General features: G+C 37.5%; 9 protein-coding genes, 3 long non-coding RNA genes and 1 other non-coding gene across 54 annotated transcripts; 9 read left to right on the forward strand and 4 right to left on the reverse strand.

The window, feature by feature from the left end:
- Positions 1-202: 202 nt before the first annotated feature.
- Positions 203-160,888, reverse strand: CSPP1 (centrosome and spindle pole associated protein 1). 10 transcript variants are annotated; one of them, XR_011543364.1, is made up of 31 exons: positions 158,525-158,896; positions 143,412-143,520; positions 141,443-141,542; positions 117,742-117,845; positions 112,105-112,185; positions 110,425-110,523; positions 109,007-109,446; positions 100,726-100,824; positions 98,975-99,045; positions 92,019-92,112; positions 90,694-90,751; positions 88,791-88,999; positions 86,533-86,654; positions 86,094-86,172; positions 44,277-44,406; positions 42,516-42,663; positions 35,439-35,591; positions 32,296-32,408; positions 31,479-31,628; positions 30,656-30,802; positions 27,669-27,773; positions 25,845-25,911; positions 25,159-25,276; positions 20,247-20,386; positions 17,522-17,662; positions 15,560-15,606; positions 11,725-11,788; positions 5,561-5,670; positions 2,925-3,063; positions 1,655-1,771; positions 203-1,068 (listed from the first exon to the last, which is right to left on the reverse strand). XR_011543364.1 is itself a non-coding variant. In XM_070631518.1 (30 exons), exons 3-30 carry the CDS (start codon positions 143,508-143,510, stop codon positions 857-859), a joined length of 3,540 nt encoding a protein of 1,179 aa, XP_070487619.1. In that variant the 5' UTR covers positions 143,511-143,520; positions 158,525-158,938; positions 160,577-160,888; the 3' UTR covers positions 203-856. The 10 variants fall into 10 exon arrangements, 9 of the variants coding, with proteins under 9 accessions (XP_070487619.1, XP_070487618.1, XP_070487621.1 ...); XM_070631518.1 differs by lacking the exons at positions 1,655-1,771; positions 100,726-100,824 and adding an exon at positions 160,577-160,888 and having other exon boundaries at positions 158,525-158,938; XM_070631517.1 differs by lacking the exon at positions 1,655-1,771.
- Positions 121,916-129,240, forward strand: LOC139085216 (uncharacterized). The gene is made up of 2 exons (XR_011543367.1): positions 121,916-122,043; positions 129,053-129,240. It is a non-coding gene; the product is annotated as an uncharacterized lncRNA (long non-coding RNA).
- A 7-nt stretch (positions 160,889-160,895) lies between the features above and the next one.
- COPS5 (COP9 signalosome subunit 5) lies at positions 160,896-177,720 on the forward strand. 3 transcript variants are annotated; one of them, XM_008526687.2, is made up of 8 exons: positions 160,896-161,480; positions 163,754-163,988; positions 164,955-165,083; positions 165,745-165,810; positions 166,350-166,435; positions 171,375-171,486; positions 174,926-175,074; positions 177,481-177,720. In XM_008526687.2, the coding sequence occupies exons 1-8, from the start codon at positions 161,338-161,340 to the stop codon at positions 177,563-177,565; spliced, it is 1,005 nt and encodes a 334-aa protein (XP_008524909.1). In that variant the 5' UTR covers positions 160,896-161,337; the 3' UTR covers positions 177,566-177,720. The 3 variants fall into 3 exon arrangements, with proteins under 3 accessions (XP_008524909.1, XP_070487627.1, XP_008524910.1); XM_070631526.1 differs by having other exon boundaries at positions 160,996-161,286; XM_008526688.2 differs by having other exon boundaries at positions 160,999-161,488.
- Positions 177,721-189,557: 11,837 nt separating this feature from the next.
- On the forward strand, positions 189,558-233,803 carry PPP1R42 (protein phosphatase 1 regulatory subunit 42). 11 transcript variants are annotated; one of them, XM_070631530.1, is made up of 9 exons: positions 189,708-189,841; positions 192,528-194,029; positions 195,434-195,648; positions 197,564-197,730; positions 198,451-198,589; positions 200,342-200,458; positions 216,930-217,047; positions 220,912-221,113; positions 233,684-233,803. In XM_070631530.1, the coding sequence occupies exons 3-8, from the start codon at positions 195,523-195,525 to the stop codon at positions 221,064-221,066; spliced, it is 822 nt and encodes a 273-aa protein (XP_070487631.1). In that variant the 5' UTR covers positions 189,708-189,841; positions 192,528-194,029; positions 195,434-195,522; the 3' UTR covers positions 221,067-221,113; positions 233,684-233,803. The 11 variants fall into 11 exon arrangements, 10 of the variants coding, with proteins under 10 accessions (XP_070487630.1, XP_070487632.1, XP_070487636.1 ...); XM_070631528.1 differs by having other exon boundaries at positions 189,747-189,841; positions 191,433-194,029; positions 200,327-200,458; XM_070631532.1 differs by having other exon boundaries at positions 189,747-189,841; positions 191,433-194,029; positions 220,912-221,024.
- Positions 213,552-234,976, reverse strand: LOC139085217 (uncharacterized). The gene is made up of 3 exons (XR_011543369.1): positions 234,700-234,976; positions 218,006-218,112; positions 213,552-214,490 (listed from the first exon to the last, which is right to left on the reverse strand). It is a non-coding gene; the product is annotated as an uncharacterized lncRNA (long non-coding RNA).
- A 116-nt stretch (positions 234,977-235,092) lies between these two features.
- Positions 235,093-244,342, forward strand: TCF24 (transcription factor 24). Its single transcript, XM_070631536.1, has 3 exons — positions 235,093-235,367; positions 235,968-236,380; positions 241,895-244,342. The coding sequence occupies exons 2-3, from the start codon at positions 235,991-235,993 to the stop codon at positions 242,006-242,008; spliced, it is 504 nt and encodes a 167-aa protein (XP_070487637.1). The 5' UTR covers positions 235,093-235,367; positions 235,968-235,990; the 3' UTR covers positions 242,009-244,342.
- Positions 244,343-247,547: 3,205 nt separating this feature from the next.
- On the forward strand, positions 247,548-271,832 carry LOC103555260 (uncharacterized). Its single transcript, XM_070632431.1, has 5 exons — positions 247,548-247,622; positions 268,461-268,970; positions 271,050-271,166; positions 271,430-271,543; positions 271,672-271,832. Exons 1-3 carry the CDS (start codon positions 247,548-247,550, stop codon positions 271,065-271,067), a joined length of 603 nt encoding a protein of 200 aa, XP_070488532.1. The 3' UTR covers positions 271,068-271,166; positions 271,430-271,543; positions 271,672-271,832.
- LOC139085376 (small nucleolar RNA SNORD87) lies at positions 271,270-271,354 on the forward strand. The gene has a single exon (XR_011543648.1). It is a non-coding gene; the product is annotated as a small nucleolar RNA SNORD87 (small nucleolar RNA).
- Positions 271,724-312,623, reverse strand: MCMDC2 (minichromosome maintenance domain containing 2). Of its 6 annotated transcripts, XM_070631539.1 has the most exons (16): positions 312,202-312,545; positions 310,545-310,607; positions 309,909-310,100; positions 309,687-309,817; positions 309,549-309,608; positions 308,022-308,217; positions 307,259-307,381; positions 307,035-307,139; positions 304,349-304,474; positions 302,495-302,732; positions 298,408-298,613; positions 292,803-292,969; positions 287,402-287,581; positions 283,938-284,080; positions 279,820-279,929; positions 271,724-274,170 (listed from the first exon to the last, which is right to left on the reverse strand). In XM_070631539.1, the coding sequence occupies exons 3-16, from the start codon at positions 310,000-310,002 to the stop codon at positions 274,004-274,006; spliced, it is 2,046 nt and encodes a 681-aa protein (XP_070487640.1). In that variant the 5' UTR covers positions 310,003-310,100; positions 310,545-310,607; positions 312,202-312,545; the 3' UTR covers positions 271,724-274,003. The 6 variants fall into 6 exon arrangements, 4 of the variants coding, with proteins under 4 accessions (XP_070487640.1, XP_070487639.1, XP_008524903.1 ...); XM_070631538.1 differs by lacking the exons at positions 310,545-310,607; positions 312,202-312,545 and adding an exon at positions 312,581-312,623; XM_008526681.2 differs by lacking the exon at positions 310,545-310,607 and having other exon boundaries at positions 312,533-312,597.
- Positions 297,167-306,222, forward strand: LOC139085218 (uncharacterized). The gene is made up of 2 exons (XR_011543372.1): positions 297,167-297,339; positions 305,586-306,222. It is a non-coding gene; the product is annotated as an uncharacterized lncRNA (long non-coding RNA).
- An 11,498-nt stretch (positions 312,624-324,121) lies between the features above and the next one.
- Positions 324,122-443,632, reverse strand: SGK3 (serum/glucocorticoid regulated kinase family member 3). Of its 13 annotated transcripts, XM_070631543.1 has the most exons (20): positions 443,479-443,595; positions 439,221-439,421; positions 437,593-437,825; positions 379,434-379,650; positions 374,648-374,731; positions 368,711-368,783; positions 361,173-361,248; positions 355,032-355,119; positions 350,232-350,281; positions 349,402-349,440; positions 347,722-347,779; positions 343,010-343,093; positions 342,769-342,900; positions 338,919-339,031; positions 338,792-338,828; positions 338,096-338,182; positions 335,954-336,049; positions 333,835-333,990; positions 330,059-330,148; positions 324,122-325,982 (listed from the first exon to the last, which is right to left on the reverse strand). In XM_070631543.1, exons 4-20 carry the CDS (start codon positions 379,509-379,511, stop codon positions 325,812-325,814), a joined length of 1,512 nt encoding a protein of 503 aa, XP_070487644.1. In that variant the 5' UTR covers positions 379,512-379,650; positions 437,593-437,825; positions 439,221-439,421; positions 443,479-443,595; the 3' UTR covers positions 324,122-325,811. The 13 variants fall into 13 exon arrangements, with proteins under 13 accessions (XP_070487644.1, XP_070487645.1, XP_070487650.1 ...); XM_070631544.1 differs by lacking the exon at positions 439,221-439,421 and having other exon boundaries at positions 443,479-443,608; XM_070631549.1 differs by lacking the exon at positions 349,402-349,440 and having other exon boundaries at positions 443,479-443,589.
- A 35,065-nt stretch (positions 443,633-478,697) lies between these two features.
- On the forward strand, positions 478,698-506,715 carry VCPIP1 (valosin containing protein interacting protein 1). Its single transcript, XM_070631553.1, has 3 exons — positions 478,698-481,864; positions 491,871-491,957; positions 501,785-506,715. Exons 1-3 carry the CDS (start codon positions 479,152-479,154, stop codon positions 502,651-502,653), a joined length of 3,669 nt encoding a protein of 1,222 aa, XP_070487654.1. The 5' UTR covers positions 478,698-479,151; the 3' UTR covers positions 502,654-506,715.
- An 11,154-nt stretch (positions 506,716-517,869) lies between these two features.
- On the forward strand, positions 517,870-552,247 carry MYBL1 (MYB proto-oncogene like 1). Of its 4 annotated transcripts, XM_070631554.1 has the most exons (17): positions 517,870-518,467; positions 526,828-526,933; positions 527,259-527,330; positions 529,248-529,340; positions 530,652-530,872; positions 532,459-532,633; positions 534,823-534,897; positions 535,446-535,550; positions 539,135-539,368; positions 540,469-540,837; positions 543,194-543,336; positions 543,762-543,876; positions 547,144-547,260; positions 547,349-547,453; positions 547,899-548,078; positions 549,608-549,732; positions 551,171-552,247. In XM_070631554.1, the coding sequence occupies exons 1-17, from the start codon at positions 518,448-518,450 to the stop codon at positions 551,181-551,183; spliced, it is 2,268 nt and encodes a 755-aa protein (XP_070487655.1). In that variant the 5' UTR covers positions 517,870-518,447; the 3' UTR covers positions 551,184-552,247. The 4 variants fall into 4 exon arrangements, with proteins under 4 accessions (XP_070487655.1, XP_008524894.1, XP_008524895.1 ...); XM_008526672.2 differs by lacking the exon at positions 551,171-552,247 and having other exon boundaries at positions 549,608-549,804; XM_008526673.2 differs by lacking the exons at positions 547,899-548,078; positions 551,171-552,247 and having other exon boundaries at positions 549,608-549,804.
- The last annotated feature ends 24,469 nt before the right edge of the window (positions 552,248-576,716 follow it).

Below are 576,716 nucleotides of genomic sequence, written 5' to 3' on the forward strand. Positions count from 1 at the left end.
TATTTCCCAGCATTTGAATTAATCTTTCCTTTTCAAAGGCCCCTCCTGGAGTGATTAGGAAGACTGGCTCACTTATCCGGTGGTCTGTGGTAGTGCAGCAGGGACCCAGTCTCTGTCCTTGACCCTTGGGTGTTCCTGCCTCTCTGACTTCTAAAACAACTTGTCTAGAAACCTCAATTCCAGTTAAAATAAGAAATCGACATTGGCAATAAAAATAATTTATTTCTATCAAGAAGTAGTTAAATCATATAAATCAGTACACTTAATGCCTAGATTGGCACAAAAATAGAGGCAGAAAGTTGTAAGGTTTAGTGCATGGCTCATGGGAATCAAATGAATTACGATTCCCAGCATTCATACTGACACAGGTGCTGTAAATGACAATGGAAATAACTAGCATATTTGATTCTCTCATTACATAGCAACTGGAATTGTCCCAATGTATTTACTAAGAGATCTTGAATAGCGTTAACAATGGCAAACATACATATAACAAGGAGTATTCTGGTTTTACAGTACTGTTAAGACACTTGTGTTTTATTCACCTTATCTTACTGACAAGCAGAATTTAAATTAATGCACATATGGTAGTTGATTCCAAGAGTTCACTGCGACCCTAATTTCTGGCAAAATTGTACAAAAATAATTCTATACAATTCTACATTATATAAATTAATAATCATGGCCTTTTATTTATGTACATCATATACATCATCATGGGAAAAAGATACCTTATCTACAGATGGAACATAAGTAACTTCCAGGTAGGGGCCAAAAGTAGCACATATTATTAAAGGTTCAGATTTAATATTCCTTTCACCTTAAAAGGCACTGCTGGCTCCACTACATCTTTATTTTAACCGTGTGCAGTAGACAGGCCCTGCCAATTGAAAGTGCCTGGTTTTCCAGGAACCTGCTGCTGCTCCTGGCTCAGTTGCTCTGCCATGAATCGTTTCAGCGTTTCTGAGGTGCCCGGGCGGAGCCAGGGCTCAGTTGCAACAGAGTTTGATCTGTCGTCACCTACATGCTTCATGATGTCATCAGGGTCGACCAGTGAACTCTCGTCATCTAAAAGAGGTGAGACAGACATGACTCAGGAAACACAGGTGGCAGGCAGGTGATGCGAACACAGATCTCCTGTAATCTAACCCATTACAGCCTTGCATTTCTCCACAATACTATGTTCTAAACTGTACTATTTTGTCCAGGCCCCTCATTTTAGAGGTAGGAAAGCAAACCCAAGAAAAGGCCAATTTTATGAAACAAAAAACAGTCAAGTAAATAAGGTGACTCCATGGTACCAGAACCCATAGGGATTCCAAGGAAAGCAAAGGAGACTGCGCCAAACATGAAGTTGACCGTGGAAGTGTAGGTGGGCTTACTTGGTGTCACCTTCAGGAATGGATGCCATGCAAAAAACTTTTTTTTAATTTAGCAAAGTTTTAGAAATAGTCCCAACCTCTAACTGTAAGGAAATAATAAATCATTTTAGGAAATTACTTCCATTCTTACACCTAATCTAAGAGGCTGTGTCTACTCCATTAAGCAGTAGCTCTTAATTTGTTTCATTATTAACTAAATTCATTGTACTTAACTTCTATATCTGTGTCTTATTTATTATTAGATACAATATTAGGAAAATCTGTCTTCCTACCCTGTGATGTCAATTTCTTTTTTTTTAAATTACATCTCCTGGTCTGTGAAGGATTAGCCCAGCAAAGGGACATGTGCAATCAATTTAATAATCAATCCACATCGTACCAAAAAGCTCCTGTTTGAAAGGACAATGTTAAAAAAAAAAAGTTTTAGAAAACCTTCTGAAGGAGTAGAGTCTTAAAATGTTCTATCTTCTGTCAATTTAAATATATCCCTGTTAAATATTAATTCAACTTATTCTAAAAGAAATTGAGGAACAGGTAATTCTCAGTATAAATTAAAAGAAAATTCCTTTTAGCTAAAAAAAAAAAAAAGCACTGCTTTCCCCCATTCCCCATTTTTCCAGGCATGCAATGAGAAGTGCTGCTCCCTCACGTTACCATGGTTGCTGGTATTTGGTATGTAATTATAACCATCAGAACAGACGCCTTAACTGCTAGAGATTATATGAGTACAGTTTTAACACAGTATTAAAAGTAGGATCTAAAAAATACCTTAAAATAATTGCCACTAGAAAATTGTTGTAATGTAGTTTAACAGACTAAAGAGAATTGTCCAAATACATCACTCTACAATTTGCTAAGACTAATAATACAGTAGCACTTACTATTATAAAATTGTCCCATTATCCTAATGACTAGTAGCATTGACATAAAAAATGATGGTCTAGGGCTGGCAAAGGAGCCCATTAGTTGCCTAAGGAACCGTGCTGCCTGCCTGTGCTTGGTGAACAAGCTTTAACCAAAGCAATAAGAGACGGTGGAGGCCAACATAATGAGAAGACTAAACTTTGACTTATAAAAACAAGCAAACACTAACCTGCGGCTATTTTGCTTTGTCCATGGTACAGAAAGCCAAATAAAAAGGTAAAAAAAATTTATTTGTAAGTACTACAAACTTATAATAGACATAATCTAAAGAACTCAAAGTTTTAAAGATAATTTCTTAGAATCTCTCACTTCAGTGAGAGAAGTGAGATGCTGATACTAATCAGCATTTTCCCTGCTGAAAGCAAAGCTTGGGTATATTTAATAAGCAAAACCTTCATCTGTTTAGAATCCACTTGAAAATGGTACCCTCTCTGGTAGAAAGAATCTGACGCAAAATTAATCCTGAATCTCCCCGGAGAAGCTACTGTGTTCTAGGCCCCACAACTCAAAGGATTTCCAAACGCCTGCCATCTGCCCCCAGCCTCAGCGAAACTTCCAGTGAGCAGGTGTAAGAGTTCTTACAGAATTTGCTCTAGGCAATTAAACTTGGCCATTTACCTGTATTAATAGGTTTATTCTGAAGTTCATTCAATCTTCGCATTCGTTCCTCATTTCTCATTCTAAGCTGATCAATATTTAAACTGGATACAGATTTTAAAGAGAGACCATCTGGTGGTACATTAGGATGACTTTGTTCCTATAGTTAGAAAACAGAACTTCAGAGAAACGATCATTAACGTAAAATATGTTCAGAGTAAATCAGTGAATCAAAACGTGTTCTTGCCCTTGATAAATGTACAGTGTGATGGACAAAATAAAACAAATGAGGATCTGTAGCGTTTATATTCCAGCTGCCAGTGTTTATCCCTGCAGGCTCAGACTGAAGGTGTAGCATTTGTGGTAACATATAAATGCTGCCAAACTGGATAAAGGTGGGCAATCATAAGACATTAGAGGGAAAAAACCTGAAAGAGCACGGACTAAGAATCAGGCCAACTACAGTAATCAAGACAGGGTGGCAGTGGCCTAAGGAGAGACATACAGATCAACAGAATCGAAATCAGAGTCCAGAGATGAACTCTCGTGTTTATGGACAGAGGAGCGAACAACATTCACTAGGGGAAGGAACAGTCTTTTCAACAAATCGTACTAGAACAGCTGCATGTCCACATGCAAAAGGATGAATTTAGATCCCTACACCTTATGCCATACACAAAAATTAACTCAAAGTGAATCACTGACCTAAATTTAAAGGCAAAAACGGTGAAACTCCTAGAAGTAACTTTCATGATATTGGGTTAGGCAACAGTTTCTTAGATATGACACCAAAAGCATGCTCGATAGAAGATTTGATAAAGTTGGACCTCATCAAAATTAGATGTTTCTGTGCTGCAGTGGACACCATCAAGAAAGTAAAAGACGGGCCGGCCTAGTGATGCAGCAATTAAGTTCACATGCTCCATTTCGGCAGCCCGGGTTTCGCCAGTTCAGACCCCGGATGCGGACATGGCACCGCTTGTCAAGCCATGCGGTGGCAGGCATCCCACATGTAAAGTAGAGGAAGGTGGGCACAGATGTTAGCTGAGGGCCACTGAGGAGGATTGGCAGCAGATATTAGCTCATGGCTAGTCCTCCTAAAAAGAAAACCAGAACTAACAACAACAACAACAAAGCCCACAGAATGAGAGAGAATACTTGCAAATCATACATCTAATATGGGACATGTATCCAGACTATATAAAAAACTTACAACTCAACAATAAAAAGACAATCTGATTTCAAAATGAGCAAAGGATGCGAACAGACATTATCTCCAAAGAAGATATCCAAACGGCTAAGAGGTACATGAAAAGATGATCAACATCATTAGGGAAATACAAATCAAACCCACAAAGAGATACTCCACACTCACTAGGATGGCTATAATAAAAAAGCAACACGTGTTGGCCAAGGTGTAGAGAAACTGGAAGCTTCATACACTGCTGGTGGGAATGTAAAATGGTGTGGCCACTTTGGAAAACAGTCTGGTAGTTCCTCAAAATGCTAAACATAGTTACCATATAACCCAACCATTCTACTCCTAGTTATATATGCAAGAGAAAAGAAAATATCAAAAAACTTGTACATGAATGTTAAAAGCAGCAGTATTCGTAAAAGATAAAAAGGGGAAACAACCCAAATGTCCATCGAATGTTGACTGGATAAACAAAATGTGGACTATCCATACAATAAAATGTTATTCAGCAATAAAAAGGAATTATGCACTGATATGCTATAACTTAGATGACCTTTGGGGATTTAAAAAAAAAAAAAAAGAAGCCAGTAACAAATGACCAAATATTGTATGACCTCATTTATGTGTGTCCAGGAAAAGCAAATCTATAGAGACAGAAGGTAGATGAGTGGTTGCCTAGGGAAACAAGTAAGCATGTTACTGCCACCCGGTAAATAAGGTTGTACATATAATAATGCTAATGACAGCATTCGTCATTTGTTGAGAGCTCCCTGCGTACTTGACTCTATGCTAAGTGCTTCACATATGTCATATAACTATATTTCCATGTCATACATAAGGAACACAGTTTAAGAAATTGCCCAAAGGCGCTTACTCAACAAAGACAGGACATAGTTGGGACATGTACTAAGGACTCCAAAGCCTCCACTTTTTACTGGCTACACTGTAAAGACATTTACACATGTTCTGTGAAAAGAACATGGGTTTGATTATCAGCCTTCCTGCCTATGTGACCTTAGGCAACTTATCTGACCAAATGGAGAAGATGCCTGTATGGTAGACTTAGGTGATAAGGAAGTTATAGCAGATTTTCCAATAAATGGTATTAGTTGCTTCTTGTGCCTTCTCTGAAATCCGTTATGTTCTGCAAGGGGAAGGAGGAATGCTGGGGTGAGGCATTAACATTTATAGGGCAGAGATTCTGTGCCAGGTACTAGGCTTAGACTTACAGCCACCCTAAGAGTTAGGAAAATACTACCTCACAGAAGCCAAAGCACCAGAATTCAGTGCAACAGTCATCCAGCTAATTGGGTGACCCTAGATTGAGACCCCTGTCCACCTCTCTTCCAGAGCAAGTGCCCTTTCTCTATTGGACCACATGAATTTAACATGGGTCAGAACTTGGACCTCTCACTCCTAAAGTGAAAAGGGAAAAAGGAAAAGGATATTTCCTACATACAAAGTCCAGTCCTTTCAACTTGTTCCTCCTGCGCTCCCTTGCAGAGGGCAGCTGTGATGGTGGAGGGAAGGCATCGTCTTCAATGGCAGGATACGTCTCACCATAAGCACCTAGAAGGTCCAGACAAGGGAGAAGTCTTACACATCCACCATTTCAAATCATTTTACTCAGAGCTAAACCAAGACTCTGTCTTTTAATAGCTTTATTAAGATACATATAATAAAATTCACCCACTATAAATATATATAGTTCAATAATTTTTATAGAATTGTGTAATTATCACTAACATTCCTATCACCTCAAAAGGCTTCTTTGTACTCACTGGCAATCATTGCCTACTCCCACCTGCCCAGTCCCATGTAAATACTGATCTGCTTTCAGTCTCAACAGATTTACCTTACCTGAGATTCCATATAAATGGAGTTATACAATGTAATACTTTGTGTCTTTCACTTAGCGTAATGTGTTTGAGGTTCATCTATGCTGTACCATGTATCAGTAGTTCATTCTGTTTTACTGCTGAATAGTACTCCATCATACCACATTTTGTCTATGCATTCACCAGTTGTTGGTCATTTGAACTATTACTAGTTGGTGATTATTAATAATGCTGCTATGAACATTCATGGTCTTTGTGTGACCATATGTTTTCCTTTCTTTGGAATATTCTTAGGAATAAAATTGCCAGATATTATGGTAACTCTAAACTGCCAAACTATTTTCAAAAGTAGTTCTACCATTTTACATTGTAAGAAGGTTCTAGTTTCCTCATCATCAATACTTGGTATTGTCAGTCTTTTTGATCATAGCCCTTCTAGTGGGTCAACAACCTATTTGACCATGGAAGTGAATAGCTTACAATATTTAGAATTTTTTCCCTTACTCTTTATTTTGAAAAAATTAAAACCTAAAGAAAAGTTATAATACAATGAATAACTAAAATCACCATTTCTTATTTTGCCACATTTATTTTACTTCTATATAGATTTTGGTGGATTTTTGTTGCTTGTTTTTGCTGAACAAATTGCAGACATCCTGACACTTTGTTCCTAAACACTTCAGCATGTGCCATCTAAGAACAAGGAAATTTTACATTGATACAATACTATCATTTAACATAAAATTGATATTCAAATTTCTGAAAGTTAGTGTACAGCCTTTTTCCTTTTTAAAGCAGCAATAACTACATTTTATTTTATATAAATAAAATTTTATATGGGGTTTTCTAAAACTCCAAAAACACAATTTTCTGACTTCATTATAGTAGTCCCCACCACTAATTCACACTCTCTCTCTTTTTAATAGACTTTATTAGTTTACAGGAGTTTTAAGTTCAGCAAAACTGAGTGGAAAGTACAGAGAATTCCCATATATCTCCTTCCCCCAAAACACTCACAACTTATCCCACTATCAGCAGCCCCCACCAGAGTGGTATATCTGCTAAAACTGATGAACTTACATTGACACATTGGTATCGCCCAAAGTCCATACTTTACATTAGGGTTCACTCTTGGTGTTGAACATTCTATGGGTTTTGACATGTATCCACCAGTATCACACACTAAAAATCCTCTGAGCTCCACCTATTCATTCCTCCCTCTGCTCTAACCCCTGGCAAACATGATCTTTCTACTGCCTCCGTAGTTTTGCCTTTTCCAGGTCATACAGTTGGAATCATACAGTATGTTGCCTATTCAGACTAGCTTTTTTCACTTTTATATACGTTCAAGGTTCCTCCACATCTTTTCATGGCTTTGTAGCTCATTTCTTTTTAGCACTGAATAATATTGCATTGTCTAGATGTACCACGGTATATTTATCCATTCACCTACTGAAGGACATCTTGGTTGCTTCCAGGTTTTGGCACTTATGGATAAAAACTGCTATAACCATCTGTGTACAGGTTTTTGTGTGGACACAAGTTTCAACTCCTTTGGGTAAACACCAAGGAGTGCAGTTTCTGGATTGTATGTAAGAGTATGTTTAGTTTTGTAAGAAAGTGCCAAAGTGGCTGTATTCCCACCAGTGAGTGAGAGCTCCTACTGCTCCACAACCTTGTCAGCATTTGGTGTTATCAGTGTTCTGGGTTTTGGCCATTCTGTTAGGTGTGCAGTGGTATTTCATTGTGTTAATTTGCATTTCCCTGATGACACAGGATGTGGAGAATCTTTTCATATGCTTATTTACCATCTGTATGTCTTCTTTGGTGAAGTGTCTGCTTGGGTCTTTTCCCCACCTTTTAATTGGGTTGTTTTTTTCCTTATTGTTGAGTTTTAAGAGTTCTTTGTATATTTTAGATAAGTCCTTTATTAGATATGTCTTTTGCAAATGTTTTCTTAACATTGTCCTTTGAAGAGTATTAGTTTTTAACTTTAATGAAATCCAGTTTATCGGTTATTTCTCTCACAGATTGTGCCTTTGGTGTCATATCTAAAAGTTATCCCCAAGTTCTTCTAAGTTTTCTATGTTATCTTGTAGAAGTCTTATAGTTTTTCATTTTATATTTAGGTCTATGGTCCATTTTGAGTTGATTTTTGTGAAGGGTGTGTCTAGATTCATTCTTTTGTGCAGGGATGTCCAGTTGTTCTAGTGCCATTTGTTGAAAAGACTGTCTTTTCTCCATTGCACTGCCTTTGCTCTTTTGTCAAAGATCAGTTGACTATACTTGCATGGTTCTATTTCTGGACTCTATTCTGTTCCACTGATCTATTTGTCTATTCTTTCACCAATACCACACTGTCTTGATTAGTATAACTTTATAGTAAGTCTTGAAGTCAGTTAGTGTCATTCTTCTGACTGTTGTTCTTCAATACTGGGTTGGTTATTCTGGGTCTTTTGCCTCACCATGTAAAATTTGGAATCAGTTTGCCAGTATCCACAAAATAACTCATCAGGATTTTGACTGGAATTTCCTTGAATCTATAGATCAAGTTGGGAAGAACTCACATCTTGACAATATTGATTCTCCCAAGCCATGTACATGGACTACTACTCCCTTTATTTCTTTCATGAGAGTTTTATAGTTGTCTTCATAAAGATCTTGTACATATTTTGTAAGATTTATATCTACGTATTTCTTTTGTAACGGGGTGCTAATGTAAACGATATTGTATTTTAAATTTGAAGTTCCACTTGTTCATTGCTGGTATATAGGAAAGTGATTGACTTTTGTGTATTAACTTGGTATCCTGCAACCTTGCTATAATTGCTTATTAGTCCTAGGGGGGTTTTTTGTTGAATCTTTCAGATTTTCTATAGACAAACGTCATCTGAACACAAAAACAGTATTATTTCTTCCTTCCCAATATATATACCTTTTATTTCCTTTTCTTGCATTACTGCATTAGCTAGGATTTCCATAATGATGTTGAGGACTGGTGAGAGGGGACACCTTTGCCTTGTTCTTGGTCTTAGCAGGAAAGTTTCTAGTTTCTCATCATTAAATATGATGTAGGCTTTTTGTAGATGTTCTTTATCACGTTGAGAAAGTTCCCACATATTCCTAGTTTGCTGAGAGTTATCATGAGTGGGTGTTGAATTTAGTTCAATGCCTTTCCACATCTATTGATAATGATCATGCAATTTTTCTTCTTTAGCCTGTTGATGTGATGGATTGTGGTAATTGATTTGGATGAATTATATTAATTGGATGTAAACCAGCTTTGCATACCGGTAATGTATAATTCTTGGTTGTAGTGTATAATTCTTTTTCAGTTTTTTAAGTATGCTTTTGGGGGAGGGGAGAAGACTGGCCCTGAGCCAACCTCTATTGCCAATCTTCCTTTTTTTTTTTTTCTCCCCAAAGCCCCAGTACATAGTTGTATATCCTAGTTGTAGGTCTTTCTAGTTCTTCTATGTGGGATGCCGCTACAGCATGGCTTGATGAGCAGTGTATATGTCCATGCTCAGGATCCAAACCAGCAAACCCCAGGCTGCTGAAGTGGAGTGCACAAACTTAACCACTCATTCACAGGGCCAGCTCATATAATTCTTTTTATACATTGTTGGATTCAATTTGCTAATATTTTGTTGAGAATTTTTGCATGTATGTTCATTAGAAATATTGGTCTGTAGTTTTCTTGTGTTGTCTTTGTTGGTTTGGTATTAGGGTAATGCTGGACACACAATGCGTTAAGAGTATTCCCTCTGCTTCTGTCTTCTGGAAGAAGCTGTAGAGATTTGGTATAATTCTTCCCTGAAGGTTGGGTAGATATCATCAGTGAACCCATCTGGGCCTGAGGTTTTCTGTTTCGGAAGGTTATTAATTATTGATTCAATTTCTTTTTTTTTTTATTGTTCTCATAGTCAATTTGGGTTTTTCCCCCAGCTTTGCTGAGACATAACTGACATATAACACTGTGTAAGTTCAAGGTGTACAATGTGACGATTTGATATACCCATGTATTGTGAAATGTTTACCACAAGAAAGTTAGTTAACACATCCTTCACCTCACATAATTACCATTTTATTGTTGTTATGGTGAAAACATTAAAGCTCTACTCTCATAGCAACTTTCAAATATATTGTTAACTAGTCACCATGCTGCACATGAGATCCCTGGAACTTACTCATCTTATAACTGAAAGTTTGTACCCTTTGACTAACATTTCTCCAGCCTCTCGATTTCTTTAATAGATACAGGCCTATTCGAAGTGCATTTCTTCTTGTGTGCCTTTTGGCAGATGGTGACTTTCAAGGAACTGGTCTATTTCATCTAGGTTATCAAAAAAAAAAGAAAGCATTGAAACTACCAGCCTTACCCACATTCATTAGAACAGTGGTAGCACAGTGGTGACCATAGGATATTTGTGGTGACCATTAATCAGAAAGACAGACTGCTGTATCTTGAGTCTAGAACGATGAAATACTCTAACACACCATCCTGAATGCCCCAGACTGTCTCCACTGTTAGCAAGGACAGGTCACACTTCCCTGATGCCTCCACAGACAAGCTATCTTCCCATCCCTATTTCCTACTGGTTTCTCTATCTTTACTCACTCTCACAATATGACTTCCTTGGAAAGGAAAAACTCATTTAAGAAGAAAAAACTGGAAGACAAATATAGGCTAGTTTAGAATTTTTATCACATGAAATTATAAAGTAATCCACATGAAATATAACTAATATGTAGAAGAGAGAATTCCTTGATGGCCCTAGGATGGCAGAAATGCTTATGATCAGAGTACCTAATTATAAGCATATATCACAATACTTAAAAGATCCCGTGGTACCTTCACATATCTTCTGAAGACTAAGTTATATGCTTACAACTTTTTAAAAGTGAAACAGTAAGATAATTGTAGATTCACGTGGGGTTGTAGGAAATAATAGAGATCCCTTGTACACTTTGCCCAGTTAACCCCAATGGCAACATTTTGCAAAACAAGAGCAACAATCTCACACCCAGGACATTCATACTGTTACAATCCACCAATCTTATTCAAATTTTTCCAGTTTTACTTGTACTCATTCGTGTGTTTGTGTGATTAAGCTCTACAGCATTTTATTGCCTGTTTACATTTGCTTGTCAATCCCTATTGTCAAGATTAAAAACTGCTCCAAAACCACAAAGATCTTCATGTCACCCTTTTATAACTACACACACCTCTCCTTACCCCCTAACCCTGGCAACTGCCAGCCCTTCTTTAAAATTTTGTCATTTCAAAAATGTTATATAAGTGGAATCATACAGAATGTAACTTTTGGGGATTGGATCTTTTTGTTCAGCAATATTTCTCTGGAGAGTCATCCAAGTTATCACGTGTATCAATAGTCTGTTCCTTTCTGGTGCTTAGTATATTCCATGGTATGGACGTACTACAATTTGTTTAACTGCTCACCTGTTGGAGGACATCTGGGCTGATGCCAGTGTTGGCTGTTAGAAGTAAAGCTGTTATGAAAATTCATGTACAGGTTTTTGTGTGAACCATTCCTATGACTTCTAAAGTTCATATTAGTTATTCTAATTTTGAAAACTTTGTAAGTCATATTTGATGATTATCCATTAAGTTAGTAACACAGAATATTCCTTTTTTTTACCACATTTCACAAGAAAGACTAAAGAAAGTATCAATTTTTTAAGTATAGAGAAAAACACTTAAAAGAAACATAAACAATGTTTCACATTTGAACAAACAGATTGGTAAAATAAATATACTCACCAATAAAAGCACTATCAGATTCCAATAATGAATTTTTCAAGAAATCATTAGTGTCACCTCCAGGCTAAAAGAAACATCATATATTAATGACTATTTTTATTAATCCTCTGGAAAAACATCAAATTTGTACTAAGAGGCACAAGTCTTTACACTGTCCGCAATATCAGCAAAAGAGGATGGGGACAGGTAGGCCTGGCTGCTTCCCTCCTACACTGCATTCTGATGCCCAGCAAACACAGGAAAGGCAAAGCATGTAAACTTCCACCAGGGAAGAGAAGACAACAGTAAGACTTGATCTCTCCAGCCTAGAGATTTTGGCAAGCAGACTTCTACTCCCTAACTCCACTCCTTCCTGCCCCCTTGTGGTTGAAGTCAAATAAAAGGCTCACATTGGTGATAAAAACTATTATATTTTCATAGAGTATGAAGCAGTCGACCCAAGTAAACATTAAAAGTCTTTAAACCATTGCCAAGATTCATTCATTCTTTCAATAAATCTGTATAGTACACTTACTATTTCCTCCTTGCTAGGAACTGGAAATACAAAGATGAGTAAGAGCTTCTGCTCTGGAGTAGATCATAGTCCAGTGGCAGAGAGAGGCATGCCCTCAATAATGACAGCCCTCTGTGACAGCTGTCACAAAGGCATAGCAAAGATATAGAAGGACACAGAGTAGGAGAAAAATATAATGCTAGGGTTGGGCTTGTAATGAACTCTCAAATGAGAGGTAACTTAAATTTATAGAGAGAGAATTTTACACTAGGGATAATGTCACCCTATACTTTGGAAGGAACCTAAAGTCACCTAACACCACCTCCATGCACGTCCCCCACAGATTTCTAGGATTTGCTAGAAGACTCCAGTGAAGACCTATCCATTAATTTTTAAGGAAATACATTCCACTGAGACACAGTATTAATAATCAGAAGGTTCCTCTCTTTCACTGAATTCTTCTATATACTGAATTTAAATCTCCTTGTTAATTTACCACCCATTGACTCTACTTCTGCTTTCCAGCATGATAATAGTAGCGTCTAATATTTAACAAATGGTCTGAACCAGCTGTTCTTAGCACTGCACACATATTGCCCAACCTCTCTCCTGCATCACAGTCCTTCACATAACTGAAAGGAGTGATCACAGTCCACCTAAGCCCTGTCTTCTCCATGACAATCTTCCCCAGTTTTATCTTGTGTTTCTCATATAATCCAGTTTTTAGGAAGATGAGGAGCCCAACATTTATTAGCTTTTTTGTAACAGCCATGATAAACTGTTGGCTTATGCTGAGTTTCTACTTGGTGTTATTAATCCAGGATTTTAACCAAAATCCCAGATGTTAAATTTCAGTATCTTTTCACTGAGAAATGTGCCTGCTACATACAAAGAACCTACTGACCTGTAGAGTATTCAGGAATAGGTGTCAATACGTCTCAGGCCATGAAGTACAGGGACAAAGAGGTGCTCCAGAGTCCAGCCTGGGTTCAGATCTGGGCTTTACTGCTCATCAACTGTGTGATCATGGCTAGCAGTTTCCTCTGATGTAAAATCAGGACAACCATACCTTGTTGTGAACTTTAGAGTATATGAATGTCAAGTACCTCCCACAGGTACAGAGTGTGGTCAATAAATGGTAGCTATTAGCAACATCAAATCATCATCACTATTATCAGTTCAAAACCAAGCACAACAGCTACCAACCGGTAAGCCTGGGCACCTAATAGGCTAGCTGAGTCTTACTTTTATAATCTGAAAATGGGAATAATACTGGCTGTCTCTTTAGTGTGTGTGGAGATTAAATTTATTTCCAGCCTTGATCTTTTCCCCTGAACTCGTTCTCTTATCTGTCTACTCATCAGCTCCAATTGTTTGTCTAATAGGCAGCTCAAACTTACCATGGAAACTAAGTTCCTAATCTCTCCCCCCCAAATGTTTCTCCTGCTTCTCTACCTCAGTAAATAGCAACTCCCAACCAAAACCTTGAAGTCCATCTTTGACTCCTCTCATATCCCACATCCAATGTGTCAAAAATCCTTTCAGGTCTCCTTTCAAAATAAATCCAATCACTTCTGACCAAGTCTGTGGCTCCCACCTCAGGCTAAATCACCTTCAGTCTTACCTAGATTATAGCAGTAGCCTCTTGTCCCCCTCAGTCTGTTCTCAACAAACAGTAGTCAGTGATCATGTTAAAACATGAACAAATCGTGCCACTCCTCTGCTCAGAAACTTTGGGAGTTTCTCATCACATTCCCAGCATAAAGGGCAAAGCCCTCTGATGGCCTGCGAGGCTCTGCTCTCCAGCCGTCACCTAACTCATTTGCTCCCACTCGCCCTTGCTCATGGCTGTGCAGCCTCCCCGCCTTCTCACTGTTCCTAGCATGGACCAGGCCTACTCCTGCCCAGGGCCTCTGCCTAGAAGGTTCTTCCTCCAGATGTGTCCCCCGATATTTCACAGGGCCACCTCCCTGATGTCCTTATTCAAATGTGGCCTACTCAGCAAGCCTTCCATGTTCACTGTACTTCAAATTAAACCCTCTCACCCCAGTATTCCCAAACCCCCTTTCCCAGCTATCATTTTCTCCAGAGCCCCACAATTTAACACACTATATATTTTACTTATTTGTTTATTTTCTCTCCCTCTTACCAGAAAGTAAGTCCTCAGAGAGCAGAGATTTTTGTTCCTTTTGTTCACTCCTGTACCCCTACCACCTAGAATAGTATCTGATCCATAGTAAGAATTCAGTAAATATTTGTGGAATGAAAATGGCTCATCCCTTCTCTCCATTGTCTTTGCACAGATGTCACCTCCTAAGGATAAGAGTGACACTCTTGTTGTTGTTAGTGCCATCAAGTCAATTCCAACTCCTAGTGCCCCTGTGGACAGTAGAGCAGAACCCTGCCTGGTCTCTTGCACCATCCTCTCATGAGCTTCTGGTACTGTATCAGACAATGCTCTACTGCTATTCATAGGGTATTCATGATCAATTTTTTCAGAAGTGGACTGCTTATACTGAGAGCAAACATTTAGACTGCACTCATGATGGGCCAGGCCCTATTCTAAGGGCTTTTTTTTTTTTTTTAAATATATTTTCAGCCATCCTTTTTTTTTTTTTTTTTTGGTGAGGAAGATTGGCCCTGAGCTAACATCTATTGCCATTCTTCCTCTTTTTTTCTTCTCTCCCCAAAGCCCCAGTACATAGTTGTATTGTAAGTCATTCTAGTTCTTCTATGTGGGATGCCACCACAACATGGCTTGATGAGCAGTGTCTAGATTCGTGCCCAGGATCTGAACCAGCGAACCCCAGGCCACGGAAATGGAAAGCACAAACTTAACCACTCAGCCATAGGGCCAGCCCCCCAAGGGCCTTTAATATATTATCTCACTTAATCCTCACAACAACCCTTGAGCTATTTTTCATTTCTTTAATAAACATTTATATAGAAATTATTACATGCTAGGCCTGTCCCTAAGTGCCTTGCAAATATAATTAATTTAATCCTTATAACCATCCTCAGAGTTAAGTACTATTATCCCATTTTATAGAGTAGAAAACTGAGGCTCAGAAAGATTATATAATTTTCCTGCAGTCACACAGCTAAAAGCAGACTACCTGGAATAGCCTAGCTCAAGAGTCTTGTTTTTAGCCATTACAGTATGCTCTCTCTACATTCTGTACTAATACATCTCTAGTTAGCCACTACACCGATGAGACAAGATTTAAATTCTTTATTAATTCAGTATTCTTGAAGAATTCAAAATTGGAATGCACACTCATCATATTCCTAAAAATTTTACCCCCCGAAAGCTAACTTGAAAAATTATAACTGATTTCTCACCATCCTGTGGTCTCGCACTTTAGCACTTGGGATGGCATCCAAGTCAACTGTAATCAGTGGAGAACAAAAACAAATTAAAAGGTTAGAAAATGTTTAAAAAATAAAAATAAATTTTGGAATATCTTTTGTGACTAGCTTTCTACTGGAAATTACTTTTCAACTATTGTATTTCAGAATGTTTTTAAGATACGACTTGTTTATCAATAAATATAACCCAGCATCCATTCTAGTTGGATAAAATTCTCCCATTCACATTAATGAATATAAAAAGTAAAATCATTGTGAACTTAAAATTAATGCCTACAGAAAAAGAAAACAATGCAGGATTCTTCACCATCTTCTCTCATATGTCTACACTCTGTGTAGAAAGCGGTTGAGTGGAGTTAAACAGGGGACTCCCTCACACGGAATTGAAGGAAGGTAAATGCCAGGCACCTGGTTCCAGGGGCAAAGGTTTTGGATCAGATATCCCAAAGGCTTCTCTGATGTGACCAGTGTTCCTACTTCTGCCTCTGAATAGTGCATTTTGTCCTTTTACATACTGCCTTTGGGAATAAATAGGCTGCCAACAATAGGCTGTTTTCCTACTTAGATATTTTATAGCCATTTTTGTGATTGTTTCTATAAACATAAACCATATTCTTATGAATTAAGTCATCGTAGTGTTTGCTGGAAGTTGAGGGATGGTTGCTATGAGAAATGGATACCCTCAGTGCCAAAATGCACCTGTCTCCACCTGAGGACTATGTTAGGGCTAATCAGCCTCAGTTGCCAAGATCGCATCAGATCAGATCATCAATTGGGTATCCTAAGGAAAAATTCCACCAAAATGGATGTAAAGGTTTAATAATGTACTTGCTTCTCTCTTCTCTCCTGATGATATGCCTACTATTTATCATAGAGTTTGGGTTATTCTGCTGTCAGAAGGTGATCTATGAGACCATTGTTAAAAATTCTGTACAAGTTGGAGGAAAGACTTTCCCTATATACAATTTTTATCAAAGTCTTGACCTGTGATCTGGGCCCAAAGTGGTACACTACTTACTCCTGTGATACTGTCTCATGCCATCAAAAAATGTTCCCCAAATTCTGCCAGCCAGACTAGCCTGCTAAGGTAGGGTCTTAAATACCCCTAAAAATAACTGGTAGGACCATCTCCTCCTCTTCTTGTTACCTGATTGTTGTGTTTTTATAACTCATTTTCCATAGCCACCCCCAATGGCCTGAAGGCTGGCCAAGCTAGTGAAATACATGTGAAGGTCACGCAGTACACCCAGGTCAACAGGGCCCATCAATGCTCTCTGAGGCAACTAGCTCCACTCTGCCTCTAGGTGCCTGCCCGCCCACCCCCACCCCCGTTACACACTCCCAAGGGACCCCAGATTTCTCTTTTGTAGCATTTATCACACTTATACCCATTTAGCATCTAACTTCTCTAATCCAGTCTAAGCTCCTTGAGAGAAGTAGCATATTTCATTCATCATCATATCTCCTAGATACGGATCAGCACCTGGGCTCACAGAAAGCACTCAGAAAGTATCTGTTGATTGGCTGATTATACAAGAAGATATTCATAGCCAAGTCTGATGCTTTACAGATTTTTATGCCGTACCAAGATTTAAACAGACACACACACACACAGTAGAGAAATGCCCCGTAGGGCACTGATGTGTTTGCCCAGCATTCCTTCCCTTGGTTCCCAGTTCCTGGTGCAGATGTCACCTGGCCTAGTCAAGGGATTCAGTCCTCTGGCTGTGGTGAATGGCTGGATGCTCCTCATGCATGGATGTATGACCCCAGCCAAGCCAATCAGAGCCCTCTCTTGGACTTGTTCTTTTCTGGGACTACAAGCCAGTGAAGGGAGCCTGCTTGGGAGTGAAATCAAAACAAGAGACGGAGAAAGAAAGCTGACAAAAAAACAACCTATTGATACTATTTGAAACAGTAATGATTATTTCTTACCTTCAGCACCTTCCTGCATTTTTATTCTATTCAGTCTCTTCTGCTGCTCTCTCAGCAGGGCTTGCTGCTGAATCTCTAAGGTGTGACGATCTCTTGGAGGGTCTGGGTACATAAATTTCAGATCAAGTCGTGTTTCTGAATCTGTTGCAAAAAATAAGTTATATAACTAAGTTAAATCTTGTTTTCAAATGAGATTTTATAAAACTTCACTAGAAGTATCATATGAGTAACCTAATGTCAAAATCAAGGAACACTATAAATAATGGGACATCACCAAAGTCAAAGGACATTAAAATCATCATAAAACTAAAGAACATGAACTTAATATTCTTTAAATAAAGCCTTTTCACAAATTTCCCAACATTATAAGGAAGTTCCCAGGACAAGCAGCAGCTTATTGACGGCTTCTCCATCCCTACCTCCCCACACCCCCAAAATGCCCCCCTGAGAATGCGGCAGGGCAACCAAGTACAGGTATATCCAAGTGGCAGTGACATGGCTCTAACTCAGGCAGCCATGAGACAGTGTAATCACAGCCACTCCCTAAAATACACTGGAAAAATGAAAACATAATGTTACTGGCCAAGTAATATTTTAACCCTTGCAAATATCATACAAAAAGCAAGATAAATGCAGGCTGGCTGGAACTTTAGGAGGAATGTCATTACTGGAGGAAATGACAGTCTAAGTAAGAATCCACTATGCTGCGAGTTCAAGAATATCAGTTATCAGAATAAAAATGTTAAACCCTAATTTTTAAATCTCGAGAATAAAAATATAGTTCATACATTTAAAAAACCTTGAAAATATTATTCCCTTTCATCTACTAATTACACTGATGGGGTATAATTTAAAGAAATGATCCTAAGTATATAAAAAGTTTTATGATCAGAAATTATTAAAATAATATAATAGTGAAAAATGGGAAGCATGTCGAATATCTAAGAATTAGAAAATGATTAATAGGAAAGTTAACAGAAGAGACCCCGGATACGTGAACTTGGACTGGACCACTTCCAGACTCAATTTCCTCTCTATAAAAACCAAAGATATCAACAACTAAGTCATATGATGAATGAGGACTAGAGATGGTAATAAAGGGAAACCAATGGCTCGATTTTAGGTCTCAAGACCTCTTTACACTCTTAAAAATTGAGGACCCCAAAGAGCTTTTATTTATGTGTATCTCTCTGTCTCTCTCTCTCACACACACATGCACACACACAACATATTAGCAATTAAAACTAAGAAATTTTTAAAACATGAGAATACACAAGCACATATTCTATTAACTTCAGAACAATGAGGTCATCACATGCCATGTAACCGCTGGAAAATCTGTACACACATGAGAGAATAAAAATGAAAAAGACAAATAATGTCTTAGTTTATAATAAAAACAGTTTTGAAATCACAGGTCCCCTGAGAGGTCCCCATCAAACTCTCAGATCCACTGGCTTAATACAATGCCTGTCATATACTAAGTAATCAATAAATGATAGCATTAAAAAAAACTATAATATATGTAATTGATGACACTTGTAAAGCTAAATGAAAACAAGAGAAAATTAAATAACATAATTATATCTTGTTTTTCTTTGAATTTTTTTCAAGTAGGCTCAGAAGGAAGACCAGAAAACATACAAAATATTAATGGTGTTTATATTTAGGTGGTTTGAGTACAGTGATTTTTCCCCATCTTTCTGTATTTTCAAAACTTTCTATAACAGATATTATTTTTAAAAATAAGAAAAAGAGGAAAAGTTTAAATTCTGGTTTATCTGCTATAGGTCATATGACCACACATATTCGCTTCCTCCACTGCTCTGTAAAGAAAAATACCATATAACACACATTTTGGTTCCTCTACACGTTTTCGGTCTTGCAGCCCTCTATGTACCGTGGCAATCCTATTTCCCTAACAAGCTTTCTCTCCTCCTCCTAAGTGGCTACGTCAAATCTTCTCTACTCTCTTCCTTGCAAAATCCTGTATTTCCTTCTGTCTACTCAGGAACCCTGCTCTCTTCAGTAATCATTTCCTCCCTCTCCTATATCCTAAGCCTCTTCACCCTGTAATAGTTCTTCACATTAGCATCCTAACAAGTTCCTCCAGCTCTGGATCCTTCTCTCGTCCCCTTCCCATCCAAGCTTCTTCCATAGGTGGTCTTATACTTATAGCCTCCAACACTTTGCCTTCTATCCAATCCTCATTCCAAAGTTAACTGGCTTCTGATTCCATAATTTCACCAAAAAAGATCCAGTTGAGGTCACCAGTGACCTCTCATCCAACTGACACTCTCCAATATTCTTCTGACACAATCCCTTCTCCTTGATACACTCTCTTCCCATTTCTCAGGATACTGCATTCTCCTGCTTTTCCTCCAATCACTCTGGCTTTTCCTTCTCAGTCTCTTTCCTTCATGCATCTTACTCTGTCCATCCTCCACAAAATGCCAAGTGCCTCTCTTCACACTGTTTTATGTGATCTAACCCCTCCCGAGGCTTTAACAGCTATATGCTCTCCAAAAGAAAACAGCCAAGCTAAAGTGTCATCTGCCAGATTGGTAAATTGAAGAACTAGAATATAAAGAAGTTTCTTCTGTCATCACTTAAAATAAATATCATGGATGAAACTTTAGAAAAAGGATACAAACGTCTTTAAAACATACTTGAATATGGGTAGAATACTCTTGCTATATCTTTCAAACAGCAGCATTCTACTTACCTCTATCTTTCAGCTCATTAAAGTCATGAATATTCTGAAAAGCAGTAGGGTCTAAGCCCTTAGGTGACTGCCTTCTGACTGGAGCTTGCAACCGATGTCTAGCCATGTCAAATATATCCATAGGATTCCTTTCTCTTTTCCTACAGATAAATGACAAATTATGATAAATATGTTTTATGGGAAGAGAATCTGAGTTCCTATTTAACTCCCTGTAAAAGAAACTTAGCATCTTTCAACACATTACAAAAATTTATTCTAATAGCTGTTATTTCAATCCCCAAATATTTAAAAAATACGTATTACTAAGGTCAATGTTTGTTATCTTTCAAAATGCTCAGATGTAAAGTATCTTATTAGAAGAGTAGAACGGTTTAAGCTTCCCCTTAAGATGTTCATGTAGTAGAAAGATCACAGTCTTTGAGGTCAGAGAAACCAAGATTCAAAGAGCAGCTCTGCTATTTACTAGCGGTTTGACTTTGATTTCATCATCTATGAGATGCAGATAATATCCATCCCTTTTAGTCTTATGAGCATGAGAATTACATGAAGTTATACATTGTAAAGTACCCAGTACAATACTTGACATGTATTAGGTACTTGATAAATGTTACCTTCCCCTCAGCCTAACATAGAAATTATACAGAGAAAGACAGTATTAATATGCTGCCCAATAAAACGGGTCTTATCCACAGTCCCCAACACTGATTTTACAACAGGCTTTCAGGGAACTTGACACCTAATTAGTCAATTAACACTCTAGTCCTGCGGTACCTAGAAAGTTAACATAACAGGCAGGTAGTTTAGTAAGGGGATTTTCTGCTAGGGCTTTCGAGCAGTGATGATAAGAGAGGAGTGGAACAGGGGATGGTATCTCGAGCCCTGAAAACAAAATAAAACCAGTATCTCCTGCTGATTCCCACAGCACTAGCAAGGTCCCCTCTATTTTTGAAAATGCAGCTCTAAGGTATAGATGTAAGAGAGTTGGTGAGACTCCTGCCTTCGTTTCTTTATTCACTAAATCTTCCCTAAGCACTTAGACAGAAATAGCTGGGATTCCAACAAGCAGTGCCCCAGCTCTCAAGGAGTTTCCTTTCAGGGGCAGGACTCACCAGGGCCACAAAACCGCCTTGTCAAGGTCTGATACAGACCCCCCTAAGAGGGAACCGCCTAGGGTGACAGGAACTGCAACGGAGATTCATTAACATGCACAACAAATACTAAAAAGGCCTCTAGAAGGCCATTAAATTGGAATCCTGTCCAGTTTCCATGAACACTAACAGTTAAAGAGGCTGCTGAGTTAGGAATTAGGTTGTTAGATCTTCTTTGCATGTGAGCTGGCTCGTGTTTGTTTTGTGCCTAGCATACAGTAGGAGATCAATAATGTGAAGATTCTTTTTGTGAAACTATTGTAAAAGTGGAACAAAGAACCAACCCTGAGATGTTTCTGATCATAACACATACTAAAATTACCAAGGTAAATCATTAACCAAATTTTGCTACATAATGGTAATTCTAATATATATATCTAACTTCAGGCAGCACATAGAATTTATAAGGTACTTTCAAGTACACACATTTATTTATTCTTCAGTAGAATCTCATGGGGTAGAAATTATTTATGATTTGCAAATGAGAAAACAAAAGGTGCCTAGTTTCTCTTTCTTAAATCATACTGGTTTGCCAAAAGAGAAGCACAGTCTTCAATTTATGAATGAAAATAAAGAAAATGTCAATAATCTATTACATTGAAACAAACATGCTCATTTGCAATATGGAAAGCTGCAATAGTTAAGGCATTTATAACATTCTAAAAGTAAATAAAGAAAAACTATACTGACCTCTCAATTACTTAGAAAAAGGTGACCTACTAAAGAAGAATTATTCATTGAAAATTACCACCTTGGGTTAACATTTCATTATATAGCCTGTCTATATCTTGAAATTTCCCCACTATGTTTACTTAGCCAGAACATGCTTGGAGAATGCCAACAAAAATCTAATTAAAGCATAATTAGGCAAGTTAACATACTGCATTAAAATTCTACCACATACTGGATTAGAGTCAGTGACTTCAGTTTGAATTTAATATACATACAAATTGATGGACATAGGGACAATTAAAGATATGTTTATGACTTAGTATACATACATATATCATCGGTCCATTGAGGACCTAGAAGCAATGACACCCACTAGCAACAAGCATATCCAGCATCCAGAGCTTGGTTTCTAAATACCATTTTCCTAGAGGAATCAGAGTGCCTTGGAGAAATGGCTGATTCTAGGGGTAGGGCAGGGGAAATACAAGATGATCCTGGAACATCTTGTAGCATCAGAAAGTAAGGAAGTGCTCAAAAAACCAAAGGCTGGGGACATGTATCTCTTTGGAGATACAGGAGCCAATCTGAAAGAGCTCTCACTGGCCAAAGCTGCAACAATTTGAAAAACAACATAAATAATGTACTACTGGATTATAACCCAAAGTACAAAATAAATATACATGAGACAACAGTGATATAAAAAAAAGACTGAATAAATAAATAAAGGGAAGAGAAAGGACAAACCTTTCTTACTGAAGAATTCTAACTAATATATGTAGAACACATCCTCTTCAGGAAATAGAGCTTAATCCTACCTCTTCTGCAGTCTTGCAAGTGTGCTAAACTTAGTGATTTGTGTCCAAAGAATAGTAATTTTGCAGTGGAGAAACCTGGCAAATACCACTTTAACCAAATGATGAAGGTTCCCATCCCCAGGGATGTCTTGTGGATGTCACGTACTCCGACATGAAGTGATGAGAAGGGCACCAAGTGCTCGTCTTTCCAAAAACTCTTAACCCGTCTCATCGTGAGAAAACATCAGACAAACCCCCACTGGGGGACATACTACAGGATACCAGGCCTGTTTATGACTTAGTATACATACATATATCATCGGTCCATTGAGGACCTAGAAGCAATGACACCCACTAGCAACAAGCATATCCAGCATCCAGAGCTTGGTTTCTAAGCTCCTCTAGACTGTCACAGTCATGAAAAACAGGAAAGACTGAGAAACTGTCCTGGACCAGAGATGCCTAGGAGACCTGACAACTCAGTACAATGTGGTACTCAGTACTGATTGGATCCTGGAACGGAGAGGACATAGTGGAAAAACTAGAGAAATTTAAAAAGTCTAGAATTTAGTTAGCAGTGACATTCCAATGTCAGCTTCTTAGCTGTGACAAATGTACTCTGGTAATGTAAGATGTTAACACTAGGGAACACTGGGTGAGGAGTATACAGAAACTCTCTGTACTATGTTTGCAACTTTTCTATAATCTAAAATTATGTCAAAATAGACAATTTATTCTTTTAAAAAATAAGCACCTTCTTTAAAGAAAGTGTGGTAGTTGCTACTACATTGATTTTACAACCTACTAAAAGACTGCAATCTGTAGTTTGAAGAACATTGCTTTATAAAATTTAAGGGTCTTTTTGGCAAAAATGATCAGAAATGTTTGGTAATCTGTAAGTTATTTTGCTGGAAAATAGTATTTCAGAAAACAATATATGTTGGAGGAAAACGTAAAAGTTGGCTTTAAAATGTAATTGTCTGTGATTATTCCAAATAATTTTCTGAAATTTTCCATTCCTATATTATTTTCCCCTCAGGAACTAAATTTCTACACCTGATTTTCTAGAAGAAAGGGAAAGTAAAGAGATTATTTTTATAACTGTCTAGTCTGTGCCTTCTTCTAGTCTTGTTTAAACTACCTCTGTCCTATCTTATGCTTCCTCATCACTTACATTAGCTTGAGAAGCAACTTCTGCATCCCCCTGCCTTGTGTACATAAGATCCAGTATTAGTCAATTATTTGTCATTCACTGATTTCTGTAGTGAGACAAACAATCCATCCTAAAGACACAGCTATAAGAATGGCCTGCTTCCAAAACTGACTTTTCCTCTAAGTCTAATCCTATTAAACATTTCACGGTTAGGGACAGTATTTTTGGTTCTCCTTCAAGAAAGTGCTACTTCTAGGGGGCTGGCCCCATGGCCGAGTGGTTAAGTTCACATGCTCCACTTTGACGGCCCAGGCTTCGCTAATTCGGATCCTGGGCGCAGACATACACAACACTCATCAAGCCATGCTGTGGTGGCATCCCACGTAGAAGAACTAAAATGACTTACAACTAAGATATACAGCTATGTACTGGGGCTTTGGGGAGAAAAAAGGAAAAAAAAGAGGAAGATTAGTAACAGATGTTAGCTCAGGGCCAATCTTCTTCAGAAAAGAAGAGAAAGTGCTACTTCTTCTTTCTTCCTCCCCACTCCCAACCTTCTGTTACTACCACAACCATCATCACCATTGTTATAAATATATTATTGCCAATACAGAAGGACAATTAAAATGCTCAATTTTATATTAAGTTAAATATTCATTAAATAGCTCATTTTCATAGTGAATAAATTCTAAAATTGTGGACAAATGTTTTATGAAGGTAACTTTATCCACATAAAATTGAAGAATGTGAATCAAAAAAGCTTCAGTTAAGAGTTGTTTTGCCATAAAAGAAAAAAAGAAGGAAAAAGAAAACCTACCACATGCTACAAACACAAATAGACTCAAAAATTCATATACTATTTTGGATTAGTTGCAACAAGTCCCTCCACCCAAATATAATTTATTTAGCTAGATTTCTTTGGGGGAGAAAAGGTTATCTCAGTCATCACAATTCCACCAACAATCTCTTAAAAACTTTTTCAAGCGCACAAACTATTCATTCTAACAAAGGTGACTTTACAATAAAGATTAATTAATCCTGTTCCAAAACTACAGAATTACTGGATAAATTCTGATTGACATATGATTCTTTATCCTGAACACAAAAAATTCAAGAACAGACAAAAAATGCAATTCGAAACTTGCCTTATATGAATTTCATCATCAATGTCCATGTGTAGCAATCGCCCTTGTAGACGCCGCTCTTCACTACGAAGCTGTTTTCTCATTTCTGATAATTCCATAATTACATTTTTTTTCTCCTCTGCAAATTATCATTGATAAGTAAAAAATGAGACAGGTATAAGAACAAAAGATTAAATATTAAACATAATCTGATTTATTATAAAGCTAAAATGCTCAGAAATTTTTATGAAACTTATTTTTAATGTTTTACATATATAGATCATATTTATGAATATCATTAAGACCCATAAACACATTTCTGATAAAACAGGAACTTCAAAAGTTCAGGAATATTTTCAGAGTCAGGAGAGTACAACTGTAAAGTGGCAGTACAAGGGGGTTCTTTTGTGGAGATGGAACAGTTCTGTATCTCGATTGTGTGGTAGTGAAACAAATTATACACGATAAAAATGCACAGAACTACACACAAACACACATAAATTAGTGCACATTACAACTGTGAGCAGACCAATGTCAATTTCCTGGTGTGATACTGTACTTTGTAAGATGGTACCACTGAGGGAAGCTGGGGGAGGGTATGGCAGGACCTCTCTGTACTATTTTGCAACAGACTGTGAGTCTATATTTCAAAACAAAAAGTTAAAAAAAGAAACATGCTAGATTGTAGGTTTAATAGTTAACTCTACCTTCTGCACGGAGCTGATTTTTCCTGGCAGGTACCGGAGGAGACTGTGCCCTGGACATGGAACTTTCCTGTTTAACATTCATGACAAAGATACGCTCAGTATGTCTTCCCTACTCAGAAGCTTGAAAGAGTAATTTTTTGAAGTCACTATATGTAAAAGAAACTAAATTCCCCTATCCTACCTATAAACTTACCCTTCCCATCACAATGGGAGAGTCCTTGCCCATCCAAAAATAATTCTTTCACCTTGACTCCCACCTCTTCCATCAATTATCTTTTCTCCACCCTCTTCTTCTCCCCAAACACCTTCCTCTCAGCCTATGATTAAAAAGCTCTCCCTTCTTTAAAAAAATTGTTACCTCACCCATAATCATTCATCTATTGTCCATTCTCTCCTTCCCCTTATAGTCATGCTTCTATAAAGAATGGCAAATGCAGTATGGTGCCAACCTCCTTATTCCCATTCACTCCTCACCACTCAGGTAATGCCTTTGCTTCTACACCTCATCACTCCACTAATGCTGCTCTCACCAAAGTCACCAAGTGATCCCCAAGTGACACATTCAATGAGCATCATAAGTCCTTGTTTCACTTGGACAGTAGCAACTGATATCATTGCCACTCTCTGTCACTTTCCCTATTTCCTCTCTGCTTCTTAAATGTTGGTAATTCTCTAATGTTCCATCCTGAGCCATCTTTACTTCCCCCGAAGTCATCCTAGACAATCGTATTCATTTGACAAGCAACAATTTTAATGGCTTCTAAAACTACAAATTCAGTCCAAAGCTCCTTCCTTAGCACAACCTTTATTTTCAACTGCCTACTCTATATAACCCTCACCAGAAATTTGAAAGTTGTCACTGACTCCTACCCACCACACACAGAGTGAGTAAACACCACTATTTGTGTCTCTTAAATGTATCTTGAAGCATTTCTCAGTTCTTAATGTCACTGCCTTTGCTTAGGTCCTCAAAGTCTCACACCTAGATTTCTGCAAAAGCATAAAACTTGTCTTCATGTTTACAGTCTTGCAAGGCCTCTAAAATCTATCTCCACACCACTGCCCGAGAGAACCTTATGCAAGACAAATATGGCCATGTCATTCTCCCAAGTAAAATATTACAATGAATTCCCATACATTAACTACACAGACTTACCAAATCAGAAACTCAGAGGGTGGGATTCAGGAGGATATTCTAACATATTTCTTTGTCTATTCTTGTAATTAGCCTGTTATTTCACTAGCCTACGAAATAAAGTCAGAACCCCTAGCACTCTGTACAACATTCTGTATATGTTCTGATCTCCATCTCCTCTGCCACCTTGGTCAGGCCAGACCAAACCATATGTTTTTGCCATGTGTGCCATGCAGCTTACACTTCCCTCAATGATTTTGCACACGCTGAAAGTCCCTCACCCTCCTTGTCTTTATGGCAAATTCCTACTCATTCTTCAAGAGTCAACTCAAGGATCAACCCTTCTGGAACATTTTCCCGGCTCTCTTTTGATTGCAGCTCAGTCTAAGGTATAAGGGACTTCATTAGCACAACTATAGCTAGCCAGAAGATATATTATCAAAGAAAAGGCCTTCTTGAGGGGCCTAGACAAGAATCATTTGCTAAATTATGACTTGTCAAAAGAATTTAAACTTTAGGGCATCAAGTACTATCAGTTACAACTGAAGCAGCAAATTACTGTAGACATTATCTATATTTCAGATCTGAAAAAACGTAACCTAACTAAATATGATGAAAGAAAATCTCATTCAATCCCCCCAATCCAATAACTTAGCTAAGATTAACAAATCAAAAGAGCAAGTATATACTTGAATAAAGGAACTTATAATGCTGTCAACTGAAGGAGGTCTTTGGAGTTTGCTTGCAATTTTGTTCTGAAGAGCAGGAACTACAGGAGAAGGATGTCTCAAGCGCTAGGGGGGAGGAAAAAAAAAAAATATATATATATATATATCTACACACACATACACACACACACACATCCCCAACATATGTACGTATACACACACCCACACACCCCAATAGTTAACAAGACCATCTAAGAAGTTCAGAATACTAGGGCTTTTATTTAATAAAACACTTTTTTACCAAAAAAGAATCAGAAATTCAATTATATAAGATCAAATGTATCAGTTATGATAAACATGTATAGATTTAGATATCCCTATTAAAGAACATAACTCTCAGATTAGGACAAAAAATTTCAACAAACTTAGGTAAAGCAATAGCACAGCAAATATTAGGAAAGCAACAAAAATAAAAATATATAGCCAAAGTAAAAAATCATCTTAATAACAAAAGAAATAGGACAATACAGAAAACAAGCACAAACTCTTTTCTGGAAAACAATGTAAATCAACCTCTAACATCTAGATCCCTTGTCACAAAGAGCATCATGGATGAGGGAATTTTTCAGGTCACAATAGGGTTCTCTGTCTCCATAAGAAAATAAAACAGGTTTCAGTTTATAGTGTAATAAAACTAATAGTTCCCAAGTTCACATTAAAATCTAAATGCTAAAACCATAAAAACTCCCAACAAAAGGCAATGATAATTATCTGGGTAAAAAAACCCCAGAGTATACGTGTGGATGTTAAATTGTTCTTTTTACAGAGTAGAGAATCAAATATTACTTTCACAAGTGACTTTGACAAAATTAGATACATAAAAGAGAAAGCTTTTTTAAAAAAACCTCTAGGTGACCACAAGCAGAATTATAAAGACAATATAAACCTTCTAAAGGACTGCAGATGATGAAGCAAAAAAAAAAGCATAGTCCCATAATAAGAAAACAAGTAACTATCAAGGAAGCAAAACCAAAAATGTCAGAAATTCAATTAATATGATCAAATATGTTCATTATGATAAACAAACGGATTTAGAGATCCCCATTTAAAAGATTATAATTCTCAGATTAAGATAAAAAAACCAAAGTTCAACAAACTAAATAAATATACAAGCTAACTTTTTTAAAAAATAAAAAATAGTGACACAAAAGTAAAAACTAGAAGAGTAGACAAAAATATTTATCAGGCATACATAAATGAAAAACAAACAGCTAGCAAGGCTAATTTCAGAACTGTGGGGAAAATGCTTTAAATGGAACAAAGCTGGTTTAAACCTTTATGGTACTTCACAATTAAACTATAACAGTCATAAAATTATATTTTCCTAAGAAATAGCATTTTTTATTAAACATTATAAGAAATTAGTATAAACACAACTGTGGGAAACTAACCATCTTTCATTCTTAAATAACTGATTTTACAATAAAATACTCTGTGTTTTCTGTTCAATTTTGCTGTAATCCTAAAAAATAAACTTGTCCTAAAAAATAAACTTCATTAATTAAAAATATGAATGATATGACATTTGAATATTTTAAAAGGCTAAACAAATATATACCCAATTTTATATCCTAAGAATGAAGACTATTGCCTAATATTCCCAGAACGTTGAAAATAAACAAAACAAACAAAAATATAGATCTTACTTATAAATTCCCTTTTAAACAATATTTCAGCAAATTCTAATTGTGAACACTTATCAATTCTGTCACTATAAAACCTTGGGATGAGAAACCAAAGAGTGTATTTGGACCAATCAGATATGGCTCATGTTAATCGAGAGTAGGTTATATACTGAACCAAACCGTATCATAAACACACCAGAGGAATCCTGCTTAGGAGAAATAATACCTGTATAAATCTAAATTTCTGAAAATAATTTTCTTAAATTAAATTGGGCTAAACATATAAGACATACAGGGTTTTTCAAGATGTAGTCCACAGGCCAACTGCATCCGAACCCAAGGATACCTGTAAAATGCAGATTCCTGGACTGCCTTAGTAAAGCAGACATTTTGTAGATGAGATCCAGGAACATGTATTTGAAACAAGTCCCCAGTGATACTTATGCATAAAAAATTTTAAATGTAGCTTTGACATATAAGCAAGGGTGTGAAGTGTATCCTCATAAGGGCCAAGTGGCTTTCTAGAGAGAAAACCTCTAATAACTTCAATTCATGCACCTAACTGTGAACATCAACCCCTTATCTCAGAAACATGGACTTCAAACTAGTCTGTGGTGAGCCATCAGTTTCTTTTTTTTTTGAGGAAGATTAGCCCTCAGCTAACTACTGCCAGTCCTCCTCTTTTTGCTGAGGAAGCCTGGCTCTGAGCTAACATCCGTGCCCATCTTCCTCTAGTTTATACGTGGGAGGCCTACCACAGCATGGCTGCCAAGCAGTGCCATGTCCGCACCCGGGATCCGAACCAGCGAACCCCGGGCCGCCGAGAAGCGGAACGTGCGAACTTAACCGCTGCGCCACCGGGCCGGCCCCCATCAGTTTCTTTTTTAATTTCCAATCCATCGTGGACAAATGTGTAAAACAGAGTAAGAATGAATTACTAGATAAGTGAAAATTTTTAAAAAGACAGTATACATTTCAAGCCCAACTTTTTATTAGTAGATTCAACACACAAATTGCTACAAAAGTTCCCAAACACTTACTCTCAACTTCTGTACTTACTCTTGTCATGAACAGTTCATAGGGTGCTGACCCACAGGCCATGGGAAGGAGAATAAGAATGGCTAAGGTAAGTAAACCCAGCACATTCACTGGGGCAAACAGCAACAAAGCACAGTAAGGAAGTTCAGTGCACTGCACTCAGACAAAGCAGTAAGATGGAAGGGATGAACACAGGCACCTCCTTCGCTTTTTCTCTTTTGCTAGTAACTCCATAACTCTTATACTGAAAGTAGGCTTTAATTGACATTTTTGTCTGAAACTTACCTTTGTTTCTTCCCCGATTATATTTTCTCTTTCATAGTAGTGTTGAAGTTGTAGGTTGTGTTTTTCTTCTTCTTCTTTCTTCTTTCTTTCTGCTTCTTTTCGTCTTTCTTCAGCTAACCGAATAAGCTCTTCATTTTTTAGCCTTTGCTTTAGAATACAGAGAAAAATATACACTCCATATATACATTCTATAATCCACTCAAAAACCTGCTGCCTTATTTGTGTGAAATAAAGCAATACAATTGAAGATATAGGTGATATTGTGTTCTTTAACTTAAAGATGTTGTCTGCTTAACAATAAAATATTAAGTATTTTTCATAAGATCTTTAATCAGCCTAAACTATTTTTTGGCTTAAAAAAGTCATCATTTCTCTCTTTCTTAACTTAGTCTTCCACTTCAACAAAACAATATCCAGGGGCCAGCCCGGTGGTGTAGCGGTTAAGTTTGTGTGCTCTGCTTCAGCAGCCTAGGATTTGCAGGCTTGGATCCTGGGCATGGACTTAGCTAGCACCACTTGTCAAGCCACGCTGTGGCAGCATCCCACATAAGATAAAGGAAGATTGCTACAGATGTTAGCTCAGCGACAATCTTCCTCAAGCAAAAAGAGAAAGACTGGCAACGTATGTTAGCTCAGGGCCAATCTTCCTCATAAAAAAATAAAAATTAATTAATTAATTAGTAGCCAATGAATGAATATTGACCTGATATTTTCTAAATGTGGTCCAAGGCTGTTCTCCTTTGTAAATAATAAATATCTTTCGAAGTCAAAATAAAGATTTCACTTTCAGACCAAGCAGAAAAAGAGTAGGAAAGAAATGTACCTCCTCCTCTTTCTCTCTTTTCTTTTCCTGTTCCTCTTCATACTCTTGCTGAATTCGTGCCCTCTGTTCTGCAAGCCGTTTTTCTTCTTTTTCCTCTGCAATTCTCAGTTTCTCTCGCTCTGCTTCCTCTCTTTGTTTTTTTTCCTCAATCTAAAGAATTAAACCCAGTTATTACTTTGCAAAAACTACTAAAAAGTTAGAATAACACTTAATTTTTTTTAATAGTATCCTATGACTTCAACATTTATACCCTTCAACATTCATACCTTCTTGCAAGTAAAAATAAGTCCCTAAAATTTTCAATTAAGAAACACTGTCTTCTTTTGGGCATTTCTGCTATTTTAAATGCTATCTGCTTACATACATAAATTGGGAAATAATTGCAAAGTGTGATTACAACTAGTTTCTATTTATTTACAATCTAAACTACTTAGTCAAAAATATCAAATCATGTGAGGAAAAAAATGTTGATTTTCAACTAACACATAAGCATCTAGAAAGATTCATTCTATGCCTATTGGTGAATATTTTATTGTCTTTCAGTTTTAGAAATTTCAGCATTCTTTAATAATTAATGATTTAGTAAAGTTTAGAAATTATTAAGTTGACTGGTATAGCTAATATGTCTCCTTATTCCTTTTTCAGATATAAGTGAAATAATATAATTTTAGTACTATTTATATCTGATATAAATTAGATATTTTAGATAACTGCATGGAATTTTAGAATTTACTTATCCTATGGATAAAATATTTGCAAGTTCAGTTTATTAAAATTCTTACGAAACTTTGAAACTATGATCAAATAAGCAATTCACCTGAAAACGAAGAAAATTCTTGTATAATTCTTGCTGTCTAATCTGAAGTTCAGTTGGAGGCTCACCAAATATATTTCCCCGAGCAAAAGGAGACCTCTGCGTTTGCATATGACCTTGAAAGGGAAATTTTGAAAAAACATACCATTAGCCAATGCACAGGTTAAAGAATGAAGACTTTGCTAATAAATTCATATTTTGAAAAAATGTGCTAAATTCAGAAGTCCAGAAGTAAAAATCAGAAGACGAAGTCTAAGATTAGACTCAAGACCAAATGAAAAGTAATGAGAGAAAGAAAAATGATGAAACTGAAATAAAACTAATAGTTGAAACATCATTATGTATCTACACCTGAAAGACACCAGGGAAACATTGACGCTAACAGCCTAAACAACTCTCATTGCAGCAAAGGCTTTAAAGCAAAATTCATGGAAAGAAAAATAAGTACATGTTTAAGCTCTTATCTATGTAAATATACTTTTTTAAGAACACTAACTACACATTAAAATGTATTATGTATACATATATCAAAAAATTTCTAGAATTGTTTTAAAAAATCAGTAACTCCAAAAGTCTTCACATCCATCCATGGTTTAAATAAGAGATTAGAAAGTCAGCTCTAAAAACATTTTTAAAAAATTAGAATGACTCTTTTAATCACTGCAATAATTTTTACTTAAAAAGTCTATTGAATTAATGGGATATAAACATGAACAATAAAAATGTTATATAATACCTATAAAATAGTATTATACATTCTGGGAAAGGAAAGAAAATTATTTCACAAAAGCAACTTGAAAAATAATTATACCCCAGAAGTCTCTTTGAATGCAGGAAAAAAAAAACGATATTGGAATTTAAGCCTGACATAAATTTTTATACTATTTTTTAGTTACTGGCTCATTCTTCATACTATCAATCTAAAGTATTTTATTTGTCTCATTCATGTAGTTTGTGTAAGCTGACAGCTTTGCAATTTAGCTGCCATTTAGATCTATTTTGCCTTTGTATTTAAATTTATTAATGCTTACATGAATAGATAAGCAGACAGCCAAATCAACACTTAAACAACAAAATTAAACATCAGTCATTAAGTTTATGCTCTTTTTTGGGAAGGGGTTATGGAAATTTAATTTTTCCAGTGTTTTTACTTGGTAAGCAGAGCTACATGCCTGAAAGTGTTATTAATAAGATAAAGTTCTAGGCTGAGACAGAACTACAAACAATACTGGATGTAGAAGAAAAGCATAGAGAAGGGGTCTGTAGCATTAAGATCTCAATACAGACTACTAGAAGCAGCAGCAAATGAAGAGAAAAATAATGATCATCAGAAAGAGGCCAAAATGCTCTTCAATAATGTGAAAAGCTGTTTTGATGCTCCTGCTGCACATTGAATTATTACAGACTCAGAGTGAGAGCTAAATTAATAATTTCATCAAAATTAAAAGTTCTAATTTTAGTGCTCCAAAAATCAAAACCAGATCCACTGAGTAAAATCTCTTGTGGATCAAATTAAGAAAGCATTTTCTTGTAATCAGAGATCAAACAGTGGTACAGGATGCCCATGGAAACAACAAACAATCCATCTCCTGAAGTGTTCAAAAGGCTGCAGAAACTAGTGCTACCATCAAAGGCTTGAAAGATGTGAGGCTAGTGATTCTAATTACAGCTCCCCATTTAAACTGCCTGTCTGGCCAATAAGTCATACAGGTTAAAAATAAAAAAAATTTTTTAAAGACTATACGATCAGACCAGAATATTTCAGGACTTCCTAATATAAAGTTCTTTTCTAGTCTAAAATCAAAACTTTTGTGAAAGTGCAAAAGCAGAATTTATAGTAAATAAATGGTTACTTCTATAGGCATTAAAAATAGTGGAAGGTGGGGGCCAGCCCTCTGATGCAGCTGTTAAGTTTACATGTTCTGCTTTGGCGGCCCATGTTTGCCAGTTCGGATCCTGGGTGCAGACCTACGTACTGCTTGGCAAGCCATGCTGTAGCAGGCATCCCACATATAAAATGGAGGAAGACAGACACAGATGTTAGCTCAGGGCGTGTCTTCCTCAGCAAAAAGAGGAGGATTGGCAGCAGATGTTAGCTCAGGGCTAATCTTCCTCAAAACAAAAACACAACAAGAACAACAAAAAGAAAAATAGTGCAAGGTGGTGTATTTTTTAACCTTCTTTTGATTTTTAAATATACAACATATTTCCATGTATACTTGATAACGAAAGATGATGACAACTTTTCCTAGCAAGCCATAAAGAAAGATATTAAATAACTTTGAATTTATAGAGCCTTTAATTAAAGGATGCTGTTTAATAGCAAATCAAATACATTTACTTAAGAAAGAGGGATGTGACCAGATATCAAATTAGGTTTGGTTTTGTTTTGTTTTGTTTTGTTTTTTGGTGAGGAAGATTGGCACTGAGCTAACAACTGTTGCCAATCATCTTCTCTTTGCTTGAGGAAGATTGTCCCTGAGCTAACATCTGTGCCAATCGCCCTTTATTTTGTATGTGGGACACTGCCATAGCATGGCTTGATGAGTGGTGTGTAGGTCTGCACCCAGGGTCCACACCTATAAACCCCAGGCTGCTAAAGCAGAGCATGCAATCTTAATCACTATGCCACCAGACCAAACCCTCAAATTAAATTTTTAACTACTTCATTTCTTTGTACATTATGATTTTATAAGAGATGGCAAATGATTACAAATAAGCAAAAGATGAATTTTGTTGTACAATTTATCATAACCACATCTGATAACATTTTCACTAATTCAAACAGTTATGGGTGTAAGGAGCAAAGTGTGTATGTGTAAAAAGACTACTTGATTTTAAGAAATGTCCTCCCACCAGCAAAACAAAAATGTTAGCAGCAGCTAAAGTATACATAAGCAAGTTACAAAGCTAAGAAAAAATACATACCATTAAGAAGCAAACTATATTTCCCTATTCACTTTTTTCAAAATACCTAAGAAGAAAAGGTACTGAAAGTAGCATGAATAATATGTTATGCTTCCTGACTCAGGATAACCAAATTCTCAAAATCACAGTAAGAACGTTGTCAGAGAACAGAAGAGAAATATTATTGAATGACTTTAGAAATGTTGGGAAAAAAAAAAAAAAAAAAGGTGATTAAAAACCTGAGTTTTTATTTGCAGAGTCTTCTAGGTTCTCAGCATTTGAAGTGGCTAAATTTTGGTCTAGAGATACAACAGCCCTTTTATCTTCATATGTTCTTGCATCTGGGTTATGGTAGGCATCTACATTTTGTCTGTGCATCATATTCAAATCAGCTGAGAGGGAAAAATAAGCCATTTATTTCAATAAACACATTTCTATAATTAGCATGCTTAACACATTTTCTTAAAGTAGGAAATCGGAGAGAAAAACAATAGGACAGAGCTGGAATAATTCAATGGTATCTTGGTGCCCTGAAAACAGAAACAAAATTATCAAAATTTATAAGACTAAAAACCTTATAAAATAAACTCAAAATCAGTAGAGAACTTAAGAATATATAGCTCTTCGACAATCAATAAAAACCACATTCATAGCTGTTACTTAAGAACTTGGAATCTCTTTAACATAAAACAAACACAGCAACAATTCAAAACAAGTTATAGTGAAATTTACCCAATATCATTAGCACTTCTAACAGAAAAATATAATCATATGGAGTTTTAAAATATATCCACAAATTCTTTGACAATCCTCCCTTCAAAGATGGAGCTCAGTTCCCCTCCCCTTGAGTGTGGGCCAGAGTTAGTAACGCACTTCTTACGAACAGGATGTTGCAAAATGATGGTATATGACTTCCGAAGCTACTTCATAAAAGACATTATGGTTTCCACCTTGCTTAATGTATTTGATTACTCACTCTGAAGAAAGCCTGCTACCAAATGATAAGGACACTAAAGGAGCCCTAGGGAGAGGCCCACATGGTAAGGAAGTGAAGCTTCCTGAGCCATGGGAGGGCACCATCTTGGAAACAGACTCTCAGTCCCAGTCAGGTCTTCACATGACTGTAGCCCTGGCTAACATCGTGAGAGACCCTGAGACAGAACCACCCAGCTAAACCACTCACAAATTACAGACCTACAGAACTGCAAGATAATAAATGTTTGTTATTTTAAAACACTACATGATAGGTAATTTGTTACACAGCAATAGATACTGCACACACATGGCAAAAATCTGAGCATGCAGGACTGGGTAAAACAATCAGTCAAACTTAAAAACAGACCTGAATGATTATGGAACTCAAAAGCTTTAACAAAATAAAAAGTAGTTTTTCTCCACAAAACAACTGAGATAGTACGGGAGCAGTATAAGGGAACTTAAACCTGGATATAAGAAGTATTTATCAGGAAGCTTGTTATGTTCAAGGATGTATTTTGAACATGAATCGCAATTAGAATACCAGATGGAACATAAGAAATAACATGTGAATGTTACCAAAGAAAATGAGAGTTCAGAATCAGGAAGGTTCATATCCTATTACAACATTTAGGAGAGGTTGGACTTAGAAACTGGATAGAAGCTTCACAAGTGAAGATGGGTGGGAAAGCATAATAAAGAAACAAAACAATGTAAGAAACAGCTCCAAGGGGGTAAAACATGAACGGTGTTCTGGTAACAATAAAGTAGTCCAGCTTGACTAGAGCACAAAACACACGTACGTAATAGAGCAATGAGAGGTTAAGAGAGGAAAACGCAGATTGGATGCCTATTCTGCAGTACTCTAGAACACAAGCTTACGGCTCTCTATTCTGGTCCATAGATGATAGTAGAGACAGTTTTAGTAATTATGGAAGTAGTACTAGCAAGAATGGCAGCTAAAACTTAATATTCACCATTTTTATATTCTAGACAATAACCTGCATGGGGTACTACTATTTTCACCCCAGTATTATAGACAAGAAAATCAGACTAAATCTGATCAAAGACCACAAAGCCAGTAAACTGGCAGAGCAAGAATGGGAATTCAGACAGTGAGACTCCAGAGTCCTCAATGATTTTTGAATATGGACTAATACAATTGGTTATACTCTTGATACATATAGCTTGGATGTGAAAAACAAAGGAGAAGAATGACTAAGTAATGAGGAAATGGCAACAGCTCAGGCAAGATATAAGAAATTTCAATTATGGTGGTAGTACGAATGAAAAAGAAGAGAATTCAAGGAACACTGAAGAGACAGAACCTATATAGTATATTATATAGCCTATATTATAACCTATATTATATTATAACCTACGTATAATATTATATGATAATATAGTTACAATAAATTATTATATATTATAATACATAATATTATATAATATATATATTAGGCTTATTAACTGACTAGATATGGGGAGTCAAAAGGACTCCGTATTTTTTAGTTTGAATGATCAGAATTATGACGCATTTACAGAAAAAGACAAAGATGAGCTGGAATTAAAAAGTGAAGTTTAGTTTTGCATGCTAGGTATACATAATCCACTAAACACCAGGTACAGAGATTCAGAAGACAGGTTGGAACTGAAGTGGAGAGTTTTAAAAGTGATCATGGGAAAATAAAGAGATTTGAAGATCATCTGCAGAGAAGGTCTAAAGAGAAACACAGTGGAGGAGATGTGGAAGGAGAGAATGGATGGAGGAAAGAGTATATCTAAGTTAAGGAACACATGATGTCAGAAGACAGTTCTAGAACAAAGACCATGTTCACAAACATAGAAGGGTTTAACCTGGCTCATAATACACACCCAATAACTGTCAGCTGAAGAGAAACCAACATCTGAGAGATGTTGCAACACCAAGAGAATGCACAGGACTTAGAGGAAAGAACTGTCAACCTAGTTCAAAGAGGATGAGTACTGAATAAAAACCATTAAATTGAAAATAGGGACATCAGTTATTTTTGAAAATGTGGCATCAGTAGAGTAGTAGGAGCTGGAAGTCATATTATGAAGCAATAAGAGAGTAGTAAGAACTTACAGCAACAAGCACAGACTACTTTTTGAATATGTTTTATATGACAAGGGAAGTATAGCAAGGTCAAGAGCAGAGTTTTTGTTTGTTTGTGTTTAAGAATACAAGTAACCTAAGTATGTTCAGAGGTGGAAGGCAAGAAATGAGAAGAAAAACTGAAAATGCAAGAAAGAAGGGATTGGTGAAATCACAAAGAAAAGCTGATTGCAAGAAAATTACCAAGTGCCAAGGACTGATAAGGCATGAAGTAGATAGGTGCTCCTGAAATCACCACCAAATCCTGGGATCTAGCTGGATATGGGAAGCAAACAAAGACAGATTAAGTGTTTATATTTCGTTTATGCATTGTATTGGCCCTATTAGATTTATGTTGTTTATTGAGATAATTTGCATACAATGAAGTTCATCCTTTTTAAGTGTATTGTCCAATGTGTTTTGACAACTGATTCTAATAACCACTGCTACAATCAAGATACAGAACATTTCCAATTTTCCAACCCTGTATACTTGCCAACCTCTGATCTGCACTCTGACACGATAGTATTGCCTTTTGTGTTTTACATTTTTCTCTCAGTATAATGTCTTTGAGATTTATCCATGTTGTTGCATGTGTCAATAGTTTATCCCACAAGTGTTTGTCCATTTACCAGTTGATGGAAATTTGGGTTGTTTACAGTTTAAGGCTATTATGAATAAGGCTGTTATAAACATTCACTTACAGGTCTTTGTGTGAACATAAGTTTTCCTTTCTCTTGGGTAAATACCAGGAATGGAATCACTGGGATGTATACTAAGTGTATGTTTAACTGTAAGAAACTGCCAGAACTTTTTCCAAAGAGGTTGTGCCATTTTGCATTCCCACTAGCAAAGCATGAGATTTCCAGTTACTCTAAATCCTCATCGGCACTTGAAATTGTTCATCTTTAATATTTTAGCCATTCTATTAAGTGTGTAGTGATATCTTATTATGTTTTTTAAAAGAAACTTTTTATTTTGAAATAATTTAAGTCTTACGGAAGAGTTGCAAAGATATTATAGAGAGTACCCTTCACCCATTTCCCTTAATGTTAACATCTTACATACTCTTGGCGTAGTAATCAAAATTAGAAATTAAAATTGCTACAATACTATTAATTAAATTGTAAACTTTATTTCCCCCTAATGTCCTTATGCCGTTCCGGACTCTAGTCCAGGACCCCCTGTTGCATTTAGCTGTCATGTCTCTTTAGTCTCCTCCAATCTGACAGTTCCTCTTTCTGTGTCTTTTTTGTGTTTACTACACAGTAGTCCCCCCTTATCCGCGGTTTTGCTTTCTGCAGTTTCAGTTACCTGCGGTCAACTGCTGTCTTAAAATATTAAATGGAAAATTCCATTAAAACCTATGAAAACAATCTATAGATTTTAAACTGCTCACTATTCTGAGTAGTGTGATGAAATCTTGCACCATCCTGCTCCGTCCTGCCCGGGACATGAATCATCCCTTTGTCCAGCATGTCCATGCTGTATATGCTGCCTGCCTGTTAGCCTGTTAGTTAGGAAAAAGCATAGTTTATAAAGGATTCGGTTCTATCTGTGGTTTCAGGCAGCCACTGAAGGTCCTGGAACATATCCCCTGTGAATACTGGGGAACTAATAAAATAACTTTATTGAGATCTAATTACCATACCACACAATTTACCCACTTAAAATATACAATTTAGTAGTTTTTATTATATTCATAGAGTTGTGCTACAATCACACAATCAATTTTGGAAGATTTTTTACATTGAATTGCTTTGGTACCTTTGTTGAAAATCAACTGACCATAAAATTATTTCTGGACACTCAATTCTGTTCCATTGATCTAGTTGTCTATCCTTTTGCCCATTTCACATTCTCTTGATTACAGCAGCTTTGAAGCAAGTTTTGAAATTAAGTGTGAGTATTCCAACTTTGTTCTTCTTTTTCAAGATTGTTTTGGCAACTTGACTTCCTTTGTATCTTCATATAAATTTTACTATCAGTTTGTCAACCTCAACAAAAAAGTATGGCAGGATTTTCACTGGGACAGTCAAGAAATAATGTACAACTGAAATGTCACAATGACGTAAACTATTATGAACTCAATAAAAAATAAAACTTTAAAATATATAAACATAAAACTTCTGAAACCATCTGAAAAAAAAAGTTTGCTTCAATTCTAAACAATATTTTATAATTCAATAACCTACACTTATCCTACTCACTTCCACCAATTAAACACTTAGAGAACACCATAACTGTATTGTCTGAACTGGAGATAATCTTGGAAAGTTCTTAGAAATAACCCTAGAAAGTTCTAGGAAATTATTCTATTCCAGTGTTTCCCAAAGTTTCAGTCATTTAAGCATCTCCTTTGCAGTAACTGATATGTTTCTATCAATTCATAATTTATATTCACTGTACCAAAGAATGGCTAGATGCTTATCAAGTTGAAGTCCTCTTCCTGGGCATAAAGAAACCGAAACTTCCCAGCCCCCTAAGCAGTTAGGTTAGAACTTATAAGTAGGTCTAGACAATGGAACAAAGACAAAACTGACATTCCTCCACGTCTAGGCCAGGACCCAACAAAATTTTCAACATGTTCTCCCACCCCCTCGACCTTGTCTGCGCGGCTAGAAGTGAAGGACTTCAAAATGGAGGAGTGACACAATGGAAGAGACCCAGATTCCTGAGTCACCTCGTGGAGGAGAACCATCCAAACAGCATCAGAATGTGACATAAGTGAGAAGTAAACTTACGCTGTCTTAAGCCTCTAAGAATTGGAGGTTGCCTGTTTCAGCACCTTTCATTAAATGTCTGGACTAATACCCTTACTTTAAATGGAAATGTTACAGTATTATCCATGAATGGAAAACCAGTTGTTTTTCTAAAATACATTGAAAGAAACATTTAACTTTTTTGTGTGTGTACGAGGAAGACTGGCCGTGAGCTAACATCTGTTGCCAATCTTCCTCTTTTTTTTTTTCCCTTTTTTCTCCCCAAAGCCCCAGTACATAGTTGTATATCCTAGCTGTAGGTCATTCTAGTTCTTCTACGTGGGATGCCACCGCAGCATGGCTTGATGAGCAGTGTGTAGGTCCACACTCAGGATCCGAACTAGTGAACCCTGGGCTGCCAAAGCGGAACATGTGAACTTAACCACTCAGTCCTGGGGTCAGTCCCCATATTTAACTTTTAAAATAAGAAATGTTTATCTATGTATCACCTAAAGCCACCTAGTCTATAGAGAGAGCAAGAGTTCCAGTCTTCAAAACTGTGAGGAAAGTATTTATGAGGTGAGGATAAGAAAGGAACAAATCTTTTGGTAAGAAAAGAGTTACCTTGTTAATTTAACTGAGCCTCAAATATATCTTTTCTAAAAAGCCATTTTTACCAAAGAATCAAAGATACAAAACTAATAACTCAATATCCAAAAAATCATCTGATTTCATCACTCAACTATCCCTACAATAATGTATATCACCTGAAGAACAACATGAAATCTATATTTTAACCATTTTCATGGGTTTCTAATATTCATTTCTCATTTCTAATTACACAATTTTCAAAAACTCATTATCTTTGCTCTACTTTCATTCTTAGCTAAAAGCTAATCAGAGGTCATCCTAATATATATAACAAGTTACATAGAGTCTCTTTTCAAGTGCTTGTTGTGTGATTTTTCTATCAAACATTTTTGAGAGCACATAATAGAAAGATAAATCAATGTAATTCTGCAACCTGCCAGAAAATTTCTTACATGGGTCTTTATTTTTCAAAGGAGTGCTTGCATTGTGCAACTATATGGCATATACGAATTAAACACAACATTGCTTCCCGGCACTACTCCAGATCACTTATTTTAAAGACGTCTCACTAGTTTTTTAAAAAAACTTGTAATAAGGATTTTATTATTTTTACTAGTAAATTTTTCAAAGTTCTAACTACTAGAATTTTAGTTTGGGTAAAAATTTGCTAACTAATATAAGCTTTTCTCTGCGATTGAGTTGTTATCACCAGAGTGGGAAATTTGCAATAAAAATAAATGAATAGTATTCTGAAGAAGAAAGGCTTTCTAACCTGTTATTACATTTATTATCAAAATACCTCTTTTGATTAAGCTACATAAAGAGAGACCTCGCCTTAGTCTATGATTCTCACTTCTTTCTACTCCCCACTCTTTTCAAAAGTTAAAAATAATTTAGTTTCTTTTAAAAACAAGTCAATGGAAATAACATACTTATCAGATTTCCTCTCGCATCTCTGAGAGGAGCACCACCTCCACCTTTCCCCCAGGGGTTATAACTTCTCATTTCAGCTTCTAATTTAGCTTCATATTCTTCTTTTTCTTCACGTTCTTTCTTCCTTCTTTCTTCTCTTTCCCGAATCTTAACAACATAAGAAACATTCATAAGTGCTGACTAGTATTCTAATACAAAAAGCTAGTTTTAATATCAGATTTTATTTTATTTTTCTTATTAGAGAAAAAACTGGAGGGGCTTTTTTTCCGCATGCTTCACAATAAATTTAAAGTTGCAAGTATATGTAATATCCAATTTTAAAAACACTTCGATGGCTGGAATACAGAGATGCTGTTCCCCTCACATCATGCCACTAGAGTCCTTTCCAGCCACTGACGCCACTTTGGACTAAATCAAATCCTACCTCCCACCCACAACTTCTACCTGTGCCATTCTCTCCCTAACCTCACCAGTTCCATGGGAACCACTAAGATCGCCCTACCCTCCTTTTTCATCTCTCCTTTCATGGGACCTGGCCAGTCACAAACTAAACCCTACACTTCACCAGACCTACTCTACCCTGGGCAAACTGCACTCCTATAATTCAAAGAAGTTAAAGGTTCAGAGCTCTTTGGAGAATGGTGGACTACTATACGTAAAATTTTATGAAAGCGTACCAAACAAATACATTCTTACCATCATCAAGTATAAGCACAGGGTTGTTGTCTAGAGACATACGGGTAGGCAATGAACAAGTATTTACATTTTGGAAAGTTACATACAAAAAATAGTGTTGATAATTCTATAACTTAAAAAAAATCCCTTTTCCAAGGAGGTTGTCCACGTAAAAACTGAACAAAAGGAGCTTTAGAAGAAATCCAAGTGGACTTCATAGAAAAGTACCTCATATGGACATATACCTACCCAGAGTTCCAGGGTCCTCTCAGAGATATGAGTATTTCCCCAAAAATATCCATACATTTGACACAGTTACTCTTAAGTAAACTCTTTTCAAACATTACAAACTACAACAGAATCCACTATCTTCCTCCTTCAAAGTTCTACCTCATTTTTTGCCTATCATATGCTCCTAGATTACAACACTCAGAATCATCCACAAGCCTTCTGTTCCTTCTCATTCCTTATGTGTAAGTTCTATCGATAAAACTCCAGGGATTGTCTCTTGGAAGTCCTCCCCATCTTCCCCATCTGGTTCAAGGCCTCATCACCTCCTGGCTGGACTACCTCAATAGTTTACTGAAGGGTTTTTCTGCCACATCTCTTTCCCAACCATCTACATCACAACCAGATATCTTCCTAAAAGCCACATCTGCTCACATCAACTATTTCTTTCACTCTCTGGCTTAAAATTCCCTTCCTTTGGCTGTCTGTAACAGGATGAAACTGAAAACCCCTTATTAGCTATTCCTTCACAATCTAGCACAAACTAACACTGGAGCCCATTCCCCCACATCAATTCCATTTCATGAATACACCAGGAATTTCAAATCTATTCATTGTATACCATGCAGCTCAAATATCAACAACCATATGAAGCCCTCAACTGCCAAGGCAACTATTCTCCCTATCCTCTGCTTCCAACAGCATTCTACTCTGTTTACCTCAAAACTTATCATATTGAATTATAAATAACTCGGGTTTTTCTTCTCCTCTGCCATACTCTTAAGTTCCGAGGGACCACTGTTCTAACAGGTAAGATGTTCAACATTAAATGAGTGAATAAAGGAATGAATGAATACCTGCTGCAGCAAAGCTTCTTGGTAAGACTGAAGTGACTGTTTTGAAGGCTTTGGTTTATCTTCAAAAAACAATCCTGAATTTATTGCTCGATCACTTGTAATTTTCAGTTCATTCTGTCTAACTGTATTCCTACATCAAACACACAATTAATCATTTGAACCCATTTATGACTAAGCAAGAAGAAAATGCAATATTCCAAACAAGAAAAGATATTTCTCTGTAGGTCAAAGAGAAATCCTTAAGTAAACGACCCCTTCCTAAGTTCTTTCCCCTGTGTCTGCTTTCACAATTCATGGAACTTTCAAATTTACTGGATCTACTTCTTGATCTAGATGGCAGTTACATGGGGATGAAAAGACTTTGAGATAATTCATTAAGCAGTATGCATATGATGCAGGCACTTTTCTGAATGCATAGAAATAATAATATAGTAGAAGTCCATCAAATAATATCATAACTAATGATTTACTTAAGAAATGTACTCCAGTATAAAATAATAACTTCCTAGCCATTTCAAGAATGAAATAATATATTTACAGTAAAAAGTCTGACTGCCCCAAATAAATAAAAATCTCTGAAAAAACTTACCAGGAAGCAAAAAAGCAAAAATTTAAAACATATTTTGGTTATATAAATCTCAAGCAATAAAGTGCTATTTGTCTTAAATACAAATCATGTTAACGTACAGGAACACAGCCACTTTGAAGAAAACAATACACTTAAAAAATATGAATTATAAAAGATAAACTCTATTAGTTTTATAATAAAATTGCAATTATAAAAAAGAGACTACAAAAGACTTCTCATCTCCAAAAACATCACCATCCCTTAAATAATGAGTTCCCTTTGTATATTTAACTTATCTAATTTATTTACAATTTTTTATTAGGATAAACAGATGTTTGTATATACTGGATTATGAGTGGGCAAAAGGGAAAATGAAGAGAACCAGAGCAAATGGTTCCTAACAGACCTTATACTTTTTCAGAGCAAGCATGTGTAAATGAATAAAGAAACTTGAGACGGCTTATCCAAGTAACTCAATCTCTCAAAACAAATTGGCTATAAATCACATCATGGATAGATTCTCTCTCAGTATCTATTTCACTCATTTTTCTTCCCTATCTCTTACCCCTCACTCAAGGACCTAAATTCTTAGCCTTTATTTATCAACTCCTCCCTGGCCCAAAGAGGATTTAGGGATGTATGTACAGTCAGATCAGAATGGGAGGAAGGAGACAAATGGTAGGGGTGGTAATTATACAGTGCAATAATTTTCAGTAAATTTATGGAGCTGTGCAATCATCACCACAATCCAGTTTTGGAACTTTTTCATAACCCAAAAATATTTCTCATACTCATATGCAACCAATCCCTGTACCCAACCCAGCCACAGGCAATCACAAGTAAGCGGCCTGCTTTCTGTCTCTATAGATTTGCTCTTTCTGGATATTTCATATAAATGGAACCATATGATATAGATAGATTCTTTCACTCATAATATTTTTGAGGTATGTTGTAGCATGTGTCAGCAGTTCATTCCTTTTTATCACTAAATAGTATTTCATTGCATGGATATAATACATTTTGTTTATCCACTTACCAGTTGATAGGCTTTTGAATTATTTATACTTTTTGGCTGTCATGAATAATACTGTTATGAACATTCACAGACAAGTCTGTGTGTGTACATATATTTTCATTTCTCTTAAGCATATGCTAGGATTGGAACTGCAGTGTTTTATGGTAAATATATATTTAACTTTTTAAGAAACTGCCATTTCCTGCAACTGCTTTTTGTATATTGATCTTGTATTCAGCAATTCTGTTAAAACTCCTATTAATTCTAATATTTTATCTGTACATTCTTTTGCAAATAATCAGTTTTTTCTCTTTCTTTCTAATCCTTATACATATCTTTCTTCCTTTCTTTTTTATTTTTGACCTTGCTGCAATTATTGGGCCCCAAAGGAAATGGTGATAATAAGAACACGTCTTATTGTTAATTTCAAAAAAAAAAAAAAAAAAGAATGTTTTAAACATATCACTTTTAAGTAAACCATATGATGTAGGTTTTTCACGTTTATACTTTCTTAGGTTAAGTAGGCTCCCCCTCACCTATTTTGTTAAGTTTTTAATCACTAATGGATACTGAATTTTATTAATGCTTTCTCTGTATCTATTGAAATGATCATACTGCTTTCTTCTTTATTCTGTTAATATGGCACATTACAGTAACTGATTTTACAATAATAATATTGATATCTAACATCAATTTGTATTTAGTATATATCAGACACTGTTCTAAACACTTTACGTATTTTAATTCATCCAATCGTCAGAAAAACTGTATGAGTTGATACCATTATCATTCCAATTAATAAACAAGGAATATGAAACATTCCTCAAGCTAATTAGTAAAACCAGGATTCAAACCAAGGCACTCTGCCTGCCAAGTCTATACTCGTGACTGATATGCACTACTACACTTAGTCATCCAACTTTCCAGAATAATTCCAAGTTGGGATGAAATATCCTTTTCTACACTATGAGGTTCAGTTTTAGGATTCTTGTATCTATGTCTATGAGTGAAACTGGCCTGTAATTCCCAATTCTCATATTGGCCTTGTCAGATTTAAGTATCAGGATTATGACAGTCTCATAATAGTAGCTGTGCAGTATTCCCTCTTATTCTAGACTATTAGTGTGTGTAAGATTAATTTTTTTCCTTGGATGTTTGGTATAATTTACCAGTCCATCCAAACACGGAGTGTGTAGGAAGATTTGAAAATTATGACCCAATTTTCTTTAACAGTTTTGATATTGTTCGGGTTTTCTATTTCTTCAAGTCAGTTTTAAGTTAAATGTTAATAGCATTTTTTCTTCTTCACTTTAATTTCCAAATTCATTGGCACAAAATTGTTCATAATATATCCTCAGTGTCTTTTTAAGGTTAATTACAACTACAGTGACAATTTTTTCACTCCTAATGTTTCTTATTTATACTTCTCGCTTTTTTTTTTCACGATCAACCTCAACAGAGAACTACTTTACCAGTCTTTTTAAGGAACCTACTTCTTTAGACTCTGTTGATCCTCTATATTGAATGTTTCTATTTCATTAATTTCTGTTCTTTCTTTCTTTCCTTGCTTCTTTGGGTTTACGTTGCTGTTATGTTTCTCACTTTTTAGATGCATGATCATTATTTTATTTTTCATCTCATTTTATGTATTTTCCAATTTGTTCCTTGTTTTCTAATTTCCAATATACTGAGTTTTTAAAGTTATTTTTAAAATGGGTTCCTACTTTAAGTGGTACATAGGATATGAGTCCACTGAAATTTATTAAGACTTCCTTTGGGGCCAGCCCAGTGGTGGAACAATTAAGTTTGCACATTCTGCTTCTTCGGCAGCCCTGGGTTCACCCGTTTGGATCCTGGGTGCAGACCTACACAGTGCTTGTCAAGCCATGCTGTGGCAGGCATCCACATATAAAGTAGAGGAAGATGGACACAGATGTTAGCTCAGGGCCAGTCTTCCTCAGCAAAAAAGAGGAAGATTGGCAGTAGATGTTAGCTCAGGGCTAAACTTCCTCAAAAAAAAAGACTTCCTTTAAGGACTAGGATGTGATCAGTCTCATAAATATTCCTATGAGAGCAACAAAAATATATATTCTGGGGGCTGGCCCCGTGGCTGAGTGGTTAAGGTCACGCGCTCCACTGCAGGCGGCCCAGTGTTTCGTTGGTTTGAATCCTGGGCGCAGACATGGCACTGCTCATCAAACCACGCTGAGGCAGTGTCCCACATGCCACAACTAGAAGGACCCACAACGAAGAATACACAACTATGTACTGGGGGGGCTTTGGGGAGAAAAAGGAAAAAAATAAAATCTTTAAAAAAAAAAATATATATATATATATATTCTGAAGTTTGGGATGCATTTCCATACATTTCCATTAGAGTAAGCTTGTTAATTATGTTAAGTGAATCCTTCTATAACCTTACTGATTATTTTCTGATTTATCTATCACTTATGAAAACAAGTGATAAAGTCTCACACTAGGATTCTGTATTTGTCTACTTTCACCTGTAATTCTTTAAAATTTTGCTTTATATACATTTTGACACTATGTTTTTAGGTGCATAAAATTTTTTATTATATTATCCTGCTAAAATGAACCTTTACTTTTTATAAAAGAATACTTTTTGTCTCAAAAAAGTTTTATAAACTGAAAAACTAATTTTATTTCATCTTAATATAGCTAAACAAACTTCATTTTAATTCATATTCTCCTAGTATATCTGTATCTTTTTACTTTCAACTTTTCTATATCATTTTTTAAACATGTCTTACAAGCAACATGTACCTAGATTTTGCTTTTGTATCTAGTATGCCAAGATTTCTCTTTAAACTTGATACTTAACCATTTACTAATATCAAATTTAAGTTTGTCATTTAATTTGGACTTTTAATCGGGTTAAATAGTTTCCTTAAACCTTTCTATGTTTCTTTTTATCCTCATTTTTTGCCTCCTTTTTGATTTTTTTTCCTTTACTACATTAGTAAGTTGCACCTTTTATCCATATACTTTTAATGGTTACCCTAGAAATATAATGCCCATATTTAACTTATCAAAGAGTAAAGCTAATCAGAATGCTTACCACCCTCCCAAATGATACAAAAATTTTGAAACACTAACCTCTTCCAAATTATATGCTATTCCTATTAATCACTCAATTTTACTCACTTTTAAACTCATAATAATTTTACATAGATAATGTTTATTGAATTCCATCCACGTATTTATTCGGTTTTTTTCTTTCCACTCCTTCATGCAATGCAGACATTCCCTCTGTGACCCCCTTCCTTCTGCATTTAGAATTGAATTTACTGAGGGTCTGCTAGTGGCAAATTCAGTTGATTCTCTTACAATATTTTTACTTCAATCTCATTCATGAAAAACAACTTCGCTGAATATAGAATGATCTCAACACACTGACAGTATCTTTAGTTATCTTCTGAATTCCTTCCTAGAGTTACTTTGAGAGTAAGGTCTTTTCTCTTTGGCTGATTTTAAGTTCCTCTGCATTTTTTATGTTCTGAAGTTTTACTATGATTGCCTTGGTATGGACTTTTTTTATTTATCCTGTTTGAGAGGTGTTGGGCTTTTAGAATCTATAGATGAGAATCTTTCATCAATTGTAGAACATGTTAAGATATCATCTCTTCAAATATTCCTTTTGTCCCTTTCCTCTTTTGCTAGAATTCTAACTAGATACAGTTAGACCTTTTTAGTTCCATAACTTACCCTCTCTTTCATATTTTCCAAGTCTTTTTCTCTTGTTCTGGATTTCTTCGTATCTGCTAATTCAGAGGTTCCCAAACTTTAGAATACATTAGAATCACCTGGAAAGCTTGCTGAACCAGAAGTTGTTGGGCTCCACCACAGAGTTTCTGATTCATAGGTGGGTGGAGCCTCAGAGTTTTTACATTGTTAACTTGTTCTCAAGATGCTGCTACTCTAGAGACCACACTTTGAAAACCATAGTTCTAGTTCATTAATTCTTGCTTTAGATACGTCAAATCTGCTTTTAAGCCCCATGCATTGAGTTAATACTCTCAATTATTAAAAGATCCTTCTAAAATATCTAGTTACTTCTATTTCAAATCTGATTGATCATTCTTCATAGTTTCTTATGCCCTGATATAAATATGTTCAATATGACCATTTTATATTTTATCTAAGAATTCCTAATCTGAGGTCTTTGTCGGTCTGTTTTTGCAAGCCTATTCCCAACCATGCTTGATTTCCCTGTATATTTTATGAGTTTTGAATGTGAACTTCACACATTCCTTGGAAAATATTTAAAGTCCCTTATCTTCACTTTCTACTTACCAACTGCTTTGGAAATTTCCCTTTTTGTTACTCAGACACTGACAGCTTCCTTAATAATCTCTATACTTTTTTCCCTCCTCCATTAATCAAATCTGTATCACCTTCCTATAATTCTGGCCCTTGTCAATTTTTCAATCATTTTTGCTTAAAGAGTGATATTGCTTTCACAGTACAAGAAGTCTATTTTTAAAAATGTACACAAAGGAAGTACATATAACAAAGAACAAAGATAATCAGCATTCAAAAAATAAAAATAAATGGAAAAAAGACACAAACTTATAGACACTTTCCCCTTTTTTTCCCTGAGTCATTATAGATTTTATTGATGGTATTCATGGAATAAGACTAGTTGAATCTCTAAAACCCTGCTGTTCATGGGGGTCTGCGATGGGAACTATGTCAAAGATGGGAGGTTCTAAGTGTTGGGTAAAGTTAAAGCAGTGCTTCCCCAGCAAATGAAATCTCCTCATTCTCTCTACTTTCCTTCCTTTTTATTTTTCCTTTTTCCCTGGTGATCCAGGGCTCTCACTCCTTAGAAATCATGCAGACCATGAAGTGCACCATATAGACGCTGGGTCAAATTTATTTTCAAGCTTAGAAATGAGTGTGACAAAGTAGTTACTGAGGACAATGCCACTATCAAAGATGAATAGTGATGTCACTGTCAAAGACACAGGAGATAACTTGGTCTTCAGTGTAGCAAGAGATGCCCATCAATGACATTTCCTAATCTTTGGGAGGGGAGTCCTGTCACAGATCCTTTTGAGAATTTGATAAAAACTATCTACTTTCATGGCAAAAACCTGTGTACACAAAAGTTACACATACAATTTCAAGGGACTCAACCTTTCTGAAACCTACACACCTAAGGTTAAGAAATCCCAAAGATCCTTTTCAGCTCTAAAGTTCTATAATTTGATCCTGAATAGACCACACTCAATAAAAAGAGAGTACTTTGTATAAGTGGCAAATTTTAGAAAATAAACATACATATGTTTAGAAAATAAACATATTCATTTTAAAATAATTATAAACTCTCCTATTATTAGCCCACAGGGTCAGCCCCATCATAAAGATTTTTATGCTACCATTTCTTCTAATCAAAAAATGGTCTCAGTGTGGGAATCAGAATGGTATCATACAAAGACTTAAGGCTTTGAAGCCAGACAAAACCACTCTAGATTTCTACCTTCACTGCTTATTGACTGAGGACTTAGGCAAGTCACTTTATACAGCTGAATCTCAACGTCTTCAACTGCAAATACTGATACATATATTATATATATGTATACATATGTACATATATATTTATAAAGAGCCTGATAGGATAGTGGCACACACTAGGTACGCAGTAGATTTAAACTGCTATTATTATTATTACGACTATTATTACAATTAAAATTCTAAGGTACAAGTCACCAATAAGTGAATACAGGCTTGGGGATATGAGCAGCAGACTTAAGAACCTCTTTCCTATACCATTTCTACCTATGAAATAAGCTGTGTTTAAGTAATAAGACATATAGAAAAGAAGATAGATCATGCATAAACCTAAATTATCAACAGAATCACAAGTTCCTTTCACCTCTAAATAGGTTAAAATGTTAAAATTAATTAAATTAAATTAATTTAATTGAAAAGTGGTTTGAAAGGAATTTAGGGCATCATTCCATTATTTGGCTTTTATTAGTGTATCATAAGTTTACACTTTTTAATGTGGCATTCAAAAAAACTTAACAGAAAAGAGATAACTTAAAAAACAAATACACTGGGACCTTGCTCAGTACCATAGTGGTTAAGTTTGCGTGCTACACTTCGGCGGCCCGGGGTTCACAGGTTCGGATCCTGGGCACACACCTACATACTACTCGTCAAGACATGCTGCGGCAGCATCCCACATACAAAGTAGAGGAAGATTGGCAGTTAGCTCAGTGACAATCGTCCTCAAGCAAAAAGAGGAAGATTGGCAACAGACGTTACAGAGTCAATCTTCCTCACACACAGACACAAAAACCAACTAGACTGGGGATGTGAATTAGGATTAACTATAAATAGGCATAAAGGGTCTTAGTGGAGAGGTGAAAATGTTCTAAAACTGGAAAACACTTCCATAATAGAAAAGTAAGGACCTTTGCAAATCTGCTACTCCATTTAAGTAATGAGAATGCTAAAAATTGCCAAAATCTACTTTTTCTTAATTATGGAAAGTAATGAAAGTCTTGCAACAATCCAAGAAGAGTTTAAAAAAAAAAAAAAAAAAAAAGAGGGGCTGGCCCCGTGGCTGAGTGGTTAAGTTCGCGCGCTCCGCTGCAGGCGGCCCAGTGTTTCGTTAGTTCGAATCCTGGGCGCGGACATGGCACTGCTCATCAAACCACGCTGAGGCAGCGTCCCACATGCCACAACTAGAAGAACCCACAACGAAGAATACACAACTATGTACCGGGGGGCTTTGGGGAGAAAAAGGAAAAAATAAAATCTTTAAAAATAAATAAATAAATAACATTAAAAGAAAAAAAAGATTTTCATTAAAAACAGTAATCTTTGTGGCATGTGAACCTGACCTTTCCCACTCGACTTCTCCCCAGCTCCACCAAAGCCTTAAAATTCAACAGTCTCCAAAGACAAGAGCTGTGAAAACCAGCAGCCCAGCTGCCACTGGAGGGGTAGTTCTGGAGCTCCCCAAATACCCAATGTCTAGAAAAATGTCACTTTTGATCTATCTGGCAGCTCCCTGGAAAAGCCCCATTGACAAGGCCTGCCTTTATTTAACACAGACTCAGAACATCCTTATCATGAGGTGTTTGTAGAAAACAATCAGCAGCAATTGTTTAACATCCCAGTTCTCTGAGACAGCAAAATCATTGGGGCAAGCAAAAGGCTGACCAAAAAAATCTAAAGAAAAAATCTAGAAATAACATATCCACAGGGGCTTGAGAAAGTCCACCTATTTCTTTTTTTTTTTTTCTTTCCAAAGCCCCCCAGTACATAGTTGTATATTCTTTGTTGTGGGTCCTTCTAGTTGTGGCACATGGGACGCTGCCTCAGCATGGTTTGATGATGAGTGCCATGTCCACGCCCAGGATTCGAACCAACAAAACACCGGGCCGCCTGCAGCGGAGCGCACAAACTTAACCACTTGGCCATGGGGCCAGCCCCCCAACATATTTCTGAGACTCTAAAAAGCTACATGCATGTGCAGAGTTATGCATATGCCCAGGAAAGCTTTCAGAATACTATAATCTCTCACCTCTGGCTGGCACTGAAGCTCTGTGATAACAGGAAGTGAAGGTTAAAGGTTAAAGCAAAGATGTAAACTGCCAGAGTACTGAAGACATGCCCCAACACAAGTACAGAACACTTGGCAAAGACTGGGAAACTTATTGGTTTAAGCCCTTTAAGAAATCTCTGTCTAATCATGAGCTAACTATTACACTAACCTAACAAAGATGTCAGTGGCTACACATGACAAAAAACATAGACTTCACAGAACTAGTTCAGAGTAGCTACTTTAAAAAGAGCAACAACAACAAACAATAACAAATGACAATAACAATAAGCCCTAGGGAGGGGACAGAATCTAAATGCTTGGTTTCCAGCAAAAAAAATAATCTGCAGGGAAGATACAAAGAAAATAACACAAAAATTATCCTAAAAGAAGAGAATTAAAATGGAATGCTACAAAATATTTAACATAAAAGAACACATTAATGGAGGAAAAGAGAAACAAAAAAGACATAAGACACATATTTTAAAAATAGCATAATGGCTGAAAAAAATCCTACCTTAATAGGAATTACATTAAACATAAATATAGGCAGAGGCTAGCAGAATGGGGTGGCAAGGGGAGACCAGGATACAAATGTATGCTGTCTATACAGAGACTCACTTTATATTCAAAAACACAAAAATATTAATGGCAAAACCTGGAAAATTTGGTTACATGCAAACAGTAACCAGAGAGAACAAGCATAGCAACATTTATAACAGACAAAATACACTTTAAGTCAAAATTGTTACTAGAGACAAAAAAGGATCTTTTATACTGATAAAAGGGTCAATGGATCAGTAAGACATAATTATAAACATATATGTACATAACTGTAGAAATCCAAAACACAGGAAGCAAAAACTGACAGAACTGAAAAGAACCAAATAGAAATTATAGAGTTTAAAAGTACAATGGTGCAATGGTTAAGCTTGCACGTTCCACTCAGGCAGCCTGGGGCTCCCTGATTCAGATCCCAGGTGCGGACCTACGCACTGCTTGTCAAGCCATGCTGTGGCAGGCGTCCCACATATAAAGTAGAGGAAGATGGGCAGGGATGTTAGCTCAGGGCCAGTCTTCCTCAGCAAAAAGAGGAGGATTGGCGGTGGATGTTAGCTCAGGGCTAACTGTCCACAAAAAATAAATAAATAAATAAAAATTTTAAAATATATTTGTTTTTTTCTCTTTTAAAAATTTATTTTTTTTTACTTTTTAAACTTTTTTTGTTGAAAACTAAGACACAAACACACACACATTAGCCTAGGCCTACACAGGATCATCAATATCATTGTCTTCCACCTCCACATCTTGTCCCACTGGAAGGTCTTCAGGGGCAATAACACACATGGAGTTATCATCTTCTGTGATAACACCACCTTCTCCTGGAATACTTCCTGAAGGACCTTCCTGAGGTGTCACTCGCTTCAGAAATATGTCCATGGTGGTTTGCTTGGTTTGTTTCTTTCTTTCATCACAGATTTGCTAGTAAGCAGCTAATGCACAATGAACATTCTCCTCTATTAATGAAAACCTTGCAGTGTTGGAGTCCATGTTTTAAAACTTTTTTCAAGCTTACTGAGGTCTGCAAAGTTTCTGCTAAACCCTTCACTGCGAATTTTCTTGGGGGTTCTTTTTCTTCTCTTGCAGCTTCTTTTTCTGTTGCCTTCTCTTCAGCTATGTGCTCCTGTTCTAGTTCTAAAAATTCCTCATTAGACAGTTCCTCAGAAACCACCTCCAGGAGTTTCTCAAAGTCATCCTCATCCAAACACAGGTTAAAGTTGTTTGCCATCTCAACCACAGCCTTGTTGATTTTTGCCACTTCCTCATCCTTGGCAAATCCTTTGAAGTCATGGACAAACCTGTTGAGCATCTTCTTCCAGATGCCATTCATACACTCCTTGGTGACACCAACCCAAGTCCAAGCAAGGTTCTTGATGCAGTCATAGATGTAATCCAGAATTGCATCAATGTTTTCCTCAGTTGCAGCAATATCCTGGGCAAAGGTTGTCCTTAAGCAGTAAGCCTCACAAGCTGCTTTAACTCCTTGATTTAAGAGGTGGTGTTTGGAGGGAGAAACACCATTTTGATATTGGGATGTAGATCACCAATAAAAGGAGCATGTCTGGGAGCATTATCAACAATAAGCAAACCTTTGAAAGATATGCTATTCTCCAAGCAGTACTTCTCTATTTCACTGGCATAGCAATTCAGGAGGGCCTCTTGGAAGAGGAGCTGGGTCATCCACAACTTCCTGCTGTTTCTGGAGTACACTGGCAGTGTGTGCTTATTGACGTGCTGGAAGGCCCTGGGGATCTCACTGCGCCAGATCACAAAGGGTTTTAATTTGTAGCCTGCAACAATGCTCCAAAGCAAGACTGTTATGCTGTCCTTAAAAGCCATGAAACCTGGCATGACTTGGCCTTCTTATGGGTCAAAGTCCTTTCAGTCAACTATATACACAACAGAGAGGTTTCATCCATACTGAACATTTGCTGCGGCAAATAATTTTCTTCTACAATCAGCTTATCTAAACTTTTCAAGAATTCTTCAGCTGCCTTCACATCAGCACGTGCAGACTCACCACTTGCTTTCACATTATGTAATGAATAATGATTCTTGAATCATTTAAACCACCCAGAGCAAATTCAACATCATAGTCAGGTCTAGCCTCTTCTTTCAACACTGCAAAGAAACTTTTTGCTTTGGTATGATCATTGAGGTACTGAGAAGGATATGCTTCTGTGTGGAATCTTCAATTCAGGTCTTTAAAAGCTTCCCCATGTCTGATATAGGCCCTTCTCAAACTTTTGTTAGTCTCATTGCCTTCAATGAAGCAGACCCTTTAACAGATTCCATCACTTTGTTCTTGTTCTTAGATTTTCGCTATGGTGGAATGGGATATGTTTGAGTGGCAAGCAATAACCATCACTGATTTTTCCATCATGTCGTCCTTAATCACTTTTAATTTTGTTTCCAGGTCAATCACTCTTACTGGCAACATCAGCTGGATTTGGTAGGCTTGGCCACCATGATGAACAAAACAAAACGAATTAAATCAAGCACAAGAGAAAATGATACAACCAAGAAAGGCAATAGGCACAAGATGTATGAGGCTACTGCCAGGGCAACACAGCACACTGTTTTACAGTAAACGTTTGCCTTTTTTTAGGAGTAGAGCTTACCTGTTTTTTTCTGATTCTTTTATTGAGGTCATGATGGTTTATAGCATTGTGTAATTTCAGGTGTACATTATTATTTACCAGTTTCTTTATAGACTGCATTGTGCTCACCACAAATAGTCTAAATTTATTCATCACTATATATATGTACCCCTTTAACCCTTTCACCCACCCTCCAACCCCTTCCCCTCTGGTAACCACTAATCTGTTCTCCTTGTCCTTGTGTTTGTTTATCTTCCACATCTGAGTGGAATCATGCAGTGCTTGTCTTTCTCTGTCTGGCTTATTTCACTTAACATAATACCCTCAACGTCCATCTGTGGTGTTGCCAATGGCAAGATTTTGTCTTGTTTTATGGCTGAGTAGTATTTCATTGTATATACATGAAACATCTTCTTTATCCATTCATCAGTTTATAGCCACTTGGGTTGCTTCCACATCTTCACTATTGCAAATAATACTGCAATGAACAAAGGGGTGCATAATTCTCTTTGATTTGTTGATTTCAAGTTATTTGGGTAAACACCCAGTAGTAGGATAGCTAGGTTGTATGCTATTTCCATTTTTAATTTTTTGAGGAATCTCCATACTGTTTTCCATAGTGCGTGAAGCAGTTTGCATTCCCCTCAGCAGTGTATGAGAGTTCCCTTTTCTCCACATACTCTCCAACACTTGTTATATTTTGTCTTGGTAAGTACAGCCATTCTAACAGGTGCAAGGTGGTATCTCACTGTAGTTTCATTTGCATTTCCCTAATGATTAGGGATGCTGAACATCTTTTCATGTGCCTGTTGGCTATCTGTATATCTTCTTCGGAAAAATGTTTGTTCATATGCTCTGCCCATTTTTTGACCGTGTTGTTTGTTTTTAGATTGCTGAGTTGTATGAGTATTTTATATATTTTGGAGATTAATCCCTTGTCAATATACGATTTGCAAATATTTTCTCCAAGTTGGTGGGCTGATTTTTCATTTTGTTCATGATTTCCTTTGCCTTACAGAAGAAGCTCTTTAGTCTGAAGTAGTCCCATTTGTTTATTTCTCCTTTTGTTTCTCTTGCCTGAGTAGACATGGTATTTGAAAAGATGCTGCTACAACTGATGTCAAAGAACGTACTGTCCCCGCCCTGCTCGCTCCCCGCCGGAGTCCGCCGTCCGTCCGCTCATGGCCTGGGTCGCGGCCAGCGAGCCGCTCTGAGGCGGGCCGCGCGGAGTCGTGGGGCCACCACCGTGGCCCTCGCTGTCGGGGCCTCACCGCCCGCCTGTGGTGCCCGCGCACGCCGGCCGCTGTCCTGCCCGGCTGTCCGCGCCGCGCATTGGAGCTCGGGGGAGCGCGGCAGCCAGGGCCGGCGGAGGCGCGAGAAGCCGGCCGCCGGTGTTGCGGGGGCCATGACCGTGGAGCAGAACGTGCTGCAGCAGAGTGCGGGGCAGAAGCACCAGCAGACATTTTTGAATCAGCTGAGAGAAATTACTGGGATCAACGATGCCCAGATACTACAGCAAGCTTTGAAGCAATGGAAACTTGGAGTTGGCAGTGGCTTTCCTCACTGCAAAGAATGCCAACACCCCTCAGCAAGAGGAGACAACTTACTACCAAACCGCGCTTCCTGGCAATGATAGATACATCAGTGTGGGAAGCCAAGCAGATACGATGACCAACCAGAAGGACAGAGGGAGCCTCAGACTAGCAAGACTGGGCAGCTGTGGGGGCAGTCCCAGGCGTCCCTGCACAGAAGGAAACTTGAAAACAGGAGGAGAGTGGGCCTCACCCAGGGATGGCCCCCACCACTTGCTCTTGTGCACAGAAAGGGACATGGCCTGGCCCTGCTTTGTCCCCTAGGTGTGCTGTAGGGCCAGGTGGGCCTAGACTGGCAGAGCCAGGCTGCCATCAGCCCTGTCCACCTCCCCCAGTGCCTGGAGAAGTGAGACCCCTTCTACTTTCAGAGCTCACTTAGGGGTCTGTTTCCTGGACCCTAGCTGGCCTCCCCTCCCCCAACCGACACACCCTGGTTCTGGCCATCTGTTTACTTTGGAGATGGAACACTCCTCAGGGTTCCGAGCGGTCAGTTGTGGCCCACAGGGCACTGGCACTCAGAGGCACAGCTGTGGAGCTCTCCCCAGCCATGGAGGGCCTGCTGCCTGCCATCGCATCCTCTTTCCAGCTGATCCTGGGGCACCTGTGGTGTGCTCTGCTGGTGATTTCGGAAAGCTTGAGCCAGAGGCCAGGTCTCCCTGCGTTCCCCTGGGAGATCCTGGTATGTACTGTGGTGGTGGCTTTGATAGTAAAGACAGGACATATTTTCAGAAGAGGGAAGTCTCCAGGCGAAAGGTGTTCTGCCTGCGGTGAAGTCAGTGGAGAATGTGGGGAGAATACAGGACCTGAGAACCGAGCTGAGGAAGCCCTTCAGTGCCCTCGGGTGGAGGCCAGTCCTCTCCCGTTACGAACCTTGTGCTTGGCAGCAATGAATACAATGCTGAGCACATCAGCACTTCAGCACACTGTCGACCTTCTGGAAAAGGCTTTGAAGAGCCTGCCTGTTAAAGTCTCCAAAGCAACTGATGCAAACCCCATCTCAAAATCATCAGAGAAGGATGGAGAACAACTTCAGAAGAACACAACGAATGATTTGAATGAAAACACTCCTTTTCCAGCAAGTCCATTAGTGCTCCGCCAAGACATGCCGAGATGGGAGAAGACGGCACAGGAAAAGGAGGAGAAGAACGGAAGGCTGGAGCAGTCGAACACACAAACACTGTCCATCCTGAAAGATCAAGTCGGCCAAATCCTGCCAGCGGTCGCAGTCCCGGTGCACACCATCCCTTTGCCTGACCTCCTTGCCCAGCAAATGGATGACGGGAATGCGGAAGTCCAGCAAAAGAGGGAAGCAGGAAAGGGGGAACCCCCCATCCCTAAGTCAGAAGTTGGTCTGAAGGGGGTCACTGATGATGCTGACCTCAGGGCGCCCCTTCAAAGTCCCGAAGAGGAACATCAAGAAGGAGCCAGACGGTTGTGGCAAGAAAAGCAAATGAAGGAAGAGCTTCCAAGACAAATCCCCTCCTTCCAAACCGAGGAAGCAACTTTGCAGCACGAAAACGCCAAGCTTGAAAGTGAGATTCAGAAGCTGAAGCTCAAACTTCAAATTCTGCATGAGCTACATGATGAAGAAGTTGGGCCACTTTACAGAAAATTCTTTGAGGAGCAAAGGGTCTGCTCCGAGTTGGACAAGAAGCTCCTCAACGTGTGCTGGGAGATGAACTCCACGTACCAGCTTCGCAACCTCTACAAGAAGATGGCTGAAGACCTGGCCCAAGAAGTGAAGACGTGCACTTCCTACTATCACAAGGAGAACCTCTTCCAGATGCAAAGAGCCGAAGAAAGCAAGAGGGCAGCCGTGTTGGCGGAGAGAAAGCTCGAGGAGCTAAGAAGAGAAAATGAGCACAACAGGCAAAGGCTGGCCATGTTGGAGGCCTCGTTCCAGCCTTTGCCGAGAGGCAATTTTCCTCCAGCTGCTCCTCCCACGGTCCCCAGAGGCCCAGAAGTGTGGGGGATCCCCTGGGCCGGTAGGACCCCACAGGAAGGAAGATGGCCCTGCCACGAGGCCTCAGGGGTCTGGGGTCACCTGCAGATTTGACTCAGCATCCACAGCAGCTGGGCCCTTGGCACCCCAGCCACGGCAGGACATCTGCACGGGTGTTCTCTTTTCAAAGGAATTTTGATTTTTCTCTTTTTAGTTTAGCTATTATTACTTAATTGATTATTCTTATTCAAGTACATAAAGCATTCTAATGTGTAAGATATTTTTTCAAATAAAGTTTCATTTAATACCTTTAAAAAAAAAAAAAGAACGTACTGTCTATATTTTCTTCCAGGAGTTTTATGATTTCAGGTCCTACCTTCAAGTAGTTAATCCATTTTGAGTTAATTTTTGTGTATGGTGTAAGATAATGGTCTACTTTTATTCTTTTTGCATGTGGTTGTCCAGTATTCCCAACACCATTTATTGACAAGACTTTCCTTTCACCATTGCATGGTTTGGCTCCTTTATCGAAGATTAGCTGTCCATAGTTGTGTGGTTTTATTTCTGGCCTTTCAATTCTGTTCCACTGACCTATGTGTCTGTTTTTGTGCCAGTACCATGCTGTTTTGATTGCTATAGCTTTGTAGTATATTTTGAAGTCAGGGATTGTGATGCTTCCAGCTTTGTTCTTTTTTCTCAGGATTGCTTTAGCTATTCAAGGTCTTTTGGTGTTCCACATAGATTTTAGAATTCTTTGTTCTATTTCCTTGAAGAATGTCATTGGGATTGCATTGAATTTGTAGTTTTAGGTAATAGAGACATTTTAACAATGTTTATTCTTGCAATCCATGTACATGGAATATCGTTCCATTTCTTTACGTCACCTTCAATTTCTTTCAATAATATCTTATAATTTTCACTGTATAGGTCGTTTGCCTCCTTCGTTAAGTTTACCGCTAGATATTTTACTATTTCTGTTGCAATTGTAAATAGGATTGTAGTCTTGAGTTCCCTTTCTGTTAGTTCATTATTAGTGTATAAAAATGCAACTGATTTTGCACCCTGCAACTCTGCTGTAGTTGTTGATTATTTCTAATAGTTTTCTGGTGGATTCTTTAGGGTTTTCTACATAAAGAATCATGGTGTCGGCAAACAGCAAGAGTTTCACTTCTTCCTATCCCATTTGGATACATTTTATTTCTTTTTCTTGCCTAATTGCTCTGGCCAAAACCTCCAGGACTATGTTGAACAGGTGTGTCAAGAGTGGGCACCCTTGTCTTGTTCCTGTTCTCAGAGGAATGGCTTTCAGTTTTTCACCATTGAGTATAATGTTGGCAGTGGTTTTCTCATAAATGGCCTTTATTATGTCGAGGTACTTTCCTTCCATACCCATTTTATTGAGAGTTTTTTTTAATCAAAAATGGATGTTGGATCTTCTCAAATGCTTTCTCTGTATCTATTGAGACGATCATGTGATTTTTATTCTTTTTTGTTAACATGGTGTATCACATTGATTTGCAGATGCTGAACAATCCATGCATCCCTGGTATAAATCCCACAAGATCATGGTCTATGATTCTTTTCATGTATTGCTGTGTTCGGTTTGCCAATATTTGTTGAGGATTTTTACATCTACGTTCATCAGCGACACTGGCCTGTAATTTTCTTCTTTTGTATTGCCCTTGCCCAGTTTTGGTATCAGGGTGATGTTGGCCTGAAAGAATGAGTTAGGAAGCATTCCATCTTTATCAAATTTTTGGAATACTTTGAGAAGGAGAGGTATTAATTCTTCTTTAAATGTTTTTAGAATTCTCCATAGAAGTCCTCCGGTCCTGGACTTTTGTTTTTTGGAGCTTTCTGATTACTGTTTCAATCTCTTTACTTGTGATTGGTCTATTCAGATTCTCTATTTCCTCTTGGTTCAGTTTTGGGAGGTTGTATGAGTCTAAGAATTTATCCATTTCTTTTAGGTTATCTAATTTGTTGGCATATTGTTTTTCATAGTGTTCTCTTATATTCCTTTGTATTTCTGTGGTATTCATTGAAATTTCTCCTCTTTTATTTCTAATTTTATTTATTTGAGCCTTCTCTCCTTTTTTCTTAGTGAGTCTGACTAAGGCTTTGTCAATTTTGTTTATCTTCTGAAAGAACCAGCTCTTAGTTTCACTGATTCTGTCTACTGTCTCCTTCTGCTGACTCTGGGCCTTGTTTGTTCTTCTTTTTCTAGTTCTGTTAGGTATAGTTTAACATTACTTACTTGAGACTTTTCTTGTTTGTTGAGTTTGGCCTTATTGCTATGAATTTCCCTCTTACAACTGCTTTTGCTGCATCCCAAAATGATTGGTACGTTGTATTTTCACTTTCATTTGTCTCCATATATTTTTTGACTTCTCTTTTGATTTCTTCATTGATCCAATGGTTGTTCAGTTGAATGCTGTTTTCTCTCCACATATTTGTGACTTCCCCAGCTTTCATCTTGTGGTTGATTTCTAATTTCATAGTACTGTGGTCAGAAAAGATACTTGATGTAGTTTCAGTCTTTGTAAATTTATTGAGGCTTGTCTTGTTTCCCAACATATGCTCTATCTTTGAGAATGTTCCATGTGCACTTGAGAAGAATGTGTATTCTGCTCTTTTTGGACGGAATGTTTTATACACATCTATTAAGTCCATCTGGTCTAGTTTTTCATTTAAGTCCACTAGTTCCTTGTTGACTTTCTGTCTGGATCATCTACCATTGATGTAAGTGGGTTGGTGAGGTCCCCTAGAATAACTGTGTTGCTGTTAATTTCTCCCTTTAGGTCTGGTAATAATTGCTTTATATATTTTGGTGATCCTGTGTTAGGTGCATATACATTCAAAAATGTTATGTCCTCTTGGTGGAATGTCCCTTTTATCATTTTATAGTGCCCTTGTTTGTCTCTTATTGCCTTTTTTATCTTGAAGTCTGCTATGTCCGATATAAGTATGGCAACACCTACTTTTGTGGGCCATTAGCTTAGAGTATCATCTTCCATCTCTTCACTCTAAGCCTGAGTTTGTCTTTAGAGCTGAGCTGAGATGTGTTTCCTGGAGGCAGCATATTGCTGGGTCTTGTTATTTTTGGTTTTTTTTTTTAAAGATTTTATTTTTTTCCTTTTTCTCCCCAAAGCCCCCCAGTACATAGCTGTGTATTCTCCATTGTGGGTCCTTCCAGTTGTGGCATGTGGGATGCTGCCTCATTGTGGCTTGATGAGCAGTGCCATGTCCGCGCCCAGGATTCAAACCAACAAAACACTGGGTCACCTGCAGTGGAGCACACGAACTTAACCACTCGGTCACAGGGCAAGCCCCATTGTTGGGTCTTGTTTTTTAATCCATCCAGCCACTCTACGTCTTTTCATTGGAGAATTGAATCCACTTACATTTAGAGTGATTATTGATATACGAGGGCTTAATACTGCCATTTTATCCTTGTATTTCAGTTGTTCTATATTTTCCTGTTTCTCTTCACTTGTACTTCTGATTTCCATTTCAATTTCGTGGTTTTCTAAGATGGTTTTCTCTTTATTTATGATTTGTATCTCTGCTCTTTCTTTTTAGTGGTTACCACGAGGTTTGTATAAAAGATCTCATAGATGACACAGTCCATTTTCTGATAGCCTCTTATCTCCATTAGCCTAGGCAGGTTCCATCCCTTTCTTCTTCCCTGTCTAATTTATTGTTGTTTTGTCTTGAGTTTGTGATTAAAATGAAGTGTTTACAGTTATTTTTGATGCTTTCCTTCCCTTTATCTTTCACGTTATAATTAAGTGTTTGTTAACCTGTTCTGATAGCTGAAATTTTCTGATTTTTGTCTGTTTATCTCCTTGCTCAAGCCTTTGTAAAATTTTACCTTTTTGTTTCAGGTATGAGTGGATCCTTGATCATTTCTTGAAAGGGAGGTCTAGTGGCAAAGAACTCACTCAGCTTTTGTTTATCTGGGAATGATTTTCTTTCTCCACTGTTAAGTGAAGGATAGTTTTGCTGGAGAGTATTCTTGGCTAGAACTTTCTGTCTTTCAACATTTTGAATATATCATTCCAATCTCTTCTAGCCAATAAGGTTTCTGCTGAGAAATGCACTGAAATCCTGATAGGGGTCCCTATAGATCACTGTCTTCTGCCTTGCTGCCCTTAATATTTTTTCTGTCATTGACTTTTGTCAGTTTTACTATTGTATGCCTTGAAAAAGGTCTTTTTGCATTGATGTAACTGCAAGTTCATCTACTGGCTTCATATACTTGCAAGTCCAGTTCCTTCCTCAGGTTTGGGAAGTTCTCAGTCATTATCTCTTTGAACAAGCTCTCTATTCCTTTCTCTCTCTCTTCTACCTCTGGAATTCCTATAATCCTTATGTTGCATTTCCTAATTGAGTCAGGCATTTCTCAAAGAATTTATTCAATTTTTTTTTAAGTCTTAGTTCTCTCTCCTCCTCTACCTGAAGCATTTCTATTTTTCTGCACCCTAAATTATGAATTCTGCCCTCCATAATGTTGGCTCTGTTTTTTATGGTTTCTAGATTGTTTTTTATCTCGTTCATTATGTTCTTCATCTCCAGAATTTCTGTTTGATTTTTTAAGTTTCAATCTCTTTTGTGAAGAATTCCTTTTGGTCATTAATTTTATTCATGAGTTCATTGAACTGAGTTTTCTTGTAACTCACTGAGTTTCTTTATGTCAACTATTTTGAATTCTCTGTCATTTAGATTATAAATTTCTGTGATTTCTTGATTGTTCCTGGAGACTTGTCATTTTCCTTCTGTTCTGGAGTGTTAATATAGTGCTTCATGGTGTTTAATGAACTGATCCTTTGCTGGCGCATAGAGATAGTATCAGGTCGCAGATTCCACCTGCCACGAGTAGGGCATGGGCAGGAGCTGTGTTTTCTGAACCCGCTACATCTACTGGAAGTTGTGCTGATAGGGCTTGCCTGTCTATGCCTGCTGGCTGCAGCTGCTTGGCAGGTCACACATGCACACATAGGTGCTCTGGTGCGGATCCAGTACCTTGGCTGGGGACTGGTCAATCTGCTGCCCTAGGTGGGAGGGGAAGGGTGCTTTCTTTTGTGGGTGCAGGCCTGCTCTGATCTCATAGGTGGTTCACCTGGGCTGCTGTGTGTGGTGGGGGTGCCCATGTAGTGGCTGAGCTGCGCCACTCAGTGTGAAGCATCCCCCAGGGCCAGGCTGCAACTCCAAAAGTGAAAACATTCGTGCACAGGCCTGCCTACTCCCCCACCTCCTCTTACAGTCACATACCAGCTGCTGCATGAGGACCCATGACCTAGATCACTGCCATTGGGTAGTGACCACTCACCTCCTTCCACTGCTTCCCAGGAATCGAGTACCCTCACCTCCAGATCTTTGGCTGTGTGGATCTCTCAGGCACCCTATTGTCCTTTATTGGGAGTCCTCTGTTGGTTAATGAAAGTCTGTTTGGTTGTAACTTAGTGGGGAGAGACTAAGGGAACAGCTCACTCTGCCATAATGCTGACATCACTCTAAACTTTTTTTTATAAGTAGAAAAAGTACATTCTAAAATAACAATAAAAACTACATATAGCAAATAGATAAACCAGTAACGTAGTTATTATCACTATCAAGTATTATGCACTGTAAATAACTGTATATGCAATACTTTTATACAACTGGCAGCCCAGGAGGTTTGTTTACACCAGCCTCACTACAACCACAGGAGTGATGCATTATACTACAAGATTATCAGGGTGCCAACATCACTAGGCAATAGGAATTTTTCACCTCCATTACAATCTCATGGGACCATGGTAATATATGCAGTCTGTCATTGACCAAAACATCATTATACAACACATGACTGTAACAAAAAAATCACCCATAAAGAAGAGACAAGGGCCAAGTGGCTTCCTAGTTAATACTATCACACTGAAGGAAGAGTTAACAATCCTTCATAAACTCTCTAATGTAATAAAAAATGAAGGTATATTTCTAACTAATTATGTTATCACCCTGATACCAAAATCAGATAGATATGAAAAGAAAACAAAACCAAAGACCAATATTACTCATGAATATAGAGACAAAAATCCTCAACAAAAAATTAGCAAACTGAATAATCCAGAAACATATAAAACGAATTATACTCCATGGCCAAGTGAAACTTATCAGAGGAATGCAAGGTTGATTTAATATCTGAAACTAATCAAAATAATACATCATGTTAATAGAATAAAGAATAAAAACCATACGATCATCTCAAAAGATGTAGAAAAAGCATTTGACAAAATTCAACTTCCAACTTAGAAATGTGTTGAAAGAATATGCTAAATAACTTTTCCTGATATAAACAATCAATAAAAACTAGAAAGGAACTTCCTCAAGCTGATAAAGGCAATTACAAAAAATCCACAACTAAAAATTATACTTAATGGTTAATGACTAAATGCCTTCCTCCTAAGATCAGAATATAAGGATGCCCACTCTCATAATATCTATTCAACATTAAACTACAAGTTTTAGCCAGGGCAATTAAGCAAGGAAAACAAATAAAAGGGATCAGATTGGAAAGGAAGAAGTAAAACTACCTCTATTCACTGATGACATAATCATGTATATAAGAAATCCACCAAAAACTTGGAAATAATGAGAGTTCAGCTAAGTTGCAGGACACAACATCAATACACAAAGTTCAATTGTTTTTCTACACATGAGTAATGAATAATATGGAAATGAAATGAGAAAACAATTCCATTCACAAAACAATCAAAAAATATTAAACATTTTGTAATAAATTAAACAAAAGTAAACAGTCTGAAGATGTAAAAAATATTGTTCAAAGAAAGTAAAGAACCCTAAATAAACTAAAAGACATCCCAAGAGAGTAAAGCCCTAAACCTGATGGCTTCAATGGTGAATTCTACCAAACATTTAAAGAAGAACTAACACCAACCCTTCTCCAACTTTTCCACAAAAATCCTAACTCATTCTGAAAGGCCAGCACTACCCTGATATCAAAGCCAGACAAAGACACTACAAGAAACTACAGACCAATATCTCTTATGACCACACACGCAGAAAATTTCAACAAAATACTAGCAAACCAAATTCAGCAGCATATTAAAAAGATTAAACACCACAGACAAGTGGGATTTATTAGGGAAATACAAGGATGATTCAACATACAAAAATCATTCAATCTAATACACCACATTAACAGAATGAAGGGGAAAAAAACACATGATCATCTCAATTGATGCAAAAAAGCATTTGACAAAATTCAACAAGCTTTCTTGATTAAAAAACACTCAACAAACTAGAAATAGAAAATTATTACCTCAACATAATTAAAGCCATATATGAAAAACCCAAAGTGAACATAAGATTCAATGGTGAAAGACTGAAAGCTTTTCCTCTAAGATCAGGAATAAGACAAAGGTGCCCACTTCCAGCTCATCTATTCAACACAGTACTGGAAGTTCTAGCCAGAGCAATTAGTCAAGAAAAAGAAATGAAAGAGATCCAAATTGAAAAGGAACAAGTAAAATTACCTCTGTTCACTGATGATATGATCTTTTATATAGAGAATTCTAAATACTCCACAACAAAAAAACTGTTAGTAAAATGACTTCAGCAAAGTAACAGGCTACCAAGTCAACACACAATCATCAGTTTCATGTCCATACAGGAACAATGAACAACCTGGAAAATAAATTTAAAAAGCAATTCTATTTACAATAGCTTCAAAAAGAACAGAATAGTTAGATTTAACTTCACCAAGGCAGTAAAAGATTTGCACATTCAAAACTACAAAATAGTGTTGAATGAAATTAAGGAAGTAAATGGAAATACATCCCCTGTTCATGGATTGGAAGACTTAATATTGTTAATACATCAAGACTACCCAAAGTGATCTACAGACTCAATGCAAGCCCTATTAAAAACCCAATGATGTCTTTTGCAGAAATAGAAAACCTCTTCCTAAAAGTTATATGGAACTAAAGGGACCTCAAATACCTAAGAAAATTTTGAAAAAGAACAAGCTAGTGGACTCACACCTTCCTGATTTCAAAACTTACTACAAAGCTACAGTAATCAAAACACCATGGTACTGGCATATAGACCAACTGAATACAATAGAGAGCCAAGAAATAAATCCACACATATAAAGTCAAATGATTTTTGACAAGGGTGCCAAGATCCTACAACAGGGAAAGGACAGTCTTTGCAACAAACAGTGCTAGGAAAATGATACCCATATGCAAAAAATGAAGTTGAACTCTTACTTAACACTGTATACAAAAGTTGACTCAAAATGGATGAAAGTCCTCAACGTAAGACTGAAAACTATAAAATTCTTAGAAAAAAAGTTAGGGCAAAAGCTTCATGATGTTGGACTTGGCAATGATTTCTTGCATATGACACAAAAGACACAAGCAACCAAAGAAAATATAGAGAAACTGGACTTCATGAAAGTTAAAAATCTGTGTGCATCTATAGTATCAATAGATATTATCAAGAGAGAAAGAAGGCAACACACAGAATGGGAGAAACTATTTGCCAATCGTATATCTGATAACGGATTAATATCCACAACATAGAGAGAACTCTTAAAACTCAACAACAAAAAACAAACCACCTGATTCAAAAATGAGCAAAGGACTTGAATAGACATTTCTCCAAAGATGACAAATGGCCAATAGGGACATGAAAAGATGCTCAACATCAGTAATCACTGGGAAATGCAAATCAAAACCACAATAAGATACCACCTGACACCCATTAGGATGGCTACTACCAAAAAAGAAAAAGAAAAGAAGTTTGGTAAGGATGTGGAGGAACTGTGAAATGTGCTCAGCTGATAGAACTGTAAAATGGGACAGCTGCTGTGGAAAACAGTATGATTCCTCAAAAAATTAAAAGTAGAATTACCATATGATCCAGTAATTCTACTTCCGGGTATATATCCGAAATAAGTGAAAGCAGAGTCTAGAAGAGATATTTGTACACCCGTGTTCAGAGCAGCATATCCACAATAGCTAAAACACGGAAGCAACCCAAGTGTCCATCAATGGATGAATGGATAAACAAAATGTGGTACAGTAGTACCCCCTTATCCACAGTTTCACTGACCCTGGTTTCAGTTACCCGTGATCAACCGTTTAAAAATTTTAAATGAAGGGCCATCCTTACAGCTAAGTGGTTAAGTTCACATGCTCCGCATGTTCCATCGGCCCAGGGTTCACTGGTTCGGATCCTGGGCGTGGACCTACACAACACTCATCAAGCCATGCTGTGGTGGCATTGACATAGAAGAACTAGAAGGACCTACAACTAGGATATACAACTATGTACTGGGACTTTGGGGAGAAAAAAGATAAAAAAGAGGAAGATTGGCAACAGATGTTAACTCAGGGCCAATCTTCCTCACAATAAAAAGTACAAAAATATTAAATGCAAAATTCCAGAAATAAATAAATCATCAATTTTAAATTCCATGCCTCTTTGAGTAGTGTGACAGAATCCCTTGCCATCCCACTTCATCCCAGGTGAGATGTGAAAATCCCTTTGTCCAGCATACCCACACTGTATACATGACCTGTCTGTTAGTCACTTAGTAGCTTCTCAGTTATCAGATGAGCTGTCACAGTATCACAGTGCTTATGTTCAAGTAACCCTTATTTTACTTAACAATGGCACCAAGGCACAAGAGTAGTGATGCTGCCAACTCGGATATGCCAAAGAGAAGCTGTAAAGTGATTCCTTTAAGTAAAAAGGTGAAAGTTCTCAGCTTACTAAAAAAAGAAGAAAAATAGTATGCTGAGGTTGCTAAGATCTATGGTCACTGTTATTATAGCATATTATTATTATAGTTATATTTTATTATTAGTTACTGTTGCTAATCTCTTACAGTGCCTAATTCACAAATTAAACTTTATCACAGATATGTATGAATAAGAAAAAATAGCATATACAGGGCTCAGTACGATCCAAGGTTTCAGGCATCCACTGGGGGTCTTGGAATGTATCCTCTGTGAATAAAGGGGGACTACTGTATAGACATACAATCAAATATTATTTAGCCTTATAAAGGAAGGAAATTCTGACATGCCACAACATGGATGAACCTTGAGAACATTATGCTAAGTAAAATAAGCCAGACAGAAAAAGACAAATACTATATGATTCCCCTTTTATGAGGTACCTAAAGTAGTCAAAATCATAGAGACAGAAAGTAGACTAGTGGTTGCAAGGGGCCGGACGGAGGACAGAATAGGGAGATGTTGTTTAATAGGTATGGAGTTTCAGTTTTGCAAGATGAAAAGAATTCTGGAAATGGATGATAGTGATGGTTGCACAACAATATGAATGTACTTAACACCACCGAACAATACACTTACTGTTTAAAATGGTAAATTTTATGTTACATGTAATTTTATTACCACAATAAAAAATATTGAAAAAAAAATTAAGATACTAAACAGATCTAAAGATTCTACATAATCTCTATCAAAATCTCAACTGCAGGAGGTGACGTCAGCAACATGGCGGCGTGAGCTCACCCAGGACTCTCTCCCCTCCAAATTACAACCAAAAAGAGCACCTGCCTTCCAACCAAAAAAAAAAATCCTAATAACAGAAATCGGCAAAGACCCACAGCAGCCAAATGACAGAGGTCAGAGAGGCTGGAGCCACCCTTGGAGGAGCTCGAACGGGATAACAGAGAACTTTGTTCCCTCCCCTAGAGACTGGGATCGCTGCCGTGGGTGAGGGAAGGAGCGGGAGAGGGGCCGCACATCCGGGGATCATCCAGGACTCCAACAGCTGGTGCATTGGAAACCCTCTAACAGGGGAAAGCTTTCGCGTGGAGGAACCCAAGCAAGCCAGGGTCCCGGGAGACCAGAAAGCAAGAGCTGATCCAATCCACGTCAGCATGAGTGAAAGTGCCCCCACCCCCAACCCATGCTGCCTGCCGCCATGGCAGTTGAAGGCAGAGGGCTCAGAATGCAAGGCACCTAGTGGAGACAGGCTGTAACTGCAAGTAAATAATAGCATCTTGCACAAAGACAGTTCCTCTACCATCCAGCAATTTATAAACGCTCCAGTCCAAAATGAAAACAATAAAAATACAGAAGTACGTCCTGAGGGCTTGGAAATGGGTAAACTAAGTGAAGCTGAGTTCAAAATAGCTATCATCAAAATATTCAATGAGGTAAAGGGAAATATAGAGAAACAAGTCAACAAGTTCTGGAGTTAATTCACAAAAGAGATTGAAATTATAAAGAAGAATCAATTAGAAATACTAGAGATGAAAAATATAATGGATCAGATAAAACAGAATACAGATTCCCTGAATGACCATGTAGACACCACAGAGAAGCGAATTAGCATAATCGAAGATAGACAGGTTGAATGGCTCCAGACAGAGGAAGAAAGAGAACTAAGAATTAAAAAACTGAAGAAAACCTCTGAGAAATAGTTGACTCAATGAGAAAATGCAACTTAAGAATCATCAGAATTCCTGTGGGCATGGAAAAGGAAAATGGAGCAGAAAGTGTGCTCAACGAAGTAATAGAAGAGAACTTCCCAAATCTAGGCATTGAGAGAGAAATGTGTGTGGAGGAAGCTTTCAGATCTCCTAGATTTGTCAATGTAAAAAGACCTACTGCAAGGCATATAGTAGTAAAAATGGCAAAAATGAATGACAAAGAAAGAATACTCAGGGCAGCAAGGCAGAAGAAAACAACCTACAAAGGAACCCCCATCAGACTTTCAGTGGATTTCTCTACAGAAACCTTACAAGCTAGGAGAGATTGGAGTGACATATTCAAAACTTTAAAGGATAAAAATCTTCAGCCAAGAATACTCTATCCAGCAAAAATATCCTTCAGATATGAGGGAGAAATTAAATCTTTTCCAGATAAACAAAAGCTAAGGGACATTGTAGTCACAAGAACTCCACTACAAGAAATCCTCAAGAAGGCTCTCATACCTGAAAAAAGAGAAAAAGGGAGTAAGGGGTCACAAAACACAGAGTAGGGAGACAAATAGATAGAATCTGAATAGGATAGCAAATATTCAACTCTAGCATTAGGATAAAGGGAAAGAAATCACCAAAGCAAAGACAATCTTATCACTCTAACCACAAACTCACAACACAAGTTGGAATAAGAGATGAAAATAATAATTTAGGAGGGGAGGAAGAAAGGGACTGAAACAGTCTAGGCTAAGGAAATAAGACACCACCCAAAAACGGACTATGTTATACACGAGATTCTGAATATAAACTTCAGGGTAGCCACTAAACTAAAAAACAGAACAGAGACACAAAACACAAATAAAGGAAAAACCTAAGAAACCCAGCATAAGAAATTGCGTAAGTCAGTGGGTAGGCTAAAACACACAGGACGAGAAACAAAGGAAACACAGGAAAACCAGAAAACAAGCAACAGAATGACAACATTAAGCCCTCATGCATCAATACTCACCCTCAAAGTAAAAGGATTGAACTCTCCAATAAAAAGACACAGAGTGGCAAAATGGATTAAAGAACAAGATCCAACAATTGGTTGCCTCCAAGAAACACACCTCAGCTCCAAGGACAAAGACAGGCTCAGAGTGAAGAGGTAGAAGACAATACTCCAAGCTAATAGCAAACAAAAGAAAGCAGGTGTCACAATACTTATATGAGACAAAACAGACTTCAAGATAAGGCAGGTAAAGAGAGACATAGAGGGCCAATACAAAATGATCAAAGGGACACTTCATCAAGAAGAAATAATGCTTATAAATATCTATGCACCCAACACAGGAGCACGAAAGTTCATAAAGCAACTATTAACAAACCTAAAAGAAGATATCAAAAATAACACAATAATAGTAGGGGACCTCAACACCCCACTCACATCAATGGACAGATCATCCAGACAGAAAATCAACAAAGAAACAGTGGAGCTAAATGAAAAGCTAAAACACTTGGACTTAATAGACATATATAGAACACGCCATCCGAAAACAGCAGAATACACATTCCTTTCAAGCGCGCATGGAACATTCTCAAGGATAGACCATATGTAGGGAAACAAGGCAAGCCTCTACAAATTTAATAAAATTGAAATAATAACAAGCATCTTCTCCAATCATAATGCTATAAAGCTAGAAATTAATTACAAGAAAAAAGCTGAGAAAGGCACAAGGATGTGGAGACTAAACAATATGATATTGAACAAGCAATGGATCATTGAAGAAATTAAAGAAGAAATCAAAAAATACCTGGAGACAAATGAAAATGATAACATGCCATACCAAATCATATGGGATGCAGCAAAAGTGGTATTAAGAGGAAAGTTCATCACAATTCAGGCACATCTTAACAAACAAGAAAAATCCCAAATCAGCAATATTAAATTACACCTAACTGAATTAGAGAAAGAAGAACAAACAAAGCCCAAAGTCAGCAGAAGGATAGAAATAATAAAAAGCAGAGCAGATATAAATGCTATAGAAACAAAAAAGGCAGTAGAAAGGATCAATGAAACAAAGAACTGGTTCTTCGAGAAGATAAATAAAATTGACAAACCCCTAGCCAGACTTAAAAAGAGAGAAAGCTCAAATAGACAAAATCAGAAGTGAAAGAGGAGTAATAACAACAGACTCTCCAGAAATGAAACAGATTATAAGAGAATACTACAAAAAGCTATATGCCAGCAAAATGGATAACCTAGAGGAAATGTATAAATTCTTGGATTCCTACAATCTCCCAAAGCTCACTCAAGAAGAAGCAGACAATTTGAACAGACCAATCACAAGGAAAGAGATTGAAACAGCAATCAAAAGCATCCCAAAGAATAAAACCCCAGGACCAGATGGCTTTCCTGGGGAATTTTACCAAACTTTCAGAGAGGATTTAATACCTATCCTTTCCAAGCTATTCCAAAAAATTAGGGAGGATGGAACACTTCCTAACACATTCTACGAGGTCAACATCACGCTGACACCAAAGCCTGACAGGGACAGCATGAAAAAGGAGAACTACAGGCCAATATTGCTGATGAACATAGATGCAAAAATTCTCAACAAAATTTTGGCAACCCGAATACAGCAATTCATCAAAAGAATCATACATCAGGATCAGGTGGGATTCATACCAGGGACACAGGGATGGTTCAACATCCGCAAATCAATCAACGTGATACACCACATCAACAAACTGAGGAATAAAAACCACATGATCATCTCAATAGATGCAGAGAAAGCATTTGACAAGATCCAACAGCCATTTATGATAAAAATGCTGAACAAAATGGCCATAGAAGGGAACTACCCCAACATAATAAAGGCCATATATGACAAAGCCACAGCCAACATCATACTCAATGGGCAAAAACTGAACGCCATCCCCCTGAAAACAGGAACAAGACAAGGATGCCCTCTATCACCATTCTTGTTTAACATAGTACTGGAGGTCCTGGCCAGAGCAATCAGGCAAGAAAAAGGAATAAAAGGAATCCAAATAGGGAGGGAAGAAGTGAAACTCTCGCTTTGCAGATGACATGATCTTACATATAGAAAACCCCAAAGAATCCATTGGAAAACTTTTAGAAGTAATCAACAACTACAGCAAAGTTGCAGGGTATAAAATCAATTTACATAAATCAGTAGCATTTCTATACTCTAATAACGAACTAATAGAAAAAGAACTCAAGAACACAATACCATTCATATCGCAACAAAAAAGAATAAAATACCTCGGGGGTGAATTTCACTAAGGAAGTGAAAGATGTACACAATGAAAATTACAAGGTTTTTCTGAAAGAAATGGTTGACAACATAAAGAGATGGAAGACATTCCTTGTACATGGATTAGAAGTATAAACATAGTTAAAATGGGAGGAGAGCCAAGATGGCGCCGTGAGTAGTCCTCTTTGTCTCTCGCCCTTCGAGTCTACAATTATTTGGACACTTATCGCTTGACAAAGGATATCCAGACAGCATCTCAGGACGTCTGAGACACCCACGCGACTATACATCGGAAGGCGGATGGACTTTCCTCCAGGAGGATGTGGAAATAGGTGAAAACTCTCCGACCCCGACGGGCAGCCTAGTACCCGCAAGCGGCTTTCTTCCAACGGACGCCCCCAGAGGATCCACACACATCTAGGGCAGGAGCGAGAACACAACAGAGGAGCGACGGTGGAAACAGGTGACCAGAACCCTACCTAAACCCCCCGCAATTACTCCTAAACGCAGAGGGAAACTTTGGAGTTGCACACCTGAGCCCGCGGGGAGAGTCTCTCCCCGCCATTGGCGGGGAGACCCAGCCTGGTGCTCGGGGCGCCCGGAGGGTCCCAGAGAGAGACACGGAGGGCACGGAGGTCTCCCAGCTGCCGTTGCCCGCCCCGTGGGACTAGGGATTGCCGGAGATCTCGGAGAGGACCGGGGCGGGGGAACTTTCAAAGGCTGGTTCGGCGACCCGGAGGGGAAGCGCCGGAGCTCCGCCAGGCAGCAGACAAAACTCTCTGTCTGCCATTAGCAGAGGGGCCACGCCCAGCATTCAGGGCTCCCGGCAGAGGCCCGGAGAGAAGCCCAGAGGGCGGGGCGATCCCCAGCTGCCATTGCCCGCCCCGCGGGGCTAGAGATTGCCAGAGATCTCGGAGAGGACTGGGGCGGGGGGAACGTTCGAAGGCCGGTCCTGCGACCCGGAGGGGAAGCGCCAGAGTTCCGCCAGGCAGCAGACAAAACTCTCTGTCTGCCATTAGCAGAGGGGCCACGCCCAGCATTCAGGGCTCCCGGGAGAGGCCTGGAGAGAAGCCCAGAGGGCGGGGCGACCCCCAGCTGCCGTTGCCCGCCCCGTGGGAATAGGGATTGCCGGAGATCTCGGAGAGGAGAGGACCGGGGCTGGGGGAACTTTCAAAGGCCGGTTCTGCGACCCGGAGGGGAAGTGCCGGAGCTCCGCCCGGGCAGCAGACAAAACTCTCTGTGTGCCGTTAGCAGAGGGGCCACGCTGAGCATTCACGGCTCCGGGAGAGGCCCGGAGAGAATCCCAGAGGGCGGGGCGACCCCCAGCTGCCGTTGCCCACCCCGTGAGGCTAGGGATTGCCGGAGATCTCGGAGAGGACTGGGGCTGGAGAGAGTTCCAGAGACCCAGCTTAGTAGCCTAGGGGGAAACCCTACAGGCTCACAGCAGCCTTAGGGAAAGCCTCTGCACAGCACCAGTAGAAGGCACCCAGCCGCCAGCCACAAGGCTGGAAGACCCCAGGGCAAAAGCAGCATAGCTAGGTGTACTAACCACAGACTGTAGAAGATGCCAATAGCTCTCCTGCGACCCATAGAGGACAAGTGAGATTTGGTGGGTGCCGACAGCAACGGAGCGACAAATATAAGTGATCCCACCCCTGGCCGCTGGAAAAGCCCATAACACCGTTGCAGACCCCAAGGAGAGAGCGCATCTAGGTGGGCAACAACAGTAGGCACCTGCAGCCTGAAGCCCCCCTGTGACGGCCCCCACGGCAGAGGAGGGAATCCAAAGGGCCACTGTGGCTACGAAGAGGGACCCAGGCCCAGTTAGCAACTACGGACAGGGTTCCTGGTTGGTGAAGTATAAACAGCTGCTCCCCCCACCGCAGCAGCTAAAACAAGTGAAAGGAGCAACTAAACTCTATCTCCATGCGGAGGCATAAATCAACAACATCAAGCAATATGAAAAAATACATTAAATCTCCAGAACAGAAAGAAAGTAACAAATACACAGAAAACAATCCCAAGGAAAATGAGATATATAACCTAAATGATGATGACTTCAAAACAGACATCATTAGGATTCTCAATGAGTTAAGAGAGAATTCTGACCGACAACTCAACGAGATCAGGAGCTATGTCACAAAAGAGTTTGATACGATAAAGAAGAACCAAACAGAAATATTGGAAATGAAGAACACAATAGAGGAGATTAAGAAAAATCTAGATGCTCTGAACAGTAGGGCCGATAATATGGAGGAAAGAATTAGCAATTTGGAAGATGGCAATATAGAATTGTTGCAGGCAGAGGAGGAGAGAGAAGCAAGACTTAAAAGAAATGAAGAAACTCTCCGAGAATTATCAGACACAATTAGGAGATGCAACGTAAGGATTATAGGTATACCAGAGGGAGAAGAGAAGGAGAAAGGGGCAGAAAACCTATTCAAAGAAATAATGGCTGAGAACTTCCCAAATCTGGTGAGGGAGATGGATCTTCAGGTGACAGAAGCCAATAGATCTCCAAACTTTATCAATGCAAGAAGACCAACTCCACGGCATATAGTAGTGAAGCTAGCAAAAGTCAACGACAAGGAGAAAATATTAAGGACAGCCAGGCAAAAGAAACTAACCTACAAAGGAACCCCCATCAGGCTATCAGCAGATTTCTCAGCAGAAACTTTACAGGCTAGAAGAGAGTGGAATGATATATTCAAAAATCTGAAGGACAAAAACCTACAGCCGAGAATTCTCTACCCAGCGAAAATATCCTTCAAATACGATGGAGAAATAAAAACTTTCCCAGATAAACAAAAATTAAGGGAGTTCATTGCCACAAAACCTCCTCTTCAGGAAATCCTCAGGAAAACCCTCATTCCTGAAAAATCCAAAAAAGGAAAGGGGCTACAAAACCAAGAGCAGAGGAGATAAGTAGAAGGACAACAACAGAGAGTAGCAGCTCTACATCAGAACAGATTAAACCATGGGACGAGAAACAAAGGAAACTGAAGAAAACCGGAAAACAAGACACAAAATGGTAGTGGTAGGCCCCCACGTCTCAATAATCACTCTAAATGTAAACGGATTGAACTCCCCAATCAAAAGACACAGAGTGGCAGGATGGATCAAAGAACAAGATCCAACAATATGCTGCCTCCAGGAAACACACCTCAGCCCCAAAGACAAACACAGACTCAGAGTGAAGGGATGGAGAACAATACTCCAAGCTAATAATGAACAAAAGAAAGCAGGTGTCGCTATACTAATATCAGACAAGGTAGATTTCAAAGCAAAACAGATAAAGAAAGACAAAGAGGGACAGTATATAATGATAAAAGGGACTCTCCACCAAGAAGACATAACACTTATAAATATATACGCACCCAACACAGGAGCACCAAAATTTGTAAAGCAACTCTTAATAGAACTAAAAGAAGACATCAACAACAATACAATAATAGTAGGGGACCTCAACACACCATTAACACCAATGGACAGAACATCCAGACAGAAAATCAACAAGGAAATAATAGAATTAAATGAAAAATTAGACCAGATGGACTTAATAGATATATATAGAACACTTCATCCAAAAACAGCAGGTTACACATTCTTCTCAAGTGCACATGGAACATTCTCAAGGATTGACCATATTTTGGGAACCAAAGCAAACATCAATAAATACAAGAGAGTTGAAATAATATCAAGCATCTTTTCTGATCATAACGCTATTAAACTAGAAATCAACTACAAGAAAAAAGCAGAGAAAGGTGCAAAAATGTGGAGACTAAACAACACGCTTCTCAACAAACAATGGATCATTGAAGAAATTAAAGAAGAAATCAAATATTATCTGGAGACAAATGAAAATGAGAACACGACATACCAAATCATTTGGGATGCAGCAAAAGCAGTCCTAAGAGGGAAATTCATCGCAATACAGGCTCACCTCACTAAACAAGAAAAAGCTCACGTAAGCAACCTCAAACGACACCTAACAGAAGTAGAAAAAGAAGAACAAACAAAGCCCAGAGTCAGTAGAAGGAGGGAAATAATAAAAATAAGAGCAGAAATAAACGATATTGAAACAAAAAAGACAATAGAAAGGATCAATGAAACAAAGAGTTGGTTCTTCGAAAGAATTAACAAAATTGACAAACCCCTAGCCAGACTCACCAAGAAAAGAAGAGAGAAATCGCAAATTAATAAAATCAGGAATGACAGAGGAGAAATCACAACAGATACCAATGAAATACAAGAGATCATAAGAGAATACTATGAAAAACTATATGCCAACAAATTGAACAACCTGGAAGAAATGGACAAATTCCTAGACTCCTACAATCTCCCCAAACTGAATCAGGAAGAAATGGAGAATCTGAATAGACCAATCACAAGTAAGGAAATAGAAACGGTAATCAAAAACCTCCCCAAAAACAAGAGTCCAGGACCAGACGGCTTCTCTGGAGAATTCTACCAAACATTCAAAGAAGACTTAATACCTATTCTCCTCAAACTGTTCCAGAAAATTGAGAAAGATGGAGAACTCCCTAACACATTCTATGAAGCCAACATCACTCTGATCCCCAAACCTGACAAGGACAACACAAAGAAGGAGAACTACAGGCCGATATCACTGATGAACATAGATGCAAAAATCCTCAACAAAATTTTGGCAAACCGATTACAGCAATACATCAAAAAGATTATACACCATGATCAAGTGGGATTTATACCAGGGACACAGGGATGGTTCAACATCCGCAAGTCAATCAACGTGATACACTACATCAACAAAATGAAAAACAAAAACCACATGATCATCTCAATAGATGCAGAGAAAGCATTCGACAAGATCCAACACCCATTTATGATAAAAACCCTCAGTAAAATGGGTATAGAAGGAAAGTACCTCAACATAATAAAGGCCATATATGATAGACCCACAGCCAACATCATACTCAATGGACAAAAGCTGAAAGCCATCCCTCTGAGGACAGGAACAAGACAAGGGTGCCCACTTTCACCACTCCTATTCAACATAGTACTGGAGGTGCTGGCCAGAGCAATTCGGCAGGAAAAAGAAATAAAAGGAATCCAAATAGGTAACGAAGAAGTAAAACTCTCGTTGTTTGCAGACGACATGATCTTATACATAGAAAACCCCAAAGAATCCACAGAAAAACTATTAGAAATAATCAACAACTACAGCAAAGTAGCAGGGTATAAAATTAACGTGCATAAATCAGTAGCATTTCTATACACTAACAATAAACTAACAGAAAAAGAACTCAAGAACTCTATCCCATTCACAATCGCAACGAAAAGAATAAAATACCTGGGGATAAACTTAACCAAGGAAGTGAAGGATCTATACAATGAAAACTACAAGACTTTCTTGAAAGAAATAGGCGATGACATAAAGAGATGGAAAAACATTCCTTGTACATGGATTGGAAGAATAAACATAGTTAAAATGTCCATACTACCTAAAGCAATATACAGATTCAATGCTATCCCAATCAGAATCCCAAGAACATTCTTCACAGAAATTGAACAAACAATCCTAAAATTCATATGGGGGAACAAAAGACCGCGAATTGCTAAAGCAATCCTGAGCAAGAAAAACAAAGCCGGCGGAATCACAATCCCCGATTTCAAAACATATTACAAAGCTACAGTGATCAAAACAGCATGGTACTGGTACAAAAACGGTCCACAGATCAATGGAACAGAATTGAAAGCCCGGAGATAAAATCACACATCTATGGACAGCTAATCTTCGACAAAGGAGCAGAGGGCCTACAATGGAGAAAAGAAAGTCTCTTCAACAAATGGTGCTGGGAAAACTGGACAGCCACATGCAAAAGATTGAAAATTGACCATTCTTTTTCACCACACACCAAAATAAACTCAAAATGGATCAAAGACCTAAAGATTAGGCCTGAGACAATAAGTCTTTTGGAAGAGAATATAGGCAGTACACTCTTTGACATCAGTTTCAAAAGAATCTTTTCGGACACTGTAACTCCTCAGTTGAGGGAAACAATAGAAAGAATAAACAAATGGGACTTCATCAGACTAAAGAGCTTCTTCAAGGCAAGGGAAAACAGAATTGAAACAAAAAAACAGCTCACTAATTGGGAAAAAATATTTACAAGCCACTTATCCGACAAAGGGTTAATCTCCATAATATACAAAGAACTCACACTGCTTAACAACAAAAAAACAAACAACCCGATCAAAAAATGGGCAGAGGACATGAACAGACATTTCTCAAAAGAAGATATGAATATGGCCAATAGACACATGAAAAGATGTTCATCATCGCTAATCATCAGGGAAATGCAAATCAAAACTACACTAAGATATCACCTTACCCCCGGTAGATTGGCAAAAACATCCAAAACCAAGAACGACAAATGTTGGAGAGGTTGTGGAGAAAGAGGAACCCTCATACACTGTTGGTGGGAATGCAAACTGGTACAGCCACTATGGAAAACAGTATGGAGATTTCTCAAAAAGTTAAAAATAGAAATACCCTATGACCCAGCCATCCCATTACTGGGTATCTATCCTAAGAACCTGATAACAGATATCTCAAGAGTCCGTTGCACCCCTATGTTCATCGCAGCATTATTTACAATAGCCAAGACGTGGAACCAGCCTACATGCCCAGAAACTGATGACTGGATAAAGAAGATGTGGTATATATACACAATGGAATACTACTCAGCCATAAAAAAAGACGAAATTGGCCCATTCACAACAACGTGGATGGACCTCGAGGGCATTATGTTAAGCGAAATAAGTCAGTCAGAGAAAGACGATCTCTATATGACTCCACTCATAGGTGGAAATTAGTATATTGAGAAGGAGATCTGATCGGTGGTTACCAGGGAAAAGGGGGGGTGGGGGGAGGGTACGAAGGGGGAAGGGTGTACCCACAACATGACTAACAAAAATGTACAACTGAAATCTCACAAGGTTGTAATCTATCATAACATTAATAAAAAAAATATATAAATTAAAAAAAAAAAAAAACATAGTTAAAATGTCCATTCTACCTAAAGCAATCTACAGATTCAACGCCATCCCAATCAGAATCCCAATGACGTTCTTTACAGAATTAGAACAAAGAATCCTAAAATTCATATGGGGCAACAAAAGACCCCGAATTGTTAAAGCGATCCTGAGAAAAAAGAACAAAACGGGAGGCATCACAATCCCTGACTTCAAAACATACTACAAAGCTACAGTAATCAAAACAGCATGGTACTGGTACAAAAACAGGTGCACAGATCAATGGAACAGAATTGAAAGCCCAGAAATAAAACCACACATCTATGGACAGCTTATCTTTGAAAAAGGAGCTGAGGGCATACAATGGAGAAAAGAAAGTCTTTTCAACAAATGGTGCTGGGAAAACTGGAAAGCCACATGTAAAAGAATGAAAATTGACCATTCTTTTTCACCATTCACCAAAATAAACTCAAAATGGATCAAAGACCTAAAGCTGAGACCTGAAACCATAAGGCTTCAGGAAGAAAACGTAGGCAGTACACTCTTTGACATCAGTATTAAAAGGATCTTTTTGGACACCATGCCTTCTCAAGAAGGGAAACAATAGAAAGAATAAACAAATGGGACTTCATCAGACTAAAGAGCCTCTTTAAGGCAAGGGAAAACAGGATTGAAACAAAAAAACAACCCACTAACTGGGAAAAAATATTTGCAAATAATACATCCGACAAAGGCTTCATATCCATAATATATAAAGAACTCACACAACTTAACAACAAAAAATTAAACCACCCGATCAAAAAATGGGCAGGAGACATGAAAAGACATTTCTCCAAAGAAGATAGACAGACGGCCAATAGGCACATGAAAAGATGTTCATCAATGCTGTACATCAGGGAAATGCAAATCAAAACTACACTAAGATATCACCTTACACCCATTAGAATGACAAAAATAACTAAAACAAATAGTAACAGATGTTGGACAGGTTGTGGAGAAAAAGGAACCCTCATACACAGCTGCTGGGAATGCAAACTGGTGCAGCCACTATGGAAAACAGTACGGAGATTCCTCAAAAAATTAAAAATAGAACTACCATACGATGCAGCTATCCCACTACTGGGTATTTATCCAAAGAGCTTGAAGTCAGCAATTCCAAAAGTCCCATGCACCCCAATGTTCACTGCAGCATTATTTACAATAGCCAAGACGTGGAAGCAACCTAAGTGCCCATCAACAGATGAATGGATAAAGAAGATGTGGTATATACATACAATGGAATACTACTCAGCCGTAAAAAAGAACAAAATTATCCCATTTGCAACAACGTGGATGGACCTTGAGGGAATTACATTAAGTGAAATAAGCCAGATAGAGAAGGACAATCTCTGTATGACTCCGCTCATATGAGGAATTTAAACATGTGGACAAAGAGAACAGATTAGTGGCTACCAGGGCAAAGGTGGGGTGGGGGTGGGCACAAAGGGTGAAGGGTTGCACCTACAACACGACTGACAGACAATAATGTACAACTGAAATTTCACAAGATTGTAACCTACCATTAACTCAATAAAAAATTTAAAAAAAAGAAAATCTCAACTGCAATTTTGTAGACATTGACAAGCTGATCCTAAAATTCACATGAAAGTGCAAAGGACCTAGAATAGCCAAAACGACCCTGGAAAAGAAAATTTGAAGAACTCATACTTTCCAATTTCAAAACTTACTACAGCACTACAACAATCAAGTGCCACCAGCACTTGGAGCAGAACAGAGAATCCCAGAAACAGAACCACACAAACACACCCAAATAATTTTCACAAAGGTGTAAAAGCAATTCAATAGAGGAAAAATAATCTTGCCAACAAGACACCCAAAGGCAAAAAAAAAAAAAAAATAAAGACCTTTAATCTAAGTCTCACATCTTACCCAAAAATTAACTCAAAATGGATCATGAAACTTAAATGTAAAATTATAAAACTTTTACAAAAAAAAAAAAAAAACGCAAACAGAAAGAAATCTTTACCATCTAAGTCTAGGAAAAGAGACCCCAGATTTGACACTGAAAGCATGATCCATAAAGAAAAACTGATAAATTGGACTTGATCAAAATTTAAACTTTTGCTCTGTGAAAGGCCCTACTAAAAGACTGAAAAGACAAGCTTTAAACTGACAGAAAATATTTGCAAACCACACATCTGACAAAGAATTAGTGTTTAGGATACATAAAGAATTGTCAAAACTCAGTAGTAATAAAACCTCCAATTAGAAAATGTGCAAAAGACATCAATAGATGTTTCACCAAAGAAGATTTACAGATGGTAAATAAACACATGAAAAGATGTTAAACATCATTATTGTTAGAGAAATGTAAATTAAAACCCTAATGATGCATCATTAACACACCTATCAGAATGGCATAAACAAGTCACAAGATCAAATGCTGGTGAAGATGTGAAGAAACCAGATTCTTTTTTTTTTTTTTCTTCTTCTTCTTCTCCCCAAAGCCCCCCAGTACATAGTTGTATATTCTAGACGTAGGTCCCTCTGGCTGTGCTATGTGCAACACTGCCTCAGCGTGACCTGATGAGCGTTCCCATGTCCACACTCAGGATCCAAACTGGCAGAAACCCTGGGCATTCGAAGCAGAGCGCGTGAACTTAACCACTCAGCCCAGGGCTGGCCCCAGAAACCAGCTTCTTAATACATTACTGATATGAATGTAAAATGATACAGTCTCTCTGAAACCAGATGGGCAGTTTCTTACAAAACTAAACTTATAACTACCATACAACCCAACAATAACATTCCTGGGCAATTATCACAAAGAAAAAAGACTGTTCACCCAAAAACCTGCACGCTAATGTTTATAGCAGCTCTATTTATAATAACTTAGATGTCCTCCAATGAGTGAATAAACTGTGCTACACTCATACCATGGAACACTACCCAGCAATAAAAACAAATGTACTATTTATACATGCAACAACCTGGATAATCTCCCAAGAATTATGCTGATTTTTAAAAGTCAACCTCAAAAGTTTACGTATTATATGATTCCATTTATACAACATTCTTAAAATGATATATAAATGAAGAACAGATAAAGTGCTGCCAGTAGCTAAGGAGGGAGTACAGGCAGGAGGGAACCAGGAGTACAGGCAGGAGGGAACCAGGTCTGGCTATAAAAGGGCACCATAAGAGTTCCTTGTGATGATGGAAGTGTTCTGTAAATGACTGTATCCAATGTCCTCTATCTGGGTTGTGCTATTGTACCATAGTTTTGCAAGATGTTAGCATTGTGAGAAACTGGGTAGAGGGTACACAAGACGTCTCTATATCATTTTTTACAATTCTACCATGGGAACCAACAATTATCTCTAAACAAAAAGTTTAATTTTTAAAAATGATACTATAAAAGTATATTTATTGACATGGAAAAAATATTTATGATTATATTGTTAATTTTAAAAACAGGTTATAGAACAATATGTACAATACAGGCATACCTCAAAGATATTTCAGGCTCAATTCCAGACCACTACAATAAAGCAAATATGACAATAAAGCAAGTCACAAGAATTTTTTGATTTCCTAGTGCATATGAAAGTTATGTTTACACTACACTATGGTCTATCACGCATGCAATAGCATTATGTCTAAAACAATGTACATACCTTAATTAAAAAATACTTTAATTCTAAAAAACTCTAACCATCATCTGAGCCTTCAGGGAGTCATAATCTTTTTGCTGCTGGAGGCTCTTGTAAAAAATGCAATATCTGCGAGTGCAATAAAACAAGGTATGCCTGTATAGTACCATTTTGGTGTGTGTTGTGTGTATATTTTTTCTGAGTGTGTGTCTATACATAGACAGATCTAAATATGCATTCAGGAAGTCTTTCTATCTCTGGATGAATAAGATTTTAGGTGATTTCAATTTTTGCCTATATTTGCTGTATTCTTATTTATCAATATTATGCATGCGTGACTCTTCTAATGAGAGGAAGTGAGATTATTCTTAATTTTTAAAATGTGCTTTCTATGAAACATTGACTCAAAAGCAATACTTTGAACACATTGGTTATGCAACAATTAGAAATTAAAACAAGTTACATCTCTTCTGAAGAAAAGAAGAATGAGTTGAATAATCCAGGTTCTATGGAAGACAAATAAATTTTGAAAGAAATTATTATTTTAACTAACGACTTACATAATAGGTTGTGCTGGCTGGTGGGTGACAGGAGCGCTAACATAAGATGTAGGCTGTACTCCCATCATTCCTGAACCATCTTAAAAGAAAATAAACGCATTTATTTCAGAGTATCCATTTAAGAACATTTTAATCCCTAAAGGAAATGTCACATACTAAAAATGTCACCTAAGGAAACAAATCCATATTTCCTTCTGGGCTAGGAGTGAGCAAATAACAATGCAAGAAAACACAAAATAGTTATGTCTTAAATCTAGATAAAAAGGAAATAACTATAAAATATAATTGAGTTTTTAAAAGGCCACCTATTAAATCAATAAATATATAGTATTTGAATTAAATAAAGCTGTGCTTTTCTCATTATACATTTTTACTTGTACAAAGACCAATTTTCCTGACTAAGCACTGGAAAAAAATGTTTACCCTGTAGATAACTTACAGTAAGCAAGACTGGGATCCAAAGTATTCCTGGCCCCATAAAAGTAGTATGCATCATCATAAGGAGTTCTATAGTTAGTAGCCAAAGGTGGTAGAAGGGGAGGTGGAGGCAAAGGCGCAATCCTGCATCAAAAGAAAATTGGAAAATTCTTCTCATCTTTCATTGCAAACTTTTTTAAATCAAGATATTATCCTTTTGCAAAAATGTTACCAAAAATCTAATTGCTGCTTTAGAAAAAGCCACCATCTTGCTTCAACCTTTTATCAATAATTATGACTAAAAGCAAAAACCAGTATAAAATTTCAGAATTTAAGGTATAACACTTACGTAAGACAAAAACTTCAGATAATATTCAATCAATTAATATCTAAGTAGTTACCCTGTGCCAGTATTGAACAAACATGGTCCCTGTGCCTCAGGAATAATACAGAAACAAACAGATAATTATAGCAAAGTATACTAAATGAAACAATACAAGTAGATGCAGGGTGCTGTAGGAACATGGAGCATGGACATTTAAGTCACATAGGGAAGAAGACGAAAGCGTGAGGAAGGCTTTCCAGAAAAGGCAATGCTTCAGCCATGTTGATAAAGTGAGTTACTCACAGAGATGAAGGATTGTACAGGAAGAAAGAGCAAAGAGACGCAAAATGGAATTACTAATAGTTCCATTTGACGGGGGGAAAGGGTGCATTTTTTAACTTTAAAAATGTATTGTTCTTTCAAAGGAAGTCAACCAATGTGAAACAGAAACCATAATATGAAACAGAAACCACTTAAATATCAACAGTAAAGTCTTGACATATTTTTAGCATTTCATAAAGTTAAAACTTCTGAAAACCTCTGTTTTAGCACTTCATTACTGATTAGGAAATATCTCTGTATTTTCACCAAGGCACTATTTTCCAATAGCAAAAATAGAAAAGGCAAATTCCTTTAGGTGAACAGAAAGAGAATGGGAGCATCTTAGAATATTTTCACTTCTGTGTATCTTAACAGGTTCTCCCTTTGTATAATTCAAAATAATTCTGAAGAGCTAAGAAGGCATTAAAGTTTTCTTCAGTTGTGAACATTTTCCACATTTACTAGTCACTCAGTGTGTCTAACCTTGCTATTTTCACTCCATAGACATCAACAAAGTAGTGAAAAACTGCTATGAAAGAGAACTGTCAAATCATTAAATCTTAAATTTTTATGGAAATTTGTGTAAGATTCAATCCTCATGACAACCCTATAATTGTAGATAAGAAAAAAGTATCACTATTCCACTTTTACAAATGAGAAAATTTAAGTTCAATAACAGTGTGGTTTACCCAAAATCCAGACAGTGAAGCCAACTGTTTTAATCCCTAAACCAATGCTGTGACCATCATGCCATATCTGTAATTCTAATCCCACCTCGTCTTTTGAGTCATGAGGATCAAACAAACAAAACATCTGATAAATATAGTAAACAATTCTATAATTTGTTAGTAGTAATAAAAAGGTAAGACTAAGTTCTACTGAAAGAAGAAAGTATAGCCCAGAAAATATCAATGTTAAAAAAGAAAAATATCTGATTAAATACACTCCCATAATTAGTACATTAACAGTAAGAAAAAAATCAGCTCAAGTCCTCTGAGAGAAGAAAGCATAGCCCAGGAAAAAACAACGTAAACGACAGGATTTTCTTTATGTATAGTCTAGTATATCACGATGCCTTTTACCTATAGTGATCAAATTTTACCTAAGTTACAAGCTTTATAATCTCAATGACTTTTCATTTCAGGAATGAGAGTTGCATAGCCCATGAGTAATCAGAGAGAACGAGTTGAACAAAACAGAAAGTAAAATAGAGTAATATATACAAAAGAGCCACATTAGAAACATTTTCTGCACAAACTGAAGGAAGCATTCAATGTTTGCCAAGCGGAAATTACCAAATTGAGAAAAAGTATACCTTTTATATTTTAAAAGATATTTTTAAAAAGACATTAAAAAATATGACCTAAAACTAAATTCTAAATGTACTTATTCATTCTAAAAATACTAAAGCATCTTCAAACAATAAAAGAATGTTATAAACATTTCCCTTGTTTTTACAATGAGAGAAAAGATCAACGATGAAAACAAATTTCAAGACAAAGTATTTAACAAAAGCCATTAATTGTATAAAAATCTCTGAAGGATAACGTTATTTGCTTTAGCAAATCCTTCTAAACATAAAATATAATGATACCTTACCTAGTTCCCAAACACAAAACATTTTAAACAAGCACCTGGGAGGCAGCATTTCACCAAGGGTGCTGCTGAGTCCGTTGTGCAGATCTTCCCTTTGTGATGGGATGGCCTGAACTGATGGGATGGGTGGGACAGATGGGGCAGATAACGGAGGCAGAGGCGTCTGGAAAGCTACTCTGGGTCTTTCAGGGGGCAGCGTTTCTTCAAAGTGTCTTGGCGCCACACCAAACTGCTTTAGTCTATCAGGCTAAAATAAAGAAAAAAAAATCTGTTTGTTATATACAATCATAAATTTAAAGGTGGAAAGGACCTCAAAAGACCCTCTATCCCAGACTGCCAGCAGGCACCTAAGTTGGTCACAGAATAAAAGAATTTTACAGTTCTACAAAAGACTTTGAAGATCTAATTCTTATTTTATAAATGGAGTAATCAAGGCTCTCTGACAGCACATAAATCACCTCAAGTCTCACCATTAATAAATAATCAAGCAAAGGCTAGAGCCAGATATTAATCTTAAATATAAAACTCTCTATTACACTAGAACACTATGCTGCTTCTCTATCCAATTGCCATTTCTGACATCAAAGTATTCTCTATAGAGTCAACAAACATCTTCTGTAAAGAGCCAGACAGTAAATGTATCAGGCTTTGCAGGCCATATGGTCTCTTCACAACTACTTGACTCAGCCATAGTGCTAAAGTAGCCCAAATCCATATGTAAATAAATTAGAGAGAGTGTGCTGCAATAAAACTGTATTTACAAAAATATGGATTTGATGATAGGCTACAGTTTGCTAACCCCCACTCAAGAACATCATTTATGTGTCCTTTTCTAAGATTTGCACAACAAAAGTAAACCCAACCAAAAGTAATGGTCTATTGTCTCTAATATTTTTATTTATTCTCATAAAGCAACTGGACACTGTAAAGCTTGTTTCATTCAAATATAAATAAGAAGATCTGTCAAACACTAATGTAACTATAAATCCAAAGTTTAACGTGCTACCATATTGCATTAAAGAGTTCAAAATTTTTAAAGTTTAAGTTTTTGATTGTGAAAACTATTTCAAAGGTATCAATCGACAGAAGAAAAGAGATTTAGCTTTGGAATTTATCCTCTTTTGTCCATGATGTCTACCTTCCCCAGGAATTTCTAAGATTAATCTAAAAGTTTTATTCTATGAGCAGTCAAGAAGCACACTGAGAGTGATGCTGGTGCTGTATTAAACTTTTTAAAACAGATAATCTATAGGGCCTATAATTAGCATAAGTAAAAGTAAATCAAAAGCTGCCTACAGTTGAATAATTTTAAGTTGTCATATTCTTTTTAAGAATGAATTTTTAATGAAATTAATTAGTTTATTAATTATGATTCAAAGATGAAACAAAAACTTGCCTTAGCAAATAAATTCTCCATATCCAACTACAGAAAAAGCACATTTTGAGAAGAACAGTAAATTATTACCTCCTCTTTACTTAACTGCGGTGATGTAATTCATTCCACTTGATGAGAATTGCAAAATTAAAGCAAAAATAAGGTTCTCTCTCTAGTTTTGCATTAAATAAAAATTACTAAAATGCTTACAAACTTCAGTTTCTTCGCAAATCACTCTAATATCAAAAAAGTGGTCAAGAAAAATATTAACCTCTATTGTAACTTAACCTGAGATAACTTTCCCAGGGAATAGTGCACGTGAACAAAGTAGAAAGGATTAATTCAAAATAAACTAAAAAAATGATGTACACATGAAAAAGTAAAAATTATCAGGGAAATAAATAAGAGATAGGACTTACGTTTTATGACAACTCAGTTTAGTTTATGACTGTTCAAATTGGTCTACTCTTAAATTTCCCCCAATGTTTTCTATCTCCACCTGCTACCACATTTGAGACTTCTTTGAACCAAAGATTAAACATCAAAAGATGTTAGGGAGCTCTTACCGATTTCTCAGGGTCTTGAGCTCCAGAAGCTGCAACTCTGAGTTCCAAATCTTTTTCTCTAAACAAATTAAAGTTTTATATATAAAAAAGTTACAGTAAACACTATCAAAATCATAATCATTACTGAAACAAATTTACACACCAAGTCTATGCAAAAACATCTCCAAATATAAATAATTCCTGTAACTGACAATAAAAGCCTAAAATAATTCTGAAAACTAAATTTTCTGATCTGATACAAAGTAAATTAGAGTTCACACGAAAACTGACTTGTAATAAGTATCTCTAAACCAGTGGCTGGGGTACTTCAAAGTCTAAGCAATTCACACAGAATAAAGTACAGATGTAGAACAAAATCTTCACTTTGTGAAACAAACAAAAACCTTTTTTCAGAGTACATGTACATTTTCAGTTCACAAAAAGGGTAAAAAATAAAAATTAATACCATACTTGTTTTTTAATCCTTTTAATTTAATTTTATTTTTATGAGGAAGATTCACCCTGAGCGAACATCTGTGCCAATCTTCCTCTATCTTATATGTGGGTCACCACCACAGCATGGCTGCCAATGAGTGGTGTGGGTCTGCACCTGGGAAGTGATCCCAGCCCGCCAAAGCAGAACATGCTGAACTTAACCTCCAGGCCATGGGGCCAGCCCCAATACCACACTTTCAAATAAGAGTTTGTAAGAAAATGATGTTAAAGATGGCTAATATCAGACAGTAGATATTGGCTTTCTCTAAGATAGAGAAAAAAAGGCAAAACTAAAAGATGCTAGATCTCAAATTCTCTAGAACCAAGGTATCTATTCCTAATTCTAAACCATAATTAATATGTCACAGGTATTTCTATAAGAAAGATTACAAACACTGAGACATGTATACAATATAAATACCTGTGGATTTACGATGATTATTTTTATATTGCCTATATGTGTGTACTTACCATTTCACATTGTTAGAAGATAAAATACTTTTATATTTCTTACTATATATGGGATAATATACTGAGCATGTAGATAACAATAAATACTATCCTAAATTAAAAATTGAAGAAATTAATCAAGGTATGTAAAAGGCCTGTTATAGAATATATCCATAGTCTCATTTGTTACCTGTGACAAAGAAAATGAACACTCTCATAGTATTTCTTTTATTGCCCTGGTTGATACAATGTGGAGATTGAAACAGAAATGACTTACAAATACAAAATCACAATAGGAAAAGTATCTCTTTATTTTACTACGTTATAGTTACCATCATGTCACTTTACACAAATGCACTTTAAATTCAAAACACCTCTTTTAAATGCAAACCTTTCATTACCGTCTCTTGTTCTTCTGTTGTTCAGCCATTTGTTCTAGTAATTCTAGTCTATATTTCTCTTTCTTTCTCTGAATAAGTTCTCGATCTTCGCCTCCTAGAAAGTGGTGAAAAAAAAAAAAGTAGTCAACTCTTGAACAATGTACTCAACCTCCTTTTTAAAACCTCCATTTTTAATTATATCAAAGAATAATTACTGTATATGTAGAATATACAGAAAGTAAAATTATATGTATCATTACCTCTTCAATTAATTTTATAATTTATATCTACTATGTGTCAAATATAAGATACATTAATCCTTCCAAAACCTCTAAATTTAGTCCAAAATATTCTTATTTAAATAAGAGAATACTTTAATCCCCATCGCCATTTTTCCAATAATCAGGAAAATATCTCCACTAACACTTACCACAAGCTCCTAAATTTAACAAATGTGTCCAAAAGGAACATCTCAAAAGCAACTGCCCCTCTGTTTTCAAACTTCAAAACCTTACTATAACTTGATTGCTCATCATCTCTTGTTCACTTCACAGGAGGACCCTCTCTTCTATTCTCATGGCCATTAACCTTGGATAAGACCTTTCTACATTTCACCTGGACTGCAGCAATAAGCTAACTAGTCTCCCAAACTCCCCCTCTCCCTGCTCCAATCCTATCTATATCCAGCACACTTATGAAAAATTAAGTATCTTAAAATACAACACTAATCAACTGGTGCCCTGCTCAAAAAAACCTCAATTCTACAGAAAAAAATAAAAACCTCTCACTCTGGTATCATTATGTGAAAATCCAATTGTGCAAACATTTCCGATCCACAGAAAATTATTACTGCCTAAGTTAATGACACAAAATAAACTCACTCTAGAAATGCATGATCTGGAACACCACACAAATCACAGGATATCAAAAATGCAACTGAACCAGCAGTTTTTCTAGTAACTTAATTATTAGTCTCCCAACCATTAGTGGACATACAGCATCTGAGTTTGTCTATTAAGCACAGACGTCCGCAGTAGTGAAGCTCCCACAGGGATAACATGAATTATGTTAAGGTTAATAATAATGTTTTATAATCAAAGTATATATATCCATTCTGCTTCCAGTCATGATGGAGTAACAAGCACTGAACTTAACCTCCCACCACAAAAAAATAATAAATTAGGCAAAATACATGAAATAACTGTCTTTCAGACACTAGACACTGGACAACAGGCAGTGCAGGACTGTAATACTTGAGAGAAGGAAAATCACCTGGTTTTCTGCCTGAATGCAATTTTCCAGACCACAGGTAAAGAGATGGAGAACCCAAACAGACCGAAGAAACTAAGCTAAACTGAGCAAAGATCAAAATTCAGGAAGGCTAAAATGGCTGGAAGTTTAGGGCAAAGATCCAAAAAGAGCTTTAGAAATCCGTAGAGGGGTCTCTTCAGACTTTACTGTCCGCTAGTCTGTGCACGCACAGAGCAAAATTCCATCAGCCTGGGCAAAAAACTATGGAGGACATGTAAACTGAGTAATTCTCAGACCTTCTCAAGTAAAGTGGAGAGAAATTCAAGCTCCAGCCAGCTAGTGATCCCCTAGGGTATTCAGAAAAGACCCCAGAAAGGTCACTCTATAATAGTGGGGCTAAACTATCTCTGTGAAAAGAGGCTACTCTACAGGTCCCTAGCTAAGCTTAAAGTCAGACCTCAAAAACAGTGGTCCCTAAGAAACAGAAAAATGTGACTGTGGCAGGCAAAATTCTAAGACAGATCCTATGTTCTCTGGCTTCTGGTGCTGACTCCCTGTATAAACCTCTCTCCTTGAATGTGGGCAGCACCTGATTTGCTTCTAGCTAATAAAATATGGCAAAGGTGAAAGGAATTTGCAGATATAATCAAGGTAGCAAGTCAATTTTGAATTAATTAAAGGGAGATTGTCTTGGGTGGGCCTGATATAGTCAGGTAAAAGCCCTCCCTAAATTTAGAGATTCTCCTTGCTCGCATGATAAAGTGAGCAGCCATGGTGAGGGAGTTCATGTGGCAAGAAACCGTAGAAGGCCTCTAGGGATCGCGAGCTGTCTCCACCTGACATTCAGTAAGAAGTGAGGGCTCTAGTAACATAACCACACGGAAATGAATTCTGCCAACAATCTGAATGGGCTTGGAGGCAAATCCTTCCCCACTCAAGCCTCCAGATGAAAAACGGCCTGGCTGATGCCTTGATTATAGCCTTGTGAGACCAGGAACACAGGACCCAGCTAAGTCATGCCCAGACTCCTGACCCACAGAAACTGTGAGATGATGTGGGATGTTTTGAGCCACTAAGTTTGTGGTAATCTGTGATGCAGCAATAGAAAACTAATACTCACACAGATCAATGGAATGGAACCAGGAGCCCAGAAATAATCCATGGACAGCTAATTTTCAACAAGGGAGCCAAGAACATACAACAGAGAAAGGAAAGTCTCTTCAATAAATGGTGTTGGGAAAACTGAACAGCCACATGCAATAGAATGAAAGTAGACCATTATCTTACACTGTACACAAAAACCAACACAAAATGGATTAAAGATTTGAATATAAGACCGGAAACCATGAAACTTCTAGAAGAAAACATAGGCAGTACACTCTTAGACATAAATCTTAGCAGCATATTTTCAAGTACCATGTCTGACTAGGCAAGGGAAACAATAGAAAAACTAAACAAATGTAGTTTAACTACATCAAACTAAAAGGCTTCTGCATAGCAAAGGAAACAATCAACAAAATGAAAAGACAACATAACAATTGGGAGAAGGTATTTGGAAACAAAATACATCTCAACAAAACAATTTCCAACCCAATTAAAAAATGGGCAAAAGATATGAACAGAGGTTTCTCCAAAGAAGATATACAGACGGCCAACAGGCACATGAAAAGATTTTCAACATCACTAATTATCAGGAAAATGCAAATCAAAACTACAATGAGATATCAATTCACTCTCGTCAGAATGGCTATAATTAACAAGACAGGAAACAAGTGTTGGAGAGGATGGAGTAAAGAGAACTCTCATACACTGCTGGTGGGAGTGCAAACTGGTACAGCCACTATGGAAAACAGTATGGAGATTCCTCAAAAAATTAAGACTAGAACTACCATATCATCCAGCTATTCCACTGCTGGGTATTTATCCAAAGAACATGAAAACACAAATGCACAAAGATATATGCACCCCTATGTTCACTGTAGCATTATTCTTAACAGCTGAGACTTGGAAGCAACCTAGGTGTCCATCAAAGGACGAATGGATAAAGAAGATGTGGTACATATACACAATGGAATACTACTCAGCCAAAAAACCTGATGAAATGTGGCCACTCGTGACAACATGGATGGACCTTGAGGGTATGATGCTAAGTAAAGTAAGTCAGAGAGAGAAAGTCAAATACCATGTGATCTCACTCATAAACAGAAGATAAAATAACCACAAACACACACACAGAGACAGAGACTGGATTGGCGGTTACCAGAGGGAAAGCAGGAAGGGAGGAGGGCAAAAGAGGTGATTAGGCACATGTGTAAGGTGATGGATTGTAATTATCTTTGGGTGGTGAACATGATGTGATCTAAATAGGAATCGAAATATAATGATGTACACCCAAAATTTATATAATGTTATAAACCAATGTTATCACAATAAAAAAAAAAGAAACCTAATACAATAACCCATAACCATCAGAAAAGTTAGTCAATAGAAAAAAATCACAGGGGCCGGCTTGGGGGTATAGGTTAAGTTCACAAACTCCACTTCGGCAGCCTGGGGTTCGCAGGTTTGGATCCCAGGTGCAGACCTAGCACTGCTAGTCAAGCCACGCTGTGGTGGCACCCCACATAAAATAGAGGAAGACTAACACAGATGTTAGCTCAGCAACAATATCCCTCAAGCAAAAGGAGGAAGATTGGCCACAGATGTTGGCTCAGGGCCAATCTTCCTCACACATGCACACAGGCACGTGCGTGCACACACACACACATACAAATCGCATAAAACAACAGAGATGATGGATAACAAATAAGGATGTTAAAATTGCTATCATAACTATTCCCAAGTATTTAAATGAAAATAGGAACACAATGAGGAGGAAATGGAAGCTATTATAAAGAACGAAACGGGGAGTTCTGCTTCTGTTTAGGAAGTGGAAAGCCACCAAAGAACATTGCTCAGACTCGACAATGAGAAAAAGCTTAATCATCTACAAAATCTTAACTTTTAAAAAGCCTATCAGAGAGCTGAGGTTACAAGCAACCACGTTCACTGAATTCCAAAAGGTATAAAAACCAATCCGAAGAAGATGAGACAAGCCAAGTGTTTTATCTTCACCAGAGTATAGAGAAAGGCAGCTGCCTTAAAAAAGCAGGTAAGAAGAAAATACAGTCATGCACCACATAACTAAGTTTCAGTCAACGACGGGCCGCATACACTACGGTAGTCCTATAAGATTAGTATCATACAGCCTAGGAGTGTAGTAAACTATACATACCATCTGGGTTTATGTAAGTACACTCTGTGATGGACCCACAATAACAAAATCGCCTAACGACACCTTATTCCCATCGTTAAGCGACACATGACTGTAACTGAAATTCATAAAGGCATTGTGTAGGGTGGAATAACAATGTAGATTCTCTGGAAGCCCCAGACACAAGAGGAATCTGCACTCACTTGCCCATCTCCACTAGATGCTTACAAGAGAGATCAGAGATGGAGTAATGGAGGAAATCTGAAAGAGACCTTTCTGAGGGAAAAAAAAAACACTGCTCGCTTTCCAGACTCTTCTCTTCTACAAAGCAATAGCCGTAATCCACCTGCTGAAGGGCAGAAAACCTGTCTGGAGCCAGAATTCTGCACTTATACAAAGATCTGTTACTGTTAGGGGAAGGGCAGGGAATTCTCCCAGAAGACCCTCCACAGACATAAAGGAGAGTTTGGCTACCACTCCAGGGAGGGCCAGGAACACTGAGGTTAAAGACTCATTTCTGAGAACCAGATGCACAGGACCAGCCTTGCACTAAGGAACAAGGAACAGTAATCCACTGCTGAGGAAGGAGAAGTGTGGAGAGAGAGAGGGACGCCCTCTCTGTCAGGGGCATACAGGTCTTGCTGAAAACTGAGGAAGGTGCAGGAACACTGAGAAAATCCCTCCACCACTCCAGGCCCCATACTAAGAACAAGGCAGTCAGAGAATTTAACTCTTCAAGCAAATGGCAGAAGAAGAGTTAAAAATCAATAAGGATAGTACAAGACATGAACATCACTATCAATCAAATTGACTTAACTGACATTTATAAATCACTATACTCAACAACCACACAATGTACATTCTTTCAAGTACACACTAAACATTCACCAAGATAGGCCATATTTTGAGCCATTAAAAAAAATGTTTTATTAAAAAACTCAAAGTGAGATTATACAAATTATCTCCTCAGACCATAAAGGAATTAAATAAGCAATCAATAACAAAAAGACAGCATGAAAATCCCCAAATATTTGCAAATTTAAAAACATACTTCTAAAGAACCCATGATTCTGTTATAAACCTCACAATATATTATTTTTGCTCTAAGTGGTCAATTGTTTTAATTTTTCAAATAAAGCAAAAGGCTCCAAATGAGGTCCTTGGGGCAAAATCATAGGAAGACAAATCTCAGTTCAATTGAAATGAGAATATTATAACAATTACAGCCATCTAAAAATGGAACATGCTGCTTCTGGAGAGAGTGAGTTCCCTATGGGTATATACTCATATAGGCTGAGGGGAAAAAAATATAACCATGAGATAAATCACTGGATTAAATGACTTTATTGCTTAGTTCCAAGCATTAGAGTCTATTATCTCACCAAATATTGATCCACAATTTCTGGATTGCATTAATGGTAAGTTCATGCCACTCAATCTTTAAATTTTCAGGGTAGAATAATCCATTTGTTGATAAAATTGTCAGCGGGCACTCAACACAGAAAGCCCATTTCTCCAATTTTTACCATCTTTAACAATATACATCATAAGAATGAATGAAGCCTTTACTCTGACCTACTAATAGGTTAAATTGGTCAATTCCCACTTAAAGACATTATACTGGAATAAAAGTGCTATGCCATTTTTCTCAAACTAGCCATTTCAAGGAAGCAAAGGTTTCAGAATACCATGCAATTACATATCTCTAAGCCAAGATTTAAATAACTGACTGCTTTTAGGTTGAATGAACCTAAACTGTTATCCAATTTCCTCATATATTTCACTGAAACTAAATTTCAGGTAATGTTTTCCAATAGTTTTTTACACCACAGAAGAAACCTCTTTTCTATTTAAAGTTACACACAGGAAGTAAGGCTCTCTTCACACTGTTTCTGAAATTAAATTGTAACAAGTTAATATAACAAATCAACATGCTTATTAAGCAACGACCTTCATTTCTGATAAAATAAATAGAAAATTTGGATTATGACCCTGATTTGAACAAAACACCTCAGAAATTACATGGAAAGAACATGAGAAAGGATGTTTATCAAAGGATAAAAAGGTTTAGTTCAGGGGAATTAAACTAAAATGTAAGACAGTTTTGTGCTAGCTAAAGAAACAAGAAAAAGACTGAAGAAAAAAATTAACATATAAAACAGATTATAAGAAATAGGCACAATACAACAAAGTGCTAATCAAATATGAAATTAAAAGCTTATTACTGAAATTAATATTCATTTATCATCTATAGAAAGCTCATCACTACATAAAAGATATTTAGCTTTAAAATTACACATAGAGCTATAAATACATGTTAAATACTTAGCATAGTGCCTATCATAAAGTAAGCACTAGATAAACATTTTCTACTATTAGCATGGGTAGTATTAATTACAACACCGAGTTCTCACTAAAGACCTTTTATAAAACATTCTGCAAAAGTTTAATCAACTGGCAGTGTTGTACATACCAAAGAGCATCCCCGCAAAAGGACTGCAGATCTCTCGGTTAGTAGTTTTGGATGGTTCATTGTCTCGAGCACTAAAACAAATCAAAAAGAATTAGAACCCAAATAATTTTCAGAAAACAAAAATTTAGAGTAAAATGTAAGTAGGAGTTATTGACCTTCAAAGTACTATGGACACTATTAAAGTTACATATTTTTAAAGTTAGGGTAAAAGCATGGCATTTTCTCTCTTTATACAGTGGGACCCCTATATATTCAGGATCTATAAACATGTAACCTTCTTCTTCAGCCTGCTTCACTGGCTCTACAGATTCCCAATAAAACCCTTTTTCATAAGAACAGTTACCCCAGTAAGGAAAATGAATATAAGTACACATAAATAAATCCTAAAAAAGAAGACAATGGTGATACCTGCGCACACACTTGGAAAAAAAGATCATTCCTAAAAAACTCCTTCTTTAAAAGATACGAATGAGGGGCTGGCCCCGTGGCCAGGTGGTTAAGTTCGAGCGCCTGCTTCGGCAGCCCAGGGTTTTGCTGGTTCGGATCCGAGGCGCAGACATGGCACCACTCATCAGGCCACGTTGAGGTGGCATTCCACGTGCCACAACTAGAAGGACTCACAACTCAAATACACAACTACGTACTGGGGGGATATGGGGAGAAAAAGCAGCAGGAAAAAAAGAGAAGATTGGCAACAGTTGTTAGCTCAGGTGCCAATCTTTAAAAGAAAAAAAAGATATGAACGAGGAGAGAAAAGACAACTCCCTCAAAGAAGACTGAACTAATCAGACCCAAACAACAAATTCTCTTATCATTTATACATATATATATAGTTTTCTTCAAAGAAAATAGACACCCTTCCTGCCATATGACAATATTATCTTCACTATACACTATAGGTTTGGAACCATTTATTCTTGTATATGATACAAGAAAGCCTCATAAAAATGATAAAAATTATAAATAGAGAACATGAAAATAAAATACATATAATTTCCTTTCTTTTCAACATGACAGAACTATGCATGAGTACTAATTTTACACAGTAAGCTAAAAGTTATCTACTCAATAAGCTGAAAATAAAAAACAAAGTTTTGAAAGGAAAACTCACATTGCAGAAACACTTTCAATTTATTTCCAGTTATCTCACCCTCATAACTCCCAAGATATTTTAAATTGATTTTTTTTTATAAGAATTTTTTTTTTTAAGATTTTATTTTTTCCTTTTTCTCCCCAAAGCCCCCCGGTACATATTTGTATATTTCTCGTTGTGGGTTCTTCTAGTTGTGGTATGTGGGACGCTGCCTCAGCATGGTTTGATGAGCAGTGCCATGTCCGCGCCCAGGATTCGAACCAACGAAACACTGGGCCGCCTGCAGCAGAGCGCGCGAACTTAACACTCGGCCACGGGGCCAGCCCCTTAAATTGATTTTTAGTCCATTAAATTATATGCTTATTTTTCCTTTCATTATTTCAAACAAATTTATATACTTTATAATGATAGGAACTTATTCAGAATATCTTGGCACACTTTATAACCAAAACTTGTTCTACAAAAGAATGTTGTAAAGTACTAAAAATTTTCCTTTAACACATCTTGATCCTCTCCCTTCTTTTCCCTTTAATTCCTTTCTCACTAATAAGGAGGCTGTTAAAATACTATACCTTTCTACTTCTTCCGTAAGCCAATTTTAGCAGGTGCTTTTCACAGTGAAATCACTAAAGGGCAGAATTTATATTACATACTATACCTTTTATTTCCAGCAGATGAAATTCGTATGTTTGACTGTTCTGTGACATCACCACCACACTCCACAGGAGGCACACTCCCTCGTCTGTTCCCGTACATCCTTAAAAACACATTAGCTTACAGAACTTGTTCCACATACAGTGGATGTTCCTCTATCTCTTTGGTGGTTTTACATTTGATGATGGAAATATTAAAGGGAACAAAATGTTATAATGAATTTTTGCTGTAAACACATTCTAAAATTAATTCCAATGAGATTTGATTCAAGTATGATCTGCTGGTTAATAAGAAACACTAAAAGTTTAGAGTCAATAGTCTTTAAAACAAAAGGAGGTTATTACAAATTACTTCAATATAACTTCTGGAAACTTTTAATTTCAAAACTGTGCAATCGAGGCTGGCCCGGTGGCATAGTGGTTAAATTCGCACGATCCACTTTGGCAGCCCAGGGTTCACAGGTTCAGATTCCACGGGCAGACCTGCACACTGCTCATCAAGCCATGCTGTGGCAGCATCCCACATACAAAACAGAGGAAGACTGGCACCAAGGTTAGCTCAGCAACAATTTTCCTCAAGCAAAAATAAGAAGATTGGCAACAGGTGTTAGTTCAGGGCCAATCTTTCTCACCAAAACAAAAAACAAAAAACAAAAAACCTGTTCATATACTGACTTTTTTAATCACTCACTTATTCAAATAGTTACTGAGCACATACTATGTGCCAGCTACTATTCTAGGCATTGGATATATGGACATTGTCCTTGCCCTCATGAAGATTACAGACAAATTTCAAAATGAGATCTTTTTTTAATCTAAATTCATAGGTTCTGGGAATTATTCAACTGCATATACAAACCTTTTTAACTTAAAAATACAGCAGCAGTCTTACCATTAAATTAAATCAAATGTAGCAAGCCACACATCTGCTAACACTAAATGACATGAAAGAGCAAATATTAGCAATAGGAATAGAAAACATTATAAACAAATAGGCTGATACATGAGTAGACGATTAGTTCACATTACTTACAAGGTCAGGAATAACGAAAAGAAAGAGTAGAATGGTTTTTTTCTTCTAATATTTTCAATTAATCTTTCTTTTTTCCATTTGGCAAACACTGATTTCTTTCGCTTAATTTCTCATACCAGAGAAACTAACATGACTTTTCATACCAACATTTATCAGCATCCATGAAAATCAGCATTTCATAAATCATATTTCTTTATGTGGCTGTTGGGTTAACTTATATTGTCTATCAAGAGGAGTATTAGAATGAAATATGGCTGTTAAAGTATTATTCAATACTTTCGGTGAATTTCATTATCACATCAAAAACAGCAATTTTTAGAAGAAAAGGAACTTATCACTCTCCACTAAGCCAGCATATAAAATTCTTTCTTCATTTGTTTCCATCACACAAGCTATTGTCAATACCATCTGTGGAGAAAGGACTATCCAGAAGTGTAACCTTAATAATGTATGACCCGGCATGACACATAAATGGCTTCCATTTTTTCATCCATATCTAAAACAACAAAACTCTCCACAAGCCCTTTTAAAACAGAACTTCAAGTTTCCTTCAATTTATCGAAACACAGCTGACTTCATACCTAAAGCCTAAATAAGTGCTCAAATCTCTCTTTTAAACTAACACATCCGTTTAGTGTCATTTTGTATTTTTACCACTTAAAGAACAGATAAATATAAACTAAAATTCAAATTTGTAATTAACAATATCAGGCAACCAATTTAGTTATGCTGGATCTATATGAACAGCCATGCACAGAAAAAAGTTAACACAGCAGGCCAGAGATTGCCTACCCTTAGCCTGGGCTAGCCTGTTTTCGAGGCTGGCCCTTGGCTGGGACCTGGGAACCTAGATTTGGGGAGGGGTCCTACCATTCTCAGAACTGGCAAGAGTGGCTCACTCTGCCTAAACTGCAAACAATATAATTTACGTTGAACATCTGCTTTCCTTCAGGAAGTCCAGAATTTTGGTACATGCTAGGAAAAGGGTGCCTATGTAACCAGCCCCCAATAAAAACATTGGGCACTGAGTTTCTAACTGAGCTTTCCTGGTAGACATTTCACCGATGTTGTCACAATTCACTGCTGAAGGAATTAAGCCTGTCCTGTGTGACTCCACAGTGAGAGGACTCTTGGAAGCTTGTGCCTGATTTCCTTCAGACTTTGACCCATGCTTCTTTTTCCTTTGCTGACTGTACTTTGTATCCTTTCACTGTAATAAATCATAGCCGTGAATATAACTATATATACAAAGTCCCGTGAGTCCTCCTAGGGAATCACCAAACCTGGGAATGGTGTTGTGAACCCATGACACAAGAGACAAAAGCAAATTAGTTGATGTGGTAAAGTGGTGCCTATATATCAGTGAAAGTTTTCAAATATAGAGAAATTTAAATTCACAAATTATTTAAAACATGACTTGAGATTAAATCAGAATTAACCAGAATTAAAGGCTACTTGGACATACAAAAATCCTTTCTAAAATGTACTGAAGAGTTTGTGACTTGCTGCATTTTCAGTTAAGCTGTCTAAAGACAACATTTGGACTTGCAATTCTAGCTTATCTTTACACAGCTATACTCAAAGTATGCTGGATCCAAAGCATCTACACTACAAAATGTTTTACAGTTTCTTCAATATGTATAGATATCTTAGTAAAGCAAGCACCGTTAAGCACAAAAGTATATTTTCAAAGTTCATTCTGAATTAAAGAAATTTAAGAAATGATTTTATTTATGTATAAGGTCAAAGGTCTTTGCTAAATTCTACAGTAAAATCACAAAGATTTCCTAATGAACTGCCCATATGAAAAATAGTTTAAGGTGTACCCCTTCACTAAAGAAAAAAATTGATTAACAAAATTATAAAAGTCCCCTCTGTCACTGATAATTAAAATAAAATCAAGAGTGGAGACAGGGCCAGCCCAGTGGCGTAGTGGCTAAGTTCGCATGCTCTGCTTCGGTGGCCTGGGGTTCGCAGATTCAGATCCTAGGTGCAGACCTAATACCACTCATCAAGCGGCACTGTGGCGGCATCACATAAAATAGAGGAAGATTGGCATAGATGTCAGCTCAGCGACAATCTTCCTCAAGCAAAAAGAGGAAGATTAGCAAGAAATGTTGGCTCAGGGCCAACCTTCCTCACTCCTAAATATGCATTTCACTACAAAGGATAAAATAAAATCTTAAGGCATCCTAATCAATTTATGAAATGACTGATGATATGATTGTTTTTGATATGATGATATGATGCTTACTTTGTTAAATCAAGAAAAAATTACTATATACAAAGAGAGACTCCATAAATATTTTCCCATAAGTTACTAATATAAGATCTTAAAAAAAAAAAAAAAACTAGACAAGAACTTAACAAGCTATGAAGCCAAATTATAGTCTGGAAAGTTAGACACCTTATTTTCTATAAAAATATCCCTATAATTGTAATGGAATTTCCTTCATTTATTGAACTAACTTTCATATTTCTAATAAATTTAGCATTTAGTCACTCAATTATCCCTTTTAGTTTACTTTAACAGCTTTAACGGTGGTCTTACAATTTATTTTAGAAAACTTTACTGAGGAAAATGAAGTCCTATCTGCAGACGGGAATTCATGAAAGCCAGTAGTAGTTTTACTATTGCTCTCTCTTAAATCCTCCCAAGATTAAGGAATGGTACTATCCAGAAGTAATGAACTCTCTAAATGTCTAAGAACAGTCTGATTCTAATCACAGTCCAGGGGTTCAGGTTAGGTCTAGTTTGCCCCTGAGAAGTCCTTTCTGTTTAGCTATAGTTTTAGAACAGATTAAAACTATAGCTGTGACCCAGAATTAATCTATCTAAATACATTTTAAATCCATAGGTTCACTAACCACACCTCAATACATTAGGTTTTGTCAGAAAGGGACAAACCTCATAAAAGAAAGAATCTTCTTCCTTTGACATAGAAAATCAGATTTGATTGAGGGAATGAAATAACTGTAAAATTACTTTACCATCCTACTATCAAAAACAGAAAAGTCAAAAGTATGTTAAATGGAAAAGGCTTTTTCTATTTTCTTGAAGACATGGGTCAATAACTCTAGTTAACTGGATTCAAATCTCAATACTCAAAGAAACTAAGTTTACTCTAAAAATTAACAAGTGTGTTTATCTAAAAATAAAAAATTACTCTCTTACAGAAGAAAACCGAATTGTTTAAAACCACAGGTATTGAGCCACAACTAAAAATATACAACTATGTACCAGGGGGCTTTAGGGAGAAAAAGGAAAAATAAAATCTTAAGAAAAAAAATTGAAAACCACAGGTATTTTCAGCAAACTAATTTAAATCCGAATGAACAACTCCTAAATGATAATGAATAACTTATCTTTTTTCCTTCATAAACCACAGAATCAAACTACTTCAGAAATAAATTTACAATGTTTATGCTATCAAGAATAACACATTATAAAAGTAAAATATTACCATCTAGATATTGGTCCTAGGTTGATACAGCTCAGAGAGAAAGAATCAAATTTATCCTTACTTAAAAGAAAATCATATAATTCATAATAATTGTTACATCATCTTGCTTTCATACCAAGAATTTATCTAATGTGAACGAATTCTGCTATTAGGGATGCTTTCAACTGCCGAAGTTACAAGAAAAATACTGAACTGTTAACTGGGGATCACTATTTTTCTCATTGTTTTCAGTTCTTTCCCAACTTTATATTTACTTTAATTCAATAACAAGTGTTTTTCTAATATCAACCAGATGTTTAAAGTGGGGAAAATAATTAAAATGGCCCTTCCAAAGATAAGTGAAAATTAACTACTATAAGAAAAAAAATAATAAAAAATTAAATAACTCATTGTTCTAACAAGCCACATCTCCTCATTTATGTCTTACATATTAAGCATGCACACTTCTTAGAACATCCTACACTAAGTAAGCAAGCACTCAATCCATGTAGCTAACATACATATTCTCCTTTCAGATAGAGTGTTATTTCAGAATTTTATTAAATAACTGCTGAGATTATAAACTAACAAATATTAGCACTAACTGAATTAATCACATAAAAACTAAAAAACCAGCTTTTTCATGCTAATAATTTCTTTTACTCATTAACATTGGTTATAAAGTAAAACACAATAAGGTAATACATTAACTTCTATACCTCAAGTTAATACATAATAAAGACTAGAATGACTATATTTAAAAAGAACCTATAAATTTCAAGCATTATAAGACACACTATTCCATTCAACTTTAGGAAGCTCCTAAAACATTATAAATTTTACTCAAATTGGTATATGTATTAATAAATAATACACACACAGAGAATGCAACAGTCAAGCAAAGAGCTAACCACTTTGTTAACTAAAACACTCTCGGTGATTAATGATGAGTTTAAGAAAGTAAAATCATTTCCTGGCTTTAGCTTTTCCATATTTCAAGTGGGGAAAATATTTCATTAATAAATACATTGTGGTATATGAAAAAGTCTAAAGGGTAATTAGAAAAGAACTGAGACCAAAAATATAAAAATAAAAAATTATCATAAATCAAAACTAGAATTTATCACATGCTGACTTTTAGAAGAAAAAAGAGAACAAGGGAAATGAAGAATAAAGAAAAATTAATTTTGTACTTCTCACATCAGTTATAACTATTTTTTATCACGAACTTCTGGTTAAGATTACAGTATATAAGAATAAATGGTTAGAGCATGAGACCAAATGCAGTTACACATTTCTTTAGTCTCAAACATTTCACTAACATGTAGTCATTTTTCCTAACAACCACTGCACCTGGTAAATAAAAACGACTGAATGATTGATGTGAAGTCGTTTTTTTTTGCTGGACATAAGGAACCCACATATCTGAAATACAGAAATTCAATTTTAACCTCAACTGCCATAGAGACAAGGTAAGAGTTTAAACACTGACAACATGGAAGTAACGTATAATAAGGATTTACATTTTGAAGAAACACTTTAAAAAATTTTTAAATGTGTAACAGGAATTATTGTCACTCATCCTCATGTTTAATCTATTCTTAAAATACTACCTGGGGAAGATTATATAGAAAGAGTTCACTTCATTTATGGGATAGATAAGAAAATAAGGTGATTCTCAAATAATTAGGCTGAAATTCATTTGTTAGTTCATGCATAAAATTATCACAGAGTATAATTATAAAACTAATGAAATATATAAAAAACAAAGCAACAACCACCACAGTAAGTTTCTTGAAATTCCAAATTTAAAAGGTATGCATTAGGGGGTTGGCCTGGTGGCATAGTGGTTAAGTCACATGCTCTGCTTCAGCAGCCCAGGGTTTGCAGGTTCAGATGCGGGGCACAGACCTATGCACCACTTATCAAGCCATGCTGTGGTAGGCGTCCCACATATAAAGTAGAGGAAGATGGGCACAGATGTTAGCTCAGGGCCAGTCTTCCTCAGCAAAAAGAGGAGGACTGGCAGCAGATGTTAGCTCAGGGCCAGTTTTGCTCAGCAAAAGGAGGAGAATCGGAGGTATATATTCGCTCAGGGCTAATCTTCCTCACCAAAAAAAATGGTTAAGTATTACATTACACTCTAAAGGTAAACAGACACCATAAAGAAAAAAAAGTTCTCACATACAAAGAAGGCACCAAGAGTCCAAGATTACCTGCAGTTCCCCAATTGAAAGTTCTTTTGGATTAGGCAGTCTTTGACTACCTTCAGATACAAACATTTTCAAATATAACACATTACAGGATTTGGAGCACTTTCTGAAGTACAAACAATTAGATTCAAATCAGAGATAAACTACAAGTGGCACTGCAAAATTCTAATCCTTCACTCAAATTACCTAATTCAAGGAGAATATTAAAAAGATTGGGTGAGCAGAACATAATAGCTACAGAATAAAGAATAGATGGCAAAGAACTGTAAAGGCTTTGTATTATTATTAATGATTAGATTACTGAATGTGCAGTATTATGTCTCAGGAAATTTCCTAAAATAGTAAAAAAGTAATCTATTTGGACTAATAAATGTAAGGGGTCCCATAAACTGCCCAAAATTTAGATTTAACCCTTTCAAGTTAACAATGACAAATAGGGAACCCTGTCATATTTCTAACTTCAAATCAAAAGTTAGATTAAAAAATAGTAAGTTTTAAGTATTAAGATAAATGACAATAAAAGAAGACCCCACTGTGGCACTTAAGAAACTACAAATCATGTCAAAAAAAAAAAAAAAATCATCCCAAGGAACTGAAAAGCAACTGAAAATTTGACCAAAACAATTCAGTGCCATTTTCCTTAAATAAATGTTCGATAAATAACTTAAAAACAACAAAATATATTGATAAAAGTACTTAGTGGAGGGGCCAGCCTGGTGGCACAGTGGTTAAGTGCACACATTCCGCTTCGGCGGCCCGGAGTTTGCCAGTTGGGGTCCCGGGTGTGCACACGACATCGCTTGTCAAGCCATGCTGTAGTAGACATCCCACATATAAAGTAGAGGAAGATGGGCATGGATGTTAGCTCAGGGTCAGTCTTCCTCAGCAAAAAGAGGAGGATTGGCAGCAGATGTTAGCTCAGGGCTAATCTTCCTCAAAAAATAAATAAATAAATAATTTTTTTAAAAAGTACTTAGAGGAGAGGAACATTAAAGGAATAAACTGTATTTCACCTATTTTAAGGTGTCCTTTTTTCCATATTTTTAACATCTGAAACTGGGACAGCCACCACTCTGGTTTTAAATCAAGTTATTGCAGAGAAAAGTTATTTTTCCCCTGCCAGTCACCTCAGGGCACTATGAATCTGAGAGAACTTTGAATTCTCACCTCGAGCTTTTTTTGGACAATACTGGCAGCATGAATCTGGACTGAAAACTTGAATCAGTACTGGCTTACAGTTCAAATTCTCAGGGAATTTTTTTTTTTTTTCCTCCCTCAACTCAAGTGCCAACGTTGAGACATGGAAGTTTCTTTTCTGTCCCTTTCTGTGAGAAAGTTTATGTCCTATTTAATTTTACATAAAGGTTGTAGCCTTTCAGTGTCCCAGCTTTACAAGGGAGTTCCTTTCTCCTCATCTTGGGTGTTTTCTTTGTTCCCTCAGTGGCACATAAAATAATTGTGCATCTTAAAACCAACAGCATCTTAGAATTAATCAAATATGTAAATCAAATGAGACTGCTTCTCCCTAATATAATGATAAAAAGTAATAACAGTAATATCAAGCAAATAAAGAAAGTAAAAATGAAGTTGTAAATACCTGTCATTTGTATACACTCTCAAAAGTCTTCTATCAAAATCACTTTCATATCTAAACCTCTCGTCCATTTCTTCACTTCCTTCAGGATCTTGGTCTGGTCTATAATACTGTCTATCAAAAACACGATCCTCATTAAACCTGCGAAATCTTCTATCTGAGATGTCAGCCTTGTTGGCAAAACTTTGATGTTTTTTATTGGAAATGCCCACTTCTTCATTAGTTTTCTGAATGACTCTTCTATTCCTTAATTCAATTTCATCATCTAGTTGTCGATATCTGTCCTCCTCTAGTCGCCTTTGGTTTAGGAGCTCTTCATATGTTTCTGAAGGAGTTAAGATTTCTCTCCTAGGACCCTCTGAATTTTCCCAAGATGTGTGTATTTGTGGAGGTAAATCAGGTTTAACCTGGCTGATAGGTTTTTTATTTCTCTGACTGTTGTGCTGGTCAATTAAAAAAGAAAAAGAGAAACAAATCTTAATGAGATGCTATTTCATAAAAGGTAAGTAAACCCTCAAGTGATGCTTAGTCTATTTATCATCTCAACTCTAAGGCTTAATCACCCATAAGAAATATCTTATCTTTAAAAAAAACTTCAAGGACATATTATCCTTCAATAAAACTTAATAAACATCAAATAGACAGGCAAGAAAAATATGGATAAGTGGCTACAAAAAGAGAGGATAAAGTAAATACAAATTCCTATCCCAGGAGATATTAGGCATATTTTGGCACTTAAATTCTGCTTCAAAATATTCAAATCAGGGGGTCTGCCCAGTAGCATAGCAGTTAAGTTTGTATGCTCTGCTTCCGTGACCTGGGATTTGCCAGTTCGGATCCCGGGCACAGACATATGCACTGTTTATCAAGCCATGCTGTGGCAGGTGTCCCACACATGGCGTAGAAGAAGATGGGCACGGATAAGAGCTCAGGGCCAATCTGCCTTAGCAAAACAAGGAGGATTGGCAGCAGATGTTAGCTCAGGGTTAATCTTCCTCAAAAAGAAAAAATAAACAAATTAAATTTTTTCAACACACAGAATATAGAAGGCAGTAAATTTTTTGGCTCTTGTAACATCAATCATCCTTAAATTGGGGGAAAAAATATACAGCTAGAAATTGTCAATGTAAAAAAAAAATCACTTAAAAATAAAAAATAATCACTTAAAATCAATCTCTAAAATTAAATCTCCCCGTGAAGTTGAAGTTAAAAGATAGAGTAAGTTCTTAAATACGAGATAAAACCACTTACAAAACTAAAAATATATATTTATACATATTACGTATTTGGTTTAATTTGGCTTAATTTTTTAAATATTTACACAAAACCAAGTGAAATGTCTAACACACAAAGCTATTTTCAAGTAAGTATAAAACATTCAAACTGTGGTGTTAAAGATTTACTTTAAAAGCAAAACCTACCTCAGTACTCTTTTCTACCTGTCTGAACTTTTCAAGGGATTCTTCTTTACCCCTCAGAAATTGATTATATTCTTTGTTGCGTTCAAGTTTCAACCTTTCCTTAAAATAGAGACCAAAAGGCAATGTTAACTTTAAGTTGAGGAAAAAGTACCTTAATGTCAAATTGACCCACAAAAATCAGAGATCTTACCCAGAATCCACCTTTCTAACAATTTCAAGTTGCAACGCACAGGAGAAGCAAGAGGTCCAAGACCACCAATGCAATTCCCCACATCCTTTCTTGCCACATTAAAATACACATTACTACATGCTAAGGTCCAGATTAACAAATGAAGTATCCCCTGTGTTAGAAGAAGGGAGTTGCTTCTGTTGTGAAACATCTCCATTGTATACTCTAGTACTTACAAAGCTTAGATAACATTTTCCAAGGAGCCATGCTCCATAAATCCATAGATTCTAGGTTTGTTACCAGCAGCAATCCTGGACAATCCAGATACACTCTGCCAAAAGCATTCATAAATAAATCTCTCCCACTAGTAAATACATGAAAGTGTTTGCCAGGAGCTCTGTAAGTAGCATGTTTCCAAGAAGATTTGACAGGGTTACCTTCCTTCTTTCCTTCTCAGAGACATCTCCTGCCTCCAACCCCCCACCCCACTCTCAAAAGACCCGCTGCTAGGGGCCAGCCTGGTGGCACAGCACTTAAGCTCGCACATTCCGCTTCGGCAGCCCGGAGTTCGCTGGTTCAGATCCCGGGTGTGCACGTGACACCGCTTGACAAGCCATGCTGTGGCAGGCATCCCACATATAAAGTAAAGGAAGATGGGCACGGATGTTAGCTCAGGGCCAGCATTCCTCAGCAAAAAGACGAGGACTGGCGGCAGTTAGCTCAGGGCTAATCTTCCTCAAAAAAAAAAAAAAATCAAATGAAGAATCCTTAAAAAAAAAAAAAAGACCTGCTGCCAAGCATTTCTTTCCCAAGGATAAAGAAGGATCCTTGTTATAGTTTAAACATAGAAAGGTAAAATTATCATGGACACTAAAATATTATAATGTAAATGTTCTCTTAAAACACAAATATATTACATTAGGAAATGTTCTTAAACCCTAATATCTCCAATGTAACTGAAACAGCACAATCTAAAAAACTATTAAAGAAACTAGGTCATCTTTTGAAACTTATTAACTGTCTACTTTGTCTTACATACTATGTCACGATCTCTCATCTAGCTTGGGAATTCTCTACAAGAGGTGTACAGTGCTTTATCGCTACCACCTCTAACAAGTACGTGCATGTACTTGCGGAGTGACAGAAATACACATTCAAATGGCCCCAGACCTCATCCTACATAAAAGCTCAGTATACTCTCACCCCCTAACTGGGTAACTGTGTCACATCATGAACTTTAAATAGCTCAGAAACCAACGCTGAAAAAACTGAATTCTGAATATCCAATTAATCACATATTAAAGAAATATATCACATTACATGGTCACAAATTAACATTCAAAAAAATTTTTAAACAGTACAACTAGAGACTCTACAGATTTTTGAAAAAGAAATACATTCAAGTACGGCAAGTGATGTAATCTATTTGCATTTAAATCAGGACTATGTTCTTTCATGATTTTGATGCCTCATAAAACTGCTACCCACAATAATTACTCATATCCACCTACCTTGGCAGATAACCTCTCACCAATAGGAAGAGAAACTCCCAGAGTAGATGGATCTGTTTCACTCGTAGATAGAAAATTTTTCTGTATATATACACATTAAAAAAATATATTACCTAATTGCCTTCATAAAATGTTTCATAAATATGTCTTTACATTCTATATTCTAAACTATTACATTATGCAGAGCAAAAGAATGAAATGGAGATGACAGAAACTACAAATCTATAGAGATCATACCAAAAGTAATTAGAAAAAAGAGAATTTTCTTCAAATCAACAACTTCCTGAGGAGGAGAATCAGATCTTAATTTTCATTCGCAATTCATATATATCTACTGATTCCAGATGATCAAAACCATGGGAAAAAAGGAAACTCTTTTCCAATTTATATTCCTCTTCTAAGCACATATTCCTCATTCTTAATGCCTTACTGTTCTTTTGTTCTTAAGACAAATTTAAACTTCCTCACAAATATCCTTACGAATGCTGCAATAATGTTTTTTTCTGATTTTCCTGTGATTAAGTGAGTAGATATCTACTCAAGTGCCAGAAGATATATGCTGTGAACATTGATTCTTTATGTGTCCCTCCATTCTTGTTCATCAAATATTTAGTAATGCAGTGTAGTCGACAAAGCATTAGACTAGGAGTCAAAAGACCTGTGCTCTAGGACTATCCTCAGCACTTAGTTGTATAACACTGAACAAGTCACTTACTCTCCCTGACTAGACTTTCTTCTTCCATAAAATGTGAATGGTATCTGTTCTGCCTACCTACCAAAGCTGGTGTAAGGATCAAGGAGGATAAAAAAATGCATCATCTCTTTGAACACTAGAACACAAACACAAGGGATTAGTAAAAAATATACACAATCCCAATAATCAAAACAGCATGGTACTGGTACAAAAGCAGACACACAGATCAATGGAACAGAGTTGACAGCCCAGAAATAAAACCACACATCTGTGGAGAGCCAATCTTTGACAAAGGAGCCAAGAACATAAAATGGACAAAGGAAAGTCTCTTCAATAAATGATGTTGGGAAAACTGGACAGCCACATGCAAAAGAATGAAAGTAGACCATTATCTTACACCATACACAAAAATTAACTCAAAATGGATTAAAGACTTAAAGCTAAGACCTAAAACCATAAAACAGTAGAAGAAAATACAGGCAGTACACTCTTTGACACTGGTCTTAGAAGCATCTTTTCGAATACCATGTCTACTCAGGGAAGGAAAACAAAAGAAAAAATAAACAAGTGGAACTTCATCAGACTAAAGAGCTTCTGCAAGGCAAAGGAAACCAGGAACAAAATGAAAAGACAGCCCACCAAGTGGGAGAAAATATTTGGAAATCATATGTCCAACAAGGGGTTAATCTCCAAAATATATGAAGAACTCACACAACTCAACAACAAAAAAACAAACAAGTCGGTCAAAAAATGGGGAGAGGATATAAACAGACATTTTTCCAAAGAAGATATACAGATGGTCAACAGGCACACGAAAAGATGTTCAACATCACTAATCGTTAGGGAAATGCAAATCAAAACTACAATGAGATATCACCTTATTATATCTGTTAGAATGGCAATAATTACCAAGACAAAAAATAACAAATGTTGGAGAGGTTGTGGAGAAAAGGGACTCCTCATACACTGCTGGTGGGAATGCAAACTGGTGCAGCCACTATGGAAAACAGTAGGGAGATTTCTCAAAAAATTAAAAATGGAAATACCATAGGACCCAGCTATCCCACTCCTGGGTATTTATCCAAAGAACTTGAAATCAACAATTCAAAGAGATTTATGCACCCCTACGTTCACTGCAGCATTATTCACAATATCCAGGACATGGAATCAATCCAAATGCCCAGTAACAGACGAATGGATAAAGAAGATGTAATATATACAGATGATGGAATACTACTCAGCCATAAAAAAAGAAAAATTGTCCCATTAGCAACAACATGGATGGACCTTGAGGGTACTATGTTAAGCAAAATAAACTAGACAGAAAAAGACAAACACCGTATGATTTCACTCAGATGTGGAAGATGAACACATGGACAAAGAGAATAGTTCAGTGGTTATTAGAGGGGAATAGGATTGAGGGGTGGGCACAAAGGGTAAAGGGGCACATATATATGGTGACTGACAAATAATAATGTACAACTGAAATTTCACAATGTTATAAACTATTATTACATCAATAAAAATACATATATACACGATCCTCAACTTTCTGGTACTGCTACTTCATAGTCATAGAATCTGAAATAAATTACTTAACTTCTCTGCCTGTTTCTTTGTCTGAAAACAGGGATAATGTCAACCACTAGGTTATGAAGATTAAATCAATCACTACTTGTTAACCTATCTAGCTCCTTGCCTCTTATTTATTCATTAAACAAGCAATTATTGCCCATCTAATACTTTCCAGTTACATTTTTAGGTACAAGAAAAAGATAAGCCTATGTTCCCTATATTCAACTTATAATTCAGTTGGGGCAACAAATACATAAACAAATAACTACAATATAATGCACTAACTTCCACAATAGAGTTATATTCAAAACATTATGGTAAGAGAGTGATTAATAAAACTAAGTGGTTAATAAGGTTTCATTAAATCTGAATTTACAAATATGTTACAAAAGCTAATTTGAAAGTTGTTTATATGGAACTCAATTTATTCGTAAAGGGAAACAATAAGACACACGACTAGATCAAGTCAGTTTAACTTCTATATACCAAAGCACACAATAATCCCGGTCATTTTGTAGGGTTTTACATGTGCACAAAAACATTCAGAATTCTAACCCTGGGAAGACAGAAATATAGCATCCTCGCTCCTTCATTGGGCAATTCCCCACTTCCAACACAGGTCCGGGATGATGTTTGAAATTTTCAATAAAATGAAAAAAATAAATAAACAATAAGGACAATACAGTGAGTTTTTCAACACGCTGAATTTTAGTCATTCACTCATTCATTCAATATTGTGTGCCTACTATGCTTGACACATCCGAGACTCAACAGTGAAGAAAAGGAAGATCCCTGCCTTCCTGGAGCTTACATTCAAACAGGGGAAACTGACAAGAAATAATAAACATAATGAAGAATAATTATATGGTATGTTAGAAGGTGACAAGTGCTGTGATTAAAAAATATAGAACAGGCTACAGATAGTACAGGCTTCTAGGGGATGGGAGTGGCAAGAATGGAAATCTGGAGTTCCCTTTTAGACATGTTCATCATAGGATACTCATTAGATTTGTAAGTGAAAATGTCAAATAGGCCGCCAAATACAAAAGTCTGAGGTTCAGGAGAGAAGTCTGGGCTGGAAATATAAATTTAGTCATTCAATTTAAAAACTATTCTTCTGAGAACATGTCCTTCCCGCGCTGTTCGATAGTAAAGTGTCTTTTATTCTAAAAATTCAAAGAAAGACGATACTTGTTTGTTTTAATGGCTCTTCTTGGCAAAATCTAAAGATTTCATTTTTGTAAATTAAATATCGACATAATCTAAAAGTCTGGAAGCCACCAAAAACCCAGAAAAAAATGGGACTTGGAAACTGTACATCTTCCAGGTGTCATAAAGGCAATTTCTTCTTATGTCACCACCAATCTTTCTTAAAACATTATACCCATGAAGTAATGGAAAATCCACAAGTGACTATAGTAGATGCCAGAGGAAAACCCCACCCAATAAAGAGTGGTGGAGGAGGAGTGAGGATAATGAGATGCAAGGTCAGGGAGGCAGAATGGCACATGAAACACTTCACGTGCCATGCTAAGGAATTTGAATTTTTATCCTGAAGGCAGTGAGGAGACACTGAAGTATTTAAATCGGTAACGGACAGAATCATTCTGGAAAGTATCACAGAGAATGGACTGAGAATTAATAGAAGGAGATCTGTTAAAAAGCTGTAGCAGTAATTTAAGACAGTAAGATAAGAGTCTCTAACAAGCAGAACTGTCCTAAAACACATGTATCCAGCGGCTCACAAGCTGCACCACACCTACCACACATACCAAGTTAAAAATCTACTGCCTTCTAATCTGACCCCATTCTATATCATTATTTCCTACTACTCTCAAAAAGAATCTACTCTAATTCAGTCAGGCTGGTGAACCTAATATGCCTCATTCATACAAAGTTAAAGTCTATCCTCCAACTCCTTCTTCATTCTATGTTCTCCACCTGAAAAGCTTCTTCTCCTCAATTTACCCTCTAGAATATCCAAAAGCTACCTATCCTACATCTTACATTGCCTTGAGGCCTTCCCTGCTCATTATATCCTTCTTGTTTGAGTTACCACTTTCTGAATTGTACAAAGCTTATCTCTACAACTAGATTCTAAGCCCCTTGAAGACAGGGTTCATACCTGATTCATCTTCAAGATAAGTGTTTAAAAGTGTTGATTGAATGATGAATGGATGCGTGAAATTCTTTTTAAAAACAGTTTGTAAAACTCTAAAACTGTTTCCCTTTGTTTTCCAATATAAATTTACAAATGCAATCCACAGGTTTGGGTTAAAAAATATTTCAAAGAAGAAAAATAGTCATGCTGAAAACAAATGGACTTAAAATATCTACAGAACACTTTCTAAAAGATGCATAAGAAAGCAACAAAAACAAATGCAAAGCAGGAATCAAAAAGAATGCTTGATTTTAATGGAAAATTATAAATGTACAGACTCATCTTCCTAAAAGCAAGGATACAAAATGGTACCATTCAAAAGTCTCAAAATCACAGATGAAGCTATTTCTCTTACCGGTTTGAGGACAGCAGTATCATAAATGCAAACAATTGCAAGCTACTAGATCTTAAAAAAATATTAAAGGAGAACATTTTGCAAGCAACCCTACCTTTCTTTTTGCTTGTGCAATACCCTAAAGTCAAGGAAACAAACCGTTGATAAAATGTATTCAAAGTCCTTGCTCCCCATGTGCAAATCAGAATAAATGAGACCATTTATAAATTTGGAACAAACATTATAAAGTAGTAAAAAACTAAAGAATATCTTGGGATGACTAGAAACATCACGATTGTTTAAAATAACTTTATAACCTAAAAAGTAAATTGCATTTTAAAACTTATAATAAATCTTTAGTTTAGCTATTATATAACTTAATGAAATATACTTAAAACAGAGTTCTGCTAAGTAAATAGATTAAATCATAAAGCAAAGACTTTGATGGTTAAATAAATACGTTAAATGAAGTTTTATAAGCTTAGCTCATAGGAAAATAATTGGCAACTAGACCTCCACCTGTCATTTTAACACATGGTTGAGGGGAGTAGAGGACCAGAAAATCATAATTGGGCTATTCTAAACCATGATAACTTTACAGAAAACATGCATAACCAGAATTTACAATCTCACTTAAAACTAAAACCTACTGCCCTACTCCAAAGGTCAAGAGTCTGTGTTATTTCATGGCACCAGTTCTAGCACCAGTTTTCTCTCTATCAATGTCATGTTACATAACTTTCACTATTATACCCCATTGCTAGATACCACTGAAAACCTAAAAATTAACAGACATGACTAAAATCTTAAAAAAACAAATTTAGGAGATGAACTCTGAAGCATAAGACCCAACCAACTAATAGAACTCATTACCTGAGTAAGATAGCGTCTGTAATCTTGCCGCAATTCTTCTTTTAGTTTATGTTTCTTTCGTTCATAGTCTTCTCCAAGTGGTAAACTTAATCCATAATCAATTCCTAGAAAGAAAACAACTTAAGCAATGTAGCTCATTTTCAAACCGATCTCAATTTCAATACAATCTCCTGTCACAAAGCACAGTAGGAAGAAACACAGTCATACTGATCCTGAGACTGGGATCAGGATAATAAATTTTTTATTTAAAATGTTTCAATAGCAATACATCCACATAATGGAAAATATCCCTCCTACCCAGAAACCCCAGCCACCCAGTGTTCCTGCTCAGAACAATCAACATTACTGTTTCTTGTGTCTCCTTCCAAAGACTTATATATCTATAAACAGACACTTTTACATTATCCTGTGTGTGTGTGTGTGTGTGTGTGTGTATTATATTTACTTCTTCCCCCTTTAGATAAATGGTTCTGCATTGTTTGCCATCTTGCTTTTACAAGGACAGCAAAATTAAAGCAAAGCAAACTGAATACCTTTAATTCTTATCTTAATTCTATGGAAACTTCTATACAGATAAATGCCTACAACCATTTTAATGTCTGTTTTCAGTCTGTGAAAATTAACAATGTGATTTTTATAACATGAGAATATGAGAATATCCTTGTTATAACATGTTTGAGAAAAAATTATTAGGGCCATGTGTAGCTCAGGCTGAAATTTCCAAAAACTTTTAAAGTTAAGCCACCAATTCTGATTTCATATAAATGGCCATTAATTTCTATTACAGGAAAATGTACAGAATATAAAATTTACCATTTTAATCATTTTTAAGTGTACAATTCAGTGACATTAAGGACATTCAAAATGTTGTGCAACCATCACCACTATCCATTTCCAGAATTCTTCCATCATCCCAAAGAGAAATTCTGTAAAAGAATGTTAATTTTTTAAGAAAAACTTCAATTCTGAGTAGTGTTTTCTAACAGAGTTCAAACATCAAATAACATTTCCGGGTGATGACAACAGTGATGGCTGCACAACTTGCAAATACATTAAAAACCACAGAATTGTATAAATTAAATGGATAAATTTTATGGTATGTAAATTATATCTTGATAAAGCTGTTAAAATAAATTATATACATTTCCCTTTTTTTTTTTTTTAAAGATTGGCACCTGAGCTAACATCTGTTGCCAATCTTCTTTTTCTTCTTCTCCCCAAAGCCCACCTGGTACATACTTGTATATTCTAGTTGAGAGTGCCTCTGGTTGTGCTACATGGGACACCACCTCAACATGGCCTGATGACCAGCACCATGTCTGTGCACAGGATCCTAACCAGTAAAACCCTGGGCAGCCAAAGTGGAGCATGCGAACTTAACCACTCGGCCATGGGGCCAGCCCTCAAATATTTTTAGTGGTAAAATACTACATCTAGAAGCAGAGATATCAGATGAGTATTGAGATTTCTGAAACCCTTCTCCCCTTAGTCCTATTACGTAACACTTTAGCATAAAAAATTACCATTTCTATGGAAAGATATTCCATGCACATGGATTGGAAGAATAAATATAATTAAAATGTCCATACTACCTAAAGCAATCTACACATTCAATGCCATCCCAATCAGAATCCCAATGACATTCTTCATGGAAATAGAACAAAGAATCCTAAAATTTATATGGGACAACAAAAGACCCCAAATAGCTAAAGCAATCTGGAAAAAAAAAAAAAACAAAGCTGGAGGCATCACAACCCCTGAATTCAAAATATACTACAAAGCTATAGTAATCAAAACAGCATGGTACTAGTACAAAAAGGGGCAAAGAGATCAATGGAACAGAATTTAAAGCCCAGGAATAAAACCACAGCTCTACTGACAGCTAATCTTCAATACAGGAGTGAAGAACACACAACGGAGAAAGGAAAGTCTCTTCAATAAATGGTGTTGAGAAAACTGGACAGCCACATGCAAAAGAATGAAAGTGGACCATTATCTTACACCATACACAAAAATTAACTCAAAATGGATTAAAGACTTAAAGCTAAGACCTAAAACCATAAAACAGTAGAAGAAAATACAGGCAGTACACTCTTTGACACTGGTCTTAGAAGCATCTTTTCGAATACCATGTCTACTCAGGGAAGGAAAACAAAAGAAAAAATAAACAAGTGGAACTTCATCAGACTAAAGAGCTTCTGCAAGGCAAAGGAAACCAGGATCAAAACGAAAAGACAGCTCACCAATTGGGAGAAAATATTTGCAAATCATATATCCAACAAGGGGTTAATCTCCAAAATATATAAAGAACTCAAACAATTTAACAACAAAAAAACAAACAAGTCGGTCAAAAAATGGGGAGAGGAGGGGCTGGCCCAGTGGCCGAGTGGTTGAGTTCGCGCGCTCTGCTGCAGGCAGCCCAGTGTTTTGTTGGTTCGAATCCTGGGAGCGGACATGGCACTGCTCATCAAACCACGCTGAGGCGGCGTCCCACATGCCACAACTAGAAGGACCCACAACGAAGAATATACGACTATGTACTGGGGGGCTTTGGGGAGAAAAAGGAAAAAATAAAATCTTAAAAAAAAAAAAAGAAAAAATGGGGAGAGGATATGAATAGACATTTTTCCAAAGAAGATATACAGATAGCCAAGAGACACATGAAAATATGTTCAACATCACCAATCATCAGGGAAATGCAAATCAAAACTACACTGAGATATCACCTCACATCCATTAGAATGGCTATAATAGCCAAGACAAAAAATAACAAAGTTGGAGAGGTTGTGGAGAAAAGGGACTCCTGATACACTGCTGGTGGGAATGCAAACTGGTGCAGCCACTATGGAAAACAGTAGGGAGATTTCTCAAAAAATTAAAAATAGAAACCAAAGAGACTTATACACCCATATATTCATTGCAGCATTATTCACAATAGCCAAGATGTGGAAACAATCCAAGCACCCATCAACTGATGATTGGATAAAGAAGATGTGGGGTGTGTGTATACACACACACACACACACACACACACAATGAGATACTACTCAGCCATAAAAAAGACAAAATCTTGCCATTGGCAACAACACAGATGGACCTTGAGGGTATTACATTAACTGAAAAACCCAGACAGAGAAAGACAAACACCATATGATTTCACTCATATGTGGAAGATGAACAAACACATGGACAAAAAGAACAGTTTAGTGGTTACCAGGGGGAAGGAGGTTGGAGGGTGGGCACAAGGGGTGAAGGGGTTCATTTATATGGTGACTGACAAACAATAATATACAACTGAAATTTCACAATGTTATAAACTATTGTGACCTCAACAAAAAAAATTTTTAATTACCATTTCCAAACAAAATAAAAATTTTCCTTAGAGTGAGCTATAAGGAATATCAATAAAATAATTGACTGCAGTTTATAAAATGACAAGGACATCACCATTTTTGAGCCTTATTCCTCACAATCCAGCTAAATGATGGGAACTTATCATGAATATATCAGATCACTGCTCTATACCATCACTGAAATATTTCAGGGGCAAAAACACCAAAGTAGTATAAATATAAATGGATGTCTATTGGTTTTTATGTAATACTAAATTCTACTTTCTACCATAAACACTATGGAATTCTCTTGGATAAACACTTCTGGCCTACTTAACTCCTATTGATAGACGATATAACAGAGGATTCCTTAGGAACACCTCTCACTCATGCTCCCAAGTCTCTTCCAAAAGAATCCAGAGCATTCCATATGCTTGGAATTTTAAATCATCCTAGAAAGGCATTCTTTCCTCACAAAGGAATCTAAACCTATTTTTAAAGATACATAATTTAAGCGTAAAAAGAGACACAGTTTTGATTCTCACATTCAGAATGGAGTATCATATACAAAACTAAATTATTAAATCCATGACGGTAAGGTCCATGCTTTATGCAATTTTAACGTCTGGCAAAAAAGTTGTATCTAAGAAATGTTCACTGAATAAACATGTGAATGAATATATGAATGAATACCTGAGTAAGAGGAAAAAATAAGAGAAAGAGAGGGGAAAAAACCACTATTGTTAGCATTTCATTTCTGCTTTTAGCAGTCTGATTGCATAGACAGAGGAAGCATAATAACTAGTAACCAAAGTTATGTATCTCTAGTTACACAGGGTCACAATGGACCCTCTATTGTGTCAAGGAGAAAAAGAAGACAATGCTACAAGGATGATGCCTCCCAACACACTCGGTTTCCCCACTCAGGGAACAAGTAATTTACAGCTTTCTGAAAAGTCATGCGTTTAAGGTGGCCTTTACTATTGTTTTCCTTTTCTTTTCTTTTCTTTTTTAAAGATTGGCCCTGAGCTAACATCTGTTGTCAATCTTCTTTTTATTTTTTCTTCTTCTCCTCAAAGCCCCCAAGTACATAGTTGTATATATTCTAGTTGTACGTCCTTCTAGTTCTCTTATGTGGGACAGCTCCTCAGCATGGCTTGATGAATAGTGCTAAGTACGCAGTGAGGATCCGAACCAGCGAAACCCTGGGCCGCTGAAGCGGAGCGCGGGAACATAACAACTCCTCCACAGGGCTGGCCCTACTACTGTTTTTCAATTCTGCTTGGTAGATATATATGAAAGGACAAAGAAAAATGTGATTCATTTCATTTAAAAATTATTGTCCATACTAAGTTCAATTTTATTTATCGAGTATTTGCTTTTTATTATTGATTCAAATAGTATTTGTAATAATTGTCTTAAAAGACAAATAAGAATACATAATACCTTCTGAATTATTTAAAATTAATTAATTTAAGGTTTAGTCAACAAAAAATACTAACTTCTGAATTCTTATTTTAGTCATCCAGTACCAACATTGAATGGCATTAGAGGTAATCACAGAAGTAAAATTAAGAAGTGTATGGAATAATTTAAATATTGATTATTTTAAATAATAATATTTAAGAATATTTTGTATAATATTTTAAACTATGCATTAACAATGGCATCTCAATTGACTTAATGAGCTAAGAAATATGGTAAGACTTACTTATTCAGAGTTGTTGTCTTCTGATGGTTCTAGTGGCAAGTAAAGCATTAGTGTCATCTTAGGGTCATTTGAAGTGATGTCACTTCACCAAGTACAACATCAGTGACTCTAACATAGTTAACATTATAGCCCAGAACTACATCAATTGGAAGTATTTGGTTTCTATAGTGGTTGTGGGTTAAATAAAATATTTAAGTATATAATCTTTTTTTTTTTTAAAGATTTTATTTTTTCCTTTTTCTCCCCAACGCCCCCTGGTACATAGTTGTGTATTCTTCGTTGTGGGTTCTTCTAGTTGTGGCATGTGGGACGCTGCCTCAGCATGGTCTGATGAGCAGTGCCATGTCCGCGCCCAGGATTCGAACCAACGAAACACTGGGCCGCTTGCAGCGGAGCGCGCGGACTTAACCACTCGGCCACGGGGCCAGCCCCTAAGTATATAATCTTTTCAAAATTAATTTATCTTCTAACATAGCACACTCATAATAAATATTTTATAAAACAAATTACCATGGAACACTTACTTTCTTCTTTTCATTATTATATTACCATAAGAAGCCACTATGTAAAAATAATCAAAGGATAAATTATAGGAAATAATAATAGGCCTTTCCACAAGTGGGTGACTTATCAAGAGATGTCACTACTTTGAGAAGAATACTGTACTCAAACTTCAGCTATAAAGGTATTATTTCAAAGGACTCATTTGGCTTGTACAAACTGAACAAAACAGGCAGAATGTCTGGGATTTAGTTTGTAATAAGAGAAACCTACGATGACATATACTAAAAGGAATGTTAATTAAAAGTACAACTAAAAATTAGTAAAAATATCAACAACTTCCTTTTGTCTATTTTCCAAAGTCTTTAGATTGACTGTAATTTTTTAGCAGTCTAAACTCTAGAGCTTCTCCACAATGCTAATTTCTGCTGTTGCTTCCTTTCTGATAGCATTTTTAAATTACAATGTAATCTTTTTCTTATAATTTTTCTTTTCCAAATTTCCATGAGCATAATTGTATTTCAAATGAATTTTTTAAATCATATCAAATGATTTCTAGCAACAAGAGTAAAATCTCTCACTTTGGTAATCTATAATCTTTTTGCTTGCAAATTTCCAAAATGACTTTGGAGCATGAAAGACAAAATAAATCTAGTGTGTTTTGGAGCCTGAAATGCTGATCAATGACAGATCACCTAGAAATGGTGGATTAAAAACAGCTAGGAAGTACAGACACTGAAGACAGATTCCTGGAGTACCAAAAGTTTAAAAGTGAGGAAGTTGAAAAGGAATCAGAAAAAAAGACTGAAAAGGAATGTGTTGGGAGTCCTCAGCCACCCCCCGCCGGTTTGGTAATTCACTAGAAGGATGCAGAAGTCATTATACGCACAATTATGGTTTATTACAGTGAAAGGATATAAAGCAAAATTAGCTAAGGGAAAAGACACACTGGGCAAAGTCCAGAGGAAACCAGGTGATAACTTCCAAGAGGTCTTTCCAGTGGAATCACACAGGACATGCTTAACACCTTAAATGAGCTAAGAATCTAGCACAGCATCGGGCACATAGTAAGCACTCAACATAGGTTAATTGGTAGTAGTAGCAGCAACAGTAACAGCAGCATTAGCAGTAGCAGTCGAAAGAATAGCACAGTGGGCTTTAATATGATTTTTATTGACCTTTCAAACATTAGGATCCTCCTTAATTTCAATTATCTTCATGGTTTCTCTTGTCATACGTATAAGGTACCAGTAAATATAAGTTTTCTGGCAAATCTCAAAAAACCTACTCATTTTGGGGCTGGCCCCGTGGCCGAGTGGTTAAGTTCGCGCGCTCCACTGCAGGCGGCCCAGTGTTTCGTTGGTTCGAATCCTGGGCACGGACATGGCACTGCTCATCAGACCACGCTGAGGCAGCATCCCACATGCCACAACTAGAAGGACCCACAACGAAGAACATACAACTATTTACCTGGGGGCTTTGGGGAGAAAAAGGAAAAAAATAATAAAATCTTTAAAAAAAAAAAAAAAACCTACTCATTTTGAGCACTTTCAATTGTGGAAAGCAAAGCAAACTTTCTCCCATAAGCCCAATTTTTTTAAATTGGGGAATAACATACAGACAGCAGACAGCACAATCTTACACACACTGCTCGATGAATTTGTACATGTGTATGCACTCTTGTAACCACAACCCAGATTTCCAGCATCTCAGAAGGTACACTTATGCCCCTTCCCCATCAATACCCTCTCTCAGAGTTTACAAGGAGATTTCCATCAATGTAGATTGTGTTGGATCTGTTCTTGAACTTCAAATAAAAAGAATCACAGTTTGTACTCTTTAACATCTCACTTCTTTCACTCAATATTACATCTGTGAGATGTAGTTATACACAGCAGTGGTTATTTTTTTCATATATTTTTCCATTGTATGACCATCACAATTTTTTTAATCCATTCTACTATTGATAAGACATCTCAGCAGTTTCGTTCTGTTTGGGGGGAGGGGTGCTATTATGAACAAAGCTCTACTGACATTCTTACACATGTCTTTCGGGGAACACAAACATGTATTTCTCTTGGCTGTACTCCTAGGAGTGGAATTGTTGAGTCACAGGATGAGGTCACAGGGTTTAGGAGACACTGCCAGTTTTTCAAAGTTTTACCATAATACATTCCCACCAGCAATGAATGAGTCCAGGTGATCCACATCCTTGCCCACTCTTGGTATTCTAAGTCCTTTAAATATCAGACATTATATTTGTGTGCAGTGATGTCTCATGTAGTTTCCATCCGCCTTTTCCTAATGACGACTGGTACTAAGCACTTTTTCAAAAGCATTTGGATTTCCTCTTTGGTGAAATGCCTATCCAAGTCTTTTGCCCATTTTTAAAATTGGGTTGTCTTTTTCCTACTGATTTGTAGATGTTATATACATGTGCACAGATATACACATATACATACGGCTGCCTTTTTGCATTATGTCTTTTGATGAACAGTTCTTAATTTTAATGAAATCCATTTAATCAAACTTCTCTTTTGTCAGTTCTTCTCATGTCCTGTTTAAGAAATCTTCATTTACCCCCAAAGCCTCAAAAACATTCTATGTTTTCTCTAAGAGCTTTCTAGTGTTAGGTTTTACATTTAAGTTAATGATTTTTCTTGAGTTAATACTGTATGTAATGTGAGGTTCTGGTTAAGTTGGGGTTTTTTTGGTATAGATTTTTTGTCTAACTGATCCAGCATCACCTATTGGAAAGACCATCCTTTTCCCCACCAAACTTCAGAGGCACCTATGTTATAAATCAGATGTCTGTATATAACTGGGTTTGTTTCTATGCTTTCTATTCTCTTCCAGTGGTCTACTTGTCATACCAAAACTAAACTGTCTTAATTACCAGAATTTTAGACTAAGTCTTTATATATAACACTTTAAGTTCTCCAACTTTGTTCCTTTTCTTGAAGACTGTCGTGGCTATCCAGGTTCTTTTTCTTGCCTTATAAATCTGCTTATCAAGAAGTCTCCGGGTGGTGCACTGAACCTAGAGATACTGAGGAAAGCTGACATCTTAATGATATTGAATCTTATAACGCATGAAAATGGTCTCTCTCTCCATTTATTTAGGTGTCTTTAAATGATCTCAGTAAAGTTTTGTACAGGTCTTGCTCATATTTTGTTAGAATGATATTTCCAATATGACTATAATAATTTTTTTTCAGTCTCTCTTTCCAATAGTTTGTTGCTAGTATTTAGAAATACAGTTGTTTTGTATAGCCTTGTATCTGGTTACCATGCAAAATTGACTACTAATTCTAATAGTCTGTAGATTCTTTTGAATTTTCTACTTAAACAATCATATAATCTGTGAATAATGACACTTCTTACTTCTTCCTTTACCAACTTTATATCTTTTTTATTGCCTTATTGCACTGATTAGTCCTTCTAGTACAATGCTAAACAACAACAAAAGTAGTGATAGAAGATAACCTTGTGTTGTTCTCGAACTCAAGGAAAAAGCAATCAGTGTTTTTTACCATTAAATACGATGTTAGATGTACAGTTTTTTGTAGCCACATTTTATCAGATTAAGGAAACGGCCTTCTATTCCTAGATTGCTGAGAATTTTTATCTTGATGGCACTGAATCTTATCAAATGTTTTTTCTAGATTTTTTGATAGTCATATGACTTTTCCCTTCATTAATATGATGAATTACACTAAATGACTTTTAAATATTAAATGAATCTTGCATTCTTAGAATAAATCCCAATTGGTCATGGTACTGCAGGAGCTTAAAGATTACCATGCAAGCTGAAACCATGCAGCAATCTTAAAAATCAATGGGAAAATTATGACTGTTCTGTAAACTTCATGAACTTTTGTCAAAACATTAAAAACTCCCTATCAGTTATAAACATACAGAGAAATTTAAAAATAGAAAACTAATAATTATTTAGTACAATGAAATTTAAAACATTAGAACACTGAGACTTAAAACATTTTATTTCTTTGTAAAACACCTATCAAGAGTAATCTGAACACTGCTTGACTTCTTGTCATATAGCTTACAGTATGTCACAAGCATCTTTTCTATGCTTTAGCAACCCTGGTAATGTTGGGAGATTTCTACTCCATGAACACAGAATGTCTCTCCATTTATTCAAACATTCTTTAATTTCTCTCAGCCACATTTTGTGGTTTTCTGCATATAAGTCTTGTACTTTTTGTTAAATTTAATCAAGTATTTTACTCTGTTGCTATTATGAATGGAATTGTTTACTTAACATCATTTTCAGACTATTCATTGCTAATATATAGAAATACAATTAATTTTTGTATATTGATCTTCATATCTTGTGAACTTGCTGAACTCATTTATTCTAATGGTTTTTTTGTGGATTCCTTAGGATTTTTTACCAACAGAATCATTTCATGTGCAACGAAGGAGTTTTACTACTTCTTTCCAACTCTGATCCTTTTTATTTATTCCCTCATTGCCCTGGCTAGAACCTTCAGTACAATGTTGAACAGAAGTGGTAAGAACAGACATCCTTATCTTGCTCCTGCTCTTAGGAGGAAAGTATACAGTCGTAACCATTACATATAATGTTGGCTTTAGGTTTTTCCTAGATGTCCTTCTTCAGGATTAAAACATTTCTTCTAATCTTAATCGGTTGACAGTTTTTATCTTGAATGGGTGTTGTCAAATTTTGATTTTGTCAAATGCTTTTTCTGCATCTATTGAGATTATCAAGTACTTTTTTACCTTAACTCTATTCATCTGGTAAGTGTATTACATTAATTTTGAGATGTTAAAACTAAACCAGCATTCCTGTGATAAATCTCACTTGGCCAGATTGTTAGATTCAATTTGCCCATATTTTGTTAAGGATTTCTGCATCTACATTCATGAGGGATACTGGTCTGTAGTTTTCTTGTGAAAACTTCACCTGATTTTGATATCAAGATAATACTAATCTCACAAAATGTGTTGAGAAGTGTACCTTTCTCTTTCTTTTGTTAAGTTTATGAAGGAATAGTATTATTTCTTCCTTAAATGTTTGGTAGAATTCATCAATGAAGCCATCCAGACGTGAGCTTTTCTTTGTGAAAGATTTTTAATGAAGAATTAGATTTCTTTACATGTTATATAGGTCTAGTCAAATTGTCTATTTCTTCTTGAAGCAGTTTCAGTAATTTGGGTCTTCCTAGAAATCTGTCCATTTTGTCTAAGGTGTCAAACTTGTTGGCACAACGCCACACAATATTAGATACATAAGTCAGCAAACACTAAAAATTTATTAGTGTTAATCAGCTACATGAAATTCTACTTGCATTTGATTTTTAATATCATTTCTACCCCACTTATAAAGAAATTCAAAAAAAGAAAAGATTTCCCCTTTGAAAAAAAGAACAATGGACATATTTTTGAGTTAAAAATATATCAAAATACTCAAGATTTTGGTATTCAATATCTGCTTTATAACAGACTAAAGGAATGTACTTATGTAAGAAATAGAACATTTTTTGCATGAAGAATAGAATTTTATTAAAACGTAACAAAAAAAATAGAAAAGATTTCGGTAGTGACTGCGATGGTTAAATTTTATGTGTCAAGTTGGCTGGGCCACAGTCCTCAGATATTTGGTCAAATATTATGGATGTTTCTAAGAGGATGTTTTTTGGATATTAACATTTAAGTCAATGAATTCTGATAAAGCAGACTGCCCTCCATAACATGGGAGGGACTCCTCCACCTCTGTTGACAGAACCAAGACTGACCTCCCCCAGACAACAAGGAATTCTGCCAGTTGACAATCTTCAGACTTGAAATGCAACATCAGCTCTTCCCTGCTGTACCAGCTTTCCAGCCTATCCTGCAGATTTTGGACTTGCAAGCACCCATAATCACGTGAACCAAATCCTTAAAATAAATAAATCTCTCTCCCTCTCTCTATATATGTATGTACGGACATATGTATGTATATATACCACTGGTTCCGTTTCTCTGGAGAACCATAACAAATACAGTGACTTTCTTTTTAATTGCTAGATTTGAATTAAGATTTTTCTAAATTTAGCATCTTTTTCTTCTCACCAAATTAAAAACGAGATTGTGCTTGAAAATGAATAATTTAAAACGATTTTCTGGGGCCGGCCCGGTGGCGCAGGGGTTAAGTACACACGTTCCGCTTCAGCGGCCTGGGGTTCACCAGTTCAGATTGCGGGTGCACACATGGCACCACTTGGCAAACCATGCTGTGGCAGGCGTCCCATATATAAAGTAGAGGAAGATGGGCACGGATGTTAGCTCAGGGCTGATCCTCCTCCAAAAAACAAAAACAATTTCTAATTCCTAAAATTTTATTAAATAACTTATTGAAAATATTAATCAATTTCTTTTTACTGTGAATTTAGTTTTTCAAAATATATTTCAAAATTGCCACATTTAAAAGCCAACTTCTTTTTCCAAGAGGCATACAGACTCAGTGAATCCTCTTTAAGATTTACAGAGCACCACCCATATGCCAGGTACTTTGCTAGCCCTGGGGAAGATAAAGAGATATAAGTCCCTGCCCAAAGGAACAGCATCTAGACAGTAAACAAGCAAGCAAATAATTTCAATGTAACATAGTAAGTGCTATTTGATACCTTCCAAAACCTACTACAATACTGCAAATACCAATCAGTTTGATATACAATAAATTTTCCTTTCACCCACGGATAAGGGCTGGTTTTTAACAGTTTTATGCCAGGTCTAGGTTGCTTTTTTTTTTTTTTTTAGGAAGATTAGTCCTCAGCTAACATCTGCTGCCAATCCTCCTCTTTTTGCTCAGGAAGACTGGCCCTGAGCTAACATCCATGCCCATCTTTCTCTACTTTATATGTGGGAGGACTACCACAGGATGGCTTGCCAAACGGTGCCATGTCAGCACCTGGGATCCAAACTGGTGAACCCCAGGCCACGGAAGCAGAACGTGTGTACTTAACCACTGAGCCACCGGGCCAGCACCCTAGGCTGCTTTTTTTTTTTTTAACTCAAATTTTACATTCTTTTTTGAAATAAAAAAGGCTCTTCATTGTTTATAACATTATTTCTGAGTTGCAAAAATTCTCTCTCCATTTCCCGTGTTACCATGTTTTCCTCCTGTATTCCCCCATTCAGTTTTGGCTGCCATAATCAGACAGCCATAAAGGGTGAGGATATTTTCCTTCTCACATCTGTGGTGGAAACCTTAGCAGCAGACAGTAACTGCTCAACAGATGAAGTAGATTGTTTCTTAATCTCAAGAGGTCATGATGACAGAGAACATCTTAATCTCAAATTCATGTGCCTGATGCACAGTATATATAGGTCACTGAGACATCAGTGCTTAGAGATGGAGAAAGGTTTATTCAAATTGGCCAAAACAGAAGGCAGGAGGATATGTTCTCTCAAAATCACCTTAACAAGAGAAAAAAAGAGCTAAGGGGTTGGCAGGGGAGTTTCAGTGAAACAAAGGGATAATCCATGTTTCTTTCACTCCAGATAAGCCCTTGGGCAATCTGACTTCTGGGTGTCAACAGCAGAAGGTGGCTGGTTATCTGGTGATTGTAACTTCCTTGAAGGCATTCTCTTTCTTCTATAAAAGAAGCTCATAAATTCTTGTGACCTCTGAGTCACCCTTCAGGTTAAAGAAGAAAACAGCAAATTGACAAGATCAACTTCTTTTCATGTATGTCTGTGTTGGGAACAAGCTTGAAAGGTCTTAACAAATATTTACAGTAACCCTCAGATACCCAGCTTCATTGGTCATGTTCTTGTACTATAAATCACCAAAGTAGTATCCTCAAATGCAAAACACGATCTACCCTACCATATACAAAGAAGAGAAAGGGAGAAGGGTATAAACGTGTGCACAGTCCAGTCATGAAATGATATATAAGAAACTGCTTAACAAAAGAAACTGGAGGAGAAGGTTGGGAGGGTGTAAGATAACAAATAAATATAGATAGACAGATAGACAGACAGACAGATCAATTGATTGATCAATCTCTGCCTCCAGTTCCTGGCACAGAGTTCCTGAAATGCTTGCAATTTTCTAAGTGCCAAGAACATAAGGAGCATCTCTTGTTTGAATATTTGTCTTTGACCCTGTTCCTGTCGCAGGGCTCCTAAAACCCTTGTAAATTCCTAAGTGATAAGAGCACTAGAGCACTAGGAGTATCTTTTGCTCTATTTAAGTGACTGAGTGGGCTCTTAGTTGAGGGCTGGTCACCAGGAAGACCAAGCCATGATTATAAGCTTGGAATTTTCAGCCCCGCCTCCCATTCTCTTGAGAAGGGAGAAGGCTTGAAAATGGAGTTCATGATCAATCATATCAACGTGATGAAGCCTCACTAAACCCAAAAGTACAAAGAGCTTCTGGTTAGCGAACACATGGAGGAGCTGGGAGAGTGGCTCGCCTGGAGAGGGCGTGGAAGCTCCACACCCCTTCCCACATATCTTGCACTAAGCAACTCTTCTATCTAGATGTTCATCTGTATCTTTTATCCTTTAATAAACTGGTACGTATAAGTGTTTCCCTGAGTTCTGTGAGACACTCCAGCAAACTAATCAAACTCAAGGATGGGGTCATTGGAACCTCTGATCTATAGCCAGTTGGTCAGAAGCACAGGTGATAACCTGGGCTTGCAACTGGCATCTAAAGTGAAAGGGTGAGGTAGTCTTGTAGGACTGAACCCTTAACCTGTGGAATCTGATGCTATCCTTGGGTAGATAGTGTCAGAATTGAGTTGAATTGTAGGACACCCAGGTGGTATCCAAGAACTGCTTGTTCATGTGAAGAAAAACCTACACATATTTGGTGACCAGAAGTCTCAGAAGTGAAGTGTTCCATGTAAAAGTAAAAGAGATACACAGGAAATAAAGACATAGTAGGAAAGAACTGGGTTTTTCCCTACACAGGGAGGAAAAAATTGCTAAGTTTTTCCTTTTCAGAGGGTCACAAATTTTCAGGCTATATACTTCTGTACTCTTTATAACTGTTTTGCCGTGTGCATGTTTTTTTAATTTCTTTAATGGGAAATACAAAAGAAAATAACTTCAAACAAAGTAATGATTTTATCCTCATCATTGAGACAGGAACTATATTTCAAAAGTAGTGCAGAAAATTTGCAGATGCTGGGTTAAAATATATGTATACATGAAAAAAATGCTGAAAGTACTGGCTGCATTATTTCATCTATTAAAAATGTCTTCCAGGATATAAAGCATCAAAATCAAACGGATAGTAATGCTCAACCTCTCTACAGGAAAATGCTCAACTTCTCTAAGGAAGAGAAAGAACTAGGAGATGATTTTTTTTAATTGAGTTAATGATAGGTTACAATCTTGTGAAATTTCAGTTGTACATTATTGTCTGTCAGTCGTGTTGTAGGTGCACCCCTTCACCCTTTGTGCCCACCCCCGACCCCACCTTTGCCCTGGTAGCCACTAATCTGTTCTCTTTGTCCACATGTTTAAATTCCTCATATGAGCGGAGTCATACAGAGATTGTCCTTCTCTATCTGGCTTATTTCACTTAATGTAATTCCCTCAAGGTCCATCCACGTTGTTGCAAATGGGATGATTTTGTTCTTTTTTACGGCTGAGTAGTATTCCATTGTATATATGTACCACATCTTCTTTATCCATTCATCTGTTGATGGGCACTTAGGTTGCTTCCACGTCTTGGCTATTGTAAATAATGCTGCAATGAACATTGGGGTGCATGGGACTTTTGGAATTCTTGATTTCAGGTTCTTTGGATAGATACCCAGTAGTGGGATAGCTGCATCATATGGTAGTTCTATTTTTAATTTCTTGAGGAATCTCCATACTGTTTTCCATAGTGGCTGCACCAGTTTGCATTCCCACCAGCAGTGTATGAGGGTTCCTTTTTCTCCACAACCTGTCCAACATTTGCTACTATTTGTTTTAGTTATTTTTGTCATTCTAATGGGTGTAAGGTGATATCTTAGTGTAGTTTTGATTTGCATTTCCCTGATGCACAGCATTGATGAACATCTTTTCATGTGCCTATTGGCCATCTGTATATCTTCTTTGGAGAAATGTCTGTTCATTTCCAGATGATTTTTAACTGAGGTGTGATAGATCTAATTTAAAAAGATTAATGGAAGCATTTCTCAACGTAATGGTTATTAAGCATGAAAATTACTAAGAGAAGTCAAAGAATTTCTTTAATAAAAGAACCACACATATTATGCATAAAAATGGTTGAGAGAGATAGAAGACATCATTTGCTTTTACAGATCATTTTCAGCTGACTCTCACAATTTCATTAAATCTGAGTTATCCTAATAAACTTCTTACCAAGGATATCATTTCATAAGCTTATATGGCCTAAACCATGTACACTCTGTGTATAATAATAAATTTGGCTAGTCTTTGTCTCTCGTTAGTGGGAGGTAACTTCTAAATCCTCAAAATTTTCTAAGCTATGGGAGTGTCTTTGTTATTCATGGAAGGTCCATACAACCATACCTGATAGTTTATACTAATAAGGTGACTCATAGTGAGCCCCTAGTTCATGCTAAAGAGATGACCCAAATGGGGACTAGTCACACCAGAAAGATCAACTATGTGATTAGACAGTTGAACCTCTGAGACATCTGACATCAGCCTGACCTTAGGGGAAAGTAGGCGGTCTGGAGACTGAGCTACATGGGCAATGATTCAGTCATGCCTACAAAATGAAAGCCCATTAAGAACTCTGGACTCCAAAGCTCAGATGAGCATCCTGGTTGGCAATACTCTACAGTGCTAAATTTTGATGTGCCGGGAGGGTGACAACACCCCTGATGCTGATAGAAACTTCATGTTTGGATCCTCCCAAACCGTGCCCTATGCTTCTCTCTCTTTGGCTGGTTCTGATTTGTATCTTTTTGCTATAATAAAACTTTAGTAATAAGTATAGCACTTTCCTGAGTTCTGTGAGTCATTCCAGTGAATTATCAAACTTGAAAGGATAGTGGAAACTCCCATATTTGTACCCAGCTGGTAAGAAGTGAGAATGACCTGTGGACCCCCAAACTTGCAGCTGATGTCTGAGGTAAGAGAAGTCTTGTGGAGGACTGTGTCCCTAATCTGTGAAGTTTGGTCCAACTCTGGATAGTTGGTGTCAGAAGTCATTGTAATGCTCCTCAAAATCCTTTTGAGAGAGGATGGTGGAAGAACGAGCCATATAGATAAGCATTATCCAAGATATCATCAGTATCTAAACAGAAATGAATTTACACAATCATAAAAATGTAGTGTTACTTGACAGTTGTATTGTGAACTATCAATAGACTATTTTCATTGGCTAAAATGAATATTAACAGTTTATATATCACTGATAGCTACTATACTTAATTACTCAAAGTGTGGTGTCACAGAGCTTTCATTCAATATATAGTTTCCAAACTTGATGTTTATTAAACCAGTTTGTTTTATAATTCCTAGAAGAGAGCACTTAAGGAAAACTCTCTGTTGGAAAATTATTTTACATTTTTCCTAGTGTCAAAAATTACGTATTTGGCCTAATTTTAAGGCTGCAAATATTCAAGCAAGAAGTCAGTAACAATGTGGATACGATATCAAACTATGTCTTATTCTTTTTTTTCTAATTTTTTTTTTCAGGAAGATTAGCCCTGAGCTAACTACTGCCAATCCTCCTCTTTTGCTGATGAAGACTGGCCCTGAGCTAACATCCGTGCCCATCTTCCTCTACTTTATACGCGGGACGCCTACCACAGCATGGCTTTTGCCAAGTGGTGCCATGTCCACACCCAGGATCCAAACTGGTGAACTCCGGGCCGCCGAGAAGCGGAATGTGCGAATTTAACTGCTGTGCCACTGGGCCGGCCCCTGTATTATTCTTTAACAAGACTCAATGTGCATCAAAAATAATTAATTATTGCTTCAGTTGGCAATAAAAGAAACATTCCATAAATATTAAATTCTAGACACCCAAGAGAATTGTTTATTTTTACAATGGAGACCTTCATTCATTCATTCAAAATATCTTCTCTAAGCACCAAAGTGCCAGGCATCGTGCTAGGCAGCGAATATACAAAGGCAGGCAAGTTAGCATGCCATTGTGGTACAAGAGAGAGCTGAACAAGTTCAAAACTATTCTTCAAGGGGAGATCCAACGCCACAGGAACACAAGGCAGGAATGGCCAACATCATTTGGTAAAAGTAATGAAAGGGTAAAACTATCATACAGAAAACAAGAAGCCATTGAAGGGTTTGAAGCAAAAACTAACATGATCAGATTTGTTTTGTGGAAGGATAACGAGCAGAAAAGAGACTTAGAGAGGACTAGTCGTAAAACACAAACAACACTAGAAAAAAAATCCAAGTAAGAGATAATGTAAGCCTACATAAAATAATGTCTGTGGGAATAGAGAAAAGTAAATTTATTTGAGGTTTAGGCATGAGAATCAACTGGACTTGTATAATTACTTGCTATGGGATCTAAAAGGAAGAGAGGAGTCAAGAATGACTAAACAGCCAGCTCACTGGATCACAAAAATATCTGAGAGGAGTAAGTTAATTTTGTATGTGCTGATTTTGTCCTATGACATCCAAGTACAGATGTCCAGTAGAAAATTAGATATATGGGTCTGGGGGCCATCCCCATGGCCAAGTGGTTAAGTTTGCACGCTCCGCTTCAGCGGCCCAGGGTTTCACTGGTTTGGATCCTGGGCGCGGATATGGCACTGCTCATCAGGCCACGCTGAGGCGGCGTCCCACATGCCACAACTAGAAGGACCCACAACTAAAATATACAACTATGTACTGGGGGGCTTTGGGGAGGAAAAAGCAGAAAAAAAAAAAGGAAGATTGGCAACAGTTGTTAGCTCAGGTGCCAATCTTTAAAAAAAAAAAGAAAATTAGATATATTGGTCTGGAGTTCATAAAAGAAAGTGGGATTGGAATAAAGATTTAGGAGTCATAAATACGCTGATGGAAAATAAAGCTCTGTGAATGGATTAGGTCATTTAGGGAGTGCATGAAATGAAAAACGGGTTTTGGACAGAGCCCTAAGGGATACCAATTAAGGAAAAGAGAGAAGTCATTGACTGTAAGTTAGACTTAAAACTTCCCAACATTTGCGAATGTAAAAATCAAAGAATAATTCTTAAATCTTAATGTAATTCTCAAAAATCAAAAATACACTTTTAAAAAGATATACAAGAGGTCAGGAAATTAACATTTATTGTCCACCAATTATGTGGCAGTCATCTCTTCATATGTATTCAATTATTGCCACAATAACCTTGCAAGATAAATGTCAATTCTTAAGATGAAAAAACATTTTAAATAACTTGTGCCAAGTCACGAGAGGCATGATAGCTACATACAAATCAACTTGTAACCCCAGAATTTCAAAGTGATTCTGTCTACCTCAGTGCTTCAGCGAACCTACTACTAAAGCTTTAAAAAATTACCTTTTGGAATAATCAAATTTTCAATTCATAAAAATTTAGGGATAGAAGATAGTCCAACTTCTTCATGTTACAGGTAAAGAAATTGAGGGCCTTAGAGAGAAATAGAGAATCTGAACACAACAATCACAAGAGATTGAAACAGTAACCAAAAACCTGCCAAAAAATGGGGCGAGCCCAGGGGTGCAGCAATTAAGTTCACGTACTCCACTTCGGTGGCCCGGGGTTTGCCAGTTTGGATCCTGGGCAGGGACCTACGCACCACTTATCAAGCCATGCTGTGGCAGGAATCCTACATATAAAGTAGAGGCAGATGAGCACGGATGTTAGCTCAGGGCCAATCTTTCTCAGCAAAAAGAGGAGGATTGGCAGCAGATGTTAGCTCAGGGCTAATTTTCCTCAAGAAAAAAAGAAAGAAAGAAAAAACAACTGCCAAAAAACAAAAGTCCAGGACCAGACAGCTTCTCTGGTGAATTCTACCAAATATTCAAAGAAGATTTAATACTTATCCTTCTCAAACTCTTCCAAAAAATTGAAGAGGAGGGATGCTTCCTAACTCATTTTACAAGGCCAACATTATCCTAATACCAAAACCAGACGAGAACAATACAAAAAAGAAAATTTCAGGCTAATATCACTGATAAACAATAGACACAAAAATCCTCAATAAAATCAAAGCAAATCAATCAACATGATACACCACATTAACAAGGAAGAATGAAAATCACATGATCATCTGAACAGAATAGAAAGAATTTGACAAGATCCAACATCCATTTATGATTTAAAAAAAAAAACTCTCAATAAAATAGGTATAGAAGGAAAGTACTTCAATATAATAAAGACCATACGTGACAAACCCACAGTCAACATCCTACTTAACAGTGAAAAACTGAAAGCTATTCCTCTAAGAACAGGAATAAGACAAGAATGCTCACTCTCATCAATCTTATTCAACACAGTACTGGAAGGTTTAGCCAGAGAAATTAGGCAAGAAAAAGAAATAAAAGGCATCCAAATTGGAAAGGAAGCAGTAATACTGTCACTATTTGTGGAGGACATGATTCTATATATAGAAAATTGTGAAGAATCCACCAAAAAACTATTAGAAATAATTTTAAAATACAGTAAAGTTGCAGGTAAAAAAATCAACATACAAAAATCAAGTGCATTTCGGGGCTGGCCCCGTGGCCGAGTGATTAAGTTTGTGCGCTCTGCTGCAGGCGGCCCAGTGTTTCATTGGTTCGAATCCTGGGCGCAGACATGGCACTGCTCATCAAGCCATGCTGAGGCAGCATCCCACATGCCACAACTGGGTGGACCCACAACGAAGAATATACAACTATGTAACGGGGGGCTTTGGGGAGAAAAAGGAAAAAAATAAAATTTTTAAAAAAGAAATCAAGTGCATTTCTATACACTAATAATGAACTAGCAGAATGAGAATTCAAGAATACAACCCCATTTACAATCCCAACAAAAAGAATAAAATACCTAGGAATAAATTTAACCAAGGAGGTGAAAGACCTTCACACTGAAAACTATAAAACATTATTGAAAGAAATTGAAGAAGACATAAAGAAATAGAAAGATATTCCATGTTCATGGATTGGAAGAATTAACATAGTTAAAATGTCCATATTACTTAAAGGAATCTAAAGAGTCAATGCAATCCTCATCAGAATCGCAATGACATTTTTCATAGAAATAGACAAAGAATCCTAAAATTTATATGGAACAACAAAAGACCCCAAATAGCCAAAGGAATCCTGAGAAAAAAAGAGTAAAGCTGGAGGTATCACACTCTCTGAATTCAAATTATACTACAAAGCTATAGTAATCAAAACAGCATGGTACTGGCAGGGAAAGAGACACAGAGATCAATGGAACAGAATTGAAAGCCCAGAAATAAAACCAGACATCTATGAACAGCTAATCTTCAACAAGGGAGCCAAGAACATACAATGGACAAAGGAAAGTCTCTTCAATAAATGGGTGCTAGGAAAACTAGATAGCCACAGGCAAAAGAATGAAAAGAATCAAAGCAGACCATTATCTTACTCCATACACAAAAATTAACTCAAAATGGATTAAAGACTTGAATGTAAGACCTGAAATCATAAAACTCCTAGAAGAAAACATAGGCAGTACATTTTTTGACATTGGCCTTAGCAGTATCTTTTCAAATACCATGTCTCCTCAAGCAAGGAAAACAAAAGAAAAAATAAACAAATGGGACTACATCGAACTGAGAAGCTGCTATACGGCAGAGGAAACCATCAACAAAATGAAAAGACAACCCACCAACTGGGAGAAAATATCTGCAAATCATATATCCGACAAGAGGTTAATTTCCAAAATACATAAAGAATTCATACAACTCAAGAACAAAACAATAAACAACCCGACCAAAACTGGGCAGAAGATATGAACAGTCATTTTTCCAAAGAAGATATACAGATGGCCAACAGGTACATAGAAAAGATTTTCAACATCAGTAATCATCAGGGAAATGCAAATCAAAACTACAATGAGATATCACTCATTCCCGTCGGAACAGTTATTATGAAAAAGACAGGGGGGGCCGGCCGTTTGGCTCAGTGGTTGGGTTTGTGCGCTCCGCTGTGGTGGCCCAGGGTTTTGCCGGTTCGGATCCTGGGTGCGGACATGGCACCGCTCCACCAAGCCATGAGGCAGCGTCCCACATAGCACAAGTAGAAGGACCCACAACTAAAAGTACACAGCTATGTACTGGGGGGCTTTGAGAGAAAAGGAACAATAAAATCTTTGAAAAAGAAAAAGGACAGGAAAAAACAAGGGTTGGAGAGGATGTGGAGAAAATGGAACCCTCATACACTGCTGGTGGGAGTGTAAACTGGTGCAGCCACTATGGAAAACAGTACGGAGATTTCTCAAAAAATTAAAAATAGAAATATCATATGATCTAGATACTCCACTTCTGGATATTTATTCAAAGAACATGAAAACACTAATTCAAAAAGATATATGTACCCCCACATTCACTGCAGCATTATTCACAATAGCCAAGACTTGGAAGCAACCCAGCGTCCATCAACAGATGAATGGACAAAGAAGATGTGGTATATATACACAATGGAATACTACTCAGCTTAAAAAAAGAAAAAATCGTGCCATTTGCAACAACATGGATGGACCGTGAGGCTATTACGCTAAGCAAAATAAGTTAGACAAAGAAAGACAAATACCATATGATCTCACTCATATGTGGAAGATAAACAAATAAACACAAAGTTAAGGAGAACAGATTGGTGGTTACCAGAGTGGAAGGGGGTAGGGAGAGGGTAAAAGGGGTAAAGGGGTACATACGTATGGTGATGGATAGAAACTAGACTTTTGGTGGTAAACATAATGCAGTCTATACAGAATATGAAATCCAATAATGTACACCTGAAATTTACACAATGTTATAAACCAATGTGACCTCAATAAAATAATATTTTTTTTCTTGGAGGAAGATTAGCCCTGAGCTAACTGCCACCAATCCTCCTCTTTTTGCTGAGGAAAACTGGCCCTGAGCTAACATCATGCCCATCTTCCTCTACTTTATATGTGGGATGCCTACCACAGCATGGCGTGCCAAGCAGTGCCATGTCCACACCCGGGATCCAAACCGGTGAACCCCAGGCCGCTGAAGTGGAACTTGCGCAGTTAACCACTGTGCCACCGGGCCAGCCCACAATAAAATAATTTTAAAAAAAGAAATTGAAGATTAAAGCATTAAAGATTAAGGAACTTAACCAAAATATAATACTTAAGCTCACTAAAGCTGTATTCTAACCAATAATTTATAATAGAATCAGAATTGAATTTATCTATATATCTGATACTAAAAGCACGGCATTCACTTTGAGCTGTTTTTCTTGTAGAGACAAAGAGCCCACTAACTATTCAGTCTGTTGGCCAACATCCCCTTGTACACAGTGGTACACAAACACAAAGCAGTTAACAATCTAGGAGTACACCTGTGGTCATGAAAAATAGTCCACATGAGAACAATGCTAAAACCAAATGAACTCATCATATTCGACTTCCTTTATGTGGAAAAGTTTCAGTCATCATAAATAATGCACAAGATACAACTTTAAAATATTCATACATTTCCTTTTAAAAAAATGTATACCTACCAACAAGCCAAAACATGCCAAAAAGTTTCCAAATATTTTCATACCAAACCATAATCTAAGAATCAGTATAGCTGCAGGTTTAACTTCTTTACAATTCCAATATAGTCATCAATAATTAAAATCATCTTTCACCAAATAGCATTTTGTATCCTTTAAGTATATTTCTTTGATTTTTAAGTAAAAGTAAGTCCACCATTTTTATTAAACAACACACTTTCTCTCTCTCATGCACACACATATTCCATTCAAATTTTTCAATTAAGTTTTAGTTATGTTATATATACTTACTGCTATGATTTCCTTAATTCATAACCAAAGCAGTAACATTTAAAATAAGTACAAGATTCTCAGTATGCATTATACTTCATATGTAGATCGTACTGTCATATGTAACAATACAGAAAAGAAAGAGTAACTAGGATGCCAAAGGCATCTTTTTTTCTGACAAGACAAAGCTCTTTCACAACAGCCTGCTAAGAATATCTTAAACTCAATTTAGCACAGCTAATGACATACCTAAGGAACCCCTGGTCTGTTGACTGTTTGGTGGTATGTTTTCCTTAGCCATGGAGATTAATATTTTACTGTTTTCAGAAAGCTTCTCTGATGCCTCTCCCTGAAAGAGACATAACATTTACAAAAGCAGAAGAAAAAAACCCCACAAAATATACAATTCATCTCAATGCTTTTATTAAACAACTTGATGAAATTAGACAGTTACACTGCAGAAGAAATTTAAGTGTAAGGTTTGAGAATTAACCCAAGGTATTTAATACTGTATTAAATGTTCTAATATTTAGCTCATTCACTTATCAACAAATATTCAGTGAGTTCCTAATGGGTACTGTCCCAGGCACTGGAAATACATAAGAGAAAAACACAAGAATCTCTGCCATCATGGAGCTTATAAAATATTGTAGAGACAAACAATAAACACAATACATCATTAGATTATGTGATGTGTAGACAGTGCTAGGGAAGGGCTATGAAAAAAAACAGAGCAGGGTAAGGAGACCCAGAAGCAATGGGGGAGGGACTGCAAGGCTCACTGAGCAGGTGATACGTGAACTAAGACTTAAAGATTATTATTTATGTACTATTTAATACCAGAAATTATAATAAAGCAGTATTTAAAGCTATGTAATAACTCTTTCCAAACACTGTAAGCTAGTCCAAGTACTGGAGAGTGGTTAAGAGCATAGACTTTGGAGCTGGACACACGAAGGTTCCAATCCTGAATCCACCACTGTGTGTACCTGGACAAATTTCCTTAACCCCTTTAAGCCTCACTTTCCTGATGTGTAAAACAAAAAAATATTCCACCTATTTCACAGGGATATTAAAGTCCTTAACACAACTCCTTGCACATGGCAGGTATTATGAAAGGAAGGCAACCTAGTATGGTGGTTAAGAGAACATGCACTGGATTCAAGTTGCCAGGGATCAAAGCCTAGTTCTAACTCTATCATCTTAGTTTCACTACTTAACTTCCCCATGCCTCAGTTTATTCATTTGGAAAATGACAATAATAACAGTACTTATCTCATGGATTCATGTGAAATATCAGTATAACCTCTTAAGACTACACCTCGTCCATAGTTAGCACACAATAAATGTTAGCTATGTGAGTAAAATTCCTCTATAATTAGGGCGTCCATATTATTTATCATCTCAACCAGAATACTTCTGTCTAGGACAAATGCTATACCAGATGAGACACAGGAACAACAGGTAAACTAGGATTGTCTTGGGAAAACCAGTATATATATGGTTACTCTCATTATGATGGACCATATAGGAGAGATTAATCTACATTCTTTGTTTCATTACATACACTGAGCCCATGAGACAAGGTGCCACATCTGTCTAGATTAGTGCTGTATTCTGAGCCTAGCACAGTAGCTAGCACAGTCTCAATAAATATTTGCTAAATGGATGAATCACTCTCACCAAAACTTTAAGAAAGCTTTAAGAAAGTTTTTTCAGACATTGCTTTCACAAATATTTTAACAAATATATATTCTGAGCAAATATGCAAAATAAAAGAAACTATTCTAATAAATTCACTTTTGTAGATTTCAAAAAAATAAAAATTTTTTTGAGATATTGACTCATTTAAAAAAATTGAACTTTTTTACACAGACTACGAGAACTTGCTTTTACACGTATTGTTCATATTCTGAAAGTTCCTTGTACTAGAACTAGTCTCCTAATCCTTTTATGAAGGACATAAATTATTAATTAAAACTCTAATAAGAGAGAGGAGAAGTTGTGAGATACAAAATACTGCAAAAGAAAAACTGCATTCGAAATCACTGAAATCTTGTCCAGAGTCAGGCTCTCAGAGTTAGAATGAAAGCACAGCCAAACTTAAGCATGAAACAGATGATTCTCACTCATAGAAGAGGAGGTTTTGCATTTACACAGGGCTAAGCTTTAACGGCAATCTTAATGTAACATGCTGGGAGAAAATGATTAACTTCACCTTCATTTCCATGTAAGGTGGATCACTTTCCAATTCTGCTTTGTCTTTGGCCAATTTGGCTTTTCGCTCTTCAATAAATTCATCCAAATTATCAGTCATTTTGTAGATACTGAAAGAAAATAAAACAAAACTTTTAAAGAGGACAGTTACATCAGAGGATTTTTAGGCTAATTATTAACATGCAGGCTTAGCCTACATTTAGTATTTCAACTCATTTCCCAAATGGAGAACTTCAAACAAGCTTGACTGAAATGTCTGCCTGCTTTCTCTCCAAACTTCCCAGAAAGACCTACATTTAAAATACCCAAAAAGAAAGAAAAAATAAAATGAACCACCACCACCATCCCCACACACATACCAAAAAAAAAAACTTTGAACTCTAAGTCAAAGCACTTTTTTTCTGTTTTTTTTTTTAACTACTTGGAGGTAATTAGGTAATTGTGAACATACAAAAAAGTTACAATAAAAATAGTACAAAGAACACCTTACTCTTTACCTATTTCCTATTTTTGAGATTTTGCATCATTTGCTTTATCCTTTATGCACATAGTTCATTCTCTCTTTACACACATAATTTTTTCCAAAATTATTCAGAGGGTGAATTACATATATCATGGCCATTTACCCCTAAACATTTCCATGTGTACTAAGTTATTCTCTTACATAACCTCAATATCAGCTTCAGTAACATTGATTTTTTTAATCTACTGTCCATGTTCCAATGTTGTCAAATGACCTATTAGCGTCCTTTACAGCATATTTTTCTCTCTTTCCAGTTCAGGATCCAGTCTATGTTATTCATTGTTATGTCTCTTTAGCCTTCTTTAATTTGGAACATTTCCACCACCTTCCTCTGTCTTTTATGACATTGATATTTTTTCATACATCCCACCCCCACCCACCCTTTTTAATAGAATGGTCTCATTTGGGGTTTGTCTGATGTTTCTTCATAACTAAATTCAGGTTATGCATTCTCAAGAGAAATATTACTTAGGTGGTGATGTGTCCTCTTCAAAGTGTCAATAATTAGAGACACACGATGACCATCTGCCCTTCATTAGTGATGTTATTTCTGATCACCGGGTCAAGCCACTGTCTGATTTCTGCACTACTGTTCCCTTCTAACTATGAGGAGGTATTTTCAGACCACACAAATATCCTGCTTCTGATCAAAATTTCCAAGATTTAGCATCAACTGGTGATTCTTAACAGATCCAATCTTTGATTCTAGATGGCTGCAAAATGCTAATTTTCCAATTCCACCACTCTCTGCATATTTCATTCACCACTTAGCACTTATTCTAAGAACCCTTCCTTTACCCACATTTATCAGCTTATCATCAGTATGTTCTCATGAAAGCCTATATTTTTCAGTAAGCCCTAGAATTGTTTTTAAATTCATAAGCTGTTGTTTTTATTGAAGAATAACTTATATACCATAAAATTCACCCATTTTAGTGAACATTTCCATAAGTTTTAGTAAATTCACACAGTTGTGCAATTTTCCCCACAATCACACCTTATAATGCTTCCATCACCCCAAAAAGGTTCTCTCATGCCCCTGTGTAGTCAATCCTCATTCCCACCCCCAACTCAGGCAAACACTGATCTGCTTTCTGCCTCTATAGTTTTGCCTAATGTGGAAATTTCATATAAATGGATCATACAATACATAGTCTTTTGTGTCTGGCTTCTTTCAGTTAATGTTTTTGAGATTCATCCTTGCAGCTATTAGTAAGTAGTTACTGTTTTTTTACTGCTAATTAGTATTCCATTGTATAGAAATGCCACATTTTATTATCTATTCACCCACTGCTGGACATTTGGGTGGTTCCCATTTTTTGGCTATTTATGAATACTGATACTATGAACATTCGTGAACAGGTTTTTGTGGTGGACATATGTTTTCAATTCTCTTCAACACACACTTAGTGTGGAATTGCTGAGACATCTGTAACTATGCTTCACATTTGAGGAACTGCTAAACTGTTCCTCTAAGTGTAAAGTGACTGGACCATTTTACATTCCAACCAGCAGTATATGAGGGTTGCAATTTCTATACATCCTCACCAATACTTGGTATCGTCAGTCTTTTTTTTTTTAAAAAAGATTTTATTTTTCCATTTTTTCTCCAAAGCCCCCCCCCCCCACCAGTACATAGTTGTGTATTTTTAGTTGTGAGTCCTTCTAGCTGTGGCAGGTGGGATGCCACCTCAGCATGGCCTGATGAGCAGTGCCATGTCCACACCCAGGATCCAAACCAGCGAAACCCTGGGCCTCTGAAGCACAGCATGCAAACTTAACCACTCGGCCACAGGGCCAGCCCCATCTTCACTCTTTTTGATCTTGGTCATTCTATTGGGCGTATAATAGAACTCAATGTGGTTTTAATTTGCATTTCTCTAATGACTATGATGTTGACCCTCTTTTCATGTGCTTGTCATTCATGTATCTTTATTATATATATATATAACCACTGGCAAAATGTCTTCCAATCTTCTGTCCATTTTTAAAATTAAGTTGTTTTCTTATTACTGAGTTGTAAGTTTTTTGTTTTTTTGTTAAAGACTGGCACCTGAGCTAACAACTATTGACAATCTTTTTTTTTTAAATTGCTTTTTCTCCCCAAATCTCCCCAGTATATAGTTGTATATTTCAGTTGTGGGTCATTTTAGTTGTGGCATGTGGGATGCCGTCTCAACATGGCCTGATGAGTGGTGCCATATCTGTGCCCAGAATCCTATCCAGTGAAACCCTGGGCCACCAAAGTGGAGCGCATGAACTTAACCACTCGACCATGAAACCGGCCCCAGATTTTTTATATATACTGGATACAAATCCTTTATCAAACATGTCTTGTAAATATTCTCTCTTAGTCTGTGGTTTAAGTTTTCTTAATAATGTCTTCTTTTTTTTAATAGATTTTATTTTTTTAGAGCAGTTTTAATTTCACAGCAAAACTGAGCAGAAGGTATAGATGTCCCATATATCCTCTGTCCTGCTCATGTACAGCCTCCACTATTATCAACATTCCCAACCAGAGTGGTACATTTGTTACAGTCGATGAACCCACATTGATGTATCATTATTACTCAAAGTCCATAGTTTACATTACCATTCATTCTTGCTTTCTACATTCTCTGGGTTTGTACATATGTATAATGACACGTATCCACCATTATAGAATCATACAGAGCAGTTTCTCTGCCCTAAAGGTCCTCTGTACTCCACCTATTCATCCCTCCCTCCTCTCCAACTCCTAGAAACCAATGATCTTTTTACTGTCTCCATAGTTTTGCCTTTCCAGAATATCGTGTACAGGTGGCCCTCCGTATCTGCAGGTTTCATATCCGTGGATTCAATCTACCATGTTTACAATCGCAGTTGGCTGAATCCCTTGGGGATACAGAGGGCCAAATTAAGAGACTTGAGCATCCATGGATTTAGATATCAACCCAGGGTCCTGGAAACAACCCCCACAGACACAGAGGGACTACTGTGGTTGTAATCACACAGTATATAGCCTATTCAGATTAGCTTCTTTCACTTACCAGTATGCATTACTAACTTTTCTCATTGTCTTTTCAACCCTTCATAGTTCATTTCTTTTTAGCACTGAAAAATATTCTAGCGTCTGGATGTACCACAGCTTATTTATCTACTCCATCTACTGAAGGACATCTTGGTTGCCTCCAGGTTTTGACAAGTAGGAATAAAGCTACTATAAACAACTGTGTGATGATGTCTTAAGAACTAAAGTTTTTAATTTTTATGAAGTCCAATTTATCCATTTTTCATCAATTTTTCATCAATTGTTGTGCTTTTCATGTCATGTGTAAGAAGTTTTTGCCTTCCCCAAGATCACAACTATTTTCTTATATGTTTTCTTTAGAAGTTTTATAGTTTCCTCTCTTACATCTAAGACTATGATCTGTTTCAAGTTAATTTTTACAAATGATGTAAAATGAAGGTCAAGGTTCAATTTTTTTTGCACATGGATATAAAATTATTCCACCACCATTTTTTGAAGACTATTCCTTTCCCTACTGAACCTAGAATTTTTTTAAATACATTTTTCAAAAACCCATGAAACTTAGGGACTAATTGGATTATGTGGGAAGAAAGAAGGAGCCACTGATGACCAAAATTTTAATTCCTGGAAACTAAACGTGGACATAATCCTGTACAGAAATAAGTCAGAAGAACCTGGCTGGTTTGGAAAGGTTTGGTTTAGATAGGTTAAGTTAGGGCTAGTAAGACATGCTATTGGAAATTTCCAGCAGATGGTTAGAAATTCAAGACTTAAATTCAAGGAAAAGGACCACATTAGAAATGTTTATTTAAGAGTTAAGTATTTTAAAGATAATATTTGAAGCCAAGATAAATGAGCACAGACAGGAAAAAAAGAGAGATGACCTAGAACTAAATGCTGGGCAATGTACACGTGAAGGGGTGACAGAAGAATTGAAGCTAGAAGAAAATAAAAGAAAGAATAATTTTAAAAAGGATAGAAAGAGGCTGGCCCGGTGGCTGAGTGGTTGGGTTCGCGTGCTCCGCTGCAGGCGGCCCAGTGTTTCGTTGGTTCGAATCCTGGGCACGGACATGGCACTGCTCATCAAACCACGCTGAGGCAGCGTCCCACATACCACAACTAGAAGAACCCACAACGAGAAATATACAAATATGTACCGGGGGGCTTTGGGGAGAAAAAGGAAAAAATAAAATCTTTAAAAAAATAAATAAATAAATAAAAAGGATAGAAAGAAAACCAAGTTGACATACTTTGTGGAAGGAAGAGAGATATAAGAAAGAACCAGTCAATAATATCAAATGTAAGAGTACAAGAAAACAACCATCCACTGAATTTAATCTTTGGGGGACAATGATAATTTGTAAAAATGTAGAGAAGCAAGATTGACTTAAAAGAAATATGTTGAAACTTACATCAGTTTAGTACATAATGTGAATTCAATCTATTATTTATTTCCAAAAAGAACAGATTTTAAAATATAGCTTTAGCAAAATATATTCGAAACCAACAAAAGTTAATATATTTTAATCATTTTTGTTATTTGTCACAAAAGATTTTCCTGGTAAAAATTCAAAACAGCTCAACAGCAAAGGGAAGTTTTTATGTTAAAAAATCACTTCTTGAAGGAAGGGGGCGGAGCAAAATGGCGGGGTGAGCTGACCCGGGATTCTCTCCCCTCCAAAATACAACAAAAGATTGGAAGAACTGAATTTCAGAGAATAAACATAATGCCAGCTCGTTAGAGACCTACAATACCAAGAAGGCGGAGATCATAAACCTTGCTTACACCCTCGGAGGCAGTGGAACGGTAGAGAGAACATCGCTCCCTCCCCCAGAGTCTGCGATCGCTGCGGCGCGGGTCGGGGAGGGGCCACGCGACGGGGGGATCATCCAGGACTCCTGCCGCTGATTCAGTGGAGACCCGCTGACGGAGGGAAAGCTTCCATCCGCAGGGACCCCATGAATCAAGGGCCTTGGGAGACCAGAGAACAGAACTGATCTGAACCCAGACCGGCACATGTGAGTAACAGCCCCTCCCCACTAACAAAGCCAGTGGGCGCAGCCATCTTGCCGCGAAGGCGAAGAGCTCATAACAGGCGGCTCTTGACCCCCATCTAGTGGCGACAGCCTGCAACTGCAACTGAATTCTACCACCATGTGAAAAAACCGCTCCTCTACCATCCAGCAATTTATAAAAGCCCCAGATCAAAAGGAAAACAATAAAAACATAGAATTAAGTCCTGAGGACTTGGAAGTAGGTAAACTAAGTGATAATGAGTTCAGAGAAGCTATAATCAAAAAACTCAATGAGGTAGAGAGAAAGATAGAGAAACAAGCCGAGTTCTGGAGTTACTTCACAAAAGAGATTGAAATCATAAAGAAGAATCAAACAGAATTACTTGAGATGAAAAACACAATGGACCAGATAAAACAGAATATAGATTCCCTGAATGCCCGTGTAGACAACATAGAGGAGAAAATTAGCATAATCGAAGATAGACAGGCTGAATGGCGCTAGACAGAGGAAGAAAGAGAACTAAGAATTTAAAAAAATGAGGAAAATCTCCGAGAGATAATGGATTCAATGAGGAGTAAGAACATAAGGATCATAGGAATTCCCAAGAATATGGAAAAGGAAAATGGAGCAGAAAGTGTGCTTAACGAAATTATTGAAGAGAACTTCCCAAATCTAGGGATCGACGGAGAAATGTGTGTAGACGAGGGTTTTAGATCTCCTAGATTTGTCAATGTAAAAAGACCTACTGCAAGGCACATAGTAGTAAAGTTGGCAAAAAGGAAAGATAAGGAAAGAATAACTCAGGGAAGTAAGAAAAAAAAGAGAATAACCTATAAAGGAGCCCCTATCAGACTGTCAGCGGATTTCTCTACAGAAACCCTGCAAGCTAGGAGAGAATGGAGTAACATATTCAAAGCTTTAAAGGATAAAAACCTTCAGCCAAGAATACTCTATTCAGCAAGAATTTCCTTCAGATATGAGGGAGAAATTAAATCTTTTACAGACAAACAAAAGTTAAGGAAATTTGTAACCAAAAGCCCTCCATTACAAGAAATCCTCAAGAAGGCTCTCATACCTGAAAAAAGAAAAAAGGGAGAAAGGGGACACAATCCACAGACTAGGGAGACCGATGGATAGAACCAGAACAGGATAGCAAATATTCAACAATAGCATTAGGGTAAAGGTAAGGAAACTACCAAAACAAGGACGATCTTAGCACTCTAACTACCAATTAATAAGACGAGTTGGAATGAAAAATGAAAATAATTATTTAGGAGGGGAAGAGCAAAGGGTCTAAATCAGTATTGGTCAAGTAAGTAAGAGACCACCAGAGAATAGACTATATTATACACGAGATTCTAAATACAAACTTCAAGGTAGACACTAAAATAAAGTACAGAACAGAATCACAAATCATAAATAAGGAAAAATCTAAGAAACCCAGCATAAGAAATTGCAGTATTAAATGGGTAGTCTAAAGCACACAGGAAAAGAAACACAGGAAAACAAGATAATGAGCGACAGATTAACAGCACTAAGTCCACATGCAGCAATAATCACTCTCAATGTGAACGGATTGAACTCTCCAATAAAAGACACAGAGTGGCAAAATGGATTAAAGAACAAGATCCAACAATTTGTTGCCTCCAGGAAACACACCTCAGCCCCAAGGACAAACAGAGACTCACAGTGAAGGGGTGGAGGACAATACTTCAAGCAAATAGCAAGGAAAAAAAGGCAGGTGTTGCAATTCTCATATCAGACCAAGTGGATTTCAAAATAAGACAGGTAAAGAGAGACACAGAGGGACAATATATAATGATCAAAGGGACACTTCATCAAGAAGAAATAACGCTTATAAATATCTATGCACCCAACACAGGAGCACCAAGATTCATAAAGCAACTATTAACAGACCTAAAGGAAGATGTTAAAAACAACACAATAATAGTAGGGGACCTCAACACCCCACTCACATCAATGGACAGATCATCCAGACAGAAAATCAACAAGGAAATAGTGGAGCTGAATGAAAAACTAAAACAATTGGACTTAATAGACATATACAGATCACTCCACCCTGAAGGAGCTGAATACACATTCTTCTCAAGTGCACATGGAACATTCTCTAGGATAGACCATATGTTGGGAAACAAGGCAAGCCTCTACAAATTTAAAAAAATTGAAATAATAACAAGCATCTTCTCAGATCATAGTGCTATAAGGCTAGAAATTAACTACAAGAAAAAAGCTGAGAAAGGCACAAAGATGTGGAGACTAAACAACACACTACTGAACAAGCAATGGATCATGAAGAAATTAAAGAAGAAATAAAAAAATAACCTGGAAACAAATGAAAATGATAGCATGCCATACCAACTCATATGGGATACAGCAAAAGCTGTATTAAGAGGAAAATTCATCACAATACAGGCACATCTTAACAAACAAGAGAAATCCCAAATAAGCAACCTTAAAGCACACCTAACTGAACTAGAGAAAAAAGAACAAATGAAGCCCAAAGTCAGCAGAAGGAGAGAAATAATAAAAATCAGAGCAGACATACATACTATTGAAACGAAAAAGGCAGTAGAAAGGATCAATGAGACAAAGAGCTGGTTTTTTGAGAAGATAAATAAAATTGACAAACCACTAGCCAGACTTACAAAGAAAAAAAGGGAGAAAGCTCAAATAAACAAAATCAGAAATGAGTGAGGAGAAATAACAACAGACTCTGCAGAAATACAACAGATTATAAGAGAATACTACAAAAAACTATATGCCAACAGAATGGATAACCTAGAGGAAATGGATAAATTCTTGGACTCCTACAATCTCCCAAAGCTCACTCAAGAAGAGGCAGACAATTTGAACAGACCAATCACAAGGAAAGAGATGGAAACAGCAATCAAAAACATCCCAAAGAATAAAACCCCAGGACCAGATGGCTTTCCTGGGGAATTCTACCAAACTTTCAGAGAGGATTTAATACCTATCCTTTCCAAGCTATTCCAAAAAATTAGGGAAGATGGAACACTTCCTAACACATTCTATGAGGCCAACATCACGCTGATACCAAAACCTGACAAGGACACCACGAAAAAAGAGCACTACAGGCCAATATCACTGATGAACATAGATGCAAAAATTCTAAACAAAATCTTGGCAACCAGAATTCAGCAATTCATCAAAAGAATCATACATCAGGATCAGGTGGGATTCATACCAGGGACACAGGGATGGTTCAACATCCGCAAATCAATCAACATAATACACCACATCTACAAACTGAGGAATAAAAACCACATGATCATCTCAATAGATGCAGAGAAGGCATCTGACAAGATCCAACAGCCATTTATGATAAAAACTCTGAACAAAATGGGCATAGAAGGAAACTACCTCAACATAATAAAGGTCATATACGACAAACCAATAGCCAACATCATACTCAATGGGCAAAAACTGAACACCATCCCCCTGAAAACAGGAACGAGACAAGGATGCCCTCTATCACCACTCTTATTTAACATAGTACTGGAGGTCCTGGCCAGAGCAATCAGGCAAGAAAAAGGAATAAAAGGAATCCAAATAGGGAGGGAAGAAGTGAAACTCTCACTGTTTGCAGACGACATGATCTTATATATAGAAAACCCCAAAGAATCCATCGGAAAACTGTTAGAAGTAATCAACAACTACAGCAAAGTTGCAGGGTATAAAATCAATTTGCATAAATCAGTAGCATTTCTATACTCCAGTAATGAAGCAACAGAAAAAGAACTCAAGAATACAATACCATTCACAATCGCAACAAAAAGAATAAAATACCTTGGGGTAAATTTAACTAAGGAAGTGAAGGACCTATATAATGAAAATTACAAGGCCTTTCTGAGAGAATTGGATGACGACATAAGGAGATGGAAAGACATTCCATGTACATGGATTGGAAGAATAAACATAGTTAAAATGTCCGTTCTACCTAAAGCAATCTACAGATTCAACGCCATCCCAATCAGAATCCCAATGACGTTCTTTACAGAATTAGAACAAAGAATCCTAAAATTCATATGGGGCAACAAAAGACCCCGAATTTCTAAAGCAATCCTGAGAAAAAATAACAAAACGGGAGGCATCACAATCCCTGACTTCAAAACATACTACAAAGCTACAGTAATCAAAACAGCATGGTACTGGTACAAAAACAGGTGCACAGATCAATGGAACAGAATTGAAAGCCCAGAAATAAAACCACACATCTATGGACAGCTTATCTTTGAAAAAGGAGCTGAGGGCATACAATGGAGAAAAGAAAGTCTTTTCAACAAATGGTGCTGGGAAAACTGGAAAGCCACATGTAAAAGAATGAAACTTGACCATTCTTTTTCACCATTCACCAAAATAAACTCAAAATGCATCAAAGACCTAAAGCTGAGACCTGAAACCATAAGGCTTCTGGAAGAAAATGTAGGCAGTACACTCTTTGACATCAGTATTAAAAGGATCTTTTTGGACACCATGCCTTCTCAGAGAAGGGAAACAATAGAAAGAATAAAAAAATGGACTTCATCGGATTAAAGAGCTTCTTCAAGGCAAATGAAAACAGGATTGAAACAAAAAAACAACCCACTAACTGGGAAAAAATATTTGCAAGTCATATATCTGACAAAGGCTTAATATCCATAATATATAAAGAACTCTCGCAACTCAACAACAAAACATCAAACAACCCAATCAAAAAATGGGCTGGAGACATGAACAGACATTTCTCCAAAGAAGATATACTGATGGCCAATAGGCACATGAAAAGATGCTCATCATCGCTGATCATCAGGGAAATGCAAATCAGAACTACACTAAGATATCACCTTACAACCCGTTAGAATGACAAAAATATCTAAAACTAATAGCAACAAATGTTGGAGAGGTTGTGGAGAAAAAGGAACCCTCATACACTGCTGGTGGAAATGCAAACTGGTGCAGCCACTATGGAAAACAGTATGGAGATTCCTCAAAAAATTAAAAATAGAACTACCATACGATCCAGCCATCCCACTACTGGGTATTTATCCAAAGAGCTTGAAGTCAGCAATCCCAAAAGTCCTATGCACCCCATGTTTATTGCAGCACTGTTTACAATAGCCAAGACGTGGAAGCAACCTAAGTGTCCAGCAACAGACGAATGGATAAAGAAGATGTGGTACATATATACAATGGAATACTACTCAGCTGCAAAACAGAACAAAATCATTCCATTTGCAATAACATGGATGGACCTTGAGGGAATTATGTTAAGTGAAATAAGCCAGCGAGAGAAGGATAACCTGTGTATGACTCCACTCATATGAGGAATTTAAAATTATGGACTAAGAACAGTTTAGTGGATACCAGGGGAAAGGTGGGGTGGGGGGTGGGCACAAAGGGTGAAGTGGTGCACCTACAACATGACTGACAAACATTAATGTACAACTGAAATTTCACAAGATTGTAACCTATCAATAACTCAATAAAAAAAAATCACTTCTTAAAATTTCCTGGTTTTCCTAAGTATTTTATATCTGATAGAAACAAAAGATAACGATGGGATAACACACATTTAATCATATACTTTGCTAGAGGATTTCATGCAGAATTTAAGCAGAAATGTAATTAATCTAAAAAACCAAAAAGTAACAAGCCTCTTTCACTCTGAACTCTCTAAAGTTGTCACATAATTGTTAACAATTATTAATATGTTCTTATGTTGTTCTAACCACTCTTTGAAAGCTCTCTCTCTTTAATTTATAGATACTGAAATTTCCCTTTACTATAACAATTTAACCTCAATTATAAATTCTAGAATTGATTTTATGCAACAGTAACCATTGTAATGAAACACATTTTTAAACAATGATAGTGAGTATACTATACGCCATAGCTAAAGCATGAGATTCATCAGATGTAAGTATATGTTTAATCCTTTCTAATTTTATTCTACTGTCTAATCTGATTAAAACATAGCTCTACTATTAAATTGAAGAGTCAAAGATACTAACAAGCCTTCTCCTGGCAATGCCTTCCAGACAAAGAATGCCAGGAACAATACTGTGGTTAAACTAGTTGGGTTTATCACTCATTGCATCGAGAGATGCCTCAATGCCCACCTTGAGGAACTTTAGAGTATCTTAGTAAGAGGGTGTTAGAAAAGACTTATGGGATTTGGACTTGTGTTAGGTGATTTGGGGGAGGGTTTAAGGAAGCAAAGCCTTGCTCAGGATTGAATGCAGTCAGGAGGTAAGGGTAATTCTATGACTGGACAGCTTAATAAATCTTACCTATAGGATGAGGCTAAAACTGTAACTGGTAAAGAGGCAACAGTCAATCATATGAGCTGGGAGAGGGGATGTTTGGCATTTTGTGGCTTGGACAACATTCATGTTTTACATGTGTTTGGACATGATTATAGAGTGGTTTTGTTTTTCTCTTGATCCATCACGGACACAAGCAGCCTTGTTCGACGTTGATGTTCTGTGCAATTGTTTATCTTCAACAGACCAAGCCTAAGCAGTACTGTCAATCCGATTCCTAGGAACACCAAGGCCTTGGTGATAGTACAGGCCAGCTTCCAGCTGTCATGGCCACTTTTCTCTTTCTCACTCCTAAAAGCACATGACAACTTGCATAAAACTACAAAATTATTCAAGAATTACTCAGTGAGTTACAGAGATTGTGTTAACAGATATAGCCTAAGTATAAAACAGAGTAACAATGTTTATAATTTAAAGATTAAGATACAAGAAAGATACCTAAATGGGATTCTTTATCTTCCTTCACCCTACAATGTAAAATCACTCAGAACTTTTTTCAAGATATTATTACCAGGTTTTTTTTCTCCCAGTAGCTGTGAACAACGTATGCAGATGATAAACAGTTTTCAGGAAAACAGTTCAACTGAAAGACCTGGATTTGAAACCCAATTCCATCACTAACACGCCATGTGATTGACCTCAGATACGTTCCTTAACCTCTCTATCCCTCAGTTTCCTCGTTTGTAAAATGGAAATATCTACTCCAGAGTTGTTATGGAGAAAAAATACAATGATGCAAATAAAATGTATGGCACACCTGACACTTAGAAATCAATAAATCACAGCAGTTTTATTAATTCTTGTTGTACTTTCATAATCTTTGTACACATCAGTACTCCCCTTCTTTTAAAAAGCGTCCAAACAAAGTACACTGGTTATCATAATCCAAATCAACATCTCTAAATCTTCAACTTAGGCCCATTGTGTTTATCATATAGAAAGAAATATAAGCAAAACAGAACATTCCCATTCTGCCAAACCTAAGCAAATCTAAAAAACAGAGAGGACACAGAAATAACTGAGTATGCCCAATTCCTTCTTCTAATTTCATCAATCACTAAGAGACAGGAAAACATTGCTTCCATCCTTTTCCCTCTTGACTGAAGTGCAAATTTCCTCCCCACTATGGAAGCATGAGGAATGGAAAATAACTCCCATCCTAAAGGAAGGCACTGTTCTAGATGCTAAGGGGATGAAAAGTATAAGATATAATCCTTGCCCTCAAATAATGCCCCTGACAAGATAATGCCCCGACACAGTGGTTCATAGTCTAGCCAGACTGGAGTTTAGGGACTGAATGTGAGGTACCCATAAAACATCCAGTGGAAGTATCAAGAAAACAATTTGAATATGACTGGAATTCAGAATAGAGCCCAGGTTAGAAAAAAGGGTTTAGCAGTTTTTAAAATGATCATTAAAGCTATAGGAGAAGTGGATGCCTGGAAAAAGAGACCCTAGAGTAAGAGAACAAGACTGAGGACAGAATAGTAGGGAGTGCTAACATATGGGTGTGGGGTGTCAGAAGGAGCCTGTGAAAGAGCCTTAGAAGAAAGAAAGGGAGGCATGAGGTGAACTAGAACAATGTTTCTCACTTCCCATCTATCCAGAGATGTTTCCAACAAATGAAAGGTGCTCAGTCTTTTTCTCCAGGCAGATGACAAGCACATGAGCAACTTACTTCCACAGGCACACCCAAATTTAGACAAATCCCCCTAACTGTTGCTAAGAAATAAATACCATATGGTTGGGGGGAGAGAGGGAGGCTGGGGGTTAGGATATGTAAAGAGAGTGAATACATAAAAGCATTATTAAGTCTGTTAGCAGCTGTTAATAATACCTCATTATACTGACCAAGGACAGTAACATAAATTAGATAGCCTTTGGGTGACGTAAAATTGCCGAAACACAGGGAGAAACGCCTGTGTCTCCCACTCAGGAAAGCAACCAGAATACAAGTCAGAATGATGTTAAAAGGGTAATCTGAAATCTGCTCAAAGTTTGTGAGTTAAATTGCAATTTGTCTGAAAATTTTATTTGAGAAAAACTGTACTGAAAGCATCCTATTTCAATTTACCCTATCTAAAATCATCTGCTCCCTTCCAGAAGGTCATCTTGTACTGCAGGAGACCCCAAATTTCATCACTGGGGAGCATTTCAGCAGATCTTTAACCAGCACTCAGTGTCCTCCTAGGGAGAGAATGATATGCAGAAAAAAAAGCAGCATCTGACTGGTTTCCATGGGATTCCTTTTTGCTTGTCAACATGACAAGCCATTCTTTCATATGAAACAGAACTTCTCTGGTAAGGATAACTGGCTTTTTACAAACTCATATTGGTTGCTATCAGGCTATTGCATTTTCCGATGTGTTTGGAAACTAGGCGGTGGTTTACTTTAGAATTTAGTCTTCCCAGAAACCCAAACTAAACTCTTTAATCCTATAATCTTGAGAGCCAGCCTCTCTCAAAAGATGAGTCCCATGGCTAACATTTACTGAAAACTAGATTCAAATCCCATATAACAATCCTAAAATCAAGGCAGTTACAAAGAGGTTCAAGCTCCAGGAGCCAGGGGGAAACAGGATAACAGGACCCGACCTCACAGGGCTGTGGTGATTTAATAAATTTTACTTGCAAAACAAAGCGGTGGGAACAGCGCCGGGTGCACAAGCACTCAGTAAACGTTAACCATTAACCAGCACCGAGGAAGAGGGCAGGGGCTTCGGGAGGCTCAGCCGCAGAGCGGAGCCCCAGCCGAGGGGGAGGGAAGGCGAACGGGCGTGAAAGCTCAGCTCGTCTCCAGGAGCTGTGGGTGGCGGCCGCGTTAGGAAGCATCCACACGTTGTCAGGCAACCGGGTCTCGACAACCCCCCAGGCGGCGGCGGTGGCTGCGGCCCGGGAGTTCCGACCGGTAACCAGGGCGCCGCCCCTGGGCCGGCCCTGCAGCCGCGAGACCCCCACCACAGGGAACCCTCGGCCCCCGGGAACCGGGCACCGTCCCCAGCCCGGCGGCCGCGAGACCCCACCCAGCAAGGAACCCTGGGCCCCCAACCCCCGTAACCTGGACGCCGCTGCCGGCCCAGCAGCCGCGAGACCTCCGCCCCAAAGAGCTCCCGCCCCCGGCCCGGAGCCGCGAACGCAGCCCTGGGACACAACCCCCGACCCCTGAGCCCCGACCACACCCCGCCAGGCCCGCTCCCCACCCGCGGCGGCGAACACTTACTCAGCAGAGCGGGCTCCCGTCCGGGGAGACTTACAGCGCTCCAAGGAGTCTCTCCGTGGTTCAAAGAGGTGGCGGCAGCCGCCCACCGCGGGAACTATGTGACAGGCCGCCGGGACCGGGCTCCGCCTCTCAGGCCGAGCCCTCCACCCGCCCTTCGTCAACGGCCGAGCGCGGCCCCGCCCCCACTGCGGCCGCGGGGGAAGGCCGCGCGGCTCGGGGCGCCCCCTGCCGCCCGGAGGCCGCACAGCCGCTGGCCGTTCGCAGGGCTCTCCCGCACCCACGCTGGGCGCTCAGGCACCTGGTTTCCCTGCTCCGCCTGGAGGCTTAAACCGTGGGAGCCACTTCCCAGGCTGAGTCGATTCCAGCCCCTCCAAACCCTGCAAGCCCCAGCCAGCCTGGCAACAGGGTCGGAACCTGGAAAGAAAAAAAGAGTAGAGGTGGCAGTGAGAGAAAAGCTGTTCACATAGCTTCTCGGGACATTACTCTTCTTCCAGGAGTCTGGTCAACGTTTTGTCCTGGGCTTTTATTACTTAATTTCAGCATGCTCAGTTCACACCAATATTGAGTGGCCATATGCTACCACCAGAAAAGAGATCTCTAGCTTCCCAGAGAGTAGAACTAAGAGTCCTTCATCCTAAATTACTTCGTAAGAGGCCTTTTTAAAGACAAATTTTCTTCAACTGGAAATCAATGTCCAAACCGCATGGGGGATGTGGATTAGATAATTCTAATGTTTTTGTTTGGAATATACGTCACACACGGTACTAGGAGTGGAGGCTACAACTCAGAGCCAAGTGTCCTACATTCTGAATTTTACAGTTAAAAGAAAAACTTTGAAATAAACAAACATATTATTAATATATTAAAAGATATATTATTAAAAGATTAATATGACCTCCCAAGCAGGAAAGTCAGGGGAGAGCATTTTAGCCAATGCTGAGCACATATGCAAAGTTTCAGCATTGACTAAAGAAAGATGAAGCTAGAGAGGTGAGCTGTGATGCTGATGCGGGGTCGGTGAGCCAAGGAGTCAAAAGAAAGATTTCTTGGACTCTCAAGATCTGGCAGTAGTGCTCTTCTATTTAGAGAATAGTGTGGAATAGCATGGGGACAAGACCCATGGGCAGTCAGAGCTGCTGCTGCTGCCCCGAGTTGAGGGTTAGGGCTAATTTTATAAGGCATGGGTATGTGAGTCATCTCTTTACAAGACAAAGGAAAGAACATGAAAAAAAGTTAAAATGGTATCAGTGCAGGTGGGGTCTGGTCACTTGGGTGATCCCATGACTTTTAGACAAGAATCAAATCGGATTAAGTAAAGGTCAGAAGCCACCACCCTAAGTCAGTTACATGAGATTGCCAGACAGCAACCAACCCAAGTTCTTGCCTTCCCCATTAAGAGTTTCTAGGGACAAGGTCACCTCTCTTCTCCTTCCTGGTACAGAGAAGGAGGCACCTTTTACAGATAGAGATTTACCTTACAAATGTAAATATGTCCCAACAAGGGCAAGTTCCATTCCTCAGAGCCTCCTTCCCTGTCCCAGTTTATCAAAAGCAATCAGCCCCATAGAATCCCAGTGCCAAAGAGACATATCCTGGGGTGGCCAATTTCAGGTCCCTACAAGGTCATTCTCCCCTTCCTTCACAAATGCAAATGTCTCTCAAAAGGGCAAGCAAATTCCAGTCCTCGGAGCTTGCTTCTCATCTGCAGTTTTAAAAGTGACCAGCCTAAAATCCTCATCAATGCTATTCTTTTGGTTTTCCCCAGAGCAAAAAATTTATTGACATCTGTGCTAGGTATAGGGATAAAACAAGGAACACAACCTGGTCCTGTGTTTTGGAATTTAGAATCTATTGCAGACTGGCGGAGAGGCAGAGAAGGAAGAATCTCTAAAACAAGCAAATAAGTGAAATAAACGTTGTATTAACTGTTGGAAGAAAACAAGTATGTTGCTGAGATTAATTGTGCCTTGGGGACAGAGCATTGCTTAAGATTAAACTGTAAACTATTATAAGAACTGGACACTGGACATTTTCAGAATACTAATAACTCACATAGATGTTAATTTTTACAAACACGCCGAACAACATGATGAGAGAGACGTTCACCAGTTTTCACAGCCTCCTCCTAACGCTAGAGAACGCCCATCTGAAAGCGCAGACCCGAACATCGCGAGCCCATAGAATTTTACGCATGTGCAGTGAAGCATCAAGAAGTAAACTACGATGCCATCTTTAGCTTTCAAACAGCATCCAGAACTACTTATATCTCAGTTTTTCCACATACATCCTTGCTTTTTAGTCTTTCAACAAACATTTCACTAAAGGTACCTGCTCCCCCATAAAAACAGCGGCTTTCCCCATCCCACGTTAAGGATCCACCCATTTTCAATATGGCGGAGGACAAGCCTGCGCAGTACGAACAAAGGAGGCCCATTCCAGTTACTGGCATAACGTTAGCATGCCCTTCTTCCGGTGCGGAAGGCTATACCATTCCCGTACTCAACATAGTGTTTGTCCTAATTCACACATATAGTTTTCCAAGATAATATGTTCCCATTTCAGCCACAAGAAGAATCCCCTGTCTCTAACTATTATGAAACTGCTGTTTATATCGTCGCGTCAGCGAAGGGTCCCCGCCATCCTCGAATGGTCTGTACCAACTTCACCTCCGGTTCTAGGTGTCATGGCTGCCTCGAGAGTCTAGTACGAGTTTGCACCTGTGGTGGGGAGGGTCCGAAGCCCACACCCGGAAACCCAGCGAGGTAAAGTTGCGTTTTGGTTGTGGAGGCGACAACTTCTCCGATTCCTCAACGATGACGGCGTCCGGGAGTGGTATGGCCCAGAAAACCTGGGAGTTGGCCAACAACATGCAGGAAGCCCAGAGTATCGATGAAATCTACAAATACGACAAGAAACAGCAGCAGGAAATCCTGGCGGCGAAGCCCTGGACTAAGGAGTGAGGAGGTCCCTGGCGAAACGCAGGGGAGGGAAGGGGTGGCGGGAGTTTAAGAGAGCCGGAGGAGTGGGAGTTGAAGGGGAGGAGAGCCTGTCGTTTCGTGGGCAGGGAGGAGAAGAATATGCGCTTGAGAAATTTTTGTCTACCTTTTATTCCCGCAAGTACAGAGCCTAAGCCCCTCCACTAGGGCTTGCTTCGACTCCCCTTTCTGTTTCTTTAACCCGTTTGCCTCCGGAGGATGGAAGAGGAAAACGGCAAGCGGTGATTTGGATTGTCACTTCTCAACATCCGTATTGTCATATATGCCACCCACTATGCGTTGAATCCTATGTCTGTATACATCTTGTTGGGACCTTTAGCTGCTCCCAGACTGGAGACTGCAGCTGTCTTCAGAAATTGAGTTAGCCCAAGGGTCTCTAAAATAACTATGAGCCATATTTTAGAGATCTATAATTGTTTTTTGATTGCTGGTAATTATTTCAGAAACACAACGAGGCTCCCCCAAAATGTTATTCTGCTAGTTCACATAAACTAGAAATTTTATCAATAGAGCTTAAGGCTCTTTACCTTTTAGCAAAATCCCAGTGTTCCTAGGAGTGATGACGAGTCGAGGTTCTTTAATCATAACGTTTATCCTTTCCTGAGAACAGATTTTGTTAGGGAGAAAGTAAAAAGAGCACACAATCTCTCTAATGAAGAGACAGGAAGGAGAGCGGTGATAAACAAAAAACATCGTACTTCATCTGTCTCAGTTTTTTATGACGCAAGCTTCAACTGCCAGTATTCAGATGTAGCAATGTTTATTGAGTGCTTAATATGGACTGAGCACTGAGCTAGGAGTTTCCATGTCATTTAATCCTCATGACAAAAAAGAATCCTCACTTATTTTTTGCAAATAAGAAAACTAGCAAATACAGTAATTTATTTGATGATCACACTAAGGTAATGAACTCTTAAGTGAGCAATAGTCAGACCTAAGATCAAATCTCACAACTGTCACTAGTTGATTGATCCTAGGAAATTTACTTATCCGTCTTCATTTTTTAATGTGTAAAGTGGAAATAAGACCTACCTATTGGTTATGTTGTAAAGATTAGATGAGGTAATGTATAATAAAGTGTCTAGAATGTATGTAATAGGAGCACAGTAACTGTCTTTTTTTCTTTTCCCCAGTAAATGGAGGAGCTAAGATTTTAATTCATGTCTTGACTCGCAAGACCAGGTCTCCATATTTTTCAGTTGTGACTGAAATCTGTGGGCAGACACCTTAAAAAGGCTTCTCAGAAACACTGACCACTCTATACAGACTGGTTAGTTTGCCTGGTTGTCTCCTTACTTCTGTGGCGGCCTGTGCGTTTTAGGTTGATGTAGCTTATTAAATATGTGGACACTATCAGCTTGCCTCACTGATTGTGGCTCTAATTATATTCATCCTAGCTGTCTTGGGCTGCATCAATGAGACGGAAAATATAATTTTATTCAAGAGCAGTTTAGTCACATCCACAAATGACAAACTCTGAAGTAGTGATCATGGAGAACTAAAGACATTAGGGCTACATTTTCAGTTTTGAAGCTGATAGCACAAAACCACACCCTTCAACACACTGTTCTTTGACAGTATTGCAAAAGATAGGTTAATAATCCTAATAAGAGCTAGCACTTATAAAAGTTTTACTATGTGTCAGGCACTAAGCTAAGCACTTTGTATGCATTATTTCATTTACTTTATTTCCTTTTAACAACAACTCTATGAAATATCCCTATTTGCAGATGAGAAAACTGAGGCACAGACAGTAATTGGTTGTCTCAAGGTCACAGCTAGGACCAGTTCAAGGATTCAGACCTACACAGATGGATGTCAGAGCCCACATTCTTAACCATTAAGCTAGAAGGTTAAGCCTGAGAACAGTTAGGTACAATCATCCAAACAGAGTCAGAATCAGAGATTTGGTGATTCCAAAATTAATGGAGAAAAAGTCTATTAAAGTGGTCATGTAATTCCCTCCTTTCCCCTTGAATAGCATATTTGAAAACTATTTCATACTTTTCCCTTCCCCCAAGGCAAAATACTTTGCAGGACTATGACATGGTTATTATTTCCAGCTCCCTTTAGGAACTCTGTTCTTTCCCACTTGCTTTTTCTTTCCCACATTCTACACTCTTTCTCCCCCTTCCATCACTGTAACAAATTCAATACTTATCTTCACAAAAACTGTCTTTTGAAATTGTACTTTATATAAGAAAGTTAATTACACTGTGCTTTTGTTTTGTAGTCACCATTACTTTAAGTACTGCAAAATCTCAGCATTGGCTCTACTGAAAATGGTGATGCATGCCAGATCAGGAGGCAACTTGGAAGTGATGGGCTTGATGCTGGGAAAAGTGGATGGTGAAACAATGATCATTATGGACAGTTTTGCTTTGCCTGTAGAGGGCACTGAAACCCGAGTAAATGCTCAGGCTGCTGCATATGAGTACATGGCCGCATATATAGAAAATGCCAAACAGGTAAAAATGTTGTTCCTTAAAGTTTAGTAACTGCAAGTTAAGAGTCTCATGGTGACTTTTGGGTTTCTAAACTTAAAACTGTCCTCTTTACATTAAAGTTTATATTTTAAGTTATTTTCAATAATTTTTATATAAAATGTATATGAGATTAGCATGGATTTTTTTTAAATAAATTCTCACACTCAAGAGAGTAGATCTTAAAAATTCTCATCACAAGAAAAAAAATTTGAACTATGTCTGGTGATGGATGTTAGCTACACTTATTATGGTGACCATTTTGCAATATATACATATATTAAATCATTATGTTTTACACCTGAACTAATATAATGTTATATGTCAATTATATCTCAAAAAACTTTTTGAAAATTCTCACACTCATTATCAGATGTGTGTTTAAAATGAAAAAATTGGAAACAACCTAAATGTTCCTGAGTATAAAACTGATTAAGTATGGTATATCCATACAGTGAATTGCTAGCCAGCCTTTCATAAATAAATAAATAAATAAATAGTTAGCTGTATTTTGACTTATATGGAACAAACCGCAGAATCTTTTGTTTGAATGAAAAAGCAAAGTGTAGAACACTGTATGTGGTATGCCATTGTGTGTGTGTTTATTAATCTACATATATGCAAAGAATATATATTCTAGACACAAAGAATATCTCTGGAAGATAGGTGTGTAAGCAACTGGCTATAGTGGTAATATATAGGAGAAACTGGGTAGTTGAGGGGAAAGAGGTGGAAGGGAGACTGAATAACCTTATTGTACTTGTATCTTGTTAATTTTGTGCTTTGGGCATGTATTATCTGTTCAAAATCTCTCTTTTTTTTTTTAACTTGAAAGCAGCATATGCTATGAACTGTTCTGCATACTATTATTTTCCATAAAACATGTAAACAGACAAGTGTCTCTAAGATTAAACAAGAACCTCAAGCTCCTTTGCCCTCTTTATTTGTTAGGTTGGCCGCCTTGAAAATGCAATTGGCTGGTATCATAGCCACCCTGGCTATGGCTGCTGGCTTTCTGGGATTGATGTTAGTACTCAGATGCTCAATCAGCAGTTCCAGGAACCATTCGTAGCAGTGGTAGTAAGTATTTTTACAACCAGTTTTAAGTAAGTTCTTCATGAAGATTTACTAATGCAAGTATACCAAGAAATAAAAACAGTGTGGTAAAGAGCAAGGCTCTCGTGTCAGTCTGCTTAGGATTGAATCTGAATTCCAGCTCTTAGAAGCTGGAACTTTGAACAAGTTACTTAATGCCTCTGCATCTCTTTCCCCACTTTGTAAGATGAGGATGCTCACAGCGCCTGTGTCTACATTCCCTGCTCATAGCAGGCATTCAGTCAAAGTTAACTGAATTGAGTAAGTCGGGAATTGCTAGAGCAGCTCTTGCTATACTCAGAGTGTTTTAGATGCAGTGCAGGTTACTATGAGGAAGGTAGAAATTGTTCATCTATTAAAAGAAAAAAAGCAAACTTTTGAAAAAGAGATGAGCAGATCTTCAAATAATATTCTTAAATAGTATAATAACTAGATCTAATCTCTAAATTAACTATGAGACATTTCTACATTTAACCCACTTTATTGAACTTTTATGATTTCTTATGTGCTATTATTTGGTTTTTTTAATTTCTGTGTTGTGTGTATAGTGTTATATGTACATATGTATTTCAAGGTTTATAAAGTTTAAACAAATGGAAGTATATAATTTTATAATCAACAGATATTAAATATATTTTTCTTGTAGATTGACCCAACAAGAACAATATCTGCAGGGAAAGTGAATCTTGGCGCCTTTAGGACTTACCCAAAGGTAATTTTTAAAATTATAAGTCCTTATCATTTTTTAAACTCTAAATATTTGACTTATTTGTAAGGATATATTATGATTAGTGTCTCATTTTGTCCTAAAACAATTTAATAATATTTACGAAAAAGCAGTCAAACTACCACAAATTGTTCTTAGCAAAAGATAATATGTTTGTGCTGTGTGTTAATTTTACTACGAAAGCAATCTTGATTTGTTGTAAGCATCTGTATGCCCATGGCATTCTGACAGGTACTAGAGAAACAAGCTAAATACATCTGTTTCCTTCCCTGCAGTCTGAAATATATTAGCACAAGTGTACATCACCTAAGGACAAGAAAAATGAACCTATAAGCAAAATCCAGCCTTTAGCCACCAAATGGGATTTAGGGAGGGTATAGCAATTACTTTTTTTCTTAGAATGTTTATGTTCAATATTTCACTCCCCAAAATTAATGTTTCTATAAATAGCTACATAGAAAACAATGTTTTCCCTCTGTTTTTTGTTTTGTTTTTTATCTTCTATTTTCTTCATTTTTGTTTAGGGCTACAAACCTCCTGATGAAGGACCTTCTGAGTACCAGACTATCCCACTTAATAAAATAGAAGACTTTGGTGTACACTGCAAACAGTAAGTAATTTAAAAATGTTTCTGATGCCAAAATCATCATAAGAAACCTTAGAGATCATCCAGTCCAAGCCCCTAATTTTACAGATGAGAAAAAAAGTTCAGGCAGAATGCATTTTATAATAACTTTTAAAATAATAGTAAGAATATTCAAATTTAGGATAATGTTTGAATTTTTCATTAATAATTGTTTTAATCCAACATGTTACCTGCCTTTCACACAACCATAAACATTTTATCAGTGTACGAGATACTTGGCCTATTAATGAAGTTAACAGTTGAGAGAAGTTGTATTCAGGGCCAGCCTGACACTAGCATGTCTGCAGCCCTCAAAGTACCCAAGTTCACTTAGCAAAAATTTTTCCTAAACATTTTCAGCCTGAAAGTTAAAGAAGCCATACTAAAAACCACTGAACTTCGGGGCTGGCCCCGTGCCGCAGCGGTTAAGTGCATATGTTCCACTTCTCTGCGACCTGGGGTTCACCAGTTCCGATCCCGGGTGCGGACATGGCACTGCGTGGCAAAAAGCCATGCTGTGGCAGGCGTCCCACATATAGAGTAGAGGAAGATGGGCATGGATGTTAGCTCAGGGCCAGTCTTCCTCAGCAAAAAGAGGAGGATTGGTGGTGGTTAGCTCAGGGCTGATCTTCCTCAAAAAAAAAAAAAAAACGAAAAACCACTGAACTGTATACTTCTTTAAGATAGTGAATCTTATGGTATGTGAATTACATCTCAATTTTTAAAATGTTAAAGAAACCAGTGAGGACAGTTTTCTCCACCTTCTAAATATATCTTGCCACCTCTCTTATTATCACCTTGACCCAAGCCACCACCATCTGGAGCCTGAACCAAAGCAGTAGCCTTCTAATTAGTCTTCCTCTTTCTGCCCTTCACCCCTTAAACGTCTTTTGTCAGCCAAACTGATTCTGTTAAAATGTAAGTCAGATCACATTCCTCTGTCTCAGAATGTCTTCCCATTTCACCAAGAATAAGATCCATAGTCCTTACCATGGACTCCAAACCCTGTATGGTCTGCCCCCTACAACCTCTGTGAGCTCATCTCCTGTCACTGAACATTTGCTCTCTCCAATCCAACCATAGTGCCCTCCTTGTGGTTTGTCTGATGTGCCAGGCAGGCTCCTGCCTTAGGGCCTTTGCACTGGCTTCTCCCTCTGTCTGGCACATTCTTGCTTATTTCCATGTGGCTCAGTAACTGCTGCAATCATTGAATATCTGTTTAAAGGTCACCTTAGTAGAGACTACCCACTGGTCACCCTATCTAAAATAACACTTTCCTGTCACTCTGTTCCCTTTCCTCACTTTATTTTTCTTCTTAACACTTGTCACCATCTTATGTTTTTTGCTCCCTTGTTATTGACCCCATTAGGATGTGAACTTCATGAGAGTACAGTTAATTCATTGCTGTATCCTAACATTTAAAACAGGGCATGACATGTATAAGGGTAGGTACCTTCCCCTTGAAAAATGCTGCTGAAATGAATAAATGATTCTCCATATCTCCTATCCCAACTTCAAGGAATACTTTGTGGTGCTACTGCTCTTATTTTTCTGCTTAGAAATTCTTAGAAAATTCCAGAATTTCTAAAATTGAGTTTTTAAATATAGGGTTTTCAGTCATCCCTGACATAGTTCTGGAAAAAAAAAGATTCCATTTTATTTTTCAGTTAGAGGTTTGAGATTAAATCACTTAATTTGCCCTATTCAAAATAATTTAAACCATTCCTGTTTGGGAGAATTGCTCCTAAGCATGGAAAACCTTTGCTGTGATACTTTCATTTTCAGGGTATCAGTACTTTTTTTTCATTTATATTGAGAGTTGTAGTGGTATCAGAAGTTTGATACTCTGCTTTTTTCACCACTGGCCTCAGCTTTTGAAACAAACAAAAAAGACTGAGGTAGTCTATGCTTTCTGTATCCAAATAAACCTACCTTTCCTGTTTTTCTGAAATATGAGCCTATCAGAGAGAAGTAGCTGATTTCTAGCTACCTACATTGCTACAGCCTAGAATTTTGAACCTGGAATTGCTAGGCTATAACATACAAAGATGTTCTCTTACTTAGGATCAATTCCTAAATAAGAAAGAGTAAACTTTTTCATAGGGCAAATAGGTGGCTTGATTTATTTTTATTTCAAATCTTTAATGGAACATAATGCCAAGTTGAGAGGTCTTTTGCATGCTGGTTATAGATCCATTTCCTAAATTATTTGATAATGAGCTATTATTTGCAATTTATATTGACCTTTCTTTTTTCTTTCCTACCTTAAATCCCAGATCATAATACACACCCTAAGTCTGTTTTAAACATAAAATCTAATGTAGATATTAAATATTCTTAAGTTTGAAGAAGCTTAGTGAAAATAGGACACAGTTTTTTTAATTAGCTTGTGTGTTAGTGTTATACAAGCATGTAGTTTAAAGAGTCAAATGGTTCTATGAAACTTATGAAAAATAGCAATCTTGTACCATTCCCTTTCCCATCCCCCAGAGGCAGTCACTTAAACTACTATAGTTATTCCTTTAAGTATTTACCCCCATATCTTCAAACAACATGCTGATAGTGCTACTTCTTGATTTTCAGTTCTAGGCAGTATCTATTATTGACTTCCTGTACAGAAGATGAGGATTTAGCTCCACAAGTAATTTTGAATATTCTTCTTGTTTTCAACTCTGCTACTGAGATTTGCAGCTAATCACTACCTGTTAGACCAAAAGTTTCATTGCATCAACCTACGGAATTAAAACAGTAATTACATTAAGGTGATCCATAAATTTTAAAACATAAAAAGTCTATTCTAGACCCTAGAGTTTGAATTCCCTTATTTTCCATCCTCTATAAATTTCCATATCTGTTGCTATGCTCATCCACTCATCTCTTTTTTTCCCTTAAGTATCAGAGGTACAACCCCTCCTTTTTAAAGGTGACCTTTCCTCTTGAGCCCCTGCCTCCTCTCCCGATCCCTAACCCCCTCACTCCTGGAGCCTCACTTCTTAAAGACTCTCTTAAATGTCTACATTCTGGACGTAAAAATAAAAGACTGTAATGTTTTGGTAATAGACATAATTTTTCATATCCTTTTCTCACCACTTAACAGCTATATAGCTTTGAGCAAGGTCTTTACTCTAAATCTGTTTTTTTGTCTGTAGAATGGGAATAATAAATCCTTCCTTGTATGATTGTAAGGACTATTAAATGAAAATGTATGTACAGCACCCAGAACATAATATATGCTCAAGAAATACACTGTTCCATTTCCACATTTCACTAGCTGTGTCCTTTCCCATCTTCAGATATGCATGGGTATCTTAATCTGGAAAAAGGCTTCACTGAATTCTGATGTGTTTAAATTCTTATTTTTTATTTCTTCATTCTTGAATTTAATCAACAAGCATTTTTTGTTTTGTCCATGTGTCTTTGTCTTTTGCACCACTAACCTGAGTCTGAGCCTTTTTCTCTTCATATCTGCCCTGCCACAGTGGCATCCTCTGTGGTATCCCTGCCTCCAGTTTCTCTCCTCTAACACATCGTACCACAACCAGTTTTCTAAAACACTTCTTTGGCCATATCATTGCTCCACTCAAACACCTTCCATGAGTCCCAAGTACCTAGAAGATAAAGTTTAAATTTCTTAGCCTTTTATGTAATGTCCCCTACCAACTAGACCCTAACATAGTTTCCAGGTTTCCCTCACATAATTCTCCTGCTCTTGTTAAATTGTCCCAGCGAACTAATTTACTTATTCCTTTCATGGCTTTCCTTTTTGTGAGTTGATGCTCTCTGCCTAATGCTCTCCTTGCTCTCAACATATCCACACTATAGACTATGTAAAGGTTCCTCTAAATCCTGCCCTCTCCCTGGGGCTTCTCAGACAGTTCTCTCTAGACTAAGGTGACTCATTATCTCTAACCTTTAATTGGTAGGTGATTAATTTTATATATGCACTGTAGCATCACTTATTGTTATTCAACATATATCATTACATTTAACTTTTTGTGGATTCATACCACATCTCCCATGTAAATGGTAATCTCCTTAAGATAAAGAAGTCCCTTGTGTTTTTTTATCCACTGATGTACAGAACCTAGTGATATATTTAAATATTTACTACTTAATAGTTTTTCAGACAGTTAACCAAATTTTCCTTGCTATCCCTGATTATAAATTAAGCACCTTCAGAAGCAGTAGTAATTCGTATAAGCGCCTTAAGGACCTACTTTAAAATTTGCTTTTCCAGAAAGCAGTAGGTCCTAATTAGAGGATTAGGAAGGGAAGAATGGGGAATCAACATGTCATTTTCAGTATTTTAAAAAGCCTAACAAAAATTATAGTTGACCCTAGAGAGGCAGTTCATTTATATACCGTTGACTGGAATTCATGAACTCAATAACATGGATAAACATATGTCATTCAGAAGTTCTGACTGGTTGTTGATAACTTCTTGGGAATTTCTGGGCTCTACAGAGGGAAGAAATATAACATGAAAGTTTAGTAAACAGCAGATTTGAAACCACACCCCTGAAGAGTAAGGAAACCATGGTTACTTATTGTTCTATTGGACTAGAAACTAAAACATGACTATTTGGATATAAGATGTAATCATGTAAAATTGGCCGTAACTTTTTTTTTTTTAAAGATTTTATTTTTTTTCCTTTTTCTCCCCAAAGCCCCCTGGTACATAGTTGTATATTCTTAGTTGTGGGTTCTTCTAGTTGTGGCATGTGGGACGCTGCCTCAGTGTGGTTTGATGAGCAGTGCCAGGTCCGCGCCCAGGATTCGAACCAACGAAACACTGGGCCGCCTGCAGCGGAGCGCGCGAACTTAACCACTTGGCCATGGGGGCAGCCCCTAAAATGGGCCATAACTTTTATATGATGTGGTTGAATATATTTTTTACTTATAAGTTTGTGCTTTTGTTTCATAGATATTATGCCTTAGAAGTCTCATATTTCAAATCCTCTTTGGATCGCAAATTGCTTGAGCTTTTGTGGAATAAATACTGGGTGAATACGCTGAGTTCCTCTAGCTTGCTTACTGTAAGTACTGTACTTGCAAGGGATACATTTGAATTTTATCTAAGCTACATAAGTTGTTTAATATCTGAAACTCTTTTTCATGGAAACGCTATACCTGACTTGGCCAGGACACCAGGGCTGGGGTCAGATTCTGCACAACTGGAGCTGGATTGGGATAGTAGGCCAAGCCAAGGCCTATGTCATGTACCATTGAGACCAAGTCTAAATGGCAAATATAGTGGCCAGATGCGGTGAGATCTGCCCCTGCCTTAAAGAGACTTACAGAGGGAAAAACACAAATTCTGTTTTTTGTTGTGTGAAGTGTCTCAGGTAGGACTCTGGTTACAAGTGGCAGAAGACCCAACCAAACTGGCTTAAACAAAAAAGAGAATCATATAAGTTGCAAAGTCCAGGAATAGGGCTTACTTCAGGCACAGCTAAGTTTGCATTCAAACAATATTATGAAGTCTTGGTCTTTTGCTATCAGCTTTGATTTCATGTCAGTTGGCTTCAGTTTCAGGCTTCATGTGAAAGCAAGATGGCAGCATTAGCTCCAGACCTCCCAGCCTCTCAGTTTTATGTTCAAAAGAGATGATCAGGATGCACACACACATACACACACTCACATCTGCATTTTCCCAGGAAAAGCCTCATTGTGTCTGACTTTTGCTTAGGTCACATGCCCATCTTTAAACCTGCCCTGGGCCAAGGGAATGAATGCCATGAGTGGCTGGGCCAGGGCAAGTGCTTCACTGCTGGGCTGGGGTGGAAGAAACTCTTTCAGTGCACATGGACTAAAAGTGGAGAAGGGGTCATCCCCAGAAGGAGATCAGAATATCATTACCTTAAAGCAGCAGATTCTCGGCAGCAAAAGAAAAAAATTACTGGATATTTTCCAATATATCATTAAAACCTAACATATTTAGAAGGATATTTATTTAACAAGCTTCTCTCTAGAGCTTAGGAACAGTTTTTTTTAAAGTAAGCCACTTCATACAGTATGGTAGAACATAATGGTTAGAACCACAAAATTTGGAATAAAATAAACTTGGTTAAAAAACAGTTCTGCCACTTTACTAGCTGTGTGTGACCTTCACTAAGTCATTTATTAATGTGACTGAGTCTTTCTTGGGCTCAGTGATAATAGTACCTACATCATTAAGTACACTGAGAATTAAATTAAGTACTTTATATAAAGCAATTAGTAAAGTGCCTGGCATATAATAAAGCCTCAATAAATGATTATTATTTTTTTTTGTTTGGAGTGCCTTGTATTCATGGGGAAAGACCTCACTTGAGCATACTTACTATGATTTTAAACACAATTCTGACAAGTTTTCTGTTCTTATTTCTTATCCTCAATGGTCAGAAGTAGCAAATTAGAAGGAAGGAGTGTGGTCATAATAGCAAACATTTATTAAGTGCTTCCTATGTGCCAGACACTGCTAAATACTTTATATGTCTTGTTTCCTTAGAGGCAAGTATACTAATAGCAGCCAGAAGTGACTCCTGATGGCAAGGGGAGAAAACACTAAGACCAGAGCAGTCTGAACCTTTGTGTAAAGGCAAACAGCTCTACCTACTCAGCCTATGGCTGTCCCTGTATTCCAGCACTGCATATATTGAGGACATTAATAATCAAGAAAAGGTTAAATTATATTTCCTCTTTGTAGTTTTACATGTAGTACATTGCAGCATTTTAAGAAAAAGTATATAAATATATGTTCTCCTCATCCCTTTCCCAGCCTAAAGCATGCAACCTAAAAGCTACCAGAAAGAAGTTATTTTCGATTTAGGAAATCAGTTCCCCATATTCATTCTGTGTGTTTGAAATGTAATTGATCTCATTGTATTTCATTTTAACAGCAATAGTGTAACTGTTTCTGCCATCCTGCATTTTTATGGCTTGAGTAGCTATATCTTCTAATTTTGAAGTGATCTATAAACCTTAGGATTTTTCCCAAACCTATGGGGGGAAAAATGTATTTGTGTCCTAAACCATTTAGATCCAGACAATGTGAATATAATTGCATCTTTTAAAAATAGCGTAAGTTTCTAAAATCATTGAAAGAGCTGGTAGTATTTTAAAGGGCCCCCTGTAGTAACTAAGATGACAACAAATAACTTGTCATGTTTGGTGGCTGAACTGATACTGTCTTACAGACTGAGCAAAGAGAATAACATTCTAATTGTTGCCAAGTTGTTTATTTAATCTTCACTCTCTTCTATTGAAGACATAGGAAAGAAATGCAATATATGCTTTACAACTCATATTAGTGAAAAAGAAATTTTTTTAGACTAAACCTTTTAAAAAAGATATCCCATGAAAGTCTTTTTAAAATATAGTTAATTGCATAGACATAACTATTAAATTTTTTCTTTTTAAAAAGTATGAAGTCTTTAAAAGATGAAACGGTACATATATATAATATTCCAGCTTACCAAATGTAGGTGTGCATGTGAGCATAGCAATACTCTAAAATATAACTGTGGTTATATAGCTATGTGGAGGGATTATAGGTGTTTCCCTTTTTTTTTTTTTTAAGATTAACACCTGATCTAACAATGTTGCCAATCATTTTTTTTTTCTGCTTTTTCTCCCCAAATCCCCCCAGTATATAGTTATATATTTTATTTAGCTGTGAGTCCTTCTAGTTGTAGCATGTGGGACGCCACCTCAACATGGCCTGATGAGTGGTGCCATGTCCGCGCCCAGGATCCAAACCAGCAAAATCCTGGGCCGCTGCAGCAAAGCATGCAAACTTAACCACTCGGCCACGGGGCCAGCCCCTCCTTTTTCTTTATATTGCTCTACATTTTCCAAATTGTCTGTAGTAACAATTAATTTTATAATCAGAAAAGCTAAAACAAATGTTATTTTTAAAATACTGTCATAAGTACTAATTCTGGAAGTTCAACAAGAACAAATAACATTAGCCAACAATTATTAACCTTTACTAGGTGCCATGGACAGTCCTAAGAACTTTATATATGTTACTTAATTTAACCTTCACTATAGCCTTAATGTAGAAATTATTGCCTTCCTCCTCCATTTTCAGAAGAGGACCTGGAGGCACAGAAAAGTGAAGGAGCTCTCCGGAGGCCTCCCAGCCAATCTGCAGCAGGGCCAGAACCAGGACTCAGATCTGTGTACTTCAAAGCCTCTCATAATAACAAATACTAGATTTAAACAGTCAAAAAGAAAAGTTCTAAATTCAATCTCGAAATTATAAAAGGGGATAAACTCTACACTTGAACTACTTGAACTTTGCAGTCAGTTTTTGCAAGTATAATTTGACTTCTTACTTCACTGACTATTCACTTAGATTTCATAGTGGAATTCTTTGTAAATGAAATGTTCTATTTAAAAGAAAATTAATTTACATTAAAATATATATATATATTTTCTTTTTTTTTTAATGTAAAGTTGTATACTGACACAATACCATTTTCCCCACAGAATGCAGACTATACCACTGGTCAGGTCTTTGATTTGTCTGAAAAGTTAGAGCAGTCAGAAGCCCAGCTGGGACGAGGGAGTTTCATGTTGGGTTTAGAAACACATGACCGAAAGTCAGAAGACAAACTTGCCAAAGCCACACGAGACAGGTAAGAGCGAGTCTAGTCCTGCTCCTAAGTCTTTTTGTTTCAAGATTTCCAAATAAGCATAGGATTCAACTTCCTTATGGTTCAACTTACTTATAACTTGATCAAATGGTATCTGAATATTAACTTCTTGGGACCTTTAAGAGTTGTCAGACATAGATTTTAACTTTGAAATTTTAGGAGACATTAGGTAAGGACATTAAAAGCTTAAAGATCTAGGTAATGTTATGAAACACTCCCAGTCACCTTTTCTAGATTCAGCTAGAAAATGTAACAAAGAGGGGCCAGCCCTGGGGCGCAGCAGTTAAGTGAGAATGTTCCACTTTGGCGGCCCGGGGTTCGCCAGTTCAGATCCCGGGTGTGGACATGGCAGTGCTTGGCACACCATGCTGTGGCAGGTGTCCGTTCCATATATAAAGGAGAGGAAGATGGACACGGATGTTAGCTCAGGGCCAGTCTTCCTCAGCAAAGAGAGGAGGATTGGCAGCAGTTAGCTCAGGGCTAATCTTCCTCAAAAAAAAAAAAAAGAAAATGTAACAAAGAAAACTAGTCTATTGCTGGAACTTAAAAACAAAAGGGGGGGGCTGGCCCCGTGGCCAAGTTGTTAAGTTCGGTGGCCCAGGTTTTTGCCAGTTTGGTTCCTGGGTGTAGACCTAGCACTGCTCATCAAGCCATGCCGAGGTGGTATCCCACATAGCAGAACCAGAAGGACTTACAACTAGAATATACAACTATGTACTGGGAGGCATTGGGGAGAAGAAGAAAAAATAAACAAGGTTGGCAACAGACATTAGCTCAGGTGCCAATCTTTAAAAAAAAAAAAATTTACAAAAGGATGTTCTAACCTATTCTAAATTAGGATTTAAATGAGGATTTCTTAAGTTTATCAAATTTCAAATTTTAATAAATTTTTTTAAAAATGCTTTTTGGCGAGGAAGATTGGCTCTGAGCTAACATCTGTTGCCAATCTTCCTCTTTTGTATTTTTTTTCTCCCCAAGCCCCAGTACATAGTTGTATATCCTAGTTGTAGGTCGTTCTGGTTCTTCTATGGGACGCCGCCACAGCATGGGTTGGTGAGCAGTGTGTAGGTCCGCACCTAGGATCCAAACTGGCAAATCCCAGGCCGCTGAAGCAGAACATGCAAACTTAACCACTCGGCCACAAGGCCAGCCCCATTTTATAAAGTTTTAAACCCCCAAATAGCACAGAAATTATCATATCTTTCTTAAGTTATTCTTCTGAAATTATCCTTTATACAGTAATTTAGTATCCCAAATTTCTCTACCAAGAATTTGTTAGGAACACACTTGGGATATGTTCTCCAATAACTTAAGAAATAATTATGTGGCCCTTCAGATGCATACAGGATTAAGAACACTACCTACATAACATTTACTTTCACAAAAACTTGAATTTTACTGTGATAATTAGGAGCAAAGGGAGAAGGGAAAACTGTTGACATCTATGTAAACCAATACCTTGGTATCCATTTTAAGAAAAACTGGACTGGTCGATAGGAAAGGGAAGGTGAAATGTATTAGGAGCAGAAGCCATCTTGAGTTAGAATTATCTCATTCCTTTCTTCTCCATGGGTTTTTTAGAAGGTAGAGTTAGTGCCCTGGACAAAAACTAAGTTTTTCTTTGAATTAGGTCCTGTTTTTGTTACTTGCTCTGAGTATGTGTTTTTGCTGATCTGCCTTTATGTCTGTGATTTGTAATTTTATCTACATTTACATCTCACTTATCTTAGGAAGCAAAAGTTTCATTATGAGGATGTCTCCAATTATACAGGAAAAAAATAGGAAGGACAAAGTAGTTATATAAAAGTAGAGAATTTTCCTTTTTTGAGTAACTTTATAAGAATTGCATCTCTTCTGAATATTGTTGGGTTTTTATCATATTTTGCTTTTTACTTTTTTAAGTTCTTCACCCATTCACCTAACTTTGACTTTTAATTGTTTGAAGGATATTTGTGATTATTTCAGGAAAAAAAGCATAAGATTCTTTAAAATTATTTTTTTAATTATAGTAAATAATAAACAAGGCATAACAGATCTTAATGTAATATTGAATCACTCTGTAATTATGAATTATATACAATTGCAGTCACCTTCTAAAACAGAACTTTTCCCAAAGCTGCTGACATGTAACAAAATTAACTGTTATGAACTATATCAAGTTTTCCATTGTCATTCTCTTGTAAAGGTGCTAGTAAGTAGTGAAATGGTCAAGAGACATGCAGAAGACTAAAAATCACAAGAGTAAACTATAAATTGGTGTGGTTTGGGGAGTATGAATGAACTAAAAATCATTACTGGGGGTGCAAGGATAGCAATGTCGGGGAACTTGCATCCTTGAAACAGTTTTCAGTTCTTGAGACACTATATGATGTCTTTTTTTCTTTCCAGCTGTAAAACTACCATAGAAGCTATCCATGGATTGATGTCTCAGGTTATTAAGGATAAGCTGTTTAATCAAATTAACATCTCTTAAACAATCACTGAGTAGTGCTTTTGCCTGAAAGCCAGTGTGAGAAAAATACTCAAGTAACACTTTAAAACCAGTTACCAAAAATCTGATTAGAAGTATAAGGTGCTCTGAAGTGTCCTGCATATTAACATCCTGTAATAAAACTCTTTAAAGTGAAATTGTTCTTTCATTGTTTCGTGGGGAGGGTTACATTATTTTTCTAGTATCCTTTAATGTTCTTGAATATGAGGGAAAGTAATGTTTATTAGAACCTTTCTATTTTTAAGAGTCTTGCCTATCTAAATTAGTCGAAGAATTTCAGCATTTCAATTGCCGTACTGATTGTCAGAGCCACTTTTCAATTTGCCTATACCTTCTTTTGACAGTCCATTATAAAAATATAATTTAACATAATGTTTTTATGTTCCTACAAAACATTAACCAAGTCATACTATAAATTATTTTCCTGACAATCAAATAACTTATTTGAGACAGAACCTAGCACAGGGTATCTATTCATTCAAATATTCAAGTGCCTTTACTGAACCAGGCCCAGTTTTATTCTCTGGAGATATTCTGAACAAGATTCTGAACACCATCTTCGCAGAACTTACCATGGAGGCTAAAGCCAAGTTAACAAGAACCTAAGTATACTGCTGTACAGGGAGAAATAAAGTGTGCTGGGGAACTCTCAGGAGGAACACTTCCCAGGGAAGAGTCACCCAGGTTAGCTTCCTGAAGGAAGTGACCTGACATTAAGCTGAAATTTGAAAGATAAAAGGACTAGCCACAAAAAGCATAATGGGGAGGCAGTTACTTTTACTGGTAGAGAGTACAGCAATCTGTGGAAGGCCAGAGGCTGAGAGCAGAAACCTAGAATCTTCAAGAACTGAGATTCAGTTAGACTTGAGAGTGTCAATTAGGATGTGGGGAGTGCCAAGAGATGACTTCAACAGGTAAGATGAGGGTAGATCCTGCAGGGGTCTTTTGAACTTTATCATAACAGCAATGGGGAGTTAAAGAGTTTTAAAGAGCAGAAATGTACTAGATTGATGTCTCTAAGAACACTCTCGTAAGAGATTTTGGGATGAGGGCTGGATGAGAGAGATGAAATGTACTGTGGAAAATAAACAGTGAGAAGAGAGCCCAAGATGAATCACGGAAACATCAAATTTAAAAATGGACAGAAGAAGAGGAGCAGAGAAATAAGAAAACTTTAAGAAGTAATTTACCAGTGACTTCACATGCTGCCAAGAGGTCAGGGAAAACAAAGCCGTTAGATTTGCCAATGAAGACAGTAAGATGAGGAAGACAATTCACATTACATAGTATCCACATATCTTCTTGGACAGTTGATGATATATTAGCATTTTGGTCTCATTTTATATCTCTAAATAAAAGCAGGCATCTCCAAATTCAGATAGCTCAACCTGACCTCCATTTTTATGCCCTTTAAAAAAAAATCATGACTGCCTCCAACAAGCAGCCAAAATCTGTATTTACTGCCACAGCCCTTCAGCAACACCAACGCCATATTGAGCCATTCAGTTAGGAACACTGACAAGCTTGTTGAGGTTTCTCTGACAGACATGATTGAATGGTTAAGATTTTGACACGAAAGAGTAAGGAGTCATTGAAGTCACCATGAAAACATACTAGCAGTTTTCATTCCAAACTTGAATCTACATTTAATTAGATATTGGTGACCTAATCAATTAAGACATCTTGGTGTGGTGGAAAATGCCTATGCTAACAACAGAGAGAATTACCAGGAAAAAGCTTTTCAGTCCTAACTTCAATGGATTCGTTTTGAGAATTCTCAGTATGTCAGTTATGATGCCTTGGTTTGAAGTAACAACAATAAAAAAAAAAAAAAATAGTTGCTTAAACAAAAAGAATTTGTTGGCTCACCTAACTCCAGAGTCCAGGATCATGTTTGGCTTAGACACAGTTGCATTAGGCTTCCTGGTATGGTTCTCAGCTATGCCCTCCACATATTGACCTCAACCTCAAGCTAAAAACCCCTAAACTGGCTGCACACCACACCATCCAGTTAGGGAGAAAGAGCTGCTCATGATTGTCAAAATAAAGTTACGATTGTTCTAACTTGGGTCATGAGCCCACCCCTGGGATTATAGATAGTGACTGATATAGACCAATTAAGGGCCACCCCTGGAGCTGGGAGTGGGATCAATAACACACAAAATGCATAACTACTACACTCTGAGAGGTTAAAAGATACTACAGAGACAACCAACAATGTCCTCTACTCAACGGTCCAGCCTAGGCAAAAATAGCCCCAGAAAGGAGCATCTGTGTTTTATTGTAAATGTAGTTACTTTATTAATAAAAAGCAAGATCCTTTACAAATATTTTTAGAGTATATCTTTAAATTTTAATGTATTGTCATGATCACTTCTGGCTCCAATTTATAATATTGAGCTTTTAGGAAATCAGGGTTTAATTTGCAGCCATCATTCAGAAACTAACTCATGAATTGAGGTTGCCTTTTCCTGCAAAGTATTATCTTACAGCCTTGAGCTATTCAGGAGCTGAAAAGGTCATTTTCTAAGTGAACTCTGTTTTTTGTTCAGTTTCAAATTTTTTCAGAGATAATTTCTCAAGCTCTTTGGTGATAATATACAGGAAATGTCAGTCATCATAAAAAACTTAATCCCAGTGTCCAAGTAATAAAACTAGAGCTAGAAGCACAGGCTGGAGCAGAAATGGAGCGAGAAGTCAGTGGTTATGGAATGGGATTGGGACCAGTTAAGGGTACAGTGTGAGATCCCAGAATCAAGGGTGTTCCAAATTTTCCAGATTGTTTTAATATCTCAAGGTCCTAGTTCCATACAACTCAACATTAACATATATATATGTTGGGAATGTAGGCATTTAGTACCATTTTTAGGTTACATTGTCCAGTTATATGAGTACTTCATTCTACATATTTTTATTTATTAAAATAAGATACCACACAAGTTGTTATTCTGAAATCAGTAGTACTGCCAAGAACAAAGAACCAACAGGAGAAGAGAAACCATTTGTGCTCCATTGTTTCTGAATTTGGAAAATAAGCTCTGAGACCAAAGATCATGTGCTCCATTTGAGGGAACAAGTGTGAAGATTATGTCACAAATTAGTATGACTAGCTGGTATTCGGGATTTTGAAAAATCGCTGCATTGCACAATAGAATAATAAACTGCCCAACAGTGCAGCCACTTGAAAATAAACACAGAAGAGCAGGAGCATAAGTAACTTTACAATGAATCAGAGAAACTGTTTGGGAGTTGGAGTGCTGCATATTGCAGAGGTTGAGTTTCCAAAAACTGTTCTGTGAGTGATGAGGTACAGATGCATAAGTCATGCATGCAGAGAAGAGTTCATTTATATTGCGAAGTCTGCACTGTGTCCACATGTAGCTGAATAAACTGAACTGAACACAGACTGTTGACTTTCCAACATTTCTTTCTATATTTCTGGATTGTTTTAACCATACTCCACAGACATATACATGGGTGAGCAATGTGGATTTTGGGGTTTTTTTTAATATAGGAAATTATACTACCAAGAATGATGGCTCTTATTTTTACTCATCCTTATGACATAAGTAAAAAGATGATTGGTTCAAGTTATGATGAGGGAATTATTTCATTCACTGTTTAATAACTGATATGTCTATGTCACTGTGTTTGCAAAATATTAATTAGAAAATTGAAAATCTAATCGTGTGTCCTCTCATTTTGGCCTATTTTCAATACAAGTTCCAACAGCAAATAATTTACATTTTGGGGCCAAAATACTAGTTTAAGGACTTCTGGTAACTTCTGAAGTAATCAGTCTGTAAGTTTCTAAAGGTTTCTAAACCTTTTATCCAAATATTAGTAGAATACCATTCAGCTTTGTAAATATAAAGATATGATCTACTTATTTTACGAAACTCAGGTCAACTAAAACCAGATTGGCATACTTAAACTTTTGATCTCAGAAATGAGACTATTACAAAAATAAAATGAGGAACTCTGTCATTTCGGGTCAAATTTGGGGAGGAAACAGCTAAAATCATATCTTAATAACTAACACCAATGATTAATTGCTTTTTCAACATGCGGATTACCTTGGTGCCAAAAATTATGGAACAATTGCCTAACAAATTGGAGAGTCCCTGATGTCAGTACTCATATTTTCTTTGGATTATACTAAGCAATTATACTAAGCTTTCTAATGACTGAGTAAAATGGTATTGCGCCTTGGGGCACATTTTGATGAACTACAGTTGTACTTTTCATAACCTAAGAGGCATATGCATAAAGAAGTATATTGTCTAGAATAGAGCTCTGTGACCTTCATGTTAGATTTCAGAGGATTATAAATATCTATCATATAGCTATGAATGCGTTTACCATTAAAAGTCATTACTTTAAACTACATACCTTCCTGAAAAATTAGTTGGCATATGCTCATCTCCAAATAAGTGTTCAATTTAAATGATTTATTTTTGTTCCCAGAATTTGCTACTTCATATTCCATCCTCATATTCATTTTATTTATTATTTTATTATTAATGATACCAAATAAATCCTTCAAAACATGTGTTTAGCTTTAATCTTTTACTTCAACTCCTATGTAATCCATCTATCATTTCTTGCATGTGTTTCCAGAATACTGGAGGCTATTGTCTTAAGATTCCGGGCTTAAATAAAGTAACAAATTAGACTAAATAAGAAATTAATTTATGATCTTAGATATGAGGACACACCATGTTCCATGTTGAAAAATTACAACCATCTGAAATGTTCCATAGCTTCAGAGAAGTGAATTTAATATGCTCCTGATGTAAGAATGATACATGAACACCACGTTTTAGGGGAGATTATTTTTAAACTTTCTAACTAATCTTAATATTTAAGGTAAAACACTGTATCACTTGGGGTCAGCCCTGTGGTGCAAGCGGTTAAGTTCGCATGTTACGCTTTGGTGGCCCTGGGTTCACCAGCTCAGATTCCAGGGGCAGACCTACGCACTGCTTGTCAAGCCATGCTGTGGCAGGCGTCCCACATATAAAGTAGAGGAAGACGGGCACGGATGTTAGCTCAGGGCCAGTCTTCCTCAGCAAAAAGAGGAGGATTGGTGGCAGATGTTAGCTCAGGGCTAATCTTCCTCCAAAAAAACCCAAAACACTATATCACTTAAAACTAAGGAACTATGGACTATTGAAATGGTAATTCATTTAGACAGACATCAACACTATGGACTTCTAGTTATCCCAAGATGTAAAAATAATTTATTAACAAGCGTTTTACTTATTTCAGTAAAGAACTAAACTGAAACAAAAGCTATATTAAATATGAGATTTTGGAGTGGAAGTAGAAATTATATTTTCTACTACCAGATTTCTAAAAGCTTCTTTGATAATACTATATTCATCACATTAATATCATAATACAAGGACATTACATTTCAATCAAGATTTTGAATTTCAACTCATAATAAAGTAGCAACTGTTCTGTCCTTTAAGCTCTAAATTTAAGAAAGTTTTTCTTATTAATAAAAGGAAAATTTACATTCTGCCCTTTGAGTTAAAGGCTGCTATATATCAAAATCCTAAGGTCTAATGTGGTTCCTGCTTTCCTCTCATTCTATTTTCCTCCTCCTCACTATGTTCCAGCCACACTGTCCTCTGGGTCCTTATGCTCATCCAGCTCTTTCCCCTCTCCAAGCCTTCATACTGGCTGCTTCCTGGCCTGGAACACTTCCTCACAGGCTCTCACAGGCCTGGCTCATCAGGCTGCTCATTCTTTAAGTCTCAGCTCAAATTCTGTCTCCTCAGAGAGGTCTTGCATGTCTCTCTCAGCTCAAGGAAACATCTCTCTCCTCTTCCCTCTTCCTCTCCACGTCTATGCCCCAGTTACAGACTGTCGTTTTATCCGATTTATTTCCTTCACTGAATATATCATAATCTGAAATTATCTTGGTCATTGATTTATTTACTTTTTTCACTGTCTGTCTCACCTTACTATAATGTAAGCTCCATGGGGTGGGGACTTAATCTAACTTTTGCATTCTCAGCACCTTAAACAATGGCATATGGTAGATAGGCACTTGGTAAAAATTTGTTCAGTGAAGAAATAAATGCAATGGAAATTTCAATTTGCTTTTAAGAAACATTAACAATATGTGTTCTTATTTCCTTTTTTTGTTTTTGAGGAAGATTAGCCTTGAGCTAACATCGGCTGCCAATCTTCCTCTTTGTGCTGAGGAAAATTGGCCCTGAGCTAACATCCATGCCCATCTTCCTCTGCTTTATATGTGGGACACCTGCCACACAACATGGCTTGAGGAGCAGTGCCTCTGTCTGCTCCTGGGATGTGAACCAACGAACCCCAGGCTGCCTAAGCGGACCACACGAATTTAACTGCTGCACCACTGGGCCAGCCCCAACAATATGTGTTTTTAGAACGAGAAAATTAAATGTGTTCATGCCTTTTTATGGGAAACTGACATTTTGCACCATAAGATTATTATAAAATGAACATCTTTCCCCAAACTTTTTTTTTTTTTTTAAGATTTGCACCTGAGCTAACAACTGTTGCCAATCTGTTTTTTTGCTTTTTCTCCCCAAACCCCCCCAATACATAGTTGTATATTTTGGTTGTGGGTCCTTCTAGTTGTGGCATGTGGGACGCCACCTCAGCATGGCCTGATGAGTGGTGCCATGTCCATGCCCAGGATCCAAACCAGTGAAACCCTGGGCCAGCGAAGCGGAGCGCACAAACTTAACCATTCAGCCACAGGGCCAGCCCCTCCCAAACTTCTTAATAGATTTAAAACTAGAGTGAAAAAAGTTTTTTTTTTAACTTTTCAATCAAGGGTCACTATTGCAGAAATAAGCAAAAGGCCACACACTAGTAAAAAAGCACCAGCCATTTTAAAAAATAAGTGGAAGGGAATGAAACTCTTTTCAAACAAGCTGACTGAAAAACGCAGAGAGAAGCCAAAAAAATAAAGCAATTAAATACAGATATACAAGATGTTTTCATTGATTTTAGCAAATTATTTTGTAAGACACAAGAATAGAGTATAGTACATTGCTGAGTTTTTCTCTTAGCCTCAATCCATCACCAACTAATTAAACTTTTGCTGAACTCATTATTGGCTGATAAACTTAAGCAAAGTCTTGGATCCCTATGAGAATACAGAGGTCCACCCCTGGTTTGAAAGACAATTTATTTTTTAATTCCTAAAACGTAAGCAATGAACTGTTCCTGAAACCTAATCTAAACTTTTTCTAAAATTATACGTCCCTTTCTTGCAAATGCTTCCTGAAAGACTCAAACTAAAGTATTAGACTCTATTGACAATAGATGTTTGAGAAATAAAGATAAAACATTACTTAAATTAGAACATCAGTGGCAATGTTGACAAAAACACTTTTCAGAAAACATTTTCACTATAAGATATATTAACTGTATAATATAAATGTGACTTTAAGGTAATGAAACCGATTTTCAGCTTAGATAGTTTAATCTACAGCCACATCTCACACACGTTATTTTTACAGTCATGTGTCACTTAACAACGGGGATGTGTTCTGTGAAATGCATCATTAGGCAATTTCGTCATTGTGCAAACATCACAGAGTATACTTAGCCAAATCTAGATGGTATAGCCTACTACATACCTAGGCTATATGGTACTAATCTTATGGGACCACTGCCATATATGCAGTCTGTCATTGACCAAAATGTTGTTATACAGCACATGACTATATTACAATTTGACCCTCTGATGAGAGTGGAAGTGAACCATTTTAGAAAAGAGTTTTTTGTATAATAAACATAATGGAACTTTAAACATACAACTTGAGAACGTCTCTGTATATTAAAGTTACTAGAACTTTTAAACAATAATAGAACTTGATAAAGTCCTTTCACATCCATTCTTAGGTAGTGATTGGAGCAGTGAAGAGACAGCTGGATTTGAAAGCAGTTTCTGAGCTTATATGAACTTGACTTGGTGACTGAAGGTGGGGGTACTAGAATGTGAGAGAGTACTGAAGATGGTTCTCAAGCTCTACTTTGTGTAGCAAGGTGGACCACGGGCAAGAGAGGAACTGGAGGAGGCAGATCAGATTTGTGCAGGATGGAAATGAGTTCAATTTTTGACAGGTTCAGTTTTCATTGCCTCTAGGATATTCATATCTAGATGGAATGAATGTCTAGCAGGCAGCTGGATGCATAGGTCTGGAACTCAGGCGAAATACCTTGGATTGTCTTGTATAGAACCTATGTGGTAATCATTTACATTTATAGAATAGAACACATTACATAATAGATGACATAAATCAGTTACTAAGTTAAAAAATTACTTATTATTGGTACCCATACTGTGTATGTCATAGCCTTAAAAGGCCATGAAGCTCTCAATAAATGATGATCCCCAGGTTACAGAAATCAAGAGTAATACTTTGAATGGAAACTGCCTCATCTATAAACAAAAGGGCTTCCTTTGTATTGATTCTACAATTTGCAGCTTCTATAAATGGATACTTGTTAAGAAATCTTTTGTTCCTGCTAAGCTACAACCTCCTGTACTCACTTTCATTTCCCTCCTCTGAGCTTCCAGTTAGAATGTCCTATGAAAATGGGAATCATGTCCTAAATCTCTAAGTAAACATTCCCTCTTTAATGCAATTTTCCATTGCTCCCTGTATTAGTTATCTATTGCTGCATAACAAACTACCCTAAAACTTAGTGGCTTAAAACAACATACATTTATTATTTCACAGATTTCATGGGTCAGGAATTTGGGTCCTCTGCTTTGGGGTTTCTCACAAGGCTGCAATCAAGGTGTTGGCCAGGGATAAGGTCTCCTCTGAAAGCTCAACTGGGGAAGGATCGCCTTCCAAGTTTAAACAGTAGCTGTTGGCATTTAGTCTCTCATTGGACTGAGGGTCTCCACTCCTCACTAGCTGTTGGCTAGAGGCCATCCTCAGTTCCTTGCCATGTGGGGCTCTCCTAAATGACAGCTTATTCTATCAAACAGTACAAGCCAAAAGTGCAATAGAGTCTGCTAGCAAGATAGAAGTCATAATCTTCTGTAATCTTATTGTAGAAATGACATCTCATCAACTTTGGCTTATTCTATTGGTTAGAAGAAGTCACTATGTCTATGTCACACTCAATGGGAGGGGATCACACAAGGGCATGAATACCAGGAGCTGAGATCATTTAGACCATCTTAGAAGTCTGCCTACCATACTCACTAACACTTACCAACCTACAGTGTCAAGACAAAAACAGGAGTTAACTCCAATAAATGCTAATTTTTCTGTATGGAGTTATGTGATGATAGACAAGTCTGGGCCCTTTAATTTGCTGGTTTCTCAATAGCAGTAACTAATCATTAAAGTGGTTGCTGGGTAGTATTACTCTGGAAAGTCAGGAAACATATACTGACTGACAAAGATACATAGAACAATACACAAAATAAAAAGTGTGTTTCTGTCTAAAGTTACTTGGAAATTCTAGTTGAGACTTTTTAAAATGTGCTTTTTCGCATATTCTTCCAAAAGTACCTTTTAAAATTATTCTCAAGACCTCACAATTTTTTTTTCACAAATACAAATTTCTCAGTATCTATCAAAGTGTAAATTTTAGAGTATTTTACACTGAACTTACAAATATGGCAGTGAAGACAAGTCTTCCTTGTAGTCTGCCAAACTTCTGGCACACTAGAAAATACACAGATGATTGTTTAATACTATGTGCCACTACACAAGAATTATATTTCACATCTTAATGAGAAAATACTATCTCTTAAACTTGTTGCATTAAAAAAACTAATTAATAATTTGACCATTTTAAACAATTTTAAGGACCAACAGTCACAAAGAGATTTTCAATTCTATGAAAAGTAGAATCCAAAATGAATTTTCAGAATATAATTTTATCATTTTTTTAAACCTATTACTACAAAAAAGGAGAACTAAACAGCATAATCCCACCACCAAAAAATAATCACTATTAAATATTTCGGGATATAGATTTAGATGAGAACACACTCCTTTTTATAATGATATATGAAATTGTTATAAAATAAAAGTTAACAGAGCAACTGGTTTTCAATGAGTCTTGCTAAATATGTTTCTAGCAAAGTAACCTTAGAAGCCAGTTAAGTGACTACTACAAAGAGAAATGGGACAGCCCTGCATACACTGCTTAAGCTATTGCTCCCAAATGAATGACCTATAAAACAGATAAGGGCATCTGATTTGTGCCATAGTGTTTTTACCATATTATTTTGACCATTGTTTTACTTCTTTGTATCCTTCTGTAGCTTTTTATTCTGTTAGTTTCCCCTCAAATTCTTTCCCAGTGTCTGAATCTAAATTACTAGTTTCTGAATCACTGAATTATTATTTGTTCTTCTCACAACAAATCTCACCTCTGATGACTCTTTCTCTGACATCTTAACGAGCTTTGCTTCCTCTTCCATCCAAATTAGTTGGCTATTGACATGCTATTTCTCTTTTCCCCACTTTCTCCCTCACTACCATTTATGGCCTCATGGTTTCAATGATTAGTTCTATCCTGGAAACTATTAAGCCTATCTCACCTCACACTTAACATCTGTAAACCAAACTCATCTACTTCCCCTCAAATTACTTGCCACCTCTCCTCTTTCTCCACTATTGTTCCTTTATCCTAGCTAACACCTGGGAATTATCTTCAACATCTCCCTCCCTTTATCTATTCAATCTCACTCTATTAAATCATGCTTCAAGATGCCTCCTAAATTTGTTCATTCCTTGTCACTTTCTTTGCCTTCACCCTTATCCAGGTCAAGACTGCCTCAAGAACAGACTTTAGCAACTATGTCCTGAATGGAGATAAGAGTTCATCTGTCCCCATCCCCTTGTCCTTGTTTCTAGGCTACTTTTACTGTAACAGTCAGTGAGATATAAGGAAAGGGGACCTGAGCTTGAGGTCAGGAGCCCAAGGGTAAATTCCCTCTCTGCCTACCTCACATGAGACCTTAAGCATATTTCTTCCTCTCTCTCAGCCTGGGAATTTTCTTATCTGCAAAATGGCAAGTTAAACTGTCCACAAGGGCTCTAAGCTGTCTTGTAACTCTAACAAACTTCTGCTCTGATGCTTCCTTGCTCAAGGAATAGCAATAGCAACTTTTCCAGCATAACCTCTCTCCCCCAAGATCACAGCTGTTACTATTTTCCAGCTTCCACTGTCCCTTACATCCAGATTGCTCACTTTACCATATCCCTAATGAGCCCCAGTCCACTTTCCACTGTAAATGTCAATTCCTTTGTTTCATTATTCTTCTCCTTCATTTACAAATTATTCATTTTACAAACACTTATGAGGTGCCTGCTAACATACAAGGCACTTTGCTAGGTCCTGGGAATAGCCAGGTAAAAGACACAATCCTTGTCCTCAAAGAATTTACCGTCTTACTGAAGATATGGGTAAGTAAAAAACATATAATAGTGTGGTAAGTGCTATGCTAAAGAACTTAATATATCCCAGTTTGGGGGGGCAGAAGGGAGCATCACTTAACAAAGCTGAGTATGTAGGAAGTCTTCAGAAAGGATGGGGTAATTCCAAACTGACTCCTTGAATCTTAAAAGGGAAAAAAAGAATTAAGGAGGAAAGAAAGGCTGTCTTATCGCTACTTTGAGGAGCGGAGAGGGGAAATTTTTTTAAAACAGGGCATTTTGCGCCAAATGCTACATTGGAATCCTGGAGTATAGAGGGCAGGAGGCAAGTAGTGAGGGTGTTCACAATGAATGGACCGGGATATCACTGTACGGAATTTGGATTTTATCAGAGGAAAGGGTGGGGTATGGCCTGTACTTTGATTCAGACAATTCGTTTCCCGGTCTTTACTGGGGAGAGGTGGTTATTGGGCCCTGAAAAATTCAAATGCTAATGACAAGCATAATCCAGTAGGGGGAAATGGTGGCCTGCCAAAAATTATTCTGGCTACTGGTTGGTCCACGAAAACGCTGTGACCGATGCCTTAGGGCCTCATCACACTAACCGGACACCACCCGCACCCTGCCTAGGGTGCACCCTCAACCGCTGGCCGCAGCGTCACAGAGAACCCGACCCGCGAGGCAACAGGGGAAAGCGCTTCGGTAGATCTCGCGGGATTTCCCTTGAGCTGCGGCCTGCACAGAAGTGCCTGGTCGCCCGGCAACCGCACCCAGGCTGTTGAGGAACCTGGCGCCGGCGAAATTAACCAAGCCAGAGTTACCGACCCAGCTCATCCCGCAACCGGTGAGGTGCCTTCAGGGAAGAAACATGGGAGCCGGGGAAACCCTAGAGCCATGTTTCTCAAACTTGCCTGCCCGTAAGACTTCCCCGGGACGCTTGTTAAAATGCAGATCCCTAAGCCTTATCTCTAGACGTCTACAATTTCCAGAAAGACAGTCTGGAAGTCTATTATAAACAAATGGCTAGAATCAGGCAAGGTTGGGGAACATCTGCCGTAAAGGAGAGAGACACAGGTGGAGGGGAGGCTGCGGAGCAGAGGGAGCGGGATCTGTGGGCGTGGGTCTGAGTTTGAAAGGGGGAAAGCCTGAGAGCAGGAGCCGAAGATTTAGAGAGTCTGGAAGCCACTGAGCCTGGGGCTAGCTAAGGAAAATACACGAACTGAATCGGAGACGTCCACCGCATCTAGTCTGTAGGAGCCCCAAGAGATGACAGCCAAGGGGTCCGCTACAATGGATTCCCAGAGCGCCTGTAAGGCAGCTGGAAACTCTCCCACTGGCGATCTGAAGAGAGAGAGCTATCCTAGCAAGTGGAGCCTCGCGATAACAAAAGAGATAGCTAGTAAGGAAAAATTATGAAAAAGCAGTTTCTCAAACTTTAGAAAATAATGAATCTCTTTTAGAAGAAAATCAAGGACACCCCACGTGTCTCCTTAATTACGTTGACATTATTTTTATTATACTGTTCTAAAATGTATCCAAATCCAAACTAGGTTTAAACTCCAAAAGCTTATAATTTCTCTAAAATAAACTACAATACTAATGAAGTTTAAATTAAAATTATATTAACAAGATGAAGGGTGGTGTTTTGATGAAACTGAATCCTCTCTTGATTTGACTGCTACAATGCAAGGTCTTTTCAGTTAACAGTCCCTATTATTCTGTTATGGCTTAATTCAATTCTCTCTCTTTCCATATTCAAGTCTTGGAAAGTTGTCCTACAGCTTGCTGATGAGGTTCATCAGCCTTCCCTTGGTTTAATAAATACTTTACTTATATATTACCTTTGCCTCTTTCCTTTTCTAATTATCTGAGAGAATTAAGCTTATTTCTATATAAACACCAATTTGTACACTGGAACCTGGAAACAAAATCCATTTATAGCACGGTCACTGATGAGAATTCAGATGATCCAAAATTTCTCTGTTTTAGCCCAGGTTAGAAAGCAGAACCTGAAGCAAAAAACTCATGTGATAATACTTTTTGGGGGTTGTTATTGCAGGGAAGCAGGAGAGAGAGGAAAAAAGGAATGAGACAGAGATGGAAGGAGAGCAAATATAAGAGAGTATGTAACCCAGAAGACCACAGCATGTTTTCAGAGAGACCTTTTGAAATGGCTGTGTCTCCTAAAAGTCCATGGGGGAAAGAAGGGAGAATAAATCATTAGTGCTTCCTGTCTCCCACTGGTCATGTCCTTCTTAGTACAGGGTTGCTCCAAATGGCCACCTGTAGCGCACGTCTCCTGCCTCAGCTGTAAGAAACCCTTGGGTGTATAATCTCTTTAAGATGTACATTTTCACCACAGTTATCAGTGTAAAAAAGATATTTGAAATTTTCAGAAAAAGTTCTAAAATTTTAATTTTTTTTTTTTGAGGAAGATTAGCCCTGAGCTAACTGCTGCCAATCCTCCTCTTTTTGCTGAGGAAGACGGGCCCTGAGCTAACATCTATGCCCATCTTCCTCAGCTTTATATGTGGGACACCTGCCACAGCATGGCTTGCCAAGCAGTGCCATGTCCGCACCAGGGATCCAAACCAGCAAACTCCAGGCCACGGAAGCAGAATATGCACACTTCACCGCTGCGCCAATGGGCCAACCCTAAAATTTTAAAATAAGGGCCAAAAAAATAATATTTTAAAAATATTTTGAATATTTTAACTATTTTTTAATACTGCATTTCCACTTATGAGCTATGGAGAATGTAATTCCTAAAAGAATGGTACTTGCAGTATCAACAAAAATATATGATCCCTAAGAGTGACTCTAGAAAAACTTATGCATGGCCTTAATTAGAAGAAAATTATAAAGCTGTTGAAAGTCATTAAAGAAGCACTCCCAATATGGACAGACATAGCATAGTGATGTAAGAGAAGACTCAATATTAGATGTTAGTGCTTCACAAACTGTTTATAAATTCAATGCAATTTCTAACAAAATCCTGACAGGATTTTTTCATGGAACATGACAAGTTGATTTTAAAATGTATACGAAAGACTTAAGGAGAAGCGGATTCTGGGAATATGGGCAGAGTAGGAAGCACCTGTCTCCCCACCGAGACATTAACTGCACTGGCAGACTCTGTCTGGTATAACTGTTTTAGAATGCTGGAGTCTACTGAAGGCTCACAACTCCAGGGGAAGCCTTAAAAAGTACCCTGCCCATTAATTTTGGTCAATTTCAGCTCTTACCTCTACAGCAGCTACCCATCCCCTACACCCAATCCCATGGCAGGAAGCTGTGCAGGGGTTTCTGGAGCACCTTACATACAGCTTGCAAGAGCAAATGTAGACAAAAAGCAAATATCCAAGATCTGTCCTCTGATCACAGAGATGCAGACAAAGAAGTTGCACCTCTCCCCATTGTTACAAGCCACTCCCCCTCCAGCTGAAGTGACTTCCAGGAGATTGAAAGGGCTAGTGTCCTTTTTTCCCCATCTCTGTTCATTTTTCTCTTTTTCCCCTTTTGGAAATCAGGCTTTAAAGACTGAGACATTAAAAAGTAACTGCATATAAAGGGAAAGTTAGAAAGTGACTCTGCATGCCCAAAGAAAAGCTCAGGCTCATAAATGACCTGAGAAGACCTCCAGTTTACATCTCAGGCTGATCCTTAGCACAGAGACAGCCTACATCAATCAAAAGAAGCAAAAACAAAACAAAAAACAGATAACTCTGGGGAAAGAGGAAATGTGATTTTCAGTTACCACATTATCAGTCAAATGTCCAGTTTTCAACAACAACAAAAAAATTAAGACATACAAAAAATGGGAAGGAAAGTATGACATATTCATAGGAAAAAAATAAATGAACAGAAATTGTCCTTGAAAAAGACCTGATGGGGGCCAGCCCCGTGGCCGAGTGGTTAAGTTTGTGTGCTGCACTGCGGCAGCCCAGTGTTTCGTCAGTTCAAATCCTGGGCACAGACATGGCACCACTCACCAAGCCATGCTGAGGCAGCATCCTGCATGCCACAACTAGAAGGACCCACAACTAAGAAAATACAACTATGTACCAGGGGGCTTTGGGGAGAAAAAGGAAAAAAAAAAAATAAAATCTTTAAAAAAAAAGAAAGAAAGAAAGAAAAAGACCTGATGCCAGATACAAGTAGACAAAGAGACTTTAAAACAACTGTTGTAAAGATGTTCAAAAAACTGAAAAAAGACATGGAGAAAGTTAAGAAAACAATGTATGAACAAAACGGAAAAATCAATAAAGAAATGGAAAAGCTAAAAAGAAATTCTAGAGCTGAAAAGTACAATAACTGAAATGAAAAATTCACTAGAGGGATTCAAAGACAGATTATAACAAGCAGAAGAATGAATCAGTGAACTTGAAGATAGGACAATGGAAATTATTGAGTCTAGACACAGACAGAAAAAAGATTGAAGAAAAGTGAACAGAGCCTAAGGGACCTGTGGGATATCATCAAGAAGGTCAACATATACATTGTGGGCGTTGCAGGAGGAGGACAGAGAAAGAGAGAATGGGACAGAGAAAATATTTGAAGAGATAATGGCTGAAAATTTCCCTACCTTGATGAAAGACTTGAATATAAACATGCAAGAAGGTCATCAAACTCTAAGATGTACCCAAAGAGATCACATTGAGACACATTATAATCAAACTTTCAAAGCACAAAGAATCTTGAAAGCAGTGAGAAATGACTCATCACATAAAAGGAATTCTTAATAAGATTATCAGCACATTACTCATCAGAAACTTCAAGGTCAGAAAACAGTGGGCCAATATATTTGAAGTGCTAAGAGAAGAAATGTGCCAATGAAGAATCCTAAATCCTGAAAAACTGTCCTTCAGAAGTGAAGGAGAAATTAAGACATTCCCAGATAGACAAAAGCTGAGGGAGTTTATTACCTCTAGACCTGCCCTGCAAGAAATGCTCAAGGGAGCCCAGCAGGGTAAATGAAAGGACATTGGACAGTGACTTGAAGCCATACAAAGAAATAAAGATCTCAATAAAGGTAAATACATGGGCAATTACAAAAGCTAGTTTTGTTGTAACAATGGTTAGTAATTCCACTTTTTATTTTTCTACATGACTTATGAGACTAATACATTTTAAAAACAATAATGAGTCTAAAATCTAGTATTATTGTAACTTTGGTTTGTAACTCCACATTTTAAAGATTTTATTGTGGCCATTTTACATAATGTAGCCTGGGTAATTATATGCCAAAATGTGAGAACACAAATTTACCTTCTGCTGAATTCATTTTTTCCTCCTAAGCATTGATTTCATGTCCAGAATACTACACAAATTGAGATGTTTGGTTGGTGAAATTCCAGGTACACTGGAATAATAATGATCAATTTTAAACTGTATTTTTGGTTACATTTTTTATAAGAGAATATAAAGCACAATTGGGGAAACTGGTATATTTATCACTTAACTACACTTCCAGGATGATTGAAAAAAAATGAGTTACCTCAAATTTATGGGCCACATACGGATATCTTACACAAAGCAATATTTTATCCATAACATGTTCCCCTTATTTAACAGCTCTAACATATTCCAGGTGAAATGGTGAATAGTGTTCAGCTTATCAGGGAAGAAAACAGTAGTAGAATGCTGATATCAAACATTATCGACCTATGTACCAGGCACGGTGCAGAACACTCTATACACAATTATCTCACGTAATCCTCACAATATCCCTTGGAAGCAGGTACTATTATTATCCTAATTTTAGAAGAAACTGAGGTAACGTGCCCAAGATTGCCTAACCAGTGAGCAGTGGAGCCAAAATTTGAACTCAGGCAGTCTGGATTGAGAAACACTGCGTTATGCTGCCTCTTTATAGATTGCAGTTATAGTAACATAAAATTTCAAGGCCAGCTCCATTTTTAAGTATTTTGCACCACTTTCCTATGTATACACTCGAGGTTTTCATACCATGTGTTCTGATTTGCGGTTTTAGTAAATATGATCACTACGGATACTAAGGAAAAAAGAGCCAGGAGACCTGATCTCATTCTCAACTGCCATTAGCTTGAGTAGTTTGAGACAAATCTCCGGGCCTTAGTTTCTTCACGTGAGAACACTAGATGATGTTCCTTGAGGTTTTTTCGACTCCAAGAGAGAAAAATACTCCTTTAAAAGATGCCCACAATAACAACTCAATATTAGGGAGAGAAAAAGATTTAAAAGTAAAAGTGAATGAGCATTTGTGTATTTAATTTTGGTGTTTTAAATCTTTTTATAAAAAGAAGTGTCTATAAACTTAGAAAATACCTAAATGCTCCTGAAAATGTCTATGAACTACCTTATCAAATAGTTTTATGTAAGAAAATTAAAGTAAATCAAAATAAATTTCCCTAAATTGTTATGTACATAACATTCCTTTTTTTTCTTTAATTTTTAGAAAGTTGGGCATAAAACAATCCCTAAACCTGCTTCTTGGTATGGTATCAGAACAGAGCTATTGCTGAGAGTCTCATTTACAGAGAAATCATGGTTCGACTGACCTTGGATCTGATTGCCAAAAGCAACAATTTTAAACCCCGAAAAGAAACTACTTCACAATACCTGAAGAAAATAACTCATATAAATTTTTCAGACAAAAACATAGATGCAATTGTAAGAACTCTGAAATTATTTCTTATTTTTATATAGTTAAGAATGTGAAGTTTAGAAATGAGTGTCAGGGCATACCTTCTTACTAACTATATTTTGATTAGTCAGCTTTATATTGTGTTTTCATTTTAATGTCCTGCTTGTGTTGATAAACTTATTAAAAGGAAGTCTCTATAAAATATACATTGTGATTGTTGCACATATGTGTTAAATATGTATGTTCCCCTAAAATACTCTATAGGTAGCAAACTAGATTTGAAAACATATATTGTAAAATAATTTCAAAAGCTAATTACTTATGTATAATTCCAGAACCTGGGAATATGAAGTTTTTAACATGTCAAAATATTAACAATTAACTATGAGAGTACCATATTTCAAAACTTTAGCAGTGAAATCTTTTTTGCACATAATTTAACTGGTTATATAAGTGTAGGTTATACTCTGTCAATTATATCAGACAAGATTATGTTTGTGGATATACTCTGAAACTCTTTTCTCTGTGCTAAGCTAATTTTTGGCTCTAATTTGGGAAACTTTAAAAGCAGCAATAACCCATTTAAGCCATCTGTATTAGTATCCATTGTCTACAATAAAATGCTAAAGACTAAGATGAGAGAAATTTTCTTGGAAACAAATAAGCTCCATGAGGGCAGGGATCATGTCTATTTTGTTTGCATCATTCTAAATCCCCCATCCAATACTGTGCCTGACTCATATTAAGTGCTTAATAAATATTTATTGAATGAATGAATGAAAAAACACCAAAGCCCCAGGCAAAATTGTCAGTTAAGACAATCAGGTTTTTTTTGCAGAGACCCTACCTAGCTCTCATTCTATACCCCTTTCAGTTTCCTGGTGATCCTTCTCCCCATGAGTCCAACTGCCGGAACCTCCTGTTTCTACTTTGTTGCCCCAAGCTCTCTACCTCATCATACCACATACAGACTGCTTTGTCCAGAGAGCCTCCATTTAACGTTGTTTTGTCCCCTCACAATCAGTGCTCCTTCAGTGTGGATGACTTTTGTTAGGAGGAAAGCAAACTGGTTAAAGTAATTCATACTAAGATAAGAATAACTTGTAAACTTGAAGTCCCCAAAATGTGGTTGTTTTTTAAAATATCTTGTTTACTTAATGAAGGTCAAGATATTTTTGAGCAGAACTTCACTCTTTTACCTATACTTACTCTAGGCCCACTCTACCACTACACAGGAAATGACAGCTTTTTAAAAATACCTTTAATTATTTTATCTCAAAAGTAATTGATGTTCATTTGTATAAAACACACACACAAAAAAAGAAATTGACTTGTAATCCTACCATGCAGAGAAAACCGCTATTAACATTTCGGTGATATCCTACCAGTCTTTTTTCTAGGCATGTATTCATATAATTTTACAATAGTGGGTCATATTGAATGTACTGTTTTCATTTTATTATGAGACCTACAAGATATTACTAAAGAAACTAAAGGATGTTTATAGGTATATGGTATTCCCTTCAATAGCATAATCATAGTTTCTTTATTAATCCACTGTTCTTGAAAACCTAGATGACTTCCAATTTTCAGTACTATTCTACAGAAACAGTAAGCCCTGATTTATAATATTGGAACAATAATTTCTTAAATGCTTTGACTTTCAAAGGAGCCTAATTGCTTCCAAGGAAAATTGCTTGCACTGGGAAAATCGTCCTTAACAAATACAATTTTATTGATATAGTTACAGAATACTAAAACCTAGAACTAATTTTTTAATCATTCCAGTCTTGTTTTAACTGTGCTAAGAACAGAAAAATACTGTTCTTTTATATTAACCTTAGGGAAATTTGCAGAATGATTAAGTGAAAAACTTTCTTAAAACAAACTTCTAAGTTCTCAGGAGAAATTAAATATGACCTGTTTTTGCTTTCTTTTTAGGAAGACCTCTCTCTTTGCAAAAATCTCAGTGTTTTATATTTGTATGATAATCGTATTAGTCAAATCACTAACTTGAATTATGCCACAAATCTGACTCACCTGTACCTACAAAACAACTGTATTTCATGTATAGAGAACCTCAGGTCATTAAGGAAACTGGAAAAACTGTAAGTGCTTTTATTTTTAAGTAATATAATTGTTTGTCATCATTACAGTAATATTTTTGCATGCACATATTTTTCCATTATCTGCCGTTTTGTGGAACAACCCTCAATTTTTATTCTCTTTTCTCTAAATTGTTATTCTCTTTTCTCTAAATTGTTCTCAATTCTCTAAATTGTTTCAAATGTAATACCTAACAATTTGATTTTATTAAGCCTGATATACTTTTCTTTTGCAGGAAGATGAGTTGTCTTAAGGGCTTACAGGGATACCTAAAATATCTTTTTGTAGGCTCAACTGATGAAAGAAGTTTCCATGGAACCCAAATGAGTTCTGTGCCTTTCAGAATCACACATCTCAAAAGAGCAAGGTCATAGAATTGATAATGTTGATGTAGATTTGATTGTAAAAAGACATTTACTGAGGCCAGCTGCCTGGTGGTACAGCGGTTTAAGTTCGCATGCTCCACTTCAACAGTCCCAGGTTTGCTGGTTCGAATCCCAGGTGTGGACCTACCCACCGCTTGTCAGGCCATGCTGTGGCATGTGTCCCACATAAAGTAGAGGAAGATGGGCACAGATGTTAGCTCAGGGCTGGTCTTCCTCAGCAAAAAGAGGAGGATTGGTGGCAGATGTTAGGTCAGGGCTAATCTCCCTCAAAAAGAAAGAAAGAAAGAAAGAAATCCTCTCAAAAAATAAAATAAAATTATGTTTCATATTTTGCAGGTATCTGGGAGGCAATTACATTGCTGTCATAGAAGGTTTAGAAGGATTAGAAGGACTGAGAGAGCTTCATGTTGAGAGTCAGAGGCTTCCCCTTGGAGAAAAGCTTCTATTTGATCCAAGAACTCTTCATTCTCTGGCAGTAAGGCCACATTTGAGTATTCTAACAAATATAGTGATTAACAGTTATAATGGAACAGGAAAGTGGTGAAAGTATATTTGAACACTGTACATACTCTGCATATTTACATTACCAGTTGAGAGTTTATGGGAGAGCTAAAACTAATTTTCCCTACATAATTTCTCAGAGACTCAGCAGCTATAAAGTGGGGATAATTATTATGCCTGCCTCAAGGGTAACTGGAAGGATCAAAAGAAGGATGTGAAAAGGTTTGTAAAGTATGAAGTTCTAATACAGATGTATTCATTCATAATTTGGACCTTGGTGATTACCATGACTCAAAGTTTAAAATTTTAGGAAAACGCCTAAGGAAAGAGGTGCACAATTATTTGGCAAATTTTAAACCACCTAGAGAATCATTACAATGATAAGTCGTTTTCTCGCTGGATTCTGACTTGATTGTAGAGTGCATTTACATAAGGCTCTGCCTCATCAGAAGCAGGTAGATCTGGGAGCACAGGATTTGATGCTCCAGTTGTCAACTGACAACTGGTCACATGGAAGTATCATAATGAACTGAGAAGCCAGAGGGTGCCACAGAGGCTTTTGCTAATCCTCAAAATGGGCTTTGTTAGGATACACTACTTTCAGTTCTGGGGTAAGGGGTATACATGTTTGTTGTATTTACAAATTTCATTGGTTTTATTTTAGAGGGCCCAGAAACAGAGGGCAGTAGAAGGTTTTTGAACCAAATGTATAACAATTGAGGGGTAGTGCTTTAAATTGGAAAAGAAAGAAGTGACCTGGTTTCTGTCCAACCCCCACCCCAGAATCACCTGTGTCTCAGCTCAACCTCAACTGATCCAAGAAGACTGACCCCACTGTGGGGATAGCTATTTTTATTACAAAATGCCACAGAAGATATTCTTGCTTGTTTAATTTTTACATACATTCAAGCAGATTCTGAAATTCTAAATATAAGGCATAATTTTTTTAGCTGTATTTCAAGTCTTAAAAAACACCAGGAAGTATCTTCTCTAGAGGCTAGCCGTGTGTGGATGCCTCAGTGGGTAGACTCCATCTTGGTAGAGATTCCTGGGCCTTAGATTTTAAGATGGTTTTGATTTAGTGTTGCTCTGTTGTATGTTTATGTCCTCGTTAACAGCTGATGCTGAACTTGTTAATTACTAATTATTATTTTTAAGTGCCTTCTGAACATATAGATTGTCAAGAGAAAACTATATAGAGAGAGATAAAAATAAAAACCAGATATTCTTTCATTCTCAATGTTTCCTATTTAGAAAAACAACCAGAAAAACTATTTCTTCCTATGTAAATACAAATCTTAGTGCCATTTAACACAAAATGATAATTTGCTTAAACTGAAATAAGCATTTTTTCTACATTATGTTATCATTTGTTTATTGAGGCATCTTTTTTCTTTCTTTTCTTTCATGTTTTCTTTCTTTGCTTGATTCTGGGTTTCTTTTTTCTACAAATTCCTCTTATATACTGAAAGAGGAAAATTGAACTTGTGAAAAAAATAGTAAGTTATATCACAATTATGATAATTCTAAAAGTTTCACCTGACATAGAAACAAAATCTCCTTGGCTTTTTATTTTCTTGCCTAATTTATTTTATTTTTCTTGTTTAAGAGCAAAACAGCCTGAACTGATAAATTTTAAATTTTTCACGGATTAGGATTTCTGGTTCCTATATATAGTATTTAATTAGACTATTTACTAATGGTAATTTAGTTATTTTTCTTACAGAAATCCCTCTCTACATTGAATATCAGCAATAATAATATTGATGACATCAGAGACTTAGAAATACTGGAGAATCTTAATCAGCTTATAGCAGTTAACAACCAAGTTCTGCATGTGAAGGTAGCATAAAGAAAAATTGATTTAAAAATATTTACATGAAACTGTGATTGAAAAATACTTATTTCTCTAAATAGCTATAAAATGTATTACTTTAAAAACTGTTCTGGATTTGTTCTATAACTAGCTTATGAATCTCTACTTCTTAATGTATTTATTTGCATAATTCTGCCCTCTTACCTGGTTTTCTCTTTCATACCCCAACGCCTGCATCCCTTACCAACAGAAAAAAGTTTCTCTGAGAAGGAAGTATATGCTTTTTCCTCTCTACATTATTTTTCTATCAAATGGTTCCCTCTGGAGACTAGATTTCTTGTCCCTTAACTCTGATCTCCCAATGAAAGAGCTTCTAGTGACTAGACCCAAACTCTTTCCTGGCTACTCCTCCTTGGGGAAGCACCTGGATTTTGAACTTATTCTAATCTGCCATAGCTATATTCATGTCATGTTATGTCATATCATGCCATATTCATTCATTCAAGCATATATTGGACACCTACATATTTGTCAGGCACTGTAATACACTGTGTAGCACAGAGGAAGGAAGAATACAGTCCTGGGGCTCAACAAACCCATGGCCAACAAGTAACGAGACTACAGTGTGATTCTGTTTTCATAGGTATTTTGGTAGCACAAACTCAGCCTGGGGCTGGGGAAGGCTTCCTGGAAATAGTCACCCATGAGCTGAGCCATTGCCATGACCTCACAGTTTCTGGTTTGGCAGTGGGGTGGGCTGTAGTATAATTTGTCTACCTGGGACCATTGGAGGAAGAATGAGCTCCTTTGTCCCATAAACAGAGCTCTTGTTTTCAAAACTACTTCCAGACAGCTATCTGCTGACCTAAAAAAGTTACCCCTGGCCTTGTTTCCAAATTCAGATCTATTACCTGGCTCATCCCATAAGTACTGTAAGCAGTAGATAATCATGAAAATAAATATTATGTGTATTCTACTACCAATGAATTCCTCAAAATATCCAAAATGCCACTGAACAACCAGGATGGATGTATAAAATAAAAAGACCAATAAGAAAGCATGACTCAATTAGTTGTCTCAACTTAAAATGTGAAGGATATAACGAGATCATGGGATAAATTCTGCATTCAAAAATATTTTAAATTTTAGAGTACTCCTCTAGATTTTTTCCATTGAGCATTTTGTATTCATAAGAATTACTTAGTTTTCCTATGATTTTGCAGGATCTGTATCAATACTGTCAAATGATTTTGTAATAGATGGGTAGTCTTACATCAGATATACTGTACATATGATCCTATTCAAAGTGACAGAGAGTAGAGTGTAGGTCTTGATTAAGTAGAGAAGACCTGGAATGTGTTCCACATTCACTCCATGGGAAATGGGAACAGAGTGGCCAAGCACAGAAGGTCACCTTTCCTGTGGAGAGAATGATGGAGAATTCCAGTCTCCCAAATTGGTATCAATCTTAAGTGCAGGATAAGTACTTTACCTAAATGTTTTGCAAGCCCAGATTCTAAGCACGATAAATGTTCAGTAATAAGTGATGAATATATGACTATATCTTGAAAGATCTAGTTGGTTATTAATTATCATAATTGCCACAATTCACTTCAGTTACTGTCAGTACTTTTTAAATTTTTTTAAATTTTTTTATTATTTTCGGATGTACATCATATTTCGAATTCTGTGTACATTACATCATGTTCACCACCCAAAACCTAATTATAGTCCATCCCCTCACATGTGAGCCTAATCACCCCTTTTGCCCCCCTCCTTCCCCCATGGTAACCACCAGTCCAATCTCCAATGCTATGTGTTTTTTTGTCGTTGTTTTTATCTTCTACTTATGATTGAGATCATATGGTATCTGACTTTCTCCCTCTGACTTATTTCACTCAGCATAATACCCTCTGTCAGTACTTTTAAGTCTTACTCTTTTATGCCTTTAACTCTGAACAGAAAAGAAGAGTTTGATCAGATAAAAATGCTAGCCTCCAAATGATCCCAAAGGAAGTTCTTTGGAATGACATTAAGACCAAGCTATTTTGCCCACAGTGATTATTCTTAGGCCATGTTAATAATGCATAACCAGGATAAATGTATAACCAAAATAAAGTCCTTCATTACTGCTTATTATTCAATCTAATGATTAGTGCCTAATTAAACCAAACCCTTATTTTTTAAGACTGAGTTCAATATCGCCTCCTGTGTAGCTTTTCCTGAACCTCGCATCAAGTTAATCTCTTCAAAAATATTTATTATATTCTGTGTGCCAGGCACTGTTCTTGGCCCTTTGGAGAAATACATTCTAGGCACAGGGGATACCATGATAAATAAGACAGACAGGTCTCTACCCTCAAGGAGCTTACGTTACAGTGAGACAAGGGAGGGAATAGTCAGAAAATAAATAAGCAGAGAAGATTGTGAAAAGTGCTATGAAGGAATTAAGAAGGATGATGTAGTAGAAAAGGGGTCAGTGGATATTTTAGATCAGGTTATCAAGAAAGGCCTCTGAGGAAATGACCTTTATGCTGACCAGCCCAAGAGAAAACATCTCCCCATTCTGACATTTAAGGGTTCCAGAGGGAAAATGCCAGCAGCATGTCCAATTGCCCTACAGTGAAACCAATCAGTCAAGAAGCCTGTCTCTCACACAAAGAGCTCTCATTCACTTTCATGAATGAATAGGTAGCTCAAGATTATAGACATCTAAATGCAGCCTCTAAAGTCCAAGAGAGAAAGAAACAAAAAGAACTCTAAAGAAACAAATAAGATGGAAGTAGAAAAATAAAAACTAAAAAAAACAAGCCCACTATAATTAACTTCTTAAGAGAAATAAAAAAGGATTTTATAACCTTGAAATAAAAGATTCTCTTTTTTTTTTTAAAGGAACATTAAGTGAATGAGAGCACTTAGAAATTTAAAATAGGAGAATTAAATATTCAATATAAAGCTTAAATGATAAAATTAGGCAAGTCTCCCAGAAAGAAAAAAAAGAGAAAGAATGAAAAATAAGCAAGCAAAAAAGAAACATAGAGAATTAATTCAGGAGATCCAATATATGACTAATAAGAGTATAAGTATCAGAGAACAAGAAAAAGAAGAGGAAAATAAAATTATATTTAAAAATAATATAATGGGTCATGATGTATTAACCATGCATGACAAGAAGTATTCTCCCACAAAAAAGAAAAGAAAACTAAACAAAATATGTGAAACAACTTTTTCAGACATTGGACAGGACTGTGGTCCATAAGAGAAGGAAAACAAACAAGATGAGCTCTCTATTTATCCCAGCTTTCTGCCTGCAGGCACCTTCCAGGCCACAATGCAGGGAGGGGTACAGCAAACAAGAACCATGAAAATGTAAATCATAACTGGAGAAAAGTTAATCAAGAAAAAACATCCAGAAATGACATGGAGGATGGAGTTAGAAGACAGAACTTTTAAAAAGCTATTACAAATATGCTCTGGAATTTAAAGAAAGCATGAACACAAACAGAAGAAAAATGGAAGATATGAAAAAAAGTCACTTCTGAAGCTGAAAAATATCTAAAATGAAAAACTAACTGGATGGAATTAAAAGCAGATTAGACACTATAGAAGAAAAGATCAGTGAACTTAAAGACATAGCATGAGAACTATAGAAACTGAGGTACAGGGGCCGGCCCGGTGGTGCAGTGCTTAAGTTCGCATGTTCCGCTTCTCAGTGGCCCGGGGTTGGCCGGTATGGATCCCAGGCGCAGACATGGCACCACTTGGCACGCCATGCTATGGTAGGCATCCCACATATAAAGTAGAGGAAGATGGGCACAGATGTTAGCTCAGGGCCAGGCTTCCTCAGCAAAAAGAGGAGGACTGGCAGTAGTTAGCTCAGGGCTAATCTTCCTCAAAAAAAAAAAAAAGGAAAGAAACTGAGGTACAGAAAGAAAAAACACTACAAAATAATGAGCGGAGCCTCAATGGCTTATGGGATACCACAAGCATTCAAAGACGTATGTAAAGGGAGTCCTAGGAGGAGTAGGAGCAATGCTAAGGACTGAACATTTGGGTCCCTCCAAAATTCATAGGTTGAAGCCTAATCTCCAATGTGATGGTATTTGGAGGTGGGGCCTTTGGGAGATAATTAGGTCACCAGGGTGGATCCCTCATGAATGGGATTGGAGTCCTTATAAGGAGAGAAAGAGACTAGAGCTCTCTCTCTTAGCCATGGAAGGATACCATGAGAAGACAGGCATTTGCAAACCAGGGAGAGTGCTCTCACCAGATCATGGTATCTGTCCGCACTTTGATCTTGGACTTCCCAGCTTCCAGAACTGTGAGAAATAAATGTTTGTTGTTTAACCACCCAGACTCTGATATTCTGTGATAACAGCCCGAACTAAGACAGGGGAAGAAAATATTTTTGAAGAAATAGTGGCCTCAAGGTACCCAGAGTAGTCAAAACATTCTTGAAAAGGAACAAAGTTGGAGGACTCACACTTTCCTATTTCAAAACTTACCACAAATCTACCGTAACCAAGACAGTGTGGCACTGTCATAAGTATAATCACACAGATCAATGGAATGAGACTGGGAATCCAGAAATAAACCTTCACATTTATGGTCAACTGATTTTTGACAAGGGTGCTAAGATAATCCAATGGGGAAAGAACAGTTTTTTCAACAAATGGTGCTGAGATATTTGGATAGCTCCATGCAAAAGAATCAAGTTGGATCCCTTCTTTATAACACAAACAAAAATCAATACAAAATGGATCAGAGACTTAAATGTAAGAGATAAAACTATAAAACTCTTACAGGAAAACATAGGGATAAATCTTTATGACCCTGAATTAGGCAAAGCCTTCTTAGATATGACACCAAAAGCATAAGCAAAAAAAAAAAAAAAAGACAAATTAGGCTTCAACCAAATTAAAAACTTTTGTGCTTCAAAGAATACCATTAGGAAAGTGAAAAAGACAAACCACAGACTGGGAAAAAATATTTGTAAATCCTATATCTGCTAATAGACTTGTATCCAGACTATATAAAGAACTCTTGCAACTCAACAACAGAAAGGCAAACAATCCAATCTATAAATGGGCAAAGTACTTGAATAGACATTTCTACAAAGAAGATATGCAAGTGGCCAATATGCCCATGAAAAGATACTCAACAGCATTAGTCATTAGGGAAATGCAAATCAAAACCACAATTAAATACCACTTCACACCCAATGAGATAGCTATAATTAAAAAGACAGATAATAACAAGTGTTGGCAATGATATGGAGAAATTAGAACCCTTATACTTTCTGAGGGGAATGTAAATGGTACAGCTGCTTTCAAAAACAGGCAGTCCCTCAAAATTTTAAATACAGAATTACCATATGACATAAAATTCCACTCCTAGGTATACACTAAGAGAAACGAAAATCTATGTCCACATAAAAACTTGTACATGAATGTTCACAGCAACATTATTCATAATAGCCAAAAAGTAGAAACAATTCAAATGTCCATCAACCAATGGTTGGATAAAAGAATGGGTATGTCTATACATATGGGATATTATTTGGCAATAAAAATGAATGAAGGACTGATTCATATTACAACATGGATAAACTATGAAAACATTACACAAAGTGAAAAAAGCCAATCACAAAAGACCAAGTATTATAAGATTTCATTTATATGAAAAGTCCAGAATAGATAAATCTATAGAAATAGAAATAGATTATTGATTGCCTAGGGCTAAGGGATGGGGCGAAGATAAGAAGTGATGTTAATGGGTACAGGGTTTCTTATGGGGGTAATGAAAATATTCTAAAATTCATTGTGGTGATGATTGCACAACTCTGTGAATATACTAAAAATCATTGAATAGTACGCTTTAATGTGTGAATTTATGGTATGTGAATAACATGTCAAGAAAGCTGTTAAAAGATAAAATAAATAACAAAAATATAGTGGCCCAAAATTCCCATATTTCATGAAAATTATAAACCCACACATCCATGAAGTTCAATAAAACCCAAACAAAAAAATCACAAAGAAAATTACACTAAGGTGCACCATAAAAAAAAAATGCTGAAAATCAACGATCATAATATCTTAAAAGCAACTAGAGAAAAAGACATTATGCATATAGAAAGATAAGAATTCTCACAGACTTCTCGTCAAAAGCAGTGCAAGCCAGAAGACAATGAAATAACTTTTAAAGTGTTAAAAGAAAAAAGAAAAACATGTCAACTTGGTATTATGTATCCAGTGAAACTATACTTTAAAAAAATGAAGGCAAAATAAAGATCGTTTTCAGATAAACTTAACTTGAAAGAATTTGTCCCCTGGAGACCAGCACTACAAAAAAAATATTAAAGGAAGTTCTTCAAGGTGAAGGAAAGATGATATCAGCTGGAAACTTTTATCTACACTAAGGAATGAAGAGTATTAAAAATGGTAAGTATAGGGTAAATATAAAATATTTGAACTAAATGAAAATGAAAACATTTGAAAATTTTGGGGATGCAGTAACAGTGCTTAGAGGGAAATTTATAGCTTTAAATGCTTTTATTAGAAAAGAAGAAAAATTATCTAAGCTTTCACCTCAAGAAGAAAGAAAAATAAATGCAAATTAAATTGAAAATAAGTGGAAGGAAGGAAATAAAGATAACAGCAGAAATCAATGAAATAGAAATATAGACAACCACTACAGAAAAATCAATGAAACCAAAAGTTGATTCTTTATAAATATAAATAAAAGTAATAAATTCTAGGTAGACTGACCAAGAAAACAAAGAAAGAAGACGCAAATTAATAATATCAGAAATGAAAAAGATATCATTAAAGGATAATGAAGAAATGTTGTGAAGAACTTTATGCCAATAAAGTTGACAGCTTAGATAAACAGATAAATTCCTTGAAAGACACAATTTACCAAAACTGACATAAGAATAAATAGAAAATCTAAATAGCTCTATATCTATTAAAAAATATTTATAAATAAAAACTCCACGAAGAAAACTCCAAACCCAGATGGGTTCACTGATGAAGAAAATGTAAAACAGTGTGACCTCTTTGGAAAACGGTTTGACAGTTCCTTATACAGTTAAATATGCACTTACCATATGACTCAGCAATCCCATTCTTAGGTATTTACCTAAGTGAAATGAAAACCTATGTTCACACAAATACCTATATGCAAATCTTTACAGTAACTTTATTTGTAATTTTGGAAACAACTAAGTTTCCCTCAAATGAGGAATGGATAAACAAACTGTATTTCACACAATGGAATATCACTGAGCAATAAAAACTAATGAACTACTGATGCACAACACAACATGGACAAATTAAAAAATATTATACTGAGCAAAATAAGCCAGATAAAAAAGAGTACATACCGTATGACTCCATTTTTATGGCACTCTTGAAAAGTAAAAACCAATGCATAAAGTAAGGGCAAATCAATGGGATTGCTTGATGGGAATAAGAAGAGGTTGACTAGAAAGGTCCATGAATGAATTTTTTGAGATGATGAAACATTCTGTCTTGATTATCGTGGTTGTTCTATGTATGTAAATGGTTTGGTCATGTAAATGTATGCCTTTAGCTGTATGTAAATTATAATAAGGTTAATTTAAAAATAATATTAGAAAAATTTTCAGAACCAAAGGACATGAGTTTCCAGATTAAAACTGTCTCCCAAATGCCAGCACAGTGGATAAAAATTTACCCATACCCAGGTCAATCCTTAAAAAGTGTTTAGGACACGAGGAGTAAAGAGCTCCTAAAGCCTTTTACAGGGGAAAAGAAGATCCTAATACAGAGAATCAGGAATCAAAATGGAGTCAGAATTATCAGATTTTTCAATCTGGAAGACAGCAGAATAATATCTTCAAAATTTTGAGGTAAAAGTATTCTCAGTCTAGAATTATATACTCAGTCAATTTTTCAATCAAGTATGAGGTATAAAACATTTTTAATCATGCAAGCTCTCAAAAAATTTATATCCAAAGTGCTTGCTCTTAGGCAGTTCTTGGAAAATGTGTTCCACCTAAACAGGAGAGAAAACTAGAAAAAGGGAAGACATGGGATCTAGGTAACAGGAAAAAGGCCAAGAAAATTCCCAGAATGAATTTGAAGGGAATTTGAAATGAAGGGAAGTCCTAGGAAAGCATCTACCAGCCCAAGTTGCCGTAGGCTAACGTTGTGATAAATACATAGAAAACTAAGCAAATAAATAATCAACCAATTTTTAAAATAAGAAGCAATCATAGTGCATTAAGTGGTTTAGCTTCGCACAATATTTAAGTGAGCTTAATAAAATAGCCAATGAATATTAATCTGATTAACAATTTTAGTATGACTCTCTTGACAGGATGGGGGAAGGGAAGTGTAGTAAGGGTTCAGAGCAGTACTTACGAGAATTAAATCATCATCTTCCATAGTAGGAATTCAGTAGACAAATATCTAAGATTTAAAAGTCAATATTATTTAGCAATGTGGAGGTAAGTATGTATAGAAATAGCTGAAGAAGTTGCAAATGGTTTTATTAAAAGCCCTAAGGTAATCTTTAAATTTTGTTATAAACCCTATGGTCTTATTTGATTTTTTAACTGTGTTGATTACATTGCTTTGATTTTTAAAAATCTAATTTAAAAAAGAGTGAATGGTTGGTAAGGAACAACTGGTTAATATAATTCTGTTATTATATATCACGATATCTCCCATTAGACTGAGAACCTTTAAGAGTAAGGAATTTTTGCTGATTTCAGGATTCCTTAGAGCTCATCCCAGTGCCTGGCACATAGTAGGCACCTACTACATGCTTATAGAATGAATGAATACAGGACCAAAAAAAAAAAATTTAACTATCTGGAGAAGGAATATAAACCATTCAGCAAGTTCTAGAGGCTGGGATACGCCAAAAGTTGCTTTTCCCTCCCATAAAGAGAAGATATCCAGGGAGTGAGAATGAAATCTCAAGTTCTTTTACTTCCAGCAAGAAGACACAAGCAATTAAAAATGCCTAGACACAGCTTCTTGGATGTCTGAATACCCACTTGCCCAGGGTTCATCTGAAATGTGCTTTTGTGGTCCATTTATATCATCCTCTGAAGGCTTAGTCAAATGACACGTTGAAGTTTAGCATCAGAATACTAACTTGGTTCTCTGTATGTATTCCTGGGGTCAGAGTCACCTTTTTTGGCTTTAATTTTTTCACATTTAAGCTCATTGATTGAAGTTGCTCAAAAGCTGCTGACATCAAACCCTGTGCTACGGGAGAAAAAGCTCAAGGTGCTATACATAAGGTCACTGACATCCATCCTAAGAGTCTTCAGCAAGAGACAGCTTTGTGCCATAGGGAAAAAGAAGTGGACATCATTAGAGAATCCTAATAAAACTACTATAATTACCTAAGGTATTTAGCACTTAGAGGAGCTGCTTTTATATGGCTAGCCACTGGTTCCTCAAATGCACCTGTGGAAAATACATGAAATAAGATAAAAATGAAAAAGTAATGGCCCCTTAGGATTGTTAAATAACTTTGAATCTTCCAACCAAGATTTTGGTTTGAGCAGTGAGAAAGAAAGATATTTAAGAAAAATTAAAGGGAACACATGTAACAAGGAAAAGTACTATCATGGCAACTGAAATCCTGGAACTCTGTGGAAGGAGTAAGAAAAGGAAAAAGAAAAGAGAGAACTGAGTCACTGGGAAATATAGACATTCCTAAACGATGCTGATGCCCTAGCCTAGTAAGAGTCCTAGACCCACAGGGGAGTGGCTACATTAGAGGCCGAGGCACAGGATACAGACCTAGACGAAGCTGGGTAGCCAAGTGGCTTCTGTCCTTCCTGCTGTTTAGGATTTCATTCCCTTCCCTCTCACATCTACATACCCACAGCTGCCAAGGACTCCTTTCCCCAAGGTCCTCTAACCCTGCCTTCATTTCTTCTATTCCCTCGTCCACAGCTGGTTCAGGGCAGAGACTTGGGTGGGGGAGGGGGAGGTGAGGGTGGTGGAGGAATAGAAGAGGATGTAGAAGAAAAGATAAATCCTATCTTTCCTCTTTCTTTGCATGTCTGCGGCCTCGCTAATCAGCAAATTTTCAAAACGGTTCCATATAATTTCTCCTTTATAATTCCTGTCCTCCTTCTAATCTCAGATCCATTCATTCATGGATGCATTCATTCATTTCTTCTTATCCATTCATTCCGAACACCTACCGTGTGGCAGAGCTTGCTAGATAATGGGGGAGACAACAGAGAACAAAAAACAGATAGGGTCCCTGGCCTCCAAGAGCTCTCGGGAGTGAGAGAAAGAGAGATATTAAGTACATAATCACCTCAAAAGAAATGTAAAACTGCTCCTGTGGCAAGTACTACAAAGGAGAAGTATGTGGCTCTGAGAGCCTATAACAGGAGAATTTGTCTTAGTTCCCTTAGGAAGGGATTGCTGAGCTGACCTCTAAGAAAACAGAAGGGCTTACCAGGTAAAGAGAATGGCATGTGCAAAGGCCCTGGGGCAGGTGAGAGCATGGCAAAGATGAGAGATGAGAAGAAGAGAGAGTGAAGGTGCAGCATAGTGCAAATAGAGGCTGGTGGGTAGATGAGCCGCATGGGTCATGATAGTTTTGTCTTTATCCTAATAACAATGGGGAGCCACCTAAGAACAATGGGGAGCTAGGTGTAAAGTAATTATAAACTAGCATTTTGAAAAGATCAGCATGGCTACAGTGTGGAGAACAGATTGGAAGAGGCCAGGCTAATTAAGAAGTGAGAAATGGTGGGAACTTGAATAGGGTTGGTGTGGAAATGAAGTGAGTAGACAGACTGAAGAATTGTTTAGGAAATAAAGTGAACGGGACTTAGTGGTGAGTTAGATAAGAGGGAGTGTGGAAGAGGCAGAGGTCAAAAATGGTTCCCTGACTTCTGCCTTGCACAATAGAAAACAGGGAACTCAAGAGTCAGGTTTGGGGGAGAGGGAAAAGATCATGAGTTTTGGTCATGTAGAGTTCGAGGTGCCTTTGAAATGTTCCAGAGAAAATATCAAGTAGACAATTGGATATATGAGACCAAAACTCAGTGGTCAGAACAATGTGGGAGTCTTCAGCATATTGGTTAAGTGGTCAATGAAACAGCCATCGTGAAAGAGGTCACCTAGATATGGAAGGAGAGTGTATCATGAAATGCTCAACGTGGCTTCCCACAAAATCTGGTTCTTCCTCTCACGTACAGATGACTCCCCCCCCACCCTTTGTTGGTGTAACAGACGTTTTAGTATTTTCATCAATGTGACCATTCTTTTTCTGAAAAGAGTCTGAATATAAATGGAGAAGGTGGTGGGTTACAGGAGAAAGAAGTTTTTCTAGCCATGATTTTACATCCTGCTGTGGTCCAGAGAAGGAAACCAAACACTGTCTGAAAGGAATAAATGTTGATTATAGAAAAGGAAGCAAGTGAACTGACCCCTGACCGTCTGCCACAGGGACACCTGCTCCAGTTCCCCAGAGGGAGCTCTAGTGCTCGGGAAACATGGTGATGCTTCATAGGGAGATTTTACAGCATTGTCGCTGCACAGATATTCTTCAGGCTTTTCCTCAATTAAGTGGGTTATTTTTATGAGCTGACTCAGGCTACAGTCTACCAGGTGTAGCACTGAGGTGTTTTTATGAGGTGTGTTCTCCATTCTCAAAAGCAACTTTTAGAAAACAGCCTGTTTATACATTGAGGATTTCTACGGTCAGAGGTTTGTTACTTGTGGGGTCAGAGATTCATACAGGATCCAGGGAGGCTGTAAGAATGTGGAATCACAAAGCCATAAAGGGAGTGGTCAGTAAGGTAAAGATTTGAGACTGAGATTGGCAATGTACCACTCAGTAACAAGGTTAGCAGTGCCTGTTCAGAAGCACCAGGCTGCAGGAGTGCCAGGTGGTTGAGGAAGCAGAGGTAGTAGCCTAGACCCTTATAACTCCACATGTGGTCCTAGGACCAGCAGCATCAGCATCAGAAATGCAAAATCTCAGCTAACCTAACAAATCAGAACGTGCAATTAAACAAGAGCTCTTGGTGATTCTTAAGCAGATAAAAATTTGAGAAGCACTGGTCTGGAGTGTTTCAAGAAGTGTAGCAATGGTAGGTAAGAGACAGGATAAAAGCCAGAGGAGAGGGAGAGATTGGAAATGTAAATACAAGAGAAAGAAGATCCCAAGAGAAGGAGGGCTGTGGAGAGGGCATGGGACCGAGAGAATTGATTAATTTTGGAAAAGTGGTAGGATTCTTCCTCGAATCCTGGGCGCGGACATGGCACTGCTCATCAAACCACGCTGAGGCAGCGTCCCACATGCCACAACTAGAAGAACCCACAACGAAGAATACACAACTATGTACCGGGGGGCTTTGGGGAAAAAAAGGAAAAAATAAAATCTTTAAAAAAAAAAAAAAAATGAGAAGGAGGAAGTGTAAGACCAAAGACAGATAACTGAGAAAACTCTGGATGGATGACCCAGTTCTCCAGAATAATATTGGTGGCAAAGTCAACCATTGAGGAGGAAGAGAGAGGTTTCAGGCCAAACAATACTCCATAGTTTAAAAATTCCTTTCTTTAACTCACAAGGCTCTAGTTTAAATGATATTTACTTTTGGTTAACATTTCTTTGCATTTTTTCCTGTAACTCCTTTAAATAGGTATGCATCAATGCAGGGATATTTAATAAATATTAAATACTTTAATGACCATTTACAATAAAACTTGTGCATTTCTGCAAGTAGCTTGATGAGCCATGAACTTCACTAGTGCCAACATTATATAGCATGCTGACACTATTGATCAAATAAATATCTTGGTTACAAACTGTATGAAAAAGTGAAAGAACAAAAAAAAATTAAATCTTTGCTTATAGTTTTTATGTCTGCAAAGTTTGCTAAATCAATAAAATGATCTAAAAAGTTCATCTGACAGTCAGATATATTAGTGATTTACTTCATTGGTTTTCTGATCACCATTTATCATGAAGTAAAGCATCTTCAGAATAAATGGTGGAAATGAAAAATCTGACATGCTTGCCTCTTATATAAACTAAATATTTGATTTATAAGACACAAACGAACAAACCACTATGGGCTGTCATGTTTTTCCAGTTTCTAATTTATTCAACCTCTGCTCAATATTGATCCTGACAAGCAGAGTGGCCCAAAGATAAATTTATTCACTCCACAGTTTAGTCAGGAACAAGCCAAAAATTATAGATTTTCCCAGGCAGATGATGACAGGCAGTCAGGGGGATGACAAATGGCTGTCTTTAGATTTAGCTAAGACAGTTGGGCCAGACGTTTCCGATAAAGATTGGAGCACGATGGTCAAATACAGGTTCATCAGTAGCCATTAATTGTAAAGACAGCATAGCCAGTGCTGCAGGGGCCCATAAAGGAGCTTAGGCACCACCCCTGCATGGGAAATAGAATTGGCTCTTCAGTATTTTTCAGCACTCCTCTAAGTGAGAGCATGACATGATCATTTATCAAACAGAGACTGTCCAGAAAAGTGTCTGCTCCCTTTAGTAACTTATTGAAGGGCAGGAAAGTGAAAGCATTTTATTAAAGACAGGAAGGCAATGAACAACCAGAGCATATCCAAAGGGTAATCATATTTCAGCACAGGATTAGTTTAGTCTTAAGTAAACATCCACTGGAGGGAGTATGTCGAGGGTCATTTATCAAGTGAAGAACAATTAACAAAACTCTACAGGACTCTATATAAATTTAAAGTTATTGTTATTCTCCTTTAACTTTTGGATGATGGGCATCATATTCAACACTGTACAAAAATGAAGTGCACAATCCCTTCCTTAGAGGTTTTTTAGGCTAAGAGAAACACAGTGAAACACTCACATAAAATAAGATGATTGTGGCTACATCAAGCGCTGTTGAACAAATGCTGTGGAGAGGGCATAATCCAGGGCCTAGGACTGAAGGATGAAGTTACAAGTTTTGAAGAGAGCTTTCTTCGAAGCAGTCAACTACTTGTCAGTGGGTCAGAAGCTTATTCTTCCTTACAACAATTTTTGTTCTCTGTTGATCAAAATTAAGAGAAAGGGAATTAGCTGAGGGGTGGCAGGGCAGGCAAAGAAGCAGAAAATTAACACATTTATTACTTACCTGCTTTGTTCCAGGCACTTCATATGCCACTGCAACTAATCCTAGTTATCCTCACTTTATAAACGAGAACACAGACTTGCCTAAGGTCAAACAGTAAGCAGCAATGCCAGGAAGTTCAGAATTGCCTGTATATTTTTTAAACAATTCCTTATATTTTACACATAAAATTGTTTATTTGGATACCTCAGAGTCTAGCATATTATTTCCAGAACTGGAAATACTTTTACCACTTTATGGAGGAAGATGTTGGTGTCAGGAAGATAAGGGACCTCCAGGTGCTCTGCAGGAGGTCCTGGACACCCAGCTGTCCTCATAATTATTCCCCAAAGAAAGCATATCTTCAGGTAGATGCAGGCAATTTCTGGATATTCCAAATTTGTTACCACCATGATATGACAGAGTTTTGTGGGGACTTTTAATATGTAGAAGGGAATTGCTGTCAAAGCTTCATGGTAAAAAAGATGATTTTCTGAAATCTAAGCAATAAATGCAGTCTTACTATAAACAAATTTTCTAAAAATGGAAAAATGAACTATCTAAGCAACAGTAAACATGGATTGAGGAAAGAATAAGATAGAAAGTACAAATAGGTTAAATAGATATACAAGACTGAAAGGTAGGCATCAAGCTTTGAAGATGAGGAAATGATACAGGGAATAAAAGTATCAGGCAATGCACTGTCAAGTGATTTCAGCTTTGCAATTAAGAACATGTATGATTTAATCTATAACTTATTTCCTAATTTTCCCTTATACCCTATGATAATTTTGGTCTTGGCTTGAGGAAAACAAATGTAAGAAATATAGGAATTTGCCTGCTGCTCTCCTCTGGAATTTTTGTTAATTTTGTAATCCTCACCCCCATATTCTAAAGAATAGCAATCCCCCTAGATATGTACAAGGTCACATACATGGCAGTGCTCTGCAAACCAGAAAGCTCTCCACAGAATTAGTTATCAGCATTTATTACTATTAGCAGCAAAACATCTGCTTTAAAAGAATGCTTTTGCCCTACTGAAGGTATTTTTCCTTTGGGTTTTTTAAAATTTTTTTTTGGTGAGGAAGATTGGCCCTGAGCTAACATCTGCTGCCAATCTTCCTCTATTTTATTTGTAGGATACCGCCACAGCATGGCTTGATGAGCAGTATGCAGGTCTGCGCCCAGGTCTGAACCCATGAATCCCCAGCTGCCGAAGCAGAGCACACAAACTTAACCACTACACCACGGGGCCAGCCTCATCCGTTCTTTCTTTCTTACCTATAGCCATTGAATTCTTAAAAATCAATTGAAGGCTACAGAGTAGAAAAAGAGTTTTTGCATTACTTGTTTTGAGTAATTCTTTACAGATTAAATTTATCTAATTTTTAAAATAAAAAACAGAACTTTGGAGACATATATAATAAATACTCAAAGTATATTTCACTTCCATTAAATAGCAGAAATAAAATATACATATTTTAAAAATGAGGAGGGGGAAAAAGCAAGGAAAGGAATGACAGAAAGACAGGCATTAGAGAAAAAGATAGTGACACCGGATGGAAAAAGAAACCCAAATAGGGAGAAAGAGGAGATGAAGATGGAAAACTGAGACAGCTGGTTCTTAAACGCCATTACTATGTTTTTCTCACATTCATTTGTATTGTAGACCATGGAATAACTTAAATATTCCTTGAAATATCAATTAGCTGATTTTCTTGTAAGCTATAAAAACATGCAAATGTTTATGGTATACATAAAACAAAATTGTACCCACAGTACGAATGACAACTAAAAAAGAAATCCTTATGCTCAAAAAAGAAGACAAGGAGGATATATATTAACATATTTAAAAATGTGATCTTTGGGTGATAAGCATGCAAGTGATTTTTTTTCTCCTTCTATTTTCCCCTTTGATTTTTTTCACAGATTTCTAAAATGAATATGCCTTCTTTATAAAATAAAAAGCAACTATATATTTCTTGCAATGCCAATGGACTGATTACTTACTACTCCTTAATTGCCTTAATCTGTAAACTTCCATAAAGTTCACTAAAAATAGGGCATCGTCTGCAGCATGAAGCAGCCAGAGGGGTAAAAGTGTTTTCTGAGCTGCAGGTTGGCTCCATTTAAGGAAGTGTGACAAAGAACTGTTCTGTGGCCCCCAACTCAGGACCTCACTTTTTGCCTCTTTAACTCCGTCTATTACCAGTATAGACTATTTTATCCAAAAATTATTTATTGTACACTTTCTAAGTACCTGGCACTGAGCTAGAACTCCATGAAAAGCAGTAATTACCTTTAAAAACAGTTAAATGACATGAAAGAAATATTGATAATTATGAAATACTTATGCTTTTTCTTCTCTAATTATAGGATCTGGAGTTTTTACTGAACAAGTTGATAAAGCTGTGGAAAATGGATCTAAATGGAAATCCTGTTTGTCTCAGACCAAAATACAGAGACAGACTGATATTGGTGTCCAAATCACTGGGTACACATTTACATTATTTTAATATAATTTTCTTAGAGAAAGAGACTTGGTTAACTTTTTAGTTAATTTATTAGCAAGCCTTCAGACATATAAATATGACATCTGGATCTATGAAAATGGTCAACTTCAAATTGGATATTTTTGAATAAGAGCAAAAGTTAAAACAGAAATAAAGCATGAAAAAATTTGCTGTGCAAAAATAATTAATTAAGGCATCAGATAATTCTCTAAAAAGAAAATGTAGCTGTTACCAACAAAAATGGTTAGTCATAAACACATAGAATTTGGTGACCTTTTGCCAAACTTTCACTGGCACAAATCCTCTGAAGATCCCGAGAGACTCTTTACCTCTTGGTTCTGTAGATAAAATTGATCAAGGTTTTCATTGCTTGACACTAATGGTACCCTAAGAACATATAGGAGTCCCTTTAATTTGAAAGGAGAGCAGGATGGGGAGTCCCTTTCTGAGACCTTACAAATAATAACATTCCTGAATATGCACTAAGCTGGGGGAAATGGAGCAAAGCACTTCAATAGAGACCAAGGTACACAGCATCAGAGACAGGCACTGCCCTCTCACAAAGGAGATTTGTGAGAGAATTTACTGTATCAGAACTTCTGTGACATGCTGTACTTAGGTATAAAAACCATTTCAAAGCTCATAACTCTAGTAAACCTTGATTAATCATAATGCTAGTGCAGTGGTTCTCTTCGAGGAGAGAGGGGTGGACAGAGGGCATACCAGAAAAATTCAAGGTGATTTTTCAAAATACTCATGTGAGGGTCACACCCTGCCCCGATTTTACCCCACCAGCCAAGGGTAGGGAACAGAGAATACACAGGGAGAACAGTCATGTATATTTTTAAAAAGCTCTACAGATCATTCTGCTATGCACCCGCCCCAACTCCATCTCCTCACCTCTCTGCCCACCACACACAAATGTATTCGTCTACTTACCTTAGGAAGCAAAGTAAATACAATTAATGTTTGACGATTAAGAACCTTCTGATGTTCACGGAACCATTTCTGGAAACATTTCTCATGATAGAGTACTGTAGGTAACACTGTAAAAGACGTGGAAATAAGTATACTGATTTCCAAATAAAGAGGATTTATTCAAAGTTTTTAAAAAATCTTTTCTATAACATATTTTATGATTATAAAATTAACACATACTTCTTATAGAGAATGCAGAAAATATAGAAAATAAAATAAATATCATTCATAACCCCACCATAAATCTGCTGTTAACACCTTAGCATACGTCCTTTCAGTCTTTTTCTGTCCATGCATATAGAAAATATGCATACAGGGGCCGGCCCGGTGGTGCAGCGGTGAAGTTCACATGTTCTGCTTCTTGGCGGCCCAGGGTTCACTGGTTCGGATCCCAGGTACGGACATGGCGCTGCTTGGCATGCCATGCTGTAGTAGGCGTCCCACATATAAAGTAGAGGAAGATGGGCACGATGTTAGCTCAGGGCCAGGCTTCCTCAGCAAAAAGAGGAGGACTGGCAGTACTTAACTCAGGGCTAATCTTCCTCAAAAAAAAAAAAAGAAAAGAAAAAAAGAAAATATGCATACATATAACAAATTCTCTTTGATTTTAGCTTAGCTTATTCTCATTTCCTTCTTCCTAAATGCAAAACCAAAAAACACAGAGGTAACTGAGGGCCAGGTTTACTGTTGTCCCAGTAAGAAGGACTATGGGAAGCCATTCTATGTCTTGTAACCAATAGAATGAAGTCACCAAATAGAACGAAAATCCACACATTTGGTTTACTGAGCATGAGTGGAAGCAAATTTTGTGTTGACAGCAATTCATTAAAACAACTCTCATAGGTCTCTGATCTTGTATCCCTTACCTGGCTTCCCCTCCTGAACCACTTCTATAACCTAACAACCTCAAATAAGATCTAAAAACAAGATGGAATCAGGTTTACTGAGGCATAGTCTCCTAGTCATTTCTCAGCTCTGTTTGGGACATAAACCTAAGGAAAAAGGGATTATGGTAAGAGACTTGGATTTTTTCATTTGTTATCTTTACGACAGATGTTTTAAAATATGATTGATTTACACATATCATATCCAAAAATATATTAAGAAATTATACAATTATTAATAAAACAGATCTGGAAAGATATCAACAAATATAAGTGGTTGGGAAAACTGAGCATAAGAGAATAACCTTTACTGTAAAGTTATAAGTACTAAGATGTTTGATGATAAGACATGTAGCCAATTTCTTAAAATACAATTTGGAGAGTGCTATTACTCAGTTAAAATAAGTATATGAGACAAGATATGGACACAATTTTACTTCTACAGTTTATGGTTCTAGTTTGTATTTCCAGTCTCATCACTTTATTTTTTACTTTGGGTATAACAGTAATATGGATCATATTTAAGTGGCAATGTTATACTTTCAGTAGTACAATTAATATTTTATCAGGATATTATCATTTTCCCTGTAAGAATATGATCTAAAAAGTTTTACTACATCCTTTCTACATTCTGGGATCCAGAGGAAGACATTATATGGATGATGAGAGAAAATATATATTTAATTTTAAAAACTACTATACAGCAAACTTTGTTAGAAAAGATAGTCTTTTTATTAAATGAAGGCCACCAGTATTCATATGCTTAAAAAGTTAATATAAAATATCATATAATAAGGGAGTAGTTCAATATTTTATAGTTTATCCATATCAGCCATAAAAAGTTGTATTTAAAGAAAGACATGGTAAAATGCTCACAATAAAATATTAAAAAGTAGGATGCAGAATACTCTATAAATAGAGAATTCCAATTTTATATAATATACATAAATATTCACACATACATACACAGAAAACAAAACAAGCTAAGAAATATACTAAAGTGTTATCAATGGTTTTCAATGACTACTTCTGGTTGTGAAATACAGGCAATGTTAAGTGGTTTTTTTTCCAATTTTTTTTTGATTTTCCATATATCTTACAACATACAAAAAGTTATTTGCGTAATTTAGGAAGCTCAATTTTCAAAACTTTTTTAAAGGAACAAAATGTAAAGATAGCTTAAAGCTCACTTCACAGAACCGAGAGGCTAGCTATGTGGGTTGTTCCTATTATTTTATGTCCTAGGATATAATAAGCATTATTTATGTTGTAAGTGCTTTTAAAATATCAAGTTACATATATAAAACTTCTTATTCACTTTAACATAAAATATATTTTGCTTTTTCCTAAGAATAATCATAATATTATTTAAATAAATAGATAATATTTAATTTTTGTTGAGTATGACAAAATTTTGTTTTTAAAAATAACAATATAATTTATATATGGCCCTAAAGGGACCATACATCAAATTGTTTACAATGATTATCTTTGACAGTGATGGGAAGGAGAGGTATGGATAATAATTACGGAGTCTTTTTATGTTTTTTCCATTATGTTCCAGTCGTTCATAATAAAAACATATTCTTTTTGAAGTCAGAAAAAAGTAATTAAAAATAAATAAAAGCTCAACAAAAATACAGAAGTTATGGGGCCGACCCTGTGGCATAGTGGTTAAGTTTGGCACACACTGCTTCGGTGGCCCAGGTTCGGATACTGGGCATGGGCCTACACTACTTGTCAGCCATGCCGTGGTAGCAACCCACATAGAAAATAGAGAAAGACTGGCACAGATGTTAGCTCAAGACTAATCTTCCTCACCAAAAAAAAAAAAAAGAGGTTGTGTAATAAGGTATTTTAAGAAGAAATTTATTTTAACCTATGATGTAACTTAAATTCATCTGCCCTAAATCAGAAGTATATATATTTTACCTATATATTTATATTTACATATAGTATTTTTTAACATATGTTTTTCTCTAGAATTTCTTGATGGAAAAGAAATTAAAAATATGGAAAGACAATTCCTAATGAATTGGAAAGCATCCAAAGATGCCAGGAAAATCAGCAAGAAAAGGAACAGTAAAAACGAGGAGGCAAGTAACTCATACACAAGTAAGCAGGCTGTTATTCATTAGCTGACCACTTCTACCAGCAGAGGCAATATTCTACTCAACAAAAAAAGGCAAGAAATAAGGGGTTTTTGTTTAGATTTTTTAAAATTTACTTAGTTGTGCATAAAGATAAACATAATTCCTAGTAAATATTACCTGCAATGTTTATATATGAAAATGGTAGCCACTGTCAACAAAAGCTGTTTTGGTTCATACTGAGTATGACTGTGTCAGTGATGTAAACATAGAGCCAGGAGAGTGGGGGAAAATATGTAATTTTATATCTGGCAAAAGTGCATGATATTCGTTATGTGAATAGTGAAACAACTATCAGCTATGTAAACTGTGCAACCTAAGTCACTAGTATATTGTTTAGCAACAGTACGAAAATCATATTTTTCATCATGATAGAAAATTAAAATGTATCACAACCACATCTGTGGCCTATACTCTGTGGTCTGTCCCTTCTTATGTACACACCACAATACCTGAATGTGTTGATTATAATATGCCTAAGGTTGTGCTACAAAGGACATGCCAACCTCCCTTGCCTAACTAATGCAACTAAATGTAGCTAAATGTAATGTAGAACAATTATCTTTATCATATTGGGGAGCATCCTAAAACTGACTCTTCACAGATTCTATAGTCTCCAACATTGGAATGAGCCCCTTCCTCCATTCCATGAGAGTGTTTGAATGCTAATGGTTTTGTTCCACAGCTAACAGAAGATGGGGGCATAGAAAGAGGTTAAGCCAGGGGAACAGCGAAAGGGAAACTGGAGCAGTATGGTAAGGCTTTATGCTTGGATAGCCTATCCTAGGAGCTCTGTCACTCTAGGACAAGCAGGTTGGGGTGAGGAGGAGCAGAGGTGGAAAGGCATGGAGTTCTGAGGATTCTGCCATATCGTATCCACTGAATACGAACTGTGGAAAATCATTTTGAAGAACGGGACTTTGTGAGCTGACAGTATACCCATGAGTGATACTGTGTTGGCAAGGTGAATTTCTCAACACCTGAAACCTGTAAAATGGACAGAAGGCATTTCTCCTCCTGTGTTTATCCCTGGCTGGCTGCAAAGGGTAGAACTAAACCCAGGGTAAAAATTCCAATATTTTACATATTTTCAGTATTACATCAAAGATGCCAAAGTACCTTGTTAATACTGAAGTACTCATAGAATTCAACACCAGCCCTCACCCAAAAATTGAGCCTATTCTAAACATAAGGTAGTTTCCTTTGTCTTAATAGATTTCAGAAATTCTTCTTAATTCAGGGACAATTAGACCAATTAATTTTTAATTTTTCCAGTGAAATTCAACAAAATAATAATTATAATTGCCTTAAAGTTTACAATTTTTAAAAATTACACTATTTTATTTTCTCAATAAAATCCTTATTAATCTCTTTATAATCTAGTGTGATTCCAACTAATTAACAAAAACAATCTGTAAAGCCATACAGATAACTAACAACAAACTATCTGAAAAGGAAATTAGGAAAACAATCGCATTTACAATAGCACCAAAAAGATTAAAATATCTAGGAATAAACTTAACTAAGGAGGTAAAAGAATTTTATATTGAAAACTACAAAACAGTGATGAAAGAAATTAAAACACCAACGAATGGAAAGACATCATGTGTTCATGGATTTGAAGAATTAATATTGGTAAAATTTCCATAATACCCAAAGTGACCTACAGATTCAATGTAATCCCTTTCAAAATCCCAATGGCATTTTTCACAGAAATAGAAAAAACAACTCTAAAATTCATATGGAACTACAAAACACCATAAATAGCCAAATCAACTTTGAGAAGAAAGAACAAAGCTGGAGGGAGGCATCACACTTCCTGATTTCAAAGCATATTACAAAGCTATGGCAAACAAACAACACAGTACCAGAGCCGGCCCTGGGGCGGGCGTAGTGGTTAAGTTTGTGAGCTCCACTTCCATGGCACGAGGTTTGCTGGTTCAGATCCTGGGCAGGGACACAGCACCACTCATCAAGCCATGCTGTGGTGGCATCCCACATAGAGGAACTAGAAGGACTCACAACTAGGGTAGACAACTATGTACTTTGGCTTTGGGGAGGGACAAAAAAAGGAAGATTGGCAACAGATGTTAGCTCAGGGCCAATCTTCCTCAAAAAAAAAAAATATATATATATATATATGGTACTGGCATAAGATAGACATACAGACTAATGGAACAGAATAGAGAGGTCAAAAATAAATCCACACATAAATGGTACTAACTGATCTTCAACAAGGTGCCAAGAATACACAATGGAGAAAGGATTGTCTCTTTAACAAATGTTCTTGGGAAAACTGGATTCCACGTGCAAAAGAATCAGATTGGACCCTTATCTTACAACATACACAAAAATCAACTCAAAATGGATTGAAGGCTTGAACATAAGACCCAAAACTCCTAGAAGAAAACATAGGCGAAAAGCTTCATAACATTGGTTTTGGCAATGATTTCATGGATATGTCATCAAAAGCACAGGCAAAAAAACAAAAGTAAACAAGTGGGTCTACATCAAACTAAAAAGCTTCTGCACAGCAAAGGAAACAATCAACAAAGTGAAAAGACAACCTACAGAATGGGAGAAAATATCTGCAAACCATATATCTGATAAGGGGTTAAGCTCCAAAATAGTAACAACTCAATAGTAAAAAATCCTAATAACTGGATTAAAACATTGGCTAGAGACTTAGACATATCTCCAAAGAAGATATACAGATGGCCAACAGGTTGAAAAAACGCTCAACACCCTAATCATCAGGGAAATGCAAATCAAAACCACAATGAGATATCCCATCATACTGGTCAAGATGGCTATTACCAAAAGAACAAAAGACAAGAAGTGTTGATGAGGAAGTGGAGAAATTGGAACCCTCACGCACTGTTGGTGGGAATGCAAAATGGTGCTGCCACTATGGAAAAACAATATGGCAGTGCCTCAAAAAATTAAAAATAGAACTACCATATGATCCAGCAATCCCACTTCTGGGTATTTATCAAAAGAACTGAAATCAGGATCTCAAAGATAGAGACTCCTATGTTGATGCAGTACTAGTCACAATAGCCAAGAAGTAGAAACAACCTAAATGTCCACTGACAGATGAATGGATAAAGAAAATGTAGTAAATACACACAGTAGAATAATATTCAGCCTTAAAGAAAGAATGAAATTCTTCAATAGGTGACAACATGGATGAACTTTGAAGCATTATGCTAAATGAAATAAGGTAGTCAAAGAAAGACAAATACTGCATGATTCCACTTATACGAGGTATCTAAAATAGTCAAATTCATAGAATCAGAGTGGAATGATGGTTGAAGGGGCTGGGGGAAGGAGGAAATGGGAAGTTACTAATCAACAAGCATAAAGTTTCAGTCAAGCAAGATGAATAAGCTCTAGAGATCTGCTCTACAAAGTTGTACCTATAGGCAACCACAGTCTATTGAACAGTCAGAAATTTGTTAACAGGGTAGATATCGTGTTAAGTGTTCTTACCACAATATTTTTTAAAAGTCATATAGAATGTTATAGTATGGAAGCATCATTTCATACCTTGTTGTAGTTACCATTATGATAAGCATTAACAATTTAAAATGGAAAGCACTCCAGTCTAGAAGGGAAAGAAGAAGAGACAAGGAAAGAAGAGAGCTAATATTTACTGTACCAAACATTTCAGATATTTATACATGTTATTGCATTTAATCATTACAATCTGTGGGGCAGATAATTATTATATCCATTTTGCAGATGAGAAAGCTGAGTTTTAGAAAGGTGAAATAACTTGTCTAAGGTCACAACAATAGCAGGCAGCACAGTGATTAATCAAAGTTATCTAACTTCATGAAACACTTTGGCTTCTAGTGACCACTCTAGCGATGACTGGCTGAATTGTGCTTGGCTATAAGGACAATAATGTCTTCTCTACTTAGAAAGTCACTTTGGTTTGGTGGGAATTTAGGAAAATCTGCACATGTATAAATATGTGATATGAAAACAATTTTTATAAATAAAAAAGAATTAGGGAGAAAAATTGGACAATATATTATGAAAGAACTTTGAAAATTTAAAAGTATTCAAATAAACATGATTTACTGTATTGAAAAATAGATTCTAATGTCAATTAGAAAATTATCTGAGTGTTTCTCAGGAGTACTTAGTTGTTCTCCCTTGGCTACTTGTAGACACCCTTCTCCCTCTCCTGCACATTTGCCATCCCCATCCAAACAAATGGCACAGTTCTGAGTCTCTCAGGCTTAAAACGAGTGACATCCCTGGAATACACATATATAACATGCAATAACTCTATCCTTAGGCATGTGGCCAATAACATACACTATGGTCTTTATGCAAAGACTCTGTTATTACTGCTCAAGAGAAATGGAAAGCACGAATTAAAGTCCAGAAAATATATAATGTATTTTTTAAATCTACAATACATCTTCCAGGTTTTTAGAAGAGGTAACAGGAACCTTTTAAAGATACCTCTGTACAACCAAATACATTGTTAAGTGAACAGCAATTCTTAGGAAGATAGTAATTTTTGTATTTCCTAACTTTTCACATATTTCCGATAGCCCTGTAAATTTGGACCTCTTATTGGGGATTATGGTAAGATTACAGGGATTACAACTTCAGACTTCAAGAATCTTATAACAAAAAATCTTGTCCTGGGGCCAGTCTGGTGGCATAGTGGTTAAGTTCACGCATCCTGCTCCGGTGGCCTGGGGTTCGCTGGTTTGGATCCTGGGCATGGATACACATCGCTCATCAAGCCATGCTCTTGCAGCATCCGACATACAAAATAGAGAAAGACTGGCACAGATATGTTAGCTCAGGGACAATCCGCCTCACCAAAAACAAAACAAAAACATCTTGTCCTAAATATAGGCACATAACTATATAATTCAAAACTGAAAAAAATCAAACACTTTAACAAAATCCAAAACATATTCATATCTTTTAGCATTTATTTTTGTAGTGCTTCAATGGAAACATTTATTGAGCACCTTGAACGTGCCCAGGACTATGCTAAGCATTGGGAATCAGAGGTGAATAAGGCAGTCCCCACTGCTGGAAAGGGAGGAGGATCTGTAAACAGGGAAATAACATGAAATGTTAAGTGCTGAAATAAAGGTATGAACATATTCCAAAAACTATACCTGACTAATCTACTCCCTAAAGCTTAAACACTCTGAAAAAATAAACTCAGAAGAGCAAAATTCAAGGGCAGTTAACATTTATATTAATATTGGTGTACCCATTTGACTCTGAGAGTTGACCGTAAACTTTCCTGTGTAGGTTTTTATATATGAAAGTCTGTGCAATTTTATCTTGGAATATTAATTTTTATTGGTTTTACTGTGGCTCTATTTAACATTACTTAATTCTATTTCATAAAATATAATTTTAGATAGTCCAATTCTGTTATCTGCCATGTTTACAATTTAGTTATTTCACTTCAAAGCAGAATGCTTTTAATTCTTTGCATGCTACAGGTAACTTTGAAACAATGCATCACATAGTTCCTGTTTATTACCCACAGACAAATATGACAAAACCAGTCTTTTTCTCTGCTATACAGAGATATCTTGCAAATGGAAATCCATCTCCAGAAAGCTCCCAAGAAGATAACCCTAAAATTACTGATGAGATGGGATAGGTTCTTTCAAATATTTATGAAATTTATCTTTTTTAGAGGATGGGACACCCTCACTGTCAACAGCAGAGGAAGAGAGGCCCTCTAGCTGTTTCTTAGTTCTCTGTTCTCACTTCTTCTTGGCCCAGTGCACCCCCCCCGCCCCGAAAAAAAAGCTGATTGTTGGTCTGCCCAAAAAGTCATAAAGTTGTGGTGAAAGAGTTGATTCCAGAAGAGCTGGGAGTCATAAACTAGATACACCCACTGACATAGGGCAGGTGACTCAGGAAATTCCAGAAGAGCAAGTAAAGATATCTAAATGAGCAAGGATCATATCAAAGGAGCCTGAGGCCCTGTTGATGACAGGTGGTCCACTAGTGAGTGGATGACTATAACAAGGGCATCTAGGGGCAGAAAGGAGGAGAAGCCCAGAACACTACAGAGGTAGGCTACTTTCACCACTTCTCTAAACGAAAGGTTCTTAATCTGGCATCCCTGAAGGAAACATTAGAAGTTTCATTAGCATCTCAAAAGGGTTTATGATCAAAAAATAGTTTAAGAATCACTATTCTATGGGCTGGCCCCATGGCCTAGTGGTAAAGTTCGGTGTGCCCCACTTCAGCAGCCTGGGTTCAGTTCCCAGGCAAAGACCTATACCACTTGTTGACGGCCATGCTGTGGTGGCAACCCACAAACGAAATAGAGGAAGACTGGCACAGATTTAGCTCAGAGCAGATGTTCCTCAGCAGAAAAAAAAAGAATCACTATTCTAAACTTTGAATAGACTCATAATTTAGCTCCATATGAATCAGCTAAATCATCAGTCTCCTGATGAGAAGAAAATTGATTTTTTGGTTTTAAAAGATGATATTGCTTCAATGTAAAGATAAATCATACTAGAAAATAACTTCATTTATTCATGAAACTAATAGGCACCTGATATATGCTGGACAATATGAACATAAAAACTCAAATGAGATAGTCCTGATCTCAAAGACCTTGCAACAAACTAGTTGGAGAGTCAAATATAATTACTATATAGTGTGATAAGCGCTCTGGGCATTATAACCAGACCCTAACACATCCAATAAATTATACATTAAACTTTTTTTCATTTATAATCAATACAATGATTGCTATATTGATCTTTCCAATCATATCATAGTAGTCATTACAATATAAAGAAGGGCAATAGCATATTTCATTGAGAAAGTAATCAGAGCCAGTGAACACACTTTGGAATAGATTTCCTTTTTCCAGAACTGCCTGCTGAAGGTGGGTTTGTCATGAGGCCCTCTTTGCAGGATCCAATCAAGGGATGGTGACTTAGGATTCCTTAATGGAGCTCACCAGAAGGAGACCCATGAACAACACTGCTGCACTGTGCCACCCATTCCGTAAAGAGTGGCTTAGGGTTGCCAGGATGGAGGCTTAAGGGAGAGAGGGTCCTGAGAGTCTGGAAAATGTTTCGTTTGGAGAAAGGAGAAAGGCTATGTAGGGAGTCCTAGTTTCAGTCTTGCCTCCTTTCCATTCACACATAAAAAACAGAAGCTGTGTGAGAGTTTGCTTTACTTTATAATTTTTATTTTAAGCCTATTGTCATTACCATCAAAACCTTAGCCAGTTTGTCCACAGCACCCCGATAGTTTCTTAAAAATTTACACAACTGGTGTCAATTCCACAACAGTGTTCTTGAGTTTTGTTTCTTTGCCAAGCATTTTGAAAGGTCTTGATAGTATATCATCAAGGTAGAAAATAAAACAATAAAAATGGATACAGCCTCAGAAAACAATATTGGTAAATTCTATACATTGCCACATACGCTAAGATCAGTTGTGAGCTGAGACACATACCACATATTCTACAGCACCAAGCAAAGCTCTAATCACTAGGACAGCACTGAAGAAACAACAAAAAATAATCACTCTATCCTCATTTTCCTAACTACGCACACTAAATACAAAGTTAAATACATTTTTAATTACTACATACTGCAAAGACAGGCTACCTCAAAAGAAGCCAGCAGAATAGAGGGGTTCCTGTGAGAAGAATATACAGAATGTCCTGCTTTTGCCACTGTCAGTGAAGTTGATTATGTTCAATCTTGAGTCTTCAGTTTTATAATGTGAAAAATTACATAAATATTTTGTTTTAAATGTTTTTTATTTCCTCAGGTAACATTTTCACAGAGGGCATGCCAAAATATCACCTTGGTATTGCAAAAGATTTGTCTTCTTAAATGGGGATATCAGTTCCACCTCTCTTTAATAAAAGATGACCACATATATTATGGAATTTCATTAAGCTCTTGATGTAGATTTTTAGGGTGTGCCCACTTCTAACATTTTACTAATTTAGCATAAAGCTAAGAGATAATGAGAATAAAGCTAGAAAGTCAGTAAAGAATTAAAAACAAAATATCCAGCCCAAACACAAAGAACAGATTCTTGGTTTCTAAATGTCTGATTAAAGCAACTCCTTCCCTTACTTCAAGGGGAAGAATGAGCTGGCATCAGCAGACCAGTCCCCTGTAGTCTACATTTAATATGCGAGGTGGGGAACCTGCTCAGAGGTGGAAAGGAGCTTAGAGGGCTTCTTCTAAAATGCTAAAAGTATGTGCCCCACACTCCTTTAAGGTTCTGCACGTTGGGAGCTGTGCCTGTATCCTATGTGGAACACAGTGAAGCAACATCTGTCCAATGACAGGGGAACATTTTCCACCTCCTTTATAAAAGCATGCAGTCTGTACTCATGTATATTTACACAAGCCTGCCCTTCCCTACAGGGAGGAAAAAGTCAGACTCATTGACGTTGTTTTTGACCCTCAAACTGAACCTGATACTATCAATGTACACTTTAATTAAAGATTAGTTTGAAACTATTTTTTATTTAAAGGCTGATTCTGAACAAATGCCTTCACTGTTCAATTAAAAACAATATGGTATTAAACAGGAAAATGTACACACTATTGCTTCTTTCTGTGTTTGTCACAGTAAATACTTCTGACAGATGTTTCCTCTCTTTTCAAACATGCTAGGAGGTGCTTGAGCTTTAGTAATTTTAAAAGACATTAAATGCATTTATATATTGTAAATAAGATCCACAGAGAATACTGTACAACACTGTACAATGAAAAAAGGAAATTGTTACTTGATTATTTAACTATCTTTCAAGCGTAAGCACTGTCAATAGAATCAATCCATCTCTTTTGTTAATGTCAAAATAACTTCTAGCTGGGTTAGAATGCCCTTAGTTTCAGATAATTGAGGAATATGAATCTCTGGAACCTAAAATTCACAGGAAATGTTCACTGTATGTTATTTATTTATAAAATACCTACTATCTTTAGTTAGAATATGGAAGCATTAGATTTCTTTGAGATAAAAAGTGAAAGTTAATAACAGTAAAAATAACTTGCTGTCACCACTGTTAAGGTTATGTTTGAACAGTTGTAACAACAACAGATTTCCTATGTGCTTCAAGAAGAATTTTTAAAACTTAGATAACACTTTTAGTCACAAAAGTCAGGGATGGAGGTTGGCCTGGTGGCGTAGCAGTTAAGTTAGCGTGTTCCACTTTGGTGGTACAGGGTTTGCTGGTTCGGATCCTGAGCACAGACCTACGCACCGCTTATCAAAGCCATGCTGTGGCAGGCGTCCCACATATAAAGTAGAGGAAGATGGGCGCAGATGTTAGCTCACAGCCAATCTTCCTCAGCAAAAAAGAGGAGGATTGGCAGCAGATGTTAGCTCAGAGCTAATCTTCCTCAAAACAAAAACAAACACAAAACTCTGGGATGATCTTATATTAACTCATTTGCATAGCTCTAAATGCCTTTAATTTTGCTTTGTTAAACCTAACCTCTAATTAATTTTATATGCAAAATAAACTTATATGTATCAGTAATGTAGGTATAATACTAACATTTTTATTTGCAGTTCCCAAAGAACCCTTGTGAAATTAGGATACCCTCCCTTCAAAACCAAGTAATAGTTGTAAGCAACATAACATGTTTTTAGAACAGTCTAAGCTAGCTTTTGTGACCTCTAGTCTCAACTATTAATGGCTTACTCTGTGAACAAGAGTTATGTAAGATCTAATTTAAAAGAATTATATTAGGTATTTTCCATTTTAAAATGTCTACTTTTGGGGCTGGCCCTGTGGTGTAGTGGTTAAGTTCGGCACACTCTGCTTCGGCAGCCTGGGTTCATGGGTTCGGATCCCAGGTGCAAACCTACACCACTTGTCAGCCATGCTGTGGCAGTGACCCACATATAAAGTGGAGGAAGACTGGCACAGACTTTAGCTCAGGGCTAATCTTCCTCACGAGAAAAAAGTCTACTTTGAAAGTTGAATCTTCATTACCCAAATTTTTTTCAGCTTTTTTTTGCTGAGGAAGATTTGCCCTGAGCTAAATCTGTTGCCAGTCTTCCCCTTTTTGTTGTTTGCTTGAGGAAGATTCACCCTGAGCTAACATCTGTGCCAGTCTTCCTCTGTTTTGTCTGTGGGTTGCCAACACGTAGTGTAGGTCTGCACCCCAGAACCAAACCCAGGCCTCTGAAGCAGAGCAGACCAAACTTAACCAGTAGGTCATGAGGCCAACCCCAACCAAACAAATTTTTAAAAAACAGTAGAACCCTTTGAGATAAGAACACTATCAGATCCATTTTATGGATGAGGAAAATGAGCATTGGAGAGGCCCAGTCAGAGTGGCCCAAAGTCACGCGGTTGCCATAAGACAGAGCTGGGACTTGAATCAGGTCATTGACTCCAAAGTCAAGCTCTCAACTCTTCTCCAAGGAGGTCTCAAAAACCCCTTCAGGCATAGCTAAAGTAAGTGAGGGAAGCAAGTGAAAATGTGATTGAGGTGAAGTGGAGAGCACATGTCCAACTAAAAGCAACTACAGCTATGCAGCTCCAAAACAGTGTAGCCAGGCAGACATGCTGAACTAGAGAAATCAGACTAGCTGGCAAGTGAGATATCTAGATTGTGAAATCACCTGATTTTAAAACATTGGAACAATTTCTTTTTCTTAAAAAAATATCTATTAAAATGGATAGAAAGAAAAAATCTGGTAATGCTAGCAAGGATATGGAGTAATTGGAACTCTTATGCACTACTGGTGGGAATGCAAAAATAGTACAGCCGCTTTGGAAAATAGTCTGACCTAATTTTATAAAGTTAAACATATTCTTACCACTTCTAGCAGTCCCAGTCCTAGGAATCTTCCCAAGAAACGAAAACCTATACTCACACAAAAATCTGTACCCAAATATTTACAGTGCTTTATTCACAATCACCAAAAACTGGAAGCCCCAAAGGTGTCTCAACTGGGGAATGGATTAACAAAGTGTACTACATCCATACAATGGAATACTACTCACCAATAAAAAGGAATGAACTAGTGATACACGAAACATGAATGGATCCCATAAGAATTATGCTAAACACAAGAAGCCAGACTTAAAGGCTGCACACTGGATGATTCTATGGTATTCTGGCAAAGGCAAAACTATAGAGACAGAAAACATCAGTAGTTGCCAAGGACTAGAGGTTGACTACAAAAGGTCAGCACAAGGGAATTTTGGGAGGTGATGAAATGTTGCATATCTTTATTGTGGTAGTGGTTACCTGACTGAATATGTTTATCAAAACTTGCCGAACTGTATACTCAAAAAAGTGAATTTAACTATGTAAATTATACCTTAATTTAAACAATGAAAGAAACAGGTGAAAGGTGAAAAAAACCTACCAATTATATAAAACCTACTTTTATATATATATATATAAAACAAATATTTTCTTCACTGATATGTGTGGTCATTTTCCATAATAAAGATGAGTTAAGATGAAAAATTATTTGACATATTTAGAAAAAAGACAAGTATAATTTTAAGACCTGCACCGCACTCAGTAAAATAAAATCTACAGTACTCTAAAGCCATATACTTTCTGGAAGACTAGAAAAGAACTCCAAAGACTGATACATTATGAAAATACTATTTGGATTGTTAATAGGGAGTTAAGTTAAAGTAAGCTCTTTATTAAGATAATAGATACAAAAAATGTTTTGCAAATTATGAGGAACTCTACAAATATTACGTAGAATAGTATGGTAAAGAGCACAAGTGTTAGGCTGAATCTGCCTGGCTTGAATCCTGTCTCTGCCACTTAGTAGCTGTGTGACGTGGGACAAGTTACTTAATCCCTCTAATCTTTATTTTCACAAATGTAAAATGCTCAAAAGGTTTTTGTAAAGACTGAAGAAGAAACACTGCTTTTCCATAAAGCACTTAGCACATATAAAGGGTTAAATAAGGTAATAATTTATGTGATTATGAAAATCTTAAGATTTTCTTCTTCTATTTTGAATTTAACTGCAAATACTGGTTTCTTGCAGGAACTGGGACTACTCTAGATTCATCAGAGGATTCAGAGAGGCTGCTTGGAGAGGCAGCAGATAGGACAAGGGGGTGGCTGGCGGTGGTGGGTCTTGTTACATCAGTCCCTTCTTTCCAACCTGACTGCTGGGCACCACAGCTGGCCACCGGCCGGCCCCCGTTAGCAGGGAAGAGCCTCTGTGGCTTCCCTACCTCCACCCCGCCTCCCCCAGCAACAGCAGACTCTAGAGGGCGAGGCTACAGTGAGGCGCGTGAGACGCCACGGGTGCAAAATTTAAGGCGCCTTAGGCACCTAATTTGCCTCGTTCTAGTCCTGGCCCACCTTCTCTTCGATATTCTTATTTCCACACCTCTCTCAACTCACGGATTTTCCACATTCTTCCCTATCCCAGGGGGAAAACCTTTATGTTTCTGCTTCCTTTAAAACCTGGGAAGATTCACACAGTTTGGTGACTAATCATTAGCCTTTACTACTGTTTATTGTGTCCTAGATTCTATATGTTTGCTACCTGTTTTGGATAACTTTCATTTTTGAAATAACTTACTGCTTTTTTTCCCTCTATTAATACAGGACTCTCTCTCTGAAGGAATCTGAAAGCTTGTTGACAAAAAATGACCTACGTGAACCTCCCCGCCTCCATAACCCAAAAGTAAAAGAAAATTTGTAATAAACGAGTAAATTCAGTCTTAAGTGATGTGAAACGTCTGATTTTTTAGCTTTATAGTACTAGGCAACACCATCTTTTGTGTGGTTTTAGCTTTATGCTATCTCATGACACGTATAAGAAAAACTTTTAAGTTCTTGTTTGATTTGCTTCTTTATGGAATCTGAAACACTGATTTCCACTCGCTTTATCCTCATTACATACAACTTACTGGGAAAATAAAGATGAAGATGTGCTTTCTCGTTCACCAAAAGAAAGCAATCCTTTTTGGAACCAATGGCATTTTGGTGCGCTCCTTTCTCAAGTGTAAATCTACTTAGTTACTGAAGGGGAAGGGAGACGAAAGCCTGAGGATTACTGTGATTCACTAACACACCTACGGTGTGGAACGACATTTAAACACAGGGCCACCATTACTATGTGCTACTTGGTAGGTCCAGTTCAAAAATCTACTGTAAACTACGAAATTATGTCGCATACACAAGAGCAGTTTCATCAACGACATTCTAAATTTGATATAGTCTTGACCCCAAAGAAGATTTTAAAACGTCCCGCTCTTCGAATCGCGGGCCTTGCGTCCAGGCTAAGCCGGTTCCGTCGCTGGAAGCTCGCGCGCGCACCCGGACTCGCCCTCTGCCGGCGGCGGCGGGGGCGGCCCGGGGCCCACCAGCGCAAACCACCGCAGGCGACGGAGCCAAATAATGAAACAAAGCGGGGGCCCCGCGGGGCAGCGGAGGCGGCAGGCAGGGTCCCCGGCCGGGGAGAGGCGCCCGCCGTCCCAGGGCCGTTCACTCTGGTTTGGGGCACCTCCGAAAGGAGCACAGACGGTGCGAGCAGCCAAGGGGTGCAGGCCAGCTCGTCCCGGAGTCCCGGGGCGGAGGGGCAGCTGCTTTCAGCGCTGAGGACAGCAGGAAACATTTACCTGGCGGTAGTAAAAGGGCAGCGCTTCGACGCGGCACACTCCGCAGTTCCTCACAAAAATTAAGTCACGCTCAACAAGACGGCAGCGTTCCCGCCTCAGCTCGGGCGCAAGCTGCTGCCATGAAGGCGACCGAGCTCAGACTGCGCCCGAGGCGGCACGGCGGCAGCAAAGTGAGGTAACTCGGGAGGCCAAGCTGGGGGGGGGGGTCCCAGAGCCAGAACCCCAGCTCCGGGCCGCCGCGGCCGGCAGCCCCGCGGGCGCTCGACGTACTGCGCTCGGAGTCCCGCGCCGGGGTAAACTGGACTAGGGCGGGGGCGGGGCTGGGAGGACGCCCCGCCCCTGGCCCCGCCCACCGGACGGTGTGATTAATGACTCTCCCGCGACAGAGGGGGCGGCATCGCGAGGCCGCAGCCTGGGGCAGCCCCTCCAGTGGGTGCGGACCTGGGCCTGTCCTGCTTGCCGTGCCGGACACCGAGCTTGGCCCGCATCACGCCTGGCCGTGGGGACGGCCGCGTAAAAGGCGGGCCCAGCCAGGGCTGGAAGCGGCCGTCGACTTCGGCTAGACCAGGATGGTGTGACCGGCGCGGCCCTGGCCACGCAGACCCGGCTCGACGCTCCTCGCCCGCTCGCGCAGCGGAGCCGAGCCCCACACGGCCGCTCTAGGAGAGGTGAGGGCACGGCCTGATCCCCGCGGCGCTGCGCGGTCCCCGGGCCCGGAGGGGGAGCGGGTGCCTCGGTCTGAGGTGAGGCCAGGGGCCCCCGACTCCTCCCACAGAAACCACCCTGGGCTCCCGCGTCGCCCCGGGGTCCCAGGCCTCGAGAGCGAATGGTGCGAGGGCGGCCGGCGTGGGCACCACGGGCCATGGCGAGGCCAGGGCTTCCCGCCACGCTCGGTGAGAATGACCCGCACCGTCTTCCCTGCGGGACTGGCCGGATAACGTTCTGGAAGCGCGAAGAAGTTCCGAACCGGAGCTGTGCTTCCGAAATCTTCCTTCCCCTGCACAGTAGCCCTTTCGCTTAATTTGTCCGCGAAAAGTAAAACGGGCACCGCGCCGCTGCTCAGCCCTCTGAGCAGCCCCGGAACCCTCAGGCCCCACAACTCTCCCCAGACGCCCGGAGGCAGCCGCGCCCCAGTCCGAACGGACTCCTGTCTGAGAACGCCCCGAGCCACGTCGGACGGCCGGGCCGGCGCCCGGGGAGCGAGGTCAGCCTCCCCGGCGTCAGCCCGCCCGGCGCCCCGGCCTCACCGCGCCTTCGGTCCTTTGCAGGGCGCGCGGCTCGGGAAGCTGCCATGGACCGCGGCGGCCCCGCGGGCAGCCCCCTGGTCGCCAGCAACGAGTCCTCGCCCCCGGCTGCCGCCACCTGCGACTCCAGCCCGGGGCGGACCGGGCCGGGGCCGGCGGGCCCCGGCGGCGGTGCTCGCGCGGGGGGCGGGCGGCCGGCGGCAGCGAACGCGGCGCGGGAGCGCAGCCGCGTGCAGACCCTGCGGCACGCCTTCCTGGAGCTGCAGCGCACGCTGCCGTCGGTGCCGCCCGACACCAAGCTGTCCAAGCTGGACGTGCTGCTGCTGGCCACCACCTACATCGCGCACCTCACCCGCAGCCTGCAGGACGACGCCGAGGCTCCTGCCGACTCCGGGCTTGGCGCCCTGCGCGGCGACGGCTACCTGCACCCTGTTAAGGTAGGCGGTAGGGCGCACTGCGGATCTGTGGCCGGGAGCAGGGCACCTTGACCCGCCCGATCTGCCACCGCTTGCTCCGATGCCACCAAGTTCTCACCCCTGCACTCCCTGGGGGTGAGGCGGGAAACATCTGAAGAAGGAGCTTGGCCAGGGCACCGGTAGCCAGGTTCCCAGTGCAAAAAGCTGCTGCTTAACTGTTCGCAGGGAGTGAGGTTAAACCTGGGGTGGCTTGGGTAGGGGTGTCTCACGCCACCTATAGGAGGCAGCCAAAGGATGCCCTTCCTAGGTGAGAAGTTTCTGGGAGGGTGCCTGGTGCGATGCTTCGTTGCACGTCCTGGGAATTTTTAGTACAGAGTTACATTTATGAGCCTTTGAGAGTTTTTAAGTGTTTTTAATTTACGTAATTATGCTTCCGTTGTGGTTTTTAGCAGATGTTTGAAAAGTCTCAAGAATTAAATGCAGTGATGGGATTATCTGCCCCTAAGTAATGCTAGGAAACCACTGCTGAAAGTTTTTTTGTGAAACTAGTAAGAACGAAATGAGACCGTTCTGTATCTCCATTGAGTAAATTTTCAATCCTTTTAAATAAAGGTTAATTATCGTGGACTAGACAGCTACCAAGAATGTTAGAAAAACTACAATGTGTTTATGTAATTTTCATAATAGCTTGGCATATATGTTGAGTGAGCTGATTAAATACTATATTTCAAATTCGGTAATGTTATTAACCAAGAGAATAATCCATTTTGTATAATCTTTTTACATTACGTGTAGGTAGAATGATCAGGGTTTTCATTTAATATTTTGTGTATGATTATGATTTATTACCTGTATTGCAGTATTTAGACTCTGCATCGTCCTTTTCTCCTAGATTTAATTGCTTTGAAATCCGACATTGGTCTGGCTTTCTGTTCAAAACGCATCGTCTTCCTTATATTTTCTAAACCTAAATTTTCAAAGTTTTAGTTCCACCATTCTGAAGAATTTTGCCACACATACACAAATACAGAATTAGGACAGCCTTAAATATATCCATGTTCAATAAATTATTGAATAATCATATTGAAATGCAGTAAAGCACACCCTCTAATATTAACTGAACTTAAAATTCTGTGATGAGGTTTAACAAAATTTAAGGGGTTTTATATTATAGTGTACATTAGATTGTTATTCAAATATATTATTAATATTAGATTCCTTTTGATTCACATTTCTCATATACTCTAAGAACATTTGTTTTAACTTTAGGTAGACTTTAATACAAAAAGCATCTGTTAAATGCCTCTTTATGGAAGATACAATTCAGATGAGGAATCAAGTTGTTTTTCACGTTAGTTTCTGCAGTGCTTTTTTGAAGGATAATTTTAGAACCATAATTTTCATGTAACAATAAGCTTAACAAGAGTTGTTTTGCACTTGATTCACATACTAAATATTTTTGTAGTCTTAGAACTCTTTTAAGAAAAATTAAATCTCATTTGTCCTCTGAATCAATTATTTTGATTTTAAAAGACAACTCTAGGGATAATGAAATAAAGTCAAAGATTACCTGTTAAACATGAAATTGATGGTGGTTGAACAAGTGACTTTTCTGTTTTAAAATCATTTACTGAGTACTTACTGTGTACAAAGCAGTGTTAGGAGAGTGAATATGATGAAGGATAAGGCTCAATCTCTGCCATAAATGAACACATAATAAAGACAAAGACAAAAATACAAATAACAGAACTTAAGGGAGAATGTTGTATGTGCCATCGGATAGCTTATAACCAGGCGCAGTGGAGGCTCAGAGGAAAAAGATTTTATATACTTGATTGAAATCACCTGTAACACATTATTTTACAGACACTACCAAAATGCTTAAATATTAAGTCTATCTTTGATTAATGCAAAAGGAATAAAAATATTCTGATTTTTTTGTTAACTAAAGGTGTTGTAACCCTTAGTTAAAAAGTGTTCCAAAATGACTTTTTCTGCCTTACAATAAAGTGTTACTAAGTCTTACTTTGATGATCAAGGATCCATTAACCAATATCTGAAGAACATGATTTTGAATCATTGGTCCTTGTTATCAGCATTGGGCATTTAGCATTGTTGGGGATTTACATTAAGAGTATCTCAAATGAAACGGAAAGGTTTAAGAGCCTGGGATCCTGAGGCATAGTCTAAAACAGCAGTTTTTATCCCTTTGAGATGTGAATGATTCTGATCAGCACCAGTGTCCCAAAGGGCAGTGATTCTCCAAGAGAACAGGGGTATATTTCAAATTCTTACATTGGGAGAAAAGTACAGATGACTTTATTAATTGCATAACCCTTTGAGAATCGTTGATAATATAGGTAAACAATAGTTTTAAAAATAAATACAAGATTTTATTATTTTGGGGGTCGACTCCAAAAACCAAGAGTGCATTTTTAAGGTCTTCAGTTCTTGTTAATGATATGCTTCCTAGACTGTTCTAAGCCTAATGAAACTACATAATTTTAAATATACCTTTTTAGTAAAGTAGAGGTCAGAATTGTGTTAATGTACACAATGCTAAAACAGACCATTGAAAACTGAAATGTAAAACAGTCAGCTGGCCTTTTTGGAATGATGCTGACATGCAACCTAACCAGTATTTTATTTACATTTTTATTTCTGACTCTTAAAACTATTTATGTGTCTATATTAAATTCAGTTGAATAAAATCATTAGAAGCCTTTTTGAAAATCCAAGGGTACAAAGTTATTAAAAAGGAAAATTTTATTAAGTCCATGAAACATGAGGCAAAAATCCACATAGACATTTTTAAGTTTGCTTCATTAATTACTTGTCTACTAGCAAGGATTTAAGGAACAGATGCCTTCATTTGTCTCTATGCTTGGCTGCATAATTTCAAGTGATTCTCAATACAGTGGAACCCAGGTAGCACGTGTCAGAACTACAAGGAAGCATTCAGTAGTATTTTGGTTCTACTTGTTTTTAGATGTATTTAATTCACATAGAATTCTCAAATTACATTTGAAGTTTGAGCATGAGATTTTTTAATGCTCATGAAAATGGTGCAGGAGTTTAAAAGATTGAAAAACACTGTTTTATACTCTGCCAAAAATTCTGCACTTGAAATTGACCACACTATTCACTACACATATTAGTCTTCTCAGGCTACAGTAAAAAAATACCACAGACTCGGTGGCTTAAGCAACAGAAATTTATTGTCTCATTGTTCTGGAGGCTGGAAAGTCCAAGATCAAGGTGCCTGCCAGTTCATCCCTGGTGAGAGCTGTCTTCTTCCTGTCTTGCAGTTGGCCGATGTCTCTTTCTCAAAAAAGAGGAGCGCTCTCTTCCTCTTCTTAAAAGGCCACTAATCCTATCATGAGGGACCCACCCTAATGACCTCATCAAGCCCTAATTACCTCCCCAAATACCATCACATTGAGGGTGAGAATATCAATATAGCACTTTTGGGGGGACACAAACATTCACTTCATACCGTAGCATTATGGCACTGGATTCTTCAATATAGTGCAGGATTTAAACCTGATCTACCGATGCAGGTCCTGACATGTTGGAAGAACCCCATGCTAGTTTCTAAAACACTTTAGGTTACCAGTCCATGGCAGGGATCCCAAGAACAGGACCAGTTACAGTAATACACCCAGAATGCATAAGAATGCACATCGGTGATTTAAAAAAAAAAAAATGAGGCCAGCCCAGTGGCCCAGCAGTTAAGTTTGCATGTTCCACTTCGGCGGCCCATGGTTCACCAGTTCGGATCCCGGATGCAGGCTTACCACTGCTCGTCAAGCCATGCTGTGGCAAGCGTCCCAAATAGAGAATAGAAGAAGATGGGCATGGATGTTAGCTCAGGGTCAGTCTTCCTCAGCAAAAAGAGGAGGATTGGAAGCAGGTGTTAGCTCAGGGCTAATCTTCCTCAAAAAACAAACAAGCAAAAGAAAGTAAAAAAAAAAAAAACCATGAAATAGATTTGCAAAAATAAGTGTCAGTCTTATTACTGTATCACACGTAAAATACAAAGTTATTTATAAGAAAGTTATATAGGAGTGGATCATTTTAAACACAAATTTTATATTTTATCTATGTTTAAAGTGTAGATTCCCAGCAGAATGATCTGAATTTAGGACTCTTAAATGACCTATGTTGCATGAAAGCAAATTTACTTATCACATCTGGAGGCATAAATGTTGGATTTTTGTTGGTTGCTAAGAACAGAAACTTTCCAGATAATATCACATGCCTACTTCTGTTCCTTATGGCTACGTTTTACCCCTGGAAAACCAGTTTGGGTGACAGTAACTGTATTGGGAAGTACAGTGAAGGCTTATGTTACTCCAGGTAAGATCTGACTACCTTATGCTCTAACCACTTCTGAAAAAGAGGTCCATTCTGATTTAATTGGTCTGGAATATGACTTGGCCATCAGTATTTTTTAAAACTCTTGGTGTGATTCTAATATGCAGCTTGGGCTGAGAACCCAGAACTCTCATGGTCTTTGGATTGTTAGTAATTGTACCTCTTTTTGAACACTGCAAGTTATCTGCCATGCATTTAAGAACATTCCGTGGTGCTGTGTAAGCAGCAGTCTGCCTGTGAGTGTTTGCTGATGAGATAGCCTGCTGCTCACAGCAGCATTTGCTCTCTGAAGAGTGTGGGGAACCCCATTGCTGACCTTTGAGAGTTGCACTTAGTCTGAAGACTTACCTTTGTATAAACAAAAAGGAGCAATTCTCCGATTAGTATTCCAAGGAAATTAGAACTAAATTGATTATATGCTCCCCCTCCCCCCAAAAAATGTTCATTCTGAAAGTACTATATATGTAGTACATTTTTTCGTCGTCATGCCTATTTGGCAATAAATTATATTGTTTGAGAGGTTGTGTATTATAAAGATGAATTTAGAAAAGTCACAATCAGAATATAAATATGATGATTAGTGAAAGGTTAGAGCTGTGTGATGCCAATACATCCAGACATTTAATCTGGATGTTCTATCTATATAACACCAAACATTCTAACATTTGAAACTTTCAGATACTGCTTTTAGCTAGATAAAATGTTTGGATAGTTGAATTAGTCACTCTTCATTGTAGTTCTTTGACAAGTGTAGACACATAATACTTACCGTGTATACCTTTTCATAATATCTTTAAAGCCAGGGATCTTGTTTTAGGCTTAATTTTGTGTTGGGTTTAGTTTGAAGTTAAAACGTTACGGGTAGATATATTTTCCTACTGTTAACTATATTCGTTCTCCATGATTTCTTGCAGTTCTTGTTCACATGCACACATATTATTTTATACAATTATAATCAAAGTCTGGGTATATTTTTACTTTTATTGTTAGCATTAATAAGCATTTTTTCATGTTCCTTAGGCCCCATAATTACAGTTGTTACTAGCTACATAATATTGCATTTGCATTGAGGTATTTGGAATTTTTAATATTATTACTTCAGATTATATCTGTCATAGATACTAACTTTTGGATTCTTGTTTAAATATTCTTTTTCAGAAATGGCCCATGCGATCAAGATTATACATTGGTGCTACTGGTCAGTTTCTGAAGCATTCTGTCTCTGGAGAAAAAGCAAATCATGGCAATACTCCAACAGATTCACAGCCTTAGGCTCTCCCCTGATGGCGCTGGTAAAAAGTAGTGTCTATTGTTTTTAAATAGTATGAAATCATTCTATATTTATTGCATCAGACATAACAAACGTCATTTCTGAAAGTTTACATATGAATCCATAGTTGGGTGTTTAGATTTACTTGTCTAATCTAAACAAATGTGGAATGAAATAATCAGTCTTGCATAAAACACCCAGCTCATCTACTCAGTGTGAGAGACAGTCACTACTATATAGTGCAGAAGAAACTATCGGGAAAAAAGGGAAAGACACACAAAAGCAAACAATTGTGTATATATTCAGAGAATACACACATTTTCTGTAGTGTATCCGTTACAAACTGGAAAGCTAATATCTATCAATTCAGTCTGCCTAGTTTAAAAAAATAAAAGCTGTGTTTGTAATACACCAGTATTTCGTTTTTGTGAAAACCAGTCTGTGCTTAAAGTTGGTCTAGGAAGCCATTTCACTTGGAAGAGGTGAGATCATTTATTCAGTTTTAACTGAATATGTGTGAAAAGACTGTTGAAGTAATGTGATGATGCAGTAACTTCTATAACTAGTTAATTTTCCCTCTTAGAAAACTGGTTTGGAGTGTTAGAAATGGTTTGCTTCATAAGCCAGGGCTTGGCCACCTTCCTAGAGGATTGTTAAATATCTTACTATGTTTCTAAGTTGTGGAAGGCATTGGGAATCCCTACAGTCCAGTGTGAACAGGAGCTGGGGGCGTCCTCCCTGGTCACTCCATATTCACCCCACTCTCTTTCAGGTCGTGGACTAGGTGAGCAGGTGCAGCTGCAGCCACCAGAGAGAGAGTGGCATGTTCAGGCCTCTCCGGGCCCTTGAGTGAAGCCCTTGTGAGCCTCATAGTCGCAGCTCTGGCCAGGCTCCTCTCCCCTTGTCAATTGCTGTTCACAATCTACCTTCTTAGCCATTATGAAATGGGGGCAGTCCTCTGATTTGGGAATTCTGGCACTGATCTGCACCTTGAGCGAGTCTGAGGACAGAGCGGCCATCCTGAGATTCATTAGGCCAGAGCAGACCCCCCTGAATCTGCCCTAATTTGAACCTACAATCAGGGAAGGCCCTCTGCCGTGGGCCTCTCCCGCCACCCTGCACATCATGTGCCCAGGGAGCAGCTGTTCTGCCTGAGTGCACACTTGGTTTCAGTTTTCAACAGGAGCTTGGGGGTTCTAGCCGTGAAGCAGAGGTGTTTCTCAGGGAACGCACTGGATCTCAAAACAACAGGGTGCAAAAGAAATCATCAGTCTCTTTTGTCATGTCTTTGCTGACTTAGATTCTTTATCTCCCTTTCTTGTTTTTCTCCTCCATCTTTACTTCCCGTTTCCAACTGTAAAGTTCATTTATTTCTCAATAATCCACAGTTTTAAAGTTGCTGAATGTGATCCAAAATTAGCAAATAGGAAGTATATTAATGGACTTGGTTGAATTAGTATAGCAGTTGAACTGCCATTTTATTTTCTCCTCACCTCACTCTTCTTCCAGCTTTTGGCAATGAAATGAAGTAAAAGACCGTTTGAAGGCAAACGCTGTCATTCGGTTGATTCAGCGAACGTGGCCATGTTTTGGCTCATATCTGATGGCTAGTTTGTAATTTTTATTTTAATGTGAATATACTCCTTGTAATGTGACCCAAGCATTTCTTTGAAAGAAAAGGCATACAATAAGAGCTGTCTATGTATTAATATGTAGCACAAATGTTTGTACATTTGAATATTGGTGAATATATTTACCCCACTCATATAACATTGAAAGGAATAAAAAGTAAATTGAAATGTGGATTCAGCCATTCGCTATTATAAGTTATTGGCATAAAAAGTGCCAAGAATAATCTTTTACCTTAAGGAATTAAATCAGAACTTTTTTAAAGTTACCTGAAAATGAACTGTAAACACTAAATTTGATAGCAAGAATTTAAGAAAATTGGTTTTCTTGCTAATAATCTATTTGGCTACAGTTTTTAAAGTGTTTAATTGGGGAAAAATGATTTTTGTTGAATGAATTATCGACTTTTCTAAATCATCCTGTTAAGTAGTTAGTTAAACTTTGCTTTTGACAGTATTACTTTTTATTTCTTCTTGTCCAGTTACAAATGTTTTAATGCCAAAGAAGTATATTTCTGTCATATGTTTTCATGACATTTTATTAAAATGCTAAATATTCCAACAGCTTTTGGTAGGTTGGAAAATCTTAAAGGAGAAATTGCATATTTTCACCCAAAGGTTCAAAGGAGTATGCTGTTTTAATTAGTGGTGCATGGTCAGGAAAAGGTGTTTTACTAAAATAAAATAAAGCACTAATCTGAAAATTAATTTAGTCTGTTAAATTTGCCTCTGTGTCTGGATATTTAACAAAAACTGAAAGTGCATTTGAAAATCTTTTCAGAAGATAGATACCTACTTGGCATTGGTTTCTTCACCATGCTGTCCTTGATGGAGTATATAAAAGGACTGGGAAAAGGGTATATTTGGATCACAGCATTTTTCCGTAATCTACAAAGGAAATCCTCAGTTAAATTTCTGTCAATTCACTCACTCTCTCAGTGATATGACATACATTTAAAAATCTCCTATAATGATAATTTGGGAGGATAAGGAAATGCCTTTTTAGAGGCGTAGCCAGTTCCAGCAGACTTCAGAAATATTTGTTGTTGGGGCTGGCCTGTGGCTGAGTGGTTAAGTTCATTCGCTCCACTTGGGCGACCCAGGGTTTCGCCGGTTTGGATCCTGGGCACGGACATGGCACCGCTCATCAGGCCATGCTGAGACAACGTCCCACATAGCAGAACCAGAGAGACCTACAGCTAGAATATGCAGCTATGTACTGGGGGGCCTTGGGGAGAAGAAGAAAAAAGAAAGATTGGCAACAGATGTTAGCTTAGGACCAATCTTAAAAAAAAAAAAAGAAATGGCCAGTTCCAATCCTGCGTATATGGAGATGGAAGGAGACCTACCAACAAGATTCAAGTAAAATATATATATGTATTTGTTGTTTCTTTTTCTGATTATGAAAATACTTATAGTGAAGTTTATTCTGTGTCAATTGTACATCAATAAAGCTGTATTAAAAAACGTATGTGTACCATTTAAAAAAGTAAATTTAATAACAAAAAGGAATGAAGTGGAAAGTAAAAGTCCTACAGTGGGGGTGGTGTTTGGGACAGAGTAAAGGTGGGATATCCCTACTACATGGTACTTGATAATAAAAAGAGTGCTTTTGCGTTTTTACGAGGCTTTTTTGACCCAACTACTTTAATCTACAGAGTTACAGATATCCTAAACAATGGTTTTCTTATCTGTTCATGGAGACTTTATTTAAACTTAGAAGAAGCTGTTTGAAAAGAAAATAAATGCTGATTGACCTCACTGCAATGCATGGTAATTATTTTAGTTGAAATTTCTTCTTAGGTTAAATTATTCAATATTTTCTCTTTCTCTCAAAGGATCTCATTTTGTATTCATGAAAGCAACTAACCAGTTATTATCAATTAAAGAGAAAGTTTTCAGGCTTTAATAAGCGTGCTCTCTCTCTCTCTCTCTTTTTTTTTTTTTTGAGTGGGGAAAAGTAATATTACATACATTTTCCAGCACGTTATTTAGTCTTTTCTTTAGGTCTCTGTGTATCACAGTGCCATTCTGAGGAAATAAGCCTCTATTGACAAAACATCTCTGCAGTGATCAACGTGGTTCTCTTAGAAATCAACACATGAATTGTATTTGACATCATTATAAGACAGTTCTTGTTGGCTTTATATAAAATTATATTGTTCTTAGCTGGCAGGGAGAAGAAATTATAAGTCAAACAGATGGCTTTTGCTCCAAATTTGTATATTGGATATCTTATTTTGAGAGGATGGCTTAATCTAAATGCTCTTTCCCAATCATATACAGGTTATTGCAAATTATATCAATCATGTGTTTTATTTGAAAAGCTGTGAACTTTGGCTCCTTCAGCACTGGCAGATTCCATCTTACTCTAGAGACAATTTTTTTTTTTAATCATTGCTCAAGGATCTGCTAACTACAGTCTCCCAGATGATTTACAACTAGTAGTGTACTATTGCTGTCTTTATGGTACACAGTTTTGATTTTTAGTTGTTTTTGTTGTTATTGTGACATTAAAAATATACAAAAGCTAAGATTCCAAATTTTTAAAAGCACTAGGGGAATATTATAAAGTATATCTCAAAAAAATTACTTTTATTTTGCTGTATACTGGTAGTTGGTGGTCTTATATGTGATATTTTTTTTACTGAAAAAAAATAAATGCCCCTTAAAGCCTATAGATTTGCTTCCCATAAACTTTGAGTATGACACAGATGGTACTGCAGCACAGTTGGGAATGAGGGACATTAAGTATTCTTGCCTAACTACATAAACCCGGGAAGGGCTTCCCTTCCTATGTTTACACAAGTCTTAGTTTCAACCCATAAGAGAAACTAGCTCAGTGAAATATGCCTCAATCACTCATACTTTCATTATAAATTATACCATAGCACTTAGCTGTCAGAAGCTTTTAAATTATAAACTGAAGAATAATCTTAACTATTAGGCTTAAAGATTATGTCAATAGTCATTTCCTGTGCACATGAATGTTACTGAAGAAACTCATGCATTCCCGCCCTCTCAGGACCAAGAAATATGTCTGTGGGGAGCTCTGGGGATGGACTTAAATCACTTGTCTCTGTACTGGGGGCCATTTAAAACAATGTGAGGCCTAAATAAGAATTGATTTTAAACATTCTTATTTTCAAATAGGTTCTGAAATTGCTCAATTTAAAAATTTTAAATGTGTTCTATTATAAGGAACCTCAATACTTTACATAGAGGGGTATATCATGTGGGTCAATTTTTTTTAATTGTTACATTCTTTTTAAAAGGCCTGTGCAAGATTGTTTCTACTCTGTATGCGACACATCTGTGCCTCTTGTTGATCTTAAGACCCTATACCAGAGTTGTCTTGAAACCTGGGCTATAACCAAGTGAAAAAAGTGTGCAATCACAGAAACAGGAGAGTCAAGAGAGGGAAGAAAGATGGGAAGTGGGAAGCTATTTCCAGTTCCTCCTTTCAGAAAGAGGAAGCCTGTTCCACCAGTGTCCGATCATTGGGGTATAGGTGTGAGGTTCTGGGACATACAGGAGACACTGCCTTGACAAGGAGACCTGACTTCAGCTCAAGACCAGAACAAGAAAAAAAGCTGCTTATGCTGTGCCACACCTAGCCTGAGAGGTCCAGAGAGCAGCCACACCGGGTCTCAGGGACAACTAGGCCAGGTGGTTCTGTTTCCCTCTCCAGCCAGACAGCCAATGCCAGAGGCTGGACAATGTCTAGAGTGACGGCGTTGATAGGAATGCCTTGACCCAAGACAGGAAACTTCTTGTCACCTTAAGAACTGCTGATCTCTTTCCCCAGCCCAAGCAAGCCCCACTTAGATTTATGGCCACTCTGGGGACACACACTTGGATTACATTAGTACCCTCCCTTCTCTTGTTGAAAGGAGCAGAGCTTCCTGCGAGAATGAATGGTGAGAGGAAAGAGCTTGTTACTCGAGATCCATGTTTAGTCAAACTTGAGGAGGGGGAAAATGGAGAGGTAAGAAGGGGTGAAGTAAGAGAGAAATTGTGGAAAGAGACCTAGATCCCACTTCCTAGTAGGGGATGAGTTTGGGATCACTTATGTGAGTGAATTTTGTTAGGGGATGCAATAATTTACTAAGGAGAGGAGGGGATCATCTATTTTTAATTATTAAACTGATTCAGTGGCCTAGTCACTGAATTAAGGGCCTCTGGTTAAGGGCACATTGCTCTTAGAATGAAATCATTGTGTACCTTTGAAGTCACAAAACTGACCTTCAGAATCTCTAGCAAGATAATGGACCTAAAATTCAAACTTTATTAAGAGAAGAAATCAAATTCTAAATCCCAAATTTACCCTCTATGTTTAGGAGCCAGATTGGAGGTGTATAGAGTTTTACTCTAAGTGGTAACAGAGAGAGGGAAGGTAGGGTCAGGGTGAGGGGCAGACGGGGAAAGTCTCTGCTGGCATCTGCCTTGGGTACAGTGGGGAAGAGTGGGGCAGGGAGGAATTGGAGACAAGGGCTGGCCTTGCCACGCTTCACTAGGCAGAGCCTGGGAGGCTGCAAACACTCAGAAGCGTTGGATTCTGCCCAGAGCCATGCCAAAGTGGGGGGCCAGGGAGACACCCACATATTGGGTAGTGAGAGGCAATGGCTGAGGGAGGAGACAGGTGGCAGCCCACAAGCTGCCACTGGGTGCAGAAGCTGCTGAGGGTACCCAGGCCAAGATGCCAGGGAAATGGCAGAACACAGGGCCCTCAAAACAGGAGATTGTAATTAGGACAAAGGGCCTCAGCAGTGACACCAGCACGACACCAAGGTAACAAACACATTATTTCAAAGTCAAGTCTAGACCCAGAGGACAGCATGGGAGCCTGCGGTCCCACCTTCTACCTTACGATACATAACTTCTCCCTGCAGCTACCCAAGGATCAAGGGGAAAGGGCAGGTAGGAAGCTCATTGAGAGGGGGAAATAGCCCTGATAGAGTTACAACTTTTACCTGACTGAATACAGGCATACCTCAGAGATAGTGGGGGTTCAGTTCCAGACCACTGCAATAAAGTGAATATTGCAATAAAGTCAGTCACATGAATTTTTTGGTTTCCCAGTGAATATAAAAGTTATGTTTACACTATACTGTAGTCTGTTAAGAGTTCAATAGCATTGTGTCTTAAAAAACAATGTACATACTTTAATTTAAAAATGCTTTATTGCTACCAAAGCCAGAGAAGGACAACACAAAGAAGGAAAGTACAGGCCAATATCATGGATGAACATAGATGCAAAAATACTCAACAAAATATTGGCAAACCAAATACAGCAATGCATTAAAAAGATCATACACCATGATCAAGTGGGATTTATACCAGGGACACAGGGATAGTTCAACATCCACAAATCAATCAGTGCGATACACCACATTAACAAAATAAGGAATGAAAACCACATGATCATCTCAGAAGACTCTGAGAAAGCATTTGACAAGATCTGACATCCATTTATGATAAAAACTCTCAATAAAATCAATATAGAAGGAAAGTACCTCAGCATAATAAAGGCCATAAATGACAAACCCACAGCCAACATCATACTCAATGGGGGAGAACTGAAAGCCATCCCTCCAAGAACAGGAACAAGACAAGGGTGCCCACTCTCACCACTCTTATTCAACATAGTACTGGAATTTTTGGCCAGAGCAATTAGGGAATAAAAAGAAATAAAGGGAATCCAAATAAGCAATGAAGAATTGAAACTCTCACAGTTTGCAGATGACATGATTTTATATCTAGAAAACCCTAAAGAATCCATCAGAAAACTATTAGAAATAATCAACAATTACAGCAAAGTTGCAGGGGACAAAATCAACTTACAAAAATCAGTTGCATTTCTATACTCTAATAAGGAAATAACAGAAAGAGAACTTAAGAACACAATCCCATTTACAATTGTAACAAAAAGAATAAAATATCTAGGGATAAATTTAACCAAGGAGGTGAAAGACTTATACAATGAAAACCCTATAAGACTTTTCTGAAAGAAATCAATGATGATATAAAGAAATGGAAAGATGTTCCAGGCACATGAATTGGAAGAATAAATACAGTTAAAATGTCCCTATTACCTAAAGCAATCTACAGATTCAATGCAATCCCAATCAGAATCCCAATGACATTCTTCATGGAAATAGAACAAAGAATCCTAAAATTCATATGGGGCAACAGAAGACCCCAAACAGCTAAAGCAATCCTGAGAAAAAAGAACAAAGCTGGAAGCATCACGATCCCTGACTTCAAAATGTAGTACAAAGCTATAGTAACCAAAACAGCATGGTACTGGTACAAAAACAGGCACATAGATCAGTGGAACAGAATTGAAAGCCCAGAAATAAAACCATACATCTGTGGACAGCTAATCTTCGACAAAGGTGCTAAGAACATACAGTGGAGAAAGGAAAGTCTCTTCAATAAATGGTGTTGGGAAAACTGGACAGCCACATGCAAAAGAATGAAAGTAGACCGTTATCTTTTGTCATACACAAAAATAAACTCAAAATGGATCAAAGACTTGAAGGTAAGACCTGAAACCATAAAACTTCTAGAAGAAAATATAGTCATTACACTCTTTGACATTGGTCTTAAAACAATTTTTTCAAATACCATGTCTACTCAAAGAAGGAAAACAAAATAAAAAATAAACAAATGGGACTTCTGCAATGCAAGGGAAACCAGGATCAAAACAAAAAGACAACCCACCAACTGCGAGAAAACGTTTGCAAATCATCTATCTGACAAGGGGTTAATCTCCCTAATATATAAAGAACTCATACAACTCAACAACAAAAAATCAAACAACCTGATCAAAAAATGGGCAGAGGATATGAACAGACATTTTTCCAAAGAAGACATACTGATGGCTAATAGGCGCATGAAAAAAATGTTCAACATCACTAATCATCAGGGAAATGCAAATTAAAACTACAATGGGATATCACCTTACTGTTAAAATGGCTATAACCACTAAGACAAAAAATAACAAATGTTGGAGAGGTTGTGGAGAAAAGGGGACCTTCATCCACTGCTGGTGGGAATGCAAACTGATGCAGCCACTATAGAAAACAGTATGGAGATTTCTCAAAAAATTAAAAATAGAAATACCATATGACCCAGCTATCCCACTACTGGGTATTTATCCAAAGATCTTGAAATCAACAATTCAAAGAGACTTAGGCACTCCTATGTTCACTGCAGCATTATTCACAATAGCCAGGACATGGAAACAACCCAAGTGTCCATCGACTGATGAATGGATAAAGAAGATGTGGTACTATAGATACAATGGAATACTACTCAGCCATAAAAAAAAACAAATTGCCCCATTCACAACAACACAGATGGACCTTGAGGGTATTATGTTAAGCAAAATAAGCCAGACAGAGAAAGGCGAACACCGTATGATTTCACTCATATGTGGACGATAAACAAACACGTAGACAAAGAGAACTGTTTAGTGGTTACCAGGGAGAAGGAGGTTGAGGAGTGGGCACAAGGGGTGAAAGGGTGCACTTACATGGTGACTGACAAATAATAACTTACAACTGAAATTTCACAATGTTGTAAACTATCATGACCTCAATTAAAAAACACACATACACAGTAAGAAAAGTATGAAACTAAATCCAAATCTTTTGCAGGATGAGTTGAAAGAATGTCACAAAAAAAGATTTTTAAACAAACAAAGAGAAAATACTTTATTGCTAACACAGGCTAACTATCATCTGAGTCTTCAGCAAGTTGTAATCTTTTTGCTGGTGGAGGGTCTTGCCTCGATGTTGACTGCTGCGGACTGATCAGGTTGGTGGTTGCTGAAGGTTGGAGTGGCTGCAGCAATATCTTAAAGTGAGATGACAATGAAGTTTGCCGCATCATTGACTATTCCTTTCACAAACAATTTCTCTGTAGCATGTGATGCTGTTTGATAGCATTTTATCCACAGTACAACTTCTTTCAGAAATGAAGTCAATCCTCTCAAATCTTGCCACTGCTTTATTAACTAAGTTTATGTAATATTCTGAGTCCTTTGTTGTCTTTTCCACAATCTTCACAGCATCTTCACCAGGAATAGATTCCATCTCAAGAAACCGCTTTCTTTGCTCACCCATAAGAAGCAACTCCTCATGTATTACTTTTATCATGAGATTTCAGCAATTCAGCCACATCCTCAGGTTCCACTTCTAATTCTAGTTCTCTTGCTATCTCTATCACATCTACCCTTATTTCCTCCGCTGAAATCTTGAACCCTTCAAAGTCATCATGACGGTTGGAATCAACTTCTTCCAAACTCCTGTTAATGTTGATATTTTGACCTCTTCCCATCATGATTGTTCTTAATGGCATCTAGAAGGGTGAGTCTTTTCCAGAAGGTTTTCAATTTAATTTGCCCAGATCCATTGGAGGAATCTATGGCATTTAATATTTCCTAAATAATAAGACTTGAAAGCTGAAATTACTCTTTGATCCGTGGGCTGCAGAATGGATGCTGTGTTAGGAGGCATGGAAACGTTAATTCATTGTGCATCTCCATCAGAGCTTTTGGGTAACCAGGTGCATTGTCAGTGAGCAGTAATATTTTGAAAGGAATCTTTTTCTTCTGAGCAGTAGGTCTCAACAGTAGGCTTAAAATATTCAGTAAACCATGTTGTAAACAGATGTGCTGTCACCTAGGCTTTGTTGTTCCATTTATACAGCACAGGCAGAGTACATTTAGCATCACTATTAAGGGCCCTAGAATTTTCAGAATGGTAAGTGAGCATTGGCTTCAACTTAACCTCACCAGCTGCATTAGCTCCTAACAGGAGAGTCAGCCTGTCCTTTCAAGCTTTGAAGCCAGGCATTTACCTCTCCTCTCTAGCTATGAAAGTCCTAGGTGGCATCTTCTTCCAATAGAAAGCAGTTTCATCTACATTGAAAATCTCTTGTTTAGTGTAGCACCTTCATTAACGATCTCAGCTAGATCTTCTGGCTAACCAGCTGCAGCTTCTACACCAGCACCTACTTCCCCTTGCACTTCTATGTTGTGGAGACGGCTTCTTTCCTTAAACTTCATGAACCAACCTCTGCTTACTTCAAACTTTTCTTCTGCAGCTTCCTCACCTTTCTCAGCCTTCACAGAATTGAAGAGAGTTAGGGCCTTGCTCTGGATTAGGCTTTGGCTTGTAGGAATGTTGTAGCTGATCTGATCCTCTATCTAGACCACTGAAACTTCTCCATATCAGCAATAAAGTTGTTTTGCTTTCTTATCATTTGTGTGTTCACTGGAGTAGCACTTTCAATTTCCTTCAAGAACTTCTCCTTTGCATTCACAACTTGGCTAATTGTTTGACGCAAGAGGCCTAGCTTTTGGCCTGTCTCAGCTTTCGACATGCCTTTCTCACTAAGCTTAATCATGTCTAGCTTTTGATTTAAGGTGAGAGATGTGTGACTGTTCCTTTCACTTGAACACTTAGAGGCCATTGCAGGGTTATTAATTAGCCTAATTTCAATATTGTCGTGTCTCAGGGAATAAGGAGGCCCGAGGAGAGGGAGAGAGATGGGGGAACAGCTGGTCTGTGGAGCCGTCAGAACATGCACAACATTTATTGATTAAGCTTGCTATGTTATATGGGCACGGTTCACGGTGCCCCAAAACAATTACAAAAGTAACATCAACGATCACTGATCACAGATCACCATGACAAATATATCAATAATGAAAAAGTTTGAAATATTGCGAGAATTACCAAAATGTGGCACAAAGACATGAAATGAGTAACTGTTGTTAGAAAAATGACGCCAACAGACTTGCTTGATGCAAGGTTGTCACAAACCTTCAATTTGTAAAAAACACAACATCTGTGAAGCACGATAAAGCAAAGTGCAATAAAACGAAGTGTGCCTGTATTTAACTGTCTGCCTACTTGGCAGATGTTCTTCCTCTTCAGGGGTGGGGATCCCTGAACAAGATGAGGATGCATACAATATGTAAAGAAAGCTACATTATTTCTCTCACACTTGAGTCATGGTGTGGACATTTTAACCCAATTACACCATTGAGATTGACTATCTGTATTGACAGTTTGCATCTTAATTGTGCAGTATTCCATTTTGTTTGACCTTATAGTTTAGAACACACCTAAATGATTGAATGATGATACTGAGGACATTTATGGACCTTTGCAGATGGATTAGGGAAATTCACAAAATATGAGAAGCTTGCCCATAATTGCCCAGCTAGTCAGTGGCAGAGCAAGGATGCAGACTCACGCAGGCTCTGAGAATCTGGTTCTCATCCTCTCTGCTAGGCTGCCTGCCCTGGTAGCTGTCTGGGTGTTTCAGGCACTCCAGTTTGCTACCCCCAGTCCACTTGGAAGACATCCTTCTTTGCCACAGCTCTCTCACTGTGATAAGCACTTGGCTCAGTGTCTGCCCTCAATACATTTCCCTTGCTTTTCCTCCCTTTCTCCTCAGCTCACATAGTTGGCGTGAAATAATAGCTGAGAAAGTGAGAAAGCTCAGTGTGGGTCAGGTGTGTCTTCTGGCTGGTTAGCTCTATTAGATGAGCAGTTAGAGATGACAAAGGGAAGCACGACACAAGAAGCCATAAAGGAAAAGCTAGGTAATTTTGACTATATAAAAATAAATTCATAAAAGAAAAAAACATAAGGTGAAAAGACAAAAAGAGGATACTAAGGAAAAAAGTCACAACACATATAATAATCACAGTACCAATTTCCTTTATATAAAATTAGCTCTCAGAATTTAAAAAGAAAAAGGCCAGCAACTCAGAAAATTCCACAAATGGTATGAATAAGCAGTTCATAGAAAGAAATCAAACAGCCAATATCTTTATGAAAAGATACACAAACTCACTCATGGTGAAGAAATATAAATTAAAAAGCAATGAAATAACGTGTTTCACTTATCAGAATGATACAAACTATCCAGGTATAAGATATAATACAACATAGTGATTATAGTTAACGATACTATACTATATCGTATATTTGAAAGTTTCTAAGAGAGTAGATCTTAAAAGTTCTCATCACAAAAAAAAAATTTGTAACTATGTGAGGTGATGGATGTTAACTAAAATTATTGTGGTAATCATTTCACAATATAGACAGGTATCAAATCATGTTGTACACTTCAAACTTATACAACATTATATGTCAACTATATGTCAACACAACTAGGATGGGGGAATGGTTAGTTGGACTCAGAGGGTAAGTGATGGTGACTAATTTTTCTGGCATGTTGGAATTAACTTGTTTTAACCAGGCCCATAATGCTTGAGCATGTACGTTTTTGATGAAGCTGAATCTCTGTAATTTTTATCCTCCTGCCTTTTTTTTCCCCTCTCCCAGATAATACTAAATAGAGGAACGTGAAAAAAAAAAGGGATGATCCAAATCTAAAATATCCATTTTTGGTGAGAGTGAGGAAATGAGGACTGTCGCACTGTTGGAGTATAAACTCTTTTAAATACAGTTTGGCAGTATCCCTAAATATTTTCAGTGTACACACTCTGACTTAGCAATTCCAGGTTAAACAATTCCCCTAAAGATTTACTTACTTTCACAAATGTATGTAAGAATAATTACTATAGCTCTTCATCATCTTTCGCCTCACAATTTGCAGATTTAACAGTTTTCCCTGCCTTGAGAACGGGTGCACCGAAGTACCCTATCAAAAACGCAAACCTGAGGATGTAACACGCTTTCTCAAATCCCTTCAATGGTTCCCCATCATCTGGGAGGATGTCCAACCCCTTAACCCCAACCTATATCACCCCCCTTATTCTCTGCCACTTCCTATTTTACGCTTTAAGTTGTTGTAAACACAGACACACACACACATGCTATTTCATGCCTCGGTGGCTATATCCACCAATCATCAGTTGATCCAGAAATTTTTTTTTTTAATACTATGACATGCATTGTTCATTGCTTTCTATATCAGTTAGGAATTGCATTCAGCCACTAATAAGAAAGACCTAACCATAGTGGCTTAAATAAATTACGACTTTTTTCCTCTCATGTAAAAGAAATCTACAAGCAGGCAGTCCAGGACTGCTAAGATGGCTTCTTAAAGTTATCGGGGTACAAGTCCTCTACTTATTTCTCATTGGCCAGAAGCGGGTCACAAGGTCACTCCGAGGTGTAAGGAGGGTATATCGGTCTTGACTTGGTTGGGGTATTCACTCTAGTTAGCTTAAAAAGAAAGGGGCCTATTATAGGGTATTAGTGACTTGCAGAATCCTTGGGATGAAACAGACTTGGGCTGGATTTATAGGAACAATTTCCGGTCATTCCATGGAACTGGGCTGGAATGACCAAGGCATTCCAAGGCAGCTGGAACTTCTGCCATGATCTGAACTCTGCCTGCCAAATGGGAAGCTGCCCCCACAATGGCAGCCTCCCGAAGCATGCTGCCTTTGCTGCGCACGTCAGCAAAATGGATGCCTTGTGGCCTGCTTTTCTCCCGACATAACTCAATTTAGAATTCAGGTTTTTATTGGCAGGACCTAATTCACATCCAGAATCCTAGCTGCAAGAGACTTTTGGAATATATAATACTTAGCTTTTCATTCTCTAAAGTACAGAAATGCAGATAAAAGGAGGCTGGAATAATTATTGAGTGAGCTAGTCCCCAGGATCCACCGCAGGAGGCAGAGAAAGCAGGAAAACAGATTGAAATAACTGGCTCAGCTCTAGAACTAGGCACATAACACAAACAAAATCAGGTTCCGTTATCAGGGAAGAAGGCTGGGGGTGGCTACCAGACAGCAACAAGCGTGTCTGCCATAGATACGCACAGTCTTAAGATATCAAGGAAGGCTTTCCTGAGAAGGCAAAGAGGGACAAGAACACTCTAGGCATAGGGAAAAGCAAGTGAGAAAAACATGCTGCTTTGAATGAAAGCCTGTGGAGAAGGCGAGAGGGTGGTGAATATATCACGTATATTATTTCATTTAATGCTCACAAAAATCCTGGGAATAAGTACTATAGTATTCCTAATTTTCAAATCAAAGAGGACCTTGAAAGACACATTAAAGGATTTGGATTTAAGAGTAGCCAGAAATGTTTCATAGAAATGCAGTGTTGGGTGTTGGGGAGCTGTTGGAAAGCACAGTAGAGTGTAGACTTCCAAACAACGTAAAACACTGTAAATAAAATTCAAAAATAAAACAGACTGGAAAAAGTTATTTGCAATACATCTAACTGTTAATTGACAAAAGATTAGTATCCAGAATATATAAAGAAATCCTATAAATCAATTTTAAGAATTACAAATAATCCAATAAAAAATTGGGCAAAAGCTGTGAAGCCTATGATTTACAGAAGAGAAAACCTAAATGATTAAAAGTATACCAAATTTTTTTTTGCTGAGGAAGATTATCCCTAACATCTGTGCCAATCTTCTTCTATCTTGTATGTGGGTCGCCACCACAGCATGGTGGCCAATGAGTGGTGTAGGTCCGAGCCCAGGAACCAAACCTGGGCTGCCAAAGTGGAGTGCACTGAACTTAACCACTAAGCCACAGGGCCAGCCCATGAAAAAAGAGTTTTAAGGGAAAAATAAAACATATGTAAAGTTATCTTTTCAATGTCATGGCAAATGCAAATTAAAATAACAATAAATACCATTTCATATTTATCAGATTGACAAAAATGTTTAAATTCTGAAAAGAGCAAGTTTTGACAAGGGTGTAGTACAACCACTTGGAAAGCAATTTGACTATATTAAGTAGGAAGATGCATTTATCCTTCAATCCTTCAACCTAGCAATTCAACTTCTAGGGACAATGGTGTGCTGTGAGAGCCAACTTAACTATTCAAGTATTCAGGTATCTGGTGAGCCAGTTGTTAAACAGTAGCTTGAAATCAGCCATGATGGAAATATTTACATCGTGGAAATCTGCATATGCTACAAATCAGGGTTTGGGGTTTTCTTTTTAGATCTTGTTTACCAAAACACCACTAGACAGAGAGAGAAATTCTCATGCATATGTCCAAGAAGGCGTTGTAGAAGAAACACTCAGAATCTACACTGTTTAAGCTTAATGGGATGTTAATTTCAGGACATGATTTGTATTAGATCATCACTGAGGTACAAATAACATCGTAATTTAACCTTAGTTTGATTTTTTCAGTTACTCCCACATTCTCAACTCCCTATGTAGTCATTCTTAAATAATTTTTTTAAACAGTGAGAAAAGTGTATTATTTCACGTAACAAGAATCCTATGCTGGAGTGGCTCCCTGGCTGGTGACTTTGGTGACTATTTGATGTCTGTAAATCGCTGGTCCCTTCTTCTTTCCACTTTGCCATCTTTACCAAGCTCCCTTCATTTAACAAGAGGGATGCAGCAATGCCAGAAATTCTTTCACAGATGATAATAGCAGGGGAAGAAGAGCTAGTTCTTCCTATATGTGTCTTTTCATCAAAGAAGAAAACTGTCCCTGAAGTCCCTTAGCCGACTTCCCCTCAGTCCCATTGGTCAGCTCAAATAATGTTAGTAACATTCCACTACATTCAGAACTTGTCATAGGATTTAAGTGGTTGTTTTCAAGGCTTACTCTTAACAAAAAGGCTAAATTTTTAAACAGAAAAGGAAAACCCTAGCATCTCATGTTGACAATTAAAGCCACTCATTATTTTAGATCCGGGCAGAAATCATAAGTAATTTAGGTAATTTTCACCAAAATTATCTCAGTAAAGTTCACGTACTTCAAGTGTTTAAGAATCAACTTTCATTCAGATCAGTGCTCTATTTTCTGACAATTTAATGTATTTTTCACAGATTTGGAACTTTAACCTTGACGAGGTGTATAAATGCTATGATTATCTTAATGTCAATATTATGTTTAAAAATAATCTTGCTGAGGTAAAAGGATCTTATACATAAAAGTCATGCATTTCTGACTAAGGTCATTTACATTTCTCTTACATTAACTCTATTTTAACACACTTACTATTGAGCACGAGAAAGCACAGGCATGTGGTTATTATAGCCAACTTCCTTCTAGGTCCAGCCTCATTTTCTCTGCAAACGTCTAGGGAAACTAGGAAGTTCTCAAAATCACTCACTAATATGAAAAAGGACTGAAGGTCAAATGTATTAATTTACTAATGAGATTTACATGTGTCAGTGCAGACTATAGATTCTGACAGCTTATAAGAAAATAATATCCTGGGGCTGGCCCGGTGGTGTAGTGGTTAAGTTTACACACTCCAGTCCAGTGGCCTGGGGTTCACAGATTCAGATCCCGGGCACAGACCTAGCACCACTTGTTGAGCCATGCTGTGGTGGCATCCCACATAAAATAAGGGAAGATTGTACAGGTGTTAGCTCAGCAACAATCATCCTAAAGCAAAAAAAAAAAAAAAAAAGAGGAAGATTGGCAACAAATGTTAGCTCAGGGCCAATCTTCCTCACAAAAAAAAAAGAAAGAAAGAAAGAAAGAAAATAATATCCTATATGCCCTGAATCTACACATATGTCTAGCTACAAAATGTAAACTTTCTAAGATAATCCTAGTTATATTATCAAAGAATAGCTTTTTTTTAAAAGATTACTTTTGATAAACTGCTATATAAGAGTTAAACCATGAAACTTTTCCCTTGAAGTTGTTTTAGTTGTATTTGCAATGGTGAGTGTTGACTCAGTTCAACAACTTAAGACCAGCAACCCCCAGGGATGCGCTCATTGCTGGAAAATACCAAACACTTGTCATACTGCCAGTCAGGGGTAAATGAGAGTGGTGGGCTGAAGGGGCAAATCTTAGGAATGGTCTGTTTTTGCAGTCAGAAGAGAAAATGTACTACTTTAATAATTTTTTAAAATGTAATCTAATTATAAAATTGCATACACATAATAAAAATCCAAACAGTAGAGAACAGTACATGATAAAAATAAATCACTTTCCCCACAAACTCCAAGTTTCTCTCCCTAGAGGCATGCATTGTAAACAGTTTCTTTTGTAACCTTTCAAAAATATTCTACCCACAATCACAGACGTGCGTGTTCTTTTTATTGAACCAAAAATGAGATTTTACTAAGTACCTTCTGCACCTGACTTTTAAAATTTGATATCTTGAAAAATTTTCCAAATCAGCACATACAGATCAATGATTCATTTTATTCATTCAACAGATATTTATTAAGTGCTAAAGACTGTATTAGGTGTTAGGAATAAAAAGGCGGACAAAACAGAAAAGGTCTTTCCTCTCACAGAATGTATATTCCAGTGAGAGCAGCAAGCATATATAAGTTAAAAACAAACTAACAAACAATTTAATTACAGGTTATGAAGGAGACCAGAAGGGAGACGTTTTTATAGTGGGCCCACTTTAGACAGGTGGGGCAAGTGTCGCCTTAATGAGAAATTGACATAGAAGCTGAGATCAAAGAAAGGAAAAAGTCAGCCATTCAAAAATCTGGGTCAATGGGTCCGGCCCCGTGGCCAAGTGGTTGGGTTTGGGTGCTCTGCTTCGGCGGCCCAGGGTTTCGCCAGTTCGAATCCTGGGCGAGGACATGGGACCACTCGTCAGGCCATGCTGTGGCAGCATCCCACATGCCACAGCTGGAGGGACCTACAGCTGAAAGTGCACAGCTATGTGCCGGGGGGCTTTGGGGAGAAAAGGGACAAACAAAATCTTTAAAAAAAAAAAAAATCTAGGTCAAGAGAATTCCAGGCAAGAGCAAAGGCCTTGAGATGTGAAAATTGTTTGGCATGTTCTAAAACTAAGAGGAAGCCAAGTTGACTGGTGTGTAGTAAGAGAGGGGGAAGCAAGAGATGAGGTAGGCCAGGTGAAGGTGTGGATATTTTTTCTCTTTTTTTTGTGAGGAAGATTGGCCCTGAGCTAACATTTGTTGCCAATCTTCCTCTTTTTGCTTGAGGAAGATTGTAGCTGAGCTAACATCTGTGCCCATCTTCCTCCATGTTGTATGTGGGACACCATCACAGCATGATTTGATGAGTGGTGTGCAGGTCTGTGCCCAGGATCTGAACCTGCGAACTCCAGGCCACTGAAGCAGAGTATGCGGATCTAACCATTACGCAACCAGACCAGCCCCCTCTTTTTTCTCTCTTTTTTTTTCCCCTCCCCAAAGCCCCACTGCGTAGTTGTACATCCTAGTTGTAAGTCGTTCTACTTCTTCTTTGTGGGATGCCACCACAGCATGGCTTGATGAGTGGCATGTAGGTCAGTGCCCAGGATCCAAACCAGTGAACCCAGGCCGCCAAAGCAGAATGTGAGAACTCAACCCCTTGGCCAAGGGCCCGGCCCCTCTTTTTCCTCTTTTTTTTTTTTTTAAAGATTTTATTTTTTTCCTTTTCTCCCCAAAGCCCCCCGGTACATAGTTGTATATTCTTTGTTGTGAGGCCTCTAGTTGTGGCATGTGGGACACTGCCTCAGCGTGGTTTGATGAGCAGTGCCATGTCCGCACCCAGGATTCGAACCAACGAAACACTGGGCCGCCTACAGCAGAGTGCGCGAACTTAACCACTCAGCCACGGGGACAGCCCCCTCTTTTTCCTCTTTTAAGAATATCTTTTATTTTATTTTTATTGTGGTAAAATACACAACGTAAAAATTACTATTGTAACCACTTTTAAGTGTATGATTCAGTGGCGTTAAGTACATTCACAATCCATTCACAAACCATCACCACTATCCATTTCCAGAGCTTTTTTATCATCCCAAACAGAAACTCTGTACCTATTAAACAATAACTCCCCATCCATTCTTCACCCCAGCCCTTGGTAACCACTCTTCTACTTTGTACCTCCACAAATTGGCCTGTTCTAAATACCTCATAAAAGTGGAATCATATAATATTTTATCCTTTATTTATTTGTATATTTATATACAAATAAATTTATATATTTATATTTATATATTTATATAATTTTTAATAATTTATATATAATATATATTATATGTTGTATATTATATATAATTTATATTATTTATATAATTACATTATATTTATATAATATATATGTTTATATATTTATATATTTGTTTATATATTTATATATTTATATATTTATACATTTATATATTTATTAATATTATTTATTGATATTTATAATTATTTATATTTTATATTTCTATTATATAGAAATATAATATATATTAAATATTTTATTATAATATTTATATTATATTTCTATTTATAATTATTATTTATATTTATTATTTAAATAATATATATTAAATATGTATATTTTTATATAAAATTAAATATTTATGTCATTATATTATATATAATATATACATATTTATATAATATATATAATAAAATATAAACATATTTATATAATATATATAATTTATTTATATATAATATATAATATCCTTTTTTGTTTGGCTTATTTCACGTAGCATAAGGTCCTCAATATTCATCACATTGTAGCATATATCAGAACTTACTTCCTTTTTAAAGCTGAATAATATTCCATTGTATGTATAAAGCACATTTTGTTTATCCATTCATCAATTGAAGGACATTTCGGTCGTTTCTACCTTTCAACTTTCACAAACAATGCTGCTATGAACATTGGCATATAAGTATCTGTTTGAATCTCTGCTTTCAATTCTTTTAGGTGTATATCCTGAAGTGGAATTGCTGGATCATAGGGTAATTCTATGTTTAATTTTTTGAGGAACCGCCATACTATTTTCCACAGTAGCTGCACCATTTTACATTCTCATCAGCAATGTGCAACAGTCTCCATATCTCTGCCGACACTTGTTATTTTGTTGGGATATTTTTGACAATAGCCATCCTAATGGATATGAAGTGGTATCTCTTTGCAGTTTTGATTTACATTTCACTAGTGGCTAGTTATATTGAGCATCTTTTTCATGTGCTTATTGGCCATTCGTATATCTTCTTTGGAGAAATGTCTATTCATGTCCTTTGTCCATTTTTGAACTGGATTGTTTGGTTTTTTTCATTGTTGAGTAGTAGGAGTTCTTCGTATATTCTAGATAGTAATCTCTTATCAGATATATGCTTTGCAAATATTTTTTTCCATTCTGTGGATTATCTTTTTACTCTCTTGATAGCGTCTTTTTATGCACAAACATTTTTAATTTTGATGAAATCCAATTTATCTATTTTCTCTTTTGTTGCCCGTGCTTTTGGTGTCATATCCAAGAAATCATTGCCAAATCCAATGTGATGAGGATATTATCCTGTGTTTTCTTCTAAGAGTTTTAGAGTTTTAGCTCTTAAGTTTAGGTCTTTGATCTATTTTGAGTTAATTTTTGTATATAGTATCAAGTCAGGGACCAACTTCATTCTTTTGCATGTAGATATCCAGTTTTCCCAGCACCATTTGTTGAAAAGATTGTCCTTTCCCCATTGTATGGTCTTGGCACCCCTGTCAAAAATCAATTGACTTATATGCAAGTGGATATTTTTTAAGTATAATGAGAAGTTATTGACAGTATTAATCAAGGTTATCAGGCACCCCTGAGTTTCTACATTGACTTTCTTAAGTCTCTTTGAAGGTGATAGACTTGTAAGGGAAAGGGGAATTCTAAATTCCAAAAACCCATTACTAATAAAGCAAAGCTTAAAGGAGTAAAAATTAAGTTTTGCATAGGAAGAGGAATCTCAAGAGATGACTTAATGGAAGTTTCCATTAGAGAGGAAGAAGAAATATAAAGGCTTCAATAGAAAAAGAGAAAGAGAGAAGACGAGAATGAAAGGTTAAAAGTCAGAGATACGTTCATTACCTGCCTCCACCCTCAGCATTGGAAATGGTGGTCAGAAAATCCATGAATCTTGACTTCGGAGGTGAGATTTGGGGTGGACATGTAAATTCAAGCAATGTCAATATATGTTTTTATCAAAAGAAGTGGGAATGGATACTGGACAGCCAAAAATGAATAAATAAACTGTATAGAGAAACTAGAACATGTTTGTATGCTGCTGGAATGGTCCAGTGGTAAGGGAGAGATTGATGAGGCAGAAGAGGGGAAACCTGCAGGAGCTAGTCTCTGAGAAGGAGAGAAGGGTCAGGACCAAGCACCTTTGATAGGAGGAGGGATACTTCGGCCAGCAACAGGAGGGCAGAAGGAGGAAGTGGGCCCAGAGGGGTGCGGACTTGATGGTGAGTGCCCATCTGATGGCTGCTATTTTCTCAATGGAGTGAGAGGACAGAATGTGCCAGCTACCACTGTACTGTCTTTCATCTCCAGATTTACTCCTCTTGACCTGCTCTGCTATAATGGAGCTGGACCACGTAAACATTTCTCCTTTGCCAAGGGCACAGTGTTAAGGCTTGTCAGTAGAGGCTGCTGAAGGGAGACTCCAGGAAGAAGGAGCTTCTCTTCCTGGTTCTTGTTTGCTCCTCTTAACAGGTTCCTGCAGTGAACTGTGGCCAGCAGCACGTAGCACCTCCCTGTGGGTAGTTTCCCCTAGCAACTCCAAGGGTGGCTTCCCAGCAAGTTCTGCCAATCCGGCATCTCAGTGAACTTCTCTGCCATTCAGTGAGCCACAAGGTCTGGAGTGACCTCTACCAAATCTGTTTCTGTTAGGTTCTGCCTCAGCTTAGAGACGGGGGGGGCTCCCTATTTCTGCTATTTCCACAGTCTTTAGAATTCTCTTTTTCTCTTAATAGGTAACCTGTTGTTATAGTTAATAATTCTTTATATTAAACTTTTCCTGTTTAAATTACTGTGTGGTTTCTGTCTCGTCAGGGACTCCGACTAATACAATAAGTTATCAGGCAAGAGTGAAGGGGAGAAGAAAGAAGTTTGAGGAGAGAGAGAAGGCTGAAGTAGTTTAAAAGAGGGAGTAAATAAATTTCCCAGGCAAGAGTAGGATTTCTATTCCATTGTATGGATGTACTATAATTAATTTTACCAGTGTCTGGACATGTAGGCTGTTTAAAACACACACAAACACACTGTGGATGTCTCCTCTTCTGATCTGTCTACCTGTGCTTTTGGAGACATTTATCTATTCCCTTCTGCCTCTCTCCCTCCTCTTTTTTTCCTTTCCTTTTCTTTCTTTCTTTCTTTCTTTTTTTTTTTTGACTGCGGATTCTCTGAAAAGACTACCAAAATAACTGTTGGTAAAGCAATGCCAAATTTATCATTTATCACAAAAACTTGTAAAGGAGGGAGGTTATCCCTTATTGGAGAGTAAGAGAGACCACTGCCTTGGCAGGCTAAAAGCATCTCAGATGGGCAGGGCAAAGGCAGAAGATTTATGAGTTTTCTGAGGATCTGGTTCAGGATGACTCTTTCAGTGTTGATGGGGCTTATTGGGTTTGGGAAAATTTCATGACATAATCCACGTAGACCTAGCTGGTGTGGGATTCAAAGAGAATTGTGAATAGTAAATAGTCATAAACCTAGTTGAGTGATCTGTGGTCCCGAAAAGGGCGTGTTTATTCTCCTAAGGGATAATTGAGTAGGTCTATGGTTAGAAAATAAAAAGGCATTTTCTAGAATTTGAATTAGGTAAAGTTCCTCAGATATAAGAGCAAAAGCAAACTTCATATAAGAAAAAATTGATAATTTGGATTTCATCAAAATGGAGAACTTCTCTTTGAATGACACCGTTAAAGGAATGAAAAGACAAGATACAAACTTGGAGAAAATATTTGCAAATCATATCTGACAAAGAACTTGTATCCCAAATATATAAAGAACCCTAGAAACTCAATTATAAAAAGACAAACAACTCAATTTTTAAAATGGGCAAAAGATTTGAATAGACATTTCATCAAAGAAGACATTCAGATAGCAAACAATCATGTAAAAATATGCTTATTATTCTTTAGGGAAATACAAACTAAAAGCACAATGAAATACCATTACACATCTATTTGAATGTGAAACAAAAAGACTGACCACATCACGTGTTGGCAGAAACATGAAGCAGTTGGAGGCCTCAAACATGGCTCATGGGAATGTAAAATGGTATAACCACTTTCGAAAAGAGTTTCTCACAAGGTTACACATACACCTATCATACCATGCAGCCATTCCACTCCTAGCTATTTACCAAGAGAAATAAAAGCACATGTCCATACAAAGACTTATATATGAATGTGCATAGTAGCTTTATTTGTAACAGCCAAACACCGGAAACAATCTAACGTTCATCCGTGGGTCAATGGATAAACAAATTATGGGATATCCATGTATGGGAGTATTACTCAGTGCTAAAAAGGAATTAACTGTTGTTATACACAACAGCACGGATGAATCTCAAAATAATTATGCTGAGTGAAAGAAGCCAGGTATAAAAGAGTACAGACTTATATGAATTCCATTTAAACAAATTACAGAAAATGCAAACTAGTCTACAGTGACAGAAAGCAAGTCAGTGGTTGCGTGGGGATGAGGTTTGAAGGCGGGGTTGGGAGGGGGCATGAAGGAGAAGTTATAAACGGGCAGGAGGAGATGTTTGGGGGTGATGAGTATGTTCTTTATCTTTAGTGTGGTGATGTTTCACAGGCATATACCCATGTCAAAACTTACCAAACTTTTCACTTTAAATATGTGAGATTCTTTGTATATCAATAATGCTGTGTTAAAGAAAAGTTATCTTTGAGGCAGAAGTTAAAGTGAAGTTAAAGAAGTTAAAGTGAAAATCTGTACTCATTCTCACTCTCAGAATTTCCACATCCTCCTTCACGCCCCTGTAATGTTCTCTCTCGTAGAGTAATTAGAAAAGAGTTCGTGAGATTCAGTGATACCCCCAAACCTTAAAGTTAAGATTACCCATTGCGGCAAGCACTGTTGATGGCCCACCCAGCAGCCATCCCCTCTCCTCTTTCTTTTCTGCCACAGCCCAGCTTCTCACGTTATCAGCTGATAATGCCTGGACTTGCAATCTAGGAATGGTCAATGGCACCTGAAGGACATTCTGGGAAAGATTTTCCACCCAGATTAGAAAAGAAACACATGAGGAAAAATGTCCCTCTTTCCTGCCTTTGGATGTTGTAACAAGAAGATGTGATGTTTACAGCTGGGGAGCCTTCTTGCAACCATGAGGGGGAAATCAAGTCTCAGACAAGTTTGCCACAAACCAACAATATTGTGCTGCTGAATTAACCAACCCTAGAACTAGTTACCTCTGGATTTCTTGTAATGTGGAATAATACACTACTCATTTTTTTTTTTAAAGATTGGCACATCTGTTGCCAATCTTCTTTCCTCCTCCTTCTCTCCTCCTCCTCCTCCTCCTTCTTCTCCCCAAAGCCCCCCAGTACATAGTTGTATATTCTAGTTGTGAGTGCTTCTAGTTGTGGCATGTGGGACGCCGCCTTAACATGGCCTGATGAGCAGTGCCATGTCCGCGTCCAGGATCCCAACTGATGAAACCCCAGGCCACGGAAGCAGAGTGCGCAAACTTAACCACTTGGCCACAGGCTGGCCCTCACTACTCATTTTTTAAAAGCCATTTAATTGCATATCTTCTTACTTGCAGTTGAAAACAGATATTTATTTAATGAATGATATTATTCATCAATTAAAATAACTGACTTAATAATCTGAAAATGAGTGGCTGCAGAGTTTTAGGAACACCTAAATTTTAGTCATGGAATTTAATTATACCTGGTCTGAAAAAAGAACATACTAAGTCATTAAGGCAGTGGCCCCTTCCATATTCTGTCCTCCTAGGTCAGGTATCTCTTGGAAGCAGGGGCTAATGAATGCCATGAGAGCTCCCGCAGAAGGAGGAAAGGAAAACATATAGCAGTTGGGGAGCCATCTTGTAGGGAATTGTGGCAGAAGTGTCCATGCTGGTCTCCAGTTCCTTCTCATATGGCCCTGGGCACTGAAAACTTGCCTAAATTTGATGGGTGCAGCATCCAAGCTCACCCTCCCTACACCATTCAGTAATGGTGGCTCCCACACCTGCCCACCCAGTTGTAGGTGGAGTCAGTTGCCCAGGTTGTAGAAGCAATATTCAGTCAGGAGTCTTTGACAACAGGCTGAGGACCAAGCCACCACTGGGCGGAAAAAACAGTGCCCACTTGGGGCCCCAATCAAACCATTTTAAACCCCTGTAAAGCATTCAACAAAAATTTTATATAGAGAAGAATCCTTCGGTAAAGTGAATATGATCACAATTCATTTTGCTAGGTTTAGATTTTCATACCGCGTTTCTTTGAGGCAAATACATTTCGTACTGGATTTTGTATTAATTCCTTAGAGTTCCAGTTGTTAAAGGAAAGAGGACGTGTCTTTTACTGATTCAGTTGTTTAATTGTATGCTTTCACGTGTATTCTTCCTGGCAACAAGATCATCAACCTGTCTCCTCCAGCACTGGGCCTGGTGCTTTGCAGCCAAGACTCAAGATAGTATAACGACTGAGATAAACAAGAAAAATAAAACACAAAACACGAAAATCAAAAGCAAATTTTATGTTTATAAACAAGCAGGTGACTGCTTTATGAATTTTTTTACCGTTTATTATTATCAATAATTATTATTACCATCAATAAATTATTTTTATTATTATTATCAATTAAAAAAGAGTAACAGTAGCTATTGTTATAGAGGAAATAGCTTCTCTTTCTGGTAACTGGTTCTTGTGTGTGTGTGAAGGAGTCGACTCCAGATACCCTTACTCTAAAGTGGGATGTCCAGTACCACGACTTTTTAAGCACTGAACTGTGAGGGAGTAGACGACCAAATATAACGTACTAGGAACGGGTGATCTTTTCTTTTTAGAGCATCTTCTGCTCGCTTGGATCCACTACAAGCGGGTAGATTAAACACTTGCAGACCCAATGAAATCGCTCTATGGGAGGTCCTCATGAACCTTGAAAGCCTCTACGGAAGTTCCAAAACCCGTCAAAACAAACTTGGGGTGTGCCGCGCCACCCCAGACCGAAACTCCCGGGGAGACACCGACAGTCAAAGCCTCCCCCTCCAGCCACCCGGCTCTCCACCGCGCGGCGCGACCGGCGGGCGGGGCGGGGCCAGGGCCCGGAAGGGGCGGGGCGCGTAAGAGCCTCCGCCGGGGCCGTGCTTTCTTTTCCCCGCGGCCGCCGTCGGAGGCGGGCCTCTCAGGCTCCTTGGGCCATGCGGCCCGGGCGGCGGCGCCTGCCGGCCCCTTCCCAGGCTCGTCCAGGTGGGAGTCCCCGTGGTCTTAGTTCCTCCTCTCTTTCTGCCAGGAACCCGCCTCGGTCCTCGGGGCCCTCCGCCCTCTGGGCCCCGCGCCTCCGTTCGGGCGGCCTCCGTCCGTTGCCCGCGAGGTCGGCCCCGGAGGCAGCCTCCCCGGCCTCCAGTGGACGCGGCCGCGAGCTTTCCTCCTGGCTGCCTGCGCAGTCGCGTTTTGTGAGTAACCGCCTCGAGTCCTAGCTGGCCTTTCTCTTTAGTAAACGCCGATTTCGACTGTTGTTGGCTCGGAAACTAATTAAGGGCCTTGAGTGACTCGGTTCCGCGGCGGCTGGAGGGTCGCCCGGTGCGTCCCGCCCCGCCCGGGCCTTCGCCGCGGCCCCCGCCCGCATCCCGAGTGAAGCTCTGCGTGCGGCCCAGACGGTGCCGGCCTCCCTTCACGGGCGCTCGTTTGTCCTTACGGAGCATTTTATAATGGGGGAAGGGATTCTCTCAGGAATCAAGACAGCCTTTACTTAACTGTACTTTGTGATTGGCTTTTTAAATTGTTAACAGCACAGTTTACCCACTAACTGAGTTGTGGTCTCGACAGGGGAGAGGTATTTGTCGGCCTTTGTTTCTAGGTCTTCTTTGTAAAGATGCTCTAAAGACGTGCCACTGGCGTTGGAGAACAACGTGCACAGTGTAGAATAGGCCGCAAGTGCCCGCTCTCCTTAGATGGTTGTGTTTAACACAGGGACGTGTATTTCTGGACATAACCCAGAAGACACTGGTCAACAGCTGGGAGACTGGAAGAACATGCTGCCTTTCCAAAAACAAGTTATAAATGAAGACCTCATAGATGGGACTTGCTATGGTCATGTGGGGTTTCTTTCTTCCCCAAATTTGAAATACCTTGCTTCATTTAAAGCATCTTCACGGTTAACTGTCAACAGGGCAAATGTGATGGCTTAGTTTTGTTTGGTGTTACAGTCATCCTTATTTTTGAGGCCTAAGTGGTTTGAATCCTATTTTCATTGCTAAGTGTTGGAATTTTTTAAGTTTTACAAATTAAATATTTGATAAAAATATTGATAATGCGGGTAAGCCCTGAAGCATATTAAATACACGAGAGCCCACCAGTCCATTGAAGAAGTGGAATATTTCAGTACCATAGCGTCTGTTGTTTCCCTATCCCATTCCCCTGCCTTCCATCCTGAGGTGCCCGTGGCCTAGGAATGTATGTCCAGTCTCTCGGTTTTTTGAAGTGGGTGAGATAGATAGCAGTTTTATTATACATTATTTATCCCTAAACATTCTTTTTCTTGTTTTAGGCTTCACACTAATGGGACTATGCATGTAGTTGTCAGTAGTTCCCATGAATCTTATATTAAACTGAAATTTCCCAAGTTGGAATTAATCATAACCAATACTTTGTCTTCCTAATATTGATTATGTGAAATATTTCAGCATTTCAGGACTTGAAAATGATAAATTGTTTTGCAAGGTCCAGCATTTGATGTGTCCTCATAAATCATTTTCAGTACCTGCCTAGTTCAATGACTTTCCCTCCTGGGGAGCTGTAGGACATGATCTGTGCCCCTGGCCATGCCCTTTGCAGTCCTTAAATGTGCTTTCAGGCAGCTTGGGACAGTCATTCCACAGGACTGTGTCCAATAATGATGCCAACATAATGTATCTCGGCTCTAAAACTGTTAGATTTGCTGTTGTAATGCTTTTAGTTGGAGGTCTGCACATTTTTAAAAATATATCTAACCTTTAACCTGGCTCATACCTCATCCATGTCAAGCTCTGAGACAGAAAAGCAATGGCTGGGTACTCATTAGGACCATATCATGTCTTAAAATCAATACTGCCACAGTAAAGAACATCATAAATGTATCCACCATTTTTCCTGCCCGTGCTAATGAATCCATTTCCAGCTTGGAAAGATCATTTATGGAATTATTAGGGTCTAATCAATCAAAAGGACTAACACATACTCAAATCTTTATAGATATTTTAAATTGGGGGATTACCAGTTTTGACTACCAGAAAAGTAGAATTAAGCAGTATTTACATTCTTTTGTTCCATTAGAGATGTGTTAAACAACAGATAGAAAATTAACTCCACTATATAGTCTCAATGTTAGTAGTTTTAAAAGTTCCTTGGGAGCCAGGAAGATTGCAAATGTTGTTATGTTTATGGTTCCTGATAAGAATGGAAAAAAATCTTATTGGACCATTCTTTCATATAAGATGCCAAACAAACAGATGGGAGTCCAAATGAGAATTCACAGTGGGATATTTAATTTCCAGGTGCACCAGAGCCTATGAATTTTGAAGATGAATGAAGGTCATGATAAATGTTTTCCAAAAACTTGAGATAGAGGATGGCTTTGAAAAAACCACTAGGAGCACAACAACATGTATAAGGTACCAAGTTAATATTAAATTGTGTGCTTTTTAAAATGTATTTGTGGTATTCTTGAAAAGCAGTACCAAAAATTAATACATTTTTACATAGATAGGTTTAATAACTGGCACAATGATGACTTAACTTTTTGCCGTTTACCCAGCTGAGGGTTTCTTTGAAGACATAATTTTAAGACTGAGATGCCAGTAATCTATATTGATTATGTGAATTACTCAAATATAATGTGGTTTTTTAATTAAAATGAGTGAAATATTCTTTTCAGTTTATAGGTAGCTGCAGATGAATGTCAAAGTCCTTAGCTGTGCTGTTGAAAATTCCTTCATTGCCTCAAGTAATTATGATTTATGAAGCAACTACATCTACTTATAATTCACAGGTATCTGATAAACTCCAAAGGGCTGGGGCCATTTCCTGTTAAAGTTGCCTTTGTGTGTCAGGGTATGATTTTCTTTGAGTTTGAGTCTGGAATGATTTTCACTGTTGGTTTCTTTTTGTTTTTCTGAGGTTACCACATTTTGGAAGGAAAAAATGAAGAATTGGTCAAGACGACATGAAATGATGAAAATTAGTATTTTATTTAACATTGATCACCTCACAGTAAATTATATAGGAAAATAAATGTTTGACTACTTTTGATTGCTGGGCAATAAAGTCTTTAAAACATATCAACTCTTGAAACAGCTATTCTCATAGTCACTAGTCAGACTTGTTTTTTTTTGTTTTTGTTTTTGTTTTTGTTTTGTTTTGTTTTGTTTTTTTTGGAGGAAGATTAGCCCTCAGCTAACTACTGCCAGTCCTCCTCTTTTTGCTGAGGAAGCCTGGCTCTGAGCTAAGATCCGTGCCCGTCTTCCTCTAGTTTATACGTGGGAGGCCTACCACAGCATGGCTGCCAAGCAGTGCCATGTCCGCACCCGGGATCCGAACCAGCGAACCCCGGGCCGCCAAGAAGCGGAACGTGCGAACTTAACCGCTGCGCCACCGGGCCGGCCCCTCAGACTTGTTTTTTAACATACTTTAGGGGTAGTATGTTCTTCACAATAACTAGGGTTTTTGTGGACAATAAGTCTCTGAGGTGGCAGGCAGCTGGGGAGAAATTTCTAGTACCTCCAGTTCTCATACCCTTTCTTGCCTACCTTAGCGGATTCCTGGAGAGGCCCTAATCACTGCATATTCACTATGTGGACTTCCCCTTTAGAACCTGCTATTGGACCTGAAAAACTCCTAAACTCCTTAATGAATTGCCCTTTACAAGTCAAGGTTTCACCTGTGACCTACAGATTTTTTGTAAATTTAAAATTTTTATTAATTTGCTTTCACCTTTGTGAACCAAATAATCCTAATCCTAGTACAAATAATAACAACATGCTATATTAAGGAAGATGGTGACTGGACAGTCTAGTCTGTCCAGGAATGGAGAATTTATAAGAATTCTAAAACTGAGCTGAATTCTTACCTCAGAGAAGACTTAGCTAAATCTTCCTTTTTCCCTGTTGAGGCCTTGCTTTTATCAGGGTTCTAATTTCAGTATGTTAAACCACAGTATAAAATGTGTACAGTGACATCTCTGTAGTCACTTCCCATTAGAGGCAACATTTGAAAACCATTTCCCTGCAGTGTTTGATATTGGTCCTCCTGTTTCAAAAGAACCTTAACACTTCACAATTGTAAAATGGAGGCCATTTTATGGATCCTAGTTTTATAAAATAGAAATGTTTTCCCTTCATCCCATAGAGAACCAGAAAAATAATATATAAGAAGGCATAAAATAAAGTCTTAACTACAGAATTGTAATATGTAAATATTTTGTTTTTAAAAACTAGTTTTGCCTTCTGAAAGCTAACGCTATAGTCTGGCACTAGTGGATATTCAATAAATATTGTTGAGTGAATGACTTGTCAAAAGTTCTATAGAGAGTGAGCTGTCCATGAAGCTGTGTGAAGTATCAGTTTCTGGTACTGTGGTAGTGTCTTGGTTAATAAGGTGGCAATTTTATGATGACATTTCCTTTTAGTAAAATTATCTTTCATTAAAGCTTTGAAAAATAAAAATAAGGATTTTGGGGATTTTACAAGATAAGTATATTTTCTCATGGTATCCTTACCTTTTCAGAACAGATACTTCGCTCCAAAAATGAAGACTGGGTTTGCAAATTGTTTTCTTGTTTTTTTGGTATCTTGTAACCAGTTAGGTTTAAAGAGCCAATCATTGCTCCTTGATTTGATGTAAATTACTTTTTTCTGTGTAACCTGGCTTATAGAAAATGGAAAATTCCAAAGCTTTTTCCTGACTGCGTAATTAGGGCTTCCAAAATGATATATATTCATATAATGGCTATGTCAATATCTAGTTAAGCATGAAAAGTCTTAAATTCAAGGCTGCTGATTATAAAAATTGCTGTTGTTTACTCATCAATTTGTCAAGTTCACAAGCACAAGAAAAAGTGGTTTAAAATAATTGGTAGGTAAATATTCTCATTTAAAGTGTTATTGCCACCTTGTGACAAATGGAGGGAACCATGTAAAAGTTACCAGTTACCAGTTTTTCATTGCTGGGTTTGCAGCATTTATATTTTTATCTGTTGACCACTGGTATACTTGGCTAACCAGAAGTTTTTTTGTAGGATTCTTCTAAGTTTTAAATTTCTGCTCTTGGCTTTGAGGTTTGGATTAGTGTTTATTTCATTAGTAATTAATTTGAAGAGATCATACTATATTTTTCAAGATGGGATTCTAATGTACTCCTACACACAGTATTACCTGAAGCATTACTTCAGGATCACTCACATTTTTTTCCACTGCTTAAGTAGAAATGAAGAAAAAAATTTTCTTCAGATTGCCTATTCATCACTAGCGAAAACAGGAGTCCCAGGTCCATAAGTGGCAATAAACTGTTGGAGTTGTTGTTGGCACTGAGTCAGATACATATCCCTTTGCTCTAAATTTTCTTCATTATACAGTTCAAATGGAAATACTGCATTTGGAGCAACACAAAATACAGTGGCCCCTAAGTGAAAAAAGGAAAAAAATGTAAATGAGGCATACTCCTTGAAATACTAAATAAGAAATCACATTTCAAAATATTCTAGTGAAAGTTTTAAAATTAAGTTCTGACCTACTTAGTAAAGTATTTCAGTAATTATTTAAATCTGACCTTTTTTCTTTTGAGACCCAGGAAATAGGTTCAGTAAATGAAACAAACAGGTACCAGGGCCAATGGAAGAAACATGTTGATGTTCAAATTTTAAAGGTTGGAAACTAGAAATTTATTTATTGAAGTAGTCTTACAGTTTTGAAGCTGAATAGTGACTTGAGGAGGTGGAAAAAGTAGGGATAGAAGGTATTGGAAGGTAGGGAAACACTAATCCTTTTATTCTATAAAGGGTAAGTGGATGATAGACATTATTGTACAATTCTCAGTTATTTAAGAACCATTAACATAAAGACAAACATAAACCTATGGAATGGAATAGAATAGCCCAGAAATAACCCCTTGCATATGTGGTTCAATAATTTTTGACAAGGGTGCCAAGATTCAATGGGGAAAGGACAATCTTTCCAACAAATGGTGCTAGGAAAATGATACCTACGTGCAAAAGAATGAAGTTGGTCCCTTACATTGTATACAAAACCGAATTCAGTGGATCAAAGACCTAAACGTAAGAACTAAAACTATAAAACCCTTAGTGAAAAACATTCGGGAAATGCTTTGTGATGTTGGATTTGGCAATTTCTAGAATATAGTACCAAAGGCACAGGCAACAAAAAAAATAGATCGCATCAAAAGACTATTTTTGTTCATCAAAAGATAACAGTGAAAAGGCAACCCATGGAATGGGAGAAAATATTTGCAAGTCATGTATCTGATAGGGTGTCTACAATGCAACGATGACAACCCGATTAAAAAAGGGCAAAAGATGAACAGACATTTCTCCAAATAAGATAGACAAATTTCCAATAAGCACATGAAAAGATGTTCAACATTACTAATCATTAGAAAAATGCAAATCAAAACCACAATGCGATACCACCTCACACCCCTAAGGATGGCTACCATCAAAAACTAAACAAAAGAAAATAAGAATTGGCAAGGATGTGGAGAAGTTGGAACCCTTGTGCACAGTTGTTGGAAATATAAAATGGTGCGACCCGGATAGAAAACCCTAGAGTTTCATCAAAAAAATTAAACACAATTAACCATATGATCCAGCAATTTCACTTCTGGGTATATACCCAAAATAATTAAAAGCAAGATCTCAGAGAGATTTGTACACTCATGTTCATAGCAGCATTAGTCACAATGGCCAAAGGTGGAAACAACCTAAGTAGCCATTGATGAATGAATGGATAAACAAAATGTGGTATATATACACAATGGAGGAAATTTTAATCCATGCTACAACATGGATGAACCTTGAGGACATTATAATGAGTGAAATAAGCCCAACAAAATAGAATAAATATATGATTCCACTTAGATGAGGTACCTAGAGAAGTCAAATTCATAGAGATAGAAAGTAGAATGGTGGTTGCCAGGGGCTGCGGAAGGGAGAAATGGGGAGTTATGTGTTTATTGGCTATGGCGTTTCGGTTTGGGAAATGTTGAAATGTTATGGAGATGAATGGTGCAACAGTGTGAATGTTGTACATGACGCCACTGAACTGTGTCCTTATAAATAGTTAAAATGGTGAATTTTATGTTATGTATATTTTACCACAATTAAAAGAAACCCTAAAACCCTTGACTATTACTGTAGGAGTTAAGCTCTTAAATTCTGTTTCGTTGAATGATTACCTAACTATGACTAGCCAGGAGTACAACTGCTACCCACACAGACAGTACCTACCTTCCTAGAGCTGTCTGTTGTCAGTAAACACTTAGATAGCCTCAGACTTCTGTGACTGCTCTCTTTACTGCCTTACTCTACCTGAAACCTTGCTGTTCCTTGAGTACGCTGCTTTCCTTGTGGCTCTCTCAAGTGAAGCTGCTTTTTCTCAAACACCCCACATACCTTAGTGTCACAAGAATGAGTCAATGCCTAATTTGCTGCCCCTTTGCAGCTTCCTGACCATTCTTGCCCCTGCTTTCCTTTTGATAAAAATCTCTCCCCATTGATGCCCAGTGCCATCTGGACTTTATCACCCTTTCCACTTCCACAGTGAAGTCAACAACCAGCTCAGCCCTCCGCTATCTTCCTCTCTTTTTTAATACCTGCCATTCAGTGATTTCCAAGTCAATGATCCATTTAACTCGCAACCTCCCTATGTCCTGACCTTTTTCCCTCTGCCTCCACCACACATTCCCAAAGGTCCCAGGAACCTGATAGCCCCAGAAACTTACGTCAAAACCATGAGTTCAAACATCCTGCGCCCCTACACTACTTCCTATGCTTCCAGCTTCCAGGTCTTCTATCTCAGAGACCTCCAATCTACTTCCTTCAGTTCCCTTCCCTCTTAACCAATTTACAAGTCCCTCCTTTGCCAGTCCCCCAACTCCCTTGCCCGTCTGTAACACTGCCACACTCACCTATCAAAACCTCAACTCTGCATGAACTCAGCCTGCATTCAGGCCGCTAGGCAGAAAATCACATAAATGGTATTTCTTTATTTTAAACGAATCACAGAAACCTCAAATGGGAATTTGCACTGCCTGACAACCCTGTTGGGTTTCTCGAGCTCACTTGCTCTGCTATCCCCTACAATGACTATTATATTCCATTCCTCTCCTCAAATCTTTTGTTTTCAGCTGATGACCTTGTGTAGAGTACATGACTAAATCTACAGGCCTGCTTGATTCTGTATCCATTGTCTTTCATCCTATAAAATGAAGTGACTTTTCTATCAGAGACCAATACCTTCATATGGTGCTCTAGATCCCATCCCTTCTCACTTTTTTAAACACTTCACTCCTTTGATCTTCCCCTCTTTCTGTAGTATCATTAGTTTACTCTCTATTGCATATCATTTGATCTATTATCTTCTTTTTTAAAAAATCCCTTCCTCGACCAGACATCCTTTTCCACCTAATACCTTATTTCTTCATCTTCATAGTCAAACATCTCACAGTTGTCTATGTGTGCTATCTCTATATCCTCACTTCCTACCGCACCCAAATCCCCACTCCACTGAAATAGCTCTAATCATGGCCACCTACAACCTCTAGATTGCCAAATCTAACGTCACTCAAACTCAGTAGCACGTGATACAGCTAACCACTCCTCTCCCTTCTTGAAACACTCTCCTTTCTTGGCTTCTATAACGCCACACTTGATTTTCCTTCTACATTCTAGCTGCTGCTTCTCAATCTCCTGTGTTCCTCCTCTTCAAACCCGTTTCTAAATATTGCAATTCTTCAAGGGCAGTCCTGGAGTTCTCTATATAGTCCTTCTCTAGGTGATTTCATCCATTCCATCGCTGTGAGTACAATCTCTGTGCTGATGATTCCTAAATTATATTTCTAGGTTAGAATTCTCTTCTAAATTCCAGATTCTTTTTTTGTTTTCTTTCAAGATTGGCCCTGAGCTATCTGTTGCCAATCTTCCTCTTTTTTTCCTTCTCTCCCCAAAGACCCAGTACATAGTTGTACATCCTAATTGTAGGTCATTCTGTTTCTTCTATGTGGGATGCCACCACAACATGGCTTGATGAGCAGTGTGTAGGTCCATGGCCAGGATCCAAACCCACGAACCCCAGGCCCAAGCAGAGCGTGCAAACTTAACCACTTGGCCACAGAGCCAGCCCCTAAATTCCAGATTCTTACATCTGTCTATTGATATCTCTGTAGCATGTCTCAAACTTATAGCTATAATTTGATTTTTCTCCCAAGCCTTTTTCTCTTTCTTTCCAGTCTTGGTAAATAGCACCATGATCCACTCAGTTGCGCAGGTAGAAACCTGGGAGTTTTCTTTAATTCCTCCCTCTCTCCCCTGCCCTAACTGCTAAATCCAGTTCATGAGCACAAACTATTGGTTTCTGCATCCAAGAAAAATATCCCTGAGTAGAGATCATTTGCCTGCTATATTTAAAGTAACACTTAAGGAGCTCTTAGCATTGTTTTGCTTAAGACTTAAAAATCAATATACCTAACTAAAATTCATTATGAAAACAAAAAAGTAACTAAAGGAAAAAAAAATCCTCACATAGTTTTATTTCCCTTAACAAATGCTTTCTTAAATGCTTCAAGTAAGTCTTGACAAAGTAGTTACCACGTGAAAACAGCCATATTCTACCACAGGAGTCCTTAATATTACGATACCATAGTTTTTCAATTCAAAGACACACATTTTTGTCTTCTTACAGAAATCTAGTTGTATCTTAACAATTCTGATGGCATGTCATAGTAAACTTGGAAGCATTTTTTCTTCATGGTACATAAAATGTCTTATTATTTCCAATTGTGTTTTTACATATAGAATAAAAGAAGAATGTAAAGATAAAGCAAATTAAAAATAAAAACACATAGGGGCTGGCCCCGTGGCCAAGTGGTTAAGTTCGCGCACTCTGCTTTGGCGGCCCAGGGTTTGGATCCTGGGCGCGGACATGGCACTGCTCGTCAGGCCATGTTGAGGCGGCATCCCACATGCCACAACTGGAAGGACCCACAACTAAAATATACAACTATGTACTGGGGGGTTTGGGGAGAAAAAGCAGAAAAAATAAAAAATAAAAACACATATATCCTTCCTCTTATTTAGCATTGGCTGGGAACTAGTGTTTTTCTCTTGGTAAATAAAACTAATTCAGGATGATAATTAACCTCTTCTGGGGGTCATGAACCTCTAAGACATATTTGATAAAACTTACGATTCATCTTCCTAAGCAAAAAGGTATAAAGCACAGACATATACAAATTTACATATAATGTAGGGATTCACAAGCCCCTACGACTCTCTAAGTATCCATGGATCCTAGGTTTAGAATGCTTGATTTAGATAATTATACAACAAAGTTGTAATGTTCTAATGGATCTTTTTGAAAAGGTACTACAAAATAAATTGAATTTAAAGCAAATTTAAGCACTGAACAAATACACACAGAAAAGTCTACATTAATACATCCTTTAAGTCCCAGAGCTGGAACCAAAGTTTGGTTTGAAGGATGGTATATCTCATCAAAATTAATGTCTCATCTAATGCAACAAAGAACTTTGTAAGATTAACTCTCTTTACTCTTACCTTAAGAGCCTTTTTATATTTTTATTAGCAAAACCATAATAAGCCCCATTCATTTCAAACAATTAAATGCTATGGTCATAGTATTATAACTAGCAATTCAGAGAAGGTGATGATGCAAGATAATCACATTTTCTTTGCCTATTTGCCTGACTCCAAAGCTGCTTGACAAATGTTGCATGTTATTTCAAAAGGAAGATAAATTTAAAGTCATTTCATGTGTTATATTAAGCACATTTTCTTTTCAGAATTCTTTAAGCAATGCAAAAGTTCAAGATTAGAAACAGTCATGCACAATAAGGAACTTAATATCAGATAATGATACTTTCTATAAGCAATTAATAAATGTTCAAATTCAAACAGGCATTACCTGATAGAAATTTATGATTCTTTAAAATATATGTAACATTTCAATTTAACAGACTAAGAATATTTAAGTTTAAATATAATTATTTGTAGTGGTCATTAATAATTTAATAGATTACCATATTTCAATGTGAGAGATGTTTCAAATAATAAGGCTGCAATTAATACATCTTCTTTAAGCACTTTATTCCTTAAGTTCAGTCGAGCATGGGCTTCAGATAGGGAAACTCTAAAAAAGAAAACTGATGCCAATCAAAATATGTTGATATTATAAAGATAATATATATTTTGGCAGGAACAAACCAAGACACACATGAACATAAGCCACACCTTAAAGATCAGCATATTCTTACTTTAAAAAAATTTTTAATTTCTTTTCAAAGCATTTTTTTCCTACCAACTTGAATAGACTATTCCAGAATGAGCAAGTATCCTGACTTATCAAAGAGTTGGTTTCCACTCTGGCTTATCTTTATTATTCCATGTCTCCTCCCCTCCCCCCTAAGTTCTATTCAGATAAATACACAGTTGGGAGAATTAACCTAACTATAGACACATCCTTGGTGTTTTCTTCCAGTTCTTCATCTATTTGAAGTCCTCATAGAATCTTGAAACTTCAGTGTAGGAAGAGATCTTGGGGATCAAAGCTCTAACTCCCATCAGATAATTGAATTTTCTCTCCAACATCCCAGGCTACTTATTTTCCAGTCTCTTTTGAACTTTTCCCAGGATTCGCTAGGAATCATGAGGCAATCCATTCCTTTATATTTTTAAACTAGCTTTGATTACCTGAAAAAAATCTCCCTTAGGCATATACAATGTACTTGAATGATTGCTGGACTTGGCAATCAGAAAACCTGGGCTAAGTCTCCAGAATTTACTAGCTGTGTGACTTTGTATAAATCATTTAATTTGAGATTTTTTTGAAGCTCAGTTATGAAATGGGGATAAGAACAATTCACAGGGTTATTGTGCTTTCAAATAAGGCATTTGAAAATTCTGGGACTCACCCACAAAGATTATATAAACGTAAGCTGAAACTGGTTTCACTGCAATTTCCACCCACCAGTCTTCTGGGATTACAGAACAAGTCTAATACTTCTTAAATGTGACAGCTCTTAAAATATTCAAAGACAACTTTTCTAGTTGTCCTATGTTTTCTTTTCTCCAAGATAAGTATTCCTAGTTCCTCACTATGTCATGAGACATAATTTTCAGACCCCTCACCATCCTGGCTACTCTCCTTGTGACCAGATTTGGTTAACATTCCTTTTCAGTACAGTACTACAGGAGTAATTGACCAGCAGAGTAGAGGTGAGGCAGAACTGGCATTTTCTTTCTCTTGATACTATATATATTCTATAATACAACCCCAAATCACAGAAGTATTAACAGCCTTATTACATTGTTTACTCATAAAGAATGAAATAAGTCTTTTCATTTTAAGCCATATCACCCATTTCCTATCCATTCCCGCTTGTACTAGGGAGATTGGGACCTAAGTGAGGGCAGTACATTTATCCTATTAATTTTCTTCTTGTTAGACTAAAATCATCATTTGAGCTTGTGAAGATCTCTCCAGAGTTGTTTATTTACAAATTTAATTATCATGTTCCTGATTTCCTCACCCAAACTCCTTCTAAAAATGTTGACCAGGACAGAATATATATACATATACATATACATATACAGCCTTTCAGAGAGAAGAGAGTATTGTTCAGCTCCACTTCACTAGAAAAGCAAAGATGGTATTATTAGGTTACTATCTATAGAAGCAGGAGAAAAAATCAAGGTTTATGACTCTTCTGAGTAGTGGTTCATTTATTTTGCTATTTCATAAACCTCATCTCCACCTCTAGTGTTTATTTCTACAATGGGAAAAAGTAGAGTTATCATATTAAAATTAATTCTGCTTAATTTTTGGATCAATATAGTCAAATGTAAACTGAAACTGTGTGAGTTTAAATAAAAAATACCTTTTTATACAGAGGAAAAACATATACAGTGGGAGAAATTAACTAAACCTATTTATCTCTTACAGACATAGTTGATATTTCCTGCCAGTCCTTCACTTCTCTTATTTTATATTGCATTTATAACAAGATATTTATTTATTTAATGGATTATTTTACTCCTGGTCCTACTTCATAATTTGTTTGAGATCATACATTAATTAATCTATATCAAAGGAAGTGTAAAGGTCTGTCATTAGGGGCTATTTAAATTATAGTACAGCCACATCAAAACACACTAAAACTGTTAATGCAGCTATTAAAACAGAACGAAGTAATCCTTTATGTGCTGATAATTTTCTTTTTTTTGAGGAAGATTAGCCCTGAGCTAATATCTGCCGCCAATCCTCCTCTTTTTGCTGAGGAAGATTGGCCCTGAGCTAACATCCATGCCCATCTTCCTCTGTTTTATATGTAGGACACCTGCCACAGCATGGCTTGATGAGTGGTGTGTAGGTCCACACCTGGGATCCAAACCAATGAACCCCAGGCTGCCGAAGCAGAACATGCAAACTTAACCGCTGCATCACCAGACCAGCCCCTATGTGCTGATAATATGATATGTATATCATGCATGATTTCATTTGGGCAAGAAGAAAATATCTACCCATATGAATATATATACTTATATTTATCTATTATATATATTTATATATATAAAATGTTTTGTTAAAAAAGAGACAATAAGCCCAAAATGGAGTCACTTGTGCTAAGCCCCACATCAGCAAACCAAGACTTAATATCTCAGCTAATTACAGTTTCACCCTCTCACAAAGTTTCACATCCTCACAAAGGGATGTGATCTTTAAGCAGTCAATCTAGAATTACCTGGTCAGCACTAGTGTGGTAATCTGCCGTTTAGACCCCCCACCCTTATCCCAAAGGAAGATGACCCTGTCTGAAACAATATACTCTTTGTTAGAAACTTCCTTTTCTACCCACTTCTGTCCATAAAATCTTCCATTTTGTATAGCCCTTGGAGTTCCTTTCTATTTGTTAGATGGGATGCTGCCTAATTCATGAATTGTTGAATAAAGCCAATTAGTTCTTCAAATTTACTCAGTTGAATTTTGCTTTTTTAACAGTTTAAATAACACATACATCTAAAAATATATAATATATTCAAATAAAATATATATTTAATATACATCATATATTTAAGTTACATATTTGTATATGCTAGTATTTGAATAGATAATTTCTGGAAGGATATACAAAAACTGTTAACAGTGATTGTCTCTAGAGAGTGGGATAGGAATGGGTAGGGTTAGCAGGACATTTTAGACTTTTCTTTTACTGTGTCCACACTTTACTTTTATAATAAAAATTAGTTTTTTAGAAAAACTTTTAGAGGAATAATAATAGATGAGTCTATTAAAGTATTTTAAAGTAAAATATACTTAAAAAGAATTTTTCTAGATTCAACTACAAAATACCTAGAATGTAAGCAGTCACTTTGTTTTCGTGTGTGTGTGAGGAAGATTCACCCTGAGCTAACATCCGTTGCCAATCCTCCTCCTCTTTTTTTAATTGAGGAAGATTAGCCTTGAGCTAACATCTGTGCCAGTTTTCCTCTACTTTGTATGTGGGATGCCCCCACAGCATGGCTGACAAGTGGAGTAGGTCTGCACCCAGGATCTGAACCTGCGAACCTCTGGCCACTGAAGCAGAGCACGCAGAACTTTAACCACTTGGCCACAGGGCCAGGGCCATAAATAGTCACGTTTTAAAAAACAATCATTTGCATTTGAAATCAGAAATTTTCTCATGCACATGTCATACAGGAGGTCCAATAAAAATTAATTTAGTGAAAAACAAATTATTGGAAGTTCAACTGATGTAACAATATAAAGGGCCGGCCCAGTGGTGTTGTGGTTAAGTTCTTGCCCTCCACTTCAGCAGCCTGGGATTCACCGGTCCAGATCCCAAGCATGGACCTACATGCTGCTCATCAAGTGATGCTATGGTGGCATCCCACATACAAAAAATAGAGGAAGATTGGCAACAGATGTTAGCTTCTGGCATCACCAAAAAAAAAAAAAACCCAAAAAAAAATATAACAAAAGGAGTTAAGTCACTTTAAATTCTGTTGGAACAAGGTAAATTGTAAACCAACCAATGAGGAATCAAATAAACAAAGAAAAAAGTGAAACAGATAAATAAGTTCATTAAAGACATCATTTAAAAGTCAATACTGGCTTTAAGATTTTGCATTGAATACCTACAAATATTTTAATGCAGATGATGACAGTTTTGATCCACATTTAGAATCTGTTCTGATTCTGCGACTTGCTAGATAATAGCCATGAATCATTCTTTCTGCCTCCACGCTGAATTCTACATTCAAATTCTTTGCAAAAGCCAGCAGCTAAATTAAAGTGTGAAAATTTTATGAGATTCAAACTTTATTATAGAATCTATATTACAAAAATCCAAAGTACATTGTCATTTTATTTTTAAAAGTTTGCATGTTTTATTTATATCAAAATTGATTAAATATCTGGGGCCATTCCAAAATCATTGAGCACTTTAAATCATAGTCTTAGGCTTGTAATGAATATTAACGTTTACCCAGAATAATTTCTTCCTCCCTCTTAGAAGTGTTCTGTGCAATGTCTTTGAATGCCTATCAAGTCTTTGCTTCCCCCAGAATAAAGGCTCACTTAGAGCCTTTCAGTGGGAGAGCGGCTTCCTTCAGAGCTCATTTCCCTTTGAATAGCTTTAATCCTTTGACAGTTGAATTCCCTATAACTTTCTCTCATTGGCCCTAGAGCTATTTGCCCTCCTTACTTCCCTTCCTTCCTTTTAAAGAACACAACTGAACACCAGCAATGTGGGAGGTACTGTATAACTACTATGAAGGTGGGCCTTGGAGATTCAGTAAAATTTTGGTTAAAGAATAAGTCTTCAACATAATGATTTTCACTATTTCCTCTGAGTTTTGTGCTTTTTTCTTTCTGAGTGATTCCCAGTTCCTAAGTCCTTATTCCATGACATAATTTCCAGACATTTCACCATCTTAGTGGTTTTCTGCTTTTTCAACTCATAGAACCAAAAGGAACAATTAACAGTAATAAGGTTGTTAACTATAATATTTATATTTTAAATACAACTTTTTTTTAAAGATCTGGATATGTCCTGTCTGCTTTATTCTCTTTATAATCCACGGTTCTCTGCACGCCTTCAAAAGTGAATAATAATACTATTAATAACATCAGTAGCCCTCCCTAGTTCTACCCTATGGAGGCACAGTGATGTGCCACCTCTATTCCCCTTCAGGAAAGGACTTGTTGCCCCACCTACTGGGAGTGCTGTCAGCGTTGGCCTCCAGTTGTCAATTTCTTTAGGGATTGCCTCAGTATAGCCCATATCAAATGGCTGATTGAGGCTGAAGTGGAAGAATGGTGTTATAAAGCCTCTCTATTTCTATCTAAAGCAGGACAACCCTGGTGGGTCTCTTTAGCTCCAGAGCTCTTTGTGGGGCCAGCCAGAAGCTACCTTGGGGCCTGCATCGCAGCTTGACTCCTTCCTTTGCCCAAACCTGCTTCCTTCTCCTTTCCACAGGTATTGACAGAAGAGCACTCTCTAATAAACACTGGCACACTAAACCCCATCTCAGTTGGCCTCCTAGAACCCAGGCTGCAACATATTCCATCAAATCTGTTTTGTGTGACGAACAGATTTATCTTCTGGAGAAATAATTTTCACTATTTCACTAGCCTAGGAACGTCTACAACTGTTCTCTAAACTCTGACAAATCAACTATAAATTCTTTTGCCTGAGCTTTAAGGCTTATTGTAAATTTCCCAAATCCTAATCCCGATGACTCCATAATACAAATTTTGCTCCAGTCAGGCAGGTCTTCTCATAGTTTTCCACGTATACTTATTTCTACTTTTATGTCTTTGCTCTTACATTTTTTTTTTTCTGTCTAGGATGCCCATCCTTCCTGCCATCTACATCTTACCTTTTCTTAAGGTCCAACTAAAGTCTCACCTCCTCCATGAAGCCTTCCCAACTCTTGCATTCTACTTGATATCTCCCTTTCTGAATTCCTAAAATACTTATAATCAGCACCACCCAGCTTAGCACTTCAATTGTCTCTTAATTGTTTCACGTATCTTGTTTTTATCTCAATTAAAGATCAACTATTTAAAGAAGAAAATTTACGTTTCTGTGAGAATATAAAAAAAGAGAAATAGACTCATATATATAAAGCATTTAGTAAATACCTAACTAATTAATACCTCGACAGATTTTTTTGTTTGTTTTTCAGGGAAAAACTAGGCAAAAATATCTCCAGGTCATTAGTGTGTCTAAATATTTAGTACCCTAATTCTTAGAGACTAGCTACTTTATTCTTATATCCTAAAACAAACAAAAAGACCTTATTGTATCATAAATATTGTTCTTTTTCTGTTCTAATCTATGGGAATAAACAATGCTCATAATTCATTTTTAAGTCCACCTCACCTTTCAACCTTTTACCCATGCAATAGGCTTACAAGGAAGGCAGCTATGCAAAAAAAATTTAGACCCATGGATTCCCACTTCCCAATATTTCCTGCCTTTTGTCTATCCAACCTAGGTATTTTAACTCTACTGTGGACAGATTTCTGAATAGTTAAAGTTAAAAAGGCTTTACTTGTAAATACTTGAGTACCTTTAACAGTGGGAAACAAATGGCGAGCAATAGGATATATTAGGGTATATGAGGAAGCCATTTGGTGTAATTCAGCCTGACTTTGTTTTTTGAAAAGGGCCTGACATGGCCGTTGAGCATGCATTGTATGTCTGCTTTAAACATTTGTTACCTCCCAGACAAGAACAAATGGTCTTAAGATAAAGATGCAACTTCCCTCATATTGGCATTTCCTTAGGATAAGCATCTCTCCTTAGGCTAGGAATTGATTGCTGCACCCACCCTGTGACCACCCAACTTGAGACAACAAACGGGCTACCTGCTGTGTCCATCAGTCACTGTGCCGACAGAGCAACCTCGTGACTATTGTAAAAGGGACATTTCAATCATATGTAATACATGCTCTTTGATGGTATATAATCACTCTGTACATCCCCACATCTTTGGTGCCCTTCCTTTCTTGGGGAAGGAAGGCCCGGGGCTAAGCTAGCCCTCAGATCTGGCTCATAATAAACTCATACCAATTTTCATTTATAGAATTCATTATGGATTATTTTTGTCGACAATAGCTATGAGAATCATTACTAAATTTACGTCATCTACTCTCAGGACATGCCAGACATGTTTTTATGTCAGGACACTAAAATGGGTTAGTGACTCATGATAGATATTCCTTAAAGTCAGAATTCTGAATTCATATAAAGGAAATCCCTTTGAATAACTGTATATCTATATAGCCTGTCATCATAATTTTCTGTAGAAATATTATATTTTGGTTTTCTTTTCATTGAGATTATTTAAGCTATAGTGATCTGGACAAGGGTGCAAAGAATAAGTTCAACATTTTAGTATCTATGCCCTTATACAGTTTTTTATTTATAATAATCCTAAATACTTTCTATACAATGTCTTTAAAATGTTTAAAGCTGGAAGCAAACTGGAATAAAGGAAACCTAAATAAAGAAAATTGAATGCTCAAATGGAGTACTATTTAAATTGAGGATCGTTAGCACAAGTATTCTTGGTAATCATTTTTCCTACATTTACCTTTTCAAAATCTTCAGTTGTAAACTGTTTAGAAGCTATATAAAGCAGCCCTTCAGGATCAATGGCTTTCTTTAAAGTATGATGCACAGTAGGAAGAAGTGGGTGGCAAGGAGATGATTCATTGCAGTTAATCAATAATACAAATGCCTCTAACAGATTAGCTGGAATCAAACTGCAATCCTACATCAAATGAAAATGTAAAAGGAAAACATTAAACTCTGGCATTTTCACAAACTTTTTGGAAATAATTATGAGAAGTATGTATAATTATTATTTAAATTATTAATATATTTATATTATAATATTTAATTATATTAAATTATATAAATATAATTATTATTTTATTATTTTTTATTATTAGTTATTACTTATTAAAGTGATTTCTGAATAGCATGGTAAAATTGTGGTAAACAATTTTTTTTAAATGCTCTTTATTATTAGAAAGCATTGGAAATAGAGCAGACCATATGGAAGAGAAAATTAGTGAGCAAACGTATACAAAGCTTTGAGCAAGGTGATAATAGACAGAATCAGAAAATTGCAACTGTATATCAGAATAGATTAATAAACAGTTATAACATAAAGGCCAAAGGGAAAGAAAGCATTAAAAATAACTATAACCACTTCAATTTGGTAACAAACTCACAATACAAAAAGGGATAATTAGTGACAAGAAAAACATAGAAGAGGAAGAGGTAAAGGACCAAAACTGCACAGCAAATGGAGATAAGATGCTATCAGCAGAAAAAGCACATCTCATCTATGAGATCTTTTCTACAAACCTCATGGTAATCACAAAGCAAAAACTCAAAGGACAGTCACAAAACATAAAAAAAGAGGAAATTTAGAAACACATTACAGAAAACCACCAAACTGAAACAGCAGACAGAAACACAGGGAAAAAGAAACAATGGAAATATAGAACAACCAGAAAATAAAAGATAAAATGGCAGTCTTAAGCCCTCAAATATCAATAATCACCCTAAATGTAAATGGATTGAATTCACCAATCAAAAGACACAGAATGGCTGGACTAGAAAACAAGATACAACAATATGCTGCATCCAGGAGACCCATCTCAGCTCTAAAGACAAACACAGGCTCAGAGTGAAGGGGTGGAAGTATGATACTCTAAGCAAATGGCAACAAAAAGGAAGCAGGTGTAGCCATACTTATATTAGACAAAACAGACTTCAAGCCAAAAAAGATAACAAGAGACAAAGAAGGACATTATATAATGATAAAGGGAACATTCCACCAAGAAGACATAACATCTATTAATATATAGGAATCTAATATAGGAGCACCAAAGTATATAAAGCAACGAGTAACAGACCTAGATGGAGAAACTGACAGCTACACAATAATAGTAGAGAACTTTAATACCCCACTAACACCAATGGATAGATCATCCAGACAGAGAGTCAACAAGGAAATATTGACCTTAAATAAAACACTAGACTGGATGTACTTAATAAATATATATACAACATTCCATCTAAAAGAAGCAGCATACACATTCTTTTCAAGTGCCCACAGAACATTCTCAAAGATAGACCATATGTTTGGAAACAAAGCAAGTCTCAATAAATTTAAGAAGTTTGAAATCATATCAAGCATCTTTTCTGACCACAATGATATGAAACTAGAAATCAACTACAAGAAGAAAGCTGGAAAAGTTTCAAATATGTGGAAATAATATGCTACTGAACAACTACTGGATCAATGAAGAAATCAAAAAGTACCTAGACACAAATGAAAATGAAAACACAACATACCAAAACCTATGGGATGTGGGAAAAGCAGTACTAAGAGGGTATATATGGCAATACAGGCCTACCTCAAGAAACAAGAAAAATGTCAAGTTAACAATCTAATACTATACATAAAAGAACTAGAAAAAGGAAAAAAACAAACAGTAGTAGAAGGAAGGGAATAATAAAAATAAGAGCAGAAATAAATGAAATAGAGACTAAAAAGATAATAGAAAAGATCAATGAAACTAAGAGCTGGTCTTTGAAAAGAGAAACAAAACTCACAAATCCTTAGCTAGACTCACTAAGCAAAAAAGAGTGAAAGCTCAATTAAATAAAATCAGAAATGAAAAGAGAAATTACAAAAAAATACAAAGTACTAAAAGAGAAAACTATGAAAAACTGTCTACCAACAAATTGAATACCCTAGAAGAAATGAATAAACTCTTAAAATCATACAATTTCCCAAAACTGAATCAAGAAGAAATAGAGAATGTGAATTGACCAATCACAAGTAAAGAGATTGAAGCAGTAATCAAAAACCTGCTGAGAAACAAAAGTCCAGGACCAGCTGGCTTCTCTGGTGAATTCTACCAAACATTCAAAGAAGATTTAATACTTATCTTTCTCAAACTCTTCCAAAATTGAAGAAGATAGGACGCTTCCTAATTTGTTTTTTGAGACCAACATTACCCTGATACCAAAACCAGACAAGGACAAAACAAAAAAGGAAAATTACAGGCAATATCACTGATGAACATAGATGCAAAAATCCTCAACAAAATATTAGCGAATCTAATACAATACATTAAAAGGATCATACACCATGATCAAGTGGGATTTATTCCAGGGATGCAGGGATGGTTCAACATCTGCAAATCAATCAATGTGATACATCACATTAACAAAATGAATAAAAATCACATGGTCATCTCAATAGATGCAGAGAAAGCATTTAACAAGATTCAACATCCATTTACAATAAAAACTCTCAATAAAATGGGTATAGAAGGAAAGTACCTCAACATAACAAAGGCCATATATAAGAAACCCATAGCCAACATCAGACTCAGGAGTGAAAAACTGAAAGCTATTCCTCTAAGAAGAAGAACAAGACAAGAATGCTCACTCTCACCACTCTTATTCAACATAGTATTGGAAGTCCTAGCCAGAGCAATTAGGCAAGAAAAAGAAATAAAAGGTATCCAAATTGGAAAGGAAGAAATAAAACTGTCACTATTTGCAGATGACATGATTCTATATATAGAAAACCCTAAGAATCCACCAGAAAGCTATTAGAAATAATCAACAACTACAACAAAGTTGCAGACTACAAAATCAACATATAAAAATCAGTTGCATTTCTATACACTACCAATGAACTAGTAGGAAGAGAAATCAAGAATACAATTCCATTGGGGCTGGCCTGGTGGCGCAGCAGTTAAGTTCACACATTCTGCTTCGGCGGCCCTGGTTTGCTGGTTCGGATCCCAGGTGTGGACCTACATACCACTTGGCAAGCCATGCTGTGGCAGGCGTCCCAGACATAAAGTAGAGGAAGATGGGCATGGATGTTAGCTCAGGGCCAATCTTCCTCAGAAAAAAACAAACAAAGAATACAATCCCATTTACAATTACAATAATAACAAAAATTACCTAGGAAGAAATTTAACCAAGCAGACAAAAGACCTTTATGCTGAAAACTGTAAGACATTGTAGAAAGAAACTGAAGAAGACACAAAGAAATGGAACGATATTCCACGCTCATGGATTGGAAGAATTAACATAGTTAAAAGGTCCATATTACCTAAAGCAATCTAAAGACTCAATGCAATCCTCATCAAAATCCCAGTGACATTTTTCATAGAAATAGAACAAAGAATCCTAAAATTTATACGGAATATCAAAAGACCCCCACATTGCCTAAGCAATTCTGAGAAAAAAGAACAAAGCTGGAAGCATCACAATCCCTGACTTCAAAATACGCTACAAAGCTATAGTAATCAAAACAGCATAGTACTGGCAGAAAAACAGGCACACAGATCAATGAAACAGAATTGAGAGCCCAGACATAAACCCACACATCTATGGACAGCTACTTTTCAAGAACAGGGCCAAGAACATACAATGGAAAAAGGAAAGTCTCTTCAATAAATGGTGTTGGGAAAACTGGACAGCCACATGCAAAAGAATTAAAGTAGACCATTGTCTTACACCATACACAAAGCTTAACTCAAAATGCATTAAAGACTTGAATTTAAGATCTGAAACCATAAAACTTCTAGAAGAAAACATAGGCAGTACACTCTTTGACACTGGTCTTAGCGGTGTCTTTTTTAACATCATGTCTCTTCAGGCAAGGGAAACAAAAGAAAAAATAAACTAATGGGACTGCATCAAACTAAAAAGCTTCCGCACTGCAGAAGAAATGATCAACAAAATGAAAAGACAATCTACCAACTGGGAGAAGATATTTATCATATATCTGATAACAAATATCCAAAATATATAAAGAACTCATATACTCAACAACAAGAAAACAACCTGATCAAAAAAAAGGCAGAGGATATAAACAGACATTTTTCCAAAGAAGGTATACAGATGGCCAACAGGCACGTGAAAAGATGTTCAACATCACTAATTATTAAGGAAATGCAAATCAAAACTACAATGAGATATTGCTTCACACCCATCAGAATGGCTATTTCTAAAAAGATAAGAAATAACAAGTGTTGAAGAGGATGTGGGGAAGAGGGAACTCTCATACACTACTGGTGGGAATGTAAATTGGTGCTGCCACTATGGAAAGCAGTATGGAGATTCCTCAAAAAATTAAAAATAGAAATTCCAGCCACTACACTCCTGGGTACTTATCCAAAGAACACAAAAACACTAATTTGAAAAGATATATGCACCCCTATGTTCACTCCAGCATTATTCAAATAGCCAAGACTTGGAAGCAACCTAAGTGCTCATCAATGGATGAATGGATAAAGATGATGTGGTATATTTATATATAATGGAATACTACTCAGTCATAAAAAAAGATGAAATCTTGACATTTGCTACAACATGGTCAGACCTTGAGGGTATTATGCTAAGTGAAGTAAGTCAGATGGAGAAAGACAATTATTGTATGACTTCACTCATATGTAGAAGATAAACACATAGATACAGAGAACAGATTGGTGGTTACTAGAGGGGAAGGGATGGGGGAGGGTGAAAGGGCACATGTGTAAGGTGATGGATGGCAACTAGACTTTGGTGGTGAACATGCAATCTATACACAAGTTGAAATATAATGATATATGTCTGAAATTTATATAATGTTATAAAGCAATGTGACCTCAATAAAAATTTTTTTAAATAAAAAAATTAAAATGCCCTTTATTGAGTATTTTCTTACACATTATTCATTAAAGCCTCCCCCACTACCTATTTAAATTACTAGTCAGCAGACATCTGCTTTGCGTGACTAAAAAACATAAAAATTTTCAAACAATTGCATCATTGTTTGGTTCTAGTCCCTGTTTAAGTATAGAAATGGGTTAATAACAAAACATTAAGAACAACAAAAACATTAACATTAAAACAGTGACTAAATTCTCTGAACAACAGTCTAACAACAAAATATACATATACTTTACCATCTGACCAATCAGAGCATTGGTTTTCTGCATGTTTCTCCTTGAAGATGAATCCATATCAACAAAAGACCAAAAACTGCACTGAACTGGAAAAGTCATTTGTTGATCGATATCATCCCCAAACTTCTTTCCCGGGATGTACACTGTGATGCTTCTGCTTTCTACCACTAAGTCAGAAGACATTACCCATTTGTTATGTAAGTTCATTTTGGTCTATATAGCTACAAATGAATAACAAATATTATTAAATAGAATTTTACTGTCTAAATTTTGGACAGTAAAGACAAAAGTAAATTTGATCGTTTTGTAAGATATGGCTAACTTAGAAGATCTGCCATAAAAAGAACAAGGAAAGAAAAATATTTCAATGTTTATGTGCCCCATGACTTAATGAGAACCAGCAGCCCAAAGGAAGTAGCTGGAATTGTGGTCAGTGTCTGCATGGAATAGGCAGAGGGTTAGGAGATTGGTCATATAGTCCACGCTTACAAGAGAGACTGAAATTAAGCAATGTTCTTTTCTGTGGAAAAAAATAATAAGTGGGCCTCTATCTGGGAGTGAAAGAATAGATTGAGAGAAAATACGAACTACAAGGAGTAGGCAAAAATATATCTCAAATTCAACAAGTTCAAAACCAAATTCATCATTTCTCCTCCACAAGGGGCTCTGTGTGCATTAGTCACTATTAGGGGTATCACCATCCACCCACTTAAAACCAAAACAAAAAAATGTGGAAACTCCTATTCTCCTTTTTATCTTTCCTTCACCTCTTATATCCATTTAATCTATGGATTCAATCCTACTCCTAGGAGTCTTATCTTCCAAATATTTCTCAAATTAGTCTTCTCTCCATTCATGATAACAGAGTCTTTTGTGCACATGTTTAACTTTCTCTTGGGTCATATTGTAAATACGTATTTAATTCTACATAAACTGCTAGAGCAGTTTGCAAATGGTTGTGCTATTAAATACTCTCATCAACAATATATGAGAATTACAGTTTCTCCACATCCTTGGCAACATTTGTTGTTGTCAATCTTTTTAATTTTAGTCATTTTTTGTAGCCAAGGCCAGCTACATAATTTGTGGAGCCCAGTGTAAAAATAAAGTCTAGGCCTTTTATTCAAAAATCAGGGGGAAAACTGCTTTTAAAAGTTGTGATATATAAAGCTTTTTCCTCTAAAAAGTATTTTATTACCTATAAAATGTAATAGGAGTGGATGTGGAGAAATTAGAACCCTCATGAATTACTGGTGAGAATGTAAAACGGTGTAGCCACTGTGGAAAACAGTTTGGTTCCTCATAACGTTAAACATACAATTATCATATGATCTCACAATTCCACTTCTAGGTATATACCCAGAAGAGTTGAAAGCAGGGACTTAAACAGATACTTTTACACCAATGTTCATAACAGCATTATTCAAAATAGCCAAAAAGTATAAATAACACAAGCATCCATCTATAGATGAATGAATTTTTTCAAAAAGTGGTATATACACACAATGGAATATTATTTAGCCATAGAAAGGAATGACATTCTATGAGTAGGCAAATTCACAGAGACACAAAGTAGAATAGAGGTTACCAGGGACTGAAGGTAGGGGGGAGTAGGGAGTTATTGTTTTGTGGGTACAGAGTTTCTGTTGGGGATTACAAAAAAGTTCTGGAAATGGATAGTGATGATGGTTGCACAACATTGTGAATGTACTTAATGCCACTGAATTGTACATTAAAAATGATTTAAGTGGTAAATTTTATGTTATGTGTATTTTATCAGAATGTTTTTTTTAAAAAAGAATGATGTAATGATACCTGCTACAACATGGATGAACCTCAAAAACATTATGGTAAGTGAAAGAAGTCAGGCATGAAAGACCAGATATTGCCTGATTCCCTTGATATAAAATGTCCAGAATAGGCAAATCCATAGAGACAGAGAGCAGATTAGATTGCCAGGGACTGTGGGGAGGAGGGCTAGAGGGGGAGTCCTAATGAGTATGGTTTTTCCTTTTGAGGTGATGAAAATTTTCTCAAAGTAGATAGTGGTGATGGTTGTACAACTCAGTGAATATTCTAAAAACCACTAAATTGTACACTTTAAGTGGGTGAATTGTATGGTATGCAAATTATATTTCAATAAAGCTGTTACCAAAAAACATAATAGCAGTAATTGGCATCCTAAAATTTAAAATTTTAATTATTGGCATGAATTTTATCACTTATCTTTATATTGTACAATACCAGTCTTAAACACAAATTATGAGCATTTAACTCATATACAGAGTCACTAGTATTTTGTAGCTTGTACATACATATGTATTTTGTTCTTACTAGAATAGTGGAAAAACTGCACAAAACTCTTTATTTTACTTTTTTTTTTTTTGAGGAAGATTAGCCCTGAGCTAACTGCTGCCAATCCTCTTTTCGCTGAGGAAGACTGGCCCCGAGCTAACATCCATGCCCATCTTCCTCTACTTTCTATGTGGGACGCCTACCACAGCATGGCGTGCCAAGCGGTGCCATGTCTGCACCCAGGATCCAAACCGGCGAACCCCGGGCCACCCAGAAACAGAACGTGCACACTTAACCACTGCACCACCAGGCTGGCCCCAATTTTACTTCTTGATATGCACACATTTCACAAATACTCTCTACTTTCAGCTCACTGATGAGTAAGGAAAGACTAAAAGGAAAAGGAACTATGGGTTGCCCTATTTTTCCCTTTCCTCCTATATCATTTTCAGTAACTGGCTGGCAAATACAGGGAAATAACCCAGTAAGAAGGATATGATGGGATTCCTTGGTTATTTGTGTTTCTTAGAATGCTACTGCCTTCTTTCTACATTTAAGAAGTCTGGTTTGAATGGAAAGCCTGGCCTCTTGGGGCTATTAGCTCCCCCTCTTACTCAATTGAAGATGTTGATATGGAACACGAGCACTGAATTGCAGTGTACTCATGATACACAAGAGTTCAGCAAGAATCAAACTGATTACAAATTAAGTATGTTACAGAAGCCACATAGTGATCATAAATGCTATATGAAATAGGGCAGCAAGGAACGGGAGACACATGCATGCATGTATCTCCTCTGCTCATGTGCAAGCTCCACTGTCTTATTTGACTTCCTTACGAAACACAAGTCCTGAGAGAAAATTACTAAAAATTTGAAGATGGTGACAGTAGAGTTTTAACCAAGTGCCAGGCTCTTTTAGGGGGAGGAGGGCCTCTGTGCAACTGTACTTGTTCCGTGTCCATGAAGCAGGCCCTGCTAGTATGTAAGTACTGGTATCTCATTGTAGTTTTTATTTGCATTTCCTGATAATGATATTGAGTAGTCTTTCATGTGCTTATTCGTCATTCTGTATATCTTCCTCTGTGAAGTCACTAGACAAGTCTTTTGCCCATTTTTTGCTGGGTTCTTTGTTTTTTAAATTATTGACTTATAGGAATTGTTTCTATGTTTTAGGTCTATGTCCTATGTCAGATACATGTATTGTAATTATTTTCTTTTTCTTTGCTTGCCTATTTGCTTTTTAAATAGGGCCTTTTAATGTGTGTAACTTTTCAGTTTTGATGAAGTCCAATTTATCAATTATTTTCTGTTTGCTGCTTTCCAGGTTCTAAGAAATCTTTGCCTACCCTAAGGTTGTGAAGATATTCTCCTATGTTTTCTTCCAGTAGCTCTATAGTTTTAGTTTTTACATTTAAGTTTATGACCCATATTTAATTAATTATTGTATATAGTTGTGAGGTATGAGAGAATATTAATTTTTTTCCATATACATAGCTGGATGTTCTGCCATCATTTGTTGAAAAAATTTTTCCTTTCCCCATTTACTTGCTTTGGTGCTGTGGTCAAAAAATCAATTGACCATATTAGCGTGGGTCTATTTCTGCGTTCTCTTGCAGGGAGAGGCAATATGCTAGGTACCCTGAGCATTGCTGCACATTCTTGCTGGTATGCCAAGAAATGCAAGGCCCTGACTGCTCTTTGTCCAGTCCATATCTGTCCATCTCCTTGTTAGTTATAAATATGGTCCAAGCAACATTACTCTAACACCAAAACCAGACAAAAAAATTACAAGAAAAGAAAACTACAGACCAATATCTCTTGTGAACATAGATGCAAAAATTCTCAACGAAATATTAGCAAATTGAGTCCAACAGTGTATAAAAAGAATTATACACTACAGCCAGATGGTATTTATTCTAGGTATGCAAAGCTGGTTCAACATGTGAAAATCAATTAAGATAATCCATAATTTTAGGGTCATTGTGGATATAGTTAATTAAATTAAGATGAGGTCATACTGGAGTAGGGTGAGCCCCTAATTCAATATGCTTGCTGCCCTTATAAAAGGGGAAATTTGGATACACAGACACTCTTGAGGGAAGACCATGTGAAGACACATAGGGAGAAGATGGCCATCTCCAAGCTGAGGAAAAAGGCCTGGAATATATCCCTCCCTCACAGCCCTCAGAAGAAACCAACCCTGTCAATGCTTTGATCTCAGTCTTCTGCTATCCAGAACTGTAAGCAATAAATTTCTGTTGTTTAAGCTAAAAAAAAAAAAAGATAATCCATAATTTCAACAAGCTGCAGAAAAGAAAGGCACAGTATCACATCAATAGATGCACAAAAAGCATTTGATAAAATCCAACACCCATTCATTACTTAAAAACTCTCAGTAGGGGCTGGCCCAGTGGCACAGCAGTTAAGTTCACATGTTCCGCTTTGGCGGCCCAGGGTTCACCAGTTCAGATCCCAGGTGCAGACAAGGCACCACTTGGCAAGCCATGCTGCGGCAGGCATCCCACATATAAAGTAGAGGAAGATGGGCACAGATGTTAGCCCAGGGCCAGTCTTCCTTAGCAAAAAGAGGAGGATTGGCAGCAGATGTTAGCTCAGGGCTAATCTTCCTCAAAAAAAAAAAAAAAAGAAAAAAAATCAAACAAACAAACTCTCAGTAGATTAGGAATAGAGGGGAATTCCTTCAACTTGAAAAAGAACATCTACAAAAAACCTATAGCTAACACTATATTTAATGGTGAGAAATTCAAAGTTTTTCTGCTAAGATCAAGAACAAGACAGGGAGGGCCAGTCCTGGTGGCCTAGTGGTTAAGTTCAGAACACTCTGCTTCAGCAGCCTCATCTGTCAGTGGCCATGCTGTGGTGGTGGCTCACATACAAAAAAAAAAGGAAGATTGGCAGTGGATGTTAGCTCAAGGTGAATCTTCCTCAGCAAAAAAACCAAAAAACAAAAAAAAAACCCCAACAAAACAGGGATGTCCATTCTCATCACCACTTTTTGACATCATATTGGAAGTCCTAGCAAATGCAATAAGGCAAGAAAAGGAAATAAATCTGGCCCAATACAAACTCATGTGTTAGCACAACTGAAGGCAAAGGCTAAAACAGTGCATTTGCACATTAAATTCCTCTGTTTTTGTTTATAAAGGTAAAATGAGAAATGTCATTTAATATAATTTCTCAATTCCTAAAATGAGTACAATACAATCTTAACTGTTAAGTAGCCCCTTGACATTGATGACACTATAAGTTAAACAGGTGAAAATTAATTTGAAAAAAATATTGTTTACCTGATTGAAGCTGTTCAAGTTTATCTTTTTTGTATGAAGCCAAGTCTCCTATAAAGCAGATACCACCTTTAGCTAGCAATGCAGTGCCAGCTTGAATGCTAACAGCTCCAGTTCCATATTTATTCCTGGATAGAGTAGGAAAAATTTCAGTAGAGACTGGATGATGTATACCACGTGGCACAAGGTTTATACTAAAATTCAAAAGCCTAGGGAAAAAATAAATGATTCATTACTATTATTTAATATTTGATTTTCCAAAGTCATAATGTATAACAGCTACACAATTAAATTTAATTTGATTCAATGTTTACTGAGCACCTGTGCTAGGGATAAAAACATACATGAGACTTAGTCCTTAACTGGGAAAGCCCACAGCTTAGAAAGAGAGACATAAACAAAAAACTAAAACACAAGGTGATAAGTACTAAAATAATGTTGTAAGAACATCCATAAGAGAGTATTATTTCCTCCTGGAATGAAGTGAGAGAAAGCTACAGACAGATGACACTTGAACCGGGCCTTCCTCTTTTTATGGATTGCTTTCTTTTGTTTCTTCAGAATTTTTGCATTTAGACTTGCCAGTAGCCCATCATTACTATCCCTACTGCCTATGTAGCATGCTAACTCCTGATATACCCTTTTGCTTTCTAATCTCTTTGCCAATTGCCTTAGCCCCTTCATTTCTCAAATTTAAATTCTAAGAAAGGAATATGATTATCTTAACTTAGCTTTCAAAGTCTTGCCACAGAAATCATAGCTTGCTAGCTCAATCAACTATGATGAGCAGACAGAGACACGCAGTGCAAAAGAGGGTGAGGCTGTATCCCTCAAATGTGGATAAGTAGATGCTATAAAATGTCTAGAGTACGTGCCATTCTAAGGAATTTGGATATTAGTTTGAAGATACATAAAATAGGGGAGTGAGATTTAGAAAGAAACTTTTGCAAGCTTATAGAGCAGTCATTTTTAACCCTAGCTCACATTAAATTCACCTGGGGAGTTTTTAAAATTTCCAATGCCAAACCCTACCCCAAGACATGTAAATTAGAATCTCTGGGGGTGGGCCACAGTCATAAACTTGTTTTTTTACTTCTCCCAGGTGATTCTAACGTGCAGTCAGACTGAGAACCTACTTATATAGAACAATGGGCTTCAAACTTGGCTGCACATTGGAATTAGCTGAGGAATTAAAAAAAATACTGACACAAGGTCATAGAATTCAAGGTCGAAATACAAAAATCAATTGTATTTCTATATATTTACAGCAAATATTTGAAAAAGGAAATTAATAAAATACTACCATTTTTCATAGCATCAAAAATATCAAATACTTAGAAATCAATTTAACAAAATATGTGCATGACCTTTACAAAATATTGCTGAAAGAAATCACAGAATATTTAAATAAAGGGAGATATACACCATATTCATGGATTGGAAGACACCACATTGTTAAAATGTAAATTCTCCCCCAAATTGATTTATAACATTAAATGCAGTTTTAATCAAAATCCCTAAAGGCTTTTTTGGGGGATTAGGGGAGAAGTTGGTGTTAACATATGGATTCTAAACTTTATAAGAAAATTCAAAGGACCTGGAATAGTGAAAAAAATCTTGGAAATGAAGAATAAAGTTGCATCACCTGATTCAAAACTTAACACAGAGCTATAATAATCAAGGACAAGTGGTATTGGCATAATTATAGACAAATAGGTCAAAATAACAGAAAAGAGAGTTCAAATAGATTTATACCAAGTTCAATTTTATACCTAGTTTTTACCTAGTTCAACTGATTTTCAACAATGGTACTAAAGCAATTCAATCATGAAAGGAAAGTCTTTTCAACAAACTATGAAAAAATTGGATAAATGCATAGGGAAAATATTAACCTTGACTCCTACCTCATACCATATACAAAAATTAACTTGCAATAGATAATAGACCTAATGTAAAAGCTAAAACTATAATGCTTCTAGAAGAAAACATAAAAGAATATCTTCATGACCTTGGGCTAGGCAAAAATTTCTTAAACAGAACCCGGAAAACACTAGACATAAAAGAAAATAATAAATTGGATTTCATCAAAACTAAAAAGTCTGCTCATCAAAGATATCTTTAAGAAAAAAAATACAAGCTTTAGAGTGAGAGAAAAATTTCACGATACATATGTGTGACAAAGGACACGCATCCAGAACGAACAAACCCATTTAAAAGTGAGCAAAAGACACTTCATAAAGAAGATATATGAGCAGCCAATAAGCATATGAAAGAGAGCTCAACCAGTAGTCATCAGGAAAATGCAAATTAGAACCATAATGAGATACCATTTCACACACACTAGAATGGTTAAATTGAGAAAGACTGATAACACCAGATGTTGATGAGGATAGAAAGAACTGGAACCTTACATTGTTGGTAGGAATGTAAAATGGTACACTTTTGAAAACTGTTTGGTAAGTTTCTTATAAAGTTAAATGTATATCTACCTTATGACACAGAAATTCCACTCCTAGGTATTAATCCAAGATAACAAAAACACATGTCCAGAAAAAGACTTGTACAAGAATGTTTAGAGCAGCTTTACTTATACTACTCTAAACCTGTAAAACCTAAATGTCCATCACTAGGAGACTGGATAAACAAATTCTGGTATGTTCATATAATGGAATACTACTCATCAATAAAAACAATGAACTACCGATACACACAACTGGATCAATCTGAATACCATGTTGAGCCAAAAAGCCAGACCTAAAAGAGTATATGCCATATGATTCTACTTATATGAAGTTCAAGAACAGGAAAAACTATCATGACAGAAATCACCTGTGGAGATAGGAACTGATTGGAAGAGGGAATGAAGGAATTTTCTCGGGTGATAGAAATGTTTTCTATTTTATTGTGGTGGTGGCTATAGGAGTGTATACATTTGTCGAAATTCATCAAGTTGTATACATCAGAACTGCTTATTTCACTGTATATAAATTTTACCTAAAAAACAAAACAAAAAGCCAAATCTCTCAAACAGCCCCAAATACCAGAGGAAATGTCAAAGGTTAATGACAAACAGGAAAAGAGACAAAGGCTTTAATTTATAAGAGGTATCACAAATCAGTAAGAAACAACTTAATAGAAACATGGACAGTGGTCAAAGAGGTTCACAGAAAAATTATAAAGGCGTTTAACAAGCTGTAAATGATGCTAAAATTTACTTCTAATTAAAGAAATGCATATTAAAATAAAATACCATTTTCTACCCTTCAGATGGCGAAATTTAAAAGTTTAACAATACCCAGTGTTGGTGAGCCTATGAGGAAACAAATACTCTCATGCTCATTAGTAGAAGATTAAATTGGTGTAATCTGTAGCAGTTAGCACCATATTTACACTGCAATTTAATTTTAATTTAATTTCAGCAAAACACCATCTGTCCAATTAAGTTAAAGTTAATTTGAATTTTATTTTTAAATTTTAAATTCCTTCTATAAATTTGTTTTTGCTTTACAATTGCATACAAGATATTAATATAAGAAGGTTATTCCTAGCTTTATGAACATTTAAGTAACTTTTAAAAAAGGGTACGTGCTAGTGGGGAGCCCCAAAATGCTTTGAGAAGAGGCTTATTCCAAGGTTAGGGGGATACCCCCAAATCAGTAATCTGGGGACTTTTGATTTGAGTGCAGTGAATCAGTCCTATTGAATGGAATCTTGAAGGAAAACAAGAAAATGGCTTGTTGGTTCTTAGGAAGGAGATTATTTAAAAATGAAAATAAAATACAAAAACAGAACACTGAACCAGGGAATGGGGGAAAAGGAAGCCTGTGACGGATGCGTTTATCTGTAAAGGTCTGAGTGGGGAAACAAGGTGAAACTTTGAGTGGTTAGAGTCTCAAAATATTGAAAGCAAATATCCCATTTCTCAATTTACATTTTAAAAGTTTTGAACTTCACTGATAAAAGCTTATATAATATTTATACTACTCAGATAAATTCTAAATATTTGTCTCGTAATAATGCTCACAGAAAGGATTTATGCAAATATGTGTGACCAATTTATAATTTGAAAAATTCATGTGACATATTTTACCTGTCTACAAGTAGAGTATCACTTGTTATAATTAAAATATCCAGGCAATCTTCCAGTTTCTTATTACGGTCACTTGTCTGTACTAGACTCATCAGCAAACACAGCTTGAGCAAGTTGTAAGTCCCAGGAGGAACAATTTGTGATGCAAAACTATTGGCAAGTATTGCTGTAAACTTCCAGCATGAACTGGAAGTCAAAGAAAGGAGACACCTGAAACTGTCGCTAATTCCTGAAGGAACTGAAAGTAAATATAAACACATATATTAAAAAGAGTTTTAAAACAGGAAAATAACATTATAGATATCTAATTCCATTTATCTAAAATATTATCAAATTGCAGTTCTTTTAATGATGCCATATTCAAATTCTTATAATGATATTAAATTATGATTGGAGGTCACTCTGGTCTATCATTTCTATCCCAGGGAATGTAATAAAAGGAAGCAGTCACCCCCCATGTCCACATAGATTGGCTGTGGGTTGCAAGCAAACCCCTCATTCTTCTCCTTTTAAGATTTATGTGAGCAAAGCCAGATCATGGGGCTCCTGTATTGCAGTGTTTGCTTCTATATTTCTACGTCTGAAATAACGTCACCTTTAGTGAGGGCTAAAAAACAGAATGGGAAATACTTGCATGTTGCTATTAAAAGGGAAGATTTATGCTCTACTACTTTGAAAGCACTGTAGTGTATTGTACTGTAACATTCTGGATCTTCTCCACTCCTTCACTCTGTCCAGCTTCTGAAAGCGATGAGTGATTTAATCCAGTTGGTCAGTTTGGGAGGAATAACTGTGCAGGTATAATCCAGTCCTGTTCTCCTTCCTCTTGGGCTGCCATCACAGAGCAATCATTTCTTCTACGCATCCACGCCCATGGACCAAGGGAGGCGACCTTAGTGTAGTTCGTGCCACATTTGGGTGGTTAAATTTGCCTAATTCTGGAGTCCAGCATGAGAAAGCACACTTCTCCACCTACATGTAAGTCATGTTCTGCTACAGAACCAATAAAACTTGAAACACTTCACAGCAGAAAATATTTAAAAGATCACTAAAATGTCTATTGTCCATTAGTGCTTTCTTTCTTCAACATTTTTATTCTTTTAAGAAGCTTTTCTCTTCAAGATAACCAGAGGTATCTAGAATCCAATACATTTAAGTTCAGCTTGGGCCTCTATTATTGCAGATGGTTATCTAAGAATTCCAAAAAAATCTAACTCTATTCAAGAGCTAACTAGCCTTTCCTATACTTAGATATTTGTGTGCCAAGTTAAAAGGGTAAGTCTGCTCTCTCCTTTTGTTTATTTAATGCTTAATTATGTTGGAGTTAGAGGAAATTATCAGGAATAAAGGTGCTATTTTGGCCCTCATCTGCCTTTCTCATTTGTCTTATTTCTTGATTGGTTCAGAACTCAGATGAGGAAAATCATGCTATTTTATTGGGCTCTCTTTTAGACCACAATAGTTACTTAGCTAGAAAATAAATGGTAAGGTAGAAAAACCTTTGACTAATCTCCAACTCTTGGCATTCTGAAACATTTTTCTTGTTGCTAATTATAAAAAATCAAAATAAGGTTTAGCCAAAAAAAGGGAGTCTTTCCTGCGGGCAACATTCTACATTATCCCATTTTATTTCCTTTGTAGCATTTATTATCTGAAATTGTCTTATTGATTAGTTTATAGGTTTACTGACTCTCTACCATATGATCTAAGTCCTGAACCTCAACTGTCCTGATCACAGCTGTATCCCTAGTGCTTAGAAGAATGCCCAGCACATAGGCAACCAATAGTTTTTTCCTGAATAAATGGATTTAAACTTAAATATTTCTTAATATAAGATACCAACATTTTCCTTACCTTTTGGATTGCAAAAAGCGATGCTATTTGCCTCTATACAGACAGCAGTTTGTGAAGTTTTTACACAGGTTGGAATTCCAATAATTTTATACTCATTTCCTATATTCATTTTATTCACTGATTCGTCTAAAATTATTTAACACAAAAGAAAACATGTATTCACTAAACAAAACTTATACATGATCATATGGTTCCAAGAGCTGGTAACTAGTAGATCTAGAACTAGTAACAATTCAGTAGTTGACTTAGTTGTATTTACTTTTGCTTAGTACAATGTCTATATAGAGTGGCACTAATAATGTAAACTGAGGCAATTTTATTGCTGATACATTTGAATACTAATAGGCAATGATGAATCAACTTCAAGAAGCATGTGACAGCAGCTAGATAGTCTCGTATAGTCAAAAGGAAAAAACAAGATCATTCTGCTTAAGATGAAACATCTTTGCATTAAATGACAAGAAATGTTAATAAAAACTACCTTATAAGCAATCATTTTATTTGGGAAGAAAATAATTTTAAAAAGTATTATTCACTGTCTACAATATAGGCAAGATACTTTTACAGACATTATCTGGTTGTAAACTGTAAGATAGATATTGTTATCCTCATTTTATATATGAAGAAACTGAGAGTTTAAATGACTTGCACAAGGCTTTAAATAGTAAGTAGCAGAACTGAAATTCACCTCTAGGTCTGCTGATCTCCAAAGTCTACCCTCTTGCCCTATGGTAGGTTTCTCTCTCACATCTACAGTCTGGGCAAAGTTTTTGTACAAGTTCAAAATTAATTAATTAATTTATTAATTAATTAATTTATTTATTTTTGAGGAAGATTAGCCCTGAGCTAACTGCTGCCATCCTCCTCTTTTTGCTGAGGAAGACTGGCCCTGAGCTAACATCCATGCTCATCTTCCTCTACTTTATACATGGGACGCCTACCACAGCATGGCTTTTGCCAAGCGGTGCCATGTCCGCATCCGGGATCCTAAGTGGCGAATCCCGGGCCGCCAAAGTGGAACGTGCGCACTTAACTGCTGCAACAGCAGGCCGGCCCCTCAAAATTTGTTAAAAAAAAATACACTAAAAATCTTGATCCTCTATTACACAGTTAGAAGATGGGTGGTTATAAAGCTATGAAAGAAGGGCTTACAGAGGAGAGCAAGAATTAACTTCTCTCTGTGAAGATCAAACAGTGATCTCGATTTTTTTCTTCTCTCTCACACTCTTTTTTTCAGCTCCACAGAGCATGTTGGTGTATCCTGTGCACTTACAAGGAAGAATCAGGCTCCAGAATTGAGAAAATAAAAACCCAAAACTAACCAAGCAAACAGAAAACAACAAAAGCAACTAAAGGAAACAGAATGAATTACAAGGGGAATATAAAAATGAATAGTTTTTCAACTGTTCCATGGAATCTTAGAGTTTGGTGGATGTGTCCTGAGGTCAAGGTGTGGACAGTGATAACAAAATGGAGTAACATATGTCAAGGCTTCTAAAATGGGGCTGGGAGGCCATTAAGGAAACGGGGCTTATGTATGCACACCACGTCTCTACCCAGATAAAATGTAACTTTTGAAACTGTGCTTCACTGTTATCATCTTGACCATCTTTCAAGAAATATGCTTACTCCCATAGATAAAAACTTTTTACCTTAGAGATGACCTTAGCAACCAATCATGTGTAGCCAAGAAGCAGCAGTTGTTGCCAGCACCAATCACAAATTTTGCAAAACAGCCTGTGTAATTTCTCTCTTTTTGCCTTTATTAACCCTTGCCTTCTTCGTCTTCCTTGGAGCACATTTTGGGTTTCTGCCTGAATCTGTGTCTCCCAAGTTGCAATACTAATTGCTCAAATAAATATCTGCTGTTTAAACTGTAGTGGATTTTTCCTTGGGGGACAAAGGAAAGGTCAAGAGGAAGGCAAGGAGGCTGGGAAGTCTGGGTATCCCTTCTGATGTCAACCTTAAAGGACTGCTTTTATTTATTTAATTTTTTAAAATTTATTTGGGTTCTATGTAAGAATTTATTTGAAGAAAGGGTTTTCCACTAAAATATAAGTTGGAGAGCCACTTATATTTCTATATTGTAATGTGTGGTTTATATATAGTATATAATAAAATTAAGTAGTTAAAAGCATAGACTTTGAGGCTGGAATGCCTGAGTTTGAATCATGATTGTGCCATGTACTAGCTGTGTACCTTGGACAAGTTACTTAACTTCTCTGTACCTAAGTTTCCACACTGTAAAATGGAGACAACAATAGAACTTACTTGACAGGGTTGCTGTGGCTAAATGAATTAAGATATGTAAGAGTGCCTGGCACATAGTAATTGCTATATAAAAATTATCTATTATCATCTGGGCTTACATGTCTGCCTCATCCCTGTCAGACCACGGTGAAAAGAGTTCCTGTTTGAGTCTCTACTTTGCTAACTCTTAAGTTACCTATACATGGTTGATATCCAAGATCTCTCTTTCTGAATAGTTTAATTCCTCCAATTTTAGCCCAAGAAAAGAGGCTAAGCCCCATTCTTATTTTCACAGTTCTGGCTTCTCAAGAATAAGAAAACCTATGATTCTTAAACCATAGAAGTACCATTTATAATATATAAGCATAAGCAAGTCAATTACACATATTATATATTTTATAGCAATTTGCTTTTAGTTCAAACAGAACTTACTTACCTCTTAGGAAAATTGTAAGAGATTGAAACCTAAATGGCTGGTTGTCAGAATATCCTCGAAAAGCATGAAGTGCTTTTGTGGTAATTATTTCAACTATCTGTTTATCTTAAAGCAAAGAGCAAAACAGAATTTGTTATTAGAATATATATTCAATTTAATTTCCACATTAAAATATCAAACACTATTTTAAAAATTGTAATTACAAAATGTAAATGCATTTTTACCACCAAGTACTCTAAATTTTCTGTCTTCTTGAAGTGGAGATGAACATAGATTACACAAAAAGTCATTTCTTACTGTTGCAGATTCTGTGGCACCAGGCACATGCACTCTTATATACTGAAATCCTGAAACAAAATAGAGGCAAGCTAAATTTGTTTTTGGATTTAACTATCCATTTTCAACCCTTTAAAATTAATCCAATTCGAAATATAATTAATTCAATTTTACATGGGGGGTTCGGAGCACTTCAATTAACATTTATTGAATGGCTATTTCTTGCCAGGCACTGTGCTAAGGTACTGGTGATATGGATACTTAAACATACAATTTCAATAGGTGAAATAAACACAGTTTAATATGTGGTATTCATTTACATAGTGTTCAGAGAGAAGACAGGAGGGGCATCCAACCGGATGAGAGGTGGGGATGAATGGAAAAGATGTCATGGAGAAAGACCAAAGTGAAGTTAAGCCAAAGGGTTGAGAGAGGACATTACATGGAGAAGGAACATCATGAATAGTCATGAAATAATGTGTGAGAAAAACAAGTACTTTAGCAATACATGAGCACCTGTTAAGTTGAGGGGGAGGGGAGGGGAAAAAGAATGCATTTCAAGACTATGCAAAGTAAACTTATCAACATAAGGAGACACCAAATTTTATTCCATTCTTTCTACTCTGTGAATGTGTCATAAATAATTGTAAACATGATTTAGGATTAAACAATAAATTGCTTGACGTTTTGATTTTACATTTTAATAGTTACCTTTTGAAAGAGGGCATGCTTCATCTGAACAAAGAAATCTTGCACCTTGTGTATACTTGGTTACAGTCGTCATTGCAATCACAATTCCTTGCATCATATAAAATCTTTGAGATGTATAATCAAGTGGAAACTCACAAAGATCAAGACTATAACTTGGCAGAGGAGGTAAATGTGTTAACTTCAGCACTATATTAATCTAATAAGAACATAAAAATGATATTAATAAAAACTGCAGATCCAATTGGACTTGCATTACAATATAGTAAGTATATTTGTAGAGTAAATCAAGTAAATGATTTGTTAGTGTTATTAGCAACCAAAATTTTAAGCATAAGAGAAAAGAGATTTAAATATAAAATAAAAGATGCAAAACTCTTATAATCTTAGATTTCAATTGAAAATATCATTACGAACTAATTATTTTTCTTTAAAAATAGACACTTCCTGGCTATAGCCACTGAAGAGACTTATAAAACAATCACAACCCAACAGCAATGAACACTTCTAGTGCCCAGATTGTGATCTCTAAACATAATTTCTTACTAAAAGGAACCAGGGCTCCTTAGGGGAAAAGGTTAATTCCAGGTTTGCAGGGGAAAATATACCACATGGACCTAGTACATTTCCTTGTGCCAGAAACCAAGGGAGCTATAAAAAACTAATGGGATGTGTCAAAAGGACATAGGGGCAAACTGTAAGGGACTCCCAATGACCAAAGGTAGGATAATATAAGCATCAAAAAGAATGACAAAGATTCATTAAAACATATCAGATATATTTAAAAATTCATGAGTTTCTCATAATTTAAAAAAAGGCAAAACAAAAACCAAAAAGTATTGGTCATCATTGAAAGCTGCTAGATTTCAACTCGTTACTCTTTGAAAATTTATAACTGGAAAGAATCAGAGGCTGGCCTCATGGCCGAGTGGTTTCGGTGGCCCAGGGTTCACAGGTTCGGATCCTGGGTGCGGACCTAGCACCGCTCATCAAGCCATGCTGAGGGCTAATCTTCCTTACACACACACAAAAATTGATGCAGGTATGGCAAAATATTGTGAACTATTAAATCTGAGTGATAGATATATGGAAGTTCATTGTATTACTCTATTTTGAGATATATTTGAAATGTTCTATTATAAAAATATTTAACATTATAAGTGATAATATAGGAAGGAAAGATGCGTATGTAAGATATTCCATTGAACTTTGAAAAAAAATGTAGTATCCTTTTTTTTTTTAAGGAAGATTAGCCCTGAGCTAACATCCGTGCCCATCTTCCTCTACTTTGTATGTGGGACGCCTACCACAGCATGGCTTGATAAGTGATGCATGGGTCCATGGCCAGGATCTGAACCTGTGAACCCTGGGCCACAGAATTGGAGCAACAAACTTAACCACTACATCACCAGGCTGGTCCCCTATAGTATCGTTTTAAATGAAAAAACATGAATATAAAAATATTTATTTACAAGTCATCTTGAAAGCACAGTACCTTAGTTTTCTTTGTCAAATTTAACTAAAACTTACTTGAGTTTCAGTCTGTAATTGTCCAATTAATGAGAGAGTCTTAACAGCAATAAAACAGACCTGTGATTTCAAATAAAAAACCAAAAAAGTTACCAAAAAATTCCATGTAGCATAAAATTATTTCTTTTTTTAACTTACTGATTGAAAAACTTGAGCGGCTTTTAAAGGCTGGTGTAAAATGTGATTTCCAAGTTCAGCATCTAATTCAGCAACATCAGAGGGATTTATTAAAATACTGAATCGATAGACAGCATAACTTTGTTTTGAATCTGCAAAAATATACAAATATAAAAATGAAGATAGTTATATGTAGGAATTTATTTTAAAGTTTCTAAAATAAAGTCACTTCTCTGAACATACCATTGTAGTACTTGCAATCATCTAGAAACTTCTGGAGGCCTCCACTTCTGTCAAGATAGATAAGGGCTGCCTCTTTCATTTGTAAATTTGACATTTTCTCCTAGGTAATGATTCTTCTCTATTACAAATGATTAAACCACAATTGCTGGTAAAGACTAAGGATGGTGAAACTCTTAGAAAAGATGAGAACACCTAGAAATAGATTAAAATTACATTTGAAGACCTCTAATGAAACTTTACAAACTATTAAAATTGAGAGTGAAATAAAACAACGTAAAATTTCCCACTTTAAAAAACTCCTACCCAAAGGGAAACAAAACTTTGTTTTCTTTTGCCAAATAACAATTTTATCAACACGAGGTTATGAGATTCTCCACAAGAGTGTAAACTTAAGAACAGGAGCCTCAGATGTCTCTTTACAGAGTAGGTATTCCGAAAAATGCTTGTTGAAATAAAAATTAGATGATGAGGTCCCCTTGCAGGTGTTATTTAAAAAATGAAAGTGGTAGAAGTTGTTTCATAAATTGAATCTGAGTAACAAAGTATAGTTAACCTAAGATATCTGAGAACTTGGTTCTAGACCCAGCACTTCCTAGTTGCTGAGAGGAAATCCCCTGACCTCTCTTGGCTCAGTACCTTCATCTGTAGAAAATGAAGGGGTTGTATTAGATGATAAGGCTTCTTCTGGCTTTAAATCTTCTATCAGTGACCAACATAAAACATTAAACCACAGTAATGAGCAGAGAGTAAAATACGTAAAACTCATTTAAAGACAGCAAACACTAACGGGAAACAATATATGCCAATAATTGCGTTAGGTGCTAGGGATAAAATGAGTAAGATTGGGGGGCCGTGGCACAGTGGTTAAGTGTGCACATTCGGCCTGGGGTTCGCAGGTTCCGATCCCGTGCGGACATGGCACTGCTCATCAAGCCATGCTGTGGCAGGGATCCCACATATAAAGTGGAGGAAGATGTTAGCTCAGGGCCAGTTTTCCTCAGCAAAAAAAGGAGGATTGGCAGCAGATGTTAGCTCCGGGCTAACCTTCCCCCAAAAAAGAAAAAGAGTAAGATTGGATCCTGTCTTCAAGGAGTTGCCAATTTAGAGAAGTCAGAAATAGTGACTGTCACATTTATTCATTACCAAATATTTATTGGGCTTTTACTACTTATTGGATATCAGACTGACTTAGGCACTGAGGATACAAAGATGAGTAAATTATGGGCCCAACTGCTCAGGAAGAGTACGGTGAGGGATGACATATAAAAAATTACAATACAACTTCTATGCTACAAAAGAAATATTAATGTACTAGGGCAGCACGGAAGGAACAATATACATGAAATAGTTCACAAAATTTGGGGTCACCCTTGTGTAGGGGTCATAATATTTTCTATTGTTTTAGGGCATTTTGATTTAATACAGTGGGGTCACAGAAAAGCAGCATGGAGTTCTACTTTAAAGGTGTCCTTTGATAGACAAGGTTTCACTAACTGGAGGAGACGTTTTCCAAAGCCAGGGGTAACCTTCCCCTCCCCCAATTTTCAGACCTACGCGGCTAGTGAATCCATGACCCCCCTCGTCGGAGTTCAGGCTACTTTCCAAAGAAAAGTAAAAGTAATTGAGACTGTCCTTTTCGCTATTATATAGGGGGAAATGTCACAGTTTATTTCCCAATGGCCGTTAAGTACAATGATCTTAAAATGCCTGTCGTGTTCATTAGAACATAAGATTTCTGGGGCTGAAGGAAGGGAGGCTATTGATAATGAAATGGCTGGCGGAGGCTCAACCAGACTGTGAAAGCTTTTGAAGTCCATGATGATCATACAGGCAAAGGGAAGCCAGCACAGTTTTTGACAGGGGAGTAATTCGGTCAGACTTTAACTTTACAAATCCACGCTTGCCGCCAGCGCATAAAATGGGTTGGAATAGAGAGAGCTGATAGCCAGTTTCCAGCTATTGAAACAGTCCTAAGAGATGGATGGCCCAATCCAGGGCATTAGGAATGAAATGGAGTGAAGGAGACAGATTCTAGACTTTCCAGGGTTTTACACTGGACCTGGTGACCCGCCTGTACGCGAGTTTTCAACACGGGTGTGGACGAACGCTGCTGCTCTAAGGGAAGCACGGAACCCAGGAGAAGGGTAGGAAAATGACACGGTGAAGTTCGAGATATTCTGACTTTGACGGGCCCCTGGGACACCCAGAAAGGCACCGAGCACCAGGGCGACGTAACTCAGGGCCCGGAGTTCACTAGTTTCAAATAACCTAAAGCTAAAGCTCTGGGTATCACCTTGTGTAGAGCGGGGGCCCTGGGAGAGGATGCAATTTCAAGGAAGCGGAAAACGGAAAAGACATGGAAGTCTGTGGAAGAGAACTAAATAAGCGAACGGAGGTAAAATTCTACAAGTCCTCCAAGAGTCTAAAGAACCCAAGTGTTGGTTCGTTCGGAAGAGGCGCGTGGGTCGTGTCTTCTCCCCTTGCCGCGTCAGCAGGGAAAACACCTCACAACCAAAGCTGCCGAGAGCGAATCCGGCCTCACAGCTTGGGACCCAGGACCCCTCCCACCCACAGCGGCCACCTCAGCTCCGGCGGCCCCGAGCCCAGCAGGACGTTACACCCACCCCTGCGCCCACCAAGCTCCGCCGGTCGCACGGCCTCGCGCCACAGACCTGGGAAGGCTCTTCATGCGCATGCGCGCACCTCCCGGCCGTTGGAGGCGCGGGGGCTGTCGGGACTCCCCAACCCCGCCTCCCAGTCACCCGGCAACTAGTTCCCAGTTCTCCCTACCCTTGGATTTAATCGCTGCCGGTCCTTCCCCGCAGGGCAAAAAAGAGAGAAAACAGAAACGTTTGGTTTTCCTTGTTTTCGTACGCCAAGGGTGTCTATGTTTGTTTAAAAAACTTAACTCTCCTGGTGGGAATGCAAAATTGTGTAGTCAATTTGGAAAACGTTGCCGGACTACCTCAAAGGACTAACCATAGAGTAGTTAGATGACCCAACAATTCCACGCCACGTTATATATATTATACATCCATAACGAGAGAGAATTTAAAACGTATGTCCACACAAAAACTTGCACACGAATGTTCATAGTGTTCACCATAGGCAAAAAATGGAAGCAAGCGATAAGTGGATAAATAAAATGTAGTGTATCCATACAACGGAACGTTACTTGGCCGTAAGAAGAAATGAGGTACTAATAAATGCAACACGGATGAACCCTGAAAACGCCATGCAAAGTGAGAGAAGCCAGACTCAAAAGGCCAAATATTGTATGATTTCGTTTACATGAAACTGTACAGAGAGAAGGTAGCTTAGTGGTTGCCTAGAGCTTGAGGGGAAATGAAACGGAGAAGGACTGCTAATGGATATGGGGTTTCTTTTCCTTTTTAAAAATTGTAGTAAAATATACATAACAAAATTTACCGTTTTAACCAATTTTATGTACAGTGCAGTGGCAGTAAGTACATCAACGTTGTGTAACCTCATCACCATCCACCTCCAGATCGTTTCCATCTTCCCAAACTGTGAAACTCTGTACCTATTGAAGAACAACTCTTCATCCCTATGAGCCCCTGACAACCACCATCCCGCTTTCTACCTCTGAGAATTTGATTACTCTGTGTACCTCATAGAAGTGGAGTCATAGGGTACTTGTCCTTTTGTGACTGGCTTATTTCACTTAGCAAAATGTCTTCAAGGTTCACTGTGTTGCAGCATGTCAGAACTTCCTTCTTTTTTAAGGCTGAATAATATTCCATTGTATGTGTATACCACATTTTTTTATCCACACATACAGGATTTTTTTTGAGGTGATGAAAATGTTCTAAAATTGATTGTGGTAATAGTTGCACAACTCTGAATAAACTAAAAGCCAGTGAATTTTACACATTAAACGGATGAATTGTGTGGTATCTGAATTAAATCTCAATAAAGCTGTTACCAAAAAAACAAACTTAGAACTCGTGCTGACTCCTCCCCCATTAGCATTACTTAGTACAATCGTCAATCCTGCTGTATTGCATGGGCTGGCGGATCGTGGGGGTGGAAGGTTGGACCACTTTCCATGGAAAAGTAATTGAGACCATCTCTTTCAATATTTAACAGGAGTTAAAAAACATCTCAGAGTTTGTTTCTCTTGAGGAATATAATCTACATTAGTGGTGAGGTGAGGAAAATACTCTGCTGGAGTAGAAATTAATTTGCAATAGCAAAGGGCTGTGAAAACTGTCTTGTACCACAATTGTGTGATCATGAATACTATTTTAGATGGAAAGAACTGGGCTATGGTCTGATGATGGGTCTTGTATTTTAAGGTAGAATAAATTCTTCAAAAAGGTATTCATATATTTTAAAGTTTTGATTAATCAGTTATAACTATAACAATTAATTTCCATGCCAAAGTAATAATGGAGTTTTTTTTATCAAGCAAGTCCAGTAAAATCTTCTAAGAGGTTTTATGTGTTTAATACATCCTCTAAAATATGTTAGGCACACAGCATTTACAACCTCAAGTATTCAGTGCATTACTGTACGCTGCAAACTCTCTGAAATGACATGATATCTAGAGTCAAAAGTTTATTGCTTCTTATTGCTACATTGCTGTAAATACTTTATGATTACAGAATGTTTCTGAACATCACTAAGAAATTTTCAATGGTAGGTTGAGAATTAGAAACTTCCCAATAGGTCAAAAATTTTAAGTAGATATCCAATGTGTAAAACTAGTACATCACGCAAGAAGCAACATTTATTTTTAGGTACATTCATGTAGAGTATTTCTTGGCCAGACTTGTAGAGAGGAATACTTTTTTTCTTTTTTAAAGATCGGCACCTGAGCTAACAACTGTTGCCAATCTTTTTTTCTGCTTTTTCTCCCCAAATCCCCCCAGTACATACTTGTATATTCTAGTTTTAGGTCCTTCTGATTGTGCTATGTGGGACACCACCTCAGCATGGCCTGATGAGTGGTGCCATGTCCGCACCCAGGATCCAAACCAGCAAAACCCTGGGCTGCCGAAATGGAGCGCTCGAACTTAACCACTCGACCATGGGGCCAGCACCAAGAGGAATACTTTTTAACTGATAGGTTCATCTTAATTTTTTAACTTAGGGAGTGGGGGTATGAAAGAGGACTGTTTTATGCAAATCAAAGTCCCTTCACATTCCATTTCCATCCCCTCCCCCGTTCTTTCTCTCTTCCAGCAACTACACAGGACCTGCTCACACTTTTTTTTTTTTTTTTTTTTGGTGAGGAAGATTGGCCCTGAGTTAACATCTGTGCCAATCTTCTTCTATTTTGTATGTGGGACGCCTCAATAGCATGGCTTGATGAGTGGTGTATAGGTCTGTGCCTGGGATCCAAACCTGTGAACCCCAGGCCATGGAAGTGGAGCATGCAAAATTAACCACTATGCCACTGGGCTGGCCCCTCTTTTTTTTTTTTTTTTTTTAGATTTAAATTTTTAGAGCAGTTTTAGGTTCAGAGCAAAATTAACCAGAAGGTACAGAGAGTTCCCATATACACCCTGCCTCCATACATGCATAGCCTCCTCTATTATCAACACCCTACACTAGAGTGTTACATTTGTTACAACTGATGAACCTACCAATATTGACACATCATCGTCACCCCAAGTCCATAGTTTACATTAGGGTTTACTCTTGGTGTTGTATATTCTATGGGTTTGAACAAATGTATGACATGTATCTACCATTATAGCATCATAGAGAGTACTTTCACTGCTCTAAAAATCTTCTGTATTATGCCTTTTCATTTCTCCCCCAACCAGCCCCTGGCAACCAGTGATCTTTTTACTGTCTCCACAGTATTGCTCTTTCCAGAATGTCACATAGTTGGAATCATACAGTATGTAGCCTTTTAGATAGGCTTCTTTTATTTTGTAATATGCATTTAAGCTTCCTCTATGTATTTTCATGGCTTGACAATTCATTTCTTTTTAGAGCTGAGTAATATTCCATTGTTTGGATGTACCACAGTTCATTTAACCATTCACCTACTGAAGAACATCTTGGTTGCTTCCAAGTTGTTGCACTTATGAATAAAGCTGCTATAAAAATCCATGTGCAGGTTTTTGTGTGAACAAAAGTTTTCAGCTCTTTTGGGTAGATACCAAGGAGCACTATTAGTTGATCATAAGATGAGCATATTTAGTTTTGTAGGAAGCTGCCAAACTGTCTTCCAAAGTGGTTATTCCATTTTATTTTCCCACTAGCAATGAATGAGAGTTTGTGTTGCTCCACATCCTTGTCAGCATTTGGTGGTGTCAGTGTTCTGGATTTCGGCCATTCTAATAGGTGTGTAGTGGTATCTCATGTTTTAATTTGCATTTCCCTGACATGTGATGTGGAGCATCTTTTCATATGCTTATTTGTGATCCGTATATCTTCTTTGGTCAGATGTCTGTTGAGGTCTTTGGCCCATTTTTTAATTGAGTTGATCATTTTCTCATTGTTGAGTTTAAGAGTTCTTTGTATATTTTAGGTAAGAGTCTTTTATCAGCTATGTCTTTGCAAATATTTCCTCCCAGTCTGTGGCTTGTCTTTTCAATTCTCTCGACATTGTCTTTTGCAGAACAGAAGTTTTTAATTTTAATAAAGTCCAGTTTACCATTATTTCTTTCATGGATTATGCCTTTGGTGTTGTATCTAAAAACATCAACATACTCGAGGTTATCTAGATTTTCTTCTATCTTCCAGGAGTTTTAAAGTTTTGCATTTTACATTTAGCTCTGTAATCCATTTTGAGTTAATTTCTGTGAAGGTGTAGGGTCTGTGTCTAGATTCATTTTTGCATGTGTATGTCCAGTTGTTCCAGCACCAGTTGTTGAAAAAATTATCATTGCTCCATTGTATTACCTTTACTCTTTTGTTAAAGATCAGTTGACTACACTTGTGTGGGTCTATTTCTGGGCTCTCTATTCTGCTCCATTGATCTATTTGTCTATTCTTTTGCCAATACCATATTGTCTTAATTACTGTAGCTTTATAGTAAGTCTTGAAGTCAGGTAGTGTCAGTCCTCCAACTTTGTTCTTCTCTTTCAAAATTGTGTTGGCTATTCTGGTCTTTTGTCTGTCCATATAATGTTTAGATTCAGTTTGTTGATATCCACAAAATAACTTGCTGAGATTTTGACTGGAATTGTGTTGAATCTATACATCAAGTTGGGAAGAACTGATATCCTGACAATATTGTCTTCCTTTCCATGAACATGGAATATCTTTCTATTTGTTTAGTTATTTCATTCCCTTTCCTCAGAATTTTGTAGTTTTTCTCATGTAGCTCTTATACATATTTTGTTAGACTTTTACCTAAATATTTAATTTTTGGAGGTGCTAATGTAAATGGAATTGTGTTTTTAACTTCCAATTTCACTTGTTCATTGTTGATGTATAAGAAAGTGATTGACTTTTGTGTATTAACAAAATACATATTTTTATGTTGTATCCTGAAACCTTGCTATAATCACTTATTAGTTCTAGGATTTTTTTTGGTTGATTCTATTGGATTTTCTACATAGATAATTGTAGCATCTGAAAAGACAGTTTTCTTCCTTCCCAAACTATATACCTTTTCTTTTCTTATTGCATTAGCTAGTATTTCCAGTACAATGTTGAAAAGGAGTGGAGAGGAAATAGCCTTACCTTCTTCCTGATCTTACTAAGAAAGCTTCTAGTTTCTCACCATTAAGTATGACGCCAGCTGTAGGATTTTTGCAGGTATTCTTTTCAAGTTGAGGAAGTTCCCTTTTATCCCTAGTTTACTAAATTTTTATCATGAATGGGTATTGGATTTTGTCAAATCCCTTTTCTGCATCTATTTATAGGATCATGTGATTTTTCTTCTTTAGCCTGTTGATGTGATGACTTACACTAATTTATTTTCCAATGTTACCCCAGCCTTACGTACCTGGCATAAATCCAACCTGGCTGTGTTGTATAACTCTTTTTATACATTGTTGGACTCAATTTGCTAATATTTTGTTGAGGACTTTTGCATCTGTGTTCATGAGAGATATTGGTCTGTAGTTTTCTTTTCTCGTAATCTCTTTTTCTGGTTTTGGTATTAGGGTAATCCTGGCCTTATAGAATGAGTTAGGAAGTTTTTCCTCTGCTTCTATCTTCTAAAAGAGATTGTAGAGAGTTGGTATAATTTCTTCCTTAAATGTTTGGTAGAATCAGCCAGTGAATCTCTAGACCTGGTGCTGTCTGTTTTGGAAGGTTTATTGATTTAGTAGACCTATTCAGATCATCTATTTCTTCTTATATAAAATTTGGCAGATTGTGTCTTTCAAGGAATTGGTCCATTTTATCTAGGTTATCAAATTTGTGGGCACAGAGTTGTTCATATTATCTTTTTAATGTCCATGGGATTTGTAGTGATGTCCTCTCTTTCATTTCTGATATTAGTAATTTGTGTCCTGGCTGTCCTTTTTAGTCTGGCTAGAGACTTTTCGATTTTATTGATCTTTTTACAGAACCAGTTTTGGTTTCATTGATTTTCTCCACTGATTTCCTGTTTTCAATTTCACTGATTTCTTCTCTAATTTTTATTATTTCTTTTCTTCTGCCTACTTTTGATTTAACTTGTGCTTCTTTTTCTAGTTTCTTAAGGTAGAAATTTAGATTACTGATTTTAGATCTTTCTACTTTTTTAATATATGCATTCAATGCTATAAATTTCCCTCTAAGCACTGCTTTCACAACATCCCACAAATTTTGATGTTTTTTTCATTTTCATTTAGTTCAAAATAGTTTTAACTTTCTATTGAGATTTCTTTGACCCATGTGTTATTTAGAAGTGTGTTGTTTAATCTCCACACATTTTGGGATTTTCCAGTTATCTTTCTGTTACTGACTTCTAGTTTATTTCCATTGTGGTTTTAGAGCAGACTTTGCCTGATTTTTTGAAAAATTGAGGTCACATTAGCTTATGATTTCTATTATTTTAAATTTGTTAAGGTGTGTTTTATGGCCTAGAATTTGTTCTGTCTTGGTGAATGTTTCATGTGAGCTAGAGAAGAATGTGTATTCTGCTATTGTTGGATGAAGTAGTCTATAGATGTAAATTAATAATTATATATATAGTTGATTGTTGTTGTTTTGTTCAACTATGTCCTCACTGATTTTCTGCCTGCTACATCTGTCCATTTCTGAGACAAAGGTGTTGAAGTCTCCAACTATGACAGTGGATTCATCTCTCTCTCCTTGCAGTTCTATCACTTTTTGCCTAAAGTAGTTTGATGCTTTGTTGTTAGGTGCATACACATTAAGGACTGCTATTTCTTCTTGGAGAATTGACCCCTTTATCATCATGTAACATCCTTCTTTATCCTTGATAATTTTCCTTACTCTGAAGTCTGCTCTGTCTGAAATTAATATAGCTACTCCTGCTTTCTTTTGATTAGCATGGTATATTTCTCTCCATCCATTAATTAATTAATTTTTGGGGTGAGGAAGATTCACTCTGAGCTAAAATCTGTGCCAATCTTCTTCTATTTTGTATGTGGGTCACCACCACAGCATGGCTTGACAAGTGGTGTAGGTCCACATCTGGGATTTGAACTCACAAACCTGGGCCGCGGAAGCAGAGTGCACTAGACTTAACCACTATGCCACAGGGACAGCACCCTCCATCCATTTACTTTTAATCTGTATGTGTCTTTATATTTAAAGTAGATTTCTTGTAGACAACATATAGTTGCATCTTGTTTTTGGTCCACTCTGACAATCTCTGTCTTTTAGTTGGTGCCTTTAGACCATTTATGTTCAAAGTGATTATTGATATAGTTGGATTCATATTTACCATATTTGTTACTGTTTTCTATTTGTTTCCTTTTGTTTCTATTTTTGTCTATTCTTTTTCTGCCTTTTTTTTTTTTTTAAAGATTTTATTTTTTCCTTTTTCTCCCCAAAGCCCCCCGGTACATAGTTGTGTATTCTTCGTTGTGGGTTCTTCTAGTTGTGGCATGTGGGACACTGCCTCAGCGTGGTCTGATGAGCAGTGCCATGTCCGCATCCAGGATTCGAACTAACAAAGCACTGGGCCGCCTGCAGCGGAGTGCGCGAACTTAACCACTCGGCCACGGGGCCAGCCCCTGCCTTTTGTTGTTTTTAATTGAGCATTTTACATGATACCATTTTCTCTCCTTTCTTACCATATCCGTTAAACTTCCTTTCCTCCCTCTTTGTTTTTTTAGTGATTGCCCTAGAGTTTGCAATATACATTTACAACTAATCCAAGTCCTCTTTCAAATAACAGTACACTGCTTTGCAGTATAGTGAAGTACCTTATAATAACAAAATAATCTTAATTACTTCCTCCTGTCCCTTCTATCATTGGTACTACTCTTTTTACTTATACAAAAGCATTAAGCATATATGATATATACATGAGCATACATAATCAAATATATTGTTGCTATTATTTTGAACAAACTGTTATCTGTTACATCAATTAAGAATAAAGTTTTTATTCTACCTTCACTTATTCCTTCTTTGATGCTCTTCTTTTCTTTATGGAGATCTGAGTTTCTGACCCACATTATTTTCCTTTCCTCTAAAGAACTTCTTTTAACATTTCTTGCAAGCCAGGTCTACTGGCAACAAAGTCTCTCAATTTTGTCTGTCTGAGAAAGTCTATTTCTCCTTGATTGTTAAAGGATAATATCACAGGGTACAGAATTCTAGGTTGGTCTTTTTTTTTTTTCCCCCTCAACACTTTAAACATTTCACTCCACTCTCTTCCTGCTTGCATGGTTTCTGAGAAGTCAGATATAATTCTTACCTTTGTTCCTTTATAGGTAATGATTTTTCCTCTGGCTTTTTCAGGCTTTTTTCCTTTGTTTTCTCTAGTGTGGAAATGGTGTGCCTAAGTATAGCTTTTTTCTTTGGCATTTATCCTCTTGGTGTTCTCTCTGAATCTGTGGTTTGACATCTGACATTAATTTTGGGGATATTCTGTCATTATTGTTTCAAATTTTTCTTCTGTTCCTTTCTCTCTTTCTTCTCCTGGTAATCCCATTATGTTACACCTTTTGTAGTTACCCCACAGTCTTTGGATATTTTGTTCTGTTCTCTTTAGTCTCTGTTTGCTTTTTCAGCCTTAGAGGTTTCTATTGAGAAATCCTTAAGCTCAGAGATACTTTTCTCTGCCGAGTCCCATATACTAAGCCCATCAAAGACATTCTTTATTTCTGTACTGTTTTTTATCTCCAGCATTTCTTTTTTGGTTCTTTCTTAGGATCCCCATCTCTCTGCTTACATGACCTATCTGTTCTTGCATGCGGTCTACTTTATCCATTAGAGCCCTTAACCACAGTAGTTTTAAACTTCTGATCTGATAATTCCAACATCCTTGCCATATCTGGTTCTGATGCTTGCCTTTTGTCTTCAAATTGTTTTTGCCTTTTATTATGGCTTGCAGTTTTTTCTTAGGAGCCAGACATGATGTACTGGGTGAACAGAACTGCTGTAAACAGACCTTTAGAAACGTGGTGATATGGTGATGTGTGGGGGAGGGGAAGAGGCCCATAGTCCTACAACTAGGTCTCAGTCTTTGAGTGAGCCTGTGCCTCTGGACTGTGAACCTAACAAGTGTGTTTCTCAGTTTTTCCCTCTCCCTTTAGGTGGGGCAGGCTGGCTACAGTGGACTTACCATCATTGAGGTATAAGAGAAAAATTCAACACAGCAAGGCTGTATTACCTACCATCTGGAAAGAACTGAAAAAAAGTCCAACATACTGAGATCAAATTTGACCATTTGAGTGAGTCTGTTTTACTGTTTGTAAGCCTTCTAGGTTTCATGAGTTAACTAAAAAAAACACACAAATATTGACAACTCATTGTAGACTTTCCTACAAAGATTTAACTAAAATGAAAGTGGAAAGCTCTGCTCCCTAATACAGTGAATGCTGAAATATGTTAGAAAAAAATAATCCTTGAGATATATTCCTGCAAAAGAGAATTTACAATAAAAACTTATGGGCCAGCCTGGTGGCGCAGCGGTTAAGTGTGCACGTTCCACTTTGGCAGCCCCAGGGTTCGCCGGTTTGGATCGCGGGTGTGTACATGGCACCATTTGGCATGCCATGCTGTGGCAGGTGTCCCACGTATAAAGTAGAGGAAGATGGGCATGGATATTAGCTCAGGGCCAGTCTTCCTCAGCAAAAAGAGGAGGATTGGTGGCAGTTAGCTCAGGGCTAATCTTCCTCAAAACAACAACAACAACAACAACAAAACTTATGAGTCACACTTGAACACAAGATTTGTAAAATCACGAAATATGTCTGGTTCTTCCAGGAAGCAGGGTTATGTAGAGTGATGTAATGCTTTGTTTTAAACTATTCTCTTAGGATTCATATGGTGACCTATCATTTTCAGTACAATGTGTAAAAATAACTTTTTATTTACAGAATCCTTTGATTGGCTACTTCACTGCTATAAATCTCACTCTAAATTTGTACTTCTCTATTAGCTTTTTTTGTTTAATATTGCTTTAAATCATTCTCTACTATCTTGCCTTTGGTTAAAATATTAAAAAGTTACATTTCAAGGCAGTTATATTTCTTTGTGATTTAATTACCTCCGTAAAAATAGGTATAATGTAAAGAAACAGTAAAATGAGAAATACTTTTGTGTAGGGGTCCTTTTAACTACTAAGGATATGTTAAAAGGATTACAAATGGCTTATAATACAACATTGGTAAGATACCAAAAATACTAAATAAATGATATGAATCTCCTATTGGAATGCTCTCAGGGAAGTTAGAGAGTAATTTCTCTTAATATTAGGTGAGTAAAGGAGAAGAAAGTGGCAGAGAAGAAACCTAATCTTTCTATAGCCGTGAATCCTTCTGAACATCTGAACAAAGCTACGTGGCACTCCTCACCGCATGCTGACCTCATTGACACACAAAACTTGGCAAACCATTTCAAGATGTTTAAGCCACCTGAAACTCATCTGTATATACTTTGGGGTTTCACATAATGAACCTTGGGATATGGAATAATCTGTCAAAACCAAAAAAGTAAAAATTGCCTTAAAAGGTGAGTGGCAGAAAATTCCCCTTCAAAAACAGAGCTAACTTCCAAACTACATATATGAGGAATTAAGTTATCAATTTTAACATGCTTTATTGAAAAAGTCATTCCATTATCACCAAAAATGCTTCTGCATACCCACTCCCACTTTTCATACAGTATATCATATACAAAAAAATGATTTGTAAAATATCTGTGTGAAGTTTTGTAACATTACATCTATGGATAACATACTAGTTACAGATATGCTAAAAGATATTGGTAATGGTAAATTTCTATAGTGGTAAAATTTTATAGTAATAAATATTTAGAATATTTAAACCATCTTTCAAATGTTTACCATTGCTGAAATTACATCCAAACAGTATTTGTTGGCTCTCTTGGTAAATATCTTAAGTTCAAAAATTATTTTGGCATATAAAAATTTTGAACAGAGCACCTGCTTCCAGTATATACGTCACTCAGCACCTCTCCCTGAATATGCCAAATTTTGTAATTTTCAGTGTTGGCTATGATGTGACAATGGGTAGGAAGCCCTACACTGTACCATAAGCAATAAAATAAGAGGTATGGGTAACAGGAAGAATTGAGACCTTTGCAGGGGCCGGCCCGATTGCACAGCGGTTAAGTTTGCACATCCGCTTTGGCGGCCCGGGGTTCACCAGTTTGGATCCTGGGTGTGGACATGGCACTGCTTGGCAAGCCATGCTGTGGCAGGCATCCCACATATAAAGCAGAGGAAGATGGGCATGGATGTTAGCTCAGGGCCAGTCTTCCCTGGCAAAAAAGAGGATGATTGGCAGCAGATGCTAGCTCAGGGCTAATCTTCCTCAAAAAAAAAAAAAAAAAGAATTTAGACCTTTGGGTTTCCTTAGGCAATAACCAAGAAATGGTTCAACTTTTAAAAGGGTATATACATTCTTCTACAAGACTTAGCATGCTATAAGAGAAAAGATACACTTGAAACTTGAAAGAGATTTTGTTCCCTAAATATTAAACGTCAGCCTATCATGATCTAGTACTTTTTACATGTGTCCAAATATTTAGTTAAAATTTTTTACTTTTCTCCTTCACACATATAAATAATTGACCACTATTGAAACCATGACCAATTTTACTTTAAAATAATGACAGGCACTAGATGATCATTAATCTTTTTGCTAGTTTATTATACCATATAAGATTTGTATTTCTTGTGATCTGAGAAACATCAACATTCTATTTTAAATTTGTTCTTAAAAATATACAATATTGCACTTTAATTTTTGGCAGTTTAATTAAGGATCAGCTGAGTAAAAAAAAATCATACTTGAAACTACAGTTCTTATTTTGCTTTATAATAAGCAAAGAGCTTTGTGTAAAAGCAGAACTTACAGTAGTGCCAAATAAACCATATATTTACAGTGTTGCTATGAAAGTCTTACCTCTAAAGGAAGATTCAGTGTATTGGATGCAAATATTATTAATCTAACAAAAGCACACTCTCCTCCCCCATTCTGCTGAACAATTTTAAGCCAAACAGTATTGGTGTGGAATGCTTTTGCGATTCCTTCCTCAAGAGAAAATACACAGAAAGAACGCCTATTCTTGAAGCATCTAAACTGGGTCACTAAACTTTTTCACAATGTTTCCTATATGACTTGAAAAATTTCTACTCTAATAACTGAAATTCCAAGAAAGCATTCTTTCTTAGTTTTTCTGTAGTTATTCTCTTTCACAATTACAAGTACACAAGTTAGTTGGTTTTTAATATGATTTTTAAGGTCAGATTCCTGTACTTTTTCTAGATACTGACTATGCATCTGCCTGAATTATTTTTAACTTTTGTTACATTGTAGTGAAACTGTATAAATTTATACTGACCCAGAATCTGCTATTCTACTTTTTAATCCCCATATTAGGTAAATACTGTAGAAAGTTCAGTATTTTTCACTTATCAACTAGGAAGGTTTTGAAAAGCTTTTTGCAGAAGCAAATACCAAGATTTAGACCTACTTAACAATATATTAAACATTCAAAAGGATCAAAAAGAATATAAATAGAATGTATTTGTAACATAAATACATGACACAGAGACATTCATATTTGGCACCACCTAAAAAAAAATTCAGCAGTACTTTAATTACTCTTCAGATCTTTGGGACTACTTAAAATTTCTAACTATTAAACTTTTACTTTTCCTCCAGAGGAAAAATAATTCACAAATTTGAATTGGTATTTCAAAAGCAAAGAATTTCCTTTCGTTACTTCTTAATGTGATCCGCAGAATAAATGGTTATTCAAAGTGTTAGCTAGCAGCCAATGTATTAACCATGCTTTTACATTTTAATCCTACCAAGAAGTGATTATGTCAAACACTGATTTATCATGGAAAGATATGGTTTCTTCTTAAATAACCATGTACCAATTGCATAGTTCTGATCTGAGAACAAAGGTCAAAGTAGAGAGTTACAAAGGCATTAATATATGTTAAATGAACTGAAACTGACTGTTGAAAAACAGTCTATCTTGGGTGCATGTTAGTGTAAACTTAGAGGGAAAAAAACAGTCATTAGCAAAAAAGTTTTTTAAAAATAGGTTAATGCTAAGAACAACAGCTTTTAAAATTTCTGTTTAAAAATAAGCTTAATAAACAAGAGTACAAATTTTAATTCAAAACTTAGCTCTTTGAAATGCCCTATTTTCTGGCATACAGCAGAAAATACATTTTTCATAGTTTTTAACATTACATGTAAAAATGAGGCACTAGTTAAACATATTTGAATATATTCACAAACAGGAGTTTCAGTCTCATCTGTAGGCTTATATTTGCTCAACGGTTTCTGGATGACAAAGTGTTCACAAAAATAAGTCTTCTGAAGGAGGTGCATAAGAGAAACCAAGGAATGCGTCATCCGCCTCCAGTACGCTGGCGTTCACTATAGAATAGTCAGAAGACACACACACAGAATACGGAACTGTTTCTTCTGTAAATGCTGCATCAAAGTTCCTGATATCATCTGGTCCTGCCTAAAACATCAAAAGTACACTGTTATTCACCTTAGCTTTTTTCCCCTTAATTCAGTCCTACATTAAAATCCCTTTATGAATTTGTATATTTATTCCTGGCAAGTTTAGATGTCTTCCTACTTCATCATTTCTTCAAAACACTTTCTGCTTTCCTCTCCTGACTTTTATCATTTGGGTGAGGTTATCTGTCCTTCTAACAGTTAAGGCTCTTGTTGCTGGGTCGGGGGAGGAGAGGTAAGAGTGAGGAAGGCTAGCGTAACAGAGTCCTTAGCCATGTTAATTTGAATCTCAAGCCCTGCAACTGACTCCCTTTCGCTCTTCCCATGGCCATCTCTAAGTTTAGAGAAGGGGCTCAGGCAGGTTGTTCAGGACAGCATTTTGCATTTGAGCTTCCATAAAATGCCTGCCCATCCAGTTTCTCAATTCTAGGTAGGTGGAGCCTTTTGAATAAGGAATGATGGTCTGTAAGTCAAGTTGCGAAAGGGGCCTCTTCTGGTGCTACAGAGGTCATGAAGGACACCCTCGGCTCCAGAGGCCTAAGGGAACCAGGGACCTGGGAAAGGAAGCGCGGCGGCTGCTTAGGCTTGAAGGCAGCCGTTCTTCATCTTCCTTTATGACTCTCCCACCTTCCAGTGTATTTACAGATAAAAACTGGGATACAAATTCAGGAGATTCACTCTTAAAATCCATCCCTGAAGCTCTAGGTTATCTCTGCTCCAAGGGGAAGAGAATCCTTAAAATGTTCAAGTCGTTAGGTCTCAGGGAGGTAACAGATAAGGATTCAGAGACATTATAAGCCAAGGATACAGTTAGCCTGGTAGGTCTACAAACAGCAGAGACCAGGGAAACCCAGAGTATTAGATCCTTCCATAGGAGATACTCCCCTACAGACGAGAAAGCAAGCTGGAAATTATATTTATATATACATAAAAATTCTTACATATAACCCCAGAAGCCTGTGCTCTGGAATAAGACTAAGGTTTGAATTCTGGCTGTGAAATCTGCTAGCTCTAATTCTTCAGAAAACGGCTCTCGCTCTCTGTGCCCTTGTTTCCTCTTCTGTAAAATAAGAACGCTACCACCTACCTGTTAAGGCTGTAGTGAGGATCTGATGAGTTAATACATAAAATTCCCAGAATCTGACATGTAGATGGTGCTCAAAAATGACGGCAAATGCAACGAGAAGGACCCACAACTAAGAATATACAACTATGTACTGGGGGTCTTTGGGGAGAAAAAGGAAAAAAAATATAAAATCTTTAAAAACAATGATGGCAAATGTTCTTTTACTTGACTTTACGAGTATTTTGGGAATGCCCTCATGGCTCACGGCTAGTACTGACATGGCTAATACCAGATGGCTTATCGAGAGAGAGGGCTCTGTCTTCAAAGTGCCTCAGCTCAAATTCCAGTTTCGCAACCTTAACTACACTTTGGGCAAGTTATTTAACCTTTTCTGTGCCATTCTGTGGAAAATAACAGTAGTATTTCATGGATTGTTGTCAGAGTTAAGTAAAAGGATACAGTATTGAGAACAGTTTATGAGAATATCTACTTTTTCATACTCTAGCTAACTTTCTGACCTTTGTTAATCTGTTAGGTGAAAACTGGTAACCTGTTAGGGTTTATTTTGCATTCTTCAATTATCAGTGAGTTTGAACATCTTTTCTTATATTTAAAAGCCATCTGTATTTATTTTCCTGTGGTTGTACCTTTTCTGTCTTTTATCTATATTTCTACTGGTCTTTGGTCTTTTTTTCCCATTGACTTATAAGAATGTTTTATGTGTAAGGGAATTTCCCCCAGTTTGTTATTTGCAGTGTTTTATTCATGTAGACATTTCAAAATTTTTTTTTAAAAGATTGGCCCTGAGCTAACATCTGTTGCCAATCTTCTTTTTTTTTCCTTCTTCTTCTTCTCCCCAAAGCCCTCCAGTACACAGCTGTATATTCTAGTTGTAGGTCCTTCTGGTTCTGCTATGTGGGACGCCACCTCAGCATGGCTTGATGAGTGGTGCTGCTTTGTGCCCAGGATCCAAACCAGCAAAACCCTGGGCCACTGAAGTGGAGCACATGAACTTAACCACTCAGCCACGGGGCTGGCCCCAACATTTCTAAATTTCACGTGATCAAATTTACCAATTTTTTTCCTCTCATGGTTTCTTGGTTGTGAGTCTTGCTGTAAAGGTTTAATTAACCAGTCACAGAAGAGGAGGGATCCAAACCTGGAGGTATCTGACTCTGAAGTCGACACCGCTTCCATTTCCAAGGTTGCTTAGAAAGAACCCCTAACTCTTTAATATGCCTGATGAAGGTTTATTTCAGGATAACTAAACTCAGTAAGACTCTCAATACAAAGAGAAAAATAAAATAATTCTTAAAGCCCTGAGTTCCTACTGGAAACTCTAGAAATCAGGGACAGAAACTGCCCCTAACAGAGTCACTTCTGAAACAGTCACTTCTGGATGAGCTTCATGAAATAAATCAGTCTACAAATACTGTTACGTTTATAGGTGTACAATATCACACTTATTAATTAATACCAGCTATGAGCTGTGCACTGAAATTAACCTTTAACAAAACCTGAGGAGACTAAATAATACTTACTCTCCTGAAGTGATTTCCTTATCCTGCTCTAATTTACTAAAAAACTATTTCACGAGTTTTACAGCAACAAGAAAAAACTTTAAATAAAAGAAAAACAAATTTACCTATGATCCTGCAAACCCAAATCAATCTTGGTTTATATTCTCTTTCAGTCCTTATCTGTTATTTTTACTGCAATATAATCATAAGTCATGAAAATTATAATTACCATGTTTTCATTTAAGATTATAAGGATTTTCCAAGTGTCGGCTCATTTTTATATTTATTATCATTTACTCAACCAGAAAAGGCAATAGAGCATAATAAAGCATAAAAATAATGATGACTTTGGGATCTGGCACAGATTCGAATCTTTACTCTACTTTTTAATCCAGCTATGTGACATCTCTGACTTTCCATTTCTTCATTTATAAAACATCTATAATAATAAGAATAGTAATAGCAGTAACTTGGTAGCTTATTTGAGGAATAAATTATATATTGCAGTGCATAAAAGTATACATGCCTGTGTATATATAGGAGGCCATCAACAGTAACATCATTACTGGCCTACTGATGACTATTAATTTCTCTATTATTATATATTTATTTCTGAAAATTTTCAACATTGTTAATACTATAAACAGGCTTTTTTTTTTTTAAAGATTGGCACCTGAGCTAACAACTGCTGCCCATCTTTTTTTTTTTCTGCTTTTTTTCCCCAAATCCCCCTAGTGCATAGTTGTATATTTTAGTTGTGGGTCCTTCTAGTTGTGGCATGTGGGACGCCGCCTCAACATGGCCTGACAAGCGGTGCCATGTCCGTGCCCAGGATCCGAACTAGCGAAACCTTGGGCCGCCAAAGTGGAGCACGCAAACTTAACCACTAGGCCATGGGGCCAGCCGCCTAAACAGACTTTTTGATGTAGCTTTCTGTTTAAAAATAAAAATCTTTAGGTAAAATGTTTCCATCAGTAGATTTAACAAGTTGAGATAATACAAACATTTTTATAATACGGTCTTAATGTTTTCCAAAAAGAATATAACAATTTACATTACATTAATAATGTTCATGGCCCCCAAATAAATAAATAATGTTGCCTGTACTTGGTTTTATATCAATCTAGAAAAAAAATGTGCATTAGTGTTACTTAAAATGTTTATTGATTCATAGGTATGAAAATGATACCTCATAGTTACTTTAATTTGCATCTTTTCTACCTATTGAGCTCATCCCTTTCTTATACATACTCCAAAGAAACCTTCACAATTACTGTGCTGGAAGATATTTTTATCAATCTAACTATAATCTTACTGGTCATCTTGAAGTTATCAGTTGTCCTAGACAACCCTGAGTAACATATTTCACAAATATTTAGGTACTGATTCAATTTCATTCAGGTTAGATTTTGAGATCTATTGCTAAAATTATGATGAGCTACAGTTCTACATTTCACTGTTTTACAAAGAAAGATTTGGATATATACTTACCACATTAGGATTAAACGGTGGTGGAATCCTCTTTTGTACAAGGTCAGTCCAGCTGAGCGATTCAAAAAAAGGATGATTCTGAATTTCAAGCTAGAATATTAAAGAAATATGTATTTTTTATTAACGCTGAAGAATATATTAAGTAGTCACTGAAGAACTTTATGAAGCCAAATCATTATCACTTGTCCCTCAATAATTCTTTTTAGGTACATGTTTATGTTATTCATGTCACACAACAGTTAAGTGGAAAGACTACTACAGCAGACATGAAAGAGCTACTCAGAATGACCTGTTTAAGTTATATCCTCTTCACACAGTTTCTTCATTGGTAAAATGGGGTTAACATTTCTGCCCTGGGTAGTTTTCAGATTGTTTTAAGAATCAGTGGAAAATATGGAAATAAAAGTGGTATAGAAAGAATATAGCATTATAGAGGTACAAAGAATTATCATTATTATTATCTGAATGGGAAAAGTAAAGAAGTTAGGCAAGAGAGTTTTACACAGTGTGGCAGAGGCCAAATCAGGGCGACGAGCTCTACTAGCAAAATGTATTCCACTCTGGTGTTACTTTTATCAAAAGATGGCACCATATTGATTCCAGCTTCTTTTCCTGCAAGGTGCCATAAGTATATAAAGCAGGATCCAACCTAGTTTGGTAAACTTAAAGAGACTTCTTAGAGCCAGCCCTGATGACCTAGTGGTTAAAGTCCGGGGCTCTCCACTTTGGTGGCCTGGGTTTAGTTCCTGGGTACGGAACCACACCACTCCTCTATCAGTAGCCATGCTGTGGTGATGGCTCACATAGAAGAACCAGAAGGACTTACAACTAGAATATACAACTATGTACTGGGCCTTTGGGGAGGAAAAAATAAACATAAAAAACTAAAGAGATTTAGAGAAAATGACGTCTGACCAGAGTTCTGAAACATGAATAACAATTAGCCAGACAAAAGAATGAGGGGAGAACATTCCAGGTAGACTATGAAGGCCCTGAGGTAGCAAAGAGGTTAGGCTGGTCAAGAAAATGAGAGTCCCGGGGCTGGCCCCGTGGCCGAGTGGTTAAGTTCGTGCGCTCCGCTGCAGGGGGCCCAGTGTTTTGTTGGTTCGAATCCTGGGCGTGGACATGGCACTGCTCATCAAACCGTCCAACATGCCACAACTAGAAGGACCCACAACGAAGAATATACAGCTGTGTACTGGGGGGCTTTGGGGAGAAAAAGGAAAAAAAAAAAAGAAAATGAGAGTCCAATATGGCTGCAGTATAGGGAAGGATGGGGATTGTCACACAAAGTGAAACTCAAGAGGTAAAAGAGCTGTATCATATTGGGTCTACATTAAGAATTGTGGATTTTATTCTAGGGTTATGGGAAGTCATCAAGAAATTTTAGGTAGGGGACTGTCACAAATGTGGTGTTTTTTGGTTTGCTTTTTTAGGACCACTCTGACTGTAATGGGGAATGGACTGAAGAATCAAGGGAAAATAGCTACTCCCGTGGCCAAACAAAACATGACAATGCCAGGAAAAGAGCAGCAGCAGTGGGAGTAGAGAGAAGTATCTGGATATGGGAAAGATGTAGGAGGCAAATACAACAGGACCTGGCTGTTTGTTGAATGTGGAAGTAAGAAAGAGAGAAGAGTCAAGAATAACACTCAGATTTCTGACCTGAACAACCAGGTGGACAGTGACGTCATTTAATAAGAAAGGGAGCACAGAGGAAAGAAGCAGGAGTTCAATTCTGAACATGCTGTGTTTAAAGTTCTCTTAAGAAATCCAAGGGGTGGTATTGAACAGGCAAATATTATGAGTCTAGCGTTCACAAGCGGGGTCAGGACTGAAGATATAAATGTGTGAGATGAAGATACACAGATAACCGAAGCCACAGGAGCAACTGAGACAGTCCAGGAAGAGAGCACAGACGAAAAGAGGGTTTAGGACAATCGCAGGAGCGGCAACAGTCTGGATGAAGAAGGGGAGCTTCACAGGAGATTATGGAAGAGGGTCCAGAAATACAGAAAGGAAAGCACGAGACGAGTGTGTGCTCTTGTAGAAGCCTAGGAAATAAGAGTGTTGAAGTTTAAACGCTGCCGAGAACACAAGCTGAGGAATAGAAGTATTCAGCAATTCTAGTAGCTATTTAGTGGTAAATTCAGAAATTGAGAAGAGACTGGGAAAGAGAGAATGAATAAAGAAACTTTTAACAAGTTTCTCTACAAAGGGAAAAAGACAGACTATTGCCGTGCAGGACAGCAGGGTTGAGGGTTTTTTGATTTAAGAAGCAGGAGACTTGATAATGTTTAATTACTGACTGGAAGGAACCAGAACGAAAAGAGCAGTTATCTGTGCAGAAAAAGTATGCACACGGCTCCCTGCAAGGGGTCGAGATCCAGTGCACAGGCAGGAACTGACCTTTTCCACTGCATTGGGAAGAAGGAAATGATCAGAGCAGATGAACGGAGGTCTGAAATCTGATAGGAGAGGCTGAGTTAGTTCTGCTCTGATGATCCCATCTTCCCTATAAAACAGAAGGCAAGAGCATCTGCTAAGGAATCTGGAAATTAGAAGAGAGGGTCTGAAATAGTTAAGACAGAGTAGGAGAGTACGATGGAGAAAGAAACACAGGCGCATTGCCAGGCAGTGGTGGAGCAGAGAGGAGGTTAACGACCATGACTCCGCAGTGCTTCCAATATGCCCAGCTGTGCGACTTTCTTCAGCACTGTTCAGCAGCCCAGAAGATAATTCCGGTCATCCAGTGTTGTGATTTCCGCCAGTGAATTCATAAAAGGACCCAGGGGCAAGGAGGTGTGAAGTATTAGCAAGACTGACTGAAACAACGGACTACGGAATCCAAGCTGGATAGAAAACACGACAGAACTACCTGCTGAACTGGGGAGCGTGGGAGGGGAAAGGCACTAGCAACACGTTTATTATCCACAGCTGAAGTTCAAGATTGATAAATAGCCCACCAAAATTTCCAAGAAATTTAAAAGTTCATGTTCCTCAACAGTTTGTGAATTTACTGACACACTAATATAACCTTGGTAACTACACTAGCAATTTAAATACTCTGACTTAAAAAAACCCCAAACAAACCTGCAGATTCCATAACTATCTCAAGGGGGTGTGACCAAATTCTCACAAAAAAGTTATTAATGTTAGTTCAAGGCAAAAGGCATTTCTCATGCAGTAAGGAGGCACTTAATAAATTCTTACTAGGTAAAATGATTTAAAAGTTTAGGTAATCAGGGGCCAGCCTGGTGGCACAGTGGTTAAGTTTGAGAGTTCTGCTCCAGCAGCCCAGGGTTCGCCATCTGGATCCCAGGTGCAGACCTATACACTAGTCATCAAGTCATGCTGTGGTGCCCTCCCACATACAAAGCAGAGGAAGACTGGCATGGATGTTAGTTCTGGGACAATCTTCCTCACCAAAAAACAAAAAAGTTTAAGTAATCCAAAAATGTATACAACACATTTCTTAAAAAGGGAGGGGAGGGAAAATTCTTATAAATAATAGGATATGAAAGCTGGATGTGGGGGATGAAGAGAAGAGGATCAAATTGTTATGAAGATCAAATGGAAAAATGCATGTGCACATGCCTTAAACACTATACAGTTTTATACAAACTGGTGAAAATTGATGAGACAAGCATGCTTCTTTTTCATGGTGCTATTCTTTAAGAGATGTATTCATCCCATTAAATATCACATAAAACAAGGATTTCTCTTCAAATTTTAAATAAGTTTAAATATAGCTGGACTGGGAAAGATATACATACAAAGTCTTCTTTGGCACCGAGTCGATTTTGCCTGTCCTTTTCTAGAAGTTCTTCCAGAATGGACCAGGCTGTGAGGCTCACTCCTGGCCTCAAATTTAGGGGCTTGTGAAGAATATTGTCATACATTTCAGCAACATCTCGGCAATAAAAAGGAGGCTAAGAAAAAAAAGCAAAACAAAGTTAGTGCTAACTGACCTATGCCAAAATGTTTGGGTTAAAACAGTTGGCTTTGGCCTTGATCTACAGGGAGCAGGCTGGGTCCAGACAACTGCACAAATACACAGGCCTCTTTGGGTGTGGGGACATCTGCAGTGTTGCCTCTTGATGCGAAGAGATTCTAAAACCCAGCACACTGAAGACCTTAATACATGTTCATTGAATGAATTAGGGCCAGTCTGTTCAATAACACTTTGCAGACAGGTGTAAATAGTATAAAACTTGTGACAGTATCTATTTTGGAGAAAACCACCACCAACCCCATCATAGGCATAATCATAGAATTATTTGACACAAAAATCCAACACAGATCAAACATTAAATAATTTGCTGAGACTTGGGGATAAATTAATTAAAACACGGATTTCTAGTAGCAACGGAAATGTGAAGACAGTGCTCCTTCCTCAGTGCCTAAGGCAGTGACCGCATTACATGTGTACTCTGCAGAATTGAGATTCCATTGTCACAGCCCAAAGACCTGAGGTACAGCTTCAACATGAGAATTAGCCAGTTAATCATCTAGTTATAAGTTTTAAAGTAAAAATAACTTTTAAAGTTAAGGGAGTTACAGGTTTGTCACTTTTCTGTCTTTTTTACAGGAAAGAAAAAACTTTTACTTCTTAAAATCTAATTTTATTTTTAAACAGTTAATGTAAGTGTCATTAATGAAGCCTATGTTTCAAATGTTCCCTTTTGAATCAACTGCATTTTATATACAATAATAATATTTTATACTTTCATAGTCCTCTAAAGAAATTCAAAGGGTTTGAAAATATCAGGATGGCAAATATCCAGCACTTAAAGAACGTAAGGTAAAGTGGCTGCCAGGTGTTGTAAGTCACCAGCATAACCAGACAACTAGATCTTTTTACAAGTGGATCTTGGTCAAGGGCAGAGAAGAGGCAGTGTTGGCATGGCAGGAATCTATCATTCAAACTTAACAACATGAGACAAATGCTGTAAAATGTACATGTGTTGAATTTCATAGAGAGCTCCCCGTTTTCAGGAAAAAGGAAAATACAAAACAAAAAGCAGAACAAAAAAAAAACCCCCAGGCTGCAGCTCAGGTCTCAGCTAACGTGGTACCCAGCTCAGTGGGGCAGCAGCAGGAGGTGTGAGGGCGTCATGCCAGCACAAGGCTGCTGACACTCATGGGACCACAAACAGTCTGGAAATTATTCCAAGGATTTCAAAAAGCTTAACGAAAAACATATATTATTCCTATAAGAATATGTAAGCTAATTAAAACATTGAAATTGTTTGCTTTTGGCCAGAATGATATTAACTCAATGTAGGAAAACAACTTCACTCGCTTATCAGCTCTGGCTGGCCTTATGTGTGTTCAACTAATAAAAACTGATACATCGTATACATCATTATTCAATGAAATCCTCAAGACATGGTGTTCATGGTGAAGGGAACAGAGGATCCCAGTGATGGAATAAGTGGAACACCAATGTATTAATTAAGGCCTATAAAAATAAAATACAAGGCAAAAACCAAAGGGCATTATTTTCTGATAAATACAAAAATCTTTTTTCTTTCCACCTTTTTGAAATTAGGCAGAAAGATGATTGGAGTAAACTGAATGAAAGTGAACAATGTCCATGTTACAAGCAGATGTCCATTTCTAAAAAATGTGAGTGGGATGAGAACACCTGAAGTAGCGATTAGTATGAAAGAGAAATAATTATATTAAAAAACTAGTAACAAAATAAAAAGCTTTTCTTTTTGTGCATATCCCTAACATGGTTTTGGATTCATTTAACCAGCTTACTCCTGATCTGTTAGTGTTATCTAAGTGTCCACAAGATTATTAACAGAGAGAGAGAGAGAGAGAAGAGAGAACACTCAAATCAATTATAATATATTGGAGTAATAATGAAAGAGTAGAAGTACATACCAATCCATACAGCATTTCATACAGAACGGCACCAAGGCACCACCAATCTACAGTATTGTCATAGGGCTGTTTTCTGATTACCTCAGGTGCAAGGTACTACAGAAGAGATTAAATATTAGAGCAACTCCATAAACAACTCAAGACAAAATTTAGAAATAATTGAGAAATTCAACAAATTTTAGGTGTTATTATTACACTAAAAATATTATCTAGATTTTCAATCGGTCGGGTATTTTCATCCTATACCAGCTCCTGGTTTATAGGCAGTGGAACTCTTCAGAATCAACTAGAATAATTTTCAAAATAAACATACTCAAGCATTTCTCCCAGAAACTGTGATGCAGTTAAGACAAAGAGAAGAGGGTAGCAAATGGAGAATCTGTAATACTAAGCAGGTAAAGCAGGTATTTTGGAGAAGTCTTTCATAAGATTAATTTTGGTCATTATTCAAAACTGTTTCTCTTGAAGAAAGAATTCTTAATGTGACAATTGTAATTCATTCTTTTTCTTTTTAAAAGTGAAAGAAAAAAGAATGAATTGCATTATTTGAGAATTACAATAGCAATTCTCTAACATTATTTAGAAAAGTTGTATAACCTTTAGATGGCTATTTATATTTTAATTTGTAAAAAATTCAAATTTAACAAAATTTCACACATATAAGAGGTGAATTTGAATTTTAGATTCCAAAATCTATATTTCCTCTTCCTATACGAAATATATATAAGAAATAAGTTCTTGTTAAGCTTTTATGTGTGATCCAAAAAATGGCAAAATAAATAAAAAGGGTTTAATAATTTCTGATCACATTTAGATTTAAATGACCGAAAAAACTTGTATTCCCTTTCTAAAAACTACAGGACTTAAGAAAGATTTTGTTAACTATGAAATCAATATATATTCAATAAAAAATGTTTCTTCATACACAAACCAAAACAGAAAGGTTACAAACATATACAAAAGCTAGGGTTAGATTAGAGAAAGAAAGAAAAAATACATTTCCAAGCAAATAATTGCTATTTCATGATATTTGCAATTACTCCATGACGATGATGAAATAGTACCTGGCACCTAAGATTACTACAAATACATTAAAATTAGGACAGTTTAAAATTATTAAACTAAACACGTGTGTGTGTGTGAAGTGAGAATAACAAGGCTTTAACATAAATTGTAAGGATTTTACCATTGTCTCAAACAGAAAGCTAACAAGACTAGAGAATGGGATGTTCTGGTTAATAAATTCGGACTTGTGATTTTTCTCCCCCTACATCCCTTACTTTATTTTCTTGTTAAATAAACACAATTTTATTCTAAAATATTTTTTTAGCCACTCAGAAAAATAGAAAAGTAAAATGGAAAACAATAAATCTTCCACCTAAATATAGGCAATGTTAATATTTTGCCACATATGCTTTAACTTATATTTTTAAAAGAATAGTTTTATTACAATATTCACATAGCATGCAATTTATCCATTTAAAGTGTACAATTAAATGGCTGTTAATACAGTCACAGAGTTGTACAAATATTACCACAATTAATTTTAGGACATTTTCATCACTGATTTTGTGATTTTTGTTTTAAAGGATTAGAAATATAATCAAATGCTTAAAGTAGTCTAAGGTAATTTTTTTGTTTGTTTTTGAGGAAGATTAGCCCTGAGCTAACTACTGCCAATCCTCCTCTTTTTGCTGAGGAAGACTGGCCCTGAGCTAACATCCATGCCCATCTTCCTCTACTTTCTATGTGGGACGCCTACCACAGCATAGCTTTCGCCAAGCAGTGCCATGTCCGCACCAGGGATCCGAACTGGTGAACCCCGGGCCGCCAAGAAGCAGAACGTGTGAACTCAACTGCCGTGCCACCAGGACAGGCCCTAAGGCAAACTTTTAACATTAAAAACAAATAAGCATAGCTTATCTTTGCTGGGTTATCTGTGGCATCTCATACTCAGTTAAAAATAACTATCAATAAACTTTAAATGTTCAGAAAGAATAATTAACAGATATTTTAGCTGCCTTGAAGCTGAAACAATTTTTATTCAACTTTTCTGATTTCAAATTTTGTGTATGCAATTTGTGATTCATTTTTGCATTTTATACATGATTATATGAATGATAAATAAGACATATTTCTTACCTCTGGTGTCCCACAAAATGTTGTTGTGGTGTCAGAAATAGCAATTCCTTCTTTACAAAGCCCAAAATCTGTTAAGACAACATGTCCCTGACAAAGATAGGGGCATAGGATAAAACAATGCATGGACATAAATTGATAATTTTTAAAACCATTCTATTTTGAAATAATTATAGACCCACAAGAAATTGCAAAAACAGTACATAGAGTTCCACATACCCCTCACCCAGCTTCCCCCAATGCTGACATGTGATAATCTGTAGTACAATATCAAAATCAGGAAACTAACACTGATACAACACTGTTAACTAGACTGCCAACCCTATTAAGTTTTCACTATTTTTTACATGCATGCATTTGTCCTTGTATACGTATGTGCAGTTCTATGCAATAGAAACATGCAGATTCATGTAACTACCACCACAGTCAAGACAGAGAAGTGTTCATCATCCCACAGGAACAAAGGAACTCCCTCATGCTGTCCCTTTATCTTAGCACCCCCCTATTCCCTCAGTCCCTGTCCCCTTGTAACCACTGATCTGTTCTCCATCTCATTATCCATCTCTATGGTTCTGTCACTTCGAGAATGCCATACAAATGGAATCACACAGTTTGGAGTCTTTGAGGCTGACTTTTTTCCACTAAGCATAACAACAACAAAAATGGAGAACTAGTAGATTTTTAAAACACACTACTTACTACTGAATCCAAAAGAATATTTTCTGGTTTCAAGTCTCTATCAAATCAAAAGGAAAAAAAAAGCAAAACTGAGTATCAGCTGAAATAATAAAAAGACAAATTTGCAAGTAATGTTTTAAAAATTTACCTGTACACTATTTTGATGGAGTGCAAGTAACCCAATGCACTGGCAATTTCAGCAGCATAAAACCTAGCTCTTTGTTCAGGAAAGGACCGTTCTCTTTGTAAGTGAAAAAACAGCTGTAAAATGGAGAAAAAAAAATGCACATTAAGATCATTCACACAGAAAGTGAAACAAATATATTCTATAAACACAAAAATAGGATTTGTTGTTACTTTGAACGTGAGATAAAAATGTGCCAAAGCACAGAACTGTAACTCTCCCTTGTCTGTGTCCCCCACCTAGCAATCCTTCTCTCCCTTCAACCAGGTGTCTGTGTGTACTCATGTTAACTTACTCATCTTCCATTACTCCTCAACCCTCAAGGTGACAGTGTCCTCACCAGTCCAGGCAAATGCTCTGGAAAAGCTTTATTGATGAAGACCAATGATCTTGACACTGCCAGTCATTATCTTACTGGACCTTTTTTGACTGTTCCTTCATTTGGGAAAAAACCCACTATTCATTGATTGGAAACTAGTGCCTGGCAGACCAAAGACAACCCACAGATATAAGCTGTTTGAGCCAAACACTATTTTTAGAAAAATCTAAATTAATTGGTAACTTTTAAGAACTGGGAATTTTTTTTAAATTTATAGTTTGGGATTCCTATGAAAGAAAAGGAAAAAAGGGAAGCTCTGCACCATGAGGCCTAAATTTCACTGTGGTAGCAACTAGCTGGAGCTGAGTGGCAGCTGGCCTCTCCAGTTCATTTCTTACACTTCCTAATTCTTATTTCTTACCTGCCTGACCTGCCTGGGTGAAGTCTGCTGTAGGTCCTTGCTTTAGGGACCTTGGCTTCTAAGACAATAATATCTCCTTGTGTTTCCTTCAACCTTGGAGAGTTCCATCTCTGCTCCTTTCTGGCCCCTTATGCTGCAGGGATAACAGGGTTTCTGTCCTCAGTTTCCCCACTGTTATTCTTTCTCTGAATACTCTGCCCAGGTAACCTAATCCATTCCAAGGATTTTAACCACCACCTTATGTTGACGTCTCTCATGTGGACAACCCCAGCCCAGACCTCTGCTTGGAGCCTCTCCTGCAAAGACCTGATGCCTGCTGCTCTTTCTTGAATATTTCACAAGCCAACAAATTCAACTTGGCTAAACGAGGTCTTCTCTTACCCACTTAACTGCTGCTGTCTTCTCTCCTGTAATATCACTTTCTAGCCAGCCCCCTAAGCCACAGGCGGCAACAAAGTACAGGGGAAAGAGTCAGGTTTTAAAGCTGATCGGACTTAGGTTCAAATCCTGGTTCTTCCCTTTTTATGTGCAATTCATTTAATTCCTCTGATTTTCAAAGATTGCCCAAAAAAATTTCTTAACCTCTTCTGCAAGGTGATGGTGAAGATGAGTTATAACAGACTCGGACAGAGCAGATAAATGGGGACAGACCTGGGGTTCCCCTGTACTGCTCCTTTATCCTCAGCCCCTGCATCCAACCATGAATCAATTCTTCTGTTTTTATCTTTTAATTATTTCTGGAATACTCCCTCTTTTTTACTCCTACCACTGCTTTTATTATTTGAAGTCTACACTACCGTGATATTCTGTTTATTGATCTCCTGATCACATCTGTCCCAACATAATACGACTAAAGAAAACTACCCCAAATTAAAATCTGACCATGTCACTAATAATAACTAACAGTGAGTGCTTACTAAACCAAAGGCACTAAGCTAAGGACTTTATATGCTTGTATCATTTAATCCATACAACTATTCTGAGGTAGGAAATTAATGAGGAAGTTGAGGCTCAAAAGGGCTTGCTTATATGCCCAGTATCATAACACTTATTTGTTTATACTCTACCTGGCTCCAAAACACATCTGAAGTAGTAATACAAAGATAAATACCATTTCAAGGTCAAGATGTAAGTGTGAACACTGGGGAGAAACAATAGTAATAATAACAAGAAGCAGCACATGATGAAATTCTCCTCCTGCCTCTCTTTCTGTCCTTCTTCCTCATCTATTCCTCTTCTATCTATTGCCCCATTCAACGCCTCATCCAACCACTCCAACACTTTATTACATTTTCTTTTTTTCCACTATCTTAGCCAAAAGTCAAGCCCGCCTCTTTACACCTTTGCCGCTCAGTTTATGAGCAGTCACTGTGTAAAAAGGGCTCAGAAGCAAAGTCCTAAAACAGCATGAAGAAAGCTCAGATAAAGCAGGAAACGTGAAGGAGCCCATCATCTGCAGTTAGATGTCCTCCATGACATTTCAATAAACACATGGGGTGGTACTTAAGAATGGGCTTTGCATTCGGGATGTCTGGGTTAAATCCAGGGCCTGATACTTTCTTAACGTCACAAAGTGACTTAACCTCTCTGAGCCTTAGTTTCCTTATCTATAAAATGGGCATAAGAGTATTTAACTTAAAGAGTTGTCATCACAACTCTTAACTGAAATAATGCATGTAAAACAATTACAAATTGGCAGGCCTTCAATAAATTCTCACTATATGTTAGCACTCACACACACACAAAATAAAATGACGACCTTCAAGGTGGGAACAATGTGGGGTCATCTAACATCCCTGAATCAGGGTGCCTGAGTGATTCATAATCTTGCTTTTACACTGAGGAGCCTTAAGGCATTTTTGTCCTAGATGTAGGGGGTTGAATAATGATTCTTCATACGACCTTCCCCTCAAATAACCTAGGTATATCTGGTCGTCTTTCAGGTTTGCAGAATAGAAATTGATTTCTTTTAGCTCCTTCATTCTATAGTTAAGTGTGCTACAGTAAGCTTCTTTTCCTTTCCCTCTGCTCTGGGATTAGGGGATGGAAGATCTCTTTGTAAGGATATGACAATATTTATCAGTTAAAATAATTTTTAGATATTCACAGGTGAGAGACCAAACAAATCAGAAAGGTGAGGACTGAGAAGCAGAGGGACATGGGGTGGGCAGCTGCCCAGCTCCTGGAATCAGACTGCCTGAGTTCCATTCCAGGTTCCAACACTTACTAACCACACGACTTGAGCAAGTTACCCTTTCTCTGTGTCTCAGTTTGTTTGCCTTATATAAAAGGAAGATAAAATAACACCTACAAAGAGCCAGAGTGTTGGGCACATAAGTATACTTGACAGATGTTAGCTATCACTGTAATTATCATCATAATAGCAGCATTTCTCACAATGTATTTCAACATCCCTCTGATTCAGAGTTTTAGGGAATATTATTAATAGATTTGGTTCAAATGAAAAAAAGGGGACTGTATGGTAAAAGAAATTTCCTTTAAGAACTCCTGGCTTTGTTTAAGGCAGAACTTCTCAAAGTCTTTAACATGCTGAAACGTACTGTGAATCACCAAGAAACACACTGTTAATCACCAAGGGGATACAAAACGAAACATTTTCCAAACTGACTTCACCACAGAACCCTTTATTAGAGGATCACCTCATCTGATTAATAGTTTGCACGTTTTAGAAAATGACAGGCCAGAGTAATATTTATCTGCCACTATTGAAATGATAATGATCTAAGTTACAAATCTTGTTTTATTCTCATGTTTCAGTATATTATTCTTGCTATATTGCTCAGTGACAAAACTACCCATGACAGCTGTAGTTTCATACCAGGGTTCATTTGTGAACCTTTCCACCTACACCATAAGCTGTTTAAGAGAAGAGCTTTGCATCCCACTTCTCCACATCCTGTATTGTGCTTAGCAGCCAGCACCTGAAATACTGCTACTCAACAAATAGCTGTTGATGCTGGACTGTCCTTCCAAAACTTACAAGGAAAGAAAAACTTTGACTTTATTCTATTTTTTCTAAACATTATCAATGTTAGAAAACTAATAAAACTTACCTCCCCTCCATTAACAAAATCCAGAACAAAATAAAGCTTTTCAGTTGTTTGGAAAGAATAATGTAATCCAACCAAAAACGGATGTTTCACATTTTTCAAGAGCACATTACGTTCAGCCATAATATGTTTTTGCTGTAAAAAAAAAAAAAAAAGGTAAAGGATTAACTTGCATTATACACCAGAAAACAATCCTGTTAACTAAGAAAACGGGTTTAGGAGAAACAAAGCTATTTTATTTTACCTCTTTTCTGTTGAGAACTACTTTTTTCTGTAATACTTTGACAGCATAAAATTTTCCATCCAATTTCCGTTTAGCAAGAAGAACCTGTTGCAGTTAAAGATTGTGCATACTGTTAGAAATTTCAATATTTTGATAGGAATAACTCACTTGTCATTAAATCAATACTTAAATTTTGTAAAAAGAACATCCACGAGAAACCCAGATAATAAGATGTCTTTGTTTTGAAAACTGAAAACTACTGAATTTATTTCTATAATTCCTCTTTTCCTTAAATGTTTTTTTTAATTTTTTAAATTTATTTTTTCTTTATTTTATTTTTTATTGAGGTTATGCTAGTTTACAAGCTTGTGAAATTTCAGTTGTACATTATTGTTTGTCAGTCATGTAGGTACACCACTCCACCCTTCGTGCCACCCCCCAGCCCCCCCGTAACCACTAATCTGTTCTCTTTGTCCACGTGTTCATCTTCCCCTTATGAGTGGAGTCAGACAGAGATTGTCTTTCTCTATCTGGCTTATTCCTTAAATGTTTTAATAAAACAAAAAAGAATGTTGATCATTTGAATAGCCAGGCACCATTTATTTGCTGCTGAATGTCCTGATGTTTGAGATTTTTACTAAATTTAAGTGCCAAAATCTATACTGCCTGAGAACTTTGTGCATGTATGTGTGCGCGTGCGCCAGCCCTGAGTCCTAAAGAGTGTCCTTAGAAAATACTGAAGCTATAAACTTCATAGCCACATTAAAAAAGGAGAAGGAAATGGTTTTTAGGTGATCAAAATGCATTTTTGTCTTAGCATTTAGGTTTCCCTTATAGGTTTCAAATTCAGAAGAGTTCAGAGGAAGAAGCACCATGCACAGCTAAGTTTCTATAATGGGCTGGGTTGCACGTACTTCCAAGGATCTGGCTCCAGCAAAAGGCAAACACCTTCAAGGTTTTGCAAATAATTTTAAGACATTTAAGATACTCCACAAGTTGTCTAACTATTAAATGATACATTCCAAAGCCTTTTGAGACGATCTGACACAGCAACTAACGACACTGTTGGCCTTACTTAACAGTACCTCTGTGGTCTTCCTCACCAAAACCTATAACCCCCGTCTAATCATGAGAAAAACATCAAATTCCAATAGAGGGACAACTTACAATGTACCTAACCAGTACTTCTCAAAACCATCAAGGTCTTCAAAAACAAGGCAAGTATGAGAAACTGTCACAGCTAAGAGGAGCTTAAAGAGACATGACAACTAAATGTACTAAATGTAATGTGCTATTGTGGATGACATCTTGGAGCAGAAAAAGGACATTAGATAAAAACTAAGGAAATCTAAGTAAACAATGGACTTTAGTGAATAATAATATATCAATATTGGTTTATCAATGGGAACAATACTAACTAATCAATGGGAACCATACTAACGTAATATGTTAATAACAGGGCAAACTGTGTGTGGAGTAGGGATGGTTTGGGAATTCTATGAACTTTCTGTATTTTCTCTTTACTCAATTTTTCTGTAAATCTAAAACTATTCTAAAATATAAAGTCTATTAGAAAACTGTTTGTTATTCATAAAGATAGAGTCAAAACATCTTCAGGGTGAAAATATCCTGTGTTCAACTGTTGGAATTTTTCTCATTTCCCATTCTTTTGTTCTCTACAATATTTGACTCTGTTGAACATTCTTTCTTTCTTATATTCTTCCTTTTCTCAACACCTCCCACCTGCCTGACATTTCCTTCTCTATTTTGATTGGTTCGTCTCCAAGTACATTCTGAGAAAATAATTCAGAGAACGTGGCAATTAGGAGGTCCTGATTTCCTCCAAGCAGGCATTTTTTTCCAGTAGATTGGTAGATTTGGAGAACAGGCAGATAGACGGTCAAGAAACAAATGGAAAGTGGAACCAGAACCACTTACTGGAGAAGGGTTTAGAATAAATGTTAGAGTGCCATTATTTATTTTAGTTTACATACATACTTTCCTAAAGATTTTATTTTTCCTTGTTCTCCCCAAAGCCCCCCGGTACATAGTTGTATATTTTTAGTTGTGGGTCCTTCTAGTTGTGCCATGTGGGACGCCACCTCAGCATGGCTTGATGAGCGGTGCCATGTCTGCACCCAGGATCCGAACCGGCGAAGTCATGGGCCACTGAAGCGGAGTGCGAAAACTTAACCACTCGGCCACAGGGCCGGCCCCTAGTTTACATACATATTTTTTTATTTTTCAAATACATTGTGAATTTGCATTTGTTTGCTTTTCCTTCTTTTTGTGTCCTGCTTTTCTTTGTTTTATTGCACTTGATTGGTTTCTAACCATTTTGCAAGATTTTTAAATTTTATTAAATATAACATAAATATAGAATAACTCAGAAATCATCACAGCTCAGTAAGTTACATAATGAACACATTATGTTACCACTATCCAGGTCAAAAAAATAAAACACTGTCAGTAGCCTAAGGCCCCCCTTTTGCCCTATTCCAGAAACTACTCATCCCCATCTTCCTCAGAGGTAACCACTATCTCAACTTGCAATTATACAGGTAAGTTCTGCCTTTTTTTGAATTTTATGCAATTAGAATCACATAGATAAAGTTGTCTCTGTCTGACTTCTTTCACTCTAAATTATGTAACACACATTCATGTTGTGGCACATACTACAGTTTTCATATTTTTACTGCTGTGCAGAATACTGCATTACACAATTTAACCCACTCTTTTGTTGACAGACATTTAGACTGTTTATGAATAAGGATGCTATGAACATTCTGGCACATGCCTTTCCTAGTGTGTACGTGCATGTGTTTCTGTTGGATATTTATTAGGTAGGAGTAGAACCAGCGTACTACAGGTAATGCATATATTCAACTTCAATAATTAACACCAGTTTTCAACAGCATAGAAAACAAAACACATAGGAATAAATTTAAGATGTGTAAAAATTCTAAATGAACAATATAAAACATTATTGAGAAAAATTAAAGATGAACAAAATTAACAAAGAGATATAATACCATGGTCAAGGATTGGAAGACTCAATAATGTAAAGATAATTCTCCTCAATTTATCTACAGATTCAATGCAATCTCAATCAAAATCCAACAAAATCTTGTGGAAATTGACAAGCTAATTCTAAAATTTATATAAATATGCAAAGAATAGCCTCTTGAAGAAGAACAAGGAGGGAGGACTTATTTTGTTGGACATCAAGCTACATTTCTCAAGACATTGTGGTATTGGTGCAAGGTTAGACAAATAGATTAATGAAAAACATAAAATCTAGAAAAAGATTTATAAAACATAAAATCTGGAAGCAGATCCACGCATATACGGACACTGGATATATGATGAAGGTTACTCTGCAGATCAGTGGGGAAAGAATAGTCTTTTCAATAAATTTTGTGGGATCAGTTGGGTACCCACAGGGAAAAAAAATGAACTGTGACCCTCTATCTTATATTATATGCAAGAACCAATTCCTGGTAGAATCTAGCTAAACAAGAAGTTTCCAAAAGATAATGCTTTTTGTTTTTAATGACAGATTATCTCTAACATCCCAACAGACTATGAGCATTCTGACAGCAGGGCCCATTTTGAACTTTCTATAGCCCAGCATGTAGCAGGTGGTCAATATATATATTTGCTGAGTTAATAAACACACATGGGTTTAATTGCATGGTCATAGTTTCTAGAATCTAGGGAACTCAGAAAACAAACTAGAGATACCGAAAGCTACGAATATAGCAAACTATAATTAAACACATATATATTTATTTTTATTACAAACAGAAGTATAATGCAAAAAACACAAATATATTAGGGGCTGGCCCCGTGGCCGAGTGGTTAAGTTCGCGAGCTCCGCTGCAGGCGGCCCAGTGTTTCGTTAGTTCGAATCCTGGGCGCGGACATGGCACTGCTCATCAGACCACACTGAGGCAGCGTCCCACATGCCACAACTGGAAGAACCCACAACGAAGAATACACAACTATGTACCAGGGGGCTTTGGGGAGAAAAAGGAAAAAACAAAATCTTTAAAAAAAAAAAAAAAAAACACACACAAATATATTTGATTTTTCTGATTACTCCATCTATGACACTTCTGACTTCCTTGGTACAGCTACATTGTCAAGTTATGTGATTTCTCTGACATTCACTGTATCAGAAGCAGGGTCTCTACACAGCCCTTTCTTTCCCCAACTGCTGTTTACACGGCTGCCCATCTTTGTCTTTCTGGCTTCAGCTTAAATAGCACCTCTTCGAAGAAGCCATCCTTGACCAACTTAGCTAAGAAGGGATTTTTCTCCCACTGTCTATTGTCCTCTGTCACTTCACTCTATTCTTTGTTTCTTTCACAGTTCCATTACTATTTGCAATTATTTATCTGACTGCATACTTCTAACTGACTATTTCCCCCACAACACTGGAAGCATCACAAAGGTAGTATCCATGTCAGTTTTGTTCAATATTATCTAACCAAGGCCCAGAATGACACTTGGCACATAGGAAGTCTCATGGAATACTTGTCAAACAAACGAATTCATGTTAGAATTTGAGTAGATGCCTTATCTCCCTAATTATTCTGTCAGTACTCTGAAGGTAGGAAAGCTTCTTAACTCCGACTCCTGCATACCAACAAGCTCTGTGGCCTTCTATATATAAAGCATGCATTCCTGAAGTACTTACTTATCGAATGAGAAAACAAAAACACTCTTACCTTGCCAAAGCTGCCTTTTCCAATAACTTTTAAGAAGTCAAAGTCCGTTGGTTTAGCACTGAAATAAATGAACAATGACAACAATCAGCTTCCTAGAAATTGGAAAGATGTTAACTTTTAAACATTTCTTAGCACCTCACTCTTTAATAAGTAAATGTTGGGTACAAACACTTCAGTATGATGACTCCAGCTTTCACACTATATCTCATCTCATCTTTAATATAATATAGGTAATAACAAATAGTAATAATATCTACTTTCTGATTAGATAAGACATTTTATAACTTTGTTTAAACCTTGCTAAGTTCTCTTTAAGGGGGACTTCAGTAATAGCCCAGTTGGGAGAAAAGGGCATATATATTTCTATCGTTTTGAACTTAATGTAGCTTCTATCTAAACCAATTTTATTATAATACCACAAACCTCACCAAGGCTGTTAATGAGGAAACTAAATAACTACATAAATTAGTGATATATTACGAGAACTATCTAGTCTGGTAATTCTTCTGAAAAGGAAGTTACTAATTAGAACACCTAGTAAAGTCACTAAGAAAAATTTATGATCAAGAAAAGTCAACACAGTGTTTTGCATATGTATCACTTATCGTACATTACAGATAAAAGATCTCCCTGCTTATTCTCACAGGCGGTAATGTAGGAAAGCCAGGAGCAGAGAAGCCAGAGGGAATACTAAGATTGTCATTTTATTTGTATTAACCTAGCAGGTAAAAACAGCATTGGCCGTATGTAGGCAAAAGCATAGGGCAGCAGAAAGTAGCGCTTAAGCATCCAGAAGAGCTGTTTCCTTCAGCACAGTCTCAATTTCTAGCTTGCAATAGGGAGAGGGGAATGACTCCATTCAGATTTTAAATGTCCTTCAATTCATTATTGAAAGAAATAACCAGTTCAGACATAAGAGCAACACCAAGTCTAGGTTAAATAATAACAGGTAAAGATTAGGGAGATAAATACTTAACTAAAGTTAAATATTTTTCTTCTTCAAGAACCTGCTCTTTGGACTAGCTATTTTATTCTCTAATGGTATGCTGAGATACCAAAATAATTTTTTAAACAAATGTAATAGTGAAAAAACAAGCAAATCTCTCAAAAACACTAACTGAAGCCAGACCCAAGGCCCCAATTTAGCTAATGATTCCTAAACTGAAAGCAAATTTCTGCTTTTGTGCTGCCTGACCAACTCAAAGCTATGATGACAGAAAAGAATGCTCAAAACCAAACCTTCTCTTCCAGTTACCAGCCCACTTCTTTGCTTTCCTTTGCAGCGAAACTCCTCAAGTAAGTTGTCTGAACTCATTGTCTATACCTGCTGTCCTCTCTTCGAACCTTTTCCTAAACCCTTTCTCTCTTGAACTCCTTCCTATCAGCGTCTTTGTACCCATCACCTCATTGAACCTGCTCATGAAGGTCATCAATGACTTATCAAATACAGTGGTCAATTCTCAGTCTTCACCTTACTTGCCCTGTCAGCGACACTGAGTTAATTACTCCCTCCTCCAGACACTTCCTTCACCTGATTTTGTGACACCACATTCCGAGTTTTCCTCCTATCTTACTAACTACTCTTTCTGTAGTCTCCTTTTCTGGTTCCTCCTTGACCTCACTATAATGCTGAAGTGTCCCAGGACCCAATCCTTGGGCCATTTATCTGTCTATACTCACTCTTTAAGTGGACCAAAACGGTGAGGGAAGCATAGTGTCCTGGGATAAAAGATAAAATACTTTAGAATTAATCCAGTAAGGCTGCAAGGATAATTAAAAGTAAGGAGGGCAACACTACAGTCCTCCTCTAACCATGGCACATCACTAATCTGTTGGCACTCCTCAAACTGAGGCAAGACGTGGTCTTGGAATTCTTCTTTGTATTCAGTGTTCTAGGCATGCACTTCCCATGAATTGCTGGAGTTGACACTCAAGATGAAGTCTGTATTTGCCACTCCCAGTGTTCCTCAAAATGTTTTTCACCCGGGGTCAAATAAATATGGGACTATGGGAGGAACTGGATAACGAAAATTTAATAGTCATTAATAAGTTAATGTCCATAATGACTTCTGTGGAACAAGATGGCTAACAACTAGGGTTGCCCAACGACACTGAGCACCAGGAGAACATCAATGAGGCCTGCTGAGATGAGGCCTCCTTTGTCAGAGGACCTCCCAGGACTTACAGTTATCAGGGAAATATGGTCCAGTGATTTTACACACACACACACATGCACACACATACACACACATCCCAGAGAAGGGACAAAGGCAAAATAGCAAAACCCAATCAACAGTCTGTGGATTAAAAACTTCTCAGAGCTCTACCAGGGCAAAGCAAAGCTAGAGTAGTAAAGCAGGCAAGCATAGGACAGTACTGCATTCACTGCAACTATGGTTGTATTTCACAGGCTTCCAGTTAAACTGGTCTAATTATGTTTATCTGCATATTCACAAAAAAGATTTTCCTAAAATTTAGTTAAAGGACTGTTTGAAACAAATTAAACCTACTGAGGATTTCCAGATGGTCCCAGATTGATGTTCTGTGAGGTAGAGTGTAACTGTTGGGATGAGAAAAAAAACAGTAACATTTTTATTGGAGCTTCAAAGGTTATCAGTCAATGAATGTTTTTCAAATAAAATATACATAATGTACCACAGATATTTGATGTATTGCCATGTTAAAGAAGTCTGAAGTCCTAATTCTTAAAAAATGTATAGACTTTTCAGGAAACATATGTAATCAACATAAACAATCATTTTTATGATAAGTTTCAAGAGCAGTTTTAAGGAAAAAGCTAAGGCACAAATCAAGCTCAAAGTTGGCAAAGGAATGAAGCAAACTGTGGCAAGCTCCTAGGAAGACGTGGGTATTGAAAACAAAATTTAAGAGGAATCATTTTTACATTTAAAAAATGGTTAAAAGTGGCATTTGTTTTTCAAATTTTGAAATTATAGCTTATTAAAGATAGGAAATGATAATATGATGATGATAAAGACTGCAAATGCTGGATTGAAAGTTTTAAGCTGCTAGAGGTAAACTTACCTCTAAAGTGAATACATACAACCAAGAGTGCTTTTATTTCTAAGTCCACCGCTGTGTAGCATCAAAATTTTAGATAGGCTTTTCTCTTTGCAACAGTTATCATGGTAAATTTAATCCCTGCTATTAATTGAGAAGCAAATCACCTAGTATGCCATAAAGCAATCTGACTAATAAAAGATTCTAGTTCAGTAATAATTAGCTCGAAATTTAACTCAAAATCCTAAAAGATTGATCTCAAGATCCCGTGAGAGTGAGCACTTTCACAAAAGCCAGTGTAAATGAATTCTGCTTCACATAAATTCACTTTGAAATTCTTTACACAGAGAATTAAATCAGTTATACATGTCTCAAATGTGCTTACTTTTACTAGAACCTTATATAATTATATTTTATATAACCTAGCGATATGAAATAAGCGTTTAAAAATTTCTCTTTAAGTTAATCAGAACCAGCAAATTTTATCTAAATGATTTCTTACTAGAGATGTGTCACATATATATCCACTTAAATTCATTTGAAAATTATAGACCATCTCCAGAATACCAGCTATTTTTAAAAATAAAGAACAAAAGTCCTGAAGTATAATAATAAATTTCTTATGAGACACTGCCAACAACTTTTTAGTTACAAATCAAATTTATTTACTACTGATAACTTTACATGAAAAATCTTCATTTTCAATCCCCAGAAGACAGAAATATAAGGAGCCATAGGAGTTTAGCACAAGACAAAAAAAATGTATTCATACTCTCTTCATTAAATGAGATTTGCCCTGTTGTGGCATAATTTTAACAGGGAGTAATCCTTGCCCCCCAGTTTAATTGAGATATAATTGACATACAGCACTAGATAAGTTTAAGGTGTATGGCATAACGATTTGGCTTACATATATAGTGATTATGTTTAAATATTTTGTGTTCTATAGAATCTGATAACGTACTCCAAACTAAGCTGTAATTTCAATACACTTATTCTTTTAATCAATGTGCAGAGAACTGGATCACTTTCCTACTCAATGAACTTTTCTTATATAGAGGAGGGAAGTGAACTAAATAAGATTAAACAAGAACAATTTGTCCCCTAAATAACATTAATAAGTAGTAAGATTTTATTATTTGGCAATGATTTTCCTAATGGAGCACATTTCTGAAATAATATTGAAAATTACTGGGATATATAATTAGATAACACTTTCCTCTGGCTACTATTTTTAAAGATTACATCTAATCACTAAATTGAGGGTGAAGAATAAGATCTTAACAGAATGAACACTAATCAAGAGGGTAGGTTTCTAAACTTCTCTTGGTTTCTAGTTTTCTCTCTATAAACAAGGGGATCCAGATGCCTCTAAGATATTTTCTGACTATTAAATTCATTTAGTTATCCACTTAGAAGTCCTTAATAAATAGGTACAACTGTAAGATGAAGCATGGCTTTCTCTTTTTTGAAGAGATTCTTTTTATCAGTATTTTAAAAACTGTAAGAGATCCTAGTTCAAGTTTCAGATTTTATGTATATAAAAAGAAAAGAAAAAATTAGGAGCCAGCTCTGAGGGCCTAGTGGTTAAAGTTTGGCGCTCTGGGCTTCGGCAGCCTGGGTTCAGTTCCCAGGTGCAGAACCGCATCACTCCTGTCAGTAGCCATGCTGTGGCGGTGGCTCACATAGAAGAACTAGAAGGACTTACAATTAGAATATACAGCTAGGTCCTGGGCTTTGGAGAAGGGAGGAAGAAAAAGAGAGGAACACTGGCAACAGATGTTAGCCTAAGGTAAATTTTTCTCAGCAAAAAAAAAAAAAAAAAATAGATCTAAAATAAACAGTGGCAGAACAGGAGCCAGAACCCAGGAATCTCAGTCTGGTTCTTTCTTGAAAAACCCAGCTGTCTCCTATAGCAAGGCAAGACATTCTTTAAATGACCTAAACTTGCATACTCTCAAGAAGGATTAGCAAACAAAACATGGAAAACCATGGTTACATAGATTTTATTCTTTAAAACGTTTTTTGAATAGTTTCATCTTTTTTAAATTAAAAATATATACTCTTAGTTATAAAATATGGAAAGTATCAGGAAGAAGACGTTTTTAAAAATCCATAACCTTACTAACACATGATTTTTTAAATATTTAATTTCATAGTCTTTCCATAACTTCTAAAAACTGACTGTAATCACATTGTATGAACCTGCCTATAAAATTTTACACCGTTATTTAATAGTATGTCAAAACTTAAAATATTATCATCTTCAAAAATATTTTTTAAATGCACATTATTTAGGGATAAATGCTATTTGATGAATATTTAAGCTGACTTTAATTTTTCATTATAAATCATACTAAAATGAACACCTTTGTTTCCTTCCATATGAAGGATTATTTCATTTGTATCAACTCCTAAGTGACATGAATATTTTCATGTTTGATACATATTGCCAAATTGCTTTCCAATAGAGGTGCATACAGTTATGACGACATTACTAATGCCCAAGGGTGCCCACTGTACCTGACTTACCCTTATCAGTCCCACAGTATTTTATTTACTTTACATTTTTGTTAACTTGGTAGAGGAAAAAAAAATCTCCCATTTAAAAATTTCATTTGCTGGGGCTGGCCCAGGGGCTCAGCAGATAAGTGTGCACGTTCCGCTTTGGTGGCCTGGGGTTTGCCGGTTCGGATCCCAGGTGCGGATATGGCACCTCTTGACAAGCCATGCTGTGGCAGGCGTCCCACATACAAAGTAGAGGAAGATGGGCATGGATGTTAGATCAGGGCCAGTCTTCCTCAGCAATAAAGTGGAGGATTGGCAGCAGATGCTAGCTCAAGGCTAATCTTCCTCAAAAAAATAAAATAAAATAAAAAATAAATAAATAAAAATTTCATTTGCTATTGCTGTTGGCATCAAGGCTGAACAATCTCCCACATACTTGTTTACTAAGAGTATTTCTTCATGTCCTTTTCCTTTTATCTACTGGGGTCTTAAATATCATTATTTTCAGAAACCCACTGTATGAGCTTTTTACACAGATGTATTCCTTCTTATGCCTTATTTGTTACAAATGTTTTCCCAGCTTGTTGTTTCTCTTTTGACCAGTTACACAGATATAAAATAAAAATAAAATTTTACATTGTACTAGGAACAACTGTGTCACAGATGAAAAAGTTAAATCTGTTCTCTTAACTGAGAATCCCCTTGGGGCATTAGATAAAGAAACTCACTAGTTTCCAGTAGTCTCAAAAAAAGAATATGTCTATTTTCCAAATGAAGATTCTACCTGTGAAACAGTAATGTTCCAACTCACGATATTATCTTTTAATTCACAAAAAGAGAACTACGACAAAATTAAAAGACATTATCAAGACAAAAAGGTACTTCAACCCAACACCTCTGATTTTCATTTATGTATTTAACAAGAGTTACAATCAATTTTGAATTATAAAGGTACTACATTTATATAACATTTATAATTGTAATTGCTACTTAATAATCCTTTGAGTCAAACTACTGTAATTTAGCTATCACAGGTAACTTTCTAAAGTAAATGTTGAAAATATTTTCAGAATAAGGCACAAGCTTGTCATATTTATTTAACTGTTTCACAAATAATTTAAAAAAATAAAAATATCTTATTCTTTATTCAGAATGCATACTGATTATGTGTCTATAGCTCAGCAACAAAAGTTAGTTGATGTCAACTGGCACACGTGTATTGATCGCTCTGTGTATTAAAAACCTGACAACACAGAGAAAGAGGTATGTAATCCTTTCAAAGGATTGAAAGGCCTTTCCTGCTGGCCAAAATTCAAACAATAGTTTCAAGCAGGATGGTGATGGTGAAGGTATGTAATGATCAAAAGATAAGATGTAAAGTGAAGAGAGCAGAATACAAAACTGTATATACTATATAACCAAAATTAGATAATTAAAAAAATTCCTATATATTAAAAGAAGATTAGAAAGAAAATCACTAAAATGTTAAAAATTACTAGGTCTAGTTGGTGATAATACGGGTTATACTTCTTACTATTTTCAAAACTTGATTTAACTGACATGTATTACTTTTTATTATACAAAGAACTCATTCTATAAATTTATAAGAAAGAGTAATCAGTAAGAGGGATATGCATTTGTTTCTATGTATTCTACACAGTAGAAAATCTATAATGGATGAAATTACTTCATTTTAAGTAACGTTGTCCTAGAGTTGCCAATAATTTCATCTTTGGGGAATGGTATTTTTTTCTGTTAAAAAATACAATTCCTCTTACTACCTTCTGAGTACTTCTTTCATCCTCATCTTCAGATGGATCTGACTGATGCTTTGGACTGTCCATTTGAAGAAATGCTCTGACATCTGGACTAAAAACAAAAATTAACTTTATTATGACTTTGTATTTCTACAGCTCTTCTCCCTTTTAACACGAAAATAAAAGTAACTATAGTAGCATTTACAGTAAGAAAGCCAAACACAATCCATTAATATTCATTATTATAAAAAGAATAAGAAAACTAACAAAAAATATACAGAATCCAGAAGACAAATGGGCAAAGCTATAAACAGACAGTTCATAGAAGAAAAAACCCAAATGGTAAGGAAATTTATGAAGATGCCCCACTTCACTAATAATCAGAAAAATACAAATTAAAACAATAATGAGATCTACTTTATGTCCATTAATTGGCAAAAATTAGAAAGATAGGTAATACCAAAAGTTGGTAGGGATATAGGGAAAGGACACCCTCACGTATTACTGGTAAGAAGGTAAAATGAGGCAACTTTTCTGAAAAGCAATCTGGCAATATTTGGTGAAACTGTATGCATTTTCCCTAGGCGCAGAAATTTCAGTTCTGGGAATAAACCCCAGAAAAAATCATGTACAGGTTTAGTGAAAGACATGTAACTAGGATACTCATTGCAATATTCTCTGTAGTAGTGAATCAGAAGCAAACAGCCAGCTACCACTAGGGAAATGAGTAAGCAAGCTCTGGTACCTGCCTACAGAGAATACAGTCAGCAGTCAGAAACAAGGCACTAGAGCACAGTACTATTTATGTATATCTATCAAATACTCACAGATACAAAGCAACAGTCAATAAAGAGATATCCAAAGACATCTAACAAACATATTCAAATGGGTACCAACAACGGGGATGAAAAAACGGGGATGAAGAGAAAAAAATGGACTATTCATTTTAAATAGTTACAAATTTTTTTCTTGTGATGAGAACTTTTAAGACCTACTCTCTTAGCAACTTTCAAATATAAAGTATTATTAACTATAGTCACCATGCTGCACCTTACATCCCATCACTTCTTTATTTTATAACTGAAAGTTTATACCTTTTGATCCCCTTCACCCATTTCACCCACCACCCCTCCGGCAACTACCAATCTGTTCTCTGTATCTATTAACTCTTTTTTTCTTCCTCTTAGATTCCACATATAAGTGAGTTCATATGGTATTCATCTTTCTCTATTTAACTTATTTCACTTAGCATAATGCCCTAAATGTCCATCCATGTTGTCACAAATGACAAGATTTCCAAAATTGTTTTTAATAATTAAATACAAATAATATACACTCGTAAGAAATTCAGAAAGATGAAAAATAATTTTTAAAAAGGGAAGAGAGTGGTAGGAATGTAAAATGGTACAGCCACTGTGGAAAACAGTTTGGCAGTTCCTCGAAAAGTTAAACACTGAGTTAACATATAACGCAGCAATTCCATTCTCAAGTATATACCCAAAAATAAAAACATGTGTTCACATAAAAACTCATAACAAATGTTCATAGCAGCATTATTCATAATAACCAAAAAGTAGATACAACCCAAATGTCCACCAAATGATGAATGGACAAACAAAACGCGGCACATCCACAGAAGGAAATGCCATTCAGCCATGAAAAGGAATGAAGTACTGACACATGCTACAACATGGATGAATCTCAAAAACTCTATGCTAAGTGAACAAAGGAAGATGAAAAAGGTTACACATGTATGATTCCATTTATATGAAATGTCCAGAATAGGCAAATCCGGAGAGACAGAAAGTAGATTAGTGGCTGCCAAGGGTTGGGGGAAAGGGGAAATCTGAAAGTACAGTTTCTTTTTGGGGTGATGTTACTGTTAGATTAGACTTGGGGTGACAGAATAAGATACTGATGGTTATACAGCATTGTGACTATACTGAAAACCACTGAGCTGTTCACTTTAAAATATAGTTAAAATGATGAATTTTATGTAATATGAATTTCATCTCAAGACATTTTTTTAAAGGTAGGAGTGGCAATCTACAATCTTACAATACGGAGGCAACTACTACTAACACTTTGGCATATTTTATTTCAATCTTTTTCCCTGCACAGTTAAGATCATGCTATATTTAAAGTATTTTATTTTACTACTTCTCACTAAAAATTACATCATAAGCACTTCACCATGTTGCTAAAAATTCTTTGTAAACAATCACTTTTGATACACGTACGATGTTGTACAATAGTTCCACTAAAGGTTACTCAATGATTGTTTCACTTTAGGATATATAGATGGCTTCCAACTTTTTACTATGCAATTTTCACTACTATTTAAATAATGTTGCAATTGATAATCATCATGCATAACACTAGAACTGTACCTACGATAATCAGATTTTTAAAAATAAAATTATTTGGTCTGAATTATAAACCAATTTCAGGCTTTAAATACAGTTTCTTAAGCTAATTTCCAGAGAGGCTGTACCAATTTATACTCTCTTAGCAATATATGAACATCCTAAAGACTCTTTCCAGCCTTGGTTAGCATTAAATGTTACAGTTTACATTAGCATCTCTGATGATAAGTGAAAAATAGTACTTTAAAGAGAAGGTACTCAATTTTCTTAGTGATTAGTGAAATGCAAATTAAAACAATAAGATACCACTACCCACTCATCAGAACAGCTAAAATTGAAAAGATTAACAATACTAAATGTTGGTGAGGTCAGCAATGAGACCTCATATACTGATAGTGGAAGTGTAAATTGGTACAATCACTTTGGAAAACTATTTAGCATTAACCACTAAGGTTAAACATATACATACCCTACAACACAGAAATTCTACTCCATTATCCATCAGAAAATGGTTGCACATGCACACCAAAAGATATGTTAATCGCAACTTTATTCATTACAGCCAGAAAACGGAAACAACTCAAATGTCCATGATCAGCAGAATGGATAAACTGTGGTATATTCATACGATGGGATATTATACAGCAATGGAAACGAACAAACTACAGCTATATGCAACAACACAGATGACTCTCACATTGCTGAAAATAAGTCAGAAGAGAATATGTACTGTATGATTCCATTCATATAAAGTTCAAAAACAGGGCACATTAATCTACGCTGCTAAAAATCAAATGAGTAATTACCTTTGGGAAGGAGAGAAAGAAGAGTATTTGAAAGAGGCATGTGACGGGCTTCAAGGGGGGCTGCTAACGTCTGTTTCTTGGCCTGGGGGATGGCACCTCAGATGCATTCACTTTGTGGTAAGTCATTAAGCTGTACAGTCATGATTTGTGCTCTTTTCTGTATGTGTTATACTACAATAAAGCTAAAATAAGGTATTTTTGCTTCCATTTACATTTCTTAAATAGATAAGGAAATGTCAAGTTTCTCTAATTAATCAGTCATTTGTATCTTCTCTTTTGCAAACTGTTAATGTGCTTTGTCTTTTGGTGTCTTAAATGTGTATCATATGCATGAGTTCTTTCTACACTAAGTATATTTATCTGTTGTCCTCTATCATGGGAAACTTCTTCCACATTTTCCGGTTTTTAATGTTGCTTGTAATTTTTGGAGGTCAAAGTTTTTATTAATCAAATTTGTTACGGTTTTACTTTGTAACAGATTATTCGCTGCCAATATGCTCAGAAAACCTTCTTGTATCCAGAAGTCAGAGAAATACTAACATATTTCATTCCAGTTTTTAAATGATTTGTAAATTCAATTTCAACAAATTCAATTTAAAAATAATCTTTTCCCTGTTGAAGTAAAGCTGTTTTTGAATTACATTTCCCCAGTGTGGTAGTAATAGGCCCACAGTAGGTATTCAGGACACACTTGCTGATTGGCTTGTCTTCTTGCTCTCTTAAACCTACACTATTTCACGAACAGTTTGATGTTCAAATGAAGAGCATGAACATAAAGTTCCGTTAATAACAGACGAGATCAAGAAAAATACGAAAATATCACTTCTTATTAAAAAGAAAATGTCAGTTAAAAATTAAGTTTAAGAAAACTCTTGGCTATTTATTTTTGCGGTGATAGAAATATCCTCTACTTTAAATGGAATGGTAGTAGTTACAGGATCCATGTGTATGTAACTTGGGTAGTATACTTAAGAATTGTGTATTTTATAGTATAATGTTAAAATTAAAATAATCAAATTGCACTTAGTTGAATTTTAATACTGAATATAACATCCTTATAATACTACACTTCTAGGTCCAGAATGAATATTCAGAATTTAATATATAATATTGGAGATTCTGAGTAACACTGTTAAAAACACCAGGAGAAATTTATTCTATGTGAGGCTCTGTCAAAGGAGGAGACAAATTCAAACTTTCAATGTACGAATTATATTTCAAACAAGCCAGTAACCTGCCAATTTGAAGTAATCTCAAGTGCATACAGCAAAAATTAAAGGTTAGAAGGTAGATCTAAGCTGAAGATAACACAGAATTTGTCCTAGGGAAAAGGCATAATGTTTATAAAAATAATAACACAAAGAGCCAAAGAGTAAAAGTCTCCTTGCTGAGAACCACATCTTATGCAGAAGCCTGAGTTCAAAGATCCTCCCCAATTTTGTGCCTCTCTGCCACCTGCTGGAGGCCCTGAGTGGAAGGGCACCTGCTCTTCAGTGCCCTGGCTAATGCCGGAGTTCCCGAAGGTGCCCCACCTGTCCCCGACCCTTGTTCTACCTGTGAGCATCACGGGAAGCCCAGAGCACTGCGTGGAAGACCTTGGTCAGAGGAGGTCTGGTTCTAGTATTTTAGTAGTTTAGTAAATTAAATTAAGTAAGTTAAAAAAGGTCAGAGGACCTGCTCAGAAGGTAGAAGCCCTCTGTAAACTGTAAAGAACTACAGAAATGTTCATCACTGTTTTTAGCACAATTGCTACAAAATACAGTCCTTTAATGTCGTGATTCTGAAAGACTGTTAAAGTGTGTATGTCTGCATCACTGTCTAGAAGGCAACCTTTAGATCTACAGACAGGTGAGCTGTGGAAAAGCTCCCCAGATATTTTGCTTTGTCTCCTTTATTTCTTCTTAAAATACAATACTTTATACAAGTACAAATACTTTATACAAAACAATGTGAGTAGCAGATACGTAAATTACAGATCATAATAAATATCACAAATACCTGTGAACCAAATAACAGACAAAAAAATAAGAAAAACATCTCAAACCACGGATCTACCTAAACGTTCCGAGGAATTTCTGATATGACCTGCTCTCCTCCCTTCACTGGGAGCTGCTGGGCTACAGAAGGAAGTTTAAACTCATTAGCACGAGACATACAGGGACAGGAAAGAACCCGCATCTTAAGTGGCTGCCTGGAATGCTGTTTTGAGAAGCACTGGAAGCCTCGTCTGGGTTGAGGGATAACATCACCCCAGGTGGAACAAGATGTGGTGGCACGTGCGTCCAACCCTTGCCAAACTCCTTCAGCCTCATCTCCTTTCTGAAAACCTGTGTTCCAGTCACCATGAAATGTTAATACTTAAGCGTCCTGAACATTTCAGGCTTTTTGTAGACTCTGTTACACGAACTGCTCCCTTTGCCTCGAATGCTCTTCCTTTTTGGCTTAAGTGACTGCACATCCTTTAAGCCCCATGAAGCCTTTTTTGACCTTCCCCAAGAAGAGCCGGTCACATTTTTCTCTGTAATCTTCTAGCAGCTCTATCATAAAACTTCCCTAGCTTTAACAGCTTGTTTATACATCTGTCTCTCCTCCTAGACTGGGAGCCTATGCCTCTGGAAGGCAGGGACAACACTCCTTTCTCTTTGTATTCTCCATGCACACAACAGGTACTTAATAAATCCTTTTTGAATACATGAATAAATATAACATCAAATAATTAGCAAAATGTTTTAACTGTGTGCTATGCAAATTTCCTTCAAGTTTAATCTACAAAACTAATTCAAGTACAAAGGGAAGAAAGAAAACAACTAGGGCCTTGAGTTACGGAGGGAAAACGAGTGAAGAACACCAAGGGAAAATGCTCGAGGACGATTTTACAAACACACATAGCAAGACAACATTCCATAGAACGTGTAAAATCTGTATCAGTAGCTTAGTCAATATTCTTAGGTTTGGTTTCAGTGCCTCTTTATAATACTATGAGAATTACTTACTGGTTGTAAAGCTCTGGATGCCTAACTAAATTCTGAATGAATTCATTCAGTCCCGCTCTTCTTTGTTTAATAAAATCTGTTAAGAAAGACATAAGCTATTAGGATTATTTGTGTCAGACTACATAATTATGATCAATACAGTTATATAAGAATAGACAAGCACAAAATACTGAATTTTGATTAAGAAGCTACTTCTTAAGTCATGTTTCCTGATATACAATAACGAATACTTAGAAATATCTATTTTTTAAATCCATAAATACGATTATAAAATTAAAATATAGCAGATAACATATCTCCCAAAAGAAAATTCTCCAAAAAAGTGCCTATTTTAGGTTCTAAATAGACTCACTATAAAACTTGCAAGGCATTTTGCTTTGTCCAACTCCTCATGTTCTACCAGGTAATGAATAAAAATTAGCACTATGACACTGATGACTGAAAATCATACTAATCTTTTAAAGACACAAGAATTACTGGAAATCCTTATAACTAGGGAACGGTGATTAACTGGTTAATTGAGTATCAACCACCAAAACTATGCTGCTAAAAAACTCCTGCTGCTAAAAAACCCCTTGAAAAATACACTGGAACACTTTCCTAACAAGTAATTGTCCAGCATCTTCAAAGTGTTTTGAGTGTTGATAACTGAGGCTCACGCAACAGCAGTTTAGCAGTAAAGGTAAAGCACAAAGGTTTCTTAGAATTAGAAAACTTTACTCAAATATCTTGTCTCTGCTACTAACTGACCTTGAACCTTCCTAAGACTTAAATCCTTACTTGTAAAATGAGGATAATAACAACATTTCTACCTCATAGTGCTGTTATAGGACTGAGACAATACATATAAGTTTATAGTAGTACACCTGGTACATGGAAAGAGCACAATCTTTAGCCATTATTATTTTTGTTATCATTATTATTCGTTGTTGGGGGGTCAAAAAGTCATCATCCTAAACCCTAATCCTTAAGAAATATACTCTAAAAATTGAAAAAACAGGAGACTTGAAAGAGTGTCTCAAAATGGTGAACATCTTGATAAAAACCTATAAACGATATTCAACTTAATAGTGACTTTTGGTTTAGCAAAATCATTTCTACTCAATAAAGGTTTTAATGTATTGTGTTTGTCACCAAAATTATGGGTTGTTTCCAGCCATGTAGGTTTTCATTTCTTAAATGTAAGGTATGGCTATAAAAAGACAAACATAGATTAGATCTAGTCTCTTAGATCCAGACGCATATAGTACTTTCTTCTTGTTCAACTGTGAATTTCTTGAAGAATTTCAGGAAGTTACTTTATAAAGCTCTTCCAAGGGCATTCTTTATGTCACCAGACAGTAAAGCATATGTGAGATTTATATTAAAAACTGTACTTGAAAGACAATTATTTTTTAGGAACTGGACTAAGTGAGTAACCTAGGAGGGAGAATTAAAATGAATGACTACATTTGAGAGATTTAAAGAAAATCTAATGATTACACAGAAGCAGCTTTAAATTGTTCTGCAGATACTTACTGAAGGTACATTGTACACTGGGAGATCAGCTGTGAAAAGAGAGTAATTTCCTTTCTTCAGTGAGCTATGCCCTTGCTGCACTAAGTGCTACTAGACTTTCCATTTCATTACTGGCTTTAAACGGTTTGGAAAGCCCTATGGAAAGCCCTATACAAGAAGATAAAGAAAAGAGGTCAGCAACGAAACAAGAAGTCCAGTAGTAGTCAGAATTTAGGGGTAATTCTGAGCTTATTTTTAAATCAGTATTAAGCATGCAAATATCCAAGAAAAATTCCAGGTAAGACTAAAATGCACACCAGCCCATTACAGGATAAATTCCAAGAATTTATATAAGGCTGACATATTATCTTTAAAAATTAAAGTTGGTGATATATATTTTTACAGATCTCTCCAATGAAGAACTTACGTGAATGTATCTGTTGTAATTCAAAAGAAATTTCAATTAGAGACTGAAAAGAATGTAATGCTTGGACAATAAAACAGAAGGTTTAGTCTGCAGAAGGAGTATGAAACTGACCTATACAGATTTCTCTCATTTCATTGCTTCAAGAAAAATCACCCAAGAAGAGACAATCCCCAATACCGTGGGGCAGGGAAAAATCGTCAACCTCTGACTCAAGGAGACCTTGGGTTTTAGTCCTAACACTGCTACTGATGGCCAGAGCGACCTGATTCCACTCATAACCAAAGGACATTTAGAGCTTGCAGGGACCACACAGATGTTTTAGTCTTAATCACACCTTTCGGATTAGGATACAGGGTAAGATTTTTGTAATGCTCCAAACAAGTAATTTTAAAATAAAACACACGTAAATGATTGTGAATTTTGTTTTTAAAGGCACCATCCATAAATTAGGCAGTAAAGAGATAAGAGAAGCAAACAAACCTGGATGAGTCTAATTCTGCCACATATTATGTGTGGCTTGGGAGAGTGGCTTAACCTTGCTGAGTCTCTATTTTCCTCATCTATGAAATAAAGCTAAAAGAAACCACCTTATAGTTATGAACTCAACAGCACAGTTACCATCATTACTACTGCCACTATTATTATTACGGTATATTGTATTATTAATTACTATAAATAATTATTAATTATATACTACATTAGAATAGTAGCAGTATTTTAAAAAAAGAGCCTGCTACAGTGAAAGAACACTGGAGTTAGAGTCTAAGATGTAATTCTGAGTCTCACTTGTGCCACTGGCCAGTTTTATAACCGCAAACTCCTCCTTTCTTTCGTCTGTCAAGCAGGGGAAAGGATTAGATGATGTGTAAGGTCTCTTTCCAGCTATAACATTTTGTGATGGTCAGTCAAAAAAGAAGAAAAAAAAAAAGAGCAAGACTAGCTAACAAAATTAACGTGCCTAATTCAGGATCTTCAATTATTTCAAAGTTTAAATTATATGATAAGTGATACTTAATATCTTTAACCTAATATTAAGTAGGCTTTCCAAAATAAATGACTGGTTGAAATGGCGTACATGCATTCATTTGTTCACTCATCATTTGGCAGTGTACAAGGCACCAGAAATGCAAAAACGTTTAATTAAGACAAGGTACCAACCCTCAAGAAGTTCAGATTCTGGTGGAAGACAAATTTAAACAAATAACTACACTCAGGCACACTAAAGGTAGTAACAAAGAGGAATTCACAAGCTGCTATGAGAGCAGAGAAGACTGTTCCTAACTTCACCTAGAGATTAGATCTTAAGAAGAATTTCCTGAGACGGTGCCTGCACCAAGTCTTATAAACAGCTAGGTGGTAGAAAGTCTAGAATAATAACTATTTTATACATAGTAACGATTCTATAATCTAATAATAGAATAAAAGACTAGAATAATAATGCGGAGTTGTCTTTTTATATTGTACAAACCTATTTCTCCTCAATTAGTAAAGGCTAAAACTGAGAAATAAAAGTGCTTTCTATGTGAGCTGTTGAAGGCAAGGATCATGCCCTCAAAAATTTTTTTTCTTGAGCTCTTAACACAATGTCTTGGAAGGTACTTAATTGATGTTTGTGAACAGATAAATAAAACACTGAGCAAGCAATTATACACTCTAGCATTTGTAGTCTCTAAATTTCATATATCCCATCCTATATTTAACTCAAATTGTTTTTATTACTTTGTAATTTTATTTTTCAATAATAAAGATAAAATAATCTTGTTTTTTTAAAACTGCAAAAAAAGTTTTTATATTGACCTCAGGATCCTATCAGCAAAAGGTTTGATATTAAACTATTTAGAATATAAAAAGTATAGCTATCTCTGTGTGTATTCTATAGAAAGATCTTTAAATTCAAAATGAAATTTTAACTTCAAAAAGTATAGGCAGAAACAATCCTAAAAATCTGTCTATGTAAAACTTATCTTACAAAGGTTGGCAACAAGAATAAAGAAATGAGAAAAAGAAAGCGAAGACGTGGACTTAAGATGCAGCATAGGAACTCAGAAAGATGTACAGAAACACTCTGCACAACGACTGTCAAACATGAGTGAAGTAAAAAGGGCAATTTCTTTCATCAAGCTCTAACTGGCCCATCCATGGCCAGTGAAAGTCCCATCAACTGGGCTCCTGTGTCCTTTTGATAAAACCTCAGTAATCTTGTACAGCTCCCTTGCTTTCAGTCAAGACATCCTAGGACCATCTTGCACATTTCTTGCTTGGATCTGGAATCATCATTTTTTCATGGAACTCTGATTCCTTTAAGGGGGAAAGGGCATTTAGAGATTACAGCATGGATGCTAGCATGGATGGTGTTCACTGCTACTTACTTCATTACTGTTTTTAGGCTTTTCCAGGGGAGAGTGCTAGGGAATATGTATTGTTTTGGAAAGAGAAAAATAAATATGATTTCATACTATATTTCCAAATCAAGTTAAAAATCATAGGATTTTTACTAAAACTCTTTGGTTTTATATTTCTATTTCTTCCTCTGCTTAAAATCTTAGTTCCCAAGATATTAGCATAATTACAAAATACTAACTCTATATTTTTAACAATAAGACTGTTGAATGCAGTGTAAAATTTCTGTGCACATTTTTGGTCCTTAACATATATCCCATGAGGAATATACAGCTGAAATTCTGTGTTTTAAAGTCATTTAAAATAATTATTCTCCATGTGTTTACACCACCAAACAAAATACAGTTAGGTTTTTTCCTTCAGTTTATTTTCAATTGTTCTAGAGATTGTTTTATTATTGCATTTTATCATTTTTTTTAAATTGTTTAAAATATGTACATGGTTCTAAAGTCAAAGCTATAAACAAGATTCATGTAGGGACATCTAACTTCTACCCCTGTTACCTCCCACCGGCCTCTCCCTCCTCCTCAAAGTCACTAGTTTTTAGTTTTTGATTTACTGTTTCATTATTTCCTTTTGAATCCCCACACTCTTTCCTACACAAAAAAAATATACACTATAGACATCTGCACTTTGTTTTTTCCACGGAACAGTGTATTCTGGAGATCACCCCAAAGTAAGGAACAAAGAGCTTTTTTGTTCCTTTTTACAGCTGCATCATATTCCAATGTTGGAAGGATATTCCAGTTGCTTCCAGTTTTTTCTATTAAAAATAGTGTCACGACAGTTTTGTATGTACATCATTTCATATGCAGTTTATCTTTGGGAAAGACCCTTAGAAATGTGATTTCTTGGTCAAAGTGAAATGCATATATAATTTTGCTGAATATTACCAAATTCCCTTCCGTATGGATTGTACCACTTTGTATTCCCACCAGCAAAATATGAGAATGCCTGTTTCCCCAAAGCCTAATCAAATGAGCATCTTATCAATCTTTGGTTTTTTGAGGATGACTTAGATTCGAATCTATCCCCCCAGTGAAGAGCTTTCTAAGAGCTCTGTGACACGCAGTCTATTTCACTGTTGCCAAGTCACATACAATACACTCAGGATTGATTTCAAATTGTTCTCCAATAAAAATCAATTTTAGTATCAAATTATTAATCCACCAAAACATAAATACCACAGGGCACTGGGTCTGATACTCTGCCTTTAACAATGAAGCAGCAATGGTGCAGGTCTTCATCTCTTGGCCTTCTTCCCTTGATGAAATGATGTCTTTGGGGTTCAACTAAGGGCTCTATGAACTCCAACCTGAGTTCAAGTCTCATATTGTCACTAACACGCAGTCTGATTCCTCTTAAATGTCTTTCTGCCACTTCACATTAACTAATTCTTTCATTCACCGGGCCTGGCACTTCCAATTATTTCTGATTCTCTTCTCTATATGTCTCCTTTACCTAAGCAATCACCAAGATTTCTTACAGATTTTTCATTAAAAGCATTCCTGCATATGGCTCAATCTTTAGCCCCATTTAGCTCTCATTATCTAATGCAAGGACCACTGGAATATTCTTTAACCAGTCTCCCAGTCTCTATCTTATCTCTTCTCTCTGCTATGCCAACTATACATTATACACTGTTGGTTTCACAGCATGTCTTCACTTCACTCAAATGACTCCAAGGCCCACAGGTTTCCCATAAAGATATTTTTCAAACTGTGCTCCACAGACATACTTCACTGCTGTTCCAACGAAGCAGCTCTGTTTTTATGTTTTCTACACACAATATTTCTGCATAATATTTCACTCAGAAGAAAGTGTTCTGTGGCTAAAAACAAAACAAGAGTACAAAAATCACTGGCCTATAGAACCAATTCTATGCAATGTATAATCTGGCTCTGTTGTGCCAACTCAGTCTTTTCTTTATTAATAGATTCACGTATTCAAGTAATATATATTGAGAATCTAGTATTTACCAGGCACCATAAATCAATAAAAAAGACAAAGTACTCATCTTCATAAAATTTACCGTCAGATAAAAGAGACAACAATTACAATGAAGTGTGCTAAATTCTCCCAAGAGAAAAAATTCTACATATAATAGAGGAAGTGAGAACCCTCTCCAATCTCGAGGTTCACAAAGCGTAAATGAATAAAGTCTCTAGTTGAGAGGGCTCCAGGAAATAATCTAGCAGCCTCAGGGGGGAAACTAAGTTTTAATTAAGGCAAGAATATGAAAGAAATATGAAAAAGATAGGATGATAAATAGGAGTTTGTTAATCGTAGGCAGAATTCCACAGGGCACAGTGAAAAGGTTTGGGAGGGAAAGGAATGGTATAAGGTTAGGTTGCAGAGAGGAAGCACAGTCAAGATAAGGGATTTGAGAGCTTACACCTTGAGTAGTGACCAAGAAAGCAGACAAGTAAGGAATCGTTGGTTTAATGGGTTACAAGGTTACAAGCAAATTAGTTAGGGAAGTAATACAGCGAGGAGGGAGAGTGCTCTAGCTTGTCAAGATTCACCCGTGGCACAGATAGATGACTTTTCTGATAGGATTTCTGGTGGATAAGGGGACTTCTGTCTCTCTGTAAGTAGCCATTTGTGACCTAGATAGATTTCTTGGATTCTAGTGAAAAGTTCCAGGCTTGAGGCTTCAGACAAACAGGCTCCAGACCCCTGAGGGTGAACAAGAGGCTCCCCAAGGGTGAACAACAGGACATTTTCTTGGTATCCCATTCAGAGGTCTGCAGAGTGCTGAGTACAGAGTAAATGTTTAATAAATGTTTCTGGATGTAACAAAGAATGTCCTTCATGGTTAGAAAAGTATCTCAAATTATCCTTAATGATTGATAAATTTATCTGAAGCCAGACTGCTTGAATTTAACTTCCAAACCTGACGTTTATTAGCTGTATATGACACTGGGCAAATTAATTAACCTAACTGTGCCTCAGCTTCCTCATCTATAAAATAGTGATGATAATAATGACACCCACCTCAAAGGGTTTTTGTGAGGAGTGAATGAATTAAAACTTGTAAAATGTTTAAAACAATGCCTGGTACACAGTAAGAACCTTCCTGAGGCATTGTTTCCAAACAGCATGAGTCAAGGAGCTTTGTCAAGTCCTGTGCTACTATACAGCGCAATGAAAGCGTAACTACGCCTTCAAACTTCAATAATCACTTACAGCTGGTCTACATGTTAGCACTTACCGGGGTCAAAATTATCACCAAATATTCTCTTGGCAGGAATCTTCAGGGCCATAGCAGGAAACTGTTTCTTTAACTAGAATTTTAAAAATAACATTATACGAACTTAATTTTATAAGTCTTCTAGTTATGCAGGTACCAAAACAAAATATAATCTGATTTTCAAGAAAATCCATCATAAGACACAATTCTAAATATATCGTGATCAAATGTATATTAAATTAGACCGATAAAATACCATTAGTCTGACTAATCATCCTTTTGTCCCAATAAAACACTTAGGATCTTTGTGACCGTACATAAGTTATTGAACATCTCCATGCTTCAGTTTTCTTGTCTATAAAATGGGGATAATTTTAGCACTTATCTTACAAATTTGTTACGAGGTTTAAAGGAAATATTTATATCTAATAGACTTAGACTAGAATCTGGAGTACAGGTTTTGAATACTTGTTACTCATCATTTATTACCTCAGGAGAAGATGTGATCTTTGTGTTCTCTCTCTATGAGTAGACTGACAATTGTTTTCTAAGAAAGTTGATGAATTTTGCTTTAATACCCTCTGCTCTAGCATTCTGATGCATTTATTTATCAGATTTGCTTATCCCCAGAGAAAGAATCACTTGGCCCTGAAGAAATTAAATTTAGGGCAGTAAAGTCATAAAAACAGATTAATGCCTACAGCAGTGCCCCCTATATGCGCGGTTTCACTTTCCATGGTTTCAGTTACCCGAGGTCAACCCCAGTCCAAAAATATTAAATGGAAAATTCCAGAAATGAACAACTTATAGGTTTTAAGTTGCGCTTTGTTCTGAGCAGTGTGATGAAATCTTTTGCTGTCCCGCTCCTTCCCAACCAGGACGTGAATCATCCCTTTGTCAAGTATATCCATGCTGTAGACACTACCTGCCCATCTCATTTATCAGACTGACTGGTGGTAGAGCAGTGCTTGTGTTTAAGTAACCCTTATTTTACTTAATAACATTTCCAAAGCACAAGAGTAGTAATGCTGGCAATTTGGATATGCCAAAGAGAAGTTACCACTGTTAATCTCGTTCTGTGACTAACTTATAAACTAAACTTTATCACAGGTATGTATGTATAGGAAAAAACACAGTATACATAGGGTTTGGTACTATCCAGGGTTTCTGGCATCCATTGAGGGTCTTGGAATGTATCCCCCATGGATAAAGGGGGATTACTGTATTTTTACTATAAACTTGATGCCAAAACCCACACACATACACAAACTATCTATCTAACTATCAAGTGACAAGAAATACAAAGAACAAGGGCCGGCCCAGTGGCGCAGGAGTTAAGTGCGCACGTTCTGCTTTGGCAGCCCAGGGTTCACCAGTTTGGATCCCAGGTGCGGACATGGCAATACTTGTCAAGCCATGCTGTGGGAGGCGTCCCACATATAAAGTAGAGGAAGATGGGCATGGTTGTTAGCTCAGGGCCAGTCTTCCTCAGCAAAAAGAAGAGGATTGGCAGTAGGTATTGGCTCAGGGCTAATCTTCCTCAAACAAAAAAAAAAGAAGAAAGAAATACAAAGAACAGAAGAATGTATTAATCACTCTACATCATGGGCATGCTGTCAGCAAAATCCAGACTGAAAAGTCTGTAGACAAATTACCCTGTTTTTTCAACAAAAAATTGTAAAGGAAAGAAAAGAGAGGCAGAGGGGGAAACTTAGTGATTAAAAAGACACTTCATAGACTTAGCAAGCAGTCATATAAACACCGACTGAATATTTCAAATTAAGACATTATTGTTAATTACTTTTAGATGTGATGATGGTATTGTGTGTGAGTGTATGTGTATGCATTTTTAAAGAATCTTTATCTTTTTAGAGATATATACTAAAATATTTACAGGCAAAATGATATGATGTCTGAAATGTGCTTCAAAATCAGTGAGCTGGGGGCTGACCTAGTTGCTTGGTGGTTAAATTCACATGTTCCGCTTCGGTGCCCCAGGGTTCACCGGTTTGGATCCTAGGCACAGACCTACACACACGCTCATCAAGCCATGGTGTGGTGGCCTCCCATGTAGAAGAACTAGAAGGACTTACAACTAGGATATACAACTATGTACCGGGGCTTCGGGGAGAACAAAATGAAACAGGAAGACTGGCAACAAATGTTAGCTCAGGACCAATCTTCCTCACCAAAAAGCATACTTAAAAAAAAAAAAAAATTACAGGGAGCTAGCTAGGAACAGAAATGAAACAAGAATGCCCATGTATTGGTAATTGTTGAAGCTGGATGGTACACTGTATTATTTTCTGTATTTGTACCATTCCTTCTACTTCTGTATGTATTCAACAATTTCTATAATAAAAAGTCTTAAAATGCAAACTACAGTCATCAAAAACACATTTAAACTGACAATTAAAATGCTTACAAGTTGGAAATTTTACTTTTTGTTTTTTCTTTTATGCTAAAAGGAGCATACGGAAAGAATGTGTGTTTTCAAACTTAGAAAATCCAGTCCAGGTTTAACCTCACTTCTGTAGTTTCAAAGAACATAACTGATACCATTTTCCTGTTTTCTTCTATGCCCCTTGCCACAGGAGGGAGAACTGGAAGTTATATACAAAGAGAGAAGTAGACACAGAAAATGGGGAAATAAGAAAAAGAAAAAAAGGAATAGAAATTCAGGAAAGATGAGGGAGATGGATGACAAAAACTTAACTACATATTAAGAAAAAATTTGCTGCAAAAAGCTTAAGATAGAGTGTTTGATGGGAAGAGAGGGCGAAACTGATCACGGTGAGGGCAGTGCCCCAAACAAGCTTTCCTTCTACCTTTCTACTTATACTCAAATATTAACACTCCACCTAATTAATCTCCAGCTATTTTAATCATGAACCATCACGAGGATGCTAAGCTTTTCACGCATGCACATCTCCAGACTGAGTTTCTAGATGGCATCCCCTACACTCCTTCTTATTATCAGTTCTACAAAAGAAAACATGCTCAGAAGGTAAATCTGGTCCACATAACCTTTTAAGCAAAATACAAAAAGAAATCACAAATTTTCAGTTACTAATAACCCACTGAACAAAATCTGATCTTATCTAAGAAGTTCACATAAACCATCTGTGTGCAGGCGTCCACGTGTTATTTTACCATCCTGTGATTTTTACCTGAGTATACCCAGGTATCCTGACAGGTTTAGTCAGATTTGTACAATTCTCAAAAAAAAGATGATCATGGGGCTGGCCAGGTGGCGCAGTGCTTAAGTGCGCACATTCTGCTTAGGCTGCCCGGGGTTCTCTGGTTTGGATCCTGCGTGTGGACATGGCACCGCTTGGCACCCATGCTGTGGTAGGCGTCCCACATACAGAGTAGAGGAAGGTGGGCATGGATGTTAGCTCAGGGCCAGTCTTCCTCAGCAAAAAGAGGAAGATTGGCAGCAGTTAGCTCAGGACTAATCTTCCTCAAAATAAATAAATAAATAAAATAAAGATAGCCAAAAAACAAAAGATCGGGTATATAATGGTATCCAAGAATTTCAAATAGAGCTAACAGTTCATACCCAGCCTCCAATATAAACCACTTTAAAAAAAAAAACTAAAAAATTACAGAAGATATTCTCATGTACAAATTCACACTGGGTATTACTTTGTTTCAAAAGTGCGACTTCACTTACAGTCAAAAAAAGAGTGTCTCGATATCCTTTGATTAAGCAATATTTAAAACTATCTATAGTAAGTTCACTTGTATGTGCATTCAAGAAAAACTAAAGGACAGAAGAAAATACAGTCAAGTATTACAGTTATCTCTGAGTAGCAACATTATAGATCATTTTTAAGTTTAACCTAGTTTTACTTTCCTCTATTTTCCAGATTTTCTAGAAAATTTGATTGTATTACGTATTAATTTTAGATAGAAAAAAATAAATGCCATTCAAAAAATTGCAGTATTATTTTAAAAGTTCAATTTCAATCAGCAAAGCATTTTTTTTTTCTTTTTTCAGCAAAGCATTTTAATATTCTTTGGAACAAATACAAATATAGCGAAACACCAAACAGAGATAAATCAGAAGCCGAACTTTCATGACCTAACAAAACACAGGAAGCTGTGCAGATAGACGTGGCTTCGTTCACTCTGGCCCATTTAGGAAGTAGTTTATCTCTTAAGTGAGATATGCTTAACTTCCTCCATTATTTAAAATATCTTACAAGTGATAACCCACAGACTTGTATACCTATCTAACCCTATTTTTAAAATCAAGGAACACAGTTAAGAAATTTTTTTAAATGACCTTTGTAAATATAAAACATTTTTTCCAGAGGATGTCCAGTCATCTACCATTCATTAAATAATGACACACTGAGATTCCTATTTATTCTCAGATAGAGCAGAAGAAATTGGAACTTGGGAGTTGAGGCACAATTCCTTTTTTTCTTGACTGAAGCAAAGCTTGGAATCCTGAGCTATCTTAATAATCTAGGGTCTCCAACAATTGACTCAGGAGGTGTTCTTTGGCCTCCTAAATATGCATGACCTTAAAGGCAACACCCTCCACAAACCTGGGTCCCTGTGTAAGATCTGGCCTGATGTGTCGTAATGATCATGGCGCTCATGCTTTCTACTTGAGAAAGTATTTGTAACTGCAGACACTGGATTAAGAATAATAACTAAAAGTTATAGACTAATGATCTCTTAGACCTCACCCCCTCAGGTAATATTAGAACTTGTGAAAGTCAATATTCACTTCACCTGTGTTAGCTACTTAAAATCTAGAACCTAAGACTTATTTCTAACTAAGACTGAAACTATGGAAGGAAGACAGCCTTATGACAGACTTTCAGACCTAAAGCTAATAGCTGGGCAATTTAACCAGACATAACATGATGATTAACAATTATCAGAGAGGTAGATAGAAAGAATTTCTTTCTTTCTTTCCTTCTTTCTCTTCTTTAAAGATTTTATTTTTTCCTTTTTTCTCCCCAAAGCCCCCCGGTACATAGTTGTATATTTTCAGTTGTGGGTCCTTCTAGTTGTGGCATGTGGGATGCCACCTCAGCATGGCTTGATGAGTGGTGCCATGTCCGCGCCCAGGATCCAAACCGGTGAAACCCTGGGCCGCCACAGCAGAGCGTGTGAACTTAACCACTCAGCCACGGGGCTGGCCCCAAAAGAATTTATTTCTAATATTCTGTGACAACAAAATGTATTTTAAACTGCACATCTAGTTTTCATATCTTCAATAGTTTATTTGGAACTTCGTGACAGTCCCTATCTACCTTTTTTTTTTTTTTTTGCAGGAGAAGATTTGCCCTAAGCTGACATCTGTTGCCAATCTTCCTCCTTTTTTCTTCCTTCCCCCCTCAAAACCCCTGTACACAGTTGTAGGTTCTTCTGGCTCTTCTCTGTGAGTCACTGCCACAGAATGGCTAGTGAAAGATGAATGGTGCGGTTGCAGGCCTAGGAACCAAACCCAGGCCACCGAAGCAGAGTGTGCTGAACTTTAACCGCTAGGCCATCAGGGCTGGCTCCCTCTCTCCCCTTTTTGCCAAAAATTCCAAAGTTAGGATGCTTCTGAAGACTCTCTTACTCTTTTCTGCTTGTCTGATATATACATAAATTTAATTTAATCATCTACATAAATCTCTCTTATTTTGGAGTTTTCTCAGCTGTTTTGTCTTTTTTTTTTTTTTAAAGATTGGCACCTGAGCTAACAAGTGTTGCCAATCTTTTTTTTTTCTTTTTTTCTGCTTTTTGTCCCCAAATCACCCAAGTACATAGTTGTATATTTTAGTTGTGGGTCCTTCTAGTTGTGGCATGTGAGACGCTGCTTCATCCGCACCCAGGATCCAAACCCGCAAAACCCTGGGCCACCGAAGCGGAGCACGCAAACATAACCACTTGGCCACAGGGCCGGCCCCTGTTTTGTCTTAAATAACAATCTTGTAGACTATTACTTACAGTATTGTAAAGCTTATCAAACTCTGCATATCTCCTGAAGACAAACCACTCACTCCTGCCCACTGAGACCAGAACTTTATAAACCTGTGGAAATAAAACATAACATAATAAAATTTGATCACAAAAAACCCCATTAGCTATTTAAATATGTGAATAACCTGTTTCCATACTCATGAAAATGGTATTACACATTAATTTTTATGTATGATTCTCCAAGATACACAACTATACCAACAGAAACACTTATTTTATCTTGTCAAAAGGTGATACTTTATTTTTAAAATGTTATGAAATATTTCTGTAATTTACAGAGCTTGACAGAGCGAACACCATACCCATGTACTCATTATTTAGATCTTCTGAATTCTAGCATTTTGCCATTCTTGTTTCAGATTTTTTCCCCAAGAATAAAACATGATAGATTCAATTGATGCTATTCTCCTCTCTTTTTCCCCAGCAATTACCATTACCCTGAATTTATAAAGTATTTTCAAAAGTGATGCTTGGTACATAGTAAACACTCAATTATCAGTTCTCCTCCTTCTGGGTCATCTTTTACAAAGTATTTCTCAAACTAAGAATTTATCAGCAGATTTCCGACTACCATATTACATGTGTTTAGTATTTCCATATACACACAATTTCATATAACCACGGTGAACAATCCTATGCAGTAAGCAGAACAAGTATTACAACCCCCACTATACATATGAGGAAATGACAGCCCAAAAAAGTTAAGTAACCTTCCCAAGTTCACAGACTTAATACAAAACATAAAACTGAGGCTAAAATCTCAATCTTCTAACCCTCCATGCACCAGAACCAGTACCAAATCATCAACAGTTATCATATAGAATTAACTCTCATAATTCATCCCACAGGTACTCTCAGTATAATTCAACACACCAATGTAGAGAAAACAGTCTGGGACCCCAAAGACCTTATATCATTTCTGAAGAGAACAGTAAGAATCCAGGTCTATGAGGAAAGGCTCACCAATGTCTGGCTTGATTATCACTCCCATTATTTTATGGTGAAGATCAGGGGAAAGAGATCTCAGTAGCTTTGGGGTTTACAATACAGCTGCCCACAGTCTGTTAGACAGGTGAGAATAATCCACGTTTATTTTAGAAGTTGGGCACACAAATGTATACAAACTATCCTTTCCCATGAAGGATAGCTAAGCTACACTCACAAGTTCACAGTTAGAAAATAGCAGAAGAAAGCACCTCTCTGATACTGTCAGTGATTATATCGTAAGGACTCTGTAGTATTGTTTAAGACACAGTCATATTAACAGGCTCCCAGTGAGGGGGGACCAGAATGTAAAGCCAGATCCCTCTGTGAGAGAGGGGGTAAGGTCTTACTGGGAAGATGAAGCAAAGCCGCTGGTATCAGTCACTTGGGCAAGAGATGCATTACTCAGACTGAAAGAAAAGAGGGCCTGGGTCCCCTACAATAGCTACAGGGCAGTAACCTGGCTCCTCCGGTTTAAACCAAGAAAGCATCAAGTTGTCTTAGAGGAGGCTATTGGACGGGAGATGCTAGAATTGTTTGTAAGATGATACAACTCACATGCAGAGAGTGCAGAAGTAGAGGGGAAAGAAGCTGGTCAAGGTGCCAGTGAAGGTGGGCCCTGCTTCTAAGAGTGGACTGCAGATTCATCTCATACAGCGCTTAGGATCGGCAGGCCTGAAAGCAGGACTGCTACAAAAGGATTAGAAGCTCAGGTTTACATGATTGTGAGCTTCTTGAATTATCTGTGCTGACTTCCTGGTGAGGAGAATGGGGCTTATAAAGGTAGGGTGGCTTCCCATGGTCCCCCAAGCACAGCCTAGTCTAGAACCCAAGCCTAGGTTTCAGGCTGCAGCAGGTCTGCTGCAAATATATTTTCAGGAACTAAGATGAGGCCTCGTGAAGTTATTAATTAGCAGTACGACTTACGAACAAGGGCTTTTAAAGTAAATTCTAATAAAACACCAACAGGCAAAACCAAAAACTCTTCAAATTTTAAAAAATACTTTCATTTGCAAAAAAAGGCAGTATTTCACAGAAAGCAGTATAATACTCGTTACAAATATCTTATTTAGTTTTTAAAAAAATAGTTCCTTATTGTCTGTCTTGCCCCACCAGAATGAAAGTTTCTTGAGAGCAAGGGTTTTACCCCCAGTGCCCAGAACAGTGCCTGGCCTAGCAGAGAAACTCAATGACAATTTGTTGAGTGGGTAAATGAAAGTATAATTTAGACTTGGTTTAAGTTAAGACATCCTAGAATGCAATGCATTTCTCTATTAGAAGCTTCATGGTATAGAGCTATATAAAAGACATGTGAGAACCAGAGTACAAAAATATTATCGAATACTCAGTAACACAATGACTACTTTTGTTCCTAACTATAACACAGGCATCTGGGCCTGCTGAGGCTGGACAGTCTGTGCTGGGTGGGGTGGGGTCTATGTGTGCTAACCAGAACCAAGTTTCTTGAGGACTGAGGACTTCACTGTAGTGACCACAACTAACATGGGAACACAATACTACTTTCCACTCAACAAATACTTCCTGAACATCTATCTCCATTCTCGGTGCTGGTGAAACAACAGTGAGGGGAGTTGCTGCCTCTAAGGACCTTGTACTCTAGTCAGGTAAGGCACACATAAACACACACAAAATACGTCAGGTGATAACTGCTATTAAAAAATTAAATAGGGTAAGCGGGACAGAGAGTGAAAGGCGCAGGGTAGGGGGTGAAGCTGCTATTTTCTATAGGGTGGTCAGACAAAGCCTCTCTAAAAAGGTAACATTTGAGAAACTGAAGGAAGGAAATGAACAAGGGGATGTGGACAGGGCCTTTGAGAACTCGGGGTACAGTGCTGGGAAGAGCTAGGTAAGAGTGATGCTACAGGCCTCTCTGACCCTTTCAGAGGACATGGAGATGCCTCCACCATGAAAAATAAAAGGACACCCGAGGTAACCCACTGCCTATATTTGCTACGTACAAACTTCCATCAAACTTGGAAGGAGGTCACGCCCTTGAAAGAGAGGATGGCCCAAAGGTAAAAACAGGGAGAGGGAAGGAAGGAAAACTTTCATACATTCCACTATTTTATCCATGGTACACTGACCTCTTGTTTACTATCAAGGTGACATTTCCAAAACTTCCTTATACAAATGTGGAATAAATGCACAGTGCTTATGATATTGCTGCAACACAGAGACTGAGGGGAGACAAGTGGCCAGACACACACTGCAATCTCTCTGCTCTGGGCTTCAGTGCAGAGTGTGGGAAGTGTGTTTCTTAAGGAAGGACAACGGAAGACAGAGGACTCCTTCCAGCTCCTTGTCTGGGACTTTGGGAGAAAATCACCATTCGGGGGCCCCAGCCCCACTTAGTTAAGAAGGCAGAGGGGAGTGGTCAAAGGGATTAGTCTAACTCCTCAGCTTTCCTCAACTCCCATGTGACAGGGACTCTGAGTTAAAAGTCACCTGTCATGAGGCTCAACTGGCAGGGGCCAGGGGACTCCCTGGTCAGAGGCCAGGGTAGACCACTTGAGCCAAGAGCAGGTGCAGGAAGTGTCAGAACTTCAGTGGGCTCTCCAGCCATCAACAGCCAAGGGGAAGCTGGGTCAGCAGTGAGTCGCCACCACCCTAGCCAAGCCAACAAAGAATAGATCACAAGTTGGTTCATTAACTGCAGATGCCAGCAACGGATGCCAAGAAAATGCCCAGGTCTGGATCAGGTCAACCATAGCTGGCTGTTAGCCAGACCAGTCACTCTACATCCTAGAATGGCAAAGATCTAGAGAAACGACAAGGATGCAAGAGGCTTCACCAGGCTACCATGAAGTCAGCCATTGACTCAACAAACACTGTGAAAGGGGACCCCCCCCCATAAACCATGATGTCAAGTTGAAGAATGAGAGTGTGTTCAAGTAAGAGAAAGAGAGCAGAATGAAGACATTCTGGGCATCTTTACTTAAAAGAACTGCTTAAATTTTAGCTCAAACTAAGTGTTAAATAAAACTGGGTTAAATGAATTTCTCCATTCTACTCAGTGGGTGGGGGCTTACAAGGAAGATCAGATCAGTTATAGACAAGACAAATGACATTTTTTTCAGAGGGGAGGAGGGCAGGAGTTCTCTGTATATACTAACAGGACTATTGGAACTAAGTACAATATCATATATTTCACTACACTAATTAGAACAGTGACCCTTCTCCAATAATAGTCACTGATACAGTGATTCAGCAAATATTCATTGTGCTTATTCTCTATAAAAGCCTATTGTAGATACTATGGTAATAAAAAGTAAAATTAGAAATGGGCTTTGCTTTTAAGGTAAAAAAAAAGAGATAATACGGGACCAAATATTTTTTAAACTGAGGTAGAAAATGATAAATGTCATAAGAAAGCCGGAAACTTCAAGACAGTAGTTCTTAGTATGGAATCAAGGAGTTCCAAAGTCCATTAAGCCCAACAACGCACACAAAATTATGTGTGTGTGTTGTAGATCCATGTGCATGCACATTTCTTGGTGAGAGGTTCTATCATATAATTTCATAAGCTTCTCCAAGGGGATAAGTGAACAGGTGAAAACCTGCTCTGAAAAGGAGACTGTGTACCACTGCAGTACATGGGGAAGACGGCTGAGGATATGTCACTTGAAAGGTTAAGGAAATGTGGATATGTGGAGACAGGGGAGGATATTCTAGGTTAAGGAAGAATAAAAGCAGAAATGAAAATATTCCCTTAAAACTTTTTCCCATACGCTTTACATTACGTACTTACAGTAAACCTCTTCTTTTTCTCTCTGTGTTCATCAGAGCTCGGAATGCTTACACTTGGGCAGCTTTCCTTGTAGTCCATGGTATAAGCTCTTTGGGTTTATTGCCTCAAAAGGACATCAAAAAATGAGTCCGAAGAAGTCGTCAGCAGAGGACAAACACAACTAGCTAATCCAAAATGTAAAACTTCTGGAGGTAATGTCCAAATTCCATCATGCAACCTTCACCAACATAAAGAAAAAAAAAACTGATTAGCAAAACAATTTTAAAAATACTCTGATTTGTCATTCCTCGTTCATAGGACCAATTTTATGTTTATTCTGACAGGAATTTCTTTGGATCCTAGGTCACAGCCCAGGTTAGAGATTCAGTCTCTGCCACGTCCCTGTCAATAGCTGAACGAACCACAATCGAACATTTGCATCCCATCTACCTTCCTTACTATGTACTAAGAAATTCGGGAGCTTATACACCACGGCTATGCGGACTATGGGCTAATTCTCACCTAAAAGGGCTCTAGTTTGATGGACTTAGAGCAGGGTTTTTCAAAGTGTGTTTTTCAGACATCCTGCTTCAGATTAGCATCCCATATAGGGGGTAACTATGTTCCCCTGTTTTACAAATGAAGCAACTGAAATACAGACAGATTAACTAACGTGCCCGTCCAAGATTTGAACCCAGGGTGTCTGATTCCAGGGTCCCGACTCCTAACCACTGTGCTATGCTGCAGTTTAACAGCTGTGGACAATTCTTACACACCAGACCCCTGCTCAGAGATGTTACAGTAGATCTTCATACAGAACAAATGCAGTTATGTTAATGTTATCATTCCACCCACGGACAAAGGGCTGGAGACGTCACACTTATGTCACCTTCGCTACACACAGCAGCCTATACTCTCCACTGACACCAAAGAGTACCTTTTAAAGGGTCAGTTTGCCAGTTTCCCTCAATGATTAATTTTAGGAAGTCACTCTGACAGATCTAATAACCGTAAATAAATTATATTCAAGTAATGATTTCAAATATCTATCAGCAGGCAATGAATATTCAGGTATAATGAGTTTTAACCGATTATAAGGGTGCTTCCTTTGAGATGATTCAAAACCTACTTTCCTGGATTTGCTGCTGGAAATGCAGTCAGGAAGGGTTTATATGTGGCTGAATTAGCTGTTAGAAAACAAGAAAATGTAACTGGCCCCCTCCTAAGCTCATGGTGCAGCAGCTGTCTACAAGATAGAACACCCTAGGGGCCAGCCTGGTGGTATTGCAGTTAAGTTCACGCGTTCTGCTTTGGCGGCCCAGGGTTCGCAGGTTTGGATCCTGGGCATGGACCTACTCACCACTTATCAAGCCATGCTGTGGTAGGCGTCCCACATATTAAAAAAAAAGTAGAGAAAAATGGGCACAGATGTTAGCTCAGGGTCAATCTTCCTCAGCAAAAGGACGAGGACTGGCAGTGGATGTTAGCTCAGGGCTAATCTTCCTCAAAAAAAAAAAGCACCCTAAAACCCCATAAAAACAGCTTCTTCAGCCCTCCATTAGATCAGGGCAGCCACCTGACTAGAGCCTTGCCCTCCAGTCACAGCGCTCTACTGCTAAAGACTCAGAGCAGGTGGAATCCAGAGCTCTTCTAAGGCAAATCAGCCTTGCCCAGGAGCCCCAGGACCCACCTCAGCCCATCCTTCCGCATCTGCAGCAGAAATGACGAGACGCTGAAGGTTGTGGTGTCACACTTTCTACACCTTTCCCTTGAGAATGTGGGATCCGGGGGTGACGGGTCCTGTATTATGCACAAGCTCGAAGGTCTGTTTGTATCTCACTGTGCATGGCTACCAGGGGCAGAACTACAGGAGATCAGGCCTCACGCCTTCCCTTCAGAAGGGACAGTACGATATGACATTAAGCAGCATCAGGAATAGAGGAGGGGGAAAAGAGCTGGGGGGCAGGATAAGTCGCTTCATACAAGGTGCCCAGGGGACATCTAAGCGTGCACCTACAGCAGGCAGTTAAGTGCCAAAGCCCAGCACCCAAATCTGGGCCAGAGATCCCAGTTTGGCAATTGTGCTAGATGGTCTCTATCTGCCCTTCCAGATCCAACACCACTCTTCCCTACCCTGCCACCACAGCCCAGAGGCTGACCTCTACCAGTCTCACACTGAGGCAGCCGGCCTCTCTCCCTTGCCCTCTGGCTTCTAGTTGGATTCAGCCAATGCAAGGAACTAACAGGAGATGGTAGGGTAGAAGGAGTAAGATGCTAAGGTATTTATTCCCCCTGCTCCCTTTCTAACAGGCAGTGTATTCTCTACCTAAGACCATAGTTCCTACCAGGTAGCCCCTCTCTCACAGCTACAGTTGAAGGCCTGAGAGTAATAATGTCCCAAAACTGTTAGTAGAAAGGGTGCTTCTCCCTGCCCTGCTGGTTCTTTTACCCTCCCCACAACAGCTTAGTCAATAGTCCCTCTGTTAGATTCCCTTCAATTACTTTTGAGTGTGTCATGTGACTGATGTGGTAACTGGTACTAAGAATGACCCCAGGAGAAACAGATGCTCAAAAACGGGATGCATGTTTGATGAATGCCCTGATAACCATCCTATGAAGGGAAGGGAGAGGAAACTGATAATCTGGCACACAGTGGTAACATGATCACTCAAATTCCCTCTCATGGTGTCACAGGATGAAGTACAGGTGGTAGGCAAAGGGCTACAAGTCCAAGTGGATGATGAAAATGATTTCAAAGATTTTGACATGGGTTGGGGCTGCTTCTGACAGTCTTTGAGAATCTGCATGAAGTAAAGCCATGAATTCCCAAATACATGAGTGAAAAACCTATGGCCGTTATAAAGGAGTCCTTTTTCTCTTATAGCTGATGAGTTGACAGGAGTAGCATCAAGCCCACAGTTTGATGGTAAGGGTTCCGGAGCTAACTGAACACGCAACCCTGCAAAGTCTCTTATGCTAATATAGGGGTGCTGGATGGAAATAAGAATGATCCTGAATCATGGATGCAGGCACTTGGGCAGACACAAATGAAGCCAAGAATGCTGAACTCCAAGTTCAGGGGAACATCCCTGCTGAAGGCAGCAACCTACACTTCTCTTAAGAGACCCAGCCTCCCAACCCCCCATAAAACGCTTTCAAGATGTTTCACAAGGAGATGCCAACTCGCCTCATGACCTACTCCCATCTCCCCTCATTTCCTCATAACAGGGCTTAGATCCCAAAAGACCCTAGAAAGAAGTTCAAAGCCTAATCCTGGAGGAGATTGCCTTTATACCAAAAAATCTGTAAAATCTTGACAATTTTTACCAGCAGGAGTCTGAGGAGCACATACAGGAATACAATCAAAGGATGTTAGACCAAGGAGGACTAAATATAAGATTTCTGTGACCCTTTACACAGCCAGTGTATCCCCATCAATCTTTCTCTAGACCTTTCCCAAGAGAAATCTACAGCCACTCACAAGGGGACTGTCCACTGGGGAAAGGGAAATGCATAATCCTTCTGAGGGATACTGGACACTAGCTCTGAACTGATGCATATCTCTTGAGACCTAAAATGTGGTCCACCAGTCAGAGCACCCATCTCATTCCAGAGAGGAATTGAGAAATGAAGTCAACCCCGGCATGTCTTGGTGGGGTCAATGGGACCACAGGCCCATTCTGTGGTTATTTCACTAGGTCTAGAATTTTAGTAGAAACAGATACACTTAGTAACCGGACAAATCCCCACATTGTTCCCTGTCCCGTGTCATAAAAGCCATTATAGAAGAACGGGCCACGAAGAGGTCCCAGGAACTCTCCCTGCTCTACCCACTAAGAAAGTAAACCAAAAACTGTACCACATCTCTGGGAAATCAATACCACTATCAAAAACTTGAAGGATGCAGGGGTGTTGATTCCTATTATATCCCCATTTAACTTGCCTGTTTACCAGGACCAAAGCCAGAAAGATCTTGGAACATGACTATGGGTTACTATAAACTTAATAAATTTAATCAGATGGTGATGTCAATCACAGCTGCGATTCCAGATGTGATATTTTTTTGCTGGAGAAAATCAGCATAACCCCTGATATCTGGTAAACAACTACTGACCTGGCAAATGCTTTCTTTTCTATCATCATCAGTAAGGATACTGAGATGCAATTTGTCATCAAGTGGCAGAAACAGCAGTACACCTTCACTGTCTTACCTGAGGGCTGTATCTGCACTGTCATAAGATAATCTGGAGGGACCCTGATCATCTCAGTATCCCACAGATCACCACACTGGTCCATCAGATTGATGGCATTATGCTAACTGGACCTGCTGAACAAGAAATAGCAAGCACCCAGGATGCATTTATAAGACACACAAGCAAATCAGAGGATGGGGGATAAAACCTACAGAAGTTCAAGGATCCACCACATTGCTAGTTTCTACAGTTCCAGAGGTCTGAAGCAGGATACCTCATCTAAAGTGAGAGACATTACTACACCTTGTACCAAGTCCACTGAGAAAGAGGCGAAACGATTGGTGTGCTTCATATTGGGGTATGCTGCTCTGGCCTATTGACTGGGTAACCCATGAGGCTGCCAGTTTTTACTGGGGCCTGATCCAAGAGGAGGTTCTGCAGCAATGAAAGCTGCCCTAACTCTCGGGCCTAGGCCTCAGCACACCCAAGAGTACCAGAAATGACATGGCTGACAGGGATGGGGTAAGGAGCCTCTGACAAGCACCGAAAGAAGAAAAAGAGCTGTAGACCCCTTAGGGTACTGTCAACAGCTACTGTCCACTTTTGGTTTTTTGGCTTGCTACACTAAGCCCAGGTAGAGATTAGACACCTGCCCATGAGAAACCAAGAGACTATGTAACAAGAATAGCCCATCATGAACAGAGCATTATCTGATCCACTAAATTATAAAACTAGACTGTACAGAAGCATTCCCCTTGATATGGGAAAAAGCAAGACTGGGCCTGAGCAGGTCTGGAAGGTACAAGTCAACTGAAGGACTAGGTGACTCCCCTGGGACTTGCTCCTCCTTCCTTGTTGGCTCTCTCTCAACCCATACTCACGGGGAGGATCCTACAACTAGCTAACAGAGGAAGGAAAAGGCATGCCTGTTTATGGATGGACATGCGTGGTGTGCTGGCACTGACCAGAAGTGACAGAATACAGCCCTATTCAGGGATGGTCCTGAAAAAGAGTGGTGAAGGGGAGTCTTCCCAATGGGCAGAATTCTAAGCAGTACACATGGTGGTCCATTTGTGTGTCAGCAGAGATGCATGCCAAAGATACGTATCTATACTGACTCACGGGCAGTGGTTAAGAGATGGCTTGCTGGTCAGGGACTTGGAAAGAACACTGGAAAACCAGTTTCAAAAAAAGGAGGGGGGGCGAGTTGCAGAAGTATGTGGAAGCAGCTTTCAATACAACACATAATGTGACAATATCTATGTCCCGGATAAACGCCCACTACATATCAACCATTGTAGAGAGGCTCTCAATAATCAGATGGTCAAGACGACCTGTCCTATGGATGTCAGTCAGCCTCCTTTCCAATCACCCACTGCGTGCTCAGTGCACCCATAACAAAGTGGCCAAGGCAGTAGGGTTGGAGAGCATACAGAGGCTCAACAACATGGCCTTCCTCTCACTGAGACTGATCTAGCTGTTGCCTACGTGAGTGCCCAACCTCAGCAGCAAAGAACAACACTGGGCTCCACTATGGCATCATCCCACAGCGGAAATCAGACAAGCCACCTGAGGCAGCATCTGACCTCACAGAAGTCAGATTTGCCTTCACTGCCTGAAATATACTTCTGCCAAAACCACCATTCTTGGTTACAGCAAGTCTTATTCATTGTCACAGTATCCTCTACAACATCACATCACACCATGGAACACATTTAGGGCAAAGAAGTGTGGGAATAGGCTCATAACCAGAGAATTCGCTAGTCTTACCATGCATCTCTTCATCTAGAAGCAAATGCTTGATAGAATAGTAGAATGGCTACAGAAGGCTCAGCTCTGGCACCTCCTAGGAGACAATACCCTATTACACTGGTAACTGGACTGCAAGATGTGGTCCATGTGCTACACCAGCAGCCAACATATGTTGCTATCCCCTACAGAGCCAGAATATGTGGGTCAGGAACCAAGAATAGCTCTTCTCAGCATTATCTCTATTAATCCCTTAAGGAATTTTCGCTTTCCTTTGCAACCCTGGGTTTGGTGGAGGAATACTTCCACCAGGGAACAGCCTAGCTCTGTTAAACTGGAAGCTAAGACTACCCACTAGCCATTTGTGACCACTCCACCAACAGTAAGAGAGTAGTCACTGTCCCAGTGAGGTGACTGACCCAGATTTCTAGGAGGAAACTGGGATGTGTAATACACTGGGGGAAGGAGGATCATGGCTGAATTGAAGAGATTCACAAGTAGTATTGGTCACAGACACAGAGACTACCACAGTTTTGTTTTATTTTAGCTTTTCTCTGTTACTTTACATGAAGAACACTGGTAGTGGTTCCAAGTAAGAGTGTGAATGAACTGGATGCAGGGACTGAGAGGACTTTGTTTCCCCTGAGTTAGGAACATGCGTTTTATGCCCAAAGTATAAGAGTGAAAACTAAGGGACAGAAAGGGGAGGACTGTGCTGGACAGTCTCTGTTTGTCTTTTCAGATCCATCTCCATTCTGCTCCGTGCCCCAGGATGCTGACCTCTACAGCCTGCACACCACAGGTTCCCTTGCCCTCGAGCTGCTGGCTGATTTCATCCCGAGAGGCACTGGCAGGATCGGGGATGGGAAGAGAGGGATCAGGGTACCTGTCTCCTCATCCTGCTCCCTCCTGCGAAGCTGCAGCTTGGTAGTCACTGCATTCTTCTCTCTAAGGCCTAAGCTCCTGTCTGCGATCCTCCTGTGACTACAACTCTTACAGGGATGACATGCTACAATTCTCGACCCCGAATCCTTACATGAGTCTAAATCACCTGAGCCCTAGTTTCCTATCTAGAAAATGTGGCTAGCAACACCTACTTCACATGGTTGTTTTAAGGATTCAAAACAAGTGTAAAAGACCCAGCTCTGTATAGGTAGACAATAATTTGGCTCTAATAGCCAACAATCTATGAAATAATCGTTCAAATAAGTTTTTATTCCTTCATTCAACACTTAGGAAGCATTCATTATGCATTAAGAATATAAAGTCAAATATAAGAGAAAATCCTACCTACAAGGAATGTATCTCATGGGGAAGAAGGATAAGCAATATAAAAACTTCAATAGTTGCCTGAGTATGATGTTAGACGTACGCATGGTACACTTTGAGAGCACAGACAAGTGACACAGACACAGACTATCACATATTCTCAGCCTAGCAAAGCCAGGCAGGTATGGGAGGAGAAGTCTGAAAGAGAGCACCCTTGTTTGCCTCAATTTTCTCTGGAAAAAGGAGCTGGAATCATATGTTGGAAATGAAGATGTTGCTGTGAAGAAAAACAGAGAGAGATTAAACCACTTGCCCAAGCTTAAGTATCCAGCGAATAGGTGACAGAGCTACGATTCAAATCCAAATCTGTCCGACCTCAAAATCTGTATGTATTTGTGGGCTATACCACACTGTCTCCCCTTAAAGATTCTCCTTTCCTTCAAGCTGAAACAAACCAGCAACCTAACAATATTTAATACTTGGTAGCTAAGCTTATTACAAGCCAGACTGTGCTTTAAATGTGTTAACCTGGTTGCTCCTCACCACAGCGCCACTGAGAGGAAACCCAGGACAAATGGAAGCATAAAAAGGTGAAGTAAATGGCCTCAGGTGGTTGAGTCAGGATTTGAACAAGGGGTGGTCTAACTTCGGGACCTTCACCCATGATACCACACTGCCTCTATCACATATATATGCTCCAAAGAGTCCTCTGGGAAGCAATGAAGAAGGTTCATAAACTTATTTTTAAGTGGTTAGAGGTGAAATTATGAAAAAGCAAGCCTGCTATTACTGCAAATTTAATGTATATTTATTCTGTAACACTGAAGCAATTAAAATTGTGTAAAATCATCTTATGGCCAGGCAGGCAAATAAAGCAGAACGGGAAGAGGATTGATATTAAGAACCCTCACAACCAAGAAAGAACAGAACAAAAAGCTAGGTTGTTCACACGGGAATAAAAGTTGGAACTTTGGGGGAGGTTCCCAGGTATGCAGGGCTTTCCAAAAGAGGAACAGGAGAAGAATGCCTTCACTCTGCTGGAGAGTCACAAAATAATCTTGCAGATTGGTTCCCAGAGACAGCTGTCTCGCCCTGGGGTAGGTCCCATGGCTCTAATGAGACTAAGTTCAGATACTAACCCAGAATGGAAGAACTAACTTTAACATCCAGCTAGTGAATCAACTCAGACAAGTCCAACAAGACCAAAAGAAGCGGGTCAGATGAGAACAGAACTTCCATCTTAGGAGGAACAGTGATTTGCAAGGGTAACATAATAGCTAGTAAACATATTTATAATGGTCTCATTGGGCAGACACTTGGCAATGTCTGGAGACATTTTTGCTTGTCACGACTTGGGGGTTTGCTCTTGGTTACATGTAAAGGATGATGCTCAACATCCTACAATACACAGAACAGCCACTACTACTATAGAAAACCATCTGGCCCAAAATGTCAATACTGTTGAGGTTGAGAAACTGACATTCACTCAGCACTAATACCAGGCCCTGTTCTAAGCGCTCACATCACTGAATAATCACGGCAGTCCACGAAGTAAGTATCATGATCCCCGTTTTACAGATGAAGAAACCTAGGCTACAAGGAGTACTTCTATATGGCCACACAGCTTTGGGTGGCAGCATTGTGACATGAACACAGCTCTGAGCCAAGAGCCCAGCTTGCACACACCATCCCTTGATTTCTTTCTTTTTTTCTCCCCTAAGATTTTATTTTTCCTTTTTCTCCCCAAAGACCCCCGGTACATAGTTGTATATTTTGAGTTGTGGGTCTTTCTAGTTGTGGCACGTGGGATGCCGCCTCAGCGTGGCTTGATGAGCGGTGCCATGTCCGCATCCAGGATCCGAACCAGCAAAACCCTGGGACGCCAAAGCGGAGTGTGTGAACTTAACCACTTGGCCAGGGTGCTGGACCCTGTCCCTTGACTTCTTATGGTACTGCTCCATGCACCCCCTTCTTCCAAATCATCTTTGGAGATATAGAGTTGAGGAGAAGAGAGCACCAAATGTCCATCAGCAATTGCAGTACAGAAAACAAGCCATGCATAGGAAAAGCAGCTTTCCGATTCTGCCACCAAGAGGGGTCAAGCTTGTGCAGCAGTATGTCAGGAGTGGGCCATCTTCTTGAGACATCACACCGTCAATACCTAACCAAGAGCTTGGCATAGAGAAGGCTCTGAGCATTGGTGCCATCACAAGGACAATCAAGGGCTAAATTATGAAATAAAGAGGACACAAGAAAGAACGCTATCACAGGATACGGTATTTAAAAAAGGAGGGGGGCGAAGGACCAACCTGGTGGCATAGTGGTTAAGTTTGCATGCTTTGCTTCAGCGGCCCAGGGTTCGTGGGTTCAGATCCTGGGCACAGACCTATACACATTGCTCATCAAGCCATGCTGTGGCAGCATCCCACATACAAAATAGAGGAAGACTGGCACTCATGTTATCTCAGGGTCAATCTTCCTCACTTAAAAAAAAAAAAATGAGGGGAGGAGTTTGTCTTTTCCAGAAAAAGCATTCATAGATTTAAAATTTTTTCTTGGGGGCTGTAAAAAGTGGAAATATGGATGGAATTCCATGAAAGAAAACTTTTCAAATTCATGTTATATTAAAATTTTGTTGATAAATACTGCTTAAAATAGTTAAGGCTTTTTTTCTTTTTTAAAAAAGTACGGTTTCTTCATCATTCTGACCATCTTTTTGTTCATTGTATTCAATTACTGCCCTGGATCTTGTCCATCTTTGTTTCAGACAACGAAAAAAATTTTTATAAGAAGGTCAAAAGATTCTTCTGCTTTTACCTCTAAAATATAAGCAGAGAGGTTCTGAACTCCATTTCCTCCATACATCGTAAGTGTTTGGTACTGACTAGTGGACCCTACCTAACCTACAAGGTAGACACATTCATAAGTATCACTAGTCACTGAACTAACATGGCAGAGAGGGGTCAGTGATTCACACCAAGACATAAAGGGAACTCAAGAACAAGCCTGTACCCAAAGGAAGGAAGCAGGCCTGGAAGAGCTACAAGTTTTCTTTAGCAAAGGAACAGGACTGGCGCTGGTTGTTTGGGAATAAGGGTTTCAAAAGAGGGAGGTGACAGACCCAGTCAAGGAAGAGACCAAAGAAAATCCACAAACAGACACCGGGCATGGCATGGGAACTGGTTTGGGAAATGGGGACACTCCAAGAGAATAAGAAAAGGAATTGGGAATGAGGATGCAGCATGAATTATTCCAGAGAAGGCAACAAGCCAAGTGGGTGGGTTTCATTTTAAGCTACTTTAAAAACACCTTCCCAGGAAATTCTTACTCCAAACTAACTGGTTACCTTATGGAAAGTCTACTGTAATAACATATAATCTGTATCTGTTTATTTCCGCCTCTCAGAATACTAGCTCCAAAAATATCCAAAATGTTTCCATAGAAACAAAGCACATCTTTGTCACATCTATAAATTAAGCTCATTGCAGAACAGATTAAAAATCTTAACAGGATCTGCCAATGGAAGATACACAGTAACCATCTCCCCACACACATCACAGGATGAATCAGTTACAACCTTTCCTGTTTTCCTTCCTTACTAATATATCCTTCCTCTAATTCCCACCCAACCCCCCTCTTTGATTTTTCCCTCATTCTGTAATCACAAAGCAGTCCTGGTTTTTCCCTAGGTTTACCACATCTCTTGTTTGAGGCACCTTTTATTTATCCTGATTCTTGACAAAGACAAGTGATATAAGAATTAAAAAATATGTGCAAAATATGCAATGTTGAACACAATATAGAGTAGTCTGCACCCAACAATTTCATAGGAGTGTCCAAGAACTTCAAAGAAAGTTACACGAGATGGTCATTCCCTGAAACCAGCTCCATTTTATTACATACATTTAAGGAAGGTACTGAGTGAGAAGGTGGAAGTAACTGCTGACAGTTTCCTTGTTTTCTAATACTAGAATCAAAACTGCCAGGATAAGGAGGAAGGCTTTAAATTTACTCCAGCGGGTAACATGTCCCTCTGCTGCTTCCAGAACTGACAGCATAGGGATGGTAACTGTAAGAGCAATGCTCTGCTCTATCCTTCTAAGCCTCCCAAAGCCACCATCTTGTGTTCCTGATCACCAGACTGCCTGCCCTGTTTCCGGCTTCCAAGCTTTTCCATTGGGAGGCACACTCCCAGTGTATCTTCCAGGCAGATGTGAACACAGAACTCCCAAGGATGATTCCTGGAGGACTGTGATCACTGGCAGAGTGATGGGAGGATGGGTGCTTACACAAGGCAAGAGAAAGCGAGGGGAAGATCACACAGAACTAGCAGTGGTAAAATCCTGCAGGCCCTAGGAAGCCTAGGGTAAAGCCAGTTCTGACCGGGGAGGTTAGAAGAATTCTGATTTGAAGAGGCCTGGAATTAGGCCTGGAAGAGCTACAAGTCAAAAAAACAACCAACCAACCAACTGACCAAACAAAACCCCCACAAAGATAACAATTCCATCACATCTCCTAGAACCTCTTGGGAGAACCTCCAACGTGCTTCCATTCTAACCCTCTTCCGATCCACTCTTCCCACAGTAGCCAGAGTGATTTTTTTTCCTGAGGAAAATTAGCCCTGAGTTAACATCTGTTGCCAGTCTCCCTCCATTTTATATGTGGGTCACCACCACAGCATGGCTGATGAGTGGTACAGGTCCACGCCTGGGATCCAAACCCACAGACCTGGGTCGCTGAAGCGGAGCCTGCTGAACTTAACCACGATGCCATGGGCTGGCCCCAGAGTGATTTTTTTAATCACTGTAAATCTGATAATTTCACTCCTTTGCTTAAACCCTTTGCATGGCTTCATATTGCACTTAAAATGAAATCCAAACTCTGAATTACTGCTAAGAGCCTAGCCACACGGCCTAACCTTTTCCTCCCTTTCCAGCTGCATCCCACCAGGGCCGCTTGCCCCTCTAGTCACTAGACTGCCATCAGAACAGCCCCTTCCTTGTTCTCACACACACTGAGCCCTTTCCCTTCCCCAGTCTCTTGTACCTGTGTCTCCTCTGCCTGGAATGCTTTCCCTTCACCACTTCACACTGAGGCCTTTGTTCAAATGTCACTTCCTCCAACAAGCCTTCATGATCACCCCAATGAAAGTGCTCCGTCCCCAAATTAATCTTCTGTGATCATCCTGGCTTTCTCCATTTTAGCATTTATTACCACCTAGGTTTGTATGTTGCTTGTTTATTGAGAACCTCCCTGATTGGAGTGTAGAAACGGTGACTTATTCGCTGCCATGAACTTAGTAGGCCCCAATATACATTTGTTTGTTTTATTTACTCATTCAACAAACAGGTGGAGAGACACACTTGGAAATTCTAATTTGCCAAAGTATGCAAGTGAGATCTTCAAAGCAACCAATGGCTCATCATTCCTTCCTCGGTCTCCCGAATCATCAATTTCTCTCTCTTTACCATGTCAATCCCATTATTATATAAGATATGCTACCTCAATAAAATCCTCCCTAAAAATACAGATTTACTTATTTAACAAATACACAGTGCTTAACCATGTGCTGGGGATATGTAATTAGTCTATGCCCCAACTTTTATTATTTGCATGAATGATGCTATCTGATAACACCCTTAACTAAGGCTTTTTAAAAACAAGGAGAATTTAAGGTAAACACATATGCTTATACAGTGTGATAAAGGAAACTTTACTCCAAAGCAAATATTTGCTTTCAAGATTCTTCTTCTGAAAGTAACACTTTACCGGTTAGCACATTAGAAGAAATTTCCCAAAAGAAAAATTTACAACCACTTACATATTTAAATTAGAGTAAATTTATATATAAATTATAGTACATTAGCTTTAAATCTTAACCTTACTTTAGCTCTGCTCTTAGAAAAGATAATATGCAGAATTTTACACGTAAGTTTTAACATTTCAAAAATTAGGACTTTAATATATGTTTTCCCTACCAACACTTTCCTATTAATAGAAACTGCAGCTCCATCCCAGGAATGGTAAAATAAATTTAGACTCTACCTGTAAGTACTCAAAATCAAGAACAAGAAAATAATTAAGCTAACGCATGCCCCAGAATGGGAAAACCCCAGCTGAGGTTTGAGAGGCAATAGGAGAGAAGAAAAGATAAAATTAAACTGCAGAAGTGTTGACACAAGTTCTGGAAACAAGTTTTAAACTATTAGAAGAAGTCACAAGTAAAATAAAAAGTCATTCAATTGGAATATGTGAGAGGACATGTTTGTAACAAAATGAAGCAAAATACATAAAACCAAATGCTGATATCGAACAATGAAACTAGAAGCTTCAACAACAGACACATTCAAGTATCTTATATCTATCACCTTTCTCTGAAGAACTAAAAGCTTCTGGCATATATCCTCCCCATATATAGATGAAAATAAATTAAGAAAGAAGTATGAATATTTTAGTAGTTAAACAACGAAGGGAAAGCAGGTAGACTACTTCCTGCAGACCAAAAAGAGGACGAGAACATTCAGTCCTACCCAGCTCAGAGAACAAAGCAGAGAGGCAGTGTTACCCATGCTCAGAGACGCAAAAACAAAATAAAGCTTCGGACTAATACCCCACAAGACAATCCAAAGCTGCAGATGTTGCTCCATAAAGTCTACCTTGTGTTTCCTGATTGAGTTTATTGTGTATTTTTTCTAAACTTCTGCCTGTCCAGCTATGTGGTGTTGGGTATGTTTCTGCTCCTACACCTCTGTCCTTCTATGAATCCGTATCTCACTATCTTCATTTGCATCTTTTCATTTAGAACTAAATTTCTCCCTGCCTTCTCCCTTGATTGTCCATATCCTAGAAATGATTGTTGAAGCACAATACATAATGATTTAAAGCCCTATTAAGTATGACTTTAAGTTCATTTGTATTTAAAAAACAGGTAAGTGGATGTGAGTCTTATTTTTCCTTAACAAAGTGACTGGAATTTGTGTACGCAAGCTTCTTGTCTCCCAGGAGCTTATTTGTAGCAAAAGAGAAAAGACAAATGCCAAAGTATTACAATTCAAAGTAGAATGCGATAAATTCCCTAAGAACGGTATATGGAAAGTCAGCAGAATTCGGAGGAAGGAAAAACCATTTCCAACTGAACTTATCTAGGTATTTGGGGTGGCAGTGATATGTGAGGGAGGTTTGGAAGGCAGGGCACTCAAAACAGAGCAGCCAAAGTCCTCAGGTACAAATAGGGAATAGCCATTAGTTCAGTTTTTCTGAATTCCTGCCCACTTATGGGAAAAGACTCACTCACTAACAAAAACAGAAAGAGAAACTGTCATGAAGCAACATTCACCTTGGAATTTTATAGGGTATTGTCATTAAAGCCTTATTTTACTTTCATATTTACAAGCGTAAGTTGGAAATCACTTTTCTTATACACAGGAGATACAGGCTGGAACAGTGGATCTGAGATCATGTTGCAGAGAACTTTGAATGACAGGCTTCTGGCTCTGGATTTCATTCTGCAGATGAGGATGTGAAGGCATTTGAAAGGGAACTTGAAGGGCTGTAGGTGTAGAGGATGGAATGAAATGGAGGAGGGCTTAAAGAAATAGGGGCTTGGCAACAACAGGAATGGCAGGTTTGCAAAAAACTGACAGAGAAATAAGACAGTAACTATCTGCATGTGGAGTGCAAGGTAGAAAAAGGAATTAACCTTGCCTCAGTTTTATTCCTAGGTAACCAGGAGAAATAACTAGAAACGCGGGGAAAGGAGAGCAAGGCAAGATGACAGGGAATTGGCTTAAGTAATTACTAGCCCTAGCTGGAAATGTCTGCATCAGATCCATGCATCTGACACCTCGTGCCAGGCAGTGTTTGCAGGCACTTAGGATACAGCAGTAAACAAAACTCGGCAAGCACCCCTACCCTCACAGAATTTATCCTCTAGTGGCAGGTAATAGATAATGAACAAGTAAATAGATAAATATACATTATAGGAAGAGTAGGGTCATAAGGAATTTTAAACAGAATGGCCTGACTGAGACGGTAACATCTGAACAAATACCTACCTAGAGGTGAGGGAGTGAACTAGGCAAGGAGCAAGGAAGAGGCAGCAAGGAACACACCACTATCTCCCAACAATTTCACTCCATGATGCTTTTGAAGTGAGCAGCAATTGCAACATCTCTCTTCATTTCCTTGGGCTAGCACTCAGTGTTCCATTTCCTGATTCTATCCTACCCAATCAAGAAAACTTCACCAATAACACAGTGATAACAAACTGCCTAGTAGGTCAATTTGTTTATACTGGCTGTTTACGTTCCCTACATGGCAGAAAAGGACTGCATTTTAAAACAACAAAACCAGAGCACTGTCAGAACATGTTTGTACAAAGCTTAAGAAGACAATCATCTTGTTCTCAAAGCAATCATTGATGTAGCAACTTTGAGACTTGTGATTTAAATCAAAGGCGCTGAAGAATGATTATGAATCATGCAATTAAGCTACCAAGCAGGATGTTGCTGACAGAAAAACCATTCACAGCACCCTAAAATTGTCAAAAAAAAAAAAAAAGTTCTGTTATCAAAACGAGAAGCAATATCCTATTTTGATTTTATAATTTGTTGCTCAGCAGAGCTGAATTCTAGTCTAAGCTCTGCCACCTCTCAGTTCTGGGTCTTTAGGTCCCATCCTCATCTGTAAAGGGTAGCTGGTCTGATTTTTTAGATTCAATTCTGAAATTCTATGTGGTAAGTTATGGTTTCTATGACGTTTATTTATGCATTTGGGTACTCTGGTTTACTTCATTTTGCAATAATAGTACAAATAAGCATGCACCTCAAATAGCACAACTTACAAGTTCTGTTTAAAGTGATACGAACTTCTTTTAAACAAATCTACCAGAGCTTGGTGCTTAAAATGAGGCAACACCCATTCTAAAGGTGCTACCTTTCTTCATCTCACTTTTAAAAGGAACAGCCTTCAAGACTGGGGTTTCTGTTATCATTTGAGAGTGGATTTCATTTGGGACAAAGTGGATGATGCACATCAGGTAATAAATACCTCTAGAACGAGAGAAAACCAATGAGACCTTTTCTGGTGGAACTGTCTTTGAAAAATGTTCCAAAGGAATCCCCAGGTATTTCTACCAAAAGCTCTACAGAAAGGTTTTTCTGTGGTGACAACTTGGAGGATTAACGCCCATCTGAATGCCTAATAAAGAAAACAGCCAACGTTATTGTGGACTATGGGCCAGGCACTAAGTATTAACTCATTTAATCCTCATAACAATCCTATGACGATCGAACTATCATTATCCCCATTTTACATATGCAGAAACAAAGGCATAGAGAAGTTAAGCAAATTGCCCAAGTTTTCACAATTAATAAATAGATTCAAACTCAGGCACTCTGGCTTCAAAGCCTGCGTGCTTAACATCCACAAAACACTGCCTGTGCAAACCCTGGTGTCCTTGTTTAACAGTCACATTACCAGTCACACTGTTCTTGCAAACTGAATAACACGAAGTCAAAACAAAGCCACACCGCAAGTTCCCTATCGAGTTTCTCTTCCAGTCCTGAACCACAAACTAGAAATAGACTATAGAATATAAAGTCTGAAAGTACCTGAGGTCTCTCGAGATCTGAGAAGGAGGTGTGTGTAGCAACGCAAATGCTTTCTGTCCGGTAGCTAATGCCATGAACAAGTGCTGCAGAGCCAGAGCCCGACTGGGTGTCTCCCTCCTTCTGGGGGTTCACTGGCCGCCAGCGCCCCGCGCTGCTACTCTGCGCGGAAGTGGCACCCGGGCGCGTCCGGCTAAACCACACCTGCCTCGGGCGCGCGCGCTGGGTCCCTCCACCTGGCCCGCGCGGCGCGGGGACCCTTGCCCGCACTTACCTTGGGGGATCCACGCCCGGCGCTTGGCGAGCGAGAAGCGCCGCCACAGCTGCGCCACACTCGGCCGGGCTCCACGCCGCGCCTCCCGCCCCCAGCGGCGCCGCGGCGCTCCGCGCCCCAGCCAGACCTCCGGGCCCCGCCCCCCGCGACAGGCCCCCGCCCTCACCAATCAATGGCGCCGTCTTGGCCGCTGGCCCCGCCCAAAACGATGGGGCGGGGCTTCTGTTCATTCAGCTCTGTCCCCGCCCGGCACGCTAGGGGGCGGTGGACCCGAGAGGAGTTGTGGGCACGGTGCAGCCCTGGAGGCCCTAAGTAAATAAAGGGGACTCGTGCCTGCGGGTGCCAGCCCCTGAGGGAGGAACGGCGGGACGCAGGGAGAGGGAAGGGAGAAAAGAAGAGAGACAGCCATAGGGATAAGATGAGGAAAGAGGCCTGGGAAGGGAAAGCGAAGGCACCCTCCCCAGGTTCCAGTTAAGGTGTAGGACTGGGTGAAACATCTCAACAACACGGTTCACTTATTCAGGGTATTGGCATAATCTCATTCTCCGGGCAGGGTGGGAGTCACACATGAATTCAGGGTTCCATGCCTGAGAAGTCACAGGGAATAGGGTTTAGAGGGGCAAAGAAAGGAAGCAATTCCTTGACTAATTTCCACCTGACATCCTTGTTCTTCATTTTAAAAATTTTAGAAAGGACTCCCAGTAAGAATCCTCACCCCAGGCTTAATTTAATGTTAATCATTCCCTCTCCCCTCAAACAGCTCAGGCACTTTGCAAGAAAGCAGACCCGTTACACCCAGTCCAGCTCTGGCATAAATGTCCATACTGTACTACCTCAATGCGACTGCATGTATGGATAAAAGGGAAAAAATCAGACGACGTGGAGGGAATTATTTTAACTATTAATTTCTTTGATTTTGGGAGGTGAAAAATGATTTCAGGAATCAAGTAAGTATCTAGCTGAATTATGGTGGGGAAACACAAGGCTCACTTTGCCAAGAAGGAGAACACAGTAACCTTTGCTACCAGAATTTCAGAAAATAGTGCCACCAGGCCAGCCTAGCTGTGTGGCTTTAAGGAAAGTGACAATACCTAATGCCGTCAATATCCTTATCTGTAAAGTGAAGAGATTAGGTCAGCTGACCTGAAGACCTCTAAACACCCTTGCACACTCCATTTCATCCCACCAGGCTCAACAATTAAAGGAGAAGGCCTACAGGGAAAGCGCTGTCCAGTCAGAAGCCACACTGAGAGATGAGGAATTTTTAGAAAAAGCCTCAAGGATCTCTGGCATCACTTCATTCAAACTCACCTTTCTGACATCTCTATTTGTAATAATAACGCTCTTGTCCTAGCTCAAAACCTTTGACTCTTCTTCCCTCTCAATCCTCACAGAGTCACCAGGTCCTTGGCTTTCTCCATTACAGAGTCTCTTCAATGACCCTTCTCATTTTCACTGCCATCTCTGTATAAAGTACAAATTCAAAGAACTCAGGATCTTCCATCTGACCCTCTCCTACTTTTTCCACCTAATCTCCAACTACTCTCTGTGTGCAATCTGTCTGACAGATTGTCTCCTCACTGTACAGTATCTGCAACATCCAGCCAACATTCCTGCCACTGAACATTTATACCCACTGCTTCCCAGCTCAGAATGCTTCTTCCCAGTCCTAGCTCCCAGTCCAGAATGCAACAGCTTAGCTCAAGGACCTGTCTGTGCAGGACAATGCTATAATACTTGGGGTCTGTACCACTTAACTTGGCACTTAGCAGGGTTGCCTTGTTTTGTTTTCTCTGTTACTTATTTATCTCCAAAACTAAATTGGCAGCTACTTACTGGATGTCCCCAGACACCAGACAATTGAGAAAGAAAAAGCTATTTTCAGTATCTCTAAAAGCCTAAAAGAAATTATATATTCATCTAAAATTTGTCTACTCAGGTTACCTATAACAGCAAGAGTCTCTGTTTTTGTCTGAAATTACATGACACTGAAGTAACACCAGTTACTTCATGCTAACTAAAGCTTTGATGGGCTTTGGTGACATTCAAAAAACAGAAAAATAAATTATTATTAAATAAGACTTGTTTTGAAAACTAAATCCTTGAGATTCATGGAGGTACATAAAAATAAAAATTAGCCTACTCAGTCTTTGTCATCCCATTGTCCAAACAAGTGATATAACCATAGTAAGTGCTTAAAAAAATATTCGCCAGGATATGATTATTTTCAGCTTCCCTTAAGCCCCTCTCTCCTTCGCTGCAATTAAAATACTGGTCTTTTCTTTTTCATGCAAATAAGATCGTAGGAGTTTCCCCTTGTAATTTCAAATAAATTCTCGAGAATAAGATAAACAAGAATCACACAGCACTTCTTGAAGTTGGATTAGAAAAGTTTTTAGTGTTCCAAAAATAAATCCTCAAATCACAGTAAATTGCCTATGTTAGGTGGTCCTATATTATATTATTAAAGATGTTGAGAGAGTAAATTTTCCTTAACTGCAACCTTATCCAGATGAAAAAGTAGAAGCAGAACCAAGTTTGCAGAATGAGTACAAGTAAGAGTGAAAACTGATTTGCAATCTATCAATGGCCCCTTGTGTTTTGAAAATGTCACTGGCATGCTGAAGGGAGGCCTCAGGGCTCTGAAGTCTGGCCCAAACAATCGATAAATCACTATTCACAGCAAACCTTTATAATATTCTGGGATTTAAGAAGTATTAAACTGGCAGACTAAACAACAGTCACGCTTCATTTTATAGAGTGATTCTACCAGAAGCTATTGGTTACAGACTCTTAGAACTTTTCTCATCTTCTCCTCAAAATGTGAGATGACTATTATAAGTATAGCCTTGGGGGAACTTCCAAATCCAGCCAAGATAAAGTAACAAGGACCATATTTACCCTCCCACGTAAACCAACAACAACAACGAAAAGGAGTCAAACAAAATATATACAACAATAGTTTTCAAGATACTGAATATAAGGCAGTGAAGAAGAGTGATCCCTCAGAGACAGGAAATGAACAAGGTTTACCCCAGCTTATTACCTTTGGAGAACCTACAGGCCATGGCATAGGAAGGGGGAATTGCAGGAGGGCCCAGCAGACTCCAAGTTTCTACCAAACATTTAGGGAGGAAATGATACCAAATCTATATAAATATTCCAGAAAACTGAAGAGGAGGGAATACTTCCCAACTAATACCATGAGACCAGTATTACTCTAAAAGTTTTTTTAAAAAAAGATATCACAGGAAAAGAAAACTCCAAACCAATATCCCTCATAAACAGAGATGCAAAAATTGTACACAAAATTTTAGCAAGTTGCATCCAAAAATATATAAAAAGGATACTACACCATGACCAAGTGTGGTTGATCCCAAGAATGCAAGGTTGGTTTAACATTTAAAAATTAATCAATATAATTCACAATATTAACAAACTAATACAGAAAAACCATATGATTATCTCAATAGACACATAACTAGTGCTTGATGAAATCCAATTTCCATTCCTGATAAAAACTCTTGGGAAACTGGAAATAGAAGGGAACTGCCTCAGAAGGGGCATCTATAAAAATCTTACAGATAACATCACACTTAATGTTGAAAGACAACACTTTCTCCCTAAAATTAGGAAGAAAACAAGGATGGCAAACAACAATCAAAAATTGCAATTAAAAAATAATTTACAATAATATCAAATATTAAATACTTAGGAATAAATCTGACAAAAGATGTACAAAAACTCGACACTGGAAACTATAAAATGTTGTAAGAAATTAAAGGATAACTAAAAAAGTGGAGAGCCTATACCTTGTTTATGAGTTGGGAGACCCAAACTGTTAACTTGTTAATTCTCCCAAAGTAATCTATAGATTCACCATAATTCCAATCAAAATCTTATCAGGCTCTTTTGTAGAAACTGACAAGCTGACTCTAAAATTCACAAGGTGTGATAAGCAGAATCATGACCCTCTAGAGATGTCCATGTCCTAATCCTCAAAAACTATGAATATGTTACACTACATGACAAAGGGAATTAAGGTTGCAGATGGAATTAAGGTTGATAATCAGCTAACCTTAAAATAAGGAGATTACCCTGGACTATCTGGGCGATCCAAATATAATCAGAGGGTCTATAAAATGGGAAAGAGGACCAGAAAAAGAGATGACGACAGAAGCAGTGTTGAGGAGATGCTATGTTGCTGGCTTTGAAGATTGAGGAAGGGGGCCACAAGCCAAGGAATGCAGGCAGCCTCCAAGCGATGGGAAGGACAAGAAAACGAGTTCTCTCCTGAAGCCTCCAGAAAGAACACAGCCCTGCTGACACTTTGATTTTAGCCCACTGAGACCCATGTTGGACTTCTAAACAGTGAACTATAAGATAATAAATTTCTGTTGTTTTAACCCACTATGTTTGTGGTGATTTGTTATGGCAGTGATAGAAAACTAATACATATGGAAATGCAAAGAAGCTAGAATAGTCAAAACAATATTTAAAAAGAAGAACAATGTTGAAAGACTTAAACTACCTGATATTTAAGACTTATTGTAAAGCTATAGTAATCAAGACAATGTGGTATTGTCATAAAGCTAGATAAACAGATCATTAGAACGGAATAGACAATCAAATAGAGCTTTGTGACCTTAGAGAAATTACCCAAAGTATCACAACCACTCAACAATAGAGAGAGGACTTAAATCCAGGTCTTCAACTTTAGGTCCTGGGCTCTTTTCACTGTAACTGGCTTTCTCATCCAAGCTCATGTCTTTGATTTTTATCTCCACACAGTTGGCTACCATATACCTACCTGAAGCCTGACTTCTTTCCCAAGCTCCAGTTGCAAAGTTCCAACCACCTACTAAATGTCTTCCCCCTGAAAATGAATGAATTCATGGTTTTCCTTTCAAGCATGCTCTATAAATAGCACCACCGCTTACCCAGTCACCCAAGTTCAAAACCTTGGATTCTTCTTTGACTTCTCCCTAAATTTTCCCTCCCTTCCCTGTTTAGGTTCTCAGAGCCTTTGACAATTTTCTTAGGCTAGAATCTTTCCCTTTTTTCAACCCTCCCATCCCTCACCAGGCTAAGTGCTCATTATTCAGGTCAAGTTTAAATAGCTGCTCCTCAGAGAGGCCTCTCCTATCTAAAGTGGGCCTTCCTCTGTTATATCTATCATAACAGCTTGTTTATTTTCTTCATAACATTGAGCACAGTTTGCTCTTTTTTTCTCTGTTAACTATTCCGCTGTTCCCTACTGGAATGCAAGGTCCATAAAAGCAAAATAACATATCCACCTAGTTCACTATAGCAATTTCAGTGCCTGAGGCATATAATAATGGGGTACAAATCATTAAGTGAATGGACAGATTTCTTCAGTCCTTTCGAGTCTGCCTCCACGATCTCTGGCATTTGTCCCTTCTCCTTCACTCTCACGATCTAGGTCCACGCCTTCCTGTTGTGCTAACTTTTCTAATGGTCTCTCAGTCTCCTCTTTTCCTTTTCCTATCCATCTTGTAGAATGTTGCCTAAGCACAATCTAGTCATATAATTGTCTCTGTTCAAAAACCCATAATAATTGTATTGCAATCTCTATCAAAATTCCAACAGCCTTGTTTTGCAGAAATGGAAAAACTAATCCTCAAATCCATATCGAACTGCATGGGGCCCTATACAGCCAAAAGAATATTGAAAAAGAACAAGGTCTCACATTTCCTGATTTCAAAACTTACCACAAAGATACAGTAATCAAAATAATGTGGTACTAACAGAAGAATAAACCTATAGACAATTGGGATAGACTTAAGAGTCCATAAATAAACCCATACATCCATGGCCAACTCATTTTCAACAAAGGTGCCAAGATTATTCAATGGGGAAAGAATAGTCTCTTCACATGGTGCTTGGTCAACTGGGTATCTACATGCAAAAGAATGAAGTTGGACCCCTACCTCATACCACATAAAAAAATAAACTCAAGATGGATTGATGACCTAAATAGAAGAGTTAAAACTAAAAAATTCTTAGACAGAAACTTAGGGATAAATCTTCATGACCTTGGATTTGGTAATGGATATGACACCGAAAACATGTGCAACAAAAAAACCCAGATAAATTAGACTTCACCAAAATTAAAAACTTTTGTGTGTCAAAGGACATTATCAAGAAAGCAGGAGCTGGCCCCGTGGCTGAGTGGTTAAGTTCATGCACTCCACTTTGGCCTAGGGTTTGCCGGTTCGGATGCTGGGTGCAGACCTGGTACCACTCATCAGCCATGCTGAGGTGGCGTCCCCCATAGAGGAACTAGAAGAATCTGCAACTAGGATATACAACTATGTACTGGGGGGCTCTGGGGATGGAAAAAAAGAAGATTGGCAACAGATGTTAGCTCAGGGCCAATATTCCTAACACAAAAAAAGAAAAAGTAAAAAGGCAACCTATGGAATGGGATATTTGCATTCATATTTGCAAATCATATACCTGATAAGAGTCTAGTATCCAGAATTTATAAAGAACTTGTACAACTCAACAATAAAAAGATAAATAACATAATTAAAAAGTGGGCAAAAGGGGCCAGCCCCATGGCCTAGTGGTTAAGTTCAGTGTGCTCCACTTCAGCAGCCCTGGTTCAGTTCCCAGCACAGACCTGCACCATTTGTCAACAGCCATCCTGTGGCGGTGACCCACATACAAAATAGAGGAAGACTGGCAACAGATGTTAGCTCAGGGCGAATCTTCCTCAGCAGAAAAGAAAAAAAAAAAAAAAGGTGGGTTGAGGACTTAAATACACATTTCTCCAAAGAAGACAGATAAATGGACAAGAGTACATGAAAAGATGCTCCACATCATTATTCATTAGGGAAATGCAAATCAAAACCACAAAGAAATACCACTTTACATGCACTAGGATGGCAATAATCAAAAAAGTGGAAACCAAGTGTTGGTGAGGATGTGGAGAAATTGGAGTCCTTGTACATTGTTGGTAGGAATGCAAAATGCTGCAGCTGCTGTGAAAAACAGTTTGGCAGTTCCTCAAAATGTTAAACATAAAATTACCATATGACTCAGCAATTCCACACCTAGATATATACCAAGAAGAACTGAAAACAGGTACCCAAATAACTCATAAGGAGTAAAAGGGCACATGTGTATGGTGACGGATGGTGATTAGTATTTGGGTGGTGGACATGATGTAGTTTACACAGAAATTGAAATAGAATGATGTACATCTGAAATTTATATAATGTTATAAACCAATGTTACCTCAAGAAAAAAAGTAAAAAAGAAAAATAAACCAAATACATGCACGTTAATAGCAACACTATTCACAGCAGCTAAAAGATGGAAACAATCAAATGTCCACCAACAGATGAATGGATATACAAATTGTGGTACATATAGTCAATGGAATATTATTCAGCCATTAAAAGGAATGAAGTACTGATGCATGCTGCAATGCAGATGAACCTCAAAAACATACTAAGTGAAGGAGGTCAGACATAAGAGGTCGCACCCTGTATGACCCCACTTACATAAAATATTCAGAATAGACAGATCCACAGAAAGAAAACCAGATGGCAGTTGCCAGGGGCTGGAGGGATGAGGGAGTAACTGCTGAATGGGTATGGAGTTTAAGGCAGAGGTGATGAAAATGGTTGAAACTAGACAGAAGCGGTGGTTGCACAACATTTAAATGAACTAAATGTCACGGATTTGTTCACTTTAAAATGGTTAATTTTATGTTATGTGAATTTCACCTTAATTTTAAAAAAACACCACCTAAACAATATTCCACTGATGACTGCATAAGATCTTATCAATCTAACCTCCTAGATCCTCCATACTCTGACCATCATTTACCCCCTTCCCCTTCCTGCATCCCACGCTCCAAGCAAAACAAGCCCTTTCCTTTACATGCCACACCCAGCCTCATTCCTCTACATATTTAAGTCTTGCTCATCTTCCAAGGCATTATTCAAATACAAACTCCTTCAAGAACTTTCTCTCATTCTTTTAGGGGGGAATACTCTCTTTCCTATAAGCTCCTATAAGTATTTTATCTGCACATCGTGTTTTCTACCTCAGAGTTATTTATTTATATTTACATGTCCTCTATTAGCCAATAACTGTCAGCAGGACCCATATGTGTTTCAAACTATTTTTCCCAGGGTCATTAGGATACTCTAACACGTAGCAGACACCTAAATATTGAAGGAAAAAGATTAGTGTAAAGTGAATTTCTGCATTTGAATCCTCTTGGCTTTCATTATAAAATTGGAGATGTGCTTTTCTGGGAATATATTTGACTCTAGTATGTCTGAAACCCTTTGAAAATAACATAGATAATATTACAATTTCCTAATGAGGTAATCATAAAAATATTTCTGAACACTAACATAAAGTAACTAGAACTATTTGTATCCTTGACAGTAACAGCTAATGTTCTTAACAGTACGAGTCATAATAATAATAGCTAATAGTTATACACCACTTATGTGTCACACTCTCCAAGCTCTTTACACATATTGATCCTCACAATAAGCCTATGAGGCATGTACAGTTATTACCCCCGTGGTACGGGTGAAGAAACACCTACAAAGCCAAATAACTTGGCCCAGTGTCACTTAGCTAGTAACTGGGGGGACTGAGAGCAGAACCCAGGCACTTCAGTTCCAGAGTCCATGCTCTTAACTATACTGTGCCGCCTCTCTGTAACAACAGCTTAACTGTGTAGAATAAAACGACTTTGAAAGGTCAATGAGTTTCCAAGAGAACATTTCCTAATATTCCAGAGCAGGTTAATGTGAAACTTTCACTGTTTTCTCAGACTTTGTGTCTGGAATTTTGAGATGGCTGATAACTTTTAGAACTTGATTTCATTGTACTGAAGAAATTATATTGACTAAGAAACAGTGGAAGCAGGAACACAACATAAAGCACAATTAAACATAGAATAACAAATGAACTCCTAATAAAGGAACGCAAAAGTTGAAGTACAGCAATGGGACTATACACCAACTGAAATATAAAGAAGCCTGGAAATTTCACAAAGACTTCTGATAACTTAGTTTTTAAAATGTGATTTTCTGCATCTCAAATTCCAATATAACTCTTATATAAAACAGTGCTTATATATCTTTTGCTTAAATTCATATTGGTTTACATAAATATTAATGTTATAGTGAAGGGACCTAACTTCATAAAAAGCGAATTAGTGACCTATGATATAAGTACATTCAAGCCTCACAGAACAGTGGGCCAGAGAAAATAAAATTTAATAAACAACTTGGGGCCGGCCTGGTGGTGCAGCGGCTAAGTGTGCAGTTCCGCTCCAGCAGCCTGAGGTTCGCCAGTTCGGATCCCGGGTGCACACATGGCACCGCTTGGCACGCCATGCTGACGTAGGCATCCCACATATAAAGTAGAGGAAGATGGGCACAGATGTTAGCTCAGGGCCAGTATTCCTCAGCGAAAAGAGGATGATTGGCTGCAGTTAGCTCAGGGCTAATCTTCCTCAAAACATAAATAAATAAATAAATAAATAAAACAATAAATAAATTTGAAAAAAAATTTAATAAACAACAATTAGAGGTTGCTCATCTTGGAGAGAAAACAAAATCTTTGAATTTGACATCCAGTTCAATCCTTTTTTCAACTTTCAAAAATCCATTCTTTTCTATTAATCTTATGTGTAGAAAATCATCTTATTAATGATGTGCTGAGAGTTTTATTTGACAGCGGAATTTGGAATAGGCCTTTGGGTTTAAATTTGTCTAAAATGATTTATATGTTATGGTCAGTAACTTTTAATCCATGATTAATTACCCATATTACTGTTAAAACACTGTCTAATTCAGATTCCACTAACGGAGGCAGCGATTATAAGGATATTTTTCTGCATTCTTTTGTATGCTAAGGGGGAAATTATTTTCCACCATATTTTCATGATTCAATAGACTGTGTCATAAGTAGGTGAAGTTTTTTTGTTTTTTTTTCCAGTTTGGGTCCCAGCGCTCAGCACTAACAGCTTCATTTCTATGAATTTACTTTCTAATATTTTATTGTTGGTTCACCTCTTATCCGATTAAAACACACTCAAGCTCTCTTCCTTTATAACTTTTCTCTATTCACACCAAATTTGCATCACAGTAACTAATATCTTTTAATACTGGAATGATAGAAACATAAAAAGAAGACACAACAATCAAAGTCATTTACATGATATCATGATTTACAGATTACTAATTATCGATTGAGCTAATGCCGCCTTTAATTGAAGACTACCATTTTATTTGGCAAAGAGTATAATGAAAATTCAGTTTAATTCAACAAGTCTTGATTACCCAATATGTACAGCGCTCTCTACTGGACTGCATGCACAGTACATTAAGTGTATAAAAATAAAACACTTTTAATTCCACCATCTACTGTGGATAGAACAAGAAATAAAGGTTATTAAGTACAGAAATCAGAGTAGCCGAAGGAGTGGATAAAGTGGTGACCTTACTACAGTGAGGGGAGAAGGGTATGCTAAGTGAGCTCAAGGCTCACGTGTTCTATTTGTTTGTTCAAAGATAATGTACAAAGTCGACAAAAGTCAAGAAAGAAAGGTAGAAGTTTATTATTTAGAGATATGGAGGGAAATATAACAGGAACCAAAAGCAGAAAAGATTAAAAGTGGCCCTTTCTCAAAATTAAACAAACAGACCTAACTAAACTTATTAGAGAAATTATTTTAAGAGACTTCAAAACAAAATCTATTCCTAGTGGGATAAACTCTTAAGGACAAAAAGAACTGCAAAAATGTCTTAGACTCTATTCAAGTAATCACATTGTTGGTGAGAGTAGTATTATTCTGAGACCGTGTTTGTGTTGTGGAATAAAGAAACTGAGTAATTATCCTAGCGTCTTCAAGAACCAAGAATTCTGATGCAAGAGAAAGGAGATATAAATGAGATTAGGTTTAAACAACAACAAACTATAGTACTGAATTTCAGTTGAAAGTAACATTACAAATATGTTTATTTGACCTTTTTCTTTTTCCTAGCTCTGGCAGAAAAAAGGCCTAAAATCACTGACCATCCCAGTGAAATGGGCACCACCAGCACCTAGATAGTGGTCTCTCAATCTTTCCCACTAAAATGAACCAGGGCGCCTTGTAGGTCTGGGCTAGGAAATGTTCGAGATGGGCCTGGAATGTCTTAACTTCCTTACCTTTTGGTATGATACTAGAGTCAAGTCAAAGCTTCAGAAGCCAATTCAAAGAGTCAAGCAAAGATGAAAAAAATCGCACATAAAAAAGAATAATGACTATGATGAATTGAAATGCATTGAATGTTAAATCCAGGAGTTTACAAAGATACTGAAAAATACAAAACAAACCTCCTGGATTGCCATTGAGTGACGCTAGGGAACTAACTCACTATTCTGAGAACCGGTAAATAAAGGGTAAGAATCAAACCTTTATCCTGCCTTTCCAATACACACCATGCCCCAAGGTAACCAAACAGTTGATGAGGAGAAGTTTGTCTTTACAGAAGAATTCCAGCTAACGAATAAAGAAGAATGGAAGAATAATACTACCTTTTTGCAACCCCTAATGCGTTATCGCATCTAGGCAATGATCATCAATGCTGTTCACTTTATAAAAGGAGAGCCAAGCAGACCTTTTTTGTGCCAGAGCTGGGAAATTTTATGCCTCCTGATGGAAGAATATACCAGCACTATGAAGCATTCTTGCCAAAAATTTTGAACCCAAATCTCATCAGGTTTCTAGCTCTAAGTTCCAATTTATAGGAAATACAGGGGTGAGAGGTATGTGAGAAATGACATTACAGGGATGTGATCAGCAAAATTTAGTGGGAAACTCTACAGAACAAATTATCTCATTTCTTCATTATATAAATTGTAAGGGAAGAAAGGAAGGCAAGAAACATACAGATTAAAAGACTTGAAAAAATATATCAGCTACCAATTGTAATATATGGATATTATTTGGATCTTGATTGGACTAAGCAAACTGAAAAAATTACAAGACAAGTGGGGAAGTTTAAACATGACTGGATATCTGATGACATTAAGAAATCACTGGGGTTTTTAAGGTATGATGATGTAACTGTGTTATGTCTTTTAAAAGAGTTTATGTTTCAGAGATAATAACTGAAATATTTACGGATGAAATGACCTGATGTCTCACGTTTGCTTCAAAATTATGTGTATGGGGGGGGGGAGGGGTTTAGCTGAAATAAGATTTAGCCATAAGTTAGATAACTGTTGAAACTGGGTGACATGTTTATGGAGGTTAATTAGACTATTTTTGCATATGTTTGAAAATTTTCTATAATAAAAAGGGTTTTCCCCTTAAAACAGTGTTTACTTCAAAGGAACAGTGAGGTGAGAGACTGTTGCTTTTCATTTAAGCATTCCTGTACTATATTTTTATTTTTAGATACATGCATATATCTCATTTCTAAGAAAATAGTCCTATTAATGAGATAAGAAAACACATATGTCACAAATCTAATCGGTCTATGATGATTTCATTCTGAACTGAATGGCATACACCAGCAGTTTTCAAAGTATAGTCTGTGGACCCCAGAAGGCCCTAAGACCCTTTTAGGGGGTCTGGGTGGTCAAACTATTTTCATAATAACACTAAGATGTTATCTGCCTTTTCACTGTGTTGACATTTGCACTAAAGATGCAAAAACAATAGTGGCCAGAACTGCTGGTGCCCTGGGAGGAATCAGTGCAGTGGCATTGCAGTGCTGGCAACCGTCGTGTTCTTTACCATCACTCACTTGCACTTTAAAAAGAGAAAAAAGCCAATTCACTTAAGGATGTCTTTGACAAAATTACTAATTTTATTAGATCTTGGCCTTTGAGGACATTTCTTTTTAATATTCTGTGTGACAAAATGGGAAGTATGCCTAAGGCACTTCTGCTGAACACCAAAGTCAAATGATCGTCTGAAGGAAAAGCTCTTCTTTGCGTGATTGATTGAGTTAAAAGCTGAACTAGCTGCTTTTACATAGAAAACCATTTTCAGTCAAAAGGATGACTGACAAATGACGATATTTGCCAAACTTCAGTATTTGGCAGACATTTTCTTGAAAATAAACAAAGTAAGCCTGTCACATCAAGGAAAACAGCTCAATGTATTTGTTGGCAATAAGAAAATTCAAGCTCTCAAGTGAAATTTAGTTTTGGAAAATTTGTTTCTGCCACCATGAGCTTGACTGCTTCCCACCACTGAAAGATTTTTCTGATACACTCAGAGATATTAACAAATGTGATTTCTAAAAATATTGTTAAATGAAATGTGTCAACATTTGGAAGATCTGCATAAATCGGCAAAGCAATATTTTCTAAATGACTAATGCATAAAGTTACACAATCATGCATGCATCAAAGATGCATTCAAAATGTAAGATGACTGTGGTGGGTTGAATGGTGCCCTCCTGCCGAAAGAATCACCAGATGAGATCATCTGGATTATCCAGGTGAGCCCTAAATCCAACGACCAGTGTCCTTACAAGAGAGAGAAGAGGGGGCCGGCCTGGTGGCGTAGTGGTCAAGTTCACGTGCTCTGCTTTGGCGGTCCGGGGTTCCCAGGTACAGATCCCAGGCACAGACCTAGCACTGCTCATCAAGCCATGCTGTGGCAGCATCCCACATAAAATAGAGGAAGATTGGCATAAATATTAGCTCAGTGACAATTGTCTTCAATCAAAAAGAGTAAGACCGGCAACAGATGTTAGCTTGGGGCCAATCTTCATCACACACACACACCCACACACACACAAGAGAGACAGAAGAGAAGACACAGAGGAAAAGGCCATGAGAAGATGGAGGCAGACAACTATCAGAAGTTGGAAGAGAAAGAAATGACTGTCCCCAGAATCACAGAGAGACTGTGGCCCTGCTGACACCTTGATTTCAGGTTTCTAGCCTCTAGAACTGTGAGAGAATATATTTCTGCTGTTTTAATCCACCCACTTCGTGTTAATTTGTTATGGCAGCCCTGGGAAGCTAATACAACTCTGAATGGATTTTAATGTAACTGAGTACAAAAGTTTATTAATATAGATTCAGAGTCCACAGTGCATCTAATCTTTTTTTTTAAGATGGGCACCTGAGCTAACATCTGTTGCCAATCTTCTCTTCCTCTACTTCTTCTTCTTCTTCTTCTTCTCCCCAAAGCCCCCCAGTACATAGTTGTATATTCTAGTTACGAGTGTCTCTGGTTGTGCTATGTGGGACGTCGCCTCAGCATGGCCTGATGAGCGGTGCCATATCCACGCCCAGGATCCGAACTGGTGACAGCCCAGGCAGCTGAAGCAGAGTGTGTGAACTTAACCACTCAGCCACGGGACCGGTCCTGCATGTAGTCTTTAAGATACTATCTGTACGATATATATGAAAGTTAAGAGAGCAAATGCTAAGAATTTTCATCACAAGGAAAAAAATTCTTTTTTCTTTTTCTTCTTATTGTGTCTATATGAGATGATGGATACTAACTAAACTTATTGTGGCAATCATTTTACAACATATTTAAGTCAAACCATTATGCTGAACCTCTTACTCTTACATAGTGATGTATGTCAATTATATCTGAATAAAACTGGACAGGGGCTGTCCTGGTGGCATAGTGATTAAGTTCACGTGCTACACTTCAGCGGCCCAGGGTTCATGGGTTTGGACCCCCGGCGCAGACCTGTATACCACTCATCAAGCCATACTGTGGTGGCATCCCACATACAAAATATAAGAAGATTGGCACAGATGTTAGCTCAGGGACAATCTTCCTCAAGCAGAAAGAGGAAGATTGGCAATAGATGTTAGCTCAGGACCAACCTTCCTCACCAAAAGAAAAAATAAATAATAAATAAATAAATAAACAAATTTAAACAATGGGGGGCTGGCCTGGTGGCATCATGGTTAAGTTTGCATGCTCTACTTTGGCGGCCCAGGCTTCACAGGTTTGGGTCCTGGGCGTGGACCTATAGACTGCTCGTTAAGGCATGCTGTGGTGGCATCCCACATACAATGTAGAGAAAAATTGGCACAGATATTAGCTCAGGGACAATTTTTGTCGAGCAAAAAGAAGAAGATTGGCCACAGATGTTACCTCAGGGCCAATCTTCCTCACCAAAGAAATAAATAAATAAAACTAAATAAAACTGGACAAAAATAGGAAACTACCCCTTGCCAAATCTTTGATATAGAATCGAAGAAGAATTGCCACAATTTTCTGAAAACCTTAAAGTTTCCCTGCTTTTTTCCACTACATATCTTTGTGAAGTGTAATTTTTTTATATACCTCAATCAAAACAACATATTCTAACAGTTTGAATGCAGAAGCAGGTGTAAGGATACAGTTGTCCCCTGTTAAGCCAAAAATTAAAGACATTTGCCAATATGTAAAATATTGCTAATCTTACTCTATTTTTGGTTTTGGGGAAAAAGTTATTTTTCATAAAAAATAGGCTTTCATGTTAAAATGTAATGGGTATATTGTTTTAAATTTAAATAAATATCTTTTAAATTTCTCAGTTTTAACTTCTTACATAGTAAATATCAATAACCCAAATAAATACAAAGTCTTTGGGGGCCTCCATAATTTTTAAGAATGCAAGGAGTTCTGAGACCAGAAAGCTTGAGAACCACTGGTATACATAATCAGTAAAAGAGGACGACAAAGAGGGGCCTGAGGAGTCAGAAAGGTATCACGTACATAAGATTTTGGCTATTTTGAACCATGCATTGATTTTCATGGGCAGGAAGGCAGAGAAAGATCCTTCTGGGCAAAAGAACCACATGAGCATACAATGCACTTAGAAGCAGGTTTATGGATGACAAGGTCAGGGGAGACTGGGCCATCACTAAATACATAATTTTACATATCCAGATTATTATTATCTGTTCTGTGTGTGTGTGTGAGGAAGATTTGCCCTGAGCTAACAGTCATTGCCAATCTTCCTTTATTTTTTCCCTTGAGGAAGATTAGCCCTGAGCTAACATCTGTGCCAATCATCCTCCACTTTGCACGTGAGAGGCCTCCACAGCATGGCTGATGAGTGAAGTAGGTCTGCGCCTGGGATCCGAACCTGCAAACCCAAGCTGCCAAAGCAGAGGGGGGATCTTTAACCACTCAGCCACGGGGCTGGCCCCAAGGTTATTCTTCTCTTTTTAAAAGAGCAGATACATGACTCAATTTCAGGACTCTTTTTAAGTCTTTGGAAATACATAACTTGAAAAGATTTTTGGTTTTGTAAATGTGGATAACATGTTATTCTTCTCCTTATTCCTTGTGCTCCAAGTAGATGGAGTGAGTCCCTTTTAAATACTAAAACTAGCCAACCACAACCCCCCTCTGCGTCTTTATACATTCACTCCACCTAGAACACTCATACCTCTACTTTTTCTTGGTGTGTTAGTTAACTAGGGCTGCCATAACAAAGTACCACAGGCTGGGCAGCTCAAACAACAGAAATTCATCTTCTCACAGTTCTGGAGGCTGGAAGTCTGTGCTCCAAAGTGGCTGCAGGGTTGGTTTCTCCTGAGTCTTCTCTCCTTGGCTTGTAGATGGCCATCTTCTCCCTGTGTCTTCACAGGGTCTTCCCTCTGTGCGTGTGTATGTGTCTGTGTCTGTGTGTCCTAATTTCTTCTAAGGACAGCAGTCATGTTGGGTTAGGGCCCACCCCTAATGATCTTATTCAACCTTAATTATCTCTTTGAAGACCCTACCTTCAAATACAGTCACATTCTGAGACACTGGGGGTTAGGACTTCAACATATGAATTTGGAGGAAGACAATTTAGTCCATAAAATTGGCTAATTCCTACTCACCAACTGGGATTCAGCCTGAATAGCACTTCCTCGGGAAAGTTTTCTTTGACCCTGGACTTGGGTTAGGGCCCTTGTCATACTCACATAGCACCCAATACTTATCCTACATATCTTTTATCACACAAAGGTAATTAAACACTTGGTGTAATTGTTTTATGACTGTCTCTCCTGCCAAACCCTAAGCATCACAAGGGCAGGGACTGTGTCTGTCATGTTCATATTGGGTCCACAGGATTAATGATAGTGTCTGATACACTAGAGTCGCTCAGCGAGTGAGCAAGGGAAAGATGTATGATGTCACCACATTAGACAGTTTCATCGATGAAAGCTCCAGGTCTGCCACCTGCCGGGGAAGCATTCTGAACACTGAGGCAGCCGTCATCCACAAGAGACACACCAGCAAATCAGTAATCTTGGTGTAAAGTCTCATTGGCTTTTAACCCCACTGGAGCACTAGGTTAAGGGGGTAGGGACTTAACTTTAGTCCTGGCTCAATCATTAACTAGCAGTATAAAAATAAGGCAATGTTCCTTAACTGTGCATTTTCTCTCATTCCTCACCTGTAAATGCAGAAACTATCTAAAGTCAAAACTGGTCACAATTTAATTAGAAAATCCCGGATCTGTGAATATCCCAAACATATAAACCAACTCTAACACATGTTGCTGGGGCCCTTTCTGCCCTTGATGGGAGGGTCACCCCAACCTTTAACAGCCAATTCTGCTGAAGCTCTGGGAGTGCCACCTCCACACTTTTGAGGTTTTCTTTCAAGCCACAACAGGAGGTTGCTAACCAAACAGAGCTTCAAAGAGTCACTACCACTTCCCAAAGACTTAGGGCTCAGAGGGCAATTAGAGTTCAGGGGGTCATAACCACATTTGAAGTTTAGGGCCACTATTAACAATCTTGCAAATTAGTTAGGAGTTAGGAAATGATATCCATGACTTCTAGGGGAAAGTGCATTTGAATTCAAAAAACCAAAACACAAATGAATGGCTGGAATATTTCTGGAGTATGGAGAGGGTAGGATCATATTCTTTTCTTTTGAAGTTGGGAAAGTATGTAATGTGGGGAAAAGAAAAGTCTCAGCAATTTAGTGTCTTTAGTTGTTCTCTCCTATACATTGCCTAACTATATAGCATGACTACCCATGTGACTTTGGACAAGTTTCTACCTTAATTACTGTCCCTCACCTGGGGATAATAATACCACAAGAAGTGGTTGTGACTGTCACGTGAAATCACATGTGGAAATGTATTAAATGCAGAGGTACAGAGTGAAGGGCTCTACAGAACTAACAGAATTGTAGCTCTGCCTCTTAGGAACTGTGTGACCCTGGGCGAGTTTTAACCTCTTTGTGCCTAGGTGTCCTCATCTGTAAAATGGAGAGAGTAATAGTATCTATCTCTTGTGGTTGCTGTGATAATTAAATGCGATAATGTTTGTAAGATACTTAGTGCCTGAAATAAAGGAAGCTCTCAGTAAGTGTTAGCTATTTCTTTTAATGCTTTGTAATTCTCAGAGCTTTTCCAATATCATGACGTCTGATCATCTCAGAAACCTGTGATTTTCCCACTCTCTTCAAACCCCACACCCTCTTTTTTTCTCTCTCTCCCTCAGCAATGCCCCAGTCCCACTGAAAACAGAGGCCACCAGACTTTATCTCCCTCAACATCCCCCACATCCACAAAACACTGTGATAGAAGACCTGGGTTCCTTTCCCCAGGCCCTTTAGCAACTTCCCCTTCTCTTTCTAGAAGAAACAACTTGTGTTTTTCTAAAAACCACAGGCTGCATGCTCTCTCTGCCTGAATTTTTCTATCCCCCTAGTTTTTGTTGGGGTAACCCCTACTCTTTCTCTGGATTCATTTCACCTTCTCCTTGACAACTTCTTTCTGACCATATTCTGGAAACTGGGGCGTGTAACCTTTTGTGTTCCCACAGCCCCTTAAATTTACTTCTAGCCTAAATTAGCGTATTATATAACAATTTTCCTCTTTGCATGTCTATTTTTCACAACCTCAGAACCTAGCACAGAACCTAGTATGTAGGGTAACCAACTGCTCTTGTTTGCCTGGAACTGTCCTTTTTAACACTGAAAGTCCTGCTTACGCCAGGAAACCCCACAGTCCCGGGCAGTTGGTCGCCCTACTACACACTAAGTTTTACTAAATGAACAGCGTCCACATATGCTGTCTTCTCTTCCTCCTCAGCTGTTGACTCTCCAACCCAGTGACATCAGCTTCCACCCCTGACCTCCCCAAACTGCTCTGGCACATAGCACGGGGCTCTCCTTATGGTCAAATCTACCGGACGTTTTACAGTCCCTCATAGATCAACCTCTCAGTAAATGATATTTAATAATCAGATATTATTCATATGATGTACCTGTTTTTTTCTTACAGTGAAGCAAGCCGGTATTAAAATATTCCCATTAAGTCTATGAGTATATGTGCAGTCAAAGGACCATCCCATGTGCTGTTTACATAGTTCGAAATGCCATGCCATACTTATGATCTCATTAAAATAATCACAAGACGTGATCAATGACTGCTAAATGTTTTCTGAATAAGAAGTTTCCAGAAGTCATGACTCATGGAATTAAAAAAACATTTGAAGCAATGAGAAAAGCAGTTCTCCTTTTTCATAAAATCCAAACAAGAAAACAGAATGGCATTTTGGGAAGCTCATAATAAATGATTTTTCTTTTTCATTTAACTGCTGAAAATAGATGTACAAAAGTTACCTTTAAAAAAGAGCAAGTAAACAAGTTAAATTTATTGAGCATTTATTTTCAATCAAGGATCAGGTTTTAAAAAATATCTTAACAGTGGAGACTTTCTCTCAACCCTTCTTAACCCTAATATGAACCAACCCTTATCAAAGAAAAATTCCTGGGAATTGCTTGTTTACATATCCCTCTCTCGCACTGAACGCAAAGTTCTTTCAGGGGAGGATTGTACCTCGTTTCTTACCGCGTCTCTAGAACTTAGATAAACAGGTGCCTGGCCCAGGCAGGGGCAAAAATAAATGTCTTAAGTAGGGAGAAAGTGGGGAAGGAAGAAAATCTAAAAAGTGAGTAAATTTTAGATAATTGTAAAACAAGGCTTTTTTAGAAGAGAAGGCATTATATCAGAAATGCACATAAATTTCAATTGTAAAACATTTCCAGATATATACAAAAGAAAGTATTGGCAATAAACACTAATTGTAAAGTTGACAATTATGATAGCCATTATTGACTCCTCTTTTCTTGAATTTGTAGAATTTCTAATATCATGGTGAAAAACTAATTCAGCATCTCACACTCCATCTTACATGCAGACAGTAGAAAATGCACTGAGCCTCAAAAGAGGCTGAATGAATAGAAAATTCCTTTTTTTGTCCCCATATCAAGAAATCTGAAGGCAATTTTTTCACTTCTCATATTCAGAGATTTACACACACACACACACACACACACACTAAAAACTACTTTCAGGAAGTGGCTAATATTCAATTGTTCAATTGGATATACCAGGAGAGTCACCCTGTTTTGTATATATTCAATACAAGCCATTATTGTTAATATTATATTCTGATTCTTAAAATTGACTGACTATGCCTTTATCTCATATTTATATATCTATATCTCTACATCTCTATATAAACACACCTAAATAACCTGGAATCCCTCACTTCCAGACCTTTCTGAATAAATCAATTATCTCTAAATAATTTCAAAAGCAAACTATTTTTCCTAGAAAAATTGCTAAAATTGATACAAAATTATCAAACCACTGATTTGAAATAAATCATCTCAGTCTTAAATCCTCCTTAAATTAAAAAAAAGCAAATTGTATTTTTCATGAAATTCAGAAATTCAGCAATTGGTGTAACAATTCTGCTTTTGCTCATGTGCAACAAGGGACATGTACAAGAAGTCAGTCCTTCTACTAGCCAAAAAATTAGCAATGATGCAAATGTCCATCAAGAGAAGAACAGATAACTAAATTGTGGGATAGGCATATAATGGAATATTATAGAGAAATGAAAATGAATGAACCACATCTGTACACATCAACATGGATGAATGTCACAACACTATGTTAAAAGTAAGTATCAGGATAAATTATTCCATTTGTATAAGATTCAAAAGAAAATTCAACACTTTATTGTTTAGGGATAAATACAAATGTTGCAAAAGCTAGTTTTACAAAAAGACAAAGGAATAATAAATACAAAGTTCTGTCATAGTTACTTGGGGGATGGAGGGAAAGGCACATGGAGAATATAATGTATTGCTAAAATTCTATTTCTTAAACTTAAATTTTTTTCTTAAACTTATTTCTTAAATTTCTTACATGAGTGTTTGTTTTATTGTTATTCTTTATACTATGAACATATGCTATGAATATTCTCTTATATGTTTAAGAATATGTTAAAAAAAGAGTGAATAGTTTACAAAAAATATTTTAAACAATTCAAATTGGAGTCCACTATATCCCTAGAATGTTAAACCTTTTACTTTTTAAATGAAAAAGTGTAAGCGGAGACTTTTGATAAAAAATGTGTCCATAAAGCTATGTAATATTTATCTTCGAAGTTTAGAGTAAGTCTTCCAAATGCAAGAAATAGCCCAGTAATAAAATAATTTTTCTATCAGATAAATCAAATTTTGCCCATTTTGTTATAAGTTGACCAAAGGTAGTTAATTTCAGAAAGTGCATTAAAGAACAATTTTCTGAACAATACAAAATGGATCCAACCCTTACTCCATATCTTCTTCACCATTCTCTCAGATGAGCATTCACACAACTAGAATATCCAGTGAGTTTCACTGGAAATAATTTAATAGCACAATCAGAAGTCCCTAATGGCCAACTCTGACATGACGGGTTTCAAATTGATGAGTCCACCATCTTTGTAAAAGTAACCCAGACAAACTGATGACAATAGTATGCAGGTAGTTTTCAAAATTAAAATTGATGAGCCTGTTCTTTCTACTTGTCAGAGTAGAGAGTTTATTGATCTCAATCTCAGTGGTGTAGAGGGGAATGCAAGTCAGGGCAGGACTGCATTGGTCCTGTGGATCCATAGAGACAGCAGGTATTAAGTCAGGTCCAGGAGGACTGTGATGCTGGTGATGCCAGTAACAACCCAGACAAGTCATGCCCCACAGGTAGGATGCGCCCAGCATATTTATAGTACATTAACATAAAAACGAAGAATCTATCAAGGCTTAACATGTTTATAAATTCTCCTAGGTAATACCCAAAGCCTAAGCAGCTTGGCAAATAAAATATTTAACAAATTCGGAGCTCCCTCCAGCAACTCACTGTTGTTTTTATTGGTTGCTAATTCAGCACAGACAGGATCAACTCTTTAGAAAGCCCTGAGCATAAATAAATAGTCTGTTAGTAGCAGTATCTTTTTGAATTTACCAAAACTATCTCCAAATTAAATCTTCTAAGAATTAGAAGAAAGGATCTGTATTAAAGAACTTTAGTTCTGACTCAGCAGAACATCCTGAGTAAGTAGGAGGGATGTGGGAGGAAAAGGCACTGTGCTAGATGCCTCACATATCTCAACAGAACCAGCAACGTTTATGGAGCCAAGCCCTGGGCCAGGGACTTCACATGCATTCCCTCATGTAATCCCATGTAATAGAAACCCTATGACCCCATTTAACAGATGCAGAAAATGAAACATTAAGTAACTTGTTCAAATTTGCATAGCAATCAGTGGTGCTGGAATTCAAGCCTAGGCCTGTCCAACACTAACACTTGTGTTCTACCTGCCATGCTATGCTGTAAAGCACACTGCATTAATTTTTAATAAAGACTTAGCAAATCAAACAGATTTTTAAAAATTAAATTGCTAAGTGGCTACAAGTTTAAAAGATAAGAGGCTTTTTAGCTTTCTACTAAAATGGCACACACGTCAAAGAATTTTAGAATAACATATAACACTATTCTTCCATAACATGGCACCATACCCGATCTCAGTCTTCTCCAGCTTTCTTACTAGTCTAGACCTGGACTTCCCAAAACAGGCATTCCGTACTATTTGCTCAAAAAACTGTATGGCTCTTTAAACTACTTGAAGATAGTCTTTTATTTGTAAGCAATTACTCTGTTAAGAAATTTTACTCAAGTTACTGAAATGGAAAAACTATAGTCATATGTTCAAAACGAAAAAGAACATTAAAATGAGGTTAGGGAATAAAACAGTCTATTTTAAAAGTAAACTCCACACCTTAATATCAGGAGAACTAAAAACTTTCACAAAGCCACATTCAGTATGTGTCATATTATGAATGGTCTCCTGATGTCATACTCTGGATATTTCAATTGGCCATGAGAGACCAATAAACACTGGCCTGTCAAAATCTAAAGTCACAAAGGGAAAAAAACCTTGTTTTTTTAAAATGGGAAACCATAAAAGGTAATTTCAAATCAATATAGCATTCTCTCTATGCCCTCTGGAAAACGGCATGCCAACTAATACTTACACAAGGATTTCATCTTCAAAAATGCATTAACATTGATTAATTAGGTCTCAACAGCCCTGTGTAGGAGAAACATTAGCATATTCCTTCCATTTTTAATGATGTACATGGAGAAACTTGTGAATTGAAAAGTTCAGGAAAGGATTTCTTCTTTTTTTTAATTTAATTTTTTTTGAGGAAGATAAGCCCTGAGCTAACATCTGCCGCTAATTCTCCTCTTTTTGCTGAGGAAGACTGGCCCTGAGCGAACATCCATGCCCATCTTCCTCTGCTTCATACGTGGGATGCCTGCCACAGCATGGCTTGCCAAGCAGTGCGCAGGTCTGCACCTGGGATCCGAACTGGCAAACCCTGGGCCGCTGAAGCAGAACGTGCGAACTTAACCACTGTGCCACCAGGCTGGCCCAGGATTTCTTATTTTAAAATGTTGATATTAAAGATGTTTCACCCCTTTCTCTCAGAATTCACCCCAAAACAAGAGGAAAAACACAAAACATAACACAATCTCCATACTATACGAAGACAAAGCCTATGGAGGAGTGGGAAATGGACAGAGTGGTAGCAGGTGAAACCTGAGGGCCTGCAAAAGGGACAGTAGGCAGGAACAAAGTGAACGAACATGCAGATTCAGAGAAAAAGCCTAGGACTTGGTGCACGAGGCAAGAGATGTCCTGTAGAAAACAGCTGCTGTTGCTGAAATCTGTGATGGCCCCCATCAAAAAATCTGGTTCACCTCTAGCAAGTTCCACTCAGTTTTTAATGTATTCTTTTAGTGTCTCACAGCAGGCACTTAAAGGACCAAAGTAAAAACAAGATATGAAACAAACAAACTAGAATACATAAAAACAGGAAATAGAATACTAGGAATAGACAAAAGTTTTTACCTACCAAAAAAAAAAATACCTTCATAGAGACAGAAGATAGAAGCATGAAACAAGAACAAGATGTTTTTTAAAAATAAAATAATTTAAAAAGCACAATCAGAGAATAGGAAAGAGCTCACAGAAAGTAACAACAACAGCTAAAAACAAAAAGTTCAATAGCAAGGTTAGATGATAAAGTTGAGAGATTCTTGTAGAAAGTAGAACAAAAATACCAAGAGATATACAACAAGAAAAAAACACTAAGAAAATTAGGGGACTAATCCACAAGAACAAACACACAACTAATTGAAGACGTAGAAAGAGAAAATATTGAGGATGAAATTATCAAAGAATTTTTCTGAGACATGAACAACATAAATTTCAGATTGAAAAGGCACATGCTTACCTGGCACGATAGCTGAAGAGAAGACCTCATAAGGCAGATCATTGTAATATCTCAGAGGAGAAGGTCTAAAAAGAAGATCTTAAGAGCTTCCACAGAGGAAGAAAGAGGTCACATACAAAAGTTCAGGAATAAGATTGGCACAGCTTCTTTTTTTTTTTAAGATTGGCACCTGAGCTAACAACCGTTGCCAATCTTCCTTTTTTTTTTTTCTTTCTACTTTTTCTCCCCAAGTCCCCCCCGGAACATAGTTGTATATTTTAGTTGTGGGTCCTTCCAGTTGTGGTACGTGGGATGCCGCCTCAACGTGGCCTGATGAGCGGTGCCACGTCCGCGTCCAGGATCTGAACCAGCAAAACCCTGTGCCACCGTAGCAGAGAGGGCAATAGTAACCACTCGGCCATGGGGCTGGCCCCTGGCACAGCTTCTTAATTGCAACAGTGGAAACTAGAAGACAATGGGGCAATGGCTTTAAAAGTCTGAGGGAAAACTATTTTCAACCAGAGTTCTATAGCCAGCCAAATTATCACTCAAACATGAAGGTAGAATACAGGCATTTTCAGATAACATCAGGTTGAAAAAATTACCTCCCATGTACTCTTTCTCAGGAAGCTACTGGACCACATGCTCTACCAAAATAACAGAATAAGCCAAAAAAGCAGCAGCAAGGGATCCCACCCAGGTAAGAGGCACAGAGAATTCACAGAATTATAGCTGTGCAGCAGCAGTCCAGATTGGAACCAGAGAACAGAGGACTGTTAAAGGAAGTTTTCCAGAGCAGGAAAAGGAACTGGGAGATTCCAATCCACGAGACTGAACCGTGTGGGAAATCTGTGACAACGCCGTTTCAGGGTTTAGGAAGAGTTAGAGACAAGTTCAAAGAAAATCACTTTTGATGAACAAAACACCCTAGATACTATATGAAGTGGAGAGGATGGAATATTTAGAGCCTGAGTGAAAAGTCTGTGTCCTAAAGTAACATACAATCTAACTGGGCAGCTAATCCAGTTGGACGGATATGATATGAACCAGTGTTTTTCAAACTTTTCTGACCAAGACTTACAGTAAGAAATATTTCTTACATGATCAGTCAGCACACTCATATATATCTATAACTGCAACGAAAGAACATGGAACAATATTACCTCTTTTTATGTACAACATATTTTAATATTTTCTATTCTGGTCTATTTTATTCCAGGTTTTTAAATGCTGGTCGCAAGCCACTAAACTGACTTCAAAAGTCACTAATGGGGTGCAGCCCACATTTTTTAAGACAGTACAAAAGACTCTGGTATGTTTTATTAAAAAGGAAACACTTCTAGAGTAGAGAATTGGAGGAGCAGGAAGGATAGCAAGAAAATCAGAGACTTGATAAAGTATTTGAACTGAGCTTTCAAGAAAGGATCATAGTTTGACAGGCAGTGAAAGGGAAGAAAGCTATTCCAGGTAAAGGGAAGGTAAGTAAAGACTCAGAAGCAGGAAAACACAGGGTGTGCTAAAGGTATGGTAGAGAAAAGGGTAAGTCTGGATGAAGGAGAGGAGTAGAAAATAGAGGTAGAGAGGTAGGTGGTAGAGACTAACCACGAAAGACTTGACAACTATGCTAAGGAGTCCGATGTTATTCTAACAGCAATGGAAATCCAAGGAGTGGATCCAAGGAAATGTTCCAAGTGGAGGGGGCCAGGGGAGGTGCACTAGCAAACTGCAGTGATGTGTACACGATCTCAATATGACATATTAATTTTATATGCATAAAAATTACATGAATTAAAAACAACATAACATTTGACTAGAAGCTGAGTGTCAGCGAAACAACAGAAGCTTATTTTATTCATTCTGATCTTTTTTTCCTCCTGAAACTTTCAAGAAAGAAAGAAATACATTGATTTGAACAATTTAGACCCTGTAGGAAAGAGCAAGCAAGTCCCTGGTAGGACAAAGAGATATCCTTTCTTTTCTTTCATGATCTACTACAGTGGCACAAATCGCTCCTTGTTCCTGACATCCAGGCTTAAGAAATTTCTCTCAATTTCTTGAGGGTACCAGGCTCTCTCCCCACTAGGCTTTGGCACTTGCAGTTCCTGTAACGCACAGCCCATCAACTGCCATCAAGCTAGATGTCACTGAGCCTGAGAAGCCTTCCCTGATTCCACAGCTGGATTAGGTGCCCTTGCTATGGGCTCCTGGGCCACTTGCCCTGTCCTAGCACTTTTTAGCCTGGATTATAATTGTTAATTTGTCTTCACAGTTAGACCAGAATCTCCATGAGGGCAGAGGTTATGTTGATTTTGATTATCACCTAAGCCCACCCACTGGTAAAGTGCCTAACCCGTAGTGAGCACTCAATAAATATTTGATGAACACAAGGTTTTTGTTTAGTGTACCAACATATAACTTTAAAGTTTATACTCTGATGCTAAAGCCAAGATTTGAACAATGGAAATCTGCTCTAAGTAAAAACAATCCTTACTCCTGCCTACTCTGCCCGGTAAGTAAACTGATCTAACTGCACAGACTGATTCTGCAGAACTGCTGCCCAAAGTTAGGCTGAATAGGCAAGATGGGGTGAGGAGTTTGGACTTGAATTAATAAAGAGCAATTGTAGGTTAAGAAAGGTCGGCATGCAATTAAAATAGAGCTTTAAGAAGATTAGTCTCTTCTGGTATGCAGGACAGAATGGGGGGAATTCTTTCCTCCAATGTTTTTAGCCATTTTTTAAGGTGTAAGCAGACGACCAGACTAACATGAGCAATCAACCACAAAGGTTCAGTTTGCACAGATGGAGTTTAGTATTCATTAGCTAAAAAATATTTTTTGAGGTTCTGCTACATTCTATGAGCTGTGCTATGTTACAGTCAAATAACTTCATATTCTGTAACCTGACATTTAATGAAATGGATAAAAATTGTTGAGAGCTGAGCCACAGTAATGTCAGCATTCTGGTACAGTAAATGGAGTCTATGATGCTTAAGTACAAACAGGAAAAAGTCGACATAAAATGTCTGAACTTAATAGTATTTTCATAGAACCAAATCACATTTTTCTTATTCTTGTCTTACTTTGTTAGTGCTCTTGTATCAATAAATAATTTTAATGACAACTATGACTCCCACCCCTGGAAATAATCAGAAGCCCTGTTGAAGGTGTCCCAGGGTACCCAAGACTTCCTCATGGGCTGCAAGAGATAATTCCAACACAGTACTGTATTAGGATAGAAGAATCCAGAGTTTACAGCGGAAGCACAGGGGAGAGGCAAGTGGTTCAGTTTCGGGAGGCAGTGTAGGCAGAAAATGAAGCTTAGGGAAGATGTCCTAAAGAAGGTGGCTCTTGAGCTCACTAATGACAGTTATACAAGTCAGTGAACAATAGAGGGACAGTATTCCAAGCACACAGGGGTGAATTAGCATAATGTGTGTGGAAGTAATTACTATTATTGGAGCTGAGAGCATGAGCCTGGAAATGCCAGTAGATAAATAGAGGTCAGAAGATCACAAAGAGCCTGACAGGCCACGTTAAGGACCTTGGACTTGATATTACAAGAAATGAAGAAGGTACTTACACACAGGAATGACAATGGTCAGACACAGAACAGATGCGACAGATTTGAGAAATATTTAGGAGGTAAAATCAGAAGGACTTTGTAAATGATAGGATGTAGACAGTAAGGGAGAAAAGTCTAGAATGTTCCTCAGGTTTCTGGGTAGGTGGTAAAGAGGGAAAATAAAAAGAAGATGAAACTGTTGAAATGTGGGGGTGGGGCATCAGGAAGCGGGGGGGTAAAGAAGATATATTTTGTTTTGCACATGTTGAATTTGAACCACCTGTATTGTAGCACTATGTGAAGCTAGTTATCTGGTAGTAAGCAATTGGACACATCAGTCTGAAGGACAAAGGATAAAGGTCAGAATAGGAACCGTGGATTTGGAAGTCATCCGCACAAGATGCATGTAAAAGAGGAAGAATAACTCTAATTGCCCATAGAGAGCTAGCGTAACCTAAAAAAGGCAATGGGCTAAAGTCAGACACCTGGGCACACAACATCAGGGGAACGGGGTTATCACCCTAATGCTTAGGTCAGGAATCATCTCTAAAGAATCCTGACTGCTAATCTCCAGATCTCCTCCGTTACAGCTCTTTATTACTTAATGAAGGAAAAGTTGTGGTATAGATCTTTCCCTGAGTTATTAACAAAAGAGAAAGTTAAGGCCATAAAATTTTATCTATTAAGAATATCATTAATTACTGACATTTATTGAGCACCTACTATATCACAAGCACTGTGTTAAGTGTTTTACGAGTATTATTTATCTTAAACTTAATAATAACCCTATGAGTTCTGTCCTATTACCACGCCTATTCTACAGGTGAAGAAACTAATTTATAAGTGATGGACGAACCACTATTTAAACTATGGTCCGGGTAAATTCTGTTAGTATAATCTCTCACAGGAGCTGAAAATAGAGAATATGTCACCAGAGGCAACCTGCTACTTCTATACATAATATTGCCTGTCAATGACATTCGTTCCACTTGTGACCATTTTATAATATAAATTTTATAGAAGTATTCTGTTTTTACATATGATTACACTAAAGTTTGAATAAAGGTTCTATTAAATGCCACAGTCCAAAGACTCAGTCTGCTTTAATTATAAGAGAGAAATATTAAAATTGAAACCTGAGTGGTAAACTTTGACGACAGACATTAAAATAGAAGAAAATTGCTTTTTAAGCTCAAAATGTGATGTCTGTAGTTAACGTCCTCAGATGAAATGAGAAGGTGCTCCTTGCTTTTTCACCTGTAAAAATAAGTCTGAAAGTCAATACTGTCCACTAGGATAGGGTTAGATCTGGTGGGTCCTAGAAAGGCTTAAGAACAAAGAGCTTAAGAGCTGACCAGGGTAATAAAGAATTATCCAACAAATAGTCCTTAACATAATCACTTACCCAGAAACCTTCTCCAAGTGATCCAAGCTCTATATTTTAATGATTAGAAAGTACGTGAGAAGAGAGTTCCATTAAACATATACACCATCCTTTTCATTAAGGATTTGGGAAATCTGTCATTTTTAAGAGAGCTATTCACCCGATAGACCCTTCTACTTCTGTACATACTTACACAATAAACCATAATGACTCATAACCACCATCCGTTACCTAAATTAGTGTTTCGCAACTTGTTTTCCACTTTTCCCTCCTTTAAAAACTGAACTTAAGGCAATGTACACAGAATTATGATAAATAAACTTTAATAGTAAGAGTTTAAAATTTAAAAAAGGAAAAACCCATAATACATTTGGATAGGTTGCCTCCTGGTTTCTATGAAACCTCAAACTGATATTTAAAGTATATTCTTTTAATAGAGGTGGAAAAAATTGTTTCGGTTCTCATAATTTTAACAATTTTAAAATAAGGTATACTACTGTGAATTGTGATTTAGATTAATAAATATATGTATTTGGTCTTCGTCCATTTCTGCTACAAAGCTCCTAAAATCCTTGGAATTTCCTAAGTGATAAGAGGGATAAAGATGAAATAGGTGTCTTTTGTTATTCACTTAATAAGCCTCTTTCAATCACACCTGAGTTTCTAAGTTTATGTTATAATCAGGTGACTTTTGGAAAGCCTCTGGGTAATTTAAGGATAGGGGTAGTTGCCAGGGGAACCAATCTGATTAGATTAGACGTTTAGAACTTTCAACTCTACCCTACCCCCACCTCGAGGGAGGGGAGAAAGGCTGGAGGTTGAATCACTCACCAATGGCCAAGGATTTAATCAATCATACCTACATAATGAAACCTCCATTAAAACCCCACAGGATGAGGTTCAGGGAGCTTCTGAGCTGGTGCACATGGAGGTGTGGGGAGAGTGGTGCACCATCAAAAGAGGGCGTGGACGCTCCCTTGTCCCTTCCCATATACGTTGCTCTATGCATATCTTCCATCTGGCTATTCCTGAGTTATATCCTTTTATAATAAACTGTAATCTAGTACATAAACTGTTTTTCTGAGTTCTGTGAGCTGCTCTAGCAAATTAATGGAATTGGAGGAGGAAGTCGTGGGAAACTGATTTACAGTCTGTGGTTCAGAAGCACGGATAACAACCTGGACTTACGATTGGCAGCTGGTGGGGGACAAGTACAGTTATACAGAACTGAGCCCTTAACCTGTGGGATCTCCAGGTAGACAGTGTCAGAGCTGAGTTAAGTTGTAGTATACCCAGCTGGTGTCTCAGAATTGCCCGGTGTGGGAAAAACTACCAAGACATTTGGTGACCAGAGTAGAGAAGTGTTCAGAGTATTGCGTGTAGTGTAAAGGAAAATGAGAGAGTTTCTTTCTTTACAACGGCATGAATATGATTCCATCAGCGTTATTTGTGGCCAGACACTGGCTTCCCTTAAAAACAAAGATGACCAACCACAGTGATTCATTCTCTAACAGTCACACCATACATCGACATTTCAAAATGGTCAAAAGGCTCCTAAAATTTAGATCATCGTCAATTTTTACTAGAATCACACAAAGCCAGAAAACAAATACATCAAAAAGCAGTGACAGGTTCTCCAACAGCTTTGCATGATCTGAGCCACACTTCCAACATGCTTTTCACTGTGATTCCTGCAGTGAATTCCACGAGTACATTTTAGAACTTTTGCAAGTTAAGTTAGAAGTACTTGTTCACCTCAATTCATCTCTGGTGAATGGCTGTGCGGAACTCCAAATTTAAGTACAACTGCATTACTGTTCTCTGATTAGTTGTAGAATAATTCGTGGATTCATGGCAATGCCAGGCTAAATGACACTATGAAGAAACCCTTTGTTTTCAAATAAATCAGTGGTTGGCTTTAGATAATGCTATAAAGAATCTTATTAATGCAGTGTACCCTAGTTAAAATTGTAAAAGTTGAGAACAACTAAAACTTCCACCTCTATTAAAAGAATAATCTTTATTTAAAGCTTTTTTTTTCTATATGAATTTAACAGAACTACAGAATTTTAGAAGTGGAAGGAACTTTGAATAGTTTACAGTCAAAGAAAATCAAGTCACTTGCTAAGCATCACTTAGCAAATTTAACACTATAACCTGGGCCTTCTAAATTCCCTAGCCAAGGCTGTTAAATACTATAGGATATTATGGACAGGTTAATATCAGCCAACATTTATCAAGTGCCTACTTTGTGCCCTTCATTATGCCAAGTATTTCCACATCTATCATCTCTTCCCTAAGTCAGCTCATAAGATTCACTCCTTTGGACAGCCAGTGTTGCCAAGAGAGAACACTGCTACACGATCTAAATGGAAAGAGGAAATTCAATTACTGTAATAGCTACACTCCTGATGAAGATGTGTTCCAACAACATACTTCACTCTCATAAATTCCCCCCCCAAAGGTAGATGCAGATTTAGAAAGCCTAGGAATGCATTTCTGGGTACTGGCCTCTTTGCCAAGGACCTATAAAAACTTCTGCAGCTACCCCTCCTCCTTCACCCACTTCTTTACTTTTTCCACTATCACGTTCTTTTTGATTCTTCTGTAGCTGCTGTTTGTTCTCCAATCTAAACTTTCTCCTGAACTTCCATCCCTTTGATAATCTAGCCATCTAGATAAGTTAGAAATGATGTAGAATTTCTCCTCTACATTCTGACCCATACCCTTATAGTTACCTAAGCCAAATGGCCTTCCAAAATGGTCACTGTTAGATGACAGGATTTATTAAATGAGAGAGCACTCTAATTACAAATACAGTTTTAAAAAAACACTAAAATGTGGGTATTCGCTTTTTAATAATTTCAAAACAACAGTCTGTTTTGTTTTTAAAATACAGAATAATTTCTATGTGTGTTCCAAGGCCAAGTCAAATTATACTGTCTTCACAAACACACGGTGCTAAAATATCCAAATATTTTTAGTTGAGAAAAAGAATGTACTGATATTCCTATGTTGATACATTTTAAAGTGTCTCTACTAACTGGATCACACATGGCTTTTCTATCACTGCGAATCTGGAAATGTGTATTTCATAGAATTCTTACAGGTGCAGATCAAATAACCTTACCATGAAAAACAAGGAAAAAAATTTAACCGTTTCCTAATTCTGGTTAGCATGAAGATGTGGTGCTGTTTGTTACATTGTTTGAAGCTGTTATCTCAACCACACATTAGCAAATAAACTTTCAATTCCTAACAAATAAGTTATCAAATAGGAATGTTAATTTATTTGAGATGAATGTCAATACTGTTTGAGAAAACATTCTAGTGCACTTTGCTAGCATATCCTATCACATAGACACAAAAGAATCGTGGACCTGAGAAAAGAACACTGAACTTAAGTTACATTTAAATTTTAATATTCAAAAGTAATGAAAGTAAATAATCTTCTTTCTTTTTTTTTTTTTTTTGAGGACGATTAGTCCTGAGCTAACATCGGCTGCCCATGCTCCTCTTCTTGCTGAGGAAGACTGGCCCTGAGTTAACATCTGTGCCCATCTTCCTCTACTTTATATGTGGGATGCCTGCCACAGCATGGCTTGACAAGCGGTGCCATGTCCGCACATGGGATCTGAACTGGCAAACCCTGGGCCACCAAGCAGAATGTGTGAACTTCACCGCTGCACCACCAGGCCGGCCCCAATAATTTTCAAATTTAATTTTGTTTAAATAGCCCGCTAAAACAACATTATAAGTTTGCATTTGAGTCTTTTATCTTGATAGTAAGTTTTCATATTTATATTAATACGAAACATTAAAATAATACTTTAAAAGTATTAAGTGGAACAGCTAGACAAAAGATCAACAAGGAAGGAGAAGACATGAACAACACTATAAACCAGCTAGAGCTAACAGCCATGTACAGAACATTCCTCCCAACAAGAACAAAACATACATTCTCTCATGTCCACACAAAATATTCTCTAGGGTAGCTTATATGGTAAGCCACTAGAAGGCCTCATTACTTGAAAAGGATGGTAATCATACAAAGTTATGTTCTCAGAAAACAATGGATTTAAATTAGAAAGCAATAACAAAAGGACATTGGGTAAATTCACAAATATGTGCAGACTACACAACATATTGTTAAGTAACCAATGGGTCAAAGAAGAAATCACAAGAGAAATTAGGAAATACTTTCAGACAAATGAAAATGAAAACACAATATACCAAAACTTCTAGAATTCAGCTAATGTAATGTTTGGAGGGAATTTTATAGCTGTGAATGCCTGTATTAAACTAACAGCCTAAACTTCTACCTTAAGAAACTAGAAAAAGAAGAGCAAGCTAAACCTAAAGCAAGCAGATGGAATAAAGTAATAATGACTAGAGCAGAAATCAATGAAATAGAGAACAGAAAAACAATATAGAAAATCAATGCAACCAAAAGATGGTTCTTTGGAAAAAATCAACAAAATTGGTAAATCTTTAGCTAGACTGATTAAGAAGAAAAGAGAAGACTCATCACTAAAATAAGGAATGAAAGAGAGAACACCACTACCAAACTCACAAAAGTAAAAGAGAAATTTAAGAGAATACTTTGGACAATTGTACACCAACAAATTAGATAACCTAGATGAAACAGGCAAATTTGTAGGAAGAAAAAAATTACCAAAACTAACACAAGAAGAAATAGAAACTATCTGAACATACATATAACAAGATATTGAATTAGTAAACAAAACAAAACAAACAAAGAAACAAAACTTCCTAGAAAGAAAAGCCCAGGTCCAGATAGCTTCACTGGGGAATTCTACCAAATGTTTAAAGAATTCTTCACAAATAATTCACTAAATCTTCCCCCTTAAAAAAATAAAAATTAAAAAAAAAGGAAAAAACTTATTCAATAAGGCCAGTATTATCCTGACACCAAAACCAAATAAAGGTACCACACACACAAAAAGAAAATTATACATCAACACAGGTGCAAAAATCCTCAACAAAATACTAGCAAACCAAATCCAGCAACATATAAAAAGGATTATATACTACGACCAAATGCTATTTATCCCAGGAATGAAAAGTTGGCTTAACATCTGAAAAGCAATCAATGTAATACACTGTATTAATAGAATAAAAGATAAAAACCACATAATCATCTCAATAGATGCAGAAAAGGAATTTAACAAAATCTAACACCCTTTAATGATAAAAACACAAAAACTAGGAATAGAAGAGAATTTCCCCAAGCTAATAAAGAGCATCTACAAAAAATCTACAGCTAACACCACATGCAATGGTGAAAGACTGAATGCTCTTCCCCCGAGATCAGGAATAAGACCAGGATATGAGCTCTCTTCACTTGTATTCAACATTGTACTGAAGGTTCTGGCCAGAACAACTGGGCAAGAAAAAAAAATTATAAAAGGCATTCAGATTCATAAGGAAGAAGCAGAACTATCTCTATATGCAGACGATATGATCTTGTATATAGAAAATCCTAATGAATCCACCAAAAAACTATTCAAACTAATAAATAAGTTCAGCAAGATTGAAGAATAGAAGACTAATATTCAAAAATCAATTGTACTAATATGTCAATTATATCTTAATAAAAAATCAATTGTATCTCTAAATAGCAGCAATGAGCAGACATTAAATGAATTAAGGAAAGAATTCCATTTTAAAAAGCATCAAAAAGAATAAAACACCTAGGAACAAATTTTAACAAAAGAAGCATAAGACTTATACACTGAAAACTACAAAATATTGTTGAAAGAAATTATAGAAGACCTTAATAAATGGAAAAACAACTCTTGTCGATGGACCTGAAGACTAGTCATCATTAAGATGGCAATACTCTCCAAATTGATCTATAGATTCAATGCAATTCCTATCAAAATTTCAGTTGCCATTTTTTCATAAATTGACAAAATGATCCTAAAATTCAGATGGAAATGAAATAGACCCAAAATAGACCGATCTTGAAAAAGAAGAACAAAGCTGGAGGTCTCAGACTTCCTGATTTCAAAACTTACTACAAAGCCATGCTAAGCTAATTAAGACAGTGTGACCTTAAGATAGATAAATCAATAAACCAGAATTGAAAGTACAGAAATAAACCTTTACACTTACAGTCAATTGTCTTTTGACATGGATGCCAAGATAATCCAATGGAGAACGAACACTCTTTTCAACCATTGGTCCTGGGACAACTGGATATCCACATGCAAAAGAATGAAGTTGGACCCTTATGTCACACCATAAACAAAAATTAACTCAAAGTAGATCATAGATCTAAAAGTAAGAGCTAAAACTATAAAGCTCTTAGAAGAAAACACAATAGTAAATCTCTGTAACCTTGGGTTAGGCAATAATTTCTTAGATGATAACGACACCAAAAGCACAGGTGACAAAAGAAAAAATAAATTGGACTTCATCAAAATAAAAACTTTTGTGCTTCAAGGGAAATCATAAAGAAAATGAAAAAGAAAACCCACAGAATGGAAGAAATATTTGTAAATCATATATCTAGTAAGTAATGTGCATCCAGAATATATAAAGAACTCCTACAATTCAACAAAAAAGACAAATATCCCAATGAAAAAATGGGCAAAGTATCTGAATAGACATTTGTCCAAAGAAGATATACCAATGGTCAATAAGCACATGAAAGATACTCCACACTACTAGCAATTAGGGAAATGCAAACCAAAACCACAACAAGATACCACTTCACACCCACTAAAGCGATCAAAATCAAAAAAACAGACAAGTGTTAGTGGGGATGTGGAGAAATTTGAACCCTCACACATTACTGGTGCGATTGTAAAACACTGCAAACACTGGAAAACTGGCAATTCCTCAGAAAGTTAAACAGTTACCACAAGACCTAGCAGCAATTCTGCTCCTAGGTATAGACCCAAGAGAAATAAAAACATATATCCACAGAAAAACTTGCATATGGATATTCATAGCAGCATTATTCATAATTTCCAAATAGTGGAAATAACCCAAATATACATTAACAGATGAATGAATAAGGAAAATATGGTATACTGATACAATGGAAAACTTTTCAGCAATAAAAAAAAATGAAGTACCACATGCTACCATGCGAATGAACCTTAAAAACATTATGCTAAATGAAATAAACCAGTCATAAAAGACCACATACTATATGATTCCATTTCTTATGAAATATCCAGAACAGGCAAATCTATATAGAGAAAAAGTAAACTCATGGTTGCCAAGGGCTGGGGGATGAGAGTTACTGCTAAATGAGTCTAGGGTTTCTTTTGGGGATAATGAAAATGTTCTGAAAATAGATAGTGACAATGGCTGCACAACTCTGGGACTAAACCACCGAACTTTACACTTTAAAAGGTGAATTTAATGGCATGTGAATTAAGTCTCAATAAAGCTGTGTTTAGTTGTTTTTTTTTTTTAAGCATTAAGTGTTAAGAGACTCCAGAGTATGCTATGAGTTTATTCTGCCCTCTCCATTCACTATCCATGACCTTTTTAAACTTCTCTAATCATTTGACTTTCCTTAGTATCTTTCTCAACATCTTTGCCCAGAACATAAATACATTTTATTAGATAACAGAATCACGGGAACTCGGACCTAAAATGTTCTTTCATTCTTACTTGGTTAACAAGAGCTCATCCCAGTATCTGCCAAGATACACGATATATCTGCATTAGCTAATATCTAACAAAAATCAGCAAAATGTTGGATTGTACCTGCTGACTGCTCTATTTCCAAGGATTAATATAAGTGGTGCTAGTTATCATCATTAAGGGTTTTTAGAATATGACAACAGCATTTGTTAGAGTTGGCAAAGTTCACTGGACACAGGTTGCTAACAGTCGGAGTCTGACAGCTCTACAGATAACACAAGACATTCAAATTCTGTAGGTTCAGAATTTAACACATTCAGTAATTAAACTTAGAATTTTAAATCCTTTTCTATTAGGCAAGAAATATATGATATTTAACCCAATTTCAGTCAGCTTTCTTCTTGAAATATGGCAGTAGTTTCTAAATTAAAACATTAATATAATACCAGAATAAGAAAGTAAAAATGAAAAGCCAGTTTTCACACTCATTTATCCAGTGCCTCATCAGCAGATGGGCATCTGAGTTATCTGTGAATCAATTCCGTGTGTTCTTTCTGACAAGGGGCTTGAGAGTGGGCCTTTACCAACCCTTCTCAGAGGCTCAGGGCCCTCCCGGTAGATCCAGGTAGACCTGTTCATCAGCCCTGCCCCGTGTTGGCCACACACAGCTACCTTCAAGACCTCACTAAACCCCGATTTTCTCATCTGTAAAATAAAACTACCCACCTACCCCACAGAGTTATTATGAGAAGTTAATAAAATAAAGTCTCTAAACTATCCAGCACATGGTAGGTACTCAATAAATATTAGTTGCTTTCTCTTTGCTCTCCACAGAGTAAAATACAGGTCACAAATGACAAAAACTACAAAAATCCTGATGAAAGAAACTATTTGGTTTAACATGTACTAAAAATAGCAGAATTATCTAAACGCTAAAAGAAAACCAAGCTTTATTTTCTAAAAGCACCAAACTCAGTTAATCCTAAGTAGGTAAATTATAACCATGATGATAAGATAGAAGACACCATGGGGAAAAAAATCAACTAACTTTGTACTAATTGTGCTGGTATTGTCTAACAGTTTTATTAGGAAGCAAGTGAATATCCAGTCAGCAGAATACCGCAGATAATTTCAATCAAACAGCTCTTCCAATAAGCCAACAATTACTTAAGGTTTGGCCGTACTTGCAGTTATCAGAATTTCCTAAGGGAAGCTTCATAATGAATCTTAGTCACAGCACTTGAGCGCGCTGAAGGGGAACGAGGCCAGGTCAGGATGCAGCAAAACACTACTAGTCCTTTGAGACTAGACTACACGTGCATTTTTTTTTTTTAAGATTGGCACCTGAGCTAACATCTGTTGCCAATCTTTTTTCTTCTTCTTCTTCTTCTTCTCCCCAAAGCCCCCCAGTACATAGTTGTATATGCCAGGTCTAAGGCCCTCTGGCTGTGCTATGTGGGACGCTGCCTCAACATGGCCTGAGAGCCCTGCCATGTCTGCACCCAGGATCTGAACCTGTGAAACCCAGGCCGCTGAAGGGGAGCGCGCGAACTTAACCACTCGGCCACAGGGCCGGCCCCTGCACATGCATTCTTAAAAAAGGACTTAAAACAACAACTTTTCTAAACACATATGGAAAAGGAACAACAGAATATACAGATCTATTTTTTAAAAGCTAGGGAATCCAAAGACATATTTAAAACAATTTTTACAATAGGTTACATATTCATCTGGTTCAAAAACCAAGAAAATAAAAAGAGAAGTCCACTTCCCATCCAGTCCTCCTCACCCAGTCCCAAATAGATAAACACTGCTAGTTTATGTATCCTCCCAGAGTCTCTTTACACTTATGCAAACACATCAAAAACATATAATTTTTTCCTTGTTTTTCTACACAGAGGTAGCAATTCACAAACATCTTTCTGCATCTCAAAGGCAAATTTTTAATCCTAAAATGTCCAATGAAAGCAACTAATAATTCAATGGGACAGGGACTTTTGTTCACACTTGAGTGGACTTTTAAAGGAGGAACAGAAATAAATGATGTTAATGTTAGTGGGAATCAGAAATAAAGGAAACCTAAAGAGGAAGACAAAATTCAAAGGGAAAAGGGGTCATAGTCTTATAAATCTCTTTAAAACTTTTCTCTGCTAAAACATTGGAATGTCTTACCTTTCATTAATTTAAAAAAAATCATTCCCTTACAGACAAAAAATAGATAAGATAAACTAAATAGTCAAGGTGGCGGGGCGGGGAGGTAAAAGGAGATCAATTAGAAAAGAGAGAAAAGTACTTATGTTGAACTGACCAAAACGTCAACTATGCACAACTATGTACACCCAGAACTACAAAACTAAGAGCCATGTTTTAAAATTGTAGCAAAGTCTTAACTTCTGAATGTTTATTAACAGGAGTCCCAGCTCAAATAAGCAAATAATATGGTACTCTCGTGTTTAAGCCATCATCAATTTTAGTACCATGTTGTTTGGAGGCTGAAAAAAAATGTCTCTTCAAAACCTTTCTCATTAATGTTCGTGAAAAAACAGGCCTTTGCTCCCAGCGTAGTTTAAGCAGCTGTTGGCTCGGTGCGGAGCTCCTCATGCTGTCTGCCGAAGCACCTTCGCAGGTGAGCTGAAGCCGGTGTGAAGTCAGCCCCGTGGGCCTCATCCCCCAGCTCTACCTCCCGTGAGAGTCTCCAGCCGCAAGGCAACCGAACGTTCCTGCAACCAGTACTGCCGCTTCTCCAGCCCCAAGGATGGAAGGCTGATCCATTTTTCTCACCAACGCATATCTCTGCTAATGAAAATGTGGCAGGAAAGGGTTTGGAACCCTAACATACCACTCTCAAAGACTGCTAAGCTTTGGTCTAAGATAGTCTTCTCAGTCTTCAACTTACTTAAAAACAAAGAGGTAAACGAAATATCTAGAATTTCGGATGTATTTTCTGAAGAGAACCGTGGTCTTACCTAGAAGTTAGCTTTGAAGAACAAAACACTCTCTATTCAATGCATAATATGGCTGACATCTTCGATAGGAAAACAAAAAGCAGCACAAAACAATGCAATTGCAATGACGTGATCCAAAAAAAATTATAAATAGTTTTAAATTTTATTGTATATGCCAATACTTAAGGAAAAACAGCTTATTTAGAGAAGAGGAGGTGGGTGGAGACTTCTGCGGAAATTTTGAAAGCAATTACTGGGTATTCTCAAGGGCTTTGAAGGTTGAAACCACTAGTTCTTTTTAATGTCTACCTTTCCTCCTAAACTAAAAGCTTTCCTTTTCTTTATTAAAGGCTTTTTCTTAACTGTATCACCATGATTAGTATCTTTTCTGCTCAAGACCAAAATGAAGACAGTGGGAGAGAGAAAGGACAGGGAGAAATTTTCTTAAAGCAAAAGCTGGAAAAAGAGGAAAAAAGAATACGGTCAAAAGGGGACTAAATTCTCAGAACGGTGGTAAGGCTGCAAAAGGACATAGGAGGAAAGTGTAGGCGACAGCTTGTGCACATGCGCAGTGGGAGAAGAAACAGGGGGTGGAGAGTTGTTAGCCCTGTCTGGAAAAACTGGTGGCGTTAGTAACTGAGGAGTTGTATGCACAAAATTATACTAAGTGTTACTAACTCTGAGACAGCCTCTAATCTAATAGGATCACAAGAAACATCAAGGCCACCTATTCCTACCATTGGTGGGAGCTTTGTCAAACCAATTACTTCAAACAATGTACTTATCTTAGGAAATTATTTCAAAACATGTAAAGTTTAGCTGTTCTAATTTTTAATGAATTCAACACTTTTTCCTTGGTTCAAGTCTATTATTTCTGCTGCTTCTTTAGTGATCACAATCAATCATATGTGAGTATTCTATCATTGCTCTTCTTAAATATCGTGTACTTTAGCTGTACTTAAAATATAAATATACACTGACCTCCAGTAGAAGAATATATGCTTTATGCTGATTTGGATGGAGTTGTCAGTCCATCCACACACCGTCACCTCACTCCCTTTTATGAGCAGTAGTATAAATTTCCAAGAGTATTATCCAGGTTTGGGGAATGGCAGGTGGCCAGGAAACACAGTAAAATAACTGGTTCAAAGGTGCATGGAATCTATGACGTTCGTTGGCTACATAAACATGATTCTCTAACCAACAAAGCAAGCCTGTATAAGAGAAAAATTTTTTAATGGCATTGAAAATATGGATATGCACACACAAATAAAAGTTTAGAAAGATACACTCTAAAATGCTAAGTGACTATTGAGTGGTAGGTTTACTGGTGATTCTTATTTTCTCTTTTTCTCCTTTTAATTTTTCTTAAAAAATGTATTACTTTGGTGACTTAATATATTTTAAAAGATACAAAAGAGTAAACATACAAATATAGAAAATGGATACATTATTAACTATAAACTGGAATTCCATGCAGCTGTCAAAACTAATGATGTCGATCTACAGATGTCAATGATAAAGTGTTAAATAAAAAACACAAGAACAAATTGTGTAGAATGATTCCTATTTTTTAAAACCTCCATGTACGTTTACAGATACGCAAATTTAAATAAGCATGGGAAAAGATCTAGACGGATATAAAAACTTAGCAGTGGTTATCTTTGTGGGTAAGATTAGAATGGAGAGGACTTAGTTCACACGCTTCTCAACTGCTTGAATTTAAAGGCATGCATGCCTTCATAATTAAAAATAATGCTTAGAAAATATAAGAGACAAACTAAAATAAAAATAGGAAAAAAGTGATGTACAGTGTTTTCTTGAGAAACTAAGGATATGATTCCTGTATTCCCTTGTAGCTACTCCTATGTATAATATACGTGTACATTGGATTATATAGTCTATACACTGGTCTTATATATATGTTTGCATGTGTGGATGCTGAGTTGGAAACCAGATCACTTTAAGTTAACTTTAATCTATTTTTATTTTTTAATTTTATTTTTAAAGATTGGCACCTGAGCTAACAACTGTTGCCAATCTTCTTTCTGCTTTTTCTCCTCAAATCCCCCCAGTACATAGTTGTATATTTTAGTTGTGGGTCTTTCTAGTTGTGGCATGTGGGACAGCACCTCAGCATGGCCTAATCAGCAGTGCCATGTCTGCGCCAAGGATCTGAACTGGGAAACCCTGGGCCCCCGAAGTAGAACATGCACACTTAACCGCTGCGCCACCGGGCCAGCCCCAGTGTCATTTATTTAAAATCACAAAACAGGGGCCAGCCCAAGGCCGAGTGGCTAAGTTCTCATGCTCTCCGTTGGTGGCCCTGGGTTCCCTGGTTCGGATCCTGGGCGCAGACCTGCACACCACTCCTCAAGTCGTGCTATGGCAGCATCCCACACAGAAGAACTAGAATGACCTACAACTAGGATATACAACTATGTACTGGGGCTTTGGGGAGAAAAAATAAATAAAAAGAGGAAGATTGGCAACAGTTGTTAGCTCAGAGCCAATCTTCTTCACCAAAAAAACAAAACAGTGAAAAGAATGACATTATTATTTCAACATTGTAGGCATTCTCCAAAAAGAGTAAGCCTTTAAAAAGATACCAAATCCAGGGGCTGGCCCCGTGGCCGAGCGGTTACGTTCGCGCGCTCCGCTGCAGGCGGCCCAGTGTTTCGTTGGTTCGAATCCTGGGCGAATCCTGGGCGCGGACATGGCACTGCTCATCCGACCACGCTGAGGCGGCGTCCCACATGCCACAACTAGAAGAACCCACAACGAAGAATACACAACTATGTACCGGGGGGCTTTGGGGAGAAAAAGGAAAAAATAAAATTAAAAAAAAAAAAAAGATACCAAATCCAGACCTTTACTCAGCCAAAAGCCTGTCAAATCATCCCTACTGTGAAGTTAAAAGCCACCAAACCAGCTCTCTACATTTTAATTATCTCCAAGCAAACTCATTTCGTGGCCTGAAGAAACAGCTACCTATAATGACACTTCTGCACTTGGTAGCACAAAGGAACTCTGCCCGCCAATATCATATGTCAATAGATGTTTCTAATCCTTCCCGGACTTTCTTTGATCCCATATAGGTCTTCCCCACATTTATGCGCCGGTTGGGGGAGGCACAGCAGCTCTCTGCATGAATTCTCCGTCATGAGATCTCACTAACATCTTTTCTTTCACCCACACACCTCCTATGTTCCATTTTACGCATGTATTATCAATCTCTTACCCTACAACAATTCCCCTTATAAAATCACCCTTCTCTCACTCATCCCCCACCTCCACCAAAGAAAAACAGATTTTGGTTTTGAAAAATAGAAGAAATAGTGACTGCAAGGAGACAAACTAAGGCAGGTTTCCCAGACCTGCGGGAAATAGGAAAGGCCCTGAGAAATTGGACAAGGGCAAGGATATGGTACACTGCCCTAATTCCCTTTGAAAACTCCCTGGCTCGGCTGCAGACAGGGTTCAAACCATAAAATTTTACTGGTTGATGCTCTGAATTGGCCCTCAACATCTGATTTCCATATTGTCTTCCTCGGCAATGACAATGAACTCAAAGTCAGTATTGAGTTAAAATTACTTTGACATGAATTACAAGATGTGGAATTAGCACCTCTTAGGTTTTCCTTTTTCCTCCATGAAATAGAAAAAAAAAAGTGAAATGAGAACAAAGACTTCACCATAAGGAATAGAATAGGTAAAGGAAAACAGACAGCGGAGTCCCTTAAAATAATGTGGGAGCTGTTTCTGTCAGGAATAACATGTTACATAATTTGAGTTTCATGAATCAGCAGTTTAGTCAGTAATTTACATGAATTAAAAAAAAGGAGAGAAAAAACATGAGGATTGGAAAAGGTAAAGTGGTTTCCGAAACAAGGCAGGTTTCAAGAGTATTTTATTCCACCCACACACAGAAGAACGTTGACAGGCAGATGACTCAGTCTGGCTTCATTAAGGGTTTCTTACCACTTAATATCCCTCACGGGAAAGGCCACCCCATCTCTCATTTCTCCCTGAAAGTCCTTCTCAATACCTCCCACTAGGTAGTGGCCATATTTTCCTCTCTAATTGAAGGTTATCCGTCTGGAGGTCACATACTTTAGGATACAGAGGGTTATGCTTGAAGGATATAAATAGTTGAGGGGTTTTTGTTTTTCAAAAAAAAGACCCTTTATACTACAGTAATTGCAACATTTCAAAAAACACAGTAGTGATGTCAGACACTTAAAAAAAACACCCCTATGTTCATTGTGTTTGAGTTTGATCATAAATCTAAGTTGCTTAACTGAGTTCATTCACATTGAAAACCTGTAGTGATTTGTCGTCCTTAACATAGACCTTAATGAGTAGGGAGAGACAAGAAAGCTGTCAACACAAATATTAAGACCATGTGTGCAATCCAAGCATTCTCAAAATCAGAGAAAAAAAGCAGGATGTTTGAAAGAGAAAAAAAATAAGCAACCTATTTGCTTTTTCAAAAAACCAGAGATGCTAAATCCTAAGAAATTAGGCTAAAAGGCATTCTCATCTCTTTTGTAGAAAATATGTTGTATCAGATACTGTTTGAAATAAGAGAGAGACACTGGTTTCGGCCTGGAAATCTCAGGTACAAATCAATTATGGTACTTGAGAGGCATAATGTTTTAAAACAGCAAGAAATCTGAAGGCATTTGGAGTCATTCATTTCACAAATGTTTATTACAGGCTGGTACATGCCAGGCACTGTGCACACACCTGCTCTCTATTCAAGCCATGCCCAGCAATCCTGGCTAAAGCACTATAACATTTCCATGCCTCAGTTTCCTCATCTGTAAAAACAGTACTGAAAAATGGCCACCAACCTTACAAAGTCTTTCTGAAGAGCACACGAGTGTGTCTGGAAGCACTCTGTAAACCATGAAAGTGTTAGTTTGGCTGAATTGAATTCGTGAATGCCACTAATGTCTGTTGCACCATCAATTACATGAGAGGAAAGTGAGCCTTCTTGCTTCCAGGAGACACTCCATAATCCTATTAAATAAAGCCTAGAGTCTCATTTAATCATCTCCCTGGAAATTTAAATATATGAAAGACAGAGAAAGAGAAAGCTAGAAAGAGAAAGAAAGCTAGTACGACATGCAGATTTTGACATTAGATTCATAATAGCTACAATGACAAGAACCAAGTCTATTTTATTCACCGTTTTGGGTCTTTATCAATCTGGCCATTAGGCCAAGGCATTCATTTGAAAAGGGCATTTTATTCTGGAAAAATATCCTCTCTATATATCTGCAAATCACAAAATGGACACCTGCAAAGTTGACCCATCAACTCAATGTTACTAACAGAAAATGGCAGTAAGATTGCAAAGCATATGTTATATGAATGTGTACAAATAATAACCTTCTATTTTATAGTACATTTCAAGTTCAATCGGACCCTCAAATCTAAACTACAGTCATATCAATTGTCAAACAGATTAGGAACAAAGCTCATTTTAAAAACAAAATTAGGCTCAATGAAGTGGCAGTTGAAGAAATGGGGAAGTTCTGGTCTCTCCAGAGTTAGCAAACTACCACCCGATGAGAAAAACAATCTTACGGAAGATGCTGGGGATCTGGCCAAAGATCTGCAAGGAAGTCTCATTCCCCAGCTCCAGACTCCTTTCCCCCAGGGAGTGGAGGGCTGGTGGCTTCTCTCACAGCAGTGGTAGCCAAGCGGGCCAGCAGGCACACCCAGTCCTAAAATATGCCTGAAACTTCCTCTAATGTTTCCAGCTCTTGCAGTGACAGTCAGGGAACTGAAGTATGCACAGCCTCTTTATTGCTAGAACCGCTATAATTTAATATTGAGCTAATAATTTGAGTTAATATTTATAAAGCACTTAGAAAGAGCCCAGCACATAGTAAGAGCTATCTAAGTGTTCATTGAATAAATAAGGCACTTTCCAGATTGGTTGGGTGAATTCTTAACCTAGTGACAAAGTACAGAATCAAAATACACAGCAATCTAAATTTTTTTTACCTTGATAAAGATTTAGGAACTGTAGTGCTCTGTATTTATTCCCACATTTCAAGTGTACCCTATATAGTCTCTTGTGCAGGTCTAAAATTCTACTCATGGTTCAGAAATCAATGTGCACAATTAAATAATGAAAGAGTTCAAGTTTCAAGAGATGAATTCTCTTTCCTCTCTCTCCAAGTAACCACCACTAAAAATGACAAACTCTAAAAATCTCAAAGCACTCCTAGATGTACAGCCCAATGCTAAAAGTGTGGGAATAAACAGAGACAAATTCACTTAAAAGAGACGGAAAGGGTTCAAATCACAAGAGAACTTAAGGGATAACAATGGCATTAAAGTCTCAAGACACCAGGTCCGCTGACAACAGGTTGATTCCCGTGCCCTCCACTCCCGAGGCCTCCTCCATCCCTGATCCTCGCAGGTGACCCGCAGCCACTTTCGACCTCAGGTTGGGGTCTCCCTCCCTCCCCGTTCCCAGCTCCTCTTCGCTCTGAAGGTGCGCACGGGTTAACACTGTCGGTCCACCGACACCACTCGGGCGTTTAGGAATCAAAAAGCAGAATCTGAATCCACCACGGGGAGACAAAGACCACAAACTCTGAGTCGGGTGCTGAGGCGAGGGTATTGCTTTTCCCCTTCCGACCAACTCGGAGGTTTCCGGGCGGAGGTGCGGAGAGCTGCCAGGGGACCCGGGAAAGTCACGTTTGCTCCGTGGAGCGGCGGCAGTCGAGGCCCGTGCACCCCCCGCCGCGCCCCATCTCACCCGCCCGGGGACCTCGGGCTGAGGTCCGGACGCGCGCGGCCCCTGCCGCCCGCCCCCGCCGTGGGTCGCCGCGGCCCCACACCTACCCGGCTCCGCGGGGCTCCTCCCGGCGCGGCGGGCGCGGAGCCGAGCGCACCCGCGCTTCCTCCTTCCCGGCAGGGCCGCCGGGCGCCGGCGTTTCCTCCCTGACGCGTCACGGCGGCAGGCGGCTCCTCCCGCGGAGGGCGCGGGCGGCCCGGAGACCGGCGGCGGGCAGCGCGCGGGAAGGCGCCCGCCGCGGAAGCCGGCTGTCCGGCCTCTTCCCGGGGGACCCCGCCGAGCCCGGGCCGCAGCGCGAGGGCCGGCCCGCCTCTCCGTGTGCGAGAAGTTCAGGGACGCCGGGGGTCCTGTCTGGAGGCTCAGACTCCTCGGCGTTTCGCGCTGCTCAGTGATAGCGACCTCTGCCCGGGGCCCGAGAGCCGCTTGGGCCAAGGCGCCCGGGGCCGGCCAGTGAAGACGACCCTGGTGTGGGCAAGGAGCAGGAGCGCTGGACCGCCGGAGGGATCCGCGTCGCCCGAGGAATGGCCTGGCGGACATGTGGCTGGGGGTCACCTGGAAACTCAAGAGAAGTGAAATAAGTATCCAGATAATTCAGGGGAACAGCTATGCTTCATTTAGCATTGTTTGAACAGCTTTCTACTTTTTTCATCAGCAGAGTTTTGGCCTTTGGGTTTATAGATAGGAGAGAGCTTTCACAAATTGGCAGATCTGTGTACAGAGAAATTTCCTTTCCACGCATCTTTTTAGGTTTACTAACTTTATTTATTTATTGCATTCCCATTAATCTCCAAGTCAGCACACTTTACAGCTTCCTATTACTCTTTCTTATTCTTTAAATATAGAAGTTGCGTTTTTGACTCCCGTTTCTCTATTTTTTTCCAGATAGGATAAAGAGAGGCACAGAAGGTGAATGGAGAACTAAGAATTGTATGATTCAATGGGTGTGGAGTAAAGTGGTCAAGATTTTGAAGCAGTGTTTTGTTTTGTTTGTTTTTTGCCGCACAACACTACTGTAATTTAAATTTTATCAGATATCACTTGAAGATAGACTCAAACAACTATTTAAAGATTCCTATATGCGTAACGTGCTTCAGATTTTGAGGCAATTGTCTGCTGTACACCATCTGATTCCAGAGAATTTGCTACAAATCTATGAACAAGTAAACTTCCAGAGGTAAGTAGAGGAACTGGGATTTATATGTGGCTTCCCTAAATTCAGGGAACATTTCCTTATATTTTAAAATGATAGTCAAAAATTTAGCTCACAGGTAAAGGTAAGAATATTCATGTTTAATGTCAATTACCACAGTATGGCCTTCTCCTTCTGAAAGAAAATGGTTTGTGAATCCCATATTTTTATACTTCAAAACATAATAATCCTACAGATCTTTCTAAACAATGGTTCTCTGTGGCATATGGAAGTAGATATAAAATGCAGTAGACACAAATCAACACATTGCCAATGGTCCTTTATACATTTTCACTGTGATCCACACACAAAGCAATACACACAATAAGGCACAGAGAATTTCCTTCCTTGTAACAAAATCAACAAGTGGTCAGTGTCTCTCTTAATTAAAGCCATATTCACAGTGCTGAAAAATTCCTCAGACAAAAGGAAGTTTTGTGTCAATGAACTCCAAGTGGAATGACATCATTCTCGTTTTAGAGACAAATACCTGGCTATCAGCACATTTCAACCTTTGTTTCTTTTTTTTTTTTTAAACTAACGTCTGGGAACCATTACATTTCCAAGATAAATTTGTCCTCCAGCTGTGAAGAACACGCATACACACACACACACACGCCACTTCCCACAGATATGAACACAAGCTTTGGAAGAGGTCAGACCCAGGTTTAAATTCTGGCTCTGTCACTTTCTACTTTCTGCAAATTATTTCACCTCTCGAGTACTGGATTCATCAATAACAAGAGGATGATAATAGTACTTTTCCCTCCTCAGTAAAACAGAGATAATAATAGTGCTTATCTCATGAAATTGAGGATTAAATTAACTTATAGAATACTGGAACATAGTATCAATTGACTGCTATTGTCATCATCATTATTATTACCTATAACAGGTAGAAAAATGCCAATATTTTATATTTCATTTGTACTAGTATAAGGAATGATCAAATTTTAGAGTTTTGGTTTTTTTTGTAGAAGTCCTAAAAGTTAACAGGAAAAAAATCATAAAAGAAATACTAAGATATCGTTATGTTCAGAATTTTAGAAAATTGGCCTGGCCGTACTATAAATTGTTGATCCCAATATTAAAACAAAAAAACTACCTAACCAGGTAATAAATGTTTTCTTCTAGACAATATATTCCAATGAGATAAGTGCTTGGTTGTCATCCTCCATTTTTCAAAACGGAAAACCTTTTCTCTAAAATAGTGCCTGATATGGAACCATATGACTTGTCATATAATGATAGGATCCTCTGTTATTTGTAGTTCTTTTATTGTAACTTTCGAGGAGTTAAGGAGCATAACAATACAAGAAATATAACTTCTCTTAGGGAGAAAAATTGACAAATGGCAGCCACAGGACCTGAATAACTTCTATTGATAAGCCAGCTGGTAATGGAAGTGAGGGCAAATATTTGTTAGAATATTTGTTTTATAGCAGATAAATCGCCACTACTAGAGAAGTAAGAATAATGCTACCAACTACATGATTACAAAAGCAAAGATGTTTTTGATTCATATTACTTGCATTGCTTTTATGGCACATTTTCGTTCATTTTACTACAGACTCATCTATTTAAGTGGCTCAGACATCATGAGTTGTTGCTATAGTTTCCAGCTATGTTGATAACACCAACGGCAGCAGCCCACAACTTCGCAAAAAAGAAAACCATTTTTATGAGGGAAGTAGTTTAAGACATGTTCCTAGTCATGAGTTGGCTCAGAAAATAATCAGCAGGAAAAGCCTGCTGTAAAAAATAGGTAGGAATATGGGCATTAAAGTGACCAATTTATTGAATTTTCTGAGGAAAATAATTTAATACAACCCAAAGCAACCCAAGATATAGTTAGAAAAACTCCGAGACTCACAGGAACTGAAATAGAGACGAGTTTATACCGCCTTGACATGAAACCGAATGAACCTGTTTCTTTGATCTGGAAAATGGTTCAGAGAGCGCTCATGTTGTGTGTCGGGGATGGGAGTGGCCCAGGCTCAACATCTTTCTTGCTCCAGATTAGCCATGTTCAAACTCAAACTGAAACGCCTGAAGTTCAGTGCGTTTTGTAATAAAGAGAAAAGTTCTATTTTAAAGCAAGACTACATTAGGGTCAAATGCAAGGCTTTTCAGATCACAGGACTTTCTCACTTTCTATATTAGAGTCGTGAGAAAAACCAAAGGCAAGTGTTAGGAGATCAGAACCCTTAAACTGCTAGCATCAGCTTTTTGATAAAAAGTAGCTAGAAATTACTTTAAATCTTGCTAAGACCATTAATTATGTAAAGTAAAACTATTATCCTTCCCTATTAGGTAAATCTCATTGTCTTCTAATCTAGTTATTATGGGTATCAAGAACAAAATATAAATCGCTCCTTTTTTTCTCTCTCATTTCCTCTTTCTTTTTTCTGTCTCTTGTTTGGATAATCTATTGTGTACGTAAACTATGTCTGTTAATAGTTGACAATAACTTATTTACATAAATTGTGTCAGCAGTTACTATGTTCCTCAGAGAACCTTATTAGGCCTTTGAGCTCAAACCTACTAGGCAGACTTTGAAGATAATAAATATTTTAGTTGCTTATCAGTAGGAAATAATAGCTTTTCTTAAATACTGTTCATTTGGTGACTCAGTTGTTTACTGTCAATTATGTGCAATTAATGATTGAACCCATTTCAAAAGCAAAGGCTTAATAGCCTCTGGCTTAAAGAGGTGCGTTGCTGTGATTTCCTTAACTAATTCTCTAAGGAATCTGTGTCTGGCTCAACCAGATGTGTCAAAGACTTAAATAGACTTTAAGGGATTATAATTCTTCATATACCGGAAGACGCTTAAATTCCCTAGATTTTCTAGAATAAACAATCCCAGTTCTTTTAATATTTTCTCACACTTTTTTTTTTATGTTTTATGACTCTCATGCGAATGCTTTCCAAATTCCCCGCATTCTTCTTTAGATGAAATGCCCAGTAGGAGACATGGACCTCTATAAAGGATTGGGTAAGTCCTTAGCATGGTGAGAGTATTCTCTCTCAGGTCTTCAATTCACATTCCTGTGATGCAACCTAGAATTATTTGTACATTTAAAATTACATTTCATCATTATCAGATTTTAAAATCTGAACTCTATATGCTTGTTTAGCTTACTTATATTTTTCACATTATATTTAATAGGTTGTTTTGATTATCCTATTGAACTCCTCTGCACCTATTTTACTGAAACTGTACTTTTCCTGGGTAATTTTGAGTGTCATAATATCTGTTAAGACAAAAGACATCCAAAGTGGAGGGTGCACATCCTAGGGGTGCACAAGACAATCTACTATAGTCCAGAAAGAAAATATCCCAATGGCTATTTATTTTGTTTTATCTAAAAAGGAAGAAATTAAGCTTAATTATTTAACATGCACATGTTGACACTGGCGCGCTCACACAGTCCTTTGTCAGTCAGCCACACGTATGCTCTGTGAGGTGTCCTGAGAAGGGTGGGCTTCCACTTGAAGGGAAACTCTCCTTCATGCACATTCAGTGTATTGCACTTTTGTGTGGTATAGGAGATCATCGAGGTTAAATTTGTAAAACAAATCCTTTCAATAGAATCTATATAATACTTTGTACTGAGATGGGAAGTAGTTGTGGAAACTCTTTATCTTCCATCAAAGTATTCAAGATACTTGGGGTTAAAAACACAGCTCCTGGATAACGCATTGCCTGGTTCTGACCATAGTTCTGCCATCACCAGCCATGTAACCTTGGGCAAGTTACTTAACATCTCTGGGGTTCAATTTCTTCATCTGTAAAATGGAGATCATAATAGTGTCTACTGCACTGGGTTGTACTGAGGGTGAAGAGAATTAATACATATAAATCTACCACCAAAATAAGCTCTACATAAGCACTAATTGTTACTATAACTTAAAAGAATAGTTAAATATGGAGATGAATGATGCATTTTCCTCTGACAAAAATACAAGGGATCCAAATTTCCCTATCTCATCTGTTAGTACTTTCCTTTAAAAGTAAAGTTTTGGGGGGCTGGCCCTGTGGCCGAGTGGTTAAGTTCGCCCGCTCCGCTGCAGGCGGCCCAGTGTTTTGTTGGTTCGAATCCTGGGCGTGGACATGACACTGCTCATCAAACCACGCTGAGGCAGCATCCCACATGCCACAACTAGAAGGACCCTCAACGAAGAATATACAACTATGTACCGGGGGGCTATGGGGAGAAAAAGGAAAAAATTAAAAAAACTTTAAAAAAAAAAAAAAAGTAAAGTTTTGGCAACGAGTGAGAGAATAATTCCATCCACCACCCCGCCCCCCTTAAAAAGTGTACATGTGTTTTGAAAGAAGTACTTTGGAGAGAATGTTTTGAAAATGATGCTTGGAAATATTTCCATTAGTATGTAATTTTGTTGCAAAAACCAGTGTGTATGTGTCCTATTAAAACCCTAATATATGCACACCTAAAAATTTTGCAAACATAATTTTCTATTTGTTTAAATATTTTCTAAATAATGAATTTCAGTGGGTCTTAAATTTATCTATTGAAAAGGTAAAATGCAATGCCTTTAAATTAGTTTGCAAGAATTGCTGATTGATAGCAGAGAAAATGGAAATTTACTAGTTGAACTTCAACAAAAACCTTTGCAGAATGGTTGCTGAGAAAATGGGTACTTTTTAATAGGTATGGCCAACAAAAATGCATTTCTTCCATTTAAATCTAAATGTCTTTTTGAAATATCTTTTTCAGCTATGATAGCTATTAAAATAAACTAAACTTAGAACCAGATCTTCAAATCATGATATCACAAAGTGTTAAACTAAGAATTTAAAAAAGTACAAAGTAATAAAGAATCAAATGACAGCAAAAAGGTTCTGACACTATTAATAAAATACCATTAAATTATTTTAAATATATTGATTACTTCATCTTTTTAAATTTGGGGTTTATATTTTACAAGGTGTACAATATATTAGTATAGGAGGTCACAAATACATTATTTATGGGTATATGTTTTGGGTATACAGGAGGTCACAAATATGTAATTTACAGGTGGTTGTGCATGGTGAAACATTTTTAAGAATGGGGTGCATATTCAAAAGCAAGATGTCAGTTATCATCCACTCCCTCTCTTCTTTGGTTTGGTGTCATCTAAGAATTTAATGCCTTTTGTTCTCTTTCTTCTTCATTCAGTAACTATTTGTTGAGTACCTAGTGTGTGTCAGGTACTATGCTAGGCTCAGGGAGGTAGAAGTTAAAAATATGATCCCCACCCACCCTCAGTAGTTTAAATCATTTATGAAACATATAGTAAGGAACTATTCCCTGTGGAGCCTGAACTCCACAGTCTCCCCAGCTTCTCAGCTCCTTCCCCTGCCTCCACTCCCAGGCCTTTACATAGATAGTCATCCGCTGTTGGTTGAGATTTGAATTTGAAACTGGTCATTTGAACACTCACTTCATTTTTATGTGGTTTAAATAAACCATTTATGACTTTTCTCTTCCAGAGATCTGCAATTTGCTTTTAATGTAATCATATGTGAATAGAAATATTGCTGGTTCAACAGACATTTCCTCTGCAAAGCACTGTGTTAAGACAGATGGAAGGTTCGAGGTACAAAGATATACTGTGCTTTCAAGGGAATTTTATATCCTTGATATCACATGAGAAAATGAGAAAAACACCGTAATTTTTTTCTTACGCCCGTTAAATTCCTATTAAATGTATCCCTCAATACACTGCATTTTTAACTATCTTACCACTTTTGCCTTGTGTTGTATTTCTTCAAGCCCTGTACCATACTGTTTGAAAGTATTGCAGGCATGTTATTTGGCTTGAACTAGTTCTTTCAAATTTCATCTTGTTCCTTGTAATTTCAACCCATGACTGGGATAAATTTTTTTAATTGCTACTTATTTGCATTGGAGAAGAATCATATGAAAAATGGGTAGAGGAAAATATTTCTGGAAACTGTGATCATAGAAATTAAAATTCCCTACATGTCTAAAATGGAATCCTATACCATTTCCCTAAATAGCAAGAAAATATGATGATTTGAGGTATTCAAGGTAAGAAACTGGATTGTATGACTTCCCAGGTTCTCCTTTACTTTCTTTTTTTTTTTTTTTTGGTGAGAAAGGTTGGCCCTGAACTAACGTGTGTTGCCAATCTTCCTCTTTTTGCTGGAGGAAGGTGGTTCCTGAGCTAACATTTGTGCCAGGCTTCCTTTACTTTGTATGTGGGATACCACCATAGCATGGCTTGATGAGCGGTATGAAGGTACGCATCCAAGATCCAAACCGTGAACCCTGGGCCACTGAAGTGGAAAATGCTAACCCGACCACTACACCACCAGGCCAGCCCCTCCTTTACTTTTAAACTCTGTAAATAAGCAAAGTCAAAGCTCACAGCCTTCGAAGGAACTTATACCTGTGTGACTTTTTAAAAGCAAGCAGTACTGATAGTTCAGAAACTTGGGCCATGGTATGAAAAGTCAAAATTAGTTATAAAAGTCTGTGGTAATATAAAATTCAATTTCGAAAAAATGTAAGTAGCATATCAAGGCAATAAAGAGACAATATCTTTATTTGAATTTTAACTGATACATACTCCTTGGGCTATCCCTCCCACAGAAGAATCTGACTTTCACTATGATAATCATTTTCTTAGAAAATAGAAAGAAAAATACAATTTGAACAAATTTCAGTACACTGTAGTGATTAAGGACATGGCTTTAGAGGAAAACAGCCCTGGGTTTGAATCTCACTCTGCTGCTTACCAGCTCTGGACCCAGGCACATTTCCTAACGCCCTAGCCTCAGCTTTCTCGTTTGTAAAAGTAGTCCCTACTTTGTAGGGTCTTGTGAGGATTAAGTGAGGTAATCACAGAGTAAGAACACAATTCATGATAAAATTTAAAATTATATATCTATATATAAGGTACATAAATTACATATATATTACATGTATAAAATGCATACCCAGTATGATAAGCAGAATGATGGCCCCCCCAAAAACACCCACATCCTAGTCCCTGGAACACGTGAATATGTTACATTTCATGGCAAAGAATTAAGGTTGCAGATAGAATTAAGGTACTAATCAGATGACCTTAAGATAGGAAGAATATCCTGGATTTTCTGGGTAGGTCCAATGTAATCACATGGGTCCCTAAAATTGGAAGAGGGAGGCAATAGAAGAGAGTCAGAGAAAGAGATGTGACTATGGAAGAATGGTCAGAGACATGCAACACTGCTAGCTTTGAAGGTGGAGAACGGGGCCATGAGCCAAGGAATGTGGGTGGCCTCTAGAATCTGGAAAGGGCAAGGAAATGGATTCACTCCTAGAGCCTCCAAAAAAGAAGGCAGCCCTCTGACACATGGATTTTAGCCCAGTAGCACTCAAGTCTGACTTCTAACTTACAGAACTGTAAAACAATACGTTTCTGTTGTTTTAAGTGTCCAAATCTGTGATAATTTGTTACAGCAGCAGACAGAAAACAAATTAGCTATTTAGATATTTATCAGGGGCCCTACAAAAGATGCAGATAAGTGTGGGCATATGGAGAATTGTCTTTTGTTCTTCCAGTTTTGGAAAGCATGCTAATTCACACACTTTTTCATTTTTGTGTTCTTTATAGAACTAATTGCAAGAATTTGATTTACCATAAGAGTGTCCTCCAAGCAATGGAGGTGATACTGGCCAACAGCTTAACCCGTTATGATTCCTTGATGATGGCAGCTGACAATTATAGGCAATAAACTTTACTTAAGTACTATCTAGTTTCTTATGATATTCTTATTTGTGTCTAGACACCTGAGAGTATCAGATAAATTATTTATGAGTTGACAACATCTGAGACTAACAGGAGTGGCCCTGTCATCTCCCTGAGAGATGAGATCAGAGGTTGGCAGTGGAGGCTGGCCACACTCACCGAGTACTTCTTGCCTCTTCTCAGCTCTATCAGAAGCACATTATGTACGTTGTTGCCTTTAATCCTCAAATCCATGACATCATTATTGTCACTTTACAGATAAAGAAACACAAGTTCAAGGAAGTGAAACAAACTTACCCAGGACACACAGCAGGAAAGGGGCAGAGCTGAGTCCATTTGATTTGAAGCCCATGATCTTTCTAGAGCATCACAGAGCCTCCAATATCAATAGGTGATGCTGGGAAAAAGATATCAAGGACTAGGGGTAGAAGAGTTTACAAACTCAAATGCCTAAAGTACCTGCAGGGCATCACAGATGCTGAGTGTCAGAAGAGGTGAAAGTGAGATGATAAATGACAGCTGACAATCAGTCTTCCTGAGCAGCAAGAGGTGCACGCCCTCTCTAAAGGAAACGGCTGACAGCTACTACCAGCTGGTTGTTGCTGTGTGAGACCATAGGCCCAATGTTGCCAGATCAATTAATTTTTCAATAAAAGATAACAATATACATTTTAATGCGAAATGGTATGATTGCAAAATGCTAGGAATGAATTCAGATTTTCTTAAAACACTGTAAAGGCCAAATAAGTCCAAATCTGCCCAATGGTCTGGCAAGTTGAGACCACTAGTATAGACCCTAAGGGATCAATACTGACCCACAGAGTGGTCCATAGTCTTGCTAGAAGAGAAGATGTGGAAAGGATTGGACTAGATTTTGATTGAGCTCCTTGAGTGAAGAGGTGCCCTGATCTAAGAACAGGGAGGTTTATTCTAGGGCATTGAGGCATGTCAGAGGAGGGCTATGACTCAGCTTTTCCACCGAATCTTCTCTAAAAAACCTATGTAACCAATAAGTAAAGCAACTCTAAACATATTAAAACACCTGTTATTTTTCCCTTTCCTTTTTGCTAATGCATCTTCATTGATAGATATGCTTATCTGCCATATTTCTATATGTGATAATTAGTAACCAGATTATGTTAATTAATAGAAAACAGCTTAATTAATAATGTAATTAACTCACATTATTCACATTATTAAATTTGAATAGATTCACATTTTATCTATATGCAAAAAAGCTGACATATAATATCTGTAGAGCAGGAATAAATGGCATGAGTTTGAAAATATTTATTTATTTTAAATAGTACAATATCAAAAAAAGAAAACTACAGTTAAAACGTACTGATACACATTTGAAGTAGAAAGCTCTGATTTGAGAAACACAGTTACAGGAAACTCTAAGGGAGGAGCTGATGTCGGAGTCGAGTTGTGTGGTAGACATCATCTTCACCATTGCGACTTTTCTCCAGCAGAGCTCTGCAGCCTGGGTACAGTGTTGGGGGAGGCAGACAGCTGGACTGAACCTGGGCTGAGAAGGACAGCGGAGGAAGAGAGCCCAAGTGGGGGCCATGCCATTTACACTTGCTAAGGAAAGGAGGAGGTGACAGGCAGAAACTCGAGGCCAAGGGCATGGGGGACTGAAACAGGTATAAGGTAAGGTTAACAAAATTTTACTACACATTCTATTAATATAAACATTCTATTAATTCTGCATTTTAAAGTGCACTGAAATTTTCAAAGCATTTTTGAAAACAGACTTTATTTTTTAGAGCGGTTTCAGGTTCATAGCAAAATTGAGCAGAAAGTATGGATAGTTCCCATATCCGCTTGTCCCCACACGTGCACAACTTCCCCCACTACTGGGATCTCCCACCATAGTTTGTTACAATCGGGGAACCCACACTGATACATCATTATCACCCGAAGTCCATAGTTTACATTAGGGTTCATTCTTGGTGTTGTATCTTCTATGGTTTTGGACAAATGTATAATGACATGTATTCACCATGATAGAATCATACAGAGTGGTTTCACTGCCCTAAAATCCTCTGTGCTCTCCCTATTCATCCCTCCCTCCCCTCTAACCCCTGGCAACCACCGATCTTTTTACTGTCTCCATAGTTTTGCCTTTGCCATATTGTCATATAGTTGGAATCATATAGTATATAAACTTTCCAGATTGGCTTCTTTTACTCTGTAATATGCATTTAAGCCCCTACTCCCATCTTTTCATGACTTAATAGCTCATTTCTTTTTCGCATTGAATAATCTTCATTGTATGGCTGTACCACAGTTTATCCATTGACCTACTGAAGGACATCTTGGTTGCTTCCAATTTTGGCAGTTATGAATACAGCTGCTATAAACTCCATGTGCAGAATTTTTTGTGAACAATGCATTTTTACCTTCATAGTCTGAATATAGAGCAAATTTTCTAAATCATATTCTAACAAATCAGATACAGCACAATAAATCAAAGCATTTATTAATATGACTGGTAGAATTTATCCTTCGAATACACAATGAAAAAACAAAAACTATAACATTGCGGTGTTAGGAATAAAAACTCTAAATGATTTCAATGAATGTTTTAAGGAATTAACTTTCTGTTTTGTCATTTCTCCGTCTTCTCTCTGCCCCATCCCTCCTCAACTCTTAACACAGTTAGCATGATATAGTGGATCAACGGATGCTGTAGCCAGGTTGTTTTTGTTTCTGTTTGAATAACTGGGCTCTGACCCTAATGAGCTGCATGACTTGGAGCAAGTTATTCAACATCTTTGCACCTCTTCTTCCTCATCTGTAAAATAGAGACTTTTAATAGTGCTTACCTCATGGATTAAATGAGCTTATATCCACAAACTCTTAGAATAATACCAGGCACATAAGTGTTTGTCAAATAAAATGAATAACACGTACATGGATCTCTTGTGTGAATGCTGGTCTCACAGGCCCATAAACAATTCTGATGAGGTTGTCCCATTGAGTCAAACTGTCAGGTCTGTGATTTGATTTTATCCTACTTACAAGCCAACAAGTTAGCCTGTTACTGTTTCACAGATGCTGGAAGATGACACCAGACATCTGAGTCAGAGAAAAAGAAGCTTTTATCTCAATGCACAGCATAAAAAGCATGAACATCAGAATGTTTGCATCAATTCCTCTTGCCTCCAAGTTCCACAGGAGTGATGCGAAGGGGCCCGGATAGATGCCACACATGCAGTGGGTTGTGTTGCAGCAAGGAAACAATGAGCTTGGGGAACCCACTGCTTTTCTAGCAAGCAGCAAGCTAAGCCAGCTCTTTGTCCCAGAGGAGATGATACTTTATCTCTCAAGATTGCTTGCTGCAAACAAACCATGAAAAATGGCTTGGGTAAAGAGTGGTGTGGTGGAAAGCCTGGAAGATGGCCCATAATGGTTCTTGCCTCCGGGTATTCACTCTTTTGCAAATCCCCTCCAGTTGACTGTGGGCTGGACTTACCGACTTACTTCTTACTAACTGAATACAGCACAAGTGACAGGATGTTGCTCCTGAGGTGAAGTTATAAACAGACTGTGGCTTCTGTCTTGGGCACCCTCTCATGTTCTCTCACTCACTCACTCTGAGGGAAGACAGCTGTCACGTTGTGAGTTGCCTTATGGAGAGACCAGCATGGCAAGGAAAGGATGTCTTTGGCCAACAGTCAGCAAGGACTTGAGGCCTGCTAACAGCCACATAAGTGAGCTTGGAAGCAGAGTCTCCCCCATTCAAGGCTGGACATGACTGCAGCCCTGCCCTACACCTTATTGCAGCCTTTTCAGAGACCCTGAGTCAGGGGCACCTGGCTAGGCTGCACTCAGCTTCCTAATCCACAGAAACTGTCAGAAAATAAATGTTTATTGTTTTAAACCTATGCAGTTTTGGACTAATCTGTTATGCAGTAATAGATAAGTAATACAAGTGGTCAGGCCTTGAATTCTTGGCATACTGAGCAAGACATGCAGAGGCATGAGAGACCCATAGATAACCATTTCCCAACAACAGTGTAAAGCTACAACCCAGGGTAGGCAATCCCATCTTCCTTGAAGAGGGTTGACATGCTTAATGTCTACCATCTAGGAAAGAGGCAGATACTGAGACAGGAGACTAGAATTTCAAAGGAAGCCCTGAGCTGAAACTAGCTTTACCAATCTTGGAGCTAGTTTTCCAAGAATTTTCTTGCTTGAGTACATAATGCAGGGTAGAAAAAAGTGGCTTCTGCTTTGTGCATGCAGTAGGAAGCCAGGTAGGCAGGAATCCTTTTACGGTGTCAAATGTTGAAATGCCTACACCACGTTCAGTGAACCAGATTATCTAGTTGTATATTACTGCCTGTACTCAGTTGCCTTCTGTTCATCTGGACTCCTTTGTAAACTTTTGTTTAAATATTTCCCCTCCGCTTATCTATACCCTGGGGAATTGAGTGAAACGCTTGAGCTACAATATTAAAGAAGATACAGTGCCCCCTGGAGGCCAGAGTGGTAATGCTCAGAGGCCCCCAAGAGGCAGGAGAACCTGGGATAGGCAAGGGGGACGGCAAGGCTCCTTATAAATGCTAATGAAATATTTGATAAAATTAAAAACCTCTTTGATTTAAAGCCTTTAAGAAATTGTTATGAAAATTTGTAACTATGTGTGGTGATGGATGTTAACTAGACTTATTGTGGTGATCATTTCATAATATATACAAATATTGAATCATTATGTTGTATACCTGAAACTAATATAATGTTATGTGTTAATTATATCTCAATTTTTGAAAACTCATTAATTCTAAGTAACTAAAAAATAAAAATAAGGAAAGAAAGAAATTGGTATGGAAGGGTTTTTTCTTAAAATGATGAAGAGCTTTTTTTTTTTTGTAAAGTGAGCATCAACTTTATACATAATGAAGGGTCAGACAGTACTGTCATTTAGTACAACTATGACTATGTTAAAGAGATAACAGTGTTCCATGTAACCACAATTACTTAATCTACTAGTCTACCTGCTGCTAATAGAATTTTCAGATAAGAATTTACAGAAGACATAAATTAGAATAAATAGAGGAGAGGAAGTCTCAATGGGCAAGAAAACCAAAGAACGTTTGTAAAGTTATGGGAAAAATATAATCTTTAAAAACTTTCTATCCAATATATAAAGAGTTGTTGCAAATATATAATTAACATCACCAGTCTATTGGATCAGTGGTTAAAGAAGATGAAACAATGGTTTAACGAGTATGTTATCAAACAGCCTACTTATTAGTCAAGGAATGCAAAGTAAAACAACTTTCAGGTCTCATATACCTTTTAAAGTTTCAGATGTAAATAGAAAATGAGAAGGTATTGGTGAAGATGTAGGAAGAAGGCATTGACCATGGAACACAACATACCTGACTTTGCCTCTTACCAGCTGCAAATGCAGATACGTTACCCTCCCTCTCTGTGCCTCAGTTTCTTATCTGTACTTACAAGACAGTAACAGCATCTTATAGGCTCATAACTGTGAGGATTAAATGAGAAAAGACGTGGAAAGCCCAGAGCACAATACCTGGCTCTCAACAGAGGGTCTCATCCTCCTCCTCCTCCTCGTCTTCATCATTGTTACTGATGTGCTGATGTTACCACAAGCAGAATTGGAAAGGGGGCTAGCCCTTCGTAAGATTCCTCAGAGTGATATGTAATAAGAGCTATAAAGTTACATATACTTTTTAATCTGTCTTTCCCATTTATGGAAAGAAATTTAAAGGAAAAAAATTACCTCACTAAAGATGTTTATAGCAATGCTAATTGTGACTGTAAAAATTGGAGAACAATCTAATGCCCAGAAACGGAGGAGAGGTTAAGTAAACAAAGTATAGTAATACAAGATATTAAATACAAGAGGAATATACAAAGATCAGCAAGAACCAGTTCAAAAGTATAATGGAAATATTTGTCATTTATAATAACCACAACTATAAAATACCTGGAAATAAAGCTAATAAGAAATGTTCAGAGCCCATTAAAAAACTATAATGTTTTACTGAAGGACATACAAAGATCTTCGTAAATGGAGAGTCATATCTGGATAAGAAGTCTCAATATATTTTTTTAAAGCCAATCATCCCCCTATCAGTCTGTAAATTAAATGCAATTTTTCATCAAAATCCCAATGGAATTTTTTAAATTTAAAAGTTTATTCTCTAGTTTATCTGGAAGAGTAAACGTCTGAAAATAGCCAAGAAACTTTTGAAAAACAACTGTTAACAAAATAAGACTTGGCCTCCAAGACACTAAAAAGAGCTATAAAACTATGTAGTAAATAGGGCAATGTGGTACTGATAAGGAAAAGACAGCTAGGTCAACAGAGTGGAACAGAGTCCAGAAAATAACCCAGGTTCATATTTATAGGATGTCACACATGCTCAAGGTGGCGTTTCAGACCAGTGGGGGAAGACTATTCAATATAAACGGTACAAGATAACTGGCTTAATTACCTATAAATTACGAGTGGTTTATATATTTAAATGTAAAAAACCAAAATGATAAAACTATTTGTAAAAAATATATAGAAAAATATCTTTACAAACTTTGGGTAGGAAAGAACTTCCTTAGCCTGACACGAAACCTAGAAGCCGTGATGGATTAGATTACATAAAGATTCAACACTTTTGTACAGAGCTCTGCCTTTCCTTATGTTCATCTTTCTCCCCCAGGAATCCCTAGGGGAGCTATAGCACAGGGCGGGAGATGGGAGTTGGGAGGCAGGTAGAGAGAGTCCAGGAAGGGCACCCGGGAGTCTTGTGCTGTGCTTTGCTTTGATCCTGGGCATTGCTCCCTGCTCAGATAAGCACAGTGGATTTCCCACTTGGAGGTTTGATATGTTTTTGAAATGCATTCCTAGTTCGTAGTATTTCTAATTTTAAATAAATTTAAAGGAAATAAAAACTCATTTGTACCCTCTCCCAAACACCAACATAACTTCCATATAGTAAAAGTGACCATGAAACACAGAGAAAAAATATTTGCAACATGGGCAACAAAGGGTTATTATTCATAATATATAAAGAGTTCTTTTAAAACAATAAGAAAAAGAAAATAAGCAAAAAAGAAAAACAGGCCAAGGATATGAATAGGCAATTCGGTGAGAAAGAAATACAAATTGCCAGTAAACAAATAAGCATATGTTCAACCTCTCTACTAATCAGAGAAATGCAAATTAAAGCAAGATGTCTTCTTTTGCCTATCAGCAGCGGTATCCCAAGGGGGGATGGGTGGTGTGAGTAGTCAGCAGGAAGGAGGGCAGGAAATAAGGGGGTGCATTGTCTGTAGAAAATTAAAAAAAAAAATAATAAAATGTCTCATCTTGCTTCAGCAATTCTAAAATATGTCACTGGTAAAATACTCTTTGCTGCTCCCACTGCCCCCCACCTCAGCAAGTCCCTGTCTATCAGAATAGCAAAAACATAGAAGATGGATAGCATCTCATGTTAGTGTATGACCATACACTGTTAGTGGAGGCATGCAGCTATTTTGGATGGCAAACTGGAAGGACTTAGTAAACATTTTAAATGTGCGTTTTCTTGACTCAGTAATTCCACTTCTTGAAATCTAGAGTACTGAAATATCCCTAAATGTGCCCCAAAGATATATGTACAAAAGAATTCACATAAACTTTGTAAAGGGGACAATTTGGGGCACGACCTATATGTCAACCACTAGCTAAGAAGGTAAATAAATTGTGGGACATGGCAGAACTCCCTGGAACGGTTGGGAAACTGGACTAGATAATTCCTCAGATCTCTTCTGACACATCTGGTTTTATGAACTTCCATTTCATGCTTTTGAAGACAATTCCAAAAGAGGGGCTTCAAAAATAATTAGGGCAATGACAGTGTTAATGGAATAACCATGCAATCCCTTAAGATTATTTAGAAGAAGAAATTAATTTTAAAAAATTTTTACTGTGAAATAATTTTAGATTTAGAGGAGTTTTTAAAAGATAGTACAGAGTTCCCATATATCCTTTATCCAGTTTTCCCTAATGACACCATTTTACAGAACCATGGTATAGTTCTCAAAACTAAGTAATCACATTGGTACAACACTACTAATTCAATCACAGACTCATTCAGATTTCACCAGTTTCCTCTAATGTCCTTTTTCTGTTCCAGGATCCAATCGACAATACCATCTTACCTTGAGTTGTCATGTCTCCTTAGTATCTTTCAATCTGTGACAGATTCTCAGTCTTTCCTTGCTTTTCAGAACTTTGACACTTTTGAAGAGTACTGGTCAGGTATTTTGTGAAATATCCTTCCATTTGGGTTTGTCTGGTATGTTCTCATGATTAGGCTCTTAAGAAAGACTTTCCCCTTCTGACACATGCTCCAACATGGATGAAGCTTGAGAATGTTATGCTAAGTGAAATAAGCCAGTCACAAAAGGACCATCATACTGTATCTTTCCACTAATACGAGGTACTTAGAGTAGTCAAATTCACAGAAGCAGAAAGTAGAATAATGATTGGCAAGGGCTGGGGGGAGGGCAGAACGGGGAGTTGTTGTTTAATGGGTATAGAGTTTCAGTTTTGCAAGATTAAAAGAATTCTGGAGATGGATGGTGGTGATGGTTGCACAACAATGTGAATATACTTAACACTACCGAACTGGATGCTTAAAAATGGTTAAGATAGTAAATTTCACCATAATTAAAAAAAAAAGAATAATGATGGCAATGGATTAAAACACTTCAAATAAGAAAAGAAAAGATTTGCTCCTTCTTCCTCGTTTATTTGGAAGTTAATTTTTGATTGTATCACTTTAGATCAAATGTCAGAGATGCTACAATTAGAATTTTATAATGCATTCACTATTGGCAATAAAGAAAAGTTCTGGCCCTGCATGGTGTGATTTGGGAATCCACCTACTTGGACAGATCAACTCATGTTATTCTGGAGGAAGCAGAGGCGCTGGCTTGTGTGAGGAGGGAAATCTCACGCTCTTCATCAGAAAGATTTTTAAACTTTCATACATCTTGTGAATTATATATTTATAAGCCATTGTGATTCTTATAATCGGTCAATCAGGTTTTCTAATACTTGCTGGGAAGCCTCACTGGTGATCCACTATTGTAGTAATTAACAGACTTGAGTTTAATTTTAGTTCCACTTAGTAGCTATTGACTTTAGGTAAATTGCATAACCTCTTCAAGTTTGTGTCCTCATCTGTAAAGTGAAGTATTGTGAGGGTTCCATTAGATGCAGTAAGCAAAACAACGAGTATGGCATATAGCTGTTATTCAATAAATTATAGTAATTGCATTTAACATTGTAAACTGCTTCCTTTTAGGACTTCTGTGACCTATAAATCCTAACATTGTTCTTTTATTATTAAAAACTATTCCCGAGTCAAACACAATTAAAAGTGTGAACTCCTTGAGCGCAGAGATAATATCTTTGAACCTTTGCATCTGGTCATCAGGCATAGTCCCTGACATACAGCAAGTTCTCAAGAAACGTTTGCTAAATGAATGGATAAGCCAACATTTGATTCAGCTCCTTGTTCCATTATAACACTTAGAATATTATCTGCCAAATGTTAATCTCATTGTTAGTGTGGTTTGGTTTAAGTTGCTTTTGCTATTTTAGAACTATTAATCTTTCCTAATTGAACACTGTATGGTGAGGAGGCCAGCCCTGGTGGTCTAGTGGTTAAGATTTGGTGCTCTCACCACGGCGGCTGGGGTTCATTTCCTGGTCAGGGAACCACACTATTCTTCTGTCGGGTGGCAGTTGTGTGTTGTTGTGAAAGCTATGGCACTGGTGTTTCAAATACCAGAAGTCATCCGTGGTGGACAGGTTTCAGCAGAGCTTCCAGACTAGGAGAGATTAGGAAGAAGGATCTGGCCACCCAGTTCTGAAAAAATTGGCCGTGAAAACCCTAAAACCTTGTGAATAGCAGTGGAGCATTGTCTGATAGAGTGCTGGAAGGTGAGAGGATGGCACAAAAGAGACCTGGCAGGGTTCAGTTCTGCTGTACACAGAGTCACTAGGAGTTGGAATCGAGTCAATGGCACTAATAACAGTGGTGCGGAGACATCAATGTTTTCTGGCCATTTGGATGCCAATTCTTTCTACATTAAAAAGTTCTAGAAGGATGAATAAGATGTGATCCCAGTTCTCCAAGATACTTATATTTTAGTGGAAGGTATATATTTGTATACAAATAAATATAACACAAGGCAGGATATGATAAATCCAAAGAGCTATGGGAACACAAATAAGAGTGACTAATTATCGATGGAGGGCGGGAAAGGTCATCCACTAACTACACAATTCATCCGGACGTTACGTCGAGGCTCCAGCCCTTATCTATGGCTAGTGTCTGTCTGGCCTGGTCCTCTACACACTTATCTGTTACAGGGATCAAGAGAGGACAGCTGAAGCAGCTGTAGCTAGCTGATTGAGGATTCTAGGATCCTGGCTTCTAGCCCTTTGTCTTTCATGTCAAAGTAACTAATATGTATCTCTGTCAAACACCCATAGTTTAGGGCCTGATCCAACAGACACACCCAGAATTACTAAAGCTACACTTTAAATTCAGTCTCTTTTATTATCCCTAAGTCCCTAGAAATTAAGTAGAGTATGTCCATTTTGCAAGAGAAAACTACGGCTCAACAAAGTTAAATGGTTTCTCTGGCTTGTAAGTGGTAGAGACAGGATTAAGTCCAGAATGTGTGAGCACAGGTTCAATGAAGATACTGCCTTTTGTTTTGTAGAAGTGAAATAAATATAGTTTTCTGTAAATAAGGTTTACGCTTAATTTGGAATGACATTCTTGCTTTGAATAACGAAACTAGTAATTCAAAATGATTAACATTAGATGGATATTTAAAAATCTTTTTTGCTTTAAATTTGCAATAATATTCATGCACTACAACCTGTTGAAACAACAAAGCCCAGAGAGCCAGTGAACTAATTCTAGTTCCTGCAGGTAATAAGACTCTGCTTCATTGGCAACAGAGGCTAATTATAGCAGAGAAAAATCAGTCATCCTTCCAGGGGAAGACAGACACTGAGGCGAAGAAAACATGTATTGTTAGGCCACTGCTTCTTCTGTGCATCCTTAAGGGCAACCAAACGTGGCTTTTACTGATGCTACCTCCAGTTCAACTATTTTCAATTTTCTAATTTCTGAAGTGAAGAAGGCTGAGGTTAGCAAACTGAAGCATTATCTTAATTGTTTTTAAAAATGAGAAGCTGTGCTATTTTCAGATTCTGTTAATTTAATAACAGTAGACAAATCACAGTGAGTAAGCAGGTCAAGAACCTGAGAAGACTGAATGATAAAATTAAAACACTAAGTGCAAGCACTCTTACTTAACAGCTTGCATATGCATGCCAAGCGTGGGGAGTGCTTATGGTTCACTGGACTGTACTTTATGCCAGACACTTCAAAGAACATTCCAGAGAGATGGTCTGACTGACTGGAAGTTTAAAGGCTCAAACCCCATATTTTGTCCTGTTTTTTTGTTTGTTTGTTTTTATCATGAAATATTTAGACATTTTATAGGACAACTAATCAAGTTTCTACAAGTCAATGATAACACATTTAAAAAATGGAAAAAAAGAAAAAAGGAGGGGGGAAAAAACCTGTGCCGTGGATTAAAAGAGACTTAAAAGATCTAACAATTAAATGCATTGTGTGGACCTTACTTAGATTTTGATTCGAACAAACCAACTACAAAAAGACATTTTTGAGACATCAAGGAAATTTGGTTATGGAATTGGTATTAGATGTTGGCAATACATTGTTGTTTTGTGAACATGGCTTTGTGGTATGTAAGAAAATGTTCATATTTTAGAGATGGATCCTTAATAAACATAAACAGACAAAACTACATATTTTGGATTTGCTTTTAAATACTTCAGTAAAAGAACAAAAAAAAGTGAAAGATGAAGTAAATGTCAGCAAACTTAATTATCATTGAGTAATTCCCAAGGTAATGGGAATTTAGTGTACTCTTTATGAAAGTTTACATTTTTCAAAATAAAAAGTTTTTACAAAATACCCGCAAAATTTAAATGGGAGTGGGGTTATGGTCACAACTCTAGACTTTCCAGACCTGTCAGGAATCTGTGATGGTCATCATGAACTGCATGGACAATTCTTTACAGATGTAGTTTAAGTCTGTTTGATTTGCCATTGTGGTTTTAGTAAACTCTGACAAGAGGGAAACATACTTTGAGGTCACCAAAAACCTCCATTTGCCGAAGTTGACCTGAATGGTATCCCTGCTTCCACTCTTGATCTTCTAGTCATTTTCCACCTACTAGCTAGAGTTATACTTAAAAACATAAATCCCGTCATCTCAGTCTCTGCTTAGAACCCTTCAGTGGATTCCAATTTCTGGAATAAAATCAAAAGTTCTAACTGGCTCATACAGCCCTATGTGAGCTAGCCCCTACACGTCTCTCCCGCCTCACGGGCTTCTTTCAGCCCTTCAGTGGCCAAGGTCTGTCTTGGCCCATGACCTTTCCAGAGCTGGTCACTCCTCTTGGAAAATCCTTCCCCAACACTTCTTCACAGTGCAGCCCCCCATTCACTGTTTTCTCCCTTATAGAAACAGTTCTTTCCTCTCTAGCAATTTTCATAATTTATCTGGGTTTGTTTCATGTCTGTTTTTCCCACTCTTCTGAAATCTCCGTGTGTATTCTGTTTACCACTGTACAGCCAACAATATTTAATTTTTATTCACTCAATTAAGAAATATTTCTTCCTAAGCTTCCAGTCCCATAAATATCATATGAATATTAAAATTCAGTTTTGAAATATTGGAAAAAGGGAATTTGGTGAATATTATCCAAAAAGTTGACTTAAACTTCACAGGAATTAGGTCGAGAGACCAGGGGGCATTTGAGAGGAGAAATATGAAAGTGTAGCAAGTATGATTAAGTTGCAGAGCAAAACCTTATAAAATCTCCTGAAAGAGGTGTCGACACCGCTGGAATCCTCTGGGATCCTCGGTTTGTTTGAATCCATGAACTTCCATTTCCCTGTGATGTCTTTTCTGCTCAGCCAGTGCCCTGACCTCTGCCCTAGTGCTCTGCTCTGCAGTGAAGTATAGCCCCCACTAACCGAAGGGATCAGGGGATGGGATCCAAACAACTGACCAGGACCTCTCACACCCACGCCAGGCAGCAAAAGTTGGCAGAATATGTGCAAAAATGTATAGCCCCACAATCACAGGAAGATTTTAACCCACTTCTCTAAAAATTGAGAGCTCAAACATACAAAATTTGAAGAAGACAGTTAATGAATGTGAGCTAGTGGACTTATATATAACTGTACATCCATATAATTATTTTTAAAATTTAACACTACATGGTGCTTACCATGTGCCAGGCACTGTTCTAAATGTTTTACAGCCATTAGCTCATTTAAAGAATTAAAGAGTACATATTCTTTCTCGGTTTATATCGACAGCTTGTAAATGTGATCATGTACTGGGTCACAAAGCAAGTCTCAGCAAATAAAGATTTAATATCTATAGATCAAATCACATATGTAGTAAAAGGACAAAAACGTGAGACAGCAGGTTTTCTGACAAAGGCAAGGAGAAGCAGGGTGGAAGAGAAGGGGATGGGAGAAGAGAGGAAGTTTTAGCTCTACCTAAAATGTTTTATTTGAGAGAAGGGAAGGAAGGGAGGGAGGGGGAAAGGAAGGAAAGAAGGGAGGAAGGTAGGAAGGCAAGAAGGAATGACGGAAGGAAGGAAGAAGGAGGGCAATTTCTCTTAAATGGTCCAGAAAAAAAATCTGCATATGTAATACACAGAGACAAAGATAAGAAAATGTGGTAAAATATTAACATTTGGGAAACTGTGAAGGGTGTATGGGAATTTTTTGTAGTAGTTTTTCAATTTTTCTAAAAGTCTAAAATTAAGTCAAAAATTTTAAAAAGTTATAACAATTATGGCAATCTCAATTTATGGGTAAACAAATGTCACATTATTTTCTTTACCTTTTAAGTATTTCATAATTAAAAGATAAAAAGAAAAAATTTAAATCAAGCACAGCAAATTGTTTACAAGAAGAATCCTCATGTCAGAAGAGATGAGGTTGTGGTTCCCCCCACAGAAGGCTGCCTTTGAGTGAAATGAAATAAGCTGTGCTCAGGGGGCCTTCCCAGCAGAGGAGCTGAGAGCTGAGTGCCCACTCTCCTGGGGAGCCAGTGGCCCCCTGTTGGACAGTTGGGCCCTGCCCAATTCTTCAGCCCTGGCTTTGCATCTTATTTATCTACATTTGGCAGTTTTTCTCTATGACAGGATAAATAAATTAATAAACATCAAGACACAACCAAAATTTGTTTACCCATTCTTCAGTTTCTGGGCATGTATGCCAATGTCGTTCAGTCGGTGTTTATAGGATGCTCACTGTAAACAAAGCACTGCACGGGGTACGGTAGAAAAGCATAAAAACAAATATAAGACACGGCCAAACGCTCGCCCCAAACCCCTAATCTGACATAGAAAGGGAAGGCACGAGTGCCTGTGTGTGCTGGAGGTTAGACCGTCCACTTTCATCTTTGCTGCCTCATTTCATTTTCATACCAATTCTCTGAAGATCTCTGTTCCTATTTTATAGATGAGAAAGCTCAGAGAAGTTATTAACTAGCCCCAAATTACACAACTATTAAGTGATGAAGCCAGGAGTTTACCTCAGGTCTTTCTGACTCCAAAGTCCATGTTCTTTCCACATCACCATGTTTATTAAAGTCACAAAAACACAAATACTGTAAAATTTCACTTACTCGACACTCTTGGGGATGAGTCATGCTGGACAGATGAGTAAGTGAAAGGCCAACCTCTAGGAAACATTGTTCAAAAGCTTCCAAGTCAGAGAAGACTCCAGAAGCCTCTGGGGGAGAGGCTTTTACTCCTTGCATTTCTGTTCCCTCTGGGCTGCTGGCGTCTGAAGCCCAGCACCTGTGTCTGACTGACATATTCTCCCTGAAAGCTCCGGCAGCAGGTGGCCAAGGATCCCTTTTTCCTCCTTGCTCCCTCAAAGCACAAATGAGATAGACTGATAATTCAGAAATAATCTTAGTGCATACTAAGGGAGAATAAAACAGGAAGTACTTATGGAAAATATAGCCAGCATAAAAACAGTTGGATTTCCAAAGCAGAGTTTTCTGAAACTAGATTGGGAACCCACCCGATCCTGAATTTAAAACACTGCCCCTTGGTCCTAAAAGGACTCTGCAGGCCTGTTTCCCATCTCATTCCTCAGCATTTTGCTATCTGCTGGCTAGGTGGCTTTCAGTATTTGTATTGTCCTTATTCCTGGAAATGGGTCTAATGATTCATTCTATTCCTTCCATATATAACCTCTCTGAACATTACTTTCCTTATCTGTATAAAAAGGGAATAATAAAAATATCTAACTCATAGAGATCAAGTGGAGAGATGATGTAGGTATATGGCACATGATAAGCACTCACAAGTTATTTTTCTCCTCTTCTCCCATCTCTGCACACGTGCCTAATAACGACAATAATTTACCTAATGGTGGAGCACTTACTATGTCCCAGGCACTATTCTAAGCACTTTACACACATTAATTTAATCTCTACCATAATCTTAAGAGGTAGGTACAATGACCACCTTCATTTTATGAAGACATTGAGGCACCAAGAGAACAAACAAGTTGCCCAAGTTCAAAAGCCCGGAGTCAATCTAGCCCATCGGGCTCCAGAACCAGTGCTTCTAACCACCGTGCTGCACCACATACACAACGGACCCTGCTGTGTTTAAAGTCAGCCGTTCAGACCTGCATGGATCCCTCCACTCCATCTGCCTTTCCCGTCTGTCTCCATCCCCAACTCCGCCTATAAGTTCACCCTACAGCAAGGAGAAAGAGAATTGAGGGAACATAAAAGAGCCTACAAGTGTATCACTCATATATATAGAGAGATATAATTTATGACTAAAGGTGCAGCTACTTCATAATCTTCAGTATTGTCTGAATTCATACAGCAGGCATTAATATTTCCAAAACCAATAAAAAACATGTGTAGGGACCAGCCCAGGGGTGGAGTGGTTAAGTTCGCGTGCTCCGCTTCAGCAGCCCAGGGTTTCGCCAGTTCGAATCCTGGGAGTGGGTGTGGCACCACTCATCAAGGCATGCTGAGGTGGCATCCCACATGCCACAACGAGAAGGACCCACAACTGAAAATACACAAGTGTGTACAAAGGGAATCTGGGGAGAGAAAGGAAAAATAAAATCTTTAAAAAAAAAATAATAAAAAATGTGTAAAGGTAGATCCATTTTGAGGAAAAAATTACCAAGCACAAATAACTTTGGAAAGGAAGAAGGGATTGCAGATAGGAGGGAGTTTTTGTTTGTTGTTTATTTTAATGTCAGTTAAACTGCATTAAAACAATAACCTATCAGTAATAGTGAATATTTTCCTATATCATTAGAATAGTGATTAAGAACATGGGTTAAGAGCAGCTGTGGGTTGAATTCCAGCAACACTACTTTACTAGCTGTTTGAACTTAACTTCTGTGTATTCTCGTTTATAAACAGGAATAATGATCCCTATCATCTAGGGATATTGTTAGGCTTAAGTAAGAAAATGTAATTAAGGTGCTTGGTGTTGTGCCAGATTCATCACAAGTACTCAATAAGATATTTTTCTTTTTATAACATTGCTGTAATGGCTGAAGAGCATCCTATCTCACGGCTGTGCCAGGCTTCATTTAACTAGTCCCACACTGCTAAACATTTGGATCATTTTCAATATTATCAATAGTATAAACAATAGCAAGAATTTTCCATACATTTCTGGTTATTCCTTTAGGGTCAAATCCTACAAGTGATTTGGTAGACCAAAGAATATCAACATTGTACACTTGTGACACATGTTATTAAGTTATTGACCAATATATCATTTTACCAAGTTAATCTTCTTTATATTGAAGGTATTTAGTCAACTCTTGCCAATAGACATCATTTTAAAGAAATATGCTAATTTCACAGGCCCACCCCCACCCCCATGTTGCTGCTTTACTTATTTATTAGATATTTCAATATCTTCTTTTGTTACATTATACAGCTTTTAGGCTCCATAAATGAATCCACATATGAGATTGGCAGAAAAATAGAAAAATAATTGGAATAGGTAGAAATTTTAATGCAGCATACTACAGACATGGCATTTTGTCATTTAAGAGGGGATGACTTTTTCCAATGGTTTTCAAAGTACTCCCTGGAGCCTTCCCTGAGGTGAGGGTGGGAATGGGGGTATGACGTGCTGGCAGGTTGGAATAACTCTCATCCTTTCTCATTACAAGCACATTTATCTGTTTTACATATTGAACTTCTTGTAAGTTGATCTGAAGGGTTCTGGACCTGAAAACAAAACCAAAAACACATTTAATACAAGGTTTTGAGACAACTGGTATTTTGCAATAAAATGAACAGATAAATAAAATAAGCTGAATCTCCTCCTCACATCATATACAAAAATACATATCAGCTGGATTAAAACATTAAATGAAAAGTAACTTCCATAAACTACCAGAAATTATGGGCAAGCATTAATTCCTTTTTAAGCACACTGATAAAAGTGGAAACCATAATGAGAGGCACAATTTGTCTGGGTTGGTTTTTCCTAAAACGTGTGCCTCTGATACAGATTCAAAATGTTTTGTAGCCAAAGTGTGGAAATGGTAGATATCAATGATAGTGCCAAGAGGTGGTTTAGGGCACTAATACCCCCATTATCCCTAACAGCATCCCCAGATCACCCCAAAATATACACTCTAAATAAAATAATGTGCAAAGCAAACAAATATAACTGAAGGACACATCCTAGTATCTTGTGCTAGAGGCAGACTCATGACACTAAGCCCTTCTCTCCCTAGACATCCTGGAGCCATCACGGCTGCTCTCTGGAAAGAGTCACAACGTCATCAGCATAGAAAGGCTCTGAGAAAGTCCTACAGCAAAAAAAGAAGAAAACTTAGTTTACTCATATTTCCTAAATGTATTTGACTATAGAACCCTTCTCTCAACATGATACTTATTAATATCCACAGAATTTGTGGAGCACACCTTAGCGAATGCCAGGCTACATGAAAATTAATATTTGAATCAGAAAATGCTGGGCAAGAGGCGTCTTTGTGAAAGATGCACTGTCCATTTATTGCTATTTTTACTAATGCTCAACTTGAGGCGCTCTCCGAGTTGTGATCTGCTGACACCTAGTGCTGATGCTTTTATTTAGTACACAAACATCATTTCCTACAATATGTTGCTGTCCATCTAAATAAAAACCCCTGCCTGCAGGCTGCGTTGGATTTAAATTCTTGTACATCATCAAAATGATGCACTTATATCTTGGAATACTACGAAAGGATTTATGTAAATGAACCCATGGCTAAAAAAAGCATACTGGCTTGTATTTTTGTTCCTCTCTCACCTATTAAAATATGTCTTATGAAATGATACATATGAAAAAGGTGTCAAGTACTACTTGTTCTGACTTCTGATGTCATACTCATGAAAGGAACTAAATTAGACTGTGTTTAGGGGACAGAGCTGGAAGGTTCAGAGAGAGGGGTCAGGGCAATTTACAAAAACTCAAGATTGTTACTGGAATGAAGATACACCAAGTGTTTCTTTTAGTAAACTCTTAAGCTTTATTTTCTTTTACACCAAAAGTACTCTTCAGGTTCTAAATAAAGGGAAAAGAAAAAGCAAGAGGCAGAGGTAATACAACCGCAGTGATGAGCATTCTCCTGCTCCAAGGACAGTGGTTATTTGGTCTGGCCGTTTAAAATTAATGTTAATTTGAATTGCAAAATGTTAGGTTTATGAGCATTGAGATTCAAATTCTGATCCATAGTAAACGTCTCTGTATGTTTACTTTAATAATGTCAATGCAAATGATACCTATTTGCACAAACACACTGTATTTTAACTTCCAGGTTTTTTGCTGCCAATTTTAGATATTCAGATCTCATATTTCAATAAAAATTCTGGTGCTACAAAATCTTGGAATGCCAATTTTAATTGAGTATCACTTGATAATTCTGTAAAGCAGTGTTATTCACTATAAGATAGGATTAGTATTTTTGAATATTTGAATCTGAATTAATTATTGAACTAATCTAATTATTGCTGGGAACCAAAAACCTCACTTGTTTACTAGTTCACTTACAGCTACTAAGTTGTTGCTAATTTAAGTACGTCTATGTGTGTGTGTGTGTTTTGAGCCATTTCTGTTTCTAACTGGAATGTGGCACTGACAGTTAAAGTGCTGGTTCCTGTGAGTTTGGCAATCTAGGCTACTGTATGACATGTGATGACTCAACTCCCTATCAAAATTACTGTGAAATCTTTATCCATACATTTTGTCATAACGTCTTTTGGCTTTCATCTGATACAAACAAAATCCTAAACTCGATGTGAACTCAGGCACTCAAAACTTCATGTTTTAAGGTTCTCATTTGGGAACTCATAAATAACATTACTTTGTTGTAGATTACTATCAAAATGACAACACAAAAAAATTGTTAAATCTTGTAGAGAATTTGTGGATTTTCTATGAACATATGTTTGAATCTCAGGCTGAGAAACTCTGCCATGGATGATCGCCATTCATTCATTCAACGATATTTATTGAGGCGACTGTGTGCCTGGCACAGGGAATCCAACAATCAACAAACCGCCTGCCCTTATGAACAGCCTTACAGTCTAGTGGGGAAGGAGGACAATAGACAAGTAACTATATAATTTCAGATAGTGATTAGCGCTGTAAAGAAAGTGAGCAGGGTAAGGGGTTGGACAGTGAAAAGGACAGGGGTGCTGTTTTAGAGAGGTTGGCAGGAATGGCATCATGTTGGAGCTGACATCTGAATAGACACCTAAGTGAATATTACCTGGGAAAAGAATTTTCCAGGCAGAAGAAGAACAAGTACAAAGGCTTTGAGACAAGAATGTACTTGGAGTGTTTGAGGACCGAGGAGGCCAGCGTGGGTGAAGCATAAGCCAGGGAAACAATGTCAGAGAAGCAGCCAGGGGCCAGATCACAGAGGCTTCTGTAATGTAGTAAGAACTGGTGGTTCTCAGGGAAAAAACGGGATTGCAGAAGCCATGCTTCAGACAGACTAGAGGTGGAACTCCTGTCTCTGGAACTCAACTCTTTTCTTCCTTGTCCTTTTTAAAATCAATGTTATTGAGGTATAATTTATATACAACAAACACTCATTTTAAGAGTACAGTTGGATGAGTTTTGGCGAATGTATATATCCATGTCACCATCACCATACCATAACCAAGATAAAGAATATTTCCATCATCACAAAAACTTCCCGCGTTCTTTTTGCAGTCAGTCCCCATCCGCTAGCCCCAGCAGAGCCAGGGACTCACTGGCATATGGGGACTCATTACTTCTAAAGTGGACTTTGAGGACCTAGATTTGTGCTGTCCAATACAGTAACCACTAGCCAACTGTGGCTACTTAAATTTAATTAAAATTAAACAAAATTAACAATTCAGTTCCTCAGTTTCACTAGCCACATTTCAAGTGCCTAATAGACACAGGTGGCTAGGAGCTGCCATATTGGATAGGACAGGCACCAGACTTTTCCATCACTGCAGAAAGTTCTACTGGGCAATGCTGAGACGTTACCCTGGTGGAAATTGACCTTCGCCACGTGGAGGTAGGCCAAGTAGCCTGAAAACTGAGTAAGCCATACAAGTCACATTGCCTAGCTTTATGTTACTATCTGTGTTTACTACCTTTATAACCAAGTAATTAATAAAGGTTATGCTTGGGCCAGGGTTTGAAATGGGAGGAGCACTCACTGGGATGACATGATAATGGCAACGGTAATTATGGAGTTGTTCACTACATAGAAATTCTTCTTCCATTGCTAAGTTTAAAGGATATTCTATTTTTATTAAGGGAAGTGGTGATTTCCCTTATAACTCATAAGGCACAATGTCGTGTTAAGTAAAATTAAACTTCAAAATCATAGTCTTACTAAATCTATAATGTGCTTTTTTTCCCTTTGGAAGGGGAGATTCTGAAGCTACTATGCTGAAATGTTAACATTTGTTAAACCTAGTAGTGGGTACATGAGCATTTTTTATATTATTTTTCTGTACACTTTTGAATGTTTCAAATACTTTAAAAGAAAAATGTAGGCTTTCATTTTAAATGTTTATTTGATGTTATTAAGATTTTTCATGATGTGATTAAGCAATACAGGTTAAAAATAGTATGCACAGTAGTATAGCATAATGGTCAGTACAACGTAAGAGTCAGTACAGCATAACTGTTAAGTGTATAGGCTCTGGAGCCAGACTGCTTGGGTTTTAATCCTAATTATGCCATTTACTAGCAATGAGACACTGAGAAAATTAAGTTACTTAACCTCCCCGTGCCTCAGTTTCCTCATCTGTAAAGTAAGAATGATAATCATAGTACCTAGCTCATAAGGATATCATAAGGACTAAGTAATATAAAGACCCTGGTGCGGAGTAGACACTCAATAAGTATTAATAGCTATGATGATGATGATGATACAATTTTGGTTTTCTAAAAACATATACACTCTTTTTTTTAATAGAAAAAAAGAACTTGAATGGTCCATCAAACATGTTAACAATTGTAACCTCTAATTGATAACAGACTAATTTTAATTTTCTTCTTTTTTACTTATTTTCTAAACATCCTATGTCAAGCAATTCCTTTTGTAGTTAAAACAAGAGGAACACAGAAACAAAGCCTTGGCTTTAAGCCCGTCCTCAAAAGTGCCCTACAGTCTGGTAAGCAGTGATTTTCAAAGTGTGATCCTTGGGCCAGCAGCATCAGCAGTAACAGAGAATTTGCTAGAAATGCAAATTCTCACGCTCCACCCCACATAAACTCATTCTGGGGTGAAACCCAGCAATCTGTTTTCGTCTTACATTTAATTCTGCTGCTCACTAAAGTTTGAGAACTACCATGCTAAGGCATAACTTGTAGCTCTGTACTTTATATAATGTATATATAACATTGTATGTTTATATAATGATCTCTCTTACCTTTATATAGTGATAAAAAACTGCCAACCATTCTTCCTCAAATACTCCCTGCAACTCTTGCTTAGGAAGTCCTCCTCCCACCCTTGGACATACATTTTCTGAGAACCTTTTGAGAACAGCTCCTCTCTGTCCCCAGTTACTGTCTGATATAGAAAATGCAAATGCTTTCTGGGGCCAGGCAGATAATTTGTCTCAAGGGGGCCTGGTGTTAGACCTTAAAGAGTGAAGCGCTGGCCACTGTCCAAAGATGTTCACATTAAAAAAAAGTTAAACTGCTCCTGGCCAAACAAAACACATGTAAGCCAGGTTGGGCCACTGGCCACCAGTTTGCACTCACTCCTTGGCTAATTCTCTCTCAAAGCACTAAGCAGCTGTGATGTAGTGGAAAGAGTGAGTGCTGAGCATGGAAGACAACCTTGATTTGAAGCCCACCTCTACTACCTGCTGGCTGGGTGGTGAAAATGATGATAATGTTAACCTCTCAGAGTTAAACCTTCTCATCTGTATAATAAAAACAATACTTCCTATCTCTTGTAAAGGCTCTTTATCTTTTAAAGGTTAAGATAATACACTTAAAAATACCTGCCCTATAATAAGCCCTCAATAAATTTTTCATAGCATTTGTGATATTTATTATCCTGTACTGTTTTGATTATTTGCTTTATTCTACTCGTATTTATGAATAGTTTAGTTTAGCGTATTACTTCTATTAGACTCTGAGCTCCTTTAAGACAGGGATGGCATTCTGCATTCCTTCAAGTTTCTACAATACCTTCTTCAGTAATTAAGTCCCTGTCATGTCCAACCTGAGCTTCAACAAAAGCTGTTACTCCAGGGGCCAGCCTAGCGGCACAGTGGTTAAGTTCTCGTGCTCTGCTTCAGTGGCCTGGGGCTCGTGGGTTTGTATCCCGGGCACGGCTCTACGCGCCACTCATCAAACCATGCAGCAGTGGTGTCCCACATACAAAATAGAGGAAGACCACCACAGATGTTAGTTCAGAGACAATCTTCCTCAAACAAAAAGAGGGAGATTGGCAACAGATGTTAGCTCAGGGCCAGTCTTCCTCACTGGAAAAAAAAATAGGTGTTACTTGAAATTTGATTGTCTGGGTAGGGATCTGGAATAAGAGAGTCAACTCTTCATACAGACATGCATTTCATATGAGAAAGTATGTAGTTGACTTATAACAACTCCCAAAGTTATGATTCTCTTCCTTTTCCAATATGAAAGAGAAAAAACAATGGCTGTTCTATTGTTAAGTGGATGCCTCTTGCTTTTACATTTACCAGGTTTGTTAAAAGCAATAAAGAAAGTACAGAAATTGTGAAAAGGGGTTTCCATTTTAACTGAATTTTGGCAATTCAGATACAAGTGATGCTGGGGTGATGGTGGTAGAAGACGTGTTTATTCGAGCAGCTAACATCAGGTGCCTAGTTCATTTGTCCCATCTAGAATACTGCGATAAGACAAGAGCTATCATGTATCACACAAAGAACTTGTGAAAGTTACTAGGCAATTAATCATGGAACTTAGGGGGAAGAAGGAAGCATGTGAATCTCACATAAGCAGGTTAGAGGCTTTCTGTACTCCTATGGCCTTATAAGAAACAGTATGTCATATTTTGTCCTAACAAAATTTTGTTTTTCTTACTTTATAGGTACCCATGCTTTCTAAGTGCCTGTAGAGAAATAATTTACATAGTGAACTTGGCATGGTTAATGTCACTGCCCCTTTATTTGTTAGCTTTCTTACTTTCTGAACTTTGCATCAGCAGACTCATTGAATAAGTGATTTTCAGGTTAAATGATTTAATTTAATCCTAGAATTGCTTGAAAACTTATCTTCTCTCCCTTCCCCCAATAACTATGCTTTATACCAGGGTATTTCTATTTTTTCCCTCAAAAGTATAATCCTAAACCTAGGAGAACCATAGTAACAAATGGGTTTAAATATCAAATTTACTTTGGGAAGAATGTTTCTAACTAATCAAGGTTGCATATGGGGAAACGAAGACTGGATCAGTCAAGTGGATTGTGCTTGACAAGCCAGAGAAAAGCTGCTCATTTCTTCAGTAGGGCGGGAAGTGGTTATTTTGTCAAGGTACAATGCAGAATGATATATTCAGTTAATTTAAAAAATCTATTTCACTGTTCATATGTATCATCAATAAGGAAAACTTGGCTAGCTGAGGTTAAGACAGAAGTGCATGACAGTGTTAGTTAGGGTTGCACACGGCTGTCATCTTTCACATGCTCCGAGGCTTTCTTAATTCAATTCTTTGGCTCTGTATGAGAAAAATAAAATTCACTGCAGGTGTAACTTCTCAGTCACAGTAGAAAATAATTTCCACTTAAAGGGTATATCCAATTTCTCAACTTATAAACATTCAATTAAAAATCAGTTTCAAGACCATTTATGTAGTTACCACCAAACTACTGTCAAAATAGAAGTAAACAACTTTTCCTGCATGAATTAATTCTTTAAGAAAAACTTTACTGAAAATTATCCCCTTCAAGATAAGTAACATTACCTATGTTGTATGAAGGTAACATTATTTTTGCATAGGCCAGGTAGAATTGGGCAAAAAAATCATTAACAGTTGAAGGATTTCCCTTTCAAAATATCAATCTTTTTGAAGAAAACTGTAGACGATAAGTAAATGAAAGTCAGTACTAATACACTTCAGGAGTGTCTATCTTACAGATGGTTCATTTCAAAGCATCAAATTCTGTTTACTCAAAAAACCTAACAAGGTAAACAGTTCCCTCCACAGCTACACAGGATTCAAATGACCTCCTGGACTGCACTGATGTATCTATTTTGTGCCAAATGTTTCAGATAATTTGAGGTAGTTCACTTATCCAAGGTTTCAGAAAGCAAGAACTTCCAGAGTAAGTGAAAGAGGCTGACTGTACAATAGTAATTAAAATAATACTAGCTTTAAATTAACATATGACTGTGTTTGCATGAAGAGGCAGTTTCCTAACATGCAAGTAATAAAGCTCTGTTTTCTCTTTAAGGGTAAACATCCTTACAACCCCTTGAGTCACTAAGACCCTGAGGCCTAACAAAGGGTCTGAGCTCAACAGCTCTTTTTTTCTTTTGTAGGAAGTAGTGTAAAAAGCACTCTTTGGGTCTGAGATACATTGGTGATTTGACCTTGGACAAATCACTTAATTCCTTCTAGTCTCTTTCCATAGCTGTAAATGGAGTCAACAATACCTGGGACAGATATTACAGGACTGGTGTGGGGATGAGATGATATATATGAACGTATTACGTAAACTATAAAGCAATAGTAACCAGTAGTTACTATTTTATGTAATACTGGCCTAACCTTTCCTGCCCAAGTCCCTGCCTATAAAATGGGTACAGATCTAGAATGCCTATCCAGTCACTTATCGGTTGGGTGAATTCGAACAAGTCATTTCCTTTCTGGACGTGTTTCCTAACAAGGTTATTATGAAGAGCAAATGATATCGTGTATAAAATACTGTCACAGACATATATCAAGGACTTAATACATGATAGCTGTTACTACTATCTGAGGGGAGAACCCTAAGGAGCAAACAATATAACACCTAGTTAAAAGGCTTTGTATATGTATATAAAACTCCATACACATCCAAGATATTGTTATTTGTATTGTAAACTGCAAAATCCTACAGGAAAGAAGAAACAAACGGCGCCTCAGCGAACCCCAGCAGAGAGGGGAAAAAAAGGTAGAAAAAGAGGCTCAGGAGCCTCGGTAGATTGGAAAAGCAGTAAGAATGAGACTAGAGAAGTGTGGCACAAAAAAAGACCTAAAGAAACACTCTGAGACTCAACTCACTACTTTCTCTCTTTTCTGTTATGACCTCCAGCCTAGACTAGACCATTTCATTCAACTTCCCAGCCCGCCACATCGCTGGACATTTATTTACTGTACCTTCTTCACCGAGAGCCTTTCATTCACCGCCCCTTCTAGGAGTCGTGAACTTCAGACCCTCCGCTTCCGACACCCCTTCCATTTAACTGTTTTTACCAAGCTTCCCCGTAGTCTTCCCTCCGCCTAAGGGGGAAGTTAGACTGGACGGGCCGCAAGGCATCCTAGGAAATGTGGTCTCTCATACTCCTTCCCTTGGGCCCCAGAGTCGGGAAGACGACGAAAGAAATCCAGTTAAAACTACAACTCCCGGCAGGCAACGTGAGTGACTGTGTTCCTTTCCGCCCCCGTTCCTATTGCCTTCCTCTTCCTCCTTGCCGTGGGCGCTGAACCGCTTGGCCTCACGATATTTGTAGTTCTTTATGGACCCAAGATCTTAGCACTCGATGGCCAGGAGAGCGGCTAGAAGACTCTAATTCCCAGAGGGCAGAGCGGAAGCTGCGCCTGCGCAGTCTCAGTGAGGGCGTGTATGTCTGTGTGTCTGGGAGAGAGCGAGCGAGAGTGAGTGAGTGTGAGTGCGGGGTAGGGTGGTGGCCGTTACGTTCGGGGCAACGGCTACGGCAGTGGAGAAGTAAGAAGAGAAACAACGTCCGGCGCTTCCGGCTTCGCTTAGGAGGAGGAGGAGCTGGTAGGGAAAGGAAAGTGATTCGCCCTGGGCCTGGACTAGACCGAGTCGGCCGGTGGGGGTCTGGGCTATGAGCCTTTGAGGTTCGCTTGGGACGCGGATCGAGACACGAGAGCCGAGCGCTATGTCTCAGCCGCCGCCGCCGCCGCCGCTGCCGCCGCCACCTCCTCCCCCTGAGGCTCCGCAGACTCCGCCGTCCGTGGCAGCAGCGGCGGCGGCTGCTCCGGGGGGCCTGTCGAAGCGGAGAGATCGGAGGATCCTCTCCGGGAGCTGCCCAGATCCGAAGTGCCAGGCGCGTCTGTTCTTCCCGGCCTCCGGTTCTGTCAGCATCGAGTGTACCGAGTGCGGACAGCGGCACGAGCAACAACAGCTGCTGGGGGTAGAGGAGGTGACCGACCCGGACGTAGTGCTACACAACCTGCTGCGGAACGCGCTGCTCGGGGTGACAGGGGCACCCAAGAAGAACACGGAACTGGTAAAGGTGATGGGCCTTTCCAACTACCACTGCAAATTGTTGTCGCCCATATTAGCTCGCTATGGAATGGACAAGCAGACAGGCCGGGCTAAGCTTCTCCGGGATATGAACCAGGGCGAACTGTTCGATTGCGCTTTGCTGGGTGACCGCGCCTTCCTCATAGAACCAGAACATGTTAACACGGTGGGCTACGGCAAGGACCGCTCCGGAAGTCTCCTATATTTGCATGACACTCTTGAGGATATCAAGCGGGCCAATAAAAGTCAGGAATGCCTCATTCCAGTGCATGTGGACGGGGATGGACACTGCCTGGTGCATGCTGTGTCCCGGGCTCTAGTAGGCCGGGAGCTCTTCTGGCATGCCTTGAGAGAGAATCTTAAACAGCACTTTCAGCAGCACCTGGCCCGATATCAAGCCCTGTTCCATGACTTCATTGATGCTGCTGAGTGGGAGGACATTATCAATGAGTGCGACCCTCTGTTTGTACCACCCGAGGGTGTTCCCTTGGGCCTGAGGAACATCCACATATTTGGCCTTGCCAATGTGTTGCATCGCCCTATTATTCTCTTAGATTCTCTCAGTGGCATGAGAAGCTCTGGTGATTATTCAGCCACCTTTCTGCCTGGGCTCATCCCTGCAGAGAAGTGCACTGGGAGGGATGGTCATTTGAACAAACCGATCTGTATTGCATGGAGTAGCTCTGGTAGAAACCATTATATTCCCTTGGTAGGCATAAAAGGGGCTGCTTTGCCCAAACTCCCCATGAATTTGCTTCCTAAAGCTTGGGGTGTGCCTCAGGACCTTATTAAAAAGTACATCAAACTTGAGGAGGATGGTGGTTGTGTTATTGGAGGAGATAGAAGTTTGCAGGATAAATACTTACTTAGGCTTGTTGCTGCTATGGAAGAAGTCTTTATGGACAAACATGGTATCCATCCTAGTTTGGTTGCTGATGTCCATCAGTATTTCTACAGGAGGACTGGAGTGATAGGAGTTCAGCCTGAAGAAGTCACAGCAGCTGCTAAAAAAGCAGTAATGGATAATCGCCTCCACAAATGTTTGCTCTGTGGTGCCCTTTCTGAACTTCATGTTCCTCCAGAGTGGTTGGCTCCAGGAGGGAAACTGTATAACCTGGCAAAAAGTACTCATGGACAGCTGAGGCCTGACAAAAATTATAGCTTTCCCTTGAACAACTTGGTTTGCTCATATGATTCAGTCAAAGATGTTCTGGTACCAGACTATGGATTGAGTAACCTAACAGCTTGTAATTGGTGCCATGGCACATCTGTGCGAAGGGTCAGAGGAGATGGGTCTATTGTGTATTTGGATGGGGACAGAACTAATACTAGGTCCACTGGTGGCAAATGTGGTTGTGGATTCAAACATTTTTGGGATGGTAAAGAATATGACAATCTACCAGAAGCTTTTCCTATTACTTTGGAATGGGGTGGAAGAGTGGTCAGAGAAACAGTATATTGGTTCCAATATGAAAGTGATTCATCTTTGAATAGTAATGTTTATGATGTTGCAATGAAACTTGTTACCAAGCACTTTCCAGGTGAATTTGGGAGTGAAATCCTAGTTCAGAAAGTTGTCCACACTATATTGCATCAGACTGCCAAAAAGAATCCTGACGATTATACTCCTGTAAATATAGATGGTGCTCATGCCCAAAGAGTTGGAGATGTACAGGGACAAGAGTCGGAGTCGCAGCTCCCAACTAAAATTATTCTTACTGGACAGAAAACAAAAACTTTGCACAAGGAGGAGTTAAACATGAGTAAAACTGAAAGAACTATTCAACAGAATATTATGGAACAGGCTTCTGTAATGCAGAAACGGAAAACAGAGAAGTTAAAACAAGAACAAAAAGGACAGCCCAGGACTGTTTCTCCCAGTACCATTCGTGATGGTCCGTCCTCTGCACCTGCTACCCCTACCAAGTCTCCTTATTCACCAACAACTTCTAAGGAGAAGAAGATCCGAATAACAACTAATGATGGACGACAGTCCATGGTTACTCTTAAGTCTTCAACAACCTTTTTTGAACTTCAGGAAAGCATAGCCAGAGAGTTCAACATTCCTCCATATTTGCAGTGTATTCGATATGGCTTTCCTCCCAAAGAGTTAATGCCACCCCAGCCAGGAATGGAAAAGGAGCCAGTTCCTTTACAGCATGGTGACAGAATTACAATAGAGATTCTAAAAAGTAAAGCAGAAGGTGGTCCGTCTGCTGCAGCACACTCAGCCCACACTGTGAAGCAAGAAGAGATTGCTGTTACTGGGAAACTCTCTTCTAAGGAACTTCAGGAGCAAGCTGACAAAGAAATGTACTCCTTGTGTCTTTTAGCAACATTGATGGGTAAGATCAATTTAACTCAGCTGGTATTTTTTAACTTAATTGTGAATATGATAGTTTCTGTGTTATCCTTGTGAAAAAAACAAACAAACTGTGGTCTTCGTAAAAACTATTTGATTATATATTTTAGGAGAAAATTATTTTCTTTAGTTTTTGGACAGTTAATGGATAGACGTTGGTGTGATTCTCTATTGAGTAAATATTAGGGAAACATAAGTAAGAAAGTGAAAGTAATCCCTTAACTGTCACCAGGTTATTTAAATATAACTTATTCTTGTAATTGTTTTTTTAAAAAAGGCTTATAACGTATCCATTTGGAGTCTTTTTTAATTTTTTTCCTCCATTTGGCTGTATTGAGCCTGCCCACTTTGCCCTTTTTCATTTATTTTTAAATTTTATTTTCCTGCATATCATGTGATTTCAGGACTTCCTGTTTGATGAATTGCAGTTTCTGGTGCTTATATTCTCACTGCACTTCCACCTCAGTCTCTCTCCTCCATTTCCTGTTCTCCCTTTCCGAGTTCATCACATTTTTCTTATCTGTACATTAGAATTTGTGTTTAAGTAATTTCCTTGCTCACTGACTCTTTGCCATTGAATGTAATGAACTATTATAACTCATGAGAAATGTAAGAAACAGAGGTAGATGTTAATGGGATTGTTGAAGAAGCATTTCTTTTTAATAATTCAGCATAAATTAAAGGAAAATATATTATCAACCAAATATGTAATTTAAAACTTTAGATGATTTGGGATATGATTCAATGGTGCACTTTTTTTACATCATTTTTATTTGCTTAATCTTTGTTTCTAAATCACTGTTAATATGCTTTATTAAGGCTTAAAGTAGAAGTAAAATTTAGTTATATTACATATTAGAAGGACCTTCTTTTTGCTGAGATTAGAATTTTCAACTAGAAAAGTGATCTGGCTTTTTATTTTGTTTTCTAAGAGTACTAAATATCGGTGAATTGGGCCTTGACCTACCAAAATGAAGATTATTTATTGCTGGCTTGTTAAGTTTGGGGGCCTAGTCATTAACACGAGGTCTAAAAGCCCTGTACAAATTTACAACTTGATATTGCTGATTTTATTTTGGCAGACATAGTCATTGAATTGGAGGATATATTCAGAAATGTACTAAGCACTTTACATATTTCTCTCTCTCAGAGTTTTTAGTTTCTTAGAGACTGCATTGAATAGAGGAAAGATTGTGTGATCTTTGGAGTCAGAAAGACCTAGAATTTGAATCTTGGCTCCACTACTCATTAACTTAGTGATTTCAGGCAAGCTGCTTAACTGCCTAGTATTTCAGTTGCCTCTTCTATCCAAAGTTCCCCTTGTAGTAGATAACACAGGGCAACAGTAAAGTACTCACAGAACTCTGAAAATTAAATAACATCAGCACAGAATGAATAAAATTAGACATACGCAGAAGGCACTTTAAGAAACCAGCAATCTCCTAGGTCAAAAATAAGAAAGACAAAGTCTTCAATAGAAGATGAATTCTTGAGTATGTGGCTCCTATCATTTAACCTTGGTATATCTAGGTTAACCTAGTATAATGACCAGCAGGTAATAGCCGCTTTGAAATGTTTTTTATTGAATTAAATAGGTGACTAACATATCTAAAGAAAGGCTGTGTCAGCAGAAATGGAATGGATGGTCAGCATTGAACATTGAAAAAGAGTTCAAAAGCAGAATTTGGCACTATTTATATACTGCTGTACAAAGGGAAAAGATGCATCATCTGGGGTTCATGAAAATTCTGGTAACTAGAAACGTAATTTCTGTTGAGGGGTAGGAATATTTGATCAGCCCTCGCCGTGGCCTGGCTGAAAGAGCTGTATCCCTTCACTGATTCTGTATCTATCACGTATGTATTCTGATCACTCATTTAACTTCCTGATATAAGTATTGATGTACAAGTGAGAGTGCAGATGAGGATTATGTTCATTTGGAAGGCTGTGTTCTCCATTGTAGATTAATAAATTGGTGTGGGTAAGATTATGATCAGTAGTCTAAAAGTCTGGTCAGCATGATAATATATTTCCTAATGAAAATTAGTAAAGTATAATTCTGGTTTATAACTAGTCACTTTTTGAGTTTGGTTTGAGGTTTCTGGACCTGAATATCTGAGTACTTGACTGTGGACTGCAATGAGTTCACCAAGATAATGTCTTCCTTTTATGATCCCTTCCCTCTTCATCTCCAACATTTATATTGTTGCTGCTACAAACCCACACATTTCTTTAAATCTTCTACTCCCAACACAAACTTTGAACCTAAAGAGAGGGTTTTGCTAATTTTATAGTGGTAGCACTTGAGAGACTTTCTGTTTTAAAGTAGTAAGACAGTGCTTGGCCTGTACTTGTCCCTCTATAAATATTAGTATTCTGTCTCAAATTCTTTTATAACTGTGTCTGAATTATGTAGAAGATTTTCTTAATGAAAAGTGATGTATTTATAAAAATATCAATTTGGGGATGGTTATATGCACACAACCTTATGTAAGAAGTGCTGGGGAACTACTGATGTTTAGACTGGGGAGGGCTGGAAAATGAAAAGTGACAGGATTTATTTAGAAAATTGCAAATTTTAAAGTGCAGAAATTACCTTGTGAATTACCAAATGTGAGCTAAGCTTCTGCTATGTTTGTTTAGAAAATAACTAATTAAACTTTATGTTGTTCGAGTAGCTGGCTCCTTCTCATTTAGGTTTAGGCTTAAATACCACCTTCTTACAGAGGCTTTCTTCTGATCACCTTATCTAAGGGTTTGAGAGACTTGTTAACCATTCTAAGTAGGTCCCCTCTATCCTTGTACCCTGTTCATTTCCCTCATATACCCATTACAAATTTTCATTATCTTATTTGTTGGTTTACTTATTCATTTGCCTCCCCCACTATATTATAAACTCCACAAAGGCAGAGATGGTAGCCTGTTTTATTCACCCATGCAATACCCTATCACCTAGTACAGGGCCTGACACTTACAAGGTGCCAAATAAATGCTTGTTGAATGAATGAATGCAGATTATTTTCGCAAATTGAATGTCTGCTATGAGTTAGAGACTGTGCTGGAGATACAAAGATGAATGAGACTCAGTCCTTGCCTTCCCTAAACTTACCTGCAGGATTTCAGGTGAGGGCATCCCCTACTTTTATAGCTTTCATCAACAGATCTCCAGCTTTCTTTTCTGTATACATAAAAATTGTAAAAGCCAGGACCGGCCTGTTGGCACAGCGGTTAACTGAGTACGTTCTGTTTCGGCGGCCCAGGGTTCGCCAGTTTGGATCCCAGGTACACAAAAAATTTTACAAAAAATTGTAAAAGCCATATATATGGAATTGTATATCTTCATTAAATAGGGTGACTGCTTGATAGCCAGGGACATGTGTTTTTCTCTTCTTTTGTTTTTAAGTAGAGTATTTATTAAATAGAATTTATATCAACAAGACAGTAAGTTAGTGCATCAGTCTTTTGCTCATTATGAACCATTCATGGAACTAGTCACTTTCAATCTTATGACAGTCGTTTAAAATGAAATAACAATGTTCTACCTGTAGTAGTTCATAGGTTTTAATCTGCTTTATCCAGACCACTTGGAGGTTATTGAACAATTTTTGCAGACTGTAATTTTCATTATTTATGTACTATGTGAGTGACTAACTCTGGCATTGCAAAATATGTTACTAACTTTTCTGGTAGACCAGTTTTTTGTGGATTTTCTTTGTGGTAGATATCCACCATAAATACTAAGCTTATTTCTTTTTTCTTAGTGTTGTATTCCACTAAGTTTCGAATTCATTTTTTTCAAGAGATAAAGACAGATTTGTGAAAAGTGAAATTTGACAGTTTGGAGTTGCTTTAATAGAATTAGGCTACTTGTTATATTTACTCCACTTCACTACAAAAGGTTAGCAGCCTTTCAGGAGTTGAGAAGCTTGTTTGATTTTTATATAGTTTTTATCTTCCTGAAAGAACTGGATGAGTTTTTAATATACATTTTTAAAGTGCACACTATTTTGTAATTTTGTAGTACCTCTTGATGTTGTAACTGCCTTAGAATTTTCCAGAATCGCACTTGAGATTCAAACACTTATTTGTTAGATGACCTTGGGTCTGAATATCATTATTGCATCTTGATTTTTTTCTTCAAATGTTGAGTTAGGGGCTGGCCCAGTGGCATAGCAGTTAAGTTCGCACGTTCCACTTCAGGAGCCTGGAGTTTGCTGGTTCAGATCCCGGGTGTGGACATGGCACTGCGTGTCAAGCCATGCTGAGGCGGCATCCCACATATAAAGAAGTAGAGGGAGGCCGGCCCAGTGGTGCAGTGGTTAAGTGTGCACGTTCCGCTTCTCAGCAGCTCAGGGTTCGCCGGTTTGGATCCTGGGTGTGGATATGGCACCACTTGGCAAAAAGCCATGCTGTGGTAGGTGTCCCACATATAAAATAGAGGAAGATGGGCATGGATGTTAGCTCAGGGCCAGTCTTCCTCAGCAAAAAGAGGAAGATTGGCAGTAGTTAGCTCAGGGCTAATCTTCCTCAGAAAGAGGAGGATTGGCGGCAGATGTTAGCTCAGGGCTAATTTCCTAAAAAGAAAAGGTGTGAAAGACAGTCTCAAATCTAGATAATACTTAATGTATATGATTATTCTTTAATGCCATCTGATAGGCCTTCTAATTGATTTGTATACAGCATACTGCTAATGGGGAGCAGTCATAAAGTTGAATAAAAAACAATACATATAGATATATCTTAAGATTAATGTGTATGTTGTAAATGGTGATTTTATACTATCATACTTTGAAGGTTAAGTTAAATATTGATTCTATTCCTCTCTGCACTCAGCTACTTTGATACCTTTTATTTTCCTTCATGTTTTTCCAATTACAAGATAATATTTTTAAAAATTCAAAGAATTCCAGTATAAAGTAAAATATGATAGTTCTCTTTAACATTTGCACTCCCTGAGAGAATCAGGCTCTGTGTGTGCGTTTGTGTACACATTTGCACACAGTTAGGTTTGTGTGGGTGTATGATAAATGTATCTTTTAATGCTGATGACACTAAAAGCTGTATGGGGTGAATACACTTACGGGACTGATTATAAGGAGAGAAACAGGCATGCCTTTCTTAGAAATGGGTTTGACTCTTGATAAGGTAGATACGTTTTTAGATGGGAGGATCTGCAGGAAGGGTGGAGAGATGGCAGCAATTCTTTCAGCTAATGAATGCCTTTAGGATTCCTTCTAGTAGAAACAGTCCATGTTCCTATTTAAATTTACATTTTGGTCAGTTTCTTTTATGGTCATGGATACTTGAGTTCTGAGTTAATTTTAGATATTTTTTGAGGGGGTCTTTAAAAATATATTTCATACAGATCTTAGATTTTTAAATTTACTCTCTTGTTTCATAAATTGCAAAGCAGAAACTTGAAATTGTCTTTTTAAATATCTAAAGTCTGAGAGTTGGAATGATGAGCTTTTAAACTCACTTTTAACCCTATGATTTTATTATTAGTAGAGAAAGTTAGAAAAATATAATGTTTTAAAAAATGTTTCATTTTAACGTACTTTTAAAAAATTACTTCTTATTAAAAAGGAAAAAAAAATCAGATAAACCAAAAGAAGAACCATCCATAATACCACTGCCATATATAGCTACTGTTTGGGTAGGAGAATTGAAGACTGTTAGGAGGAAGGATTTGAGGAAGACAAGGTGTGAATAGAGGTTATCTATGATGGTGGTGCAGACTTTCTTCTACATTTACACACACACACAATATATTGAATATAAGTGTTTTACTGTTGTAGTATAAAGAAACAGTTGAATTATATAGTAAAATTAATTGATGACTAACAGGAAAATGTGAATTAATATACTATTTGCTAAGTGTTTTATCAAACTGTTCCTATTTTCTAGAAGTTTGTTTTCTAATGAAATGGTAGAAAAATAATTCTCCCCCCCACTTCTTTCCTCCTGGGGAAGATTGACCCTGAGCTAACATCTGTGCCCATCTTCATCTATTTTGTATGTGGGACGCCACCACAGCATGGCTTGAAGAATGGTGCGTAGGTCCGCGCCCGAGATCTGAACTTGCTAACCCTGGGCCACCAAAGCAGAGCACATGAACTAAACCACTATGCCACCAGCCCATCCCCCCCTCCACCCTTTTAAGATCTACTCTCTTAGCAACTTTCAAATATGCAATACAGTATTATTAACTCTAGTCACCATGCTGTACATTACATCCCCATGACTTACTTTTATTTTATTTTTTTAAGTTTGTCACCTGAGCTAACAACTGTTGCCAATCTTCCTTTCTTTTTCCTGCTTTTTCTCTCCTAATCCCCCCCATGCATAGTTGTATATCTTAGTTGTGAGTCCCTCCAGTTGGAGCATCTGGGATGCCGCCTCAAGGTGGCCTGACGAGCAATGCCATGTCTGCGCCCAGGATCTGAACCAGCGAAACCCTGGACCGACAAAGCAGAGCGCACGAACTTAGCCACTTGGCCACGGGGTGGCCCCCAACTTACTTATTTTATAACTAGAAGTTTATACCTAAATGTCATTCCCATTATTTTTTCTATGACTTTCTTTTATTAGAATAATGAAGAGGTACAGATGGTACCATTAGTTGTATTTTATCCATATAACATTGAAGAACAGTTATCACTGTGCTGCTTCAATTAAGTTTTTCTGGGCTTCTTTCAGGTGTTGTTAAAAGGAAAAGCCTCATTTATACTATTCATTCATATAAATTCATTCAGTGAATGCTAAGAGTGCTACTGTCTTTTCAGCACTGTGTCAGGCCCTGGGAATAGAAAGTCAGATAGGCCACTGACCTTTTCCTGAATCTGAAAAGCTTCTAGTCTAGAAGGGAAAACAGAAAAGTAAGCTAAATTAACCTGCAGTGTGATAAGGGCTGTGGTATTCATTTGCGTAGAAGGTACCTACTTAACAACCACTGTGAAGAATCCTAGAGGAAGTGACACCTAAGTTGAGTTTTAACGAATAGACAGCAGTTACTGGCCTTTGGGGAACTGGAGCAGTTTCGTGGTGCTACTTTGTAAAAATCAAGTTAGGGTATGATGAGAAATGTGAGATAGGAGAGAGGGCGAGAGTTCTTAAAATTCCTTGTATGCTGTAAAAAAGGAGCTTGGATTTTACCATATGGTTTTGGTGAACCATTAAAGGTTTAACTCTGAGGGCTGTATGGCGAAGGGAGTTGGGGAAAATAAGATCAGAAGGAAAACTAGTTATGAGGCAGCAGCAGTAATTCTATTCTCAAAACTAGTTATGAGGCAGAGGCAGGAGATGGACCTGAACCAGGGCAGTTGTAGAAGGGATGGAGAAAACTGTGGTGGAGAGCCATATGAGACTGACAGGGGCCTTGTGCAAAGTGTCACAATCCCAGCTTCCTAATCTCTAATCCTTCCTTGGTTCTATTACCAACAAACATGACTTCAGTGGAATTATTTGTATACCAAAGGAAATAATTTGCCTTTTTTTGCTCCCAACCAGCTATTGATGCCATGGAAAAGACTATGGATAGTTTTGTCAAGTTTGTTGTAACCCAGTTTGGTCTCTCGTAGAGGTTTAATATCAGTGGAAAGGTTATAAGCTATACACAGGATTCAAATCCTGGCTCTGCTCCTTCTGTCTGTTTGCTCTTAGAAGAATTATTTAAGCTCCTTGAGCTTGTTTCCTTGTCTGTAAAAGAGGGCTTAGTTGTGATGAGAACTATGAAAATGAAACTGTGTGAAGTGCCTGCTCAGAGCTGGGTAGATAACAGAGGTTTAGATGATAGTTATCCTTCCCTTAAAGCATGTATAGAGCATGCATACTCATTGGGGCCATATCCTCTCTAGGGGATGAAAATTGGTTCTTGGGAAGAGGGAGAAGATGAAAAAAATCTTGCTCTATTTAATGAATAAAGCTCAGATATACGTGTAGTACATGTACAGATAGTGTATCTGTAGTATTCAAACATCATGGTGGAGGCGGATTAGGAAAATGTCTGAAAAGGATCCTTGGGGGAAGGTAATGAAAACAAGGTTGATAAACACTCCAATAGAGTTCTTACTTGGATTTCTGCGTGCTTAAATAAGGAATAGTTAGGTATGTAAAGTACTAAGGAATGCCATTTTTCCTACTAGTAGTTAGGTGGTCAGTTGTAAGGAGTTCACTATTTTGGCACCTGTTCAGATTTTTACCAAAAAAATTGTGCTACCATATAATTTTTTGATATCCTTTCCAAATAAATGATATCCTAGAGTATTTTATAAAATACTAAGTACATTTAAGATAACATTGATAGGGGCCGGCCCCGTGGCCAGTAGTTAAGTTCACGCGCTCCGCTTCGCATCCCGGGGTTTCGCTGGTTGGGATTCTGGACGCGGACATGGCACCGCTCATCAGGCCATGCTGAAGCGGTGTCCCACATAGCACAACCAGTGGCACTCACAACTAGAATCTACAGCTGTGTACTGGGGGGCTTTGGGGAGAGAAAAAAAGAAGAAGATTGGCAACAGTTGTTAGCTCAGGTGCCGATCTTTAAAAATAAGAAAATCAGTATATTGGGGGGGAAAAGATAACATTGATAATAACTAAATGAAAGGTTATCACCAAAGAAATAATTTATCCAAATGAAGGTTAATAGGTTCAGCAATCAGAACTTCTACCAGAAGTTATTAGCATTATGTATTTGGGGGCTCTTATTTGTATTCAAAATTTAAAATTAAACTTCTGTGAGCCTACCCTTAAATATAGCCATATTTTAGTTGTACTGTATCATTAGCAAATGAAGTGTTTTGTGTAAGTAAATGTTCCAGTTAACTGAAACTCCAAGCGCCAAAGCTTTTACAACTTGTAAACTTTAAACTGATATGCTGAGTGACTTTAGCCAATGCCATGCAAATTCGTATTCCTGTTGATGGATGTAGGGAGAGGTTAGAGCTCTGAGAGATTGTAGGGACATTGTGATTAATTCACATCATCAGTAACCTCCATTCAAAGCTCAGATCCAACAATGTAAACTTCTAGTAGGAAATTTCTTTGTTAAAATTGACTAAAAAAAAGTCTTGATTATAGAAGTAGTACATATACATTATCAGATTGGAAAATAATAAAAATATAAAGAAACAAAAACAACCGTATTTGACAAACCAAAAATAACTTTAATGTTCCTTTCATTCCTTGTCAACTTCTTGGACAGTGGTTATCACCCTTAACTTTTTCTTTGAAACTTCTTATTGAAATAGGCACTGTCAGAGGCTGCTTTTGAAAAAATATTTTTGTGAAATGGTGGTTTGCTTCTGGATATTTTGTGGACTGCTAAAGGTTATTATAAATCTCTTCAACAAGTCATTCCCCCCTAAATTTCTACTTAAAAAAGTCAACTTTTAAGAACAAAATACAACACTAATTACTTATCTTCAGTCTACCTATTTACTTTTCTCCCTAGCCCCTTCCATCTATTTTTGTTTGGTTTTAACATAAATATAGAATATACAATTTTATATTCTACTTTTTAAAAATATCTTTCTGTAACCCTTTCTGTTGTTCTAGTCCAAGGCTGCAAACTACTTTCCTTTGAACTGGATTGAGTCTTCAGATATGTTTTGTTTAATATGCCCGGTATTGACGCATGCAGTTTTTAAAAGACATTTTTAAATTAGTTCTTACATTTAAAAATTGAGAGAACTCACATTAAAAACCCTGATTTCTAGCTTCTCTTGAAAAGCCGTATGGTCTTGAAACATCAGGCCAACACTCTTCCATCAGAGCACTTGGCAGTGGCTGCCATCTTTGATGGGCTGTGCATTTTCTAGTGTCAAATAGTCCCGTCACTCCATGTCATCTCCCTATATGTTATACCAAACTGCATCACTCATTTAGGAGGTCTGCCTTGCAGTTTCTGTTCGAGGCCAATCCATATTGAAGCAACCCTGGGTTGAACTCATTTGTTTGTTGCTAACACTGTATCTGTTTTTCTCTTACAGGAGAAGATGTATGGTCTTATGCAAAGGGGCTTCCTCACATGTTCCAGCAGGGTGGCGTATTCTACAATATTATGAAGAAAACCATGGGTATAGTTAATTTCTGATTTTATTCTTAGATAAAATATCTCCACTCAAGCTATTAGATAACATATCTCAGTTCAATTATAAGATTAAGAAAGTTCAGATAGTATTCTTCTGAAACTGTTTCCAATGTTAATGTTAGGTATATGGTCTTCTTTGGCAGTTGGCCTAGTTAAAATGGATGATTATCCTGATATGGTCAGCGATGTTTTCTGCTATAATATTAATAAAAATCTTCTGTCACTTTCTTGCTCCTGTTTTCTCACTTAAATTATGTATATGATTTTTAACAACTACAGACAAATTGTGAAGTTAGAAGCACTTCGTTATAATGCTAGTGACTGTCCCAGAACCAGAAGAGATGGTATTTTTGTTGTTGTTGTTGTTGTTGTGTTTTGGCTATGATTATTGTATACCTCAGTGCTTTCTGGGTTTTAGGAAACAGCTCTTTTACATTTATCTTCTTTTCACATTGTGTGTTCATTGTTTGTAAAGATATGTGGAAGTATATAACTGTATCTTCAGAGTTTTAAGATCTTAAGAGAGAGGTTGCTGGAGTGTGTGTTTGGAGTTTTTTCAAAGAATTGATGTGAATGCTTTTAGCCCCAGACTTTATCAGTCTGGCTTATTTTACTTCTTCATCTACCTCTGTAGACATCAAGTACATAATCTCTATTTTATGATTTTTATCACTTCCTCACATACTTTTTTTTCCTTCTTAAAAAAGAAAAATCCCAACTTGGCTGTTGTAGAAATATTCAAACATATGTAAAAGTAGCAAGAATAATATAATGAACCCCTTTTACCCACCACCCACTTCAACAATTATCAGTATGTTTCTACCTCACTTCTCAACTGGACTATTTTAAAACAAATTGCAGACATAATATAATTTCATCTCTAAGAACTTCAGTATGTATCTCTAAAAGTGAGAATTCTTTTTTTTCTTTTTAAAAAATAACCACAGGGGCTGGCCCCGTGGCAGAGTGGTTAGGTTCGCGCGCTCCGCTGCAGGCGGCCCAGTGTTTCGTTGGTTCGAATCCTGGGTGCGGACATGGCACTGCTCATCAAACCACGCTGAGGCAGTGTCCCACATGCCACAACTAGAAGGACCCACAACGAAAAATATACAACTATGAACTGGGGGGCTCTGGGGAGAAAAAGGAAAAAAAAATAAAATCTAAAAAATAACCACAATACCATTATCACATCTAAAAAATATGAGCAGTAATTTTTAAAATATCACCAAATATCCAGTCAGTGTTTAAATTTCCTTGATTTTTGATTGTCTTAAGAAACGTTTTTTTCTCTTGGTTCATTTGAATTGGGGACCAAAGGATGGCTGACTGGCTGGCTTCCTTCCATACAGTAAAATTAATCCTTTTTAGGTATACAGGTAGGTGAATTTTGACAAGCATATAAAGTCATGTAACAATCACCACAATCAAGATATAAGATATTTCCATCATTCCAAAAAGTTGCCTTGTGCAGCTTTCTAATTAATCCCTTACCCCTACCCCCAGGCCCTGGCAACCTTTTCCATATCACCATATAAATGGAATCATATAGTGTAACCTTTTGTATCTGGCTTCTTTGGTTTAGCACAGGGGTTGGCAAACTACTGCCTGTGGACCATATCAGGCCTGCTGCCTGTTACATATAAAGTTTTATCGGAATACAGCCACACTCATGTTTACGTATTGTATGTGGCTGCTTTGGCACTACCATGGCAGAGTTGATTAGTTGTGACAGACACTATGTGGTCTGCAAAACCTAAAATATTTACCATGTTTCCCCTTTACAGAAAAAATTTGGCAATTTCTGTTTTAGCCTAGTACTTTTGAGATTCATCTGTCTGGTTGCATGTATTAGTAGTTCATTCCTTTTTATTACTGAGTAGTATTCCATTGTATGGATGTATCACGTTTTTAAAAATCCATAACCAGTTGAAGGACATTTGAGTTGTTTTCACTTTTCAGCTACTATGAATAAAGCCACTATAAACATTTGTGTACAGGTCTTTGTGGGGATGTATGTTTTCAGTTCTCTTTGGTAAGCAGCTAGGAGTGGGATTACTGAGTCATATGGTAAGTATATGCATATCTTTATAACAAACTTCCAAACCATTTTCCAAAGTGGCTGGACCATTTTATATTCCTGTTAGCACTGTTTTACAGTTCCTATTGCTCTGTATCCTTGTCAGCACATGGTAGTAGCAGTTTTTGTTTTTAAAACCATTCTAATAGGTTTACAGTACTCTCTTGTAGTGCTTTTAATTTGCATTTCCCTGATAACTAATGATGTTGAGCATTTTCATGTGCTTGTTTGCTATTTCTTTATTTGCCCATTTTTAAATTGGTTTGAATTTTTTTATAATTGAGTTTTTAGAGTTCTTTATATGTTCTGGCACACATCATTTATCAAATGTGTTTTGCAAATATTTTCTCCCAGTTTGTAACTTGTCTTTTCATTCTGTTAACAGTATCTTTTGAAGAGCAGAGATTTCTAATTTTGATAACCAATTTAACAATTTTTTCTTCTATGATTCATACTTTTTGTGTCCTATCCAAGAAATCTTTGCTTAATCCAAGGTCACAGAAATTTTCTTTTATATTTTCTTCTAGGAGTTTTATAGTGTTATGTTTTGTATTTAAGTTTATGACCCATTTTGAGTTGATTCTTTAATATGTTGCAAGGTATGAGTTGGGGTTCAGTTTTTTAATGTATGGATGTCCAATTATTCCAGCACCATTTGTTGAAAAAGCTGTACTTTACCCATTGAATTACTTTGGTATCTTTATAAAAGTCAATTGACCATGCATTATACACTTGAAAAGGGTGAATTATATGTAAAATATACATCCATAAAGTTGTTTTTTAGAAATCAGTTGACCATAAATGTATCAGTCTAGTTCTAGAATTTCTTTTCTGTTTTGTTGATCTATATGTCTCTTACCAATACTACAGTCCTGATTACTGTATCTTCATAGTAATTCTTGAAATTGGTTAGAATAAGTCCTCCATCTTTATTCTTTTTCAAAATTGTTTTGGGTATTCTAAGTGCTTTGTTTATCCATATAAATTTTAGAACCAACTTGTCAATTTCTACAAAAATGTCTGCTAGGATTTTTATTATTATTGCGTTGAATGTATAGATCAAATTGAAGACACTTGATATTTTGACAACGTCAAATCTTCTGATTCATGAAAATGTTGTTTCTCTGTTTAAGTCTTCTTTAATTTCTCTCATCGAAACTCTATAATTTTCAGCAGACAATTTTTGCAGCTTTTGTTAGATTTGTACCTAAAGATTTCATGTGTTTGGCATATTATTGTAAAAGATGCTTTTTAAAAATTAGAATTTCCTATTGTTCAATGCTAATGCATAGAAATAAGACTGGTTTTTCTGTATTGACCTTATATCCTGTGACCTTGCTAAACTCAATATTAATTCTAGTAGTTCTTTAGCAGATTCTTTGGGGTTGTCTATGTAGGTCATCATGTCTTTTGCAAATAAAAGACAGTTTTATTTCTTCTTTTTCAATCCGGATGCCTTTTCTTTCTTTCTCTTGCCTTATTGCACTGGCTACAAGTTCGGTGTTGAATAGGACTGGTGAGTGACAGTAGACATCCTTGCCTTGTTCCCGATCTAGGGAGAAGCCTTCAGCCCGTAGATTTTTCAGAAATGCCCTTTATCAGGTTGAGGACATTCCCTTCTATTCTTAGTTTACTGAGAGTTTATACTGTAAGTGGATGTTAAATTTTATCAGGTGCTTTTTTTCTGCATCTACTGAAATGATCTTACGGTTTTTCTCTTTAGTTTGTTGATAGAGTGAATTACATTGATTTTTTTCATGTTGAACCAACTTTGCATGCTGGATTTAAATTGCTAATATTTTGTTGAGTGTCTTTGTGACTGTTAATGAGGGATAATGGTATGTGTAATGACTGTTTAATCAAGGTAACGTTGGCTTCATGAAATAGAGTTGGGAAGTATTCATTCCTCTTTTGTTTTCTGGTAGGTTTTTTAATAGCGTTGATATTATTTCTTTGTTAAATGTTTGGTAGAATTCACCAGTGAAGCCATCTCTGCTTGGAGTTTTCTTCGTTGGACAGTTTTTAACTACAAATTTAATTGCTTTAATAGAGTGCTCTTGAGGTTATCCCTTTCTTCTTGAGTAAGCTTTGTTAGCTTTGTCTTTCAAGAAATCTGTGCATTGCATTTAAGTTATCAATTTTATTGGTATAGAGTTGTTTATAATATTCCTTTACTGTCTATTTAATGTCTGTGAAGTCTATAGCTATTTCATTTCTGATATTGGCAATTTGTGCCTCTCTTGTTTTGCTGACCAGTCCAGCTAATGGTTTATCAGTTTTATTGATCTTTTCGAAGAAACAGCTTTTGGTTTTATAGGTTCTCTCTACTGTTTTTCTGATTTCAGTTTCATTGATTTGTGCTCTTTATTTTTTCCTTCTTTATGTTTGCTTTGAGTTTAATTTGTACTTTTCTTTCTAGTCTCTTTAAGTAGAAGTTTAGATTATTGATTATAGATTTTTGTTTTCTAACATTAGCATTTGAAGCTATAAATTTCTCTCTGAGCATCCTCCCCCCCCCTTTTTTTGCATCCCTTTCTTTTTAATTTTCCATCTTTCACTTCATTCTAGCTCCTGAAATATATTGATACCAGTTAATGTTTTTTTAAAAAGTTAGTATTTAGTTAGGATTGATTATGGGGATCCCAGTAATTTGGATAATTATGCACTGTCTTTCATGCAATTGAAAATAACTTCTCTCACTTCTTTTTTGTGTGTGGGAGGGTGGTGTGGGTGGTGTGGGGATGACTGTTGATTATTTTCTAAATAGTTTTATGTTTCTGGTTTGAAATTATTTTAAAAATGTTGGTTGTGATGCTAAGACAATTTAACGGGGGAAAGAATAGTTTTTTCAACAAGTGGTGCTGGGGCAACTGGATATCCACATGCAAAAGAATGAAATTTGATCAAATACAAAATTAACTCAAAATATATAAAAAACCTGAGTATAAGAGCTAAAACTAGAAAACTCATAGAAGAAAACATAGGCATGAAGCCTCTTGACTTTGGATTTAGGCAAAATCCTCTTAGATATGACAGAAAAAGTACAAGCAACAAAAGGAAAAAGCAGATAGATAAAAAGCAAACTTTCCTGCTGCAAAGGACACCATCAAGAAAGTGAAAAGACAATCTACAGAATGGGAGAAAGCTTTTTGCAAGTTATATGTGTTAATAGATTTGTATCTGGAATATAAAGAATTCAGCAATAAAAAGGCAAATAACCCAATTAAAAAATGGGCAAAGGGATCTGAATAGACATTTCTCCAAAGAAAATATATAAATAGCCAATAAGCACATGAACTGATACTCAGCATCATTAACCATCAGGGAAACGCAAATCAAAACCACAATAAAATAGTACTTCACACACTAGGATGGCTGTAATCCGAAAGATAGATAATAAGAACTGTTGGCAAGGATGCAGAGAAATTGGAACCCTCATACACTGCTGGTGGGAATGTAAAATGGTACCCCGCTTGGGAAAACAGTCTGGCAGTTCCTCAAAAGATTTAACATAGAGTTACTATACAATACAGCAGTTCCACTCTTAGGTATATACCCAAGAGAAATGAAAATATGCTCACACAAAGCTTGAATACAATGTTCATAATAGCATTATTCATGATAGTCAAAAGTGGAAACAACCCAAAGGTCTATCAACTGATGATTGGATAAACAAGATGTGGTATAACCATACAATAGAATACTATTTGGCAATAAAAAGGAATGAAGTACTGGTACATGCTACATCATAGATGAACCTTGAAAATATTATGCTACATGAAACAAACTAGTCACAAAAGACCATATATTGTATTATTCCATTTATTTGAAATGTCACAGAATGTGCACACTTAGACAGAGAGTAAATCAGTGGTTGTCTAGAACTGGGAGTAGGGTCAGGGGAGGAAATGGGGGTGACTGCTAATGGGTTTGGGGTTTCTTTTTGGGGTAATGAAAATGTTCTAAAAATGATTGTGGTCATGGTTGCCAACTCTGTGAATATATTAAAAACCATTCAGTTGTACACTTAAAATGGGTGAATTGTATGTGAATTATATCTCAATAGAGCCCTTATGGTTTTTAAAATGTTACCTGTGGTATTTATCCTTATTAGGATTTGGAGCTCTGGAGTAAGAACATCTGAGATCAAATTTTGGTTCTACCACTTACTAACTGAGTGACCTCTAAGTGTCAGTTTCATTATTTGTAAAATGGGTATGATAATCTCAGGGTTGTTGTTAGGATCAAATGAGATCATGCACATGAAATAGTTAGCAAAAGGCCTGGTACCTAATAAATACTTAGCTAATGTTTGTTATTGTTATTAGGATTCCAGCTGTTATTTGCAGAATTATTTAAAATTCTTTTGACTATAACACAGCCATTTGAAATGAGTCATCGTCAGGAAATTATCCTACCTTTCAATATACAGTTTCTTCTGTTATTTACAGTAAAATTTTATCTATTTTTAGGATGATTCATGTGACAGATCATTGTTATTCTCCTGTGGTGAAGGAATCAGAGCATGTCAAGCCCTCATCACCCCCAGACATACACCCCTACCCTCCAAAACTTGAGAAAGAATATACTTCTCTTACTTTCTTCAAATCTACCCGAACAGATAGATGGTTACATCTACCTTTGAACAGAAATATTGCCCAATATAACCAAACTAAACAGTTAATACTCTTATTCTTTATATTTGGAAAAGTATTTTAAAAGTAATTTGCTTAAAATATAGTAAGCTTCCTTGCAGGTCTTTATACAGAGATAAATGCAGAGATGAAGGGCAAATTTAGTTTTAACACTTATATAGATATCTTTAACTTTATCATGTTCAGTTTTGCTTGTGTTTGAACTTTATAAAAATGGAATTATGCTGTATACATTCTCTGTCTTGCTGCTTTTATGAAACACTTTTTCGGATTAATTCGTGTTGATGGGTTCAAGTGTAGTTTGTTGATTTTCACTCCTGCGTAGTATTCTATCATATCATTTTAATATAATTCACCCATTGTTGAATTGTTGATATGTAATATAGAATTTTTAATACACTTTGATTCTTAAAATTCAAAGGACTATATAAATTATATAGAACAAATTATGCTTAAAGGGATCACAACAAAGTATTTGTATTGATTTTTTTAATATGTATTTTTAAATTTTTTAATAATGTAAAAAGTCTAGAAACTATAGAAATGGAAACATCACCTATAATTTCTATATATTTGTCTTATGCTTACATACTTTTGGCATGATTGTAGTTATGGTACTTAGATTTGTTTCTTGCTATTTTACCATCATGCACATTTTACTGTATATATGAGGCATCATAGATTTCTCCTTTATATCAATATTAATAGCTGAAAATTACTTCTGTCAGGTAGATAGACCATAATTTTATTAACCATTCTCTTCTTGTTGAAAGCTTCAGTTGTTTCCAGTGTGTTGTTGTAAATAATACTGAGATGAACATGTGTGAGACTATGGTTCTTTCCAGGGATAGCCAAGGGAAAGCACCACAGAAGCAGCCTGGAAACAATTACAAAACCTTTTTGATCTAATAGAGGAGTTAATTATTGACTGCCTGGGGCCAGCCCTGTGGCATAGTGGTTAAGTACAGTGCATTCCACTTTGGTGGGCCATGTTCACAGGTTCAGATCCCTGGCACGGACCTACACCACTCGTCAAGCCATGCTGGGGCGGCATCCCACATACAAAATAGAGGAAGATTGGCACAGATGTTAGCTCAGGGCTAATCTTCTTCAAGCAAAAAAGAAAAAAAAGAGGAAGATTGGCAATGGATGTTAACTCAGAGCCAATGTTCCTTACCAAAAAAAAAAAAAAAATTTGTTGACTGCCTGATTTATATTAGGCACTGTCATATGTGCTTTTGCATGTTTTTTTCATTTAATTCTCAAATAATCAGTGAAATGAGTAGTATACTCATTATTATACTTACCTGATTGTATTATAATGATCTGTTTGCATCTGTCTCCTAAGAATTACATTTTATTTTTGAATCTTCAGGGTCTGTTTCAGGTCCTGGCACAGAGTGAGGCTCAATAGATACTATTTATTGAAATGAATATTTAAAAGCTTTGCCTAGAGCCATCCCTGGCCTTACCATTCAAAATTCTCTTCTTTGCCACCTTTGTCTCCTGAGCCATGGTTTACAGTCTCTGAGGTAGGGGATTGGTAGACAGTAAACTGATTCCAGGGTTGTACCATGAAAGGTACTATTTAGACCAGATCTCTGATTTTAATTTTGTATGTCTGTTTTTGTCAGTTCTCTCTGCCAAAAATGTGGTTCCAAGAGGAAATTCTAGTTGGATTTTTATTAACTGATACTTTACTTACCATTGAAGTGAATGTTTATTTGAAATTCCTGTATGTTATTTATTCACTTGCAGTTTAGTTCTTTTCTCTGGTTATTTGGAATATTCACAATGAGATACATTAGAAGCATTCTATAGCTTTTTTCAGTGGAGGAAGGAACTGTTCTTAATAACCTACAAAACTGGAGACTACTTAAATGCCCACAAAGCATTCCAGAGTTCACGCGTTTTCCCCCTCTCTGAATTTCTATCGCACTTACTAACAATTTCATTCATTTTTAACTAGTTTGCTTTTGCCTTTATATTTTACCATAAACATACCCATATGTACCATGTATTATTAAAAGTTCTACTTCAACTTTTTTTAACATAGCAATCTATGGTTTCATAAAATTTGAAACTCTTATTTTTGCATACTTGGAATATGCTTAGAGTGACAAATTTAAAATGTAAGGATATTGGATAGTTTAAAACACACTTGCAATTCTTTATACCCAGGCTGGAAAAAATGTAAAATTTTGGAATACCATGTAGTGAGACCAAACTCCTCAACTAGAAAGTAAAGAGAAGCCTGCTTTAAAGTTCTTATCCTCTGCTTTGCTCTCGTTGACTATGAGAAGTAATCGCAGTGGGCCATTTGAGGAACATCCATAACTCAGGCTTATTTTGGTGGGTCTGACTTACCAGAGAGGAATAAGAGTAGTAACATGAAATATAAATATTTCAAAGGATTTGAATTGAATATCTTTTTAATTTATTGTGACTGTCAGTTCTTGCAGTTATCCTGAAGTCACAGTGCATTAATCTTAGCTCTCCTAAATGTGCCCCTATAACTACTACTTTAACTATGGAATTTCTTATTTTGAAAGTTCATATTTTTTATATTTGTGAAAAATATACATCTTTGGCACACTGAGGAAACAACTTATATTCTGGTATTCTGTAATGCAGTAGAATTACTTTTGATTTTTAATTCAACACGCTATGCAACACGTTTGTACAACACTTTGCCTTTATAGTATATTTGTAGTTTATAATTTAAATCTTGGTAAATGAAAGTATATTTTCTTATTGCTTTACTATAAGCAATTGCTTTACTATAAGCAATTGCTAGTGTTTTCCTTATAGCTCAGCTCTTTGTTTCAAGCCCCTTTCCTAACTTTGTAATAGGTTAATCAAATTTTTTTAAAAAACATCCCATGGGGAACTACTTTAAGGTCTGTGGTGATATTTCTTTTTTGTAATAGTATTAAATTCTATAAATTATTTTCTAACTAATTTTGTTTTGAAAGCTATCTGTAAATTATTATTGAAAATTCACTATTTCAACTATGGTTGTCTTTGCTACACTTTTTAAGTACGATTTTAATATGTTAAATGTCTTTTTCCCTTCTTTAGGTATGGCTGATGGCAAACATTGTACTTTTCCACATCTGCCTGGCAAAACCTTTGTCTATAATGCTTCTGAAGATAGACTGGAGTTGTGTGTGGATGCTGCAGGACATTTCCCCATCGGTCCTGATGTTGAAGATTTAGTTAAAGAGGCTGTAAGTCAGGTTCGAGCAGAGGCTACTACAAGAAGTAGGGAATCAAGTCCCTCACATGGGCTGTTAAAACTAGGTAGTGGTGGAGTAGTGAAAAAGAAATCTGAGCAACTGCATAATGTAACTGCCTTTCAGGGAAAAGGGCATTCTCTAGGAACTGCATCCAGTAGCCCACACCTTGATCCAAGAGGTAGGGAAACCCCAGTTGTAAGGAAGCATAGCACAGGGACAGACTTTAGTAGTAGTTCCAGTAAAACAGAGCCTTCTGTATTCCCAGCTGCTCCTAGTAACAGTGAGCTTATTCGAATAGCTCCTGGAGTAGTTACAATGAGAGACAGCAGGCAGCTTGATCCTGATTTGGTTGAGGCCCAGCGAAAAAAATTGCAGGAAATGGTTTCTTCTATTCAGGCTTCGATGGACAAGCACTTGCGGGATCAAAGTACAGAGCAGTCACCATCAGATCTTCCTCAAAGGAAAGTAGAAGGTGTGAGTTCTGTGAAGTCTGGGAGTCTTCAGACTGGCTTACCTGAATCTTTTTCTTTAACTGGTGGCACTGAAAACTTGAATACAGAAACAACTGATAGCTGTGTGGCGGAGGCACTGGGAGCAGCATTTGCCACAAGGTCAAAAGCACAAAAGGGAAATTCCGTGGAGGAGCCTGAAGAGATGGATAGTCAAGATGCTGAGATGACAAACACAACTGAGCCAATGGATCACTCTTGATTTAATTAGAGGCTAATAAAGGCAGAATGTTTATTGTGAATATGTAATATTTGTTGGCTGGGCCACATAACTTGATTAGTCATTAAAAATCTTGTACGTATATAATTCAAAGATTATATCTTGTTATTCAGTGCATGATCGCAGTGTGTGATTGGCAATAGCTTTTAATATACTGCTGCCCAGGCTGGCTCTGAATTCTTATAAATTAGTTAATAGATCTGCTGAGATGAGTTTCTTACATATATGTGGTTCATTGGAAGTTCTTTGTAATTTTAATTCCACGAAAGTCTTAATGTTTCAAACATAAAAATTCTCTTGCTTAAATATGTTTGATTTCTGAGAAGGCTAGAACTGGGGGAGAAAGGAGATTTTGCTAATGTTGATGTCATCAAGGTAACCATCCCACATATGTATTAGAATGACAAAAGAGTTATGTAAATTTGAAGGTTATCTGAACTAAATTGTATCTTAAAATTCATAAAAGGATTTATTAGACTGGGTTCCTGACATTTCTGTGAACGTAAACACATTCATAGAGATATGTATTCTTGGTGAAAATATCTTGAGAATAGAGGGTAATAATATAACATTTTGCTAATTTGAGCAAGGTTAGGGGGAAAATATCTATTCTAGAATGATAAAGTCAATGTGATTCAGTAATGTTGCCGTCTGAGCCAACACAGCCAATTGTGTGCTCTGTTGTTGATAATATGTTACTGTTATTTTTTGAATCCTGGCCTGGTCAATTTTTTTTTTTTTTAATCTTGCAGAAAAGTTGATTGCAAAGTGTGGTAGAAAATATAAAAATAATGGTAGCAGTAGTTAATCTCTAATTTTCAGAGTTTGTCAGATTCACAGAGAATTTATAAATAAGAATTTATCTTTATGAATGGGTTACATTGTTCCACAATTTTGATCAATGGTATTTAAGCTTGTATATGCTAAGTGTCTTTGAGCCCCTTTGAACCAAAAATGTTTCCTTCTTTTCTTAGAGTCCATTAGATTCTCTTTATTTGTTGGCTTTACCTGGATTTGGATGCAAATTTTACTGCATCATACCCTGATCAACTGGGCATTTGCTTAAATAGTGTATTCATCAAATCTTTAGTGCCAGTTTCCTCAAGAAGCACCTTTTCATGCTTACTCCTTAAAGACAAAGAATGTTTATCCCGAGATTGGTATTGCACTATTTTATCCTATTCTGCAAATCTGTATTCTGAAATGTACATTTCAATCCATATTTTTCCCCTGTTCACTGAAATTAAGTTGAATTTGAATGGATGAAAGACAAAATGTATGTTAATACAATCTTATCTAGAGCATTCAAAGCCTGGCTGTCTCTGTTTGCACATGTAACAGATGCAGAACTATGTTTGCATTCTAAGAAAATGTACATCAGAAAGTGTATTATCAGGTGTTTAAAAATCTCAACCTGTTGATTCATGAGGAATACAGACAGTACTTTAACTTGTGTTTCCAAATAGGGGAGGTTTTAGTTTTCTTTCTATGAAAGTATCTCTGACTGAATCTACTTACTAAATGAACTACTGCATTTTGAATAAGGAAAGAATGGAGAATCTAGGCATTTTCCAGGTAATATCTGAGCAAGATGTATATTTGGATTAGTTTCATCACCATATCACATTTTTTAAACCATATTTTGTCTCCATTCTTCTTCTAAATTTACTTTCAAGTGTCTTTCTCTGTATCTAAATAGAAGGAAAATTTAGAACTTTTATATTGTGTACTAGTTTTGCATAAAGAACTGCAGCTACCAAATAATATTTCCCATTTAGTTAGGATAGATGGCTTCTGTGTATTAAACTGAAAATTACAAATATCTCTAACCACTATAATTATTTTTGGCTTTTTCAGCCACTGAAACATGTACCCCCTCCCTTTTTTTTGTTAGTTTAAATACAGGAAAATTGTTTAACAAGCAAATGCACTGCTTTCACGTAAATGATATAATCACTTTTCTTTAACATTTTCTTGACCTGTGGCTTGATAATGTTTAGTTAATAACTGACAATTACACTCTCCTAGCATAATGTAAAAATATCAGAGACAAATAATTTTATCTCCCTATTAAATACTTGCACTTAGTCAAGTTAGAATGCACCTGTGAACATTAAGAGATGGGCTTAATCTCTGACAACACTATTAATTTCTCTTGCCACAGCAATGCTATTTAGAAGCTGGTTAGGTATAAATATTATAATAATAGTTTGGGTTCTCCCTTGATAAGGAATAAAAGACTTGATTCTGAGAATGGTCAGATTTCTTGAAATTAGTTTAAATCAGCTGATCTTTGATGGGGTAATTAATGGTTTTTGAGAAGTGGGCCAGGTATCATCTTCACAAAGACGTTTTAGAGCAGAATTTCTTTAAGTTCTTAAATATCATCCTTTGTCCTTCCATATGACTCTAGAATGATTATTTTTTAGTACTACCATTTGTGATTGCCACAACTTTGAGTCCAAGCTAGAGATCATAAATCAGTTAAAATATTTTTTTAGCCTTAGATGTAACATTATAATTCAATCCTATAATTAAACTGTTTTTAGTGTTTTACTGAAAATCGGAGTAAATTGTAAATTTTTTTCTTCAGTAATCCATTTTATAGTTAATCATACCAAATTTGAATCGATGACTCAAAGTCCAGGTAGAGTTGAAGATGGTGTATGTCTAGAATTCTAGTAGTGAGAAACTGGTTGAAATTGAAGAAAACAAGACATTGCCAAATATTATGAGCTAGAATATAATAAACTTCAAGGGAATGGTTACTCAGGAACTAGTTAAAAGAGCAAGCCTAAGGCCCACTTCCCCCCCCCTTTCACTATGTTTCAGGTATTTTATTGGAAAACGTTAGAATAAAGACCTGAGAAATTTAGCAAATGCTATTGACTGTGAAATTTGCTTTCTATCTTTTGATGATTTTTAGTTTGGTTTTTACAATCAAGCCTAGTGCTTGTAATTAAGATATATATTAACCTGAAATGCATATTCTCAGTCACAGGTCCTTATTGTCATTATTTCTAAGTATCTAACTTCATTGGAAATGAGCAGACTTTTGCATATGATCTCTTACCTCAGGGAAGATCACTTGCTAGCAAGTCATATACTACTAATGACAGGTTTTTCAGAATTGTACTGACACCACGTTAGCTACTAAATGCAAAATTTATAACAGTATCATTTTATGTAGTTACCTACTTATACTGGCTGCTAGTGAACGTTTCTTTAAAAATTTAGACCTCACTAATAACTAACCTTTAGGTATGAAATAAACTTGTAACTTCTGTCTTTAATTATGCTTTGGTCAGTATAGTGACAATATCATAAAATGTTTATTTCAGAATATCAATAGTTTTGTCTTCATTTTTCAACAGGAATTTTAATTGGCCCCTACTTAAAATACTGCAGAGCAGATTTTGAGAGGTATCATCATTCTCAAAAGAGGGTTTCCATATTAAGATTTTCATAAAAGCCTTGCAAAATCTGATTAAACTCCACTCATCTTAATGTGAATTTAAAATGACCTTTTCTAACAGTGGTTGTGAGATGCATACTCTTAAGTTGGGTAGCCATATCTCACATTTCAAGGTTATCATATAATTTTAAAAAATTGTCCAACCTCAAGGCTCTTCACAATTAATGCAATTAATATAAGAACTTAGTTTTTCAAACCACAACTATTCACTTGAAAACATACCATAGTAGAATGTTTACTTAAGAAATAAAATAACAAAAGAGAGCTATGTCACCAATGCAAGATTTATACTTAATTGTAAAGTTCTGCCATTCTTAATACTTCTTGGAGATGCTAAGTGTTTCAATTCATATTTAATGATGCTTAAATCGTGGGAATTTTAACATTTGTTCTAAATAGCAGAAATTGTAAAAATTGTGAATTATTGGAGAAAATGCCATTACTTGTATATCTGACATTTAATTTTTTTAATTATGGAGTCTACATGCTTTTGTAGTATAATATTAATACAATGATTATTCTCTTGTAAAAGAAAACTAGTAAAAGAAAAACCGTTTTAGTTGATGTTATCTGCTTGTGAGTATCAATTACTTAGTATTTAAAATTCAAGGTACTGCATGCGTTTCTTTAGCATGCACAGGTCCCTTCCTGAGCCTTTAATGCCTGAGGTAGAGGAAAAGACTGAAAAGGTTATCCATATTTTCAAGTTTATTTAACTTTAAGAATTAGTGCCGGAGAGTCTACTTTTTGGAGGGAAATGCTATTTAGAATATGTAAAAATAAGTGGTAATAGTGTAAATATTTAGAAGAAATTAAATGGCAAGTGCTTTAAGTGCTCAATAAAATAGTATAGATGTTATATCATCCCTAAGGCACTGGCTGTTACCCATTATTTTCTGACTTTGTGATTGCTGTATACATTACATTTGAGTAATAAATAATTGGTAATAGCATATTATAACTATTTAGTGTTCTACAGCAAACCTCACTGTACAGTATTTGAAGTTCTCTTTTATATCAGTAATAAAACTAAGTTAACATACTGATTTTCCCCTCCTCTTCTACACGTTAGCTTTTTAAAATAATTTTTCATTCTTTAGTTTCCCGAAATTATCCCTTAATATTATAATGCATGAAAATATAGTTCAGTTTTATAAAGGAATTCTTAGGGTAATAAAGTTTTTTTTTTAACTTCTGTAAGTAGGATATCTTATGGGGGCAGTAATTTCTCCGTTTAATGCAGATTTCAATGCAAATGAAAGTGACCTAATTAAAAGAAAGTAAGCAAAATTTCTTTAGACATATTACCTTGTTAGGTCATTTAATGCTTACTGAATATTTAAAGACTTTCTAATAAAGAGAGAACTTGGTTTTGTGCTGGTTTTTAAAAAACACTGGTTAGAGATAATGAGGAAATGAAGGAAAATACAGAAAATAGTACTAAATTACATTTATATAGCTTAGCAATCAACATGACATTTACTTTCTCGTATGTATGCTTAATATCCATTTTGTTAGAGTAGACTGTTTCACTGAGTAGTTAGAGCATAGCCTCAGACTCCAGACTTCCTAGATCTGAGTCCTGGCACACTGCCTACCGTGTGACCTCTCTGTGCTTCAGTTTCCTCTCTGGGAGACTGATAAAGACATCTACTCCAGGGTGGTTGTGAGGATTAAATGACTTAGTACATGCCAGATGATTAGAACAGTGCCTGACATATAGTAAGCTCTCAAATTTTTGCTGTTATTTATAAATTGAAGCTATTCAGTAGTTCAGTTGCCACTTAAATGGCATAAATTCTCATATATAGGGCACCCATTATTTAAATAATTTGTTTCATTACGTTAAAACTTGTATTGTGGTATATAGTTAATGGGCTAAAAACTGAATGGTTGTATGCTCAAATTTTCATGCAAGAACTTTATGACCACATGCAACACTGAACATCTGTCATGTTCACATCACAGCCTGTGCTCTGTGACGAACTGTTCTGTGACCTAAGGCAAGTCATGGAGCCTTTCAAGGTCTCCATTTCTGCTATAACCTTGTGGTTCTATGGTTGTTCCCCTCTGGTTCTGCTGACCATGTCATCATGGTCTCACCTGCTGACAGCACAGTGCTGATGGGACGAGTGACATGGGCGTGAGCCCAAGTAAACTCAAGATAATTAGCTTTGCTTTATGCTTTGGGTACACTTGTCCCAAACTCGGACTTGAGGTCTTGTACATGCATGCCACTGGTCACATACCATATAGTTTGGAGCTCTTGAACACTCTTCAGTAAATAAAATAGATAAACATCCTACGTATGACAGTTCAGCATGGATTTTATTTTTATTGACTGGCTTTTCAGACCCCAGTAACTGCAATTCTGACTGCATAGTTGATTGTTTCTAATCATTAAACATGTATATAGAAAAACTGAAGTAAGTCTTTAATTGATTTTCTAAACCATATATGGTATACTGAGGTGAAAAAAACTCATGGGCTCTTCAAACTTGTACTCTTTCCTTGTTGGAACTAAATCTGTCTTTGGTCCGTTAGTCATACTACATAATTCTTTTTTGTTTTGTTGAGAAAGGTTCACCCTTGAGCTAACATCTGTGCCAGTCTTCCTCTATTTTTTAGTATGTGGGCCACCAGCACAGCATGGCCACTAACAGAACAGGGTAGGTCTGTGCTTGGGAACCGAACCCAGGCTGCTGAGGTGGAGTGCACTGAACTTAACCATTAGGCCACCAGGGCTGGCCCCATACCACATAATTCTTTTTATCTAAAAACAGATAAATTGTGTGAAAATCTGGGGGGATTATTCTGGTTTGTCAGTTCCATATATACAAAGAAACATGTATAGTATAAGGTCTACCTGTAAAATAATGACATTTTTATATTTGATTTATGGAATCAATATACTTGAATCATTCATTCATTTAAAACTGTTTATTAAGCACTGATCAAATGCCAAGCTTCTCTGCTAGGAACCAGAAAAACAGTTCTAAATGAGACAAATTCCATGTGGCTTTTAGAGCTTACATCCTGATGATGGAGGCAAGCAATAAACACATTCATAATACCTACCATTTACTATAACCCGGCAATAGCAAAACATAACATGCAATAATTACTTTAACTCTCAAAACAACTCTTCGTGGTTAAGTATTGTCATTGTCTCCACCTTTCAGGAAACAGGCTCACGTAGGTGAGGTGGTTTACCCAAGGTCCTGGAGTTAACAGGTGGCAGGGCTGGGGCTTAAACCTAGATTTTTATGACTCCAGAGCCTGTGCTCTTAACCTCAGTGCTAAATTCGTAATTTAGCAAAAAAGAGTAAAATTTGGTAGTCACCTAAGTCTTTACAAATATGATTGTTACATCTAGCTTGTTTTCAGGTACACCAACCTGGTTTGAACTGATTTCAATATATAGTACCTGGCTTTAATTTCACTTCCTACAAGTTCCCTTCCTGAACTCCAATCCTCTACCCTAAGTTGTTCCTTCCTTGGGTTTGTTTTCTTGCTTCCTCCAAATGTGGAGGTGCTTTAAGGAAGGGTTTCAGAATTTATTTGATGATTGATCTGGGTAAATTTGAGAATCATTGGTTAGGTAAAAGTCCAATCATCTTATTTCAAGAACCTAAAATAATTATTTTCATTTATTAAGTGGGTCTGTTGTTTTGGTGGGAATGTTCCCCAAATGCTATATTTCTCAAAGTTCATGGGCTACATGCATCTCACCTAGAAAACATTTCAATGGAATCTGTCATGTGCCAGGTACTTTGCTACGTATAAGGAATAATAAAATGGCAAGAAAGACATACCTCCTGCCTTTGTTATGCTTATACTTTTAGTGAAGGAGAGAGACATTTAAATAAGCAAGTGCAAATGTAAGGGGAATACTAGGTGGTGTGGGATTACACTACAGGAGGAACTAACCTGACCTGGTAGTGCTTACACAAGGCTTCCCAAGAGGTGATTAGCTGAGACCTAAAGAATTACCAGGATGTTTAAAAAATCAAATTGGCAGGGCCGGCCCCATGGCCGAGTGGTTAAGTTTGTGCCCTGCACTTCAGCAGCCTGGGGTTCACCGGTTCGGATCCTGGGCGCAGACATGGCACTGCTTGTTAGGCCATGTTGAGGCAGTGTCCCACATGTCACAACTAGAAGAACCCACAACTAAAAATATACAACTATGTACTGGGTGGATTTGGAGAGAAAGAGAAGAAAAAAGAAATCAAATTGGCAAGATTCAGCACCTCCAAAAATGTTTTATTTGCTAGGCCAGTCCATCAAGCAAAATCAAGTGGGATGCTTATGTTTGCCAAACTTTAGACTCCAAATCCTTCCTGTAAGAGGGTGATGATCCAGTTGAATGAATAAGGTGAAAAAGTTTGAGAAAGCTTACACAAGTAGGTTGCTAAGGAAAGGAAAACTAACAGAATGAAATAATAAATTCAGTGTACATAAAACCAACTTCAGAAACATGAGCTTATCCTTTGAAACTAAAAGGTGTCTCTGCTACTGAATATGACCAGTGAAACTTAGATGCATAGATGTGTAACAAAAATGTAAGCAAAACACTGAAGTGAGAATCAAATTAGGACCTAGAAACTCTCATTCTGATTTCTTTCAATATTACCAGGATTATAGCAAGATTAGTTCCATTTTTTCCTCTAGCGTCTCATGGCCCTGCCCAGTATCTGTCACCTTGTCTGTTTCCATTAAACAGCAGTACAATGTATATCTTAAGTTGTGCTTACAATATTGCTTTTCAAGTTAAGATTATCATTTTGTGATCTTTCTTATGGCAAGTGATTTGGCTTTTTCTTTGGTGTAAACTTCACAATGTTGTTAAATTTATTTTTGGTACAGGGAAGTGATTAGAAAAATTAAATCAATATCTGAAAAAGAAGTAATCTGTAAAAGTTTTCATTGAAATAGGCCTTGTTTTCCTTTTTAAGTTATTCTCAAAGCAATGCACGTACATAGTTAAAAAAAGAATTTCAAAACTATAGAAAGACACCCAGCTCCCTCATCTCAATTGCTAAATGAACCATTTCTCTTTTGGAGGTTACCTCCATAACAAATGGAGATGCTTACAGGTTTAATCTCTCGATTTATCAACTTTAGACAGTATTTGATTCCTCCATTAAGAAAGATGAGTTCCCTTGCCCTTTTTAGGTGATATTTATATTTTTATATAACATACTTAAGTCTCTATTGAGCCATCAATTTTAGACATTATCTCTTAACTTGCCAGTTTGTAAAATGAGGAAATTAGTATTTCTACACTTTCTAATATCACTTATCTTCCCATTCTACTTCCTTTTATTAGCTATACTATTTTTACATCATCAAGTTTTATGGTATTCAAAATATGTTCTGAGGCATAATTTAAATGTAGTCTATAGTTTGACTAGGCTAATAAACGGCTAAAGTGGTCCCAAATGTCAAAATGAGAAAGGCTTTTGTTCTGAGACACCAACTAGAAATTGGAGCTTTTCCAAGGCAGATATTGTAATTTAAACAGATTTATGTTTTTAAAGATCCCCCAGGTGGCCAAGTGGAGGACACATTGGATTGGACCAGACTAGAGGACAGGAGAGCAGTTAAAAGACTGGCTGCAACTGGGTGAGGGATGAGAGCTTGAAATGATCCACTGGCAGTGGGGATGGAGAGGAGAGGATAATGGAGAGTAAAAAGGTCAATCCAGACTCTCAGGTTCTGACTTCAGAGGCTGGCTACTGGTGCTACTAATTTGGAATAGGACACACGAGTAATTACATATTGGTAGGTAAGACGTGAATTCCACTATGGCACATGTCGTATTTTGGGTGTTTAGTGCTTCCAGATGGAGAGAGATGGAATTCAGGGGAGGGTTTGGGATTCAAAGTAAAGATTTGTGAATCATAGGATATGACTGAAGTCATAGGAGTGGATGAGATTGCTTAGGAAGAGAATTTAGAGTGAGAAGAGAACTAAAAATGTAGTTTTTAAGTTTTTTTTAGTTTAAATTAGGGAATGCCATCTTTTAAGGAGCAGGCAGAAGAACAGAGGCTTGAAAGAAATCATGGAGGTGATATCACAGAAAACAAGGGATGAAAGTTTCAAATAAAAGGGAGTAATGAAGTCAAATGCTGTAGAAAGTTCGGGTAAAATGAATATTGATTTCTATCTTCAAGTGTCCATGGGATTTAACAGGGTTTCGTGACTTTTGCAGCACAATTTCAATGGCATGGTGGTGGTAAAGGTTAGATTTTGAGAGGACTGAAGACTGATTGGGTAGTAAAGTCAAGACATCTTTGACGAAGTTTGACTCAAAGGGAAGAAGGGAAGACAGCTAATACAGGGTCATGGGAAGAATGGATGAATATATTTAGATCAATATTTTCAACCCTACTGGAGTCAATATCCCCTTTTTATAACATTATATTGTATTCTCCATATCCTACTAAAATGAAATTCAAGATAACTTATATACAATTTTTCAAAAATTAATTTAATGCTTTACCTATAATATGGAGGAGAAACAGAAGAGAATCATAATAAAATCCCCTTCAGGCACTACTAATTCAGCTGATATATCTGTAGAGTCACTTATGAACTCAATAGCTATAAATACAGACAGATATCAGTGGGCTGTATTAGTGTCTTAAAACCTTGAACTGTGTTACCTTCAGGGATGTGATTTTCTAAAATGGAGCAACAACTCTTGGTTAAATCTGAACAAAATAAAATACAGTCTTCCCCTCGTTTACATAGTAGTTGCATTTCTGGAAATAGTCAATGTATTTTAAAACAGTGCAAAAACCCCAACACTTGTGCACTGTGTTTATGTGTAAAAGGGAGTTGGTTCTAGGCATAATAATTATAATCAGGTTTTCATTTACATTACTGTCTGGTTGAATGTTGAATGGAACTTAGGATAATTCTTCCTTGTGCAAGACTATCTCAAACATTGCAACAGTCTTATGTTCCTAGAACTGGCACTCTAAATGACAGTGATGACGTTCAATAACCTCAGATTCCCCACTGTTCCCTCTGGGAATGCCTGGAGGTGCTAGGCCAGAAGAGAAGGGGAGCTGAAAAAAAAAAGACAAGATAGATTATTATCTCTGACAAAGTGGAAGGTGATAAAATTGAGAGTAGAGGTAGAAAGGTTAGAATTTAAGAGAAGCACACACATTCATATCTTGGCAGATGTCATGTTTCCCACAGATGAGTGAGAATCCTGCTTTAAGGACTTTGTGGTATGCTGGTATATTATTTCTCTTTTTAATACCCTGAGTACCCTCTCTCTTAACTTGAAGTTCCTATCCTTCATTTTGAACACTCAATTAGTAGGCTCATTTGCTGTAAATAAAGGCTAAATTTTGAACACTGTGAAAGATCACTTTTTGAAGAGAAAGCTCTACTTTTATTGTTATAGGCCATAAATGAAAATTTCAGAGTAGGTATTATTAGTTTCCTATTGCTGCTGTAAATTATCACAAAGTTAGTGGCTTAAAACGATATAAACTTAATACCCTAAGGTTTTGGGGGTCAAAAAGTGCACAAAAGATCTCCCTGGGCTAAAATCAAGGTGTTAGCAGGGTTGTGTTCCCTTCTGGGGGCTCTAGAGGAGCTCCTAGAGGCTGCCTGCATTCTTTGGCTCGTGACGCCTTCCTGCATTTTCAAAGCTAAGAGCATAATATCTTCAAACTTCTCTCAGACGCTCCTGCTTCCCTCTTTCACTCTTAAGGGCACTTGTGATTACATTGGGTCCACTGAATACTCCAAACTAATCTCCCCAAGTCAAGATCTTTAATTTAATCACGTCCACAAAGTCCCTTTTGCCATTAAGGTAAAATACTCACAGGTTCTGGGGGTTAGCACGTGGACATCTTTAAGGGGCCATTATTCTATCTGCCACAAAAGGGTAGAGCAAGGAACAGTGAGTTGAAATAGGGACATTTTAAAACATCTTTTTCTCTTACGGTTTTTTTCTTGCAAGTCAACCACTCTTATTTTTACCTTTAAAAGCCAAAGTGAGAATTCTACAGTTGCTTATGTTAGTATGATTTCCATTTATAATTCCCATCAAATTTAAAATAGCACCCTAAATGTAAAGTAGAGATTAGCAAAATACATTGGTGGTGGGGAGAGAGAGGTTGGAGCAGATGTTTATGTATCCAATATATAGTTCTAAACCTGATTTTTGTTTTCAGATTGAATACATAATATATGGTTTCATCCTTTCTGCCAAAGCATATTTACTTAGCATTATCAATATTGGGACAAGTTTTATATACCATACTTGTGCAATTTCCTTCTAGGATTTTCAGCAATTTTTGGCGTTTAGCATCAACTTTTTTTTTAATTAAAAAATAAAATAAACATACGAATTTATACTTTAAAAAAGTCAAATAATACAAAAGTACATAGGGTAAAAAGTTAAGCCTACTCTGCTCCCATTTCATTTCTTTCTCCAAAGTAAAACACTGTTAAAACAGTTTGGTGTGTATTCTTTATACCATTTTCTAGAACATTAGACACATACCTAGAAACAAATACACCTTGAGTTTTTGTTTACATAAGTGACATCATACTAATCATACAGTTCTGCTACCAGCTCTTTGCACTACACCATACTATCTCTACACTACATCGACACCATACTTGTAGGTGAATGCCCATAGATATTAAGGCGGTACAGTGATTGGGAGCTTGGCTTCTAATTCTATTCTTGATTTTTCCACTGTATGCCCTTGGACAAGCTATCCTTTTGCTGCCCAATTTTCTTTATTTATAAAGTGCCTGAAAATAATAGTATCTACCTCACAGGGTCATTACAATTATAGAAGTTGTGAACATTACTTAAGATGAATGCATGTGAAGCACCTAGAAGGGCCTAGTTGTGTAACAGCCATTTAATGGCATTGCATTAATATTATACTTGTTTGTTTTGTTTTGTTTTGAGGAAGATTAGCGCTGAGCTAACATCTGCCGCCAATCCTCCTCCTTTTGCTGAGAAAGATTGGCCCTGAGCTAACCTCTGTGCCCAACTTCCTCTATTTTACATGTGGGATGCCTACCACAGCAAAGCTTGATAAGTGGTGTGTAGGTCTGCACCAGGATCCGAAACAGAGCGCAGGAACTTAGTGGCATAGTGGTGAAGTTCGCAAGCTCCACTTCAGTGGCGTTCGTATCCCGGACACAGACCTACAGAATGCTCATCAAGCCATGCTGTGGTGGTGTCTCACATATAAAATAGAGGAACATGGGCATAGATGTTAGATCAGGGCCAATCTTCCTCAAGCAAAAAGAGGAAGATTGGCAACAGATGTTAGCTCAGGGCCAATCTTCCTCATCAAAAAAAATTAATTAAAAAAAAGTATGGTCTCTTAGATACTATATTAAACCAGCATGAGCTTTTCAAACTAACATAAGCAAACCTTGGGAGTACTTGGCCTTTGTGGGAGGATAAGAAGAAGTAGAGGCAGCCATGTGAAAGATGAGCACTGTGCACCTTCCTACTCATTTAACGCTGATGAAACAATTTATCTAAAGATCTAGAGTAAGAAAGTATATTAGTACATAATTTTTTTTTACCATTTTTATAATTAAAAACTGAATACATTTGTCATGGAGTAGAAAGAAAACTTTACATGAACTTTTAAAGAAAAATACTTTTCAAAGAAATTTCCAGCACTTGTCCTGAACCCCTATTCCCCTTGGTATTCAGTCCGTTTACTTCAGTGGAAAAACTTGAGAAGCATGAGCACTGTTCAAAACCAACTCTCAGTTGAGGAGTAAATGTGTGACAATGAGAAGAATGTCCCTTTAAGTGTTTTCAATTTTTAGTGGTTACAAATAAAGCCACTAGAAACATTTGCTTTCCAAGATGGCTATTCCATTTGCACTCTTACTAGCAATGTGTGAAAGTTGTATTTGCTCAACATCTTCATCTACACCAACACTTGTACAGTCAGTCGTTTTTCCCCCTCATTCTGATAGCTGTGTAGTAGTATCTCATTGTGGTTTTAATTTGCATTTCTCTAAGGATTAACGATGTGAAGCATCTTTTCATGTGGCTTATCTGTCATTTGTATACCTTTTTTTTGGTGAAGCGTCTGTTCTAATCTTTTGCCCACTTTTTTACTGCTTCTTTTTTTCTCATTATTGAGTTTTGAGAGTTCTTTATACACTCAGTAAAAATTCTTCATTAAATATGTTTCGCTAAAAAAACCTCCAACTCTCAGGTTATCATATATTTGAGTATGTGTATTCAAATGACTGTGAGCCACTTTAATTCCACACTGTCTTTTTATAACTGATTTAAATCAACTTACAATATTATCTTTCTGAGGAATTTTCTCTATCTCTAAAATGAGGGGGACTGAGTTTGCTGTCAATATCTAAAATACTTGCAGTCAAGCTCAAAAAAAGGTATTGTGTATAAAACTGACTATAGCCTAAAATATAGCAGAAACTCTGCTTCCTGTTAGGATATAAATAAGCAGAGTAATGTATGACCCAGGAGTAAATAAGAAAACAGTGTCTTCAAATGGCATTGCTTTCTAAATTAGGTTTTAAAAAAAGAAAAGTGAAGCAGCAACACAGTAAGAAATGATTGAAAAGATGTTTTACCTTCCCAGAACCCATACCGTGAGAAAAAAGGAACTATAAAAAGGCAGGTGTTTTAAAGTTTTGAGAGTAGTGCTTGCAAGCTCCTCTTTATTCACATTTGCACCTGCACCTGATTTGCAAAAATTGATGCGTAAAATTTCAAAATAGCAAAATGTAAGGCTGTTATAACATTAACATGTGGTTTAATGCCCTATGCAGCAGACCATGGTACCTTGCAAATCTGGGTCCTTCACCATTTCTAATCGTTACGGTAGTTAATCTGCTTTAATGCTACTTGAACTGAGCAGTTTGTAGTTTTTAGACTTGAACCCTCTAGAGTAGTTGCAACCGCTGGAAGCTGCTCCGGTGCAGTTCCCCCCTCCTCCCGACTCTCCTGCGAAGGAAGGTCACCTTCTTCTGTTGACTACCGTCCTCATTTATCTGGGCGAAATTCCCAGTCAGCTCCTGTTCTCCTGCATTGTTCTGGATCAGGGCTCCTTCACCGCGCACATCAGTTATTTCCCGTAGAACGGGATAGGAGATTAAGCACTGCGAAGACCAGCCGCAGACTTGAATTATTTCCCTTTTCCGTTCCAAGCATGTCTCCAGATAAAAATTTTTTCACCTGTCACACTCCTCCTGCTCATTCTTGATATTCAGTTTCCTGCCACAGAATCGTCGCTACTCCAGTAGTTATGTCTGGTCAAAAATAGCTCACATTTTTGCTTAAATAGTAACGGCCGCGCAAATTTTATGGTTAGATTTGTCTCAAGTCCGAAGACTGCGTCTCCTAACTAGTGGGGCGGGATATACCCGAGGAACGAGCTTTGGCCGAGAGAAGACTGGGGGGACTTGCCCCAGCTGGACCGCCCAATCCCCAGGGACACCGTCCAGTCACCCCGTGAAGTTTCAGCTCCCGCAGCTGCTTCCGGACCCGCCTCTCAGGCAGCACTGGAACTCGCTTTCCCAGCAGGCCCCGCGCGGCCCCGGGCGCCCCCGCCCCCTCGCGGTGCGGCGCTCGGCGCGCTCCGGGTTCTGTCGCAGGCAGGCCCGCGAGCCCCGCCTGCGGCCCCGCCCCCTGGCTCCCAGCTCCTTCCCGGACTCCCGCGAGTTCCAGTCCCGGCTTCCAGCTCCCCAGCCCCGCCCTCAGTCGCGCGCGCTCTCCCCGCCCCGCCCCTGTGCCCCCGCGTGCGGCCCCCACAGCCAATGAGGTTCGGGGCCGCGTGCGCAGATTCAAACGGCGGCTCTTGAGGGAGGCTGGGCGCGAGATTCGGCGGTGCGGACAAAACCCTGCAGGAGGCTGCGAGCCCTGCAGAGCTGCTCGCTGCGGGGAGACGGCGGGGGTCGGCGCCTGCGGCGGAGCCGCGCTGAGAGGGCAGCGAGGAGGCTGAGAGGCGTCGGGAGGGGCCGGCGGAGGGCGGGAGCGCGCCTGCTGACATGTTGGGGGCATTCCTGACCGGGCCGGGCCGGGGCTAGGAGCAGCGCTGCGGGCCGGGGGCGGGTCGCGGTCTGCCCCTCCGTCCCTCCGTCCCTCCGTCCCTCCGTCCTGCCCTGCCGGGGACTTGCGTTCCGTACTCGGTCGCCTCGGAGAGGGAGCGAGGCCAGCGGCGGGAGGGTCAGGGAGAAGGAGCGTTCGCCTGAGGCTGGAGGAGGCTGAACTGCGTCCCCGCCCAGCCCGCGCCTATGCGGTACTTGAAGGATGGCGAAGAGGTCGCGCAGGTGGGTGACATCCCTTTCGCCCAGGCCTGTCGGCAGTCTCGGCTCGGATTCTCTTTCCTTTCCCGCTGCTTCCCCACCGGGCCCTCCCCTCCCGGGGCAGAGGTTGTCCTTCCCGCTGCTCCACAGGCGCTTCGGCCCGGCTGGCCGGAGCGCAGCCGTGACGTGTGGAGAGTTGGGGACCAGTGTGTTTAAGACGCGGAAAGTGGGTGACAGATGCCCAGGCCGCTCCTTGGAGCTCACTCTCCCCACAGCGCGCGTCCAGACTCTTAATCTTTCACGGCAACTTTCCGGTGGGAGTTTGTTGCCAGGTAAGTCTGTGCGCCTTCAGGGCACACGCCGCGCGGATGGAAGAGGTGGGGTCCAGCCCGGGCGACTTGAAAATGCTGCTCAGAGGGACTATTTTTTTTCGGAAATACTGTACCAGTTAAAATAGGAACTGGGTCATAAATCTGGGCCGAGACCCCTCTGCCATGTTTGCTACCTTGGAAAGTACGGAAAATCCTCTGAGGAATAGCTGAGGGGAGAGAACGTATTTGATGTCTTCTGTAATTACCCTACCCGTTTTCGCAACTTTATGTATATGTTTTTAATGTCTTCCACTGGGAAGATGTCACACTGTTACCAGCAGTAGCTCGATCTTAAAATAAAACAATGTATTTGATTTACTTAATATTTTGAGTGTCCATGTTTGGCTCTGACTGTACCTAAGTGTTGCACAGTGGTAGGGCCCATTTGTTTATTGGAAAACTTACTAGGATGAATTTATGCATCTAATTTTGATCTATATATTACTGTAGTTGCTACTCCTAAGTTGTGGGTAGTAATCACTTAGATGGCAAAAAAGGAAGGCGTCTTTTAGTCGTCAATATTGTTAAATAAACCAGAAAAGATGTTTGGCAGAATTTCCAAATAGTTTTATCTGGATCCACAGCCTCAAAGTCTTAACTAGAGATGTATTTCCTAAATTGAAATTTAGTACCAGGATTCATTCATTGCAGATTTCTGTTAAAAATTGGTAATAACTACACATATTTTTCGCTTTATTCATTTATTAGGCACCTGCTGTATGTAAAATGTTTTTGCGGAAATCAGCATAAAATATGATTAAGTCCTCATTAGCTTATTATTTTGTAGCAACTACACATAGGTCAAACTCTTGAGGTGGAACAAATGTACACAAACACACATACACACATAAACCCCCCTCTCTCGAACAGGATTTTCACCCTTGGCACTATCGATATTTTGGATCAGATAATTCTTGGTAGTGGGGGTCTGTCCTATGCTTTGTAGGATGTTTAGCAGCATCCGTGGCCTCTACCCACTAGATGCCAGTAACGCTTTCTACTTGCCCCAGTTGTGACACTCAAAAATCTCTCCAGACGTTACCAAATGTCTCTTAGGCAAAATCACCCAGGTGAGAATCATTGCTCTAGAACGTGGACCAAATTAACCTCTAAATCCTCAGAAAAGGTAGCTATTAAAAGGTCCTGTAATTGTCATTACTGAGGTACTGGTTTAGGCCTTTTGTTTTGAATTTTTAAATATTCAAAATTTAAAAAATAAAATAACTTCCTTAATCAAGGTGACAAGTGATTATGTCACCTCAGTAACAGAAGTTTGTTTATAGTCAGTGTGGCATTATCTAATTATCAGTGTTGGTGTTAATCTTATTTGAAATAGTTTCTTGGCTAATGCTGTCATCAGCACTTAGTTATGGTTAGACATGGGTGCTTGAATATCAGAACCCTGTCTTCTCCAATTGGTTTTCTGTCTATTTCATAATTTGTGTATGCTTTGTAATAATAGACTGAAAAAGAAGAAATGATTTAATGATTAATTTGCTTGTATAAGTCATTTTCTTTTATTGACAATACTATGAGCTTTGAGATCTAAATGTTAATTTTAATGTTGACTTTTATTTCTTGTCAGCCATATAAATTAATTGAAACATGTATTATAGAATGATTAAAGAGTCCTAAGCCTGGGGTAATTAAACGTGGTGGGGTGAAGCTACACTCCCTATGGGAGTAGAAGATGGATGAGAAATTACCATCTCTGAATGGTGTATTACTTAGGGTCTTCATACTTGAATGTTTCGTATTCTAAATTATATTTCTTGTGTCTGTAAATAATCACTTATCCTAGGAGATAATAGAATGTGAAGTGTTTTGTAGGGGAAATAATCTGTTCTTTGGGAAAAGTCTGGATTCATGCCCTTTGGCTAAATATCCTAATAATAAATATGAACCTAATTTGTAATTGAAAAAGAAAGGAAATAATTCGGTCACTTTAAGATCTCCACTGTACAGCCATTTAAGTATTTGAGCAAGCTGTACTTTGCTGTGTAAAAGTTTTGCATGAGACTATAGGCATAAATCCTGTAATATACTTTTTCTGTATGGTCTGAAAAAAAAGAGTAAAAAACTGTTACCTCAGGTGTGAAACAACTGAAGGATGTTGACTCTTTCGATCTGTAAGATAGCTGTAGTATCCCTGACCTATATTTACATAAAGGAAAGGGCTCGTTTAGTGTTGTGACTTTAAATAGTTTTAGATCCCACTGGGGGTTTTGATGACATAATTTACAGGCAATACCAAAATTGTATATTTATTATGAACATGTATTTGATTTTTAATGTATTGTCATTAATTTTAGTTTTTAAAGCCAGTTCTACCCTTAAAAATAAACTTTTAAAAATGTCATGCAGAAGCTAGAAGGTCTGTTTAAGTAGTAGTGGATTCAGGTGTTTACAGTTGCGGCCTGCAACTACACTAAACTGAAAAGATAAAAAGCCAGCTCTTGAACTGGAAGATGTTTTTCAGTGAGGTGTGTTTGTCTGTAGGAAGCACTTTTACTGTTTTGTTTCCAGCAAAATGGATGTTATGGGTGAAAGAGTACTGAAATATGGGAACTGATTTTTTTAATCAGCTTGTCATTAACTGGCAAAATTGTTTTGGGATAGCAAGTAAACTGTGTATCCCAGTTTTTCATCTTTTAAGATAAGGGGTTTGGATTTTATGGTCTGTAAGGTAACTTCCAGCTTTAATATATATCCTATTTTGAACTCTTTTGTAATCATTTCTCGTTAAAAATATACACACACTAATGGAATAAAATAGAAATGTTTTCACGTTGTTTTTGCTTATGGGTAGCTAGGTAGAACTCCCTTCAGTAGTTATTTCAGTTTTGCTATTAATAATGGTCACATGAAGTGAAATTTGTCGTACTGTAATGATGCTAGTTTGCAGTCCCAATTAGGAAATAAAATATTCACGTATGCAGTACATCATATTAACCACTAGGTGGCCTGATTTCACTTTATTAAATCAACCTGGTATGTTTTCATACCTTGAATTCGATTGGACTTAAAATATGCACAATTACCCTAAAGTATAATAAAGACGTATTTTTTGGTTATGATAAAAATTTCAGACGATGTGGTTTGTGATTTAAAATATAATCGAGTTAAAGTGATTTTTATTAGAGGAAATTTTATAGAACTACTGATATTTCTCTAATTTCACACCAGTAGTTTCTTTTCAAATAAAAATAAATTTTAAAAAAATTCTCATTCTTCCTTTGGCTACTTCATTTTACTCTTTTTAGGCTGTATAATTGGTGTCCTTTAAAACTGAACTTCTCTCGAATGTTTTATCTTAATATTGTTGTGTGAATAGTTTGTATATTTTTTTGCAGAGTTATGACTGTCACATCCGTTAGCTTACAGCCCAGTGTAAAGTTACTCTTAACCATTCTCCTTGTCTAATGAGCCATAGTATTTGTGTGTGTGTGTGTGTGTGTGTGTATGTATGTGTGCGTGTGTGTGCTTCATTTTACTGTTTCATAATCACCCTGATCACTTTGTTCATTCATAATCTACAAAACCCTTTCCATGTGAATGTAGTACTTAGGTAATGTATTAGACAGTTATAGAATAAATATTTCCTTTGATTTAAAAAATAAAACTGATGCAGTGTTTCTGGAAACGAAGTCCTGGAAGGAGATTCAGAGACTAAATTCCTCTTCTTTTTTTGCTTTGTGACTGGAGAAATAATTTCGCCTATTTTTGCTGTCTTCTAGATTAGTCACCCAGGCTAGAAATGGTTTATTTATTTACATGGAGGGAGCTGATTTTATTTCATTATTGCATATTACCAGCATTGATTGCTACAGTAGAGTAATGCTAAAAGATGATATAAAGAGCAGAAAAATAGAGCAGATTTGTTTTGATGGTGTCTAACCGTTATTAAGCAGTGGGACCTTTTCATTCTTAAATGGTGAGAGTGGAATATTGATGAGCTTTCTTGTGGGGTTTTATCTTTTCCCTTTTTTCTTGGCAAATTGTAGGTGTTCTCAGGCATTTTTCTTTTGTAGCTAGTGATGTTGATCTTTTTCTGTCACACTTATTTAAAAGTTATATCATCCTTTCAACAATCACTTAAATAATATAGAAATAGCTTAATGTTAAAACCAAGAACTAGATAGGTAGATAGACTCTAGGAAAGCCTCAGTGGTGGATAGATGATTCTAAGAATTCTACTTTAATCCTCTCTCATACTCACCCACTCAAAAAACCCAGCTTCCTGAACATTGACTGGGCTTTGTAACTCTATGTGAAACTCATGACCATGCTGATGCAAAACAGAGAATGAAACCTCATGTAGAAATAGAAATTTCTCACAAATCAAGTATGTGGTTAAAAAAGAAGGCGGAATTTTAGAGTTAAAATGAACAAGTTTTCAGGAAAATTACTTCTTGGAAACTAGTCTTTTGACCAAAGTAACATTTTTGGACTCATGTCCTTAACTTAAAATATTTTGGTAAAAACCTTAAGGTGAATTTTGTACAGATTAGATGTATATTTTTTTGTGAATACTCAAGATTTATATGGGCAAGTCCCCAAATTAAAAATTGTTTTGATCTAGAAATAACCTAATTTTTAAAACAGTTTCAAATATGCTGTTGTGGTAGCTGTTGCGATCTGAGAGGAGAGAAGAAAAGTGGGGAACCTGTGAAAAGCATGTCTGAGGGCTGTTTGGAGTGGCAGGAAGTGGTAATGTTTCTGGGGACAGTTCTGGGAAAGATTAGGCAATATTAATAGACACCCCCAAAGAACCCCTTCTGTACTGAATATTTTTTATGTTTATTTCAGCAGGTTCTGCTTCTTATATTCTACCACTTGGAGGTGCATTTGGATTTTGAAAGTCTCTTTTAACAAATGGGAATGCCTTTCACTTCCTCCTAGAGGTATTTTCATCTGTTAAAAAAAGTGTTTTCTTTTTCATATCTATTTGTGGTCAGCTGTATTGAGGGAGGTGAAAGTTTTGATTGGGTTGGAAGGGAGTGAGGTGGTTTTGGAATACAGAGTACTTGGAAAAGTAAGGAAGATCATTCATTAATTTTATATATATTTGGCAGGTACTGTGTTTAGTGCTGAGAGGTGAACATATTAGACATGATCTTGGCACTCCTGATCATACTACTTGGTTGGGAAGGATGGCAAGTGGGATAAGCATTAAGAAGGAAGGGTGGATGCCCTGAGTACATACAAATTGAACAGAAAGCTTCAGTGTGGTTTGATCTGATTTAGTAGTTTTCTTGGAAATTTGTGAAGTCATTGGATCCTGAACCTTCTCCAATTTTAACAATTTAATCGTGGCCTATCAGGTGATTTTTCTGATAGCTGAAGATGGCTGCAAATAACAGGTATTTTCTTTAATTAAATCTGTGTTTGTATTTTCTGCATAGTTTGACGAAACAAGCATATATGGAAGTAGGACTGGCAAATTACTGTTACAAGTAGACACTAGCTTTTGGGGAGAGCATTGAAATAGTGAAGTGCATTGAACTAAAGAGACAGTAGATAAATATCATAGTTGGGGGAATAGGGGATCTGGGTGTCTTGCTTGGTCAGATATGAGGAATTTTGGTCTATGGAATTGACAAATTGAGGGAAATTAGAAGTTCCTGCAAAGGGTTTGTAGACAGTACATATTAAATCTAGGCCTTCATTTTTCAGTGTTGTAAGATTGAAACCATATGTAGATATTAGGAATTACCCACATGTTCTTAAATATATTATGGTCAGGTTAAATGTTTGCTTTGATTTCAAATTGTACTTGAGGTTTGTCTTTGGTATCTTCTAGTTTCTCGTTATCCTCTTCCCTGTTTTTCCAGTATGTTGTAGTACTGTGGTTAAGTAGTGGGTTTTGGAGTTCAACCATGCTATATTTGGTGTAACTGTGGGCAAGAAGTTCCTTTCTAAGTCAAAGTTTCCTATTCTGTAAAATGGGAATAATACTAGTCCCCTCAGGTTATTGTGGAGTTTTAAGAGAGAAATTTCATAGACTGCCACAATGTCTTGTACTTAGAAAGTTTAAATGAATATTAGCTTATGTTATTTTCAGATGCTCATGACTTTGTTCAGTCCTCGGGCTACTCAAAATTCTCTAATTCAGTTTATCATAAGGGCCTGCCCTCTTTCCTGGGGCTTTGTGCTCTCATGACTTTAACTGTTCTCTTTATGCTGGTGATTGTCAAAACTGGGTCCACCCACACTTCTTACCTGAGCAGAAAGATCATGTACCCACTTGTCTTCTAGATCTGCTTTGCCCAAAAGAGAGCCACTAACCACATATAGCTGCTGAACTCTTGAAATGTGCCTAGTCTGAATTGTGATGTACTGTTAACTGTAATGACTTTAGTACAAAAAAAGTAATGTAAAATATTCCATGATTATGTTGATTATGTGTTGAAATGATAAACTTTTTGAAATATTGAGTTAAATGATATTTATTCTTAGAATTAATTTCACGTGTTTCTATTTTCTTTTTTTTACTGTGGCTACTAGGAAATTTTGTGTGGCTTGCATTATATTTCTTTGGGCAGTGTTGTTCTATGTATATCCACCTGTATATTTCTCAAGTGCCTTGAAATCAGCTAGTCCAAAACTGCTTACTCTCTTTGTTCCCTTCTCCCTCCCAAAGTTCTGTTTCTCCTTCTTCTGTTCCTTGTCTCAGTGAATAGCTCTACTTATGCTCCCAAAGCTAGAAATTTTGTAGTCATCCTTGATTCATTCTCCCATGTCTCTTATATCCATCAGTTGTAAAATCCTTTTGTTTCTGCCTTTTTAATATCTCTCAGTTTCATGTGCTTCTTTCTGTTGCCACTGTCATTACCTTAGTTTATTCTTTTATGGTTTCTTGATTTTTGTCACATTTAGATCTCTTCTAGTAAAAGATATAAAAAGTAGAATTCTACCCTGTTTCTTATAGTACTATTATGGTTTCATTTTAAGAAATGTAAAATATTTGCTTCATCTGATTATTTTTTATTTTAAAGTAGAACTTGAGCTTTGTTTTTTAAAATAGCTATGCAGTGTCTTACCATTTATTGAAAAGTCCATCTTTATCCCGTTGATTTGATATGTTACTGTTAGAATTTACCAAATTCCCTTATGGGTTTTCTTTTTTTCTGAATGTTCTGTTCCAGTGATCTGTGTGTCTGCTCACGTGCCAGTACCGTTCTGTTTTGTTCGTTGTTTCTCTGCAGTATATTTTGATATTGGGTAGTGCTGATTCTCCTGTTATTATTTTTGTAGAACTTTCCCGGCTATTATTGCTTGTTTATTTCTCCAAGTGAACTATAGAATCAACCTGTCTAATTCTCTCTGAAAATCTATTGGTATTTTTATTCACTTAACTTCAATTTACGAATTAATTTAGGGAGAATGATGGACATCTGTGGTTTCCGTTCGTTCAAGTCTTCTGTGTCTCACAATAGTGCTTTGTTGTTTACTATACCTTGCTCTTGTACATTCAAGTTATTTCTACATATTTTAACTTTTTCTGTTGGTATTCTTAATGGATCATTTCTTCCGTTGTCTCTTTTAACTGGCTTTGTTTTGTATTTTACCATTACCATTGTCAGGCTCTAATAGTTTCTTACTTGGTTTATTGTGAAAGATTACTAATTGGTCTTCCCTCCTCCATTTCTCCACACTCCTGCCAGTGATTTTTCTGAAACACAAGATATTTGTCTTTCACTCCCTTACTTAAAGTCCTTTAACTCTTTAGGATAAAGATCAAATAAATAATAAATGTCAAACTCCTTAACATGACAAAAAAGGTTATCATTTGGCCCCCGGTGACATACGCAGCCTCATCTCTCTGGTGTCAGTCAGAGCTATAGCTCCTCCCTGTTGTAAGACTCTTAATTTTTTTATACTTTGAATAATCTCATTGATATATGTCTTTTAGTCTGAGTGGCTTCTTTAATTTTATCTGTATACACAGATTCAATGATTGAATTCACAAATTTAAATTAAATTCTTGATTTCATGATTGTGTTTTTTCAGTGAGGATGAGGATGATGACCTTCAGTATGCTGATCATGATTATGAAGTACCACAACAAAAAGGATTGAAGAAACTCTGGAACAGAGTAAAATGGACAAGAGATGAGGTATAAGGTTTACTAATTTCATACTTATATTTACATATTGATTAATAATATTGTAGATATGAAAACTATTTAAAAACAAAACGTGAGAAAAGTTATCCATCAGCTAACTTGCACGTTATTTTTCTTCAACCAGACACATGAAGGGCAGGTTGATGTTGAGACTGACAGAAACAGTAGTAAATGGGAGAACCTGTATTATAATGTCTTCAGTCTGTCTAAAAATGGCCACCAGATATGACATTAAAGAATTGGAGAGTTATCTCTCTTCAAGGATAGAAGGACAGAGTGGGGGAAAGCTTTCTAATTTTCATACCTGTTTTAATAGGATGATAAGTTAAAGAAGTTGGTTGAACAACATGGAACTGATGATTGGACTCTAATTGCTAGTCATCTACAAGTAAGTGAAACATTATATTTCTTACATGAGTGATTTAGGCCATTGGGTTAAATTTACTGTTTTTCAAAAATGTGTCTACATTATTTTAGATTTAGGTTTCCTTCCTAAAAACATCTCTTGTTCTGGTCTTCCTGTAGTTGCCAGTGGCTTAGAAAGTCTGATTTTCTAGTAGTCAGTCTATCCAGGGGCCTAAAGAAGATTACGAATCTAAAACAAAAATGATATTAAGTTTAAGTAAGGCTTTATAAATATTTGCTGATAAATGTTAAATCATTTTGAGAGAAGTTAAATATATTGAAATATTTTGATAGCTAATAAAATTAGAAAAAGTGTGTTGAAAAGTTTGTCATAAAATGCTTACATTTTAAAGTGTCACTGATTTTTAAAAAAAATTATACTTGCTGTTCACCATACTACTATTCACATACTGTTCATTAGCATGTAATTTTATAATTTACGAAGTATTTTCACATATACTCTTATTTGTTCCTACTACATTGTAGGTTGTGAGGCAAAATATTCATATTTGAATTTCTGTTTTGGCTACTTTGGGTTTCAGAAGCCATGCTACCTATGTTCTTTCTATATTGTTATGATGCCTTTCAACATAACCTGAAATTTGAGACCAAATAATGAAAAGAGCATAAGTTTTGGAGTCAGTCTGAATTGTGTTTAAATGTCAACTCTAATGGTTGTTTGGTTTTAGAAAAATTACTTAACCTCTTTGATCTTCAGCTTCCTTGTCTATAATATGTAAATAATAGTACTTGTTTTTGTAGCATTGTTGTGAGACTTAGAAATAACATATAGGATGTTTGGCATGGTTCCTGACATCTAGCAGCTGTCCAATAAATGGAAGCTAAATTAGAAAAGTTATTTACATTGGATTTATCAGTTTAATGTCAGTGGTTTAACAGCAATTGAAGTGAGCAGAGAAATGCTACAAGGACATTCAGGAATAACTTGATTATTTTGAAGAAAGTGATAGCCTTAAAATGGATCAGCATTGATGTACAGAAGCCATAAATGAAGAAGCTAAGTTTGAACAAAAATAATTTGAAGTCCATCAGGCACAAAGACAGAGATATTAGTAAACAAAGTATTTGTATCTATCCCTTTATATACTTCTAAATTATCTGTAATCCTGTATATGAACTAATATCCTTGTAAACTGTGAATGACTAGTGAGAAGTTAACTATTATTTATTGTTATTATTGTTATCATCATCATTGTAATACATAGGAGTTACTAGGTTATGAATTGACTAAAGTAAGACTTGATTTATTAATCATTTTTGGAGTTTGAGATGTTTCTACATAAAGTTTTCTTATCTTGGTAAAGTGAATTTTCCTTTTAAGATTCAACACAAATAATTTAACTGATATGTAATGAACATCTTCCATATAGATATAATTAGTTTTTTCTTGATAACTTGGGGATCATCATTTATGAACATCCTTTCAATACTGTGCAGTAGTCTAGTCATGCTTTTAGGGTTTTTTTAATTAGGTAGAGTTATGTGCTGCTGTGCTGTATGAATCCAGACTGCTGTGCTGAGTTCTTATATCTACTTTGTATAGTTTTCTGCCTACTCCCTTTTATTTCCCAATCTTAGATACGCTTCTTTATGTCAGTGTCTGTGCTTGGCTCCTTGCTGTGTTATGAGGCGTAGTGTAGAGACACCTACTTTAATTTCAAATATATATTGTTTTTATTTGTAGTTTAAGCTCTGCCAACAACTTTAGTTAAAAGAAGAATTGGGACACAGGCATGTAAAATAAATATTGCATGTTTAAAGAATGCTATTGAATACATTATTCTTAAAGACTTTTTTCTTGAGGTGGTGAGAGATAAGTTTGGGCTGATTTGCTTTCTGGAAGACAATTGTTCAATAACAAAGCCATCTCTTCTTTCAGAATCGTTCTGATTTTCAGTGCCAGCATCGATGGCAGAAAGTTTTAAATCCAGAATTGATAAAGGGTCCCTGGACTAAAGAAGAAGATCAGAGGGTAATGTGTTCATATTCTTTATTTTCACTGTGTAGGTGGACTAGCTTTTTTTCTTTCTAATACATTGTCTTGACCCATAAAGTATATGTTTAAATCACTTTGATTCTTTCCTCTGGGTGCTGCTTGCATTAGAATTGAAAGTTGAGTGTCTTGGCATGTAGTTTTTGATGACTTGAATAAAACCAAGTATAATATCTATAGCCTTTTCTTTCTGAGAGTTTGGTTTGCAGAAGGAAAGAATACTGTCAGCTTAGTCACCTTGTTTAGAGCTTGGGTTAGCAACATTTAGGGTATAGTTTCTTGTTGAAAATTAACATTTTAAAAACAATTTAATTTAATTTTTTATTTTATCTGATAACATGATATATAAGAAAGGCATTCTTAACTTTCCCTCTTGACCTATAATGAGCCTTAAAATAAGATAGATATCAGTGTGTCATGTTTCCAGAGGGTTGGATGATTTAAAAACCAAGGTAATTCTTTGTGTTACAAAAGTCTGAGAAGAATGGGAGAGTTTCTGTCCTCCACTCGTAATTGCCCTTTAGTTCATGTTCTTTATGGCATCAAAATTGTTACTGTAGTTGGCGAATTAGAGCATTCTTATTGTCACTCAAAGCAAAAAAGGAAAACACTTACTTCATTAAGCTCAGAGCTGATATAATTTACTTGATAGCCAATGATAACTTTTAAAATGTGTGATCTGTATCCTTTCAGTTTGAGAAAGAAAGAAATGAAAAGACAGTAACTCTGTAGATCCTTCTTGGTTCCAAACGATTTATTTGGCTTTCAGCTGAAGCTTTTTTTTTTTAAATTTTTTTTGTGAGGAAGATTGGCCCGGGGCGAACATCTGTTGCCAATCTTCCTCTATTTTATGTGTAATGCCACCACAGCCGGGCTTGACGAACAGTGCTAGGTCTGCTCCTGGGATCTGAACCCCCGCAAACTCCCGGCCGCCAAAGTGGAGCATGCAGACTTAACCACTCTGCCACTGGGCCAGCCCCTGAAGCTTTTTTCTTAAAGATGTGAAAATAGAAAATGCATAAGTCTCAACATTTTTACTGTTACTTTAAATTAATTTTGTATGAAAACAATTGAACTTAACAAGTCACTTTATTAGCACCTTGTATTTTAGCTAAGTTTGGGGTCAGTTTTTGAACTTGGCAAATACTGAAGGGTTTATTGGTAAAATTGTTTTTTGAAAGTTTTAGTTATGGTTTGGATTTAATACATTAAAAAAATCGTATTCTTGAGATGTGTTTTAAAATTCTGGCAAGGTAGTGCTTTTTTAAACTTTGTTTTTCTGTTTCTTAGGTTATTGAATTAGTTCAGAAATATGGGCCAAAAAGATGGTCTTTAATTGCAAAACATTTAAAAGGAAGAATAGGCAAGCAGTGTAGAGAAAGATGGCACAATCATCTAAATCCTGAGGTAAAGAAATCTTCCTGGACAGAAGAGGAGGACAGGATCATCTATGAAGCACATAAGCGGTTGGGAAATCGTTGGGCAGAAATTGCCAAACTACTTCCTGGAAGGTGCTTATATAAATGTATATACATTTTTCTGTACTTAAACTTGATCTTTATTATATTACTATTAAATATATTTGCAAGTACCCCATGACTTTTATTTGTAATTAAGATTTAGACTGCATAATACAAGCAACCCTTTGGGACTATTTGTTATAAATTCTGTGGTAAGGGATGTAATTACTTTTTTAATGAAATATTTTGTAGCAGTAATTTTTACAATAAAATGATAGACCTTTAGATTACCAACATTTAATGCACTTCCCAAATCATGTTTACATATCAGTGCCGGTCAGGTAGACATTCTTGTACAAACTCGGTTGGAGTAGAATTTAAAACGAAGAGATTTCTTTTGTATTGGAATCTGTGCATAAGACCCAGAGAATAACAAATACACTGGCTGAAATAAACTGCTATGAAAGTGCATTAGAGAAAATTCTCTTCTTAATGAATTATGATATGATTCAAATCATGAGAGTAGTGTATATATCTGTGTGGCTAAAATACAGAATTCCCCTCAGGCAGTGATGTGCTAAGTACACTGTACATTGCACTGGTTCAAATGTTTTGTGATCATCTGTAGTGCAGTAGACCAACCACCTTGGGAAAATCCATACTTCACTCAGAAGATATGTGTTTGTTTTTTTATTTCTGTAATCTCTATCTGTATGGTACTTCCTAGTTTATAAAGTGCATTTACATATATTCTTAATTAATCTTCATATACTTGTGAAATATACAGAGCAAACATAGCTATCTTTGTTTTATAGATAAGGGACTTAAAACATAATGTTAAGTTTTTTACTCAAGTTACTGAAACTGGTCTGGGAACTTCTGATGTTTTCAGTCTCATACATCTTTTTACTGTCCATAGAACCTAACTTAGTGCCTTAACATAAAGTAGGTTCTCAGTAAATGTTTGTATATTTTATGATGGATGGAATTTACGCTACAAGAAGCTGTAGATTGAAGATTTATGTTTCTATAAAGGGAACTTAGGTAAAAAGGGAGACAATGAATTCTTTCTTCCATAGATATTTTGTCCTTTGAAGTGAAAAAGAATGCTGGGATTCTGTAGTTCGTGGTTTGCTTTTCATGACCATGTTTGTTCCTGGCTTCAAGGCCTTTGTCCTCCCTATGCCCTCTATCTGGAATGTTCTTTTTTCTATTCTCGTATGGCTGGTTCATTCTTGCCATTCAGATCTTAGCTTCACTGTCACCTCACAGAGGCCATCCTGGACTACCTAATCAAAATTACGCTGGTTTCTCTTTTCTTATCCTACTTTAATGATCTGCACTGCACTGACATTTTTCTTCTTTATTTTTTTGTTTTTCTGTTCTTCCCTCCTTCCCTGCTGCCACATTTCCAATGAGAATGTAAGTTCTATGAGAGCCTTTCTTTGTCTTATTTGCTTCTGTATCTCCAGTGCTTAGAACTGTGCCTGACATGTAGACATACAGTTTATCTTTTTAATTTAAAAAGTATCTAATTTCAGCATTTGTAAAAATTTGTTTTAAGCACTTTGTACACTTTGTATTAAAATTTGTGGAATCCTCTTTTTCTTTTTAAATTATACACTCTCATTTCTTAGGACTGATAATTCTATCAAAAACCATTGGAATTCTACTATGCGAAGAAAAGTGGAACAGGAGGGCTACTTACAAGATGGAATAAAATCAGAACGATCTTCATCTAAACTTCAACACAAACCTTGTGCGACTATGGACCATTTGCAAACCCAGAATCAGTTTTACATACCTGTTCAGGCACATACTTTTAATACCTTTATTATTTTTGAAATTTCTTTAGTTTGTTATATTGGAAGGTGTTTGGTTTCTTAATAGAACAAATACAATGTATATTAAGGGGAATAGATATTTAAATTTCCAAATGAAAAAAATATGCCATAACTAGCTGTAAAGCCATTAGTGGAGGTTTATCTCTACTTGTTTTGCTTGATAAATATTTGGGGAACAACTCATTAACATGTTTCCTTTTGTATGTAATTTTTATATTATCTAGTTAAGAAACTTAGTATGTATGTTTCCTAATACTATCATTCTTTGAATCTTTATTTGTGATTCAAAGCTAATGGTCATCTGTGCTTTAACATCTATTGTAGTTTTAAAAAAAATTGTGTAATTGTAGTATTGCTTATCTCTAAGAGGTAAGTGTATATAAAATGGTTTAAAGGAGAAAATAGTAGAAAACCATTCAAGCCATCATTTTGGGGTGTGTGGTAAATAATTGGTTCTTTGATGGCATTCAACTTTGCTTTTCTCCCTAATAACCAATTAGTTGAGTAACTTCAGTCTTTGTTTAGACAATTTCCTTAGAGTGGATGTTACCCAAGTTGTAATAGGGCAAGCTCTGTTTTCCTTACCATGCATTTTCCTACCTGCAAGAAATTAGTTTAGGAGTTTTCATAATGTTTGTTTTACATTTCCCTGTCTGTCTGTCTGTCATGCCATTTTTCATGTTGAGCAATTCTTGGTTCTTGCCATATAAAATGTAAAGATTAAGTCAGGAGTTAATAGTGTCTATCAAAAGATAAAATTTGGCTAAGTGTTAAAAATTTGTGGTTAGTATGCCTCAGATTTGATTTTATTCAATTAAATGGACATTTTTTAAAGACGTAATTTTAAAAGAACCACTTAAAAAAAGTAATGACATCTTAATTTACAAATAGGAAAACATGTGAAGACAGTATATGTAATTTTCTGCTGATACTCAATACCTTAAAGTTTTTGTTGTCTGTTTCTTTACGTTTTTCTTTAGAGTCCTAGATTTCAGTAGCATAAACTGAAACATTCTGCTTGTATCTTAGAAAGGTTATCATTTAAATTTATTTTTTTAACTCATAGAAAGATAATTTTTAAAATTATTTGGGGCCAAAGGAGTATTTAACAGTCTGAATCAAAATATATTGGAAAGATAAGGATATTTCTTGTACTCTAAGAATTGTTTAATTCTTGAAAGATTTATGTTTTCATAGTTAAGTTCATTTAAACTGCCAAAAAGATAATTCTAGTTTTGACTTGAAAGAAAAAAATGGATTGGTTTGAAATAGTATTGCAGATTTTAATGAAAAGTTGAGGAAGATAAGTTTCTAATTCATTGGAGTTATCAAGTTGAGCAATAACTGATATTACCAAGTATTGTGAAAATTAAGTTCTATGCTAGAAGTTATGTGTAATGATTCTGCATTGTAGTGATTTAAATAGGCCATTATGGAAAAAAGACAATTTCATATTTATACTTACTAGATTTAAAAATTTTTAAAACTGCCTTCTCTCATATTTCTTCTCACCACTGCACACAGAATTTATATGCAACTTCAGTGTTCTTCTTACAGATACTTTAGAAAAGAAGTAGAATAATTCTTTAGTCTGTTGTCAGAGTATTAAAAAGTACATGAGTGATTCTGATTGTTTTTCTAAGACAAATAATAGAAGACGACTCTGTTTACGTATCTTTCTACCCAGAGATTGGCATGGGTGGTGCTAGGGGTAGGAGATAGGAATACTGAAAAACTTACTTTAGTCTCCATCTTTCTGAGTGCTTCATATAGACTAGCCCCTTCCTCTGAAAGACAGGAACACAACTACTTTGTTTTCTCCAGGAGATAGAGCAATCCTTCTAATAGCAAACTTAAAAAAATATTTGGTGGATATTATAGGTAATAGATGGACTGCTTGGCTGATAAATCTAGGCCAAGTAATTCTAATGTTTCATCTAGGAGAATATAGTTCTTTCCTAAGTGTTAAGATGTTTAATCAGTAGATTCTAAGAGACGTAGTTATTAGATAAACTGTTGTAGGTATGAATATTTAAAGTTAACAGATGCTGAGTTTTTATTGTTGATGTTTTATCAAGAGTTTTTGTGCTTTGCCTCAGATTTTAAAAATTTAGCTAGTGTTATTTGTACAATATTAATGTTTTAATTACTTTTTAGATCCCGGGCTATCAGTATGTGTCACCTGAAGGCAATTGTGTAGAACATGTTCAGACTTCTTCTGGCTTTATTCAGGTAAATTTTTATTTATAACAGAAACAAAACAAAAGAAATGCTTTCAAACATATATTTGAAAGTCTAATAGTGTCTGTTTCTTCATCTATAAAACTAGAACAAAAACAATACTATGTGTTCTACTTACTTTGAGTGCTATAATATTAGAGGAGAAAGTTTATAAGTGGGTTTGAGAAATATAAACTGTACAAATGTAAGGTGGCTGGTAACACCAGTTAGGTGGTCCTTTCCTTTTTGCAACTTAAAGCATTCAGGTTGTGATTGCACATATTAGTTCAAACATAGTCCAGACGTAAATTTTTAAATTGATATAGATGATACAATATTTTTTTTTTGTGCATTTGAATTTCCCAAATCTTTTCTGTTAAGTTGAAAATAGTTATCAGCACTTTTTTAGATACCAGAGGAATTGTCATGTTGAGTACTTGGGATTTAGTAGTATTAAGCTTTACTAGTGAAAAATAGATTTTATGCTGTGTAGAAGAAAATAAAAATTAGAGCACTAATAATAATAAAACAATTATGTAAGTAGCCTGTTTAATTTTTAGCAACCCTTTGTTGATGAAGATCCTGATAAGGAAAAAAAAATAAAGGAACTTGAGTTGCTTCTTATGTCAGCTGAGAATGAAGTTAGAAGAAAGCGAGTTTCATCGGTAAGAAATAAGCTTCAGTGTTTAGATTTTATTGTTAGGATCCATTACATGCTTAAATGCTTTTATAATGTTCATCAGCATTGACTTTCATATGGCAACAAGTGGAAAGCATATTCAGTATGACTTCAGATTTTAATATGGTCTGAAAATAGTTTCTCTAATTTGCAGCTTTGAGGTTGCCTGATTTTGATTATGCATCTCTGCGTATATTTTACAATATCTTCATTAAATGCTTCTTGAGTCAAAATGTCAAGCAGACTTAAAGTATCATCTTTGATACACATATTTGTAAAAATGATGTATGGGTTAGATTAGGCTTTGGTTTTATTTTAGACATTCCGTGTAATGATGGTTTTAATAGAAAAAAAATAAAGCTTAAAAAATAAAGAATCAAATAGATGTGTAGAGCTTTATGTACTCCAAAATTATTTTTATTCTGTCTTTGAAATTTTTTTCTGTTTACTATGTTTACAATGTGAATTCAAATTCAGTAAGTTGGAAAAAGTAATAACATTAAAAATATGAGGAAAGGGAACATTTAGATTTTATGCTCTCTAGAGAAATTTCTATATGGATGTTGGGTTTTGGTTACAAGGTGTGAAAACTATTGTCTGAGATTTGGTTGATGATAACAACTAGGAGTATTCAATTAGGATAAATGATAATCATTCTAGCTAAGTTAAATAGCCTATGTTAGATGGATTAAAAGAGAAAAAAAATTTATACTTAATCGACAGTTTAAAAAGTTTAATTTCCTGAGACTTTTTACGTTTAGGAAAGAATATGAGGGGACAATACATTTAGAGTGATTGGAAACTAATACCAAATTACTAAATAGAGTAACCTGAGATTTTGAAATAGTATTATGAGGCAACTAGTGATGTCTTTATGCTGTTTAAGAAAGTATTAATAAAAGTGACATCTGTTAATTGTAATAGATGAGATATATACCATAGGAAAAGTACTTTTTGTTTTGAAACTGCAAAAATCATGGGAAATAGGAAGATCTGAAGTGTACTTATCTTAAAGTTAATTTAGGTTTTATTAAAAAGATACAAATAAATAGTTATGGTTAGAGAGTCCACATCTATAGGTAATTATATCATGTTTAAACCGTTTTTTATTTTTTTGATAGTAGTCTATCATTTTTAATTTAACAAGAAAATATAAGTAGCTAAAAGAAGTGGAATTTTGCATTAGAAAGAGAGAAAGTTATTAATTTTTCTTTTAGAACTTGCTATCTCATAAAGATCTAGTTGAATAAAGAGATTGGAGATTCTAGATTCTAGAGGAAACTTGCTGCACCCAGTAGAACAGACTCCATACACATATAAAGTATTTATTCTTAACAGTTACGTGATAGTGATGACTGCCGTTTTACTGAGTATTCATTCTGTTCCACTGTTGTAGATGTGTTATGTGTATTCTTGGTAATCCTTATATTAATTCTGTGAAGTAGGTAGTTTATTGTTAGGGATTCAGATTCAGGTGTGTATGATTCCAACCATATGGCTTTTCCAGTGGGCACAGCAACCTCTCTCTGAATCTTTTTCCCAGCTGCAAAATCAATTGAAATGCATATGGTTTAGAAGCTGTCTTTAGAAAGTGATTGTAAACTCCGTGGTAATGAAGTAAGATTAATTTCTTTTATTTTTAGGAAACTTTAAAACAGATGGAACTTGTTTTGCAACAATGTTGAAAACTTGTTTTTTCACCTTAGTTAACTTGAAACTTAGCATTTTGTTATTGTGAATCTCTAGCACATTTTAATAGTAACAGGTACCATTTACTGGGTGTTTCCTATGGACTTGGCAATGTGCTCTCTAAAATAGGGTAGTTACTAGCCACATTTAATTTTAAATAAAATTTAAAAATCTAGCTCTTGGGGTGCACTAGCCACATTTGGGTTGCTCATATGGCTAGTGGCTCCCATATTGAGCAGCTTCAGATGTAGAACATTTTTATCACCTCAGAAAGTTCTGTTGGGCAGTGCTACACGTTTACGTATTGTTTCTTTTTTCTCCAGTTTTACCGAGATATAATTAACTTACAGCACCTTATAAGGTGTACAGCATAATGATTTGATGTATTTTTGTTGTGAGATAGTTACCACAATAAGTATAGTTAACATCCATTGTCTCCCGTAGGTAGCAAAAAGAAAAAAACAAAAAGAGAAAAAAAACTTTTTCCTTGTGCTAAGTACTCTTAGGATCTACTCTGTTAACAACTCTCAGATTACGTATTGTTTCTTAATCGTGACTCTTCAAGGTCTCTTTTCTTGTTTTTTTTTTTTTTTTTAAGATTTTATATTTTGGGGGCCGGCTGTGTGGCTAAGTGGTTAAGTTCGCGCGCTCCGCTGCGGCGGCCCAGGGTTCGGATCCTGGGCGCGGACGTGGCACCGCTCGTCAGGCCACTTTGAAGTGGCGTCCCACGTCCCACAACTAGAAGGACCTGCAACTAAGATGTACAACTGTGTACAGGGGGGGTTTGGGGAGATAAAGCAGAAAAAAAAAATTTTTTATTTTTCCTTTTTCTCCCCAAAGCCCCCTGGTACATAGTTGTGTACTTTTAGTTGTGGGTCCTCGTTGTGGCATGTGGGATGCCACCTCAACATGGCTTGATGAGCTGTGCCATGTCCGCACCCAGGATTTGAACTGGTGAAACCCTGGGCCGCTGAAGCAGAGCTCACGAACTTAACCACTCGGCCACGGGGCCGGCCCCCTCTTTCCTTGTTTTTTATTATGAGACCATAGGAACCTAGACTGAAAAGATAAGTAAATTGCCCAATGGACATCTCTAGAGAGAGAAAGAAAAATGACACAGTTGCTGACTTCAAAGGGTTTACTCTGCAGTGGGGACACAAACAAGAAACAGAATATAGTATGATAAAATAAGTCACAAAGTTTTATGGGAGCACATGGGAGAGTTGCCTCATTGAGATTTAGGTAGTCAGGGAAGGGTTCCTGGAAGAAGTCCTGTTTGAGCTCATTCTTGAAAGACAGGTGCTGACAGTAGTTGAATTAGGACATTAGTATAAATGGAACAGGCAAAAGTGTATAATCAGATGGAGTACTTTACAGTATTTGGACTGTATCTTAAGTGAGGAATAGGGGTTTTCCCTGGTCTGTAGGTTGGGGAGCATTCTAGATAAAGGGACCAGCAGTACATGCAAAGGCACTCCAGGGTAAAAGACTAACTCCTCAGGGAATTGCAGATACTATAGTTGGGAATTCCTGGGAGGAGGGCTTGAGAGTGGAAGTGTTGGGAGATGAAGTGTGAAAGGTAGAGGCCAGATTCTGGGAGTTTGCACTTTACATTTTAGATTGCTAAAACATTAGATTGTTTTATCTCACTATGACTTTATGAATTAAAAAAAATTTTAGTTAGGAAAAAGAAATATAGTCAAGATATGAGGTTTAGTCAAAGAAATTTTATATCAGTTTTGAGGAAAGACAGTATATTTGCTACTATACTTCTAGCTGAAATGTTGTGAAGTATGTTGTTCTAGAAAAAACTCTTAAAATCCAAATTTATGCTTAGGTTGAGAATGACAAGTAATATTCAAATTTCTTTTGTACTTTTAGCAGCCTGGAAGCTTTTCTAGCTGGTCTGGTAGTTTCCTCATGGATGATAGCATGTCTAATACTCTAAATAGCCTCGAGGAGCACACTAGTGAGTTTTACAGTACGGATGAAAATCAGACTGTGTCTGCTCAGCAGAATTCACCCACAAAGTTCCTGACTGTAGAGGCAAATGCTGTGCTGTCCTCTCTACAGACCATCCCAGAATTTGCAGAGACTCTAGAGCTTATTGAATCTGTAAGTTTGAAATTGTGAGATTATCCAAAGCTCAATTTTAGTTACATCATTTCATGTTCAGAAACTCAGTTTGATGGACACTGACCAGTTTTACGTTAAGCATTACTTTGTATGTTATGCTAAATTTTGTTCTGATATGTTGCAGTGACTTCTGGCAAAAAAAAAAAAAAATGTATATATATATATATATATACACACACACACATACACACATATATCTTTCTCAAGTATGTACCTTGTATAGAATTTTTAAAAATTAAAAATTTAACAGTTCATTTTTTTGTTATACAACTTGTGTATGAGAGAGAGTTGAAAACTAGAGAAAACTATAAAGAAGAAAATTAAAATTCTCCATAAACCCAGAGTTAATAATTTGAGGTATTTTCTCTTAGGCTGTTTTCTATACATATAAAACACACATATTCATATATTTTTAAACCCAAATATATACTTATGTATTTTGTTTGTGGATTTTTTTTCCACATTATATCATGAGCATGTCTTTGTTAATTTTTTTAAACTTGAATTTTAATTCTATCATATGGACATAACAAAATTTATTTACCCAATGTACTATCATTGTTGGACGTTTAGGTGGTGTCCAGTTTTTCAGTATTACAAATTACAGAATGTATTATGTAAAGCTTTGTGCAAAATCGTGATTATGTTTTTAGGTTAAATTGAATTTCTAGATCAAAGTGTTTGATCATTTTGAAGATGTTCCATACACGTCACCAAATTCCGTAAAATTTGATAGTATTTTTCTGATGTGGAATAGAGGATGAAGTTTTATGATGAATTGTACTCTTTGATAATAACTTAAAATAATTTGTTCCTTTTATTTAAAATACTTTGACATTAAGCATCAGCTACCGAATTAGGTGAAATATTATTTTGTGATGTTCCAAACTGGAGTTGCAGTAAAACCATAATCTGTTCCTTTCAAATGGTCTTGCTTAAAAACAAGATAAAGAAGGAAAGCCTATTTCTACTGATAAAAATGAGTGGTTAACTAACTGTGGAAATCATCATCCTGTGTTCAAGATTAGATTTAACTAGGATATAGCATTGACTTTAGTTGAGAATTTAATTTATTGCAGGATCCTGTAGCATGGAGTGATGTTACCAGTTTTGATCTTTCTGATGCTGCTGCTTCTCCTGTCAAGTCCACCCCAGTTAAACTAATGCGAATTCAACACAACGAAGGAGCCATGGAATGTCAATTTAACGTCAGTCTTGTGCTTGAAGGGAAAAAAAATGGTTGTAACAGTGCAGACAGTGAAGCCGTTCCTGTAACATCCCCAAATGTGGCCAAGTTTAGCACTCCACCAACCATCCTCAGAAAGAAGAGAAGAATGCGAGTGGGTCAGTCCCTAGGCAGCGAACTTAGTGATGGCTCATTCAATGATGGCGGTAATACAGCACTAAAACACACACCGGTGAAAACACTACCATTTTCTCCTTCACAGGTAGTCGTGTGGTTTTGTTTATGTTTCCAAATGTTAATGAGCTAGATTAGATCATTAATATTCTTACTAGCAGTTCGTTGCTTTGATATCACATAAAAATGGATAATATATTTAAATGTATACATGAGAGTGCTAAGATCTGATAAATCAGAATGTATCTCACAAAGTGTAGTAGTTGCATATAGTATCTTACAATTTTTAGAGCTAAAAGGGATGTTTTAGATATGTAGTTCCACGTCTTTATGGGACTTAGCAGGAAACAGGCCCAGAAAGGTAAAATGATTTGCCTAAAGTTATCTAACGGCAGAGCTGAGACTGAGGTCCAGATTCCTGACTAACTCTTCAGCAGATATGAAGTACATATCTATAGATAGCTGCTAACTGTAAGACTTTCATGTGACAGAAGGTTTTCTGGGAATGTCAGGAACCACCTGCTTCCTCCTGTAGTTATGCACCTGGGCGGCAGATATTTATATTAGGTCAAACTGTACGTCTTATTTTATAATAGTATCTTGCTTTCTTTTTTTTCTTTTTGCTGAGAAAGATTTGCCCTGAGCTAACATCTGTTGCTAATCTTCCTCTTTTTGCTTGAGGAAGATCTGCCCTGATCTAACATATGTGCCAGTCTTCCTCTATTTTGTATGTGGGTCGCTGCCACAGCATGGCTCCTGACAAATGGTGTAGGTCAGGTCCATGCCTGGGAACCAAACCCGGGCCGCCAAAGTGGAGCATGCATTACTTAACCACTAGGCCACGGGGCTGGGCTCATAATACTGTCTTTCTTAATGAACACTGTGTTCCAGGCTGCTAAACATTTTTCTTACAGCATCTCAGTTAATCCTCTTTCAAAAAACCGTAGGAGGTTGGCAGAATGAAATTCAGAAGTTAAGCAATTTGTCCAAGGTCAGTTAGTAAGAGGTGGAGCTGGTATTTGCTTGAAAGTGTCTTGACAGAGGTTAAAAAGTTTTATGGGGTCCCAGCCCTGGTGGCCTAGTGGTTAAGTCTGGTGCGCTCTGCTTCAGCGGCCCAGGTTTGGTTCCCAGGCATGGGCCTACACCACTCATCTGTCAGTGGCCATGTGTGGCAGTGGCTCACATTACAAAAAGAAGAAGATTGATAGTGGATATTAGCTCAGGGCCAATCTTCCTCAGCAAAAATAAAAAATAACTTTTATGGGAGAAGGAAATTTAATGGACAAATAAACTTGGAGGATGCTGGGATATCATTGGAGCTATTTTCACTCTGGGAAGATGGGGAGGGTCTGGCAGTACACAACCACTGTATTCTCTGAAAATTGTGTCCTCAAGCTTCAGGGGATGCCATTTACATAGTCTGCAGTGTGCATAGTGCACCCCCTCCCTGACCCCAGCCCTCAGAGTTACAAAGCATCCTGAGGAAGGGGAAACTGACTTGGGCACATTAGCAATTTTCTATTTTTGGAGTTTTGCACACTAGTAATTTTTGTTGAAGTGTAAATTCCAGGTGGAAAGTGGCTGAGAAGGTGAGGCATGATTATAAAGACCTTATATCCCATGGCAGAAAGCTCAGATTTTATCCTATAATTAATAGGTGTCACTGCAGGGTTTTAAGAGTACTGACTGCTAGTCTTAGGGCTAAGTATATTATAGCACATATTAGGAGCCACAAGTGATAGAGCTAGAATTCATTTCCGGTTATATGTAGCCTTGAAGCAATTTCCACTTCTTACAACTGCTTCTAATCTGTTGGCTACAAAAATAAATTAGTATTTCACACTTGTATGTAAGTTAAGATCCAATGAGTAAATTGTGTCATTCGGAAAATGGACTCCGTGATACCAAGTTTGGCTGTTCAAAGGTTCTGAGCTATGTTCTAAATAGGCAAATTTACCAGAAAGCTGCATGTCTTATCAGCAAAGCATTATTATTATATTCTGAATTCAAACTATTCTCATAGAAAAGGATGCTTAAGATTGTTTATTAATAAAATAATAAAACATTTTTTTCAGTTATACTGTTGTAGAAAAGTGTTACATTTAAAACAGCAGCTGTTTATGGTTTGTATAGATTCCTATTTAATAATATACTATTCTAAAATTTTTGCTGTGTTTTGTAACTTTTGAATATTTGTTAAACTACTATTTCTTGAATGCCTTTTATGTACTGAAAACTCTTCTAAGAGCTGGGGAGGCAGCAATGAACAAAACAAAAATTCATGCCCTCATGGAGCTTAATTTTCATGGACTGGAATGTAAATGTAGTATTATTGATAATCCTTTCCTAAGAGGAATGGGAAAGTAATTTGAAAATCTTAGCAGTTTAATATTTGTGTAGGAATTTTGACATTCTGGAATTGTTTTTAAACTTTTTTTTTTTAGTTTTTCAACACATGCCCTGGAAATGAACAAATTAATATAGAAAATCCTTCATTTACATCAACCCCTATTTGTGGGCAGAAAGTTCTCATTACAGCTCCTCTTCATAAAGAAACAACCCCCAAAGATCAAAAGGAAAATGTAGGGTAAGTAGGTATTAAATAATTGTGTTAGAGAAAATGGGAAGCATAATTTCAGGGGCAGATGAGCTTTTTGTCCATTTATACATATATCATAATCCCTATTCATATGGGACATAAGAATTTTTTAAAAAATCATGATTTATCCCCAGGAGACTGAAAACTAGATAAATGTAGTGTAAAACTTTGATCTCAAGCAAAATATCATTTTTAGTCCTTTTTTCTACATTAGTCCTTTTTTCTATTTTAAGATCATTGATTAGAATAAGAATTAGTTTAGGCAGGCATACTTTAAAATAGTCTTGGAATGTTTAATAAAGCATGCGTATATGCAAGAAAAATTTAGGATGTGATTTTATCATGGCTTTGCTTTCTTAATTCGTATGAAGTCAAATTTTGACTATAATACAAATATTTAAATGATTGGATAGGTTCAGAACACCTACTATTAGAAGGTCTATACTGGGTACCACACCAAGAACTCCTACGCCTTTTAAAAATGCACTTGCTGCTCAGGAGAAAAAATATGGACCTCTTAAAATTGTGGTATGTATACTCTTTTCTTTTTAAGAATTTTCCTAATCTTAGTAAAATGCGAATTTTGATTTTTATCCTTGATTTTTAACATTTTAAAAAAGATGTTCACTGAGACTGATAAAAAATTTTATACTTTGGTTTATGAGTTTGAATTTATGTTAATCTTTTTCCTTGACTTGTGTAAATAAACCTTTACTTGGCTTATTTTGAATTCTTATTCTCTTTATATTAATATCATCTAGAGAAATCAAATCAAATGTCAACAGAACCCTTTTCTTAATACTAAAGTCCACCTTGTAGTAGTTTCAATAGTGGATACCTGCAGTAGAATAAAATAATTGTAATATTTTGATATACATAAGCACTTTCCTTATAATATTTATGAAACTGATTGATCAGTATACCTCTTTAAGGCTCAGTTTCCTCTTCTATTCAATGGAGATCATAAAACACATCCCAAAGGGTTATTTGTGAAGATAAAAGAGGTAATAGAAATAAAGGGACTGGTACTAAGTTTCAAGTAGTACTGTATGTGCTCAGTTGCTACTATTATTATTTTAATAATAGTGGTAGCAAGAGTAGTTCATGAGTGGAGGTGGGTGGTGTTATCTGTGGTTTCATATATATTGTCAACCTTGAAGTACCTTAAATGAGCCATGGGCATTCTCATTCTAGGCAGATATAGATTTATGACAAGTTAGGTTATTAGAAATAAACGTTGATTTTTAAAATATTGGTCGCTTATAATGTTGATCACTTTAATTCTGTTCTTCTATTTTTAGTCACATTTTGGGTAGATTCATTAATAACTTCTGTTTGCTTGATTTAATCAATTTTCTACCAAAAGGCATGTCACACTCTAAAATCTTCAGGTCTTTTCCTTTTCTTTGAAATACTGATTTATAGGGAACATAGTAGGATTGATTGAGTCTTTTTGACAATTATATTCTCTGTAGAGCGCTCTAGAATTTTTATGTATGCATAGACACATAACAAAAGTGAGATCACACTTTATGTACTATTTTGTAGTCTTTTTTAATTTAATTATGTTAATGAATATATATTTATCCCATAGTTTTTAATGTTTGTATAATATTCCATTGTATGGAATTACCTAATTGATTTAAGTAATATGTTTCAGTATTTTGCTATTCATTTTTAAGATTCGTCATTCATTGAACAAATATTGAGTGCCTAATAGGTGCCGGGCACTGGGCTAGGCTTTGGGGATGTAATTGAACACGTCAGGTATGGTTCCTGCCTTCATAGGAATGTAGAGCCTGATTGGGAGTTAGGCAAATAAACAATGATTGGAAGACATTTAAAAATTCTGTAGTGCCTCAGGGTCATTTGGTCAACATGTAAGTTGAATAAAAAGCATCATTTTAATATTAGTGCATGAGAAATTAGGTTTAAAGTGACCTAGAATTCCTGTCAGTTTGTTCATATTTGGGAAGAATTTACCCATTGCAAAAACAGATCATTTTCATCAACAACTTAAGAAAAAAGGAAGATAATGATTTAGTAATTAACATTTCTAAAATGTCATATAGACTCCTACATTTCTTTGCGGCAAACTGACTTTTCATTCTTCCTGCTCCTCCTCCAGTTTACTGAGTACCTGCTATATGCTGGCCACTTAGCTTTCTGGTGTATCTTACTGTGAGTCAAATGCGCTTCTCAGAGATTGCCTTAAATATCCGTTGCCTTCTTAATAAACATTGATTCTTCTAATGTTTATTGAAAGTTACTTAAAAGACTAAAATCCGTGGAATAGTGCTTTAAATATAAACCCGTTAATTTCGGTAGCATCAAACCTGAGAAGTGTTAAATGCAGTAGTTCTTTTTGTCACGTTAGGACAATTCAGAGAATAATTCTCGGTGGTGAGTGACTTCTGTATCTTAGCCACTTCTCTAGGGCATTTGTATTCTTAAGGGGTGGGGGAACAGATGCTAGATTTCTTTTTAAGAACACCTAATGTGTGTTCTTTATGAAATGTAATCCTTAAAACAAAAGCTCTTGGAACAATGAACAGAAATACTGACATAATTCCTGCATGTCTCAGGCTGTAAATAAGAGCACTTTTAAATTCTATTTCCATTTTTAAAGTTTTTGTAAGTGCTGTGAAATATCATTTATATATGAAAGCTATTCTCCCTGGCTTCATTGACTGAGAACATGAGCTGCTGGTCATCATGTGCTGCCAGTTTGTTCTTTTATTTAGTGGAGCTTTGATGATTATGATGATGATGATGATTTTGCTGAGGAAGATTAACCCTGAGCTGACATCTATTGCCAATCTTCCTCTTTTTTTTGCTTGAGGAAGATTAGCCCTGAGCTAACATCTGTGCCAGTCTTTCTCTACTTTATATGTGGGTTGCCACCACAGCATAACTGATGAGCAGTGTAGATCCGTGCCCAGGATCCAAATGCGTGAACCCAGGCAGCTGGAGTGGAGCATTCCAAGCTTAACCACAAGGCCATGGGGCTGGCCCCTGATTACCTTCTTTTTTTTTTTTTAAAGCAAATCTTGGTTATGGTAGGTGTTAAGTTTGGTGTAATTAAATTTTTTTTTCTGAGGTCTACAGTATGCTTAGCTATTTGATAGAAAGCTAGATGAATAATATTTTGAGACTATTTTATTATTCAGCCTACACTCGAGTATCTTTCTGTATCCTGCCCTCCCACACTCCATGCTCACATAGACATGCACCCTCCTGTACTCCAACCAACACTCACACACACGCTTCTTGAACAGCGTTCTCAGCTCTAAGCTTAAGGCTAGGTGTATAAAGATGCATATAAAGAGGAAAAAGATGTGATTGCTGCTATTAAGTAGCTCACACATTTAGTGGTAAGAGAAGCATGTTAACTAGTAATTGCACACTATATAATAAGCACAGTAAAAGTAGAAGGAGAGCTAGTTCTACAGTTCCTATTTTTATATAAAGATATTTGGGGATTAATTTCTTTCTTTTCTGTTTAATTCTGAGGATTCTGATTGAAGCAGGAGCTACAAGTTCCCCAAAACGATGATTTTTGTTTCATAGCCTAAAGTGAAGAAAGTGCTACACTTGATTCAGTGCTTGCAATGTGCAATATTATTTTTGCCATAAATCTGATTAGTTAATTAATTTATTCAACTTAGGTATCTATAGAGACTGGGAGAAAATTATGCCAATAATGAAAAAGTATAAAAGATGGGTTTCTATATATGGGGAGAAAAAGGAATTGCTATAAAAGACTTTCTAAAAACCCTTCTAAAAACAATTTAGTCACAGCCACTTGCCTTCTTGGAAGAAGATATTCGGGAAGTGTTAAAAGAAGAAACTGGAACAGACATATTCCTCAAAGAGGAAGATGAACCTGCTTGCAAAAGCTGTAAACAAGAGGTGATCCTTTAATATTATTGTTAATAAAAGTCTTATTGTGTCCAAGTGACTTTCCCATAACGTTTCTATTGTAAATCATTCATTCTAGCATACTGCTTCTGTGAAGAAAGTCAGAAAATCACTGGTTTTAGATAACTGGGAAAAAGAAGAACCAGGTACTCAACTATTGACTGAAGACATTTCAGACATGCAGGTGTGTAAAGAATTTTTTTTGACTAAAATGGTTGTTTTAAGTCCTAGTGGTTCTTGTTTCTTACTCATTGTGTGGTCAGTTCATTAGAAATTCATAGAAAGTTTCCTTTAGTAGTATTCTGCTTAATTCAGAGAGAAACTATTAACTATAGAAAATATTTTATTTACTTCCTTGCTTTTTGTATTTGTTTTGTTTTGAGAGGAGTTGGCTCTCTTAAGTATGATGTCAAAAAATGGTAGTTCTCAAAACTTTAAATTTCAGTATTTATCTTTGGTTCATTTATGAAATATTTAATTTTACTACATACTAGAAGTTTCATCAGAGCCAAAAGCTTTCTTGGAGGGAAATGAACAGGGCTTCCACTACCACTTACTCAGTAGTCCCTCTATTCGTCTCCATTTTTGAATTAGTTATTTTATTTTCCTCTTTCTTTTTTCTCTCTTAGTCAGAAAATATATTTACAACATCTTTATTAATGATACCATTATTGGAAATACACGACAATAGGTGCAACTTGACTCCTGAAAAACAAGATATAAATTCAACCAACAAAACATATACACTTAATAAAAAGAAACCAAACCCTAACACTTCCAAAGTTGTCACATTGGAAAAGAATCTTCAGGTATGAATTTATAAATTTCTTTTAGTGATTTTTGTTGTGGTTTATTCAATTATCACTTTGGGCTTACTGATTACAAATTATACTTTTTCTTTTTAAATTTGAAATCGACAGTAACAGTAACTAAAAATTCACCATTATTTTGTCATTCAAACTACGTTTGGGTTTTTGAGAGACTCATTCATCAGAACACATATAAACTAAACAATTGGAGTTGTAGCCAAAGACTCTTCTGGTGATTTCTTAAGCACTGTTTCCTTTTTAAACTAAAGATATCTAAATCCACTTTTGACACCTCTTCTCCCATGACAAATATGTATAGCCCTAATTGTTATCTTGAAAGGGTAAGTGGTTGGAAGCAATTTCAGCTTGATTTTGTTGGTATAATGGTTTCCAGTGAACTTTTTGGCTCAGAAGTTGAAAAACAAAATTATTTTTTCTGTTTCTATGCAACCATTATGTAGCTGCAAATGAAGGCTGGAAAAATTTGTACTACATTCTTAAAAATTCAGTCCAGAGAATTTCAGAGTTCATTGCAGAGGAAGCTTTCTTCTCTACACTTGTAGCAATGACTGCAGCACGGGTGTTCGGTCAAATATGCCCATTAAATATGGCCACCTCATCTCTGTCTTGAGCTGCTGCTCTTCAAAGAACCATGTAGCACATTTGCTTAATCCATTTTAAATGATTTGACTTGCTAGTGTTTAACACAGATTTTTTCAAAAAAATTTATCACAAAGTAGCTCATCCCTATAATGTAGTAACCTTTACTCTATAATAAGGGAAAAAACAAATGAAACAAATGTAAACTTGACTTTGTTTTATGAATATATTTCCTAATTTTCAAGACATAAAGGATTCTTGGCTCATTTTTTGACATTACATACTCTCTTTAAATCATTTGCAAAGTTTTGAAACAATAAAGACTGACATTTTCTCCATGTTAAGACTGATTTGATTTGATGGGGAGTTGTGGGAACAAAACTTCGAAACTGCCTCCACAGCCCTGTAAACAATATAGACAACTGAAAAACTGACTTTTTAAAAAGTTGATCATAAATATTTCAGTATGTATTTTTAAAACATAGCATCATTATTTAAGAAGAATCACAATGCCATTATCAAAACATTTTTACAATAATTACTTATCATCAAATATCCAATCAATTAAAATAATAGACTTTTAGGGACTGGCCCGGTGGCGTGGCGGTTAAGTACACACGTTCCACTGTGGCAGCCTGGGGTTCGCCAGTTTGGATCCTGGGTGTGAACATGGCGCCACTTGACAAGCCATGCTGTGGTAGGCGTCCCACATATAAAGTAGAGGAAGATGGGCACAGATGTTAGCTCAGGGCCAGTCTTCCTCAGTGAAAAGAGGAGTACTGGCAGCAGTTAGCTCAGGGCTAATCTTCCTCAAAAAAAAAAAAACCGAAAAAATAAATAAAATAATAGACTTTTAAAAGTCTAATTGTGAAGTAGTATGGATAGTTATTTTAGTAATTTTCACATCACTATTATTATTTTCGTTCTAGTCAAACTGTGAATGGGAAACAGTGGTTTATGGGAAGACAGAAGATCAGCTTATCATGACTGAACAAGCAAGAAGATATTTGAGTACTTATACAGCTACCAGCAGCACGTCAAGAGCTCTCATACTGTAATTGTTACTAAAACTGATGAAATGCCCACTCCCTCACTATATTCTATACTAAATTAGGTTGCAATGAAATTTTTGTCAATTAATTGTTTTTAAAGTTTTAATACAGCCCTAGAACAGTTTGCACCTTTTTTCATGTTGGGCAGGCAGAAAGCTAAGCCACTTAGGTCAGGCGTAGGCAATTTCATAGTTTATTTTTTAAGAGCTGAGATTTTTAAAAATTGTTTTTAAAGAACAAGATGGGAAAATCATATCAGAATGTTCATGGATATTCCAACGGTGAATTCTCACATATTTTCTTCAGAAGATATATGTTGCTACTCTCTTGATGCTGCAGTTTTGTTTTAGATAGGTTTATGAGTATATATGATTTCTGAAATTAGTCTGTGTATGGGAAGCACACACGGTTTTATGAAGTACTTTTTGCCCTTGTGCTAATTTCCTTAGGCTACCATTTACAAAGAAACACAGTGGAAAGGAATTTAAAGGAAGGATAGAAAGTTGCACTACTAATTTTTGGTATTTTTCAAAAATGGTAAAATTAACTACAGTGTTAAATGTATTTATTTGAGCATAGTACTAAAAACAAAAACATTGAAAAAGTTTTTTACTTATTAGTGAAGAGACAGTATTTTCTTCTTAAATCTCAGAAGAGCTGAGAGTTTTGTTGAATGTATTGTACAGTATGTAGGAGCAGGAAAACTTTGTAAATTGGAAAAAAGTCTGTTTTTATAATTTATTTTCATTTTTAAAGCTTAAATGTAGATATTTATACCTATACAGGGTGTCTAGAAGCTAATGTTGTTTCCTGTTATTACAGCTAACACAGTAAAGAACAATTTCGACTTTTAAGTATGAAACAGTAATGTTATAGCTGCAAAGAATACAATATCTATACTGTTTGTCACATCTGCCTAAATATTGCACTATGCCCTTTAAATCATGTTGGTTATAAAGTAGTTCTAAAAATGTACTAAATAATATTTTTAATATTTTCTTTTTAAATTATATGGGGGGGTCATATAAATTAATCTGGTGATTTGTATATGTGTTTGAAAATTTTGCATTTTGTTTAAAAAGTAATATGGTACTTTGGTCCCTAAAAACAGTCTGCACTTAGAAGTTTATTATATTTACTCCATGTTTCAGAAGTAGAGAACATTCTCTTTTATTTATAAAAATATTTTGTCCTTTTATAAATGTTGTGTTTCTCTACAGGTTACAACAGTTGCTTCAGTTGCCTGTTTTAGGTGTTTGCACTTATTTTATTTCTTCCTGAAAGAATGTCTTTATTTGCTTTTGTGTAGAGATTTTATGTAATTTTTTTGAGACATATAATGGTGTGCTGTCAACTTAAACACTGACAGGTAAATAGAATTGTACACTGTAGTTTTAATTATTTATAATTGACACACTCTCTCCCTCTCCACTCCTGAAGTATGCTGCTATAGAAAGTAGCAGGATCGGCTTGCTGCTATGAGAGAAGGAAAGAGCGACCACCACTTGCACTGTGTGAAAAGATGAAAAGCAAATGATGGCAAGTTCTCAAGTTAACTTAATGGAATCAACCATTACCAGACAAATTCTTGCAAATACCAAAATACTATGTCTTAAAACAAAAACAGTTTAAGATTTTTTGATGTTTTTATGTTAATAGAAATGGAAATGGAAAAAGTTCTTTTCATGCCTAGCTCTTGAACAGTCAGACTTAAAAGGGTTTTAAGCTATTTAAATCCACCTGCTTGTTTTTGCATATTATATGTAGTGAGAAGTGAAGAAAATGTATGGTACTAAGATTATGCCTTGTTGATAACCAATAGATGAACCAATTTGAATCTTCTTAGCATGTTTGTTAAGTATGTTGATTGCTTCCTGATTAATGAACTTCTCACAGAAATTTCACTTTGTAAAACCAATGATTGTAGCAAAATCATACTGCATCATTTCAATTTCAGTTACCTTGAACTAATAGCACATAATAGTTTTTTGTTTTGTTTTGTTTTGTTTAGTTTAGCCCTTAGCTGGTTTGGATGTACATAGTCTCCGATCATCGAAGTATACTATCTTGAAAGAGCTATATTTTTTTAAAGCATAGTTTTTCTTGAGCATTAAATTATCCCAAATATTGCAGATAAGCCCGGTCTTATTTGACATAGTACATACGTGGGTTGGTATTGGTTGAATCCTCCAGTTAACTGCTCTGTTGCTTTTTGCAAGAAGATTTTTAATCTTAAACATGTCAGGCATCTTAAGTCACCTTTATACTGTTATGTTCATTTGAATTTCTTTCAGTATGTTATAAAATTGCCAGACATACATGTAGCAGCCATACTTGCATGGAAACTGACTACACATATATAATACTGCATTTTGTTGTAAGGTTTTCACATTAATACAGCAATTACCCTGACTAAATTGAGTTTTTTGATGTATGGGAAAACTTTCCATTGTGAGAGAATCTTGCATTCAATGTTGACTATTAACATCCAAAATAAAGCGTCTGTGTACAAGCTGACTTGGCATCACTCATTTCACTTTGGTTTTGTGTTTTATGGTATTGATTGAATCCTTAAAGACTTAACATTCTATTCTTAGACCTTTTTTCTCCTTTAGAAATCCCTTTACAGGTGATTTTATCTGTTAACACAACTTGGCCTCTTTACTCTTTTCTTTTTCTTTTTTTTTTTATAGATTGGCACCTGGGCTAACAACTGTTGCCAATCTTTTTTTTTTTCCTGCTTTATCTCCCCAAACGCCCCCTGTACGTAGTTGTATATCTTAGTTGCACATCCTTCTAGTTGTAGGATGTGGGACGCCGCCTCAACGTGGCCTGATGAGCAGTGCCATGTCCGTGCCCAGGATCCAAACCCTGGGCTGCCGCAGCGGAGCACGCGAACTTAACCACTCGGCCACGGAGCCAGCCCCCTTTACTCTTTTCTTGAACCACATTCAGAGTCATATTTTCAACTACCTTTATATATTTTCATATGACTGTTCTGGCAACACCTTAAATGCATCATATCTTCTTTTTCCCAACTTGTACCTGCCCTTACTTTGTTCTAGCTCTAAGTGGTGTTGCCTTCCCTCCCATCATCCACTGAGAAATCTCTTGCCCACCCTTCACCCCTCATGTTGAAATCTGTTGTAAATTCTTGGCCTGCGTAAGGCCACTGCTCTGATTTCATCCCTTCATTTCTTACTTGGATTATTGCACTAATCACTCTGATCTCCAGTCTATAGAAATAGCAAGAAACTGTGTGGTGACATCAGGGTGTCACCCAGGCAAGGCCAACTGGTCATCCAGTCAGGTCTGTGCAGTATTACATTGCCCCAGGGAATTCCTCACCATCCGCATTTTACCTTTAGCCTTCTGGGCTCGGAAATCTGATGGATTAACCCGTCAAAAATGAGTTTACCTGGTACAACTGAAATCTCACAAGGTTGTAATCTATCATAACATTAATAAAAAAAAAATGAGTTTACCTGTCAGAATGCTTATATCAATTGTGTGAGACTGACACACAAAACCATAATGCCAATCTATTAATTTACAGTGTGAAATATAACTGCTGAGAGGATGAGGCACATTCTCCTTCTGTGTAAGCATAAAGAAATATAGAAAACAGATCTGATCACATCTTTTCTATTCAAAGATCTTCCATAGTTGTCTGTTGTCTAAATAATAGTAATTCTCCATTGCCTCCTAATCTGGACCTGGGGACTTAGATCTTCCAGGAACATATATACGCACACTCCTGTCTGCGTGCCTGTGTTTGCAGGGTGCTCTGCATGAATCTTTTCTTTGTCTCCCAGCCCGTTAAAATCTTACTCAGCCTTCAAGGCACAGGTCTGTGAATCATTTCCTGATTATCCTAGTGCTTCCATAAAACTTTCCCACTAGACTTTATGTTTTGAAGAGCAGGGATTGCTATTTATAACTTCTGTGTCTAGTGTAGTGCTTAGAAAATCTAAGTGTTAAATTGACAGAATTTTTAAAAATTAGTCATGGCTCTCTCAGGGAAAATTAACCATGCTTATTTTGTGCAACAGATTATAAATAGCTTTGGTTTCTTAGTTATCTGCATGAAACCAGTTTTGCTTTACGGTCAATAAACTATTATTTCAGTAAAATATTTTAGCTCATTTTATAACCATGGAATTCCCTGCTTGATTTATCCAGTTATAGAATGATAGGCCTGCAAGCCAATCAGACCTTTAATTGTAATCTAAATCAGATGGTAGTTTTTCAAGAGGTACTTCCCACTCTGTAAGAAGATTTATTTTTAATTAGGTAGTGGAGGATAAAATGAGCCACGTGGAATTCCATCAGGACATTACACTTTCCCCTTCCCGGCGTTTTTTGGGTTTTTTTAAATGACTAGATATGGTCAAGAATATGTGAAATATATTGGTAGAAAAGCAAGATAAAATGTACCAGGAAAAAAGTTACTCATCACTGACAAGTGTTGGGAAGAGAGTGTTTTTGAAGACTGTTTAGTATCTTGGCATTAGTACATTGAAAGCTGTTGAATTTGAGCAAACTCAGTCTTAAAAACAGTGTAGTATACTGCCCTTATTTCCGAAGGTCTCAGACCTGGTGTGCTTATTCAATTTCCAAGTACAGAATGTACTGAGTTTCAGTGGATTTTCCAGGCCAGCACAGGGAAAGAGGGAGGGAGATTGACTTTACTCTGATTTTACTGCTGTAATTTTGCCACTCATAGCTCAAAAGACTGGGTCAGATTCTGACATAATTTCCTAAGCCCCAATACAGTTAGCACTTATTTATTCGTTCAAGTAGCAACCAATACTTAACTGAGTGCCTACAGTACGTGGTGCTAGGTACTGGCAATACTATGGTAAACAGGACATGACCTTCCTTAAGGAAGCTGATATTCTAGAAGGGGAGATAGATAAGTATGTAACAGAAATCGCATGTCTTCTTTTTGGCGGCAAGTCAGATGAATCGAGAAGCCCTGTTTCCTATTTTATTTGTAGATGCTCATTTGAGAATAGGGAATGGTTAGTCACTGCATAGTGGGGATTTCGGAGAATTGGTCGGGCTAGCATCACCCAGGGGTCTTGCACCACCCAGGAAGTTCATAGAGTAAAAGTTTGGGTACAGTGTTGCAGCTGCAGCCATGTGCCAGTCACATACATTATGTCATTTAATCCTCCCAACAACTCTATTAGGTAAACATTGTTATAATCTGCTTTTACGAATATGGAAACAGGCTGAGGTTCAGAGGCTTGTCCAAACTCACACAGTACAGTGCTGAGCCGGGAGTCATTCAATCATCTGAGATTTGGGTTGATTCTTTAAAATTAAGTATAGGGCACAAAAGAGTACATCGTATATGATTCCATTTCTAAAAAGAGTGCAAAAACAAATGTATGCTATGAGAAGTCAGGATAGTGGTTACCCAGGGTGGGAGGGTTGTTGAAAGGAGCCTTGAGGAGGGCGTCTGGGAGGCTGTGAAGCTCCATTTCCTGCTCTGGGTGCTGATGTTATGGATGTGTTTAACTTCGTACAAATTCAAGCTCTATTATTATGTGCACTTTTCAGTATGTATGTACATTATGCTTCAATAACAAGTTTTTAAAAATTAAGCCTATGTTGCATGGTAGAGGAAAATAAAAATGTTCTGCCAAAGGAAAGTGTAATGAATTACTATTCTTGCTCTATTCCATTCATACACTTAAAACATGTAAGAGTCTGCAAAGCTAGCACTCAGCTACGAACTTCTCACCATTATTCTCTTGTATATGTTGTGCCCATTTCTTCTGGTAAATTTATGCTCAATTTCTGCATGAAATAAGTGAATATTTCCTATGGCTGTATATACCAAATTTTTATGTGTAAGAGGTTGCTCTCTTCCGCTGCATGAGCCCTTTACTCAAGAGAAACTAGTCAGAGTTCCCCAGAAACACTCCATGATTACATCTCGGAACCTTCGCTCAGCCCCTTGCCTCCACCTGCCATCCCGCTGAAATATCCATGTTCACCAAAATTACTTGTCACTAGATGTTCATCTATCTAATATGGTCCACTGGTTACTTTGTACCTCTATAGCACAATGTGTTATTATCTTGTTTATTTAGTGTTGATGTTCTCTTAACCAACAGTCACTTAATTCACTCATCTCACTGATTCTTCGTTCCCAAGTTCCCTGTTCACCCGGGGCTAGTAGGCGATAGCCTTCTCCAGTTTTTTGAACATTTTTGCTCAATTAACAATGAGTGCAAATGATATCAGATAAGAGGGCTTTACTACACTTTTAAAAAGTTAAATAATGCGTTTCATTTAACCCAATATATCCAAAATATTATCATTTTAACATGTGATCGATAGCATTATTAAGGTACTTTCCATTGTTTTTTTTTTTTCCTTTTTAAGTCTTTGAAATTCAATGTGCATTTTACACTTACAGCACATCTCGATTCAGACCAGCCACATTTCAAGGGCTCAGCAGCCACATGTGGTGAGTGGCTACTGCACTGGGCAGAGCAGTTCTAAATCACTAGGAATTCACAGAGAAGATGTTTTGTAATTCAGAAGAAACACTACCTATTTCAGGCCACATCAGAACAATTTAGGAAGTTACGGTTGTAATCTTTCCTCCCTCCCTCCCTCCCTTCCTTTTTCCCCCAAGCCTTTGGAGTTCTCAGTTCTTCTTGCCCATCACAAGCTTCAATTTCCTTATTGGTAGAATGGAGATCTGCTACATTCGTTAACCGTCTCTCTCAGTGGATTGTAAGCTCCCTGAGGGAATGTGTCCAGCATTTGGCCGACCACCTGGAACTATGCAGACACAAAAGCTGTGATAGCAAAAATAAGCAGCCCTGCCAGCATGCTTAAATTCCGTGAGGGGAGATAGACAGAACTCTAAGTGCTGTGAAGGGGAGAAATATGGTCCTGCGAGAGGTTATGACGAAGGAAACTGATCTGTTTTTCTCAGGAGAAAGTTATGTTTCAAGTAAGATCTCACAGATGGATAGGCATGAGGTAACTAGGTGAAGAAGGTTGGGGAATAGCGAGTAAAGGCCCCATGGAGGGAGCGAGCATTCCATCTTCAAAGATCCTAAGGTCAGAGCGACTGAAGTGGTGAGTGGAGGAGGAGGCGGTGCAGGGAAGGCTCCTGAAGAAGAGGGCCCAGACCTGGTAAGCCTGCGTATTCCCAGGGAAGCAGACTCTGCGATGGAGATCAGCATTCAGGAAAAGTGTTAGGGAGCGCTCTTGGAATCAACACTTGAGGGAGGGAAGGAAGCAGGAGTGGGCAGAGGAGAAGTTGGGCTGCTGTGCAGTCTCAGTGAAGGCCTCGGCCGACTCCATGGGGTGCTCTGAGGCTGGGATGGCGCTTCGAGTTGTCCCAAGGACACCAGGTCTTTACAGCCTTTGGTGTGTCATGGGAAGTGGGCTGCCCCAGGAAGGCGGCCTGCCCTTGGATGAGGGGCTCTCCTCAGCAGAGGCAATTCTTTGACTTTAGTTTCTTTGTGGAGTAAGAGGCAGGGTTGTCTACTGAGAGAGAAAAGGAGGAAGTGTTGGTGTGGGAGGCATTGTCCGAGATCTGAGGAGAATGAAGAATCTTGGAAACAGTCCTTGAGCAGAACGGGGAGGGGATTTGATCAGGGAAAGAGTAGAACTGCCAGGCGGCAGTGAGGACTTGTTTTAGGTTGGAGAGCGTGAGTTCAGGCCCTCTGCTAGGTACCTAATGACACTTTTGCTTTTAACAGCTGGGTTCAGGACCACAGGCAGGGGCCCAGTGGCGATACATAGTGATACATGCCTGCCCTGTGCTTGTCATCTGCCACCAGGGCCCATTGATCCGGTGCAGCAGCAGAGGCAGCAGACAGCATATCCGTTTGCCAAATGGATGCGACAAAAGGACTGAAGGGCAAGGGAGTATGGAATATTATTAAGAAAGGTGGTTCATGAGATGAGGCAGGATAACCACAACTGGAAGCTACTTTTTCTTCTGAATTCCCATTGCACTTTGTCCCTCACTTGTGGTTGTCATTACTTCTAGCTTTTATTACAGTTTTTTATGAGGAGGTTTTAAAGAGGAGCTTAGCTCCTCTGCTGGATTTGTAGCTCTTTCTGAAGAGTTCCAACTCCCATTGGGCCCTCAACAAATGTTTTCTAAATGTTCTGGAGTGGTGTCCTCTGGTTTTTGACTCACCTACATTGACTTTATTTATAGCTTAGTAAAGTATTTGTTAGGGGGGGAGGAGGGGAGCCTGAATCCACACCCTAGTTTCCTCATTCATTCATTCACTCAACAAATATTGATCATGTCCTGCCATAAACTAGTAGGGATAGATCAGGCCTGGTTCCAATCTTACAGGGTTTCATATTTGGCGGGGAGAGAGACACACAAACAAATGACCACCCTAATGCATATATAACTACAACCCATAATAAGCATTCTGAAAGAAAGGAATACAGTGTGTTATGGACATCTATAACGAAGGAATCCAACCAGATGCATAGTCAGACAGGAAGGTTTCCCTAGGGAAATGATGCTTGAGCCGAATCCCCATCTGTGGAAGAGGTCAAGAGAGAGGGAGATAAAATACAAGAATATGAATGAAACAAGGCTAAAATTATTTACTGGCTGGCGTTTGCTGTCCAGGCTCTATGCTGAACACATCTCCAGTCTGTGCAACCCTTCAGCAAGGCAGGCTTTCCAGGCTTCTACTGCATCTACTGAAGCAACACCTTCTAAGATTGGAGGCCACAGCTGCAAGACGTGTAGGGTGCGTGCCTGGACGTGACCTCCGCATTTTTCAAAGTTTCAGTAGGATGCAAGAACTATGGCACCTGGTTGGGGAGTGTTGGAAGAAGAAATGCCGGCTCCTAGGATAAGCCCTTTGACCCCCTGGTGCTTAATTACCAACTATGGCTACTTCTGGCAGAACCTTCTTCTGCAATGTACAATCTGTTACTATAACTATATTGAATCTAGAAAAATCAAACCCAACGTATACTATTAGGGCCTCATCAGTTGTAATTGTCAACATATTGTGTTTACTATTATTAAGTCCTGCAGGACTCTAGAGTTTATTGAAAAGGTATTTTTTTAAAAACTTGAAATGACTTGAAAGGCATACAAAGGCTGTTATTGGGTAAATTAAAAACAACAACATAATAAATAGTCTACATTGGATGATGCTTATGGATTTTCCTTAGACATTTTTAACTTCTAGGTTGGTTGGTTTCCTATCAGCCACCCGGCTCTTGTCTGTAATCTTGTCATTCCTGCTCAAAGAGTACCAACTCATCTTATTCAAGTCACGGTGCTCAATGATTTTGGATCAGAGAAGTCTGAAATAGAAAGATCTTAGATATCTCTCTGTAAAATGAGAATTATTACACTATCTCTACTGTATTACTTTCCTATTGCTGCTGTAACAAATTACCACAGCTTTAGTGGCTTAAAACACAAATTTATTATCTTACAGTCTGGAAGTAAGAAATTAGAAGTCAGTTTTAATGGGTTCAAATCAAGGTGAGAGGGCTGCATTCCTTCTGGAAGATCCAGGGGAGAATCCTTTTCCTTGCATTTTCTAGCTCCTAGAGGCTGCCTGCATTCCTTGGCTCATGGCCCCTTCTTCCATCTTCAAAGCCAGTGACGGTTGGTGGAGACATCCTCATGTTCCATCCCTCTGACATTCCTCTTTCTAGTCAAATCTTCTGTCTCCTTTGTGATTACATGGAGCCCACCTGGATAATCCGGGCTATTCTCGCCACGTCAAGATTAATTTATTCACATCTGCCAAGTCATTTTTACCACATGAGGTAACACATTTACAGGTTCTGGGGATTCTCATGTTGACATCTTTAGGATCATTATTCAGCCTCCCACATTAGGCTATTATAATAGTGTGAACTATTGCATTTGTCCACGGACAAATTTTGAATAATGGAGTAAATATAACATTAATTACGTAATGCTCAGAAGTTGTAGTCAATGAAAAGAAGCTATCCAGATAGCCCCTTATAAGATGAACTTTGTCTTAAATGCTCTTTATTCCAAGTACATTATTTTAGTTTCATTCTTAACTTTTTTTTAAGGATGGAAGAGTGTTTCTCTACTAATCATTCATTTATCCAATAAACACACATCCGTGTATGTGGGTGGGGGAAACATTCTCCCCAAGCAGAGGGCTGGGCATACTCTCCTTATTAGGAATTATCATTCATCAAGTTACATTGATGTTACCGAAAAAAAGAAAAACTCAGCTCAGCCTAATGTTTGAAGAATATAGAAGCCAAAATTCAAGATGTGGAGAAGCCTGGGTTGAAGCTTAGGGAAGAGCAATAGTAAGACTTAGTACAAATCTCTCATGCCTTTAGACCGGGGTGTAAATAGGTGGGCCAAATGTCTTGAGAAGTGGAATCATGAAGTTTACGTTAGAATCAAAAGTGAATTAATCAAAGCAGATATGTTTCCCCACGTTTATAAATTTAATTTAAAATTGGAGGTCAATTTTATCTCTTGCTAGAATGTATCATTACTAGACATTTACTTTTAGTATTTAAGGAAATTTGCTTATAAATATTCAATTATCTCCAAGGATTTTAAACGTATACTCTTTTTTAAATATGAAAAAGAAAACAATAGACTTAGTAAGAGAAACCTGGATAAGCAATGGCTACGTCTCACCACGCACTCTTTAAAATTAGCATATTCGTTTCTTGTTTCTCTCTCCAGTTAATCGGAGGTTGTTCATGGCTCATTCTCCCGCCCCTCAGTGTCAGATCCGCTTGTGAGATGGGGCCAAGCCTCCTTTTTAGTTTCCTCTCTCCCGTCTACCTCGCCGTTCTCCCTCTCCATTCCTATTTCTGTTATTATATAAGGTAAGTAACTGAGCTGATGCTGGACTGGTTGTAATTGCAGAAGCATTTCTTTCACAAAGGCGGGACTAAAACCTAGGTTAACAGTTTAAAATGGAATGAGACTCTTGGCATCCCCTGCCTGTTGGGGTATCAGCACATTTTCCCAGGTTGTGGATTATTTTACAGTACCTAATTAGTGTTTGTCAGAGGCTGTAGGATATCAGGTAAAATGCAGCCACATGGAAATGGTCCTTGGAGGGATTTATGTTGTAAATTGTGGAATAAATGACTTACGGACAACTTTCAGGGGTCACCTTAGACTTTTCACAGCATTTTGGAAAAATCGCCGCAGAAGAGGGTACCTTCTTGGTGAGGAAGCAGGAACAGGAAATAGTTCATTGAAACTTCTGTGGGTTACTTACAAGACAAAAACGATGGTGGCAGAGTTCCAGTGGTATGAAGGAAAGCATTTATGAGTCGCCTAAAGTGGATTTCCCTGTAGTGATTTGTAAAAACCAATTTGCTGAGGGTGGCGAGTCCCTCCGATGAATACAGGCCACCAGAGAAGCTGGTTCCAAGCAGTGTGCATCTCCAACGGGGCGTGAAACAGACACATCTCCAGGCTTTTGTTCCATACGCAGGCCAACTTGGGCAGGAAATTCATCTGAGACTGCTCTGAATTGGAAACTACAGAGTTATGAATGGCCCGTCTGCTCACAGGCCAGAGCCGTTGAATCTCTTGAGTCCTCTAACCTTTTTCTAATTGCTTCAGTGCATCCAAAAAAAAAAAAAAAAAAAAATCAGATTTTATTAGGCCTTGTTTTCAGAAGAAATAATTCAGGGAAGACCCAGATAAAGTGTTGCTTTACCTAATTCCTAATTTAGCTCTAAATTGCTAAAGAAAGGTTTGTAAAAACTAACAAAATCTACTGGTCTAAAAATTCATTAAAAATGACATAAGAAAGGAAGGCAAGGACTGTTTGTTGAAAAATGACAATAATCTAATGGGAAGGGAAGTGGTCTCTACAAGGAGTGGAACAGTGTAGGGTGTTCCCCACGCAGCCTCCACCTCCGGATCATTGGCTTTACAGAGATAATAACCAGGCTGTGTGATGCCCCATGGGTTCCAACACTGGTTTCTGCATTATTTCATTTGTTCCTCACAGCAACCTCTGCAGGTAGCTATTATGATTCCATTTTATAGATAAACAAACTGAGGACCAGAGAAGTTATGCGACCTGCCCAGGATCATAGTGGCAGACGTGGGTTGACCACAAAGCAAACGAAACTCAAACTTCAGGGCCCCCACTTGCACAGGCCCCTGTGAATGTAGGAGTCACGTGGTGTCGGGGGTGGGATGGGAAGCCAGATTGCCACCAGACAGCATTTCTGTATAAGGATTTCTGATAAATTACCTAAAGAGATCTCAGAAGAAAAGATTGAAATCTCCAAATCTCCAGAAATGTGTTGTGATTTCCTTTTTCATACCAAAGAAATATTCAGTTCTGCTCTCAATTTTGTAATCTTAAAGAGGGGGCCCCCAAATTGTAAAAGCTTTGGGTCCCATAAGACTACATCTGCCTTTGTAGATACGGGGTTAAGTGGTAGAGCTGGGTTTTGAACTCAAGTCTTCTGATTTCAAGACCTGTTCTATTTTCTGACTATTTAGAAACATAGAAAAGTATAAATAGAACATTAGGTGCAAAAATAAAAGCAGAGCATGAGATCTATAATTGTAATAACGTAAAACTTTTGTGTTTGATAAAAGACTGAAAGTAGACACTTTCAAGCTAGCAGTGGTTATGCTAGAATTTGTGGATTTTGAGAGTTTTTTTTCCAAATTTTCTGAAACGTTAAGTTACTTTAAAAGTACAAGACAGAACTGAAGATACAGAAGGATTACTTGCATTTGAATTTTTTGTTGGCTTAACAAATTATGATATTAGTTGTTTAAGTTTTAGCTATTTATAAAGCAAGGCCAAATTACCAATAATTGAACTTATGAATTCAAATAAATTCCAGCAAATAGCTTATTTTGTCTCAAGGCATTGACATGTGATTTATGTTATTTTGGTGGAAGAAGTAACATTGAATTTTATTTCCAAATACCACTAGGTTGCATTTGTTTTGCAGCATATCCTGGCTTCCACTGTGCCTTAAGGAGTTTTCTCATTTATAAAGTAGAGCTAATACTGCTTATCCCTCCTGCACATCTGGTTTCTGGAGGTAGTGAAATTGGACAGGGGGTCAGAAGGCCAGGATCCTCATCCTAGATTTGACCCCATCTAGGTCAGTTAACTTAACCTCTCCGAATTTCATTCTCGTCTTTCATAAGATGGGAACAGGCATACATTTGTTACTAATCTCTGAGTTAGGATGAAATGAGATAATGAATGTGTATGTGTCTATCAACTCTGGAATATCTACCAGTGAGGCCTTATTGTTGGCCAAATGACCAACTTTTGTATTATTACACCAAGAAAACAAACCATTCTTAAATAGAAACCCTGCTCAAATTCTCAGGGTAGACAGCCCAACTAGTAGCGGCAAGGAGGATGATGAAGGCAGGAAATCATAGCTGTCTCCTTCATTGCTGTATGCACGCAGTACGGTACCTGCAATATAGTAGGTGTTCAATAAATATCTGTGGAATAAATGTATACATGCGTATGTGGAAGAACAGTTGAATTTTGCTCTACTCCCATGTTGGGCTCAAATGCCAGAGGGTCGTTTTGACCACTGATGATGGAGGAATTACACTTTAGGCAGAAAGAACAAGATTGAGTAAAAGATAGAGAATGGAAAACTAAGGACATCCATAGGGAATAAGAAGTGGCCCACTTTGGTTCAAGTGTGGAGTGAATAGTAAAAAATAATACAGTGGAAATGCACATTAAGCCAGATCCTGAAGAGCCTTTAAAATGCTGGTAAGAAGTTAAAATTTATCCTGGAGGAATTTGGGAGCTTATATGTCTCTGAGCATAATGAAGGAATTATTTTTAAAAACTAGAGCATACAAGTGAATAAGATATGAGTATGTATTATTCCCATTGAACAATGGGAAAATTTGTCCTGTTTGACGAGACGCCACCGAGGTAGTTCACTTAGTGACGGTTGGCCTCAAGCCATAATGCAGATAGTAATTAAAGCTTATTTCCATTCAATCACTCAACAAATATTCATTCAGGACCTCCTGTGTGCAAGACCCTGAGTGGGCCATGTGTTGCAATCACAGATGTGCAAGACAAAAGCAAAGATTCATTTTGCTTAAAGCTTCCCGAGAGAAATGGACATATACATGTTAAAAATTTACCAAAAACACATGGCGGTTCCTTCTGTGAACCAAAGGAAGGAGTTTAGACAAAGTGCTTTAAGAGTTCTGGGAAGATTGGATGCTGGGCCAGAAAAAAATTGCTATAAAATAGGACATTACTGGACCGTTAGCGTATTAATCTGCTTGAGTTGCTGTAATGAAATACCATACAGTGGGCAGCTCAACAACAGAAATTTATTATCTCACAGTTTTGGATGCTGGAAAATCCAAGATCAAGGTGCCTGCAAATCCAGTTTCTGATGAGGGCCCTCTTCCTGGTTTGTAGGAGGCTGCCTTCTGGCCATGTCCTCACACGGCCTTTGATCTGAGCTCCTGCTCAGAGAGAGAGAGGGAGCTCTCTAGAGTCTCTTCTTCTAAGGACACCACTCTTATTGGATCAAGGCCCAACCCTTATGACCTCATTTAACCTTAATTACTTCCGTGGAGGCCCCAGCTCCAAATATAATCACAAGGGGGACTCAGGGCTTCAACATATGAATTGTGGGGAGACACATTCAGTCCACAACAATTAGCAACACTTGAATAAAATTCGTAGAGTAGATAATAGTACTGTGTCAATGTTAAATTTCATGATCGTGATTATTGTACTACGGTTGTTAGTGAGTATCTTTGTTCTAGCAAACACTCACTGAAGTATTTAGAAATAAAGGGGCATGATGTCTGCAACTCTTAGTTCAAGGAAAAAGTGTGTGTATGCACACATGCAGAGAGAGAAGGAAAGAGAGAGCAATACACAAATGTGGTTGTTGGTGTCAGCAGCTGGTGAACCTGGTTCAAAGGGCTAAATGGAAGTTCCTTGTGCTACTCTTGCTACTTTTCTCTTAGTGTGAAATCATTTCAAAATGAAAAGTTAAACAAAAAAGTTTGGGGAATCAAAAGAAGGCTGGGATTGTGGAAGAGACAGGAACAAATACTTTCCTCCCTGTTGTTCCCAGACCTTGTGCTCCAGCCCCAGCCCTCGACGACGGCTCTGGGGACCCAGGGTTTGCGTCCATGCCCCTTAGCTCCTGCCCTCAGAGACAGCTCGGGATTCCTCTCTGTCCTCTCACGGGACCTGGGGTCGTGGGCGGCACACTAGTTCGTGGTTGATAAACCTCATTTAATCAATTTAAAGTAGTAAATGTAATTCACACTTTTGCATATGGTTTACTGTTCACTTTCCAAAGGAGAAAGTATCTGATGTCCCCAGGATATCATAACTGGATCTGGGGAGTAGGTGTGATGATTACATCTAAATTTACTGCAATTGCTGAGCACTTGTCATCTAGAGGTAGCTTATTTGTGTGGTTTTGAGTCCTTTAATCGGTTTCTCTCACTGTAACTTTTTACAACGTGGTTCCAAAGGTGAATGTTTTCTCAGCTCTGCTGATGGAGAAAGAGTGGCATAGGAAATGATTTCCCTAGGCCACAATACAAATTAGGGGGTTGAAGGGGGCAGGATAAGAACATAGAATCGCTGGAATTTGTTAGACCTTTGCAGCCCCATATTTTATTGCCTGAATTCTAGCATTCAGTTTGGGATTGTTTTTATCAATCATTTGATCTGGGTAAAGAATTAGAAACAAATGTTTCTCTAACTCCATTATCTATATGAAAGACAATTCTGTTTTGGGTGAGGATATGCTCCTATTCGAGGAAGATGGGTGGGCACAATAAGTTTTCAAGTAAAACAAAATTTAATTAACCTATAGAATAGTCATTTATTCTGAGAACATGCTTTTTGTATTTTGGGGGTGCTCAAACAATAATCTTTCTTTTTAAAACAATGAAGGTATCCTTATTTGACAAAATGTGCCAGACTCCAAACCTATCATTTCTCCAAACCCCCAATATTTTTGAAATCTTACAGGTCCACAAAATCTACAAGTTTGGGAATCACTCCTGGGACTCTTGAATAAGAAACTCCATCTCCACAGTGTTTTGCTGGAAGGTTCTAGAAAGATCTCTGACTTTTCCAAGTACTTTGTATTGTTGATGTTCTTGTGTTCTGTGGCCACTGAATGAGGGCCTCAGGCTTGATGAGAAGTTGGAATTTAGCCCTTGCTGCTGTTAAGTGTTCTTGGCACATTGATACCAGAAACTATACTCGTATTAATTGGCAGGTATTTGATTTTATAACATAAAATGTATGAGAACATGGTCCTGGTAGATTTCAGTGCCACTGTGATGGTGTCTTTTCAGGTTTTGTGGTGAAAGAGAAATTGATCAGCAATTTTCAACCTGGAATCTCATGGAGAATGTTGAGCTGTGGTAAAGAACAAAGGGGCTCACGGAAAACAAGGCCCACTGCATCCTAGCAGCTGGATGGATTTTCTCCTCATGTAACCCAGAGAAAATGGCTTTAAATGACAAGTCAGGATGTCTACTTAGTCATCACCACAAAGCGCAAGTAGTTGGCTGAGGCGTCTAATGCTTGGGTGAAAGTGATGAGAAGAACCCTTGAGGCAGAACTTCTCTGGGCTGTGTAATTAAATCATCAGATGTCAGCTATCGTCTTTCTCCTACATTGTAAGGAGAGAGCTCTCTTCTCATTTATGATTATATTTTCCCCCTTTTCATGAAAACATAAGATGGGGTGTGTCTTGGAAAAAAATACTAAAGTGTTATCATGCTCGAGAATATAATCATTATTTTATAATTCCTATCTATTTTTTAAGAGTTGATATGAAGTCATTTCCTGAGGCAAATAAAAATTACTACAAATTGAAAGAGAGAGAGAGAGCTAGGGAGTGTATGTTTGGGGATGGGGTTGTATGCATTAAATCCTGTTAGCAGAAGGCTCAAGATGTGCATGATTTAAATAAATTAAATATGCATGATATAAATAAAATTAATCCAATTATTGTTGTCTTGGTTGCAAACTCTGTGAATTTACTAAAAATTGTTGAGTTGAACACATAAAACAAGAAAATTTTATGGTATATAAATTACACTTCAAAAGAGCTCTTAAAAATTAATTCAGTTTCATTTGGTATGTATAACCAATAAAGTAGTGACAAAATAAGGAAATGGGAACAAAACATTTTTAAAAGATATAGTTCAGGTCACACTCATCTGTAATACTGAAAGCTGTAGAGAGTCAAAACTGAGAATCTGATACCAAACGTCATGAAAATATGAAAATGTTTTGAATTTTCAGTTGCAGATTGTTCTGAATCCTTTGAACCAAGTAACTACCCTCGGTCTGTCCACTGATGACCACATTTGGGTTCTGAGGTGCCGACAGGGGAGTTTTCAGGGGAGAATGACTTAGGGGGCCTTTGGTGACTCGAGAGTAGCTATAACTGGGGTGACCATATAATTTATCATCTAAACCAGGGACAGTTTGGAGCTTGAAATGTGGTGCTATTATTAATTACACTGGGACAATAAGCATAAGCAAATTATCTTCAAGGTCCCTGTAGCTCTAACCATGTGTCTGATAATATAACACATATTATATGTAACTCTTGGCTGGTTCTATAAGCTGGTTTGGAATCAGAAGACCTATGTTTACCTTTCTGAGCTTTGATTTCCTCAATTGGAAAATGGAGAAACTTCTTCCTCCTTTCCTTCCTCTCCCCTCCTTCTTCCCTTCCTCACTTCCTTCCTTCAACACATACTTATTGAGTGTCTACTACTTTTTGAGTTCTGTACTAAGTCTTCAGGAGACAGAGATAAAGATAACCCATTCCTAGCCTTTAAGGAACTCCTAGTTTAATGTTGGAAACAGATACAGGTACCTAATTGCGATTCATGTGCTTCTGACAGCACATCCCTCAGCTTCTTGGAGGGACCGACCCCTGAGTTAAGTCAAAGTCAGGATACGCTTTCGCAAGATTGGAAGAAGTACTTCTAGCAAGGGGCTGAACCATATCAGGAACGAAGGTTCCGAGGCAAGAAGCTCTCCGAGGGGCAGCCTTCTCAAGGTCTCTGGTCATCTCTGCATCACCCTGGGCAGGTCTGCTCCCTCACAGAGCACTGGACGGTGGCTAGAGGCAAGCACACAACCTCGCCGATTGACTGATGTGCAATGCACATGGACGCCACAATCCTACCCATGACCCTGGACAGCTGACTTCCCTCTCTGAGAGGATCAGTCTCACTTTCTCCTCTCTCCTCCGACTTGTGTTCACTCTGAGCTTCTCCGTTTTTGGGAAAAACTAGTGACAATCAGCCTAGAAATACCTTGTCTTCCCCCGGCCACACCTGCCAAGCTGACTGCAGTGGTGCCCACCTATACTCTGCTGTCTTTCTCCTAAAGGGGGTGAACTGTCGCCCTCGTTCTTGGTCCGCCCCTCCTGGGAGCTGCACCCCAGCCTCCCACCCACACAGGCTTGCTGCCCTCTCAACCCTCCCTTCTTTCCCCAGCAGCCCTCCCTACTTGATCTTTACTCCTTCTTTCCTTGATCATTCTCATCATCCCACCACAGGGTTGAACATCTCCCATCTTATACAAACAGCTCTCACTTGACTGACCCCACTCTCCACATCTCCCATTTCTCTGTTGCTGTCATGGCAAAACTCCACTTTCTCCCCTTTCCTCTTATTTTGAGAAAATTCCATTGTGCCAAACCAATGCCCAATTTGCTCTCCTAATCTTATTATCTGACCTCTTAGGGACGTGTGACAGAGTCAGCCCTCCCTTCTGTCTGACCCACTTCTTTCACCTGGCCTCTGGGATCCTTCTGGTTTTTCTGCTTTTTTACTGGCTGCCCCTTCTTTGTTTCATTTCCTGTCTCCTCCTCCTCCCAAGTCCAACTTCTAAACACTGGAGTCCCCAGACCTCTGCCCTGGAGCCCCTTCTCTTCGCTCTGTTTTCCCTCACATGACCTCATCTAGTCCATGCTTTTAAATAATATCTATAAGTAAATAAGAGAGCTGTCTCCAGCGTTCATTTTCTAAAATTTCTTTTTTTATGATCCAAGTAACACGTTATTTAATCAATTATTAAAAATATGTAAAAATCAGAAACTACAGATAATCAAAAATAGGAAGACAAAATCAGTCATAACCTCAATACCCAGGAACAATCAGGTCATGACTTGGTGTATATACTTTTTCTTCATACATACATATATACATGTATATATATATATATATATATATATATATAAATTTATAGATGTATTTTATAACAAAATGGAATCACATTGTACTTATTATTTTGCCACTTGCTTTTTAAATTTAAGAGTGTTTTTGTGGATAACCTTTGATGCCAACATACACAGGTCCCCAGCATCATCTTTAATCTACATAGTGTTTTGTAGTGCGGCTATTTGCACAATTTATGTAACCCAACCATTTTTAATTGTTAAAGCTGTTTCCAAATTTTTGCTATTGCACAAAAAGGCGGTGCTGCGAATGCTTGGCAGCTTTGTCTCTGGGCCCTTCTGAATTGCAGCCCAGGATGTGTTCCTAAGAGCTGTGAACTGCTGAGTCAGAGGTGCACATTTTAATACATGTTGTCAACGCTCGATGGGGTCCTAGGACTCATACATTCACTTTCTGTGGCTGAGGGCCAGTCCACAACATCACTTGTCAGTCCTTGTGCTGACAAAATGTCCTCGGTGCCTACCCCGGAGCGTGGGGGGACCCAGGCCCTCCAGCCTGGGCGCGGCCTTTTGTCTTCCTGCCCTGAGCAACGGTCCAGTAACTGCGATGGCCCTTGGTCTGGCGCCTGCCAGCAGTGTGCCCTGTTGAGCCTGGCGGGGTGCGGCCGCAGCCTGTGCCGCACAAATGCACAAAGTGGCCTGGAGAAAGGCCGGGGGCGGGGCTGGGCCTTTGTGTGTGCCAGACACCAGATGGGATGCAATTAGGGGACGTGCCGAGCAGGTCAGATGGCAGGCTCTCCCTGGACCTGCTGCTGCTGCTGGTACAGACATTTTGGCGGGAAGAAAAACTTCTTAAAAAAAACAAACAAAATTTTTCCTCTGTGACAGGCCTTTTGGACAAATGTCTTTTTGACTGTTTGTGTGTTTGGGGGCGGGGTTGCAGCTCAGAACTGGGCTCTTTCCTTCTGAGATAAAAGCCTTTTGCTCTGTCAGATGTGGGCCAACAAGTGAGAGGAGTTTCTGTGCAGCCTTTCAGGGAGCAGAGAGCAGAGAGCAGAGCGTTGTCTGCACTCCGGCGAGCACCGGCTGCCCATTGTTAGGGGGACCCTGAATGCAAAGGATGCCAGTGAGGGATGGATTTGTGCTGGGTCTGGGTGTGTGCACGTGCAGAGAGAAAGGATGGTGGTGAGGAGGGAGGGATTCTGGGACCCCCTCCCCTGAAATCCCCTAATTTACATCTCAGCCCAGTGTTCGTGGGCAGAGCCAGATCTAGCAGGTAGGCTTCCTGACCAGGTGTTGATTGTTGATTTGTAATGTGCGTGTGTGTGGACGTGTGGATATGTGTTTGTGTGTGGGGGGGTTGGTAGGAGATAGGCAGGCAGAGCCATATTCCGTCTGTAGCCACATGCCCCACGGTCTCAGCCTCCTGGGGTGACCCTTTATCCAGCTCTGCTTCAGAACTGGTTATAGTAAACATGACTTATTCAGGCCTGAGGCTTGGGCACCATTTAGCGAAGCGGTAAATGCCCTGTTGTTTGGATTGAATGGAGCATTCAGTTCTAGAACACCACTGTCCTGGACCAGCAGACGTGAAGGGAGACTGCATGAAAGCCCTTCTCTAGCTTCTGAACATCTGCTCCACTGACTGGCCCTCTTCACGTCTAGGTGTTCTCTCCAGAAGGTCCCTATTGTATCTGCAGGGGTGACCCTGAGTCTGACACATCAGCACACCTTATCACTTAAGCAGAGAGTGGGGCATGCAGGTAACGACATTCAGCCCAAATGTGCCATGTGGACGCGAGGAGCTGGGAAAGTCTGCCGTGAGTGTGAGAGAGAGGACAGACAGACAAGGTGAGAGCACAGCAGAGGGTCCCAAAGTAGGGGGGGAGTGAAGAGAGAAGATACTCCAAGGGGACCTGAAGAGCCACTTCTGACATGTTTGCCCAGAGCCAGCCTGCTTGAATCCCACCTTCCCAGCTAACCCCACATTTCTAAGAAAGCATCCTGGATAACATGCTCAGATGTCCATCTGTGTTGGGGTAGTGCCTTATTGGTGTTCTAAAAAGAGAGTGAAATCCATGTGGGGCCAGACAGGATGAAGTCACAGAGAGTCCTCTGGAGTTTCAGGAATTGCCCCCTGGAAGCCGGGCTCTTCCAGAGCACTGCATGGCCAGCACAAGGAGTCAGGGATCCTGGGCTTGAATCCCACATCCACTTCTCCTTCATGGTGTGACCTTGGACCAGCTCTTAGTCCACTGACCCTGTTTCCTTATTGCTAATCAGGAGAGAATAATACTCTTTACAGGGCCACGGTGAAGATGGAACAAACTCTGTAAAGACTATGCTGGTGATGACAATGATATTCTTTTCAATACTTACAGTGGCATCTTCCCAGAGAACCAGTCCACCTCTTCCCCTACTAGAATACTGGTGTCCTTAAATTATCTTTTTCATTTATTTTTAGTTCTCTGACTCTGAGAGGTTCAACACAGTAGCCATTAACCACGTGTGGCCATTCATCACTTGAAATGTGGCTGGTTTGAATTGAGATGTGCTCTAAGTGTAAAATACACATCAGATTTTGAAGACTTAGGACAAAAGAAAATGTAAAATATCTTGCTAATAATTGTTATATTGGCTACATGTTGAAATTATTTTGGCTACATTGGGCTAAATAAAAATATTGAAATTAATTTCTCTGTTTCTTTTTGCTTACGTGTGGCTTCTAGAAAAATTAAAAATACATATGTGGAATGCATTATATTCCAGTGGACACTGCTGACATAACTGTTGGGAGGAAGACTACCTCCTCACCATCCAGCCCTGGTCTCGCTCAGCAGGCAGGCTGGTTGGGTGACTGAATGCTCTGATCTGTCTTTATCTTACTCTCAGGAAGTCCAGTCTCTCCAGCTTCAGTGTTTTATTTTCTGACATGAGGTTGTTTTGAGGCTGTGAATCTTGCCTTCTTCCTATAAGTCAGGAGGCAAAGCAAGGCTCTGCCCTCGTGTTGGCCGGCACTGTTCTGGAAACGGGAGCTGTGACTCCTACACCTTATGTTTCGGGTGATTAGAGAAAGCCCAAGTCAAAGGAAAATCTGCCAAGGACTTCCAGTGTTTGATGCCTTAACTGGCCATCTCCTTTCTCCTTTGTAAGTTTAAGCCAAAGCACATGGCTGTTAAGGCCTGAAGGGATATTTTGATAAGGTGAGTCCTGTGGCCTCGACTTGGCAGAGGTGTCGTTCTTTCCTTCTTCGAGCAGTGGCAAGCCCTGAACACTTCGTCGGGAGGGACTTTACCCACCACGTAGAGTCGTTCTCCAGAAGAACTGCAGAGAGAGAAGGACTCCTTCTCACCTCCCCTGGGAAGCAACTGAGCGTGTCTCACTTAGTTCCCATTGAGGAAGTGATTTCACACCAACCTCTTTGTATTTTGGTCTAGGCCAAGCAGAATACGTTGCATTTTCTTAACTTATTCTCTTCCAAACAGTTTAAAATTCCGTTACATTTCTGTTTTTAAGAGTGAAGACAGGCTCTCTGCACACTGGATGGGAGTCAGGCCAAGGGTGGAGACATCCAGGCGGCGTCCTGCGGTGGGTCGCCTGCTTCTGCGGTCGGAGGTTCTATGGACCCTGGCACCTGGTGTGAAGGCCCTCTCCTGCTGGCCTGCAGCCCAGAATGAGGCTGGAACTGGGCTTTTCTGGTCTTGCAACAGCCTTGTAGACAAGGGTGACAGAGAAGTCCCTTCTTCTGAGTGAGAGGATGCTAGGGATCCTCCAGCTTTTATAGTTTATATATTTTTAAAAGGCTCTACTCTAGCTTGACCTACTGCAGTTGGACAAGTCATTCAGCCTCTCCATTAAATAAGGGAATTGGCAAAAGGGCTCTACACTTCCATCCAGTTCCCAATTCTGCGATGCTAATGTGAGAATGAAGAAACAGCTGGCTCACAGGAATCAGGTTCACAGAAAAAGGGACTGAATGTTTCTTCTTAGAACAGCATGTACTCAGAAACAAGTACACGTGAAAGGAGATTATTGTCAAATGGGGTTTCTTATCTGATCATGCTCTCTTTTCTGATGATAAACATGCCCAATGATAATCATCACAACCCCAGACTTTGATAAATTGGTGCTTTAATACTCACCATCATAACACATTGTGCTCTGTGGCTATCTTCCTGGGAACAGGGCTTGGGCCACTTCCCAACCCTCAGACAAGGCCCCCGTGGGGGCTGGCCCCCAATCCAGCCTCTGTTCACTTTGAGATGCTGGGCATCTGTTGATGCATGGTTGGCAGGAGGGTGGGTGCGTGGGGAGATGGAAGAACATGAAAGAGGATAGTACCTAAGTCTTCAACAGAGGATTGTAGCACACAAGAGGAGGCTCATGACTTCTTACCCTTTCCCACTTACTCGCTCACCCGCCAGGAGGGTCTGGTGTACAAGAACTCCAAAGCACACGTATAGTCATGGCATTGCTCTACTCAAAAATCTCGGTGACTTCCTGCTGCCCACATTTGGGCATTTGCGACCATCTATGACCTAAATCCAAGCCTTCCTTTCTAGCTTGTTCTCTCACACTCCTCAACCAGATTCTCTCATCTCCTTGGAGAAACTCTTCATCCTACCACCTCTATACTTCTTCTGGGCTAGACACTCTTTCTAAAATGCTCTAATCCCAAATCTGCCTCTTGAAACCCTAATCATCATTTAAGGCCCCGCTGGTTCTGCTGCCTCCTTCATGAAGCCTTCCTGCATTTCCCGAGCCAGGAATTTTCTCTCCTTTATCTGAACAGTTGTGGTCTTCGGTTTGTATCTCTCTTTTGGTACCACTTGCTTTCTACCTATTCTTATAATTATTTCTACACATTTTTGGCCGCGCCTTTACATACCTGAGAGCGTTTAGATCATGTTATGCACTTAACCGGTACTCAACACATGTTTCTTGACCCACATATGAAGCGAAACTAGCACAAAAATGCATGCGTTGGTCCTGATGAGGCAGCACGCAGGGCAGCTGCGGGGCAAGGTGAAATGGAGATCTAAGGACAAAGGGTCTCAGACCACCTCAAACCACAAAGACTTTATTTTCTAGAACTGAATCTGCTGGTAGCTTGCCAGCCCTGTCTGCCTCCCAGAGAGGACCTATTTTTTCCCCTTCTCTTTTCTTTTTTTGAGCCCCACACACCTGCATCCCTCTCAGATTGAATAAAAGGAGAATTGGAAATATGAGATGCACTTCAGGAATATATAATTTTGAAGGATTTTGTTGTGGTTTGACTAATCTCACCATACAGGGAGTTGGCGTTTTGATCACTTTCTGCTAATGGTTTACTTAAGAAGACAAACAAACCATATTTCGAGCAAGATTTATGGCCTTATAGGCTCTAAACCAGTGCTTCTCAAACTTCAGTGTGCATACTCACCACCAGAGGATCTTAGTAAAACACAGATTTGGTTCAGTAAATCTGGGTGGAGTCCATGATTTTGCATTTCTAACAAGCTCCCAGGGGATGCCTATGCTCTGGTTGTGTGGGTCACACCTGGAGAAACAAGGATCAATACATAATTTTCAAATTGTGTGCAGTGACTAAGTTTCTGAAATCACCTTTCTCACTTAGAATCCCCATAACATCTTTTTTCTGCTGTCCTTAAGGCCCAGTTAGCAGATTTTATTTTATTAGAGCTATGCTATACATTAGAAGGAATCTCCTGGAAGACAGGAGCCATCTCTTCCTTGTCTCTACATTTTTCCTTATAACCCTTGTACTGCTAGCACATAGTAGGTCTTCACAAATGTTCATTAAATGAATAAATGAGTGAATTAATGGGCAAAGCAAAATGATAAGACTACAATTCAAGGCATGGTTGTGTCCTTCAGAGTAAGCTGAGTCCAGGAAAAGAAATCAAGTGTTCTAGGGAAACTTAGCCCCCTTCAGGAGCTGACCTCATCGCCTAAGGAGAGTGGTCATTTTGAATTGATGGGACCATATGGCCTTTTGGGTGCTGTCCACTCCCTGTCACACTTGGAATGTGCCACTAGAAAGGACGCACCAGGTATCGAATGGAAGTCACCATACTCTGGGTTTTAGTGTTGTGATCCTCTGGGAACTTCTCACTGTAATCCATGTAATTATTCAAAGGCTAATTATAGATCGGTGGAGTATCCAGGCTCTCAGCCTTCCTTTCCGATTTCCCCTTCCCTGTTTCTTTTCGGTTGCTTTCCAACATATTGGCACTATCCGTCATGTCACACACAGAGCCAGTGAGAGCTTTCTGTAACAGAGGCCTCTTCAGAACACTCTTCTTTCTGGGGGCTTCATGCCTCCCTACTGCCAACCAGAATCAAAAACATACGCTGAGCACGGCGTTCTAGGCCCGAGCTGCCTGACCTGTGCCCCCTTTCCACTTTTGCTGTTTTGCTTTGCCTAAAATGGCTTCTCTCCACCCAGCAACCTCATCCTCCTGGCCCTGTCCAGTCCCACCTTCCCCTGGGGTCCTCGTGACATCCCAGAAAGAGCAGTAAGTCCTCTTCTGGGGCCTCTGCCTCTTTGCTCCTCCTCTGTTTCCGCATTTATCCCATTGCGTTATCAACATTCCTCTGTCTCTGTCCCATTTGCCTTCTCCTCTGTGTCTTCGGTATCCAGTGGGCACTCAGTTCATGGTTATTGAAGACGTGAAGTCAACAGGCAAGTTAAATCACCTGCCTTAGAGCTTTATGAAGATTTTGTCTACAGTCTTGGGGCCCAGAATTTAGCCATATGCTAAAAATTGGGGCTCTGGAAGCCCAAGTCCCATCAAGTATGCCCTGAAAATGTGCGCCTCCACAGCAAGGCTGATTGGCTGGGCAGGGAGTCTGTCAGCAGCATCTGAGTCACTCATTCCTGAAACAAGACTTCAGCTGTTGAACGGAATTTCCCCTCTTTCCCGGCCCTGGCACATTCATATGACTCAAGAGGAGGGCATAGTGAGTAGGGAGCTCACCAACTTGGTAGGTATGACATTGAGGGTGGGGCAAAATTTCTTAACCACAAGTAGCCAAATTATTTCCCCTTCCAAGAGGGCTTATTGCTGGTCATGCTCATGTAGCCATCATTTGAAAACATTTTCAAGAGGTATTTTCCTTTTTCCGTTAAATTTAAAGACCAGTGATTTCATTCTTGCTTGTCCAGTTCTTCTGCGGCTGTGGGGTAATGGACCCGTCCATTATTACTGTGATGCAGACACAAACACACAGAGAATCTTTGTGACCTCGGGCAAGTTGCTGAACCTCTCTGAGCCACTGCTTCCTCATTTAGAAAATGGGATTGCTTCGAGGACTACCTGAGAGCACGTATTTGTGAAGACAGCTGCTGAGCCTATAATAGCTGCTCACAAATGTTTGCAGAACCTGAAGTCCCAGCTCACCGAGTCTTTCCCAACACTTCTCTTCCATCGCAATCCTGCTCAGGCATTGAAGCGCTTAAGCAATTCTAGAAACAGGTTGGATATAAATTACATGCAAATATGCAAAGATGTATCTGAATAGTTAAATAAGGGTGCCCTTTGGGATTCTATTTCCTCTCCAGAAAAATGTGGGCCACAGGGAAATGAAGTGAAGGTGAAATAAAGGTGAAAGAAAATCACTCCGTCACTGAGGGTTTACAGCCAACTGGACCACCAGCAGCTGAATCCCCTGGGTTGTTTTTGAATGCCCCGCCCTAACCTATGATCATCTCTGGTGAGGGGTCCAGGAATCTGCCTGGACCTCTCTTGGGCCTGGAGTTTGGGTGGGTATCAAG

The sequence above is a fragment of the Equus przewalskii genome, chromosome 8 (genome assembly GCF_037783145.1).
Source record: "Equus przewalskii isolate Varuska chromosome 8, EquPr2, whole genome shotgun sequence".
NCBI classification, from domain to species: domain Eukaryota; kingdom Metazoa; phylum Chordata; class Mammalia; order Perissodactyla; family Equidae; genus Equus; species Equus przewalskii.

Coding starts and splice junctions, on each gene's coding strand:
- CSPP1 (XM_070631517.1), bottom strand. CDS start 143,510: ATGACTGATAATTTGGATGAATTTATTGAAGAGCGAAAAGCCAAATTG. Junction 112,186..117,741: donor ACAGACGCTATCTTACTCAG/GTAATGAGTTCT, acceptor GTATATATACAG/AAAAATTTTCTATCTACGAG. Junction 110,524..112,104: donor GTGAGAGGTTATCTGCCAAG/GTAGGTGGATAT, acceptor CTCTATTTTAAG/GAAAGGTTGAAACTTGAACG.
- PPP1R42 (XM_070631527.1), top strand. CDS start 195,523: ATGGTTCGACTGACCTTGGATCTGATTGCCAAAAGCAACAATTTTAAA. Junction 200,459..216,929: donor ACCAAGTTCTGCATGTGAAG/GTAGCATAAAGA, acceptor CTCTAATTATAG/GATCTGGAGTTTTTACTGAA. Junction 217,048..220,911: donor ATTGGTGTCCAAATCACTGG/GTACACATTTAC, acceptor GTTTTTCTCTAG/AATTTCTTGATGGAAAAGAA.
- MCMDC2 (XM_070631538.1), bottom strand. CDS start 310,002: ATGTCAAATTTACAAATGAAAGAGGCAGCCCTTATCTATCTTGACAGA. Junction 292,970..298,407: donor ACTTGAACAGCTTCAATCAG/GTAAACAATATT, acceptor CTTCTGACTTAG/TGGTAGAAAGCAGAAGCATC. Junction 279,930..283,937: donor TCATCTGCATTAAAATATTT/GTAGGTATTCAA, acceptor TTTCTTTTTTAG/AGTTTCCCTATCTGAAGCCC.
- LOC103555260 (XM_070632431.1), top strand. CDS start 247,548: ATGAATGGTGAGAGGAAAGAGCTTGTTACTCGAGATCCATGTTTAGTC. Junction 247,623..268,460: donor AGGAGGGGGAAAATGGAGAG/GTAAGAAGGGGT, acceptor GAACCTTGAAAG/CCTCTACGGAAGTTCCAAAA.
- COPS5 (XM_070631526.1), top strand. CDS start 161,072: ATGTTCCCATTTCAGCCACAAGAAGAATCCCCTGTCTCTAACTATTAT. Junction 165,084..165,744: donor AACCATTCGTAGCAGTGGTA/GTAAGTATTTTT, acceptor TTTTTCTTGTAG/ATTGACCCAACAAGAACAAT. Junction 166,436..171,374: donor TTTGGTGTACACTGCAAACA/GTAAGTAATTTA, acceptor TTTGTTTCATAG/ATATTATGCCTTAGAAGTCT.
- MYBL1 (XM_070631554.1), top strand. CDS start 518,448: ATGGCGAAGAGGTCGCGCAG. Junction 518,468..526,827: donor ATGGCGAAGAGGTCGCGCAG/GTGGGTGACATC, acceptor GTGTTTTTTCAG/TGAGGATGAGGATGATGACC. Junction 543,877..547,143: donor ATGGACCTCTTAAAATTGTG/GTATGTATACTC, acceptor AAAACAATTTAG/TCACAGCCACTTGCCTTCTT.
- VCPIP1 (XM_070631553.1), top strand. CDS start 479,152: ATGTCTCAGCCGCCGCCGCCGCCGCCGCTGCCGCCGCCACCTCCTCCC. Junction 481,865..491,870: donor TCTTTTAGCAACATTGATGG/GTAAGATCAATT, acceptor TTTCTCTTACAG/GAGAAGATGTATGGTCTTAT. Junction 491,958..501,784: donor TATTATGAAGAAAACCATGG/GTATAGTTAATT, acceptor TCCCTTCTTTAG/GTATGGCTGATGGCAAACAT.
- TCF24 (XM_070631536.1), top strand. CDS start 235,991: ATGGACCGCGGCGGCCCCGCGGGCAGCCCCCTGGTCGCCAGCAACGAG. Junction 236,381..241,894: donor GCTACCTGCACCCTGTTAAG/GTAGGCGGTAGG, acceptor ATTCTTTTTCAG/AAATGGCCCATGCGATCAAG.
- SGK3 (XM_070631542.1), bottom strand. CDS start 379,511: ATGGACTACAAGGAAAGCTGCCCAAGTGTAAGCATTCCGAGCTCTGAT. Junction 374,732..379,433: donor AGAAAAAGAAGAGGTTTACT/GTAAGTACGTAA, acceptor TTATTTCCACAG/GTTTATAAAGTTCTGGTCTC. Junction 338,829..338,918: donor TCCATCAAAATAGTGTACAG/GTAAATTTTTAA, acceptor TTGATTTGATAG/AGACTTGAAACCAGAAAATA.